Here is a 423,274-nt window from a genome sequence, read left to right as displayed (position 1 = left end):
TGAGGCCGGAACCAAGCCGAGGTTTACGGTCGGGCGGCGTGCCGCTGGGGGCGGAGCCGGAGCTGCTCGGAACCGGGAACGCGAACTCGGCCTCCTGGAGGGGGTCTCGGGGGAACGAGTTTGCGACCCTGAGCGCTGCGACACTGGGGTGAACTCCTGGCTGATCCTAAGAAAGGGCGGCTGCGACTCTCTCTGTGCAGACTCCCACCCCCGAACAATCAGGCCTCCTGCTGGGTGCCCCGCCGAGCCGGAGCCCGGAGCCCGGCGGGGAGTGCAGAGACCCAGGCCGCCCCGCCCCGCCCGGGCCCCACCTCCCGCCGCCGCTCCGAGTGGCCGGGAAAACCCGGAGACCGGCCGTCCCGGAACGGGAGCACCGCGCATGCCCAGTAGCCCGACCTGGTGCAGGTCGCCCCCAAGAAGGTTTCCCCCGCTCCGAGCGCCCGACCCCCGCGCCCGGGTTAGGGGGGCAGCGGGGAGAGGTGGCCTTCGGCGCACCGCCCCCCCGCCCCTGTCCCCGGCCGGGCCGCGCGGCATCCCCGTGGCGGACAGGCGCCCGGGGCTGCGCCTGCCGCGGGGTCGCGCACTGGGCCAGCGCGGGAGGGGGCGCGCGGCGGCAGCGCCCGGGCACGTGACTGTCCGCGGCGCTCGGGGCAGCCATCTTCCGCCCGGCCGGCGGGCCCGGGGCGGGAGCCGAGGGCAGTCCTCCCCGCCACGCCCTCCGCGGTCAGGGCTCGGCACCTGCCTCCGCCCCGCAGCGTGGCGCGGAGCCGCTGCACGGCCGCGAAACGCGGCGGGCAGGACCGCGGGGGCGCACTGCCTCTGCCTTCCCGAGAGGCGGAAGTTGGGGCAGGGGTCCGCGCCCGCGCGGCGGCAACCCTGCTTCCCCGGCGGCCCCGCGGAGCTCCCCCGTGGCCTGCGGAGGGGCGGGCGGCGCTGGCGGCAGCGTCTACGGTGAGGCCCCGGCTCTTCCCCGCGGCTGCTCGACGGCCCGGATGGCGAGCCTCATAGCGAGCGGGCGCGCGGGGCTCCTGGGGGCCGCGGGCAACCGTCACCTCGTCACCCCCGGAGACTCTGTTAGCAGTGCGAGATTCCGGGCCTGCCGAACCAAGTCTGCGGCTGGGGCCCTCCGGGTGCTTCTGGCGGGCCTTTCACTGCTTTTGCTTGACCCGGCCGGAGGCGCCCCGCTTTACAACAGGCAGGAGAATTGCACCCTGGAAGCCGGCGGGCGGTCGGGGATGCGCACCGAGGCCGCGTGCCCCGGTGCGCCCCTCCGCCGCTGTCCGGCTCTTCCCTGGGAGGCTACAAAAGTGCAGTTGTCACGCGCGGCTTCAAAGTAATAGCTGAAAGTCCGTTAAACTCAGCCTTTGAGTGTCTGCTGAGGGCAACTCTGAGTCATAGTAGCCCTACTGGGTATTTTCGTCAGTTTGCACCTAAGGTGGAAAAGAGGCCTTGCTTTCTTGTGATGTCAATTTTTTCAGACTAAACGAATGCTGGAAAACTGGCTGGTTGCTCAGAAGTGCTATTTATGCAGTGTCCCTTAAGCTTGGGACTTCCAGAAAACAAAACAAAAAAACCCCAAAACGGTTCAAGTAAGCATCTGGTGTAGACGGTGTCAAAGAGTCTTTAAAATGTACCCCCACCCCCCAAAAAAACGTAAAGGTAAACTTAAGTTTTGCAAAATATTAACAGTGCTTGATTGTAAGTGGTTTTTCTAGAGTGCTCCTTGTAATTTTTTCCTTAATGTTCTGTATGTTTGAAATTTTTCATAATAAAAATCTTCCTAAATTATTTCCATGAGTAATTTTAAGACTATGTAAGATATGGAAAAAAGCAAGATATGAAACTATTTCCACTTTATTCCGTTTTCATGAAATAATTCAGAGACAAAGTTATAATTTAAAAATCTAAGAAGAAATTGCAAAGGCAATACAAGTAAATTCTGGGTGAAGCGACTAGAAGAGACTTGAGTTGGCACTCCCTGAAATTAAATTTAATTAGTGGTCCTTAAGTGACTACTGTTTGTGACCAAAAAAGAAAAAAGATTTCGTAAAATAGTTCTTTTCTTTAGTCCACCAACCCTAAAGAATTTTATCAGTGCGGTTTTTTTTTTTTAAAGATTTTTTATTTATTCATTTGAGACAGAGAGATACAGAGAGAGAGAGAGCATGAGCAGGGGGAGAGGCAGAGGGAGAGGGAGAAGCAGACTCCCCGCTGAGCAGGGAGCCCGATGTGGGGCTCGATCCCAGGACCCTGGGATCATGACCTGAGCCAAAGGCAGAGCTTAACCATCTGAGCCACCCAGGCGCCCCTATCAGTGCGTTTTTATCAGAATTTTAATAAGCAACACATTGTAAAATTTTAGGATTCTCAAGAACATAAAATGTCATAAATTACATTGTTGTCAAGACAACTATGAAATAAAAATGAATCGCTTCCAAGTCACAATCTGTCATTAAAATATGTTTAAAATAATACTAAGAGCAAATACTGGGGAAAACAGTTCATTTGCCAGAACAACTATTTTGAGGTGGGTGGTTTAGTTCCAGATGAATGATTCTTCTACCTTTGGAAGGTAAACTAGTTGATTAAGAATGTGGGGGTTCTGGGCACCTGGGTGGCTCAGTCGGTTAAGCGTCTGCCTTCAGCTCAGGTCATGATCCCGGAGTCCCAGGATCGAGTCCTGAGTCTGGTTCCCTGCTCAGCGGGGAGTCTGCTTCTCCCTCTGACCCTCTCCCCTCTTATGCTCTCTCTCGTGCTCTCTCTCAAATAAATAAAATCTTTACCAAAAAAAAAAAAAAAAGAATGTGATGGTTCTGTACAGCTGAACCCTTACCGAGCAGCCATGACTCACCAAACTGTAGTCAAAGTCTGCAAAGCGCTCCAGAAGCAAGGAGGCTTTTGTGTGTCCATGGCAATTTGTCCCAGGGGGAAGACTCTGGAGCCACAAAGCCTGAGGAGCAGCAACAAGACCTCAAGGGCCCCCTCAGTCCTTGAAACTCATCTGGCCAGCCCACTATTTAGTTTCCAAACCAAGGCTGACCAGAAAAGCCAGCTGCAGACGACAAAGCTGGTTCCAAGGTTTTAACCCTGGGGCTTGGATCTGGGAAGCCTCAACCCTCTGTGCTCATTCCTTTGCCCACGGCTAGGATTCCGGGACTCAGTAAAGGCTTAGGTCCTGCTATTGGTCAACAAAAAACTGGAAATTTATTTGAAGACCCCGGGGTAAATCAGGGGTGCATCTGAGGCTCAGGCAGAGATGGAACCAGGGGTTAGGGTATTAACAGGAACTTGGGAAGTTGGCCTCTGTCTTCTGAGCACTTGTTTACTCTGTCCCCTTACCCTGTGGCTTTTTTGCCTTCTGTCCACCTATCAGGAAATGACTGCTTGAGAGCCACTAAGTTTCTCTTCCAGAGAGTAGCAAGAATGACCCCACCTCTATTCACTAACCCTTTTATCTCATGGAATCCTCTTTCTCCAGATTCCTACTGTCCACTTGAACCAGTCCTATTACTATTTCAATGCTCCTCTTCAATTCCACCTTTTTCATAAAAACCTCTCTGCCTTCCGGGACACTGCAGCCTCCTATACACACATTTTGGCACGCATATACGTTATATTATGACTTTTACAATTCTCTGTATGTTTCATACTGGTAAGTCTTGAGTCTCCAACTTACATATGAAATGACATAACGAGGATATATATATTTCATCTTCCATGGTATCTAGCACAGGATTTGGCACCAGGGAGCCCACAGTAAATATTTATTGAACTGTAATTTATACTTTTCCCCTTTTTACTTTTCTGTTGCTGCATTTTTGTTTAAAAGGGGTAAACTACTAGAAATGGAAATGTCCTTGCTGTGTCGTCCTTCTCTGATTAGCAACCACTCTTCACAATCTGCTGTGTACATTTAAAAAGGATTTTGAGAGGCGCCTGGGTGGTACAGTCGGTGAAGCGTCCCACTCTTGATTTTGGCTCAGGTCATAATCTCAGGGTTCTGAGATGGAGCCCCAAGTCAGGCTCTGTGCTCAGCGGGGAGTCTGCTTGAGATTCTCCCTCTCCCTCTGCCTCTGCCCCTCCCTCCACCTCTCTCTCTCTCTCTCTCAAAATAAATAAATCTTTTTTAAAAAAGGATTTTGAAATCGGGCGCCTGGGTGGCTCAGTTGGTTAAGCGACTGCCTTCGGCTCAGGTCATGATCCTGGAGTCCCTGGATCGAGTCCCGCATTGGGCTCCCTGCCCGGCAGGGAGTCTGCTTCTCCCTCTGACCCTCCCCCCTCTCATGTGCTCTCTCTCATTCTCTCTCAAATAAATAAATAAAATCTTTAAAAAATAAATAAATAAATAAAAAATAAAAAAGGATTTTGAAATCAGACATTTCCGACTGGACGCTCATCCGGGTCTTATGAGCCAATGCCGTCCGTAGAATGATGCGGCACCAGCTGACAGGCCCAGCACCATCGTCAAGAGCTGCACTGTAGTCCTAGCTCTTCACATAGTGTGTGACTCGGGCTTAATTATCACCTCTTCAAGTGGGGAGAATATGATCCACCTCCTCTTTGCTTCCCATGAGTACCATGGGAATTAATTAGGTCTTTAATAAGAATGTATGTCTATTAAATGCTTTATAGTTATTTAGAGGTAAACATAATGAAAACACGAGGTATCGTCAAGATACCGTGAATGTTCATTGTTGTTGGATTTGGCAATCAGCTTCCTTCTGAAATCAAGGATTATAGTAACAGCTATCATACACAAAATAATGAATACCTGTTTGGTCAGCATCTCCTCCAAGCAAGTCCTGGATGGCCAGAGCTATGTGGAGGGTCAAGACAAAATTAAGTCTTCCAGACTGAACAAGGGGAGAGGGACAGAGTTCGATCACCTGAATTTCACAGGTCCTGTCTCAACTCTTCAAAGGTATCAAATCTAGGCCATGCTAGGGAGAACGCAAGTGAGGACTGACACTTTTTCTGGAACCTCTACAGCGCTTCCCTTGTTTTGAGATCTCAAAGGAGCATATCAAAATCCTTCTACCCATACCTTTAAGGACAGCGTGTAGGAGGCCTTCTCTCTGCCAAACTGACACCCAGGAGAAGTAAAACGCTATGGCGCTCCAGGACACTGCTGGAGTAATCTGACAGAGTGGCTGAATCCTGCACGGTCAGATCTAGACCAGAGTTTCTCAACCTCAGCTCTGTGCATGTTTTGGGCCAGAAAATTCTTTATCACAGGGGGTTGTCTGGTGCAGTGGGCTGTTCAGCTGCATCCCTGGCTTCAAACAACTAGATACCAGTGGCACCAGCCTTCACGGTCGCGACAGCCAAAACATGTCTCCAGACACTGCCAAATGCCCATGGGGGACAGGGGAGAATCACCCTGTGTCGCAAACCACTGATTTAGACAATAACCCAACTAGAGTAACCAAACCACAAGAGCCTGGGACCTTGAGTTAACAGCATCCTTCTGTGAAGTCACTCAGCAATTCTGTATACTGTATTTATATCTTAGGTACCCACAGTGCATCGGTTCAGCCCACAATTGTTGAGCTCTCGATGGACGAGGCTCAAGATCAGGTACTTCTGTGTGTCCGTGAACAGAGACGGATGGGTATGTCCCATTTCTCCACAGCAAGCGCCTGTGGCATTCCCGTCCTCATATTTGCCCCACCATCAGGATTGTCAAGGTTTACCTAGGACATTTTTATTTTAAAAAATTATTCATTATTCATCTCAAATTCAAATTTAACTGAGTGGCCTGGGTTTTGGTTTGCTTGTTTCTGGTTTTTTGCTAACTCTGCCACTGGTACCCTAATACATCTGAAAACGTATCCCTGTCTCTTGAGGTCTGGCTCCATAAACTTTATAACTTAACCTCATCAAAACTAATGAAGAGGAGTTATCACAAGACTTTGAGAAGACAAGAAAAGGGATGTTGATAGAAGGAAGGGCACAACTAAATTTGACTGTGGTAAATTTCCTTCGAAAGACGTTTATTTTCCTACTGAACATCGTGATAAGCTCCTTCTCATCCGTTCGAAGCCTGAAGGAATTCATTGCCTGCTTTATTTCCAAATCCTTGTGATGGTGACAAGCTGTGTGGCATTCCTGCAGCCAGTGGTGCTCCAGTGGTTGTGTTGGGTAAGTCAGTGTGCGGGGAGTCATGCAACACACTGAGACACAAACCCCTTGTCACCTGACAGGCAGGAAAGAAGAGACCAGAGCAGCTTTACTTCTGCGCAATCACCAATCACCTGGGAACGGAAAAATGCACATCCTTGACCCTCACCCAGACCTACTGAATCAGAAATTCTACAGGTGGGTCCCAGCAATCAGGGTTTTAACAAGCCTTCCAAGTGATTCTGATGCATGTCCAGGCTGGGGAACTGCTGCTTCAGAGCCCTCGTTCTCGACTGTGGCCGCAGAGCAGAAACACCTAGAGGATTTTTTAAAATATTAACGTCTGGGTCCCCCCCAACCCCGCAGAGATTCTGATTGAAGTGGTCTGGGGTGCAGCTCAGACATGAAGATTTTTTTAAGCGCCCCAGTGTGCACTATTGCTCTACAGAATGAATTCTCAAACGCCAACGGGAAGAGAACTCCTCATAGCGAATCTAAGGCTTTCACTCCTGGCCCAGGTCATCCCCACACAAAGACAGAATGGACGAGCCTTGTATGTTTTCATCTGAAGAACACCCAAAAGGCCAAGCAATCCAGGGAGGTGGTCTCATCCTCACATCTCTGAATCCACTCTTTAAAGGTTTGCTAGAGTCAATATAGAAATAGAAGTATGAGGGGACGCCTGGGTGGCTCAGTTGTTGAGCGTCTGCCTTCGGCTCAGGTCATGATCCCAGGGTCCTGGGATCGAGCCCCGCATCGGGCTCCCTGCTCCGCGGTAAGCCTGCTTCTCCCTCTCACACTCCCCCTGCTTGTGTTCCCTCTCTCACTCTCTCTCTCTGTCAAATAAATAAACAAGATCTTTAAAAAAAAAGAAAAAGAAATAGAAATATGAGATAGAAAGAGAGAAAAATGATTACCTGACCCCTAGGCCCTGTCCAAATATTCACTAACCCCAGGGGTCACATTTTCTCGTGTCTACTCTCGGAATGATATGAACTCTTCCTAGGGTTTGGGGAATGATTTAAGAAGACCATATAGGTAAAGAAGGCAGGAAATAAATAATTGATCATCATTTCTGGACCTGAGGGAGCTTCGTGGGAGGGGGACATTAAAAAGACAAAACTCCATTCTCTCTCTCTCAAATAAATAAATAAAATCTTTAAAAAAAAAAAAAAAAAAAAAGACAAAACTCAGCAAGTGCACAAATTTCAATGTGTCTTTGTATAATTACTAATTATTTTCTCTTTTATATTCCTCACTTGTTGATGTGTCTCTTGAGTTGTGGCCCATAATTTATCCTGTTTCCTTTTTTTTTAAGATTTTATTTATTTATTTGAGAGAGAGAGAGCACCAGCAGGGGCAGAGGCAGAGGGAGAAGCAGGCTCCCCACTGAGCAGGGAGCCCGATGCAGGGCTCGATCCCAGGACCCTGAGATCATGACCTGAGCTGAAGGCAGATGCTTAACTGACTAAGCCACCCAGGTGCCCCAATTTATCCTGTTTCCAATGCAGGTCGTTTGGTGACCCACCTGTGTTTTTGGCTCAGCTACCTCAATGACACTTTTCACATCCAACTAGAAAGAGATTTTGTTTGGATAGAGGGAGGAGACAAGGGAAGGAAAAGGATGCTATATCATCTTTCAAGCACGCAGCTGCCAGGGAAAAAGCAACACCAGAGAGAGGAGGGCCACTGAGACATCTGGACAGATGTGAAGATAAGCGGCCTAATGAAGATTCCCAAGCCTAAAGCATGGGTCCAAACAGTGTCACTGTCAGATATAAAGGGGCTTGCTTCCTTCCGCCTACATGGAAAGGGGATTCAAAGGCCAATACACTCCCAACCCTCACCCTAAAGCTGACAGTTCTGGGAAACACTTGAAAAACATTCTAAAAATAAGGAAAAAAGGTAAGTTTTCCACCAATTAGGTAGAACGGGTAGTGGTGGTGGTAGTCATCATCATGATGGTGGTGGTGGTCACGGTCATGGTGGTGGTAATGGTGTGGTCCTGATGGTAGTGGTGGTGGTCATGGTGGTGGTGGTGGTGGTCGTTTTGATGCTCGTGGTCATGATGGTGGTCGTGGTGGTGGTCGTGGTGGTTGGTGGTTTGTGGTGGTGGTGGCCGTGGTGGTGTAGACATGGAAATTGAATGGAGTTACTGAGAATAAAGTTACATTTCCCCCACACTGGTGTTTGTGCAATTGTCTCGAAGTAATTGTTTAAAATGTTAATTATCGTGCCCACACTGTAAAAGTTCATACAGATACTGAGAGGCACTAGGACAAAATCAGTACAAGCCTTAACAATACCTTGGAATTTGCTGAAGCCAATGTCTGCTGGTATCACTGTACTCACGTATCAACATTAAGTGAACCACTGTGGCTTCCTGAGCAGCACACAAGACCTTCTGTAAGTGGGATGAGGAGGTCAAAGGCTGGGAGCCTCCTTTCCCCAGCCTCTCTCCCTCCGTAAAATTTGTTCTCATTTCTTTGCCAATGTCTTTAATTTTTTTTTTTTTTAAGCTGCATTAAAATGTTTTCTGTTATTTCTGCCTGAGGAAGATTATGTGTCATTCCAGCCTCCTTACCAGCTTCTGTTTCACTTTCATTACATTTGCTGATTGAGTGTGAAGAACGAGGCCCTGTCATCATTTCCAGATCTTATACTCTGGGGATGGCTCTCTCTTGGAGCAATGCTGTGATCCCTACTGTGATTTTGTAATGAAGCTGGGAGAATGGAGAGGACACCAGGGAAGGCACCTTATCCCCTCCTTCTCTCCTTTCATGGGTTCAGGGAGACAGCAAAACAGGGGAGGAAGATCCTTCTGTTTCCCCTGTATCCATTCATTCATTCATTCACTTCACCTCACATACATTCAGGGAGCACCTTCCAGGGAGCAGACACTGATTTAGGAGCTGGAACCACAGTGGAAAGTAAAAACAGGTTTCCTGGAGCCTATGGTCTGACAGTGACCAGTAATCAACGAGAATGCTAATTACTGTCTAGTTACCCCCAGAGATTAGATCCTGATCTAATTGAGCTGGAGTGATGCTCAGGCATTAGTGTTTTTTATAAGCTCCATACGTAATTCTCACAGGCTGCCAGGGCTGGGAATCACAGGTGCCAGACCAGACAAGTTCTCATCAAGCACCACCAAGCATTTTGATGTTATCTTACAACAGTGGTGACGTTACTGGAGAGAGGTGATATGGTAAGATTCGGGTTTCTAAATCATTAGTATTAAACTCTTTAATTTTGAAATAATTGTAGATTCACATGAATGCGTAAAAAATCATACAGAGAGATCCCACGTACCCTTGGCCCAGTTTCTCCCAGTGACAACATCTTGCAAAACTAGAATGCAGCGTCACAAGCAGGACATTGACATGGATACAGTCAGGACACAGAATATGGCTAACATCATCAGGATCCTTCCGGCTGCTCTTTTATCCCCATGACCATGCCCTCCGTATTCCCCCAACCCCTTAACTCCTGCTGACCACGTTCTCAATACTCTCTGTTTCTAGAATCTTGCCACTTCAACAATGTTATTTAAATGGAAAAATAGAGCATTTAACCCTTTGGGATTGCATTTTTTTCCTCTCAGCCTAGTTGTCTGGAGATTCATACAGGTCGTTGCATGTATCAGTAATCTGCTCCCTTTCGTGCTGAGTATTCCATGGTACGGATGTGCCACAGTCTGTTCACCATTCATACACTGAAGGACGTCTGAGTCGTTTCCAGTGTTAGGAGATTATGAGTAGAGCCTCTATCAACATTTGTGTGTAGGTTTCTGTGGGATAAATGCCCAGTGGTGTAATTGCTGAGGGGTGTGGTAGTAACCTGTAGAAATTATCATATGTCAAGAAGCTAAAGGAGGTGTGTGGTAATACCATGTTGCAGTTTTCATTTGTATTTCTCTAATGGCTAATGATGCCGAACATTTTTGTCTGCTTATTTCCCATTTGTATAATCTCTTTGGTGAAGTGTTTTTGCCTACTTTCTAACAAGATTGTTAGATTTTAATGTTGAGTTTGGGGTTTTTTTTTATATCCTGAATATCAGGCTTCTTTCTTGGGTATGTGGTTTGCAAACATGTTTTCCCTGCTTGCTAACTTGTTTTTTCATCCTTTTTTTTTTTTTTTTTAGATTTTTATTTATTTATTTATTTATTTAACACACAGGGAGAGAGAGAGAGAGAGAGAGAGAGCATAAGCAGGGGGAGTGGCAGGCAGAGGGAGAAGCAGGCTTCCCTCTGAGCAAGGAGCCTGATGTAAGGCTTGGTCCTAGACCCCGAGATCATGACCCGAGCCAAAGGCAGATGCTTAACTGACTGAGCCACCCAGGCCCCCTGTTTTTTTCATCCTTTTAACAGTCTTTTGCAGAGCGAAGGTTTTTGTGAAGTCCAATTTATCAATTTTTTCTTTTAAATCATACTTTTGGGGCCAAGTCTAAGAACTGTTTGCCTAGTCTTAGGTCACTAAGATTTTCTCCTATGTGTTTTACATTTAAATCCATGAATCGTTTGTGTTATTTTTTGTATCAAGTATGAGTCTTGGGTCAGGTTGCCTATGGATTGCTCAATGCCATTTGTTAAAAAGCTATCTTTTTTTTTTTAAGATTTTATTTATTTATTTGACAGAGAGAGAGAGACAGCGAGAGAGGGAACACAAGCAGGGGGAGTGGGAGAGGGAGAAGCAGGCTTCCCGCTGAGCAGGGAGCCCGATGCAGGGCTCGATCCCAGCACCCTGGGATCATGACCTGAGCCAAAGGCAGATGCTTAACGACTGAGCCACCCAGGCACCCCTAAAAAGGCTATCTTTTCTCCATTGAATTTCTTTTGCACCTGTGTCAAAACATCAATTATGTGTATCTGTGTGAGCCAAACTCTCGGTTTTCTGTTCTGTTCCATTAATCTACATTCCTATTCCTCTGTCAATATCATATAGTCTTGACTATAATAGCTATATAATAAGTCTTGAAACCAGGTAGACTAGTTCCTTTCCCTTTACTCTTCCTTTTCAGGTTGTTTAGCTATTCTATTTCCTTTGCTCCTCCATATAAATTTTAGAATAATGTTGTCCATATCTATAAAAAAAACTTACTGGGATTTTGATAGGAATTGCATTAAAACTGTTATTAATTTGGGAAAATTGACATCTTTACTATATTGGGTCTTTCAATCTGTGAATTCTCTCCATTTATTTAGATCTTCTTTGATATCTTTCATCAGCATTACTTAATTTTCTGCTTACAAGTGCTGTAGATGTTTTATACATAGATTTTTTACATCTAAGTATTCTCCTTTTTTAAAAGATTACAAAGAAGATTACATGTTTAATTTCAGTGGTCATATGTTCATTGCTTATACATAGAAATACAACTGATATTTGTATGTCCATCTGGTATGCTGCTTTTTTTTTTTGAGCTCACTTATTAGCTGTAGGAATTTTTTTCTAGATTCCTTGGGATTTTCTATGTAGACAGTCAGGTAATATACAAACACGGATCACTTTATTTCTTCCTTTCTCATCTGTATGCTTTTCTTTTTCTTGTCTTATTGCACTGGCTAGAATTTCGAGTAATATGCTGAATAAGAATGGTGAGAGTGGACACCCTTATCCTGATCTCACCATTAAATGCAAAGTTAACTGTAGGATTTTGGTAGTTGCTCTTTATCAAATTGAGGAAATTCCTTTCTATTCCTAATTTTTGGATAGCTTTTTTTTTAATCATGACATGGGTGTTGAATTTTGTCAAAATTTTTCTGCATCCATTGATTGATATGATTATTTGTTTTTTTTTCTCTTTAGCCTATTAATATGGCAAATTACATAGCCTAATTTTTGAACACTGAACCAGCCTTGTATCACTGGAATAAACTCCACTTGGGTCATGGTATAGAATTATCATATATGTTGCTGAATTCTATTTGCCCCTTTTTCTGTTTTTTTTTTTTGGCTGAAGAGAGTAGGGGCTTTATTTCCTTGGGGCTTTATTTGCCTGAGCTCATTGGCATTTCTTCATCTCCAGGTCCAGAATATATGGGGCAAAAAGATAAGCAGAGGTAACCCAGTACCTTGTTGTGCCTTGGGTCCTGATGTCCCTCGGGTCTACCTTCTTCTTCCACCTTTCAGAGGTTAATGTTTATTTTATATGTAGTGTCCGGGGGTTTGGGTTGTACTTAGTGGCAGGAATAGGAAAAAGTAAGTGTACTCCGTCTTCGCCCAAGGCAAGAAGTCTCTCTGAGCTTGATATCACCCAACCTGGAGGTGGCCATTTCTCACCATTTCATGACCTTGCTTTGCTGTTTATCATTCCTCATTCAAAAACATCCAATGACCCTCTACACATTGGACATAATCCAAGACACAATCCTTGTTATCAAATTAGACTTCATCTTATCCACCTTTGACCCCCAATATCTAGATCTGTTGCACATTGTCCAAGCTCCTACAAAATGTCTAATGAAAGAAAGAATACTGAACAACTAGATAATATAATGTAGAACAATGTATGTAGAAGTTTTGTGATCTTGGAAAACATCATTGGCCTTAAATATTTGCTATTCCTTCATCAAAACAGTACATTTTATGAACAAGGTTCATTGCTCCAAACTGTTGCCAATACCAAAAAAGATCCTTATCCTTAGCCATGAGTGAGCCTTTGAGCAATCAACGTTTTTTAAAGCATGGTTTGCCAATCATCTGTATGAGAAGCATCTGGAAACAGATTTAGGAATAAGAACATTTAGTCTAAAATCCTTAAATAAGGAATAACTGTTTTAACCAAGGGCAGGCTATGAGCCACAAATCAAAAGGGTGTTAACAGAAAGAGAAGTCGTGATGCAGATGGGGGGACGATGAAGACTATTGAGGGCCCCTACGCCACCGCAGAAAGAATATTCAGGACCAAAGGCACAGAAGAGCAGGCAAGGTACGGCCTCACTTGAGAAAAAACAGAACCTTTTCCAGTAGGGGAGACACGAAGGAGGAACTCCTTAGTAATGACAAGGGGTCGATTTTGACAAGGGCAATACCACTTTTCCTTAGATGAGCAGCCTAAAGTAACTCACAGTAAATATGCCCTACAGCCATCGAAAAAAGTTGCGGTCTTGGCGACCGGGTGACAGACTGTGGATGTTTAGGTTAAGAAAACTGTTGAATTACAATACATTTCCTACCTGAAATGGAATCACTAGGCATAAGAGGAAATTGCCGGCATTGCCGCCACACCTATGAAGTGACCTTTCAAATCCACACCCTTGGCCGCTGCTTTCCACCCTGTGGGAGCTCGTAAAAATCCTGAGCTCCAGGCTGCGTCCCAGACCCATTAAATCAAAACCTTTGCGGGAGGAATTTAGACATCAGCTTCAAAATACTTCGGGCCGAGGTCCGCAAGCAGGCTTCCATGGGTGGCTCTACTGTGAGTGGCGCAGATGGTTGGCTCGTTGGTCCTATGGAAACTCATCAATCAGAACATGGCATTACACTTCCACTGAGCCTCACTGCTTCCGTCTGTCCATCCTCAGTCTTCATCTAGGGTTTGTGAGAAGATACCGGTTGCCTGGAATGACACTGCTCCTTCTGGTCCCCGTCATCTGAGGTCGTATCCCATATGTAAGGAGTCTGGGCTACAAACTCAGGATTCTGTTGACCTAAACGAGACCTCCGGTAGGGCATTTCAAAACTATACTTCCTGCATACTTGTGCAATTGAAGGACAGAACTGTGTATCTTATGAAACAAACGGTAATGAACAGAAGAAGTCTCGTTTTAAACAAACAGATATTGGCGCCTGGGTGGCTCAGTTGGTTAAGCGACTGCCTTCGGCTCAGGTCATGATCCTGAAGTCCTGGGATCGAGTCCCACATCGGGCTCCCTGCTCAGCGGGGGGTCTGCTTCTCCCTCTGATCCTCTTCCCTCTCATACTCTCTGTTTCTCATTCTCTCTCTCTCAGATAAATAAAATCTTTAAACAAATAAAAAAATAAAAATAAATAAACAAACAGATATTGCTACATCCATGACCCTAATCAATGAAGTTGCTAACACTTCACTAGTTTTTAGGAGCAACTAGCTGTGAATAGCACTAAAGCTCTGGTGGAGTTTCCATTTTTGAAAAGAAAATTTCTTTGGAAGTGAATCTGGTTTTGTTTTGGTTTTGTTTTTTTTAAAATACTACAAAGCAATTTTCCACAACCTTGGCTGCTTGGAACAGGCATTGTTCAGAGTTGCCTTTGTTCTTTTCCAAGCAGCCAACACATTTTATAATATCCCTGAAAATCATTTGAAACTCAATTTATTCCAATTCACTGGCAGACCATAAATATAGCTTTGTCTGTGTACAACAGTGAAAACAAAAGAGCATCCCATTTAGTGAAAATATCCAATAACTTGGATTCCAAATTTAAAGAAAGGAAAACAGATAGCAACATACCCAATTTTAATGTGAATCTTTAACACGGATGGCCCTAGCAAAACTGGGAAGTAAATCTACACTGCTTTGTGCTTTCCCAGTCTTTTGGAAGCCATTCAGGTGCCCTGGGCCTCTCTTTCTGCTCATCCTCTCGCTCCTGAGCTGGCTTCCTCCCTTCTCAAATCTTCCCTTTAGACAGGGATCAATTAGGTACTGTTCATTTGTGCCTTAAAAGGAATGTTAATTTTTTGATGCACGCCCTTCCAAGGATATTTACATTTTAAGGCTTATCTTTATTATTCTTAAACTAATAGTAATGGCGGTGGTGGTTGTCATTGAGAAGGAAAAATCATACCCTGAAGGAAGTGAGTTAGAGGAAAGATGAATCAGTGGATGTGTTTGTACTCCCAGAGTCACCTGGAAAAAAAAAATACCCATTACATATACTTATATCTTAAAAAGAAATAAACTATAAGAAATTATTATACAAATGCCCTGTTGTGCCAAAAGGAAGAGAAATGAATTTGTAGAATATTAAAACAAAACCAAACCAAAGACAGACCAGTCTACATATTTTTAAAAAGAGAAAGGAAGATGCTACTCAGGCTACGGCCAGGAATGAAGGGCTCAGAAGCGAGGGCTCTGGGAGCCCAGGGAGGGGGCAGCTCTCACAGGCTGATTGGGGGGGGCGGGGAGGGAGATTCCATGGAGCCCCCAGGACACAGATGAGACGCTGATGGGAGGGCAAGTTCATTTGACAGTTCAGGCCATCTGCACATTTGATTTCACACAGACTGGACATCTAGATGATTGACTTCTTAAACTCAGGACAAAATGGATTTCAGGTTTGTGTTGTTTTTGCTTTCAGAAAATGCCATCTTGGAGAGAATCCATGAACTGTTCCCTAGGAGGCAGAGGTCTTTGGATGGGCGGAGATATTGAGGGAGTTGATTTTGAGTAGCTTCCAGGCTATTTAGGGAAGACTTTTAACCTAATCATTTTTTTTTTAAGATTTTTATTTATTTATTTGAGAGAGAGAGAGAGAGCAGGAGTGGGGGACAGGGAGAGGGAGAAGCAGACTACCCGCTGAACAGGGAGCCCAACATGAGGCTCGATCCCAGGACCCTGGGATCATGACCTGGCTGAAGACAGATGCTTAACCGACTGAGCCACCCAGACGCCCCTAGCCTGATCATTTAATAAATTTCAACCCTTGTCACCTTCTCGCTAACTTTGTACAGGAATTATGTCCTCGCAGCGCCCCCTAGCTTCACTCCCTCCTCCAGACCTGGCTTCCTCCCAGACTGCTGACCCCAGGATGGGGTGCAGACCTACGCTCTCCTCTTCTCCCTTCACTGACCCCTGCTTCTCACAATCTGGCCGCTGCAATCATCCCGATAGCATTGCTCTCTGAGGGTCATCTCCCCAGAAGCGCTGGCCAGAACCAAAGGATGAAAAGACATTGTCAAGACTCATAATGAAGGGGAAGAAAGGAGAAGACACAAGATGCAACTCTGGTGGGTGGTGGAGGCTCAAAACACACGTGGGAGGAGCGCCGTGGGGGAGGGGGCGGGGTTGACTGAAGGGCTGTCCCATGAAGCAGCCAGTGAGGAAGCAAATCTGAAGAAGCCCTCCTTGCTGTCCCTCCCACCCAAGCTCAGAGCCCGCACAGCTGTTCCCGCTCCTAGCCTCTTCCAGGGCTGAGGACACGCACGCAGAGCACTGTCCCGGAGCTATTGTCATTGTCCGCAATGACGATCCTGGTCTACTCTTTGGGCTTTCTCTTTTTTTTTTTTAAGATTTTATTTATTTATTTGACACAGGGTGGGGAAGAGCACACACAAGCATGGGGAGCAGCAGAGGCAGAGGGAGAAGCAGACTCTCCGCTGATCAGGGAGCCCAACGCGGGACTCGATCCCAGGACCCTGAGATCATGACCTGAGCCGAAGGCAGATGCTTAACCAATTGAGCCACCCAGGAGCCCTTCCACCTGCCAAAATCTGACCCACCCTTCAGGCCCTGCTCTCCTCCTCACCGGCTGCGCGAAGAACTGAATGGAGCCCCAGACAATCACCATCACAGTCGCATCGCGGAGATTCTCAGGGTGGCCCCAGGTCTGCCCGCGGGCCGCCCTTTGAACAGCTTGGCACCGCACAATTGTAATCAACACCCGAGAAGTTCCCGTAACTTAGCTTATCAAGTGTTAAAAGGAAAACGTGTCCAAAGTTCCCATATCCAGGTCATAAATTTCTTTTGCACCTACATGTAGCAGTTACCAAAAGGTGCCCAAGACTTTCCTCCTGAGCTACGAGGTCAGTGTCCTGCCTGCCCTCCTGCCTCTGGACCTACGTTTTCAACTCTCTCTTCTCTCCTCTCTCTCTCATTTATTGATTTTAGTACCTTTCCTGCTGCTGGTTTATGTAAAATAATCCTGCAGGGAATCAAGTAGATGCTTCCAATTAGAGTCATTACAAGTTCCCTTAAGAGTCGATTAGGAAGGTGGAATCCCAAGCCGCTGATTGCCTCAGTAATCCCAGCAGCATTTTCGGGGTGCTTGCCAACACCAGGCCAGGTTTTAAATGCCACACTTACTACCCTATCACCAAGGGATCCTTGGAAGTTTGCAAAACGGTGGGTGCAACTAAGCATAAAGTTGGGCTTTACTGAATGCCTTCAAATGGCAATCAGGAGGAAGCCAGAAGTGGCGAAAGCCTCGCAGAAGGCAGTCTTAAGGGGACTGGTTATTTAGCCCGTGATCTCTGTAGTCAGATGGGGCTGGGTTTCAACTCCTGTGACACCATTCACCAGCTGTAAGACTTTGGGCAAAGTACTTCTCCAAGCCTCAGTTCTCTCATCAGTAAAATGGGGGTAATGAGCGGGCTTTGGGGAGAATTAAATGAAGTTAGCATAATACGTGGCATTTCATCTTGAAATAAGTGGCAGCCATTATTATTACCACGGAAACTGACATGCTAGGGAATCGCAAACTGTCTCCCATCTCCAAACCCATGACCTTGCAGTTGCTAGGCTATCTGTGAGCTCTTCTGGCTACGAGGAAGATGGAAAGTAGGGAAAGGAAGATGGGAGAAGACAAGGTTTTCCTCCTCCCAGTGGGCTCCAGTGGAAGCCAAACTCTTCACACAATGATCCTAGAGATAGTATTCTGAAAATATTTTTCTTTCTCTTAAGTTATAAATCTAGTTCCCTGTAGCCATTGAGGTCGTAGAGCCAGAGGAAATCCTTATAAGCAAGCCCTTCTTTCTGGCTCGGTGAGCTGTGCAGAAAATCACAGAAGGCAGAAGGACAAGCCAGTGGCCTGTGGTCTCCTGGTCACAACCCGGAAGAGGGGAGAAGGAGAGAGGCAAAGGGGGACATGTGCCCCAGTCCTTCTCAGAACTCTGAGAGGAGGCTGCCATGCAGGGGGGCCCACAGCACCCCGGGACTACCACAGCACAGGGAAGAGGGGTAGGGGGGCACAGTTCAGAGGGAGGACCTGTGCACCCCCTCCCAAGCCCACGCTGGCTGGAGGGGACTGGAAGGGCTCCAGAAGCTCCCACAGTCTGCTGTGGAGGTAACAGAATTGGCGGCCTCAGGGCCTGCTCTGGTAGGGCTTCCGTGGCCTGACAGCAAGGCTGAAGGGCAGATATGCCAGGAGCTGGAGAGAGGACCTGGCTAGACTTGGTGGGGTCTGCAGTCCCAGCAAGTATAAGGCAGGGTGAGTCTGAGTGAGCCAAGGAACAACAGTGCATTTGGGGAGCAGTGTTGCCGGGTCCAGGCACGTGGCTGGAGCAGCCCCCTGAGGCAGAGGCACAGGACAGGGCCGGGCCTGCACTGAGATCAAGACCCCTCTCTTGTCACTGTGGGGTCCGCATGCCCAGATAGCATGCTGGCAGAGGAGTGCAGACGGAGAAGCAGGAAATGGACTGGGAAGAAACAGGAAAGATGGCTCCTCTACCCTGGGTGGAAACTCATTAATTCTGCCCAAAGAGAAGTCTGGCCTTTGCCCTGAGAGGTACTCTCTAACCCTTGGAAGGTCCTGCCTGATAAGAACGTCTATGTTTATCTGGGAGTCTTAGCATTGTCTCTTCCAACAATGTGATTCATGTGGGGGCTTTGGGCCACCCCAGTGGCTCAACCTCTAGAGGGGCTGGAAGCTAAGGTCATGCAGGGGGTCAACCATATCTATGGGACAGAGCCCAATAAAAACTCCAGACACCGTGGCTCAGGTAAGCTCCCCTGCCTGGCAATACTCTGTGTATTGTTGCACATGGTTGCTGGGAGGCCTGAGCGCTGTCAGATCCTCCACGGGAAGAAGGTGGCTGGAGATTTGGTGCTCGGAACACTCCGGGGCTCTGCCCCAGCTGTGGCCTTCCCATATTAATCTGTAACCATTGGCTGTAATAAACCATAATTGTGAGTAAAAGAGTCTTCAGTGAGTTCCGTGAATCTTGTAGTGAATTACTGAAACTGGGGGTGGTCTTGGGGACTCCCCATCTCTGCATACCCCAAAGAGACAGAGTTACCTGGCGTGACCAATGTGGAAAATTAGATCCGTTAGGGAAGATGAAGAAGCCTCATTGTCTTATCAACTTCGAGGGACAGTCTGTGAATATGTGTACATACTGCCCAAGCAAGTAAGGACTCCTCACCACACCAAATAAGGCATGGATGAAGGAACCAGGGTGGTGAGTTTTCCGTCAGAGTAAAGAAGAGGACGTGAGCACTGCCTTCCAACACTGAAAAGCCGTCATGTGAGAAAGGAGCTAGAATTAGTTTGTGTGGCTAGAGTGTTATATAAAGCCCCAGTGTGGAAGTTATGGAGGGCCAGATTTCAGTTTATTCTCAGCACAAACTTAGTGACAACCAGCAGCCTCTAAAAACAGAAGGGGCTGGCTCAAAGACAGTCTCACTCCCCATCCGGAGACATCTACAAGGACAGTCTGGAGGACCCCTTTGGACTGAGTGTGTGTAAGAGATGACAGTTGACTCCAATGTCCTTTAGGTTGCCTTCTAAGCTGAGAGGTTATGATTGGGATGTAGGAGAATGTGACGAGATGTTGAGCCCATATATGGGAATATTGTTCTTTCAACTTTTCTGTAGATTTGAAATTTTTTGAAAGTTGGAAAACAAAAAAAAAAAGGAAAAAAATTTTGGAAACTACTTGGTGGCTGAAAATCTTCCATCATTCTAGAAAGAAACACAAGGGTTTGGTTTTTGTTTTGTTTTCTTAACACGTTAAGATGAGACTAGAGGCTAATGGGTATTGTCTGATGAGTACATATGATAGTGTTTGCATTTTGCCATTTCTGGTACATCTATATATTTAGCCCTTTCGTCGTTGGTAATTGCTATGGATTGAACTGTATCTCCCCAAAACTCGTATGTTGAGGCCCTAACGCTCAAGGTGACTATATTTGGAGATAGGGCATTTAGGAGATAAAAAGGTTAAATGAGTTTGTAAGGGTGGAGTGCTAATTGGATAGGACTGGTAGCTTATAAGAAGAGGACGAGAGAGGGGAACAATTATTTTGAGACAGAGAGAGAGAGAGCTAGAGGAGGGGCAGAGAGAGAGAGAGGGAGAGAGAATCCTCAAGCAGACTCCACACTCAGCATGGAGCCCGACACGGGATTCAATCTCATGACCCTGAGATCATGATCTGAGCCCAAATCAAGAGTCAGATGCTTAACCAACTGAGCCACCCGGGCCCCAAGAGAGAAAGATTTCTGTCTCCCTCTTCCATGTGAGGACACAGCGAGAAGGCAGCTAGTTATAAGCCAGGAAGGGGGCTTGCACCAGGACCCGAACTCTTGGCCGGGCCAAAATTCTACGGTTAGAGCCACCCAGTCTATGGTAATTTGTCATGGCAGCCCTAGTAGACAAAGACACCTTTTAGTGATTTACTGACTTATTTCCTGCTATTATATGGCATATATATAATAAGGTATATAAAATACATATACTTTATTATGTAATACCAAACACACATGTATAGTACAGAGAGGCAGACAAAGCATCCACCCTAGGATTTCTGGAGACAGTGTTCAGAGCGCTGCCTTGTAAGGGCCAGAGCAGGTGACAGTGACAATTACTATGTGGCAGTTACTATGGGGCTGCCTCCAAAGCCCCTGTCCCCGGAGGAAACAGCAAGAGAAAATCAAGGTCCTTGTAGATGACAAGCCACTCTATGAAGTCAGAATGACCCAGGTAGGTTTCACCCATTGATGAAACCAAGACTGGGATTTGCTATAAACACTAGATTCTGTATACATATTAACATCTGAGGACTCAGAGTTGGAATTTTACTATGGCAAAAATTCTATCCGTGCAGAATTGTAAGCGGGATAGACTGCATCCAGGGAAACGAACTGATTTTTCTGCTCTCCACCAGAGCAGCACCATCTGCTGGACTCAATCAAAATGCAAATTTTCCAGCCCTGAAGGAGCTGAGGAGAGACACAGGACTCCTCCCCTCTAGCTGCCCCCTTCTCTGGACCCTAACATCCCTTTTCTTGTTTCCTGACATCGGCTGACACTTCCTTCCTGTGCTCATAAATATAGATGCCCTATTTATATTTTGTGTTTCCGACGGGTTTCCTGGAGATTTGTTACCCCATATGTAATGGATGTTATGGGGAATGAATGCAAGGAATCTAGCAGGGAATTTTTAATAAGAAAGTTAGTCTGTAATTTTGCAGAGTAGTGCCTTGGAAAGAGGAACTAATTCAAATGTATAGTGCTCCGTAAGCACCTTTCCCCAAAAGTAGCAGGTGGTGTGTGTGTGTAAATGCTGTTTAACTTGACTAATTTCCTGTCTCTACATCTAACCACTGACCAGAACTTGAGAGTCTAAATCTTCTTCCTCCGCCTACCTCACCCTATCCCCTTCTATCTCTCCAGACTCTGAGATTAATCCCGACCCTAGCCAGAGGACCTTTAAGGAGCTCCACACTCAATACTGAATCTATTGCTATTTCCACCCCACCTTTGGCCCAGTTCTAGCTGATGGCCTTCTGCCTATGGCCTGAGCCCACTCCCCAGAGCTCAGTCTCCAGTTCCCATACTGACCTTGACCTTGTTGCCCTGCTGCCTGCATGTCTTTCGGATTATCTGCCCAGATCCTCCGTGTTCCAGGGCTCTTGTGGGGGAAATCGTGGGGAGAAAGATCTAAAGGAAAAGACACGTCGGGCTGGCTGCGAGATGGTTGACAAGCGCAGTCGGGGAGGATGGAGAACAGCACAAGGCAGTGCCGAGGTCCCTAGGGAGCCAGCTCTGAGACCGAGGTCAGTGTGTGGGAGGCGAGGGCGCCGAGCCAGATGAAGCAGCAGAGAGAAGTCCCAGTGCAATTCAGTCTCAAATGAAGCCGCAGCTGATCCTGTGGGGGGTTTGGAAACGGGACGAGCCTTCATTGGTGACCGGACTGGGGGTGGGAGGGCCAAACCATCATGCCCCCAGCCCATCAACCACTGGATGCGGGCCTCCAGGGGGTATGACCTTGGGTGAGGGGCTCTCTTCCGCTGAGGTGTCTTTCAGGTGCCCTCCTAGCAGCTAGGAGAGTAAGTCCTACAGAGACTCAGTCTTTCCTAAAGGAGAGACCTGGGCAGAGCATCATCTCACACCCAGTCTGGAAGTCGCTCCGAACCCCTACCCCAAGCACAAGGAGGACTAACCCATTCTAAGACAAGAAGCCCCAGAAGAAGCTGGAGAGAGAGTGCTGAGCAACAGAGGGGGTACTGGAGGAGGATGAAGTGAAGGAAAGCAGCAGGAAGAACCGGAGCATGGGGCATGAAGGAAAAGCCAAGGCCCAGAGAGCAGGCTGTGAGTGGCAGGAACGCAGAGCCCCCTGCAGTTGGAAAGCAACTGTCCCAACAGACGACCGCCCGGAACATGGCTGCGATAAAAAGACTCAGAATGACGGGGGAGAATACTAGACCATAAAATATTGAACAGAAACCCATCCTCCTCGCCACACTGGGCTAGGGGTTTTCCCCAGTTTACTTAAAAAGAGAGAGAGAAAAATAATTCATGACTGTCCTTATTCCCCAAATGACTTCCTGTGGCAGGGGTGCGTGGTTGGCTCAGTCGGTGAAGCATTCCCCTTTGGCTCAGGTCGTGTTCTCGGGGTCCCCAGACCGAGCCCCTTGTAGGGCTCCCTGCTCAGCAGGGAATCTCCTTCTCCCTCTGCCCCTCCCCCATTAGTGTTCTCTCTCCTTCTCTCTCTCTCTCTCTCAAATAAATAAATAAAATATTAAAAAAATATTCCTGTGGCAGATCCTTAGTGAGCAGGAAGAGAAAATTTATACCAGAATCTCCTACTTGTTTTAGATAATTCCAGGTAGATTGGACATAATTCTCTCCCTTTACTATAGACAAAGATAGGGGAGTATTGATAAATCCTTTAGTCATGTTATGGACTAAATGTTTCCTCCCCTCTCAAATTTCTATGTTAGAATCCTAACCCACAATGTGTGGGTATGAGGAGGTTGGCCTTTGGGAGATGACTAGGTCATGAGGGAGGAGCTCTCAAGAATGGGATTCGTGCCCTTCTAAATAAGGTACTCTAGAGAGCTCTCTTACCAGCTTCTGCCATGGGGAATGCAGAGAACAGAGAGTTGTCTATGAGCCAGGAAGCGGGTCCCCACCAGACCCCTGAATCTGCTGGTGCCCAGAAGTTAGACTTCTAGCCTCCAGAACTATGAGTAAATAAATGTTTGCCGTTTAAACCACCCAGTCTGTGGTATTTCTGTTACAGCAGCCTGGGGAGATTAAGACAGTCATCTTGTAAAGTCCTGAATTAAAGTCCCCTTCCAGGATTTTACATAGCTCTGGTCTGGATTGCTTACTAATTATCTCCAATGTCTAGAGACCATCTACCTGGTGAGCTGCCTTGTTGCAGATGAGAACCTTGAATGGACTCATTCCTCCCAGAGGAGGCTAAGCCATCCACAAGCAAAAAAGGAAGGGTCCAGGAACAAAGTTGCCAGAAAGAATCACTTAAAAATTAATAAGGAAATCAGAAAGCCCAGCCTTGGCCATCACACATGGCTATAAGCAAGCTTAGCCTACATACAAGAGTGAGAAAACAACCCAATGTTTGGCCTTTGAGGGCTTAGCCTACAAAAAAGCAGAAGTTAAAAAAATAAGAAATAATTCAATTCTTAAAGAAATATTATGTGCCAGGTACGATGTGCTAGAGAGATCAGGGGATAAAATCAGACCACGATCTCTGTTCTCATGCAATTTGCCTTCTCATGAGGAAAAAAGCCATTGGCAAATTAAAAAGAGGGATACGAAGTGTGTTGACATGGGGCTCAATCCCAGGACCCCCGAGATCATGACCTGAGCCAAAGGCAGACGCCCAACAGATTGAGCCACCCAGGCGCCCTCCAGGTAATTTTTGTACAACAATTTAAAAAGCACTGGTATGGGGTGCCTGGGTGGCTCAGTTGGTTAAGCGGCTGCCTTCGGCTCAGGTCATGATCCCAGGGTCCTGGGATCAAGTCCTGCATCAGGCTCCCTACTGAGCGGGAAGCCTACTTCTCCCTCTCCCTCTGCCTGCCTCTCTGCCTACTTGTGCTCTCTATCTCTCTGTCAAATAAATAAAATATTTAAAAGAAATAAAAAATAAAAAGCACTGGTATGGAAACTTGAAAACAAAGCAGGACGTTGGCTATCGGGGAGAGAAAAAGGGAACGCTGGGGTTTGAAGCAGGGAAGCATCAATGAGAGTGTGACAAAAGCAGATGTATTGTCAACCAGGAGATGGAGAGGAAAGACCCCTTAAAAATTCAGGAAAAGGAAACTCCATAAATGATGGTGCCTATTAGGCCGATTTCTCCTGAGTACCAGAAACATGGGGCTTAGAAAGCTTGACTTGTTTCTGGAGCCTTCTCTAGGAAGTAGGGGTGAATGTGTGTGTGGATATTTTTTATTGTGGTAAAATAAATGACATAAAACTTACCATTTTTAAGTCTACAGTTCAGGGACATTACATACACTCACAATAGTGTGTAACTATCACCTCTATCTGTTTCAAGAGCTTTTTCATCATCCCAAACAGAATTTCTATACACATTAAACACTAAGTGCCCCAACCCCCTTCACTCAGAGCCCCTGGTAACCACCAGGCCACTTTCTGTGTCTAGGAACTTGCCTATTCCAGGTACACACCTTAGGTATTACCTACATGCACTTAGACCTCATTTAAGTGGAATCACAGAGTGTACTTGTCTTTTTGTGCCTGGCTTATTTTACTTCACACAGGAAGTAGAGTCTTAAAGAGACCTTCCCTCATTTTACCAATGAGGATATTAAGGTCCAGGGAGAGAAAGGATTTAACAAACGTGCAGCCTTGAGTAAGAGGCCAACCTGGGCCCTAACACCAGATACCAACAAGTCACAGCTCGGTGGCTTTCAAAGCTTACTGCAGCACTAGAGAACGTGACCCTGGATACACTGACACACCCAACGAAGCTGAAGTTGCACAAAACAACTTATACTAGGTGTGACGCAATCTGACTTTTCTATTTCATTTTTTCAAAATGCCAATTTAGACCTTTTGCACTAATTTCATAAACAAGAAGTTAGAAATTGATAACTTTGGGGGCGCCTGAGTGGCTCAGTCGTTAAGCGTCTGCCTTTGGCTCAGGTCATGATCCCAGGGTTCTGGGATGGAGCCCTGCATCAGGCTCCCTGCTCAGCTGGGATCTGCTTGTCCCTCTGCCTCTCTCTGTCTCTCAAATAAATTTTTAAAAATTTTTAAAAAAAGAAATTGATACCTCAACTGAGCAAAGTGTAAAGAGTTTTGATATGAGCATGACCAGTGTCTCAGTAATGATGATAAAACCCACTGTGTGGACTGTAAGGTGTGTGGTTCAGAAATGTAGTTCCCCAGAGTCTTCATTAATGCAAATATTCACACAAAGCTCATAATAGACGTAGACTGATTGAAGATTCCAGCACACAATAATTACGATTGTTTAAAACTACAATTAAGGGGGCACCTGTGTAGCTCAGTGGGTGAAGCATCTGGCTCTTGGTTTCGGCTCAGGTCATGATCTCAGGGTCGTGATCTTGGGGTTGTGAGATCGAGCCCCAAGTTGGGCTCTGTGCTCAGCAGGGACTCTGCTTGAGATTCTTTCCCTCTCCCTCTGCCCCTCCCACTCATGGGCTCTCTCTCTCTCTCTCAAATAAATAAATAGGGGTGCCTGGGTGGCTCAGTCATTAAGCTGCTTCTCCCTCTCCCACTCCCCCTGCTTGAGTTCCCTCTCTCGCTGTGTCTCTCTCTGCCAAAAAAATAAATAAAATCTTTAAAAATAAATAAATAAATAAATCTTTAAAACTAAAATTAAGTAGAAGTCAAATAAAATAGTTCACGCCTTATAGTATTTACTACATGCAAGCACCCTTGTAAGATTATATGTCTGTATCTATAAGCTTTAACCTTATAACAACCCCATGAGGCAGATACTGTTATTATTCCCATTTCACAGATGAAGAAATGAATAAACAATATAGTATACAGTCAATGTAAAATTTCACAAATGTTACAACCAGTTTGTTTCCACCAGCACAAAGGGGAAGAGATCGGTATACTTGCAGACCTCCGGCTAAAGCTCTGGCAGAGGCATGCATTAAATGTTCCTAGCACCTCTGGTCTCCAAGCTCCCCCCTGGACACTGAGAAAAGCTGCCTCGAGAGCAGACACATTTTGATTGGCCCCCAAAGGGCGAGGGATTGTTGTTCTCTTCACAGGAGAGAGTACGATCAAGGGAAGTTGGACAACCCATCTTTGCCCTACTTCCTGCTTCCCTTCTCACCAACTAAAGCCCTGTGGGTTCTGCACACCAGCTCCCCCATTCCACTGGCCAAAGCTGGTTGCCCTGTCCTCTTTGGCCAGAGGCGGGTGGCACCATGCCCTGCTGCTGTCATATCCACTACAAGTTTTAACCCTTTGCTTCCCCAAGGATCTTCTTTCTCACTTGACTGTGAGTCCCTTCAGGGACATTACTTAGTGCTGATCGGGTCTTCCATGCCTAGGACAGAGCCCAAGGTTGAAATGTTTGAAAGGACCTGGATGTCCATCTGCTGGGGCACCCTGCCGTCAGATGACTCTGCTATGTATCTACAGTGGTCTCTTTTCAAAGTCGTGGCGGTAGGGGGAGAACTGGGCTGGTAGAGCGATTTTATGGTAAGGAAGTTGATCCCATTTATAAGGTGTTGCATCATGACACCAAATAATACAATGAAATCCAGTGTGTTCATTTGGCATGTTTGTGCTTCACTTCTTACTGGGGGGAAGGGAGATGGGGGATGTGAGAGAAACTATCTTTTATTTCCCCCCATAACAATGCGGTAATTCTGAATCTAATAGGCCAGCACACAATTCTATTGGTTGATTATTTTTACATCAATTCTAGCCTGCCAGAAGACAAAATAAATAACTTTTGGAAACTTCAGTTTTTAGTCCCGGGAGTTTTTACAAATAAAATGACACATGTGTTGAGACAAATCACATGCTTAAAAATCTGTCACTAACATGAGTTTTGCATAAAAAAGTACTCAGCAACTGTTACAGTGGCTTCTCTTTGTTGGGGCTGGAAATAATGTGTGAATAGCTATGCTAATTTAGGGGCAACTTTCAAGTCTCATGACTAAATAAAAAGCTAAGAGTTGTTCAATAGGGAATATTTTGGGGCGGAGCTGTTGGTAGACTTCCTTGTTGATTTATTATATCTTGACAGACTGATATGATTGAAATGAATTAAATATTAGGCATGCTTAATATTTTATACGTGATATGTCATCATAATAGCGAAGTACATAGATCACATTATTGACTGCCTTTGGATTTTAAAAATCTAGATTTTTATCCAGATGAATAGCATTTCATTATTGCCTGCCTTGGTCTGTCAATTTAAAAAAGATAATAATTACCCTTCTTCCCATTTTAAAGCATGGCAGTCATCAAAGATGCTGAAGCTGTTTTTGTAGGCGGTTACAGAACACAGCAAGGACCTCCAATGAGAAAGTAAAGGCTTTTATGGAGATCTCTGAGCATTACCGACATGCCTCCACATCGGTGCTCCAACACTTCCCAACTCCACGTTTGTTGCCAGATGCTCCTCAGGCCAAACTCTTGCAGATTTCAAGAATTTGGGAAGGGGGGAGGAGCTGTTAAAAGTATCTCTTTGGGGACCCCTGGGTGGCTCAGTTGGTTAAGTGTCTGCCTTTGGCTCAGATCATGATCCCAGGGTCCTGGGATCGAGCCCCACATCGGGCCCCCTGCTCAGCGGGGAGTCTGCTTCTCCCTCTCCCTCTGCCGCTCCCCCTGCTTGTGCTCTCTCTCTCAAATAAATAAATAAATAAATAAATTTTTTAAAGGTATCTCTTTGTCTTAAACAGGGTACTTCACCTTGGAAGCGGCAGACATCTACTTAAACTAGAAAAACAATTCATTATAAAGATACAGGAACACTCAAAAAATGAGCTACCAAGCCGTGAAAAGACATGGAGGAATCTTAAATACATACTACTAAGTGAAAGAAGGCAATCTTATTGTACGACTGTATGTATTGTTCGAAGGCTATGTATTGTACAATTCCAACGACGTGATGCTCTGGAGAAGGCAAAACTATGGAGACAGTAAAACATCAGTGGTTGATGGGGAGAGATGAATGAGTGGAGCACAGAAGATGTTTAGGGAAGTGAAAATATTCTGTATGATATAATGGTGGACACATGTCATTACAACACCAAGAGTGAACCCTAATGTAAACTATGAGCTTTGGGTGATGATGATGTGTCAAAGTAGGTTCATCATCTGTAACAGCTGGACCACTCTGGTGGGGGATGGTGGTCATGGGGGAGGCTGTGCCTGTTGCGGGGGTTGGGAAGGAGATATATGGGAGATCTCTGTACCTTCCTCTCCATTTTGCTGTGAACCAAAAACTGCTCTGAGAAAAATACAGGGGTGTTTCGTGGACACCAAGAACTGGAGGTGTAGTTTGGTCTCGTGAGGGATTAAAATCTGTAACTCCAAGACAAACTCAGCAGCTACATCTGTCTGTGTGTCTTTGTCTCTGGGACTAGACCCTCCTGTGTCTGACTTCCTCTGTGAATGGGCATTATCTTGCTCTGGAACACAGGCTCCTTTTTGCCCTCAGCAGAAGATAACCTTACTCTGTCCAGTGAACAGCAGAGCCTAACCAGTGCCTCTGAGTAACGGGCTCTCTTCTCACTTGAAACTGTTCTTCACCTGGGATCCGTGTGGCGTCCTGTGAATTTGGAAGGGATATAAAATTTGCATGTTCACTAACATTTAACTGAAATTCATTATTTTTTTCAATAATGCACCTAAGCAACAAAGCACAGTAGAGCTTGGGAGGCCTGTAACTTAGTCACTGTGGTTACTTTAGGATGTGCCTCTCAGATTCTCTTCCAGGAATGAGGACTTACCAGCCAGGTGCTCAGAAAGCTGTTGGGAGAGTGGCCCTCAGCTGCAGTTACCTCACCATGGGTCATCAGCTTCCTGGGGCTGGTTAGAGCCAATGATTGATCAATGCCGAGATACATAGGCCTTGGCCTCTCCTCTGATTCAAGACAGCTTTGAACTTCCCTTCCCTTTCCTTTCTCTTCCCTTCCCTCACCTACCTCAGGTACACTTCCTAGTACACCTCCTGAATGCCAGTCTCCAGCTTAGATCCTGCTTTCCAGGGCAGTCACCGAGAGAAAGCACCGGTATTTTCATATCACGGGTGTTGCAGACATCCTGAAATATTATATATGCTCATCCCCATCTCAATATTACAGTAGTTATTAGACTGCTGGATCTTGTTATTTAAAACATTAATAAAAATATATTTTACTATATTAAATTTGCTTTTAATATTCTGATTTTTTTGTCATCTCATGAATTTTAGTTCATGTATGCAACGGATGGCAGGATGGGTCACCCCAAAATATGCCACATCAGTATAAGGATTATTTTGAGTGACCAGGAAGATCAGGGTTAGCTTACAAGGGTTGTTTGTACGGATTTCTCTAGAACCCAACTTCCCATCCCTTATGACAAAAGTTACTTTTCTCCTGGTACAGGGAGGACATCTTCCATTTGGGAGTTTTATCTGGTGCTTTCGTGAAGAAAAGGAGGAAAGTCAGAGACTCCTACCTGCACCTGCTCTTTCTCAAGTGATTTTAGCTCAAAATAATCCTGTCCAATCTCCACACAGACACAGGGTGCAGTTTTTAAAACACCACCACAACATTTCTGGAGTAAGAACTAAAATTATAGTTAGCATTTCCCAAGTGTTGACTACGAACCAGACTCTGCCACTATCTCAGTCTTTATAACAAGCCTGTGAGGATGTCCTACCATTACCACTATTCCATACATGGGGGGACCAAGAATTACAAGAGACGAAGAACATCCAAAATCACACAGCTCATGTAAGTGGCAGAAGCGGGATTATGGTTTCAGAGCCAAAGCTCCCTCTTTCCTCCTTTTGAAATAACTTTTTTAATCATAAAAATTTTCAAACATGCCCCCAAATACAGAGAAATGTATAATAAACTCCCATGTACCTATCACCCAGATTGAACAATTTCCAATTTTCTATAATTTTATTTTGCCTATCACCCCCCCACCACCCCCACATTTTTTTCTTTCTTCTTTATATCTGGAGTATTTTTAAAAAAAGATTTTACTTATTTATTTATTTGAGAGAGAGAGAGAAAACAGGGGGAGGGGCAGAGGGAGAGGGAGAGAGAGAATCCCAAGCAGACTCCGGGCTGAGTGCAGAGCCCAACATGGGGCTTGACCTCACGACCCTGAGATCATAACCTGAGCCAAAATCAAGAGTCGGACGCTCAACTGACTGAGCCCCCCCAGGCGCCCCTGTATCTACAGTATTTTAAAGCAAACCCCAGACATCACAGAATTTTACCCCGTAGAATAGTAGACCCCAGTAAGACACTTTGGTGGAATGAGGATTTAAATATGCCAGGATAGTCATACCATTCTCTGTGTAAAACATTTGAGCATATTTCTCTTCTACTTGGGGTAAAACCTTAGCATGATCTGTACACCCCTGAGTCAGGAGCCGGGGCTCACCCACCAACCCCATCTGCTGACTCCCTGCCTTGCTCAAGAAAATGCTAGGCAGACTCACCTTCCTTCAGCATCTCTAGCTCTGCTTCATTGGCACGGCCTTCCTCCAGATCTTCATAACCCTGAGAGGCTTCTCCTTCCCCCACCCTCCTGTTTAAACGCTCCTTCCTCGGAGAGACCACCTTATGCTAATTTAGAGTCCAAATTCTTCCCGGTCTAATTCTTTCTTACACCAAGCTGGGCTTTGCTTTCATCTCGCTTCTTACAATGGATAACTTTGCTTCTGTTTGTCTGTGTGTCTGTCCCTGCCACTAACACCGTCAGAGATCTGCCAGTATTGTTCACTGGTCTACACCCAGTCTCGGCGCGGCGCCTGGCACACGGTGTGCACTCACAAAAACGTGCACATGATGTATAACTTACGGATAAAAGTGTAAATATAAAAGGAGAAGTTATAATAAATTTTGAAAAGATGGCCTATTTTATTTCAACATTTAATTTCCCAGTGTTCCTGGCTACCTTAATAGATGTGACTGGCTAGCAGCACCGAGTGATGAGATCAGATCATCCCCCAAAAAAGACACCCTCTTTCCACCATATAAAATTTGTCCCCATTGTCCTCAAGAGCTAGAACTTTTCTTTTGGTTCTAAATACACACATTAAAAAAAAAAAATGCTTTGGGGACGCCTGGGTGGCTCAGTTGGTTAAGCGACTGCCTTCGGCTCAGGTCATGATCTCAGAGCCCTGGGATCGAGCCCCGTGTCAGGCTCCCTGCTCAGCGGGGAGCCTGCTTCTCCCTCTGCCTGCCACTTCCCCTGCTTGTGCTCTCTCTCTCTGACAAATAAACAAATAAAATCTTTTTTAAAATAAAAATAAATAAATAAATAAATGCTTTGGAGGTCTTAAGATCATAAACAAGAAATTCAGGTGGCTTTCTTGGAGATGTTAGGGGTCAGGTCCTAGGAACCTGTGTCCAAGGCCATGAGCATAAACCAGTCATTTCCCATCAGCATGTAGCATGGACGGTCTCCCATGGGTTTTATCTGCGTCAGCTCCTGCGTCATCTTGCCATCCTGAATTATGATTGTGGGCCGAATCTCTATCGCAGTCTATGCCCCGTGAAAAAGATGGAACTAACGTCCACTGCTCTGTTTGCTGCAGTGACTAACACGAGGGGCGCCAGGTGCTGGGCCAGAGTGCGTGTCGCCTTACTGTTTAGTCAAGTGGCCGAAAGGGACACATTTGTTCTCTTTGTTCTACAATAATGTTTTTGTTTTTTTTTTTAAAGATTTTATTTATGTATTTGACAGAACGAGACAGAGAGAGAGGGGACACAAGCAGGGGGAGTGGGAGAGGGAGAAGCAGGCCTCCCGCAGAGCAGGGAGCCCGATGTGGGGCTCGATTCCAGGACCCTGGGATCATGACCTGAGCCGAAGGCAGACGCTTAACGACTGAGCCACCCAGGCACCCCTCTACAATAATGTTTTTATTAGAAAAGTCATACATGTATATTATGAAAATGGGCAAGTGCCGTGAAGTGTAAGGAAGGGAATGAACATTGCTGATGATCCCACTACCAAGAAATAGTCACCGTTAATATTTTGGCTTATTTGCTTCCAGGTGTTTTTTCCTTTGTGAAACTGCTGAGATTTCATCCCTTCGACCTACAAACGTGTTAATTTCGTATGGTCTATGGTAATTTATCTCAGTCATGTCCTATACATATTCTTTTACATACGTAAGAGCAAACTAAACAGATTGTTTTCTAGCTTGCTTTTCTCATTTAACATTATAATTCAAGCATTTGTTCATAATATAGAAACTTTTTGAAAACTCTGTCCTGAATGACTATTATATTCCAGTGTATGGATGTGCCACAATTTACCCAACGATTTCCCTACTATTGGACCCACCAGCTGTTTCCATTTGTCACCATTACGAATCGTGCTCTGATCAACATCTCTCTGTATAATTATCTGTACTTATTTTAGATTATTTTCATTTTTAGAAATGAGATTCTTGGTTACAGTTTACACATACAGGTTTCCCTTGTTATCCAAAAGTTTGCTTTTATGCCACTTCACTTTTTTTTTAATTTTTATTTTATTTTTTTTTAAGATTTCATTTATTTATTTGACAGAGAGAGACACAGCGAGAGAAGGAACACAAGCAGGTGGAGTGGGAGAGGGAGAAGCAGGCTTCCCACCGAGCAGGGAGCCCGATGCAGGGCTCGGTCCCAGGACCCTGGGATCATGACCTGAGCCGAAGGCAGACACTTAACGACTGAGCCACCCAGGCACCCCTATGCCACTTCACTTTTTAAAAACACTGACAGGGGCACCTGGGTGGCTCAGTCAGTTAAAGATCTGACTCTTGATTTCAGCTCAGGTCATGACCTCAGGGTCGTGATCACGATCAAGCCCTGAGTTGGCCTCCACACTGGATGTGGATCCTGCTTAGGATTCTCTCTCTCCCTCTCCCTGTGCCCCTCCCCCTGCTCGTCCTCTCTCTCTAAAAAATAAAAATAAAATAACACTGACATTACTGTACATGATTTTTTGCTAACATGAAGAGGATTTTTGCTTTTACTAAATGGTAACTGTTTCTTTGCTTTAGGCCATTATGGCTTACAAATGCTTTCATAGGAACACTCTACTTTTGGATAGAGGAGGGAACTATATTTTAAGGTCTAATGATACATATTGCCGGGAACTTGATTTTAAGAAGAAACATATGTTTTGTGAATGCAAGGGCCGTGTTTGCTCACCACTGTTTCCCCAGTGACTAGAGCATTAGCCACATTGAAGGTACTTAGTAAAATATTTGTTCAATGGATTAACATATGGCACCAGCCACTGAAAATAAGGAAGTTTCAGAAAACAGCCTCTACCCGTCAGCCTCTCTCCTGTATCCGAGATATTTTATAGTGGTTGATAAGCATATGATAATGCTTACTGGGCCACCCTGGGAATTATATAACTTCTCTGCATCTAGTTTGTTCCTCTGCAAAACAAGATCGACAATATCAGCCTCACTGAGATGTGGTGAGCGTTAAATCAGGTAATTTGTACGGAGATGCACTGGGGTGCCAAATACACAGTAACTGCTCAATGAATGTCTTCCATTATGACTTTACATAACTGAGAAATCCTGAAAAGATTTTTTTCCTCAAAAGGAGGTGCATAAGGAAAAGTGATGATTCTATGTAAACATCTCAATCAACGAGTCAAGAGACACAACTGTGAAGATTTTACAAGACTTCATGACTTTTTAAAGTCCTTGTCGGTTGTTTTTTACTATCCCAGACCTATTCCTCTTGAGTGGCTGGCAGAAAAATCTTCACAGGAAAAAGAGCTCCTCTTGCAGTGGACCAAGGACGGGGCAGCTGGAGATACTGGGGGGGGGGGGGGGGCGGGGAGGACAGCCAGGCGTCCCAGGGAAGTGTCACCAAGCGAAAGAGAGGAGGACACCTGCAGGGATTCAGAAAGCAGGGAGCGGGCCTAGACAGAGAAGGGCTTTGAGACTTGAAGACTTCCAGACCTAGACACACTGCTCGATTGTGTGGCCGGGCCGGGTCCTGGGCAGCAGTGGTGGTACGGGTGCCGAGTGAGGATTGAGCAGGTGCTGGGGTCAAGGCCAGGTACCCTCACACTGAGCACTGACTGGAGGAAGTGTGCTCTGTTCGGTCATTTAATCCACAACCATTATTGCAAGCCTGCTACGTGCCAGGCCCTGTTGTAGGCCCAGGGCAGTCAGCAGGGAACGGACAAAAAGGCAAACACTTTCTCTTTTGTAGAATTGTATTCTAGTAGGAGGATACAGACAACAATCAATCAATATAATACATATGTACACGATATAATATGTAACTTGAAGGTGATAAACACTTTGAAAATAAGACAGCTGGATAATGGGGATGCCAAGTGTGGGTGGCGGAGGGGAAGTCTGCGATATTAAGTGTGGTTTGTATGGGTAGGCGGTGTTTAAAAAGTGATGATGGGGCCAAGACTTAAAGGAGGTAAAGCAGGAAGGTGCAAGGATACAGGGAAAGCGTGGTCCAGGCAGAAGACAGGCAAATGCAAAGGCCCCAAGGTAAAGGGTGTCCATTTTTTAGTAAAATCAGGGAGGCCAGAGGGGCTAGAACATAGTGAACTGGGGAGAGAATGGGAGGAAGCAAAGGTAGAGAAATTAAAGGGGGACCCTTCAGTGTAGAGCCCAGGAGGCCATTATAATGTCATGTAGTCCTTGATCAGAGCTTCTCGGTGATGGTCTCTAAATAAGAGGGGTTTCCTTGGGTCACACTCAGGCTGCTCAAATGGAATGCAGGTACAAGGAATATACTTCTAAATGTGGCCATTCAGTTATTCTCCACAGTTCCTTCTCCCTGGGAGAGGTGGAGGAACTTGTGGGCAGCCCTGGGGAAAGAAGCAGGAGAAGAACCTGGTCCCAGATAGGCACTCCCTGGGTACTGGCTTTGGGGACTTTCGGATATGTTGTAAGAGTCTGGTTGCTGGGTCCAGCCCTCCTGCTCCTGAACCTTCCACCCCTTCAAGTGCATAACCGGGGACCCCTCAGTTCTCGGGGGCATATGACTCTCTCTACAGACCCCAGCATGGAAAGAGCTTGCCGAAGTGGGCAGGTCTAATTCCCCAAAAGGAAGCCAACACTGTGGTAGTGCCTGTCCACTAAAAGGATCTTTTTAGTGATTAACAAAAGCACTTTTGGGGCACGTCTGCCTTCGGCTCAGGTCATGATCCCAGGGTCCTGGGACTGAGCCCCACATTCGGGGGGGGTCTCTGCTCAGTGGGGAGTCTGCTTCTCCCTCTCTCTGCTGCTACCCCTGCTTGTGCTCTCTCTGACAAATAAATAAATAAAATCTTAAAAAAAAAAGCACTCAATAATGAAGAGGACGTATGATTAAGGACCACGATTATTCAGGATCTCTTTGAGTAAACATATCAATTCAACATTCTTCAAAATACTCAAAATTCTCCAGTTTTAGAGTCAAAAGCTAAAGCATTTATTTATATTTTAAGATACTGGGGAGTGAAAACATTATCCCTTTAAGAGCTGCTTACTTTTATTTGCTTATTTTTAAAAAGATTTTATTTATTTTTTTGAGAGAGAGAGTGAGCAGGAGGGGGGTAGGGGCTGGCTCAGTCAGTGCGACTCTTGACCTCACCCCAGTGAGTTTCAGCCCCACGTTGGGTGTAGAGGTTACTTAAAAATAAAATCTTAAAAAAACAAACCAAAGCAAAAACACCTGTGGTCAGTGTTATTTGAAATATGGAAAATTAAGACCAAGAGCCATAGACGCAAACAATCTCAGTAAAGGACACACCACTTCGGGCTCTGAGTCACGAGAAAAGGTAACAGAGAAGGCGATGGTCTAGCAAGTAGACTAGAAACAGAGACTATTTTACATTTTAGGCACTGCCCTCCATGAGTGAGTGTGTCGGTTTGCCCCTGCTCTCTTGAGCAGTATTGGTGTGTTACTCTTCGCCCTGATTAGAAGGGTGGTGCGCCCGCGCGTCGGGCGCGCTTAGAGCCCCGGGAGAGGAAGCGCGCAGACCCGGCGGCGGAGTGAGGCCACACTGCCCCCTAGAGGTCTGCTGCGTGCGCGCCCGCGCGGCCAGACGGCCGCCTTCTGCGCCCCGGGCGCTTCTGGTGAGCTCCAGCGCGTAGGATACTGCGGGGGCGAACTGGCGCAGCCCGCGGCGGGCTTCACTCCTGGGCCGACCTGCCGGGCAGTCTTGGGCTCCTGCGGGAGGCTCACGTCGGGAAGAGTCATCAGCCCCCGGGGGGACACACCGTGAGGGAGGCTGCAGTCGCCGTGTCGCCGACACAGTGGCCAGGAAGAGGAGCCCCGCTGGACTGTCCTCCTCTGGCCCCTGCCTCCCCTCACCGGGCCTGTGCGCAGCGGAGCACAGGGGTCACCAGGAGCCACCAGAGAGGCGGCGGGAGCTCTCCAGCTGGCCGCGGACTAGGGGAACCCCGAAGGAAGCTTCCAGTCTGGGGGGTGGGTAGCGCGGCGGGGGACACAGGGAGGAAGCAGGACCTGGGCCGTCATAGCAGAGGCGCTGCACAGAATACAGGGAGCGCTTCTGACCACACGAGAGAGCCAGGAAGGTGTTCTCTGGACAGGACTAGATGCTTCTAGAGGGAGTGGGGATTTACGTGATGACCAGTCTGCGTGTAGGTTTGGTGCTCTTGCTGCTCAGGGATGGCAGGAGCCATACAGCTCACCGTTTAATCCGGTCACAGCCACACAACCACTTTTTACCGATTTGATACATGTCCTTCCAGGCTTCTTCCCATTCCTATGCTGTGCAGACAAGTTCGTTTCCAACTTTCTCATTTATAACAAAAGCTCTTTTCCTTAGTGCTTTTGAAAAAAACAGTTTGGTAATTTCTTATCAAGTTACTACCGTATGACCTGGCAGTCCCACTGCTGTGTATTTATCCCAGGGAAGTAAACACTGGCACCCACACAAAGTCCTGTACACGAGGGTCCATAGCAGCCCCACTCACCAACAACCCCGATGCCCTCCAGCGGGTAAACGGGGAAACCCGCACACAGCGGAATACCACTCAGCAAGGAAGACGGAAGGAGCTTCAGGTGCGCGCGGCAGCGTGGATGAACCTCAAAGGCATGCCAAGTAAAAGAAGCCAGTCCCAAAAGATCTATGTGCATGAAGCACTCCTGAAAAGACCGAACTCTAAGTACAGAAAACAGTCCTGGTGGCCAGCTCAGGGAAGGGGGCAGGAGGTGACAGCGCAGGAATAGCAAGGGGGTGTTTGGGGTGATGGAATGGCTTCTTGTCTTGATTTGATGGTGGTTACACAAATCAACAGAGATGCCAGTACTCACAGAACTGTGTACACAAAAAGTCAGTTTTATTGTATGCGAATTTTTAAAAATAGGCCAAAATGCCTATAAAACATAATTTAAAATAATTTTTTTAGTAAATATTCCAGCCAGGGGCTTGTGTTATTATTTATCCACCTCTTTCCCTGCTGCAGGGCTGTTGGATTGTTCATGTTTCTGCATAAATAAAGCTGTCCTGAAAACTTTAGGGACATACATCTTTGTTCAGATTTAGGATTTTTTCATTAGAATAGAGTACCGGAAGTGGGATTACTGAGACAATGGGTACGAATATTTTTAGACTTCTTGGTATCTACTGCCAAATTGCTTTCCGTTCGGGGTTATGTCAGTTGACCCTCCCACCCGCAGTGTCTGAGATTCACTGGGTTGGACACTGTTAAGTATGTGAAATTAGAAGATTTATTCAGGGTCGTTTGGAGAATCCTTGTAGGGAAGAAAGAGGAGTAAGAGAAACAGAGGTGGGTGAACTTCTAGACCAGAAGAGAAATCAGACCTGCAGACCTGAAGATTTTTTGCTTCCCATTTTTGTGCTTTTCTGATAATGCCAACCTTTCTCCTTACCTTTCTTTGTCCCAGTAGCTTTCCTGATTGACTTCTGTTTTCTTATTTCTTCTTCCCCCTCTCTTTTAGCCCTAATGCAGGAGCAAAGTTAGGTCACCAAAGCAGAAAGGCTATTTTATATAATTGACTAAACAATCTTTTTTAACACCAGTCATGTGAAAGGCACTGTTCTAGCCACTGCGAGTCTCGGCACAGAGCGAGAAGAATGGAGTCTGCCGGCTTGGGACATACAGCACGACAGGGAGAGATGAAGATAGTATCACTTCCCTGCCCAGGACCACCTTTCCCTCTTCTGTTTTGCTAATGATGGCACCAAACACGGGAACACCAGCAGATGCTGTGTAGCCCTTTGAAGAGCGAGCAATCAATCGATGGCTCCAAGTGATGTTCATCAATTTCACAAGCCATGTGAAATTAAGCTGTGCCTTGTAAGGTGGGTACGTCCACGTCAGTGCATTCCAGGTAGGGAAAGCAGAGGTGGGAGTATGGAAGTGAGACTCCTTCCCTCTGATATGCTTGTATGAAAACTAACAAACAGCGATCGAAAACCTCCTCTTCCGGGGTAAAGAGAAGTTGACTCAACAGCCCATTTGCGTGCACCAGCTTGCGGGGGAAAAGGGGAAGGCCTATTCCCCGAAGCAGCCTTCCTCTTACACAGATAGAGATATCATGTATAATAAATTGGGAAAACTTGTGAAATGAGACATCTGTTCTGCATGCTCAAGCACCAAGGCACTCTGAAATTATGAATTTCCACTCTGTATTCTAGGTGCTGGTGATGATGAGCTGAGAATGAGTCTGGAAGGTTCATCTCTCTCCAATAAAAAAGGTTCATCATCTGTCTCCAACTTGTATAATAATTGCTTTGGAACACTTTAGGTAGGAAATTGAAAGAGATTGGAGGAAAGGAATGATGACAGAACCGAAGAGGAATTGATGAAAGAGTCAATAAAGCTAAGAAATGTTGGGAAATGAATTTTAATGATGAACTGAACAATGCCTAATTTAACCAATTCAACAAAGCCATTATAATTGTATATATGGTGCTTGTTTTGCCACAAATCTACGTAGACTGAAAGGTACATTATGAAATGCAAAAACCTCCTGTATTCAGGATCCGAACAAATGCCTAGATGTTTGAAAAGATAAAATGTGGATATTCTGTATTAGATGTTTTTAGGACAGGATGCTTTTTTCCCCCTGTAATAAGCATTTTATTCTTTCCGGATGCCATCAATTTCCCCTATAAGGCAGCAGCTGTATATTGTTTTCTAATGTACTACTGGTTTTCAAGTTCACTCCTGACCTTACAATATACAATAATAACTCGTAAGTCCTACCAGATGGCCAAGATTTCTGCATAGCAAACAAATAACAATGAAAAGGCAACCTATGGAATGGGAGAAAGTATTTGCAAACTATACATCGAATAAGGGGTTAATATCCAACATATATAAGCAATAGCAAAAAATCAAATAACCCAATTAAAAAACAGGCAAAGGACCTAAATAGGCATTTTTTTCCCCAAAGAAGATATACAAATGACCAAAGTATTTGAAAAGGTGCTCAACAACATTCTTCATCAGGGAAATGCAAATCAAAACCACAATGAGATACCACCTTATACCTGTTAGAATGGCTATTATCAAAAAGAGTAAAGATAAATGTTGGCAAGGATGTAGAGAAAAGGGAGCCCACGTGCACTATTAGTGGAAGTGTAAATTGATACAGCTGTTATGGACAACAGTATGGAGTTTCCTCAAAAAATAGGTGGAGCTACCATAGACCAAGCAATCTCACTTTTGGATATATATCTAAAGGAAATTAAATTTGTATCTCGAAGAGATGTCTGCACTCCTGTGTTCATTGCAGCATTATTCCCGATAGTCAAAAACTGGAAACAACCTGCATGTTCATCAACAGATGAATGGATGAAGAAACTGTGGTCTGTATCAACACTGGAACATTATTCAGCCTTCAAAAAGGAGATCTTGCCATTTGTGACAACATGGATGAAAATGGAGGACATCGTGCTAAGTGAGATAAGCCAGGCACAGGAAGACAAATACTGCATGATTCACTTATACGTGGAACCTAAAATACTCAAACTCTCAGAGGCAGAAACTGGAATGATGATGGCCAGGGTTTAGGAGGAGGGGGGAAATGGGAAGATGTTGGTCAATGAGCACAAAGTTTTATTTATGCAAGATGAATAAATTCTGGAGTTCTAATGCACAGCAATGTGAATACAGTAACAACACTGTGTTGTATACTTGAATTTTAGATCTTTTTTTTTTTTAAAGATTTTATTTATTTATCTGACAGAGAGAGAGAGAGAACAAGTAGGCAGAGAGACAGGCAGAGGGAGAGGGAGAAGCAGGCTCCCCGCTGAGCAGGGAGCCCGATGCGGGGCTCGATCCCAGGACCCTGGGATCATGACCTGAGCCGAAGGCAGCCGCTTAACCAGCTGAGCCACCCAGGCGCCCCTTGAATTTTAGATCTTAAGTGTTCTTATCACACACAAACATACACACAAAGAAAATAAAATAACTATAGGATGCAATGTATATGTCCATTAACTTGATGATAGTGATTATTTCACAATGCATACATATGTCATACATCAAGTTCTGTATCTTAAGAAAAAGAAATCTTAAAAATATTAGACATTCTTTTTTACAGTATTTTTTTAAGTAAACTCTTTGCCCAATGTGGGGCTTGAACTCACAACCCCAAGATCAAGAGTCGAGTACTCTGCTGACTGAGCCAGCCAGGCACCCCTATTAGACATTCTTTTTAACTGAACAAAAATGAAAACACAACATATTAAAATTTGTAGAACACAGATAAATCACTACTTAGATGGAATTTTTTAGCTTTAAATACTTACATGTTAAAAAATGGACAAGGAATTTGATTATTTGGCAGAAAAGCAAACTAAAGGGCCACTAAACCAACAAATTGTTATCAATTATACTTATAATCACAGAAATGTGAATCAATATGTCACTTATTCCAGATCAGAGAAAAAATGTGGACAATCTTAAGTGTTGGTCAGGTTGTTGGGATTTGGTGGCTTTATTTATTTGCACAGTGGTTTGGGGGCAGAGTTTAACAAAATTGCTAAAGTTGAAATCTACTTGTAGATACATGCCCTGTAGAGATACTTTCAGGAGTCCATAAGGAAGCCAAGATAAAATGTTTATTTCAGAAAAAACATGTTTATTTCAACACAGTAACGGTGAAAATGGAAAATAATTTGAATTTGGGGATTATTAATTCAAAACACATGATAAATTATGTGTGGCCTATTCACAAATGGAATATGACACTGCAGCTGAATAAGTGAATTTGAACTACATCTGTTAGAACGGATGCTCCCAACACAGAATGTTAAATGAACACACACAGTAGTAATTCTAGAGAAATAATGCAGATGTAATGTGCAGAAGCACAGAGCAGCCGGAAAAGAGACAATGAAGATGTGAAAATATGGATGGGAGGTTTCAGGGCAACCCCTTCCCACCCTCCCAGCCCCCCAACCCGCCCCACTGGGAAGGAAAGCAGACGAACACTCTAGAAAGACCACAAAGGGGGGTATCAATTGTTTCTTCATCTCTTTTCACGGTAGTCTTTATCTTAAGACATGGGGCAAAATGTCAGCCACACGGAGGTTTATTTATATGCTTTTCTATATGTGTGAAGTATTTCATAACAAAATGAATGGATACAAAACAAAACAAAACCGTTAGTGGGCATGTGAATCACTGGGAACCTTGTTAAAATGCAGATTCTGATTCAGAGGTGGGGCCTGAAATCCTGCATTTCTAACAAGCTCACAGGTGATAAGGATGCTGTTGGTACATAGGGAATGCTTGCAATAAAAAGATTCTCAAGTAATAGTTCTTAATCTTGGCTTCCCTCTAAGGAAATTTTATTTAGCAAAAACTATTAGCCCTTAGTTGTTGAAACTGGTTCAGTATTCTCTCTTAATTCCTGTGTTGAGTCCTGGAATGGCAAGACATTTCTAGATGATGTTAAAGGGTAGCCAAGGTTGAGAAGCACTGGTCTACTGAAAAGTCAAGAATTCAAATTATTTTATTTTTTTATTTTTTAAAAATTTTATTTGTCAGAGAGAGAGAGAGAGAGAGCACAAGCAGGGAGAGTGGCAGGCAGAGGGAGAAGCAGGCTACCTGCTATGCAAGGAGCCCGATGTGGGACTTGAACCCAGGACTCTGGGATCATGACCTGAGCGGAAGGCAGGCACCTAACTGACTGAGCCACCCAGGCATCCCAAGAATTGAAAGAATTTTAAATGACAGAAACCCAATTCAAGCTAAACATGGGAACTGCTTGTAAATGGCATTCACAAATGAAAAAAATAATAATTGTGATTTTTAAAACTGTTAAAAAATAAAATTGTTACTCAGAACATATTTGATTAACCACTCAATGAGTGATACACATAAATACTGCTTAAGGAATTTAGAGGAGAGCTCTATTAGGCTGAGATACTTAAGGAATGGAGGACTCGGATGAAGATGCGACAAGATTGTGCCCGCCCAGAGTCCCAGGTGTGGTATGAGCAGAGGTGACAAAGGAAGTGAGCAGCTGAGCTGAGGTGACCTCTTCTACTCCTCTGGAACTGTGCTTTTTCTGGAATTGAAAGCCCCTGAAGCTTCTTGTTTATACCACTAGCCAGACGGGGTTGCTTTGCAACTCAAAGCCATTAACACGTTTGCATATTGTTACCATTTTGCCATTTTCCCACCTACTATAATCTCATGGCTGAGTTCGAATTCTGACTGATTGAACTGTATCACTAGGAGCTGTCTAATTCCCATTTTAAAAGGCAGACACTTAACCGACTGAGCCACCCAGGCACCCTGAGCTGTCTGGTTTTAAATGACAGAAACCCAATTCAAGCTAATAAGCAAAAAACGTAATTTATTGGTTCACATATATGGGAAGTCTGGGGGTAGAATGGCTTCAGGACTCTTGTTTATATGGGCTCAGCTGATGTCACTTGTTCTCTGTCCCTCTTATCACCTCCAGCTCTATTTTATGCTTTATCTTCTCCTGGGGCAAATGGCTTTCTTTGGCCACCAGCAGCCCAACTTCTCATCCCAAGTTTACCTACTTTAGGGGGAAGAGCACATCTCTCCTGACATCTATTAATCCAACCTTGGGAACACTCTGATTGATCAGCTTGGGTCACAGTCCTTTGTGGGAAGTGGGGTTGGGGTTGGGGGTCAGGGAATATCCTGTGATTGACGGGCCTGCCTGGATCACAGAAAGAGAGGGTGAGTGCCTAAGGAACCCAAGAAGGGGAGGGAGAGGGCTGGGCAAACAAAAATATAAACACCACATTGCCCTACCACCTGGAGGCTTGACAGAAACAAGCCCTTCTAGACAGCAGTTGCTGTTCTTAAGGTGCTTCAGAGAGAAATGGGATTTTCTTCTAGAAACTTCCCAAAATGGAAGTCCCTGGTGGCCACAGCAGGCCCTCAGGGCATTTCTACTTAGAGCTTTTCTACTTGTTAAGTGTGAGAAGTTAACTATCCTCCATTCAGCAGGAGAGAATAATTAGGTCAATTTGCCCTTATATTTTGGAGAAAGCTCATTTGGAGTTTCAAAACACAAAGAGATTGAGGATGTAGGAATGTGTGGAGGTGGTAGACATCTGCTGATTTTTTTTTTTCTTAAGCAAGTTTGAGTTGGGATTCCAGCTTATGCAACCGAAAGATCCTAATAAAGTTGGTTTTTAATAGATCCAGATTTTTCTATCAGAGATATGGCAAATGAGATATAAGTGACTTTATTAAACCTTGTATTAGAGATTAAAATATTTTGCACTGGAAGATGAATTCAAGAGCAAATATATTCAAAAATGTGCCAACTGAATCCTCTATATTCAGAATCATAGTGTTAGAACTGAATGAGGCTTTAGAGATCCTAATTAACTGGTTTTCTTTTAAATGAGAACAAGTATCTTTTCATATGTTTAATGGCTGTATTTCTTCTTCTGTGGGTTGCCTTTTAAAATTCTGCTGTCTTAAGCCATGAGAGACTCTAAACTCTAGGGAACAAACTGAGGGTTGCTGGAGGGGCGGTGGGTGGGCAGATGAGGTGACTGGGTGATGGGCATTAAGGAGGGCATTTGTGATGGGCACTGGATGTTATATGCAAGTGATGAATCACTAAATTCTACCCCTGAAACTAATACTATACTATATATTAACTAACTTGAATTTAAATAAAATCTTGAAATAAAATAAAATAAAATTCTGCCACCTTTTTTCTATTGGAGAATGAATTTGTTAGCAATTTTGTGTTTTTATATGAAAAATATAAACATATCTGTCATATACAGTACACACCTTTCCCCCCATGTTGTTATGCTGTTTTTTATATATACAAATAAGTTTTAGATTTTATGTATTTAAACTGATTCATATCTCTTTTTATAGATTATATCTTTGTAATTAGCAAAACTTCCCAATCCCAAAATACAATCAATATTCACTTATATTTTCTCATAGTTATTTTATGATTTACTTTATCTAATTTTAAAAATGATCTGTAATTCAGTTATATGTCAGTTTAATTTGTGAAGTAGGCATCTAACTTTATTTTTTCCCAAATGTTTAGCCAAATGTCCCTGTACCATTTATTAAGTAATCCATCTTTTCTGTGTTCATTTGAAATGCCACCTTAAGTTAATATTGTCTTTGCATTTATATAAGGTGGCAAAACTGCTCAAAAACATTTATTAACAGAGACTAATGTTTTATGTAATTAGTATTTGACTTTATAGTTCAACATCCAGAAGGAAAAAAAAAAAAGGGAAATGACAGATTCCAACACTATGAACAGTGTTTGCTGGCATTTTTGAAATTACAGAACTTGAAAAAAATTCTGACGTTGCTTTATTTCAGAGTAGAAGCTAGCTGCACTTGAGAACTTTATTCTCTCTGCATTTTTCCTCTGCCATTTGCAGATTTTCTAGAGGACTTAACATCTGGTATTGAGAAAGCCTGAGGAAGGAACTTTGCTGTCAGGAAATTTTTCTAGGGATGATAGGATTGAAAAAGTGGGGATTGTGCATTAAAGGGATACTTATTCTTAAGATTTTAAACTCTAGGGGCACCGGGGTGGCTCAGGCGGTTAAGTGTCTGCCTTTGGCTCAGGTCGTGATCCCAGGGTCCTGGGATCGAGCCCCACATCGGGCTCCCTGCTCAGTGGGGAGCCTGCTTCTCCCTCTCCCTCTGCCTGCCTCTCTGCCTAGTTGTGCTCTCTCTGTCAAATAAATAAATAAAATCTTAAAAAAAAAAAGATTTTAAACTCTATCTACACAGCCCCAATTTGGGTTGGATTATGTACCTTCCACACACACATACACACATACACACACACACACACACAAAGAGAGAGAGAGAGCTGTTCAAGTCCTAACCCCTGATATTTCAGAATGTGACCTTATTTGGAAACAGGATTGTTGAAGATTAGTTGAATTAAGACGGAGTTATACCATATAAATAAATAGGAAGACATTTCATGCTCATGGATCGGAAGAATTAATATTGTTAAAATGTCTATACTACCCAAAGCAATCTACACATTTTATCAAAATTTCCATGGCATTTTTCACAGAGATAGAACAGTCCCAACATCTGTTTAGAACCACAGAAGACCCCCAAGAGCCATGGCAATCTTGACAAAGAAGGAAAGCTAGAGGCATCACACGTCCTCATTTCAAACTATATTGCAAAGCTATAGTCATCAAAACAGTGTGGTGTTGGCACCAAACCAGACACACAGATCAATGGAACAGAATAGAGAGCCCAGAAATAAACCCACACATGTATGGTTAATTTACAACAAAGTAGCCAAGCATATACAATGGGAAAAGGACAGTCTCTTTAATAAATGCTGTTGGGAAAACTGGACAGCCACATGCAGAAGAATGAAACTGGACCCCTATCTTACACCATACACAAAAACAAACTCAAAATAGATTAAAGACTTGAACCTAAGACCTGAAACCATAAAACTCCTAGAGGAAAAGATAGGCAGTAAGCTCCTTGACATCAATCTCAATCTTGGCAATGATTTTTTGGATCTGACACCAAAAAAGGCAACAAAAGCAAAAATAAACAAATGGAACTATATCAAACTAAAAAGCTTCTGCACAGCAAAGAAGAGAAGGCAACCTACGAAATGGGAGAAAATATTTGCAAATTGTATATCTGATAAGGGGTTAATTTATAAAATATATAAAGAACTCATACAACTCGATGGCAAAAAAAAAACAATCAAATTTAAAAATGGGCAGAGGATCTGAATAAACATTTTTTCTAAAGATGACATACAGGTGGTCAACAGACATATGAAATGATACTCAACATCATTCATCATCAGGAAAACACAAATCAAAACCACAATGGTTTATCACCTCATATCTAATTGAATGGCTCTTATCAAAAGGACTAGAAATAACGAATGTTGTTGAGAAAGTGGAGAAAAGGGGAACATTTGCGCCCTGCTGTTGGGAATGTAAATTGGTACAGCCAGTGTGGAAAACAAGAGAGAGGTTTCTCGAAAAACTAAAAATAGAAATACCATATGATCTAGCAATTCCACTTTTGGGCATTTATCTGAAGGAAACAAAAACACTAAGTCAAAAATGTATAGGCACCCTCATGTTCATTGCAGCACTATTTAAAGTAGCCCAAACAGGGAAGCAACCTAAGGGTCCACTGATGGATGAATGGATAAGGAAAATGTGAAATGTGGAAAGGAAATGGATAAGGAAAATATATACACTGGTTTATGTATATGTGTGTATGATCTCACTTCTATGTGTAATCTCAAAACCAACCACACAAACAAACCTGAACTAATTGATACAGAGAACAAACTGGCCGGTTGCCAGAGGCAGGGGAATAGGAGATGGGTAAAGTGGGTGGAATCAAAAGGTACAACTTCTGGTTATAAAATTAATAAGTCATGGGGATGTAAGGTACAGCATGGTGACTATAGTTAATAACACCTTATTATATATTTGAAAGTTGCTACAAAAGCAAATCTTAAAAGTTCTCATCACAAGGGGGAAAAAAAACTGTAACCATGTGTGGTGATGGATGTTAGCTAGACCTGTTGTGGTGACCATTCCGCAGTCTATTCAAATATTCAATCGTGTGGTATATCTGAAACTAATATAATGCTATATGGCAATTATACCTGAATAAAAAATGCTATATGTCAGTTATATCTCAATAAAAAGGATGGGGTCATACTGGAGGAGGGTGGCCTCCTAATCCAGTAGGACTGATGTCCTCATCAGAAGACGCCACGTGAAGACAGACACACAAGGAGGACGCCATGTGACGGCAGGGGCAGAGATTGGATTTACGCAGCCATGAGCCCAGGAATGCCTCCTCACGCATGCACTCTGCGTCAGGGTTGGCTAAGTGGCCAATATGGATTGTTGGCAAATTACCGGAAGCTAGGAAGAAGATAGGAAGGAATCCCCTACAGACTGCAGAGGGAACACGCCTCTGTTGACACCTTGAGTTCAGACTTCCAGCCATCCCATTTCGGGAAGTTTGCCACAGAAGCCCTGGGACACTAATATAGCCCCCACAGAATTTCATGGCCTCGTGGCTTCTGACACTAAAATGCCCAGTGACATCTTTGATCTGAATTTTGCCAAATTTTGAACTCTCAGAGGAGATGACATGACTAGAAGATGAGAAGATACTTGCTAACTACAGCCCAAATGACTCCATGGAAGGGAGGTAAGTGTTAAGTAGACCCCTTGAGGTCAGAGCTGGAAAAGGGTTTAGTGCAGACTGTTGAAGCCAGGTGTCGCAGTGCGGGGCCCTTGCCCGCCACTTATGAACACTGTGACCTTGAGCGAGTTATCTAACTTCTTGGGGCCGTGTTTCCTCATCTGTAAATAAAATATCTGCCTTACAGGATTGTCGTGAGGCTGGGCTGAGCCCCTCAAGGCAACGGTGCTCACAACAGCACCTGACCCAGACTCGTTGAGTCATAAATATCACCAGACTGTGCTTGTTGTCAGTACCCCCACCTGTCACAAGGGCCATTGACCCTGCCTACGGGGACTGTGGATGACGGGTAAGGCGGGGACTGTGGTCCATGGGTAATGGCTAAAGACTCCCTGTAATGTTGTCAGTTTGCAAAGGCAGTTTGGCCACGGGACAAGACTATAGCCATGGTCTGTATCCTAGTCATCCTCATGCCTACTTACAGGTTTCTGGGACTGAACTGTGTCCCCCCCCCAATTCATATATTGAAGCCCTAACCTCCAGTGTAACTGGATCTGGAGATAGGGTCCTTAGGAGATAGTTAATGTTAAATGAGTTCCTAAGAGTGAGGCCCTCATCTGAGAGGACTTTGGCCTTATAAGAGGAAGAAATGTTTCTCTTTTTCTTATTCATTCTCTCTGTCTCTCTCTGTCTCTGTCTATCTTTCTCTCCACCATGGGAGGATGTGGCAAGAAGGCAGCCATCTGCATGCCAGGAAGAAAGATCTCACCAGAAACCATGCTGGCACCTTAATCTCTGACTCCCAGTCGTTCCAGAACTATGAGAACATAAATGTCTGTTGTTAAGCCACCCGGACTATGGTATTTTGTTGTGGTGGCCCGAGCTAATACACAGATTCAGCACTCATAGGGTGAAATATACATACTTCTTGGGAAGTGGCCATGTGGCTCTCCCTGCTTGGCTGTTTCTGCCTTGCCTACCAAAACCCCAAATCTGGAGTGCTTCAGGACCCTCTTTGCTCTACCTACATCCTTTCCCTGGACCTTTGATCTCAACCAGGCCTAAGGCTTTAAATACCACGTAAATACCAAGGACACCCAAATGCAGTCCTCCTCCCTTCCCTCTGCGGTAGGCTCATATGTCCGACCGCCTTCTTGATGCCTCCACTTGGATAAATAATAGGAATTTCAAATATTTAAAAGTCCAAAACAAACCCTTGATTTGCCAACCCTGCCTCATCCATGCAGACACCTCCTCCCCACTCTAAAAGTCATCCTCGATTTCCACTTCCTAATACCCTCTGCCCACATCCAATCCAGCAGCAATTCTTGTTAGTCTTACCTCCAAATTAGATTTTAATGTTCTCTCCATCTCCTGCTTTCATTGTCACCACCCTAAGCCAAGCCACTGTGATCTCTTGTCACAGTCCCCGAAATGATCTTTCTGTCCATTTTATGTAACACTATTATCTGCAGCTCCCAGATTATTACCTGAGCACACAGAACATGCTTTATATTAGGCTGAACCATTTGGAATTGCTGATATATGACCATGTTTGACCTACAAAAATGGCAGTTTTAAGTCATTCAACACAATGAATATTTGCAGAATGAAGTAATGAAATGAAATTTTATGTTGCTGCCACCAGGAGACCACAGACAGTTACATTTGTGTGTAGTTTGCTCTTCCTGAGTTCACTTGATCACTTTTTATCCTAAACTGCCTCCAGAAGTACCACTATGGTTTCCAAATAATAATTTTCCATTATGAAAACATTCTTCTTTACTAAAACAGATACCGCTAATGACTTAAATGCAAAACTTAAAGGTAACACCTCTTTGAGGAAATTTACTAAAAGAAATGGAACTTTCTGTGGTTAGTTTGATTGAAACATATCTTATACACAATAACATTCACCCATTTCAGATGCACAATTGGATGAATTTTGACAAAATGGAGTTACTGCCACACTCATAACAGAATTTTCCACCATGCTAAAAACTTCTTTTTTTTTTAAAAGTCGGTTCCCTTGTCCCCTCCCATCCCCAGGTGACCAGTGATCTGCTTTCTGTCATTATAGTTTTGCTTTTTCTAGAATTTGCCTTCCAAGGATTTACATAAATGGGATCATATGTGTCATCTTTTGTGTCTGGCTTCTTTCACTTAGCATAGTACTTTTTAAAAACATTTTTTATTTAAATTTCAGTTAGTTAACATACAGTGTAATGTTAGTTTCAGGTGTACAACATAGTAATTCAACACTTCTATACAACACCCAGTGCTCATCACAGCAAATCATCCCCGCACCCACCTCCACTCTGGTAACCATCAGTTTATTCTCCATAGTTAAGCCTGTTTCTTAGTTTGCCTCTCTTTGTTTTCCCCTATGCTCATTTGTTTTATTTTATTTTATTTTTTTTTTAATTTTATTTATTTATTTGACAGAGAGAGACACAGCGAGAGAGGGAACACAAGCAGGGGGAGTAGGAGAGGGAGAAGCAGGCTTCCCGCCGAGCAGGGAGCCCGATGCGGGGCTCGATCCCAGGACCCTGGGATCATGACCTGAGCCCAAGGCAGACGCTTAACGACTGAGCCACCCAGGCGCCCCTCATTTGTTTTATTTCTTAAAATCCACATGAGTGAAATCATATGGTATTTGTCTTTCTCTGACTGACTTATTTCATTAGCATACTACACTCTAGCTCCATCCATGTCACTGCAAATGCCAAGATTCCATTCTTTTTTATGGCTGATAAAAAATATTTCATTGTGTACACACCACATCTTCTTCATCCATTCATCAGTTGATGGACACTGAGCTGTTTCCATAATTTGGCTATTGTTGATAATGCTGCAATAAACAGGGGTGCATGTATGCCTTTGAATCAGTATTTTTGTATTTTTTGAGTAAATACCAGTAGCGCAATTGCTGGATTGTAGGGTAGTTCTATTTTTAACATTTCGAGGAAACTCCATACTGTTTTTCACAGTGGCTGCACCAGTTTGCATCCCCACCAACAGTGTAAGAGGGTTCGCCTTTCTCCACATCCTCACCAACACTTGTTGTTTCTTATGTTGTTGACTTTAGCCATTCTGACAGGTATGAAGTGATAGCTCATTGTAGTTTTGATTTGCATTTCCCTGATAATGAGTGATACTGAGCATCTTTTCATGTGTCTGTTGGCCATCTGGATGTCTTTTTTTTTTCTTTAAGTAGGCTCCATGCCCAGCATGGAGCCCAACATGGAACTTGAACTCATGACCCTGAGATCAAGACCTGAGCTGAGATCAAGAGTCAGATGCTCAACTGACTGAGCCACCCAGGCGCCCCAGCATCTGTATGTCTTCTTTGGAAAAATGTCTATTCGTGCCTTCTGCCCATTTTTTAATTGGATTATTTGGTTTTTTGGGTGTTGAGTTTTATTTTATGTATTTATTTTTAAGATTTTATTTATTTATTTGAGAGAGAGAGAGAGCACAGAGGGAAAGGGAGAAGCAGACTCCCCATGGAGCAGGGATCCCAACTTGGGACTTGATCCCAGGACCCTGGGATCATGACCTGAGCTGAAGGCCGACACTTAACTGAGCCACCCAGGTGCCCTGTCTAGCTTAACTTTCCGTTTTCTACTCAATCTTTTACTCAACTCAGCTTCTCAATCCCTAAATGACAAAGCCGCGAAAAGGGAAAAGAAGACCTGGATTGAGGCTGCCATTTGTTCCTTGCGAATTAAGCTCCATGTCTCCCTCCTGATTCAGGTTGACTTGCAAGGCCGCTTCCCACGCTTGTTCCCCCTTCCCTGATAAGGGGCTCTGAACGTCTGCTCTCTCATCTAACTGCTGATCTACATGCAGGGCCACAGGGGTAATTGCTTGAATGGCCCCCAGCAACTGGCCTTCAGGTGTCATGTTTGTAGTCAAGGCCTCGCTCTGAGCAGACCAGCCGAGAGGCAGGGGCAGGTGGCGGTTCCATCACAGTGCACTGCAGTTCGCAGTTCGGTGCAAGAGCAGGGGAGGGAAGTTAGTGCGGGCCGGGCGGCTGCTCTCTGCACTTCCTTAACACCCCTCAGACCCTTCTGCCTGGCCAGGTGAGAACATCGGAGGACAGCCTGCGTCCCTCATGTCTCTGGCACCAGCTCCCTCTGGCTGACCACTCTCTCCCCGCCTCCTGCGCTCACTTCTCTGGCCCTCTCCCCTCTGTAACCACGGGCCATCTCCAAGGCACAAGGCAACCCACACGAACGCTTGCTTTTGTGCAGACCATTCCCAAGTCCAACCCTGTTGGATTTCACACCCATTTACTACCATTTGACAAATACCCCACTACAATTTTAATTCCAAACGTCCCAAACTGGTCTCCTTACTCCCCCCCCCACCCCAACACCAGTACTGCTTTGGCTCGGGCGCCCTCCTGATTTCCGAGGTGAGAAGCAATGAAGGCCGATGTGACACTCCTATTCCAGTCAAGGAAGCAGACAGTCACCAGGTTTGCTGTCCATCCTTCTGGACTCCGTACCGAGTCCCTCTCCTCTCTCTTTTCACTGTCACCCTCACCATGATGGCTAATGTTTCCTGCATGTCTCTCTTCCCGACACGATGCCGGGTGGACCACCTCACTTAATCCACGTGGCCACCGAAGGAGCAAGCTGGTGTTAACCTCTCTCACAAATGGTCCAGTTCTAACTGCCGTTGCACAAGCTCCTTCTCTTTCGAGAATGTCCTCTGTCCACATCCTTATGGAATGTCCCCTTCCTCCGAAGTCCTCGGGGAGCCCTCCTCTGGTTTCCCCATCTCACACGGGTCCCCCTTTGCACTCAATGCCCATTACACTACATACCATGACCCCAAAGTCAGGACAAAATTGTTCTTCGGCTGTCAGATATATTAAAATCATTAAAACTTCATTTTTCTCCCATTATGAGAAGGATGCACGCTCATAATAGTAAATTTAAAAGATAGGAAGAAATGATCACTATTTTTACACTGCTTTCCATGTGGTCTTTATGCATGCCTTTTTTCTGCCTGTGTTTATCTTGTGTTTGTGATTCACTATTATAAAATATGTATCCCTGTGTTCATCATCAACATCATTTGAAATTACTGAATAATATATCATCGAGTGAATTTATACATTTTCTGTATGATTGGATTCAAGGAGGTAGAGTAAATGAAGCAAAATGAGTTATCTGACACATAACAGGCAATAAAAAATTATCACACAGTATATCAATTGATTTATGTCTTATTGAAGGCTTCAAATGGAAGGAAGTCTGTTCTTATTTTCCAAATTACTTAGTGCAGTACTGCACTCATACAAAATGCTCAATCATTTTGGGGGAAATAACTTTTTTTTCCCCTCATCATGAAGTAAGTTATGCTGACAGCAAAAAATCCAGAAAATAAAGAGGAACATGTTGAAGATAATCTCAGTCCTCAGAAATAAGTACTTTAGGGGCACCTGGGTGGCTCAGTAGGTTAAGCGTCTGCCTTTGGCTCAGGTCATGATCCCAGAGTCCTGGGATCGAGCCCTGAGTAGGGCTCCCTGCTCAGCGGGGAGTCTGCTTCTCCCTCCTCTCTCTCTGTCAAATAAATATATGAATAATCTTTAAAAAAAAAAAAAAAAGAAAGCACTTTAAACATTGTCAGTGCCTTTACTTTGAATCTAGATTTTCTGTTTTCCACATGCACACAGGCACACACACAAAGCCAAACACATACATGAAACAAATATCAGACACTCAAAATTGCCCCCCCCCAACACTTTATGAAATCTTGCACAATAGCTCCCTCCACAGTGAAAAATATATTTTGCTCTATCTGAAAAAAGGTCTCTATGCAATAGGGCCAGGCTCTCCAATGTGATTAACTCGGTAAATATTCTCAACATGAGAAAATAAAAACAAAAGACCTTCTGTCCTCGCAAATTTAGACCCCAGATAAACAAATTTAGAACTAGAACTAGAGGTTCAGCAAGTTTAAGGTTAAGGAGCAGGTTGGGGACGTTTAAAGCAAACGGTTTCTGGGCTCCGAGTGAAGTGAAACAGAATCCCCAGGGGCATGAGCAGGCTGATGCACTGTACACGGCGTGCAGTGTCGAGCTACAGAGGGAAGTGAGAGCCCGAGGGAGAAGCAGGTACATTCAGTCTCTCACCTAACTAACTACCATGAGTGACACTCCCAGACGGTTGCTATTAATAGCTGACAGAGCTTTTCATTTCATATATTACTTTCTTTTCATACAGATCTTGAAAAAGTCACAGATAAAAGCCACATTCATTTCCTAATACTTAACAATAACTAGTTAGAGAAGCCTAATATGTTTTCATATTTTTGTCTTGCTCCAGTCTTATGATTTCCCAAAATAGATAGATTATTGGAAGAAAGAGTTCATGGGCAAATGTCACACTTTGCTTGATTCAGCTAATTATATTTCTGCTTTTGCTTCGGGTAAGATTAATTTTCCTATTCTGCTAATAAACCATGTGATAGCAAAAAGCCTTTAGTATTTTTATGCTAGGAAGTGCCTGTGACATTTTAAAGAATTGGCAAGCTATTTCAGATAGGCCATCATGTGCATAAAGATTAATTTATTCATGTGAAATGTTCAATAACCAGAAAAGGCTGATTTAAATAAAACCATTTCACAGTCATTTTTTGGTTATGGACACTGATTTCTTGTAAGAAGTAAAGTGCCCGGATACATGAAGAGAGGCTCAAACAATCGTAAACACATATTGATTGCATCTAGCCAAGTAAGCACCATCTTTGGTTTTACAGATGGTGTTAACTTGTCACTAACTGTATTTAAATGCTTATGATGAAACCTTGAAATTGGAAAAGCAGTGTTGTTCCTGAGTCTCATGAATATTTTCTAACTCCTTTGTCCTAGATTCCCTGCCTGATAATCACCATTTTCAGGGAAGAAGAAGCCATAATATGTGATCAATCTATATGGAAACTTTTTTTTATTAATTTGACAAAGAGAGACACAGCGAGAGAGGGAACACACGCAGGGGGAGTGGGAGAGGGAGAAGCAGGCTTCCCACTGAGCAGGGAGCCCGATGCGGGGCTCGATCCCAGGACCCTGTGATCATGACCTGAGCCGAAGGCAGACACTTAATGACTGAGCCACCCAGGCGCCCCGAAACTTTTTTTAATCTGAAAAGTTCTTACACATCTTACTTCTAGTAAACCTGGAAACTGTAGAGAAAACTGGAGGCATTAAAACCTTTAATAAGGAGGGGCACCTGGGTGGCTCAGTCAGTTAAGTGCCTGACTCTTGATTTCGGCTCAGGTCATGATCTCAGGGTTCTGAGATCGGGCTCCATGCTGGGCCTGGAGCCTGCTTAAGATTCTCTCTCTGCCCTGGAACCAGAAAAGACCCCAAATAGCCAGAGGAATGTTGAAAAAGAAAATCAAAGCTGGTGGCATCACAATTCCAGTCTTCAAACTCTATTTCAAAGCTGTAATCATCAAGACAGTATGGTACTGGTACAAAAACAGACACATAGATCAATGGAACAGAATAGAGAACCCAGAGATGGACCCTCAAGTCTATGGTCAACTAATCTTCGACAAAGCGGGAAAGAGTATCCAGTGGAAAAAAGACCTTCTCTTCAACAAATCGTGTTGGGGAAATTGGACAGTTGACAAAACCAAAAGACAACCAACAGAATGGGAGAAGATATTTGCAAATGACATATCAGATAAAGGGCTAGTATCCAAAATCTATAAAGAACTTATTAAACTCAACACCCAAAGAACAAGTAATCCAATCAAGAAATGGGAAGAAGACATGAACAGACATTTCTCCAAAGAAGACATCCAAATGGCCAACAGATACATGAAAAAATGCTCCATATCACTTGGCATCAGGGAAATACAAATCAAAACTACAATGCGATACCACCTCACACCAGTCAGAATGGCTAAAATGAACAAGTCAGGAAACGACAGATGTTGGCGAGGATGCGAAGAAAGGGGAACCCTCTTACACTGTTGGTGGGGATGCAAGCTGGTGCAGCCACTCTGGAAAACAGTATGGAGGTTCCTCAAAAAGTTGAAAATTGGGCTACCCTATGACCCAGCAATTGCACTACTGGGTATTTACCCCAATGATACAAGTAATCTGAAGGGGCACCTGCACCCCAATGTTTATAGCAGTAACGTCCACAATAGCCAAACTATGAAAAGAGTCCTGATGTCCGTCGACAGATGAATGGATAAAGATGTATATATATACAATGGGATATTATGCAGCCATCAAAAAATGAAATCTTGGGTGGGAGGATGGGTTAGCCTGGTGATGGGTATTGAGGAGGGCACGTTCTGCATGGAGCACTGGGTGTTATGCACAAACAATGAATCATGGAACACTATATATAAAACTAATGATGTAATGTATGGGGATTAACATAACAATAAAAAAATTAAAAAAAAAATGAAATCTTGCCATTTGCAATGACGTGGATAGAACTGGAGGATATTATGCTGAGTGAAATAAGTCAATCAGAGAAAGACAATTATCATATGATCTCACTGTTATGTGGAATTTGAGAAACAAGGCAGAGGATCATAGGGAAGAGAGGAAAAAATGAAAGAAGACAAAACCAGAGAGGGAGACAAACCATAAGAGACTCTTAATGATAGGAAACAAACTGAGGGTTGCTGGAGGGGAGGGGAGTGGGGGGGATGGGGTGGCTGGGTGATGGACATTAAGGAGGCCACTTGATGGAATGAGCACTGGGTGTTATATAAGACTGATGAATCACAGGCCTGTACCTCTGAAACCAATATACACTATATGTTAATTAATTGAATTTAAATAAAAAATGTTAAAAAAAAATACGGGCTCCTGGGTGGCTCAGTCATTAAGCGTCTGACTCTTCGGCTCAGGTCATGGTCCCAGGATCCTGGGATCCAACCCCGCATTGGGCTCCCTGCTCTGCGGGGAGCCTACTTCTCCCTCTCCCACTCCCCCTGCTTGTGTTCCCTCTCTCGCTGTCTCTCTCTCTCTCTGTCAAATAAATAAATTTACATATCTTTTAAGAAATCTTTAAATAATTGAAAACACAAAAAGATTTTCTCTGTCCCTCTCCAGCACACGTGTGTGTACGTGCGTGCTCTCACTAATTTAAAAAAAAAATTTAAACCTTTTCTTTCTTTTCTTTTTTTTTTTGAAAGTCAGGGGAGAAGAGGCAGAGGGAGAGAGAGAATCTCAAGCAGACTCCCCACTGAGCATGGAGCCCAATGCAGGGCTCAATCCCATGACCCTGAGATCATGACCTGAGCTGAAACCAAGAGTCAGATGCTTAACCCACTCAGCCACCCAGGAGCCCCCTGAAAAAAAAAACCTCCAATAAGGAAATCAATGTTAATGTATTTAGGATGTTTTCACATTTTTAAAGGACTTTCTTTCATATCATCATCTTCTTTTAATTTTTTTTCTGATTTCCCACAACTGAGCTAATTACTTTTGGGATTATTTCACATTTATCTTCCCATTTAGATGATAAGCCTGACGAGAGGAGGGACTGACTTTATTCCCAGCACTTACCACATAGTCTGCACTAAATATATACTTCTATATACTTCCCTCCTGCACTACTACTTGGAGTAGGGAGTTTCCCAAATTTACTGCTCTCATTTTATTTACTCAAAAATTTATTTCAAACTCCTAGGGACACCCTTTCATCTCATTATTCTAGGGTTTGGTGAGCAGAATGTGTGTCTCCTTGTGTCTGCCCTTTCAGAGCTGTCTAGATTGACATCACACCCTGAGATCTCTACCTTTCTCATCAGTGAGTCAGGCTGCGCACAAAGCCAGTTCCTAACACCCTCATCAGTTTGCTTGGTTGAAGGATGGTGACGTCCTTCTCAGGATGCCTGGGGATATGATGAAATAAAGACAGTGATAGTAATCCCTTCACTTAGTAGTCCGAGCCACTCTCACCCCTGAGGGAACTCTCTACCACTGGAATGGAGCACCGGCGGCATTGAGATTGCATAGGGTTTGGTGGGATGTCAGCAGAAGTTCTTCCAAACATCCAGGGCATAATCTTTTCTCTTCCACCTCTCCTTCAGAATGTTCTTCCATAAAAGTCCCCTTTAGGTGCAGAAGGAACGCTATTTTGAGTGTGCAAATTGTCCTGCAGTTGTGTCAGGGTGGAAAGTCTCAGTGAGCAACTGCTGTGGGCAACCGTCGGGTGCTCAGTGCTAATAACACCCTTAAGTTCCGTGTTCTGAACGCTGGTGCTCATTACTTCATGCAAATCCCAGCACATAACCAAAGATCCCCAAACTTTAGAACTTCCCATGTCCCTTTCTCTCCCACCTTCCCTTCTTCTCAATGTTGTTGGTCTCATAGCCTCAAGGGTCCAGCCCAGAATCCACAACATACCCTATTCCGTGGTTATGAATAAAGACCAGATAATTACAAACATGATATCATTTTTCACTTTGGCTTGGTAAAAATTAATAGGTACTCAGGAATTTTATAGGTATGACTCTCAGTTTCAGTTTGTCTAATTCATCCTGACTTCTACATTTAATTTAACTCTAGGGCTATTTCTTCCAGCTCCCTTGAGATAAAAGGCATCAGACCCCAAGCCTTCCATTTGGTTCCGTGATTAAATGAGTCTCTCTAGAGCTAGCTTCCTTACCACAGGCCGAGCAGCTCCCTTGTTCTGGATGGAGGTATCTTCTGTCTTGGACTTTTGTCATCTTGAAAGCAAGTTACTTCATTCAAGTCTGTCTCCATCTTCTGGTTGACACATTTTCCATACTTTCAAGCCACGGTATCTCTTAAACAATTCATATTTCTTTTATTATTAAACTCCCTTTTCCAAAGTTCTCCTCTGTAGCCTATAATCGTCCTTCCTGATGTCTTTAAATCCTCAAGGAGGCCTTAGACCCTAAGTACACATTTCCCTTCATCATTTCTCATTACCAAATTTAGAATGACAGAATATTTTATTTTTCACTTCATAGATCTTTTATTCTTTTAAGGGGAGGCATTCTCAAGTGGTCATAGATACCTAGAACTGCTCATAGTGTTCCTGGTAAGGGCACATAATGAATAGATTAAGACACTGTTTGGCATTGATTTTTATATCTTTCCTGACAATGCTGGTCCAATTTCAAAAAACATACTTATCTAATTAAAAAAATAATTAATAATACAATAGTAATATATATTCATTGTAGATTATTTAGAAAACTTAGTTAATCTCACCACCCAGAGAAAACTTACGTTTTTCCTTTCAATCTCCCTTTCTATACAGATATATTTAAACTTGTATATTAAAATGTGATCAGGGGCGCCTGGATGGCTCAGTCAGTTAAGCATCTGCCTTCAGCTCAGGTCATGATCCTGGGGTCCTGGGATCAAGCCCAAGTGGACTCGGGCTCCCTGCTCGGCAGGGAGTCTGCTTCTCCCTCTATCCCTCCCCCTCATGCTCTCTTAAATAAATAAAATCTTTTAAAAAAATTCAGTGGCATTAAGTACATTCCAATGTTGTACAACCATCATTACTATCTCTTTCCAGAACTTTTTCATCATCCCACATTGAAACTATGCATCCATTAAACAATAGCTCCCCATCCTGCCCTCCCTACAGCCCCTGGTAAACTTTATTCTTCTCCTTTCCATCTCTACAAATTTGCCTATTCTAGGTGCATCGTATATGTGGAATCATACAATTTTTGGCCTTTTGTGTCTGGATTATTTCTCTTATTATAATGTTTTCAAGGTTCATCCATGCCGTAGTATATATCTGAATTTCATTCCCTTCTAAGGCTGAATAATATTCCACTTTATGTATACATGTTTATCCATTCATCTGTTGATGGACATTTGGTCTGTTTCTACCTTTTGGCTATGATGAATATTGCTGCTAGGAACACTGGTGTATGAGTTTCTGTTTGAGTCCCTGCTTTCAGTTCTTTTGGGTTTATCTTTGGAAATGTAATCACTGGATCATATGGCACCTCTATGTTTAACTTTTTGAGGAACCCCAAACTTCTCCACAGTGACTTCACCATTTTACATTCCCATCAACAATGCACAAGGGTTCCAATTTCTCCACATCCTCACCAACACCATTTATTTCCTAGGTTTTTTGTTTTGTTTTGTCTTAATAATAGTCATCCTAATGAGAGTGAAATGGTTAGATTTTGTTTGTATCAAACATTTATTTATTTATTTTTAAAGATTTTATTTATTTATTTGAGAGAGAGAGTGAGCAAGAGAGAAAGAGAACACAAGCTGGGAGGGGCAGAGGGAGAAGCAGACTCCCTGCTCAGTGGGGAGCCCAATGTGGGGCTTGATCCTGGGACTCCAGAATCATGAGCTGAGTCCAAGGCTGTATCAACCTTTTAAAAAGCATATAGTTTAAAATGTCAAATACTTTCTTATGGTTTACTAAGAAAAACATCAGTCTTAAATCCCTTCTCCCTTCCTCTAGAACAATCATTTATATCATTTACTGGGCATGTGGGTATCTATTTCCACATCTCCAAAGAACATGCATTGACTGATATTTCTGGATCTGCAGTTTTGGAGATCACCCACTGACTTCCCACTATGAGCTATGACTGCTCCTACCATACCTTCTTTACTTTTTCACCCCCTCATGATATGGTCACAGCAAATTTCCTTTAGATTGTATCAATCAGTATGTCGACAGTAACATGATTATGTGAAAACTTCTCACACCTGAGCCAGGTAGGAAACTACAGTTGATTTTTCTTTCCTGAATAGCTTTTTACTCGCTCTGCAGCAAATCCTCTTGTTTTATCATTGGTTTGGTTTTCCAAGTACTTATCACTAATTTAAACACCATTTTTTTTTTTTTAACCAATTCTCTAAATCTTAAGATGTCTTGATTTCATCTTCCCGGTGAAATATCTTCTGTTTTCTTCTGACAGCTTCTGCATTGGTCATCGTGCCCGATCTACAGCTGCTGTCCTGGGACATTGCCTTCACCCTCCTTGTGAGCTGGCTTTCTCCACTCCCCCGGTCTTCCATTTCCTGGGTCTCATTTCTTGTTTTGGCGAGGCTGCTAGCTATCACTGTAGGGAGATCTGGCTGGGCAGTTCAGTTAGGGAACCTCTGATGTCACTGCTTTCAGTTTTTGCCTCCTGGGCTGGTCAGATAAGATTCTTCCAGCCCTGGGGCGCCTGGGTGGCTCAGTCGTTGGGCGTCTGCCTTCAGCTCAGGTCATGATCCCAGGGTCCTGGGATCGAGCCCCGCATTGGGCTTCCCGCTCAGCGGGAGGCCTGCTTCTCCCTCTCCCACTCCCCCTGCTTGTGTTCTCTCTCTCGCTGTGTCTCTCTCTCTCTGTCGGATAAATAAACAAAATCTTTAAACAAACAAACAAACAAACAAAGAACCTCAAGATCAAGACCTGAGCTGAATTCAAGAGTCGGGCACCCCACCAACTGAGCCACCCAGGCGCCCCAACGGAAAAGTCTTTTCAAGACACCTAGACTTCTGAGTCTATTGCTATATCCTATGAAAAGAACCTTTTAATTGCTAGAATTTGGTAATTCTGAGTGGGTGACTTATGTAATAATTTCTTGCTTGAGGAAAAAATGTTTAAATTGATCTTTCTTTTCTGAGAAGGATAAATGCATGCAAGAGTTCTTCACTAAGCATGAAGAGCTTCATAATGTCCTTCTTCTCCCTTCATATATAAAAAGGTAATAAACTTATGATTTTGTTGCATTCCTTAATCAAACCAAGAGTTTGAGAGTCTTTGTCTCATTTAAATTCACATTGCTAAGTGCTCTAATAGAAGTCAAACTAAGAGTCATCGCTGTCAAGAAGGAATAACAGTTCCTTTTGAGGATGGGGACCTGAGAAAGCTTCACACAGGAGATGACATTTAAGATGCTGTAATAGAACAGTCAGATTTCTGCAAGCAAAGAAGAGAGGAAGGGTTTGGTAAGGGAATCTTTCTGGTGGAAGGAGTGGTAATGCCTTGAAAACATAAGTGCCATGTGTTGAAGGAATACTGCCTGTTTCAGAATGGTGAGGAGTGGGGACTGGTTACTCAGTGAAGCTGGAAGAGTGGTTGGGTCAGATCAAAGGCTGAATGAAGCATTCTGGGACTTTAAAAAATATAAGCAGTGGTGTGCAGTAAAATACTTGTGAGTAGGGGGTCATGTGATTTGCTATTCACTGAGAAATGTAAATAGCAGGAGGATGGAAGATGTATTGAAGAGAGGAAGACCCAGGTACAGGGATACCATTTAGGAAGTCACCTGAATAGTTTCTGTGAAGTGTGACAAGGTCCGTGGCAATGGAAGGAGAAGGTGGGCAGGAATTCAAAAGATGTTCTAGAAGCATAATCCTCTGGAAATGAGAATGAAGACAAGAGAAAGGTTGGATACACCTACAGGTTACTAAGAGGGGTTGTAGCATCCTTCTCTTTTGAAATGTATACTCATAATATATGCACTGTGTGTCTACAGGATGTCTCAGAAGTGAGAGATAAGGGAGTGAATTGCATAATCACTGGAGGTTTTCCCTAATTCTCTTATCTGTGGTTAAAAACCTAGGATCATCAACGCAATCTATTTCAGAGGAAGCCATCAACAACAGTTGAAATACACTCTATCTTTTGTCTATGAAACCACCACGGCACTTCCAATCTAGAGATGTAATACTCTTGCCCCGGAATGCCTGTCTTCCTCCAGAGTGACTTCCAACTTTGCTCATATCTCAGACTATTTCTATGTGAATCATTCAACCACTTCTTTACACATGCGGAATGAGTTTTTACCAAGACTCAATGATTGAACACTATAAGATGTTTCTATAAATCCTTCCTCTATTCTTTTTGAATCAGTGGCTCCCATCCTCTGAGTACTTTCTCTTTTTTATTTCTCTTTTTCTTTAAGTTTCACTCACTTCTATGGTAAACACTTTTGGTAATATTTTTCACAAAGGATGAATTATGAAATTAAATGACACAAAGTGAGCCATTGATGTGTCATGTCTTTAGGATAGATGACGTTAAGGACTTTTACAGTTCCAGTTTGATAAAAAGGGGCTCACCCGAGTGATAAGGCTCAGCATTAAGGTACTCCAAGTTGTTACGTATTCATGCTTAATTTTAGAAAAGTTATGATCATGAAATATGCATTGACCAAATGAATTGATAAATTACCTTCATCTCCGCCAACCATGTTGTATCATATTCCAAGAGATGAATTTTGATGTAATGTAGAAAAGCTTTATTCTTTGAGTTATCTATAATACTTCTTATTACTAGAGCCAAAGACCTTATTGGTATTTTCATTTTCATTATAAATTTCGAACTACCAATAAAAATTTAAAAGTCAACACCAATTTATAAAAGAAGGAGGCAGAGAGGAAACGTATATTCCTACATATTTTGGAATAATCCAAGAGAGAAAATAATTTTCTCTGGAAAGGTGAGACTGAATTGGGTATTTTGAATGCGTATTGTTGAGATAAGCAAAACGTTTGGTCCTAGAAGCTGAGAGGACGTATTACTGAATGATTATTTGCCTAAGAGGTTTATATTCAAGGATGTCTTGAAACAAGAATATGTAATTATTATTTACATCGATCTTAGCTGAATGATTTTACCAAATGTCATTCATGCAGACATTCACTAACTTATCAAAATTTATACAACATCGTTTATGAAGCAGGTACGGTGTTAGAGACAGAAGTGACCCAGGTACAAGATCCCTCATTTTGTGGAGCTTATGACCTACGAAGGAGAGAGGCATTGGATATGTAATCTCTAATTCATTCATTTATTTATTGACAAATATTTATTGAGGCTCTATCATGTGTCAGGCATTGTTCTAGGCACTAGGGACACAACAATGCACGAAACATAAAAATGCCTGCCCTCACGGAGCTTAACTTCTACTCATGGTAAGTGCTTCAAAGGTAAATGCAGGCTGCTGTGGAAACCCATTCAACCCAAGCCCCACAGTTGGCCTGACTACTTGCTCAAATGCCTCCGGGAAGGGGTTGGGAAACTGAGCCTTGCTGTGTTTCCTCAGGGTTGGGTTCAGGCTGTACTAGACCAGAGAGCATGAGACTGATGGAGGAGGGCTTTGTTTATGCCTAAAGACCCTGTACCTTGCAATTACATTTTCTGTAACATGTTAACCACCCGACTAATGAGGTGCACTTGAGTCAGTTAAGGGTGTCTCTTTGCATACCTAGACTGGGCTACATGCAGGAAAATTCCAGTATTGTATGTATGTCTGGATGTAGGTATGTATGACTATACTTGAGGAGATTTCTTTGCTTCCAGGGCATCTGATAGGACCCTCACTAAACAGGTATTATCATCTGCATACATCCTCTGGGGAGGCATTTGGGACCAGGAAGCTGCACATCTTGGTTTGTTTTGGAAAATTGCCCATGTATTTTAATCGTGTTGACTTCCTTCTGTGTCCTTTAAGGGAATTAACTCTTATTGTCCAAGCGGTATCCATGCTTGATCTTTCCACCCATCTAAACCTGTTAATGAAATCAGTCACTTTAGCAGATGTGCAGCTTGAGGTAGACTTAACAAATATGATACATCATCTGGCTTTACTTGCAATTTTAAAGGTGATGATAAAAATTATGAGAGGACTTTTAAAAGCTTCCTAGTTTAGGCATTACATGATATGACCATACACTACAGGGGCCATGGAACAGAGTCAGCTCCAGCCCAGCTCATTTCACTATGAAGACCATCGGGGTAACAATGGACTCATCTCTGCATGGACCCATCAGCTGCCTTGACAGGATGGTTTCAGGAAAGCTGAAGAAGACTGTTTTTAACCAAAAATGTTCCCCCATTACTTCTTGCTCAGAATCCAATTTAATATGTGGTAAGTATCTTAGTTTGAGTTTACCCTAAAGCAGACCACTCAACAAGGACTTGCGACCAGACATTTTATTTGAAGGTTATCCTAGGAATTGATGTGAGAGAGTGGAAGGAGTGAGACATGGAAGAGAGAAAGCTCTGGAGAAACCTGAGAACAGAATATCCATCCTTATCACACCTCACATGAGAGCTCTTAGCTTATAAACCAATTTGCTAGTCTAAGAGAGAAAAATACCCCTACGTTACTTTTCATTGAGTGTTCTGATGTTAAAGGAACTTATGCCCATTTAAGAGAACATAACAGTTTGAAGAAAGGATACTGAGTAAACGACTAGAACAGATGACTCACACTGATACAGAAATAACAGAACAGACAGAAGAGCTCTTCTGCAATGTAATGAGAACTCTCAGGGAGATAGAATTAGAGAGCACAAAGTAATTCCTGAAACTGAATACATGGTTTCAAACTTAAAATTCAGTAGAAAACCTGGGGGAAAAAGCACTACCAGAAAAAATTAAATGATGTGGAAGAATAATGAAGGAAATATCTTCTAACACAAAGCCAAAATATAAATAATAAAAGTAATGAATGACAAGTTAACAAAAAATGAAGCATAGATTCAGAAGACCTTATGTGCATGGAATTTCATAGGATTACTAGAACCCAAGATGGGTAAAAAAAAAAATTTTTTTTTCAAACAAAAGTTCTCACAGATTTATAACTGAACCAACCTACTGGTGCAGAAGCATTATGTAACAGAGAAAAATCACTTTGCTGATAAAGCACTATTGTTCAGGTAGTAGTGATGTAGTTTACAGAGTATATGATGTGAGCAGGGGATCTTCACGCAGCATAAATACGTGTGTCATCTCATGTGTGATCGATCCCTTGCAGACCCAGCTTGGGTCTCCTCCAATCCCTCCTCTTGGAGTTGTACCTTACCTGTTTTCATCTGAATCCACTGGGGAATGGGATGATTCTGTGTTTGTTTCTTAGCCAGGAATTGTTTGATCCTGAAAGTCTTGTGAGGAGACATGGCGAGGAACACACAAACACACACACGGTGATGGTGGAGGAAGGGAGCCATGATGAATCAAACTTGGATCCTGGGAAGCTAATAAGAATGGGAATATGAGCAATAATAAGAAAAACATTAATTCTGTGACATAATCATTCTTGAAAATAGTTTTGTTTTCAAATTTGTAATTTTTGCATACTCTCTTTTTGCTTCTTACAGTGGAAACTAATATATTGTGTTTGTGACTTTAAATGTTTTAAAATGTTAAGTTTGCAACACAAAATATTTCTTAAATCCTTACATTTTAATTTGTTACTTATATAAGTAGTATAGAGGTATTTAGAGGAAAGTTGTTTCATGATTTAATAAATGCTAATTTTCGATATTTATTTATTTATTTTTAAAGATTTTATTTATTTACTTGACAGAGAGCTAGAGAGAGCGCACAAGTAGACAGAGTGGCAGGCAGAGGGAGAGGGAGAAACAGGCTCTCCGCTGAGCAGGGAGCCAGACGTGGGGCTCGATCCCAGGACTCTGGGATCATGACCCGAGCCAAAGGCAGCCACTTAACCAACTGAGCCACCCAGGTGCCCCTCGATAGATATTTATATTAGCTTACCAGGATTGCCATAAAAAAGCACCATTGACTGGGTACTTTGGGCTCCTCAGGGTACTTTTTTTTCTGTGCTGCTTAAACAACAGAAATTTATTTTCTCACTCATCTGGAGGCTGGAAGTTCAAGATCAAGGTGTCAGCAGTGTTGGTTTCTTCTGAGGACTCTCTTTGGCTTGTGGATGGCAGTCTTCTCCTTGTATCTTCATTCAGCCTTCCTCCGTGCTTGTGTCCACAAACAATCTACTTATTTCTTACTCAGCTTGGGTTCTACTAATCTTACATGACCCAAGAGGAAAAGAATACCATCTTGGTCAAGCTAAAGTGACAAATCCTGGGTTGCTGACTGGATTGAAATTTTTTTGGAGGAGGGGTTGAATTGGGATCAGAATAGGAGACCTGTGAGCAGATAATTCACATTTGAACCACTCACAGATTTTTATTATAAAGTTTCACTAATCACCATCATGGGATTTTTTCCAAACCTATCTGTTAGTTTCTTATTAGGGCTGTAACAAATTACCACAGACTTAGTTGTTTAAAATAACAAAAATTTGTTCTCTGATAGTTCTAGAGTTGGAAGTCTGAAATCACTTTCACGGAGCTAACATCAAGGTGTTGTCAGGGCTGATTCTTTCTGGAGGTGCTGAGAAGAGAATCCATTTCCTTGACTTTTTTTCAGCTTCTGGTGGCCTCCTGTATTCCTTTGATTATAGCCCCTACCTCTGTCTTCAAAGCACAGTGCACCAGCTTCTGTTCCAACATCCCACCATCCCCCCCTCTGACTTGGACTACTCCTCTGACCATCCTACAAGGAGTGTCGTGATGACATCAGCCCACCCAGATAATCCAGAATCATCTCCCATCTTAAGGTTCTTAATCCATCTGCAAAATCCCTTTTGCCACACAAGGTAAAATTCACAGATTCTGCAGGATTAGGACGTGGACATCTTCAGAAATCATTATTCAGTTTACCATACTATCCTTAATACATTTCATATGCATAGATTTAAATTTTAGAAAACTTGGTGTTTTTACTAGAACTGAGGTGTTCTGTAGGCTGCACCTAATTTTTATCCTTTAATAATGATATATTGACATAGTCTGTCAGTATAATTGGAAATTTATGTATGTCTTATTAGTACTTCATTATAATTATAGGGTCATCTAAATGTTATATTACCTGGAAGATGAGAAAATGAATGTGTGCAGTTAGCTTTCTTTAAGGGGGACATGTGTCCATTTTTTCATCTTGAAGCATATCTTCAAACACACCACCGGACTCTCATTTAAATGGTTACTGTGTGTGACTAGAGATGCTATTCAGCTATTACCTCCTGCCCCCAGGGAGATCCCACTTGCTGATTAGCCCTTCCTTGATACAGTTTTTTTTTTTCCTCAGAACTGTTGGAAAAAATTCATGAACGTTGGTTCACTCTTTCTGTCCATACAAATAGAAACAGGAACTTAACTTCTTCATGAATGGATATACTTAATAAAAATAGATATATTATAATTATTAATAAGTTATATATTCCATAATAAACATTATCCTACTTACTAAAATTAACAAAAGCTAAATAGAATCTATTCACCTTTTTAGGTATTACAACTATCATTTTTATACCTTGTATAAATTTTCCTTTTGCACACCATTATAAACTCATGGTCTTTTAAAAATTCAATGAGTTCTAATTTATCATAATTTTTATAATTTTTTGCAAGTTGGCTCAACTTGGTGATAGGGAACCCCCTAAAATTGGCCTCTTTGGCTTTTTAGAATTGCCTCCAAAGATCTTGAGAACACCATGACTTCCTAGGAAAAATAGGAATTTCTGGATGCCTCCTGATTGTTTTCTGCTCCAGTACATTAAATTAACTATCCTCAGGAGCCTTGGTTTCCTCTTAGTAGAGAATGATGTTAGCGATCAAAATATGGGCTCCAGAGGCATGTAAAAGAAGCAGCGGTGATGAGTAGAAGGGCTGCTTCTGGGGCTGCTCAGGACAGCCACAATTAAGATTTCTTTTCAGGGTTCACACTGGTCGTTCCAACTTGACACATTCTGTTCTCGTACCCTGCTTATTGGTGTATGGTTTCATCAGTCACCAAGACTTTCCCATATTGACACTTGTAAACAAAGCAAAATAAAAGCCAGCAGTGGGATACCATTTTTCATCTTTCAAACAGGCAAAGATTAGGAAGATTGAGGATGCTCAGTGTTGGCCAGAGGGAAGGGAAATAAGACATTCTTGTGGACCACTGGTGGTAGCGTAAGCTAGTATAACATTTTCAGAGAACAACTTGGCAACATCTATTGACAGTAAAATATTCTTTAGCCCAGAAATTCCACTTTTAGGGATCTGCCTTACATATAAATTCATACACAGTATGTATGACCAGTGCAGCATGGCCTGAGCTGGTGTATAACAGGAAAAACATCTAAATGCCATCATAAGGGGATGGGTTAAATAAATCATTATGGTACAACCGTACACAGTGAAACACTATGGAACCATTAAAAAGAAAGAGGCTATACATGTTCCCATGGAAAAATACCTAAGATACATTTATGGGTTAAAAAAAATAAGGTAAAGAAAAATTAGTTTACTCTGATCCCACGTGTGTATGTGTGTGTGTATGTATATCTATATATGTACACACACATATGGATATATACGTAGATATACACATTTGCATTCTAATAGCAAATGGCTGGATATATAAGAAACAATAGTTTTGCCTCTGGAAACTGGAGGTGGCTAGAGAGAGGAAGACTTACATTATAATATTTTATAATAATAAACTTTATAAATACTGTCAATATTATCTCAGGGAAAACAGTTCTCTTTTTGAGCTCATCCATTAATGCTGTTAAAAAAAAATTCAACTGAGTGAACTTCAAAGATCTTCTGGCTTTATTCAGTGATTCATGAATTGAGCAGCACCCCATGCAGCAGACAGAAAAGAGCTCTGAGGAGCTGTACAAAATTAAAGGCTTCTATAGCCACAAGGGAGCAGTAACAAAGTTACACCAGCAGGAAGTGGACTGGTTGGGGCAAGGTCACTTTTCTTTAGGGGATGGCAGGGATCCATCTGGCAGATTTCTACACCAGTGCTGGTCAGGTGATTCCTGACTAATTGGTTTAAGATTCCATTTCTGGGAGAGATCAAAACTGTAATTAATTCAGTCTTGGTTTGGTGACCTGGGGCTTAGCATAAGTGACTCCATTTTGGTCCTGTTGTCTTGTTTTTAACAATATGGACTAAGAGCTAAGTTTAAATTTATTTCAGTTTTTCCCCATTATTGACTGAGAATTCCTTCTTCCAGTAGTTCCTCTGTTTTCAATAACATCATTCTCTACATTGAGTCATTGCTGGGCTTTGTTTCCCCTGATTATAGCGTCAGTACCTGGTAAGAAGATAAACTCCTTCCCCAGGAATCTGATTGCATTAAAGGCTGCAGTGTTCTCATCCGACAACTGTAAAACAGAGGCTGCATGGCCTACTAATGACAGTTTCTTAAAGAGGAGAGGTAAATTTTATTAAACAATGAAAACCCTTTTCAGGCTGCCTTCATTTTGCTGTTCTAATGGCCATTTTTACCCAGCAAAAGTGGTTAAAATGAACGATTAAAAGAATTCAAGGGGTGAATTAAATTCTTAGAGATTTTCAAAGAATGATATTATTTCCCTCAAAATCACACATCTGTTGTGTATCAAATAAATTTCAACATTCAGAGGAGACTACAGAAATATGAGATCAGAGAAATCAAAGGCTGCTATTAAGTTTTATTTCTTTAGGTATCTCTTCTCTGGGATTTCTCATTCATGCACCTCATTTTTATCCAACCAAGTAACTCATCAAACACTATACTTATTAAAATAAATACCATGACCAGGACTGGACTAAGATTTAGGGCTATAACTGTTAAAAAAAAAAAAAAAAAAAGTAGTGTTACCTTTACAAATGTATGAAACAAAAAGAAAAAACAGAGGGTCAATCTATAGCTAAAAAGACTTAAAAGACTATTAACTAAGTTCAAGATGTGAACCTTACTTATAACCTGAGTCCAGAAAGCACATTTTTAAAAAGATGAAAAAAATTAGAAATTTAAATTCTGCCTGGATGTTTGATGATATTAAAGATGCTGAATTCGGGGCGCCTGGGTGGCTCAGTCGGTTGAGCGACTGCCTTCGGCTCAGGTCATGATCCTGGAGTCCCGGGATCGAGTCCCGCATCGGGCTCCCTGCTCGGCAGGGGGTCTGCTTCTCCCTCTGACCCTCCTCCCTCTCATGCTCTCTGTCTCTCATTCTCTCTCTCGCAAATAAATAAAATCTTTAAAAAAAAAAAAAAAAAAAAAAAAAAAAAGAAGTGGAAGAATGGAGCGCTTTTCAAGCGCTTTTAAAAAAAAAAAAAAAAAAAAAGATGCTGAATTCATTTCTAGGTGTGATAGTGGCATTGTAGTTGTTATAAAAAGGAGTGCTTTTAGAAACACATACTGAAATATTTGCAAATAAAATCATATGATGTCTGAGACTTCCTTCAAGATAATATAAAGGTGTGGGGAATAGGTAGGGGTGCAGCAGGGACAGGATTGGCCATGGGTTCGTGGGGACTGAGGCTAGGTGATGGTACATGAGGACTTATTATTTTATTCTGTTTCTTTCATCTACTTTCAAAAAAATTTTAAAATCCGCCCTTCTTCCTCCCTTGGGCAAAAAAAAAAGAGATACAGATTGAATCCCGACCTTCCTGGAGTTTTCAGTCTTAAGTGAGAAAGCAACACTCAATGAGTAAATAAAAGATGAAGTGTGTTAAAAATGAGAGTGCAGGGGCGCCTGGGTGGCTCAGTTGGTTAAGCATCTGACTCTTGATTTCCGCTCAGGTCATGATCCCGACGTCCTGGGATCGAGCCCCGAGTGGGCTCCCTGCTCAGTGGGGAGCCTGCTTCTCCCTCTCCCCTTGCCCTTCCCCCTGCTTGTGCACTCTCTCAAATAAATAATAAAATCTTAAAAAAAAATGAGAGTGCAGGGTGACAGCAGACCTTGCAACTGGGCAAGATACCTGGAGGTGGAGGGAGGAGTTAGTTGAATGTTTCTTTACCGAAGTTTAGTTGAAACAACATTGAAAGGTGGGGTGGAATTGTGAGAGGGGAGAGATAGAGGTATTCACCAGGCAGCAAACAGCATGTTCAAAGGCCTGGAGAAGTGGGTATAGTATATACGTATCTTACAGTCTGTACAAGTTGAAATAGGATGTAAAGTTAAAAAGTCAGCTGAGGGGCGCCTGGGTGAAAAAAAAAGTCAGCTGAATATTTTGTTTGCATATGTCACAACATTTATCTGAACTTGAAACAGGTATGTCCACATTATCTTTTACCGTGTCACCTCCTATCCCATGCGACTAAATTCAATGAGCTGTATTCTCAGTATCACGGATGTAAAGTCAAATAATATATGGTTGTTTCCTGTAAGAACCTCACAGTCCAATGACAGTGACAAATATATCTCTACCTGTCTATACCTTATCAAAATGAAATGTGACAATATCTCTACTAACAGAATACAGTGAAGACTGTAGGGATATAGAGAAGGAGTGGTTCCTTCTGCCGATTAGAACAGCAAAAGCCTCAGAGGAGAGCATGCCACTGGAGCTAGGTTTTAAAAGATAAGTAGGACTTGGTGAGTCAAAAACAGAGAAGATGCTATTACTCCCAAGGACAAGCGTCATAACAATCTCTTTGTTGAGTGATTACTAGCTGAAAAAGTTTGTTCTCTAAAACCACAGACTATCAGAATCTTTGCTGTTTGAAACTATACATTAAGAATAAAATATCTCACTCTTGCCCGGAGATTCTAAGACAATTTGACACAGAGACTCAGCCTCGATTTCCAACCCAAGTAAGATAAGGGGGTTCTGGATACAACACTCTGCATCTATCTTAACTGCAGTTTCTAAGGAAACAGGATGCAGGATCCTTCTCAGACCTGATATTGACCTCTGGTTTGCTTTAAGTCTACCCAAACATTGCTTCATTTATATTTCATTCAAACTCAACTCTTACCCCAAATCCTATAATAACTTTATCTTTTCTTGGTTTGGCCAGATGCCTCACAATTCTTATGTGTGTGATCTCCCTCACTGCAAAGGGTCAATAAAGCTGACGAGTACAGTGTGGTCCCTTGTAGGCTAATTGTGCTAGGACAAATGACACGTCTTCAGAGAGGCCTGCTCTGATGTTGTATCCCAGGATAAAGTAGTGTTCCCAATGCACTCTGTGATAAGCACATCCTACTTTTCTTTCATGGTTTACTATATCCTTCAAGACTCCAAAGCAATGCAATGATTTAGTCAAAATATCTGGTTAGAAATATTAACTAGTTATATTGTTCTACTCTACTGGTAACTGTATAAAGTTGAGAGCAACCTAAATGTTCACTCCTTAAAGTCTGAAGCGATTTAACATATTCATTGCCTCCTACCACACCTCAGGATGTTTGCATGGTGCATAAAAGTTATAAAAATCTGTAGCACTTGGAAACACTGTTTTGACCAATTTGGAAAAAAAAAGTTTATAAACAATTTAAACAACAACTAAATCAGCAAAGCAGGCCTGATAAACTGCAAATGAATCAGAAAGAAAAACATTGAAATAGCAGGAAAAAATTCTAATATATGCTTTTTGTTGTTTCTTTTCTTACATATATTTTGTTGGGTTTTTTCTTACTCTGAAAGCAAGGCATATAATAACAAAAAAAAAGCAAAAAGAACATAAAGGACACCATAGTTCTAGCCTACACGCAGGTAATAGAATTTAACACCTGGTTGCTGCTTCTTTCCTAAACACACATTCTTCCTCTGAACACAACCACTTTTTATCCTAAACTACCAGCATCCCTGTCCCTGGAGCCTTTCGATAGCTGGTTTCCAAGCTCCAAAGCCTGAGGGGGGGAGTGGAGAGGCAGAAGGCTCGAGAACAAGCATGGCAGCAAAGCTGAAATAAAACTTCCTATGTTGCGATTTTGCCTTGGGTTCATTCTGAGGCCTAAAAACAACCAAGCAGCCGCTCAGGAACTGTCTCATAAGCGAATGAACAAACAGATGTGTCAATAAACAAAATCGGTTTACCACGTATCTATGTCATGTTCAATTTTTCCCAAGAATGCTATTTCCATCTTCGGGATAAAAATTCAGCATAGTATTTTCAGCTCTTGAAACGGGCTAGTGTGGGCACATATTAATCTCCTGCCTGGCCCCCTTCCTATCTGAAACCACCAGCCTGGGCTAACTAGCACCTTATCGCTTCACATTTTCCTCCGCTCCTCTATGCTGTTACATGAGATATTTTGTTTAATCCTAAGTACTTCAGTTACTGCTCCTGTCAAAAACAGATACCTTATCACTGGGATTTGATCTGAGAGCAGAAATTCCACTGTAGTCATCGGTCCTACATTAAGAGTCAAGCAAGGCTTTTTCTCTTTTTTAAAAAAATATATACCAGCCATCCCTCAACTACGTTCCAAATCAACAAATATTTTTATCCACTCTTTAAAAATGTTGAATTTCTTAAAAAATGGTTTATTGTACTCACATGTAAAACAGAATAAATAAAAGTGGCCCAGTATTAAGCCCCACTGCTTCTTACTTCAAAGAATGTCCTCTAGATTTGCTATTGTTTGCAAAACAAATATATAAAATATACATTAAATATTCCAGTTACATGAACAACAACAATTATGCAAAGCTTCAACAAATCATAGTTGTGCCTAATGTATCATGTAGCAACACTCATTATGAAGTAGTTTTAATACAGAGAACATTCTTTTTTCCAGAAATTATAAAAAAAACAGGTCTTTCTTTTGGGAATATCTAAGGCATGTGAATATTTGACTTTCAAATGCCCAACATAGAAATGGCCGGTTGCTTCCTGCTTTCCTCAACTCCCCATGTGAATGAGAGCCAAGCTATCCTGAACCGAACTTTCCTGAATGCACGGAACAGCCCATCCCAACATCTCTTTCTATCTTCTTTCTTTTCTCTCAGACTTCCATTCTCTTATAGGTAACAACTGTCTTTAATCTATCACAAGAAACAGAAATAGCTTAGCTCTTGGCTATTCTCCTCCTCCTTGGGCACACGCCCAGTCACACCACTACTGTAGGACCTTAAAGAAATTAACCTCATAGAGCCTGTTTCCTCATCTGTACAATGAGGTAATGGTACCCACCTGAAAAGGTGGTAAGGATTTTTGAAATAAAGTATGCAAAGCTTTCAGCACAATGCTTTGCTGGCGAATGCCTTGTACGTGGTAGTATTATCTACATTACTCTCTTCAGCAAGGAGAACAATCCTTCTCAAACCCACAATCTTAAGTAAGTGATATAAAAATAGTGCTTGTGATAAAACTGTTTCTCAAAAAAGTAACAATGACTTTGGAAGTAAAATTTGTCATTGCATTAATTGTGTTGCTGCTGTAATAAATTATGACAAACTTAGCGACTTAACACAAGTTTATTATCGTAAGGTCTGGAGATGGGAAGTTTAACATGGGTCCGCAGGACAGCTTTCCTGGTGAGGCTCCGTAGGGAGAACCCACTTCCTTGCCTGTTCTGGCCACCGGCTCCTAGAGGCCGCCCACATTCCTTGGTGAGTGGCCCAGCATCACTCTAACCTCTGTGCCTCTCATCACCTCACCTCCTCCCCCAAAGCTGCAGGCCCACATCGCCTCTCTTCACTCTGACCCTCTTACCTTCCAGAGGGACCCTGGTGATGACTTGCTTATACCACATACTCTCCCCATCTCAAGATCCTTAACTTAACCGCATCTGCAAAGTCCCTTTCTATTGTGTAAGGTCACGTATTCACAGGTCCCAGGGATTTGGATGTGAACACTGGGGTCATTATTTAGCCTACCAGAGTCATTTAAAATGATCAGGCCATTTAACCTTCTGGAAACTGCCCTGAAATTTCACCAGATCTACAGAAAACTTTCTATCTTCTCATTTTTCACTAATAAAATCTGCTTGTCTTTAGGTGTAACCAGTTGATAAAAATAATGCCATTTCTGATTCAATATGTTTTCCTAATTTGGATAATTATCAATGTTTTGATAGAGTAGTGTACTACAAGGTCATGGCAAATGTGTATTCTGTGTACACAGGCTAAATTGAGACGCAAACAACCATCATGATATTCATCCTCTGGGTGAATTATTTCATACTCCCAAACAATGTACTCACCAACTTGCAAGACAAAATATTTTTTTTTATTGTGATAAAATATACATAACATAAAGTTTGCCATTTTAACCATTGTTAAGTATACAATCTAGTGTGTTAATTATATTCACAATGTTGGGCAAATATCACCACCATTTCCAAAACTCTCTCATCATCCCAAACAGAAACCTGCATCCACTGAGCAATAACTCCCATTCCCTCTTCTTCCCAGCCCCTGCAAACCTTGAATCTACTTTCTGTCTCCATGAATTTGCCTATTTTAGATATTTCATTTAAGTGGTACATTATATTTGTCCTTTTCTGTCTGGTTTACTTTACTTACCATAATATTTTTCAAGGTTCAACCATGTTGTAGCATGTATTAAGTACTTCGTTCTTTTTTTAAGACGTATTTATTTATTTGAGAGAGAGGGAGAGAGTGCACGTGAGTGGGGGGAGGAGCAGAGGAATAGGGAGAGAGAGAATCTCAAGTGGACTCCACACTGAGTGGGGAGCCCAATGCGGGGCTCAATCTCAAGACCTTGAGATCATGACCTGAGCCAAAATCAAGAGCTGGACATTTAACTGACTGAGCCACCCAGGCACCCCAGTACTTTGTTCTTTTTATCGCTGAATAATATTCCATTGTACGTGTAATACCACATTTTGGTTACCCACTGATATGTTGATGACACTTGGGTTGTTCCCACCTTCTAGCTGTTGTGACTAATGCTGTTATGAATATTGCTGTATGAGTATCAGTTTGAGCCCATGTTTTGGTTATACACTAGGAGTGGAATTGCTGGATGATAAAGTAGTCTATGTGTAACTTTTTGAGGAATTGCCAAACTGTTTTCCACAGTAGCTGTTCCATTTTACTTTCCCACAAGCAAATACTAGAATTCTACTTTCTCCACATTTTCACCACAACTAGTAATTACTTTCTTTTAAATTTTAACCATCCTAGTAGGCGTGACATGATATTTCCTGTGTTTTTGATTTGCATCTTTTCATGTGTTCACTGACCATCTGTGTATCTTTTGGGGGGAAATGTCTATTCAAATCTTTTGCCCATTTAGAAAATTAGGTTTGTGTTCCTGTGGTTGAGTTATAGGATTTTCTATATATTTTGGATATTTGTCCCTTATCAGGTGTATGATTTGCTAATAGTTTCTCCCATTCCATGGGTTGCCTTTTTACTCTCTTGAAGTCCAACTTATTGTTTCTATTATCACTTGTGTTTTTGATGTCATATTTAAGAAAATATTGCCAAACCTAAGTTTATGAAGACTTTTTCCTTTTTTTTCCCCAGAGTTTTATAGTGTTTAATTTTTAACTTTTATAGCTTTTAAATTTAGGTCTTTGATCCATTTTGAGTTAATATTTGTATATGGTGTAAAGTAAGGGTCCAACTTCATACTTTTGAATGTGGATATCCCAGCACCCTTTGTTAAAAGACTGTCCTTTCCTTACTGAATGGTCTTGGCAACTTAGTTGAAAATCAGTTGATCATAGATGTGAAGGTTATTTCTGAGTTCTCAACTCTCTCAAGTCCACTGGTTTGTATGTCTTCCTTATGTCAGTACCACACTGTTTGGAGTATTGTAGCTTTGTAGTAAGTGTTAAGGGCAGGAAATGTGAGTCTTTCAACTTTGTTCTTTTTCAGATTGTTTTGGTTGTTCTGGGTCCCTTGAAGTTCCATATGAATTTTAAGATGGGCTTTTCCATTTTTTAAAAAGCACTGTTGGGATTTTGATAGTGATTACACTGAATGTGCATATCACTCTGGGTAATACTGTCATCTTAGCAATATTAAGTCTTCCAACCCATGAACACAGGATGCCTTTCCATTTATTTAGGTTTTCTCTAATTCTTACAGCAATATTTTGTAGCTTTCAGTGTGAAAGTTTTGCGCCTCATCGGTTAAATTTATTCCTAAGAATTTTATTCTTTTGGATGGTATTGCAAATGGGATTGTCTTCTTAATTTCCTTTTCAGATTTTTCACTGCTAGTGCATAAAAATTCAACTGATTTTTGTATCCTGCAACTTTGCTAAATTCATTAATTAGCCCTAAAAGGAGTGTGTGTGTGTGGGGGGGGGTATGTATGCATATTTGCATGTATTCTTTATGTTTTCTACATTTATGTAATCTATGGTATAGTCAGTTTTACTTCTTCTGTTCCAATATGGCTGCACTTTATTTCTTTTTTTCTTGTCTAATTCCTCTGGAACTGCCAATACTATGTTGAATAGAAGTGGCAAAAACAGGCATCCTTGTCTTGTTCCTGATATTAGGGGAAAAGCTTTCTTTCCTTCTCCATGATGTTAGTTGTGGGTTTTTTGATATTTATCTTTTATCATGCTGAGAAGGTTCCCTTCTATTCCTAGTTTATTATGAAGGGATGTCAGATGCTGTCAAGTGTTTTTTCCACATCAATTGAAATGACCATGTGGTTCTCCCCCACCTTTATTCTATTCATGTGCTGTGTTACATCGATTGAGTTTGTATGCTGAACCATTATTACATTTCTGAGATAAATCCCCCTTGGTCATGGTGTATAATCCTTTCTATATGCTGCTGAATTCAATTTGCTAGCATCAGTTGAGGATTTTTGTGTCTACATTCAGAAAGGATATTGTCTAATTTTCTTGTAGTGTCTTCTCAGGCTTTTTATTCCTTAAATCAGTAGTAACATCCCCTCTTTAGGTTCTCAGGGTAATGCTGGCCTCATAGAATGAGTTGAGAAGTATTTCTCCTCTTCTATTTATTTAATAAAAGGTTTTTCTTTGCTGGGAGTTTTTTTTTTTTATTGAATGTGTTGTTATTTTTTTCATAAATAGAAACCACATCACTTTATTTGTTACAGTGAATAATGAGAAGCACTAATTCAAGAGGGCCACAGAAAGCTTTTACACCCACATAATAGAAACGATAAGCACCTTCACCATCCATGCCTTTTGTTCGCTTTTTCTTTTGATCTCTGTTCCCCCATGTACATCAGTATGTTGCTTCCAGAATGGTACTCTGCCCTTGAATCTTATACTAGTTGGGAGGCTAGTCTATCACCTTCCCTTAATAACTCCCAAGTTGTTGGGAGGTTTTTGATTGCTGATCCAGTCTTCTTACTTGCTATGGGTCTATTCATATTTTCTTTTTCTTCTTTAGTCAGTTTTGGTAGTTTGAGTGCTTCTAGGGATTTGTCCATTCCCTCCAGGATATCCAATTTGTTTGGTATACAACTGTTCATAGTATTCTCTTATAATGCTTTTTATTCCTTTAATCAGTAGTAACATCCCCTCTTTAGGTTCTGATTTTATTGTATTTTGTTTTAAAGATTTTATTTATTTATTTATTTGACAGAGACAGACACAGCGAGAGAGGGAACACAAGCAGCGGGAGTGCGAGAGGGAGAAGCAGACTCCTGCTGAGCAGGGAGCCCGATGTGGGACTTAATGCCAGGACCCTGGGATCATGACCTGAGCCAAAGGCAGACGCTTAACGACTGAGCCACCCAGGCGCCCCTAGCTTCTGATTTTAGTAGTTTAAGTATTCTCTTTTTTCTTAATCTAACTAAAGGTTTGTCAATTTGTTGATCTTTCCAAAGAACCAGTGTTTGGTTTCATTGATTCTATTGTTTTTGTATTCTCTATTTCATTTACTTCTGCTCTAATCCTTATTATCCTTATTATTTTCTTCCTCTTTATGGCTTCAAACTCAATTTAATATATTCCTGAATTAGTTTTTTTCTCAAATACCTAAAATGTAAAAATAAATAAGTACCTCTGTGCCATCAAAGAATAGCCTACTTGTTAGATTTACTGTTTAAATCCACATGAACACCTCTCATATAATTAACAGAATATTACTATGTCTTTATGAAGATGTTCAGAAAAGGCTTAAGGTCATGAAGGAGAGCTACCCCAGACTGAACATTAAGGCCATCCTCTAGTTTCCAAGACTGTGTCAGCCTTGAAACAACACCACCACAAGCCTCTTGGCACCTACAAGAAAAACTGAAATCAAGTCTCTCATTTTTAGACTATGGCGTCATCATGAAACACATCAGAACTTGGCCTATTTCTGTAGAAAACAAGCATGACAAGAATTCTCTGATAGCCTGTGAACAATGATTTCTCCCCTTGAGAGAAAAGCATGGATCTAAGTGACACCATTACTATAATGTGATTCCACAACTCTCCCCATAAATGTGCTCCTCAGTCCCTAAGACTAGCTTTCTAAGGGTGTGCTTGGAAGAGCTGACTTCTCTCTGCTTCATTTGCATCTCTTGCTTAGCTTTCAAACGTCACCTTGTCTGACCCAGATCTCCATCACCAGATATCTCATTATGCCCACCTACCTCCTCCTCTTCCTTGGACTTCCCATGCTTCATAAACCATGATCATTCTGAGTGAGACACCCAAGGTCAGGTCTAAGGAGATGGGATCAGGTAACTTCAGCAAAATCAAGAAAGACATGACAGGTTTAACCGAAGGGGTTAAGTGGGGTTAATAATTACGTACACCAATTAGGACTCTCTACGGAAAATAATGAAACACTAGTTCAAACAGTAAAGATGGTTATTACCTTAGATGACAGGAAGCCCAGAGGCGGTATACTCCAGGTTTCATTCATCAGCTCAATGGCATCATGAAGGACTCAGGTTCTTTCCACAATCGGCCATGTCATCTCGCTGTGTTGGCTTTGTTTTCAAGCTGGCTCCTCACTGGTTCTAAGATGGCTGCAGCAAGTCTAGTCATTGCATTTGGACATGCTAATGTCCAGAAAAGTTGCCTCTTCCTCAAGTGTATCACTCTTTTGCATTTTAAGAATTTTTTAAAGATTATATTTAAAATTATTGGCATCTCTGTGCTTTGAATCTCTCTCATCTTTCCAAACCATGAATCGCATCTATTAAAAACAAAATGTTGGTATAAAATAAAATTTTAGAAATAAATTTCATGGAATAGATGCCGAGTGAGCTGGGAATTTTTAAGAGGTGGATAGAGGGAGAGGTGCATGGAATAGTAGAAGGTGAGAATCTAGTGGGGCTTAAATCCTGCAAGAATAGAAGTTTAGAAACAGGAGCAAAAGTTTTGAGCCAGGACTTCTTGGCCTCTCCATTTTTTGTTTGTTTGTTTGTTTGTTTGTACCTTCTTAATTCTAAAGGATTTGTATTTTAGAACTTGCCTTGGCTAAATTTTCTTAATCTTATGTTTTAAACTGTCTCATTTAATCAATAACAAGTACTCCACCATCTTTGAAATATCCATTTGAGGCATTTCATTCACTGAATACCAACTCCTTCCCTTCCAGAATATTTAACTGTGCCAACTGCAATATTTCTTCGAGTCATTAGGATCTCTGATTCACTCATCCTATAATGTGTTGACCGTTTATCACCCTATCATTTGTCTTTCTTAGAACCAAAAAAACTTTCTCAGAAACTGCTAAGTAGACTGCCCCTCCTATCTCAGTGACTAGAATTTAGTTACATGCTCTTTCCTAAACCAAAACTGGCAAGAAAAATATAATTACCAGGATTGGTTTAAACCAATCAGGACTTTTTCCTTAAGTGGGGACAGAGTGACCTTCCTGAGAGGTGAATACATACACATTGATTCCAAGAAAAAAGGGAGAATAAATGTTGAGTGGGTTAACTAATATAACTGCTATAGTATTATGTGCAATATTTATCCTTTTAGCCCCATCTACAAATGATACTTTTTGAGGTCACTGTTCATTTGTCAGGAATAGGTAGGTATCAGGAAAAGAAACACAAGGATAGCTCTCTTTCCACTTATCATATTCTAGAACTGGTTCTACTAAGTACTTGTTAGATGAGATGATTTTGGCAAGGCATCTAACCTCTCTTTGTTTTGATTTCCACATCCACAACATGATATAAATACTGTTCTTCATAGGTCATAGGATAACTGGGAAGGTAAAATAATTATGTTGCATAAATATACAGCAATATTATTTCCACATTTTATGTTCCCACACTGTTTGTTCTATCTCATTTATTCATTCATACATACACCCTTTTAACAAGTAATTCCTGACAGTCTACTTGATGTAAGGGATGGATATTTAAGTATCAAAAAAGTTTTCACCATGGCTCTTGCATCTAAGGTATTAACTAAGAATGAGTTAGCAGAACTGCTAAGAGATGCCAACACTGCTTTTCTAGCTTAGGTAATGTTGGATTTTAATACTTACTGATACGCAATATAGGCAAGTAATTCAACCCAAGAAAGATGGATTTATGTTACAAGAAAATAGTAAACAGGGGTGCCCGGGTGGCTCAGTTGGTTAAGTGTCTGCCTTCGGCCCAGGTCATGATCCCAGGGTCCTGGGATCAAGCCCCATGTTGGGGCTCTCTGATCAGCAGGGAGCCTGCTTCTCCCTCTTCCTCTGCCTGCCGCTCCCCCTGCTTGTCCTTTCTTTCTCCCTCTCTCTCTCTCTCTCTGTCAAATAAATAAATAAATAAATAAATAAATAAATAAATTTAAAAAATAGTGAACAAAAACTGAAAGACTGTTTCATGCATGGGCTAGGGAGACAACATGAAATTGACATTAATGTACTAAGTAAAAAACGTTCTTTCTGATAAAGAGCTAATGAATAACTTTTCTCTGAAAGTTCTCTGTTCTTGGGAATAAGGAAATACTGATGGCTTTAAAGTCAGCTAACCCATTGTCTTAAAGGTCAAATTGCTCAAAGAGATTTTCCAATTTTGGAAAACATTTCAGAAAAATGTTTTCAATTCCTATTGTCTATGCTTGTTCTTGAAAAATACAGGGAAGAAGAGAAATTTTTTTCCCAAGATTTAGAACCCATTATTCATCTTTGTGATGGGATAACAAGATCTTTCGGAGTGGACTTCTGGAGGAAATTATGCCGCTGAGTAACAGTACTGGCATGTATAGGAAAATCATTACAGAACAGGAGGAGAAAGTGAATAGCTACAGTTTCCTCCTATTAAATGGAAGTAGCAAAGCACAGCAAGAATACTGGCAATTTAAACATTGTATCCGGTTTCCAAAATAGTTCAATGGATTTAGAACCAACATTTGACGGGAGGGAAGAATTCACATCAAAGTCCTAGGATGTGTCGAGACACTAGAAGAGAATCTTTGTCACTGCAAAATAACTCCCTTAGCAAGGTAAAACAGAGAATGTAAAAAAGCAAGTCACCTCCATCATTGTGCACGGTTCAGTGAAGTTCTACTCATCAACTGAAACACAACGTTAAACAATTCAGCTTGGCTTTTATATGCTGGGGAACAATGTAGTATCTTATCCGTGGAGTCTGGTGATCTATGCAACCTCTGCATTCAAGCAGGGTTGAATGGACTGATGTTGAAGCAGGGATCACTCCAGCCCTGTCCATACACATGGACCCTTCTTCTGGTGGTTGTTTCTACAGCAATAAAGAACAAATAAGCACTAAATCAATAACCAGGAAAGGAAAGATGAAACAGCAGGGCAGTAAGATACTAGAGTTAAAACTTTCTTGGCGTAGGCACAAAGTTAGTTGCTTAATGTAGTTGTAAGATAACAAATATCTATGACAAACTGGCCATTGTCGGTTTACTTGGTTAAAGGAAAAGCAATAACAAGAAACATTTTAATTATGTTCAGTAAAAGTTACAAATTGATTTGGGGCCAGGAACTATATAAAGTCTTTATGTAAATTGCCTCACTTAATCTTATCAACAACTGCATAACATAGGTATTATCCCCAATTTATAGATGAAAACAAATTGAGGCAACAGTTTAACTTGCTCAAGATCTCACAGATATTAAGTGATGAAGCTGGAATTTGAGAACCAGAAAGTCTAACTTCAGAACCATGTTTTTAATCAATATGTTCTATGCTTACATAGACAGCCTACCCTATCCCCCAAAGCATTTAGCCTTTCCTTTCTTTATTGTTTCTTCACCAGAAAGCCTCTTCTTTAGTAACATTGAAAAAAATATTATAGATATCTGTAACTTAAAATACTGTATTTGACACCATGCAATCTTAAGAATGGAACAACTATTTTAGAAGTCCTATGAATAAATAATCTAGCAAAAATACCGTATTCTTTAATATAGTGGATTGATTAGAAAAGTTCTACTTAAGACAAACTAGAATAATGTAGAACAGAACTCAACTTTTTTCTTTTCCACTCCAAAGGACACAACAGATAATGTTCACTTCTGGATAAAATTACACAACCACTAGCAATTCAAGTCTTTCATTCTCTGTTGGATCCCCAGAGCTGGCCAACCAACTTTTTACTTGTTTCCCATTCTTCTCAGTTGCAAATCCTTTCCTATTTCTCTCAGTTCTAAATCCAATCCATTTCTACATTCCAAAGACCTAAATCCTATTCTCCCATCTCTTCAGACCATCTTGCCTATGTCACTGAGGAACCTGAGGCCATTAGGCTGGAAATCCATGAATTCCCTTCTGCTAGACCAACAAATGTATCTACATGTGATTCCATCCTTCCAATCTTCTCTCAGAAAAATAAGGTCTCCTCTTGTTCTGGTCCAAATCAAATTCTCTGTGCTCTTGGTTCCATGCTCTCATCTCTTCAAGGAATCTGAACCACTAATTTTCCATTCTACCTCTCATGTTGTCTTAGATTTGTCAAATATATTTGCTATCATGCTCACAACCTCACATGAGGAAAAGCGATCCATCCATGGTCTTTACCAAGACACAACCATGTTTTATACCATGCAAACTCCTGGGTACTAGCTGATTGGACAAGGTGGGCAACTACCTAAAAGGGCGCCAACTTACAGAGTGGCCAGAGAATTAAGACATGGCCTGACATGAAAAGATGAGCAGGGCCTGTTGCCTACTACTTAAAACTTCTCAAAGCTACTCACTGCTTTAAGAATGAGAAACCCATTTTAAGGAAGATGAGTGGATTTTTATTATTAGAAAAGTTAAGAAATGATCTTTGATGCATGTCTTGCTTGTGAAAGTAATTTTAATGTTCAGTGGAAGTTTATACAGTGTAGTTGCTAGAGAGCTATGCATCTTAGCACAGGAATAACATATAATATTACTGAAACATTATTGATAAAAATACCACTCATAGCAGCCTATTATATGAATTTTAAATGTCATCTGTGATTCTCACAGTAATTTCGCAATGTAGGTGCTAATATTCCTAGTTTTCAAGTAGGAAACTAAGGCACAGAGAACCTGAGTTACTTCCTAAGGTCACTCAGTTAATGACTGGCAGAGCTTGGCATCTGGATCCAAGGCTTATATACTCTTTATACTACCTCTGGCTTTTTCCTAGTGAAAAACATGAAGGCATTGCTTAATCTTATCATTTGTCATCTTGGCCATAACAACAAAATGACTGGAGCTGGTTTAATAAATATACAAAACAGCATAACATTAACAGATGAGAAATGAGGGGAAGGAAAAAAAATCAAGCTAAGGGCAAATTTAGTTTGTAGGAATGTGTGTCATTGATTATGTACGTAGGTAGACAGGGTCTCTAAAGGTTACTTCATTAGGAAGGATGGTGCCTTTGGGAAGACTTGGTACCTCCTGAGGATACAAAAGATCAGGCATGAGAGGTGATCATTATTAGGCACATATATTAAGCAAAATATAATGACATGCAACTGGCACAAATGCTTGCTGAATGCACTTCGAAATATCATCAGGCATTTCAGCCTATAAAATGTAGGGTTAGGAAAGTCCATAAAGGAAAGGTAGATGTTCACCAAATATTAATTTGAGCAAAGTTCTGTGAAAATATCACCGAACTGTGAATATTCACTCTACAAAGTGGCATCTCGGAAAAAGAAAAAGATGGCTTCCTGCTACAGAATATCTTAAAATTTGCAGTGTTCAAGTTGGAATCTATTCTTGATTTTACACCATCTTGTTCAGTGGCTAACATTTAGAGGTACACCTCTCTGAACCAGAGACACCTCAACAAGGTGAAAAGTAGTTAAGATGGAGATGGGCTTACCAAGAGCAATTTAGTAGTGTCTTTGAAGGAAAAGCTCCATTACAAAAACAGATGACTTCTTTAATCTTTATTCTTTTCCCAACTAGTGTACAAATTGGTGGTCAAGTGGAGAAACCAACGTATTGTTCAGATTTATGGTTTTTTCCCTTGGATCAAAGATTCTGAGCACTAACCTATGACAACACGTAGCTGCTGACTTGAGTATGTAATTACACGCGAGCGGAGTTTCACCTTGGAGTGGTGGTAAACAGAGACCATGTTTGCTCCATATAGCAGATTAGCTCATACTTAATAATGCCGTCAATCACGGGCTATGATTCATCACAAGTGATCATGGTTGTGCTGTCTCTACTCTGAAAGCCTCGGATGCCAACACGCACAATCCTTCCGGAGTGCCGTGGCGCTGAGCTCAGTCAGCTCCGCTAGCCCAGGTCCAGACACTACCGAAGGCTCGGGAATTGGGTTTCCTGGAGAACAGAGCCTCTCTCCGGTTCTGGTGCGCCTGGCTGCACGCTATTATCAAACTCCAACCAGGGAAGAGGTTTGGACTTCGGGAGGCAAACTGGGGCAGGGCCCGGGGACCTACTCTGTGAACAACAGCCTCAGGCGCCCTGGTGGTTCGGAGAGCACGTTTTCAACACCGCCGGTGAACGCGGCGGGTGGGGGAGGGCCCGAGTCAGCCATTGCAAGGTGTCCTGTGCGGCGGGTCTCCGAGACGCGGGCTCATTCCCGCCCAGAGCATCCGAAAGAGCAGAGCAGCGGTTGAGTCAGCCCCGGAGGCGCCTGCCCTAAGAAGCTCACCCACGCGGGAGGCCCCGCCGACGCCAGTTCCACCTCAGCCACAGGTCTCCGAAGCTCCCCGGCGTTTCGTGCCGGCGCCACCCGAGCGGGAGGCGAGAGTCTCCGGGCGCTCCCCTCCCCAGCGTCCGCGCCGCCCTGCGCCGCGCAGCGAATCCTGGGGGCGCAGAGCCAGGCCGGAAGCGCCGTCTGGGCCCGCCCCCTGTCCGCCGGAGCCGGAAGTCGCGACCCCGGCCGGTACGTCGCCCTCCGAGGGCTGCGCCGCACCATGCTCCGCGGCCCCGAGCGCCTCGTCAAGGTCTCCGTGGCACCGGTCGCGGCCCTGGCTGTGGCGCTGCTCTCGTCGCTCTCGCGCTGCTCCTTCCTGGAGCCGGAGCACCCCGCGGTCTCGGCGCTCAGCCCCTACTTCGGCACCAAGACCCGCTACGAGGATGCCAACCCCGGGCTGCTGCCGGACCCCGAGGCGCCGCGGAGGGACCCTGAGCTGCTGGAGGACACCTGCACCCCGGTGCAGCTGGTCGCCCTCATCCGCCACGGCACCCGCTACCCTACGGCCAAGCAGATCCGCAAGCTGCGGCAGCTGCACGGCCTGCTGCAGGCCCGCCGGTCCGGCGACGGGCGCGCTGGCCCCGCGGGCGGCCGCGACCTGGGCGCCGCGCTGGCCGACTGGCCGCTGGGGTACGCGGACTGGATGGACGGGCAGCTGGTGGAGAAGGGGCGGCAGGACATGCGACAGCTGGCGCTGCGCCTGGCCTCCCTCTTCCCGGCTCTCTTCAGCTTCGAGAACTACGGCCGCCTGCAGCTGGTCACCAGCTCCAAACACCGTTGCGTGGACAGCGGCGCCGCCTTCCTGCAGGGGCTGTGGCAGCACTACCACCCGGGCCTGCCGCCGCCCGACGTCGCAGGTGCCGGCCCGGGGCCGCCGCGGGCAGGGTCCCCTGGCTCGGTCGCCCCTCACTCCTTCCGTCCCCCGGGTGCCCATCCCGTGGCGCGCGTTCGGGGCTGGGCGGTCTGTCTCCCTTGTCCCCGCGCATACTCCTCTGTCGGTTCATCAGGGACGCAGTGGGCCCCTTCCAGGGGCTGGACGCGTAGCGGGCGTTGCGGGACCCGACAGGAGAGGAGACCGACTTTTATTTTTTTTAAATGACGTATTGGTTCTGGGCCCACATCCTGTTTCAGGAAGCGACTCTCAAACTTTCTTTACTGCTGTGCTTTTTTCTCTGTTTTGATCTTGTATATACTGTAGACTTATCCTCCCTGTCGCTGTGGGTCATGGTCACACTCAGTACTTGCCTAATTTATTCCAATACTTTTGCAGAATTGGAGAGATCATCTAGTGGGGCCCTGTACTCCACAGGTGAAGAAGCTGAGCCCGGGAATGTGCCTTGTTGATTGTCCTTGGTTAGTGTGAGGACCAGAGTCAGGCCTGGAATCCATGTCCCACCTTCAGAAAATGTTTAATAGTCACAGATACTAAGAATAACAGACACCTAATGCCTGCTATATGGTTTTGTGCCAGGCATGCCTGACATTTATTTCACTAAATCCTTACAAAAGCCCTCTGAGGTTGGTAGTATTTTCCCCCTACCTAACAGATGAGGAGATTGAGCGATAGGAACACTAAATAATCTACCTAATTTCATATGGCTAGGTACGGACCCAGGAAATCTGATTTAGAGCTTGGTCTCTCAACCCTTATACTCTGCAGCGTCCATTCACTCTAACTTAGAAGTAAGGATGAAAATAATATAACATGTTTGTGTCAGAGAGATGAGCAAGTGTTAATATTTTGTTGGCCAGTTTTCAGGTCAGAGATGAGGTGAGACATTGTTTAGCTTTAAACCCAAATGAAAAATAAATTAGAAGTAGACTGGTTTGTCATTTTTCCAGTAGCATCCTCTCTTAACGCAGTTCAACCATCTCCAAGAGGTTGTTCTGTTGATTGTGTGTCATGTTACTGCTATGTGGGTGGTCCTCTTGGCTGACTTGTTTACTTGTTGAATTGTGCTTTTTAGTGATTAATATAAGTGAAAATTCCCCACAAATCTGTTAAATTAAGTGAACATTCAAAGCAGAATATACTTCGCCATGGCACAGTGTTTATAGTGTATACCAAAAAGGGGCTACTGGCCCTCCTGGGATGAGGTCTTAGAGATTGAACTCTTTGCCTAGCTATTTCATTATAATCTCTCTCTCTCTTTATTTATATATATATATAATTATAATTGCCTGTTGTGTACACCTGGGCTTTCAAGGGGCTCCACTGAATTAGATTTTGTATTCTTAACAGCAAAAGGACAATACCTTTTTTTTTTTTTAAATTTTGTTTATTTATTTGAGAGAGAGAGAATGAGAGAGAGCACATGAGAGGGGGGAGGGTCAGAGGGAGAAGCAGACTCCCTGCCAAGCAGGGAGCCCGATGTGGGACTCGATCCAGGGACTCCAGGATCATGACCTGAGCCGAAGGCAGTCGCTTAACCAACTGAGCCACCCAGGCACCCAATACCTTTGTTTCTGTTTGAAGAGTAGCAGTAATGAGTTAATAGCAAGGACGAAAAATCCAGATCCACTTGGGAAATTGTATTTTGAGGCCACAGAGAGAGGACAAAGGTCACTTATTTTCCGAGTCAAGCTGTTTTACTATAATCCAGTTGGCAGTGACGTTGGGCACGATTATACATTTCAGGAGGTCCTGAAATGGACACGCACACATACATATAAATATGTTTTTTCACACCCACATCCAAAGCAAAACTACTTTGACCGATTTGATTTTCTCATTTTGTATACAGCAGTAGTGTTTTTGGTGTTCTTTTCATGGTAAATTATTGGAGAAATGATTGAAATCGATGTGTTTTGAATATGACTGAAAAAACTTAAAAGGCACCCCAGTAGTTGAGGCATGATTGCAGATCTTTTATAATACATATTTGCTGCCAAATTGGGAAAATAATGGAACTTAGTGATTCTAAATGGAAAGCATCTGGGAGCTTCAGTTATAAAATAAACCAAAAACAGAAGCACCAAGCACCATGAAATACAGAAGATCTGAAATGTGGATGTTTTGTGCTGTTGTCAGTAGTTTTTGTCCAAAGCAGTCTTTTGTAAAGAAACACAGCGTTGGGAAAGTTAATAGAGAAAATAAAATACACTATGTAGATTTGGCTTAGAGGAGAAAAACAGATTTGATCTGCTGAATTAGTCTCTCAACATTGTAGTTAGGAACTTTGCTAGTTTTCAGTTTGCTTTCTCAAGTTTTCTGTGCCTGACAAATGGTACTTACAAAACACATTTCTGCACTTCTTAGGATTTTCATGTCTAATTATTTTTGTTTTCTTTCAGAAAATACTTATTTCAACCACCTTTTTTTTCACTGTGTAGTAATGCCATAACATCTTATCTCTGATTCTCTGTTTCTTTAGTCTTTTCTAGCATATACTCTCATGAATTACCATCATTACAAATGGGGAATAGTTTTGCCCTGTCTTTCTTGATTAGTTTGTGCTTATTTCAGCCAATAAATAAGCAGGTTTTTAGTGTTCTTTTTCACCCTTGAAACAAAATTTTCAATAATCTGAGATTATCATTCATGTTGATGATATGTATATATATATATGTATAAACAATTTTTTTTCTGTTTCAGACATGGAGTGTGGACCTCCAAGAATTAATGATAAACTAATGAGGTTCTTTGATCATTGTGAGAAGTTTTTAACTGAAGTGGAAAAGAATGCTACGGCTCTTTATCATGTAGAAGCCTTCAAAACTGGACCAGAAATGCAGAACATTTTAAAAAAGGTTGCAGCTACTTTGCAAGTGCCAGTCAACAATTTAAATGCAGGTAATGTGCCCATTATCTTTCATTCGAACTCTGAAATAATTTAAATGATTCTCAAACTCTGAAAATGAGAAAATATGGAAGCATAAAGTAATTCCTTTTAAAGGCCCACAATTGATTTTACATTAAGAAAATAATATGTTCTAGGTCAAGAAAATTGTATATCTCATGCTTACTGTTTTTTTTTTTTAAAGATTTAAAAAATTTTTTTATTAGAGAGTACAAGCAGGGGGAGCGGCAGGCAGAAGGAGAAGGAGAAGCAGGCTCCCCACTGAGCAGGGAGCCTGATTGTGGGGCTCGATCCCAGGACCCCAGGATCACGACCCGAGCCGAAGGCAGACACTTAACCGTCTCAGCCACCCAGGCACCCTCATGCTTACTGTTTTGAGATTCATATACTTCTTTGAGCCTTATGTAAATTAATGTACAGGATTCTTGCTGTATCCTGGAATCTTTTTTTTTTGAGAGCAGAGGTATATAAAGCTTCAACTCTAAGCATTATTTATATAAATTATATTTTTTGAATTATTTCCTCATAAAATGATAAAAGTAGAAAATTATATAAAATTCTTTAGCTTTTGAAGCCATTCAGAAGTGTGTATGTGTTAATGTTTTGAGGAGGGGTATTAGTGAAAAAAGCAAAGTAGTGTGGGTATTTTCTTTGAGGCTTTTAAGCCTAGAGATGCTAAAAAGAATGAACACTTGTGTCTGTCAAAAGGTATTGCGGTGGACAGGCTGCCTGTTGCACTTTGTCATGCAGCCCGGTACACCAGGCGGTGAAAGGGGGCACTATTAATAACTATGCTGGGAAAGCAGGTGGGAAGCCAAGGCACATGCTCACCTACCAACAGGAAACATAGAAAAAGTAATGGGATTTTTCTGATTTCTAAGAATTCATAATTCATACAGCAAATGTTGACAAACATACATACAAAGACTGTGGATTTCTTATATTGTGAATAAATTTCCAAAAAGCTAGAAGTAGGAGATGGTGGGAAAATAATAGACTAGAATCATGGAACCTGAATGCTTTATAAGCATCAAAAAAGTGAAGATGCCTGGACTAGCATTTAAAATTGAATTTTTTCTCTTTCCCCAAAGTGGCTAAACATTGTGGCCATCTACAGAGCTTTAAAAATTACTTATTTTAGGGGCGCCTGGCTAGTTCAGTTGATAGAGTAGGTGACTCTTTTTTTTTATTTTATTTTTTTATTTTTATTTTTTAAAGATTTTATTTATTTATTTGAGACAGAATGAGAGAGAGAGAGAGAGCACATGAGATGGGGGAGGGTCAGAGGGAGAAGCAGGCTCCCTGCCGAGCAGGGAGCCCGATGCGGGACTCGATCCAGGGACTCCAGGATCATGACCTGAGCCGAAGGCAGTCGCTTAACCAACTGAGCCACCCAGGCGCCCGAGTAGGTGACTCTTGATCTCAAGGCTGTGAGTCCACGTTGGGTATGGAGATTACTTAAAAATAAAATCTTTAAAAAAAATTATTTTAGTGGGAAGTAATTTAAGCCTGTAGATAATAATAAGGCTGATATAATGAATGAATGTCCATATACCCACAACTCAGTTTTATCAAATTTTAACATGCTGCGATTAGTTGCTTTAAATGAATTGAGGTCCCTCGGTGCCTCTCCGGGATTTTATTTCTCTTCTTTTCTTCCCAGCTGTAGTCATTGTCATGAATTGAGCATTTAAATCATCCCATGTCAGTTTTTATATTTATGTTTCTGTACATAAATGGGATATTGTTTTGCAGGTTTTAAAACTTTTATGAATGGTATCTATGATTTCGGTCTGAAATTTGATAATATGCGCGTGTGCAAGCAGGGGGGAGGGCAGAGGGAGAAGCAGAGCAGGGAGCCCGACGCACGGAACTGGATCCCAGGATCATGACCATGCGCCGAAGGCAGACACTTAGCCCACTGAGCCACCCAGGGGCCCCTCAACTTTTTATTTTTTATTTAATGTGTGTGATTTTAGTCCTACATTTTAAACTTTATGTACCAAATTCCTTTATATAACTATACCAGTATCTAGCTATTACTTGGTTAGCGGGGCATTAGACTGTTGAAGATTTTTTTTTTTTTTAAAGATTTTTTATTTATTTGACAGAAGACACAGCAAGAGTGGGAAAACAGGCAGGGGGAGTGGGAGAGGGAGAAGCAGACTCCCTGCTGAGCAGAAAGTCCGACATGGTGCTCGATCCCAGGATGCTGGGATCATGACCTGAGCCAAAGGCAGACGCTTAACAACTAAGCCACCCAGGCACCCCTGTTGAAGATTTTTTAAAAAACAATTTTTAGTTTCGGATTATTTGTGTTTTACTGATGGGGTAAATGAGAGCAACTTCTTTTTGGGGGCAATATAAGTATAGTGGTTAAAATCATGGGTTCTGGAATTGGACTGTTTGTATTTGAATCTTGACTCTGTTATACTGTTGATTACCTCTGTGGTCTTTACAAGTTAATTAATAGTTCTAGGCCATAGTTTCTTTCTGTATAAAATGGGTATAGGAATTTTACCTTTCTTTTAGGATTATTGCAAGGATTATATGAAATTAATTCATGCAGAGCATTAGTACAATGCCTGGCAGAGTAACAGCTCAAAACTACTGTAGCTATTTAAATCCTTTTGTTTTTAACATAGAGGGATGATGATATATGTATTTACTGTAACTCATTTTTACTTAGCAGTATATCTTTGTCATGTAAATCTGTCTCGTTTTTTTGAATTCTGTGTGATTTCATAGGATATATGATTCAGGTTCTAGGTCAGTGATAGTTAAAAACTTATTTAACCCATCAGATTTTACTGGTGGAGGGGAATGGAACTAATACAGTGCAAATTTTTTTTGTAGGAAATCATTTTCCTACTGAGGTTCTTCTTAGTTTTTCACCCTTTCAAATGATGCTGCGGTGAACATTTTTATAATCTGGTTTTTGCCCTTGAGAATTTATAAGGTGAATAACTGTAGGTGGAATTGTTGGGTTAAGGACAATGAATATTTTACACCTTGACATATACTTCCAAATTGCTCTCTGAAAGTGTAGAAATTTATATCAACAATATATGAGAATGCTCATTTTCCCCTGTCTTATCCAACAGTGGCTGTTATTAGTCATTTTGATTTTTTGCCAATTTGATTAATGAAAAATGGTATTTAGCTTTAATTTGCATTTCTTTAGTCACTTGTGAAGATGAGCATGTCTTCCTGTGTCTGCTAGCTACTTGCATTCCTTCTGGGGTTTGCCTCTTCCTTATCTTGTCCATTTCTATCAGATTATTTTTATGTTTTTCTTGCTCTTTATGTGTTATAGATATATTAATTATATATCCTTTAACTTTGCTTGACAAAGGATAAATCCTTTGCTTATTGTATATTGCTGACATTTTCTGTTAATTAGTTGCTCACTTTTTAGGTTTAGATGTCTTTGTACCCGTTATGTCTTTCATATAGCCACGTCTGTCTTCATCGTGGCGGTTCAGTGTTGTCTTTTGCCTAGGAATCCTCTCTGACTCCAAGATTATTCTGTTTTCTTATGTCTTCCTTTATCTTGGTTTTTTAATGTTCATTTATTTATTTTTTTTAAAGATTTTATTTATTTATTTGACAGAGACAGCGGGAGAGGGAACACAAGCAGGAGTGGGAGGGGGAGAAGCAGGCTTCCCGCCGAGCAGGGAGCCTGATGCGGGGCTCGATCCCAGGACGCTGGGATCATGACCTGAGCCGAAGGCAGATGCTTAACGACTGAGCCACCCAGGCGCCTAGTTTTTTAATGTTTAAATCTTTGATCTGTCTGAAATATTTTTGAGGTTTCAAAAGACTGGCCAAGAAATCAGCATGGTCATAATAGGCGGGTCAGGGCTGTAACTCCTCTTGAGAGTTCTACCTGTTTTGCAGGTAGGAAGATTGAGACCCAAGAGGCTGGAGCCACCTGCTCTGGATGATTAGTGGCTGAGTTAGGTCTCAAAGCCTGTCGTCCTCTGAAGTGTTTTTGGTGAAATTTTTCTGTCAGCCTCCTTCCAGTTAAAGAATAGACCATTAGGATTGACTTTCATTGTTTCAGAACTAGAACTTTGAGTGTGAATGAGACAGGTTCTTTTCATCAAACATCCATGGTATTTAGAAGTCACTATATTATGTTAGGTATTAGGATTATCAACCCTTTCATTTATTCAAGCAAAGTTTTTATTTTTTTATTTTATTTTATTTTTTTAAAGATTTTATTTATTTATTTGCCAGAGAGATACACAGTGAGAGGGACCACAAGCAGGGGGAGTGGGAGAAGGAGAAGCAGGCTTCCTGCTGAGCAGGGAGCCCAATGCGGGGCTCGATCTCAGGACTCCGGGATCATGACCTGAGCCGACGGCAGATGCTTAACCATCTGAGCCACCCAGGCACCCCTCAAGCAAAGTTTTTAAATGGCTTTTATGTGTGTTATCAATTAAATATTCTTTTTGTACTATATACGGCCTTAGGGAAGTTCTTTAAACTCCATCCTGGTTCCTTGGGAACGAGGAAAGACACTGAAGGTAAAAAGCCCTGCAATGGCTTCCTTTTTCTCTGTAGCATTGAGTAGCAGCCACATGCCTGTGACCAGATAGCACGGCCAGCTCTCCTAGCCAGGGACTTGGTGCCCTACCCTTCTCTTCAAAACCCAGGGGTATCTAAAGGTAATATAATCAGCTCATTCGCAATGTAAAAATGCCAGGTAACTTAATCTGAAATCTGCTGCCTGCCTGAGCAACTAAGTCTGAAAAAACGGATGCTGTAAGCACGCTCTCTCTCTCCAGTCTGTGATTTTTCCCTCTTTGTTTCTCTCCTTCTTGACCCTTGGTTTCCCCTCCCTCCTGACCCCCGATTTACTCTGCCCCCTCTCCACCTTCTGCAGTCTTCGCTCCGTTTTTGTATCCCTCTCTCTGTACTCCTGCCTAATAGTTAGAACATGAAGTGTGTCGTTAAGAGAACTGTTCAGTAAATGTACTTTGTTATTCCTCATTTTCAGATGGGGACTAAAAGCTTTTATAACTTCCCTCTTCCAGCCCTCTAAAATGAACAAAATCAAGTTACGTTTAGCAAGTTTTGGGTTAAACTCTGTTGGATTTGGTAGGTAAATGTGCTCTTAACAAGCACATTACTTTTAAAACCAGAAAAAATTGTAACTTTTAGTTACCAGTTAAATGTCTTAGTTTCATTGGACTGAAATTTCTACCTCCTCATGGTTTCTTCCTGACAGCTCCAGGTCTGCCTATTTGGATTGTACAGAGTGGCTCTTAATTCTCTGATAGGAAAAAGCCGAATCATCTTTTCTCTGTGCTGAACCTACCAAGATCCTTGGACCATACTGCACGTGGCATTCTGTAGCTATTTAGTCTTTGGAAGATTATGGAGAACAGTGACTCACAAATTTTACTTTTCTTTTCCCCCCCCCAGATTTAATTCAGGTAGCTTTTTTCACCTGTTCATTTGACCTGGCAATTAAAGGTGTTAAATCTCCTTGGTGTGATGTTTTTGACATAGATGACGCAAAGGTAAGTATTACTTTTGCGGTTTCTTTGCCTTTTTTTTTTTTTTTGGCATTATTTTGTTGTTGTTGTTGTTGTTACTTGAAGTAGCTTTTCAAAAAATAAGCAGGCAGGGAACATGAACTGTCTTCGACTAATTTATAATTTTCCTTGCAGAGGGGATGAATTGTTCAGATGGGGTCTACATACTTATAGTTCGGGTTCAGAAAACTTTGGAAAACATTCTTCTGTGGTGATTTGACTTCTAGGTCCACCCAATTAAAATCCTGTTTTACCCATCATCAGATTTTGTTGCTGGAAAGGATTGTAGAGCTATTAAAATACAAATTCCTTTTAAAGGAAGCCAGAGCTCAGAGAGGAGGAATGGTTTTTCAAATACCTAACTTTTCTTTTTTAGTAGTTTTCTTCAGGATAAATTGAGCTCAGTGTTCCACCTGGTGATGGCAGTAAGTCCTCCACCGTATCTGTCTGCCTGCTTCATATTTCCTTTCTTTCCTCTTCATTCATATTGCTTCTTTTAGACTCTAGAAAGAAGGCCAGACAGGCCTCAGCTGACTTTAAGGGAGGCAGATTCTGGTCATTTCTGGGATGTTGGGAGCCAGAGAGGTAGGGTAGGAGAGTGTTAATTGTTTTTGTGAGCATTGAGGATAGCAACTTTGGATAGAATTCTGGTGTCTCTGTGGATCATTCAGGAATGTAGACTTTTGAAGCTTTAGTCATCTCTCGCATACATATAAAACATTCAGTATACTATGTGAAAATCAAAATTATTAACTTCAAAACTTAACATCAAATTTTGAAAAGAAGTGTACTGTTTGCCAGATACCAGCAGGCTTTTAAGCCAAGAGCTAATGTACTTTTGAGGATAAACAAGTAACATTTGTTACTCAAAGACCGGAGTGACCACAGTCAGATTAAAGGTGGTTTTATGTGTTTCTGGGCTCATGTGGGAATGGGGCTTAGCCCCTGAGTTGGAAGCAGAGGAGAGGACCCTCAGTGGATGACTGCTCTCAGACACTGAGCACCAGTGGTAATGGGTGCCTTCTCTTTCCTCTCTGTCTGCTCCTCTCCTCTAACTGCCCAAAACTCATCTCTTAGAAACTTCCTGACCATAAAATTAATAATTATGCCAGTATAGGTATAAACTGAAACTTATGGTCGCCATTTACATGGGTCAAAATACTCCCTTCCCTTTTCTCCCTGCCCAGATTGCTCTAGGGAAAAAAGTTGATAAACAGAAATAACTTTGAGTACTGTGTAAATGATTGTTGGGCATTGGCCAAGGGAAAGTCACCTCTTAGCAGAAGAAAAACTTCATTTGCCCAGGTTACTGCCCTTGGTGGGATGCTTGGCATGTGCTCACCGGGCCCTGCTCTCTGCACTGCTCCTGTCGTGCGCACCTAAGTCCCTGTGGTGTCTTCCAAGTACCAGCGGCTTCTGGTTTAAGTGCAAGCTGCTTTCCCCGTGCTGAGGATGCACACCTCACATCCTAGCCAGCCTCCACCTCTTCGTCCTTGGGACACCTGCTGCTTTCCCTCACTGTTCCTTATTTGAATCCTTCTCCTTTGAAACATTTTACTGTTGCTTTTTGTGCATCTGTCTCTTCTGGGAGGTAGTTTGACGTACTCCGAAAACCCTGGAAGTCATGATCTGGGTTCAAGTTGCACTTAGGCTTCCTGTACCTTGATTCCCACGTCTGTTAGAAGATGGAACTATTGGGTTACTCAGGTACACCCCCTGTAATTCTAAGATTCTATACTACTTGACTTTTTCTTTTTCTTCCCCGCCCCCCTTTTTGGGATTATTCTTTTGTCTCTTTATTATTGCTTATGAAGAGTTTCTCTCTCTTTTTTTTCTTGCAACTTATTTTGAAAAATTGCAAACTGACAGAAATTGAAAGAATGATACAATAAACACATCCTTCATCTATATTCACCAATTGTTAACCTTTCTTTGCCACATCTGTTTTTCTCCACATAAAGCAGTTTCTTATTGCTGCCATAATGAATTACCACAGACTTAGTGGTCTGAAACAATACCAATTTATTATCTTATAGTTCTGGAAGTCAGATATTCACAATGAATCTTACAGCGCTAAAATCAAGATGCGAGTAGTGTGTTCTTTGTGGAGCTCAAGAGGAAAATCTGTTCCTTGCCTTTTCCAGTCTCTAGAATCACTTTTTTTTTTTTTTTAATCACTCTGACCTCTGCTTCTATGGTTATATCTCCTACTCTTGACTGTCCTTCCTAACTACTCCTTATAAGGATCTTTTGTGATTACCTTGGCACATGTAGGTAGCCCAGAATAATTTTCTCATTTTAAGATCCTTAATCACACCTGCAAATTCCCTTTTATCACGTAAGAGAGCATAGTCATAGGTTCTAGGGATTAGGATGTAGGCATCTTTGGGGGGCATCTACCACATATATATAATCTTTTTTCTTTGCAGACATCAAAGCACTTCACCCTTCAATACTTGGGTATGTGTCTAAAAAAAAAAGAACATTCTGCTACATAGACAAAATATAATTTTTTTTACATATATATGTAATAGTGCAGTATTATCTAGTATATAGCCAATATTGAAGTTTTCATATTTGTCTTAATAAGGTTCTGTATTTAGAGCTTTTTTTTTTCTTTAAATACAGGGTCTAAAGAAGGATCACTCATTGCATTTACTTGTCATGTCTTTTTAGTTTCCTTTAATCTAGAGAAGTACTCCAGCCTTTTGTCTTTTATGCATTGGCATTTTACAGGTGTCCAAGCCTTTTTTTTGGCAGAATGCCTTTGTGTCTGATTTTTAACTTTTGATTAAAGTTTAAGCATTTTTGACAAGAATACTGTGTAAATGATGTGTCCTCAGTGCATGTCTTTTTGTCACATTATTGATGATGACATGTTTGATCATTTGATTAAAGTGATGCCTGGCAGACTTCTCCATTGCAGAGGTACTTTTTTACCTTTCTAAATAAAGAACTTCTTTATTTAATTGACCGTGATCTGAAAATTTGAAATACATGTTTATTAAATTAATTAAATAAAAGCTTCCTTTTTATATATTAAAAAGCAAGTAAGTTTCTTCATTTAAAAATACAAAGTTCTCTTTTGATTTATGTTTCCTATGATTATTTTCTTTTTCAGTGATTTGATGGAAAATAATTTTTCTCTGCTTAGAACTTTTCACTGTGAAATAGGTTTATATACTGAAGTATTTACAGATGAAATAAAGTGATGTCTGGGATTTGCTTCAGAATAATCCAGTGGTGGGGCGCCTGGGTGGCTCAGCGTCTGCCTTAATGCTCAACCGACTGAGCCACACATGGGCCCCTCAAATAAATAAATAAATAGAATCTTTAAAAAAAGAAAGAAAGAAAGAAAGAATAATCCAGTGGTGGTAGTGGGAGATAAATAGAACAGGATTGGCCAAATGTTGATTATTATTGAAGTGGGATGATGGGTGCACTGGGGTTCATTATATTACTGTTCACTATTTTTCATGTGTTTGAAATTGTTTATTAAAATATTTTTAAAAATGAAAAGTGAATAGACATTTATGAAATTCTGAGAATCACAGAGATTATTAGGTATCCAGAACCTTGTGAAATGCTGGACCATGTGTGCCTTCATTAAGCAAATATTGTTTGGGTGCCTGCTCTGTGCTAGGCACATGGTTGGAGTGGAAGATTCTAACGTAACATAGGCATTGTCCCTCTTTAAGGAGTGAAAGACACAAACGGTTGTAAGGCAATGGGGTGGCTGTAATAGAGGTATATATAAGGTATAGGGATGCATAAAGGAGAAAGTTGATGTAATGGCAGTCACTCTTTGTAAAAGAAATGACACATGAACTAGGTACTTTGATGTGGGATGGCTTTTTGCAACTTTGTGTATATCTTATACTGTAATGAGGGTACCTTGATTTTCTATCTCTTCTGGAGTCGGTTTGCGTATTTAATATTTTCTCATAAAAATCATTCCGGTTTGGGGGGCTCCTGGGTGGCTCAGTGGGTTAAGAGTCTGACACTTGATTCCAGCTCAGGTCATGATCTCAGCGTTGTGAGATCAAGTACTGCATGGGGCTCTGAACTGGGTGTGGAGCCTGCTTAAGATTCTCTCTCCCCCTCTATTCCCACCCCCCCCCCCCAGTTGCATGTGCGCTTGCTCTCTCTTTCTCTAAAAAAAAAAAAAATCCTCCAGGTTTTCAGATTTATTTGTAGAGTTTGGCAAATTTATCTCACAGTGTTTTTAAGATTTATTTATTTATTTTAGAGAGAGCACGTGCACGAGCTGTGGGGAAAGGGAGAGGAGAATCTCAGGGCTCGATCCCAGGACCCTGAGATCATGACCTGAGCCAAAATCAAGAGTTGGACACTTAACCAACTGAGCCACCCAGGCGCCCTTATCTTGCAGTTTTTTAAACAAAATATATTTCCCCTCTGTATCTGAGATTATTTCCCTGCTATTATTACTTGTGTATTTGTTTTTTCATGGTTTTCTTCATTACAGTAATTTAGTGTTTACTGTTTTTTTTTTTTTTGCAAGTAATGGTTTACCTTTTTATATTTTTTAACTTTATATAATGAAATCACCCACCTCTTTCTTTTTGTATCTAGTTTTTATTCAACATTGTTTTTATTCTAAGATTTTATTTATTCATTTGAGAGCAGAGAGAGAGCACAAGCTGTGGGGGAGGGGCAGAGGGAGAAGCAGACTCCCCGCTGAGCAGGGAGCCCTATGCCGGCTGGATCCCAGGACCCTGAGATCATGACCTGAGTGGAAGGCAGGTCCTTAACCAACTGAGACACCCAGGCGCCCCTATTCAACATTGTTCTTAATATTTACCTATGATGCTGCTATAGTTGACTTATTTTCATTGCTATATGGTATTCCATTATATGAATTATCACAGGGTTTTTTTTCCCCCCAGTCCATTTTCTTGGTAGACATTTGGGCTGTTTTCGGTTTGGGGCTATTAAGAACATTATCGTGTAGGTCTGTTGGGGCATATACAGACATATGTCTGAAGGTCTAGGTCTGTGGTAGAATTGCTGGATCACAATTCTGGTTCTATAATTATGTAGAACTTCAAATTTACTAGATAGTAATGCCAAACTATTTGTGATGTTGCCCCAGCTTATGTTTCTGTCTTCTTTTCATAACTTTTTTTTTTTTTCTGCTTTTGACTTTTATTTTCTTAAGTCTTTGGAATTCATAGTAGTATGTTCATTTGTTACTCAGGAGTTTTCATCTGGCTGACTGTTTTGGGGTTATGGTTTTCTTTTTCTTTTGTGTATTTGTATAGATGCTATGCTGGTCCCCTAAATTTTTAGTTATTACTCATCTTTGCAGCGAGTTCAGCTTTTATTCCTCCCTAGCTGGCCAGTGGGGATGAGCAGCTATTCAGAAATGAGCAGTGTTCCTTCCAGTTTAGAGTTGTTCTCCTCTGGATCCTTTGTAGGTGCTTCCTGCCAACATTGAATACCAGTGTGTCTCCTGGTAGTGGTATTACGGACTGTTCCCGGAGGCTTCCCGCAGGCTTCATTCTGTTGGCCTCAAGGTTTCAAGCTAAGAGTTGTTGCTTGTGCTCCTTCAAGTGTTCCCTGTGCTTTGAGGTTTTGTGAGATGTTTTGTTTGATTCTCACTGCACTTGGCAGCCCTCCCTTGTTTATGATTATGGTCAGGAGGATAAAGGTCTCCTAATCTCTTTGACGAAGGCATTTGCATTTCTCTTTTTCATTCATTTTTTTTTAGGGTGATTTTGAGAGGACAGAGATGATCTATCCTGATTCCATCATATTAAAACCTGAAGTTTTGTTTTTATTTTCTAATGAAGAACACTTGTAATGCTTTGTCATAAAATGTGATGTTTGGCGTAGTCTCATAGTTACTGGTGTAGTTTTTGAATGTCGGTGTGTTGGTTGGTGGTGTGTTGGTGGGTGAGGTCTGGAGCCGATGGCCAAGAAAGAATTCTTGAGACATCTTTGGTGCAAAAAGGTGGTTCTATTAAAGCACGGGGACAGGACCATGGGCAGAAAGAGCTGCTGCCCCAGGATTGTGAGGAGCAACTGATTGTATACTTTGGGGTTGGGAAGTAAAGATCAGGGAAGTTTCAGAAGGATTTTCATATGTTAAAGAAGACTCACAGGATACTGGAGGCCCTGCTCTTGTCAAACCGAGGTTTTTGTTCCCTCTAGCAAGGCATTAACATGAAGACTGTTGGGAGCTTCCTGGAGGAACATTATACCCTGCCTGCCTCAAGTATTTGTCAATGGGCTGCAGGTTATAAGGATACTTAATTTTAACTGTATTTCCTTCTGCCTTTGTTTCCCACATCAGTTATCATTACCAATTAAGGAAATTTATTTCTTGCTTACTGAAACCTATTTGTTTATTGTTTTTAAAATCAGGAATGTGTGCTGAATTTTTGTCATCCAGGAAGATGATTGTGGTTTTTATTTTCTTTAATCTTCTAACATAGTAAATTACATTAGTACATTTTCGAGTATTGAATCAATCTTGCATTCCTTCTTAAGATAAATTCCCTTACAGACTGCTTTTTCTCCTAGTGAGAGCTCACATTTCTTTTTTCTTCATGTATTTCTAGCAATTTTTTTATTAACTACTGGACATTGTGAATATTATGTTGTTGAATGCCTAAATTTTGCATTTAAAGAGTTTTAAATTTTGTTTTATTTTGCAGTTAGGTTACTTGTGGGTCAGCTTGATCCTTTTGAGGTTTATTTCTTTTTTTTTTTTTTTTAAGTATTTTTTTAAAATTTTTTTATTGTTATGTTAATCCCCATACATTACATCATTAGTTTTAGATATAGTGTTCCATGATTCATTGTTTGTGCATAATACCCAGTGCTCCATGCAGAACGTGCCCTCCTCAATACCCATCACCAGGCTAACCCATCCTCCCACCCCCCTCCCCTCTAGAACCCTCAGTTTGTTTTTCAGAGTCCATCGTCTCTCATGGTTCTTCTCCCCCTCCGATTTCCCCCCCTTCCTTCTTCCCCTCCTGCTACATTCTTCTTCTTCTTTTTTTCTTTCTTAACATATATTGCCTTATTTGTTTCAGAGGTACAGATCTGAGATTCAACAGTCTTGCACAATTCACAGCGCTTACCAGAGCACATACCCTCCCCAGTGTCCATCACCCAGTCACCCCATCCCTCCCACCCCACCCCCCACTCCAGCAACCCTCAGTTTGTTTCCTGAGATTAAGAATTCCTCATATCAGTGAGGTCATATGATACATGTCTTTCTCTGTTTGACTTATTTCGCTCAGCATAATACCCTCCAGTTCCATCCACGTCGTTGCAAATGGCAAGATCTCATTCCTTTTGATGGCCGCATAATATTCCATTGTATATATATACCACATCTTCTTTATCCATTCATCTGTTGATGGACATCTTGGCTCTTTCCACAGTTTGGCTATTGTGGACATTGCTGCTATAAACATCGGGGTGCACGTACCCTTTCGGGTCCCTACTTTTGTATCTTTGGGGTAAATACCCAGGAGTGCAATTGCTGGGTCATATGGTAGCTCTGTTTTCAACTTTTTGAGGAACCTCCATATTGTTTTCCAGAGTGGCTGCACCAGCTTGCATTCCCACCAACAGTGTAGGAGGGTTCCCCTTTCTCCGCATCCCCGCCAACATCTGTCATTTCCTGACTTGTTAATTTTAGCCATTCTGACTGGTGTGAGGTGGTATCTCATTGAGGTTTTGATTTGGATTTCCCTGATGCTGAGCGATATTGAACACTTTTTCATGTGTCTGTTGGCCATTTGGATGTCTTCTTTGGAAAAATGTCTGTTCATGTCTTCTGCCCATTTCTTGATTGGATTCTTTGTTCTTTTGGTGTTGAGTCTGATGAGTTCTTTATAGATTTTGGATACTAGCCCTTTATCTGATATGTCATTTGCAAATATCTTCTCCCATTCTGTCGGTTGTCTTTTGGTTTTGTTGACTGTTTCCTTTGCTGTGCAAAAGCTTTTTATCTTGATGAAGTCCCAATAGTTCATTTTTGCCCTTGCTTCCCTTGCCTTTGGCGATGTTTCTAGGAAGAAGTTGCTGCGGCTGAGGTCGAAGAGGTTGCTGCCTGTGTTCTCCTTTAGGATTTTGATGGACTCCTGTCTCACATTGAGGTCTTTCAACCATTTGGAGTCTATTTTTGTGTGTGGTGTAAGGAAATGGTCCAGTTTCATTCTTCTGCATGTGGCTGTCCAATTTTCCCAACACCATTTGTTGAAGAGACTGTCTTTTTTCCATTGGACATTCTTTCCTGCTTTGTCAAAGATGAGTTGACCATATAGTTGAGGGTCCATTTCTGGGCTCTCTATTCTGTTCCATTGATCTATGTGTCTGTTTTTGTGCCAGTACCATACTGTCTTGATGATGACAGCTTTGTAGTAGAGCTGGAAGTCCGGAATTGTGATGCCGCCAGCTTTGCTTTTCTTTTTCAACATTCCTCTGGCTATTCGGGGTCTTTTCTGGTTCCATACAAATTTTAGGATTATTTGTTCCATTTCTTTGAAGAAAGTGGATGGTATTTTGATGGGGATTGCATTGAATGTGTAGATTGCTCTAGGTAGGATTGACATCTTCACAATATTTGTTCTTCCAATCCATGAGCATGGAACGTTTTTCCATTTCTTTGTGTCTTCCTCAATTTCTTTCATGAGTATTTTATAGTTTTCTGAGTACAGATCCTTTGCCTCTTTGGTTAGATTTATTCCTAGGTATCTTATGGTTTTGGGTGCAATTGTAAATGGGATTGACTCCTTAATTTCTCTTTCTTCTGACTTGTTGTTGGTGTATAGGAATGCCACTGACTTCTGTGCATTGATTTTATATCCTGCCACTTGACTGAATTCCTGTATGAGTTCTAGCAGTTTTGGGGTGGAGTCTTTGGGATTTTCCACATAAAGTATCATATCATCTGCAAAGAGTGAGAGTTTGACTTCTTCTTTGCCGATTTGGATGCCTTTGATTTCTTTTTGTTGTCTGATTGCTGTGGCTAGGACTTCCAATACTATGTTGAATAGCAGTGGTGATAGTGGACATCCCTGCCGCATTCCTGACCTTAAGGGGAAAGCTCTCAGTTTTTCCCCATTGAGAATGATATTCGCTCTAGGTTTTTCATAGATGGCTTTTATGATATTGAGGTATGTACCCTCTATCCCTAGACTCTGAAGAGTTTTGATCAAGAAAGGATGCTGTACTTTGTCAAATGCTTTTTCTGCATCTATTGAGAGGATCATATGATTCTTGTTCTTTCTTTTGTTAATGTATTGTATCACGTTGATTGATTTGCGGATGTTGAACCAACCTTGCAGCCCAGGGATAAATGCGACTTGGTCGTGGTGAATAATCCTTTTAATGTACTGTTGGATCCTATTGGCTAGTATTTTGGTGAGAATTTTTGCATCCATGTTCATCAGGGATATTGGTCTGTAATTCTCCTTTGAGGTTTATTTCTGAGTTTCATACTACATTTGACCTACTAAACTCAGGAACAAAACCTTTATTTGTAAATATACCTTTACTGTTAAAGTGTGACCCTTCTGGGGTCTGTATTGGACGTCTGGGTGTCCACTGAAATTCTACTTAGGCTGCTTGGAACTTGAATATCTCCCAGCCTTGTGATAGCTCTGGAATTCAGCTTATAACTCCCACAACATTGAACAACAGAATCAAGAGGACCCCCAGATTTCTGGAGCGGTTTTTCTGTGTAGCTTCCTTCTTTCTGATACTCTGCCCTGCTAATTTCGGCCCCTTAACACTCTGCGGTCCGACTCCTCTCCTCAGCAGGATTGCAGGATTCGGCCTGACATCCCTTCCCCCCACTCCCCCCACCCCCACCTCCGCATGCCACAGTTTCAAAGTGCCTCCAGGCAGAAACCTGGGCAATTGTAGGGTTTGCTTTGTTTCTCTCCTCTCCATGATCACAGTTCAGTGCTCATTACTCAATGACTGAAAACATTTATTTTACATATTTTGTCCTGTTTTCTACTTGTGCCCGGAGGGCATGCCTGGTATCAGTTACTCCATCATGGCAGATGGTACATTCTTTCAGTAGACTGCTGAATTTTTTTTGGTAATGTTTTATTTCACATTCATTACGTCATGTTTATAGTGAGGTTGGTGTATGGCCGTGGCTCTCGTCTGTGAGTGATACCACTAGCCTGGCCCTATTCCTCTTCCTGGGTGGGGGGTTAGAACGCAAGGGGGGATTTCTGTGTGCACCAGTGACTAGGAGCCACCGTCGAGAGCACAGGAATTGCAATGCAGTGGGTTGGAGTTTTCCTCACCTCTTCCTCTGGGCTCTCTTTCTTCACTTTTGGGAACAGGCTTCCATTATTCTCCTAAAATGAGTTAAGAAGCTTTCTGATGTAGGCAAGAGCGTTAAGGTTCGAAGCCGACGGCCAAGAAAGAATTCTTGAGACGTCTTTGGTGTGAAAAGGTGGTTTTATTAAAGCACGGGGACAGGACCCCGGGGTAGAAAGAGCTGCAGTGGGGTCATGAGGAGTGGCCCATTATATACTTTCAAGTTGGGAGGGGGTCAGGGAGAGCGTGGGTCTCTAAGGAATTTTGGAAGCAAAGTTTCCAGGACCTTGAGGGGGCTAGCTATTGTTGGGAAAAGGTCATTTATTACTGTCTAATAAAACCTTAGTCCTGAGACCCATCAGATGTATATCGATGGGTCATATGCTTGGGGGGTGATTGCCAACATGTATCTTGAGGGGTTTAGAGATAAAGGAAGTTTCTAAGGGAATTTTTATATGTTAAAGTAGACTTACAGGATCCTGGGGCTCAGGCTAGGATTCCCTTTTGCCCTTAGCAAAGTATTAACATCCAGGCGGTTGAGTCCCTAGAGGAAGGTCACTCTGCCTGTTTCAAGGACTTGTTGGTGGGCTGTAGGTAGTAAGGAAATGTAATAATTTTTCTTCTGCCTTTGTTTCCCACATCACTTTCCATCCTTTCCTGTACCCTGGAATAATTTAATTATTAGGAACTAACTCTTCTTGAAGTTTGGTAGAACTCCTACTTAAAACCAAATATGCCTGGTCTCTTTCAGGTAGACCTTTGTCTCTAGTTATTTTGTATAGTCAGAATTTTCTGTGTCAATTCGGGTAATTTATATTTTCCTAGAAAAACTGCTTATTTCATTTACATTTTCAAATCCTTTTGAGATAAAGTTTCAATAGCATGCAAATAATGATCTTTAAAAAGTCTTCAGGCATATCTCCTTTTTCATTTCTGTTACTGTTTTTGTTTTATTTCTTGAATGGATTTGGCAGAACTTTAATTCTTTTAATTTTAATTCTTTCATTTAAAAAAATGTTTACTTTGCCCCTTTTGCTAACTTCTTGATTTAGTTGCCTTTTTAATGTATGTTTAGTTTTGTTTTTGGTTTATGGCGATGGCTTACCCTTGCTCTTAAACTTATTATGGCTTGCACTTAGTTTCTCTAGGGGCTTTTTTGGGGAAGAATAACTCAAAATTACGGCAGTCTTCTCTTGTACCCATTTTTGTTTTTATTTTTAGGTAAGCTCTACACCCAACGTGGGGCTTGAACTCTCACCCCCAAGATCAAGAGTCACATGCTCTACCAACTGAGCCAGCCAGGCGCCCCACTTGTACCTCTTTCCATTGCATGTTTCAGCCTCCTAGTTTTGGTGTTTATCTGATCAAGTGATACATGAGTACAGAGTTTAACAATCAAAGAAAGTCTACCTTAATCACCAATTCCAATTCAAGACCTCTCCACACAGATCAGTCCCTGCTGTCAGTTCAACGTGTACCTTTTAACAAAACCTTAACCCTTTTCTGTGCTATTTATAATCTGTATCATTCTTAAAACAAAAAACAGTATAATGTGTGTTTGTAGGTACACAATACATGCATAAATGGTATTATACTGTGTTTATTATTCTTAACCTTCCCTTCTCATTCAGTATGTCTTGGAGAGATCTTTCCACATCAGTACATGTAGATCTACAATATAGAAATTTTAAATAACTGCCTAGTATTCCGTAGTATGTGTATACCATAGTTTAGTCAACCATCTACCTATTAATGAAATTTCAGTATTTCCAGGAATCTCTTCTTCCTGCTCTATAAGCAGTGCTGCTGTAAGACATTCTTATACATTCTGTCTTGTGTGCATCTGTGACTATGACTTCATAAGAAATGGAATTAAATGGGCCATAGAAATGTATGCTTTTATGGATTTTGCCAGTACGCCCTTTAGAACATGTATTCCAATATACATTCCTTTTTCTGTATCCTTGGTCTACTTTTATTACTATTTTTGCAAAACTGATACATGAACCAAAGTAACTTGTTTTCTATCTGGTTTCTAGCTTCATAAAATTCTTAAAAGTTCCTGATCCGTTGTTAGCGTCTTTCTGTGCTATAATGAATATTCTTCTTTTTGTATCCTTTTTTCTGTATATGTTTTTACTATCACTTGAATATAATTTTAGCAGAAAGGGAAAGTGAGCACATGTCTTTAGCCCTTTGTCCTGAGCTGTCATGGATGCTGGATTATTGGCCATGAGTACTACTAACTTGCTCTTGCATGCCAGCCCCCGCATTCCCACAATTCAGATTTGTGTTTCATCGTAAATCTCTGTGTGTCATGGTCTTTTGGGGCAACTTGTAAAAGCTTGAAATGGCAAGTATAAACTCAGTGAATGCTGAGGTTCTATTATACTTTGTGTAGAATGGTAATTCAACAATGTAACCTTTTCTGAGAATCATTATTAAATCAGGGAATCTGTTAACATTAAAACATGTAATAATGATTTTTGAAATTTTTATTTTTAGGTGTTAGAATATTTAAATGATCTGAAACAGTATTGGAAAAGAGGATATGGATATACTATTAATAGTCGATCCAGCTGCACCCTGTTTCAGGATATCTTCCAGCACTTGGACAAAGCAATTGAACAGAAACAAAGGTAAAACTTAAAAAAAATTTTCTGATGTGTATTCTCTTGAGTGCCCAATTAAGCTTCTGGAAAATGTTCTGTGATGGGTGAATTTTTAAAAATAGGTTTTGCTTGTGTTTTAAAAAAAAAATTTTAATATAATATTTAGGCTTACGAAAAAATTAGATGACATAATGTGAGTTATAAGACGTTTTAAACCCTTCGTTCATCCCAAGAACTCGAGCATTACTAATGATTGGCATGTGCAGTGGTTGGTTCGCTTTTCCTGCTGTCTCTTGCCCTTTCTACTCTTTATCCCCTGTGACTGCTACTCTGAAGTTGGTGGATGTCATTGCTTTGCCTCTTTAAAAATAGTCTTTATTATACATGTATGTGTTTAGTTTGCTTAGTTTTGCTCAGAGTCATATGCTCATTGTCTTCTGGGACTTGCTTTTTTTTTCCTTCAGCATTACATTTATAATTTTCATCATGATGTTGCATATACTATAAAATCAAAAAATAAGCATTTTTACTATAGTATAATATTCAGTAATGTATGATATTCAGTAAAGAAGTACCACAGTTTATAGCATCTTTTCTTGTCAGTGGACATTTGGGTAGTTTCTATTTTTGCTATTATAAATAGTGTAATTGTACATGGCTTCTGGTAGGAATTGCAAAATGTTTTTATTTTGAATGAGAGTTTCTCATGGAAAAGTCTTTAACATTCGTACTCTACAACTTTTCAAGGTTTAAAAAAAAACTTTTCATAATTTAAACCTGTGATAGAACCTAACTAACCCCATTTTATTTGACAAATAGCTTCTGTGAAAGCTTATACATTCATAATTAGAGGTAAAAATGCTATAAAGATGAAGACAGAAAGACTGAAGATTGTGTATTTGTGTTTGCAGTATTAAGTTTTATACGTACATGTAGAGGAGAGAGAGAGAGTGTGTGTGTGTGTGTATGACTCTAGTTTATGGAATTTTCTTGGGTTTGATCGGAGTTAGGGGCGAAAACTAGATTGAGTATTTAGTTTCTGCTACTGGACACTTTTCTTGGGGCAGAATAGTCAAAGCAGGTTCCGTCTTTGATAAAGGCATTAACTTCTTTCCTACTTAGTTTTATGAGTGGTTTATAACCTGTCAACTACATAAGGTAACAGATTTTTGCTGTCTGTTCATTGTTATCCTGTTGTTGAATGTGAGGAATGGCAAACTTAAAATTGTGTCAGAAAGATTCTTAAATAATTTTTGCAGAATTTGCTATTGCAGTTTGATACTAGATTTAATGTTTAAGAAGTTACCATTGGTGTTTCAAAATGAGTATTTTTGTACACTGAAAACTATGAAACATTACAGACGGAAATTAAAGATGACCCAAATAAATGGAGAGATACACTGTCTTTATGGATTGGAAGACAGATTGATCATCTGTAGACTGAATGCAGTCCCTATCACAGTCTCAGTAGGTCTCTGTAGAAATTGAGAGGCTTATTCTAAAATTTATACAGAAATGCAAAGAACCTTGAAGAGCTAAAACAATTTTGAAAAAGAACGATAGCACCAAAAACATAATTATCTCACTTCAAAACTTACTATAAAACTGTAGCCATAGACAAATAGATCAATGGAATAGAATCAAGTCAGTAAAGCCTCATATATGATCAATTTGCGACGAAGATGCCAAAGGAATGTATTGGAAAAAAGGATAGTCTTCAGCAGATGGTGCTGGAACAATTGGATATCCGTATGTTAAAAAATGATACTTAGACACTTAACTTCATAGTATACACAAAAATGGGTGATATATTTAAATGTAAAGTTGGAAATCTTTCAGAAGAAAATGTGGGATCAACGAACTAAATATAAGATAAAACTGTGAAACTCTTAGAAGAAAACATAAGAGTAAATCTTCACGATCTTGGATTAAGCCAAGATTTCATAATAAAACACTCAAAAGCTCGATCCATCAAAAAATTGGTAAAATGGACTTCATCAAAATTAAAAATTTTTATGCTTCTCAAAACACTCTGGGAAATGAGAAGATAAATTGTAGATGTAGAGAAAGTATTTGCAAAATATACATATATGATTAAGGATTTGAATCCAGAATGTATAGAGATGTTACATCTCCAGTAAGGAGACAACCCAGTTTTTTGTTTTTTGTTTTTTTTAAAGATTTTATTTATTTATTTGAGAGAGAGGATGAGAGGAGAGAGAGAGCACATGAGAGGGGGGAGGGTCAGAGGGAGAAGCAGACTCCCTGCAGAGCAGGGAGCCCGATGCAGGACTCGATCCAGGGACTCCAGGATCATGACCTGAGCCGAAGGCAGTCGCTTAACCAACTGAGCCACCCAGGCGCCCGACAACCCAGTTTTTAAAAAGAGCATGAGATTTTAACAGTTAAGTGGATGGCAAATAAGCACATGAAAAGATGCTCATCATCATTAGATATTAAAACCACAGTGAAATACCACCAGTGTACCCCCTAAACTGGCTGTGAAATAATAGAAAAAATAATATTGGTCTCTGCCCCAGGTTCTTGCCATAGGGCTCCTGAAGCCATGTAATTTCCTGGGTGATCGGAGTGTCTTTTGTTGTAATGAGGCAGCTTTGGGTGGGACCCTGCACAGCTCCAGGAGGAGAGCTGTCCTGAAAGACCAAGCCATGAGTAGAAGCGTGAAATTTTCACCCCGAGCCCCATTGTCTTGAGAAGGGAGGGGGGCTGGAAATGGAGCAATGATCAATCATGCCTATGTGATAAAAGTCCAAAAAAGTTTGAGATTTATGGAGCTTCTGGGTTGATAGATAAACAGGTAGCAGTGCTGAACGAGTGACTTGCCTAAAGAGGGCGTGGAAGCTCTGTGCCCCATCCAGCATATCTGGCCCTTCCCATCTCTCCCATGTGGACATTCGTCGATCCTTCATCATATCCTTTTATAGTTAACTGGCACATGTGTTTCCCTGAGTTTTGAGAGCTGCTCTAGCAAGGAGGGAGTTGTGGGAACCTTTGATTTGTAGCCAAGCTGAACAGAAGTTGTGGGTAGCCTGGGACCTCCTACTTGCCATTGGTACCTGGAGGGGACAGAGGAGGTGGTCTCATGGGACTGAGCCTTTCGTGGACTCAGATGCTGTCTCCAGGGACACACTGTCAGAATGGAGTTAAATTGCCCGATACCTAGCTGGAACACAGAGGACTGCTTGGTGTGGGGAAAATGCCCCACGTGTTTGGTGACCAAAAGTGTCAGAAGTGGTAGGAGTGTGGTGTGAGAGTAAAGCAGAAACACAGGAGGAAAACACTGGGTGTTTTCTTTATTCACTGGCTAAAATACAAAAAAAAAATTGTCCCAAATGTTGGCAAGAAGAAACTGGAAACTGTATACTTTGCTGGTGGGAATGTAAAATTAATACAGCCACTTTGGAAAAGTTTGGTAGCTTCTTAAGTTAAACATATAGGGGCGCCTGGGTGGCTCAGCCATTAAGTGTCTGCCTTCGGCTCAGGTCATGATCCCGGGGTCCTGGGATCGAGCCCCGCATCTGGCTCCTTGCTCAGCAGGAAGCCTGCTTCTCCCTCTCCCACTCCCCCTGCTTGTGTTTCCTCTCTCACTGTGTCTTTCTCTGTCAAATAAATAAATAAAATCTTTAAAAAAAAAAAGTTAAACATATATCTACCACATGATATAGCAAATTTAGTCCTAAGTACCCCATAGAAATGAAGCTACATGTCTTTTATGTGACTGTTTACAGTTTTTAGATATGAATAATACTACAGTCAATAATTCAAATACCCACCAACTGATAGATGGAGAAACACAATGTGGTGTGTCCGTGGGATGGAATACTACTCAGCAATAAAAAAGAATGACTGCTGACAGACGCAACAGAATGAATGACTTCAAAAACATTATGCTCACAGAAAGAAACTGGTTGCATAAAACTATACATTGAATGATTATTTTTATTTGAAATTTCTTGAAAAGGCCAAACTTCACAGATGAAAGTTTGTCAGTGGCTTCCTGGGTCTGGACATGAGAGTGGAGATTGACTGCGGATGGGTACAGGGAAAGTCTTTGGGGCAACAGAAGTGTCCCAAACTGAATTGTGAAGTTTGCACACACAGCTCCTTTATTCACTAAAATTCATCTAACTAGGGGTACTTGGGTGGCTCAGTTGGTTAAATGTCTGCCTTCTGCTCAGGTCATGATCTCCAGGTCCTGGGATCGAGCACCAAATCTGGCTCCCTGCTCAGCGGGGAGCATGCTTCTCTCTGTCCCTTTGCCTCCTCTCCCATGCTCATGCTTGCATGCTCGCTTGCTCTCTCTCTCTCTCTCTCAAATAGACTCAACAATTAAAACCAGGTGGATTTTATAGTAGTTCCATTATACTTAAATAAAAATTTTAAAACCATACGGGTATTTAGTAAAAGGGAAAAGGGAAAAAATGAAATAATGTTTTGGTAAAAGTGGGAATAATTTTTGAAGAATTTACTAATTCAGAAAAATGGAGTCTTTCCTTAGAATTTTTTACAAGATGACTGCAGAATGCTTATGACATGTAATTACTAAAAATGTGTTTTAAAATTATTAGTTCACGTTACGGCCTTAATAAAATATACTGTAAAGTAATTGAATATTAAAAAAAAATTAGGACTCTTGCAGTTCCGTAAAGGTGATCTGGATTACTATAAACGGGACAACCTCATTTTTTTTAAATAGAATTTATTTTTTAGAGCACTTTTTGGTTCACAGCAAAATTGAGTGCAAGGTAAAGAGGTTTCCCATATACCCCCTTCCCCCACATGTGCACAGCCTTCCCCACCTACTACCTCACACCAAGCGTCTTTTTAAAAAAGCAGTTCTGAGAAATAGTTCATCATATAGTTCACCCTTTTAAATTTTATGATCCTGTGGTTTTTAGTATCTTCAGAGTGGTGCAACCATCACCACTATTTGTTTATTTTTTAAAGATTTTATTTAGAGAGAGCACACGTAAGTAGGGGAGGGGGGTATGGGGGGCACAGGGAGAAGGAGAGAGGGAATCTCAAGCAGACTCCCTGTTCAGCACGGAGCCTGAAGCAGGGCTCAGTCCCACCACCCTGAGCCAAAATCTAAGATGCAGACCCTTAACTGACTGAGCCACCCAGGCACCCTTCTCTGGGAGGTTTTATTTGTTTTGTTTTGTTTTGTTTTTTTAAAGATTTTATTTATTTGAGAGAGAGAGCACATGAGAGGGGGGAGGGCCGGTGGGGGGAGGAAGACTCCCTGCTGAGCAGGGAGCCCAATGCGGGGCTCGATCCCAGGACTCCAGGATCATGACCTGAGCTGAAGGCAGTCCCTTAACCACTGAGCCACCCAGGCGCCCTTATTTGTTTTGTTTTTATCTTAAAGTGAAATTCCAATTTTTAGCTTTTTTTTTTTTTTTTTTTTTTTAAGATTTTATTTATTTGGGAGAGAGAGAACGAGTGAGCATGAGCTGGGGGCCGGTGCAGAAAGGAAGGGAGAAGCAGACTCCCTGCTGAACAGGGAGCCCGATGTGGGGCTCAATCCCAGGACCCTGAGATCATGACCTGAGCCGAAGGCAGATGCTTAACCAACTGTGCCCCTTAGCTTATTTTCTTATAATTTGCTTGTCTCACTCACAAATGAAATACAGAAGGAAAAATGCAACTGACTGATTGTTGAGGTAGAAGCTGACTCTGTACTCAGAAGCTGACGAAGCTAATTTCCGTGCCGGGTTTGTGGAATCAGACGCAGTATTAGAGAGGCTAGTGTGACGCTGTAGGCAGGTACTTGGGTTTGGTTTGAGTCCTGGTCCTGCTTTATTGTTGCTGCAGATTCCTCACTTCTGAAAGGGGGCTCTATCTCCTGACTCACAGGGTTGTTGTGATAATGAAATGAGATAACGTCTTTAGAGCACGTAGTATAATGGGATGTTTTCATTGGCAAGATGAGGAAAGTCTACTCCTTTTGCATGATTACTCCTTTATCTGTGAATTGAAAAGAAGATTCATTCAACAGTATTTTAAAACACCTGCTGATACATGTCAGGTAGTGTTGTAGGACCTGGAAATAGTGATGAGTATGACAGACTCGTTGCACTCATGACTCTTACTATCTAGAGAAAATAGAAATGTATATAAAAGCCCTGGGTAATGGTGTAACTGTTCATGTGAGATTGTGAGACAGTATAAAAGATTAAAGGAAGGAGGTTTTGAGCTTGTACGACAGGAAGTCATCTCCTTTTCGACCTGAGTAAGGTAAGTGAGCAATAATTGTGAAGAAACTAGCAGGTGCTTTTCAGGAACCGGTTGACTCTGTACAAAAAGACTGATTACAGTTTTAAAAAATACTTATGTAGCTGAATCAAGATTAAATTGTCTTAAATAGATGAAGAAAGTGTATTTAGAGACTTCTGTCAGATTTCTTTTTTTTTTTTTTTTAAGATTTTATTTATTTATTCATGAGAGACAGAGAGAGAGAGAGGCAAAGGGAGAAGCAGGCTCCCAAGGAGCAGGGAGCCTGATGCGGGACTCGATCCCAGGACTCTGGGATCATGACCTGAGCTGAAGGCAGATGCTTAACCATCTGAGCCACCCAGGTGCCCGAGACTTCTGTCAGATTTCTATCCAAAACCAGATTGATACTGATTTTATAAGCAGTTAGGGTTAGGGTGAACAGTTAGCTAAGAGTACTTCTAAAGAAAACTGACATACACTCAGCAAAGAGAATAATAGGATTAAAAAAATTAGTAGACTTTGTTTTTCAGAGCAGTTTTAAGTTCACATCAAAATTTGGGGTGGAAATTATGGAGTTCCCACATACCATCCCCTCTTCCACATACACAGCCTCCCTCAGCATTAATATCACGCATGAGTGTGGTAGAATAAGATTATAGTCTTTTACCTGTGTACTTTTTCTGATCTATTCCATCAAAGCGTTAACCTTTTTTTCTTCTGACTCTTAAAATTTTTCTTGTGTTTGGATTTAGAGTCTGTAAATGAGTATGTTTATATATGAGCAATATTTTATCTTTACTGTTGTCTGAGGGAAATGTCTTTCACTTAATTCTATAGTCCCCAGACTACCCTTGCTTTCCCTGTTCCCTCCATCCCACACTGAGATGCTACTGTGTACAAAGGTAGTTTACCTTTTTATATTAATGTTAAATCAGGGATAGTCTTCAGTGTTTCTGTTTCTTCAACATAATTTTATTTTATTTCTTTTTTAAAGATTTTATTTATTTTTTGACAGCAAGAGAGGGAACACAAGCAGGGGGAGTGGGAGAGGGTGAAGCAGGTTTCCCGCTGAACCAGGAGCCTGATGTGGGGCTCGATCCCAGACCCCTGGTGTCATGACCTGAGCCGAAGGCAGACGCTTGACGACTGAGCCACCCAGCGCCCCTCTTCAACATAATTTTAAGAGCATGGCTTTACTTTCACAGAAAAACCGAAGATTGCAAATAATGTTAAATGACAAGTGTCAGCATTTTGGCTGAGTATAACTGCCTTTTAAGTTCAGGGTCCTTGACTCTTATTAGGACTTTGAATTTTATTTTCTTTCTTGAACCATCACAACAGTGATGGGATTAAAGTTAAAACCAGTGCATCTACTATTTAAGCAAATTTAAGTGGCTTTTTTTTTTTAAGATTTTATTTATTTTCTAACAATGAGAGAGACAGTGAGAGAGGGAACACAAGCAGGGAGAGTGGGAGAGGGAGAAGCGGGCTTCCCGCTGAGCAGGGAGCCCGAAGCGGGACTCGATCCCAGGACCCTGAGACCACGACCTGAGCCGAAGGCAGACGCCCAACGACTGAGCCACCCAGGCGCCCGTAAGTGGCTTTTGCTGTTTAAGCAGCTGTGATTAGAAAAGCAGATTGGTGGGGGTGCCTGGGTGGCTCATTCGGTTAAGCATGTGACTTCAGCTCAGGTCATGGTCTCAGGGTCCTGGGATCGAGCCCCACATCGGGCTCCCTGCTCAGCGGGGAGTCTGCTTCTCCCTCTCTCTCTGCCCCTCGCCCTGCTCCTGCTTTGTTTCTCTCTCTAAGAAATAAATAAAATCTTAAAAAGAAAAGTAGATTGGATTTACAGAAGAGATGAGACCTATTGGATTTTATTCTACTCTTTTCTTCCCCTTTACCTCTGTTGATGTATTTTTATCTTTGTAGATTGGGGAATTCGATAAGGAATTCAATAAGCAGGAAGTGTGCCACTTTTTTAAAGTAAGGTTTAGGGGCGCCTGGGTGGCTCAGTCGGTTAAGCATCTGCCTTTGGCTCAGGTCATGATTCCAGGGTCCTGGGATGGAGCCCCACCTGGGCTCCCTGCTCAGCGGGGAGTCTGCTTCTCCCTCTCCCTCTGCCTGCCACTCTCCCTGCTTGTTCTCTCTCTCTTTCTTTTTGTGTCAAATAAATAAAAAAATCTTTAAAAAATAAAGTAAGGTTTACATTCTGAACTGAAATTGCTAGCCTCATGAGAGCTTTCACTTCATCATGGGTACTCTCCAACACCAAAATTAACTGCTGTAAGTATTTGTTACTGTCATTAAAGTCTCATTAACTTTTGTCTACTTTTTAATTGACTCAAATCTTTGATATTTTCAGAGTTCACTGTTGAATAAAGGTATGGCTTTTTAATGTTGTGTAGTTCCATATTTTAACATAAGATGGCAGCATTGAAATACACGTGTAGTGGCAACAAGTGATTTTTTTTTTTTTTTTTTTAAATAGCTCTTTTGGTCAATTATGTAGCCCACCGGAATGGTGGGGGGATTTGTCTTTTCACGTACTTAGAGATGTGTGCAGATTCTAAGTCCTCAGCTGCTTGTCGTTTTGCTCCCTTTCTGAAGTCAGGGTTCCGTGGAGCCTAAGCAGGCGTAGCAGGAAACTCTGTTAGTGCTGCTTGTTGAAAGAAACTGGCAAACTAAAGGTTAAAAATAGAACTAGGCTGGCTGGGCTCTGAGTTCAGTTTCCAGTTTCCAGCTGGCTTCTGGGAAGACTGTGTGACTCTCGGTGGACTGCAGGCCTGTGATGTCTGGACCTCCATTTTAGTGTTCACTCCTCAGTGAACAAGCCTGCGGTCCAGATGGGGGTCGGTATGCATTAAAGAAATCTCTGACATCCTCCCTTTTTCTCCTGTAGTCCCTATTTTCGTCAGTGCTGCCATCATCCTCCCAAGGTGTCCGAGCCACAGACTGCATTATGCTTGACTCTGCCTCCCTCACCTTCTACATCTACTCACCTGGTTGTGTTCTCCTTTTGTTGTTTTGTTTTCTTCCAGTTTAAATCTGCTCCTCCCACGTTTCTTTACCCTCACTGCTACAACTTCAATTCAGGCTAGTATCTTTCTCCTAGATTTTAGCCCATGCCCTCTAAGTGCTTCCCTGATTTCGGTGTTACTCAGACTCTCCTCCAGTTTCTTATGCAGGCAGTAGAGGGTAAACATTGAAATTACTGTCTCAAGGAACCCATGTTCTAGTTTGGAGGATATTTATGTAATAGCACGTTTAAAACACTTTTTTTTTTTTTTTTTTAAGTGCTAAAGGAGAATTAATTTGATCTGTGGAATTTGGTTAAAGGCTTTATGGGAGAAGGAGTCTTTAAGGTTGATCGCCGAAGACTTCTTTCCCCAACCTCGCATATCCACTCTTAATACTTGGCTTAATTTCCTAAAAACAGTTTTATTGACGTATCATTGATGTAAAGTGAATGGCACACATTGAAATTGTACAGTTTGACGAGTGTTTGCGTGTGTATGTATGCGTGAAGCCATCACCACAACCAAGATAACGAAATACCCGTCACGTGCAAACACTTCTTTGTGGTTCTTCCCACCCTCCATATGCAGACCTGATCTGCTTTCTCTCACTATGGATGATTTTTTCTGGACTTTTATATAACGGAACCATATACTTGCGTACATTTTTTGGTTTGGCTTCTTTCAATCAACATAATGGTTAGGAGATTCATCCGTGTTGTTGTGGGTATCAGTGGTTCACTCCTTGGTAAAGCTGAATAGTACTCCGCCGTATGGGTACGCCTCGGTTTGTCAATCCGTTCTCCTTTCGATCCATATGTAGGCTGTTTCCAGTTTGAGGCTGCTGTGAATTTTGGTTGTCTTGGTATGGGTATTGCTTCTCTTGGGTAAGACCTAGAGATAGATTAGCTCAGTCATATGTAGGGGACTATTTATGTTCTGAAGACACTGCCAGGCTCTTCCATCCGTGTTTGAGAGCTCAGCTGTTCTACGTGCTGGCCGAAGCTTGATCCGGGAGGGCTTTTTAATTTTAGCAATTCTAGTGGGTGTGTAGTAGCTCCTCATTGTAGTTCTAGTTTGCATTTCCCTAAACACTGTTGATGTTGGCCGTCTTTCCACGTACTCATTTACCATCCCTGTGTTTACTTTGGTGAAGGGTCTGTTCACATCTTTTGCCATTTTGTAATTGGGTTGTTTATCATCTATTATTGGAAGAGTTCTTTGTATATCTTCTAGGTACAAGTCCTTTCTCAGATTTATGCCTTACAGATAGATTATCCTAGTCTGTGGTTTGCCTTTTTGTTTTTATAATACTGTCTTTTTTGGGCTGAATTTGCCCCACTATCGAAGCAGTTCCTCCTGAGCATCTGTTTGGTACCCTGTAGATTTTGAGGTTTTCCTAGTCTGGCTTATGGAAACAGACTTTTCCTGGCCCTGTGTTAGCTTTGGGAAGTGTTTTCACCTATTCTTTTCCAGTGTTTTCCCTGGATTTGGAGAGTTTTCTCGCAAGCATGTGCTGATCGGTACCAGCCGAAAGCTTGAGGGGAGTCCCTGCCCATCTCTCTTCTCTGGAACTCTGCCCTGTGAACTCCAGCCAGTGTGGCCTCCCTAAATTCTCAGTCCTGTATCACCTGCTCAGGAAGATTGTTGTGCTCCGTCTGGGCTCCCCTTCCCTGTGCTGCTTCCTGGAAACTCGGCGGTGAGCTGCGAGAGGCCTTAGGGTTTACCTTCCCTCACTTGGACTCTGCCTAGTGCTGAGTGTCTCAGAGCTACTACCTCATTTATTATTTCTGGCTTTATAGGAATTGAAGGCAGGAAGGTAAACCCAGTCCCTGTGGCTGGAGGAAGTTATTTCTATTGTATTTTTGCTGGAGCAGAAACTATACAAAAGTCATTTTAGTTCTACATTTGTGCTAAGTTGTCAAACTGATGCTTCTTCAAATGCCTCATTGGAGCTGATGTTTCAATCAGATGTATAAGAAGACTTACAAAATATGTATTTTTCCCTGGTAATTTTCTTCCCAGAGCATCTCCTGTCTCTGGCACTTCGTGTTTATTTGTGTGCTTACGTAAGTATGGGAATTGTCTGAGTTGTCTAAAGCTCGATTTGATATTACTGGATCATGTTTAAAAACACTTTGCGTGATACTAGTTGAGTGTGAAACATGAATTAAGAGCTTAGAAAGATCTAAGCTGAGGACATTTAGAGGAAAAACATACAATTATTAGTTGTTTTTCTGGTTGAGCTTTTTGAATGACTCTAAGTACCTTCTTGAGGTATTTTACCTAAATCGAACACATACATAGTCCTCGATCCTCATTTAACAACATAATTTTGGACTTCAAATTAAATTTCATTTTTTATTGAAGATTTAATAAAATCTCCTTACTGACTTACGTAAGTAAAAGGGGGCTGTTTGAAGACCTACATTTTTATCCTGCTAGGTAGCATTCATACGTACTTGTCTTTTTCTTATTTTTAAAATGAGAGGGCTTGGCCACATCTCAACCCTCAAACATTAGGATCCAAACTGTGTCTTTGTATATATACATTAGTACAGATTACTCATTTGTTTTCTTATATTTGTATTAATAGTTTACATTTTCCAAGGTTTTTTTTTTTCTGTTTTAAAGCTAAAATGTGCCTATCTTTTACAGTGGTTTTGTCACGTTTTGGAAAATTTGACATTCCAAGTTTAATGCCTTTTTATCAGAAGAAGAGAGCAGAGTTAAAGGTGTCCTGTTTCCTGTCTTTGTATCCCTTGTTCTTTGGGAGACCATTCTGCTAAGAGTTCTAAAGAAAGAATAGTCATTACAAGTTGGGGATGTAAGTTAATTTGAGAAAATGTGACCAATAGAAATCTGTGTTAGTTGATGGATCAGAATACAGTCAGAATACAGAAAGCACAGAAACAGAAAGATGCAAGAAAAATAGGTAAGTTCAAAGCAAATTATAAAACATCTGAATTATTAATTTGAAGTTAAGTATGCAAATATTAAATGTTAATCTGTTGAGATATTTTAAATATAGGACTCACTAGGGAAAAACCATCAGACTTCCCTGGGGTACCTGTGATTGTTGCAGGAGATACAGACAAGTGTGGGACAGAAGTTTAGTGGACTGTTCTCAGGATGTCAGACTGAAACCGTACCGAGCACAGGGATTCTGGGGATGTTAGAGAGTCTGAAATCCCACAGCTGGATTCGTATTTTTATGGGCTTGTGCATTTCTCTGGGAGGAAGTCCCATTCCTTTTGGCAGATTCTCAGTGGTTTTATGTCCCCCAGAGTTAAAAGCTACAGGTGCGGTAGGTATTGAACGTGCCTCACTACTGATTGCCTTGGCAGGTCCTCCTCTAAAAAACGCTTACATCTTTTCACCAAAAGATTCCATTCATTTGTTAAAAACTTGGTCCTTTCTTTCATGGCATTTTGAACCTCCCAGCTTTGTTTATGGAATGGTTATGACGGAGAAAGCTACACGGTATCATAGAGTGAACGTAGCAATCTTTATGCTTTCAGCAATCTTCTGAAAAAAATTATGTGCAGTGGTCTTAGGAATTGAGTAAACTGAGAAGTGATTTTTTCCCCCCACATTCTTTCCCCCTTTATCCTCCCATACATGATATTCTCTCTTATTCCGGCCCTCCACACCAACACACACACTCACTCCCTTACTCCCTCATTCAGACACACACATTCCTACCCATTTTCTGTTGCCAGTATTTTGGGCTTAATCATGGAGCAGCTTTGCTTTGAAGAAGCTTGGGAATGAAACCCAGAAAAGTTCTTATGCACCCTTAGGACTTAGGTGTATTCAAGGAGAAGCTGGGGATTTGATTCTTTCAAATACCTGTGGGGCCTATACTAACGAGTAAATCAATTCCTAGCAGATGGCCTAGAACACTTGTAAGATTTATTATCTGTTATAAGACAGCAAAGAGCAGTGTGTTCTTGAAATGAAACCAACTTCACATTAATTACTGATTTACTGTATAGAACCTGGCACATAGCTTTAATGGCTTCTGATGAAAGTTGGACCTTAAATAAATACTCTTATGTGTTTGCTTTGATGTCTTTAGAGTTACAGAAACAAACAAAAACCCCTTATTGTGTGTGTGTACACACCAGCTCCACAACTTTTAACCTCCACTAATTGAGGATATCCAAGTCCCCACTTTCAGTGTGCAGATATAATTTAGGATAGAAATATAATATGTTGGGGCATCTGGGTGGCTCAGTTGTTAAGTGTCTGCCTTCGGCTCAGGTCATGATCCCAGGGTCCTGGGATCGAGCCCCGCGTCGGGCTCCCTGCTCAGCGGGGAGTCTGCTTCTCACTCTCCCACTCCCCCTGCTTGTGTTCCCTCTCTTGCTGTCTCTCTCTGTCAAATAAATAAATGAAATCTTTAAAAAAAAATACCATATGGGGGTGCCTGGGTGGCTCAGTCAGTTAAGCGTCCGCTTTCGGCTCAGGTCATGATTCCAGAGTCCTGGGATCGAGCCCCGCATCAGGCTCCCTGCTCCGCGGGAAGTCCGCTTCTCCCTCTCCCACTCCCCCTGCTTGTGTTCCCTCTCTCGATGTGTCTCTCTCTGTCAAATAAATAAATATAATCTTAAAAAAAAATACCGTATGTTTTTCTATTTAACATTAATGCTACTTAACTCTGTCAAAGAAAATTGAAATGTAAGTAAGTCTTAAAAGGGGGCAAACAAGGTGTAAGCTTGAGCAGCTGCATAAGGGGGATTATATTGACTCTTTGGAGGGAGAGTATACTCTTTTTGGTCACATATTTTCCCATGGCAGTAGTTTGTTTCTTTGTTTTTTTAATTAGTGAACTTTATTCTTTAGAGCAGTGTTAGGTTCATAGCAAAACTGAGCAGAAAGTACGGAGTTCCCCTAAATTCCCTCTGCTGCCCCAGCACAACCTCCCTTCCTGTTGACACCCCACACCACAGTGGTACCTTCATTGTAACTGATGACCCTCCACTGACACATAATCATCACCAGTCTGTGGTTTACACTGGGGTTCACTCTTGGTGTGACACGTTCTCTGGGTTTGGACAAATGTATACTATCTTCATAGTTTTGCCTTTTCCAGAATGCCATGTTGTTAGAATCATACAATATGTAGCCTTTTCAGATTAGCTGATTAGCTTCTTTTACTTAGTACTACGCATTTACGTTTCCTCCACATCTTTTGATGGCCTGATAGTGAGTTTCTTTTTTAGCACGGAGTAATATTTTATTGTCTGGATGTACCACAGTTTATTTACCCATTTACCTACTAAAGGGCATCTTGGTTGCTTCCAGGTTTTGACAATTATGAATAAAGCTAGTGTTAACATCCCTGTTCAGGTTTTTGTGTGGATGTAAGTTTTTAATTCATTTGCATAAATACCAAGAAGCACAGTTGCTGGATTGTATGGTAAGAATATGTTTAATTTTTTTAAATTTTATTTTATTATGTTATGTTAATCACCATACATTACATCATTAGTTTTTGATGTAGTGTTCCATGATTCATTGTTTGCATATAACACCCAGTGCTCCATGCAATACGTCCCCTCCTTAATACCCATCCCCCCACCCCCTCCCCTCTAGAACCCTCAGTTTGTTTCTCAGAGTCCATCATCTCTCATGGTTCGTCTCCCCCTCCGATTTCCCCCCCTTCATTTTTCCCTTCCTACTTTCTTTCTTTTTTTTTTTTTTGTAAGAAACCTGCAAACTGACTGTATCCACAGTGGCTGGATCATTTTGCTTTCCCACCAGCAATGAATGAGAGTTTCTGTTGTCAGCGGTGTTCTGGATTTTCACTCCTCTGATAGGTGTGTAGTGGTATCTCATTGTTTTAATTTGCAATACATAATGATTTATGATGGCTTTTCATATGCTTACTTGCCATCTGTGTATCTTTTTTCGTGAGGTGTCTGTTCAGGACTTTTACTCATTTTTTAATTTAGGGTTGGTTGGTTTCTTATTTTTGAGTCTTAGTTTTTGTATATTTTAGATAACAGTCCTTCATTAGATATGTCTTTTCCAAATATTTTCTCACAGTCTGTGACTTGTCTTTTTATTTTCTTGACATTGTCTTTAGTAGAACAGAAGTTTTTAATTGTAAATGTCCTTTTTTTTTAAGATTTTATTTATTTGAGAGAGAGAGAGAAAGCTAGAGAGCACAAGTGGGGGAGAAGGAGAAGCAGGCTCCCCGCAGATGTGGGGCTTGATCCCAGGACCCTGGGATCATGACCTGAGCCGAAGGCAGAGGCCCAACTGACTGAGCCACCCAGGTGCCCCAGAAGTTTTTAATTTTAACGAACTCCAGCTTATTCATTATATCTTTAATTGGTCATGCCCTTTGTGTTGCATCTAAAAAGTCCTTGCCATACCAGGGGTCATCTAGGTTTTATCCTATGTTATCTTTTAGGAGTTTTACATTTAGGTCTGTGATCCTTTTGAGTTAATTTTTGTGAAGGGTATAAGGTCTGTGTCTAGATGCATTTTTTTTTTCATGTAGATGTCCAGTGCTGCAGCTCCATTTGTTGAAGTTGTCTTTGCTCTATTGTATTGCTTTTGCTTTGTCAAAGATCAGTTGACTATATATATGGGGTTCTGTTTCTGGCCTCTCTGTTCTGTTCTGTTGGTCTGTTTGTCTGTACTTTCGCCAGACCACACTATCTTGATTACTGTAACTTTACAGTAAGTCTTGAAAAGTTGTAGTGTCAATCCTACAACTTTGTTCTTCTCCTTCAATATTGTGTTCGCTTATCTGGGTGTCTTGCTTCTCCATATAAACTTCAGAATCAGTTTGTTGATATCTACAGAATCACTTGTTGGGATTTTTATTTGGATTGTATCGACTCCATAGATGAAGTTGGGAAGAACTGACCTTTTGACAGTATTGAGTCCTATCCATGAACATGGAATCGCTTTCCATTAATTCAGTTCTTTGATTTCTTTCTTAAGAGTTATGTAGTTTTCTCATACAGATCTTGTACATATTTTATACCTAAGTATTTCATTTTGGGGGTACTAATATAAAAGATAATGTGTTTTTAATTTCAAATTTCCACTTGTTTATTGTTGGTATATAGAAAAGCAGTTGACTTTTATATATTAATCTTGTATTCTGCAAACTTGCTGTATGTACTTAATAGTTCCAGGAGTTTTTTTGTTGATTATTTGGATTTTCTACATAGACAATCATGTCATCTGCAAAGCCAAAGTTTTATTTCCTCCTTTCCAACATACCTTTTGTTTGGGCGGGGGACGGGAGGTCTCATTGTGTTAGCTAGGACTTCCAGTATGATGTTGAAAACCAGTGGTTAGAGGAGACATCCTTGACTTGTACCTGATCTTAGCAGGAAGGCTTTGCATTTTCCTCCAGTGGAGGAAGTTCGTCTATTCCTAGTTTGCTGAGAATTTTTATCATGAATGCATGTTGGATTTTGTCAAATGCTTTTTCTGAATCTATTGATAATGTGATTTTTCTTTATTAGCCTCTTGATGTGATTGTTTACATTAATTGGCCTTTGAATGTTGAGCCAGCCTTGACACCTGAGATAAATCCTACTTGGTTTTGGTGTATAATCCTTTATATACATTATTGGATTCAATTTATTAACATTTTGCTTAGGATTTTTGTGTTCATCTATCTTAGTGTATATTGGTTGTCTAGGTATAGTTTTTTAGTAGTATCTTTGCCTGGCTTTGGTATTAGGGTAATACTGGTCTCATAAAATTAGTTAGGAGTATTCCCTTTGTTTCTCTTTTCTGGAAGAGTTTGTAGAAAATTGGTAGGGATTTCCTTAAAGGTTTGATAGAGTTCACTGGTGAGTCCTTCAGGGCCAGTACTCTTTTGGAAGGTTATGAATTACTGATTCAATTTCTTAATAGATACAGGCTTACTTAGATCATCTATTCTTGTGTTAGTTTTGGCAGATTGTGTCTTTCAAGGAATTGGTCCATTGCATTTAGGTTATCAAACTTGTGGGCATAGGGTTGTTTATAATATTCCTTTATTTTTTAAGGTTCATAAGATCTGTGGTGATCTCTTTTCTTTTTTGATATGAGTAATTTGTGCCTTCCTCCTTTTTCTCAACCTGGCTAGAGGCTTATTGATTTTATTGATCTTTTCAAAGAACTAGTTTTTTGATATTATTGATTTTTGTCTATTGCTTTTTTGTTTTAAATTTCATGGATTTCTGCTTTTATTTTTAATTTTATTTTCTTCTGCTTACTTTGGATTTGATTTGCTTTTCTCTTTCTACATTCCTAAAATGGAAGCTTAGATAGTTGATTTTAGATCTTTCTTCTTTTTTTTTTTTAAAGATTTTATTTATTTATTTGAGAGAGAGAATGAGAGACAGCACGAGAGGGAAGAGGGTCAGAGGGAGAAGCAGACCCCCCGCTGAGCAGGGACCCCAATGTGGGACTCGATCCTGGGACTCCAGGATCATGACCTGAGCCGAAGGCAGTCGCTTAACCAACTGAGCCACCCCGGCGCCCCATCTTTCTTCTTTTCTAATATATATTAGATGCTATAAAACTCCCTATAAGCACTGCTTTCACTGCATCCCATAAATTTTTGATAAGTTGTGTTTTCATTTTCATTTAGCTCAAAATATATATATATTTTAAAGATTTTATTTATTTATTTGACAGAGAGAGAATGAGAGAGAGAGCACATGAGAGCGGGGAGGGTCAGAGGGCGAAGCAGACTCCCTGCCGAGCAGGGAGCCCGATGCGGGACTCGATCCAGGGACTCCAGGATCATGACCTGAGCCAAAGGCAGTCGCTTAACCAACTGAGCCACCCAGGCACCCAGCTCAAAATATTTTTAAATTTCTTTTGGGATTTCTTCTTTGACCTGTGTGTTATTTAGAAGTGTGTTGTGTAATCTCCAAGTATTTGAGGATCTTGCAGTTACCTTTCTGTTAGTGATTTCTAGTTTCATCAACTAAGCAGATGTCGCATGATTTCTATTCTTTTAAATTTTTTAGGATGGAATTTATGTCACAGAATGTGGTCTCTTGGTGAATGTTCCATATGAGCTTGAGAAGAACATGTAATCTGCTATTGTTGGATGAAGTAGTCTATAGATGTCAATTGTATCCAGTTGATTGATGATCTTGTTGAGTTTAACTATCGTTACCGATTTTTGGCCTGCTGGATCTGACCATTTCAGAAAGAATTATTAAAGTCTCCAGCTACAATAGAGAGTTTATCTGTTTATTCTTGGAATTCTATCAGTTTTTGCCTCATGCATTTTATGCTCTGTGAGGCATATATGTACACATTAAGGAGTATTATTTATTCTTGGGGTATTGACCCCTTTATCAATATGTAATGCCCCTCTCTCTATCCCTAATAACTTTCCTTGCTCTGCAGTTGGCTCTGTCTGAAATTTATACAGCTACTCCTGCTTTCTTTTGATTAGTGTTGATTAGCATGTTCCATCTTTCTCCATTACTTTACTTTTAATCGGTATGTGTCTTTACATTGAAAGTGGGTTTCTTATAGGCAACATATAATAGGGGCCTTATTTTTGATCCACTCTGAGAATCTCTGTCTTTTAATTTTGATATATTTTGTCTATTGACTTTGACAGTGATTATGGATATAGTTGCGTTAATATCTACCATGTTTGTTACTATTATCTATTTGTTGCCCTTGTTCTTTGTTCCTGTTTTTGTCTTCCACACTTGAAAAACAGTTGCCTTTGTGGTTTCAGTTGAGCATTTTATATCATTCAATTTCCTCTCATTTCTTCGCATATCAGCTGTATTTCTTTTCTTTTCTTTTCTTTTCTTTTTTTTTTTGGTGGTTGCCCTAGAATTTTTAATATGCCTTTACAACTAACTTAAGTCTATTTTCAAATAAGCAAGTACCTTATAATAACAAAATATTTCTAATTCTTCCTTCCTGTCCCTGTATCATTGCTGTCATTCATTTTACTTACACAGAAACATACATAGTGTGTGTGTGCATGCACGTGTCCATGCATACATAATCAAGTGCCTTATTGCTATTATTTTGAACAAAATGTTATCTGTTAGGTCAGTTAAGAGTAAAAAATGTAAATGTTTTTGTTTTACCTTCACTTACTCATCCCAGTGTTCTTTCTTTATGTAGCTTTGAGTTTCTGACTTATAACATTTTCCTTCTCTCTGAAGAACTTCTTTTAACATTTCTTGTGAGGCATGTCCACTGGCAACAAATTCCCTCAATTTCTGTTTGTCACTTCTGAAGGATAATTTTGCATGGCATAAAATTCTAGGTTGGTGGGTTTTTTCTCTCAACACATAAATATTTTACTTCACCGCCTTGCTTGCATGGCTTCTTTCAAGATTTTTTTCTTTGTCTTTGATTTTATGAATTTTGAATATGGTATGCCTAGGTATGGGGGGGTTGTTTGTTTTGTTTTGTTTTGGAATTTATTTGCTTGGTGTTTGAGATTCCTGGATCTGTGTTTTAGGATCTAACATTAATTTGGGGAAGTTCTCATTCATTATTGCTTTAAAGATTGCTTCGTTTTCCGTCTCTCCCTTCTTCTGGTATTCCCATTACACATGCTAATCAAACCTTTTTTAATTGTCCCACAGTTCTTAGATATTCTGTCCCACAGTTCTTGGATATTGTCTTCTATTTTTTTCAGTCTTTATTCTCTGTGCTTTTCAGTTTAGGAAGTTTCTGTTGTTATATGCTCAAGCTCAGAGATTCTTTCTTGAGCTGTGTCCAGGTTACAAACACATTCCTCACTTCTGTACCATGTTTTTAATATCTAGTGCTTTTATTATTCTTTCTTAGAATTTCCACCTCTCTGTTTAACTTAGCCATCTATTTTTGCATGTTATTGAGCTTTTCTTTTAAAGCCCTTACGTATTAATCATATAGTTTTACAAAATTCCTGGCCTGGTAATTCCACCATATCTGCCATATCTGATTCTGGCTCTGATACTTTTTCAGTCTCCTTAAGCAGTGGGTTTTTTTTGCCTTTTAGTATGCCTTGTCAATTTTTGTTTAAAGTGGACATGATGTACTGCGTAAAAAGAACTGTGGTAAACAGCCGTTAGTAATGTAGTGGTGGGGTGTGTGTGGGGAGGGCGCATTCGGAGTCTTGTGATAAGGCTCGTGAACTGCATCTGTGCTTCCCAGTAGTCTTTCCCCCCTCCTCCGGTGGCACAGGATGGTCGGAGGTGGCTAGAGCTGGGTACTTCCCTTCCCTGAGGCAGGTTAGGCTCTGCAAAAACAGTTTCTCCTGAGGGCAGGCCTTGTTAAGAGAAGCAGAAAGTTCTGGCATCTTGCAGATGGTTCCTAGAGGTAAACTCACTGAGTGTGGGTGCTCCCTGCGGTCCCTCGGAGTTTTTAACTCCGACCTGTCCACACTGAGCCTGTAGCAATTTGTCAGTTACAGTTTAGGTTTTCCTACCCCACCCTGGTTTCCCTGGAAGTTTCTGTTCTTGTACATGGTGATGCTCTGTGCCCACCTGTCTGTCTCTCCTGTCCGGGGAGCAACACTTGGCCTTGTGAACTTCTCTGATGGATCTAAGAAGACTTGTTGATTTTTCAGTTTGTTCAGTTCTTTGTTACTGTGAAGTGGCAGTTTCTAAGCTCCTTACTGACTAGAAACGGTAAAGTTCTAGTTAGTTTTTATACACACACACACACACACACGTATATCCAGATTTTGATATTTTGGTAGAGTTTCAAACAGTAAAGTAAAAATCACTTTACGTATTGCTTAGTCATTGTTTATGAGAAAAGCATTCTGACATTCGTAGCTCTTAGTGGATCCCTGACTTGAACTATAAAGTATAAAAAGGCTGAAAAATTATTGGTTAAGTGCTTTTGAATTTTATACTTCGTAATTATGAGTTAGATTTTTTACTGCTACTTTCTTGGGGGGCCTTGAAGAAGACTGCTTTATTATATTTAGTTTTAACACTGGAACCATTAAGGATTACTAAATTGAGTTTGGCTAGGAAAAATAAAGTAGTGAAGAAAAAGTTATGATTTATATTGTGAGCTATAATTTAATTAGTGCAAAAAATACTCAGCATTCTTTTAGATCTCTTAACTTAAGAGTGTGCTAAATTCTTTTTACCCTTAACCCAACCTAGACATCTAGTGAGCACTGAATTTTCTTTTTGAAATGCAAAAATCAAGAAGAAAGATTTTTTAAATTGTATGGAACATGAAAGTGCTTAGAGTTTTTTTTTTTTTTTTTTTTGGCAACTTTAGGGTTTCAACTTTATGTTCATGTTGGTAGCATATTTTATAAAATATAAAGTATTCTTTTTTTTTTTTTTTTTTAATTTATTTTTATTTGACAGAGAGAGAGCGAGAGAGGGAACACAAGCCGGGGGAGTGGGAGAGGGAGAAGCAGGCTTCCCGCGGAGCAGGGAGCCCGATGCAGGCCTCGATCCCAGGACCCCGGGATCATGACCTGAGCCGAAGGCAGACGCTTAACGACTGAGCCACCCAGGCGCCCAAAATATAAAGTATTCTTATCTATTTTATAAGCTTTTTCTTTATGAGATAAAATTTCTCTAAGCCAGATTTTTAATAGTCTGCTTTCTGGACATTTCCAAAAAGCCATAAACCAAACCAATCAAGTGTCTTCTTACTGTATGCCCAATAAAGATTTGTGCACACACATTTATGATTGATTTATATATAGTCCACGAAGGGATCCTTTTTTTCAAGTGTGAATGAAGCAAAGTAGTGAATGGGTGTTTTTGTAGTGACTTTAATTGGTAGTTCAGAGATAGCTTAGGTAAGTAAGTTTAACCTCAGTGTTTTCATCTGTGAACAGGGGATGGTAACATCCAAGTCCAGGATAAAGCGACCGTAACACTTCCCTGGAGCCACAGTGGGCCGCGTTTGCACTGTAAGACTTCCTGGGAATGCATTTGTCACCCTGCTCAGACCCCTCTTCCTCCGCAGAGCGTGGCAAGTTCCTCCCGGGACAGGAGGGCTTGCTCTCCTGCTCACCGTCCATGGGTGCCCCTAACACTTACACAAGTGCTAGTCTGCAAGACCCAGGAATAGCTTTTATTTGTTTTTTTGTTTGTTTTTTTCTTTCACCTTACCACCCTTCCAAAAACAAAACAAACCACATTGGTACCTGGCACTTGGCAGGGAATGATTCGACCTTTGGCATCTAAACAAGATAACCAAATGGATCTTTGGTCCTCTTTGTTCTGTTTTGGAGAGTTGGGTGCATCTGTTTTTTGTGAGGCCCTGCTGTGTGAACACGGGCAGTACCAGGCAGCTGCTTCCTCTGAAGTTGTAAGAGCACCTGCTGTGTGTGCGGCACAGAGGGGAAGCGTAGACAGAAATGATCACCAGGGAGACTGTGCTCATTTCTCCTTTGTACTGGGTGTTAGCTCATAAACCTAAAATATTTTTGTCTGATTATTGCAGAAAATCCAACCTACAAATACTTGTAAGTTCATTATTTTCTACAGGCACTTTTGGATTTCTAAGCAAATTAGTGTTTTTAGTTTTTAAAACTGTTTTGGGGAAGGTAACATTAGTTTTCACCCCATAATCCGTAGTTATCCTTGTCTTAAGCTATTATTATTGTACTGGGGAATTTAACCAGACCTTTAAGAATATAATTTTTTGTGTTGCCAGCTTCTGTAATAAAGATTGATATGTATAGGAAGATAGTAGTCCTAGCATTTATTTAAAGATTAGACTTTTTCTTACTATTTGCCTAGAATTCTAAAATTAAAAATTATTTATTGAAGTATAATTAACATGCAGTGTTATATTAGTTTCAGGTGTACAACATATTAATTCAACAATTTTATACATTACTCAGTGCTCACCATGATAAGTGTAATCACCATCTGTCACCAAACAACATTATTACTATCTTATTGACTATATTCCTAATGCGGTATTTTTTATCTCCATGGCTTATTTATTTTGTAACTGGAAGTTTGTACCTCCTGATCCACTTTATCTGTCACATCTATAATCCCCAGCCACCTCCCCTCTGGCAACTAACTACCAGTTTGTCTCTGTATTCAGGAGTCTGTTTTTATCTTTTTTTTTCTGTTTGTTCATTTGTTTCTTAAATTTCACATATGAGTGAAATCATACAGTATCTGTTTTTGTCTGATTTATTTCACTTAACATAATACACTTAGGTCCATCCCTGTTGCCACAGATGGCCAGATCTCGTCCTTCTTTATGGCTGAATGATATACCATTGTATGTATACATCACATGTACATAACACATCTTTATCCATTCATCTGCTGATGGACACTTGGGCTGCTTCCATATCTTGTCTATTGTAAATAATCCTGTGATAAACGTAAAATAAATTTTTTTAAAATTTAGATATATCAAATGGCAGAAGACATTTATTTTTGCTGATATAGCTCTCTATGTGAATTAATATATAAACTTATTTGATTTCCCATAAAACTACTATTAAGTATTTTTAAAGCATAGTTTTCCTCAACTTTCTTCTCAAAAATAGCTGAGTTTAACAATAAAGCAAGTCAAAAGGGAAAATAAAATTTATTGCTTTTTATATATAAACCTAAAGAACCTTCAGGTTTAAAACTTAAATTTGGGTCACAACCTCATTAAATTTTCTTCAGTAGCTCGGATGTAATTACTAGAACTTCTCTCATGATTTGTACATAGCCTTGTTGGTTTCTTCCCTTTCCCCCAATGTACATTTTTCTTATATGTGTGTTTGTTGTCTTGTATCTTTCTTTTGTCTTTTCTCTCTGTTTGATTGACTGTTAGTCTAAGTATGTCTGGCTGTCTACACCACTGTCTGTCCTGCACTGTTGACACAGTACCACCAGCCCCATGTGGTTTATTCAGCACTTGAAAAGGGGGCTGGTCTGAATGGAGATGTGCTGTAAGTGTGGAGTACACACTACATTTTGAAGACTCGAGAGAAAAAAGAATGTAAAGTCGTTCATTAATCATTTTGATGTAACTTGTTGAAACTAGACTATTTCGTATTGTATATTGTCTTACATCCTGTTCCCAGTTTGTTGGAGTTCCTCTGTCAGTTGGGTCTTTCTGTGAGACCACAGGGGTGTTGCTGCTGCCCTTCCTGACCTCTTGCCCATCCTGATGGATCCCGTAGACCGCAGTAATGGAGCATTAGGCTTAGGGTTGTGCCTGGCTTTGGGCTTGCTTCCTCTGGTGGGAGGACTTGAAATGTAAACCAGTACAGTTGACCCTCAAACAACACAAGTTTTAACTGTGGGTTTGTTTACATGTGCATTTTTTTTTTAATAAATTCACAGTACTGTGTATGTATTTCCTCTTTCTTATGATTTTTTTAAATAACATTTTCTTTTCTCTTTATTGTAAGAATTCAGTATATGATACATAAAACATACAAAATATGTGTCCATCAACTGTTTATGTTATCAGTAAGGCTTCCAGTCAACAGCAGGCTATTAGTAGTTAAGTTTTGGGGGAGTCAGAATGTTCTACACGGGGGGCGCCTAGCTGGCCTAGTCCGTAGACGGTGCGATCAGGGTCATGAGTTTGAGCCCCACATTGGGCGTGGAGCCTACTTTTTATACACAGATTTTTGCCTGCACAGAGGGTTGGCGTCCCTAACCCCCTCATTGTTCAAGGGTCAACTGTATTTTTACATTACGTACTTTCTTTAATTTGTTATTACTATTAAATTCCATTATATTTACACTATGACAGTGGTGTTGTTAGCTTTGACTTGCATATACTCAAATGCATAAAGGCAAGGCAAGTAACAAATGAATCCACTCTTGGTTAGACAGTGTGCTGTATGTCCTCTCTGGAGTAACCCTGATTCCTGTTCAGCTGGTTATTGCTTTATGGGAGTATATGTTGTCAGATCTTTCAGGGTCTCAGGAGGAGCGAAAAATCTGGATTTTTAAGAATCTGAAATCACCCTGTCTTTGTATACTGACAAATACTGCAAAATTTAAAAATAGTTACGCAGGTCAAACCAAATATAATTGTGTTCTGAATGATACTGCTTTGTAACTTTGGGCCTAAGGGGATGCTTCTAGGAAATAAATAGAGGTTTTATTTATTTATTTATTTATTTTTAAAGATTTTATTTATTTATTTGACAGAGAGAGACACAGCGAGATAGGGAACACAAGCAGGGGGAGTGGGAGAGGGAGAAGCAGGCTTCCCGCCGAGCAGGGAGCCCTATGTGGGGCTCGATCCCAGGGCCCTGGGGTCACGACCTGAGCTGGAGGCAGACACTTAACGACTGAGCCACCCGGGCGCCCAAAATACAGATTTTAGATACTTTAAAGGACCTAATTAGGATATATCAGTTAAGAAGAGGGGTTTACAGTCACCTGTTGATGAATGGCTTTAAAATTTCCCTTTTAGAGAATATTAATCTCAGAATAGTGGATGATTGTATAATAGTATGTTACAGCTTCTGTGTATTTTTTGAGTATGTATTTCTAGTACTCTATATTTTTATTTTATTTATTTATTTATTTTTTTTTTTTTAAAGATTTTATTTATTTATTTGAGAGAGAGAGAATGAGAGAGAACACATGAGAGGGGATAGGGTCAGAGGGCAAAGCAGACTCCCTGCCGAGCAGGGAGCCCGATGCGGGACTCGATCCAGGGACTCCAGGATCATGACCTGAGCCGAAGGCAATCACTTAACCAACTGAGCCACCCAGGCGCCCTCTATATTTTTATTTTTTATAGGGATGTTTTTCTGCTCCCTATTCTTCTGTTTACTTTTCTGTTGCTCATTTTAATGTGAATTTGGTTTCCCTGAATATTTAGAAGAAGCCTCATGTCAGATTGTTTTCTAACCTCATGGACCTCTCTTTCTGGTGTTATGTGTGTGTGCTGTTCAAAGGTCTGCTGGGTTCCTTTCTGACATTTTCTGACTCTGGTCCCCTCCCCTTTTATGCCAACCTGCTTTTCCCTTGGTCTTTACTGTCCCCGTCCAGCTCAGTGTTGAGCCCGCTCCCAGCAGTTTCTCGTGTCTGTGGCCTCTGTCCTGGAATGGGGCCTTGGAGTGGCTGTTGCGAGAGTTCACAGGGGCTAGATTTCTGCAGCCACAGGAGAGGCCTGTGCTAGTCCTCTCTTGCACTCACCAAATGAATATTAGATCTCTCAGCATGCTGTGTGGCTTCCCTTTGCGTTCTTCCACATGGACACCGATACTAATATTCAGGTCTTGAGGCTCTTGGTGATTCACTGAGAAAACTTTTCCGTACAGTTTTTTGTAAATGTTTCCCTTGGGCTTTGGACCTGCTCTCTAGTTCCGTCTGTCTTTTGTGGGGACTCTGCTGCAGATTCTGCTGTCCTCCCAGAAAACCCAGCACTAACTTGGTTAGTCTCATGTGTGGGGTGGCAGCAAGAAGTCAGACGGTTACTTGTATTTGAATAGATTTATAAATTATGTTTAAGAACAAAGTCATATTCTTCCTATTAAAGTTGGGGAAAGACTAAGCAGTCATTTGCTGCTGCTTATTTTAAAAAAGCCTTTACCAAAAAAAAAAAAAGACATAGAAAACTTGCAATTAAAGAAAGGTGACCTGGCTTGTAGTGTTGAAAGCTGTTGTACTTCCGGTGTTGTGTAAACTCTGCTCTCAACCACAAACACAGTAAAATCAGCTAGAATAGGTTGCATCCCTCCCGTTTTGTGGCTCTCTTCCAAATTCAGTGCCCAAGTCAGGTCTCGTAAAACATTGAAGGATTATATGAATTACCTTGGTTCTAACTAGGTTCTAACCAGGAAATTTACTGGTCTTAACCAGGAAATTTACTGAATATTGCTTGTCCTTATTTCCTAGATACAGATAAAATAGCATTTGAAGTTCATTCAGAAGACCTCCTTGGAATAATTGATATTGCCTGTTTGCTCAGTTTCATTCATGGAAAAGCAATACAATTTTGAAATACATATCTGCTTCAAGTTCCTTAACCTCCTAGTAAAAACTCTCTTCTCTCTGTGAACTTAAAGAATAGCAAGTGTGCAGTGTTTTAGGTGAATTTGCAATACCACAGTGATCCTGAATTTGGGACTTAACTTTGAGTATAAACAGTTCAGTTCTTTGCCACAGAGAATTTTAGCCATATTGTTGAGTTGCGTATATAAAGATTAAAAAAGATGAGAACATTGTACACTGCTTCTCACTACCGTAGATACTATCTTCCATGACATGGATCTATATACATATTTTTTCTCCATTTGTTTTTTAAGGTCTCAGCCAATTTCCTCTCCAGTCATCCTTCAGTTTGGTCATGCAGAGACCCTTCTTCCACTGCTCTCTCTCATGGGCTACTTCAAAGATAAGGAGCCCCTAACAGCTTACAATTACAAGGAACAATTGCATCGCAAATTCCGAAGTGGCCACATTGTGCCCTATGCCTCGAACCTAATATTCGTGCTTTACCACTGTAAAAATGCTAAGACTCCCAAGGAGGAATTCCGAGTGCAGATGCTGTTGAATGAGAAGGTGTTACCATTGGCTCACTCACAAGAAACTGCCTCCTTGTACGAGGATCTAAAGGACCACTACAAGGACATCCTTCAGAACTGTCATACCAGTGAAGAGTGCCAATTACCAAAGGTGAACAACACGTCTGATGAGCTATGAGTAACTGGAGAACGTTTTTCATTCATCGGGGAGTGATTCATAGGGAGTGATTACATGCTTGGAATAGGTGGGCAATCCACGGTTACAGAAAGCTTTCACAATACTTGAGTATTTCTGTCTTTTCACAGAAAAATGTTGAATTTCTTTTTGAATCCGGACATGGATGTGTAGGACACTATTCTTCACTGGAGCAGCTCTCTTAGGAGAAAAAATTCTACTTAAAGAAATAGCTGGTACTGCAAACATTTACAGAAATTAAGATCCTATTTATTTAAGAAGTCTCACACTGAGATAGAATATGATTTCAAAATGATACTTGAAAGTGCTGGACTCACAACGTGTGTCATTTGGATGGTCATTAACTTGACGGGACTAAGCGTAGGAACTTCCAGTTGTGATGCCTTTCTCCGTCTTTCCCTCAGATGGCAGTTCTGGTATCGTCGGTCTTCATCAGAAATAGTGTGGGGCCCGGGACTGTTGCTTTGGAAGAAAGCTGACCTCTCTCTAGTTAAGAATTTGAAACAATATTAAGAAACAGAGTGCGATTTTCAAAGGACACCTTCACTGAAGGAAGGCAAAAAGTATAATAAAATAGATATTTTTGTTAATAGTATTTATAAAGTATTTGAACACTTTTTCAATAATTCCTTTTAACCTCCTAGTAGGTCTTGCAAGGCCTTTCCTAAATTATTATCCTACCTGTTTTACATTTATAACAATGCAAGGACAAAGAGGACCATTAGCAACAAGGAAGACGGATAGAATCAGAATTTCTTAAATCCATTGCTTCGTAATTTTTTTCATTCTATCACTTTGCTTCTATTTTTATATTTTGCTATTATGTGAAATGTATCTTTTGGTTATTGCTTTTCCATTCTTCTTTTTTTTTTTCCCCCTAAGTAAAGACTTTATCCTGATAGCTTAGTTTCACAGATCTGAACCCATTTCAAAGAGATACTTCTGAGTTTTGTCAAATGCCGTGAAAGTGTTTGCTATAATAATAAACAGAATTCTTGTGACTTTACTCTCAGGTCTTTTCTGCTGTGTTGATACACAATCAGTAATTGATGGTGAAAGGTTGGAACTTCGAGCAGCTTTGACAAAATCAGGCACTACAAGGCAATTTTCTTCTATTAGAAATTTCCTCAAGTAAATTTCCACTTCTTTAAGAAAAATGGAAATACATTTTATTAAAAATCTAAATAAGAAATCTCACAACTACATATTGAAATTATAAAAGATGCATATATCATCTGTTGATCATTGATCTCATCTGTTGATCATTGATCTTCAAATTAATTGCATCCATAAAATAGGTCATTAGCTGGGACATACTGCTGATGCACCAATACACTGCTGATTGTTCCTGCAATGGGCTGTTGTTATCTTACTTTTTCTTTTTCTTTTTAATTTGTAAATGGCCGGAGAAGAAGAGAATAATATAACAAGCATTCATGTGCATCATTCTGTTTTATCAGAATAACATTGTAACATGTGACTTAGATTCAAGTAAGAACAGTTGAGGTCTTTTTTGTGTTCTGTGCCTCAAGGTAACCACTGACATAAAATTCAGTATTCACCATTCCATTGCATGCTTGACTCTGGAAACTTACAGTATTGTGGGGATTTTTAAATTTTCTGTAAAATAACCATTCTTGAATATCTTATTATTCTTGAATGAGTGATTTATTTTAACTGCTGTGTTTTCTTTTCAGGACTTTTCTTGATCCAGATTATTTGTCACAAATTAATATTGTCAGTTCGTCAATACTTGTTGAGTACTTTTTATGAACAAACATTAGACTCAGTCTATAGGTGTATAAAATTGAATGAACCTTGTTCTTTCAAGGGGGTTATCTCAGAAGACCTTAAAACAAATTTACTTGGTGTCTGACACATTGACTGAATAATTTTTGATTCACAAACTTCTCCTAGACTATGAAAGTTTTATAGGAAGTATTTAATTTTATTGTTAAAATAGGACCATATAATCATCTTGATAGTATTTCAGGATGGAGGGCAAGTGTGGTCCATTTTTGCTAATACTACAGAGATTGTGTTATTATTCTGGTGCTGTTATTCCCATTTAGGATATGCCTGAAACTGAAGAATTTCATGATAAAAACTAGAGGTCTTCTCTAGGATGGGATATATAAAAAGTTGAACATCAAAAAATCATCTTTGGCTAACAAGAGGTCATTCAGACTAGGTGACCAAATCACTCAGTTAAGCCAAACTTAAATGACTATTGGTTCTGACATTTTCATCACTTAATAAACAGCCTATCGACATTAGCCATTTCTCTGTCTAATCTACAATTTGATGTGTGCAGTGCATTGTACTCACTTTTTTATAGTCATGTTCTCATTTTGAAGTTTCTGCTCTCCAATACATAATCATTCACTTGATACTAATTTTGTATATAGTCTTGATCATAATTTTAACACTGAAAGCAAAACTCTACTTATAAAGAAAAAAGAGCTGGTTTTTTTTTCCAGGCATAATCAACTTTTATATCTTTATTAGATTGCTTTCCTTTTGTAAACCACAGGACTGATGCATGCCCTTAAATACTTGGGAGTCACGTACAACCAGACCAGAACATATTTCTCTAAGATGGGTATTTCATGTGGTGTTCATTAGTGATCCTTGGAATTCGGACTGTCTTATGCCAAATGGAAGATGAAAATAAATATTCGCATTACCATACAATTTGCCTGTATATAGCTGTCCTGAACTTACTTCCCAGCATTACTGTGTTTCCTCCTGGTAATTCTTTGTCTCTCACTCCCTTAGCATTTCCTTCCACTCACCTCAAAGCCGAGTCCACTCTTAAGCACCTTCACATCAATCTGTTAAGCTGTTTTTATTGTGTGTCTGTGTGTGTGTGTAGTTGGTATTTTTGAGGAAATTCCACAAGCGCACCCCCCCCCCCCCCCCCCCCCGTCCATGTCATGTTCTGGTTAAAAGACGTAGTTTGAGCTTCCTATGAGCTTCCTATCTGGCAACCTGGGAAGAGGTTAACCTTTAGAGCTTTAACAGTTTGGGCCTCCTGGCTGGCTCAGTCCATGGAACATGTGACTCCTGATCTCGGGATCGTGAGTTCTAGTCCCATGTTGGGCATAGAGTTTACCTAAAAAACAAACAAACACAAAAACAAAAAAAACTGTCATTACTGAAGTAATACATTTTAAGATAGAAGGATTCTTCATTTTTATTCTAAAACTGGTCTCAATTCAGCAACTTCCATGTACTATGCCCAGATTCTAAGCCATTATTTAGACCCAAGCCATTCATGTACACCCTTTTGTTTGATGAACTGGGAGAACAAATATTTGTTCATTAAAATGATGGCCTTCTAAACTAAATAATACTCCTAGTATAACGAGAAAATGCTGTTAGAATATTGTATATGATTTCTGAAATAGCTAATACGGAAAAATTAAGCTGGGATGAAAATCTGTAGATGATCTCTGCTTTTTTCATTAGAGTTCATCCTGCCAAACTTGGTTCTGATTGTCTTTGGACCAAACATGAACAATATGGGTGCTTTGGGAAACTTTTTCAACAAATACTCTGTAAAACAAAACTCCAGTTTCGATATAAATTATACAACTATATACTGGTGAAATATGTCTTTGGATACATCCAGATGAGGCAGTTCTATGTAATTGCTCAGAAGCGTTCTTCCTTGGAGATAGGAAGGACACTAGTTTTTGCTCTTCCCCTGAGAGACCAGCATTAGTCTCTTTTCCTTACAATTTCTGTCCTTGCCCTTGCCTTCCTGAGGAGGTGCGAACCCTAGTCTCGGTGTGGGACAAGAGGGTGCTCTTCCTGTCTGCGGCTTTGCTCCCTGAAACTTGCTGTCGCTCTTTGTGTTGGGGAGATGAGGAGGAGAGCCCGGTTTTCCAGCTTGACTGTTCTGTAGTCTCCTTAACCCACCCCGAGTTCTGTCCACGGTGGGGAAAAAAGCAATTGGGCTTCACAGCTTTTCTCGCTACTGCCCTGCTGATGACTGAGGAGAGATTGAGCGTTTGGGGGCAGACGATTGAAGGAATGAATGAGAAACCATCCCCTGCCTTTTCCTTGCTGAGGGAGAACCAGGCCACGAAACTTCCAGGCACAGATAGGGAACCAGAAGCAGCTGGGATCCTGCAAGAGCCGGCTTGCAGGTCTTCAGGTCTTTGTCATGCAGGAAATGGAGAAAAGCAGCCAGCGCCGCGGAACTCTTTCAGACGGGTGGTGCTGATTTTTGCCTCAGTCACCAGCTGGAGGGAGGAGATTAAGTAGTACTTGCTTTTCAAGTCTAGCTGTTCTCAGTCTCACTCTTGAAAAAATAGAAGCCTAGCCAGACTTCCCTCCAGCCTGTGGGCCCTATATGAGCTTCAGAGAACTGTTTTTTTGTTTGTTTGTTTTAACAGGACTAAAAACTCTGGTTATAGGGACGCCTGGGTAGCTCAGTCAGTGAAGCGTCTGCCTTCGGCTCAGGTCATGATCCCAGGGTCCTGGGATCGAGTCCCACATCGAGCTCCTTCTTCTCCCTCTCCCTCTGCCCCTTTCTTGTGCTCATGCTCTCTCTCTCAAATAAATAAAAATAAAATATTTTAAAAATAAAAATAAAAGCTCTGGTTGTTAAGGATGTTACAAGCACCACCGTAGATAAAAGGCCATGCATTTGTTAGTATTTGCCCAAACATGGATTTGTCATGTCTCGTCTTTGGAGAAAAGCCATCTCCTGTTACAAAGTCATAATGTAACAAGATACTTGATAATGTACCTGGTGTTAACTAGGTTCCCTATAAAATCATGTGTAAAATAGTCGTTGCCATTGGGTAAGGGAAATGTCTACGCCTACCGTGTACTATAGAAGGTGTTTCACTGTGGCTCCACCTAATCTCCATTACGGACTGTGAAGTCGGTACTGTGAAACCCATTTTACAGATGAAGAAATGAGGTTGAGAGTGAAAGTGCCTTTTTTTTTTTTTTAACACTTCAAGCTCTATTCAGATGTGTTTGTTCTATCAGTGATAAAGTGGAATTTTGACCTAGTTCATATGGGGCACTCTGGGTGTGCAGATTGTCTGAGTAATGCACTCTGATGATAAACTACATAAATCTCTTGACTCTGCTCACCGGTGCAATAAAAATGCTTCCATTCTTTGTCCTTCTCTGTAGCCATGGGCTGTAGCTGCTGAGGTCAAGAAGTTGCACGCTCAGCAGGAACAGAAGGGAGACAAAGTGTCATCCAAGTTTTTCACATGACCTTTCCCAAGACAAATCGCTTCCTTCTATCTCCCCAGGCCCAGGTGCCTGCACCATGCACCTGATGTAAAGGCTTTCCGAGTTAACCAGGAGGGGCAGGTTAATTGCTTGTGGTATTGACAAACCATCCCTTAGAATTGTATTTGTAGTATTTCAAAGCACAGCACAATTCAGGCCGTGCTGGAGATTCTAGATCATTTCAGCTCCAAGATAATGGGAATGATAGTTATAACGTGTGCTTACTCTCCCTTCCATTCCTTCATTCAGTAAAGCAGCCACTTCTATGGGCTCTTAGAGCCTCACTCCCATAACTCACCCCTTGAGTCCATAAAGCCAGGCTCATTGAGCACACCGCAGTGGCATCTGACAGATGCCCCACCAGATCTCCATGATGATTTCTAAGGGGGGGTGAAAAAGGCAAGAGTTTACTGCGAGTTGAGTATGCTACGCCATATCCATGATCTCTGTCCCACGCCGTCATATAAATGTTCCATTTTGATTCCCATTGCAATGACAATGAGAGTTATAGCAAACACCGCATGACTACCCAGTTTTTTTATGTCCGTAGAGTCCCGCTGCATACTAGGCATTGCTAGAAAGTATTTCCCAATCTGAGGCCCTGAACACAAAAACTTGATCTCCCGGGGATGACCACTTGAAGCGTAGCCTGCAGACCAGCAGTGTTTGGCATTGTCTGAGAGTTTGTGCACTGATGAGTGGGATTTTCCTATACATCTGCTGCTAATTCATTTTCCTGAACCTTGGCTACGGAAGTGGGGGAGGCAGGGGGAGGAGTTGGTCGGACGGGCTGTCCCTTGCCCTTTGTGAGCTGTCCTGACTCAGTTCCAGGCCCCATTTTCGTCTGGACCTTCTCCTTCCTTTACGCTTTACATTCCTGTTCTCCTTGGTATGGATTTTTATTCCCAGGACGTTCTCCTCTAAGCGGGGCCATGTCCTAGAAGGGAGTGTCAACAGGGGAGGTTTGAGGGTTCACAGGGCCCCTGCTCAGCCCCTTTCAGTGCTGAAGGTAACCCAGCTACAGTCTGGCTGCTGTGGGATATCGGCCCCCTGTGCTTTCAGTGAGTGATCATGGGTGATTCCGGGGTTCCCCCCTTCCATCAGCTGCCCCATGGCTTCCCATAAAGGTGACGCTCATATGGTATGGGCCTTGGGTGGTTTGTCCCACCGTCTCACTTTGGGGAACTCTTGGGGATATTTCACCAACTTGTGTTGTAGATGTTGTCTGTGGGGTGTTTGGTCTTAAAATTTTTGCTGCTCTATGTTTATGGGAGGCGATGGGTTGGGGAAAGTTAAAAAATTATGCCATCATTTGGCATCTTCTCAGATTCTTTCCACATCTTTTAGAGGGTCACCACTATTCCTGTCTCTTCTTTTTTGAAGTACTTGTTCACATACTTTGCCCAAAAGTGGGTTGTCTTCCATTTACTGAGATGTGTAAGGAAGGGTTCTTTATGTAATCTGGATACAGATTCCTTATCAGATGAGTGTTTTGCAAATATTTTCTTCTGGTCTGTGGCTTCTTTCGATCAACACTATGTTGTGAGGTTTATTGGTGTTGTTTCATGAGTTGTGGTTCATTAACTCTCATTGTACTATATTAATAGTTCATGAATATACCATAATTTACCCATTCATCTCTTGATAGACATTAGTGTATTTCAAATTTTTGGCTACTAGCATGGTGCTGTTATTAGTGTTCTTGTGCCTTTGGGGAACATACATATGCATTTCTAAATCTGTATACAATTCCATTAGGAATTACTAGGTCATAGCGTGTCCATGCATTAGGTTTTGGTACTCACTGTTAAACATTTTTCCAAAGAAGTTGTACCAATTCACACTCCTGACGACAGTATGTGGAAGTGCCATTTGGCTGACATTCTACTTGGTTCTACCTGTCTTTTTTTCTTTAACCATTTTTGTAGTGTGTTATTTCATTGTGGTTTTAATTTGAATTTCTTAGATAATTAATGAAATTGAGCACCCTTCCAAATGGCCATTACACATCTTCTTTCGTGACATGTGTGTTTGAATCTTCCCCCCTTTTTCTGTTGGATCGTCTGCCCTTTTCTTGTGTTGATCTGTAGGTTCTGATAGCTTTTAGGGTTTTCTCTCTATCTTTGATATTCTGAAGTATAAGTGTGGAATTGTCTTTGTTCTGTATGAGAGGGTAGACCTCAAAGCTCATGTCTTTTCCCAGCTCTGGAAACGTCTTGATTTTTCTTTCTTTAAATATTATTTCTCTGCCATTTCCTCCATTCCCGTCTACTGGAACTCCTATTAGATGTGTGTGGGATCCTTTCCATCTCTTCACCTGTAAATTGATCCCTGAGCCTCTTCATTGCTTTCTATATTTTTTTAACCCTTTGTCTCTCTATACTGCTTTTTTATTCATTTATTTTTTAGAGAGGGAAAGAGGGGGAGGGGCATAGGGAGAGGGAGAGAGAGAATCATAAGCAGGCTCCATGCCCAGCAGAGCTGACGTGGGGCTTGATCTCACGACCCTGAGATCATGACCTGAGCCGAAATCAAGAGTCTGATGCTTAACCAACTGAGCCACCCAGGCACCCCTCTCAATACTGCTTTCTGAGTAATGTTCTTACTACTCCAATCTGGTGAGGGGTGAGGTGGTTTTGTTTTGTTTTTTTTAATTCATGACTACTCTTTAAAAACTTCAGTGATTACTTAAAAATAATTTCCAATACTTCTAATTGGTTGTTTTTCATATCCACCTGTTTTATTTCTGTGTTTTACCTTTTTTTGTTCTCTTAAAACTGAAGGTTAATCTTCAGTTTATCTCTTTGGTCATTCTGAACATTTATTTTAAGTCTTTGTCAGCTTGTAGCGTGAAATTAATTTTCATTTCATCCTGAATGAATTCATGGTCACATTGTTGATTTTACTTATTTGTTTTTCTTTTCCTAGCATTAGATTTCTTTTTGGAAATGTGTTTGGCACACTTGTTTGGCATAGAAGTTGTGTGTGTTTATGCCTGCTTTTTCTCCTCTCCTTTCAGTCTTTCTGTCCGCACCTGAAGTTGCTGCAACGGAGATTCCCAGTCCCAAAGCACATCTTATAACAATATTTGGGGGTGTGCTGTATCACTGAGCCACTCCTGGTCCTCAGCATTGTCCTCCTGATTCCCAAGGCGCATTGCCCCCTGACCCCCTGTTGGCCGCTTCCTCTTAGGCCATGTTTCCTGAGAGTGGGTGTGCAGCAGTTTATTTCATCCTTTGAAGCCCCAGACCCTGGTTTCAAGCAGTAAATCACTAATCTCTCATCCCATTTGGAACATTTTTAGTCCCTGTTAAATTTCGGAGGTTGTGGGCCCCATCACCTGTGCTGCTTCCTGGTCGGGAGCAGCAGCCCCTCTCCCTGCTCCATGCTGCTCTTCTCTTCCAGTTCATGGGATATGTAGTCTGTGTTTGAGGCCTTCCCGTCTTGTCTTTTTTTAATATCGTATTATTATTTGAGCAGACGAGGTATGTCAAAGTAAGGACCTACTTACTGACCATCTTGACCAGAAATCCAATTACTGTGTATGTTTTTAATATTGGTGGCTACTTCCAAACGTGGGGAAAATTATCGAACTTCTCTGGACCTTGGTTTATTCATCTGTAAAACAAGGCTTTTGGACTGAGGCCCTTAAAGTCCATTCTACTTCTGAATGCTGTAGTTTATGTAACCTATAGCCTATGATTGTGTCCACGTTCACTCGGACCATTTGTAGTAGGGTGGACTTAGAACCCATGGCTTCTGCCTTCTGGCTGAAGAGTTGTTGCTGCCCTGATTCCAAACAGAAGACCGGATAAGGTTCCAAAAGTAGAACCTCTCTGATGCAGAAGTTGATTTTAATGCAGAGAGAGAAGGGCGGCCACCAAGAAAGAAGCTTTTTAGCGTGGTTATTACAATCTCAGAAACCTGGGAGCAGTCATCAGGGTGAGCGCCATGTCTGGAGCAGAGGTAGGTGGAAGAGGGGCGATTGGGGAATGGGTGCCTCTTAGGCCGTAAAAACAGTCACAGCTACCACACCATCAAAGAAGTAGGGCCTGGCCAAAAGTACCTGTGGCTGTTCATCTACCGACTAGACAAAGTTTTTAAAAGCCACAAAAACGTGAAACTTTCCAAAAACTGATGACATTTTTTCAGCCAATTCAAGAAATCCAGGCTCTGGTTCTGCCATGCTAGCAGCTAGTTGGTAGAGTAGCTGACGGCCCAGGTCTGTGGATGGTGGGAAGGCTGTGTTGTGTTTGGGGACAAAACCAAGGCACTAGACTGAAGTTCAGCCCCTGGGGTCTCCTGTGATCTCTGCCACTAAGTAGCAGTGTGACCTGATACCTTCGCGTCACACCTGCTTGTCCTCCTCTGGAAAATGAAGAGAGAGACTATGTTAGTGATAGACCAAGCAAGAAAACACCTGTACTGGGAGATCGGGGCGCGAGAGGGGGAGGGGTCCTTCTTCCTCTGTGAATTCTGTCCTTTGTTTGTTAAGCACAAAGGGTCCTGGTCAACCAAATTAGTTCAATTTTGAAACCCCGGAAGTAAAAAATACAAGAAGATGTTACTAGAAGTTGGTTTAATTATTAAAGGTGGTGACGGTAAGTGGGTGGGAATTCCGAGGAATAACTGTAAAGGCTCCATTGGCGTTACCAGTGATCTGGGGTTGACTTGGAAAGGAAGCATCTGGTGGGGCATCTTGTTGTTGTCTCTAGCACTTGGGCCTCTGCTCTGCTCACCACGCTTGAGTGGATTATGACTGCCCTCAGCTAATCCTAAGCTAAACTCTTCCCGCTTGTGATGTAAAGCAAGCACATCATTTCCCAAAGCGAACAAGTACAGGCTTTCTCCAGTCCAGACCAAATGCTAGTTTTCTCCTTTCGGCCAGAGGACAGTCCAGCGACAGGAATGTAGGGTCCGCGATTACTCGGGACTGAGGGGGAGCACTGAGGCTTGAGTTACACAAGAAAAGAGGCTTCCTGAGAGCAGTCCCCACCGGGGTCAGCAGGACCCCTGCTTTCTGATCTCAGAACGTGAAACCAGAGGAAACAGCCAAAAACGTCGGTCTCTTGATGCCTTCTGTGACTTGCTGGCTCTGGAAGCTTAAACCTCCCTCCTGCCCGCTCTCATCCCCTCTCTCACACCCTGTCCCCAGCACAGGTCAGGGTAGAGGGCAAAGCCATTGACAAGGGAAGGACTTAAGCTCTGAGAGTAGAGTAGTTGGAAGGGCATGGGGTCAAGGGCCTCTTTATCTCTGTAACTAGTTGACTTCTGAACTAGGGGTTGGGGGTGAGGGGGCTTTGGCATCTGGGACAAGTGCCTACCATATCATAGGGACTCCATAAAATACACGTTGAATGAACTGAGCGAGTTAACCTTCTGAGCCAGGTGTGGTGGTTGAGCTGGACTCTTCTGACTTTTCCTCTGCTGGGGCTAATCGAGACCAGGAGTCCTGGGGCTCACGCTCACCCCTAAAAGGAGGAAGCCTGGAGCAGCTGAGGGCTAGGTGAGGGACACATGCTCTTCTGAATGTGTTGCTTCTTCGCTGACTCGCACTCCTTTTTCTGGGCTGTTACTGTGGTCGGATCCAGAGAAACCTGGCTTTGGGCTTTGGGAGGGGAAGGGATGCAAGAGGTCCTTTGCTCCGAGGCCACAGGCCTGCCTCTGGCCACGTGGAAGGGATCTTCCTCACGGGCCAGCCCGGCCCACTGCAGTCTACAGGTGGGGGTCAGGCCAAGGTCTTACAACAGCATTTGCCTGGCCTTGTTTTTTGTGCTTTGGTTTCTGTTTCCCTCAAGAACCTAAGGCGGGAAGGGGGCCAAGGAGAAGGAAGGGGAAGGAGAGAGGCATTTGAAAGCCCGAGTCCCTGTGTAAATATGACCTACATTGTTCATGAAAATCTGTCTGGAGGGAGCTGTGGTCTGAGCCGAAACATCATCCACATGCACACCAGCTTCCGAATGTTCCACTGATCTCAGGCATGCCGACGGGCAAAGAGAAGAGCCAGAGGGACTGACCGGTTGTGTCTGCACGGTGCTAGCCTGAGACAAAGTCACTCACCCACAGTCTCACCCTCACGATAGCCCATGAGGGAGATACCATTATTATTGGTATTTTCAGATGAGGAAAGTGAGCCTCAGAGAGAGGTGCTTTGTCCAAGGTCAGGGAGACAGATCCCAGCAGTGGCCCCGGTGCCCTCACCCATGGTAGGTGCCCCCCTCCCCACCCTGTGCACACAGCTGCCAACAGTGTGCCCGCCACGGCCCAGCCTCGCCGATGCACAACAACACACCGTCCACACCGCATGCTTGATGTGTGCGACTCCACCAGGAGACACACTTCCTTGTGACTTACAGTTGTGTCCTGGACGTGGAGTGACAAACCGCACTGCGTCGGTCATTTCCCAGAACGAGAGAACGAATTCGTTGTTTCTCTGCGTGGGTCCTTCATACATTCGTGCTTCTGCCAAAGCAGAGTTGCCGCTTAGGTCTGTTTGTCTTCATAGAAATTATCAGAATCTGAGTTTGTCGGTCATTCCTCAAACACTGACTAGTTTAAATAGCTCCTTTTTGTAGCATCTACGTGTCATTTTGGGAAGGGCATGGGCCCGTAATTATTCTTATCTGGAATATTTCAGCAAAAGAGCTACAGAACTGTGGTTGGACAACTGAAGGCCTGAGGGGGTGGGGGTATTTCTGTTCTCAGTGAAATAATGCTTTATTGGCACTAACGTGAGGTCACTTCGGGATGACGAGCAGGTCAGCCAAGGGACAAAAAGACCGTATTTCTTTTCAGTAATCTAATTGGGTGCCCTTGGAAATCACTAGGTCTGTGCACAGAGGAGGAAGGACACAGAGAAGCCCTCTATTCACTAGAATTACCATCCACTTTTAGGTGATTAAAAAAAAAAAGTCTCTGGAATATATTCAAGGAAGTACTTCAAGGAATAACATTCTTCTCTGCCAAGCACATGTATCTTTAGCATATAAAATGACTTCATTTTTCACATAAAATTGACTTTTTAAAATGACTGGCTTGGGGGTGCCTGGGTGGCTCAGTTGTTAAGCGTCTGCCTTCGGCTCAGGTCATGATCCCAGGGTCCTGGGATCAAGCCCCGCGTTGGGCTCTCTGCTCGGTGGGAAGCCTGCTTCTCCCTCTCCCACTCCCCCTGCTTGTGTTCCCTCTCTCGCTATCTCTCTCTCTGTCAAATAAATAAATAAAATCTTTAAAAAAAAGAAATGGCTGGCTTGAACTTTGCTGAGCTAGAAAGGTGAGGCTCAAATTCTCTTCTTCCCCCTCTTTCCCATCCATTATTTATGGATGTTAATTAAGGCTGATTCATTCTTAGATAGTTGTGCAATAACAACTCACACGAGTGTCAAAGGTCACGGTAAAATGGGGCCATGAAAAGAAATGTCATGGGGAGAGTTGTTCCCAAGTTCAGTGGTAAGAGATTTTGGCTTCCTTGCCATTGTTTCTAGTGTCGTTCTCTGATGACACTTTTTAAAGAGAGCCAGGAGACCCATTGTTTCCCAGTTGGTCCCATACACATTGTAAGAGTTCATCTAAATCTGATGCCCAGGGGCATCTGGCTGGCTCAGTTGGTTGAGCGACCAACTCTTGGTTTCCGCTCAGGTCATGATCTCAAGGCTGTGAGATGGAGCCCTGCATGGGGCTCCGCGCTCAACGGGGAGTCTGCTTGAGATTCTCTCCCTCTCCCTCTGCTACTCCCCCTGCGCACACACACTCTCTCTCTCTCTGTAAAATAAATAAATCTTAAAAAAAAAAAAAAAAGTAAATAAATCTGATGCCCAGAAGCTGTGCTTCATCCTCCAGGCACGTCTGAGCATTTCCTGAGGCTCTGCCCCCATGCGGGGCCCTGGAGAAATGACACAGCCCCTATCTCAGGAACTCCTGGTCTTCTGAGGGAGACAGATCCTGGAGAGGCTCCTTGTTGTACAAGTGCTAAAAGGGAGGCACAGAGTGCTCAGCTCTCCCTGGGATGGCCGGAGAAGCTTCCTTGAGAAGGTGACCTCTGGGCTGAGCTGTGAGGGCCCAGCAGCACCCACCTGGTGCTGCCAAAAGGCTCAGCAGAGCTATGCTGAGGGAACTACAAGAGCATGTCTACTAATCTTACAGTTATAAAACGTGAATACTCTTTTTTTTTTTTTAAGATTTTATTTATTTATTTGAGAGAGAGAAAGTGTGTGTGAGAGAGAGAGCACAAGCAGAGGGTAGGGGCAGAGGGAGAGGGAGAAGCAGGCTCCCCGCGGAGCAGGGAGCCCCATGCAGGGCTCTATCCCAGGACCCTGAGAGCATGACTTTAGCCGAAGGCAGACGCTTAACGACTGAGCCACCGAGGCGCCCCCAAAACGTGAATACTTTTGATGTTGGTCTGAACAAAACAGTCATAGCAATTACTGGTTTTCCTGAGAAGCATGAACACAGGGTCTTTGTGTTTAGGTGGATCTAGCTTCACATCCTGATTCTACCATGTACGGACTGTAATTGGAGGCTCTGGTGTACTATCTCTCTCTGAGCCTCAGTTTCCTTATTTGTAAGATTAGCATAATACTTCCTTGGTGGGTGGGCTTTAGGGGTTATAAGAGATGGCATATGTACAACAATGATGAGTAGGGTTGCTGGAATCGGCAAATAAAAATACAGGATACCAGTTAAACTGGAATTTCATAAAACAACAATTTTTGAGCATAAGTATGTCCCAAATATTGCATGGGACATACTCACACTCAAGAATTACTTGTTTATCTGACATTTAAACTTAACTGGGCATCCTATATTATTTTATCTAATATAATAAACTCTCATCATAAATGAACTGTAACTCAGTAAGTTATTGGCATCATGAGTATTTTTTTTTTTTAAATTCTGGGAAGTACTGACTTGGAGTAAGCAGGAATTTTGGACTCTACATGATATGTGGGTGTGGATGTACATATATGTGGATGTGTATACGTGGGGGTGGAAAAGTATTACTGTAAGGAACTCAAAAGCTTCTCCAGGACTTATGAACATATGAAGAATCTTTTTTCAAGTTGGTTAACAACAACAACAACAACAACAACAAAATCAAGACGTTCCTAAGAACCATTTAAAGTCTAAAGTCCGGTCTAATATCCACACCGACAGATCTGACTTTCGGCACTTTACACCCTTGCACTTCTTAGGAAACTGGAATGCTATAGCTGTTGACCTTTTTTCAAGGCATAAAGACAGTTCCCGGGCCCTTACGGGGTCGGACTCTACATTTATGGCCTCTTTCTCCTAATCGCACTGCTGGGTCTTGGCGTCCTTGCCTAATGAGAGGACAGGGCCCGGCCAGCCAGCTGAAAGAGCAGAGTCTAGCCCTTCACAGGATGCCTAACTTAAGCCAGCAGCTCTGGGGAGGGGCTCCAAAGGGGATCAGATAAGCCTCCTGCCCTCTAAGAGTTTATAATGATGCTATTGAGTCTGGAAAAGGAAAGAAAGATCATCGTTACATGGAGTCACTTCTGGTAAGTAATGTCTGTTGTGGGCAGGCGAGGTCGGCTTCCTTCTCCCCAGAGCCCAGCCAGGCCCTGACACACAGTAGAGGCCTCGTAAACATTTCATGGGGAAACGAGTCGGTGTGGGCCGGATTCCCTAAGGACAGTCTCATGGAACAGCTGAGTCTGAAATGGGCCTTAAAGGAAGAAGATCTTGCTGAGCAGAAAATTGTCTTCATCATCATTGTGGCAGCCTCCATGTGCTATGAACCAAGCACTGAGCAAAGTAATGTGTGTAAACTCTGCTAGGACGTTTCCAGTACCCTTTAAAAGGTTAGGTCCACATGGCCCAAAAGCCCATTTTTCTTGTGCAAATCAGCTTGAATATTTCCTTTTCAGGGAGGCCTTCCCTGACCATCCTATCAAGGAGCATTCCTTCTTGTTGTTCTCTCTCTCATCTCCCTATTCCTTCATAGCATTTATGACCCCTGAATATGAATTTATTCATTATTTTTGGTCTGCCTCTCTACAGTTCATGAGGGCAGGAGACATGTCTGTGTTCTCACTGCTGTGTTCCCAGCACCCACCAGCCAACTCATTTCCTGGCACTTAGTGGACCTTCAGTAAATATTTATTGAACAAGTACATCATCTGCACAGAATCATCTCCTCAGCCAAACAAACAAACAAACAAACAAAACCACAACACCTAAAAACAAAAAAATAACCATAGCTGACAAGGACTTGCCCCAGAGTTCCCAGATCCAAACATCCAGTGGTGAGCCCAGGCATCTTTTTCTTTAAAAAAAATTCTGTGTGTGAATCTAATGCATAGCTGAAGATGAGGGTTTCATGGAGGACATGCCACTGTAGGAAGGTATGTGGACCCATGCTAAAATCTCATGGATGAAATGTCCTTTATGCAGTCTTTCACATAAAGCTTTCTAGAACCTTCTCTACTCTAAGAAACAGGATGACCAGGGCCTTTCCTCAGTATAAACTTGTTTCTATGGGGTGTTTCTAATCACCCATCATGTTCTCGCCAACTTTATTTTATTTTAATTCCAGTAGAGTTGACATACAGTGTTTTATTCGTTTCAGGTGTACGATGTAGTGACTCAGCAGTTCTGTACATTCCTCAGTGCTCATCATAACAAGTGTGCTCTTCATCCCCATCACCTGTTTCCCCCAACCCCCCACCACCACTCCCCTCTGGCGACCATCAGTGTGTTCTCTGTAGGGAAGAGTCTGTTTCTTGGTTTTTCTCTCTTGCTCTCTTTATTTCCTTTGCTCTTGTTCTTTCCAACTTTAAAAGTGAGACAATACCACCATAAGCAACAGATATGTTTGAATTAAAATGTATTTTCCATGATGCTCAACCTCATTTCAAGTAAGAGACATGGAAGTTATAACTACTGATATCGCTTCTCATCTGTCAGGGGTCGAAAATGCAAAAGTTTGACAATGCATTTTATTGGCAAGGACTACAGGGAAACAAGCCACTCAGATACATTCCTGGTGGAAGGCAAACCAACCTAGCGGAGGGAAATTTGGCAGTATCTGCAATATCACATATGCATGTACCCTTTGTCCCAGCACGCCGCTTCTAGGAATCCATCCCAGGGGTACACTGTCAAAATATAATGATGCATTTGAGTCTGGAACTCAGGATTTTCATTGCAGCATCATTTGCAATAGCAAAAGAGAAGAACTAGCCCAAATGTCTATCAGTAGGGGATTGGTTGTATTCAGCCTGTGGTATGCACACGTGATGGTCTATGTAGCCATTAAAAAAAATGGGGAAGCCATCTTATGTACTGGTATGAAGTAATCTCCAGGGTAGCATTTTAAGTGGAAAAAAACAGTGCAGATCTTTATAGTATGATACTTTTTGTGTAAAAAGCAGAGGGAAATATGAATATCTGTAGGCATTTGTTCATGTTTTTTAAAATAATGGAAAGATAGGGGCATCTGGGTGGCTCAGTCAGTTAAGGGTCTGACTTTGGCTCAGGTCATGATCCAAGAGTCCTGGGATTGAGCCCCACTTCGAGCTCCCTGCTCAGCAGGGAGTCTGCTTCTCCCACTGCCTCTGCCCCTCCCCCCGTTAGTGCTCTCTCTCTCTCTCTCTCTCTCTCTCTCTCTGTCTCAAATGAATAAAATCTTAAAAAAAAAACACTGGAAAGATAAACCTAAAACTAATAAAAATAATTAGCTATGAGGAAGGGAAACCAGGCTTTTCTAAATATACCTCATTTAAAATTTTTATTTGTGATGAGGTAAATATTATAATTTAAAAACAAAATTAAGTCAAAAAGAAAAATACATGATCTCTAAAATTCAAAAACAAATACAAAAGAAAACCTAATTAGGTATTAAGGTGGTGACATATTTACACTGAGAAGAATTATTTCACACTAATTTAAAACACAGTATTTTGGGGCACCTGGCTGGCTCAGTCGGTAGAGTGTGCGACACTCGATCTCGGGTCGTGAGTTCAAGCCCCATGTTGGGTGTAGAGCTGATGTTAAAAAAAAAAAGAAAAGAACATAAAAAAATCCATAATATCTTAGGAAATATTCTAAGGGCAAAAATAATTTTAAAGAAACTTAATGTATAGCCAGTAGTCTTACTGTTAGTGGTTATATTGGTTTTTCAACATTTGATATTATTATTTATTTATATGATTTATCCTGTTGTCAGGAATCAAATCTTCTAGCCTAAGAAGGCTGCAAATAGAAAATAAAAGATAGTAAGTAAAATCTTTGCAATCTTAAATTTGAATTGAAATTATTAGCATGAACGTGATTAACTTCTGTCAAAAACACACAGTTAATACCTCTGTCCACTGGGGCCTAAGAACAATGTAGTGAAGACCAGTTTGTGTTCTCCAAATGCCATTTCCCACCGGAAGGAACCAGGGCACGTTGGAGGAGTGGCTGATTCCTGGTCTGGGGCAGGAACCTACAAGATGAGGCTAGGATATCTTTTGTGCCCATGCCAAGTCTCAGGCATCTCAGACTGATGGGGTCCTATCAACAGGACCAATGCCAACCTGGAGGGGCTCCTAACTGGCCAGAGATGAGACCACTTGGGGAGCATCGAAAATAATAGCTGCCATCAAGTAAAACATACTGAATATAGAAAACTCTGCGTTCATAATGATCCTTAAAACGAGAAATCCAAACGTCTGACACAAACCATTCACCACTGAAGGCAGCTAGCACATTAACATCTTACTCTGAAAACTGGTCATTAAAAGAAAGAATTAAAATGCACCCGGCCTTGCACAGACTTATTTGCGGAATGGCCACACACACCTTGAACTGCCTGTTTGTGGAATTTTTAAAAGAAGATTTATTTATTTATTTTTAAAGATTTTATTTATTTTTGCAAGAGAGAGAGAGAGAGCACAAGTGGGGGGAGGGGCAGAGGGAGAAGCAGACTCCCCGCTGAGCGGGGAGCCCGATGCAGGATTCGATCCCAGGACCCTGAGATCATGACCTGAGCCGAAACCAAGAGTCAGACACCCAACTGACTGCGCCACCCAGGTGCCCCTGGAATTCTTGTACACTCGACAGAAACTCTCGTGTGTTTAACTCCCTTTGTTGGGGTTTCTGTTATGTACACCCAAACTTAATTGTAGCTGAGGCCACGTGTATAAATGAAACACTACATTTTCTTGACTGATGAAGTTGCTTTCGTCCCACATGGCTGGAACTCCTTCAGTCTTTGCTCACTGTACAGTTCCCTCCGCCAGTACTTAGTTGCGATAATAATTATAATGAGGGGTGCATAATTTCAGCTCTGAAGAGGAGCTGGACAGACTCTTGGTTCACAGCAATGAAACAGATACAATGACTGTGGGAGCCTTTCCATTCTGAAGCTGTCCAGAGGAGAAATAAAAAATATTTTAAGGATGATGGGGAGGAGAAGAGAAAGATGGTAGTGGAAATTTTGTGGAAGAGTGACTTTTGTGCAGAAGTAGGTGAAAGCACCTGGGGTTTCAACCTCACGTTCCACTAATATGTGGTCAAGGGGTGCTCCGGGCCAAGCCCTGGACTAGAGACGCGCACTGCGTGTTACCTGATTTAATCACCACTAAGGTAACCTCAGGTCTTCATTTTTGTTGTGCGGTTCCCCTTCCTTCATCAAACTGTTATGTCGGCATTTTCCCATTTTATCACCGCTTCTCTCTGGAGGTGCCAGTGAAAAGTTAAGAGGGCCAGAGGCGCAACCACAGAGGCCCGTTGCCCTAGGCAGAACGATGGAACCACAAAGATGGCTGGGTTCTGATCACAAACCTGCCGGGCTGGAAGGCAAAGAGGAATGAAGGTTGCAGACAGAATTAAGGTCGCTAATCAGCTGACTTCAAGAGAGAGGGAGTAGGCCCAATATACCCCCAGGGCCCTTCGATCTGGGAGAGGGAGGCAGAAGAGAAGGTCAGGGCGAGCCACATGTAAGGACCCGGCCAGGCTGTTGCTAGCTTCAAAGGTGGAAGGGGGCCAAGTTCCAAGGGCTGTGGGTGGCCTCTGGGAGCTGGCAAGGGAAGGAAAAGAGGCCCTCCCCTAAAGCCCCCAGAAGGGAGTGCAGACCTGGGGACGCCGTGCCCTTAGCCCCGTGAGACCCATTTCAGACTTCTGGTCTCCAGAACTGTAAGATCATAAGTCTGAGTGGTTTAAGCCACCAAGGTTGTGCTTATTTGTTGTAGCAGCAAAAATGGACGAATACACGTATTTATGGCCACAGACTGAACCTCCAGTGTGAAGGTGTCCCGGCGCATGAACTGCCAACAGCATTGGTGGGAGGCCTTTCTTTGCAGAGCACAAAGGAAAGGGGTGAACGGGTCAAAGGAGTCTAAGAAGTTACCCAGGATAATCGGGTGTAACTTGAGCCCTAGCGTCAGGATGTGCTTTGACAAGGAATCACTGCAACACGTCCAACTTGGACCCTTTGTTCTTTCTATAGCCCTCCTTCCTATCAGTGGCCTCAATCTCTGTGTGAGAGGTAAGGAACACATTTCACTTTATGGCTACATTTTTCCCCTGTATGTGGAACACCTCCAAAAAAATTTGAAACTAAAAAAGAAAAAAAAAAAATTTAACAGGTTATGTCTAGGTGTTTATCTTTTTTTTTCATTTGCAGGTAATAGGATGGGCTCTTGGATTCCACGTACCGTGGTCTATTTTCTTATCAGGAAAGTTTTCTCCTCTTGTTAATATCCTGCTTACGTTTAATCCTGGCTTGTGTTTTTGGGAGAGCTATTATCTTCTTGGGTTCTCCAGTCTCTGCCCTACATATTTATCACATTTTCACCTCTCACTTTTCCCCTTCCTTCTCCGCCTTGAGTTCAGCGTGTTCTCCACTCCCACGCACATACAGACCCACGTCCATCTGACGTGCTGTCCCCTGGGTCCCCAGAGCCACAGATTGAAGAGAACAGATAATCCAGGGGACAGCTGGGTCACTCTGAAGGTAGCAACACAGGGTTCACACTTGGGCCTGGTGAGGAAAGCCAATGCCAGGGGGAAGCTTGATTAATGAAAAAGCACACTAAGCATGGAGTCTGAATTAGCTGGTAGGAGATCTTTGAGGCTGACAACAATGAAAAAATAAGCAGATGAAAAACACATAGAAGAGAATAGGTTATCCGTTTTTTGTTATGCTTTCCTTTCCTCCAGCTTATTCTCCAGATCACTGTCCCGGTTCCCTTTCCTGTTGGTGTGTGGCCAATTGTGTGGCTGTATTTCTAACTTTTCTTTTTTTTTCTTAACTGTGGCCCCATTATCTCTTGATTTCTGATTCCCTCTTAACTAGCTCCTTTTTCATCTGTTTTGTCTTATCCATATTTGGTCTTCTATTTCATAAGATCCACATCTTCCTAAATCTTATGGAGAGTTCAAACCTGATGTTTTCTAAAATTAATTAGGTTTCCTGTAGAAATATTTTTCAAACACATGTTCTTCTGAAAACCTCAAGTGCCAGATTCTCTACTATGTAGGTTAGGTAATGTTTCATAGCTTTCCCTCACCACTTTTTCAGTATTATCCTTGAAAAAGGAGAGCTGTATTCAGCTCTAGCCAATGCCCGTAATCATGGGGAGATGGTCAGTGTCAGAATCCTTCGTTTGCATCTTAGACCGGAGGATGGATATGCACACCCCCGAGCCCATCTTTCTGTTAGCTTGTGACTTATTTTCATTCCGAATCTGTTCACTCTAAGGGACAGGTCCCTGGCCCTTTGAGAGAGAGCTTCTGGTCTTCAGCATTGATCCTTCCCACAACCCAGAGGAGAGTAATCTCTGGCAGTTCTTCCTGCATTTATCCCTCCCACCTTCCCCCCACTCGGAGCCCCTCTGTTCTGTCTCTGGGCTTCTCACTCCAGGCTTTGGTACATAGACATGTGGCAGATAACCGAGGGGCATTTCCAGTTTCCAATGCCGCTGTAACTTCTTTATCTGCTCTCTTTGGTTCGTGAGTATTTTCATAGGATGTAGGAGAAGGGTCATCAGTGTTGCCTGGTTTCTGCCCTCTGGAAGTTTTGGTTAAGAATCCATGGAGACTTCTCTGCTGGGCTTTCAGAAACTCTCTGCACTTTCTGATTTGCCCACCCCCAAATATGAACCCTGTGCTATGGCTATCCTGGTTTCTTCCCCTCCTCTCTGATATAGCACCTGCATTCCAAGGCCACCTGCTCCAAAGTAGCTCCACAGGTCGGGCTCCCACACAGCTGACTCTGAGTTGGTGATAAGATCCGGGAAGTCGCTAGGGAGAGCTTGCTGTGCACACCTGTGGAAGGGTCACATGGAAGCAAGAGTAGGCCATGTTGGGATAAGGGGGCAAGTGATTGTTCTTTGGTTGTGGGCTGCCCTGGAAGGAGGCATGACCTTGGGTCAGGCAGTTTATTTATTTGTTCATTTTTTAAAGATTTTATTTATTTATTTGAGAGAGAGAGAGGACAAGAATGGGAGGAGGGGCAGAGGGAGAAGCAGACTCCCCGCTGAGCGGGGAGCCCGACGTGGGGCTCGATCCTGGGACTCTGGGAGCACGACCCAAGCCAAAGGCAGATGCCCAACCGACTGAGCCACCCAGGCACCCTGGGTCAGGCAGTTTAAATAGGGTCGATGGTGAAGACCCTTTCCAGCAGCACTCCAGCCTTCAGTCCTGAAGGGGAATCTGGGTGGGATAGCAGTGTCTACACCTTGGGCAGTCAATGGGTACGACAGCCCAGCACTTTGACTTCTCAAGTTTTAAGGAACTAGGTAGGAATATACAGAATGCTATCTTCATTGGATTGATTCAGGTATATACGTGCAAGATTATAAACTTCTTGCAGTCGATTAGAGCAAGATAATAACCAGATGGCCTTAGATCGTTTAGAGTAAGCTTCAAGCTAAAAACATTTTTTTATTTTTTATTTTCAAAAATTTTTAAAGAAGATTTTAAAGGCATTTTTAAAATTTATTTTTAATTGAGATTTAACTGAGATTGACATATAACATGTAAGTGTCAGGAGTACAACATAATGATTCCATATTTGTATGCATTGTGAACTGATCACCACAAATAAATCTAGTTAACATCCATCGCCTTATACAGTTACCAAAAAAAAAAATTGTTTTTCTTGTGATGAGAACTTTAAAGATCCACTCTCTTAACAATTTTCACATATGCAATGTGGTATTATTAGCCATATTTATATTATCATAACTATGTATATTTATTAGCTAAAAAACATTGTTGGCAACTGGGGAGGAAACACAGAATGGCATTAGATAAATACAGTCCTCCAGGAGTAAGTGGTGAAAGCTAAAAAGTGTTGCCCGTTCTGGGAGGTGGCAAGGAGAATTAATGCGGAGACTCTTGGATGCTCAAAGAGAATTTATGCTGACTCTGTTGTCTCCCTACGTGTTATACAAGAGCTTGAAAGTAGAACGATCACAAACCTTAAGTGCCTATAGAAGAGACTTTTGTCTCAGTCAACTGTGAAGCGAATCCCTCGTGTGCATCCTGTCTTCCTCAGAGAAAATTAATGCCTAGTGATCGCAGCAGTTCCAATGGGGGTTACAACCTCCCGTGCCTGCAGAGGGGCGGGAGGGAAATGGCAGTAACGGTGGGCTGGGTCGGGGACACTGATTAAAGTGGTAATCTCTCCTCCCATCTGCCCCTCACCCTTTCCGTGTGTGATTCGGGCCCAGTGCCGCCAAACTGAGTGACTTTGCAAGAGAAGCTAGAAATCCAGACTTCTAGGTGAAATTCCCAGATTGTTTAGTATGGGAAATTAATTCAAACTTAAAAATAAAACAACAACAACAACAACCCTGTTGGAGCCAAGCAATAACTGTTATCAGGAGAAGTCAGACCTATGAGCTGCCAGATTATGACTCCGGAGTTACGTCTTTCCTCAGAATCCTTTTTGATAAAGTTATTGAGAATTAATGTATGAACAGAATGATGCTATAGTTTATAGTTTAAATTGGCCCCAGGGTATTAACTATACATTCCTTCATATTGGGCAATAGTCCAGTCAGTAAAAAACCCTAAGGCTTTTGACCAAAGGCCATTATGCAACTTTTAGAGATCAAAGATCCAATGCTGTTTGCTCTTCAAAGCCATTCATGACATGGACACATACTGCTTTCTATTAGTACCTCCTCTTTCTACTGGGAATGCCTCCCTGTTCTTGGGAATTAGTCTCCCTCTTCCCCATTCCAGCAGTGTGGCTCCACTGGGAGCTGCTGTGTTCTTCTCTTACCTGGATTTCCTGTTCACTCTTTACTCATCGGATCCTGAGTGCCTGACCCGAGGCAGATGAATCCGAGCTCCCTGAGGACAGGCAGTCAGGCCTTCTCTGGTGGCAGCTGGAAGCAGCCATGGGCAAGCAGGTGGTCGCAGCAAGAGGGAAGGAACTCCACCCACCCACAGAGGGAAGCTGAGCAAGTGATAGGAAGAGAGAGGAGTCTTGGCTGCCTCTGTGATCCTGACTCTAGTTGTTTCTGAGGCCCTACTGCATCCTTTCCCTGCCTTCATTCTCACTGTTTATGAAAACCAACAGCATTCATCATTAGGGAAATACAAGTCAAAACCACAATGAAATACCACTTCCGGAACACTAATATGGCGGTCGTTAAAAAGACAAGACAGTAGGGAGTATAGGTGAGGATGTGCAGACATCGGAACCCTCATTGCTCACGGGATTGTAAAAAGGGGCCGCCACTTTGGAAAAAAGTTTGAAAAGTGTCCAAAAAGTCAAACATGGGTTTGCCGTATGATCCAGCAATTCCACTCCTAGGTGTATGCCCAAGAAAGTTAGAAACACATGTCCACACAAAGCTCGTACTTGACTGTTCATAGCAGCATTATTCATAATAGCCAAAAAATGAAAATAACCCAAATATCTATCAACTGGTGAGTGGACAAATAAAATGTGGTAGCTTCATATAGTGGACTATTATTCAGCCTTAAAAGAAATGAAGTACTTAAATGAGGTACAGAATTTATTGACCTTGAAATCATTATGCTAAGTGAAAGGATCCAGGCACAAAGATCACGTGTCGTGTGACTGCATGGGTATGAAGTGTCCAGAATAGACAAATCTGTAGAGAAAGATCCCAAAAGATTAGTGGTTTCCAGAGGCTGGAAGGAGAGAAGAGAGGAGAGTGGATATTAAAGGATATGGGCTTTCTTCTTTTAAATACCACTTTTATTCTGAAGCTGTATGGTGATAATGGTTCCGTAACTACCAATATGCTAAAAAACACTGAATTATATACTTTCAAAGAGTGAATTTTGGGGTGCCTGGGTGGTGTACTCTGTTGAGTGTCCAACTCTTGGTTTTGGCTCAGGTTGTGATCTCGGGGTTGTGAGATCAAGCCACACGTCAGGCCCTGTGCTCAGCGCAGAGTCTGCTTGGGATTCTCTCTCCCTCTCAAATAAATAAATCAATCTTTTAAAAAATTAAAAATAAAAGGGTGTGAATTTTATGTTATGCAAATTATGTCTCAATAAAGTTGTTGTAAAAAGCAGTGAGGTGTACTTGTTCACAATAATTTTGTCTCTGTTTTTCAGATAATGTCAGTATTTCATTTACCTGTCCTATCTAGTCAGAAATCTAGTAACTAGCAAGACTTAGCAAATTAATATACTAACAACCAACAGCTACAACAATGTTTATCACAGAGAATGGAGGATGTCGGGTAGACAAAAGTCTGGGATATAAAAATGGGTTCAGAACAAAACAAAAAAAGATTTAAAAGGTGGAGGGTTCAATGCAGTCCTGCTCCAGGTATGGTCTGGTTCAGGAAGGAGCCTCTGTAGCAGAGCGTCCTCATCCTGCTGGGCACATGGTTCACTGCACAAGGGCACAGAGCTAACAGCTAAGTAAGGGCTGAGCTTACTCTGTTCTCTGCCCCCAACACCATGTGCCCTGGTGCTTCCATCCAGAAGAACACCTTTCTCTAACCTGCACCAAGGCGCCCTGCAGCCTAGTGACAGCCCTCGATAAAGAAAGGAATAAAGCAAGAGACAAAAGGTGACACACAGCAAAGCAGAGGGTGATCACCATGGGGTGGGACAGTTAAGGAAGCCTTCCTGAAAGACGTGAGAGTGGAAATGGGCCTTGAAGAAAGGGTAGATAGACATAGACTGAGCGAGGAGGACAGTGAGGGGTTGAGAGAGGTGCTAAAGGAAGGCTAAATCAGGAAGTGGAAATGTTGGGGCATATTTGGGTAAACACATGTGGCCTAGTTCATCCATTGGTCACACATTTACTGAGCCACTCTTGGGGGCCAGGCCCTGAGCTAAGCACTGGGACTAAAACATCACCAAGACACAGACTCTGGCCAAAAGGGAAATGTGGTAGGAGGTGCAGACCAGCACTCCCACCAGAGGGAGACAGGTGCAATGGTGGAATGTTTCACAGCCTCTAGGTTCTCTATAAACAAGAGAAAGAGCAGTTCACATAGGGAGTGCTTTCTAGTGTCCAGATGACCAAGAGAAAATCCTGGCTGCCGAGTGCAACAGGAAAAAAATGTCCCTGGACGTGTTCTCCTATATAAATAAAACAGATTTGGAAGTTCTCTGCTTGGAAATCTTACGGATGTTAGACCTGGAACATAGGCTCTCCGAGGCTGATTTATTTTACGACTACTTAATTGTCCTCAAGCTGTCGTCTGGGATCAAAGTGGTTATGACAACAGTGTAGAAAGGGCATATCCTAGGTTTCACTTCTGCTTTAATTTTGTACCCTCAAAGTCAAATGTCAGAGAATTTCCTCTTGTTCCCGTGAAAGACAAGAGAGGACATGTGATTTCACACTCATGTGGTACAGAGCAGTTAAATCAGACTCAAGTTTATTCTTGGAGACTCCTGAGTTATTTCCTGATGAGAAATTAATGGAACTTCTGTGTAATCTTACTGTGCGGATGTGTGGAGAAGTGGCTGCTCAGCGGCCAACACAATTATGAGTCTCCCTCTCCGAATAGGAAGCATCACACATCACCAGCCTGGATCTGTGCTAATTGTTTTTCTGGAAAGTTGCTTTAGAGTATTGGGTCATATTAATTAGGAGGCTTCAGGATTCAAATCACCTGAATATTTAGGAGGCCCCGTTCAAAATCATAATCAAATGATCAAACAAGTGAAGTAGATTTGAGGTCAAATCGTTAGTCTTCTGGGCCAATTTCATCCAACTGTAGGCTTCATCTCACATCTTGAAGCCTTTTCTACAGATCAGCAAGAGGCTTCCAATCCAGCTTGAAGTGCCAGCTTCGTGTTATAACACGGGTGACACTCACAGGTTGGAGAGGGACACTAGTCAGAATGCGAATGCGGTATGGTCGAGTCGTTGGTAGAAGGCTGGGGGCCCTCCTGTCCCATAGATCTCATCCCCAGGGAAATGGGAAAGGTCAAAGGATCTGACATCACCAGGACCCTGTAGCAATCCCCAGGAGGGAAGGGGGCAGCCCTCTTGTGTCCTCCGGAGACTTAACCAATGAGACCAGACTGTCTTCTCTGATAAACTCAGGTCTGTTTTATTAGAGGTAGACTATTAATCCAGTCTTTGTTGTATAAGAATATAGTTTCTGGGGTTTTTGTAAACTATTTTTTTGAGGTAAAATACATATAAAACGTAAGATTTGCCATTGTAGCCGTTTGTTACTGTGCAATTCGGTGACATGAATTACATTCATGATGTGTGCACCCCATCACCGTTAACTGTTCCCAGATTTTTTTATCAACTCAAGCAGAAGCTCTGTACCACTAAGTGATAATTCCTCATGCCCTCCTCCCCACAGCACCTGGTCACCCCTAACCTACCTTCTGCCTCTATGATGAATGTGTCTATTCTAGATATTTCATGTAAGTGGTATCATACAATATTTTTCCTTTTGTGTCTTGTTTGTTTCACTTCACATAATGTTGTCAAGGTCCATTCGTGTTGCAGCATATATGAGGACTTTCTTCCTTTATATGGCTTAATAATGTCCCATTGCATGTATGTGCTACATTTTGTTTATCCATTTATCTGTCGATGGACACTTGGGTTGCTTCCAACTTTTGACTATTGTGAATAAGGCTGCTGTGAACATTGGCATCCTAGTGTTTGAGGTCCTGTTTTCAATTCTTTGGGGTTTATACCTAGGAGTGGAATTGATGGGTCGTATGGCAATTCTCTGTTTAACTCTTTGAAGAACCAACTAACTCTTTTCCACAATGGCTGCACCAATTTCACTGTACAAGGGCTTCCATCTCTCCACATCCTCGCCAACACGTGTTATTTTCCATGTTTGGATAATATTCCAGTTGCTATGAAATGTTTTCTCCTTGTGGCTTCAATGTACATTTCACTAATGACGAATGATGGGGCACCTTTTCATGCACTTTGGATCATTTGTCTTCTTGGGGAAATGTCTCTTTGAGTCCTTTGTCCATTTTTTAATTGGATTGTTTGTCTTTGTTGAGTTGTAAGAGCTCTTTAGCTATTATAGATATTAAATCCTTATCAGATATATGACCTGCAAATATTTTCTCCCATTCCATGGGTTGTCTTTTCACTCTCTTGATAATGTAGTCTTTTTTTAAAGCAATATCTTCAGTTCTTTTGCGGGGGGGGGGGGTATTTTTTTTTAAATATCTCCAATTCTTAATGGAAGGAGGAAGTCATAATTGGGAACGAAGAAAAATGCAAGGAAGAGATCACGGGAATAAAGTAGAAACATACAGTGGGAGGTAGAATAAAGGCATGTCCACATGAAACATCTGTCACCTTCCCCAGAGCCACAAACTTCTAAGAGGATTTGAAGCCCTCTCCACTTCATCTTACCAGGTTTGCTGGAAACGGATGATAGAAGTTTAGAGCACATATTTCAAGAGTCATACAAACCTGTGCTAGAATTCCAGATCAGCCACTTACTAGCTGATGACCTGGGAGGAGGTATCTAGTCTGTCTGAACTTCAGTTTCTTCACCTTGTAACGATTCAGTGAGATAATATAAACCTGGCGTACAGTAGGAACTCAATAAAGGGTAACTGTGAATACCATTGTTGTGCTACATCAACATCTAGCCCTGTCTTTCTGACACCCTCTTAGCTCTCCATGTGACCTAGGAGTCTGCAGCTGATCTGCCTGCAGGACAGCTCCCTTGAACATCTCCCTTCTCTGTTGGTCGTTGACCTCACTCACTCTGTCAGGTTGCAACTTTAGTCCTTACCTTTGAAGTACCTACGTGTATTTTCATATCGTGGTGCCCCTGTATATTCTCCTTATTACTTTCAGGGGGATGTGAGGGTTGGGGGGGAAGTCTGTTTGCCGTCTTTCTTTTTGTACATTTTCCCAGATTTCCTGAAGAACAGAAAAGGGTGGAGTCCTGCATACTTTGCTTTGTTACCTGTAGAATTTGGCTCCTAATTAAAATGAAGGCATTGAGCATCAATGGGCTAGGCAGTGTTCTATATGGAATTCAGATTATGAATGAGGAACAAATATGCAATAATTAAAGTACAAGGCAGAAAATGATTAATACTTTGAAAATGACACAAGCAAAATGTTACAGATTTACATAAGGAAATATTTACATATGGTCAGAAGATTCATAAAAGGCTTCATGGAAGGGGTGCCTGCCTGGCTCAGTCAGTAGAGCATGCGACTCCTGATCTCGGGGTTGTGAGTTCGAGCCCCACGTTGGGTGTAGAGATTACTTAAAAATAAAATCTTAAAAAAAAAAAAGTCTTCATGGAAAAGGAAGAAGTTGAAAGAGTAAGATAGATTGGTTTTCAATGAGAGGATATAAGATTAGTGCTCCAAGTATAGGGAAGAGTATCAGTAAAGACATAAAGGTAGAGTGTTACACGTGTTTTCTTATTTAATCTATCAACCAGCCTGTAGCAGGGGTCTCTACGCTGTGCCCATCCCTGGGATCCAGATGTGTTTAGATTTAAATATATGTATCAAAGCGTTTGGATGTGTTTTCTGTTCTCTTTGAACTTTTCTTTAATATTTTCACTCTCTTTATCTCTTTGAGCTGCATTCTGGTAGATATACTTTGTTTGACCTTTTGGTTCACTCATTCCTTCTTTAGCAGTGAAGAACCCACAATGAATCTCATCTATTGGATATTTTCTTTCCACAGCTGTGTCTTTCATTGTAATATTTCTAGTTGATTCTAATTCTAGCACATTCTTGTTTCAAACTCTCTCTTGTTTTATGGCTTTTTTATTCCCACCTAAACTTATTTCTTTGAGGAGTTTGAGAATATCGTCCTTGAGGAGTTCACCCTCCACCCAGCACTTATAGGTACTGAACAATACATGTTTATGAATGGATCAAATTGAAATAAATGTCCCAAGAGCTAGAAGCTTCTCAGGGAGGGAGAATCAAGAACACTGATCTCTCTTTCTACTTTCCATCTTCTCAAAAGATGGCACATGAGGATGAAATGGAGAGGTTTCTAAAATGCATTTTACACACTCAGAAATAGTTACAAGAAATTATATTCCTCTAGAGAGGTGCTGGGAAGTCACTTCCCTTTTTCCTCCCCTTTAAGCCTTAATATAGAAAGCCCAGAGGACACATCAATCAAGAACTGTTTGTCATGATCAAAAGTTCGTGATGAAATATCACAAAGCAGACCAAGACAACAAACCCACAAACTCATGAGTGGCCAAGATTTTCAGCATCCATAGGCTAACAGTCGGAAGTTTAACTAAACAGTGGCACAAACCAGTAACAAGAAGTGAGAGTAAACTCCGTCTTTAACATTTGAAATCTGAGATCAATAATCAGGTTAACATTGTAATTTGGATTTAGAGGAGATTTTAGCTTAATAATTCTAGCTTGAAACCTGAGCTTTGCTGGGAGGGCTGAGGTTGAGTAATTTGAGTTTCTTTAGGCCACATTAAGAAGCCTTGAGTTTTGCTTGATTGCTATTCAGTATGGAACAAAACAAAATATGAAACAGCTGGTTCTGATGAGGTGGGGTGGACATTTAGGCCTGCTAATGTGGGGGCATCCTATTAGAGGCCAGTGTCACAAAAAATAAGACAAACTTTTGCTCTGATAATTTCCGTCACTGCTAATTATATTTTCCATTTCTCCTTATGCCCCCAAATGATGTTTTACCCCATAAAGTTTGTTTTTATTTGGGTTGGATTTGTTCCTTCATTCAGAGATAGAGCGTTTTGAAATGATCATTGATAAATTAGAACTTTGACCATTTGATAATACCATGGAGCAAATGGGAAGCCACCAGACTGTTCCATCTGCCTAGAGTTTCATAGGTCACATACTGTTTGAGGAACTCCTTCCTGCAGCACTTTAAAGAGTCACGGACTTTGCTAACTCGATTGGCAGGTGTTAAATGACAGTCATAGGTCGTTTGTTTATGTGTGTGTCCTTCCGAGGAATTGTTCTATCAAGATGTCATGGCAGGAAAAAATAAGCTTACCAAGAAGCCCAGACTTTCCTTTGTGTCATCACCAGAATCACTTTCAAGCTCTGTTCACTGGAAAACCTGGTTTATAAGTAGATTTTCATTGTGTTTTGGTGAAACCTTTTGTGCCTAGTGAATCAGCAAAAACGTTTTCTGGATCTTGATAGCCCCACACATGAAAGCTGCTAATACTGTTCCAAAATGACATTTTGTTAGAGAAGTCCTTGGACAGTAGAAATGACGGATACATGTTAAATATAGTTACGGTCTTCATCTATGTAAGTGAACCATTGTGCTATACAAACCTTACATACCAGGTTCGAGCACAGCTTTTCAAACATTTATTTTGAAACCTGAGAACGTCAAATATACTCATTCCCCAAACCTCTGCTTCTCCCCTGTGAAATGAATTGCTTCATTAAAACCTAGTTTGTTTCTAAATCTAACAAATCCCTTTGTTGTACATGGGCTCTAAATAGTCCATTTTAGAATTTTCCAAAAGTGATCCTAGCACGGACTCCAGCTTTCTGAGTACGTTGGACGAGGCGTGGCTCACTTGCGAGAAAGAAATCCAACATTTGTTGAGTACCTACTGCGTGCCAGATGCTGTGTTGTCTTTAGATATGTTCTCTTATTTCAACTCTGTTAACAGCCACGTGCTGTAGCTGTCATGTCCCCATTTTACAGATGAGATTCCCAAGGATCAGAGAAGTCGAGTGAGGTTCCCAAAGTCAGAAAGTGGAAGACCAGGAATTTGAACCCCAGTTATCTGGTCTCTTTCCCACGGTGCCACCCTGTGGAGAGGAAGGACATGGATGGATGGGCCCACTAGCTGGCACTGGGGGGCAGATGGGTCAGCCTGGCTCTGAGCTCACGGCACAAAGCCTTTCCCGAAGAACAGCTCGTGGCCAGGCAGGCTGGCCAGCACAGGAGCAGGCTTTCCTCCCGTTTTTGGTTCTTGTATAAAAGTGTTCACACTGGGGTTTCAGGAACAGAGGGTCAGGGCCAGCACATTGCTCATGCATTCTCTTTAAACCAATAGCAACCTGGCAACTGTATTTTCCAAGCCTGGCTAGACAGATCATTCTGTTTTGCTCTGTTACTTGCAAGGGAGTATCCTGCCCTTTCAGACTCGGGGCTGGGTGGCAGGCTACATTTATAGAGTGTTCTGGATAATGAGGTCAGGCAAACATATGAAGAGACAGTTCACAGAGTACAGGGGCACCACTGTCTTTTTCCAGGGCGATCTGGGAAAAGAAATTGGAGGCTGGACCAGACAACGTCTGCGGTTCCCTCTGAATTGGTGAAGCGCGCCAGGGCCTGGCTAGTGGGGACGCAGCTGAAGAAAGAACTGTAACAGTATTATTCTAGAAGGATGTATTTTTAGTACACAGTATATAAGGTGTGACCCTCTTCTGTGGAGCAACACAGAATGGAAACTTGCCTAGCGCCAAGTTGCCACCGCATGATGAAGAACTGAAGTGAGCTGAAATTCATAAATCGTGTATATACCTCCAGAGAACTTTCCAGCAGAGACCCTCAGATTTGTTTTTATTTTAATCAGGCACACAGAATTACCAGTGGGGGAATGAAAATAAGCCAAGATTTGGTATGTTGGTACCTCTTGCTGATTTTCCCCCATCAATTTCCCTGAGGTTTTTTTCCTGACTGTCCTCTAACCAGACATGAAGGCAGCGATCTCTGACCTTTGTTGATTTTGTCTCTCTTCCCTACAAACCCTTGGGCCCTAATTTCCAATAGATGTATTTACATATTTAGGAATTCTATCCCTTTACTATGGTGCTAATATTCTCTGCACAATATAAAACAGGCCAGAATTAAAATTTAAATATAAAACAGGCCAGAATTAAATTTTAAAGGACAAAATAAATAAAGATTAAACTTTTTTTTTTTTTTTAATTTGAAGATCTAATTGGCTTTATTCAAAATTCATGAATCAGGCAGCATCCCATCTAGCGGGTAGAAAGAACTCCAGGGAGCTGTACAAAATGCAGAGTTTTGTAGGCAGCAGATGGGGGCAGGAAAAGGAAGTTTCTTAACAAAGAGGGGATTCTTTCAGGCAGGGTCCTCCTTTGGGAAAGATGGGGTCCACCATGCAGATTCCCTCACCAGTACAGATCAGAGAGTTCCAGACTGACTGGTTACAAGCCACATTCCTGGGACCTTGCTGAAACCGTAGTGGGATTAGATGGTAAGTCTTGGTTTGCCGATGTGGGGCTTGGCACAAGTGACTCCATTTTGGGCTGGTGTGTCCTTAGCACCGCTCTCCACTACTGCTCTGTGGTTCTCTCAGCTTCTGTTGATCCTTTGTGTAGTAGTCGTGGGCCGAGACATTTTGTGCTTGATCCCTGTGACTTCGGATTCGCAGTTCTTAAATCAGTCATTCTCCGTTCCTTTCCTGACATTCCGGTCTTAGGGAGATCATTCTCCGTTCCTTTCCTGACATTCCCGTCTCAGGGAGATCATTCTCTCCGTTCCTTTCCTGACATTCTGGTCTCAGGGAGATCATTCTCTCCATTCCTTTCCTGACATTCCGGTCTCAGGGAGATAAATCAGTCATTCTCTCTGTTCCTTTCCTGACATTCCGGTCTCAGGGAGATCATTCTCCGTTCCTTTCCTGACATTCCGGTCTTAGGGAGACCATGTGCTCAGTGGTTGGCGGCTGCAAACATGCATTTAAAGTTTTTGAGAGAAACACACCAGGGAGATTACTTATAACTGTCTTAAACAGGATAATTCCCAATGTCCAGAGTGTCCCTTGGGGCCATCATCCCCCCACACACACCCCAGACCTAAACCAATCAAAATCAAATAAGTTGAAGACCCCATTGAAGGAGTCACCCTTTTAAGCCAAATAGCTTGCTCAGGGATCTCAGGTCATGGAATTTCAACCTCCCCCAGAAGAGTTTATCCAGCTGCAGCAGGGGTGTGGGCCCCAACACTGATACCTCCTTGCTCACCTAAAAGATAAACAACAGCTATCCTATTATCAAGAACAACTCTGGCCAGAGAGTCTAAGGATTTTTGTTGAGCAATTCTTGCTTTAGCAATAGATTCTGCAGTGTTCTTAAGAGAGGTCAAGGAGAAGTCCCTGATTATTTCACACTCCGTCCTGAGCAGGGAAGTAGGGCCCTGCCAAAGGAGGTGAATCCCGAATCAGGAATGCCTCTTGGTCATTCCCATTTGAATCTGTGGCTCAAGACTGGTTAAGTGACCGCCTCAGAGGCCAGTAAAATTTTACGAATCTGTAGACCACACAGGCAGTTTTGTTCTGGTTATTCTTGCCTTGTGTCCCGTTTTTTTGCTTAGAGCCCAGACGGGAGAGGATTGAACCATCAGCCATCAACAGTTGGGAGTGCAGACTGAGGGCTCCACACTGATGGATCAGGAACTGCGCACTGGCACGAACAGTTCCCACGTGGATCAGAATTAAGGGCTGGGGGGGTTTCCTGCTCAAAACCCTGGGAACTGTGGTCTGAAAGGCTAGGGGCGTGGCTCTGGGCCAAGCCCTCTGCTGACTCAACCGGGCTCCAGATTGCAGGTTGATTCCATCAACCTGCCCTGCCCTTCATGGGAAAGCCAATTATATCAGGAGCTCAGGGCGAAGAGAACAGAGCTCAGAACTGAGAGGAACTCACCCAGGGTCCTCAGAAACACTGAGAAAGATGGAGAACTCAGAGGGGTTCACGGGTCCTGGGCCTTGTTTCTCATCGTCCCCAAATACCATCAGAAGTTCACTTTGGATCCCACCACTGCCATCAAATCTGTTAAAAAAACAAAATTCAACCAAGTAAACCTGAAGATCTCATTGGCTTTATTCAGTGACTTATGAATCAGGCAGCACCCCATCTAGCAAGTAGAAAGGAGCTCCCTGATTAAACTATTTTAAAAGTACTTTAAAAATAAATAAATAAGGGCGCCTGGGTGGCTCAGTTGGTTGGGCGACTGCCTTCGGCTCAGGTCGTGATCCTGGAGTCCCTGGATCGAGTCCCGCATCGGGCTCCCTGCTCGGCAGGGAGCATGCTTCTCCCTCTGACCCTCCCCCCTCTCATGTGCTCTCTCTCTCTCTCTCATTCTCTCTCAAATAAATAAATAAAATCTTAAAAAAAATTAAATAAATAAAATTTTTATTTTTTTTTTTAAAGATTTTATTTATTTATTTGAGAGAGAGAGAGAGAGCACATGAGAGGGGGGAGGGTCAGAGGGAGAAGCAGGCTCCCTGCCGAGCAGGGAGCCCGATGCGGGACTCGATCCAGGGACTCCAGGATCACGACCTGAGCCGAAGGCAGTCGCCCAACCAACTGAGCCACCCAGGTGCCCAAAAAGTACTTTTTAAATTGTGTTTTACTTAGTAACGGTACAAAAGCCACTGCTTTTGCTAGGGAGAACAATATGATTATTTAAATATACTTCTTTCTCTTTAAGAAAACATGATTTGTGACTATAATACTACAGTACAAAATCTGGGGCTAGTTCAGTTTATTGCAATACTTATCCTCTTTTTTTTTTTTTTTTTAAGTTTTATTTATTTAAGTCATCTCTACACACAAAGTGGGGCTGGAACTCAGGAGCCCGAGATCAAGAGTTGCATGCTATACCGACTGAGCCAGCCAGGTGCCCCATACTCATCTTCTTTTAATGTTTTTTTCCACTGAGATATAATTCACATACCATAAAATTTGCCCCATTTAAAGTATACAATTTAGTTGTTTTTAGGACATTCACAAAGTGATGCAACCATCACCACTATGTAATTTGAGGATATTTTCATCGCCTCTGAAAAACCTCATACTTATTAGCAGTCACTCCCCACACCCTCCTTCCCCAGCCCCTGGCAACCACTAATCTATCTTCCAGCTCAGTGGATTTGCCGATTCTGGACATCTCACGAAAATGGAATCATGTGCTATGTGGCTTTTTGTGCCTGGCTTCTTTCACTTGGCATAATATTTTCAAGGTCCATCAACGTTGTATCACGTATCAGTACTATGTTCCTTTTCGCGGCCAGATAATATTCTACTGCATGGATATCCCACCTTTTCTTTATCTCTTCTTCAGTTGCTGGCTGTTTGACTTGTTTCCCCCTTCTTGGCTGTTAGGAATAACGTTGCTATGAACATTTGTGTACAGGCTTTTGTGTGGACATTTGTTTTCATTCCTCCTGTATAGTATATGCCTAAGCTTGGAATTGCTGGGTCATATGCTAACTTTGTGTTGATTCATTCGAAGACTATATTCTGAAGTGGCTGTGCCATTTTACAATCCTGCCAGCAGTGTTGTAGGGGTTCCAATGTCTCCATAGCCCCACCAACACTTGTGACTGCCCATCTTTTATTAGAGCCATCTTCATGTGTGTGAATGGTAGCTCACTGTAGTTTTGACTTACGTTTCCCCAGTCACTAATGTTGTTGAGCATCTCTTAATGTTCCTGTTGGTCTTCTGCCTATCTTCTTTGGAGAACTGTCTCTTCAAATCCATTGTCCATGTTTACAATGAGTTATTTATCTTTTATTGTTGAGTAATAAGTGTTTTTTGTATATTCTGGACACTAGACCCTTATCACATATATGAGTTTACAAAAAAATTTTTTTTTCATCCGGTGGGTTATCCTTTTCACTTTCTGATAATGGTCTTTGAAGCACAAAAGATTATTTTGAGGAAGTCAATTTATCTGTTATTTTTTGGAGGTTGCTTGTACTTTGGGTATCATATCTAATAAACCATTGCCTAATCCAAGGTCATGAAGCTTGACATCTGTGTTTTCTTCAAAGAGTTTTATAGTTTTAGTTCTTATGTTTAGGTCTTTGATCCATTTTGCATTAATCTTTGTACACGGCCTGTTGTAGGAGTTCAACTTCATTCTTTGAATGTGGATAGTCAGTTATTCCAGCATATTTATGGGAAATATTATTCCTGTCCCTGTTGAATTATGATGGTACTTTCTCAATTCTATTCCATTGATCTGTATGTCCCAGTACTTGTTTTTTGTTTTTGTTTTGAAAGAGAGAGAGAGAGAGTGCACATGTGGTGGGGAGAGAGACAGAGGGAGAGAGAGAGAGAGAGAATCTGAAGCAGGCTCTATGCCCAGCATGCAACCCAACATGGGCTTGATCTCATGACCTTGAGATCATGATCTGAGCTGAAATCAAGAGTCTGAGGCTTAACCTACTGAGCTACACAGGCGCCCCCCCATTACTTGGTTTTTAATGTATGTCACAGCTGAAAAGATAACTCACAACGATTCTTGGATCAAATGGAAAAAAAATGCATCATTGTATCTGTTTACTAAGCATTTCCTATCACATGAACCGATTACCCAAATGTTTGGTTAAAGATCTAGCTAGTGAGTTTCCATCTTTTCTGATGTCTGTGAAGTGATCTTGCAAACCAATAGTAAGGTATTGCATTTTTTTCCTTTTTAATACATAGATACAAAACTCATTAAAACTCTTAATTTGGAAAAATTTTTAAACAGGTTAACAAATTATTTTTCTATGTGTTCAGAAGTACAACTATGAGAGTTTTTAGGGAGTTGTTATTACACTTTTGTAATTTTAGCAGCAAAAACTGCAGGATAACAAAAACATTTTGAAAGATTTATTTACAAAATGATCTTTCCATAGCTCATGTTTGTTACCTTAAGGAGGACTTAATTTCTTTCTTAAAAGCTGTACTAGGAAGTGTGAGATAAGTCAGCTCTTTAATTCTATTGTTATTCACTTGTGATTACACTACTAGTATCCTCTTCAACCTATGTATGGTTTCTTTGCAGCAAATATTTTTAAGCTACATGTCTATATTGGGAGAGTATGTTAATTAAGACTTAATAATATAATTTGTTGATTTTTTTTTTTTATGTCATTAGTTACTTCATTTACCTTTCTTGCTTTCTACATTTTTAGGGGTAATTCTAGTATTTTTCTCTTGGAACTTCTAAGTTGGATGATATTCCTTTTTAAGCTTTTTTTCACCTAATGTGTTTAAATTTGCCTCTAAGAGCTGTGTTACCTGCTTTTGGATATTATTGTTATTTTTTAAGAGTTTATTTATTTATTTGAGAGAGAGAGATTGCAAGAGATAGAGCACGAGCAGCAGGGAGAGGGAGAAACAGGCTTCCCGCTGAGCAGGGAGCCCAACATGGGGCTCAATCCCAGGACCCTGGGATCATGACCTGAGCTGAAGGCAGACACTTAACCGACTGAGCCACCCAGGTGCCCCTGCATACTACTGATTCTTGAACTTCATTGAGGCAGATTCTATAGCTTGATACTTGGTGGACTTTTGTAAATGTTTGCCCAGAGTTAGCCAAACTGTAAAGTTTGAGGGTGCAGTCTCTGCACAAGACTGCCTCCATATCTGACCCCAGGAACTATAAGGAGTGTCAGCCAGCTTTAACATTGAAAGGAATAGTCCCCAAGCTTGCCCTCATTTCTGACACCCACTACAACTTCAGGCAGTTTCCCAAACCGGGCTCAGATTAATAATTTGCCAGAAGGACTCACAGAACTTACTGAAAGCTCTATGGTTATGTTTTTTCTACAAGGAAAGGAGACAGATTAAAATCAGCCAAAGGAACAGACACATAGGACAGAGTTTGGGGCATGGCAAATGCAAAGCTTTCCTTGTCCTCTCCCATGGGGTCGGGATGTGTTACCCTCCTGGCAATGATGTGGGACAATTCCCAGGGGGCTTTGCCAACCAGAGAAGTTCATCTGAGCCTGTGTTCAGAGTTGTCATCGTTGTTATTGTTTTTAATTTTTAAAAAGTTGAAGATGTACAATGCATTTGATTTATTAAGTGTTCAGAATTCTTATTGGGGCTTCTTTATGTGGACATGATGGATTGATTGATGATTGCCCACATGGTTGAACATGGTATTCAGGTGGACCTATACTGTGTGACCCAAAGCCCTCATTCTACAGGCTCTGTGAAACAACAGGAGTAAAGTTTAGGAGTTAAGTCTTATTTCTGAAAACCTCTGTTTAGCCAACTGAATCCAGCCCAAGTTTCCCTGGCTCGGGTCCCATTTTCCCCAGTGGGTAAAAGGTCTCTTGAATTCTTAACTACTCTCAATTGGAGAGCAGCACTCTCTTTTGTAGGCCTGATCAATGAGGAAACTGGATCTTGGTCAGGAAAGCCAGTCCCTGTGAAATTCTTCTCAGCTTGCTTTCTCCTGCAGCCCATTTCCTGACCCTCCCTTTGAGTGATCCCCCCTCCCTCTCTGTTTCATAAAACTTCGCTGCTGGGTTAGAGACTTATCACAGGCTGTTTTTCTTCTTCACTGTGAGCTCTTACCTTATTCATCTTTCTATCCCTAGGACAACCCAATGCGGAGTAGTAACTACTGTATTGAATGGACTGGAGTTTTGAAACAGAAGACTGGCAGGAATAAGAAAAAGACACAGTCAGTACAAATTTCATCTAGACCCAATTGCTGGTGTTTCTATAAGAATTTAAGCTCAGGGAGGAGGGGAAAGATGGCGGAGGAGTAGGGAACCCTATTTCAACTGGTCCGCGGAATTGAGCTGGATAACTACCAGACCAGTCTGAGCACCCACGAAACCAGCCTGAGATGTAAGATCTGGATCTCTACAAACAGAATATCGCAGGCAGTTGGTTTTGAGGGAGGAAGCGGAGAGCCGTGATCCTGTGGGCAGATATCGGAGGATAAACGGCGGTGGGAGGGTGCCTGGACGTGGGGATCCTACACTGCCGGTGAGTGACAGCCTCGCGCGCTGCGGACAGGCACAGACTCGCAGACCGGTAGCGTTGGGAAAGGACTTTAGGGCAGCCCCCGGGGTGGAGGACCAGACCGGTGGGGTCGCGCGCACGCGAACTGCAGCATCCCTGGACAGAAACGGGAGCGACGGTCGCGTGCACGTGAACTGCAGCTCCCCCACCCCGCCGACAGAAACCGGAGCGACAGTCGCGCGCACACGAACTGCAGCCTCCAAGGCGGAAACCCGGTGCGCTGTGTCCCACTGGTGAACTGCAACCCCTGGGGTGGGAACCGCGAGTGGCGGAGCCGCGCACGCGCGAGCTGGGAGCGGCTGGCGGTTTTAGAAGCACAAAGAGCAGAGACATGCCCCGACCTGGAGGCAGGACTGGGAGCGCTGCCGAGGGGCGCACAACCCAGGACGCTGCAGTTTATAGCAGCACGGACAGAAACGGAGACGGTGTGGCCTGGAGAGCTCACTGAAGAACAGACTGAGGTCTCTCTGCTCTGAGGCAGAGGGTTGGAAATGGTCTCTTCTGCTCTGACTCGCAGAAGAGACGCAGAAAGCCGCCAGGGAAAGGCGCCAGAGAACAAAAGCCCCAAAGACTGATTCCCACTGAGCCCATCCCCCGCCACAGGGGCGCAGGGCAACTCCGCCCAAACAGGGTTGCCTGAGTAACAGCGCGGCAGGCCCCTCCCACAGAAGACAGGCTGGGAAAACAAGAGGCCAGCAACCCTAAGGTCCCAAGAAAACAGGTGCATCTTGCTTGGGTTCTGGTCAATAATTTCGACTCTATACATTCCCTCAAACACCCATCAACAGAATGACTAGGAGAAGGAGCCCCCAAAACAGAAAAGACTCAGAGATTATGACTTATGCTGCAGATTTACAAATGGATACAGACATAACCAAGATGTCGGAGATGGAATTCAGGCTAGCAATTGTGAAGACAATGGCTAGAATGGAGAAATCAATTAATGGCAACATAGAGTCTCTAAGGGCAGAAATAAAAGGTGAATTGGCAGAACTTAAAAATGCTATCAATGAGATCCAATCCAATCTAGATAATCTAACAGCTAGGGTAACTGAGACAGAAGAGAGAATAAGCGATCTGGAAGACGGTATAATAGATAAAAAGGGAAAAGAGGAGGCCAGGGAAAAACAACTCAGAATCCATGAAAATAGAATCAGAGAAATAAGTGACACCATGAGGCAGGCGTTCCAATGTCAGAATAATTGGAATCCCGGAGGGAGTGGAGAGAGAGAGAGGGCTAGAAGATGTATTTGAGCAAATCGTAGCTGAGAACTTCCCTAATCTGGGGAATGAAACAAACATTCGAGTCCTAGAGGCAGAGAGGACCCCTCCTAAGATCAAGGAAAACAGGCCAACACCCCGGCATGTAATAGTAAAACTTGCAAATCTTAGAACCAAGGAAACCATCTTAAGGGCAGTTAGGGGGAAGAGATTCCTTACGTACAGAGGGAGGAACATCAGAATAACGTCAGACCTATCCACAGAGACCTGGCAAGCCAGAAAGGCCTGGCAAGACATATTCAGGGTACTAAATGAGAAGAACATGCAGCCAAGAATACTTTATCCGGCAAGGTTTTCATTTAGAATGGATGGAGAGATGCAGAGCTTCCACGACCGGCAGAAGTTGAAAGAATATGTGACCACTAAGCCGGCCCTGCAAGAAATATTAAGGGGGGTTCTATAAAAGGAGAAAGACCCCAAGAGTGATCTACAACAGAAATTTACAGGGACAATCTATAAAAACAACGTCTTCACAGGCAACATGATGACAATTAATTCATATCTTTCAATAATCACTCTCAACGTGAATGGCCTAAACGCTCCCATAAAATGGCACAGGGTTGCAGATTGGATAAAAAGATAGGACCCATCCATATGCTGTCTACAAGAGACTCATTTTGAACCTAAAGATACATCCAGACTGAAAGTGAAGGGATGGAGATCTATCTTCCATGCCAGCGGACCTCAAAAGAAAGCTGGGGTAGCAATTCTTATATCAGACAAATTAGATTTTAAACTAAAGTCTGTAATAAGAGACACAGAAGGACACGATATCATTCTTAAAGGGTCTATCCAACAAGAAGATCTAACAATTGTAAATATCTATGCCCCCAACATGGGAGCAGCCATATACATAAGCCAACTGTTAACCAAAATAAAGAGTCATATTGATAACAATACGTTAATTGTAGGAGACCTCAATACTCCACTCTCAGCAATGGACAGATCATCTAAGCAGAAAATCAACAAGGAAACAAGAGCTTTGAATGATCCATTGGACCAGATGGACCTCATAGATATTTACAGAACATTCCACCCTAAAACAACAGAATACTCATTCTTCTCGAGCGCACATGGAACTTTCTCCAGAATAGACCATAAACTGGGTCACAAATCAGGTCTCAACCGATACCAAAATTTTGAGATTATTCCCTGCATATTCTCAGACCACAATGCTCTAAAACTGGAACTCAATCACAAGAAAAAATTTGGCAGAAATTCAAACACTTGGAAACTAAAGACCACTCTGCTCAAGAATGTTTGGGTCAACCAAGAAATCAAAGAAGAACTTAAACAATTCATGGAAATCAATGAGAACGAAAACACATCGGTCCAAAACCTATGGGATACTGCAAAGGCGGTCCTAAGGGGGAAATACATAGCCATCCAAGCCTCACTCAAAAAAATAGAAAAATCCCGAATTCACCAACTAACTCTACACCTTAAAGAACTAGAGAAAAAGCAACAAATGATGCCTAAGCCATGCATTAGAAGAGAAATAATTAAAATTAGAGCAGAAATCAATGAATTAGAAACCAGAAACACAGTAGATCAGATCAACGAAACTAGAAGTTGGTTCTTTGAAAGAATTAATAAGATTGATGAACCACTGGCCAGACTTATCCAAAAGAAAAGAGAAAGGACCCAAATTAATAAAATTATGAATGAAAGGGGAGAGATCACGACTAACACCAAGGAAATAGAAACAATTATTAGAAATTATTATCAACAACTATATGCCAATAAACTGAGCAATCTGGATGAAATGGAGGCCTTCCTGGAAACCTATAAGCTGCCAAGACTGAAACAGGAAGAAATAGACAACATGAATAGGCCAATAACCAGTAATGAGATTGAAGCAGTGATCAAAAACCTCCCAAAAAACAAGAGTCCAGGGCCTGATGGATTCCCTGGGGAATTCTACCAAACATTCAAAGAAGAAATAATACCTATTCTGCTGAAGCTGTTTCAAAAAATAGAAACAGAAGGAAAACTTCCAAACTCATTCTATGAGGCCAGCATTACCTTAATCCCCAAACCAGGCAAAGACCCCATCAAAAAGGAGAATTTCAGACCGATATCCCTGATGAATATGGATTCCAAAATCCTCAACAAAATCCTAGCTAATAGGATCCAACAATACATTAAAAGGATCATCCACCACGACCAAGTGAGATTTATCCCCGGGATGCAAGGGTGGTTCAACATTCACAGATCAATCAATGTGATAGAACACATTAATAAGAGGAGGGAGAAGAACCATATGGTCCTCTCAATTGATGCAGAAAAAGCATTTGACAAAATACAACATCCTTTCCTGATTAAAACTCTCCAGAGTATAGGGATAGAGGGAACATTCCTCAAGCTCATAAAATCCATCTATGAAAAACCCACAGCGAATATCATCCTCAATGGGGAAAAGCTGAGAGTCTTTCCCTTAAGATCAGGAACACGTCAAGGATGCCCACTCTCACCACTGTTGTTCAACATAGTACTAGAAGTCCTAGCAACAGCAATCAGACAACAAAAAGAAATAAAAGGCATTCAAATTGGCAAAGAAGAAGTCAAACTATCTCTGTTCACAGATGACATGATATTTTATGGGGAAAACCCAAAAGACTCCACCCCCAAATTACTAGAACTCATCCAGCAATTCAGTAATGTGGCAGGATACAAAATCAATGCACAGAAATCAGTTGCTTTCTTATACACTAACAACGCAACTGTAGAAAGAGAAATTAAAGAAACGATTCCATTTACAATAGCACCAAAAACCATAAGATACCTCGGAATAAACCTAACCAAAGAGGTAAAGGATCTATACTCTAGGAACTACAAAACACTCATGAAAGAAATTGAAGAAGACACAAAAAGATGGAAAAATATTCCATGCTCATGGATCGGAAGAATAAACATTGTTAAAATGTCTATGCTACCCAGAGCAATCTATACCTTCAATGCCATCCCGATCAAAATTCCAATGACATTTTTCAAAGTGCTGGAACAAACAATCCTAAAATTTGTATGGAATCAGAAAAGACCCCGAATCGCCAAGGAGATGTTGAAAAAGAAAAACAAAGCTGGGGGCATCACGTTGCCCAATTTCAAGCTATATTACAAAGCAGTGATCACCAAGACAGCATGGTACTGGCACAAAAACAGACATACAGACCAATGGAACAGAATAGAGAACCCAGATATGGACCCTCAACTCTATGGTCAAATAATCTTTGACAAAGCAGGAAAAAATATGCAATGGAAAAAAGACAGTCTCTTCAATAAATGGTGCTGGGAAAATTGGACAGCCACATGCAGAAGAATGAAACTCGACCATTCTCTAACACCAGTCACAAAGATAAACTCAAAGTGGTTGAAAGACCTCAATGTGAGACAGGAATCCATCAAAATCCTAGAAGAGAACATAGGCAGTAACCTCTTTGACATCGGTCACAGCAACTTCTTTCAAGATACATCTCCAAAAGCTAGTGAAACAAAAGCAAAAATGAACTTTTGGGACTTCATCCAGATAAAAAGCTTCTGCACAGCAAAGGAAACAGTCAACAAAACAAAGAGGCAACCCACAGAATGGGAGATGATATTTGCAAATGACACTACAGATAAAGGGCTGGTATCCAAGATCTATAAAGAACTTCTCAAACTCAACACCCAAAAAACAAATAATCAAGTCAAAAAGTGGGCAGAAGAGGTGAACAGACACTTCTCTGAAGAAGACATACAAATGGCTAACAGACACATGAAAAAATGTTCATCATCATTAGCCATCAGGGAAATCCAAATCAAAACCACACTGAGATACCACCTTACACCAGTTAGAATGGCCAAAATGGACAGGGAAAGAAACAACAAATGTTGGAGAGGTTGTGGAGAAAGGGGAACCCTCTTACACTGTTGGTGGGAATGCAAGTTGGTACAGCCACTTTGGAAAACAGTGTGGAGGTTCCTCAAAAATTTAAAAATAGAGCTACCCTATGACCCAGCAATTGCACTACTGGGTATTTACCCCAAAGACACAGATGTAGTGAAAAGAAGGGCCATATGCACCCCAATGTTCATAGCAGCAATGTCCGCAATAGCCAAACTGTGGAAAGAGCTGAGATGCCCTTCAACAGGTGAATGGATAAAGAAGATGTGGTCCATATATACAATGGAATATTACTCAGCCATCAGAAAAGATGAATACCCAATTTTTACATCAACATGGATGGGACTGGAGGAGATTATGCTAAGCGAAATAAGTCAAGCAGAGAAAGTCAATTTTCATATGGTTTCACTTATTTGTGGAACATAAGGAATAACATGGAGGACATTAGGAGAAGGAAGGGAAAAATGGGGGGGGGGGGAATTGGAGGGAGAGATGAACCATGAGAGACTATGGACCTGAGAAACAGACAGGGTTCTAGAGGGGAGGGGGGAGGGGGGATTGGTTAGCCCAGTGATGGGTATTAAGGAGGGCACGTACTGCATGGAGCACTGGGTGTTATACGAAAACAATGGATCGTGGATCACTACATCAAAAACTAATGATGTATTGTATGGTGACTAACATAATATAATAAAATTAAAAACTACAAAAAAAAAAAAAAAATTTAAGCTCAGGGTGCCTGGCTGGCTCAGTCAGTGAAGCATGAGACTCTTGACCTCGGGGCTGTGAGTTCGAGCCCCAGGTTTGGTGTAGAGATTACTTAAAAATAAAATCTTAAAAAGAAAGAAAGAAATTAAAAAAGAATTTAAAGAAAGAATTTAGGTTCCAAGATAACATAGGGGGATTATCTTTAAATGTGTGACACAGTTTACAGAAATATTTTGGAAGAGGTAGCCAATGGATTGTGCAAATTCCTGAGGCTCATTCATAATTTCTGCAATCCATGTCCTTTTTTTAAAAAAAATATTTATTTATTTATTTATTTGAGAGATTGAGAGAGAGACCACACATGAGCAGGGGGAGGCAGAGGGGCAGAGGGAGAAGCAGGCTTCCTGCTGAGCAGGGAGCGCAATGCGGGACTCGATCCCAGGACCCTGAGGTCATGAACTGAGCCAAAGGCAGATGCTTAACCGGCTGAGCCACCCTGGAGCCCCTTGTTTAGGAATTTAGAAGGTACTGATTAAATAGTGTCTGACTACATTTTCAGTTTGAACATTTTTTACTAATATAGTTGATTCTTAAATTTGCACAAAGACAGTGACATAGGATTTCACTTGCATGCAGTGTTCTCTAAAGGGAAACAGAAGCATGGGCCCCTCTGTGGTTAGAAAAACTCCCAAGAACTTCTGTATTCGAAGGGCCTGACTTTAAGCTTTTGACTGGAAAGGCATCCATTTCAAAGAAATCCACTGCAAGTAGTAAGACGCAGCTACTACTAAAACAGTTAGATAAGGAACGGTGTCGCCCCACCTATGAAGTTCCCCTTCGAGAAGGCCCCTGGGGACCTAGAGAGCTGACCACTTGAGTGACTCATCTTCTCCCTTCCTGCACCCAAATTTCTGCCCTAATGCTTTAAATTAGCCAAGAGAGAGTAAACTTGTGAAGTTTTAGGCACCCCACCCTCAAATCCTAATAAAAAGAGCCCTCAGTAGGGGCGCCCGGGTGGCTCAGTCATTAAGCATCTGCCTTCAGCTCAGGTCATGATCCCAGGTCCTGGGATCGAGCCTCGCATTGGGCTCCTGCTCGGCGGGGAGCCTGCTTCTCCCTCTGCATCTCCCCCCTGCTCCTGCGCACTCGCGCTCTTTCTCTTTCTGGGTCAAATAAAATCTTAAAACAAAAAAAAGAGCCCCAGGTAAATGCTCCCTTCCTCTTTCTGCACCTGTGACCTTGCTGTGTGGCCTCTGAGTATGCTTGCCATGCTCCCCTCAAGCTTTGTGAATAATAAATCTTGTTCTTCAAGATTCCTTGATGGTTTTGCTGCAGTGTGTCCTCCAATCACAGTAAGAATGCAGAAAGCAAAATGGAGTCTCTCACGTCAAGCAGGGCCTGTATCTAGGAGACATCGCGGGACCAGCGTCAGCTGACACCCCAGAACTGATCATGAGCAGAAGCAGAGGAGGTCTGCGGGGACTCCAAACCGATTACATCTCTTTAAAAAGGGGAGGACTTTGGCAGCAAACTGTCAGACTCCTCGACCTCACCCGTTTGTCCGACCACTTCAAAAAGGGCAGCTGCCCCCGAAGGCTCTGCCCCTTGACCTCCGAACAGAACCGAGAGCCTTCCCTGCTTGCCCGTCAGAAGCAGTCAGTGCCGAGAGCTGACCCGGACCAGACCGAGGCCTCATCTCAACCACGTGCCCCCAGACTGACTTCGAGTTTGGTTCGTTCACTTCCTGCATCCTTCTGTTATCTTGTTTGTTGTGTGGCTTGTCTTCTGCCCTGCTCTGTGTGCTGAATGAGAAGCCAGGTGTAATCACGTGCTGAAATGACGCTGAGTGTGGAATCCTGAACTTGCTTTATAATTGTGGTTTCCCTTTGCTTTATGATTGAATACAGCTGACATTGTGGAAAGACGTGACTCATCTGTGCGCCTTCATAGCGGCGTGCTCATGATAAAGAACCACAGGGCCAGCCTAGCCACAACATTGGCCCCAGTGGTGATGGGGGAAACACCTGTAGGGTTCACTGTGAGTAAACATGGCCCTCGTGAGGGCCTCAGGTGTTTCTAGGCAAGAATGTCACTATCAATAGGCTGAGAAGACACAACAATTTTAAGTGACTTTGGATGGAATGCTCCCTTGGTGCCCAGAAGAAGCAAATGCAAATGACTTCCTAGAGAATGTGCCCTCAAGGTCAGGCCTCAGGCAGTTCTCACAGAGAGCACAACAAATTTGGGCTCAGAAACAAAACAAAACAAAACAAAACACCCACAAAGAATATTCAAGAAAATAAGTCACCATGAATGAGAGGCAGCAGAAACAACAAATGATAAAAGCAACCCCATGAAGACTTCAGATAGCTGGAGGTGGTTAGTTTGTTGTGTTGTTTTGTGTTTTTTTTTTAGATTTTATTTATTTATTTATTTGAGAGGGAGCGAGCAACAGAGAGAGCACAAGCAGGGGGGAGAGGCAGAGGGAGAAGCAGACTCCCGCTGAACAGGGAGCCTGATGTGTGGCTCGATCCTAGGACCCTGGAATCATGACCTGAGCCAAAGGCAGATGCCACCCAGGCGCCCCAGAGGTGGCCATTTTGAGTCAGGCATCCTAAGGTACTTTTTTTTTAATTCAGTTAGCAAAAACATATACTACATCATTAGTTTCAGATGTAGTGTTCAATAATTTGTCAGTTTCGTATAACATCCAGTGCTCATTACATCCCGTGCCCTCCTTAATGCCCATCACCCAGTTACCCCATCTCCCCACCCCACTCCCCTCCAGCAATCCCTCAGTTTATTTCCTATAGATAAGAGTCTCTCATGGTTTTTCTCCCTCTCTGATGACTTCCCATTCTGACTTCCCTAAGGTACCTTTTAAAGAGAAATATACTGATTAAATTTACTCTTAAGTATGTATGTTAAAATTCTATGAGTAATCACCCAAATAATAGAAATTGAATGTATATGCTCCAGACTGATATAGGGCAGAAAAATGGAATGAGAAAAAAACACTTTAATTAATCCAAAAGAAGACAAGAAAAGAGAAGGAAAATATTTAAAAAAAGCAATGCAAATAGATAGTCATCTAATATATGCAAATAAGAAGAGGGCAAAAATAAATCCAAATAAATCAGTAATCATAAGAAAGGTCAATGGCATGAACTTTTCAGTTAAATGTCATGGACTCTTAGGCTGTATAAAAAATTAAATCCAGATATGTGCTGTTTTCAAAGATGTGACAGAAACAGCAGAATAGAGAAAGGTAGAAAGTAAAAGACTGGATAAAATATAAGCAGGTAAAGAAAGGAGGTGGGGGGTGGATTACACAGGTGATGGGGATTCAGGAGCGCTCCTGTTTTGATGAGCACCGGGTGATGTACAGACGTGCTGAATCACTATATCATACACCTGAAACTAACATTACGCTGTATGTTAACTAACTAGAATTTAAAAATGTAAAACAAGAAAATAAAAACCAATCAGGTAAATACTAAGCAAGAGAAAGCTGGTGCAGCTGTGTAAATCATAGTCAAAACACGACTAGAATTTTAAAATGTTGCCAGTAAGTCATCACTGAATGATAAAAGGCATGTTCACCAGAAGAATATAATAATTCTAAATGTATTGTACCTATTAACATAAATACAGCTTCAAAATATTATTGGGTAAAAGCAAAATGAAAAGGAGGAATAGCTATATTTACCATTATTGTGGGAAATCTTAATACATTATTTTCTCAATAATTGCTAGATCAGATGAAAATTTCTAAGGCTGTGGAAGAATTGTCCAACAGTCAGCAAGCTCTAACTACTAGAAATATATAGAACCCTTGGCTCAGCAACTGGAGGAAATACATTGTTTTCCTGAACACAGGAACACTGTGCAATAAAGAATTTGACCGTGCCAAAGAGAGGTGTGGCTTTTCCCCTTGACTTCTGGGGGTAATCTATATCATACATCATGGAAGTGTCCTTGTTTAGGGTAGATGTGGCTGGCCACACCCACTGGTCTTAGGTTAAGGGGCTAGTCATGCAAGGAAGACCAATCATGTGATATAGAGTGGGGGGCTTTGGGTCGCACAGTATAGGAGACTGGATTCAACCATGTGGGCAATCAATCAATCAACCAATCATATGTACATAATGAAGCCCTAATGAAAACCCTGAACACCAAGGCTCAGATGAGCTTCTCTGTTTGGCTGTACTCTTGTTCACACTGTCACAAATCAGTGCCGGGGGGGTCATGTGTCCTGACCCTATAAGAGAAGACAATTGGAAGTTTTGCATGAAAACAAAAAATAAAGACCCTTCCCCTCCCACATATTAGGAATTTTAAAATCACCTTAGTAAATAGCTTATGGATCAACATAGATCTAAATGAAGAGTTTTAGTTAGTTTTGTATCTGTGTGTTAAAAAGGGGGAAAAAAATGCAGCATCGTACTATTGGTTTGCAAGATCAATTCAGACATCAGAAAAGATGGAAACTCACTAGCTAGATCTTTAACCCAAACATTTGCATATTTGGTGGATGTGATAGGAAATGCTTAGTAAACGGAGCCAATGATGCATTTTTTTTTTCCATTTGATCTAGGAATCTCTGTGAGTAATCTTTTCAGCTGTGACATACTTTCAAAACCAAGTACTGGGACATACAGATCAATGGAATAGAATTGAGAGTCTAAACCCATATATCTATGGTCAGTTGACTTTTGACAAAGGTGCCATGACAATTCAACAGAACCAAGAGTAATATTTTCAGCAGATGTGCTGAGACAATGGGCTGTTCAGATTCAAAGAATGAAATCGAACTCCTACCACATGGCATATACAAAAATTACCTCAAAATGGATCAAAGAGCTAAACAAAAGAGCTAAGACTCTAAAGCACAGATGTAACGCTTCACCAGCTTGGATTAGGCAGTGGTGTTTTGGGTAGGACCCCCAAAGCGCAAACAACCAAAGCAAGGGCTGAGGAATCGGACCTTGGAATCCTGTGCTCCCCACTGGATTTACAGTCTCGCTCGTGTTGTGTTCTCTCTTTGACTCTGTGTTATCCTTTGTAAAATGAGAGTAAACTACCGCAGAGAATTATTTTAAGAATTCAGTGAGATATGTTTATAAAGCATTTAATAGCGTGCCTGCACGTCCTAGACATTCAGTAATGACCATCATCATGAATATTATAAGGATAAGGCTGACCAAGAATCAAAGTGTACCAAGGGTTCATCTGATTTTGATGAACCAATTACCCGGTAATTGGTAGATAACTGATCCCAGTGCAACATAATTCTTGTCTGTAGATATGTAAATTCTGTCCTTTTAGTGGTTCAGTTGACTTCCTGTTCCAGTCCTGTGGGGCAAGCACTTTGCCTCCATTTGCACATTAATTTTTTGATATCCCTAATCTCTAAGCAAGAACACTTTGTTGCATGCTTTAAGTGGTTAAATTGTATGGTATATGAATTTTATCTTAATCAAGCCATTACAAATCTTTTTTCTTTTCTTTTTTTTTTTTTTTAAGTGCCCCAGCACTAAATTCCATGAAAGAACCCAGGTAGGAACAATTCAGGCCACTCTTCTGGAGCTAGAGGTAGGCCATAAACCCCTGGGAGGAACCCCTAGGTATGGATCCCAGGTCTCACAAGGGCATCTGGTTGACCCTGCAGGCATGAGCAGAAGGCCAGAGAACACTCCACATGCACACAGGAGAAAAGAGATACATGGTCAAGTGGATCCCAGTCGAGGTCCCAGACCGAAAGGGACTTACAGAATATCAAGGAAGGCACTTCAAAATGTGGGGGCTCTCAGGAGCAGGGCTGGGGTAGGGGCTCCTTTGGCCAAGATACCACTACCAAGAAGATGTTTCTTTCACAAATGCTTGCCTTTAGGGTTGATTTTTATGAATATACGCTAATTAAATTGGAAAGCTGAGTACAGCAAAAATAGAATGAGATTTTTAAAGTCTGTGCTACAAAATCCTGATCTTCTCCAATCCTTTGGGTTGTTAACCTCTAGATAGCTTTCACACTTTGAATGTAATGCCCTGGGGCCTTTCACCTTTGCAAACCCTGTTCCTAGAATCTTTTCTACCCTCGACAGATCAAATTCTCCTAGAAGATGTCCTTCCTGGCCTGTCATATTTCCATTTCCAGGAGGTATTTTACATCTGCTTTGCAAAACAGCAGTCCTGCTACCTTCTCCCTTACCAGCCCAGGGTAAATGTTATTTTCCTGACAAGCCATCTGGACGCCTTCCAACCCCCAAGGCCTGTGCATCAATCTCTATGGAAACCCTTTTCCTTTCCAGACAAGCTTGTCTCCTCCAGTACAAAATGGATTTTGCACTCTTTTGCCCTAATTCAAGTTGCCTCCCCCACTCCTCCCCAGAGCTGCAATTCTTCTAGCAAGGAGGTGGAGGAAACCATTTCTGGCCGGCCAAGCTCATCTCCGCACACCCACGCCGGACTCCTTCCCCCCGCCGCTCGCAGCCTTCCTGCCTTTGGGCCTGTTCCTGCCTGCACCTGGGATTCCCGCGCCCCCTGCCCCCAGTTTAAACACAAGGCCAAGTTAAAGTACCACCTTTTCCAAAGCACAGTGTGGCTATTTGCCTTTCAGAAGAGTCTAAGAAAAGAAGCACAAAGTTGGCCAAGTGTTTGTAAAGATTTCCAGCTTTAGCCAGTGTACCAGTCTGGCAGGTAGAAGTCCAAAGGAACCCAGCTTTGTACCCAGCCAGCAGCTGATCTACTAAGCAGGCTATTCCAAATAATAATAATTTTTTTAAAAAAGCCCAAAATTATACATTTTTTTTTTAAAAAGGCACAAATTTTGTGTTTTGAAAATTCCTGCAGGTAGAACTCCCGGGGCCTTGAGCCTTTTGGGCCCATGGGCCTCCTACCATCATAATGGCTCTTCATGGGCCCTACAGTTTTCCTTTCTTTCTTTTTTGTGTGTGGGGGGGCACAGAATGACATGAGAAAAAAAATGAAAAATTTTCTTTAATCCTAAATTCATTTTTCTCTTCTGCTTTTAAAAGAAATGAAAACCGTTTGACCTCTAAAAGTATCGTAATTCCAGGAATTATTCCTAATGGAGAGTTAGCCCTGAGACTGCATCTCATAATTCTCATCATGTAGCATAAAGGGGGTAGTTTGGTGGTGTGGTTTGCATTTGCGATCCTGGCACCAGGCTGTCTGGGTTTGAATCCTGTCTCTGCCATTTCTAGCTGTGTGACCACAAAGGAGCTCTTTAATGTCTTTGTGACTCAGTTTCCTCATCTGTAAAATGGTTCATCGGGTCATGGCTAAGGTTAAATGGGCTAATTTGTGCTAAGACCTAAGATTGACACACAGCACTATATGTGTTAACTATTACCATTATTAATTATTGCCAATATTAGGTACTTAGTCACCATATAGTGAATGAAACAACAAATACTCTTCTTATGCCAAGATACTATTTTCAGCAACATCAAACCACCTTAAAGGGATTTTAAATATGGACATAATTATTTCTATTTTTGAGAAAGAGGAAAAAAAACCCAAAGCCTTCTGGGAGATGAGGTAAACCTTTGATAATATAGGAATGTATCTTTTTCTACACATTCTCGAAGTCACATACCCTTTTCAGGTGGAAGTATTAAGAGGCTATCTAGCCTAGCCTTCCAAACGCCAAAAAGAATCCTTTCTCTAACACAGCATCTTGAACAGTTCCAGGAACATGGGAGAGTTAAATCTCTAGTCCAGCATCTCTTTCCACCATTAGTCAGGTCAAGTCTGAGAATGTTCTTACATATATGCCGACCAAAAAACATTGCCCAGCTGCCACTTCCATCCCATCTGTGGATCCTGCTTCTGCATCCTTGAGGCTACTTAGAACAAGGTCATTCTTTTTCAGACAAGCTGCCAAGTATTTTTAGTTGGAGGTCATGTATTCGTTTGTCTTCTGTATTCCAAGGTCATATCCATACTTTTCATCGATGCTCAAGGGCCTGTGACTCACAGACACTACGCCAACCTGATCTTTCTCCTCAGGGCACAATCTAACACCATTCTTGCTACTTGGCTCCCCAGCATGCTGAGCTCCGACCTGGCATGGAACCCCGATACTGTTCCTGCCTTTGGTCTGGGCCCCTTTCTACATTCATAGAAATATAGGTTGACATTGCTTATGTTTTGATGTTTTGTCAGTTTCATTATACTGTTGGTTGATGCTAAAGTAGTGATCAACTCAATTCTCTAGGTCCTTTTTGTATACAAAATCATGAGGCAGGCTTTCTTCATCTTACATGTCTACAATTCATTTTATAAACCTGAATGTAGGCCTTTCCCTCGTGATGACTACGTCAAATCTTACCGCTTGCAACCCAGGGTCTTAGCTTAGTAAATCGTGGTTTTCTTTGGGCAGTCACATTAGTTTTCCTAACTTTTTATCACCTAAAAAAACGTGGTGAGCATACTTTGTCTGGTTTTATCTAAGTCGTTTACATACATCTCTCCTAGGGCAAGGTCAGACCACTCATCTAAGAAACTGCCTCTGGGTTGACATACTTTTTCAGTAAAGTCACCCAACCAGTTTTGAATCCTACCTGCCATCATTTACCTCAAATGTGAGCAGAAAATACTTTGTTAATAGACCAATTCAAATCGACATTTAATTTGTCTAGCACAACAGTTTGTAGACCAGGATGCCCTTCAGAATCACCTCCCTTAAAATATAGATTCCTAGGGGTGCCTGGGTGGCGCAGTTGGTTAAGCATCTGACTCTTGGTTTCAGCTCAGGTCATGATCTCAGGGTTGTGAGATTGAGCCCTGTATCAGCTCCACACTCAGTGCAGAGTCTGCTTGGGATTCTCTCTCTCCCTCTGCCCCTCCCCCACTTGCACTGCCTCTCTCTCTCTCTCAAATAAATAAATAGATCTTTAAAAAAATACAGATTCTTGGGAGTGCCTGGCATGCTCACTTGGTAGAGCATGCGACTCTTGATCTTGGAGTTGTGAATTCCAGCCCCATATTGGGTGTAGAGATCACATAAAAATAAAATCTTTAAAAAATAATACAGATTCCTGGGCTGCACCCAGAGACTCTACGTCAATAGGTTCTAAGTTCTGAGAAGTAGTCATTTTTAAAAAGAGCCCCAAGTCGTTCTGCTATGGCTAGTCCCTGGGGACCAAGTGCTCTTGCTAATCAAATTGCGGTTGGGAAGGCAGAACCTCCTCTCCTAACTCAGACCTGCTGGATCAGCAGCTAAAGATCACCAGCTGATTCGTAGGCACATTAGAGTTTAAGGAACACTATCTAAGCCATTCCTATAAGTTAGCTCTCTAATTACTCAAGAAGGAGAAGGAAGAGGAGGAGGAAGGAGGAAGAGGGATGGGGAAAAGAGAGGAGAAGTTCTATCCCCTCCATTTATTAGAAATTTGGAATTAGGCACATTATTTCACCTCTCTTTCACCTCAGTCTGTTTGTCTACCTCACAAGAGCTTTGTAAGGATTAATGAGTTAATGCCTGTGAAACACTGAGCACACTCCCTACCCACAGTAAGCTCTTGGTGTGTCTTTTTCTGGGTTGAATTGTGTCCTCCCCAAATATACTGAAGTCCTAACCTTTGGTATCTATGAATGTGACCTTATTTGGAAATAGGGTCTTTGCAGATGTGATCAAGCTAACATGAGGTTATTAGGGTGGGGTCTAATCCAATATGGCCAGTGTCCTTATAAGAACAGGAAAATGCCCTGTGAAGGTGCATAGGGAGAGTGCTATGTGGTGACGAGGCAGGGATTGGAGTAGTGTAGCTGCAAGGTGAGAAACATTGAAGATTGACAGCCAGCCCTGGAAATACAAAGAGGCAAGGAAGTATGCCCCTACAGTTTTCAGAGGAAACATGGCCTTGCCAACACCTTGATTTCAGACTGCTAGCCTTCAGAACTGTAAGACACTAAATTTCTCTTGTTGTAAACCACCTAGTTTGGGGTTCTTTGTTACCACAATTCAACAGCGGACAAGACTGTCTTGGTTCATCTTGTCCCAAGGTCTCAGGACCAAGGCAAGCTGCTCTACAGCCCTTTTCAAAATTGTTTCATCAGTTGTACGCTAGAGATTCATTTCCTGGAGTCATGCTGAGGGAAGGGTTGCGCCTGACACGCAGGTTGCTGTGTGTGTTGGCGAAGCATGAGGGGAAAGAAAACCTAAACATGTTTATTTAGTCCAGTTTTTTTTTTTTTTAGTGAAAGCCTTATTCATGTTTCCTTGAAGTAAACTATAATGTTCAATTTAAAATCAGTCTCCAGAATCTCTGTAAGCACAACATGGAATCCCTCACTGCCAGTAAATGCCAAAAGGCTGTATTTCTTTTTTTTTTTAAGATTTTATTTATTTATTCATGAGAGACAGAGAGAGAGAGAGGCAGAGGTAGAAGCAGACTCCCCGCTGAGCAGGGAGCCCAATGCAGGACTTGACCCAGGACCCCAGGATCATGACCTGAGCTGAAGACAGAGGCTTAAACATCTGAGCCACCCAAGTGCCCAAAAGGCTGTATTTCAAGCTGGGGTTCATTGTAGACACCACCCCACCCACTGAAAATGAGCCCCTTTTTGTCTGGATCCTAAGCCAGAACAGAATGGCTAATGTATTAACAGAATGAAGGAGAATAATTCAATTAAATGCAATCCTACTGGATTATGCCATTTCACATACGTTTAATGCCTGAAAAAGACTATTCCATAACATTTCATTGGTGATGTACATGTCCGAGGCACAGAGCTGTTGGCGAGGGGAAGCTCTGTGAGACGTGATCCTGCCTTCAAGGAGCCCAGGGCACATGGTGGCTTCCAGTGCCTCAGAGGCAACTGTAACGTCAACCAAGGGGAGGGGAGATTGGCTGGGACAAGCCCAGAAGGCTTGGCAGAGGGAGTGGGCATGGGAGCCTTGAAAAATGGGAGGGTTTCAACGGTAGAGATGGAGGAGAATGTCATCCTAGGAAATGGGAACAGTGTGTGTCAAGGCACAGAGCAGCTCCCGCGTGTAGTCCCTGCAGTGAACAGTAGCCATGACTACAGCATTAGGTGCATGGGGACAAGTGACCGGGGCGGGGGGGAAAGGCTTGAAATATGGCTTCTATCTTAAGAGACTCGAATGCCTCCATAAGGAATTGTAGTCCAGAGGTGGTAGGGAAGCATGAAGAGCTAGAGGCAGGATGTGGCATGATTTGATTTGTGCTTGGGGTCAGTGACTCTGGATGCAGATGGTGTAATGGATGGATTTAAAACAGAAAAGGTGGAAGAGCTGTCCTCAGGTTTATACTTGTCTTCTGAATCCCTTACTGCGTAGACTTGATAGCACATTACACATGAACAGGTACAAGTTGTGCATCCACGTCCTTCTTTCTTAGAAGGTGGTCTGCTGGTCTCAGGGAACTTAGTCCCTTACTCTCTCATTATGAAGATCACCTCTACAATTATAATACAAGCAGCTTCTTGTGTGCAACTGACTTGAGTGTTTTGCCCCTCCTAGAAGGTAGAGTGTATGCTATAAAATATTTACCTATTTAGGTTAAAATTGAAATATGAGCTTTATTTAAAAAAGGGTGAACTCTTGGGGCACCTGGGTGGCTCAGTTGGGTAAGCGTCCAGCTCTTGGTTTTGTTCGGTTCAGGTCACGATCTCGGTCATGATCCTGGGATCAGCCGGGGAGTCTGCTTGGGATTCTCTCTCTCTCACTCTGCTCCTCCCGCTGCTCGTGTGTACTCTATCTCTCTAAAATAAATAAATAAATCTTTAAAATAAAATAAAATAAACCATGTGAACTCTTTGATCTGGTAATTCCATGGATGAAAATTTGTCCCAAGGAAATAATCAGGGTGGCCACAAAGATTGATCTGTAAGACCAGTCATCTCTGTATTGCATATAGTAATAAAAAATTGGAAGGAGCCTAAGCATCCAAGAGAAGACTGGGTAAATAAGTTATGTAGCCAATTAAATGTTTTTTGGAGAATAATAATATGGGTAAATGTTATAATGTACTGTTGAGCTTAAGAAGCAGATTACAAAACAGTATGATTCCATTTTTGTAAAAAAAAAAAAAAATTAAAGAATTCATGGAGAAAGATTGGAAGGGTATTGACCAAAACTGTAACAGCAGTGGCTATCTTTGGTTGGTGAGTGAGGATTATGAGTGATTTTTATTTTATTCTTTGGCCTTACTTATAATTTTTTTAAGTTTTCTACAATGAATAGGTATAATTTTTGGTTATCAGGAAGAAATGCTATTTAAAAAATTGCTTTTACTCTCCAGGGGTAGAGTACCATTCAGGACTGTTCTTAGCTACTTTGCCTCTCTTGGGTGAGTCTGGCCTCCCTTTGAATGAGAGGCTTAGTTCAGATCATCTCTAAGATCCTCTAAACTGTAAGCTGTCTTACCACATCGTCTGTGCCTTTCGTGTTCTCCCAGCGCCAGGCGCAGACCTTGTCATAGCATCCATCACAAGGCAACAGCCTTCTCAGGTATGTGTCTGCCTCTTCCCCAGAGCCCTGGAGCTCCTTCAGCCTCCATCTGTGAGGCGCACTCTGGTTTCAAGTGACATATATTACTCAAACTGACTTGAGCAAACAAAGGAAATTATTATTAGGTCCTAGCACTAGAAGATCTATTTCGGTGTAGCTGGATCTAATATCCAGGTGACGGCATCCAGGCTCTGTGTCTCTCAGCTCTACTTTTGTTTCTGTTGGCCTCTTTTGTCAGCTCCCAGCAGCCTAGAGCTCACATTCTCACAGCTGCAGTCTCGACGGAGTGGGGGGAGACCTTCGTCCTCTCTGTAGTTCCACAGAAGTTCCAGGTCACTTTTCTTCAAGTCCCATGCATGTCACTGGAGTCAGGGGCTTAGAATATACCAGGAACCCCCTCTGTAGCTATGGTTGGTGGTGGTCGGGGTGGGACAGAGTGCAAAGGTTAGCTCCCTGCTGAAGAAACCACATGAACAAAGAGCGGGTTCCCAAAGATGCTCTCACCAGTTAAGGAGGAAATAGATTCTAGACTAGGAAGATGACATATCTTGCCCTGTGCCCGGCATCAAGTGGGTGAGGACTCAGTACAGCCTGTGGGATGGAGGAGGGACCAATATAAGCTGTTGCTTTTCCTTCCCACAAACAATCATCTCACCAGCCAGGTGCACTCCTGACCGGTGTTTTCTATGACTGTACATTCCAGCTCTGATCGTTTTTTGAATAATTGGCTTCATCTTAGCTACTAATAGAAATTTGAAGCTGTTTCTATGAACTCATTTTCCCCTTCAGCCTTTGTTACACATTCATTTTCTCAGGATCAAGTGAGAATTTCTACTGGATTAATATAAAATGAGAAGGACTATTGTGACTCCAGGCACCACAATGAACTGATTTATGCTTTCATTGAAAGGCTGTTGGGACATTTCTTTCAACAGTATGTGGGAAATTGTCCGTCTCAGATATGGACTACTTTACTTAATGATTGCAAAACTCTTTTGCTAGAAAAGAAAAACAAAGAGCAGTAGGAGTTCTATTCCTTACTTCTCTGCTTTAATATAGGTGAGATGTGTGGTTTTTTGTTTTTTGTTTTTTTAGTTTCCTAGTGATTGGGCTTCCATATTCTTATTTTTAAAAATGTAATACAAGAATGTGCAAACAAAACTTCAAACAGTATAAAAGAATATCCCATGAAAATTAAGCCTTTCTTCTACCCCTGATTTGCCTACACAGAGGCCACCACTGCTAATAGCTTTTTATTTATTTTTCCAGAGATATGTGATACAAAAATTAGCCTATCTATGTGTATTTGTCTCCATAATTCCCCTTTTCCTTTTTACACAATTGGTAAATGCACCTGTTCTGCTCCTTGGGTTTATTTTTTTATTTTATTTTATTTTTTTATTATTTTTTAAAGATATTATTTATTTGAGAGAGAGAGAGAAGTAGGAGTGGTGTGTTGTGGGTGGGGGAAGGAGAGGGAGAAGCAGGCTCCCCACTGAGCAGGGAGCCCGATGTGGGGCTCAATCCCAGGACCCTGAGATCACGACCTGAGCTGAAGGCAGACGCCCAACTGACTGAGCCACCCAGGCACCCAGGGTTTTTTGGTTTTTTTTTTAACTTATTAATGTCTCAGAGAGAGTTCCATATTAGAACAGATAGCTTTACCTTATTCTTTTTAATGACCTCCCAGTATTCTAATATAAGACTATACCAAAACTTTTTTTTTTTTTTCGGTGCAGAAAGGTGTTTTTATTAAAGCATGGGGACAGGACCCATGGGCAGAAAGAGCTGCTAAAACTATAGCATGACTTTTTAACCACTCATAGGCATTTAAGTTGTGACAGCCTTTTGATACCTGACCAATAAGGACTTTCCACTTTAGCTGACACAATGTCTTTGCCTTTTATTAAAAGGTATCACTGGAGGACTCCTCAAAAGATAAATAAAAATAAGAATTTTTAAAATTCTAAAGCCATGGCATTGGCAAAGTACCACTTTATCCTGCCAGGCAAATTCTGGAATGCCTTCGTTTTCCTGGCAAATTGTACCTTTGTCCTTACACTCTATTCCTACCAACTCCTGTTGGAAGATAAGGGGAAGGCTGTTACATTCTTGCCTTAGGTTATTACCAACCTCAAGTTCTGGAACTGTGCTACTTCCCAGAGTAGACCTTGAAATCTCAGATTCAACCGGATTGACCTCAAGTGAGCTCTTGTCACACTCCTTCTGTCTCAGGAGAGGAAAAATAGGAGCTGCCAATAACCTCAATCACAAAAGGATTTGGGGGTCTTTGACCTCCTCTTGGATACCTCTGAGGGTCTTTCTCCTGGGGGCTTATTCAGCCCTTTGGTAACTAACTTACAGATTTTCCTCTACTTCCTATGGGGTTACATCACGATAAACCCATTGTAAATCGAAAATACCGTAAGTAGAAAAATGCATTTAATACCCCTAACCCACAGAACCTGATAGCTTAGTCCAGCCCACCTTAAATGTGCTCAGACCACTTGCATTAATCTACACGCTTGGGCAAAATCACCTAACACAAAGCCTATTTTACCCTGAAGTGTTGTCTCTCCCATGTAATCTACTGAGCACTGTGCCGAGGTGACAAACAGGACGGCTGTGTGGGGGCAGAGTGGTGGGAAGTGTGCAGGCTGCTGACCCTCATGATGGGGGCGCCGCCTGGAAGCTGCCACCCCCCATCCTGGGAGAGCATAGTACCGCATCTCGCCGGCCCGGGAAAATGTCCAAACTCGAAATGCCAAGTGTGGTTTCTACTGAAGCATGTTACTTTCGCACCCTTGTAAAGGTGAAAAAGCTGAACCACTGTAAGTTGAGGAATGTCTATAGATCCTTAACAGTAGAGTCACATCATACACATCTTTAGCTTGCAAGAATTCTATCGTGTGTCCTTCGCAAAAAGAGAAAGAATTCAAATAATGTGGGAACAGCCCTGCTAGTGGCTGGAGGAGCGTGTCCCCCGGGAGGGGTACGTTGTTGTGCCTGAAACCAGCACCGCTGGTCGGCTGAGAACTTCGGAAAGCTGGTGTGGATGACTGTAAGGGTTTGATCCAAAAAGTGAAACCATTTTTTCCTGGTGGCAGGTATGCGAGTGGTGATAGAAGAAAGTAAGGAATTCGTTGAGCATAATTAATGAAGAGTAAGGGAATCTGGTAAAAGTATTTTCACCATCGACCACACTAAACCAAGTATTGGAACTGAACTTGGTTTTGTATCTGAAGGATTTTCAAGGTTACTGTTGCCTGTAAATGAATTGCGCCCCCCCTAATGTGGTTGAACTTAAACCACATTAAATATGACCTCACCGTATCTCATCTGAGCTTCCGTGAGGCTCACAGGGGTAATGTAGCATGCCAGAATTTGCAAGCCAATAAATAAGTGGCAGGGCTAGGATTCAAACCCATGCTGCCAGCAATGCCTAAAGATGTACGTGACCTCTGCTCTTTACTGCATCCTCATGTATAACTCTGTCATGTAACAGGGAGAATGAGGATGGCTCTGGGCTAACCAACTGGGCTTACCCAATACTAAAGCATTTTCTGGGACATTCACTATTTTTTTTTTTTTTAAAGATTTTATTTATTTATTTGAGAGAGAGAGCACATGAGAGGGGGGAGGGTCAGAGGGAGAAGCAGACTCCCCGCCGAGCAGGGAGCCCGATGCAGGACTCGATCCAGGGACTCCAGGATCATGACCTGAGCCGAAGGCAGTCGCTTAACCAACTGAGCCACCCAGGCGCCCACTATTTTTTTTTTTTTTTTTTTTTGAGTGTAGGGGAAGAGAGAGAGAGAGACAGAAAGAGAGAAAGAGCATGGAGGTGGCGGGGAGGGGAGAGGGCCAGAGGGAGACAGAGAGAGAGAATCTTAAGTGGGCTCCACACCCAGCACGGAGCCCATCACAGAGCTCCATCTCACAACCCTGAGATCATGACCTGAGCTGAAATCAATAGTTGAACCTTTAACTGACTGAGCCACCCAGGCACCCTGGGACTTTCACTTTTAAAATTAAGATAGTCCCAGGCAAATTGTCCTGTTCAGTCAGCCATTTGGGTTTTGGAAAGCTTAAAGTCACATGATGTGATCCTCCTATTTCATTGATCTTTCTGTTCTTTTTTTTTTAGAGGTTTTATTTACTTATTTGAGAGAGAGTGAGAGAGAGGACAAGCAGGGGGAGGGGCAGAGGGAGAGGAAGAAGCAGACTCCCCCTGAGCAGAGAGCCCGATGTGGGGTTTGATCCCAGAACCCTGAGATCATGGCCCGCGAGCTGAAGGCAGACGCTTAACCAACTGAGCCACCTAGGTGCCCCTGATCTTTCTATTCTGAATACTTCCTCTGATATTCTGTGGCTGGACCTTATTCTGAGCCATAGTTCCAGGAATAATGCCTTGAAGGTTAAAACAGAGCCTGTGGATAGACTAAGTCTATGAGACCTAAGAGGGGCCCATTTGCCAATGATTTTGAACTCTTTTGAGTCTTTATTGAAATCTTGAGCTCTATTAAAATCAATACTTTGATAATACAAGTAATCACCAAGTGACTCAGGTGCTTTATGAATCTGTTTTCATGATTTTCTAGAGCTTATGGATTGTAATAAGATGAACAAAGCCAGTGACGAAAAGTGTCAGGTTGCACCTTTTCCCATGAGAGGTTAAAACAGATGCAGATAAGAAACGAGTGATGGATAGGAAGCTCTCCAAAGAAGGTATACACATGGCCAATAAGCACATGAGGAGATGTCCATCATCATCAGCCTGCAGGCAAACACACAGCCAAACCACGATGAGATACCGCTTCACACCCATTGGGACAGCTCTAAAAAAAAAAGATGGTCAGTAACAAGTGTTGGCGAGGATGTGGAGAAATTAGTACTCCTACACCGCTGGTGGGAATGTAAACAATGCCTTCAACTTCAGAAAATAGTCTGGCACTTCCTCAAATCGTTAAACAGAGTTAGCACGAGGCCCAGCAGTTCTACTCCTAGATACATACCCAAGAGAAATGGAAACCCGTCCACACAAAAACTTGCACGTGAATGTGCACAGCAGCAGCACTGTTCACAACGGCTGTGAGGTGGGAGCTACCCAAATGTCCATCAATAATGGGTGAAGAGAATGCGGGATTTCCGTACAATGGGACGTTGTCAGCCATAAAAAAATGAAGTATTGATGAATGCTACTACATGGATGAACCTAGAAATATTACGCTAAAAAATGAAAGAAGTCAGACGCAAAAGTTCACGTGTTGTGTAGGAAATACCCAGAATAGGCGAATCTAGGAAGATAGAAAGTAGGTTAGTGGTTTCCAGTGGCTGGAGGACCGGGCGATTGTGGTGGGGTGATGGCCAAGGAGTGTGGAGTTTCTTTGGGGGGTAATAGAAATATTATAAATTTGGTTTTGGTGATGGGTGTACAGCACAGCTTTGTGAATATACTAAACCCCATTGAATTGTATACTTAAAACAGGTGAATTTTATGGTATGTGAATTATATTTTCAATGAAACGATAAGAAAAAAAAAGAAAGGAAGGAAGGAAGGAAAGAAAAAAGGAAAAGATGAGAGATTGTTGTAAGCCTCGCTTCTGTCTTGAGGCATAGCTCAGACTGCGTTGCCAACCTTCTGACCCAAGGAGGTCAAATCAAACCCAAGCTCAGCAATCAGGAATGCTGTCAGCCCCTCCCTCCAGGTCTGGCCAGCAAGTTTCTCTTTTACTATAAATAAAAGTAAGCGATCAGGTCACCACCACCCTCCCACCACAGGCAATGGAAGGGCTAAAGGGAACTCCTGTTTGGAGCTTTTAACATTGTCCAGAGTTTAGGTTGAATCTATAGGAATCCACTTAAAGAACTCTAATTATCCTGGCCAATAGGAGAGAGAGTTTATTTAGGATTTTATTTTATTTATTTATTTAAAAGATTTTATTTATTTACTTGAGAGAGAGAGCACAGAGGGAGAAGGAGAAGCAGGCTCCCTACTGAGCAGGGAGCCTGATGCAGGACTTGATCCCAGGACCCAGGGATCATGACCTGAGCCGAAGGCAGATGCTGAACCGACTGAGCCACCCAGGGACCCTTTATTTAGGATTTTAAAATAATACTTAGTCTATTCCCTATGTCCTGGAGCCTAGCAGGGAAAGAAGGCTGGTCACTAACATGCTCTGATGCCAGTTTTTTTGTTTTGTTTTGTTTTGTTTTGTTTTGTTTTGTTTTGTTTTAAAGAAGTCAAGATCCTTCCTTTGCATTCAACTGAGAGTAGATGTCTGATTATTCAGCCTGGGGAGAGCACAAAATAGGACTGCAGAAACACTGTCCCAGCGAAGGGCTTGCTAAGCAAACTGGTATTATTGACCTAACACACCTTCAAGGATTCCTTAAAACTACATGAGAGATATAGTTGTTCCTAAAGTTCACCAGATGAGCATGTGTGAATGAAGCTAGTAAATACGAATGCCCCTTCCCTAGCAATGCCTCCATCTGGAAGCATCACTCAGGAGCCGGGAGTTAGTTCTTGCTCTTGGAGGTCATTTGAAAAGAATTGTAAAACCATTTCCTTTAAAGCAATAAATAAAATACTGATATCGCCTCTCCAACCATTTAAGCTTCTCTTTTCACTTACACAGGATGACTTTTCCCCTAATAACTCCAAGCTTAATGCACATTATTCTGTTTGATAAGTTTTTAAGGAACTATTTCACGCAGAGGCACGGGCAGGCTGCGTGCCCGGGTGTTAGAAGCATGGCCTGTCAGCCACACCCTAGGTTTGAATCCTAGCTCCTCTGTGGACTTAGATACTTAACCTCTTGATGTCTCATTTCCGCTTCCGTAAAACGAGTGAAGCACTATTACAAGCTTCTGGTTGCAAAGGTTAAGGAAGTGAACATATGTAAAGCACTTAGGATGGTGTCAGGGGCTCTGTGCGTTAGCTCCCTTGTCATGACTCAGCCAGCCAGGCACCGGGCCTAACACAACAACGTAATCTTGACAGCTCAACCTCACTTTGTTGCACCACCCCGGGAATCTGTATTTGTAAAAGGACCCAGTCCTTCACGGATGGGTGAAGCTAATGCTTTCTCAGCAGAATTCTAATATGGAGAAAGGGGTCCGAGGCCAGGCAGATTAAGGAATAGAATGGGTAACTGGGACTAAGGGTGAGAACATGTTTTTTTAGGCAGGGAAAAGTCTACAGAATCCCGCTGATGATTTTTTTTCTAAGTTTACTTGCAAAGAACACAGTGAATTATTTCGAGAGACCTTCATACCTCCATCATTTTTTGAAATGTTTGTCCGGTGTGAATCTTCTACCCAAGTCAACGCTGCCAGGCATGTAACATGATACGTGAGTTAAAATAATTGCTTCCTATTAGGATAGCTTTTTAGGATTTTAGATATAATCATTTCACATCTCCTATTAGATACAAGTGCTTTTTCTTCTGGTGCAAGTATATACATGTTCAATGTGTTAGCATTTTATTTTCAGTTTTGCTCAAAAAAACATGCCCACCTTGGTGGACCTCGTGTTCATAAGAGACGAAAATTTCACATACCAACACGATCAGAGAAGTGAGTAATGAGAATGGACAGAAAGCACATGTAATATGTCATTTAAATTATTTTAAAGTTGATTTACCAGGATCTCATTTTGTTAAAGCTCTCTTTGCACCTCAAGATCCAGCAACATTGCAGGATGGAATAGATAAGGTTGGCATCAGCGAGTTGGCCATTGGGAGTCCTCCCAGGTGGGCTCCTGGGACTTTTGATGTGCTTTCATTCTTTTTTCTTTTTTTTTGGCTTTGTTTTTGTTTGTTAGCATTTTCTTTTTCTTTTTTTTTTTAAAGATCTTATTTATTTATTTGACAGAGAGAGACACAGCGAGAGAGGGAACACAAGCAGGGGGAGTGGGAGAGGGAGAAGCAGACTCCCCGCGGAGCAGGGAGCCCGATGTGGGGCTCGATCCCAGGACCCTGGGATCATGACCTGAGCCGAAGGCACACGCTTAACGACTGAGCCACCCAGGCGCCCCAGCATTTTCTTACTTTCTTGTGCCATAAGATGCTCCAGCCTCATTTTGTACTCTTCCCGCCCCAGACTCCACCAGTTCTCCATGGGGCGCAGGTTCCTTTTATTGGAGAATGACATTTAGAAACCAAGATCTGGGCACTTGGGGTGTTCGTTGCTGCTGTAACATCAGTGCTTTTAGACTCTCTCGGTGGACAGAGCTGGGAAATTTAAGCATGTCTATACATAACATGTCTATCCATACACATCTATGTTTCTGTATCTACCGATATGTATGTATATTAAAAACCCATGAATTCACACCGGTATCTCTGTTTCCGACCCAACACCCCCAGGTTCATTCTAGCCTTCCCCTCTCGTCATTTGTAGGTTTTCTTCCGTGACTGAGAAAGCTGGCTCTCGTACCTGTAACATTTTTGCTCAAACCAAATACACGTGTCAAATAGTTTCAGAATCGCTAACCCACATCCCTGTGGGAAACAACCTTACCAACCAGAGTGCAGGACTTATGTACGGTCCTGTCTTCACCTGACGTAGCCGGTCCAAATACCGTTTTCTAATATAACTTAGGTTAGTTCTTTACCACCTCCTTCAGTATGGTCATGTTATTCATTGACAGTACGTTTATGTCCGTTTTTCACCATTTATTTTTTTTTAAAGATTTTATTTATTTATTTGAGAGAGAGAGAATGAGAGAGAGCGAGCACATGAGAGGGGGGAGGGTCAGAGGGAGAAGCAGACTCCCCGCTGAGCAGGGAGCCCGGTGCGGGGCTCGATCCCAGGACCCTGAGATCATGGCTGAGCCGAAGGCAGATACTTCACCAACTGAGCCACCCAGGCACCCCGGTTTTTCACTATTTGTATTCCATTTTGGATTCCCCACACACACTTCTTTTTTTTTTTTTTTTTTAAGTTCACATGCAGTAAAATTCACTCTTTGTAATATACAGTTCTATAGGGGCTTTTTGTTGTGTGTTTGCAGTTCCATAGTTTTGACAAATGCATAGTAGGTGTCTACCTCCATAGTCAGGGTATGGAATAGTCAGAACAGTTCCATTACCTTCCAAACCCCCTATCGCTGCCTTTTAGAAATCAAACCCTTCTTCCAACTCATTTCCTGGCAATCCCTGATCTATTTTCTAGCCATGTAGTTCTGTCTTCTACAAACTATTTTATAAATGGAATCATGCACTACATATAGCCTTTTGGATCTGGCTTTTTTCAGCTAGCAAAATGCTTTTGAGATTCTTGTGTGTTCTTGTATGAATCAACAGTTTCTTCCTTTTTACTGCTGAGTACTATCCTATTGTATGGAGTAAAATATGGTCTGTCTATCCACCAATTTACCCATTCGCCGTTAGAAAGGTACCTAAATTGTTTTTAGTTTTGGGTGATTATGAATAAAGTTGCTATAAACATGCATGTACAAGTTTTTGTGTGAACGTAAGTTTTAATTTCTCTTAGGTAAAATTTTAGGAATGAGATTGTTGGATCTATGATAAGTATATAGAGATCCATCCTTTTTAATAACAATTTTTTTGAGATTTTATTTATTTGATGGGGAGAGAGAGAGAGAGCACAAGCAGGGGACTGGCAGAGGGAGAGGGAGAAGCAGAACCCCTGCTGAGCAGGGAGCCTGATGCGGGACTCAATCCCAGGACTCTGGGATCATGACCTGAGCCAAAGGCAGACGCTTAACTGACTGAACCATCCAGGCGCCCCTTTAATAACAATTTTGTTGAGATATAATTTACAGAGCATCAAATGTACAATGAAATGTTATTAGTACATCTCTTTGCAATATATACATATATCAAATCATGTTGAACACCTAAGACTAATACAATGTTATATGTCAAAATTATGTCTCAATGAAAAAAGAAAATAAAACAACACTACCTCACTGAGTTAAATACTTAAAAAAAATGTCATTAGTATGATCACAGAGTCATGCATCCATCATCACTATGCAAATTTAGGACATTTTCACTGGCCCACAAAGAAACTGCATACCCATTGGCAGTCACTCCCAGTCCCCTTGTCCCCAGCCCCTGGCAACCACTAATGTACCTTCTGTCTCTATGGGTTTGTCTATTCTGGACATTTCAGACAGATGGAATCATACAATCTTTTATAATCTCTTATAATTTGCTCCTTTCATTTAGCATTATGTTTTCAAGTTTCATCCACATTGTAACAGATATCAGTACTTCGGATATACCAGATTTTGTTTATCCACTCATCAGCTGATGGACATTTGGATTATTTCCTTTTTTTTGGCTATTATGAGTAATGTTGCTGTGAACATTTAGGTGCAAGTTTTTGCGCGGATGTTTGTTTTTGTTTCTTTGGGTATATACCTAGGAGAGGAATTGCTGAGTAATATACTAACCATTTGAGGAAACGCCAGACTGTTTTCCAAAGCAGCTGTTACCCTTTACACCTGCATTGAGTAAGGATTCCACTGACTCCGTTCCCTTGCCAACACTTGTTATTGTTTGTCTACTGTATTATAGTCATCTTAATGTGAAGTGGTATCTTACTGTGTTTGGTGACACTTTTCTCCCCCCCTCCTTTTAAAAAAAAAAGGTTAATTGAAGTACAGTTGATATACAATATTATATTAGTTTCAGGTGTACAACAATGATTTGACAATTATGTACACTACGAAATGCTCACCATGGTAGGTGTAGTTACCGTCTGTCACATACAAAGTTATTACAAAATTATTGACTACATTCCCTATGCTGTACTTTTCATCCCTTGACTTATTTATTTTATAATTAGAAGTTTGTACCTCCTAATTCCCTTCACCTATTTCGCCCATCACTCCATCCCCATGATACACTTTTTTTTAAAATTGAAGTATGGTTGACAGACAGTATTAAATCAGGGTCAGGTATACAACATCATGATTCACCAACTTTATACTTTTCGTTATGCTCACAGGTGGAGCTCCCATCTGTCACCACCCAACACTGTTACAGTAGGCATTGACTCTGTTCCCCGTGCTGTGCCTTGCATCCCCGTGACTGACTCATCCCATAATTGGAAGCCTGGACCTCTCACTCCCCTTTGCCCATTTTGTCCATCCCTCCGCCCCCTTCCCCTCTGGCCACCATTAGTTTGTTCTCTGTATCCATGGGCCTGTGTCTGTGTCTGTTTTTTGTTTGTTTTTTTATATTCCACATATAAGTGAAATCATATGGTGTTTGTCTTTCTATGTCCAACTTATTCCACTTAGCATTATACTCTTTAGGTCCATCCATGTTGTCATAAATGGCAAGATTTCATTCTTTTTTTTTTTTTTTGAGGCTGAGTAAATTCCATTATATCTTCCTCATCCATTCATCTATGGATGGACACCAATTGGGCTGCTTCCATGTCTTGACTTTTGTAAATAATGCTGCAATAAACATAGGGGTACCTGTAGCTTTTTGAATTAGTGTTTTTTATTTCTTTGGGTAAATACCCAGCAGTGAAATTACCAGATCATACAGTATTTATATTTTTGTTTTTAACTTTTTGAGGAACCACCATACTGTTTTCCACAGTGGCTGCACCAGTTTGCATTCCCACCAACAGTGCACGAGGGTTACTTTTTCTCCACATCCTCACCAACACTTGTTATTTCTTGTCTTTTGATTCTAGCCATTCTAACAGGTATGAGGTGATATGGTGATTTTGATTTGCATTTTCCTGATGAAGAATGATGTTGAGCATTTTTTGTGTGTCTGTTTGCCACATGATACACTTTTGATTAAAAAAAGAGAGCCATGGAAAACTGAGGGGTGCTGGAGTGGGGGGTGGGGTGGGAGGGATGGGGTGACTGGGTGATAGATATTGGGGAGGGTATGTGCTCTGGTAAGCGCTGTGAATTGTGCAAGACTGTTGAATCTCAGATCTGTACCTATGAAACAAATAATGCAATATATGTTAAGAAAAAAAAAAGAAGAGGATAGCAGGAGGGGAAGAATGAAGGGGGGGAAATCGGAGGGGGAGACGAACCATGAGAGACGATGGACTCTGAAAAACAAACTGAGGGTTCTGGGGGCGGGGGAGGATGGGTTAGCCTGATGATGGGTATTAAAGAGGGCACGTTCTGCATGGAGCACTGGGTGTTATGCACAAACAATGAATCATGGAACACTACATCTAAAACTAATGATGTAATGTATGGGGATTAACAGAACAATAAAAAAAATTAAAAAAAAAAAAGAGAGAGCCATGGAATTAAAATAAAGAGCCACTGACTTGGAAATCCTTCAAAATGCACAAAAAGTTTCTGAGACTTGTTGTAGCTCACAGCTATTTCTTTTTTATTTTTAAAGATTTTATTTATTTATTTGAGAGAGAGTGTACCAGCAGTGGGAGGGAGGGGCAGAGGGAGAGGCAGACACCCCACCCCCACCCCGGAGCAGGGAGCCCAACGTGGGGCTCGATCCCAGGACCCTGAGACCATGACCTGAGCCAAAGGCAGTCGCTTAACCGACTAAGCCACCCAGGCACCCCTCATAGCTGTTTCTCCTTCCCTAACTAATCCACTTCTCCTCAAACCCCAGGGCATTCAACTGAAAAAGAAAAAAAAAGAGTGATTTCTGAGTTTATGCATTGCATAAAAATATTATCTTCCCCTGTGAAATTGCATACGTACCAAATTTCAGGTGTTTTATTGACTGAATAGATTTTCTCTTGGGGCTGGGGACCAGAGACCTAGCCAGGGAATCTTGACATAATATATAACATTGTGTCTGTTCAAAACCATTCAAAGTTCCAAACAGCTGAAGAATAAGTAAAATGTAGCATAGACTCCACTAGTAAATTAGAGACTTTCTGAGGTTTCTTTGGGTGAGAAAGCAAACGAGATGTTATTTTGAAAATGCCAAAGGAGCCCCCACACCTTTGCCTATGGAAACCAAGAATTCCTCAGTTGAAGTCATACTTTGAGCCCCTTGCTCCACCATCGATGGCCGGGTAGGAGAGCCAATTCGTGACTTTCCATTAGTCCAGCCCCCTGCCTGTTCTAAACTACAGAGCCAGAGCCTGAAGCTGAAAGGGGACCTTGAACACACATTTCTCAAAGTAGAGCTCATCCAATGACAGTCCCACAGTAACTTTAGAGATCATGGCTACAGATTAAATGGACATGATTTCCCAAACAGCCAGATCTTTTTTTTTTCCTTTTCCTGGTCATGATGTCTAGAAATCAGAATTACATTAGCCATTAACATGGACTCCTGTGCTAAAGGAACAAATTTTGGATATCATGCAGAACCAAGAGCTCTGTGTCCAGTGTTTCTGGCTAATAAAGGAAATATGTTCCTTTTTTTAAAAGCTAAAAGGCAAAATCTCTGACATATGTCAGAGACATTCTCATTATTTTCACAGAATGGGAAAACTATAGAACTTGTCACTAGTGATCTGGTTGACAACCTAATTAAACAATTGGATCCAAATTATTGCAGTGTCACATGGAGCATGAGCAGAAGAAACAGGTGCCATTTTTAATAAAATAATGTAATAAAATGAGATGAGCAGAATCAAAGCAAAGTTAGAATGCGCAGAAACATTTCACACAGAATGTCATTAAAACCACACCTCAAAGGAAGCATAGATTTAATATGCTCTACAAGAAACTATTGTTTAATATAAACTGCAATAAATAATATAGGCTACAGTTGGCTGTAGCTACTTGCACGATAACCTGAAAATTCCACCAATTTTTCATACTTTGGAGGATCTTCAAATTTTGGATGGGATTCCAGTCATTTCTGTTTTATACCTTTAAAATTGTGAGATAAGCCTGGAGGTTATGATAAAAGTTTCCATCAGTCTTGACACCCTGAATTGTCCCAAATGTAAAGGCAATTCTAAATCATCATGCTTGATTCAATTCTGTTTGGTAGATTTATTGAGCAGTGTTTGGTACCATTCTGGGAATTTCATAGCCCTTCGTGCAGCATCCACAGTGGTCCAAAAAAGGTGGTTTTAAAGAACTCAGGAATGGGGCGCCTGGGTGGCTCAGTCAGTTAAGCGTCTGCCTTCGGCTCAGGTCATGGTCCCAGGGTCCTGGGATCGAGCCCCGCATTGGGCTCTCTGCTCAGCGGGAAGCCTGCCTCTCCCTCTCCCACTCCCCCTGCTTGTGTTCCCTCTCTTGCTGTGTCTCTCTCTGTCAAATAAATAAATAAAATCTTAAAAAAAAAAAGAAAAGAAAAGAAAAAGAACTCAGGACTATTTTGGTCCCAAGAGAGAGCACCTGAGTCAAATGATCTGCGTCAAAGTAAGCAAGTGTGTTTGTCCGAAGGCTATTGGGGTAACTCCCAGGATCACAAGAAGAGCCTGGGGAAGCCGGGGGTTCTGGGAAGCCAGAGGCAGAAACTAGGAAATCGAAGCCATGAGGCTTTTAGTCAGTGTCTAAGACCTGTCCATGTGGGAATAGATGTGGCCGCCAGCATCTCTACATGTAGTGTATGTTTGTATACAATACTGACCCTTCCTCGCTGAAAAGGGAAAGGCCTCCTTCCGACAGTGAAGCTCCAAAAGGAGAATCAGCAGAGGACTCAGGTTGGTGCTAGGGCTGTTCTGGGGCTATGCTCAGCCTGGATCCCATGCCTGCCCCGCAGAAGGGAACTGCTAGACCAACAAAAAGACGTAAGTCTAAGTCTTCTGACTCCATGCCTAGGATCCTTTTGGTGTGTGCTGTACACAACTCTCTCACGGAGCTGGCCCAGCCTTGCACTATAGCTCAGAGAACTGGCGAGAGGCCATTTGCAGATGCGAGCCCCATCCAGGCTGACCGCTCTCGGAAGCAACTGACCCCCCTCCCAGAAGGACTCCTCAATGGGCCTTGGATTCCATTCTTCGGGTCACTGGTTCTCCAAGTGTGTCTCAATTACGTATTGTCAGGGGGAAAAAAAGGAATGTAGTTTTATTAAGTAAATAACAAAATTTTTAAAATTAACTGAATACTGGGGCCCCTGGGTGGCTCAGTCGGTGAAGCGTCTGCCTTCAGCTCAGGTCATGATCTCAGGGTCCTGGGATCAAGCCCCGTATTGGGCTCCCTGCTCAGCGGGGAGTCTGCTTTTCCCTCTCCCTCTGCTTCTCCCCCTGCTTGTGTGCACGCTCTCTCTCTGTCAAATAAATAAATAATAAAATCTTAAAAAAAAAAAGTGACTGAATACAATAATCCGTAGCATTCCTTCAAAACAAGAATGATGGAAGTGGGGAGGATGGGCAATTCAGTTTCTAATTCCATGGGGATGTATGTCCGTGTGCATGAGATTCAAGAAACCAGAACAAAGATACCATGTGCTAGAGAAGAAACTTGACTGTTTTATCAATTCTTCCCAAATCAAATGTGTAATTTATTATTAACAATTTAATAGAAACCCCGTATCATTTTAGGGGGCAGGAAAGGGGCTTAATAAAATAGTTCATTAGTTAGTCTGGAAGAGCAAACGGGCAAAAAAGTTCCAAGTTATAATTTGTAATTGAGCTGCTTCTCCTAGAACCTCCCTGCTGGGGAGTCAGGATGTATTACTGGGCACTTGCTAGGGGAGACCTCTGTCAGCTAGCACCGTTCGTCCTGGAGGAAGCACCCCAAACCAACAGAAGAAGAGGTAAATTATTGAGCGAATAATGTCAGAAAAAAATGATACAGTGGGACAATATTTTAGGTCTTACCTGATTTTTACACCAATATTTCCCCATTCTGGCCCTCTTCCATTCAATCAAGACCATTCTAGGCTCAGGAGGGAACACAGATTCTTTTCCTTTTTTTTTTTTTTTTTAAAATATTTTATTTATTTGAGAGAGAGAGAGAGAGAGATAGCGAGAGCAGGAACACAAGCAGGGGGAGTGGGAGAGGGAGAAGCAGGCTTCCTGCCGAGCAGGGAGCCTGACACGGGGCTTGATCCTAGGATCCTGGGATCATGACCTGAGCCAAAGGCAGAGCTTAACGACCGAGCCACCACCCAGGCACCCGATTCTTTCTCTCGTTTTAAAGCCTAAAGCCCTTTGAGAAAGAAAAAGGACTGAATAAACAAAGCATCTGGGGGAAAAAAAGGACCGAGGCCTCATTAAAAACCCTCAATGAGAATTAGAAGTACCTGTGACCTCACAGGGGAATTCTCAGGGTGGGATTCAGGACTGTGTGTTTCTACAAGCACCCCAGGGGATTTTGTCATGGTGGAGGGGGAGAGCCAGCGGGCTGGATTAGTGGCTGCAAAGCAGAATCTTGCCCAGGTTGTGGCATATTCCGGTGCCAGCCCCAGCCCAGAGGTCTGTAGACTGAGAAGGATGGAGGGAGCCCAGGCAGCTGAAGGTATCATTGTAAGGCTTCCAGTGTGATTTTAATGGAGCTGGGAACTCCTGGCAAAATCGATTTCCTTCCCTGTTCACCCTGTGAGACATTTTATTCTCGGTAGTAGGATGGTTTTTAAGAATGTTATCTAAGCTTGTCTTCCCAGCACACCTGTTTCTTCCCTTTCCACTTATTTTCTAAATTTCCTATAACAGGTTAAAATGTGTGGGCGAGTTGGAAGACCTCTAAGGCAGTGATGTGCAGAACTGTGGTCCCAGACCAGCAGCATCAGCATCACCTGGGAGCTTGCTAGAAATGCAGTTTCTGTGTCCTAAGCTTGATAACTGACATGAGAAACTATGTGTGTGTGGGGGTGGGGGGGTGGGGGGGGGCAGCAATCTGTAATTTAACAGAGGTGATCTTGATGCACCATCCCCCTTGAGAGCCAATGATTCTCCTAAAGAGAAACTTTTAAAACTACTGGGATGCCTGGGACCCACCCCCCTCCTGACTTTGATTTAGTTAGTCAAGTGTGGGGTTCCTCAGATAGCTATAATGTGCAGTGAGGTTTGAGAACTGTTAGGGCTTCAAAAGAACGCCCCCACCCTTTCTAGAACAGAATTGTCTTTCGAAACTAAACGTGAACAAAAGAAAAACGTGTGTGTGTGTGTGTGTGTGTGTGTGTGTGTGTGTGTGTGAGGGGTATAATTAAGAAAAGACAGTGTTTTGAAAATAGAAGGATTTCAAGGCTCAAGCATAAGTTTGGGTTAGCAGTGCATATATCAATTTTGGCCAATATTTATGATTTTTATTATAACGGGACTGTTGGCCATTTTTCTTTAGGAGACTGATTTCTCCTATGATTGTAGTTGTATTTTTAGTATCTGATGATTGAAAATATTATGTAAAGATCAGGAAATGAATTTCATAACATTTTAAATGAATTTGAATTTTATTCTTTACAGTAGCATCTAAAGACATTTGAAAAATAGCAATACACATAGAGAACTATCACTTTTTCAGAAAATGCTCAGTACTCATAAAAACTCTCTTATGATACTGTCAGGAAGCCTGAGGTCTATAAGTTAGGATTTTTATACCTTTATTTAAAAGAGGTGGAGGGGCGCCTGGCTGGCTCGGTCAGAAGAGCGTGCAGCTCTTGATCTCTGACTCATGAGTTCGGGCCCCATGTTGGGTGTAGAAATTACTAAAAAATAAATAAACTTTAAAAAAAACTGTTTTAAATAAAAGAGATGGAGAGAGAGAGATTATATTGATTTTGTACTGCTTATCTTTACATGATGTGAAATTTATAAAATCCTTTTAGAAGGTTGAGGACACACTAGTAAATTAAGCTATGCTCAACGTATTATATTCCAAATATTTGCAAATTAACCATCCATTTATGGTATCTCTGATATTCTCTAGTAATTATAATATGAATTTATTGTATCACCACATTTCTCAGTTATGTTGGAAAAGAGCACTTACCATATAACTCAATATAAGTTATTTCTGAATGGAAAATTTCTGTCCTTTCATTATTAAGGACATTTCTAAAAGTATAACTAATTTGTCTGAATATGTCGTCTTTTGTGACATTTTCTTAATTTTTTTAAGCCAAATATTACAGCTTCCACTTCTTTCTGCTTTTTTGTTCCTTCTTTTTTCTTTCTTCCTTCTCCCTTCTTTCCTTTAAAATATGTCTTAAAACTTCACTCAGTTTAGGGACACCTGGGTGGCTCAGTAGGTTAAGCATCTGTCTTTGGCTTACGTCATGATCTCAGGGTCCTGGGATCGAGCCCTACCTCGAGTTCCTTGCTCAGCAGGGTGTCTGCTTCTCCCTTTGCCTCTCCCCCCCCACCCTAACTCCTCTCTTTCTCTCTCAAATAAATAAATAAAATCTTAAAAAAAAGTTTCACTCAGTTTAGTTGGACATTTTTTTAATAATTTAAAGTTTAAGGGATATAATTTGTTAACTAGATAGTTAATAGTTAAATAATTTAAGTTTAATTAGAAATTGTTCTAATAATTTAAAGCCTCTAAGCGACAGGGATTACATTATCTTCCACCTTGCTGAGCATCTTTTAAAATAAATGGCTGAAGGCTGAAAACTCAGCCAGTGACCAAATATAACTTGTTTTCACTGAATTTTATTGAATTTTGGAGTGAATTTCGCTAACTACCCTAAATGTTTCTATTTTGCATAATGTGCATGTGTACTCATAAATATTCTTCTCTTCAAACCAATACAGCTACTCAACAAGAACTGTGGACCGGGTTCCACCCAAGAAATGGCGGCAGAGCGTCACTTTTGCCTGGGAATGTGGCCTTCTCCTCTGTGGACAGGCTTCTGGCGGGAGTCAGCATTGCTCTGCTCTGGGTCTTTACAGAAGGCTGGGGCATGCCAGGAAGGAGGCCAGGGAGTGGTGGGGCAGCAGGAACATCAGTCTGGTGACAGATCCCCCTTCTATCTGGCTTATCCTTGAAACTCAAGTTAAATCATCACGCCCATTAGAATCTGTTCATAGTCCAGCAGTCATTGCCTTCTTTGAGGTCCTCTCCCTATTACTTCGAATAGGCCTTTATTCCAGCACTTATCACGTTTCCTTAGAATTATTTGTGTACATCTCCATCTCCCTCACCAGGCCAGGGGCCCTCGGGACAGTGACTTTTCATCTTTGGATGCAGGGAGTGTCCTGTAAGGACTAATGAACAGATGGAAGGCCATGCACTGGGATGAGCATGAAGAAGAGAATGTGCAAAATCACATCGCTGCAGGATCACACAGGGCACACATCCCCTCCTACCGCCTTCTCCCCTTCTTCTGTTTTATCTCCCGGACTCGGCCATACAGATACTTACAATTTTCTGAACCTACCATGTGATTTCATGCAGCTCTGTGCCTTTCCACTTTCACATTTACACACACACCCATGATGGGGAGGAGAGGGGAGGGTGGGCCAAACCCTACCCTTCAAGTCTCAGCTCATGTATTTTGTTCCCCAAGAAAATCTGACATCTGTCTTCCAAAGTTGAACTGGATGTCCCTCCTCTGTGCTCCCACAACATCCTGTCTTTTAACTGAGTGGCCTGTCTAATCCATGCCCTCCATTTCTTCTAGAAAAGAGATTGATGGATACCCATAGCCAAATGAATGTTCTCTGATCGTAGGATGCACTGAGATGCCCACACCCTCCGGCATTCCCACCCCCTAATCTAGATGTTTCCTGAGCTCCATAGTGTGTGACCCCAAACCTGTTTCTGCCAGTTGTACCTGTAAGTGAAGTAATTTACTTTCATGTGACTTAAATGAAGAGCATACGAGTGGAAAAAAGAGTAGTGTTTTTTATGAGAACAATGGATGCTTTGGAAAGATAAGCATCTATAAAGTTGTACAGTTAGGACTCAGTTGCAGGTGACAGAATGAGGATGGAATGGGCATGCAGAAATCTTGAAAGGATCACCTTTCACATTGCTTAAGGGCACGGAATTTTTAAATGCACCATATAGAATCCCCAACTGGAAATTGCTGAAGGTGCCTAATGAGAGTGGTTTTTGGAACTCCTATCAGCATACCCACACCACAATAGAACCTTTCAGCTGTGCATCGAAGATTAACAATTAGATTTTTACCTGCCCCATCAAGGATTGTACTGAAATGATTGGGATGGAGGTGGGAGGCAGTTTGTCTCCGTCACTTGACTGTGAGTTTCATGAACACAGGGATCACATCTTGCTTCTCTTGGGAGTACCTGTGCCAAGGAAGAGTGTTTGGATCCTTTAGAGGACTTTCTCTAAGGGCTTCTTGACTCAAGGGAACTCCTGAACTTATTTTTGGTTCAGGGGGTCAGGGTGTTTCAACAATAAGGTCTTTTGTTATTCATTACAGCCACTAGGGGGCAATGTAGCTGCATTCCTTGGGAATGGCCATCCTGGGGAGTTGTCTCCAAGCTAGATCCCCTAAACTGTGATGAGCCCCCCTAAAATGTGTTGGAGAACCTATGGCATAAAGATCTCACCAACACTAGTGTTCTTTGTATATGTGTTTCCTTTGTTTATTTGTGGGAGCTCACTGATTCCATCTTTTCTAAACAATAAAAGGACCAAGTAGTAACCACCACCTCATTAAGTTAATTATTAAGCCCAGCCAGTTCTGGAAGAAAGAAAAGTAAATAGGAAGAAGAAAAAGAGCCCCTCATGCAAATTAGTGTAAGGATTACAAACTGGTACAGTGTAGCTCACGGTGCTTTATAGCAGGGGCTTGGAGGGAGCACTACTGAGAAATTTACGGAGATTGTGTCCATATGAATGGACAGACTTCAACCCTTCCTCCCTCTTCCTTCTTTCAGCTCTGATGGGCTGGAATCAGACTCCAAAAATTAAGCTACTAGTTGCTCATACGAAGGAATTTCCTCTTCTAGGACCAAGATGGTAGTGAGATGAAAAGGAGTTCAAGACATTGTCTTTAAAAGAAAACACACACACACACACACACACACACACACACACACAACCTGTGAAAGTAAACAAGAATGATTAGTTTGCTTTTGAGTGAGTTGCCCTGCTGAATTGCAGCAGAACTGATGGCCTGTGGTATGGGTCCAGGGGAGGGGAGGCCTCCTACTTCACAAGAATTGCTTCCAGAGAAGTAGTAAAGCACGTCTGTTCCAAAGTACTACTTGAGAATTAATTAAATCTAAAATGAGATAAATAGTCCTATCCGTGTACAGTTTTCGCGGCCTCTTGAAATAGCTGACCAAGAGGTGGAGTGATTCAGGTCCCAGGGCGTGGAGGGAGCCTCTGACCTGGGCTTGAGGCTCACCTCTGCCTCCAGCTGGTGATGAAGGTCAAGGGTCCCCTTCCATCTCTCCTCCGGGTACCAGTTCCACATTGCCCCTCCGTGAAATACGGGGACCAGGCGAGTGGACAACAAAGGATCTCAAGACCTCCCCCAGATCTAAACACTCATCTCTTCCTTTTCCGGGAAGTAACCCTTAGAGACTTGCCCTCCACTTCCTTCTGTTTCAGAAACACAACTATTTTAGAGGCAATGTGAAAAAACACAGCAATCCCACAAATTGCTATTTCTCCGTCCACACTTAATTTACCTTTTTGCTCGCATCTGGCAGGGTTCAAGATATGGTTGGAACGGATACAAGAGGATTTTTCCAATGAAATAAGAACGGATGTTACTGTTCAAACCACGTAAATTCAAAGTGTTTGTGTTCAGAACAGAAACTCAAATCCAGTATTTGCCCTCTAGCTGCTCATAGCTGAAGGGAGTGGTGACACCTTACTCAAAATGAGTAAGAAAATGCATATACTGACATTTCAAGACTGTACAAACATGTAAGGCTGCCTTTTAAGTTTTTTTGACTCCTGAAGATTTTCTTTCCCACCTTCCCATGGAGAAGTAACGAAGAGCCAGATCTTCAGGTGTCTGTCTGGAAGGCTTGCAGTCTTCCAGAAGTCCAGTTAGGTCTGAAACAAAAGTTCCACCCTTGACCTTCTCAGAAGAAAGAACTTCCCCAGCCCCTTCCTTCCAGAGAAGGAAGACCACAGTTGGCTAAGCCGTGTGGCCCTTGTGCATCTTAATGACTCTTTTTCAGAAAGTGCTGTCCTATTGATCTGTTTGTGGCATTTCGCAAGGAGTTAAGGTACAAAGAGGGGTGAGACCCAGTGATTGCCCTCAAAATGCTCGTCACTAATTACAGCTTCCCTCCCCTTACACCTCTGGTCCCCCCAGACTTTTGGGTTAAGAGAGTGGCCTCATGCTGTCTTCCGATAAAACCTCGGTTTCCTAGGGTTTAGGCCGTAAGCCAGCTGGGCCTCCTTTTTGCTCTTTCTCCGAAGGGCTCATCTTAGTTGCTGAACAACAGAAGTACTATAGGAATACTTGGGGGTGGGGAGTGAACTGAGAAAAGTCGCTGGGCTTCCCCTGGCCATTTTCCAGGGCTGCCCTTGCTTACTTGACTTTTGAGTTGCAGCAGGGCCTCAGCGGGCCCACCTGTAACAGGCCGAAAATACCGCCAACACAAAGGAGCGAACCCTTTAGCACCAGGCCTGGCTCGTGATGCGCAGGCGAGCAGTTGGCCCCTTATTTTATCATCCCATGTGATGACGCTGGTGTGGAAAGCCTGGGTTTGAGGCCCCTCACTTAGAACATAACTTGGGAAGTCTGAAAGCCTCAGTTGCGTCGTTAGTAAGGTGGGGAGAAAGTAGGCCGTGATGCCTTCGCAGGGACGTGGGGGCGCGGGAGGAGCGCACAGCCGGGTGCGGACGCGGGGTCAATAACCTGAACCCTCGCCGTGGTTGCCAGCGAAGGTGAGCGGGCCGTCGGTGCCCACTGAGGACCCTGCCCACAGGCCCGTCCCGGAGGCCGGAATCCTTCCGGGAAGAGGCGCGGGGTGGGGCGGGAGGCGGGGGCGCGCCGGCACGGGGAGGGCGACCTCGACCCCCGCCTGGCGCGGGCGCGGCCGCTCGGGCGAGTAGGGGGCCGGGCCGGGAGCCGCCCGGGCGACGGCCGGGCCCCTGGGCTGGGCGCTGCTGGCGGAGCCGACGGGGCGGAGAGGAGCGCGGCGGGGGGAGGAGTGGGAGGAGGGGGCCGGTCAAGGGAAGTGCGACGTGTCTGCGGGAGCCTTTTTATACCTCCTTCCCGGGAGTCGGGCCCCAGCAGCCGCCGCGCTCTCAGAGTCCCCGCACCTCCGCTCCCGGGAGTCGAGCTCCGAGTGTCCGCCGCGCAGCGTCCAGTCCGCCAGCATGTCGGGGATCAAGAAGCAGAAGACGGTAGGCTGCGGGCCGCCTGCCCCCACCCCCGCCGCCGCTCCCCGGCACCGCGTCCCCCTCCCAGGGAGCGGGCGAGCAGCAGGGCGCGGAGGCTCCGGCGCCGGGAGGGGGGGAGGAGGAGGAGGGAGAGCGGGGAGGGGGGACCCCGGGGCAGCCCTCGTGGGGCAGCCCCTCTCCTCCGGCGCCCCGGGGAACCTGCGCCGCTCGGGGTCGCCACGCCCGGAGGGAGCTCCGGAGCGCGCACTGCGGTCCCGGCCGAGCAGGGGGGTCAGGGACGGGAAATTTCCTGTCTTCCCCCAAGAGCTTCCCCGGACCCGCCTTTTCCTCCGTGTGATCTCCGCGCCGCTCGAGTGGGTGGCCGAGAGCCGAGGCCGGTTCTGCCGGGTCTGGGCGCTGGGCGCACGTCGGCGGTACTCCTTGGGCTTTTGTCCATGCCACCCCCTCCGAGGGGACGTTAATGACAGACCTCGTGGAGGAAACAGCAGCTGCCCCCGCCGGCAGCCCTTAGCCCTCCAGCTTGTTCAGCAGCTCCCTGCTGGCAGCGGGCGGCACCTCTGGGTCCGCCCGGGGCTCCTCGGCTTCGTGGGTTAAGATGAGCCGACTGTTTTGAGGAGGCGCAGTTTAATCCAGAAGTACTCTGGGCTAGCCCATTTATGGGAAATAGATTGTCAAAGAAAAGTTCCTTTCTCAGCAATAGGGGTATTTTTTTTTTTTTAAGTAGGCTCCACGCCCAACGTGGAGCCCAAGGAGGGGCTTAAGCCACGACCCTGAGATCAAGACCTGAGCTGAGATCAAGAGTCGGTTGCTTAACCGACTGAGCCACCCAGGTGCCCCGAATAGGGGCTCCTACTAATTTTGCATCCTAAAAATGGCAGCAGTAATCATTGACTCCAGGTGGGAGGAGCCTTGCAGACAGCATTTGGTCCACACCGGAGGTGGTCTGCAAGCCCTGCTTAGATCTCAGCCGGCAGCCTGACTGCTGATGGTTCGACTTTACCACACTGCAAGCCTCAGGTTGTTTATGCTGGTTACTGAAAGGGTTGACCCCTCTCATAGAATTAGACTTGAACTTGGCACATAGTAGGTGCTCAATACATGTTTATTACTATTATTATATAATGCTTATTACTGAACTCTCTTTGAGGTGTATTCCTGGCCGGCTGGGAGGAGAGATGGCAAACCAGGAATTGGGGGGAGGAGCCTGAAGGGGGCTAGGCAGGGGCTGCAGGTGTGGGCTTGAGCAGCAAGGGAAAGGCGGTGGGTGCTCTGGTTTCAGGGGACCACACTGGACCGGCAGGAAGGTCCCGGACGAAGGTGGCATCAACTTCAGCTGCCTTTTATAGGAGCCATTTTCAAGTGGGGAGACTCTCAGTATTGTAAGATTGTTAAAAATATTAAGTGAAAATCATCTGTGTTTTATTCCTATCTGATTTGATTAACTTCTGTAAAATTCTAAATGGTGTCTTCTCTGTGACAAGCTGCTGGGGCACTTGGTGGCTTTGCACATCAGTGGGGTTTTAGTTCTTCCCTGCCTGCTTCAAGAATTCCTTCCCAGTTCTGATAAGGAGCTTTGTCAAGCATTAGTAATGAAGGGACAGGTGGTCTTTCCCTTCAGGCCCCCAGTCAGCAGGCGCCTGGCAGTGAGGAAGGTCCGAGAACAGGGGGTTACAAACTGATCGCGGGCCCTGTGCAGTCAGAGACAGTGAGAAATTTGAGTGCCAGAGGCTTTGCTTTTTCTATTTACACATTTTAAACCTTTTATTTTTTTGTTTGGGGTGTGCGTGTGTTCTGTGTAGGATTAAACTAACACCTGAAAAAGCTAGCAGGACTTCTGAACTTTTATTTAGCTAACATGATTATAATCCACGCACCAGCACAAATTCCAAAAGGGCCAGATAGAGGCGACTGGGTAAAGCAAGCTAGCTTTAAATGCATCTGAAAGCTCTCAAGCTTTAAATGGTAACTCCACATGTATTCTGAAACCTTGCTGTCCAAGACAAGATAGGTCCACACGTGTGGCCTCAGAGACAATCATTATTTGAGGAGTGGGTCTTACTGATCTAGGAAGCTATCCTAGAAGTGAGGCTGGGCGGCCTTTTTCAGAGACTCACAGGGATCATTACATTATTTTCTGCATTGTCCACAGAGGATGGTCAATGTACACCACAGTCTCTGCAGTAACTGCAAATATTTGTCGCGCCCCTACTGTGTGGGATGAATACATCTTTCCCAGGATTTTTTTTTTGCCGCACTTTTTTTTTTTTAATTTATTTATTTGACAGAGAGATAGCACAAATAGGCAGAGTTGCCACACTTTCTGGATGAGAGACTATAGGATGATTTTCTCACGAGCTTGAGAAGAAAATGAAATGTTCTTTTATAAGGGAAGGTAGCACATTCCTTCTGTGCTAGGCATCCTTACCGTGAAAAGCAAAGACAGCTATGGGTCACATCCATCTCTCCCTCCCTTGACTTATCTCCAACTCTGGCCACCAGCATCCCACCTACAGTCACACAGACCCAGGAGAAGGAAGGAGGCAGTCAGCTTCCAGAGGACTAGAAAGAAAGGCAAAGGCCTGATTCTTTCTTCTTGCATCATTTCCTGGATTAGTATTTTTTCAAGGCAATGTTGTTATGTTCAGACAATGTTACTATGTCCCAGAGACAGACAACCATTCTAAAAAAAGACAACTGAGATAGTAAAATATTTTCCAAAGGATCAAACAAGCCAATGGTTGGGAAGGAGTGAAGGAGTATTGGAACCTTAAAACGGTCCATAAATATAAGAGATTATTTGCCTTTTATTATTTTGTGTACAATACCACATTATTTTTCCAACGGTAGCGACTTTGGAAACTATTTGAAGGTGCTCCCTAAGGCAACACATGAATTTTCAGACGAGTATCCATTGGAAGGAAGGAGAAACCAGCACTACTTCGAGGCCACGCTGTATTTCATTTCATCCACACGGTGGCCTGCGCCCCGCCAAACTGAGCCTCGTCTCTAGGGGAGGAGAACGCCAGGAGCAGATCAGGATTTGAATGCAGGTCTGTCCAACTTCCAAGCTCATGCTCTTGCTCCTGCTCTATGTGTTCCAGGATGTAACCTCTGTGGTGCATAGTACCCATCTGTAAAATGGAGGTAATGATGCCTTAGCCCTTACAATGTTGTGAGGAGTCAATAACTCCTAAAAAAAAGTATCTCGCACAGTTCCAGGCCCCGAGTAAGTCCCTTGTATGTGGTAGCTGTTGTTATTACACTACGCTGTCACGGTTCATCAAACAAGGAGCAGGAAGCACAGGTCATACGGTTCCGAAAGCTGGGTAAATAAGAACCACCAGAATATTTAATAAGAGCAAACTGATGCAGAAGAATAGAAGTGATGATATGAACCCTCATTGTGAAAAGCTGAATAGAAGAGCCAGGCTGGTCATGAGTGTGGACACACCAGAGTAACCCGAATATCAGCAAGATCTTGCCAACAACCTTGGCCAAGAAAGAAAGGCCTTCTATGCATATGTCACTATTGGACTAACCTCTCTCCACCCTTCCTGTGCCTTCAACTGTTTCCAGATCTGCCTTAAAATTAGTCTTTGTCCAATTCATGCTATTACCCCAAACTCATCTGTGTGGACTTTTACAGTTAAAGGTAAGTGCAGCTCACTCTGAGATAGTTAGCTTTGTCTTTCATCACGTTTCTGCCCATGCATCGGACTCTGCGGTTTGCTTAGGGGATCATCAGGCCGAACTTGAACATGGGACTTCCAGGGAATGGGGACCTAGAGAGGAATCAATAATGTCGGTATCAGTCCTCTAGGAGACGGCTGTTTATTTCAAAATCTATCAGTAAATAGTCATGGGCACCCCTTAGTCTTGGTGATTTGTTCACACGACAGCTGAGATGATACCCATGCCCGGCAATCTGGCACAGACCCTCGTACACACTAGGTTGCACAAATGGCCACAGAATTCATTAAAGGATGAATGTGCTTGTAAGATCTAGATTTTTCTGAGATTTCCCCTTCTCCTCTCTCATCTGTCTGCTCTTGTGTGCTTGCTTATTTTTGCCTGGGTATTTGTCATTACCACTGAAAAATGACTTGCAGGAGTTCTTTGAGGCTTAGGATGAATGGCTCTTTTTTAGGGGTAGAATTTGCTTTTGTTTCTGCTGGGTGTCTGGTGGCACCCCTAGTCTGGGACCACTTTGACCTAAATTTACCACTTAAAGTGTTTTAGACCACCCAGGTGATGTGAATTTGAGTTGCAGTTTTGCACACAAGGGCCAGCTCTTGCAGACAAGTTCTCACACCCACCCTGCCTCCCCCTAGGAATGCTTTCAATGCCAAGGCAAATTGTCCTTGCAGTCTGTCCGTGTGGGAGGTGGGTTTATTTGGATGCACTCTTCTGTGTGGGGGATGACTCTTAAGAGCCTCAGCTTAACTTGACATGGGCTTTTTTATTCTTCCCACTTGGGTATGTTCTGGGCTTCGATTTCTCTTTCAGCTCTCTCTCTCAGCTCCCTGTGAGGCTGTCGAAATTGTTCACACCTGCTCCTATCAGGCGAGAAGTGCCTCCCTGCTTGCTTACCTCTTAGGTCCCTTGCAGATTTTAACCTGGTAGTTTCTTTTTTTCTTGTCAGCTTTTGGTGTTTCTAATTAGATTATATTATATTATAACTTGCATTTCTTACTTGTTTGCATGGAAGGAAATGTATACAACCTAGACCATCAGTGCTGGAAACAAAAATCTCTCTTTTTTTTTTTTTTTTTTTTTTTAACATATAATGTGTTATTTGTTTCAAGGGCACAGGTCTGTGATTCATCAGTGTTACACAATTCACAGTGCTCACCATATCGGTCTCTTCTTGATTCCTGGGTATCGTTAACATTTCATATCAAACCTTTACTTTCCCTACTTGTTACCATTCTTATACAGGGAGCACTTTAAAAAGAAGTGCTTTAAAAACTTAAATCAGATTGCTAGTCAGAAATATTTAATTTAATCCTTTTTCCCTACAAAGTACTAATGTCGGGGTGGGGCTGCTTACCTTGTCTGGGTGGGGCTGCTTACCTTGTCTGGGTGGGCATCCTTTGAGATGTGCACCAACCGTCTCATCCTTAGTGTTGGTCCAGTTCAAGTGCATTCTGGTCTGAAAGGCCCCTTCTCACTTCCCCATGTCCTCTTCCTTGGGTACCCTGAGGTCACGGCTGCCCCAGCACAGTTCTGGGGCTAAGATCCTGATGCTGCCCGCCACTCCCAGGAGTGTGGGAACCAGGCTCCTGCCCTGGTGTGACCAGGCCAGCACTTTGAGGAGCTCTGGGGGCTGCTGGAGTCTGTCCATGCCTCCTCTCCTCTGGGGTCCATCCGGGATCACAAGCACGCCCGGTGTCCCCTGCTTTCAGAGTCCCCAAAGCTACTGGGCCCCTCTCTCTGCGAGCCCAGCACCAGGCACAGGACATCACACCCTTTCTCAGACTCACACTGGTGTGTCAGTGCCCTTGGCTTTCAGTAAATATGAAATAAAAATTTCCAGCAAGGTCAATTAACAATAACATTGGATTTGTACAGATTTGGTCTTCTTGTTCCTCTTTTCTGCCTTTTCGATCGCCAAATAATTTTTTCAGCTTAGCATAAATTGGTGAACAAGATGGAACTAATTTTTTCTCTCTGTAAGAGAGCCAATGTCTTTAAAACTTGAATTGTAACTCTCCTCTGATAACACATGGTGACTTCTATCAGTTGGCTGGGGTGACTTCCTTTAAAACCTTTTCAGCAGCTCTTTCTGCATTTCAGATTTACTCTGGAAGTTGATTTTGCTATAACTGGTATCGAGAAAACATGACTGCAACATAAACATGGCTAACTCGATCTGTCTAGCACCAGATAATTACCTTTTGGCAATAAAACTGTACAGCCTATGACCTGTTATAAAGCTTTTCTAAAAGTTGCATAAATATACTATATCAAATTCTACATCATTAAAGGTGATCATTTCTATGCCAGGTTAAGATTTGCTTTAAATATCTAGTTAACAACCGCCTTACGTGTTTTGTTATGAAAAATACTGACGTTTATCCACCAAGCGTCTATAGCCAGTCTACTAATATTGCAATTCTTTTTTTTTTCTTTTTAATGTATGCTGGGTTTGTGCTTTGAAAATCATTTGCAGACTTTAGTTAGAGACCTAAATCACCTATGTTAAAGTCTGAGATGTTATCCCCATAACCTCATTCATCGACTCCCTCCCCAGTCATCATTTATGGATAATTGATGCCTTCCCAATTTCTAGCAAAATCAGCAACCCAAGATATTGGCGATGATTTTTATTTATTTATTTAATTTTTAAAGATTTTATTTATTTATTTGAGAGAGAGAGAGAGAGAAACAGCATGAGAGGGGAGAGGGTCAAAGGGAGAAGCAGACTCCCTGCAGAACAGGGAGCCCGATGTGGGACTCGATCCCAGGATCATCAGGATCATGACCTGAGCCGAAGGCATTCGCTTAACCAACTGAGCCACCCAGGCATCTACTGGCGATGATTTTTATTTTCATGTATTTCCTACTGTTAAAAACTTGAATTCACTTTTTGGTCCTCTGCTCCTGGTCCCGTTGTCCACTACTTTGTTTTCCTTAAGATCTCTAAAATCTTTTCCCTTTTTAGTTCCTGTCAAGTCCTCATATACCTATCCTGTACTCCATTCACTCAACAAGTGTTTACTGAATAACCTGCCCAGGATCTGGGCTTGCCGTAATTAACTATAGCTACTAAAGCCTTGTATTTTCTAATTATAGTTTTTTAGTCCATTCAAACTCTGTCATTAAGTCTTTTCTAAACATAGCATTTACTTTTTCTAATTGTAACACCCCACCCACAACCTTTATATTCTTTCAACCTTCTGCCCAGTCAGTAAGTACTACAGCGTACTGGGCCCAAATCCACAAAATTCCCCACTGACTTCTCATACAATTTTAAAATCCTTTTCTCTACTAAGCGAAAATTTTAAAGATTATATTTACTTATTAGAGAGAGAGAGAGAGAGAGAGCACAAGTAGGTAGAGCGGCAGGCAGAGGGAGAAGAAGCAGGCTTTCTGCTGAGCAGGGAGCCCGATGCAGGACTTGATCCCAGGACCCTGGGATCATGACCTGAGCTGAAGGCAGACACTTAACTGACTGAGCAACCCAGGCGCCCCAGAATTTTAAATGATTTAATTCAGGTTGTTCTTTATTTTTATTTATTTTTTAAGTAGGCTCCAGACCCAGCGTGGAGCCCAGGGTGGGGCTTGAACTTATGACCCTGAGCTCAAGACCTGAACCGAGATCAAGAGTCAGATGCTTAACCAGGCTGTTCCTACTTTAGAAGAACCCTAGCATTTTACTTCTGGAAGAAAAATTAAGAGCTTATCTTAATAAGCCCTGTATAATTGCGATCGATACAGCTTTTCAGAGCTTTCCAAGGCCCAGGGCTGTCTTCCCGGCCAGCTGGTTGGTGAACCTACCATGAAGGTGGAACTCTGGTCCCCTGACTGCACCCCCACCACTTCTGTCTTTATCACATGCCCTTTGAAGGAGGCCCTACCCATTTCTTTCTACAGCTTTGTTTCTTCTTTTACTGACTGGGAAGTATTTTCCATAGATTAAAAAAAAAGCAGCACTCCCAAGCTGATTATCAGTGAGTTATGATTACACCCTGATTTAGCTCTAGCATTTTGTTTTGACCTTCTGGAGATAGAAAATACAGACCCAAGAGCAGTGTTCGTAAAATGTAAGTTTACCATTTTGAATTACTTTTTGATTGGCCAGCCCATTTCTCTTTAGAAAATTCAACCTACTCCCTCAACCTCACTCACTCTTCCTTAAGCCTTGTCAAATGATTTAATCATTTTATCAAAAAAGAAAAGAGCGAGAGATGCCAGTGATTACATGATGTGTAATGTAGATAAAATTATATTTGGTAGAAGTAGGACCTTGTCAGTTACACATTAAAACCTCGGTTCTTGTAGTTCTCGGAATTTCCAGCTTAGCCTCAAAATCCATCCATCTCCATTTATCCTAAGTTCATGAAGTACCCTAAAGTCTATAATAATAATAAATCTACCTAGATCGCAGAGTCCTAATAGAGAGAGAGGGTCCGTTCCAAAATTATATGAGTAATTACAGCTCTTGGGCCATGGGGTCAATAATACAACAATGCTTTGAGAAGTTACTAAAAAATAAAAGAAAAATTTTTATAGTCATCCATTGTGTTGACATTAGTCATGTGAGTAAGAAGAGAGCTCCTATAATGTTAACATTAGAATTCCACCTGAGGGATTTGCATATTTATCAGGAGTTTTGATTTTTAGAGCATGTTTTCTTAGAAAATTCCTACTGTGTTGTGTCTTGTTATCTCCAGCACTGAGCAGGTATGTGGCAGGCACTGTTCCAGGGGGTTCCTGTGCATTAGCTCATTTAGAGCTCATCTCATGAGGCAAGCTTATGAACAAATAGAAGGGAACTCGTTTAAATGAAAGAAGTCTTTAGAGAGTTACTCACAGGAGAAGCTAAAATCTTAGCTCCTCTGTGGTTAATAAGTTGTTTATTTCATAGAGGGAAGGAGACTTAACACCAAGTAGCAAGCACAGCCGGATTAGGTAACTGGTATTACTGCTTGATTTGTAAAATATTTTGGCAGCTGCCTAGTGCTAATATCTCAAGATAATAGGAACAAGTTCTTTTTTTTTTTTTTTTTTTTTTTGAGAGAGAGAGAGAGTGCAAGCAGGGTGGGGGACAGAGGGAGTGGGAGAGACAAAATCTCAAGCAGACTGCACGCCCAGCGCCGAGCTCAAGGCAGGACTCGATCTCACCGTCCTGAGATCATGACCTGAGCTGATACCAAGAGTCAGACGCTTGACTGAGCCACGCAGGCACTCCAATAATGAATTCTATTTAGAGCTATTCCCCAGCACTTAAAAAAAAAAAAAAAAAAAGAGTAAGTGGCACACGATAGCAAATGTATGTTTACCTTCACACACTTTTTTTTTCCCCCCCTTCTGGTGACAGAAGGTGAATAATTGGAAAATGCATTTTCTTTGTTTTCAGACCCAACAAGTATGGGTAATAGTTTTTATTGCTCAGCCTTACCACTACGTCAGTATTCAGCAAACACAGACAGGATGATTTGTTTCCACTAAAGCTGCTAATACTTGAGCCAAGTAGTAAGTGTGATTTGTAGACGATAGAAGACCGGGCCACCCATGCATTTTTCATACAATAAAAATTTGACCCAAATGGAGGTCAAGGCTTACGGATGTTGGCAGCCAGATGGAGATGGCTTGGATTTCCCTAGGGACCAAGGAGGAGCTTGTAAAGACTGTGAGATTGTAAAAGACACCTTCCATGATGTTTGGAAGACATGTATTGGGGAGTGGTTGCATTAGCGTGGAGAGAGCAGTACTGAAGGATGTAATTCTGGGGGTGAGAGTGAACTCCTTTACTGGAGATGGGGTTACGTTATTTTAACGAAGAGAGTAGTGTGGCGACAGTATAGAAACTCAGTTACGAGAAACCATGTCTTCACCATGCCAGACACGTTGGATACGTGGTTTTGTCCAAAAGATGAGTTGTATCTGCACAGTCAGCCACTTTAATGAATGGAAAAATCTGGGTCATCATGAATACCTGGTTTCTTCCATTTTTTTTTTTTTTCAGTAATTGAGTCTACCTTTTTTTTTTAAGATTTTGTTTATTTATTTGAGAGTGAAAGCACAAGTGGGGGGAGCAGCAGAGGGAGAGGGAGAAGCAGGCTCCCCACTGAGCAGGGGAGCGAGGCTCGATCCCAGGACCCTGAGATCACAACCTGAGCCAAAGGCAGACGCTTCACCCAGACACCCTGAGTTTGTGTTTTAACAAGCCTTTTAAACAGCACACTATGATACCAATTCTTGATTACAGTGTAAATCTCCCTCAGGGTTTGGAAGGATATCTTGTTGACCCAGCTGGGTTCCCTAAACAGATGGGAGGGGACAATTACTTATTCAGGGACTTTCCACAGTATCTTAGCTCACAGTAACCAATGAGGTGCCTGATGTTCTCATCCATGTTCTGTAGTCCAGAACCCTAAGGCTTATAGAGGTCAAATACCTTGCCTTCGGATACAACGCTGGAAGTGTCCGCCTCTGAAGCATGAATGTTGTGTTTTCAATCATTCTTTTTCTTTCCTTCCTTAACGTAGTGGATATAATGGATGCGAAGACGATCAGCATGAAGATGATTATTCTGATTTAAACCTACCTTTAAATGTTGTCTTTGTGGATGCAGATGAAGGCAGGGAAGAAACTAAAAAGATGATGTTGCCTTGAGATTGACTTTTTTCCTCCGTGGCTTTCTGGAATGTGGTATAATCTGTAGAAGATGTGGATTTTAGCAAATGCTGTTAAAAGGCAATAAATTTTAGTTTGGATGAGGCTCTGTGGCCAGTTTTGGGAACAGTGGTGTTTGGAATGAAACCCAGCATCTCGCTTTAACAACACAAAGCTTCAGTGTTCTAGCGGGTGAATGCACACACTCAAGAAGAAGTGTCCTTAGAAATCATTGCAGTGACTTACATGTAACTCTAGATCTTGCCTTGTTCATTATGTGCGCACTGCACAGACGGGCATTCATGACCTCCCCGTTGCCAAAGCCCTGCAAGCTCTGCGCCTGTTCTCTGGATGTGCTAGAGGCTTCGCCGGCATTTCCACAGCTCAGCACAGAATTTTTAATCTTTCATGATTCAGGGGACCCACATCCTATGCACAGCTCCTTACCAGAACTGATTGTGAAAGTATCAAAAAATACAGAGGGTGACAAAACACAGCCTACGGTGGACTGATTATGGGGCCAGTGTTCGGAAGGGCGTCTCAGACCTGCGTCAAACCCTACAACTGTGTGGTTTAGGGCATCTTCTGGATGCAGTTCCATGTTTGGGGGAGACACAATATGTTGTGTGCTGTGTTTCCACGAGGGGGATTGTCACCTCTCTGAACTCTAGCGGGGCTCCTCTGGGTAATGCACAACCCTTTTCTTTCATCACGCTCGTCCTAGCTTACCTGTAAATTCTTATCGGTGATCTAGCCACTCTCCAGAATGGGTAGTTACAGGTATTACAAATCATAGATGAGGACAGTAAAGAGATGGGGCCTTCTTTTTTTTTTTTTTTAATTTTATTTATTCATTTGAGACACAGAGATACAGAAAGAAAGAGCATGAGCAGAGGCAGACAGAGAGGGAGAAGCAGGCTCCCCGCTGAGCCAGGAGCCTGATGTGGGGCTCGATCCCAGGACCCTGGGATCATGACCTGAGCTGAAGGTAGACGCTTAACCATCTGAGCCGCCCAGGCGCCCCAAGAGATGGGGCCTTCTTGTGAGCCGGTGGAAGAGTAGCGACAAGCCCAATTTCCCAAGATCCCTGGTACCTCATTTGTCCCTGCGCACGGGGAAGCTCAGGGGCATCTGAGTGATCCTTGAATGAAGGGTTTCTTCCTGGGATTGCACCGACCAATTGTGTGTCGTGAGACATTGTCTGGCTTCATTCCCGTTGAGAGACCTAGTGCCGTAAATGTCCCAACACATGCATTAAGTGATTCAGCTAATGACATGTGTTTTTATATGTTTCTAAAAGACTAACACGTGATCCTTGAAATAGAGAAAGTTGTACATTCAAATGTTGCCACTGTGTGTGCGCACGTGCCCTCGTGTGTGTGTGTGTGTGTGTGTGTGTGTGTGTGTGTGTGTTAATGAGACTGGGAAACTAAACCATTTCTCTGCTGCTTATTCATCCTGGATTATGGTCTTATTTCCATGGAACATAAAACTCCTGAAGCTATGTCTCTTCATGGTACCATCCCGGTTGGCTTTGTGGATAGTTGCCTATACCATGTGGAAATGGTAATTATCTAAAAAAGTTGATATAGACAGAAGCTTGAGGAAAGAGATGGGTATGAGTTGAGGAGATCTCTGGGGGGATACTTGGCCCTGTGGGCGAGGAGTCAGGAGATTATGTCCCGGTGGCCCCAGATCCAGCCCCCTGCCTGTTTTGGTATGGCCTATAAGCTGAGAACAGTGGTTACACATTTCTTTAAATGGTTGGGTAAAACAGAGGAGGAATTCAATTTCATGACACATGAAGGGTATATGAAATTCAAAGTCCTGTGTCTATAAATAAAGCTTTATTGTAACTGGGCAGTGCCCATTTGTCTACACATTGTCCGTGGCTGCTTTCGCGGGAGAGATGACTATTTGCAATAGACCCCATGGCCTATAAAGCTGAAAATATTTACTCTGACCCTTTTTTTTCTTATAAAGATTTTATTTATTTATTTCAGAGAGAAAAAGAGCAAGCATGAGAAGGGGGAGGGGCAGAGGGAGAAGCAAGCTCCCCACTGAGCAGGGGAGGTTGTTGTTTATTTATTATGACACATGATATTCTCCTTACAGAGAGCCATGGGAGAAATTTCCATCTGGTCTTAGTACCAGAAGGGTTCTATTTTTCTGAGGTGTTTGCTTGTTTCTTTGTGTTCATTTTTTTTTTTTTTTTTGGCATAATCCTTTGGAAACTGGAAACTGTGACCGTCCGGGTTATCCCCTTAACACACCTGCCAGTGAACTCAGACGTGAATTTGCGGCCCACTGTCCATGGTTTGTCTCTAGCTTCATGCTCGGTGCTGTGACGCTTTATGTCCCTACACCGTTTTCTCTTTTCTCTTTCTCATCCATTTCTGATTCATGAGCTTTTGCTATGCTTTATGTACCTTACAAGTCACTGTACATTTTTTAAGGAACCATGCAGAAAATATTAAATTAAAAACAAGACACATTTGAATTTTAGTTCCAGAAGATCACAGAGTTTTCCTTATGGTCCCACCTCAGAGAGCCCTTCACCTTCTCCCCATTTTTGTGTGACTGTCGCAGGGCCTTAAACACCTGAAATGCTCACTGGGTGCCCTGTGGTCTCATGTTCTACCTTTCCTGGAGGCTTAAAGCCACTTTAGGATGGATGAAGACATAGATCAGAGGTTCTTCATCTAGAATCCCGAGAACTCAGAACAGTTGTGAACAAGGATGGGGAATTTTTTTTTTTTTTTTTTAAGAGAGAGCAGGGTGGGGGGGGGTGGCAGGGAGGGTCAGAGGGAGAAGGAGAGAATCTCAAGCAGACTCTGCCCTGAGTGCGGTGCCCGCTACAGAGTTTGATCCCACGACCCTGAGATCATGACCTGAGCTGAAATCAAGAGTCCGACGCTCAACCCATTGAGCCACCCAGGCACCCCAGATTTTGTTTTTTTAAGACCTCATTCAAATGGATCACTTAAAGGACTCGACCTACGGTGCCCTCTTGGAGCATTGATTCTGGCTGTCGTCATTCAGTGTCACCTCTTTCTTCCATAAAACAAGGAGTGTACATGTCCTCATACAGAAATCCTCTTGGCTTTTGCCACATCAACTCTTCATATTTTCTAGTGAGAAATGAAAAACCTACCACTTTCACACTCTTGATTTGTAGTTCGTAGTAAAGAGATTTGAGTCTCTGCATTTTCAGAACTTGATGTGGATGCATTTTGTAAGTTTGGAATTGGATAAAAAGAACCACCACCACCACCAGGGGTTAATGGCCTGGTACCTCTCATGTGATTCTGTGCCTCGAATGGTTCTGTTGTTGATTTGATTAATCAAGTATATTTATTGTTCATGTATGGGGAAGCCAAGCTTCATTGAGAATATTGTTCTCTGCTAATATCTAGGTGTTATAAGTCCCTGGTTAGAATTCTCTGTACACTTGCCCGTGTTTTGTTTTGTTTTAAAGATTTTATTTACTTACTTGACAGAGAGACAGAGAGCACAAGCAGGGGGAGAGGGAGAAGCAGACTCCCCACTGAGCAGGGAGCCCGATGTGGGGCTCGATCCCAGGACCCCGGGATCACGACCTGAGCCGAAGGCTGTTGCTTAACTGACTGAGCCACCCAGGCGCCCCCACTTGTCTGTGTTTTATGCTCTTGTGTTCCATTCATTACACGGGTTCTGCATGCTTCCCTTAATTGAGTGAGACCTGAGTGGGAGCTTAGGGACTATCTGTCTTGTCCAGAATTTTTCAATCCTGCTAAGCCTCACAAAATATTGAGGCCTGGACCCCACTCCCAGAGAATCGGATTGAATCGGTCTGTGTTGGTTTCTTTAAAAGCTGGCTAGAAGTTTGCTCAGTTCTTCCTGGCTAGAGAACCATGGTCTAGCCTGATTTCTTCCCTGTACAGATGTGGACCATTGCAATGTGCCTGAGGACTGCCAGCTAACCAGTAGGCTGGTTTCTCCACTTCGGGATGCTGCTTGCCCTTTTCAGATTTTCTTTTTTTTTTTCCAGAAATGTTAGGCCATTTCCCAGCTAAGGCAGACTTCTGTGATTGCTGCATTCCTCATGGAATGTTTAAAATTAAATATTGCAACTGGAATGTTTAAAAGCTTGCCAGGCTTGTCCTGTTTTGCCATTACCTAATGAGCAGACAGCTTTCTGGAAAAACCTGGAGAGCATTCTTTTAGTCAGCTGTTCTTGGCTGTGGTGACTATTTAGCCTTGGAGATGTGCCCCATTCTCATCACAATCAAGAGGGTGGCCCGTTTGTGTAAGTGGCTTGTGATTCTTGATAATGTAAGTTTCTAGTCCTCATTGTTGAACCTAGTATGTTCTGATGGGAACAAATCTAAAAGAATTCCTTTGTCACATTTGATAGATTTGAGTATCTGGAACCCACATTGGAAGAGCTCTCCAAAAATGCCTTTGCTTTGTGAGTTGTTGGTGTCAATTTAGCATTTCTGGGGGAAATGTGGAAGTGCCTCCTGGACAGAAATGCTGTCCCTTTATGTATTTCGTGCCTAGCACTTAAGATTACTTAGAATGAATCAAATTAATTTATAACCAAGCCTTTTCCCCCCATTGTGACTTTTCTTGCCTCTGTTTTTCTGGTTATGGGGTTTTTAAAAACAATTTAATTTTATTATGTTAGTCACCATACAGTACATCATTAGTTTTTGATGCAGTGTTCTATGATTCATCGTTTGCATATAACACCCAGGTGATAGGTATTAAGGAGGGCACGTATTGCATGGTTATGGGTTTTTGATCAACTTTATCTCATTAGGCTTAAGGAGGGCACATATTGAATGATTATGGGTTTTTGATCAACTTTACTTATCTCATTAGGTTTAAAAATTAATGATAAGTTGCTGTATCCAGCACTTACCTTCCCAGAGATTATTCATTCTTAATGCAGTACATAAAAGAACAAGTAGACATTTAATACAGATATTTAGGCTTAAAGAGATTAGATGACTCAAGCTCATGGCAGTTCTTAAGTTAATGGTAGGCTTTGTGTTTTCCAGTTGGTTTCTTTAGGATGGCACCTTTCTTTTTCCTTCTGTCTTATTTTGAAGTAAATTTGGTTACAACTGTTTTGAAAACTATGTGCCCACATATATTAAGCGTAAAAGAAATTAAAAATTATCCTTTTACTCGAATTCTCCTATACAACCATCAGGAGGAAAACCAAATTTCACCTCTAGCGGGTCGGGAGACCTTGGGATTAAAAATGGCAGAGAACAGGGGTGCCTGGCTGGCTCAGTTGGTGGAGCATACGACTCTTGATCTCAGGGTCATGAGTTCAAGCTCCACGGTGGCGTAGAGTTTACTTAAAAAAAAAAAATGGCTTGGCATCTTGGAAGCAGGGTAAATAAGAATAGGGAATTCTCCTCCAAGCCTTCTCACCAGCCTGTGCAGAACCAGCAGGGAGAGATGCCAAGCGAATTTCCTCAAGAAAGCTCTTTGTGCCTCTTTTGGACCATCTTCATTTTCATAGGTGATATAATTTCAAAATTTTGTAGAGTAGAACCTCTTTATCAAGTTACTACTAGAGGCTTATCCGCTATCTCTTTATAGGAAAACAACATTAGCTCTATAAGGTTTATGTTATTGCCTCCATGTGGACTATACCTAGAACCAATCTATATCTAAGGCTGATTGATTCTAGGTCTGCCTGCCAAGGATGGTGATAAAAAAAAAAAAAAATGTGACCACAAAGTTGAGATAACAATCATTTTATTTAGCTATACTTAGAGTTATGAATAAATATAACATTTTAATGTATGTTTTGAGAACTTATTTTGAAAAGAAATGATTTGGTGAAGCAAAGATTTAAGCATAAGAGAATAAATTTGTAAAGCTACAAGAAGAAAACATGGATCTATTATAGTCTCATAACCTGGAAGACCTTTCTAAGCATGACACAAACTCAGATATCACGCACACGTACAAATACAGGTTAATATAAAACCATTTTTAAAATTACATGCCAAAGGTTTTTTTGTTTTTTTTGTTTTTTTTTTAATTAAAAGTCAAGGGGCGCCTGGGTGGCTCAGTCGTTAAGCGTCTGCCTTCGGCTCAGGTCATGATCCCAGGGTCCTGGGATTGAGCCCCGCATCGGGCTCCCTGCTCCACGGGAAGCCTGCTTCTCCCTCTCCCACTCCCCTTGCTTGTGTTCCCTCTCTCGCTGTGTCTCTCTCTGTCAAATAAATAAAAAAATCTTAAAAAAAAAAAAAATAAATAAAGTCAAAAGATAACAGCCAGGGTGGGGGGAATTTGTAACTCATAAGAGACATAGGGCTGTTTTCCAATATATAGATAGCACTCCTACCAAAAAAAAAGAAAAATCAGCGATCAACAGAAAAAAATGTGGTGAAAGAATATGAAATTCACAGAAAAAGAAATACAGATGGCTCTTAAACATATGAAAAGGCGTTCAATCTCATTCATTAGCAGAAATACAAAGTAAGAGATTTAATTTTTCACCTATCAGATTGGCATAGGTAAAAACTGAAGGCGACATGTTGTGTTGGCAAGAATATGAGGAAACAAGCATTCTCCTACGTTGCTAGTAGAGGTGTATATTGGTACAGTCATCATAGAGATGTTTGGAAATACCTGTCAGAATTAAAATAGAGCATATTTTTTGAGCTAGCAAGTCAAATTCTAAAACTTTTTTCCAGAGAGATCTTGCAAATGGGTAAGATAATATATGTGCAGTGATATTCTTGGCAGCATTTTATAATAAAGAGTTGGAAACAACTTAAATATCAATCCATGGAAAGATTGTATTTGTACATACTCAGTACTAGTTTGTTATTATAATATATCCATAGTACAGACTAGTTTGCAACTGTTAAAAAAGAACGACGTATCCCCTAAATGTACCAATATGGAAAGATCTCCAAACACTTAAAAAAAAAAAAAAAAAAAAAAAAAAGCATAGTGCAAAACAGTGCCTATACCCTGGTAACATTGGGGAGAAAAAAGAAACAAGATACATACAGTTATAAATGCCTAGAATATCTCTGGAAGGATACATAGTAAGCTAATAGTATCATTGCCACGAGCAATGAGTAGGTAGGTAGGAGATTTACTTTTCAAAAACAGAAAACTGTATCTATGTACCTGTCTACTTACCTACCTACCTAGATAAGGTGTATAGTTAAGACCTGTGAAGGGTCTGTAATTTTATCCCACTTACCATCTAATAAGTTAGCTTGTCATAGTTTCAAGGCAGAAAACATAAGACCCATGGGTTAGGGACAAAGGACTTTATTACTCCTAGCATAGTAAGCAGTATGAACATTAGTATATATATTGGTTTCTCTTGCCCCCTCTCCCATGGGGGTGAATGACATGGATGCATCTAGATGGATACATGCACAAGCAGTGAGTTACATTACAGGAGAGGAACTCTAAGCTTAGGGAACCTGAACCTTTTAATAATGGGCAATAGGCAGGCTGGCCCTTTGCTCTGGACAGAGATGCTCTCTATAATCCAAGGCTATTCCCTCTACAAACATCCTTGAAAAGATAGTCTGGAATAAACAGTAGTTAGCCCCCCACTCACATGATGTGCAGAGACATAAGAGACCCACGGGGAATTATTTATCTCTTATTTATTTGTAAACTTGGACATGCATATACACATATGCGTGTGTGTATATGTGTAACTCCTGATACTTTTAGGCTTTCAGAAGCTAGGTTGTGTAGAGAGTGAACTCATTGGTCGTATTAGTAAGCCTGGGTCTGACGTCACCTAACTGTGCTTAGATCAAGGTCATTATGGCCACAGACTCCACCTTTGGCTCTGGTCCACTCTCTGCAGGGCACCTCATTGGTCTGGAAAAGCCCCAGCTGAGAGAGAGAGCATAAATGAACCAGCACAAGCCATTCTTCACTAGGATAGCAAACAACAGTGGTCGCCTCCTTGGGCACGTGTGGTACTCTCAGATTTGGGAATTAGACCCACTCATTTCTTTAGCACTGGAGTGAGCCTTCCTTTGGTCTCATGCAGCTCAGTTTCACACTGAAATTAATTTTAGACCTGTGCTATGCAAGTCTGAATTGAAAATGGGCAGGAGTGGGTGGGGGGTGGTGGCTTTCTTGGTTTTGGCACCTGGATAACAAAGTACCCCGGGAACAAGCTGTCATTCATCAGTGGAATACACTGGATTTCTGTCTTGTGGTTCTGAGTGGGCCCGAAGGAGTCACGGTGGAGGAATGCGTTAGCACCCTGTTAGTCGGTGCCGCGCCCCTCCTGACTTGCCCTGAATGCCCTGTATTCTGCTCCAGCAGCAATGGTCCATATTTTTAAACTTTATGGAAGGGTAATATACATACAGAAAAATATATAAATCTTACCTGTACTGCCCAGTGGATTTTCATAAACACACCTGTGTAACCAGCACCTAGACTGAGAAACAGATGCTAACCAATTCCCAGAAGCTCCTTCCAGTCACTGATTCTCTCTCCCAAGGTCACCAGCGGACTAGTTTTGCTTGGTTTTGAACTTTATATACATCGAATTATATATGATGTATTCTATGTCTGGCTTCTTGTGCACCAAGTTACATTTGTGAGGGTCATGCATTCTGTTTGTGTGTGGCTGGTATTTGTCCATTCTCAATGCTGTGTCACAGTGATTCTCAACCAGGGATGACTGAGCATTAGGGTGTTGACAATGTCTGGAGACATTTTCTGGTTGTTACAACTGGGAGTAGGGGGAAGGTCGCTGCTAATCATCCCAAAATGCACGGTACAGTCCCCCACGACAAAATATCCATAGTGCCAAGGTTGAGAAAGCCTACTGTATAGTATTCCATTGTGTGAACATACCACCATTGATTTACCCACACATTTCTTAGAGCCTCAGCTTCACATTCGGGAGCATTGTACGGCTCAGCCCTGGCTTTGAACTCCTTGAGACCACGCTCACCACAGTCTCTTCAAAATAAAGACACTATCAAACGGGATGTTTCGCACTTAGGATAAGTGTTAGAGTCAAGATGAATTATTGTGTGTGGTCTTAGTCACCGACAAAAACTGTGTATTTTGGAGCCAATACAAAAATTTGAAGAGATTCTGAGTGAATGAAATGGGCTAACTCAGCGTTTTCATCAAACAATGAACATGTGAAGGGACGTCCTTAAATACAGCTTTCTTGAAGAATAATCTACATATTATAAAACTCATCCAATTTAAGGATTCAGTGATGTACAATTCAAAGATTCCTAGGAAGTTTACAGAGTTGTGCACTCATCATTACAATCTAATTTTAGAACATGTCCATCACACCCAGAAGATTCCTTGTGCTCATTTGCGTTGCTCTTGTTTCCACCCTCAGTCCCAAGAACTAACAGTCTACTTTCCGCCTCCAAATATTTTCCTTCTCTGGATGTTTCCTAGAACTGGAATCATATAATCTGTGGTATTTTCTGTCTAGCTTCCTTCACTTCGTAAAACGTTTTCAAGGTCCATCTGTGTTGTAGCAGGTGTCACTCATTCTTTTTTATGGCCGAATAGTATTACAATGTGTGGATGTAGCACGTGTGTATTTGCAAGTTGGTGGACATTTGGGTTGTTTCCAGTCGCAGGCTATTGTGAAAAGTGGACATGTAGTATTTTGAAGCATAGCGAGGTAAATGGCTAACACAAGTAGGCTTTTGAGGATAATTTACACAATTAAAAAACAGAAGCAAAAAAAAAAAACAGAGGATGATACAAAGAGCATTAGGCTAACAGGGAAAAGAGACTTCTGACATTTACCTCTATAGACCCTAGCATTTTTGAAGGCATTTTATAACCAAATTACAGGGGCAGCAAAACTCCACCTTAAAGGGAAGGAAAATATAGAACTGATTGCACTAAGAGAAGTCATTAAACATGCCATGCTTTTTAAATCACATTTCTATCACATCAATTCAAAGAAATTCAAGTTTATGTCTTTCTCCAGGTTCAACACATGCCCAATATGAAAGAAAAAAAGAAAAGAAAGAAAGAAAAGAGAGAGAAAAGAGAGAGAAAGAAAAGAGAGAAAGAAAGAGACGGAGGGAAGGAGGAGGGGTCAGGAGGGGAGGGAAAAAGAAACACAAATTAAAACTTTTGCTCATCTGATCCAGGTTTCCATTTTGATACCAGATCTTCCATTAAAGCTCTCTGTTTGCTTAGGGTTTGCTGAGGTAGCTCGTTTCTGTGGGTCTACAGAAGAGCAAAGCATAACGCCCCACCCTTTCCCCAGGCTTGCCCACCCAAATCAACAAAGGGACAGCTTGTGAGGAAGGTACACAGAATCCAGTCAGCTCGGCCTTGAGGCCGATTTTTCCAGTTGAACCAAGAAGACCCTTGTGTTTTGGGCAGAGTTAATCACCAACATTCGAACAAGGCATCTTTATGATGTCCTGCGAAAGGATTTCCTAGGGCTGCAAAACCACCTTCACTTAGTGGGGGTTGTTCTCCATTCTGGGGCCAGAAATTTCTGATGAGTCCTTAAGATGGAAAGCATATGCTGGATAATCATGCAGGATATTTGTATTCGAGGGAAGTTACGAAGTATGGCATCTAAAAAGATGTTTGCAAAAGGAACACTGAAAGCAAGCATGAAGGGGTGAAGAACGATTGTGCCGCCGTCCACATCAGGCCGGCCCATCAGGTGAGGCTGTTGCTGATGGTGTTGGTGCTAGAAGATGCGCAGAGCTGAGGGGTGGGACGGGTTTGGGGGGTGCTCTGCAGGGCTCCCTCTCCGCAGGCAAGAGGACGGGTGTGCATGTCCTCAGGAGGAGGAGGAGGGACCTAGAGGACAAGCATGGTCAGATTGCGAGGCTGAGGTGGAGCTGAACCAGCCCACCGTACTCACAGTCAAGCCGAGGCTTCTGGAAACCTCTCTTCCTCACCCTGGGGAGCGGGGCTCAAGGGAAGGAGGCTGCTAAGCCCAGTGATGCAGTCTGCTCTCCCCATACTCCCGAGGCGAGAACACCGTATTCCCAATCATGTAGCCTCTCCCGTGCCAACGAGGCCCAGGAGCACGATACAGCTCAACAGTGGGGGCCTTGTGCGTGTCTGGGGGAATGTGCTTTACCCTCCCCGTGTTTCCGTTGGCCCACGAGAACCCAGCAGAGCTCTGTGGTGTGAATTCGAAGGACTTGTGCAAGGGTGCTGCACGATGATCCTGCAAGCTTGCCATTGGGAATATTTTGTCCTCGTGTGGATTCATGAAGGTTTAAACACAAGGTTCGGGGAACCAGGCTCCCTAAGAGCTGCCCTGAGGCTCGTCCACTTCCTCAGATGCAGTATCCCGCATATAAGGCACAGAAGCAGAAAAGCAGGGGATTGATAGCCTGCGTAGCCATTTTTGGATCCTTGTCTCGTCCCATTGTATCAACGCACGTGGTCCGCAAAATGCAGCAGAATCGAGTTGTGCGATTATTTGAATGCATGATTGATGAAGCCTGTCCGGTTACTCCCGTTAAAAACAAATCCTAGTCGTGCCCCCCAGGACCCTAGGCTTTGACTTGACTTGACAAGCCGGGTGATTGCTGCTGGAGCGTCCTTCCCTCTGCGTGTGTGATGTTACATGTGGACCGTGTCGTTGTCCACGGAGGGGCTTGCAGTTCCAGAGGCAGGCCACATCCCTCAGGCTGTCCCCCCGGCCCGCTGGTGCTTTGTGCCAGTCCTCCGGCGGGGGCTGACGAGCGATCGCCACAGGCCCAGCTCACAGGGTGACCGGCCAGCCACCCTGGATGCAGCCCCGTCTGCCAGCACCACAGATGATGTTGCTTTGCCTGTGCTGGAGCTCCCGATCACTGCCCTCGGACGGCACGCACTCCTGTCGTGTCTGGCCTCCTGCCACGTTGTGTTTGGAAGGCCCGTCCTTCTTATGTGTCGCCGTCATTTGTCTGTTCTCACTGCTGTGGAACATTCTATTGCGTGACTTCCTCACCACACTCCTGCAGAGTGGCACTTGGGGGCCTTTTAATATCGACTCACCATCCCGGTGAGGTAGGTGCTACGGGGAAACTGAGGCTTGGCGCAGCTTTCAGATTTATTGCCCGCAACTTAGGCAGGTCACTGCGGGCCAGCCAGTGAATCCTCAGTGCCTGACTGAGCTCCGTGGTGAAGCAGCTCTTGGGCCCGATTGCCTTCCTTCTGTCCCCTGTCCTCCAACTGTCCACAATTGTGCAGCCGTGGGACAAAATCTCTGTCACCGGGCCACACATGGACCCATCCCTGCCCCTGGAGCTAAGCTTTGTGCCAGGGCTGAGTTTATTGTCCTCCCCTAGGTGGCCCCACTAGTTCACCTGACATTTCTGATTCCCTGGTAAACCCGGGGTACACTGGAGCTGGGCCCCCCATTGCAAAAGCACATTTAAAAGCTGGGTCAACTCTTGAGAGGAGAGGAGAGAGGAGAGTTAGTGTAGTTTTGGCCTTGTAAGTGTTTAGACTCCACTTTTGTTGGGTGGAATATGAAGAGACCTAGGACTGTTTGGGTTTTTTCTTGTTTTTCCTGTATCAAGGAATTCTTTTTCCTGCATTGAGCCTTCTCTGGCTATTCGCAGGAAAAGAAATATTAACTCTCATTTCTGTTTTTGTGATGTATAAGTAGAGGTTACAGATTAACTTAAAAAGAAAGATGAGGACGCCTGGGTGGTTCAGTCGGTTAAGCGTCTGCCTTCGGCTCAGGTCATGATCCCAGGGTCCTGGGATCGAGCCCCATGTTAGGCTCCCTGCTCAGTGGGGAGCCTGCTTCTCCGTCTCCCTCTGCCTGCCCCTCCCCCGTGCTTGTGCTCTCTCTCACTCTGTCAGATAAATAAATAAAAATTAAAAAAAAAAAAGAATCTCCTAGGCCTTCTGTAAAAATTAAAAAAAAAAAGAAATTTAAAAATAATTAAAAAAAATTAAATTTCCCAGCCTTGGGTCAGGAACCAGGAAGTTGATGATGGGAGGTCAGTTCTTGGCATCTTCTGGGAAGGAAATGGAAGGGCTCAAAGAGGGCCACCCATTCCCAAATTCCATCCTCTGTGGGAAACAGATACTCCGCTCCTTCTTCTTTCCCTGACCATTTTAGAACAGGGCAGGAGTTAGTTGGATCTTTGGTGAGATGATGGCCAGATATCATGGACCCCGGCAGGCAAATCGCACACTTTGTTTCCTGCCCTGGAGAATAAGGAGTAAAGTTGGCTGCTACCTTCCAATGTGGACGGAAGTTTCTGTTTGTTTGAATGACAAAGCTGGTTGTGTAGGTATATACCACTAGGTTAAAGCAAAGTTTCTTTTCGAGGCATTTTATCCAAGTTACATGTGCAGGCTCTCCTCTTAGAACTTCATCCTTCCATCCTTTTCTTCCAGACACTTCTTTCCACTGTGGAATCTGTGAGCCTTGCAACGTAGGAGAGTGGCAGTTCTCAAAAAAAAAAAAAAAAGAAGGCTGTTTTACTCTTTGGTTAATAGAGGAGGAGGGAGCAGCTACTTGGGACAGTCTGAGCACAGTCTTGAATCCTGAGGTTGACTTCTCTTCCCCCCGTGTCTGCAGACAGCCCTCCCCATGCCCGGCCGCACAGCCTCCCCCAGCCCATGACCCTGCTCACCGCCAGTTTCAAGGTCATGTGTGAAGGCTGCATGTTCTTAATATAGGCTCTTAGGGATTGCTGGAAAAGATTATCAAAACTTTGAAAGATGATGATGTCTGAAATTTCAGAACTGGTGAAACTTTCATCTCTCCAGACAATGCCTACCATTCTCCCACCCTGCCCTTGTTTCTAGCAGCCAACAGTTTGGAACCAAGACTTTTAAACCATCCTTTCCCTGCGACTGACACCAAGGCTTTCCTTTGAAAAGGCTTTCGAAGGAGAGATTTTTATAAGTGGAGTATAAAAAAGGGAATGAGGTACAGAGACAGACATCCTCAGGGTTCAAATGTGTGTGATAAATGCAAGGCTAGCCCTCATTTTCTACAAGGAAAGCCCTAGTAGGATGCCAGATAAAATACAAGATTTATTGTTTATGTGATGAACTTCACATAAACAATAAGTTTTTTCCCTCGGTCTTGTTATTTATTTATTTATTTATTTATTTTTATTGAACTATAAGTAACACACAGTGTTATATTAGTTTCAGCTGTACAATATAGTGATTCAACAGTTCTGTGCATTACTTAGTGCTCATCATCATAAGTGTGCTCGAATCCCCTTTATTTCACCCCTCCCCCCTCACTTCCCCTCTGGTAACTGCCAGTTCTCCACATTTAAGAGTCTATTTTTTGTTTGTCCCTTTTTTTTCTTTGTTCATTTGTTTTATTTCTTAAATCTCACTCATATGTGAAATCATATGGTATTTGTCTTTCTCTGACTGACTTATTTCGCTCAGCATAATACCCTGTAGTTCCATCCACGTCGTTGCAAATGGCAAGATTTCATTTTTTTGATGGCTGAGTAATATTCGTGAGTGTGTGTGTGTGTGTGTGTGTACGCCACATCTTCTTTATCCATTCATCTGTCAATGGACACTAAGGTTGCTTCCATACCTCGTAGTGGAATTCCTGGATTGTAGGGTAGTTCTATTTTTAATTTTTTCAGGAACCGCCATGCTGTTCTCCACAGTGGCTGCACCAGTTTGCATTCCCACCAACAGTGCACGAGGGTTCCTTTTTCACCAAATCCTCTTCATCACTTGTTACTACTTATTTTTTTTAATTCTAGCCATTCTGACAGGTACAAGGTGATATCTTGTGGTTTTGATTTGCATTTCCCTGATGATGGGTGATGCCGAGCACCTTTCCATGTGTTTGTTGGCCACTGTATGTCTTCTTTGGAAAAATTTCTATTCAGGGCCTCTATCCATTTTTTAATCGGATTTTTTGAGGGGGGTGTTGAATTGTAAAAGTTACTTATGTTTTGGATGTTAACCATTTGTCGGATATGTCATTTGCAAATATCTTCTCCCATTCACTTGGTTGCCTTATTTTGTTGACGGTTTTCTTCACTGTGCAGAAGCTTTTTATTTTGGTGTAGTCCCAATAGTTTATTTCTTTTATTTCCCTTGCCTCAGGAGAGTCTAGAAAAACGTTTCTATAGCCGATGTCAAAGAAATTACTGCTTATGTTCTCTTCTAGGAATTTTATGGTTTCAGATCTCACATTTAGGTCTTTAATCCATTTTGAGTTTATTTTTGTGTGTGGTGTAAGAAAGTGGTCCAGTTTCATTCTCTTACAAGTTACTGTCCAGTTTTCCCAACACTATTTGTTGAAGAGACTGTCTTTTCCCCATTGGATATTCTTGCCTCCTTGGTGATAGATTACTTGACCGTATACGCGTGGGTTTATTTCTGGGCTCTCGGTTCTGTTTCATTGATCTTTGTGTCTTTTTTGTTTGTTTTTGCCAGAACCATACTGTTTTGATTACCACAGATAAAATACAAGATTTTCCAGTTACGTCTGAATTTCACATAAACAATGGACAATTTATAGTATGTCCCAAATACTGCATGGGACCTATGGTATTTTTATTTTTCGAATCTGGCAACTCTGACGGGGTTTTCAATATATTTCCAGCATGATTTCTTTTTTTTTTTTTAATATTTAATTTATTTATTTGAGAGAATGAGAGAGCACGAGAGATGGGAGGGTCAGAGGGAGAAGCAGACTCCTTGCCGAGCAGGGAGCCCAGTGCGGAACTCGATCCCGGGACTCCAGGATCATGACCTGAGCCGAAGGCAGGCACCCAACCAACTGAGCCACCCAGGCGCCCCTTTCCAGCACGATTTCAATCACTTAATGTTCTGTGAGTACTTTGCAAACAATGGGTAGGCTTGGAGGCTGTCTCAGGAGGCTAGAGAGCTGACCTTGTGTGTCTCATTTCCTGCTCTACCCACAGCTCCTGGCACATTCTTTGGCATATAGCTCGTGCTCAATGAATATATTTTGAAAAAAATTGAAGAAATAAATGAAGTGCAGAATATGATGGATTTGTGATTTGTGATGCTTGTAACCTAGGTTGGGTGGAATACAAGCTCACATATGTACAAAGATCGTGTACTAAACTGTCTTATTTTGTCTTATTTCAGATTTTAACTGGTTAATTTACTGACTAGACTAGCCACTTAGGTAAAGGAACTGGAATCTAGATACATGAAAGATTACTCCCACTTCAAAAAGAAGTGAAAAGGAAATTGCACATTGTTTTATCTGAGTTTGGTGTAATCTGTTAAATTATCTGATTTAAAACTGCTCTTCTAGATGTAATGTCACCTACCTTCCTTCATATACTTGTTTGTTCTAAAGTTCTAATCAAATGAGTTGTATATCTTTAATATCCTTATTTCTAACAGGGTTGAATTTGATCAAGGGGGAGATGGATGTGTACTAAGTCGTCAGGTGTAACCTGGAGCCTTACTATAAACTAAAATTATTGTAAGCTCAATCTACATTGTTCTTCTAAGGAATTTGTATCTCATTATAACACTTTATGTACAATAGCACTAAATAAAAAGCTAATTAACCTGTATTTTTCCAGAAATAGGCATGTGGTGGGCCCCTGGGTGGCACAGTGTGTTAAGCATTAGACTCTTGATTTCGGCTCAGGTCATGATCTCACAGTTGTGAGACTAAGCCCCGTGTTGGGCTCTGCACTAAGCATGGAGCCTGCTTGATTCTCTCTCTCTCTGTGCTCCTACCCCCGCTTGTGCATGCTCCTACTTTCTCTCTCTCTCTCTCTCTCAAAAAAAAGAATTAGGTGGGCGCCTGGGTGGCTCAGTTGGTTAGGCGACTGCCTTCGGCTCAGGTCATGATCCTGGAGTCCCTGGATCGAGTCCCGCATCGGGCTCCCTGCTCGGCGGGGAGTCTGCTTCTCCCTCTGACCCTCCCCCCTCTCATGTGCTTGCTCTCTCATTAAAAAAAAAAAAAAAAAAAGAATTAGGTATGTGGAACTTCTCACTGTCATTACAGTTTGTTTTATTATTTTTCAAAATGTAATAAAACAGACAAGTGCATTTAATATATTCATAAATTCATCAAATCTCACGATTTGTAAGAACTTTAAAAGTACTATTTACCATTGAGTTTATATATTGTCTCTCTTCTTCAGAGGAAAATCCTTAAGAATCATAGAAATTTCTAAGAAACAAAAACCCAACCACTCTTTTTTATTCAGACTTTTTTGTAAGATCAAAACAACCCCGTATTTTTCTTACTTTTCTTTTCTTGCTTGAAGTAGTGCTGACATTCAACCCCATCAATCGTGTCCAAGCTGTAATATAACCAGAAACATTAGAGTCGCAATTAAAAGAGAAGATTGATGAATTTAACCACATTAAAAACACTAACTCTATGGTGAGCGACATCATAGGAAAGATCATAAGTAACACCAATCATAAAGTCAAGGAACAAAGAACCAACGGGAAGAGCTCCTGTAAAACAATTAGGAAAAGACTAAGAATGCAGTAGGAAAATGGGGGAAGGGTATAAATGAAAGTTTAAAAATAAATAAGGAAATACAAACAATCCTAAACATAATAAAAGGTATGCAGCATCACTCAGAATAATAGAAATTCGAAGTACAATCATATTGAAATACCATTTTTTATTCATTAGATTAGAAGAAATCCAAAAGTCCTGATAACATGGTCTGTACAGGTTCCAGGACCTGGGACTCGCGTGTCGATGGGGAACATACAGTGTGGTGTAATCTCCAGAAATACGCATCTTCTGTGGAGAGCAATTTAATTATATGTATGAAAATTACAAATGACTACACTGATTGACCTGGCAATCCCCCTTCTAAGAATTCATCCCACTGACATATTTTCACATGTGGAAAATTAAGTATATGGCAATTCATTGCTGCATTGTTTGCAGTAGTAAAAAATTGGAAATATCTATCAAAAGGGAACTAGGTAAATATATTATGGTATATCCGTACTGTGGAACACTACGCTGGGGTACAATGAATAAGAAAACTCTCTGTATTGATGTGGAAAGATTCACCAAGGGGTGCCTGGGTGGCTCAGTCGTTAAGCGTCTGCCTTTGGCTCAGGTCATGATCCCAGGGTCCTGGGATCGAGCCCCACATCGGGCTCCCTGCTCTGCAGGAAGCCTGCTTCTCCCTCTCCCACTCCCCCTGCTTGTGTTCCCTCTCTCGCTGTGTCTCTCTGTCAAATAAATATATAAAACCTTAAAAAAAAAAAAAAAAAGTTTCACCAAGATAGATCTGAAAAAGCAAGATGTGTAAATAGTGTGGAAGGGAGGATTCAACACATATCTCCATGGTTTAAGTTTTATTTCTATTTGCGTAAAGAAACTGTCAGGATACACAAGGAACTGGTAGAAGGGGTTACCTGTCTTCAGAGGTGGAAGGTGGGAGGGTAGAAGCAAGCCTCTTCTGGGAACCTTTCTTGCAATAGAAAGTTTGTGAGTCACGTGGATATTACTTATTTAACAATTCAGTATTAAAAAAAGAAGAATGTGCATGGGCCCAGAAGAATGAGACTGCTTGGACTTCAGGGGGAAACTCAGGGGTCCAGACCAATGCGTGGGTAGAATATGGAGGTATGGGGTGTGCGGGATGAAAGGAAAAAGTGCGCATGTCACGGCGGGGGGCCAGCCACAGAGCTGTGTCAGCCCTGCTGGGTGAGCATCAAACCCGGCGAGCAAAGATGGTTTCTAAGAAGTTTTAGATTGACCAGCTGGTACTCTGGCTGATGCCCTGGAGAAGGAGAGGAGATTGGTCCATGTGCCCAGGAATGGATCTGGGGTAGAAATGCCCAAGTCATTCCCAGGAACCAGATCTAAGGAAATAGGAGTGGGGGGTCAGGAGTAAATGTTATGAAATAAACAAAACCTGTCTTTTCCAGAGCCCAGACTGTATCCTCTGAAAAAAATGGCTTCTTTTAGGCGGCATGTATGCACGCTTACCTTTTGTCAGCCAGCCCCAAACACAGCTTTGTAAGGAAGCCATGGTAATTTCCAACAACTCATTTGCCCCCTATGGTCTTGTGACTAAATTGAGCTTTAAGAGCCTCAAAGATTGCTCAATTCAGAACAAGAAGAGTTGGATTTAGGAATCTGTGTGACCTTGGGTAACACACCGAACATCGTGGAACCTTAGTTTTGCCATCTGTGAAGTGGACACGATGAGGAATGCCATATTCTGAAACTCTTAGTTTCTGTGACACGTCAGGGACTGACCACTGCAGATATTTTTACATGTGCTTTAGTTCATAGGCACAGTGATGCATTTTGCGCACGGGTGAGGGGGCCCTGTGCCGTCTGCTCTGTGCTGAGTCAGAAATGCAGAGCAGGAGGGGTCTTTATAGCTGGAAACCAGAGGAGAATGCCCCTGAATTTTGAGGGAAATCGTTAGATTTCTCTCTATACTCCATGTTTCGTGGCGGGGGAAGACTGAGCAGAGGAAAGCCCTAGGGCTGTCTTGATAATTTTACCTGTTATCAGTCACTTAATTGTTATTATAATTATTTTTTAGTAATAAGAACACTTTTAATTATCGTTAATAACAACTATTTTTCTTACTGTAGCTAACATTTAGTGAGGGCTCAACAGTTGGTCAGGCCCTGCGCTGTTTCATGTACATTTTCTCATTTAATCCTCCTGACAGCTCAGTAAGGCAGTGACTATTAAATAGGAGTCATTTTACAAATGAGGGATTGAGAGGTCAAGTCATTGGCTCAAAGGCATGGAGCTGCCAGAACCAGGGCGCATGACCAGTCACTGCCCTTGCTCTTCATCTTCTTCAAGGGAACATACCTCCAGTCTAGGGAAGTGGGGTGGGGGGCCAGAAAGTCTATTTATCTGTATGGTGATTTTTTTTTTTTTTTAGATTTTATTTATTTATTTGTCAGAGAGAGAGGGAACACAAGCAAGGGGAGCGGGAGAGGGAGAAGCAGACTCCCCGCTGAGCAGGGAGCCCGATGCGGGGCTCGATCCCAGGACCCTGGGATCATGACCTGAGCGGAAGGCAGATACCTAACCGAATGAGCCCCCCAGGCATCCCTGTATGGGGATTTTTTTTTTTTTTTAGTATTTTTTTATTTATTTGAGAGATAGCTTGGGGAGAAGCAGAGAGAGAGAATCCTCAAGCAGACTTGCCGCTGAGTGCGGAGACTGTGTGGTGATTTTTAATTAATATTGTTGAATTCATCTGCCAGTACCAATAGGTATGGCTACGCCCCCAGTCTGTAACGGTGCCAAGATTTTGGAAAAGACTTTTTACCATTCTTCTCACCCATCCTCCCACCTTGGCTGCTCTATTCTTCCGAGAGTATTCCAGTCCCTGGCTCTCTACCTTTGCCCATAATAGACATTCGAATAACAAGCCATATTTTACAAACTGTCACGGGCATGACAAATTAGTTTGAGTGAAAATAGTTAATATTCAGTAAATCTGAAACCCCTACAATATTCCAGACACATGGATTCCTGGACAAATGTGGGTAGAGCGGACTCTACAGAGCTCCTAATCTGGTGAGGCAGACAGACGTGTCAGCAAATAACCATAATTAATATGAATTCTCTAACATAGGTTAGCATTGCCTAGATTTGCCTATGCATTAAAATCCTCTGAGGCGCTTTGAAAACCAACCAGCCAACCAACCACAGTTTCTTGGGTCTTACCCTAGACCTGCAGAATCAGAATATCTTGGGGTTGGTCTTGGGAATCTGTATTTTGAACAAATACTCCTTGAGAGTTTTACGATTAAGTTTGGGAAACGAGCTATCAGTAGAAACAGGATACTGTGGGGCAGAAGAAGCCAAGTCCATCCGTGGTTGGGAAGATTAGCCAGAGGCCCATAGCAGTGTCTAAGCCAGGCCTTCAGGAGTGAGTAAGCAGACACGTAGAGAAAAGGACATTCCAAGCAAGGACAATGTGGGGGAAAGCCTAGAAGCATGGAAAAGGCTGGTTCTGGACTCATGCGCAGGGTTCAAGGCCAAGAAGGGCAGTAGGTAGTGCTGAGAAAGGTGGTCATGACCCCTTACTAAGGGTGAGGTCTGTGGCCTGATATCCCTGATTCTAAGCAAGAGAATTAGACTCTGATGGCAAAGGAGAGGCCGACCCGGTGGGGAGAGAGGCAGGGGGTTCAGTCTGAAGGCTGTCAGGGACGTTCTCACGAGCGATTAGCTCACTAACAATAGTGGGATGGCTTGAGAGGTAGTTCTCAGCCCAAACTGACTTAGTGGTAAATTGACTTTTTTTTTTTTAAGAGGGAAGGCTCAGTAGGATGACTCGTAGCTTAGCAGATGGAGGTCATTCCAAGTGTTGAGGGATGTGAGCAGAGGCACAGGGGGTGATGACAGGGAGATGGATTCTGTCGTGATCATGCTGAGTTTCAGAGGCTCCAGGGAACCATATGTCCGGGGCATTTGGATATCTGAAGATAGAGATTTGGCAGCCCACAGCATATTGATGGTAGACAAAGCCCTGGGAATTGCTGAGAGCCGCTCAGGGTATACGAGGGAAAGGCAGAGGCTATCTAGGGAGCACTGAAGAACTCTGGCATCTAAGGGCATGGTTTTAAACACTTCTCATGCAGTGATTTATTTAATCTGTTTGAATTGACTGCTGGGCATCAAAGTCATGTTGCAATGGGTTGGAGTCCTGTACTCCTAATAATAACGACAGTGAGTCTTGAGAAAGGCATTAATCTGGCTCTCTCCCAAATGCCCTCTGCTTTGTTCTTCTTCACAGAAATAGTTTCTCTCTGGGTGCACTCTTTTTTTTTTTTAAGAAAAAAAAATTTTTTTAAGTAGGCTCCATGCCCAGCGTGGAGCCAAAGGCAGGGCTTGAACTCACTGCCCAGAGATCAAGACCCTAACTGAGATTAAGAGTCAGACGCTCAACTGAGTGAGCCACCCATGCGTCCCACTCTGGGTACACTCTTGATGGTTGATGGGGAGATGGGGTCTCCTGATGTCAGTTCCCATCCCCGAGTTCTCTTAATTGAATCATCAAAAATCATCAAAGTAGTATACATAAAAGGAGGACTTGAGCTGGGCAGGAATGACCACACCAAAGTTTGATGATTCTGTTTATCTCAGAGCATGATGGGTTTAGTGACCTTTTTTTTTTTTTAAGATTTTATTTATTTATTTGAGAGACAGGGAGTGAGCAAGTGAGAGAGAGAGAGAACAAGCTGGAGGAGGGGCAGAGGGAGAGGGAGAAGCGGACTCCCTGCTGAGCAGGGAGCCCGATGCGGGACTTGATCCCAGGACCCTGAGATCATGACCTGAGCCAAAGGCAGACGCTTCACCGACTGAGCCAGCCAGGCGCCCCTTTAGTGACCTTCCTTATCCTTAGGAGCCCACCTCACCGTGTACAGACTATAGGCAGTATAACAGACGGATTTTTAATTCAACTGTGCTTGTGCAGAGAGTAAGCAAGCTTTCCATGTGCAAGCTTTCTTTCTGATGAACTTTTCAGAATGGTGATTTCAGGCAATTTCAAGCTGAAGGACTCTTTTAGCTCACAATAATATATATATTTTAGTTGGCTGTCTTGGAAAAACAGCGGAATAATCCACGAGAGGATATGCTCAGAAAGTATGTGGCCTGTTTCACTTATTCAAGCAATGGATTGAATTGATGTCCGGTTTAATATTTTACCAGATTTCGGTGATGGCTAGGATTTCAGCACCAACTGGAACACATTGGGTCCCCTCAGCTTAATTGAGTCTCCGAAGATATGGGAAACTCACCAGAAACCATAATCACAGATTGTTTCACATAGTTCTTTGATGCAAATTTCAAAGGATGTTTTACAAATGCACTTGTAAGTGGGAACTCTGTTTATTTTAATGTGCGGGCTGCTTTGCCTATGCTCTGGAGTCACATCCTGAGAAGACGCAGGGCACGGCGGGTGTCACTTTAGGAAGACTTCAGCACATGACATAAAGGTGCCCAGGACTGAAGTTATGAACATACCATTTTCTCGAGGGCTGCGAAAGCTGTGTGCCCACGAGGAACGAGATATTGCTTAAGGATGTCACATCAGTCAATCAGCCGACAGGTTATTTATCACACTTCTATCAGTCACTCAACAAATATTTACTGAATGCTTAGTAAAACCCAAGTACTCCACATTTGCTACCTCTTTTTTAATTTTTAATTTTACTTGAGAGAGAGAGAGAGAGAGCAGGGGGAGGAGCAGCGGGAGAGGGACAAGCAGGTGGGGCTCCATCCCGGGACCCTGGGATCATGACCTGAGCAGAAGGCAGACGCTTCACCGACTGAGCCACCCAGGCGCCCCGTCCAATAATGGTTTTTGACAAGTGATTTAAATTGCTCTTCTCGGGGCGCCTGGGTGGCTCAGTCGGTTAAGCGGTTGCCTTCGGCTCTGGTCATGATCCCAGGGTCCTGGGATCGAGCCCTGCATCGGGCTCCCTGCTCGGCAGAGAGCCTGCTTCTCCCTCTCCCTCTGTCTGCCACTCTGCCTACTTGTGCTCTCTCTCTCTGTTAAATAAATAAATAGGGGCGCCTGGGTGGCTCAGTCGTTAAGCGCCTGCCTTCGGCTCAGGTCATGGTCCCGGGGTCCTGGGATCGAGCCCCACATCGGGCTCCCTGCTCGGCGGGAAGCCTGCTTCTCCCTCTCCCACTCCCCCTGCTTGTGTTCCCTCTCTCGCTGTGTCTCTCTCTGTCAAATAAATAAAAATCTTTAAAAAAAAAATAAAAATAAAAATAAAAAATAAATAAATAAAAATCTTTATAAATAAATAAATAAATAAATAAAATAGCTTTTCTCAGGAACTTGTCAACTCACTTGTCTGTTTTCACAACTGGTATTTTGACAGCGGCTACCTGATAGGGCTGCCCCTTCTAACTCAAGAGTTAGCATAAGAAGTAAATACATTTCATTGTGAAAGTTGTGTGCACGGAACTGGATTTAGCATGGTCAGAGGCTCATCCAACATCTCTCTTTCCACAGAATGTCATAGAACCATAGTTTCCTCCATGTAAACTCCTCTTTTTTTTTAGATTTTTTTTATTTTATCTGACAGACAGAGACATAGCGAGAGAGGGATCACAAGCAGGACCCTGGGATCATGACCTGAGCCGAAGGCAGACGCTTAACGACTGAGCCACCCAGGCGCCCCAGTAAACTCCTCTTTAAAACATATCTGTTTTGAATCTAGTGACACGTCTTCAGTTAAAATTCCCCTATCTCTCAGTAACCATGGGATTGGAATTGAAGCATCCATGTCCAGTGGGTTGTGACTGCGTGGAGGTTGAGTTGGGGCGGCCTTCTTGCTGCTCAGCTGTTTGCAGACTTCACTGGTCCTGTTAGCGCCCTCTTCTGCGGGAGGCTTCCACCAGTGGCTTTGGCTGACTCAGACTCTGCCTTACCAAGCAGGACGTACAGAGGAGCACGCAGGGGTTCCCATTTGTGATATCAGTTTCCAAAAGCTCCATGATTCTCTCCATAGGCATTTTTTTCCCTCTGAATGAAATAAATAAACTAATCTAGGGGGGAAAAAAAAAATAAAATTGCAAACACAACAAATCAGTTGGACTATTTAGAAACAAGTATTAGGGTAGCCTGGCAACTTGGTTTTGTCTTTCTGGGAAATGGCCATACACAGTGAGATCTATGAAGTAAGTAGTTCACCACTTTTAATACTCAAGCATTTCATTTTGGGTTATATGTCCCAAGGAAATAATCTGAAAGGAAAGAAATATAAATCCACATTGATAATTGTAACACATTTGAAGCTCCTCATTTTAAGTAATGCAAGTGAAGTGAGAATGATTTTTTAACTACTACATTATTATGTAGGATTGAAAGCCTGAATAGGCATTATCTCTAGTCCTGTCCTACAGAAGTCACACAGCTGGGGCTGGAAGCCAGGAGCTCAGTGTAGGCAGAAGGAAGACCTGGACTGGGTCAGGAAGCCTGGCTCTGGGTCTTGCATCTTCCAGGTTTGGGACTTTGGCCCGCAGTTTCCAGATCTGTAAGTGGGTCTCAATGCCCAGCCTGCTTAGCTCCCAGGTTTTGAGCCGTGCCTGAGATCATGCATGAGAAATGCCGCTCCTGGTAGCCTGCGGTACTAGAAAAGGCATCTTGAACAGACTCATGGAGCGGTCCCCGACAGACCAGGGACACCAACAGCTCAGCAGTGAGGGTTGAGTTCAAAGGGACAGAGTGGAGTTGCAGTTTGTGTTTGTGCTGCGTGGGAGGCAGGAGGGTGTAGACGAATTCGAATCCACTTGCTTTTATGCAAAAGTCAAAAAAGCCTTGGAGCACAGGGAAACCCCTAACCTTGTGCATGGTTTCCTGCTTCCTGGTTCCGCAGGAGCCGTGCCTTTCACAACAGGCTCCCTGTGACACATGGCTTGGACTGGGCTCCGGGAGGCCCCGCCTGGCCGTGATACCATCCCACGTCTTTTCCCTTTCTCCCAGTCACGCAAAGTCAAGGCTGAGGCTTTCTGCCATCACCTAGCCCACCCTACCTGGAGTTCCAGAAGCTCCTTGGGCACCCCCCTCCCCTCCTGCAGCGCCAATGGGACTGGGGGGGTGGGCCTGGCAGGGGTAGCCCTGCAACCCCGGGGGGGGGGGGGCTGTGTGACAAGGTTCCCCCCCCTCCCCCCCCAGTAGCATGGGAGGCTGACCTGGACCAAAGGCCATCCTGTGCTGGTAACTGAGGGCTTATGACCAAGACGGCTAGCATGGGAGCGGAGAGTCTGGGGTACAGGGAGGAGGCTGCAGGCCGGTTAACTGGTGAGTACACCTCGAAACGGTGTATTTCCTGGCTGGACTTTGGGGTCAAAGAGAAGAATCACTGGAGCAGCAGTGGCAAGGACATCATGTGTGTGTAACTCTTCACCCCAGGCACAGTACTGTGCTGCCCGTTGCCTCATCTGCTCCTGAGCCCCACCTGCCCAGACCTGCCTGAGAGCAGACCCAAGTCCCTAGGACGCTTCTCGATCTGGGTGATTTAGACAAACGACCAGGATTTCCCCGGGCTAGATTAAATGCCACCAGGGCCCGTAAGGTTCACCTTTGATACTTTATGTAGAAGACCATTTTATTTCGTCCTTTTGGCCACCGTATGAGGAAACTATACTTGGCCCCGTTTTACAGAGCAGGACTGGAGGCTCAGGGATGTTACTGACTTGCCCAGGAGGCCACGAGGCAGGTTTCAAATCCAGGTTTGCTTGACTCAAAACCCATACTCATGCTACTCTTATGCATGCTGGAGGGAGTTTTTCTGGGTCAGTAACCTGGAAAAAGGTAGGGATGTTTGCCATATTTTATTTAGACACCCAGAATAGAAGATGCCACCAACTCTGTGGTTTCCACCAAGTGACAGTGTGAGGTGCGGTGCTGAGGATGTGTGTTCCGTTTATACACAGGGAAGCAAACATTTTTTTTTCTTTAACATGTGTTTTGTTTTCCATAGAATTCTTTTTCTGACAGCCACTCTCATTCCAATGCTTAGAACACCATATGCTCTTTAGAAGGCAGTAAAGGTTTCAGCAAAGCAAAGCAAAGTTTTTGGCTGCCCCGCCTCTTTGCAGTTCAAATATCATTCAAAATACCTGCTTCTATTTTGTTTGCCTTTGGAGAAAATCAAAGGTAAATATAAGATAAATAAGAAGCAAAATACTGGGGTGCCTGGGTGGCTCAGTCGGTTAAGCGTCTACCTTTGGCTCAGGTCATGATCTCAGGGTCCTGGGATTCAGTCCTGCATCGGGCTCCCTGCTCTGAGGGGAGCCTGCTTCTCCCCTGCCTGCCATTCCCCCTGCTTGTGCTCGCTCTCTCCCTCCGCTCCCACCCCCTGTGTCAAATAAATAAAATCGTAAAAAAAAAAAAGAAGCAAAATACTTTCTGCTGAACAAAAAAGCCCAGTACCTGGCCATCTGAAAAGATTTTGTTTGTCTAAACATTGCTGGAATGATAGAAATCCTGTACAAACACCCATGATGAAGATTCAGCTAATAAAAATCCAAAAAGTTCAGAGGTGAACTCTTAACCACTATAGTGGTGGTTCTTTCCCGTGGATTCTGAACAGTTTTTGAAAACCAAGCCCTTGGTTGGGGACGCAGTTTACAAGATCCTAACAAGTTTCCACAGATTAACAAAGTTTAGAGTTTATTCTGGATCTCTGCCTGGAGGGAGGGAAAGACAGCCAAAAGAGAGGAAAAAAACAATCTTTGTGGACAAATGAAGCTCTGGTGGGTGTTCAGTTGCCCAGGTGAGCAGCCACCCCTTAAGTCAGGTATGCTGTGATTGGAACCCGAGCCCTTTTTTGGAAAAGGCAGCAGGGTTGAACAAGAGAATTCCACCATATGAGTCTTGGTATATATTCTCTTGTTTGCTTACTTTTTTTTTTTTTAATGGCTCTTTTTTGGTGTGTGGTAAAATTTACATGTAACGAAATGCCCATCTTAAGTATACATCTGGTGAGTTCCAACACCTGTGTACCTCAAACCCTTTCAGGACACCTGCTGTTCCGACGTGGTTGGGGTGTGTGTGTGTGTGTGTGTGTGTGTGTGTGTGTGTGTGTGTGTGTGTGTGTGTACGTGTGTGTGTGATCTATTTTCCTGTGGATGGTTACTTGGCTATTTGCGGTTTTTGTCCAGATAAAGTTGTACGCATCTTTTTGTGGATACATATTTTCTCTTGAGTAAATGCCTATGTATGCAGTTGCTGAGTCACGGGGAAGGTAAATGATTAGCTTTATAAGAACCTGCCAGGTTTCTCTCCGGGATGGTTGTCCCACTTTATACCTCCACTGTCAACATGAGAGCATGTCCTCGTTGCCATTAGATTTAGCAAAGGCGTCTCATGTGGGTTTTACTTTGCATTCTCTTATGACTAACGACACTGAGCCCATCATGTGCTTTCTGGCCATTTGTGTATCTTCCTTGGTGAAGTGACTGTTCAGATTTTTACTCATTTTATTGTTGAGTTGCGGGTGTTCTTTACATATATCTTCATATGGTATACAAGTATGTGTAAGAGACCCTCTGCACAGGGCGTGGGACCCCAGTTACTTGATCTTTTTGCCTGTATTTCCCCCCAAAGTGATGCTGGGGATCCTTCTTGGTTTAGTACTAGATTCCCAGTGCCTAGGATGGTCCCTGGCAGGTAGTAGGGGCTCATTTACATGAACATTTGCTGAGAGAACCCATGAATGAACAGATGCACTGACTTTGGGGCCTGATATCCAGCCATAATTTCCTTGAATAAAAAGCAGTGATTACAAGGAAACAGAGAAAAAGGCAATGTGACTGTTGTCCTTGAGCTATAAATGACACTTGAAGTGGCACAAAGGACTCGGGATCCCTTCAGGGGATTTGTTCAGCCCGGGGGAATACTGCTAGAATATCTCCTGAGCTCATCTAATTTGACCTCATTTATGAAGCTTCTAGTGCTTCTTGGGTTCTGACGGAAGCATGATCAGCGCATTTGCCTGGAGGATGATCAGTGCATCCAGCCTCAGAAGATTTATGTAACTTCGCCCAGCTGATCCCACCTGTGCCCTCAGCACCTTCCTTTTGGCTCCGTCGGACCCTGGCAATGCCCGTCTCCTGCCTGGGCTGTGCCTCTGCTGGGTTCCGGGCCCCCCTGGCGGGCCCAGCCCCCTTGGTGGGCGCCACCTTCTGAGCCCCCAACGGCCAGCAAGGGGCTCCTTCACCTCTCGGCCTCTCCTGTTGTGGGTATACACACTCACTAGTCACCGTCAGCATCCGTTTGGGAAGAGAACTTGGCCTTTTACAGAGTATGTTCCCACACATTATCTCCTGTAAGCCCCCAAACAGTCCTAGCTGTATTCCCCTTTTTGGTGGGTTTTTTTTTTTTCCCCCCAAATGAGGTGCCATAAAGAAGTGATTTAATTTGCTCCAGAATATAAAATGGTCCACATGTGGCTCAGAGTTTTCTCTGGGTCTTGCTCAAAGAATATTGATGCTTTTTTTTTTTTTTTTTTTTAAGCTCTGGTGGATTTACATGTGTGTAGTTTAAAAGGCTCCATAGATTTTTACAGTTCAGAGACTTGGATTCCATCTGTCAACAGAAATTCAGTTACCACACCAAAGACATATAGGAGTTGTTCCCAACATTTTTATTTAACCATCATGATGGGTTCTCCACACCCCCACCCCCCCTGCCCTGGGATCACATGCTATTTTAGAAATGTCCACCAGCAACTCTACTTATTGGCTTGTGTTACCATTTTTATTCATCAGACTCATAGCATCCAGAGTTTAGGGTCGGGATCAGATAATCTCTGCTCTTACTGGCTGATTTTATTGCAGCCAAAATAAAGATATTTGAGATTCGCATTAGCCTCCAAGACTAATAACTGGCCCATTTCTATTTCTGCAGGGCTTTCTGAAAGATTAAAAGTTCACACTGACCCTTGGGAAAGTGGAAACAGAGTGTAGAGCTTGAGAAGAAGTAGCCTCATGCGCCGTACCTCGCTCAGGGACTGTGCTTGAAAGACATGTCTGTGTGGGACCAAGATGGTGCCCCTGACTCAGTGCTTTGCTCTGTGATCAGTGCCTCTCCCCGGCTCCGTACAGAGTGGGGCTCAACCAGCCCCTCCCCAGGACTTCCCCGGGGGCTGGATGAACTGGGTTGTTTCCCGTTGACTTCCATAGGATCTGGTAGAGAACATGCATTTCCTTAACCATTACCTAAAGGTGCACATTTTTAAATGTCACAGAACCCAAACTTTTACATCGTGTCAATAATTGTCTCATTCAGATTATACTTTCAGAGGGTCATGATGGGTATTCTAAAGGCAGTGTCTTTTTCTGATTTAGTAGAATTAATAAATGTCACTCTGTGTGCCAATCATAAAAGAGGGGTTTCGGTTAGGGATGACTATTACTGTCCTCTGTTATTTTATTATTTCTGTATATGTATGTGTATATATACTTATTGTATACATACTGTATTATCATATATATTATATGTATATATAGTATACATATTGTATTATACGTATAGTTATTGTATTATTATATGTATACATATTGTATTATTCTTCTAGGTATACCTATTGTGTTATTTCATTCACACAGTATTGGGCTTGGTCTTGTTTTGTAGGAGAGCCAGCAGAAATCCACCAACGTCGTCTATCAGGCCCACCACGTGACCAGGAACAAGAGAGGGCAGGTGGTTGGCACAAGGGGTGGATTCCGAGGATGTACCGTGTGGCTGACAGGTATGCCATGTTGATACTTTTTTTGTTTTAATTGAAAATTGATGTGTGACATACAATGTTAAGGAACTTAGTGTAACACATGATGTGTTTACTTTAACACTGGGACGAGGCAGAGAGCAGTGGTACAAAGCCTGGCCGTCACCCCTACTGCTGCCATGAGTGGGAAGAAGGCCCAAGATGGAGGCATGGGGCTTCTCTCGTTCTTGCCTCTCTCCTCTTTGGCAAGTTGACGATGGCCTCCCCCGCCCCCTTTCAGGTTGAGGGGATCCCGTCATTCTCATGCTCATGCCTAAATGCATTTACTGGTACTCATGATGGAGCCTTCCTAACTCGATAGCGAGCATTTGGCTGTCTCCAAGGTTTTGGGTGTTTAGAGAATTCTTTATTGTTTTCTGATGTTTTAACATCCTAGAGAACTGTTTCACTTAATATAAAAAAAACCCAGAAAACTGAAAACATAAGGATCCGCACAGGAAGGAAAACCAGTGATTTCCACTTAGCTGAGGATTGCCCCTTGTAAATAGAAATAATTCACTCCCACGGAGGTGACCAAACGAATCTCTCCCTTTTCCTGTGTTTTTATAGCCTCAGAATGTCACAGCTAAGACTTAGTGATGGGACAGGAATTAGTCTGGGGCTGTTCCCTTAGGCTCTGAGCACAAGGTAGAGGAAGTTGATCCCTGGGAATAGAAGTCCGGCGTAGCCCGGACTCAGAAGGAAATACCATAGACACGGTATTTCAAACTGACGCAAAGATGTTTACCCAGGTTCTGAGATCAACTGTGTGGTACTGCCTGCTCATAAATTCTGGTTTATTGGGGCGCCCGGGTGGCTCAGTGGGTTAAGTGATTGACTCTTGATTCGGCTCAGGTCATGACCTTGCAGTCGTGAGATCAGGCTCCATGCTCAGTGCGGAGTCTGCTTGTCTCTTTCCCTCTCCTTCTAACCCCTGCTTGCTCTCTTTCTCTCTCTCTCAAATAAATAGATCTTAAAAAAAAACCAAAAACTAAAAAACCCAAATGCTGATTAATCCAACCTGAAGGGAATGCTGAAGAGTGTGGCAGGCAGGCACCTGCCTTACCCTTTCCCTTGCTCTTCAGTCATTCCTGTTCCTGTCTCCATCAGCCTCCTCCTCCTTCTTCAGAGTTTTTCCTGGTGCCTGAGGCACTTGCCTTTGGTCTCCTGATTTCATTCATCCGTGGTGGAACACCTTTATGTAGCTGGTGGGCTGGGGACAGACGGTGGGCGAGGAGCTTGCTATCTTCCAAAAGGCAGCGTTCACTTGTCATGAATCCTGTCGGGATATTCCCCCGACTCCGTCTAAGAGACATGCTGTGTGGCAGTAGATAAAACAGCTGACTTCCAGAAGCTGCCCTCTTGTTACGTGTTTGCGCTCATGGGTTTGTCCAATTTCTGTATTGGGACAAACACAGAGTCCACTTTCTATAATGTGGGACAGCCTTCAAAACAAAAGGTAACTGGTAGAAAAGGAAAAAGACCCTAAGGGATGGACTTCCCCTATCTTACTCATAAAAAAAAAAAAATCTTTTCCCAATTTATTCTGTATTCTTATGTTACAGAGATAGGCTATTGTGCAGGCAGACCAAGAGAAACAAATACTTCACATCCAGAGACTTGGTTGTGAGCCCCCAGCTGCACTTACATTAACTGTGTGATTTTGGACAGGCCAACGAAGCTGGCTAAGCCTCACTTTTCTTATTTGTGAAATGAGATAAGGATAGAACCCGCCCCTGGGAATGCGGGTAGGACTAAATAAAATAAAGCATGTGTAGACAGCACAGCACCTGGCCCTTAGGAAATAAAGCTCTCGGGACGTGTAATTCGTGCGACCTCAGTGCATTAAAATAAATATGCCAACAATCTAGTTTAATCCAGTTATTGTGCTTTAGCTCTTCGTTTTGAGACCTGAGGCAAAACTGAAAGAAATCTCTATTATTTCCCTCATTTTCCAATGTGAGAGAACATGCCAGAGATTCAGGAATTCTGTTTCTTCTATCTCACACTGGACACAATTCTAAGAGGAATTTATCACCTAGGTCCCTGTTCAAATGAAACTGAGCCACACAAATAATGTAATAGTGTCTTCAACAATGATTTACAAAGATGGCGGCACATCCCTCATGGAGCCATTGCTTCTCGTGATTCTCTGTGAGGGCCAAGGGTGTGACTTGAAAACATAACTAACGCTGTGGAAACTGTTTGCCTTTCGTACATCACCTTTCTTTCCAAGTCATTTTTTTAAAGTTTATTTGTTTTTTAGTAATCTCTGCACTCAACGTGGGGCTTGAACTCATGACCCCCAGATCAAGAGTCGCATGTGCCACTGACTGAGCTGGCTGGGAGCCCCTCTTTCCAAGTCTTTATTCCCTTCTGTCCTTCGTCCCTGCTTTTCTCTTACCTTTTTTGTCTTTTCCCTCCTTCCTCCTGCCGTCTTCTACATGTTAAGCTCTTGACCTTCTTTTCTTCGCCCTAACTTTTCCTCTCCCGTGCCTGGGTACTCCCCGATAGAGGCTTGGCACAGTGCTCCGTTTTTCAGGTCCAGAGGTCTTTAGGACAACTAGATTTTTGGAGCACTCCCTTTCTCCTCATGATTTCCCTCAGATAGAAATCATACAGCGTGTCCCCCGCCAATGCGCTTTGAAACCATGGTAAAAGGCACATGGTAACTCTGTTCTCATGGAAAGGCTCCAGACCCCGAAGAGTGTAGGGCAGCTCTAAACACATCTATAGCCTAGCTTGGGATGACTGTCTTCATGTTTTGAGAATCATTTTGGAAAAATCTTGAAGCCAAAGGGATCTATTGTCAAATGGTTTGTTTAGCAGCCTCCATAGGAGAGGTGGGCCTCCCAGTCTCCAGGACTGACTGTCCTCTCCACTCCAGCTGATTGCTGGCAGGAGGGGACATGAGAACACGGTCGCCAGATCTTCTGATTTTTTTTCCAAGAGAAGCTAGAATCTGGATTTGTATGCACAATGTTCTCATCTTTAAAACACGCTGCAGGCAAAATAGAACCCACCAAGAACCATGTACAACCCCCAGGTCTCTCCCTACTTATGAACCCCACTTGCTTTGAAATGCTGTAATTCTAATAGGGGACAGATGGTTATTTCGAGGTTTGGAAGAAATGCAAGTACTTTGACCTGCAGTAAACTATGCTTTTCCTAGACTGTAGTGGTTTTGATTTGAGGTCAAATGATTATAATGAACAGGTCTCTCCGGTGCTGGAAAAACCACCATCAGTTTTGCTCTGGAAGAGTACCTGGTCTCTCACGCCATCCCGTGCTACTCCCTCGATGGGGACAATGTACGTCACGGCCTTAACAAAAACCTTGGATTCTCCCCCGGGGACAGAGAAGAAAATATTCGCCGGATTGCCGAGGTGGCCAGGCTGTTTGCCGATGCTGGTCTGGTCTGCATCACCAGCTTCATTTCTCCTTTCACCAAGGTAAAAGGATGCGGCAGCACACACAAGGCTGGAAAAGGAGTCGGTGAGGGCTGGGCACCCAGGGCTGTTGTAGGTTCAATTTCCCCCGCCTTTTCTTCCCTTGCTCCCTCATTTCCTCTACTTAATATCGGTCCTGTCTAGAGAGCTCCTTCATTTCCAGATGCCCAGGCACCAGCTGACATAGACCCTTCCACACTCACCTTCTGGCCGGAGTTGAAAGGAAGAAAAAGTTAAACAAGAAAAAGTCGAAAGTCCTGTAATCTCACATCTCCAGAGTCGGAAAGCTTAGTTTGCTAAAGGAAACGGCAGTTCACTGCCAAAGCCTCAGGTCATGTGTGCTTAATGTTGGAATTGCTGAGGAAGAGGGACACTCTTCTTGTTCTAAACCAGGAAATTTCTGGGAGCTACAAATAGGATGCCACGTGCTTTGAACACTCCCTATGAATGAAATGCTCCCATGTGGCCAGCCCTGTCCTTCAGCAGAGATTTCTTCTCTGTGGCTTTCTCTGAAAGCCCTTGAAAGAGCTGTGCTCACCAGGGGAATGTTTCTGGACTTTACTCTAGAGGACCGATTCCCTGCCACCTCTGCAGAGCCCGCATGCCGTGTTAACCCAAAGCTATCAAGCACCAGGGCACACACCGGTTCACGATGAAGAATTCCATTGCGAAACCTCTCGTTCACCTTGTCGAATGTGTTCCCCCCCCCCAGGATCGTGAGAATGCCCGCAAAATCCATGAATCGGCAGGACTGCCATTCTTTGAAATCTTTGTGGATGCCCCTCTAAACATCTGTGAAAGTAGAGACGTGAAAGGCCTCTACAAGCGAGCCCGAGCTGGGGAGATCAAAGGTAGGAGCGCCGGCAACCTGTGCTCTCGAGCCTTCGTGCTCCATCCCCAGAAACCTGTCTGAAGTCTCAAGAACTGTTTTCCACAATTGCATCTAGCACACACAACTTTTTATTGAACCACGGTATATTCAGTACGTCCACGGGCCCATTAACACGGGGGCTGGTGTTTTGCAAGAACTATCACCTCAGCCGTAAGCGGTCAAGTTCAGGTCCCTGAAATGGGTGTGTATCCACGAGTGTGTGTTTAAGGGGAGGGTTCCAGAGTTTTTTCTTCTTTTCGTCTTCCTTTTGGATTCTAATCAGCTGCAGAGGGCTTGGTCCTAGCCACATTTTGTTGATAATTTGGGGGCTTTCTATATTGAAAATACAGCTACGTAAATATATACAGATATATACTTACCTATGCCTAGAGGTCAGGGACAGCTGATGACCTTTTCTGGTCTAACCTGAATTCTCAGTGTAATGCATTATTCCAACACGGGTTAAACCGTACTGTTTAGCAAGCCTGTTCCGTTGGTGCCGATGTGATTTTCACCCTCCTGACTTGCAGGGTTCACGGGTATTGATTCTGATTATGAGAAACCCGAAACCCCCGAGCGGGTGCTGAAAACCAACTTGTCCTCAGTGAGTGACTGTGTCCAGCAGGTGGTGGAGCTCCTACAAGAGCAGGTGGGTGGACCAGGGCGCTTTTTTTTTTTAACTGCATAAAGTCACGATAGGTCATTTATTTACTAAAGCATTCTTTTTACAGTTTTCATTTCAAATTGTTACCAATTCTGCTTCCTTTCAGAACATTGTACCCCACACGATCATGAAAGGCATCCATGAGCTCTTCGTGCCAGAAAACAAACTTGACCAAGTCCGGGCTGAGGCCGAAGCTCTCCCTTCGTTAGAAATTACCAAGGTAAGATGGTGTGGGCTGGCCCCAGGAGAATTAGGCTTCACCGACATCATTATGATCTGTTTACAATCACTCTGGATAATAAGGTATGGATAAGGGAAATGCAATGTCCATAAAGAAAAACACTTCATTTTTGCCTTTTTTTTTTTTTTTTAAAAAAAACCTCTTGCCAAGGAGATCTCTCACCAAGAGCTGCCGCAAGGTAGCCGGTCAGTGCCAGGGGCAGAGGCAGGCTGCGCAGAGAACTTCTGTTCTGCAGAGGACAGCATCAAATAGTCGTCGTTGTATCTTCGCTTACGCCAGAGTGCAGGCATGGGGCGGTATCCATTTGTTGGTGGCTGCTGAGAAAAGTTAGTTCAGAATGCAAGTTAAAAAAAAAAAAAAAAAAGAATGCAAGCGGTTTTTTTTTTTTGGACAATCTAGAAGGAATTTGGAGAAAACAAAGAGCCACCCTGATCTAAAGTGATAGGAATCTTTTCCTACTCTGCAAATCCCATTCTTTCCTAAGGAGGCAGAGTGCAGCCTCGGGGGAAGGTGTAGACCCTTTGGTCACACGTATTTTACTGCCTGGAACGTGTAGGCTGCAGAGTCCCACCAAGTGCACGGCAGATGCCTTTGGCTTTGTATGGGTCAGTGTTATTGGTCCTTACCAGCTGATCAGATCTTCATTGGTAACTTTTTCTTATCCCTTAAAACCTTGGACATTTTTATAAGAGGAAGAGTAAGTTGGGAACCTGTTGTAGCTCATTCATACCTCTTTGAAGAAGGCATGGCCAATATATAAGCAGAAGCCCCTGACCCTACAGAAGAAATTCTGAGTACTCCAATGCTCCAGGAGCATGAGAAGTACATAATTATAATTACAGTGTGGAATGATAGTTCCAATAACAAAATGGGCTGCAAGGAACAAAAAATCTTCAAATAATCTAAGCATTGTTTTGGTCGTAGGGATGGCAGGAAAGGTCAGCAGAGCCGTGACCCATGCTTCGGGGTTTAAAGGATGAATAGGAATTTCAGGTGGGGAGGAGGAGAGGCCTGGGAGGAGGTAGGAAATCTCTACATCAGCCCAAAGGGCCAGAGCTTGAAGGGCTTTCAGTATCATGCTAAGAATTTTGGACTTTTCGAGTCAATGATTTGCCAATTTCAGTCAACTACCTAGTACATTTGGTGAAAATATGTAGCCCGACCAGAATTTTTGTAGGGGGAAAAAAAAGGAAAGCATGAACAGCAGATGTTAATACAGTTGCCCATCATGAGGCTCTCTGCACCTCAATTTTTAGATCACCACTCTCCCGTAGGAAAGTTCTAGCTCAAGCTTATCTGGCCTCTTAATCCTGCGTGGTTGGCATCAAAATGGAACACTTAACACATGAAAGGTTCTGCCTTCATTCCTCTGCCAGCCAATGAGAAAGGCCTGCCCTGGGGCCAGATGGCTGGGAAACAGAGCTTATGGAAATGTTCACCTGCTTTTGTGTTTTGCAGCTGGATCTTCAGTGGGTCCAAGTTTTGAGCGAAGGCTGGGCCACTCCCCTCAAAGGTTTCATGCGAGAGAAGGAATACTTGCAGGCCATACACTTTGATACCCTGCTGGACGGTATGCGCTTTTATTTGTTTCTTACTCTTCATTGTTAAAGAAAAAAATTGTGCTCCGAAATCTTCACAGGAACAAGAAGTGTTCATTCTTGGTATTAATTCTTGGTTCATACCTCTTGCTCTGGAGATATTTAGATGATTTATGGTGTGTCTAATTCTATTATGTATAAATTCCATTTTTAGGATTTTTTGGGGGGGGGGTGTTATCCTCAAAGGATTATTGACTATTTGAAAGTAAGGAACTGAAAATCGAAGGTTTTACTTACATGCAAAAACCAAGAGAAGATTAAGTCTGTTTCGCTCTACTTGCCTGGATACTCAGAGTAGAGGGCGATTGGGGGCCCTGTTGCCGGCTGCTGGGACCATCATGGGGCAGCGGGGGTAAACTTAGCGCACGGTGCTGACTCGCAGGGCCCTCTCACCCCCGGGCTGCCGGGCCACTGGATGCTGAAGTGCCTCTCTTCACGCCCTTCCATGGGCTACAGGAGGCTGGCTGCATCCTCCGAACCCTCCTGGGGCAGCGCTAAGTACGCCCTCTGGGCATAGGCCGAATGACTTGAGAGAGCTGATCTGGTCCAGATCAGAAGCATGTGTTATTCAGAAAACTTCCGGCCCCTTCTGTGATCATTTCCTTCCCAGGAGGGCCTGAGCTTGTCAAATGGAACTTGTCTGTTTCAGGCCCCTGAGGAATGGCTGCTAGTGGGGAGACCCGGGTCGGGGCAGGGGTGGGGGTGACGACACACCGAGTCTGTGACACTGAGCAGGGCTTCAGACCTTTTAGGAAGAAAGATCAAGGCAGATAGTCTTTCTTGGGAAAAGATGTTCGTGGCCTGGGCTTGTGACTCTGTCTGGGGGGATCAAATAACATTCCAAAATATAATTGGTTCCCGTATGGCTTGCCTTAGCAATAATAACCATATCTGTACAGCACTTGCCCATCTGCAGAGCATTTTCTCAGGCGTGATTCGCTTTGACCAGGCAACTATGGTCACCCCCCTTTAGAGACGAGGGAGCTGATCCCAGTCTCAGTGCTTCGCCCGAGTTCATACCACTGGTCCAAGACCAGAGACCAGAATCTCCTGCCTTCTGGCCCAGTGCTTTCCCTCCCAGGCTGCTCTCCTGGCGGCCGTTCCGATAGAAGTTAGAAGGTCAGCGCATCTGTACAAGGAAGGCTGACCCTTCCTTTGATGTCTTAATTCTGACACGGACGGGACACAGGCTGTTAAGTAAATGTCACTGGACGCCGCGGCCAACCGCGGGCAAGAGGTTGACCCTGAGCATCCCAGCCAGAGCTGTGGCTAAAAGATGAGCGAACCACATGGGAAGTGAGGGCTCTGTTAGAGACACAGCGCTGTCACCTGTGACGAGGACTCGCTCCATAAAGGAAAGTGCCAGGGGCGCTGGGTGTGCTTGTGGAAGAAGTCAGGGGTGCTTCACCTGGGGTCTAGGACTTCAGGGTGGGGGGACAAAAACCATCCTAGAGCAGGCAGAAATCCTTTGTGGTTTACGGAGGGGAGAAGGGGCGTTTTGCTGGGTTGAGAGTTCTTAGCTTTTGATAGATTCTTAAAGGAGTCTGTGATCCATAAAGATGCAGGACAGCGAATGCTGTAATAATCTATCTGGATCGTTTAGGCATATCTCGCCCCCTTCCTCTCACACCCTTTCGATTTCATTTTATGGTGTTCTGCAGTTTGTAAAACACATCGATTTTCTTGTTCTTATTTGGTCCTCGCTACCATGGGGCAGACAAAGCCCTTGGTACAGGCCTCCCTGCCCAGGCCCCCCACGTGTCTGCCCCCGAAGCCCAGCGGCATGGAGCTGAGGGGGGTCACTCCCCCATTAATACTGGACTCCCGCTAGCTCCCCATTCCTGCCTGCTCATGCAGACATCCCAGTTCTTCCGGAAACCCACACCCAGGCGCTTGTGGGAGTTCTCAAGGGGGTGTTTCCCGTGCCCCCGATTCAGGCCCACGGCCATGGGCCTCTTGCCGTGTGGATGCACGTGGCGCTCTGCACCCACGGAGGTGCAGCCCCTGCCTGTTCACTCCAGCCACACTGTCCTTGGGCCCCGTAGGCCTGTGGCAGCTCACAGACTCTCTCTCAAGTGGGAAGGCAGACGTCCCCCTGCTCTGCGCGAACCTCAGCTGAGGACTCTCCAGCAGTTGCTTGAATCCCACAGCATCAGGGAACTGGACGAAACAACCCTGTGAGCTGAACCCGGGCCTTTCTTCTTCTGCGTTTGCTGGGGTGGCTCCACCAGCGGGGGTTAGGACCACACGTCATGCTGCTTCTGGAACCCTCCAGCCTACAGGGCCTGTCTCTGGGACCCCTACAAGGCTCCTTTTCCCCTCTGGGGATTTTCTGCTGGTCTACCCCAGAGTCCACCACAGTCCACTGGACACGACTCTGCAGCCCCCATTGTAGTGAGGATTCAGAGGTCCCCCCCACCTTCTAGAAGCTTCCTCGACTCCTATGTAAATCCAGTGATAGAAACAGATACCAGGGATATAATGTGCTGCCCACCTCTAAGTAGAGGTAAAATACCATAGTGGGGCACAGTGTGAGCTGTGGAGCCGAACTGGGTTCATGGGCTAGTGATCTGCTATGAACCTGGGGCACATTACTTAACTCTGCGGGCCTCAGTTCCCTCATATGTAAAATGGGGCTGCTAATACCAGGCCCTACCCCATGGGGATGAGGAAAGTTTAAGGAACAACTGGTCCAGTAGTAAATGTTCCCTATATTAACACCCTCCCCCCATACAATGAAAAGACGTCAAGGTCTTGAAGGGACTCTGTGGCTCCCCCATAGTTACATCAGTCTGGAAGTAGCGCAGATAAGATGTTCATCCGTCAGCCAACAAATATTTATCGAGAGTCCTCATTTGCCAACGTTTGTTCTAGCAGCTGGAGATAGAGTGGTAATGAAGACAGATATGAGCTTTCGGGGACAGATAGTACAGCCCGTTTCCTGAACCCTAGTACAGTGGTTCTTTTCCCCATATCAGTGGTTGTCAAGCCTTTTTTTTTTTTTTTTAATATTTTATTTATTTATTGAGAGAGAGAGCGCAGGGGGGAGGGGCAGAAGGAGAGGGCGGGAGAGGCTTAAGCCGATTCCCCGCTGAGCATGGAGCCCCACACAGGAGTGGATCCCATGACCCTGAGATCATGACCTGAGCCAAAACCAAGAGTTAGACGCTCAACCGACTGAGCCCCCCCAGGCGCCCCTTAGCCTTTTTTTTTTTTTTTTTTTTTAAGCCAGATCATTTGTATGTCCGTGAACTCTGACGCAGTATATATAGCAGATGAAAATGGAGCTGCTGCTGTGTAAGGGGTGGGCTTGGCCTCCCTCCCACCTGGAGAGCAGCCCTGAGCATGTCAGGAGGAAGCCACTTAACACTGTTCTTACCACACCATGAGTCTCCGGGGAGAGCTCCCCTTGATGGCTTTTGGGCTGTGTAGACACCGTTAAATTCCAAAAAGTGATATATGTGTATCTCAGAAGGTCGAACAAGATCTCATTCATATGGATACCATTTAATTTTAATCAGTTCATGAAAGTCATGAGTCACCACTGACTGAAAATCTGAAATTTCTGGAGCCACAGACGTGTAGCCACCGTCATCTGCCATCAAACAATTGCACATCTCTTGATCACCTGCATTCCGCAGGCAATATATATATTTTTTAATTTGGACCACGTCTCCCAAAAATACTTGGTTGGTTTTAATTTTCTCAAAATTTCACATTTCCCCTTAAATTAAAAAGCAAAACAAAGCAAAGAAACAAACAAAAAAACTCAGTCTGCTCAGTCCAAAAGCAAAAAAAAAAAAAAAATTTTTTTTTTGAAGTGTTTCTGATGATTACACAACAGGAGTTACTCCCTCTATCATTCAAGGTTCTACTTTCATTGGTTTATTATATCACTTTATTTTTCACTGGATATATAGTTTGGAGGTTGTCAGAGACCCTCCAGTCATAAATATCTCACCTAATTAAAAAATGGAACCTCAAGCTCATGTTCTTGACTGGTGGCTTCCAAGGAGAGTCACGACATGGCGGCCTCATGAGACTTGACCATTTGATGACAAGTCCTTCGCAGCTCTGAGTTGCCAAGGGGGGCTTGAGGGCTTTCCATAGGTACCACCAGCATTTATCCGGCACCTAATGTGTTCTGACCCCAGCGTTTGACACAGGATATCACATTTAATCCAGTAACACTACTGTGAAGATATTTTGCTCATATGAGGAAATAAGTATTGGAAAGGTTAAGTAACTCACCTGAAGCCTGGCTTCAAATCCAAGTTATCCTGGCTGTAGTTCTTGTACTTGTTCTGCTAGGTAGACTTTCGTGTCCTCTAAACATCTGGGATTCTAGAATGTTCTAGAGCAGTTTGCTATTACACCTAGCAGAGCCTGGTTTGGAACCATTGGACAGTGGTTATAACATATTTGTGTAAGAGACAACTTTTTGCTGAAGCTTGAGGTGCTGCTGACATGTGTTATAATTATTTCAAAACAGTTAATCATCTGAGTAATGCTTCTGGATTGCACTGAACATCATTCAGTACAAATTGTGGTCTCAGAAGCCTTTTGCTGTTATATGTTCTTTAGAGCAGTAGCAAAGAGCACAGTATATTTATATGTTATATGCATGATGTTTTTGTAATAGGAACCTGTTCCTTGACATTGTTGCTTTAAGATTATTTTGGTGGAAAGCTGAAAACATGTTTCTTAATTGTGTTTGTATTTTTCTAGGCATGGTCCTTCCTGGTATGTACTTCACTTTCCAAGTAGTTAAATTATTACAATTAGATAGTTACATTAATTAGAAATGGTTAAGAACATAATTAAAAAAATCCAAATGATCCAGTTGGAATTAACAGTTCATGATCCAATCAGTTATAATAGAATAATAATGCTACATTCTTCTGTTGATCACAGTCCAAATAACAGGAAATTTCTGGATCAGATGCAGCTGTTGTTTATAATGTCCTATTTGGCTGACAAAAGTAAACTTGTTTCTAAATTATTGTTGTACATTTTGTCCCTGGGATTTAAAAAAATTATGATCCTTTCCGCTAATTACTTCTACTGGTCCTCATTTAGTTCACAAATCTAGAATTTTTTTCTACTGCATTTATAAAACATTTTTAATCAAGGGATAAATCGATTTTAGATGCAATTTAAATGGATGCACCTGGTTGGATTGTGCATGATTGTATTTTGTGGTGTGATTATGCATGAATTTAATTTCAAGCTATGGTGATTTGATAGTTATAGAACTGAGAATAAATATACACGTTGTTATGACTGTAAACTTCTGCATTCTACCAGAATGGAAAGGTAAAACTGTGAAGGTATCATTTATCTTTGGTGTTGTTTTCATCATGGTTGTTTTCCCTTTAAAAAGCCTAGTTAAGCTCAAAGCCATGATGAGATACCACCTCACACCTGTCAGAATGGCTAAAATCAACACCCCAAGAAACGACAGGTGTTGGCAAGGGTGTAGAGAAAGGGGAACCCTCATGCACTGTTGGTGGGAATGCAAACTGGTGCAACCACTTTGGAACAGTATGGAGTTTCCTCAAAAAGTTAAAAATAGAACTACCCTATGATCCAGCAATTGCACTATTAGGTATTTACCCAAAGAATACAAAAATACGGATTCAAAGGGGCACATGCACCCCGATGTTTCAAGCGGCATTATCTGCAATAGCCAAACTATGGAAACAGCCCAAGTGTCCAATGACTGATGAACGGCTAAAGAAGATGTGTATACCACATCATATATAATGGAATATTACCCAGCCATAAAAAAGAATGAGATCTTGCCATTTGCAATGACATGCATGGATCTAGAGAGTATAACGCTAATTGAAAGAAGTCAAAGAAAGACAAATACCATAGGATTTCACTCAAATGTGGAATTTAAGCAACAAAACAGATGAACACGGGGGGAAAAAAGAGGCAAACCATAAGACACTCTTAATGATAGAGAACAAACTGAGGGTTGCTGGAGGGAGATGGGTGGGGGATGGGCTGGATGGGGGATGGGCATTAAGGGGGGCACTTGTTATGATGGGCACGGGGTGTTGTATGTAAGTGATGAATCACTGAATTCTAGTCCTGCAACTAAAAAAAAAGCCTAGTTAAGCAATAGTGATTTCATTTTTGCTTAGCAACAGTCCTATGCAAAAGTTGTGTGTTAGACTAACCGTGGACTCAGCACACAATGCTCTTTTGCAAAGTGAGGCAGCCCGCTATAAGAGAGATCTCCCCAGAGCTGCAGCACACAGTGGGAAAGGCTGAAAGCCCGAGTCGGGGCTGAAAGCCATGGAGGATGCCTCAGCAGAACGTGACACTGTCGGATGAGTTCCCGTAGCAGAAGAGTTGAGGGAGGCGCTAGGCCAAGCTGCTCATCCTGTGTGGAGTTGTAGCTCCGGGTAGATGCGGTCGGTTGGCATCATTACTCAGTGGAACTCGTCTCCCTCCCCCCCCCCCCCAGATTGACTCTCGACCACCCATCAGGAAGGGCTGTTTCCCCAGGGCAGGGTTTCCCTTAAGGCCAGGAGGAACATGGGTGCAAGGCTACCTCGGGAAGGAACCTGGTGGACCAAAGGAGGCAACTGCCACAGGAAAAAGGAGGCAACTGCCACAGGAAAATGGTGTTGGTTTGCGTTTTGACAGACAGGATTTCTTTGTCCCCTGCAGTTGCTATCTCTATCCTGTGACATTCTTTTTTTTTTTTTTTTTTTTTTAAAGATTTTATTTATTTATTTGACAGAGAGATAGAGAGAGAACACAAGTAGGCAGAGGGAGAGGGAGAAGCAGGCTCCCCGCAGAGCAGGGAGCCCGATGCGGGACTCGATCCCAGCACCCTGGGATCATGACCTGAGCCGAAGGCAGCTGCTTAACCGACTGAGCCACCCAGGCACCCTATCCTGTGACATTCTTTACACTCTAGTAACTTTGGAGAGTATGTAGAAGTTGCAAAGTGATATGCCCGGAGATGGGTTTCATAGCTGACTCAGATCTTAGATCTTTAACCCCATCAGAGGCATTCCAAATGTTGGATTTTGAAGGTTAGGTTTAAAAGACTTCATTAATTTGTGGGACATTTCCTCAAATCCATAAATAACCACATTTGTTTCCTATGGAGTTGAATTTTTCCTTATTCACGTGCTCTGGTTCCTTTCTGAGTCTTGACCTTGGGAATCCCCCCAGATCTCCCTAATCTTGTTCAGTGTTGTACGCTGACGGCGTGCCCCGTTTTCTCATGTGTGACTATAGCAGAGAGACAGACATAGTTGGTGGATGTCAGGTGCCCCCACAGAAGGGGGGGACACAGCTGGCTCATTTCTTTTACATTATCTGGCCTCATTAAGAAATTACATGTTTCCAGAAAGCCCAACTGTAATCTTTGAAGCCCCAGACTGAAAAATAACTACATCTTTTAACCATTTGCCCTAGAAAACATTTAAAAAACGTCCGTCTAAGAAACCCCAAATAACTTCATATTCACTTCGAAAAATGTGTTAAACACAAGCTTTACAAAGTGACATCATCGTCACTAGTTATTGCCAGTTATTGAGCCGAGCTCTAATGTAATGGTGCCCTGAGGGGTTGTTGGCCCCACACAGGAGGAGCCCCCCATGACTTTACTTTTGATTTCTTTATTAGTCAGGGTTCTCCAGAGAAACAGAGGGAGAGATTGATTTTAAGGAATTGGCTCACACAGTTGCAGAGCCTTGGCAAGTCCAAGATCCACAGGGTAGACTGGCAGGCCAGAGACCCAGGGAAGACCTGTAGCTCAAGTTCAAAGTCTGTGAGCGGAGCTCCCTCTTCTTCCTGGAAAGTCGGTCTTCTGTTGATTCCTTCAACTGAGTCTATGAGGCCTATCACCTTATGGAGGACACTCTCCTCTACCCCAAGTCTACTGTCTTAAATGTTCATCTCATCTTAAAAATACCTTCAGAGAAACCTCTAGAACGTTTGACTGAATATCTGGGCACTGCAGCCTGGCCAAGTAGACACATAAAATGAGCCCTCACAGTTTCTAGGTCAGCTTTTAAGTAATTCTCTTGCCTCTTCCTTTGAGATCAAGCTGGTCCTAGGCATGTGTTGTAGCTGAAGATGGGATGAGAAATTGTCTGAACAGCACATCCCATACCGTCCAGTTTGTTGTGTTGTATCCTGAGAAACCAGAATGCCAGTTTACTTAAATTCCCTTTAAAGTAAGACACTTAGTGTAAAGGGGAGAGGAGCTCACTCTCCAAAGTGCATGAGCTCTATAAATCCACTTTCTATGGTTTTACCTCATCCGTGTTTTTTGACTGATGGTTCTCAACTGCAGTTGAGCTAGCAAGGGCTGTGATTCCAGAGAAGTCTTTTCAATACCATTTAAAGGTGATGCCATGCCCGGACCACAGGAAACAGACATCAGGACTCCTTCTTTGGGGTCCTACCCCTTAATGTTAATTGTCTGATTTTTTTTTTTTCAATTCAGTGTGTTGGTACCACAATTAGAGCCTAAATAGATAATATAAGAGATTTGCCAATGTTGTTACAAGGTTCGTTTCCAAGAAAGACTAGAGGCTTTTGTTTGGCCAACCTTCATTGTGTGTAATTGGGTTTTTAAAGATTTTAAACTCTCTGGTATGTTGAGGTCAGGACCGAGCTTTCAAAAGGGAACTCAAAGGGAGATGCCCCCTTCTCGTCCCCCAGATTAGATCACTCACTGAAGCCACCTCCGTGATTTGAAACTCAGCCCACTTTTCACAAATGCCCCATCTCTGGTATTGAGAAGCCTCTCGAGGACTTCTCATCGTAGACTCTCAGGAAATTGGTTGCAGCCAACACAACCATGTTGGATTTAGGCCTTCATAGCCTTTGCAGGAGATGTTTGGAATGGACGTTGTGCACATTTGAGCCATCCTTCAAGGACGGCACACCTTGCATCCCATACTCACTCATCACGTGGTTCTTTCTATAGACGGAGTGATCAACATGAGCATCCCCATTGTACTGCCTGTCTCTGCGGACGATAAGACGCGGCTGGAGGGGCGCAGTGAGTTTGCCCTGACACATGGCGGACAGAGAGTGGCTATCTTACGAGACCCTGAATTCTACGAACATAGAAAGGAGGAGCGTTGTTCCCGTGTGTGGGGGACAATGTGTGCAAAACACCCCCATATCAAAGTAAGTAGCAAGACCTTTGGAAGGGCTTTCTTGATCTTCAGTTTAGGACAAAAATCATTCCTTTTTATTCCTTCATGAAGGACTTAAAAGAAACACCAGGGTCAGACAGAGGAATGCATTTCTTTTTTTAAAATCAATTTATGAGAGAGAGAGAGAGAGAGAGAGAGAGAGAGAGAGAGAGCATGAGCAGGGGGAGGGGCAGAGGCTAAAAGGAGAGAAACTCAAGCGGACTCTGCTGAGCGTGGAGCCCGAAGACGAGCAGCTTGATTCCGTGACCCTGAGATCATGACCTGGCTGAAGTCGAGTCAGACCCTTCACCAACTGAGTCCCCCAGGCGCCGCCTGAGGAATGCATTCCTAGGGCAGGTCTTGCAGGCTGTGTCTTCGGAGATCTTTAGATAGGGGCAGAGAAGTGTCTTTTGTGTTCGGGGGCTGCTCTGAATGAGTCAGTGAGTCCTCAGATGCTGTGATGGCTGGCTCCCTCCGCTAAATGGGAAACAACTGGACTGGGTAGATAATTGAGTCTGGCATCTTGAGTAAAGGACAGAAATCAGAGCCATAGCTAGAGCTTGTGGCACTCTCCATCTTGGAAATTCACGGGAAGCGCATTCCTCATCCAGAGTGGGTCCAACCGACCACTGGAGAGAGACTCAGAGTGCGTGCCTCGTGGTCAGTGACATCCTCTTAGTAAACAAAAATCAGTGCAGAGCAGATGGCGTTAGAGTCTCCAGAGGGAAAGAGCACATTGTCATCAGTGGATATTTTAAGATTGAAAAATGCGTTCATCTGATTAGGATTGTTTTGAGTCTATCCCGCCTAAAGGCAAAATAGGCTAAACCTCCTCAGATTCCTTCACAACTTTTGCTTGGTGGGGGTGGGGGTGGAGAGTCTCATGGAATTGCTGGGTGTGGTCCGTTTCCCATAAAGGAAAGTATGTGAGATTGAATGCAAAAGCCATCCCTTGCCTAGGATGAGAGCATTTGGGTTGAAATTTTAAAAAGCTGTATAAAAGGAGGGGCCAGACTCAAAATAACCCTAGGATCTCTTCCAGCCCCGTGCCCCTACAAAAGATGTTTGAATGAGCCTACTGGAATTGGTTGGGCGGATGTTGGTTTGGTTTCGTTTGTTTCAGTAGTGACATGTTGCAAGGGAGGAAGGGCTTTTTCAAGGCCTCTAAACACAAGAGGTGAATGAGCAAAGCAGCTTCTCATTTGATGGACACAATCATCTACCTTGTAGCTGAGCATCTTGATCCTGCCTCTGTTTCATCTACTCCCTGGTCCTCATGGTCTCGCGATGGGTTCTAATCTTCCGTCAGTGACCCAGAGAGAGAAGAGTGACCCTGCATCCCCCTGTACCAGAGACGTCCCCTCTTGGGGCCTGCTGTCCACATCCACTGTGGTAGTCCTAAAAGAAACGCCTGAGGAAGCTCTCGAGAATTACTTCATCTTGTTGGCAGTGGAGCTCAGAATTTCTTAGAAGCCAGGGAACGCGGTGCTGTGACTTGTGGTCTTGGTCATCTGGTCAGTGACTGTCCCATGAGGTCGTCAGAGGGACTCTGCAAACATTCCCAGTGAGCTAATGGCGAGAAATGGGCCATGGTTAATCTGACAGAGGAAGGCACTCAGCATACACACCACACCCACAGTGTGATGCGTGTTCGCCGGACGCACCACACACACCGTTTACAGGGAAGGGACTTTTCACTGCCCCTTTTTTAGCACCTTGAAATTTACAGTGAAATTTACACTTACAGGTGTTTTTTTTCCCCCCCAAAGTAACCCCTTCCAAAAGTGGGTGGGCCTTGTTGCATTTCCAGTGGCCCTGGGAGTACTTGGCTGGGTCAGTTCTGGGGGTTGGCACTGAGCGCTCCTTATGAATCTGTGAAGGTTGGGATCCTGGCGTTAGAGAAGTATTCGGGGCTCTTTCCGGGCTGGCTCCGCCTGCAAGCACCTCACCCCCATCTGGCTGCAGCCAAATCCTGGGCGTCTTCCTCCTCCCGTGTTCGTTCAGCTGCTGGGTCCTGGCGATCCCCCTCCCCACGGCTGGCTTGACGTTGGGCACTTTTCTGTTCCACCTTGGGCCAGGGCATCCGTTCCCCCCGCCGTGTCCTGCCTGACTCCAGCTCGGCCTTGTCCGTCCTGCAGCTGGTGCATCTTGCCCGACCCATCCCCGGCTGGTCATGCTCCATAGCGGGCCAGCGTGTTGTCCTCTCCTGCTCCTGCACATGCTGGTCCCTCAACCCAGACACTGTTCCTCCCACCCCTGCCACCTCCCCAGGCTGCCACCCCGTTCCTCCTTCCTCCCCGTGACCCGCGTGACGGGATGTGCCTTCTTTATGCTCCCAGAGCACTTTGCCCTTGTGCGGCCCCAGCTCTTCCCGTTTTGTCACCTGCTCAGCCTTCTGCCAGCTCAGGAGATGAAGGGCTGTCTTGTCGGGCCGGGCTCACCCTGCAGGCAGAGCTCGGGAGGCAGCAGGTGCAGTGGGAGGAGCAGCCTGGCTTGGGGGGTCTTGGGCGCGGTGTCCTGGCCTCTGGCAGTGCCTGTGTGTCCTGGAGCGCTGCCGCTTCTCTCGTCTGCAAACGAGGCATGAAGTCCTATCCTTTCTACCGGACAGCACAGAGATGAAGGGATGTTCTCCACGGGGACCGCCTCAGTTTTCTGCCTCTTGAGCCTCATCTCTGAACCCTTTCATTGTGACCCTGTTTTCCTGAACACCTGCCATTTCTCACGTCCTCCTGGTTTCTTGCCCCCTCCCTGTTCCCTTTCCATTGTGACGAGTGTACCTCCCCATGCTCAGCAGCTGCTCCCGCTCCAGCCCATGCACCCCGCCTCCTCCCCAGGCTGTGTCTGTGGGGCTCCTCAGAGCAGCCGCCTCGTCTTCGTGCTAGGGTCTGAGCTCACCCACTCCTCCTTTCTGCGTTGCTGTTGCCTGTGATTCCAAGCGCGGATGCCCTCTCACACTTCCTTCGACTCTCCGAAAGCCCGTCCCTCATTTCTGTCCGTGCGCCCAGGTCTGCAGACTCTCCAGCGGTGTCCCCCCGCCTGCCTTTAGCAGGAGGCGCAAAAGGAGCTGGGGGCCCTTAGGCCACAAAGCCTGGGAAATGGGGCAGAGCCACGGAACCTCCCTTCCTGGTAGCGAGAGCTCCATTCTGGGGACAGTTGGGCCATCTTGGGGAGAGAAATGCCCTTTGCTTCTCCCCATCTCAGAAATGCCAGAAGCATAGTTCAGCATTGCTCATCAGATAGACACACTTTTTAGGCTGAGTTGTGAACCAAACTGGACAGATGGCGCCTTCACCAACAGAACAATATAGGGTGGACCCCTAGCGTCCAGCATGAGTTACTGCACTCCTAGGGATTTGGGGTAAGTCTCCACATTTTATCCGTCGCCCAACTCTGGGCTAGGAGGAGAAAGCAAATGCACAGGTACGGGGATTTGACAGTATTCTTAGTAAGTGATTTTCCTCCCTCCATCCCACACAGCCGTGTTTTTCCTTTCCGTTGCTGTGACCACCCTTCCCGCCAGGCTCACCCCTCACGTTTGTGGGGCCCTGGGCAAATGAAAGCCCACATACCATATTTAAAAGTTACCTATCGAACTAACAAACTCTTAGATAAACTATGTTCTGTCCTTCTACGTTAAGAATAACCCAGAAGGTCAGGTTCAAATTTAAATTCTCCACCAGAACATGGTGCTGTGTGAAGAGGTGGCTCTCGACCTGCCACGAACCCTCTTTCCTTCTCTGCTTGGCCTTGTCCTGTACCAGGAGGGTGCCCCAGGCCGGATGGCTGAGCTCCACCCACAGCCCCCGTAGACTCCCCTCACTCAGCCCCTCCCTGGAAATAGGGCTGCCTCCCCAGCTGTGTGGTCCACCCCAAAAGACAGGCTGGGAGAGGAAGCGTGTGGTTCCGTGTCAAGGTGTGCATTTTCTGTTCCTCACTGTCCCCCGAAGTCACTTCAACAGAGACTGGGTATTGACAAGTGAGGGTGTTAACAGTAACCTCTGTGGTTTTTTTTAAGAATCTTAATAGTTTTAGATTTTACATTTAGGTCTTTAATCCATTTTGAGTGAATTTTTTTACAGGGTATAAAATAAGGCTCTAACTCTTTCTCTTTGTATGTGGATATCCAGTTTTCTCAACACCGTTTGCCAAAGAGACTGTTCTTTCCCCATCGAGTGCTCCTGGTGCCCTTGTCAAAGATTATTTGAGAAAAATAAAGTTTTAGCTACTTAGTCTGTGCTTAGCCTTGGATGTGGATTTGGCAACATATTGCTGCTCTTTGGACATTTTCTTTTGTTTTCAAATTAGAGGTAACAAAGGATGCTTCTTTTCAGAGTTTCCTTAGAAACTGTGCTCAGCAATAATGAACCGGTAGAAAACAACTTGCCTGATTTCCCCCAGCTTCTCTATTTTGGGTCCTTACTGAAAACAGTCTAAGACACATCAGGCTGTATTAGGGATGTGCTGGCGGTGGTTCTAAGAGAGTGGCTCGCAGAACACTGGGGGTCCCGAGACCTTTCCACAGAACCCCAGTCTCAAAACTGCCTTCGTAATGCTGAGACATCCTGTGCTGTCTTCACTGGGCTGACATTTGTACTGCCCGTGCCAGAGCAACGTGGGCGAAACTTCTGGCCCCTTGGACTCAAGATGCCTGGCTCAACTTAGGTCGTCCCCTCAACACCAAGCACTTGCAGTAAAAACAGGGCCGGCTTCAGTTAAGAATGTTCTTGATGATGAGGTGCTTGGGTGGCTCAGTTGAGCGTCCGACTCTTGATTTCGGCTCAGGTCATGATCTCAGGGTCGTGGGATCGAGCCCCAAGCTGGACTCCCTGCTCAGCGCTGGGCGTGTGGAGTCTGCTTGAGATTCTTTCTCTCCCTCTGCCTCTCCCCCGCTCTCTCTCTCTCTCTCTCTCTCTCTCAAAAAAAAGAAAAGTATAAAAGGGTTGAGAGACCAAAAAGTTTGAGAAATACTGTGTTAGAAATGCTTAAGAATGGAAGGTGGTTCTTCAGGATTAACCCAAGGTTGGTCTAGGAGAAAATGGTTTTCAGATAAACTAGAAGTCAACACTCATCTCCAACAACTTTACTCATGGTCTTTCTAGATGGTGATGGAAAGTGGGGATTGGCTGGTGGGTGGAGACCTGCAGGTGCTGGAGAGAATAAGGTGGAATGACGGGCTGGACCAGTACCGCCTGACGCCTCTGGAGCTCAAGCAGAAATGTAAAGAAATGAACGCTGGTACGTAGACTGCCTTGCGTGCCTTTGTCAGTCCTCCTCCCCACCCTCTGATTATAGAATTCGAGATACCAGGAATCTGCCATGTCTATAGTTTCAAAAAGCTGGAGACCTCTATGGATGTGTGTATTGATACGGACTGGAGCAATTTAGAAAGTTGAAGTACATCCACATATTGGAATAGGATGCAGCAGTTAAAAATAGGCACAGACACAGAAAAATACCCAAAGTGTATTTATTCAGCAAAAACACAAATTGCAGAACAATCTCTACAGCGTAATTTTGGAAAACAAAATACAGTAATTGTTCTTAAAACCCTAAGCTACTTCTGTGTCTAGAAGCAGAAGTCTCTAGGGCACGTGCCCCAAACCACAAGTGACAGGTGCCTCTTGGGGATGGAGGTAGACCAAGGGGCGGGAAGATGTTCACTTTATAAATTTTGAAAAAGAGAGAAAAAGTAATGGTGGGATTATAGGTGGTTTTTATATCCTGTTTGGGGCTTTTCTGGATTCCCCACGTTTTCCATGATGATACGGTATTTCTTTCATAACTAGAAGGAAATGAAGGCTCTCAGGAGCCCGTCACTAAGTGTAGTAGTTTTGAAGATTTTTTTTACAATGAAGGTGAAATATGTTTTTACGTCTTTAGGTTGTTAAAACTTTTCCCAGGCCCCAGATGGCGCTGGTCGTTGCTCACCCCCTAGGGGAGTGAGCCTGAAGCAGAGGGTGACGTGGGGACTGAGTGGTGCTTGGCGGCAGAGGCCCTGGTAATAGATGGCTTCATTTCCGAGGCAGGCTCTCCCATTAGGGCTTCCTGCCTGTGTGTCCTGTCCGGTCTGGTGGGTGCCTTTGGAGTAACCAAGTAACCCCCAAAGACCCAGGTGGATTCTCCAGATGACTTTCGAAAGCAAGTGGGCATAGTGAATGCTCTGAACAATTAAACATTGCTGTTTCCTTTCTTTCAAGATTTTTAAAAAATTTTTAAGTCATCTCTATACCCAATATGGGGCTCGAACTCACAACCCCAAGATCAAGAGTCACATGATCTACTGACTGAGCCAGCCAGGCGCCCCTTCCTTTCTTTTAAAATTCAGGATCTAATTGGCTTTATTAAACAATTCTAGCAAGCAGAGGGGAGCTCCCCCTGCATTTTCTTTCTTGTTCTTGTGGACAAGCGACAATGTGCATTTTGTTCAGCTCGGCCTTTGTACGCTCCTTTCCCAGATGCGGTGTTCGCGTTCCAGCTGCGCAACCCCGTCCACAATGGCCACGCTCTGCTGATGCAGGACACCCGCCGCAGGCTGCTGGAGCGGGGCTATAAGCACCCCGTGCTCCTGCTGCACCCTCTGGGGGGCTGGACCAAGGACGACGACGTGCCCCTGGAGTGGCGGATGAAGCAGCACGCGGCGGTGCTGGAAGAAGGGGTCCTGGACCCCAAGTCAACCATTGTTGCCATCTTCCCGTCCCCGATGCTGTACGCTGGCCCCACAGAGGTGAGCAGTTCCCTGGGCCAGGCTGGGGGCCTCGGAAATGGGGGCTCAGACTTTACTTAAGAGGAGCCAGTGAGTCTCTGCAATCCTTTTCTCTCATGAGCAGATTCTGGAATCTTCCAGTCTCTCTTCTTTATCCAACTTAATTATGTTTCCGTTTAGTATTTGTAAGAATGCTAGAAACACCACCTCAGACCCATTACACACTGCCTTTGAGAACGTGGAGCTGACGTGTGAGCAAGGAGGATAATGCAGCTTGACTGAGGCTGTAGGGCAAACCGTATCGCACCTCATACTCAATTCCCGAAGTTTCAGTCACTCTGACTGGTTCACCACAAACGCCCGTGAGCGCCCTTAGAAAGGAGAATTCGTCTCTAAAAGCTCGGTGTCCCCTTTTGTCATAGCACAACAAGCCCGCCAAACAGGGATGTTCTCTGTCCCATGGCACCAATTATGTGGGAAGCGTGATCAATTGGAAGGGCCCAGCGCTTTGGAATACCCCAGAGTTTCAGAAATTAATTCTCTTCAACCAGATTGCAGCGCCAGGCCTCCTCATCCTCTCTATTTCTCACTGAGCTTCAGACAGGGTGATTCATTTTGAAATCCCAATGTCGTGTTGAACGAGAATCAATGTCTTTGTATAATCCGCTCATTATTGGCAGTCAGATAATCAGATATGTTGGAATTTGTAATTTCCTTGAAACTGTGATCTATTCTGAATAGGGAGGGACTAGAAAGTAAAATTCACATGTCTGAGTGTTTCTGGTCCACGTGCCTGTCTGGAGGGGTGATTAGGAGACAGTTCTAGGAACAGTTCTCGGGTTCTAGGAAGCTGGGGTCAGGTGGGGGGAATTCGTGTCTAGAGCTCCTACCCTACCTGATGTAGTGAGCGTGAAGAAGAGCATGGGGTCTTAAGACACTCCACTGATGTCCTCCAGCTAGCAGTTGATCCTGGATTACTTTTAAAGCAGAACAAAGGCATCTCTGTAAACAGGGACCCCCGAGCTGGCCAGTGGTGACCAGCATCTCCCTTGCATGATGTTTCCTAGGTCCAGTGGCACTGTCGGTCCCGGATGATTGCAGGGGTCAATTTCTACATTGTGGGCCGGGACCCTGCAGGCATGCCCCACCCCGAGACCAAGAAAGACCTGTATGAACCCACTCACGGAGGCAAGGTCTTGAGCATGGCCCCGGGCCTGACCTCGGTGGAAATCATTCCATTCCGCGTAGCTGCCTACAACAAAGCCAAAAAAGCCATGGACTTCTATGACCCGGCAAGGTAGGTTTCCAGAGGAAGATTCTTTAATCACCATCTGTGGAAGGGCATCTCCACATGCTCCTGGTGGGATGAGTCCCTAGAAGGCCGAGACCTGGTCTAACACGTTCCGTGTCCCCCTGAAGCGTAGCATGGCCCCTGCATGTCAGTAGATGGTCCATCAGTAGCTCTCTTTCAACAAGTCTTCCTTGAGCAGGTGTTAAGGGAAAGGAAGCCAGCGTAGCAGCAGGGGACATGCCCGTGGACAGAGTAGGTGCCCAGGCAGCATGGAGCGTGTGGCTGCCATCATGCCCCTTTCTTCTGCAAGTTCCTTTACTCAAGAGTTAGTGAGAACTGCCCATTCCCGAAGGTGCAGGGAAAGATAGGGTCTGAGACATGTCACCTTGTGCAGGCATCTCTGGGGGCGGGGTGACTTACCCGCTCTGAGCTCTGTGTGGCTGCCCTGTGACAGGCACGACGAGTTTGACTTCATCTCTGGGACACGAATGAGGAAGCTGGCCCGGGAAGGAGAGAACCCTCCAGATGGCTTCATGGCGCCCAAAGCATGGAAAGTCCTGACAGACTATTACCGGTCCCTGGAGAAGAACAACTAAGTGCCCTCCGGCTCCACAGTTTCTTCTCGAAGTGCTCTTGGGTTCTTTTTCCTATTTTTGTGATTACATGCTTTGTACACAATTGCTTCTCAGTGATCGATTTTCATGTTTTATAATGAGGTAAAAATTGTGTCTATAAAGTCAACTTCAATAATATATAAAAGAAAGTCCGAATGAAGACCGCCTCTTAGCAGGTGCAAGCAGTACTGTTATTTCAGAATGAAATTGTGTTCTCTACTGCGTCTGATTACGTAGGTCCCAGGTTTTGGAAAGCTTTGACCGTGTGTCTAAGTTTACTTGCCAAGAAGTAAAGCGTCTTTTCCAGCTTAAGTCTTGCCCAGTGTCACACAGTAACACGAACCAGACTGAGCAACCTCTTCTGTACAACTGACTTAAGGGGGAAAAAAAAATTCTCACCCCTAAACGAGGTGTGGCTCACATGAAGATTCTCGCTATTTCACCTCCTGCCTCCCGCCCCGTCTCCTAAGGGGCTCAAGCCACACCTCGGATCTATGCAACCTAGTTCGGCTGAGAAAGTTATGTTTTCTAAGAAAGGAGGGAGGTCTTACCACCCTTCTGTGACTAGAACTCCAGTTCAACGGTGATTTTTCAGTTGCAGAACACAGGACGCTTTGAGGAAAAGATTGGCACCCAAGGCTCAGACGATCTGGCATTGTTGTGGGAAGTTAATTTTTCTCCTCTTTGCTGTGGTCACTGTGTCCTGGGAGAAGCAGCTTCGGGCCAAACCAGTCCAGACCATCAGACTAGCGAGCTGCTGGAATGGGGAAAAGACCCCAGAAGCCCTTCTGTCTCCCAGGGGTCCCCACCAGACGATGCCTAGCGCCTGCTTCGGGAGCGGCTGAGCACGGTCACAAACTCTCACAGTTGGCATCGTTAGAAAGTACTGGTGACACCCGACGGGCTTGCTGCCGCCGCTTGACCTACAGTCTGGGGCTCCGTCTACACTGTAAAACACAGGGGCTGCCTCTGGCCCCCCTCAGTTGCTTAGCAAAGCTCCTTGCACGGAAGGCACTTACGAAGCAGTCTTCTTGGATGCCAGAGGTCCAGAGTTTTCTAAACCCAGCGGATCTTAGTGCAGCTGGAGAAAATACTTTTCCAAAGACTCATGCTGTGCCGAGACATCTAACCTCTGATGGCTTTACTTCTTGGGAGCTGATCTTTGTACTTTATACATAATTCCTTGTTGCTAAAGAATATATGAAGAAACCGTACCTTTTGTAGCTAGGTCTCTCTGGAAGAGACTTAAACTGGAAAGAGAAAACTGTTTTTTTTTTTTTTTTTTGAGAAAATGCTAATCTTAGCTACTGAAAGTTCTTTTGAGAGTAAATTACACACAATGGCCACAGCAAAGCGTAACTGCCTTGACTAGTATAGTGCCTATGTTGATTTAATCAGAGGTACTCAGTATTTATTGAAAACATGAGATGGAATGTAGTGCCTTAATCAATATATTTTGTGATTTTTAAGATATATTTAAAACTGCTTTTCTGCTGTTAATACTGAGTGCAAATGACTATTTCTATGTACAAATGACGCTTGTTTTTATTTTAATAAATTTCTCAAAATGAACGCAGAGTCCTTTCTGCCTGTGACAGAGTGTGGGTTGGCCACGGGACTGCCGAGGGCTTTGTGACTGTGTAATTGGGAAGAAGAGCAGCAACCCTCTGACCACGATTAAGAGGCTGTTTGCCCATGTCCGAGTCACTTAAAAACCACACGGTGGGTGTAGATGTGCAGGGCTCCTGATGTCCTCAGGGGGACGAGGCTGCTTGGGGGCTCACCGTAGGATGTCACCGCGGGAGGGTCTGACCTCTTTTCTTTCGTACTTGCTCCCTTTTCTCAAAGTACCCCCAGGGAGTGCTCCAGCCGGGCTGGGAGCGGGCTTTTGCTGTTGTCTTGTTTTCCATCCACTCCCGCACAGCCGCCAACCTCAGCCATGGCTCCTTTGTCTTGAGCCGGGTACCTGTTTCCACCCCTACTTCCTGTGGCCTGTGGGCACCTGGCAGTCTGGGGCCATGCTCCCCCCTGGCCGCCTCCCTGTGGTCCTGAAGGGTTCCTGCACACCCTGCCACTGCTCCTCACTGGGGAAAGAGGCTGCTTCTCGCCCAGGGCCTCGCTCGCTTGCTTGTTCCAAGTGACCGTTAGCGGGACCAAGCAGGGCAGGACATGTGTGAGAACACGAAGACACAAGGGGTGCCAAGGGGGGATGCCAGGCCCTCAGGGCAGGGAGAACACAAACCCCTGAAAGGCCCCTGGAAGTCGCTGGGTCCGACAATGGCAGACCTTGCCAATGTACCAGCACTCAGGCCCCAGGATTTCTCTCCAGCCCATCTTCCTAGCACGAAGGAACCAATCCTGGTTACTCGAGGCGAGCAAGTGTGATTTTGTTTTCTCTTCATCTTCCATTCTGGGACCCAGCTGTCAGGTCTGGCTTTCCTGACGGGCACAGGAGCTGCTCTTCCGTGTGAAGGTCGGAGGGACCAATCATGCCGCTTTGCCTCAGATTCTGAATGCAGGTCCCCGTTACTTAAGCATTTCCTCATCACCATATGCATCAAGGATCAGGAATGCACTACGCACAGATTTTGAAAACCACTGACTTTGCTTGCCTCTCACATGCATTTAGTTCTTTGATGAATATTAACTATTATTGGGCCACTCAGTAGGTTCACAGAATGGGGAAGATGATATACAAGCAATTCACCGATACTCACTCCAGAATCTGCCTACCTTTTTTGCTTATATTGTAAATTATTTTAATGAAAAAAATTTAAATTATTACTGAATTTTATTGATATTACTAAAAATAAATGGGTTACTGACTAGAGTTTAGAGATTTAGTCAGATACAAGAAAAACCTAGACAGTATACAAATCACACTTTTCTATGGGGCTAGCAAGGAATGGGGGATGCTGGCGAGGACCCGCCCCCCAGCTGAGTGGGCACAGCTCTTTTAAAGTCACCATACGTATTTACTATTGCTGGCATCAATAATACACACTGTATTTGGTAAAATTCTTAAATACAGTTTTTCCCCCCCCAGAAGTTTAAGCCTGCTGTGCACTTCTTTCACAAAATAATGTATGTGACAGTTCTTATAAACTGTAACAGATGATACACACTTACGTGGAAAGAACAATCTTGATTTATATTTATTTCATAAGCCTGCTTTCCATAAAGAGTTCAAAGGTAAAATTCAGCTCATTGTAGGTTGTATGGACTGCTTTCATGTAAATAACTCCAATACTGACCTGGTATTTTGAACTAGTTAAAAGACTGGCTTCTACAAGTGTATTCACCAAGAAGAGCCTACATTTATGGGAAGATATTAATCCCATGAACCACTAAAGAGGTTGTATCCCCCGTCCTATCCTCAGATGATAAAAGGAATTCTAGAAAGTACTAGATCTTTGGGTAGTCAAAGCAAACAACAAAGAAAACCTCTAGCTCCAACAGAGTCAAGGAAATAAACACGTTTAATACACAGAAACATCAGGCCCATGCGGTGTCTCCAACCTGCCTATCTGATGGCATTTTGGTAACCTGTGCCCATCAGAACAAGTGCATCCACCAAGGCTGACACCCATCAGCAGCTGAGTGCTGCAGTCAGGTCCGCTTCGCTAACTAAGGGCCCTGCGTCTATCAACATGGCCGCCGTTGCCACAGTGCGCAGCTTAGTGAGCTGGGACAGGAACGTAGAGAGATCTATTTCAGCAGGCCCATCATGGTGCAGACAAGGAAATGGAGGCCTAGAAATGGGAGACGGGAGAGGACTTCCCTAAGCACACGAGAGCCTGCAGCCAGACTCACTTCCTCACTCCCAAAGTGTTTCCATAGGATTCTTAAAACAATCCCAGAAGGTACACGTTTATGATTTCTATTTACAGATAAGGGAACAGGTGCTCAAGGAAATAGAGGGTCTGCCCAAGGCTACAATGCCATATATACACAGCATACATACACATATATAAAATTATATTACATATATAGAAGTTTCACAGCTGGGGTTGAAACCTATGAAGTTGGAAATGAACTTCACAGGACTTGTAATTCTGCTAGAATGTAGGAGGATGTGAAAGACCTTCACTCCCAGAGTAACAAGAGAAAACTGAGACAAAATAAAAATAATGCTTCTCTATAAGGCTGGCAAAGAAAAGTGAATACAAGCATTCTTCACCGACTGCCCTCTGGAGAGAAAAAAGCCCCTCGGGGGTGAGCAGGAGCCTGGGTGCTTGCATGTACCCCAGGGAGGAACTCCTAAGTCTGGATGCAGGGTACGGAAGAGCAGGCCTGCCTCAGATGGAGATTTGGCAGATATGCGGAGAATTCAACCAGGACTCAGACAGTACTGACCAAGATCCACAAACATATCACCTTCAAAAACAAACTGCCAGGCTAGACAGTCCCCCTTCCCTAGATCTCACAGAGTAAATGGTCAAAGAGAGGCTCTGAGTTTCGTGTGTCCTCCTGGTGACTGGCTGCCAGACCCCGTCAGAACTGAGCACATGGAGGGAGCCGCGGACATCTGACCCCTGCACGCCCAGCCTCTCCCAGCTCCAGTACTGCCAAGATCAAAAGGCTGCTGCCAGAGAGGTCAGGGGAGGGCTTAGCACGCCCTTAGCATGGACATCTGACCCCTGCACGTCCAGCCCCTCCCCAACTCCTCTTATTATGGCTGCAGCCCACACTTGGCATGACCGGACTCCAGAATGGGGACGATCAGGCCTTCGCCACAACTGCCCGTCAGAGGAAAACGTTTGCCTTCCTTGGAAATAAAACAAAAACCAGCATTGTACTTCAGTCTCCAGTGTTCTTTTTATACCCATTATCTGGACCAAAATACATTACCAACTAGAAGTGATCACTTAGCTAAAAGTTGGACATGCCAAGCAGCAGTGCCGCATCGGGGGGAAGCAGAGCGTCTGGGATCCCTGGAGGCCGCCCACACAGCCTGCAGCGCCGGCTGCTCCCTACACACCCGCTAGTTAGAACACCACCGTCGCTGAGCACATAACCTACGGCTGCCCGCGACCGGCTGGTCATTTGTCACTTTTTGTTTGTCCAGCCACCTTCTCCACAATACTCGTTTCTTTGGTCGATACACTGCTCTCTTTTGCATTTAGTCTTGCTCTCCAACCATGTAAGCCAGGGTTCCTGGAGGACCCCTCTCTCAGAGCTCCAGGACCGCGGGCAGTGGTTTTCCCTGGGGTCTGCACCCCCACTTCCAGGATTCAAGAATGGGGCAATTTAAAGATAAATGGGGGGGGCGCGCCTGGGTGGCTCAGTCGTTAAGCGTCTGCCTTCGGCTCAAGTCATGATCCCGGGGTCCTGGGATTGAGCCCCACATCGGGCACCCTGCTCCGCAGGAAGCCTGCTTCTCCCTCTCCCACTCCCCTTGTTTGTGTTCCCTCTCTCGCTGTGTCTGTCAAATAAATAAGATCTTAAAAAATAAGTAAATAAATAAATAAAGATAAATGGGGTTCATTTAATCCAGTAGAGGAATAAAAGCTAGATCCTTGAGCAATTCCTGCTACAAAACCTTCGGGAGCTTTCTGTCCTAAGTCCAGTTTTTGAACTTCCTTTTGAGCTCATGAGCTAGCTCCTCATATCCTTCAAATAAATTCTTTATTGCTGGAGTCAGCTGTTTGCAGTGGGACCCCAACAGGTACTCGTACGAGACCAGGACTCTGGCCCTGTAGACAATGCTTGGCTCCCTCACACACGTCTGCAAAGGAATTTGCTCGACTGGACCATGGATCACTATCCCCTATTTGAGCACCTCGGCCATTCTCAGGATTTCTGCAAGCGACGCATCTCCGGCAGACAACACTGTGCTCTAGTTTTAAAACTGAACCGTCAGGATTCACAAACTCAGATCCTTGATACATTCCACACCAGCATTCACATTCACTGCAACCGTAGCTCCCAGCACAAAAGCTTGTACTTACAAGTGTTCCCAAGCAGAGTGATTCTAACTCTAAATATTAATCACAAACACATGCTCCCATTCCCGTGTTCTGGCGATGAGCCCTTATGCTCTGTTAGCAGTAACAGTGTTAACATTAGCACCGGTGTGACTGAGGAGGTTGCGTTCTTACATTGCTAACCGGTCTCCTTTAGGTCTGATCTCATCTGGCATCTGTGTCATCTGTCTTCTCTGCAGTTTCGTGAACGTGAGGGGAGCACAGAACTTCCACCTATACATGTAAAGAGAGCTTTAACTTTTGACAAGATCGGTGAACTCTGTTTGATGCCTGAATCTACAACAAATTTAATAACGAAGGCCCTCTGCGGACTTCTGTCAGCTCTAAATGGAATGATTCTACGGCTTTGAGGGCAGGATATGTAATCTGCATATTGGAATTCTATCCAATATTCTGACCTTAAGAGAAGCTAAAAAGAGAATTATAAAATATACATCATCCAATTTGTTTTCCTTATCCAGAAGAAAATTGTAACATTTGTCGACAAACAGCACAATTCCAGTAAAAGCACTTCCTACCAAGGGATGCTGCCATTTTTATAAGAGGCACTCAAGGCTTGAGACATCCTCGTTAACGCCAACCCTTAGAAGTTGCAGCCACCCAGTAATGGTAGCTTATTAAGGCCCACATGCATTATTTAGATTAACCCAACCCAGCTCTTGATAGTGTGGTGGGTCCTGGGTTGCCCTGCAGTTGGGAGCGGAGAGGTAGGAGCGAGGGAAATTCATAAAGATACTGAACTGCTTCAAATCCCGAGTTACTCAACTCTACACAAAAACGCCTGGGAATAGTTTGAGACACACCAGACTTACCAGAAGTCTTCCAACAATGAGGCTTTTAGAGAAATACCACACGGGTGGTCATTTCCATCTCAGGCCCCAGAGTACAGGCCTCGGGATTCCAGAAGCATAGAGGATGCTCACAAATGCAGTTCGGCCAACAGTGATGTAATCGGTGTGCAAAAGTAACACAACTGATAACGTGAGCGCCCCCTTCTGAGCAGTCACTGCTCTGGGCGTGGTGCTGTAGGTCACTAGTGCCCAGGACAGGGTTGGTTAACGGGGAGCCTGGATTTGAACCCAGGCTGTTCCACTCCACAGCTGGTACTCGGAACTGCCACCCACAAGGGAATACCCCAGAACCCAGCACCCAACTACCCGTGTCAAATGCATGTCTGCAGCAAGCACAGATTATAGAACACTAAAAGTTCTTCAGAGGGATATAAAAAAGTGTCCTTGATTACTTTAAGGCCTTAAAGATGAGTCACGGTTGATGGGATTAGTGTCTCTAACTTCCTTCGGTGATTAAAACCATGATCAACTTAGCAACTATACTACTGGATATTCTGAATTTAAGAAAGGACACGAGAGACAGATCCTCTTATTTTGAATCAATATGCCATCAGATTAAAATCAAATCATTACTGAACTCCTTGCTGAGACACAATAATGACTGGATACTAGAATGTACGCCAGAGACGTGTGAAAGCTACACAGCGAGATAAAACATTCTGAGGGCAAGGTTTATACACTAAAAACAACCCAGAAAATGTTACATACCTGAAGAAGACCAAGAAGTAGAGAAAAATTAATAAAGAGGGTCCTCTTTATTACATATTTATAAAATAATAGTATAATATAGTCATTAAAAATGGAGACGAAACTTTTTATTTTTGGTATCTTGTGTTTTGCAGCCAATTTTCAATCATTGTCACCCTGTTCGTGACTTGCTTTCTGCCGTAGCCTCTACCCCACCCGTCATTCAAAGCACAACAGAGTAAACGCTCCAACAGGTTCTGTGAGAGACATCCTATTAAATAAATTAATCCAATAACTCACGAATGAAGACTGAGAGTTTTCAAATAAATACAATAAAAACAAAACTATATGAAGCATAATTTAATCTTTCAGATGGTTCACAGAAGGCACCTCAAGATCATATTGCGCCATTCTCCTCATGCGGTGTGTTTAAGTGCCTGTAACAGAATTCTGGTTAGTGAAATTTTGGACAAAAAAAAAGTTTCATATGTAGGGCACATAGCATCGAATGACTACGGATACAATATGGAGATTCTGATGTGTATATCTGTACTAACTAGGGCACAGTTTATAATATGCTAAGAAAACTGTAAAAATTAAAGTTACAAAATGAGTATTTTTAGCACATTTAGTAAGAGCTACTTGTTTTAGACTATCATTTCATTTTTGATGACCAAATTATATCTGACCATAATTAAAGAACATACAACTTTAAAATAACATTAAAAAACCATGGTTACAACGGAACTATGTCCCATGAAATGAAAAAAGGACAGTCACATACACGTGCTGAATGGCACCGTGGTGTTTCAAAGCCATTCATGGGCCAGGCTTCCAATCCATGTGTCGGGGTATCGATCTGAAACACATCTCTACTCAGTGTGCTGCCGGAAGGAGGTGAAATCCATGTGAAATCCGTCCTGATCACACGACTGCCTGACAACCATTCAATGCTCATCACTGAACAAGTATTTTTATTTGATTATCCTGATACCATAATAGCAGAGACACATCCGGAAACGGAGATGGGGCCGACTGCAACTACTCCACTGCAGAGAGATGCTCGACTTAAAAAAAAAGCTGAAACAAAGGAAACAACTGGAAATGGCTGAATCACCGTACCTTAGACACAACCATAAATCTTCGTTTTGCTATATACTGTTTGGTACTTTCTGATTCAGTAGTTGGGGTAAAAAAAAGTTTCGTATTCAAACATATCTACATAATATCAATATAAAATGTGTGAATATATACATTTAATACACACACACACACACACACACACACACACACTCACATCCCCCTTTCTCACGAATGACTCAGTGAATCATCTTTGAGACCAGCTTAGATGCTCTAAGGCTGCAACGTATGGCTACAGAGGTCAAACACAAGCACCCACTCGCGCTGGATCAAACTGATCCTCCTCATGATTTCTGACAAGTAGTAATACCACTTATACAACAACTGTTTCTCAATAACTTAGAATTCAGAGTATAAAACCAGTGTCGGGAACATTGAACTCTCTCACTGGCTGAAGAACATTTCTCTTTTCATTCTATTTCCACTGATGGTAAGAGAGCGCATCGAACTAGATCACACTGAACTGTACAAATGATCTTTACTCTTAATCTAAACAAACATGTGTTAAAACATTCTGAAATGCTGCATCCTTTGATTTCTTCATTTTTTCAATTGCCCGATGCAGGTCCTGTTGTTGCACGGGCCGGATTTCATCCTCATCATGGCTAAAATGCAAACAAAACCACCAGATAGTCAAATGACTTTGGGATACACCTCTCTCAAATATGCTACCCAGATTAAAACGTGACATCTCTTTCCCATAGAAGACCCCCAAAGATAGCCACAGTTAACCGCTTCATGTGAACTCCTCCAGGAATTCTCGATGCAGATGCAAGTCTGGGGAGATTTTTAAGCAGCACTGACTACTGGGAGGCAGGAGGCCAAAATGGCTGGTCATAAATACACATTCGAGATGTAGGAATGAAAACCAAACACCGCACACTAAGAATCACGGGCAGAGTATTAGCGTAACGGGAAAATGTTAGCTATAGGTGTGCGGTTGATCTAAACGGGAATGGAATTCCAATCAAGGAATCACAAGTAGCATTCATGGCCATACATTCATGTATATATTTAGCATGTGACAAACTGAAAACAGAATGCTTTGCTATTAACAAAAACCAACCACTCTAAGTCCTCCCCTCTTTAATAATAATATATAATGTCTCCTCATAATTTACAACACTTTGGAAAATACACTTGGGGAAAAAATTATAAGCCAAGTCTATCAGCCAGATTTTTCATACTGAAATATAAAATTTTCAAAGGCTTTGAGGACAGCAGAAAAAGAGGACCTTCATTAGTAATGTAATTTATTCACACAAAATGTATTAATAGGTTGGGTTTTTTTGCCTCTCTCCTCATTATCTTACACACAAGAATAAAAACCTGTGGAAAGCAGACTCTTGGCTACAGTCAGAGGTCAAAAGTATTCCCACCGTTAGCGTCAGGGGAGCTGGATAATCTGGCAACAAGTAAATGAAGTGAGCGTCTCTCTGACAGGGCCCCAGGGAGCACTAAAGGCAGGTGCAGAACTAGCACACACCCAGCTAACCTTTCTACGCCAAGGGACACACCTGCTATGGCAATGAGCTGTGATGAAAAACACAGCACAAGAGGCAAATCCAGTTCCTGTGGAGTGAAAGCCTCAGGGGGGGAGGAAAGAGAGGGCCTGAGAAACAAAAGGGCAAGAGGTGGAGAACTCATTCACCACAGGCCCAGGAAGTACACCGGTCTGCTAAGAGTTACAGCAACCCGTCAGAAGGTCAGTGTTTTGGAGGAGATGCAGAGCTACGCTGGCCTAGGGCAAGGGGCCTTTTCAGAAGTGGTTCATTAGGGCTGACTTACTCCAGTTCTCTAGTGTCTCTGCTGAAACACATGAGTATGAATTGGTTTCTCAAACTCCTGCTTTGAAGTTGGCTGCAGTGACAACAGTTTCTTTGCTTAGTAAACATGTCATGTCAACAAGCTAAAGTCTAACCCCCAGCCAGGGCCCTTACCCCCATTTATCACCCCCATTTACATGTGAAATTCCTGCAAGACAACAGGAAATGGGATTAGGAAGTTAAGGTGCAAAACAAGCCAGGAGTGTTGGAGAACCTGCTCTCCTAGCAGAGGCTGCGAGCCTAAGCTCCTGTCGGCCTTCTGTGACCCAGTCTGCGGATGTGTGGTAGAAATTCAGCTTTTGTTTCTTTCTCTGCATTCCGGAGCCTCCCCACGACCCACGTCCCCAATTCACTTTCAGAACTTCCCCTTAGAAAAAAAGGCAATTAATAAAGTTGGGGCAAGTGTTCATTCAAGTCCACCTTTGAGTCCATAAGCAGGGTGGGTATTGTAAAGAAACATGAACCAACCTAAAAGCTCTACAAGGGTTTGACAAATCTGAGAGATCGTACCTTTCTTCGGATGCAGAATTCACATACTCCCTGACACAGAGGAGTGCCGCGTCCCTGCACATCTCCTTTAGGTCACTGCCGGAAAAGCCATCTGTTTCCTGGGCAACTTCGAGCAGATCCACGTGCCTGTCCACCTTCAACAGGGAAAAAGGCATATAAAAAATGCTGCAGAGCATCTCTCCAAACATGCTTCTTGAAGAACACATACTGGAATAGCAGGGAAGGAGAATCATCAGTTTCTAGTCTTTACCTTAACCATAAAAGCTGGAATTTTGAAATCTAATTTTCGTTAACTGTCACTATGACTGTAATAGCGAAATAAAGCCTTCCGAGCCCATACCATGCAGTGCCCAGGAAGAACAGACGTGCAAACACCGTTGGACTGATTATGATCAGACTTGTCTATTCTATTCCTCTCTGTCTGAGAAGACTTCTTACATGTGTACCTCAGCAGTCAGACACAAACAGGAATCTAATTTCTCTACTGCTTGTAATATTTGTGAAAAAGTACATGCATTACGCATCTGTCCTTCCACACTCATGGGACTGATGGACACTACCGACTTCAGGACAAGCAATGACAGAGACCGCAGGAGATGGGAAGCAAAGTATGTGAAGAGCACCTGTTAAATCTGGGTGGTAGATATAAGGTTATTTGTGTATACACTTAAAATATTTTATGAATTAAAAAACTACTTAAAAAATACCTTCCAAATTATACACTGAGATGTTAAAAATTAGTCTTCCTCCCTTAAACAATCAACACCTCCACCCCATCTCTTGACCACTCCTTTGTTGGACTGCACTATGTTCTAACCATTCACAAGTCTTGTGCATGACACAGTGATAAAGTCACAAAGATGAACAAATCAAGCATGAGAAAGGATTGAAAAGGAGAAGATTCCAGTCACTGGGGGAGCAAGATGAACAGAGATAGTGCACCATAATGGTTAAGAGAAAGGCTCCATCACTCCTTTGCTATGTGAGCCTGGGCAATTTATTCTATAACTTCTCTGGGTTTCAGTTTCCCCAACTGTAAAAGAGCATTATTATGTATATGCTCCTTAGATGGACGGAGGATTAAGTAAAACAGTGTCTATCTCACCACTATGCTAGGCACATGGCAAATACTCTGAAAGTAACCCTTTTTACAAGATAATAGCTATCAGACAAACCATGAAGTCATGGAAACTGTTTTCACTAGGCAACCAGGAAGGCAGCTCCCAAGTTAAACAAGGTTTTGAGTCCCAGGAGCAACACTGGCATTAATCAACGGACTCCTAAGATAGCCCGGAGCACAGCACCCGCTTGTGTGCGGTTACTGCGTCTACCGTGGAGGGCGCGCACGCAGGGCACTCTCAGCACCTCACATGCTTCACTTAAATTCTCAAAACGATTCTTGGAGACTGTTGGCATTACCTCTGCTTTCCCAGTGAGAAAAATAAGGGCGTAGAGACACTCAACAGTATCTGCCCAAGGTCACCCAGCAGGGAGGGGTCAAGCCAGAATGTGGGGGGGCCTGGGGTCTGTCTCCAAAGCCCAAGCCTGTGAACTACTCCTGCTGTGTTATGGAAAAGGTCTAAACTCAGATTCGTTTGTAGAAGGAAAACTCTGATCTCCTCACTACAGAGACAGGATACCTGTATAAGGTATTCATTTTATTACTTCTAATTCTTTTTATACTTTAAACTTAAAGCCAAAATCACTACCGTGTTTTAAATGAGCGAGTTGTGTTAAGGAACTATCAATAAAGAACTGTGAAAGACTAGAAAAGAGTATCATCTGAGGCATCTTTTAACAGAATTACAATAATTCTTTCAGATTCTAGTGAAGCAACAATATGCCTTCAGCATATAAATACCAGCTAGTGGGAAATAAGATGTTCCCATGTCGACAGTTATCCAGAAAGCATTCAGAAGTACTGTGAATCATAAAACTGGAGACTAGTTCTTTGTGCTTTAAGAAAAAGAATGCTAAAAATTCCTTATACCCATGACAAATGTAATTCTAAAAGAATTTCCAAAGATGCTACTATTAAAAAAAAAAAAAAGCAGAATATGAAATCAAAGTTTAGAAATAATGAGGAGTTTCTTAAGTTAGATGTGAAAACATTACAGCCTGTGTAAAGTATGGCTATCTTATGAGACAGAGCTTAAATTGTATCATTTATATTCGTCATCTGTATGTAAGTCACCCACATCATCTATATCTATATTCAACCACACAAGTTAACTTCCGGCAATACCATCCTTCGTTACGTTTTTTTAAATTAAATAATTGTATTAACTTGAAGTCTCTACAAAATTGTCAGGAACTACCTTCTAATAGGTGATAAATTTCAAGCCACACCACAGCCATCCTAATTCAAAAGAACTCGTGGAATTATTTTATCTCGTTTTCTTCCCTGAACTGCTCATTGATGACTCTCTTTGTTAAAGGTTTACCAATTAAGTGTCCTTTACCCAAACAGCAGTACAACTACACAATGTCTTTTTGAAAGCAGTTATCAAATATTCAGCTAAAAGGCAAATGTAATTTGTTGATTTCTCACTCATATAGGACAGGAGTTCCTTACCCAGAACACATGGAAAGTTTTACGAATTTTCCTGAAATTGTACAAAATATTTCATGTACATGTAGTTTTTAAGAAAAGACTACATAGTGTTTATCTCTTTTATTAAATGGCTCTATCATCCCCACAACAGTAATCTCTGTAATTTATTAGGTTCTTTAAACTTTTGCAAATAGCATTAATGTTTTCTTTGATTGGTTTTAAAGAAAAAAATGAACAGGACACTACTGAAAGATACGGGGGAAGAGTGGAAGAACCAAAAAGACATACCTGCTTTTGGACAAAGATTCAACATCAAAAAGATCTTAATTCTCTTGAATTATGATCCATTAAAACCACTAGTGTTTGTTTTTTCTTGAATAAGACAAATTAATTCTAAAATTCATACAGAAAAATCAGCAAAAATAGCCAGGAAACTTTGGGTTGGGGGTCAAGGGCACAATCTGGACCATGGGAAAATGTGGACAAACCCAACTTGGCTGTTTCAACAAATAAACTGAAAGAAGGTAGAGGAAAAGGAGAGAGAGATGAAGGAATAATCTGTAGCCCGTAGATTAAGAGATTGAAAAACTATCAAATAATTGCAAATTATGAACTTTATATGGATCCTGAGTCAAACAAATACATGTTAAACAAACAAACCATTTAGGTGATGACAGGAAATCTGAACAGACGAGGTATTCAATGGTAATAATGAATTATTGTCAGTTTTTTGTTGAATGTAATAATGTTTATGAGGTTAAATCAAAAAAGTTAAGAATTCTTTCTTTTAGAGATACAACTAAAGTAAACCTGGGAGGTGGGGAAGGAGGGGAGAGCTGGAGCAGAATTAGTGACCCAAGGACGGAGGCAAACCACAGAAATACAAGAATCCCTCACTATGGGAATCTATTTGTTTTTTTTAGTTTGGATATAGCAAGTACAAATAGTGAGTTATTTAATTATTTTTTTAAAGTAAGCCCTACGCCCAATGTGGGGCTCGAACTCACAACCCCAAGATCAAGAGTCACATGCTCCACCGACTGAGCCAGCCAGGCACCCCTCAAATAATGAGTGTAGATATGAATTTTAGGATAGTGAGGAATACGATGTTATTCAAAACTCAGAAACCATAAAGGGGGAAAAATCCCAGTAGATTAAAAAAGACAAACCAGGAAAAAATATTTTCAAATCATATAAACAAAGCGAAATCTCCCTAATGTATTAGAGTTCCTATAAATCAGTAAGAAAAAGAACACTGCAATAGAAAAATGGGCAAAGAATATGAACAAGTATTTCACAGAAAAGAATTCAAGTGGCTCCTAAACATACTCATTTCATCCCTAAAAATACAATGAAATACCATTTTCTACCTATCAGGTCAGCACAGTTCCACAGCATTCTGTTGGCAAGGCTACAGGGGAAGAGGTACTCTAACATTGCTGGTAAGAGAGGAAACTAGCACAGACCATTTGGCAATAGCTACCAAAATTATAAATCATATCCTCTGATCTAGCAATTCCTCTTCTGGAAAATCCACACTACTAATATTCCTGCACAAGTGTGAGGAGACATGCGTACAAGGCATTTTTATAATAGTAAAAGATCGGAATCAACCTGAATGTTCTTCTTTATGGCATTGATTAAATAAATTATGGTATATCCATATAGTAAAATCCTATGCAATGCAAAAAACAAAAAAAAACAAAAAACCAAAGAGAGAGAGAGAGAGAGAAAGAACAAAAACACTATATGCTAATATGGAAAGATCTCAAAGATGAGTGAAAAAAGCAATGCACAGGACAGTGTATGCAGTTTATTAATATGGTTTATGTAAAATAGGGAAGAGGAATAATAGCATATTCTGATTTGCTGGTATGGACAATGCCATCTGAAAGGATACAAAAGAATTACAGGAGAGGAAGCGAGATCTTCCCTGAATACCATTTAACATACTTATTTTAATCCTGAAGCATGTGACCTTAAATACACAAACTATTAAAGATTTTGATTATCATACCTTCTTAAATCTAAATTCCAATTTCAAAAAATACTGTAATTAAATAAATTTAAAAAAAACCTGCATACTGCTGTACAAAAATAAATGTATCTTATATAACTGGAGAACAGTCTGAAAATATTAAAGAAGATTTTAATCTGTAAATACGAAAACACAGGGCTTTAAAAAAAGCAGACCATCTTTATTAAGTTCAAATGCACCAGGGTTACTGATTTGCATGAACGGCCAACAGTTTTACAGTGATTTATGCCAAGTACAAAGCTGTTTATTCTCAGGTTACTTTTTCATTTCCCTCTAAAATGGTTTCATGAACATAAACATATTTATAGGATGGGGAAAATTGAAATTTTCTACTTACATTTTCATTTTTCAAGATGAGTTTCAGGATTGCTTCTCTTTGTTTTAGAGCCTAAAACCAGAATAATTTCCAGTTAGCATTAAAAAAAAAAAAAAGATCAATTGGTTTTCCTAATATTTCTTCTTTCCTCTGTAAACCATCTGACAGTACCTACAGGAAATGACAGAAACTCTAAAATATTGGCTTAAGCAAGGTCTAGGTTCTAGACTCTAATCCTCTGTGGTCAACCTACTGAATTCCAATCTTCTTATTCTGAATCCCCAGCGATTAGCACAATGTCTGGGAAAAAACATGCCCTTAAATGTTTCTTGAGTGAGTGAATGAATACCTAGGGACGACCAATGTCTTTCCCCTGTGGCTCTGCAAATTTCCTTTTCTTTATTCAGGAAACTTCTGAGAACTTAACACTGCAGTAAAATTTTTACCATTAATTGGAAGAGATGGCAACAGTACCCCCCTTAGTTCCTCCACTTGAACCTGTAACTTCCATGCTTGCTAATTCGTGTTAGTTTTTGTTCAGTGTTGACAGTGCATTTGTTTATATGCTTTTCGCCCTAATGATGGTTCACAGTATTATACCAGGGAATAGAAGCTTTTATGGAATACCTTACATATATGGTAAATATAAATGCTTTTTAAATAAGTTATCATGGCTGAACTCATTCCTACTCCCAAGGCATTGAAAAACAGAGCTAGTTATCACTGAGTATCAAATCAAATGACCAGAAAACAAAACCAAACCCTGCTGTTTCTGTAATTCAAGAGTGTTAAGTGTGAAGGTAAACTTGTTATGTTATGTGATCACCAATAACTACTTTTTGTTGACAATCTAATTTGGAGAAGCGTTTTAAGGTAAGGTTAATCATATACTTTGACATCATAGTTACAAAATAAGAAAAATTACCATATAAAGTGTATTATTCACGAAGAACAGAATGAAAAGGGGGTTACAAAAGCCCAGTTTCTACATTAAGAGCACACAAATTTTTAACAAATTTGATAAATTCTGTTACAGCCCATTTTGATAACTTAGAACTTTAGCAAAGGCCTACCTTCCATGCTGTTGTGTCCTATGTTCATTCTACTGTACATCAAAAACCTTTGTTTTCTCTTGGACTACAAGCAGAGATTCTATCAATTTAATCTTTGTCTTTAGAACCACTGAGGTAAATTATTTTTCTTTAAAAATGTCCACCTTGCTAACAAAATAAAAGTGAAATTCTTGGTCGAGGCACAAAGTTCATCCACAGATGGCAGCAGCCTACCTTTCCCAGCCTCCCTCTACCTGTTTTCCGGAGGTCCTAAGTGAACTCCCCCAGAGGTCAGCATTAAACACGTGCTCCCACACCTTCTTGCCTTTGTTCATTCTGAGAGCCTTTCCCCTGCCTCGCTTGCATATGAAATTCCTGCCATCCTTCAAGGCCCAGCTGGATCCCGTAAAGTTTACTACTCACAGAATTACTAGTTTTCATCATCATTTCAGGTTCTCACAGTTCTTTAAAGGTACTTTTGTGAAGTACCTTTTATGTCATTTATGTATGCCTGCCTTTCCTGTGACACAGAGTGGAGGACAGGGGCTGCGCTCCTTCCCCAGAGCCTGGCAGGTGCCTGACACATACACAGTGCTCAACACTCGTCAAACTCAATTCTAGAGTCTCCTACATCAAGTTAGAAACTTTCTTCATTGATTTCTTGGGTACATTTTCTAACAGAGTGGCTAACTTTGTGCATACCCTCAGAAGGCCAGAGGTGGTAGCAACAGAAAAGAAGAGATCAGAGCAATTCCAGAGGCCACCACCATCAATGTTAGGAAACCACGTTTACTGCCACAGACTGGCAAGCTGCAGAATATACAAGGGGACAAGTGGTTTTTAGCCAGAGACTGTAAGCAGTATTAAAATATTTTTATTTCAAAATCTGAAAGGAATGACACTGAGAATTCCTCTACACAGCTATACACGTACCATGCCAATCGTATGGCACATGTATTCACTTACTAACCCTCTTTCCTTCTTCAGTCAAAAGGCACATAAAATTCAAGATGTGAGGACATTGTGGAAAAATTACACAGTAAAGTTATAATCATTGACTTGAGGATATTCCTTAACTAACAAAATAAAAGTACTAGAAAGGAGATAAGATAGCACTGGTTCAAGACTGCCCTTACATCTGCATTAAGTTAAAGTGCAATTCCTCAGCGAATGGTTAACCATTAATCCTATCAAAGGAAAGCACCGGAGCAGTCCCAGCCGAAGTGAGTATTAGCAACTGTTGTATCCTACTGTGGTCAAGGTTTTACAACAAAGATTGATTTAAGAATCTGAGATACTGCGACAAGTAGGCTTTTTAAAATCAAGACTTTTTGGAGGAGGAGCAAGATGGTGGAGGAGTAGGAGACCTAAATTGGGTCTGGTCCCAGGAATTCAGCTGGATAGGTATCAGACCATTGTGAACACCTACGAACTCAACAGGAGGGCAAAGGAAAGAATAGCAGCAACTCTCTGGACAGAAAAGTGATCACTTTCTGGAAGGCAGAATGTGCGGAGAAGTGAATCCGAGGCGATATTCAGGAAGATAGACGGCAGGGGTAGGGAGCCTCCGTCAGCCGCTACCAGCAAGTGATAGAGCAGTGGAGCACAAAACTGGAACTTTTAGAAGTCTGCTCCGCCGAGGGATGTCACTCCAGTGGCTAAGCGGGGGGTGGAACCCTCGCACAGAAAGACTGGGGGTGCCTGAGTGTGGCAGAGCTCCCAGATATCTGAGCAGGGAAGCCGGCTGCAGAGACGGAGCCGAGGAGTGGGCTCTCAGCTCGGGGTTGCCATAAACTGTGCTCCACGGCACAGTCAGGCCACTGTTCCTCCAGCAGGGACCCAACAAGCAGCAGATCGGGGGAGACTCCCCTTCCTCCCCCGGGAGGAGTGGCGTGGGAGCGCACCGCAGGAATCTGCTGGGTTTGGAGACTCCAAACGGGGTCATGAGCCAGAGATAGAAACACTTGGTCACAGGCCGGGTGAGCATGGAGTGCGGCCGGGGATGGGGAGACAGGAGTGACTGACTGCTTTTCTCTGGGGGAGCACTGAGGAGTGGGGCCCAGGGTTCTCGGCTCCTCTGGGGCGGAGACTGGGAGGCCGCCATTTTCACTCTCATCCTCCAAAGCTGTACGGAAAGCTTGCAGGAAACAAAAGCTCCCAAGAGCAAACCCAAGCAAATGACTTAGCCCAGCCACTGCAAGGGCGGCACAATTCCGCCTCCAGCAATGACATTTGAGAACCACAGCAACATGCCCCTCCCCCGGAAGATCAGCAAGAACAGCCAGCCAAGACCAAGTTTACTGATCAATGAGAACGGCTGAACTCCAGCACTAGGGGAATACAGCACACGGAATTCATGGTTTTCCCCATGATTCTTTAGTCTTTCAAAGTTAATTTTTAAAGTTTTCTTTCTTTTTTTCTTTTTCTTATTTTTTTCGAATTTTTCTTTTTCCCTTTTCAACCAACATCTTATCAATTCCTTTTTTAAAAATCTTTTTTAATTTTCATTTTTGGAGTCATATTCTATCACTTCATTGTAGTTAACCTTATTTTTTTGTATACATCTATAAGTTTTTCTCTCTTTAAAATTTTGGGATACAGTTTCTTCTAACAGACCAAAATATACCCTAAATCTCTAGTGTATGGCTTTGTTCTAGTCTCCTGCCTGATCACATTCTCTCTTTTTTTTAAATTTTCTTTCTTTTTTCAACCAATTTCCTATCAATTCCTTTTATAAACTTTTATAATTTTCATCTTTACAGTCATATTGCATCCCTTCATCATATTTACCCTTATTTTTGTACATATATAAGTTTTTCTTTAAAATTTTGGGAGGCAGTTTCTTCTAACAGACCAAAAAACAACAAAAATCTACTGTGTGGCTCTGATCTATTCACCAGCCTGATCATATTTTTTTTTTCTTTGCCTTTCTTTCCCCACCGGTTTCAGGTCTCTTCTGATTTCTTTAGTGTATATTTTTTGGGGGACCATTGTTACCCTTTTAGCATTTTGTTCTCTCAATTTATCTATTCTCCTCTGGACAAAATGACAAGACGGAAAAAATCACCTCAAAAAAAGAACAAGAGGCAGTACCGACTACCAGGGACCAAATCAATACAGACATTAGTAAGATGTTGGAAACAGAGTTCAGAATGACGATTATAAAGATACTAGCTGGGCTAGAAAAAAGCATGGAAGATACTAGACAATCCCTTTCTGGAGAAATAAAAGAACTAAAATCTAACCAAGTCGAAATCAAAAAGGCTATTAATGAGGTGCAATAAAAAAATGGAGGCTCTAACTACTAGGATAAATGAGGCAGAAGAGAGAATTAGTGATATAGAAGACCAAACGATGGAAAATAAAGAAGCTGAGAAAAAGAGAGATAAAACAACTACTGGATCACAAGGGCAGAATTCGAGAGATAAGTGGTACCATAAGACGAAACAATATTAGAATAATTGGGATCCCAGAAGAAGAAAGAGAGAGAGGGGCAGAAGGTATCTTGGAGCAAATTATAGCAAGAGAACTTCCCTAATTTGGGGAAGGAAACAGCCATCAAAATCCAGAAGGCACAGAGAACTCCCCTCAAAATCAATAAAAATAGGTCAACACCCCGACATCTAATAGTAAAACTTACAAGTCTCACAGACAAAGAGAAAATCCTGAAAGCAGCTCGGGACAAGAGGTCTGTAACCTACAATGGTAGAAACATTACACTGGCAACAGACCTATCCACAGAGACCTGGCAAGCCAGAAAGGACGGACATGATATATTCAGGGCACTAAACGAGAAAAATATGCAGCCAAGAATACTATATCCAGCTAGGCTGTCATTGAAAATAGAAGGAGAGATAAAAAGCTTCCAGGACAAACAAAAACTAAAGGAATTTGCAAATACAAAACCAGCCCTACAAGAAATATTGAAACGGGTCCTCTAAGCAAAGAGAGAGCCTAAAAGTAACATAGACCAGAAAGGAACACAGACAATATACAGTAACAGTCACCTTACAGGCAATACAATGGCACTAAATTCATATCTTTCAATAGTTACCCTGAATGTAAATGGGCTAAATGCCCCAATCAAAAAAACACAGGTTATCAGAATGGATAAAAAAACAAAACCCATTGATATGCTGTCTGCAAGGGACTCATTTTAGACCCAAAGATACCTCCAGGTTGAAAGTGAGGGGGTGGAAAACCATTTATCATGCTAATGGACACCAAAAGAAAGCTGGGGTGGCAATCCTTATATCAGACAAATTAGATTTTAAACCAAAGACTGTTAATAAGAGATGAGAAAGGACACTATATCATACTTAAAGGTCTATCCAACAAGAAGATCCAACAATTGTAAATATCTAGGCCCCTAACATGGGAGCAGCCAATTACATAAGCCAATTAATAACAAAAGCAAAGAAACACATTGACAACAATACAATAATAGTGGGGGACTTTAACACCCCCCTCACTGAAATGGACAGATCATCTAAGCAAAAGATCAACAAGGAAGTAAAGACTTTAAATGACACACTGGACCAAATGGACTTCACAGATATATTCAGAACATTCCAACCCAAAGCAAAAGAATACACATTCTTCTCTAGTGCTCATGGAACAGTCTCCAGAATAGATCACATCCTAGGTCACAAATAGGTCTCGACAGGTACCAAAAGATTGGGATCATTCCCTGCATATTTTTGGACCACAATGCTTTGAAACTAGAACTCAATCACAAGAGGAAAGTCAGAAAGAACTCAAATACATGGAGGCTAAAGAGCATCCTACTAAAGAAGGAATGGGCTAACCAGGAAATTAAAGAAGAATTAAAAAAAATTCACGGAAACAAATGAAAATGAAAACACAACTGTTCAAAATCTTTGGGATGCAGCAAAGGCAGTCCTAAGAGGAAAAGTATATAGCAATACAAGCCTTTCTCAAGAAACAAGAAAGGTCTCAAATACACAACCTAACCCTATATCTAAAGGAGCTGGAGAAAGAATAGCAAATAAAGCCTAAACCCAGCAGGAGAAGAGAAATCATAAAGATCAGAGCAGAAGTCAATGAAATAGAAACCAAAAGAACAGTAGAACAGATCAATGGAACTAGGAGCTGGTTCTTTGAAAGAATAAGATTAATAAACCCCTGGCCTGACTTACCAAAAAGAAAAGGGAAACGACCCAAATAAATAAAATCATGAATCGAAGAGGAGAGATCACAACCAACACCAAAGATATACAAACATTTATAAGAACATATTATGAGCAACAATATGCCAGCAAATTAGACAATCTGGAAGAAATGGATGCATTCCTGGAGACGTATAAACTACCAAGACTGAACCAGGAAGAAATAGGAAACCTGAACAGACCCATAACCAGTAAGGAAATTGAAGCAGTAATCAAAAAATCTCCCAACAAACAAGAGCCCAGGGACAGATGGCTTCCCAGGGGAATTCTACTAAATATTGAAAGAAGAATTAATACCTATTCTTCAGAAACTGTTCCAGAAAACAGAAATGGAAGGAAAACTTCCAAACTCATTTTATGAGGCCAGCATCACCTTGATCCCAAAACCAAAGACCCCATCAAAAAGAAGAATTACAGACCAATATTCCTGATGAACATGGATGCAAAAATTCTTACCAAAATACTAGCCAATAGGATACAACAGTACATTAAAAGGATTATTCACTACGACCAAGTGGGATTGATTCCTGGGCTGCAAGGTGGTTCAATATCTGCAAATCAATCAATGTGATACAGTACATTAATAAAAGAAAGAAGAACCATATGATCCTCTCAATAGATGCAGAAAAAGCATTTGACAAAGTACAGCATCTTTTCTTGAGTAAAACTCTTCAGAGTATAGGGATAGAGGGTACATACCTCAATATCATAAAAGCCATCTATGAAAAACCCACAGCGAATATCATTCTCAATGGGGAAAAACTGAGAGCTTTTCCCTTAAGGTCAGGAAAACGGCAGAGATGTCCACTATCACCACTGTTATTCAACATAGTACTAGAAGTCCTAGCCTCAGCCATCAGACAACAAAAAGAAAAAAAAGGCATCCGAATCGGCAAAGAAGTCAAACTCTCACTCTTTGAAGATGATATGATACTTGATGTGGAAAACCCAAAAGACTCCACCCCAAAACTGCTAGAACTCATAAAGGAATTCAGTAAAGTGGCAGGATATAAAATCAATCTGCAGTGGCATTTCTATACACCACCACCAAGACAGAAAAAAGAGAAATTAAGGAGTCGATCCCATTTACAATTCACCCAAAACCATAAGGTACCTAGGAATAAATCTAACCAAAGAGGCAAAGATTCTATACTCAGAAAACTATAGACTACTCATGAAAGGAATTGAGGAAGACACAAAGAAATGGAAAAAACGTTCCATGCTCACAGATTGGAAGAACAAATATTGTGAAAATGTCTATGCTACCTAGAGCAATCTACACATTTAATGCAATCCCTATTAAATACCATCAACTTTTTTCAAAGAAATGGAACAAATAATCCTAAAATTTGTATGGAACCAGAAAAGACCCCGAATAGCCAGAGGAATGTTGAAAAAGAAAAGCAAAGCTAGTGGCATCACAATTCTGTACTTCAAGCTCTATTACAAAGCTGTAATCATCAAGCACAAAAACAGACACATAGATCAATGGAACAGAATAGAGAGCCCAGAAATGGACCCTCAACTCGATGGTCAACTAATCTTCGACAAAGCAGGAAAGAATGTCCAGTGGAAAAAACAGTCTCTTCAACAAATGGTGTTGGGAAAATTGGACAGCCACATGCAGAAGAATGAAACTGGACCATTTTCTTACACCACACACAAAAATAGACTCAAAATGGATGAAAGACCTCAATGTGAGTCAGGAATCCATCAAAATCCTAGAGGAGAACACAGGCAGCAACCTCTTCAACCTCAGCTGCAGCAACTTCTTCCTAGACACATCGCCAAAGGCAAGGGAAGCAAGGGCAAAAATGAACTATTGGAACTTCATCAAGATAAAAAGCTTTTGCACAGCAAAGGAAACAGTCAACAAAACCAAAAGACAACCGACAGAATGGGAGAAGATATCTGCAAATAACATATCACATAAAGGGCTAATATCCAAAATCTATAAAGAACTTATCAAACTCAACACCCAAAGAACAAATAATCTAATCAAGAAATGGGCAGAAGACATGAACAGACATTTCTCCAAAGAAGACATCCAAATGGCCAACAGACACATGAAAAAGTGCTCAACATTGCTTGGCATCAGGGAAATCCAAATCAAAACCTCAATGAGATACCACCTCACACCAGTCAGAATGGCTAAAATGACCAAGTTAGGAAATGACAGATGTTGGCAAGGATGCAGAGAAAGGAGAACCCTCTTACACTGTTGGTGGGAATGCAAGCTGGTGCAGCCACTCTGGAAAACAGTATGGAGGTTCCTCTAAAAGTTGAAAATAGAGCTACCCTACGACCCAGCAATTGCACTACTGGGTATTTACCCCAAAGATACAAATGCAGGGATCCGAAGGGATACGTGCACCCCAATGTTAATAGCAGCAATGTCCACAATAGCCAAAGTGTGGGAAGAGCCAAGATGTCCATCAACAGATGAATGGATAAAGAAGATGTGGTATATATATATATATATATATATATATATATATATATATATATACAATGGAATATTATGCAGCCATCAAAAAACCGAAATCTTGCCATTTGCAATGACATGGATGGAACTGGAGGGTATTATGCTAAGTGAAATATGTCAATTAGAGAAGGACAAGTATCATATGATCTCACTGATATGAGGAATTTGAGAAACAAGACAGAGGATCATAGGGGAAGGGAGGAAAAAATGAAACAAGATGAAACCAGAGAGGGAGACAAACCGTAAGAGACTCTTAATCTCACGAAACAAACTGAGGGTTGCTGGAGTGGTAGGGGGGTGGGAGAGATGGGGTGGTTGGGTGATGGACATTGGGGAAGTTATGTGCTATGGTGAGTGCTGTGAATTGTGTAAGACTGATGAATCACAGACCTGTACCTCTGAAACATAATACATTATATGTTAAAAAAAAGAAGATAGTAGGAAGGGAAAAATGAAGGGGGGGAATCGGAGGGGGAGATGAACCATGAGAGACTATGGACTCTGAGAAACAAACTGAGGGTTTTAAAGGGGAGGGGGTGGGGGGATGGGTATTAAGGAGGGGACGTATTGCATGGAGCACTGGGTGTTATATGCAAACAATGAATCATGGAACACTACATCAGAAACTAATGATGTAACGTATGGTGACTAACATAACATAATAAAATTAAAAAAAAAAAAAAAAAAAGAAAGCACCGACTACAACTGCCAATAATGAATCAGATCAACGGCCATCGTTCCTCCAGTCAGCCTTCTGAAGGGAAGGATGCTTTAATGCCAGTGCTCCTAATTTCATCCTGTACTAAACCAAAACGATAGTCCGGGTTTTCTACATAACTTCCCAGGTGACTTGCTACATTCTAAAGAAAATCACACAAGTAGCTAAGCTAACTTGGGGTAATTACAAACTTTGAAGAGAAGCAAGTAACACTCATCTTAGGAAAGTAAGAAAGAAGGAAAATAGAGTGGAGAGTGGAGAGGACAAATAAGCAGCAATTCTTGCCCCGTTCCTTTCCCGCCTATCATAAGTAAGTCCGATTAAAGAAACCATTCCTTTCCTGTAAAAAGCTGAGTATTTAACTGTGCACAACATCAATCAAAACCACTCACAGGCTGGTTGATATGAAATCTTGTGGGCATTCTTCTCATGATGGCTGAGTCAAGATCCTGAGGACGGTTAGTAGCTCCCATCACTATGACCTGGGCAGATAAAGAAAACACAAGGTATTACATCTACCAGTAATGGCTCCTTTAGGATGTTATTACTAGAGCTTAGAAGATACAAAAATTAAGGAGTGTTTAAATCTTCTATAAGAAATGATTTTAATCCAGTATTACTCAAAAATTTATAAATACAAATCAAAGTTAAACCTAAATAGATCAAATCATAGCAAAGCTGGTAAGACTGATGCATTTCACCAGCCTTTTGTAACTAAAATAACATGCTGTTCAGTTAACGAAGAATTATAAAGATTTAAAGTAAAAAAGGTAGTATTTTGCAGTACATGGTTCTCTACGGCTGCATGATGAATAACTAAGAGTCATGTATGTTACAGCTTGGGAGGCTATATGGGGGGTACTAAAAGTCCTTTGATATTAATATAAAGGAATCATCTCCCCCAAGTCTGAGGATTCTGGCGATAAGAAGAGATAACTGTGTACTTTTCCCTCTAGATTTCACATCACCATTTCACGGCATTTATCAGCACTGCTGGTGACATCTTCTCAATGATATAATACAACCTCAAGCGATCAAACTTTCAACAACGGCAAGAGAATAAGAGCAAACATCAAACCTAAGAGCAAACATCAAAATGCTGGGTAGAATTTAAAAAAAGAAAAAAGAATGGGGTGCCTGGCTGGCTCAGTCAGTGGACAGTGCAACTCTTGATCTTGGGGTCATGCATTCTCTACCCAACGTGTAGAGATTACTAAAAAAAAAAAAAAAAAAAAAAAATTTGAAAAAAGGGAAGAAGAAAAGAAAATGCAATCTCTGGGTCTATATCACTTTCTTTATAAAGGATGTGGACATGAAAAATCAACACAAATAAAGACAAAATATCCAAAACAAGTTAATTTCTGAAAGGCTTCAATATTACCATTACTGTTGGTATTTCTGTATAACCCAATAATGGCCCACAGCTGCTACCCAAAATGAAATTTACTGGTATTCTAATGAAAACTTTTAATATAATTTTATTTCAGCCTAAGAGGTTTTAGATTTCTGAAATAATCTAACTCCAGAACATGTTGAAAGACCCACTAAATCTTATATTCTACTTCTACTCTTTACATTTAATGACATTCAAGAGCCAAATTATTTTCAATTTAACCGTGAGAGGTTGCCACCTAGAGGGAAAAAATGTAAATACAAGCATAAATTTGAGAAATGTTAGTTCCACAATGCAATTTTGTATTTAAGTTGTCCTAAAATAAAAATATTAATGCTCTTATTTTTCCAATTTACTGACTTTCTACAACCCTAGAAAATAAGTAAAATTTCTATGAAATGTAAAACAAAAAAAATTTTTTCTTTTTAACGCAGGATCCATGCCCAGCTTTACGCAAAGCCCAACTAGGGGCTTGAACTCACGAACCTGAGATCAAATCCTGGGCTGAGATCAAGAGTTGACCGCTTAACCGACTGAGCCACCCAGGCGCCCCAAGACAAAAAAAAGTCTTAAAAATGATCAAAGGAACTGCGTAAGATAAAGAATGAATATAAGTACATTTTGAGATAGAGAGCATATTTTAAGTGTTAAAAGAGTTTCAAAGTGGGAAGCTTGTGGAAGACTGGACATATCAGATTGTAGAGAATCACAAAAGACATTGTGGCTGTGGCAGTACTTAAAAAAACCTGAAAAATGGGCTGTATTTTGAGAAACATTCTAGGTGAACAAACAGCCTTTTAAAAAACAAAAGCCAGTACGGAAGATAGGATGCTAAAAATTAGGATCAAGGAATTTAAATAAATCTAGCACAACATGATGTAACAAATACATACAGGATAGTAACAGATACTCACGAAGATAAAAAAGCAAGAGCGATTCAAACTACCTGTTTCACTTAAAGAAGTTTTTTTTTTTTTTAAAGATTTTATTTATTCGACAGAACGAGAGAGCAGGAGAGCACTAGCAGTGGAAGCGGCAGAGGGAGAGGGAGAAGCAGGCCCCCTGCCGAGCAGGGAGCCCGATGCGGGGCTCGATCCCAGGACCCTGGGACCATGACCTGAACCGAAGGCAGTTGCCTAACCAACTGAGCCACCCAGGTGCCCCAAAGAAGTTGTTTTAAGGAGCGATTATAAGAGGCAAAAACGGATAAACTGTACACAATACGTTAACTCTAGTGCAACTGAGCTAAAATTCAAAATGGGAAGAAACAGTAATTTTTTAGTATTTAAGCAGAAAAATTAGCGCTTTAGTAGATTTTTAGAATCTTTATGTCTCATGTTTCTGCAGATGAAGAACATGTCAGCAGTTAACCTGGATTTCCAGAACTGGTGACAGGTTGACCTGGGCCACTCAGCGATTTTTGTTTCCACTGTGGCATATCATACACACAAGAAAAAGCAGGGGTACTGGGCTGGATCCATAATAATAGACAATTTTAGAGAAAAACTAACTGGTTCATATGAAAGAATATGTCTAAAACTAATATTCAAGTTAACAATATCAAATTTAATCCCCTCAACACACAGAAAAGGTAAAAAAAAATGTTACCAGAGTTTAACAAAAGCCACATCTTTATTTGCTCCTACAAATATAGATTTATCACAACGAAAATAGTGAACACTGTCAATGTAATGAAGAATTATGGTTCTGAAAGCTCAGTTTTAAGTTGTACTGTATCAGACCCGTGCTGTGTGGCTCTGGAGTATACTTGATCCAACTGCTACTATTTCCATGACTTTCAAAACTACACTCTGTTACGATATAATATGAAACAATTTTCTCTTACACGGCTAACTAAGTGCTTTAAATACTGTTGCTCAGGAGGATAATCAGTGTTTGGAAACCTATAAAGTATTACCATTGAACAGCTTTATTAGCATCAATTATTAATAAAAATTATTCCTATTAATGTCACCTAAATTTATCTAAGTTGTGCTTTCTTCTCTAATCATCCAACAAACACTAAAGGCAACTTTCCTTCATAATGAAATTGTGTTTTCATAAAGGGGATGTAGAAGGAGGACATGTGGCTTAATGTTCTCCTTGAGGAGAATGTTTTAACTTTTGATTTATGGTAATGTGGTGGGCGTAGGAGATCCTTAAACCCTCTGGCTATAAAACGAAAATAATGAAGTATAAAAAACCTCAAATTAATCAACAAATCTGCAAAAATGTAAAGGAACTGAGCTGAGCCAGCAGTGAAGTCTATGCATAAGGGAAGTAATAAGCAAGGGGAGAAGGTCACCATGTACCACGTGGAAATGTACAGATCTTAGACAGTGGGGTATACACTGGACACCTTACAGGCTTAAAGAGACCACCCTACATAAAGCTGGGACTCATGAAGTACTAGGTCCTGAAAAAAGTGGTGAAATATTAGAAAACACGTTCAGGAGAGTCAAGCTTTGGTTCTTGGAAAGACATATAAACACATAAACACACACACACAATCTGAGATTTCAGGTTCTTCACCAGCTAACATGGATCTTGGATCTGAATCTACCTATTGGTATTGAAAAAAATCTGGCAGAAGACAAATACAAAATCCTTTTTGGGCCGTGTGGGCCATAAACCTTCAACACAAGTTCCAAAAATTCAAACAAAACGTTTTACCAAATATGATTTTTCCTACGAAATCACAAAACACACAAGGGAACAGCCACCATAAACTCAGAACAAATGACAGAACCAGATGTGCAGTCATAGGTTAGAATTGTTGGATACAACTATAAAATTAGTATTTTAACACATTTAAAAGAATAAAGAAGGTATCAGAAAAATCATAAGTAAATACTTATGCAGTAAATATATACCGGGCAAGCTAAAAGCACTTTACTCAGATTCCTTGAAACCCTACAACGGTTCTGAGGTGGATCCTACCCATCCCCTTTTATAGACAGTTCTCCCTCCTTTCAGATACAGACTGACTGTATTATTTGGCCAAGGTCACACAGCTAGTTGATCCCAGGGCTTTAGTTTTCTAATCGAGTAGGAAACATGAGTTGATGGGGAAGAGCCCATCAAAACTGACCCGGCAGACTTCAAGAAGGATCTAAAAGAATTTCTAGAACTGGGGGGGGAAGAATTTCTAGAACTGAAAAATATAGTAAGTGAAATAACAAGCTCAATAAAAAGATTAAATAGCAGAAGAGATACAACTGAACCTAGAATTAGCAAATTAAAACAAGTAAAAGATTACTCAGACTGTAGCACAGAGAGAGAGAAAATATGAAAGAGAAGTTAAAACACATGGAATATAAGTAAGGTACATCCAATTGGCATTCCATAAGGAGATCCCATGGGGAATGGAGGGGAAACAATATTGGAAGAAATAATGGTTGAATTTTTTAGAAGTGATAAGAGAAATAATTCTAAATATGAAAGGGCAAAAACAGATTACAAAATAGAAAATACCTACTAAGTTAAAACAGCAAAACACCATCATTAACTTTTCCAATACTTTTCCATGTGATATAAAATAGGTGATTCATGAAAAAAACAAAAAACAAGAACAGAAAAGTGGTTCTAGAACTTCCATTTCCAGTATTAATGGCAGAAAAACAAACATGCCAGGTGAATTTTTTTTAAATTTTCTTTTAAAATACATTATTGTTCTGGCAAGAAAGTATGGAACATTCAGAGGCGAAGAACTAAGAGAAAATGGGAACCCCGAGAGGTAAACTGAACCATACAGGTGCATTCCCTTCGGGGTATACCAAAGGACCTAGTTCTGGTGCTCACAGCCCTGCAGGGAGAACAGACAAGGCCCAGGCTAGAAGACTGTCTTTTATAAAATTGGATCCTGAGAAAGATGCATATGGCAGGAAGTGGGAAAGTGTGTATGTTCCAGCAACTAATGAAAACAGCAAAAGGAAACGAAGGTCAGTGACAGAAGAATGGAGAATAAAGATTTATGGTAAGGGTCTAAAGAAACGCTCATACAGGACCCACAGCCACTAGGAAGAGTCTAAAAACTCCAAGGAGAGGCTTCACCCTGGTTTTCTCTTCTCTGTTGTATTTGTTTCAGGCACTTAGGTAATCTCTTAACACTTTCTTTAACATGAAGCCCTCAAAATGGATGAAAATGTGCACAAACCATGCTTTCAGATCCCCATCACTTAATAAGTATAAATAGTTATTAAAAAAAAAACAACAACACTTTTCTAAAAAAGCCCATGAAGTAGCCCAGCGAATTTTCTCTTTCCCGCCCCCCCCACCCCCCCCCGCCACGAGCTTGCAACAGATTTCTTTCACACACCTGGCAGCTGTGATCAGTGTCCAGTCCATCCCACAGACTCATAAACTGAGCTTTCATCATGGCTGTGGCTTCATGGTCAGAACTTGAACGGTTTCGCAGAAAGGAGTCTAGAAGGAAAAAGTCCTCAACCTTAGAAATACTGAATTATTTACTCTTCCTATAACTTCAAATCCTTAATCAAAAGCTGACAACTTTGTGAAAGAGTATAAGAAAAAGAGTTCAACTATGCCTTTTCACACATTAGTCTGATACAATAATTCTGGCAAATAACTGGGCAAATTAAAACACAATCAACTCCCAATCTTCATTTCTTTCCTAAAAATACTTTCATGCCAACATATTTAAAGTAGTACAGGATCTGGTACTGAGAGGCTGGAAGAAGATCAAGTAATGTCTTGGAGGAAGGTCTGTGCGCTTTGGCCCTAACTTTCCAGGTTATCTGCATCCTATGTATTCTTAATTATGGGGTTGCATTCTTTTTCCTCACATAGTTTTCCTGGAAATAAAGAAAAATGACATTGGAAAATGTCAAAACACTACTAAGTGGGAAATGCGGGACAGAAAATGGTTTCAAACACACATGCTAGCATGCGTGTATACGTTATGTAATGTGAAAAAGCCTTTAATAAAGTACACGAAAGGGCACCTGGGTGGCTCAGTTGGTTGGGTGACTGCCTTCGGCTCAGGTCATGATCCTGGAGTCCCAGGATCGAGTCCTGCATCGGGCTCCCTGCTCAGCGGGGAGCCTGCTTCTCCCTCTGACCCTCCCCCCTCTCATGTGCTATCTCCTTCCCTCTCTCAAATAAATAAATATCTTTAAAAAAAAAGAAACCTGTCCCATCTAAAGGGGCAGCTGGAAAAAAAAAAGTACAACAAAACGCTAATTGCTTTAGTTCTTTCTCAGTCATAGACTTAAGGACAATTCAAATTTTCCCTTGAGGGGCGCCTGGGTGGCTCAGTTGGTTGGGCGACTGCCTTCGGCTCAGGTCATGATCCCGGAGTCCCGGGATCGAGTCCCGCATCGGGCTCCCTGCTCAGCAGGGAGTCTGCTTCTCCCTCTGACCCTCCCCCTCTCATGCTCTCTCTCTCTATCTCATTCTCTCTCTCAAATAAATAAATAAAAAATCTTTAAAAAAATAAAAATAAAAATAAAAACAAATTTTCCCTTGAATTATTTTCTGTCTTCCCAATTATCTACAAAGAACATGAAATGCTTTTGAAAGGGGGGAAAACATTTTCCTTCTAGAATGAAAAGACCTGGAAGACAGGACATCCTAAGAATGAAAAAAAGACAGTAAAAATAAATCCTGGATTGCCTAGTATAATCCTATTTCAAATGTTTTCTTATATCCCTTCAAATAAATGGCAGAATTCTGAGTACATTTTACATTTTAGCACTGAAACTACAACTTGAAGTCTGTCAATCTATATGTGCAAGTAGCACAGAAATGCTTTGCAAAAGTCCATCCAGGTTTTAAAAAAAAAAGTTGTTTTTTTTTTTTTTAAGTAATTATGGCAAAACCACAATACCACAAGATGACAGAGTCTTCTGATGGCAAATATATATCCTGGATTTTCTTATGTAGTTCCAATTTTATACAGTCTGTCCCACTGTTGGACTATGTACCAAACTAACCCATCTACTCTGGATGTAGAAAATGCTGTCATTTTTAAATTGCTTCTTTTTAAAGATAATATGTGTAAGGTACAGCCGCCTACCTAACCACCATAACTCTGCTATTAATTAGTCCTAAATTATCTTCATTACTAAGAAGCTGGTTCTGGCAAGACAGCTGCTTAAAATAATATGAAAAACTTGAAGTGCTGGATAAGTATAAATAACCTAACCATATCCGTAATTACATTAAATGTAGACGGTCTTAGAGTACCTATGTACGTGGTTAAGAAATTAGACTGGATTAAAAAAAAACAAACAAAAAACAACAACCCAACTGTCTGCTGCTTACGAGATACACTTTGAACCTAAGAGCTCAGATGCTGAAAAGAATGGAAAAAGACATGTATGTAAATACTGACAACAAAGGTGGAAAAATGTATTATTTTAAACTTAATGCATTCATGACAAATGGTGCTAGAACAACTGGAAATCCATGTGCAAAAAAATATATCTAGACACAGACCTTATACTTTTTCACAAAAATTAACTCAAAATGGATTACAGATCTAAATGTAAAACACAAAACTATGAAACTTCTAGAAGATAATATAGGAGAAAATCTAGGTGACCTTGGGTTTGGTGATGAGTTTTTACATACAACACCAAAAGCATAATTGATCAAAGAAAAAGAATGGTTAAGTTGGACTTTATTAAAATTCTGAATAAAGAAGCCCCCAAAAAAGAAAAAGAATTACAAATTCTGCCCTGTGGAAGACACTGTTAAGAGAAGAAATAAGCCACAAAATGGGAAAAAAGATTTATAAAATATCTATCTGATAAAAAACTGGTATCCAAAATATACAAAGAACACTTAAAATTCAACAATAAGAAAACAAGCCAGTTAAAGAATGGGCAAAAGATCTGAACACACACTTCACAGAAGATAACACAGATGGCAAATAAGCACATGAAAAGATGCTCAACATCATATGTCATTAGGAAACTGCAACTTTAAATAATAATGAGATACAACGACACACTTAATAGGATAGCTAAAATCCAAAAAACTGGTAATATCAAGTGATGGGAGAGGATGGTGAGCAACAGGACCTCTCAAATAAATGAGTGGAATTGCAAAATTGTATAGCCATTTTGGAAGGCAGTTTGGTAATTTCTTAGAAAGCTAAGCATAGTTTTACCATAAAATCTAGCAAATGCACATCTAGGTATTTACCCAATTGAGATGAAAATGTATGTCCACACAAAACCTTGCAAATCACTGCTGTTAGCAGCATTATTCATCACTGCCCCAAACTGGAAGCAAACAAGATGTCCTTCAATAGATGAATGGATAAAAAGTGGTAAAACCATACAATGGAATATTACTCAGCAATAAAAAGAAATGAGCCACCAAGCTACAAAAAGACATGAAGAAACCTTAAAAGCATATTGCTAAGTGGAAGTAGCCATCTGAAAAGGCTCCATATTGTATGATTCCAAGTATGATATTCTGTAAAAGGTAAAGAGTAAAAAGATCAGTGGCTGCTGGGAGTTCGGGAGTTTAGGACAAGCAGGTGGAGCACAGGGGATTTTTAGGGTGCCTGATACTATGGTAGACAGAGGACATTATGCATGTGTCAAAGCTTATAGAACTGTAAACACAAAGAATGACCCTTAATATAAACTATGGACTTCAGTTACTAATAATGTATCAATACTGGCTCATAAATTCTAACAAATATATTACACTAATGCAAAATAGTGATAATAGGGGAAACTCTGTGTGTGCAGGGGGAGGGAAGATGGAAATTCTCTGTACTTTCTTCTGCTAGATTTTTCTATAAACTTAAAACTGTTCTAGGGGCAGCTGGATGGCTCAGTTGGCTGAGCCACCAACTGACTCTTGGTTTCGGCTCAGGTCGTGATCTCAGGGTGGTGAGACTGAGCTCCATGTGGGGCTCCATGCTCAGCGGGGAGTCGGCTTGAGATTCTCTCTCCCTCTCTGTGCTCTCTCTCAAATAAATAAATCAATCTAAAAAAGAAAAACTGTTCTAAAAAAACAAAGTCCAGTAATTTTTTAAAAAAGCTTAATGAGTACCTGAGATTGAAGGAAAAAAGGGGAAAAAAAACTCAAGAGTTCGGGAAAAGAGGAAGCAGGAAACAAGTGGTGAGAATGTGAGGTGATTATGCCACGGTGTGTGTGCGTTTGTGGACACAGCAGATATGCGTGTACAGCACTGGAAGGTTCTGCGCCAATGTTAATATCCATGCTGGAACCACGATGCTCAAAAGAATGCACACTCACAGAAAAAAATTCTGTTCACTACTACAGAGAGTTAAAGAAGTTTGTCTTGGTCTGGGCTCTGGGAATAAACAAGTCTCCCCTGAAAAATAAAAAACCAAGATTACGGGGGGGGGGTCTCTCTCAGGCGTGAAGTCTGGATTTGGACTGTCATTCATTCAGTCTAGAAACATCCAAGTTGAGAAATTATCATAAAAATTGGTTGTGAGTGATTAGACCCCACAGGCTCTCTGTGGAAGATAGGAAAACTACTCTTGACTGTTCTCAGGCAAGGAAGAATTCTCATATAAAAACATGCTGTACGCTATCTAATGTCAGAAATGACCCAAGGAAACAAATTCGTATGAAGAGTTAACAATACAAAGGAGTAGAATTTCAGACCACAGAAAAAACAATCCAAAAAAAACTATATAAAAATAGTATGTTTAAAACTGAGACATAAAAGGGATTGAAATTCAAACAGAAGAGCAAACTATGGTGAAAAAAGATAAATCTGAAAAAGAATCAAACAGAACTTCTAAAGCTCAAATATCATTAACAGGATATACACCCAATGGTCGTGACATAAACACAGCCAAGCAAAGAATTGCTTTTTATACCTTACTCAAAGATTAACTGATTTTTAGTTATACCATTATTTTATGCATCAATGAAGTTTTAAATGTTGTCAGTTATAATGTTAAAAGAAGAAAAAGCTGCCAATTATAACATGCTATCCCAATTTCAGAAAGGTTAAAATGTAAATGACAAAATGGTGTATTTTAGAACTGATGAAATATGGTAGAGAACTCGATGATAAAACTGTGGAAATGACTCAAAATTAAGTAGAGAGGTGAAGTGGGTGTATGCACATTCATATATGTATATTTTTTACAAAATGTAAGTCTTGCAAAACCATAATCAAATAGGAGAACAAGATAAAAATCTAATAGCACTACAGAGAAAAGATAAATTACTTACAAAGAAATATTTGACTACAAGCAGAATTCTCAAAAGCAACAACAATGACTGGAAGACAATGGACTTGTAGCCTCAAAATAATGAAGCAAAATAATTCTGTATCATTTAAGAGTGAAGGTAGAATTAACACATTCTCATCCAAAGACAGAATTTACTGTATTCACGATCTTTGCTGAAAGAACTTCGACAGATTTTGGTTAAGAAGGAAATTAAATCCAGAAAAGGCAGGTAGGTGTTCAAGAAGCAACAGTGAGCAAACTGGCAAATGTGGGTCTCTAAACAAGTACCACCAGTGTAGAAATAACAACCAGTATGGAGGATACAAAATAAGAGAAAATGTTAACATGTAAGAGATGAGTGGAATGATTAGTGTTTAAGAGTTGTAAGGTCCCTATATTATTTGGGAGGAGGACAGAAATGGTTAGCCCAGACTTTTAAGGCAAGTAGGTATGCTAAATGTTTCACTAAAAGAAAAACAATACGTAACTTCAAAAACTTTGGCAGGGTAAAGGAGATAAAGTAAAAAAAAGTCCACTAGACTGGTAAATAAAAAGCACATAGTGATATAAGAGAAATATATCTAAATATATCAGCTAGCAAAATAAAGGCAATCTGACCACACCTCCTAGTTAAAGCATCTTAGATTAAAATCTTTAAAAATCTAGCTATCTGCGCTTTTGTGCAAAATTCACACCCAAACTCCAAAACTGTTGTAATAAATTTTTGAGACACACACACAAGGCAAACAAGTAACCAAAATACCATACACCTGTACCTATTTTTCTCTCTAGATTTCTATACAGCCTATCATATTACATATAATAGTATAATTAATTAAAGCTGTAGTTTTAATTGCTATAGCTTTACTATGACTCACCATACCAGGAACAGAACAAAAGTACTGATGATCCATAAAATACAGAAAAAGTGCACTGATATAAAAGTCATGACATATAGGGAAAGATGATCTATTTTATAAGTTGCCTGTCCATATGGAGAAGAATGAAATTAGATTCCTACTTCACACTATATATCTTAAAAAGAGGAATATTTATGGTGATAGTGAAGGGATTTGTAAGCCAGACACAAAAAGTATAAATAAGGAAAAAAGATGGATAAATACAACTGAATTTAAATCCCTGTAAAAGAAACTATCATAAAGTGAAAACACAAGTCAGTCTAGAAAATATTTGCAATCATAATAAACATCAACAAAGAATTACCTAGAAAATGCAAATAACCCCAAAGAAAAACTAGCAATTTAAAAGCAAGGAAACCCAAATGACTAGTCAACATGTCCAAAGATGCCCAAATTTGCTAGCACCGCAGGGAAACACAAAACAACGATGAGATAATTCATGTTCTTTAAAGTGACAAAAAATCAATGATAATGTCTGAAAAAATAAATTTTAGGGAAATTATATAATGGTGAGAGTGGAAACAGGCATGAGTGAGGTTGAAGACAGACCCATCACACAACCTCATGGCTCAACTTCCAGGCATCTACCCTGGACAAACAGAGATGCGTAAGGAAACAGGTATGCGTTGTCATTGCGTGCTGCCTGTTAACAGGGAGAAGACAGAAAATTACTATCAAGTAAGGTCATGAACAGATTATGGTTCATTTTCTAATATGGAAATTTATACAGAGCATATATGGATGTTGGTTACCTATTTTGTTTTCTTAATTTGATCTAATAAATGTTAAAAACTAAATCCGGTCATCTAAATACCACCCTTGAGAATGGCGCTTTAAAATGCTCATATAGAAAGGTCGCATACCTATTTCATCTATAAAAATGATGGACGGCTGCAGCTTTATGGCAAGGGAGAAGACAGCAGCCGCCAGTTTCTGAGATTCTCCATACCACTTATCGGTCAGCGTTGAAGGCTGAAGGTTAATAAATCGACAGCCTGCTTCTTTGGCGGTAGCCTTGGCAATCAATGTTTTACCACAGCCTGGAGGCCCATAGAGAAGGACACCTGGAAATAAACATGTTATTTTATCATTTCCTTTAAGAGAACGGGGTATTTGCTTTAGCTTATGTGATAACCAACATAGTATTAATGCTGCCTACACTAAAATTTTCCCCAGCATTCACTTGTTATTGATAATCTTTTTTGAATAGTAGAAAAGGAAGGCGCCACTTTCTCGAAGTTGTGTCAGTGATGACACATATTTGGGGTTATAATCATAGCACGCTTGTGTTTCCTCCCTTCATGGAAAGAAGACAATCACATTCCCGCCCCTTGACCAACAGCTGACAAAATGGTCTAACACCGCCCACCTTCACAAGCTAACAAAGCACAACAGCGCATCATCAGTAGCCCAGAGAAAACTGAGAACTTCTTCAGAACTGACTGCAGCCAACACTGTTTCACTGTTACTTGGCAAACTTAAGTTTTGGCCAAAAGGGCATGAGACTTTTCCCACCCAGATAAAGATCTCCTCTTAAAAGGAGCAAAAGCTGCCAGTCGCTCCTGTTTTAATTTCCAAGGAATAAAACTGTATTATTAACCTAAAGTCTCCACTGACAGCAGTTTACTGCTTAATACAATTTAAGGTAATGCTTTTAATATGAGAGACCCAAACTGGTCTAGGTCTTAAGCATTTTGGGAATCATCACCAACTGTTTTTTAACTAAAATGAGGAAACATTTTCGTAAGTTAATACTAAAATCCTGACCATAGGTCTGACAAAAATTGTAATCTACAGACTTAAATATCTGCTTAATTCAGAGCTTCTCTACTTTTCTCATGTAATTGCACTTAAAAAGACAGTCTTTACAGATGGCATGCTGGGGTAAAATGAAGAGGCTTTGGAGATTTCCAAAATATTCTTATTATATAATAAAAATAAAATACAAAATATAAGAAAAATATTTTGTACTAAAATCCCACCCTGCCCAAATTTTCTTTTTTTTTTTTTAATGAGAAACTTGAGCTTGATTCCATAAAACTAACAAATTTTTTCACATCAAGCTCTTCAAAATAATGTTCAAACTTTTCTTCTGGCACACACAGATTTTTCTGGTAGTCTTAAAAATTCTTTAAGATTCAACTAAGCCAAGTTTAATCATCTTAAACTAAACTTTTCTGAAGCTATTTTAAAATTTAAATCAGTAAGTTTTGCAAGAACATGTTAATATTTCCATGCAGCCCTTTGCAAGTTTTAATTAAGTTCATTTACGTGTAAAAAATTTAGGTAAGTCAGTTATACTTTGAACCCTCTACTGACACTTTTCTTTTGGATGGCAACATGTGAATACAGAATAGTTGTCTAATGTCATTTAATTCAAATCAAACTGAAAACATATGGGATGACTGCAGAAGCTTGGAATTATTATTACATTTGTATTTTGATCATATAATTTAATATGGAATGCAGATCTACGAGCAAACTTTTATATACATATTACTTGAATCTTAGGGTTTTTTTGAACAATCTATTGATGCAAAAGTCCTCATGTCTTGTTGATTTTGCAGCTACACCATCACTTTATAACCTCGGCAAGTATTCGTAGAATGTCCTCTTTGTTTCACAGTATCCATTTATCACTTGGAATATTTTGTTCCTAATAGCTCAGTTTTGGCACTTCTGCAGGATTAAGTTTTTCCTATTATTGCTCTTCAAGGATTATAATTAGGGTTATTAAACAGTTTTTTTTTTTTTTCCTAACTGATGTCTGAAGATTTAACATGCAATGAAAGCTCTGGGATTTCATAATCTGCTGGAGGACAGAGATGTGACAGATGAGGGAGCAGGTGGGGGCAGTCACTGGTCACTTCCTGACCTGGGTGGTAGTTATGTGTTAGCTTTATAATTATCCATTCAACCGCTTTATCCCCATTTCTGTATGTATGTTGTTTCACCAAGATTCATGTTGTTTCATCTGGCATGTTATTAATGAGTCTAGCGGTTTTTAAAAGTGGCACCTCTTCTGTATCCTTTGTTCATGTTTATGAAGAGTGATACATAAATGGTCCTGCAAATGAATGTGAGGCATTCGGCTTCAATTATAGTTTTGCAACCTTTTAAATAGTTTTCTGAGCTCAGTCCGATACTTTTAGAACCAATTTCAACAAAACAAAAAACTGTGCCTATTACTTCGTGCTTTGTAGAGGATAAAAAACTCAAACCCCTCTTTTTTTTTTATGTTTTAAATGAGAACTTTTATTTATTTATATGTTATGTTATGTTATGTTATGTTATGTCACCATACAGTATTTCATCAGTTTTGGTAAGGCTTTACTTCATAAATACTGCACACAAAAGATTTAGGATGAGGAAGAAAAGGAGAATTGGGACAAAAGATCTAAATCTGAAATAATCTGAGTGACAAATACCTTACTAGTAACCAACTTTTTTCTTTTTTGAGCTAGTTTACTGACTTCCAAGCTTTAATAAAAAATTTTGTCTAAAAGGTTGAAAAATAAATATCTGTAAAAACAATCTATTTAAATACAAAGTACTCAAAGAGGTGGGGTGGGGGGGGGAAGGAGGCTTTTATAGCCCCAGAAAAATGACTTTTCAAAATATATTTTTCCTAAGTTACTTAACAATTTCATGATGCATTGAACATGGAACATGGTGAAATTCACAAACATAAAACTTTTGTGCCAAAATAATGATAACTGAAGTTAGAGTTTATAGAAAGAACTATACAGCATTCAGATGGAATTTTAATTGTAAATTTTGGAATAACAAAGGGTTACTTTTTTAATACAACCATTAATATTTTATGGCATGTTCTTGTAACCACTTACTGGCCTGACAGCTGCAACTTTATACCTTTATGTGATTGTATGATTTCATGTGCTTGTATATTATAAGTCATTCTCAAATTATCCTTGTGTAGTCTCTGAGGCAGTGATGACTTTTGGCTTAGATAGCAATGAACTGTCTAGGGATAACATAAAATTGGCAATAAAGCAATGACTCTAGCCTAGGTAACCTATTTCCAGTTCAAAAATGGAACAAGCTACGGTATGAAACTGATTTTATGCTCTGCTTCTGTACACTAATATCCAATTTATGTTCAGGGTCAAAAAGTAAGTCAATGGTTTTTCAAACTTTTGTTCCTGATAAAAAACTTTCCAAAAATGCAGGGCCAAAAAGCCTTCAACAGTGTAACTTGAGATTACATAATCAAGAGATACTTGTGTAACTTACAAAAATTTGAAATACTCATAGAAACCACCTCTAGTTTTGGATAATACTTTCAAATAAGCAACAGATTTACACATAACTTTGAAGTATCCCATCATAATTTGGTATCCACTGTGCTAATTAGGGCCAAGTCCAGCTGGTGAAGTCACCCAATTACCTGGGCTAAGAGCTCGCTGATGAGGAAAGGAGCTTTCTCTAATAGCATGTGAAACACAACTCACTTTTCTAAATTCACTAACTTTGTGAAACTGAGACATGAAAAATTATAAAAGTTTTTTCTTGTTCAGACTACCAATGATCTGGAAGAGGGTAGTAAAGAACGTAACTGAATAACCCAACTGTTACTTTACTCTTCTGATCTGGGCTCAGATAAATCATTTGAATTTTCTTTGGGGGGAAATTTTTAAAAACATAATAAACTAAATGCTTTTTGTTAGGGGGAAAAAAGGCAGCTTTGTTGTTTTAGAAAATAAAAAGAAATACCTAATAAATAACAGTTTTGTTATTTTAGTTAATGGAAAGAACATGTCATTTTTGGTGATAACTGTCATCATCCTCTATTTCCCAGAAGGAAAATTATCTATTTCATGAAAATGTACAGATATCGGCTGCAATTACTTTTGAAATATAATTTAATGCACTTTTTGATATAACTGCAAAATTAGTAAGATTATAAGCAACTATAACTTATACATAGTGCTATTTTGTTATTTCTACAGATCCTATTTTTTTTAAAAAATGTATGTGTCTAATAATTTGATTTCAGCCTTGACTAGCAACAGAAAAGCAAACCTGTCTAGTGTTGGGCATACAAAGAAGAGTAGCTGTAAATCAAGCTCCGCTGTAGCGTCTGTATCTGAAAGCTGTGGTAACACACCTCTATTCATCTCACTGCCAATTATCCTCTAGGCTCCATCTGAATCACCCTGAACAACACTTACATGATTAATATTTAAACATGATTAATATTTGAATGGACAAGAATAGAAGTACTACATTTAAGGATGGAGTTATAAACATTTCCTTTTTCCTTTTTTTTTTTAAATAAGCATTTCCAATTCTTGAGTTCCAGGGCTTTCAAAGTGATTACTAAATAGGAATAAAGAAGTTTCCCTTAAAAATAAGTAGCATTTAATTTCTAGTTCATTGGTACTTCAGTATTTCCTCTAAAACACCACTGCAATCCCAAAATAATTACGATTACTAAGAGGAAAAAAAATCACTAAATTGTGAAACAACAAAAAGAAGTCTTACTTTGAAAACAAAAGAACCCATATCATGACTTTGGATTTTTTAACCTCAATTTCCCAAATTTTTATTTACTTGGAAGTCGTAAAAATGAGTTTGAAATAAAGGGATTGTTTTGACATGTAATTACAGGGAAAAAATTTTACTGAAATTTGGGAAGCTGAAGAATGAGCAATTATTTTAAAACTACTATTTATAAAACAGCACACTCGATCTCAGTTTTCTCTTGAAAATCCACCCTCAAAAATACCAGTTCTATAATGGCAGAAAGTTTCAATGTTTCCTACATTTTTAATACGTTAGCGAATAGAAACTTGTACCATACCCTTTGGAGGCTGCAGAAGCCTGGAATTTTCAAACAAATGCTTCTTTTTGATGGGTAAGATGACCGTGTCTTTCAGATCTGTAATGACATCATCTAAACCTGCTATATCACTCCAAGTAACCTGGTGAAAGGTAAGGTCGACATGGATTTTACAATTTATGTATACTCAATGAAGTAAAAAAAATCCCCCCAAAATGGCAAACTTTAATCTGATAATTATCCGTACATAAAAGATTAACATATAATGTGAGTAAAGACTTTTCATAGCAATAATGAAATTACTAAACAACTATGAAATTACAAAAAGAAACTTAATAGTCAACTATCTACTATTTAAAAAAAAAAAAAAAAAAAAAGCACTAGGCCCAGCACTCAGAACTCTACAGGGATCTAATAAACTGAATTCACTCCATTTATGAGGAGGAGATACTCTGCCAAGAAGATTGAGAACCAATTCAAACAGCTCAGTCAGCACTGGCTGATGGGGAAGAGCCCCTAATTCATACCAGGCACTCATAGCAGGAATGCCCCTAATTCATACAGGATACTGTCAAATATAACAGAAATAGATTTTAGAAATAAAGTCACACAAAACTGGACTTTTGAATTTTATTAATCTTAAGTAGAACTGTGCCAAAACTTTTATCTTTATAAGTAGCAAATAGGAGATACATACTTTCAAAATAAACACAGCTTGTGTATTTTAAAGCCTTCTGACTTAACTTAAAAAATCTGGGGGGTGAGGGGTGGAGGGGAGAATAAGCCAACTGAAAAAGACCTAAGTAAAAAACATCAACCTAGCTCTAACCTGACAGAGTAAGGGGCTGGAGATGGGGTGAGTCAGAAGCAATTATTTACAAGTGATTTACTTTCCCTACAACTTGAAAAAAAAAAAAAGGTGAAAAGCCATAGCCAAATCTGAAAAAAATCACCACCTACTTCCACTGTAGCTATAATAAAAAACAGAGTCTATTGATACAGCCTTACTCAAAAGTGAATGCTGGTAAGGCCAAGAAAGTCTCACTATAAATTTATAAATCGAATTCAAATGGAGGATTACTTCTGGGGACATGTATCTCTCTGCACACACAGATACTAAAAGACATTACAGACTTTCATTTTCCAGATTTAGAGATAGGAATATCATTTATTCTATTTATTTGTATCTGTTGTACAAAATTCATTTACGCTTGTTGTTATAAAATACACGGGATTTTAGAGTTTATAAATTACACTAATCTGATGTTCAAATAATCCTTTTGAAGTAGGTAGAGTAGGTATACAGGGTCCCTGGATTATACAGGAGGGAACTGACAATCAAAGAGGAAATAATTTGCCAAGGCCATGAATGGAAAAACTGGGATTTAGAAGCTTGTGTTGTCTACCATACCTTATTATGAAAATCTACAAACTCCGAATCAAATATCCATATAACTTAAAGCAGGACTTTTTATATGCCATAAAGGTGAATTAAAGTACAAGTTTATCTAAACAGGTGTATGCCAAGAAAAGTTAAAACAGCAAACTCCAGACTGTTGTCCTTAGAAAGGCCTGCCTGCGGGGCTGGCCCCTGGCTGGAGTATGGGAGCTTAGATTTCAGGAGAATTCCCACCACTCCCCAGTAAGAACACCTCACTGTGCCTCAACTATTTGTGTAAACAAAATGGTTTATGGTGGGGAGATCCGTTTTCCCTCTGAAAGTCTAGAATTTGGGGAGATGTTAGGAAGTGGTCTACGTGACTAGCTCCAATTAAAACCGTGGGCACTAAGGAGCTTCCCTGGTGGACAGCACTTTACATGTGTTCTCACAACTTGTGGTTGAAGGAGTGTGACTTCACTGGGGAATACTCCGGAAGCCTGTGCTGATTTCCTCCAGACTTCATCCCAGGCCCCTCTTTTCTTGCTGATTTTGCCCTGTATCCCTTTTCTGTACTAAATCGTATCTGTGAGCACAAGGCTATGCGGACTCCTGTGATTCCTCTTAGAAAATCATCAAACCTGGTCGTCTTCAGGAGCCCTGACACTAAGTGCTAAACCAAAAAAATCTTAAATAAGATTAAAGATACGTACATGCATGTTAAGAGGGTCTACTAGATGAGCAGCAATACTCATTTCATATTCTGAAAGCTTCACATTTTTCACACCAATCTGTTTCATTAATTTTTCTGCCTAGAACGAAAAAACAAGCAACTTCCTTCAGTTTGATATTTACATACTGGCACTCCAAAAGAGATGATGATCTGTGAAGTCTAAACAGTGATGAATAGACATACAAGAATTTTCCAGGGAAATTCTAGGCCCCTTGATCTCATCTTTCCCCAGTGTAAGCCCTCGGGTAGATCTGAGTGTCCAACTCCAGAGAAATCACAGCAATTTAAACCAGCTCCTAGGAAATGGAAAATATAAGGTACATGACTGAAGAGATACATATAGGGCCTTCTATTGCTCCACTGAGACTCCAGGGTCCAACTCGATCTCTTTCCTGGTAGGATTATCATGACAGGTGGAGATGAAACCTCAAAATGGAAGACAGAGGAGTTAAGCATATCAAAAAATGGACAAATGGAGTTTCTTCCCTTAAAACAAGTTTCTGAAAACAGGTGCCTTACTTCCTTCAAATTACCCCGTTATTGACATCAGATGCCCATAGCTATCAAATCTCAAATTGTTCTGAGATGTTATCCTTTTTAGTTAAAGCCAATTCCTGGAACTAGGCAACCAGAGATAGTAAAAATAACTCTAAATTAGAAATATACTTACATATATTTTTAGAGCTGGGCAAACTAGCTTTAAACCTATGAGCTTTACCAATGCAACAAAGCTTTTGATTAAAATTTTAAAAAATGGTTATAAACATTTGCTGAGCGTGCCAACTATCATGCCAAAATACGGAAAATGGATTAACTCACTGAATCCCGAGTGAGCTTATGAGGTTGGTAAAATTTTTCCCCACTGAAAAAAAGGAAATTAAAAGTTTAGCTCAGATGAAATAATTTGCCTTAGGTTGAAGTTAGCAAATGGAAAAGACAACATACACATGCAGGCAACCCAACTCCAGAGCCCATCCACTAACCCACATGACCCTACTGTCCCCAATTATAAGATGGGAGTTTGTGACCACTAAAGAGTCTTCAAAAATCTACAGAAAACACATTCAAATTTCAATTAAGTGAGCATTTTTAGAAATAAAGACCAAAATTTTTGTTGTTACATTTTCCTAAAATACTTTAAAAAAATCATACTGTATCCTTTATTTTACATATTTTTAAAGTAGGCTCTACGCCCAACATGGGGCTTGAACTCACGACCCTGAGATCAAGAGGTGCATACTCCACCAACTGAGCCAGCGAGGCACCCCCTAAAATACTTTGATTCTATAAGATCTTGTTCTTGTCAGGGGGTACTGCTGCTTTATTCATGAGAGTCAGAGAGAGAGATAGACAGAGGCAGCGGCAGAGGGAGAAGCAGGCTCCCCGCCTAGCAGGGAGCCCGATGCGGGACTCGATCCCAGGACCCCGGGATCGTGACCTGAGCCGAAGGCAGACGCTTAACCATCTGAGCCACCCAGGCGTCCCGGGGGTACTGCTGCTTTAAATGAAATCCATATCACACAGCATTACAGTTAGAGATTGGTTGGAGGATTAGGATAAATGTGGATAAATCATATCCTTATAACGTAGCATTTTTAAAAAAGTGCTATGAACCACATTGTTTTCCTCCTTAGCTATCTCCTGTAAAATTACTGAAGCAATGGACAAAATAGCTTTTCCAAGGTTCTTTAATCTTTCTTGTAAATATCTTCTCTTTCGCTGACTTTAAATCTTTTATGTGTCAGCTATGAAAGGTATCCTATTTTAGTATCTGTAATAACATCAATTTACTCTTCTTTTTCATTATGCTTCTATAAATGTGAAGCCATCCCACATGTGTTCTTTTTAGGCTATGCTGTAAAACACTGGTTTTCTTTTTTTTTTTTTGAGGTCCTTAAATTTTTTTTTTAATTTAATTTTATTATGTTATGTTAATCACCATACATTACATCATTAGTTTTTGATGAAACATTGGTTTTCAACCAGGGGTGATTTTTGCCCCCCCAGGGGACATACGACAAGGTCTGGGAATAGTTTTGGCTGTCACAACCTGGGGGGGATGGGGTGCTACTGGTATCTAGTCGAAGAGACAAGGATGCTGCTGAACATTCTTAAAGGCACAGCATAGCCTGCCCTTCCCCAATTATCTGGCCCCAAATATCAATAGTGCCAAGTCGGAAACACTTGATTTTTCCCCCATTAGCTACCTGCTCTTAAAATTTTACTCCAGGGGGCGCCTGGGTGGCTCAGTCGTTAAGCATCTGCCTTCAGCTCAGGTAATGATCCCAGGGCCCTGGGACTGAGCCCCGTATCGGGCTCCCTGCTTGGCAGGAAGCCTGCTTCTCCCTCCTCCACTCCCCCGCTTATGTTCCCTCTCTCGCTGTGTCTCTCTCTGTCAAATAAATAAGTAAAATCTTTAAAAAAAAAATTTTTACTCCAGGCCACAACTGCCTCTTGCTTTAAATAGTAACGACCTTTTATGTCTGGGATTTCCTAAATAACAAGTATAGAGCTAGAAAATGCTGTGGTAAAATTTACCTAAAATCTTTTCCCCATAAAAGCAGTCCCATTTAACAATGTCTTCAAGTTGCATTAACAACATTGACAGAAAAAAGAAATTAATATTTATTGGGCAAAACTCATTTTCATTTTTTTTACAATCAGCTCTTAAAATCATCCTGAGAAGTAGCTATTATTATGCTCATTTCTCAGATGAGGAACCCAAGGGTCAAAGAAATCAAAAGAACTGCCAAGATTACAAGCTAGGAATTGGCATTTCCAGAGTTCAAACCCTGATCTGTCTAATTCCAGAGCTCATGTTCTGCTGAAACACTAATATTCCTCATTTGGGAGAGCAGAACATGGTTAATAAACAAATAAACAAAAAGAAAGTACCCCAAAACACATCATACCAACACCAAACTGTGTTCCAGAAGTTATTCAACTGTTTTTAGCTTTGACACCTTTAACTGAGCCCGTTTCTAAAATGTTTTACCAGGAAAAACAAAATTATGATTGTACTCTAAAAACAACTTATGTTCACGCATTGCTTTATCATTCACAGCTCAGTGACAATTATATTTTCTAGTTACCAACTTTTGTTTGGTTTTTATTTATTTTTAAAGATTCTATTTATTTATTTGACAGAGAGAGACACAGCGAGAGAGGGAACACAAGCAGGGGGAGTGGGAGAGGGAGAAGCAGGCTTCCCGCCGAGCAGGGAGCCCAACCCAGGACCCTGGGATCATGACCTGAGCAGACGCTTAAGGAATGTGCCACCCAGGCACCCCTTTTGTTTGGTTTTTACAGTGAGTCTCTCCAAGTAGTTATCACTCTGTGGAGGAAAAATGGTGGGGGTGGGTCGGCAGGGGAGTCAGGTAGGAGAGAAACTTACTTTTTACTGTACACTCATCTTTTTAACCGTTTCATAGTATTTTTTTATCCTTTCATGCTATTTCATTTTTCCCCATGTAAAGTATTTGTAACAAGATTAAGAAGTAGGGTAGGAAAGAGTGAACTACTATTTTTGCCTGGAATGGGAAAAGAGAGGAGATGGAGAAAAAAGAAGTACCAGAAAAGAAACATTTTGTTCAGTTTCTGAAAGATTCATAAAATTGGTTGTTCTTTTGGAAGAATAATTTTAGAAAGTTAGAGATAGCATTAACAAGTTAAGGGTGAAAAACCAGAGGTGAACTATAATTAAACTTAAGTTGTTTTTTTTTTTACAGATGTCATAGCTAACATACTCTAAGTGTGGACAGAGGAAATCATGGATACAAAGCTCATAAAAATACACTGATATAGGAAACACCAAAGAATGTAATTAGCTTTATATATTAGATATAATCTCTTTTAAGATTTTATTTACTTATTTGACAGAGAGACACAGCGAGAGAGGGCACACAAGCAGGGGGAGTGGGAGAGGGAGAAGCAGGCTTCCCACTGAGCAGGGAGCCCGATACGGGACTCGATCCTGGAACTCCAGGATCATGACCTGAGCCAAAGGCAGACGCTTAACGACTGAGCCACCAAGGCGCCCTAGATATAATCTATTATAAACTTATATTAAAATTCTTGAAACACCCTTTTCTAGAGGACACAAGTCATCTCCCCTCTTAGGGTTAGTGCACATGTATCTCTTCTGGTTTTACTGGATGTATTCTGGAAGTTACAGGATCAGATGGCCTTCTACTATCGTGCTCTTCCACTGACCCTGGGCATACAGCACAATGCTGCACAGTTTTCTCTCCTCCAGTTTCCCTCTCTGGCTGCTCTTCTCTCCCCGTCACTTCTACCTATTCCTTGGCCAATCAGGCAACGCTAACCGTGTATTCCTTACTGACTTCCTATCTCAATTTACTTCAGCTTTTCAGTCCTCTAAGATTCAGCGCCAGTAAACCTTAGTTGCAAAAACCACTTGATCGATAATGTAGGTCACAATGGCTTCCTGGTGTCGGCAAACGTTAGCTCGTCCCAGTGTAACTGGCATTCTGTGATGGCTGCTCTTAAAAATCCCTGGCAGCTGACAGTTCGTGTTTTTTTCTTTTTAAAGGTTTCAGTGTATCATCTCTTCACAAAATATTTTGGCTAATTCTTCTCTCAAAATAACTAAGAGTTTTGAAGACTAAGGTATCATGATAGGACTAAAAATAAGAAGACATTAACTTCACTAAGGTCACGGTATATGACCTTCATATGTAGAAGAATTCTCAGTAGCGAATCTTTCGTGGCCTTTGACAATTAAACTACAATCTCAAAAATATTATAGTCTAATTAATATGCTAACCCAAATATTATATTTATAAATGCTCAGAACAGGTCAAGCATTATGTTACTCATCCTGTACTTGAAAGCTCTTAAACAGAGAGCTTACCTAGAGATTCCATTTTTCTACATCCCAATTAACCACCCTTTCATCAGACATACCTATAAGAACTCTTCTACTACATCTAAATACGATCCAAGCAGCAGTGGATGCCCAGAAAATCCCCGTCCCTGTGTAACACCCTGCAGAAACCATCTCCCACATTTCACCAAGCTGGGAAGTTTTCCTGGCTTCAGGCTAGAAATTATTTACAAATATTCTAATTCAAACATTAAGACTACTTCTAGGTTACTGTTCCTAATTTGAATGCACTGACATCATCGATTACCTTTCTTTCATCTGACAATTGCACTGCCTTTAAATTCACATGAGGCCCACTGATTATCAGTAGCCTCAAAACTTTATCTCAGCTTCTACATTCAGTGCTCTGCCTTTGTGACCACAGAAGTCATAGCTTCCTCCTGACCCATATTCACATGTGATCTTTACCCTCAATGTATCCTCTCAATTCTTTAATTCCCTTCTGCACTCCCACTTAATTATCCCCCACTTGGCAATATTTGACTTCCTAAATGGCCTGGACCATGGCTCACCATTTTAACAATGTCTTATGTTGAATCTTAGAACCCCTTAGACTTGTATCAGTCAGTCTTATCCTCAATGCTGGCTCCGCACCACCATTGTTTATCTGCTACCAAGATGCTGAGAAATACTTGGAGAAGTTAATAAAAACAAAACAACTCAATTCCCAATAAAGTCATGCTTCCTTCAACTATGCCCTAATGTTCATAATTCACAATGATTTAGCTCATTAAATCCTGATCACATACTTACCTCAGCAGGTCCCATCTCCCCACTTCACTGAGAATAAATTAACTCAATCTTAAAATGTTCTTAACTACTGATCCTAACCCCTCTAGGACCTACCTCCATCCTCTTTGGCAGCAACCCTCTACCTCCTCCTTTTCCACTAGTCTTTTCCCTTTTCTTCTTTACCTTTCCCCAGCAAACTCTGGAATAACCACATTCTTTTACTTCCAATTATACTTGCTGTCCCCAGTGAATGGAAATGCTGATTTCACTAAATTTACAGATCGCTTTCTTTGATTAAATTTTTTATGTCCTCCTTTTCTCCTGGATCATTTTATAACATATTTACAAATAATTCTCTTTTGCAACCTTCTCTTCCTTTGGTTTTGACGACTTGACACAAATGATTTTCCAGATAGTGGGAGAGAAACATGAGGAGGGGCTTTTAAAAATTATATTCAACACCCACCAATTTCCCCCAATTCTTATTTCAGAATGTAGGCCTTCCAGTTGAAATATACTGCCACAATGAACGACTACTAGTCTGCAGTGTTTTGTATACTTCAGGTGTGTTCAGGTGGGAAAGACTAGTACCAATACCTTACATTATCCCGGTTTTTTCCCTATTCTTCTGGCCATTTTTTTTCTTTTTGGTGCTTTTGTTAATAATTGGGTAGATTAAAAAAAGGTATCTTTAAAATACATAGATGAGGTCAAAAGAACCATAGAACACGTTCTCAGTAAATTATTTGTTATATGAATAAATTCAAGTTGTTAATCCACAGAAGATATTATTGTAAATGGTATCAAGTAAAAAACAAAATTTATTCCCTCTCCTATAGAACCAACTGTCCAAGTATCATGTATTGAAAAGTCCATCCTTTCTCCAATAATCTACAAAGAAGAGCCAATTCTGTCATACATCAAGTTTCCAAAGTATGCCTAGGTCTGTTTCTGGAATCTATCCTGCTAAATTTGCTAATCCATCCCTGTGCCAATAGCATACTGTTTTAGTAACTATGGCTTTATAAGTTTTGGTATAAATTAAGGCAAATACTCCCTCCCCCAATACATGTCTTGCTTTTCTTCTTTTTCTACGTCTTGTTTTTCAAGAGTGTCTTGCCTACATATAAACTTTTATTCTTCCATAAAAATTTTAGAAAAAAAATACAACAAAAAAGCCTGTCAATATTTTTTATTGGCATGGAATTTAAGCATAGTGTTCAGTAGTTTTACAATTTTCATTAAAAATGTGTTGTACAACTTGTGTTTGTCAGTTACTGTATATTTTTGATACTACTGTAAATAGTATCTTTTTAAAGTTGCATTTTCAAAGTGTGATGGGTACACAGAAATAGTTGGTTTTTGTACACTGATTTTATATCCAGCAGCCCTTAAACCCTTATTAACCCCGAGAGATTAGCTACAGACTTTGTTTGCTTTCTATGTAGATTACCGTATTATATGTATAATGACTTTAATTTCTTCTTTCAAATCCTTCTACATCTTATCTTTTTTCTTGATTTATGCATCATTAACAGTAAAATGTTGAATAGAAGTGATGATGACAGGCTCCCTTGACTTGCTCCTAATCATAAAGGAAATGCTTTCAATTTTTTACCATGAAGTATGTTTCCTACAGTAAATTCATTTTATCACGCTATCTTCTATTCCTACTTCACTAAGCTTTTCTAAAAAGAATGAATATTTAATTTTAACAAAGGCTTTTTCTGCATTTATTGAGATAATCATAGTTTTATCCTTTAATCTGTTATTACAGAACATTATAAATATATTTTTTCCTCAACTGAAGCCGGCCTTAAACTCCTGGAATAAATCCAACTGGTCATGTTATCTTTTTTTATACACTGCTGAATTCAACTTGCTAGTATTTTAAGATTTTTCTATTCATTTAATTGAGATAAATTATAGCCCATTACAAGTTTTAGGATTATTATTATGCTACCCTCATAACAAGGTTTGGTGACTGTTCCCTCTTCTAGAGTTCGTATAAAATTGTTACTATTAATTTGTTCCTTATATGTTGCTAGAACTTGCCAGTAAAATTCTATGGGCCTGGACTATTCTTTATCAAAATATATGTCCAATATTAACTTATTTCATAGGTATGGGACTAACTATTCATGTCTAATTCTTAAGTCAGTTATGGCAATTTATATTTTTCTAAGAGTCTATCTGTATCATCTCAAGTTTTTAAATTTATTGGCAGTTATTAATTTTCCTTATTTTTAATGTCTGCAGCATCGTCATTACGTCTCCTCTATCATTCCCAGTAATATTTATTGGTGGCTTCATTTTTTTCTTGGTTTTACAAAACTGTCAAATATTTTTGTATATTCAAATAACCAACTTTTTGGTTTCACTGATTTTCTTTACTGTCTTTTCATTTTCTGTATTTTTATTCACTCTCTATTGTATATTCTATTTCTTATTAATTTGTCTTCCTATTATTTCCCTTCTTTCATTATCCATGGGTTTATGTTAAAAATCTTTTCTTGAGCTTAAGTTTGATTTACTTTATTAATCACTTTCTTTTCTAACAAACACTTAAGACTATAAATTTTTCTCTAAACATTAATACATTAAGTTTAATTCAATCATATTTTCTAAGTTTTTACTTGAAAGAGAGAGAGAACGCACGCATGTGTGTGTGTGCATGAGCAGGCGGAGGGGCAGAAGAAGAGGGAGAAGCAGACCCGTTGAGCAGGGAGCCCGAGGTGGGCTCTAGACAAATGAAGATGAATACAGAGCCAAGAGGAACAGCAAATTCATATTCTTGTTAATACTGTACCTTTCTTTCATGCTTTTATTTTTAAAGATTTTATTTATTTATTTGAGAGAGCATGAGAGCAAGATGGAGAGAACAAGTGGGGGGAGAGGCAAAGGGAGAAGCAGACTCCCTGCTGGGCGGGGAGCCCAACGCGGGACTCAATCCCAGGACCCTGAGATCGTGACCTGAGCTGAAGGCAGATGCTTAACCAACTGAGCCACCCAGGCGCCCTCATCATAAATATTTTCTAATTTCTACTATGTTTTCTTTTACCTAGGAGTTCTTTAAAGATGTTTCTTACTTTCCAAACTTATTGGATATTTAACGATCTTCCTGTTCTGCACTGGAGCCAGGGAATGTAACAAACATGCTACCAGTGCTATGAAACTTGACATCTGCTTTACAACTTAGCATTTGGTTAAATTTCACAAATCTTACATGGGTGCTTTTTAAATACTCACCCTGCGTTTTCTGAAGCACAATATACTATATGTGGCCACTAGATAATGCTGTTACTTTTGTAAATCTGGGATATCTTTACCCATTAAAAAAAAAGTTTCATCTGACTACATCAAAATAATAAGCTTCTGCACAGCAAAAAAGGGAAGCAATCAACAAAATTAAAAGACAATCTACTGAATAAGAGAAGATATTTGCAAATGACATATCCAATAAAAGATCAGTATCCAAATTATATAAAGAATTTATACAACTCAACACTAACCACCCCCCCCTCCAAATAATCTAATCCAAACACACACTTAACTACAGAGAAAAAACAGATAGATACCAGAGTGGAGGTGAGTAGGTGGGGGGTGAAATGGGTGAAACGGGAATGGGATTAAGAGTACACCTATCATGATGAGCACTGAGTAATGTAGAGAATTGTTGTATCACTATATTTTATACCTGAAGCTAATATAACACTGTATGTTAACTATACTGGAATAAAAAAAAGGTTTTTTTAATATTTCATCTACCACTTACTGAAAGCAATGTTAAAAACCTCCCACCATGATGACGGATATGTTATTTCTCCCTATAGTTTTATCAATTTTTTGCTTTATGTATTTTGAAGCTATATTAATAGGTGTACACAAATAAAGAAATATTATATTTCTTGGTGAATTGAATCTTTAATCACTCTGTAATGAACCTTATTTTCTCTAATAGTATTTTTGCCTTAAAGTTTGTGTTCAACCAGCTTTCTCTTTGTATGGTAGAGGCATTTTCCATCTTTTAATTTTCAACCTTTCTGTGTCTACAGTTTATATGTGTCCTTCAACTAGTGTATGGCTTAAATTTCTCTTTTTAAACCATTCTTACATCGTTATCTTTAGGTAATTACCAAAGAGGATATACTCTTTTGGAGTCAAAGATTTATGGGAGTATTGTCTATGAGACATCCTACCTTGGAATGGTCCTGTGCTTTGTATCCTGAGCTCCTCTGGGCCATAAAAACAGAAGTTCAAATTCAGCAGCTTCAGCAAATTCCCCCCAATGTGAAAGCTGGCCATCAAGCTCATGTTATCTTTTTCAATCTTTGCCTCCAGTTTTTTATCTGAATTTCTTACTTTCTTGCTAGCTCATGAATACCTTTAAGAAGATTAAAAAAAGTATTTTATCTAGATCATTTAGTTGCTTTTAGCAGGAAGGTCAGTCCAGATATCTAGTTACCCTAACCAACCTGTTCATTCTCCACTGGCTTCACTTCCTCTTCCCATTCCCTAAATGAAGGCTTATTCTTCCGCCAACTATTTATGGTATTTGATAGCACCTCCTTTAGAGACCTCATCACTCCCAATACAGTCATCAGCATTTATTATATTCTCAATTACAAGAAAAGCTCTCAACAAATATTTGAATGTATAAATCCTGATGGTGGTAGGAGGAAGGTGGGGGAAACCCCACAAATGATACATACCTACACAAGAATAACCCTGGGGCCTATGGCATCCCAGTTGAGACTCACTTCTCTAATAAGCCCAACTACTTCTGAGCATCTGATGAGGAACCTCTAAGGACTGACCTTTTCTCTGAGATTGAGACCTACCATTAACTGCTGGATGAACATACTCCTCTGGATGCCTACCACCAACACAAACTCAATATGCCCAAATTAAATATCATCTTCCCATAAACTCGCCCATCTATCAGTTTCTAAACCTTGATGAAAGATACTATGAGTCTTCGAGGACTCCAAACAAATCTTGGATTCATTTGTAAGGTGTCCTTTTTCTTTTCCCATATCATCACAAAGTCCTTCCAGCATTCATTCTTATTAGTCTATTTTACCCATTCCATTCCTTTTGTCACCCCCTTATTCTAGATCTTTGCCAGGCCTACTGCAATCTGGTTAAGTCTATGCAACAGATCTTGCTTCTAGTCTCCCTAACCCCAGTTCCTGCTATATACTACTGTGAAGTTAATTATCCTTAAAACCTTCCTTTGCATATCACCCACATACTCAAAAATCTTTAATAGGCAGTTTGACAGTTTAGTAGTTTATCACTGCCTATACAGAAGACTTCAACTGGTCAATAGGGTATTTCAGTAGCTGGCCAGGGAGGTACAGAAGGAAGAGAAGAAGGCTATCGGAGAAGCTACAGCCGCTGACCAAGCAAACAGCATGCCTCCTTCTTGGTTGATGATGACTTATAAAATGCTGTGGCTTTTTTTTTTTTTTTATCAGCCTCTGTTCAAAAAGAACAGAGTAAGGAAAAGTAGAAGTCTTTTCCCCGACTTTACACTTTAATCCCTTACCTCTCCCTCCAAGTTCTACTAGTTAGTTGCATAAACCCTCTATTCCAATCTGACTAGTCTATCTACTATTCCTGCAGCAGGTCTTGCTATTCCTACAATCGTCAAGATTCTGTTCATGATCTTTCTACTTCAAATTGTCCTTGCCTATTCTAGTGGCCAAACTCTTTCATGAAGCCATCCTCAACTACCTCAATCATTAGTGACTGCTCCTTTCTCTAAATGCCATAGTTTTTGTCTACTCATTAGGCAATTAGAATATGCTACTACTATAATTTATATTATCATGGACAAGTCTTTTTACCCTACCACGGGCACTATGAGGACAGATGCAGAATCTAATACATCATGTAAATGATATTTACAATACTATGCATACGTTCTCAATAAAGGCTTAAAGGTAACAATCCATTCATGTGTTATTTAATACCTGTGTTTGGCTTTCTACGTCTTCCATATGGGTGTTCCAGGAGCTCTTAGAAGCCACGGAAATAAACAACAAAATTCTCTGTTTTAATAGTCACATCTCTGCTTTTAAGACTTTTTTTTTTTAAGATTTTATTTATTTATTTGACAGAGAGAGACACAGTGAGAGAGGGAACACAAGCAGGGGGAGTGGGAGAGGGAGAAGCAGGCTTCCCGCCGAGCAGGGAGCCCGATACGGGGCTGACCCCAGGACCCTGGGATCATGACCTGAGCCGAAGGCAGACGCTTAACAACTGAGCCACCCAGGCGCCCCTTAAAACTTTTGAAAATGGTATGACTTACCAATACTTTGGCCTCAGACTCAAACTGACTTGCATCGTGTAGGTGGCAGGAAGAGCTGCACTTCAGCTGACACATGGATATACTTAATTAACACACACACACACACACACACACACACACACACACACACTGCACTGGTCAGACTTCTTACAGAGTTATAAACTGAGTGATATTATGATATAATCTAGATCCTGAATCAACTATTGTTATAATCAAATTCAGGGAACAACTCACAACTGTTCAAATTGCTTTTCGGGTACAAATAGTAAGCAGTAGTCACAAAACGGTGATTTTCACTGATTTAAGAGCTATGCATAGTACTGTAAAGCACTCACTTATGTACACCCTGGTCTGCCACACTAGCCTATAGCATTTTGAAAGAACAAGATTTATTTATCTTTTATCCTTGCCACCAAGAATTTGCTAGGAGCTCAGTAAATGTTTACTGAATGCATCACAGTCACAACACCCAGAAGGAATCTAAAAATCAATGAATATAAACATCTTGCCCCCAAACAGCAAGAAAAACTTGAAAGGCTCCTGTAAGGCTTTTACTTTTTTGAGCAAGAAGAGAAACTAAAACAGATATGTCATCCTCATAAGAAAATGACCACAAGAGGAAGTTACTGAAAATAAATAAATAAACAAACCTACTACTTACATTAAAAAATAATAATATTTAGCAATTTCTTAATTAGAAATTAGTGAGTTTGCAAGTGTAAGACTGACAGCTGATCAGTATTACCCACATTTCAAATGTCTACAAAGCAAAATGCATACCATTACTCAAGATAAGTTGTTTTTGTTTAGTCTGTTGAAATCTTTTACCTAGATTCCTTCATTCATTAGCTGACAAAAATATTCTAATGAAGATGTTCACAACAAAATACTGGAATATCTTTATTTTTCACCCCTTTAATCCTGAGAAGTTATACAGTTAGAAAGGATTTGAAAAACGAATACTTTTTTAGGAATAATGAAATTAAACAGGACATTCAAACACATTTTCACATGGGTCTTAGAGAACTTCTAATTAATTTATAATTCTATATCCTTAGTTTAATGGAAAAATACTAGCTAGCTATAAGAAAAAATGATCCTCAAACATTTCAGTCATACCTGTTTCTGAGCTTCTACTTTTTGCTTTCTGGTTGGATCAATTGCATCTACCATCCATTTGATTGTAAAGTATGTTACTGCACCAAATATCGTCAAACGGAAAATTAAACCAACAACTTCATTCCGACTCAAGGGACGAGAAAAAGCTTCAGCATGTACCATCTTGATTAACCTTAAAAGACAAACAGAAATGTCACTAAGTAATAACTAGATTCATTACAATTGGGAGACTGATAAGTAGCTTAAACTTAGCAAGAAAAACTAACTTCTAGTCAAATTCAACATTACCTGCCTTAAAGTGTTTTATTTTAAGGAAAAATGAACATACTAAAAACTGAGGTTTATTAGACTTTTTAAATGAATTTTCCTTAAAGCTCATATAATTTAAGCAGACGATAATTCTGCAATAATACAGTCAACATCTTACGGTATTTACTCTTTTAAACAGCTTTTAAGTAACTATTTCAGAAAATCTAGAGATATAATGACCAAAACACTAATCCACCTGAAGAAAGGCAGCCCGACAATGAAATACTTTACTATAATGTGATGGTAAGAATTTCTTCTCAGTGCAATGTACAACAGGCAATTTTTGAGTGAAACTGAAACTGAACAGACTCGCTTTTCCTCAGGCTTACTTTTCAGGTTTTCAAGGCCTGCTTAAATTTAAACATGCCATTTTCTCTATTAATAAGTGACATTAAATGTTTTGAGCCATCCTACTGTTTCCAACCACCCAGCTAAATATGAAGCACTAGAATCTTCACACATTTTTGAACCACAGTATAGTAGTCACCTGAGACGGAGAGGAAAAAGGGAGACAGCGTGCCTACTTTTACCTACATCTCTGAGCAGCTACCTCAATCACATACAGGCTTGCATAAGGCATGCACAGCCCTGGCAATAAGGCAATAACTACCCAGAACAATAAGGTTGTTAGGGACGATGGGGACTGTCACATTTTGGAAGACAGGATCTCAGATTCTAATAATGCCATTTTCCTCTCATGGCATAGGACTATGCTAAATGCTATGCTATGTGAAAAAGAGAGAGAGATTATATTCTGCACTCATCTGAACAGGAATAAATCAGAATTTGCACAGATGGCTCAGCAACCGGTAAAAATTAGGAACTGCATAGATTCGCATCTATGGTCCTCCACTAAAATTAGTTTCCCTTGTCACTACTACTACTCAATTAAAGATCTTCTTCAATTCCCTCCCTCTGGAATAGCTCCAACGATTTTTAAATTCTTCTTAGATACCTCCCCCCTTCCATTCAAGAGTATATACTTCTCCCTGATAAAAAGACTTCAAAGCTTTCCTTTTATTTACAGGATTTCCAAGTGTTCAAGACCATCCTAACCTAGCCTTAAAGAGTAACATTTAAGCATTTTCTCACTACTTCTCAGTAAGAACTTTCAATAGTCACTGGTATCTGAAAATGCCATGTGTATTTTCCCTCCACCGTACTTGCCTGGTACCCTGGGACAGGTCATTTCTCTCCCTTCATCTAGGATTAGTCAATTTCTATCCAAACTTCAAAAACCAACTTTACCTTCTTCATCTTTCTGTCACATACAAGAGACGCTATTCAGTAATCATCTGTTCAACAGATAAACTGCAACTGCAGAAACACTTCCCACTCAATCATTCCAACAAAACTGCTGCCAGATTTTGAACGATTTCCCAAAAAAAGTCAAGGGTTCCACGTTTCTCCATTACGAGGAGCCATTTACTTCACAATAGTACGTTATTTAACTTAAACTTAACAACAAAGTAATTGAAAGCCTTCATTTCAGATGAAGAACCTTTGACCTAGGGACATTAAGTGATTTAACTCACACCATAAAGCACCTATTGAACACGTATATATAATGCCTACTATATACCGGGCATACAATAACGGCCAAGATACAATTACTGTCCTCAAGGAATACAGTTCAGTTATTAATTATATCTCTATAAATGGAGCTAAGGAGGAAAACCCACCTAATTAAAATCTCTCCTCATGCAACAAATTCAAGTGTGCTTTCATCCATCCGCATGGATTCCTAAAGATGAGTTAACAATACTCCACTAAAAAACTGACTTCCCTAGCCTTCATTTTAACAGAGTAAATTTGAAAATTCAGCTGGAAGATGTGATATCATGACGCAGGGATATTATTCATTGATGTAAATAAACCAACAGGCAAAAATCAAGGTTTTATTAACTGAATCTGTGAAAACTAGTGATATTCAAATAAAACATTTTCATTTTAAAAGTTTGAGTTAGTGGCGAGAGAACCGCCACCTACTGGATGTTCCCGGAACTACATGAACAACTAGGGCAAGTTTCAGTACATCCCAGTCGCCAAGACAATGACAATTTTTAATCCTATAAAAATTTTCAAGACATAAAACCTGTTAACTGTACGTTTTCCTATATTTAAATTAGTACCTGCAGTAGAGTACTCTAGACCTACGGCCATGTTTAAACCAGTAGTGCATCTTCCACAATGACTTTAAAATCCTGAAATGAAACCGAAACTCCTACTTGTAGTTTGTAACCGTATATACTTTATTGTCCACTCATCTATCGTTCATACGACACGGATCCACCTGCAATATAAGGCCGTTACAGTAGCACTGCAGCAGAATACACAACAAAAGCTGCGTGTGCACACAACAGTACGGAATGTATTTCAATCTTGTATAAATAAATATTAAAAATCAACAAAATACGCAAGTATGCACAAACATACAGACGCTATTATGTACAACTAAGAAATATGGCAAAACCCTGCAATGCACAGTTATCTGTTAGGCAAACACGACACCAGACAGTTTCATTTAAAGAGTTCTCGGTTTCAGGATAGAAAACTTTAGAAATCGTACCACCTCGACAGTGAGCAATCTACTGACAGGTTAGGGACCGAGAGTATGGTGTTTCTGTCCTAATTCACTGCAGGGTTGTAGAAAAGTTTTTCTCAACCCCGAAGTCCCAGTCTGGTGGGCAACAAGGCCCTAGGAACACAGCCTGTGACAATGACTGCCAACCCTCCCATAAAGGACAGGTTATTATTAACAGCACCATCCTCTGCGAGAGCGTGCCCGGGCATGAAGAACCCCCCCCGCCTTTGCACTCGGTAGTGGCAGTGCCCGTGCGACAGTCACACCCGGCTCCATCCGGCCGCCTCCGCCTAGGACCCCCGGTGCCGAGGTCGCCCGGGACGCCCCCAGGCCCCCGCGGCGACCCGGCTGTCTACCGAGAGTCCCTCGCAAGTGGCATACATGGGGGGGGGCAGCGCTAACGGAGACCCAAGGGCCTAGGCCGGGCCGGAAGCCAAGGCGAGGCCCGGGACGCCCTTAGAGGTTAATCCGCAGGATACCAAGGGCTGCGGAAAGCCGGAGGGCGGCACGGAGGAGGGGCGTGGGAGGAAGGCGCGGTGACCTTCCTCGCGCGGCCTGCCAGATCCCAGCCGGTCCCCAAGGGAGCTCAGCGGGATCCCGCGCTCGTCCCTCGAGGCCCCGGAAGACCCCGCTACTCACCCCGTGGCGGACACTGAGGCAGCAGGAGCCCTCAGAGAGCCTCACACGGGAAGGAAACGCCGCCTGGGAGAGAATGCTTCCGGCGGGGACGGTACCCCGCCCCCTCGCACGGAGCATGCGCCGCCCACGGCCGTCGGCGAGAAGAGGGCGCGCTTCCGGGTTTCAGACAAGGCGGGGGGGGGCGGTGACCCGGCGGGAGGGGCTGACATTTTCCGTGCAGCAGGTGCGGCCGCTTAGGGCACTCACCGAGGTTCGCAGTTTAGCTACTGAGATGGAATAGGGGAAGGCGCTAATCACAGCAGGTCCCTGCCGAGCTCGCGGGCTCCGGGCGCGACCCTGACAAATCGGGGAGCCTTTTCCAGAGTGCGAAGAAATGCTGTGCATCCCCGCAGAGTTCTCCCTGACTCCTCCTTCAGCCTTCCGCCCGCCCCTCGCCCCTCACCCCGCGTGCACACCCGCAGGCTCCTGTTCTGTCTGTCCTTTTGCCAAAGCGCTGACGCGCATGGCCACCCCCACCCCTCACCATCTGCCTTTCAGTTTCCACGGTGAGCTCACCCTCCTCCCCCGTCTCCGCGCTAACAAACACCTGGGGGTGGCGCCTGAAAGCCATGTGAAACGACTTTGCAGCCCACCCAAGCAGGACCGGCAGTCGGGACAGAATAGGTTATCTGGTTGCAGGATTTGCATTTCAGTGACTTCCCTTTTTCTTCTCCACCTTCCCCTTTCCAGAACGAGAGACGTGACACAAGAGGTCCCAAGGGAGCAAACCTGAAAGCCAGCGCCACCTGAACACACAGACTGCCAGGGGGCGAGATGATATTCGCCACTGTTTCAAGATAGAAGAAGCATCGCTTTCTTCAGGTAGAGGCGGCAAGACTACCCTCCTCCGGAGGGCGGTTTGTGCCTTTCTGCTTTAGACATCATCTTTGATGTCTAAAATCCTGCAGCCTGATTGTAGGAGTTAGTGTATGCTATGAATGCCTACTAGGTGTCCCGTGATCTGCTACTATGTGCTTCACATCCATAATCCAAATTCCTCCAAAAAAAACAATCCTCTTAATTGATTTTCTGTTTTTATTGACGAGCAAATTTTGAGACCTAGGGAGAAAAACTTTCCTAAGTTCATGTACCTAATAGGCAAATTTCACTGGAACCAAATTTAATTCAGACCCTACCCTTTACACTTTCTCTTTGAGATAGTAATTTAATACCAGTTCTATTTAAGTCTAGTTGAAAGAAGACCATGAAATGACGAAGTTGTAAGTCTTTAAAAGGTGAGGATGGGATGGCAGGGATGTGTAATATTTTAAAAACTATGATTGGGTTCATTAACAAGAATCAGAATGGAATTTAATACTGAATGATATGAAGCTAGGTTTAAGAGAACTAGACTCGTTATTTAGAGAGGATATAGAACTTTGGGAAGAACAGGATGATTATAAGACCAGGACAGTGTTTACCAAACGAAAGCAAACCAAAACCATGGTTGCTCAGTAGTCTTGAAAGTAGTCTTGGAAGAGACTCTCCGTTGGTTCCCTGGGATTATCCTCAGTCTGAGTCATTGCTTGGGATGCTCCTGGGAGCATGCATTGACAGAGCTAAAAGATAGAGATTGCTGAAGGAAAGAACTTAAGGTGGCCCACTAAGATCGGCTCACCAGTAAGGAAAATGAGCTGAGAAATTCAGGATGGTAATGGACTTCCATCATTCACTGAGTGAAAATGTACCAAAGACCTCCGCTGCCTATGCTGAGGACCAGGGTGGCCAATCTACCCAGTTTGTCTGACACTAAGTGGGTTTTTGGAACATAGGACTTTGGATGCTAACTCAGGGAAAGTCTTAGGCAAACCATGAGGAGTTGATCCCCTATTAGGGACATCTTATATGGATTCTAGAATGAAGTGGAACTCCCGATATGATTGCATCTAGTCTCAATTCACCTGGACTATGATTGTACAGGAAGTTGTTGGTAAAGGAGTCAAGACTGGCCATAAAGAGTCTGTGTGCCCCCAAATAAATTCTCTACTCATTTCTTTTTCAGTGGTTTGGCTATAAACCAAGTACCTGCTATCTGCACCTATACCTTTTGGACCTAATTTTCATTTAGCAAATTTTCAAGAAGCCTCTTATGTCTGGGTCCTAAGACATCAAATTACTGTCTTCTCACATATCATGCACGTTCATTTCCAGCTATCACTAAATCAGCTAAGTTCTTCCAGAATAGAGCTGAGTGAACATATGCTTTTCATCCTAGGATAGCTTTATATAATTCCTGGCAGCACAAAACACCATATTTGGCCCACAGTAGGGGCTCAATAAATAATTCATTATGTATAACATTAATCAGGAAATTATGACAACAGATTTTTTTTGTAGACTTTCTGGGCCTTCCCCTTGTGATTGTTAGAATCAAGATATTAAAAATAATTATTACGTTTATTATAGAAAGTTGGGTTTTGGGTTTTTTGTTTTTGTTTTTGTTTTGTTTTGTTTTTTACCAATGCCTCCCAGAACAGTTTATGGCAGTTCTTCCCACTTGGAACTGAATTATCCTTTACGTTTGTTAGTTGGATGGAAGTGTGATTAATTTGCTCCACAGCCAAGGTGAATCTTTGCACTAGACCCTGAAGGGGAAGGGATTCCTTAGATTAGGGGTTCTCAGATTTCATTGTGGGTCTGTTCACTTGGACAACTTGGCAAAATGCAGATTCCTACGTTATAGACTTAGAAGCTCCCATTTAACTGCTCTAGGTTTTGGGGATTTGAATTTTGAATAAGCATCTGAGATAGTTTTGGATACTTGAAAAAACTGCTCTAGTCAGTGATGATTTTAGATGTATTTTTACAAAAACCTCTATGTTCCAGCTCCAAAAGCCTGTCTGGTCAGCTGAACCATTAAGTCAGATGGTGTATAGCAAAAAATCAAGGCAAGGAAGTCTCACGTTGAGATTAAGAATAAAATCTCTTTGAAAGGAAAAACAGATCTGAAATTTTTGGATAAGCAGACACACTACACCTGACCCTATTTGTTGCTCATTAGAAATGATTCTCTTGACAGTGATTTAGAAAGAGCAGAACTTCAACAAATATATAGAATTACATAGCGGTAATTATGCCAGTATAATAGTCACTTGGTAGCCTTGGTTCTTTTAAAAGTTTCTTTTGACAAGTTAAATAGGATGGCTGGAGAAAGAACAGTAAAGCAAGAATATGAAGCTGTACCTGAAACCAGAAAAGCACCGAGAAAGACCGAGATTAAATTGCTTGAAGCTCCAATAGAAAGAATAAGATGGCAACAAGGCAAAAGTAATGGAAAATTAGAATTTCAACAGAATCGAAGGAGTGGAAAGATGAATTGATAGCTCCATTCTATAAAAAGCACAGAGAGCTAACAGATACAATAGCAAAGTTGTTCAGCTCTTTCAAAGTTGAAAGAACATGTTGTAAATTTACTTTTCATGCTTTTTACATTTTAAAATTTTACACATAATTTAAAACGTGTGTATATGTACTTCTCTAATGTTATCAGGGTTGCACTAAACCACAATCTTCTATCGCTACATAATCCTTTTTCTTAAGCACTACTGCCAGTTGGACTTTTTTACAGTTTATGCTAGCAATAAACATCATCTAGAACTTGAATATTTATTTTAAACCCGCCGTGTTTTGTTGTTTCGCTTTTATACGGTACTGAAAATATACTGCTCAAATGATACTGTCTGTGGAAAGTCAGGATGGATCAAAACGGCATTGCTTGGGAAGAAGGCTAAGCCCACTATAGACTCATTAGCAAAAGTTTTAAAGCATAGATGAAAGAGCAATCTCCCTAGGATTCATTTAGGACCTTCATAAATACCCTTCCATATCCTTTTCTTCAGTGGGAGAGGGGATGCGAGGGATCGGGTGAGAATGACAAAGATGTGAATTCATCAGCGAACGTGGAAGAAACAGTAGTTGAAACATTAATTCTCAATTTCTGTAACAGCAGATTGATAGATGAAGCATAAAACAAGACCAGATGCTGTGGTTTCCAGGATGCACTTGGCTTCCCATGCTTTATAACCTGGAGCATTTATTGCTGTAAGTAGGTCACTTGCTTGCTCTCATTTACCTGATTCGAGGAAAATGCCCTTGAAAGTATTTGGAAAAGAATGTGTGCTGGTATTTAACATTCTAAAAATTATGATTGCATAAAACTCCCCTTTCCCCCCATTTCTCTATTAGTTTGAATAAGTTGTAACCCTGAAACATAAGTGAAACTAAAATGGATGAGAAGAATTTGAGATCTCCTTTTCTAAGCACAAAAACACTAAAATCCTGTGTCCATTCTGTTTGCCCCCAAATTTACTCTACTGAGCACCGACATAATATCCATCTCTCAGAATTCTAATTGGAGTTTAAGTTTTTGTATTCTCTTATTAGATGTGAACTTCTTGAGAAAAGAGGATTCTAGGACATAGGAGGGGCTTAACAAATGCTTCTTTAAAGTTTATTTATTGAAGTGTAGTTGACACACAAAGGTTATATTAGTTTCAGGTGTACAACATAATGATTCCACAACTCTATACATTCCGCCGTGCTCACCACAGTAAGCACAGTCACCATCTGTCACCATACAAGGTTATTACAGTATTGTTGACTATATTCCCGATGCCGTACTTTTCATCCCCATGTCTTATTTATTTTATAAACAGAAGTTTAATCCCCTTCCCCTATTTCATCCATTCCTCCGCTCTCAACTAGTGTTTTAATTAATTGATTTTTCCCCCAAATCTGACCTATCTAATGGGGCTTTTTAGGCTCCATTCCTACAGATTTCACCTGACTAAGGGAGAAAAAGGAAGGAAAGACATGGTTCAAAGATAGGAGTTGTGGAATCAAGCCATTTTACTGACCATACGTTTATTATTGCCCTGTTGTGATAGGTCCATTCCTGATGTGTCCACCAGAGACCAGTCTCATCAGGGTGAGTCTTGGTACCCATAGGATTTAAGAACATGGACACTGCAGTCCAACAGACCTGGGTTTGAGTGCATGATCTGTTTTTTTTTTACTAGCTCTTTGACTTTGGGCCATTTATTAAGCTCACTAAGCCTCAACTTCCCCATTTTTCATATGGGGACAAAACAGTATGCATGCCATAGAGTTGCATTGAAAATTAAATGAGACAGTATCAGGAAAGTGCTGAGCTCCATGCCTGGCACTTAGCAAGGACTCAATAAACATGCCATTGTAATACTCATATTTTTATTATACTATGAAATGATGTTCTCTCATTACCAGAAGTCTGTAAGGACAAAGATTCCTTCATATCTCCATAGTATTTGCATGAAGACTTCACCTCTCAAAGTTTTAACCATAGCACCTTGTCTGGGAATGTGTTCTCTGACTGGTGAAGGGCCATGCCTCTCTCTTTGACCTCTTGATTCTCTCATTCTCACTCTTAATACACCTCTCTGGCTGACTCTTACTGATTAGTAGTCAATAAACCATTTTTGATAGTTATATAAGACCTATAAGATTCCATCCTTATGGCCACCAACAATAACATTTAAAATATTGATCAATCCATGAAAATAGCTATGTGGATATTTCTCAGTTCACTGAAGACCATTATTGATATTGGCTGTTGTTCCCATCTGTCTAATAACAGCCATTTATTGAGCTTACAGTTCTTGCTCTCATGGAGTTCCAAAGACTAAAACATCTTATAAAAATGCAAGTCCTCACAGGGCTATTGATTTTTTTTTAAAGCTAAAGGTTTATCCTATATTTCATCCCCATTTATCATTTGTTTAGGGAAAACTTCCTCCCTTAGATTGTTGAGTGGGTTTTGCACGAGAAAAATAAATTAGTTCATTGGGTAAAGGTGAGATGCTGAGCCAGACTGGAGATTTTAGAGGTCGATACTTTGCCTGTCTTATCTTTTCTTTGCAAACTACAACTTTCTTATCACACTTGGGGACTATCATTAACATCAGAGCTGCTATTCTTCATATAAAATTTAATTCATTTGAGCACAACACATTTAAAAAAAAAAAACATTTACTATGTGCAACTCATGGAAATGCTCCTGAAATTGAGGGAGTTTTCCTGAGCAAAAGAAGCACTATATCCTGGTTAGAGACTGAGTACGTGGCTTTCAAAAGCAAAGACAAGGTCAAACCTTGCTGATTTTAGATGTTTAAGAAGGAGATTATACTAGACCTTCTTTCACCCTAGAGAAGTCCCACAATAGTGTACTGGTAAGGTAAAGTTAAAATCACCCTTCCCATCTTTTTATTGTCAGTGTTTCTGGAACCAGAAAAACAAAACAAAGGTTTAAGTAAGAAAAGAAAGAAAGAAAAGCCTGTAACTTGAGTCACAGAAGTACAGGAAACAAATCAAGTATACTAATTTGGCTGTGCTCAAAGTCGCATTCAACTTCAAAACACTATACCTGATAGAGTTTCACGCACCTTTCTCCTTTCCAGTCCGCTGCTAATGATTAAGCTTAAACTCCAGAACTATTCTGAGAGCAGTCAATGCTGAATGAGTCCAGTGCCAGAGGCATGGCCCATACCTGTTTCTTTATGTCTTCTGTGTTCTCAGGTAAATGGGGAGGGGGGCCACAAAGGGGACAGTTAAGGAAAGGAGACAAAGAGGTTGACCCCCCAACAGTGTTTTTTCCCCCTGTGGTGGTGTGCAAAAAGCAGAAGAGATGCTAATGATTCTTAACCGGCTGAAAGCAACATGAGAATTTTGTCTAGATGATCTTGAATCTCAGGCTGGACAGTGTTCCACTTTCCACATTCCAATGCATCCCTCATTCAGTCCTACTTGGGCTAGATAGACTGGCTTTCCGTAGTCTGTTATCATGCTGTCCTCATGGGCTAGTGTTGAAGGAGCCTTCCCCGACTCCTTTCCTAGAACTCTTGGAGGTAGACGGGGAAACAGTTTGAGTGGTGTCTAAAGTCATGAAATACAGTGATTGTTCATTTTTTTTGGAGGGGGGAGCGGTAAAGAGTAAATAATCCTATTTCTTCAGTTGAGTGAATCATAAGCATTTCCAGCACGTGAACTCACACATGTAGACAAAAACAGGAGACAACTAAAAACCTCTCCAGAGACATTCTTCCTCATTCAATAGGAGGGTGGGGGTCTATGATACTCCATTTTAGTGACCGTCTCCAAATTCTGTCTCTGTACCCGATACAGGAAAGTATTGCCAAGTCCAGAGTGTCAGGTACAAATACAGCCTCTCTCAAAATAGTTTCAAGCATGCAAGATGCAGATGATTGAGTACAGTATTTGAGAAATTCTGACAATACTGAATGAAAGGGTCAGCTCTGTGGCCCTGTCACATGTCGGATAGCCTTTCTGGGTCACCTCCTCTGGAACTGAGCTAGTTCTACCAGCTTCGTCATTCCACGGTTCTGTGATTCTCTCTGGCCTGAGTGTGAAGCAACTTCGGTTTGAATTTCTCCCCCCCTGGGACCCAACAAATGAATGCTAAATTTGAATTCTACGTTTGGGAGTAGAGTTGGAAATACTAAGTGAGGAAGGTTTCTGAGATTTGTGTAGTAACCCCTTGTTGGCCACCATTCTGCCCGTCCTAGTTTAGTCACAATGTGGTTTCACATTTGTATGCTTGAATTGTAAAATAATTGATCTGTGTATGTCTGGAAGAGTTCAGTTCCTTTAAATTAAAGGACTTAGCTCCAGTTACCCCTACCCTCATCTGCACCCCTATCCCAATCTTAAGGTCAGATGGTAAAGATGGAGGAGGTCTGCTCTTCTCCACCCTGTCCATATATGACAAGTAGAGAATAACAGTAGGAGGCCAGGCCTGGAGAAACCATGCCCTTCTTTTGTGGAGAGACCAGCTGGCTACTAAGAATGTTGCCAAGGCTTGCAAAAATGGTACTAGAGAGAAAGTAAATGCAAGAAAGCATTTAATATCAATATACTAAGGGCTACATCAAGAACTTTTTCAAAAAGAAGTGTGGTTAATATAAAATAAACCCCATCTTCCATAGCAGATCATGGCTTTCAGGATATGAGCTCATGAGCTACTGAAGGAAAATAGTCTTTTCTGCTTTATTATCAATATTATTGTTTTATTCTCTTGTAAATTCCCTACTTTCTGTGAAACCTTGAACTTGCCAGGTTTTAGCTAACAAGGCACTCTTCAGAAATGTACCTATCACCACCCCCAGTTAGTGAGAGATCACTGACAAATTTTGAAAACACTCACATAGATTCTCATGAATCATGTTTCAATTGAGAGCTGAAGAGGAAGAGTGCAGAAGTAAGGACATAGATTTAGCTATACCTACGTGTTCATTTGGTACTTTTATTAACAGAAAAAAATTTACCTCTTTTTTTTAAAGAGGATTTTAAAATCTCATTCTCTAGGAAGTAAATTCAAGAGTAGGAAATTCCATACCTCTTCTACATGGTACAGTTTACTATTAATTTCATTGACTGTTGACATACTGAGTGGCGTGTTAAGCTTGGAACACATCTCTCTCACTGAAGTAACAAACCAATATTAAGAAAGATAAGACACATGCATTTTTCCCTTGGTAAAGACACCTCCTCCAGTGTTATAGAAATGATTAGGGAAGATCTAGATATATTTTTAGGAGGATATAATTTCAAGGAATCACATTCTCTCAGGATTGAAAGGAATATTACATGTCATTGAATCTTAGTGGATGCCTCTGAATCTTGAACTTATCCTGATACAAATTGTTTTCAAATATTATAACAACAGTATATCCTATTTGAGTTTTATTTTAAATTAACATATGGTAAAATTGACAGGGTGTGCATATGTGTGTGAGTGTGTTTACAGTTCTCTGAATTCTGATACAATGGATTCATATAACCACCACCACAATCAAGATACATTAACAGTTTCATTCTCCTTAAAAACTACCTTGTGTGACTCCTTTGTAATTACCTCCTCAACCCCTGGCAGCCACGGATCTGTTCTCCATCACTGTAGGTTTGTCTTTATGGGAATGACGTAGCAATTAAATCATGCAGCATGTAACCTTTTGAGACTGGCTTCTTCTATTCGGCATGCCTTTGAGACTCATCCAAGATGTGCATATGTCAATAATTCACTCGTTTTAATTGCTGAGTAGTATTCCATCCTACTACAGTTTGTTCATTCAGTCACTGAAGGACATTTAGGTTGCTGCCAGTTTTGGGTAATTATGACGAGAGCTGCTATAAACATCTATGTGAACAGAAGTTTTTATTTCCTTAGAATAAATACTGAGGAGTGGCATTGCTAGGTCATATGATAAGCATATTTTTAACTTTATGAGTAACTGCCCAACTGTTTTCCACAATGGCTGGACCATTTTGCATTTCCACGAGAATGTATGAGCATCCCATTTGTTCTGCATTCTCACCAGAACTTGATATCATCAGTATTTTTTAAGTATTCTAATAGGTATCTAATTGTGGTTTTAAATGGCATTTCCCCTAATGACTAATGATATTAACATTTTTCCATGAGCTTATTTGCCATGCATTTATCTACTTTGGTGAAACACCTGTACAAGCCTTCGGTTCATTTTACAGTTAGGTTGTTTTCTTACTGTTGGGCTTTGAGGGTTCTTTATGTATTCTAGATACAAGGCCTTTGTCGGTCTGTGATTTGCAAATGTTTTCTTCTAGTCTGTAACTTACCTTTTTATGCTCTTACTAGTATCTTTTGTAAAGTTTTAAATTTTGATCAAGTCCAGTTTATCACTTTTTTTCATTTATGAATCATGTTTTTGGTGTCATGTGTGAGAACTCTTTGCCATACCCCAGGTCATGATGACTCTCTCTAAAGGTTTCTTCTGCAAGTTTTATGTTTTACATTTAGATCTATGATACATTTTGAGTTCATTTTTGTATAAAGTGTGAAGTTTAGGTTGAGGTTCATTTTTTTTTTTTAATTTTATATATTTATTTGACAGAGAGGGAACATAAGCAGGGGGAGCAGGAGAGGGAGAAGCAGGCTTCCTGCTGAGCAGGGAGCCCGATGTGGGCTCAATCCCAGGACCCCGGGATCATGACCTGAGCTGAAGGCAGATGCTTAATGACTGAGCCACCCAGGCGCCCCCTTGGTTAAGGTTCATTTTTAAGTATACGAACATCTAACACTTTTTGTGGAAAAGATGATCCTTTGGACCTTTGTCAAAAATCAATTGGCCATATTTGTGAGGATGTCTTTTTGGGTTCTCTATTCTGTTACACTGAGTTGTTGTCTGATCTATGTGACTACCCCTTCACCATGACCACACTGTCCTGTTAATCTAGCTTTAGAGCATAACTTAAAAATCAGGTAGTGGGATTCCTCCAATTTTTTTCTTCTTTTTCAAACTTTTTTTGTCTTTTCTAGTTCCTTTGAATTTCTATGTTAATTTTAGGATCAGCTTGCCTGTATCCACAAAAATTCTGATGGAATATTTAATAGAATTGAGTTAAATCTGTGCATCAGCTTGGAGAGTTAAGTTTCTTGTCCCCCAATAGGTCTTCCCATTTGTTTAGGGCTTTTTAAAATTTTTTTTTATTAGTATTTTGTAGTTTTTAGCGTGGAGATCCTGCTTATGTTTTGTTAAATCTATTCTTAAGTATTTAAATAATTTTGGAGTATTCTAATGATTTAAAAAAATCAATTTCAGTTGTTCATTGCTGGTATACAGATAAGACTGTTTTTGTGTTTTTACCTTATGTCCTGTGACCTTCCTTAACTCAGTTCTAGGGGGAGTTTTTTGGGTTACTTTTGGTTTCAATCATGTCATCTGCAAGTAGGGACATTTTCGTTTCTCCCTTTTCAATGTGCATGCCCTTTATCTCTTATTCTTGCCTTATCATACTGGCTAGGAGTTTTATTTATTTATTTATTAAAAGATTTTATTTATTTATTTGACACAGAGAGACACAGTGAGAGAGGGAACACAAGTAGGGGGAGTGGGAGAGGGAGAAGCAGGCTTCCCGCTGAGCAGGGAGCCCGATGTGGGGCTTGATCCTAGGATCCTGGGATCATGACCTGAGCCGAAGGCAGACGCTTAACGACTGAGCCACCCAGGCGCCCCTGGCTAGGAGTTTTAGTATGATGTTAAACAGCAATGGTGGGAAGGAACATCTTTGCCTTGTTCCTGATCTGAAGGGGAAAGTAGTCAGTCTTACATCACTAAGTATGATATTAGATGTTAGCCTTTTGTACATGACCTTTATGAGGTTGAGGAAGTTCTCTTCTTTCTTAGTTAGCTGACAATTTTTTTTTAAATCTTGAATGGATGTTGAATTTTTTCAAGTGCTATTTCTGCATCAATCGATATGGTTATGTAGCTTTTCTTTTTAGTCTATTAATATAATAGATTACATTGGTTGGTTTTTTAAAATACTGAAGCAGCTTTGCCTTTTCAGGATAAGCCCTGCTTGGTTGTAGCATATAATTAAAAAAAATGCTTCAGTGTTCAATTTGCTAAAATTTTGTTTGATTTTTATGTCAATGTTTATGAGAGATATTAACCTAGAGTTTTTGTTGGTTTTTTGTTTTGCTCGTTTTTGCTTTTTTTTTGTATTGCCTTTGTCTGGTTTTGGTATCAGGGTAATGCTGGTTTTATAAAAATGAGTTGGGAAGTGTTCTGTCCTCTTCTATTTTTTGGAATAGTTTGTATAGAATTAGTATCCTTTCATCTTTATATGTCTAGTAGAATTCTACAGTGTAATCATCTAGGCCTGGAAAATTATTTTGAAAGGTTTTTTAAAAATGTCCTTATAGTTATAGGATTCTTTAGGTTGTCTGTTTTCTTTTTGATGAGTTTTGGTAGTTTGCTCTCAACAATTATTAATTCTACCTAAGTTGTCATATTTATGTGTTTAGAGATGCTTATTGAATTCCCTTAATACCCTTGTAATATCTATAGGGTCTATAGTGATATCCTCTTTTTGATTCCTGGTAATGATAATTTATATATTTTTTTTGGTTAAGATTTATGAATTTCATTTCTCTCAAAGGACCAGTTTTTTTTTTTTAAAGATTTTATTCATTTATTTGAGAGAGAATGAGAGAGAGAGCATGAGGAGCAGGGGGAGGGGCAGAGGGAGAAGCAGGCTTCCCGCAGAGCAGGGAGCCCGATGTGGGGCTCAATCCCAGGACCCCGGGATCATGACCTGAGCTGAAGGCAGACGCTCAAGGACTGAGCCACCCACGGACTCCTACCCTCCATAGTTTCTGATGAGAAACCTGTAGTCACTGAATTGTTGTTGCCTTGTAAATAATGTGTCATTTTTTTTTCTTGCCTGCTTCCATGATATTTTTTTTTTTGTCTTCAATCATTAGCAGTTTGATTATGCTATATATGGGCATGGATTTCTTTGGATTTCTCATGTTTAGGGTTTACTCAGCTTCTTGAATCTGTAAGTTTATATTTTTTACCAAATTTGGGAAATTTTTAATCTACTCGAATATGTTTTACTGCATTTTATTCTTTCTGTTCCTCTTCTAGATCTCCAGTAACATGAATATTAGATCTTTTGGTTTTGTCCCATTGGTCTCTGAGGCACTGTGCATTTTCTTCCCATTATTTTTTCTCTTCATTGTTCAGATTTTATAATTTCTGTTGAGTTATCTTCAAATTCACTTACTCTTTCCTGTGTCATCCCTGTTCTGGGATTGAGTCCATCCAATGAGTTCTTTATTTTGGTTATTTTACTTTTCAGTTATAAAATTTCAATTTTGTTGTCTTTACCTTCTGTTTCTTTGTATTTAAGAATATTTCCCCTTACTTCTTGGTACACTTTTATATAACTGCTTTACAGCCTTGGTTAGTTAATTCCAGCATCTGTATCATATGTGCATTGACCTCTGTTAATGTCTTTCACATGTGAGTTGAGATTTTCCTGGTTCTGTGTATGCTGAATAATTTTGAATTGTATCCCAGACATTTAGAATATTATAAGACTCTGGGTTTTGTTTAAATCCTATGCAGGATATTGATATTTTTGTTCTAGCAGGCAATAGAGGTAGTTGCGTTCAAGCTACAAATTCTAACCAATATTCTGTGGGTTGTGGTTTCAATGGCCATTCTGTTTTCAAAGCATTTGTAGTACTATTTGGATCTATCTTCTATGTGTGCCACTACTCAGTGATCAGTCTGGGACATGTGTGGTGGCCCATCCTTTAGTTCGGTCTCAGAGTCTGTTTTTATTTTTTAAAGATTTTATTTATTTATCTGACAGACAGAGACACAGCGAGAGAGGGAACACAAGCAGGGGGAGTGGGAGAGGGAGAAGCAGGCCTCCCACGGAGCAGGGAGCCCGATGCGGGGCTCTATCCCAGGACCCTGGGATCACGACCTGAGCCGAAGGCAGCCCCTTAATGACTGAGCCACCCTGGCGCCTCCGGGGCCCAGAGTCTTTGGTACAGTTTAGGCTCAGCTCTGGCTTGAGGGGGAGCTTAGGAGTATAATCAACTTTATCTCTTACTTTCCTGAGTTTCTCCTTCTCCATGATCTCTGATCCTTCCTGGCTCCCTGGACTTCCTCTTTTACTCCCATCACCAGAAAGCTAGTGCTTTAGTTATCCTGTTCCCCTGCCTACTTCCTGAGACTGTGCCATGCCTGGGACCAAGCAATAGAAGGACAGAGAGAAAACAACTGTGATTTTGCCCACGCCTCTGGGACCACAGCTTCTCCATAGAGGAAGGTTTCCCTCCCTCAGAGATTTTGGTGCCTGTGGGCCCCCACTGCCATGGTAGTCATTACTACTGCTGGGGCAGCAGGATTTCCTGGGGCCTGGGGTCTGAGAGAACAGAGAAAAGAACAGGAAAAAGTGGCAGATTTCCTGGACACTCTCTGAGTATTAGGAAGTGCTTTTCCTGATCCTTGAGCCAGAACAGGACTGGAAAGCTTCTTCAAGAGCTTTCTCTGAGCCCTGGCACCCATTCTGAGTTTCAGGCTGCCTTACATCTAGTGACCAGGGGATTCTGATAGGGGAAAAAACAAAGCAGAAAACTCACTGCTGGGAGCACCTGGGTGGCTCAGGCAGTGAAGCATCTGCCTTTGGCTCGGGTCATGATCCCGGGGTCCTGGGATAGGACCCCATGTTGGGCTCCTCACTCATCGGAGTCTGCTTCTCCCTCTCCCTCTGCCCCTCCCCCTGCTCCTGCGTGCTCTCTCTCTCTCTCTTAAATAAATAAAATCTTAAAAAAAAAAAAACAAACAACTCACTGCTGATTTAGTGGTGCTTTGAGTTCTGATCTTCTTTCCTAGTTCACCTGCTACTATTTATAGGCTTTTCAAAGAGTTGTTCCATGTGTTCCATCCAGGTCTCATAGGTACATTCAGTGAGAAAAGCAGGGTAGAGTGTGCTTATTCCTTTTACCTAGAACTGGAATAACATATTTTATTTGCTGTTATGGACTGAATGTTAATGTCCCTCCAAAATTCATATGTTGAAGCCCTAACCCCCAATATGATGGCAATTAGAGACAGGGCCTTTGGGAGGTAATTAAGATTAGATGAGGTCATGGAGATGGGGCCCTTATGATGGGATTAGGGCCGTTATAAAAAAGGGACACCAGAGGGCGCTTGCTCTTGTGCTCTCTCTCTTCCTCCCCCACTCCCTGCCATGTGTGCCATCTGCAAACCAGGAGCTGAACTGGCCACCCCCCTGATACTGGATTTCACAGCCTCCAGAACTGTAAGAAACTAAATTTCTGTTGTGTAAGCCTCCCAGTCTAAGTTACTTTGTTATGGCCATCCAGCCTCACTTAAGACGGTTGCCAAAATATTCATGAAAAAAAATCATGGCCCTACATATCGTGTCACTCTTCCCAATTCAGCCACAGCTTTTCCACATAGTTCTGCGTAGTTCCACCGAGCATATTTTCTGCAAGGTTTATTAACAATTTTTACTGAACTGAATTTCCAGACAGAAAAAGAAACAATCCCCTAAAACTAGACTGGTAGCTTTAATGCTTTTTATTGTCTAGTTATAATGTCTCAAATATGTATATTTTTTGATATGTCAATGTTTTGAATTAATTTGCTGCTTGATTGTTTGGGTCCTGGTCCCCTTGAATCAATTTGCTCCGTGTTTCGCTGTCAATAACCTCAAGGCTAAACGGCCCAGGTCCTTTTTGGACCAATTATTTTTATTTATTTATTTTGTGTCTTTAAGAAGCGTATTTCGAAGTGCATATGGTGAGAAGCCCACAGTCCATTTCTTTCACATACAGCATGGTAAAATACCAGAAATGAGAGTAGTGCTGAATAAACGTAATTGAGTAGAAGGAAGATAAAGGAGCTATGGAACCCTGCTTCGCTCACTTGATAAAGGCTTGTCGTTGGCAGGTAATAGTTTTGAATAAATTCATATATGAAAATAAACAGAACACTAGGCATTCTTGACCATCAACAATGAAGGACAAGTCCTCATAATTGGAGTGGAATGAGGCTGGAACTAGGTTATTGTCTCAAGTGAGCCGAAGACTCTAGAAGTGAGCTTTGGTACCTAAGGCAGTTTCAGGTCATGCTCTATTGCTCTCCACCAGATGGACTTTCTTTTCCATTTTTTTCTCCCACTAATCTTTTCCATCTCACCTGTTCCCTTTTCTTTTTCCCCGTTGCACAAGCTTTTACCTCTATGAACTTGTGTTAATCTGTAGAGCAGGCTCTAAAGGAGCCACTGATCCTCGAGGGTAATGCCTTTCCTTCCTCCGCCTCTCATCTCTTCCTTGCATGCTCTCTCCACCCCCATTCCTATTCCACCATATTGTCCTGCTCCCTAAGACTGAGCTTTAGTTCTGCCCATGTTGGCAAGAAGGCATGGCTTTCACTCTGCTAGGGTTCCCTTGAAAATAAAAGCTCATTACTTATTCTAGAATAAGAATGCTGCAACCCACCCCCACTAGAGTTTTATTAAACCATTACATTGTTCCAGAATTAATATGTATAATTTGTGAAACTAAACCTCACTTGTGATTTGGCCACTTCCATCTTAGAGAAAATCAAAAGAGCAGTATTAGAAACAAATAATTTCACCAGAACCTGTTTGAAAGAGAAGAGTTAGCCTCTTGAATAAAATTAGGAGTCCACATTCTGGGCATTTCGGTTACTTATGCTGCAGCTGAGGAAAAGGTAAGGTATATTACTGTGTTTGGTTTGTAATTAAAACAGTATCATAGGCTCTGCTCCCTGCTCCCACCCCCTTCAGAGCACAGAATATTAACTAAGATGGACATTTCCTCTGTTGATGTTCCCTCTGGGAAACAAAAGATAGAAATAGTGAGAAAGGCCTTTCCAGATAATACCCCACACCAAAGTATTGAAAGAAAAGGTTCATATAACATGACATGTTAATGTCATGTAATATATGAATATTATTACCTAAGGATTATATTATATCCAGCTGATAAGTTGTATTTGTATGTTTAAGTGTGTATTTGAAAAAGTACGTAATCTTTCAATTATTGAGTTTATAAATCCTTAACTGAGTGTCTGGTAAAAAACTGTGCTAGGCATTGTGAGAAGGACAAAGGTTTACACAAGAGGTTTTTTTTTTTCTTCCCCCTAACCTTCAAGAAACGTCAGTGCAAAGCGGGAGTAGCTTCACTGAAGTGAAGACTGAGATGGGGCTAGGAGGTGTCAGGGCTGAAGCTCGAGAGTCTAGGTGCCCTTTAGGTTCTGTTACTGTACCTTCTGACTGCTGTGAATCAGGGGGGTTCTTGGGGAGCCCCGGCTGGTTTGCTCTTTGCACAGTTCAGCTGGGATTAGCATCCTTCTAGTTGGTAGGAGACATTATCCAGGAAACTATCTAGCCTGCGGGGGAGGTGGCATCTTATGAACCAGCCCCCCCCACCCCCCCCGCAGAGAACTTTGAATGGGTGGAAGAAGGAGTTCGTGTGCATTCTTGCTCATGTCACAATGTTGGGCCTGTGACTCAAGCATGTGGCAGGTCACTGTGATTGGACCATTGGATCACCAGGCCCTGACTTTAGAGTGGCCAATGCTGCTTGTTTAAACTCTTAACTGCCACACAGGTACAACATAAGATATATCAATAAAAGACATAAAATTATTTTTTATTTATTTATTTTTTTAAAGATTTTTAAAGATTTTATTTATTTATTTGACAGAGAGAGACACAGCGAGAGAGGGAATACAAGCAGGGGGAATGGGAGAGGGAGAAGCAGGCTTCCCGCTGAGCAGGGAGCCCGATGCGGGGCTCGATCCCAGGACCCTGGGATCATGACCTGAGCTGAAGGCAGACGCTTAACGACTGAGCCACCCAGGTGCCCACGACATAAAATTATTTTAAAAGTACTGTTTATTGGGACATCTTGAAGGATTGGGGTGAAGGGAGTGCTTGTTTCCTTACCATCTCCTATCTGGCACGTGTTGATAATTATTCGTCACTCATTCAGCATTTACTGAAAGCTTACCAAATGGCAGGCAGCGTGCAAGGTGTTGGAGGGGGCAGCCGGGCAAAAGCAAAGGAACAGAAGCTCTCTCTTCCTTCCGTAACAGCTCACAGTGGACACTCCTACAGTGTTTACCACGTGCCAGGCTTGTTCTGAGTGCTGCATAGCTCCACACCTAACCCTTAGAACAGCCCCATCCGCTAGTACTAGTACTGTCCCCCTTAGACGCTGGATGACCCTGGCCTGCAGGGAGATGGACCAGCTTGCCAAAGATCTCACAACTGGTACGCGGCGGAGCAAAATTTGAAAGCAGACCATCTGGCTCTGGAAACTGTGCTTTTAACCTCCACGCCAAATAGCTGCTCAAGGAATTTATGGTCTGAGTATACATGGGTAAGTACGTCCGTTTTCAGGGTGAGGCAGCGAGGAATGGTGTAGAAGGAAGACAAGAAGTGACTCAGGTTGAGTGTGTTTGCCTAAACGAACACTAAGAGTGTCTGACTCGAGAAATGCTCCGTTCCATGCCCCAAGGAGAAGAATGGAATGACAGGAAATTATTAAGCACAGCAAAAAGTTGGAAATATTTGCCAGCAATGGCAAATGCAGTTTAATTTTATGTCCAGGGCTGCGAAGGGCTACAACCCTGCGCCCTCCTTTCACACACACACTGTGAGGGTCAATGAATACAGGCCGTCCAGTGACATCATTTTCTCCCTTTTCTCCGCTTTGCTAAGGGGCGAAGGTGCAAAGGCTGCTTCCCCGTGGAGGTTTGTGCCTGCGGGGGCGTGTCTAGGAAACTGATGGGATGGGTCTTCTGGGAGAGTACTTGCAGCATACTGGGAACCTTCGGGAGCAAATTGCTGAAGGTGGAAGGCTGCAGAAATGATCATCAAGCCTCAGATGTTACAAGAGAGGGATGACTTTTCAGTCAATGCTTGGGGTAGAGAGGAGGATAGGGTCAAGTTGTAAGAAAGACAGAAGATGTATTTGTGTAGATCACTTAACAGTGTATGTTATCGATAAATATTCCTTATCATTTATATAATATATAATATGTAAGTACTTACCCCAGGCTGTCCTTATAAAACCATGTTTGCAGAGACCGAAGAGAGAAAATGTAAACATGCCAGAGGTCTTCACAAGACCTTATATATGCCCTTTAATGACCTTCTACATTTCTAAATGTTATCAACAAATGTTAGTAATAAATGGTGGTGGATGGTATCATTATTGCTCTTATCCCCATTTTTTGTTGTCACTAATTTTATATTGTGGTCAGTTGGAAAATAGGATTTACTTTTGGAACAATTCAGGGGCACCTGGGTGGCTCAGTTGGTTACGAGACTGCCTTCGGCTCAGGTCATGATCCTGGAGTCCCAGGATCGAGTCCCACATCAGGCTCCCTGCTCAGCGGGGAGTCTGCTTCTCCCTCTGACCCTCCCCCTCTCATGTGCTCTCTCTCTCTCTCTCATTCTCTCTCAAATAAAGAAATCTTTAAAAAAAGAGAAACTATTCAAATATTTAAGTAGATTTTTCTAAACAGAAAGAGAGGAATGAAATTCGGCAAGGAACTTAGTTGTTATTAGTGGGCATTATGGATTTTGCATTCCTACAGAAACAAACTTGTGAACTAGGATTTTATTATCCTAGAATGAATTTCTTGCGAAGAGTCACTTTCTGCTTATCTCACCATTTGATATTTGCAAGATCACTAATAATTCCTCTGTCCACCCCACATAACCTTACTTCTTCCCAGGCAGGTAGAGAGATTTCAGAAAGACGATGAGGAAATACTTTTCCTCCTAATTGGTTCTTTCGCCCTTTTAATCCCCCTCCCTGCACTCCCGGCAGGGCGTTAGTCATTAAAATGCATCAGACTGTGGTGCCTTCAGGATCATAACCGTGATACGATCACGTTACACACCCATTCAAAGTTCTCTGCTCCAGGGTCAAGGTTTGGATGATGTCACATAGCCTATGGAGCTCCTGCCTCCTCGACTGGTTTTTCTGTTGTGAGAAGGATAGGAAAGGAGAGAAAGATGAACCCCCTGTAATTCTGAGGATCACATTTTACTAGAGTCTGGTAAATCTCGAGATACTTCCCTGTTGATATATTTATCTAATTTATTCCTATTAACCTGGCATGTAATAGTCCATTGCATGAAAATACCACATTTTATTCAGCCATATTGATGGACATTTAGGTTCTAACTTCTTGCTATTTCAAATAATATTGCTATGAACATCCCTATGTAAGTGTTTTATGACATCTATGAAAGTTTCTGTAGAGTAGGGGTCTTCAAACATTTTACCCCACAATTTGGGAAAACTTTTCCTCCTTACACATTTTAGAATTGGAATCAAACTTTTTATCATAACTTTTAGTTGCAAAGGAATTAATTTCCTTGTAATGGAAACATTAACATTTAAAAGTAGAATTCTTTGGGCACCTGGGTGGCTCAGTCAGTTAAGCATCCGACTCTTGGTTTCAGCTCAGGTCGTGATCTCAGGGTCTTGGGATGGAGCCCCGCGTCTGGCTCTGTGCTCAGCAGGGAATCTGCTTGATACTTTCTCTTCCTGTCCCTCTGCCCTGGTCCCTGGCTCTGGCTCTCTCTCTCAAATAAATAAATAAATCTTTCAAAAAATAAAAGTGGAATTCTTAAATGTATCCAATGGTGTATAAATACCATAGTGATCTGATACTCACTTATCCATCACACATTAACGATATGAACAAGGTCTCTTACAGTGGGAAATTCTACGTCACTTCTTTTTCTTTTGGGACTTGAACTTTCTACTTGTCACAGGCTTTTATTTGAATGTAACATACATTATATGTGTTATGTGTGAGTGTTTTTTATTGATCACATTACCATATTTCTCTATAACAAATTTTATATATAAACTTAAATTACATTAAATTTCTTTGACCATAATACTCCAAAGCGTTAACAATTTTTCTGAATTGAGTTATTATTTTTAGTTCATAATCGACCAATTAAATGCTTTTAAATGTTGATCACATTGAAACATAAAAAATATCAATGGAACTTTAAGAAATCAGTTTGTATATCATGAAAGAATTTTACTTATTTCTAGGAGACGGGTTCAGCATCAGTTTACGCCCAGTTTTTGCTTTTATATTATAAACCCCGAGGACTATCATTCACGTACATCAATAAGTAGATGACGGTTAGAATAAATTGAGTAAGTGATGTTACTCATTTATTTGAAAGCTTTCCACATTGTATGTCCCGCATCACTTAGTGGTGTTATTTTTAATGATTTATCAGTGGGCAGTTTGCTTAGGTCTTCCTTCAGTTCCCTAGGAAACAAGAAATGTTAAACTAATGTTCAAAGTGTTTGTTAGTCAGTAGACTCATTCAGATTCTCAATGTTGATATTATTTCGGATCGTCTCTTTAGCTTCTTGCAGGTTTTTACCCTTTGGGGCAACATATCCTTGAGCATTCAGATAGAGAAGACAGGTGTGCCTTTCTCTTCTAAAGAGGGAGAAAGGGCCACTATGAATGGGAGGTAGGGATTAGGAACCACAGGGGTGCTTGACTCCACAGGTTCTCAGGTAGTTCAGACATGGAAGATAAAGATCTGGAATTATCCCCCCTTGAAAACGATCTGTGTGCCTCCGTTCTCCAGTTTGAAACTCCTACTCTGAGGTTTATCCCCAGCAGCAGAACTGCTATTGTTAGAGTCTCCTGCGCTATGTGACCATTTCCCCAAACCCACGTCGCTGAGGACATTGCTCTGCTTCTCAAGGACTCGGGAGAGTTTCCCTCTGAGAATCCCCATATGTGATTCATAGGAGTTTTCTAGCTTTGGGAAAATCCCATGATCACTGTATTTAAATGACTGGTGGCCAGTGAGTGGTAATCCACCAGAGTTCTAGGAGACATTTAATTTCTATAATTTGCTTTGGGACAACCTCTGAAAGTATTTTCATTCATAACTTTCTTTCTTTTAAAGGGCATCATGAGTCTCCATCAACCAAGGTGGTACAAAAACAGCACTCTACTTGGTTTGTGCTCTGTGCCCTGAAGCAGAAATGCGTTTAATTGTTCATTGCAAAATAAACAGATGTCTAGAGGAGAAGGTTATTAAAAATATTTTGTGCAGTTTGGAAGAACTAGAGGTCAGGATTGCTTGACCTAGCATCTCCAAGCAAACCCAAGTCAAGTAAGCTGCCAAGGTAAGTGAGCTACTAACATATAGCTTATTCTTTGGGCAAAACTTTCTGTTTTCCAAATTTCTGGATATAGTTAAAAGGGACAATACATTTCAAAAATAGAGTAACGGTCCTCCTCAGGCAGGAGAATTCTACTTTAAAAACAGATTTAATGTGCCAAATTCAAATCATAAGGAAAGCTTGCCCAGTTAATAGGACAAATGCCTCAACATTGTAAAATAAACAGGACTTGAAATGCAGATAATCCTATTTTACAGTTACAAGTTATTTAAAAAATATAAAGACTGAATAATAGAGCTATAAAATATATTACAGTTAGCAAGTCTGTAAGGACACATTAATAATGAGATAGATCTTCATTAAGGCCTCCCTTCCACTTGCTGCAACAGGTGACCTAGGAAGAGGGTGGCCCTATGAGCTCTAGCAGCCAATGGCCTGGGACCGCACCCTGGGAGGCAGCCAAGACAAAGGTACTATGTCCAGGAAAGTAATTTCAGATAAGACTTAAGTTTTAGAGCTAAGAAAATAAGGGTTTGTTTGTTTGTTTTCTCCTTAGAAAAATAGACTGTTTCTATCTACTAACTTCCTGCCTCCTCCCAAGTTCCCCAGCTTCATAAAATTTATGTTAAGGATTTGAAATATTCCCAAATTAGTTGTTAAGTATCACGACCTTTTGTTTACAGATCTCCTTTTCCTCTTGGGTTTCCTGAAATGTAAAACCTGTACACACATATATATTTTTAAAGATTTTATTTATATGACAGAGAGAGAGAGAGAGTACAAACAGGGGAGAGGGGCACAGGGAGAGGGAGAAGCAGACTCCCCGCTGAGCAGGGAGCCAGATGTGGGGCTGGATCCCAGAACCCTGAGACCATGACCTGAGCCGAAGGCAGCCGCTCAACCCACTGAGCCGCCCAGGCGCCCAAACCTGTGTATCTTTTAAGAAATGCAACATACTTAAGTACAACGAATTAGCAAAAATCCACCAAAGAAAACTGTTTACCTATTGTATTTAGAAAAGATAAAATTTCCCTCAGCTAGATCTGACAACATTAGGTTTTTCTATGGTATTCTTTCTGAGGTTGCTATAAGATAGAAAAACCTAAATCACAATGAGAGTACCTTTTGAACTTACTAATCCTAAGGCGTCATTAACAAAAAGGCTATGATGGGTAGGATCTAGAAGTGCTTTATTTTGTCATTAAGTGGAACCGTGGAAATTAAACAGTGCCCCCGCTCTCCACTGGGCCCCACTAGGTTAGGTTTAAAAAATTAAATGTAAATTAAGGATACCATATTCACGTGGTTGAAAAATCAAAAGGCACAGAGCAATAGCATAATGTACAATGGGAGGTACGGGCCTTGGAGCCATGTAACTGGGCAGTGCTGCGAATGTCCCCTTCCTACTGTCTCCTAGCCGCATCACTATCTTAATATGGAGAATTTTTTTTTTTTGAGAGAGAGAGTGTGTGTGGTTGGGGTGGGGGGGGCAGAGGGAGAGAGAGAATCTTAAGCAGGCTCCATACCCAGGCACCCCAATAAGGAGAATCTTGAAATGTAGAGGTGAGTAGGAGGAAAATGGGCATAGGACAAAAGATAATGGCAAGAAAGAGGGCAGGGAAAGGAGAGTAGAAGGATGGAAGGAAGAGGGTGTGTTAGTCCGTTTGGGCTGCTACCACTTAACACGGTAGCCTGGGTGGCTTCAAGGCAATGGAAATCTACTTGCCACAGTTTGGGAAGCTGAAAGTCCCAGAGCAGCCTGCCTGCAGGATCGGGTTTCGTGTCTGGTGAGGGCGAGCTTCCTGATTCAGAGATGGCTGTCTTCCACAGGTGACCTCACCTGGCGTGGTGGAAGAGGGCGGGAGCTCTGACAGGCCTCTTTCCTAAGAGCACTAGTCCCATTCGTAAAGGCTCCACGCTCACGACCCAATCACCTCCCAAAGGCCCACCTCCTAATACCATTACCTGGGGGTGAGTTTCAACCTAAGATTTCGAGGCAGGGAGGGCACACACATTCAGTCCATGGCAGCGTGGAAAAACCGAGGCTGTACACAAAGGATCAGCACCTTTCCCAGTCCTCTCTTTCAATTGTCCTTTCAGTGTACGTGTATTTGTATAAGAATAGAAGAGGAAGGGGCGCCTGGCTGGCTCAGTCAGTGGAGCATGCGACTCTTGATTAAGATAGTGATGCGGCTAGGAGACAGTAGGGTGTGAGCACCATATTGGGTGTAGAGATTGCTTAAAAAAAAATCTTCGGGTGCCTGGTGGCTCAGTGGGTTAAGCGTCTGACTTTTGGTTTCGGCTCAGGTCATGATCTCAGGGTGATGAGATCGAGCCACACGTCAGCTCTGCGCTCAGTGCAGAGTCTGCTTGAGATTCTCCCTCTCCCTCTTGCCCCTCCCCCAGCTTGCTCTCTCTCTGTCTCTCTCTCTCTCTAAAATAAATAAAATCTTTCAAAAATAAAATAAAATCTTTAAGAGAAAAGAATAGAAGAGGAAGAAATGGGAAGAGTAAAGGGAAAAAAAAGACCTTTATCTGGGGAAGTGTATTAGTGAGCCACTGGGAATTCTTAACCACATGAACGTGTCACTCGAATAAACTTCTCTGTATTGCTCTTTCCTCTCCAATCCCTTTTATCTAGTCTCAGCCAAGTATATTTTATTATTTTGAGGTTTAGGTTTTAGGGGAAAGTTCAGAACTAATAGGCGACAATATTCGTGGAAGAGAGGCAAGCAGGGATGCAGCCTCTCCTACTCTCATACCAGAAACAAACTAACCCTTCTCTGGGGCAAACTGGCCTGGTGAAATCCAAAGTTCAACTGTCTCTCTGCAATGACCTGTTCAGACTTCAAAGAGACCCGTTGGGTGGTGTTGCGTCCTGCTGGACATGCCCCGTTGACTATGCTGTGCGCCATTTACACCGTCTCTGGCTCATCAGCAGGTGGCAGTGTTCCCTCTATTCCCAACGGCGTTCGGCCTTCCCTTCCTTTTTTTTTTTTTGTCAGGCCACATATAAGGGCTGCCTCTTGAACGTCCTTGGGAAATACTCTCCCAATGATCCTAGCACTGAGGAGGAGAAGCAAATTAGCAACGCATAGCAATTCGTGTTTTCACGTTTGATCTTTAGAACCCTAATCTCCTGGTCTAATGAATTGCCCCACTTCAGGGCAAGAGAGTGAGCATCAGTAATTGTATTGTTTACTTATCCCTGTCTTGCCCTATTCTAGACTCTATTTAGGGGCCTCAGGCAGTCTTCTTGTTCCCTTCATTCACTCCTGTTCACGGCTTGAAAACTTAAAAGCTATCTGTAACCAAATTTCTCTCTAATTAACTTGTTTGGGTTTTTATCAAAATGAGGTTTTCTTCCCATCTTTATTCACCGATGGACTAGCAGGAATTTTCCCAGGCTGCAATGCAGGGTCCCTCACTGAATAGCTAAGTAATCTGGGCATATAAACCCTTGGGGCTTCAGTTCATGTGTAAAATGGGATTGGTGAACTAAGGGACTTTTGAGGTTTCTCCTACTCTTATACTCCCGGATCCCAAAGTAGTCTGCCCCTGCCTTGAATCGTGGTTGTACTGTGATACCAGATGAGTGTTTCTTATGTTTTCTTTGAGCAGCAAAAGTTACTCAATAGCACAGAGTCAGAGTAGATTTAGGGGAGGCAGTTGATCTAGGGAGAGAGGGTACTCAGGGTAAGGTGCACACATCAGCTACACTAGACGCCATTTATGACAGATATTCTCAAGTATTTCTGTGGCAGTGGACCCAAACAGGCATTCAGTCTTAAATGCTAGAACTCCCTTAGTATGCTCATTTATTTGAAAATGAAATCAGGGTTGAGCTCTCTCCCTGGTTTATTTGATATTCTTCTGATAATGGGCATTTGTTGATTTTTAGATTTAATTCTATTGGGCACTTTTTTACCTTATGAAAACACTAAAGGATCATTGTAAAGAACCTTCAACCCATACAGAAAGATATGGAAAGAGAAATTCTCCTCCCTCTGAAGCCCTCCCTCCCCATCCTGTAGTCAGAGATAAGCAGTGTTATCTTCTCTCTTGTTTATTCTCTTGGATATTTTCCATGGGTTTATGCAAACACAGATATATGTATTATCCCTTCTGTTTTATTTCACTGAATTTTCATGGATAATTTTGTGGCATGCATTAATCCTGGAGTAGAAATATGCATGTAACATGGATGAGAGAGCCAGTGAAGAAATTATAGGATTAGGGAACAAGATAGATAACAAACAGAAAATAGTTGCTAATCAAATTGTCAACTGATAGCAATGATTCTTTTTTTTTTTTTTTTTAAGATTTATTTATTTGAGAGAGAGAGCACAAGTGGGGAAAGAGACAGAATCCCAAGCAGACTCCCCAATGAGCATGGAGCCCATACTCAGGGCTGGGTCTCAGGACCCTGAGATCACAGCCTGAGCCGAAATCAAGAGTCAGATGCTTAACAGACTGAGCCACCCAGGCGCCCTGATAGCAATGATTCTTAAATGAATGGGGGGAAATCAGGGGGAGATGAACCACGAGAGACTATGGGCTCCAGGAATCAAACTGAGCATTCTAGAGGGGAGAGGGGTGGGGGGATGGAGTAGCCCGGTGATGGGTATTAAGGAGGGCACGTACTGAATGGAGCACTGGGTGTTATACGCAAACAATGAATCATGGAACACTACATCAAAGACTAATGATGTACTGTATGGTGACTAACATAACATAATAAAAAAATTATTAAAAAAATGATAGAGCTTCCAGGAAGAACTGACCATGGAAGATTGTTTTGAGGAGACATTTCTAAAGGAGTGGGCTGGGGTCATGGTGGGAGAGGACCACCAGCGATTCCTCCATTTTTTTCCATGCTTACTACTAAGAGGTAGAGTCTCTTCCCCTCCCGGGAATCTTGACAGCCTCCGTTACTTGCTTTGGTCAAGAGAACAAGGCAAAAATGATGCTATTCCAGTTCTGGGCCTAGACTTGGCAACTTTAGTTTTTGCTCTCTTGGACGATAATCACCATGTAAAGAACACTGACAGCTGTGCTGAAGAGGAAGGCCTCATGGAGGCAGCGTGTCTCTGGAGGACGAGACCCTCCAGAGGGAGACAGGCCCAGCCCCTCGCTATTTCAGCCATTCCAGCTGAACCACTAGCCCTGTGCTCGAAGTCATCTCGGGTCCCCTAACCCCAGTCAAGCTGCCCCAGCCAACAGTACACAAAGGAAAAACAAGCTGTCACCATTGTGTTCTGTCCATAGTGCAGAATGGTGAGAAAGAAAATGGTCCATGCTGTTTCAAGCTGCCACACTTTTGGGTAGTGTGTTATGTATAATAAATAATGGAAATCGATGTCTGGGAGTTGGATGTTGGCTTAACAAAAATCTAAGACACGTGGCATCAGCTTTGGGAGCAGGCATGGGGTAGAGGTTGGAGAGGTGAAGAAGAAACTGTCTCTTTTTTTTTAATTCACTATTTTTTTTAAATTTCTATTTTGAAACAATTTTAGACTTACACAAAAGTTGCAAAACTGGCACAGAGTTCATTCATGTTCTTCACCCAGCTGCCCAAATAGTGATAAATTGCATAGCCAGAGAATAATGATCAAAACCAGGAAATTGACATAAACCACAGACCTTGTAGGAACTTTGCCAGTTTTTCTGGTAATGTTCTTTTCCCGTTTCAGAATCCAATCCAGGATCCTGCGTTTGCATTTAGTTGATGTACCTCCTTGGTCTGGGAAGGAGACTCTCAGTGGAGGCTCTGAGGGTCGTGAGGAAGTCGTATTGCAGGCTGGAGAAGTGGTGCTGTGTAGTAGCAAAGTGTTTGGCATCCCTTGTGAGCAGTAAAACACAGAAGACAGAAAATGTACCTAATGAACTTGTAGATCTGGCAAAGGGGAGTTTCAAGCTGCACGTTCAGAGTATCAGTTGGCTTCTTTTAGTGATGTGTGATGGTGTTACTAGAGAGAGAGAGAGAGAGATGTGTTAAAAAAGGAACTATTCCGTTTTCAAGCAGAATGTAGAGGAAATAGGGCCTTGGAGATTTTGTGTTGTCAGCAACAGTCTCAAAGGAAGAAATGGCCTCAGGGGCCTGCCTTTCGAATGTGGCCTCGAGGTAAAAATCCAATCCAGACTATGTTGAAGCCTCTACACATTAAGATGTTTCATAGACCCTCTCATCTAGCCAAAAGGGCTTCTAAGAAGAATCTTCAGGGGAGTCCAACAGCAGCTACTTCGACAAGGCCCAAAGTAGACAGAAGTTTGTTCTTGGAAGAATTATAGATGTTGCTTTGTGGGCAGAGTTGTCGAGGGCAAGAAGTAAACTCTGTTAAGACTCATAGGAAACCCACAAAATGTTGAAGACAGCTCTATTGATGAAACCACCGCTAGCCTGAACTAAAGAGGAAAGAGACAGTTCAAAATGTAAAAAACAAAACAAAACAAAACAAACCATTGGGTCCCCAACTTTCTGTGGACAGGACCCAGGCTGAGAGAGCTGTTGGACCATAAAGGGCAGGCAGTGGCTTATGGACAAGGAAGCCTCAAAGGTCATAGTCTGCACCCCGGAGCAGGGAGCCAGGAACAGTGGTTTGGGAAGCAGCTCCCGGGGAAAAGAACCAGCCCCTAATGGCGGAGCGGTCTGGGTTCCCAGAGTGAGGGTGACAGTGCTCAGCTGGCTTTCAGAACTGCTAGGGCTGGTGGCTGCTCTGTGCCTTCTCGCTCCCCCGCTTTGAATACGAGTGTCTGTTGTAGTTAACTTATCCCTGTCTCAGCATCGTACGTTGTGTCTGTAACTCGTCTTTTCAGCTCACAGGTCTCTAGAGGAAGAGGAGCAGCATCTAAAATGCCTCCGCTGCACCTGCGCCTAGTGTCTACCATTAGATCCTGGTCCTTAGAGCCAGTGCTACACAGAACGACAGTGTGGGGGGAGGGAGTGTACTCCACAAGTCTGTGTGTGTGGGCGTGTGGGTGTGAATTATTGTGGCCAAAGGGTGGCTTATGACAGAGTGTTTCCCCCTATGACTGCCAACAGCTCCTTTCATTCCAGACACTCCTTCCATTAGGGAGTGTGGTCTCTTTCCTCTCCCCTTGGGTCTGGGCTGGCCCTGTGACTGCCTCTGGCCAGGAGAGTACAGGGAAAGTGATGTTCTGGGACTTCCAAGCCCTGGCTTTCACTGGCTTTGTAGCTTCCGCTTTTTCTTTCTTGGGATCCAGGCTGTAAAGAATAAGTATAAAAAAGCCCGGGCTGGCCCACCAAATGATGAGCGATCATGCTGCCTGCCATCTTGGCCGTTCCAGCCCCAGCCAAACTCACAGCTAGAGGTGACCACATGTCTAACCCCAGCTGCGTCATGGGAAGGCAGAAGAACCACCCAGCTGTGCCCTTTCCAAATTGCAGAATTGTGAGCAAAGAAAGGGTGGTGGTCCTTTTCAGGCACAGAGCTTATTATGGTTTGTTAGGCAGCAATAGGTCGTTGAAGCCATTACCAAATGTCAGGGTTCTTTCAACTGCTTTAACTTCACTCCAGGGGCTGTGAAGAGGTTGTAACAGTGTCAGATAAAGAAGCCAAGTTTCAAGGAGACTCAGTTCCGTAAAGGCTGGACCCTATATGCCATAGTCACTGCTCTGTCCACAGAGCTTTGCACAGAATGAGCATGTGATATACGCCCAGATATATGTTGATTGGACAATTAAATGAATGAATGGAGATAAAAGATGCCACACCATGAAAAAGAAAGACAAAAAAGATACTCTAAACAGAGTTTGTCTCATTCCCTTTTTTCTTTCAAAAAGGTACTCTTCGTTTTCAGAAACAGTGATGCCCTGGAAGCCAGAAGGATGTTCTGAAGGGAAAGATTTGTAGGAGTGAGGCACAGGGCAACCTTGACTCCTTCTCCCATGTCCCTCCTACACCTTGACAAAAGAGGGCCACTCTGGGAAACACCTGGCAAATGCCCCAACACCTGCTGGTAGATACAAATTATTATCTTTTTCTATTCTTGGAAGAGCTAAAAGCAGAATATGTGTTCCAAAGGACTATAGTTAGAGTTAATACCAAAAGGACCAGAGTAGAATAACCAATAGCCAGTGTTAGGTTGGAGAGTAAAACAGTCAATGCTGATTTGTCATGTTAGGTCTTCTCTTTCCCATCACTCTCTGGTCCAAGTTACAATTTCTGAACGCAACTTGGGCCCAGCACATGCCTATTCTGCTCTGTGGTTCTCCCAGGAATACCTGGCCCCATCCTCATTCTCTGAGAGTGATAATTTCATATAGCACACCTCTCTACTGGGACGTGAAAGGAGACCCAAGTGCTGTGTGCGATAGCTCCAGGAGAGCTTAGAGACAAGAAGGGAAAGTTCTTTTTTAGGGTTACTTGCAGTGCCTCCTGGAGAAGTACCTTCTGGAGACATGTCTTGGGCAAAACATCTTTATTTAAAAGAATAGCAATATTACTACTGAGTATTTACCCCAAAGATACAAATGTAGGGATCCGAAGGGGTATGTGCACCCCAATGTTTATAGCAGCAATGTCCACAATAGCCAAACTGTGGAAAGAGCCAAGATGTCCATCGACAGATGAATGGATAAAGAAGATACAATGGAATATTATGCAGCCATAAAAGGAATGAAATCTTGCCATTTGCAACGACGTGGATGGAACTGGAGGGTGTTATGCTGAGCGAAATAAGTCAATCAGAGAAAGACATGTATCATATGACCTCACTGATATGAAGAATTCTTAATCTCAGGAAACAAACTGAGGGTTGCTGGAGTGGGGGTTGGGGTGGGAGGGATGGGGTGGATGGGTGATAGACATTGGGGAGGGTATGTGCTATGGTGAGCGCTGTGAATTGTGCAAGACTGTTGAATCACAGATCTGTACCTCTGAAACAAATAATACATTATATGTTAAAAAAAATTAAAAAAAGAAGATAGCACGTGGGGAAGAATGAAGGGGGGAAATCGGAGGGGGAGATGAACCATGAGAGATGCTGGACTCTGAAAAACAAACTGAGGGTTCTAGAGGGGAGGGGGGTGGGAGGATGGGTTAGCCTGGTGATGGGTATTAAAGAGGGCACATTCTGCATGGAGTACTGGGTGTTATACGCAAACAATGAATCATGGAACACTACATCAAAAACTAATGATGTAATGTATGGTGATTAACATAACAATAATAAAAATTTTTTTTAAAATAAAAGAACAGCAATATTTGTAATTAGGATAAGTGAAATAAGGGGGAAAGCCTTGGACCCTTGGAAGAATAGTGTGGTTTAAAGTCAAACCTATAATTATTATATTTTTCTATTCTGTATTATTTAGAAAACAGCGGTTAAACAGATAAAAATAGAAAAGATTGCTTAAAAATTAAAGCCATTGATTTAGATCTCTATTTGAAAGGTCAGTGTGTGGGAGATGAGAAAGGCATTACAGTGATCAGTGTTCAAGAAAAGACATTTTAGCAGCAGAACCTATAAAGAGCACATCAACTATTTATATCACCCACATCAAGTTGCTGGTCATTTCATTTATCAAAGAAAATAAAACTATTTTCTTTGGACATTCTTTGGGTGTAGTGACAATACAGTTTTGGAATCAGCTGTTAGAAACTATAATTAAAGCTGGTTTATCATGTTTACTAATTATTCTGCATAGAATTCTACATTATTCTGCATTAGTCTCCCTGAAGCTTTATATAATTCTGTCTTTATTACAAGCTTCTGTTTCTCCCTAGGGCAGTCTGAATCCAGACAGGTGAAGAATTGGAGTGCCTGGAAACCAGTATCTTGTAATATGTGTACAGCCAGTTGAACTTGAAAACAATATACAAATTTTAAACTTCCTGTACATTCGATAGAGTCAGCTATTTAGAGGTTTCAGCCCTACCACTTGGGTAAGGAGATCCCTTGGGTACAAGGAAGAAGTGAGGGAAAACAAAAATGGAAAACTGAAATTTCCTTCAGGAACCTATTTAACACTGGGGAGGGGAGGAGGTTTTTATTCAGTAATTCCTAATAACTACCTGATAGTACTCTCTGGTTGGCCAAACGTCTGTCAACATCCGTGATCCTTTCGTTCACTGCTAGAGAGAAGCAGAGGGAGCTCGTGTTCAGAGAAGCAGCAAAACTCATGTCCCATTTTCTTCCCTCTGCCAATGGAAGTGCTGTGGGTCAATCTCCTGTTCCAGCCCTTTAGTGTGGGTGGTGTGTGCCCTCTCTGCTCCACAAGAACTCTGTGCCATGGGAGTGGAAAAGCATCCTGTCTCCTCATGAACCCATTTCCTTCCCGGGAAGTGGATTTCAGAATAGGGTAGGCTGGGGGGGGGGGGGCGCGGCGGAGGGAGGGCAGAGTAGGGCAGTGCTAATAGCAGGGACTCTGGAGACAAGATCAGCAACCTGAGAAACCCCACCAAGCAGTATTTGCTACTCAATGGAACACAGCTCAGTTTCTTACCATGAAGTCCAGTGGAATACCTACAAATCGGGGACTCCTTATCATTGGTTACTTATAAAATAAAGAAATCTCTGGCTTACCCTAGGCTGTGTGGGTAGGATTTTCATTTTTGGAAACCAAATGGAGGCCTTTCTCCTACTCTTTCCAGATTGTCCCCCCCACCTCCCCATTTCATTTTCCACTTGTGGCCTCTACCTCCCACAGGCTGACCAGGACCATGCACAAAAACAGCCTCCAATGAATATCAACACTGAAGATTCAGCAGGTTGCTAACTGCCGCAGGCCTATCTTAAAAAGGATAGTGTATACAAATGGAGCCTGGGAGATCTCAAGAACACTGTAAATATCCCTGGTTTAATTAGTAGTGGTGGAATTAGGTAATGGCCTGTGGCTTCTAAGCAAGCCCTCTTGGGGTTTCTAGTCTTCAAGGGGCTGCCTGCAACCATGATGGGCTCATACACAGTCTTCTTTTTCAGTCACCGAATAAATCCTTTTAGACCTTCCTAGGCACCTACTCACGATTACTGCAATACACATGCAAATTGATCCCATTCTCCCAGATCTAAAAAAAAAAAAAGAAAAGAAAGAAAATGAGCCAGTGCCTCAGCCCAGGTCTCAACTCAGATTCTTTGGACTCCAATTGTCTCCTTGAGTTCTACTTTCCAGGGGGAAAGAAAAGGAAGAAATTCCTAGATTCGTGTTGATTGGTGTTCATTCTCTTCAAGCAGAAAGTGGACAACTCGCTTTGCAGCTGATCAGTGTCAGGGTAAATGCGCTCCAGTTCTCAGAATTTCTGAACCAGCTCTCTCACAGGGATAGGTCAACAAATCGGGGCTGTTAGCCGACTTGACAGGTTTGCTCTGGGCTGATGGCCATTGACTAGGTTCTCCGACCAGATAAGTCGCTTGGCTGAGTCTACAGTAGGCGGGGCGCGCTCACCGGCTCAGGGGTAGTGACTGGAAGTTTGTTGCAACACTGGTGGATTCAAGCGGCGGGCTGCTGCTGCAGGAGATACCCTTTGCCCCGGGTGCACAGAACCAGAAAGGTTCGCCCCAAGGGGCAGGGCACTAGCGAGGGAGATGCCAGACCCCTGGGGCCCTTTTCCTTCTCCCACGGTTGGGAACGCGCACTGTTGGCCGAGTCGGAGCTCCAAGTCTCAAGTCTTGGCCGTTTCGCTGGCTCGGTAGGTAGCACGCGAATGGGTAGGAGCCGCTTGGGAGCTCTCCCTCCGAGGTCCGCGAGAAGCCGCGGCCGCGGCCAGCAACGCGGGGAGGTGGGGGCACGTGCTTGAAGGTGGGTGCTTGTGTAACCAGCTCCCCAGGCGCCAGCACCGACAGCGCTCGGGCCGGAGGCTCGTCGGAGCCTGTTTTTCCGCCGCGACCCGGAGGCTCGGGGTCCCGCTGCCGACACACGGCAGCGGCACCCCGGGCGAAGGACGCGAAGCACTTGCCTCCCGAGCCATCATAGGGGAGTGGGAATTTGGAAAGTTCCCCAACTAGGAACACACGTGACCTCCTCCTGAAAGTAGTTCCGACTGTGGCCCGCGTATCCTTCCACCGCCTTTTGAACCCTCCTCGGTCTCCCCGGCCCCGCCCACTCGCAGGGGCTGCCGCTTCCTACCGTCCCGTATTTCACAGTCGGGCCCGGGCAGCGCCGGCCGCCGGCGTGCGCAACCCGGCTCGGGGAGCGCGGAAGCCTGCCCGCGGCGATCCACCCGGCCGGGTTTTCACAGCGGCCCGAAAAGGGGCGGGGCGAGGCAGCCTCTGAGCCCCGAGCCGGAGTCCGACGCGGTGAACCGAGTTGGAGCCCCGAGGGGAGGGATGCTCAGCTCTCCAGGGGGAAATGCAGGGGGCTGCGGGGTGCGTCCCGTCCTCCGGGGTCCGCTTTCGGTGCAACGCGGGCAGTGGTCCTTGGGGACCTTAGACGTCCAGGGGCGATGTGCTCACACGCAGCGCGCTCGGCTGCGAGCTCTCATTTTTAGGGCGAAGGAGCCAAGCTGCTGGGGAAGCGGGAGGTGGGGCGGTGAGAAGGAGCCGGATGAGGTGATACACACGGAGACACAATAGGGGGTTGTTCTTTGTGCTAAGACTGACACCTTGAGGACACGGGCGGGGGGTGGACAGAGAGGTGGGCTTTCTCGGCAAAGGCGGCTGCAGGCGAGTCCGTGCGAACGACAGTGATCCCACAGCGGTGCAAAAGGAGGACGAGGCTGCGGGCCGGGCCGGGGAAATCTGGGGGCGGAGGCGGGGGGGAGGGGCGCCCTCGCGGCGGGGACGGTCCCCGCGTTTCCCTGTCCCCCGACCAGCGCGAGTCACCTGGTCCTCCCCACCTGTGCACAGGTAACCTCAGACTCGAGTCAGCGACACCGCTCAGTGCACCCCTCAGCTCTCCCCTTCGGCTCTCCCTGTCCCCGACCGGGTTTCTGGGCACAGGCCGAGGCTTGGCTCGTTCTCCCCCCTTCAACTCCCGCACCACCCCCCCGCCCCGGCCCCGCGCTGCTGCAGAAGCGGCCGCGGCAAGTGCAGCTCCTGGCGGGCGCCTCGCACAAGCCCGAGCGAGCCCCGGGCGCTCGCACTGGGCATGCTCAGTGGCGCCCGCGGGCCAGGGGCTCGGCGCTCGCCCCCGGCGCTGCCGCCCCTGCCCCGCCGCGTCCCTCCCTCCCCCGGCGGGGTCTCGCCCGCCTCCCGCCTCCCCTCAGGCTCCCAGGCGCCGGGCTCCCGGCGCGGCGGCGGCGGAGGGGGCGGGCGGGCCGGCGGGCGGTGATGTGGCGGGACTCTTTGTGCACTGCGGCAGGATACGCGCCGGGGCGCCGAGCCGCGGCTGCGCTCGGCTCTCTCCTCTCGGAAGCTGCAGCCATGATGGAAGTTTGAGAGTTGAGCCGCTGTGAGGCGAGGCCGGGCTCAGGCGAGGGAGATGAGAGACGGCGGCGGCCGCGGCCCAGAGCCCCTCTCAGCGCCCGTGAGCAGCCGCGGGGGCAGCGCCCTCGGGGAGCCGGCCGGCCGGCGGCGGCGGCAGCGGCGGCGTCGTCTCTCGCCTCGTCCTCGTCCTCTCTTCTAACCGTGCAGCCTCTCGCTCGGCTTCTCGTGCAAGGGACGGTGGAAGCCGCGGGCCCGGGCGGGAGCCGGCTGAGGCGCGGCGGCGGCGGCGGCGGCGGCACCTCCCGCTCCTGGAGCGGGGGGGAGAAGCGGCGGCGGCGGCGGCGGCCGCGGCGGCTGCAGCTCCGGGGAGGGGGCCGGAGTCGCCTGTCACCATTTCCAGGGCTGGGGCCGCCGGAGAGTTGGTCTCTCCCCTCCTACTGCCTCCAACACGGCGGCGGCGGCGGCGGCACGTCCAGGGACCCGGGCCGGCTGTAAACCTCCCCTCCGCCGCCGCCGCACCCCCCCCGGCCCGGGCTCCGGAGGCCGCCGGCGGAGGCAGCGGCCGTGCCGAGGATTCTCCGTCTCCTTCCCGTCCCGCGGCCGCCGCGGCCAGGCCTCTGGCTGCTGAGGAGAAGCAGGCCCAGTCGCTGCAACCATCCAGCAGCCGCCGCAGCAGCCATTACCCGGCTGCGGTCCAGAGCCAGGCGGCGGCAGAGCGAGGGGCATCCGCTACCGCCAAGTCCAGAGCCATTTCCATCCTGCAGAAGAAGCCCCGCCACCAGCCGCTTCTGCCATCTCTCTCCTCCTTTTTCTTCAGCCACAGGCTCCCAGACATGACAGCCATCATCAAAGAGATCGTTAGCAGAAACAAAAGGAGATATCAAGAGGATGGATTCGACTTAGACTTGACCTGTATCCATTTCTGCCGCTGCCCCTCTTTGCCTTTCTGTCACTCTCTCTTAGAACGTGGGAGCACACGGAGGCGAGAGATTGCCGTAGTTTGGGTGACTATAGCAGCTAGCCTGCTCGCATTTCTAGATCGTGTCTGTCTGGTGTCTCTCTTGAATGCATCCAGCCTAGGGTGTGTTCGGCTACATGGAACTCTTGCCTGCTTGCAAGTGTCAAGGCACCGATTGGTTTCTGGTCTGCCGACGGGGTCTCTTCCGAAGGGCTATTGTCCGTTAATACAGAATACAGTACACGGGTGGTGGATTAGTGAGCTCGGTAATCCGGTCTGCTATATGAACAGAAGAGTAGACGCTTTGAGGTTGAGCATATTTCGATTAAATCTTGGCTTTTCGCCCTAGATCAAGGGTATAGATTAGATTAAAATGAAAATTAGTGTTGCACGTATGCATATTGCATCAGAATCTTGCAGTGATTGTTTTTAGTTTCCTGGGTTGCATTGATAGACTTTTTTTTTTTTTTAATGTGACTTGTGAACTGATTTGCATAACTTTGGAAGCAGAATCATTTTCAGCATATATGGTGTTCATTGGAGGGCAAAAGGAGGTTTTTATATTTAAGCTAAGTTTAATTACAACTTTGGACTGCCTTTAGAAGTTTTGTAGTTTGAAATCAATAGTGTCATAGGTAATATACCTCCTAAGGCACTCTTACTAGATCTTTGTTAAATTCGCCTTTTTTTTTTCGTCCTGATGGGGTGATACAGGATAGGGCATGAAATTTGCAGCGCAGTAGTATTTTATATTCAGTGGTCTTGTCACATGTAATAGAATGTAGATTGACTGTTTTTTGATCCCAGATGATAATGTTGTGTAGGTTCTAAGGGTATTGTGTGCCGCAAATTGTGATTACAGAGATTAAGCTTCAGTTCTTCCTTGAAATTTAAGTGTTACTGTGATGCCAGAATTGCTGCTCACCTAATTCAAGTTGCAGGTCCTCTGACACCTTTGGGGGTCCATTAATTGTACTCTTGACTTGTGTATAATGGCAAGTGTAATATACCAGCTCATAAACAGAAAGGCCTGCAAGAGGGGATTACCTCCAGCCTCAGATTGTGTAGGTATGTTAGCTGTTTTTCACCCAGTGTCTTAAATTTACTGACTCAGGTGGTTGAATAAACAGAAACCCAAGAATTGTAACAAGCGTGTCGTTTTGGTTGTCTAAAAGTTAGGCCTTTGTACCTCAAAAGATAGTGGTTATCGAAAGGCATTGATCTTTGCAGTTTCAGGTATAATGAACTGGTTTTGAGCAAGGATGGGGATAGAGCCCTCCTGGTTTGCAGAATGGGAAGTATCACAGACGATCCGAGTTCCTGGTAGGCCAATGTGTAAGGCATGAAAAAACAGAATTAAGTTGTTGGTCTGAGGTGCCTGAAGCATCTTATTAAGGCTGTTATTAAGACCAAAATTTTGGTGATGTGAATTATAACGCTGGACAATATTTAGTTAAAATTATGTAATTGCATAATAGAGTATTCTTAATAAAAATTATGTCTTAGCAAATGTCAGTGAACATTTTGCCTAAAGGTTGAGTGGCGCTAGTGTCCATATGTCCTGCTAAAAACTGTGGGGAAGATTTGTTTTTTGAAGAAAATGTTTTATATCTGAAGAGGTTTTATTCCTTTGGATTATATAGCTGCACGTAAATGTGCACAACTAATTTTGCCCAACTGTTTGTTTTGAGATGAAGGTAAAAGTTACTGAAGAAGGAGCTCTATAACACACAAAACGTAAGTTTTCTGTTAAGTTAAGGATTAATATTTTAAAAGAATATTTAGAAGTTCTGGACTCTGCATTAATTGCAAAACTAGTCAGGCTGAACTTGACCTGCTTGCCTAGAAGGTAATTAATTATGGAAAAACTGATTTGTAATTTATTTCAAAAGCAATCTGCTGTTGGTGTGAACTGACATGTATAGGAGCAAATTGATTAAATGTTTAACTTTTTAAGAAAAGTCCCCATGCAGAAAAATGTCTATAATGCTGTTTGGTAGGTTGCTTTTATTATTCAGAGTACGTTTATACTATTTTTACTTTACCCATTTCCTTTAAAATTTAGTAGGGTTTTAAGTTTAAAATTATTCTACCAGGTTCTTTCACGTGAGTAGTGAGATGATTGCCAGTTCTCCTTTGATTTCAGAGGTGTGCCTCTGTATGTGAAATTTATGTGACTTAAAACTTTCTCTAACACTGTGCTTTTAGTTATGGTATACATAGAAAGCAGCATCAAATATTGCATCAAATGACTAGTAACACTTAATTTCTAGAGTTGTGGTTTTATTGAGCCAAATATTGATATAAAAAAAATGACTTAGGAAAAAGTCAGTGAAGGGCTCTTTTTTGATAGTTGCACTTCCAATAATTTTGATACACCAAAGCACTTTGGTTTACTTGGTTTCACTTTAGTGTTCTGTGTTTATTGTGGGGGGAAAATTAAAATGGCCATTGAAGATTTTGTCTCTGGCAGGTTGTAGTATCTGTTTCAGCAGCTAGCCTGTGAGAGGTTAAATTCCTTTATGAAAGTAGTAATTGGAGTATTTCTGTCTGATAAGAAAGATTAAGAATGTAGTGATTTCTCAGGAAAATTGAGGACGATTATTTGCAAATTTTGCAATATTATTTGCAAAATTGAGTTCTAAAAATAATTTCTTGGTATCTTATTATTAGTCTGGAAAGTAGTGATGACCGTGAGACTATAAAAAATTTAGTGTCTTTAGATTTCATGGAAACTTTAAGTTTTGGTTGTATTTTTATTTTTTGATAAGTTTGCGTCTTTTCAGATGTTAACCATAGGGAGTATTTTTAACTTGTAGAGGGTACAGGGACTGTTGAAGTTAATTGTATTACCTTTTAAGATTAGTGATTACTGAAATGACCATATCGTGAGAGGTGTGTGTGTGTGTGTGTGTGTGTGTGTGTTTGTTTTTTTAAAGATTCTGTTCAAAATTTTTATTTTACCCTGTTTCATATCTGCTAAGTTGCATTTCTTTTCTGAACAACATGACCGGGCATCCTAATTGCTGTATAACAGTTTACAAACTTCATTTTCATAAAGGTCATTCAAGAATAAAGTGCATCTGAAAGGAGAATAATTTACAGTTTATCTGACTTAATATAAGGAAAAAGGGATTTTATTGCTGTGCATTGTAAAAGTTTGCCCAGTAGGGCAGCCATCTGCGGATTTACATCGCGTATCCTTCACTAAGTGAATATTACTTGAATAAACATCCTAAAAAATGGTGACTTATAATCACCTTAGTTTAACATTTATTTTTAGAAACTGTGGAAAAAGAAAGATGCATCGGTGTTCCTTCCTTTTAGAATTTTAATGACATGAGAAAGGCAGCTATCGGTATTTTAGTGTTTGTGTGGAACAGTAGATCTGTTTTTTCCTAATAACCACTTAAATAAAACACACAAACTTCTTAATGTTAATTCTTATTATCACATGTTCTCATTTTGAGATTTGCCCCATTTGCTGTTTGTTCGTTTGGTGATAACTTAATACTTTTTAATATTTTTTAAGCCACTTAAGTAATTACTTCAGTAACTTTTAATGGAGGAATACTTACGGGAAAATCAATGCACAAAGTTTCAGCATTAATTCACTCTCAGTAAACATTTTACTTTTAAATTTTGACCTCAGCCTTTTTTAGTAAGACAAATGTTTTTATATTAAAACAATGTATGTGAAATGGAGTTTGTAGAGAGAAATTTAGAAGTGTGCATGCACGTGATAGTTTTTCACTTACTTGAAGTGTTTGGTCTTGGTCGTGGTCCAAGGACTTAGCTCCTAGAAGCTGTGTTATTAATGATTGTATAAAACATTTATTTGATATCATATTTTTTTTCCTGTAGAGACCATGAGTTCTGAAGTTTTATTTTTATTTTGAGGAGCCCTCGCTCTTCCTTGCCTTTTTTTGTTAGATAAACTTTGATTTTAAGTGAAGTCAGTATTGGAGAATTCTTTTGTGACCTGAATTCATTAAGAAAATGTGTTAGAATTTGTTCTGAGGATAGTGACTTAAGACCTTTGTATCAACTTCTGAGGTAGGGGTCAGTAATGATTTCAGTAAATATTCAGTTCTGTTTTACAGTTGCTTTCTGTCTGGTAGCTTTGAAATTAATGCATTTGCTATCAGAGGTGTCAGTTATGTTGAGGTTAGACTGCATAACCTTAAGTTGGTAAGGATTTGCTGAGTGAAATGATATCCTTAATTGTTTTATAAAGGCCACTTACTGCCACATGCATTCTCTGCTAGGTGGTCAAAAGTGTTCTGGTCTGTCAATAATGATTGTCTTTCTAAGCATTGGATATATGCACCTACTAATGTAAAATACTTTCATTTGTCAGGAAAGGTGACTCTTCACCTATCCTCTAATTTTTTGAAATTTTTTTATTGGTTACAGAAAAGGTATTAGCAATTTGGTTCTTTTAAGGTAATTTGCACTGGAATAAAGGCTTTTGGAAAAAATATTAATGTAAGAAGAATAAACATTATTTAGGTGTGAATTAATTTAGAGGGGAAGTTTTAGTTCAGTTCAGTATAGTTAAGGCATATTCTGTTCATTTGCAGCAGTTTGCATTAAGAGGCAGGTGGACATCTTCAGGGTGTTAGATATACACTTGGTTGTACTGAGAATATTGAGAGATGGATACTGTGGCTGCACCTGACAGCAAAAGAATACTCTTACGCTGTACATAGTGTGGACAAGAAGACTGTTGACGTATTATATTTTAGGTGGTTATGCACTTTAATTGTCATCCATAGTCATCACTTCAGATATGGACAGTGAATCTAACATAGTGTGTGAATATTCTGTGTATATGTGTAAATAAGTACAAAGTTAGCAAACTATCATAATACTTCTGAAAAATGAGGTTACCTTGGTGGATTTTTTTTTATCATTTTCACATAAGTTTAAATTTATTTTAAATGACATTAAAGTGTTGAGTATTAATTTTACCTACACACTGTGTGTACCTTGTTTCATTGTAGATGTTAGGGTGGCTGTGTAGGTTCTGGAGCCAGACATGCCTGTGATGGAATCCTGGCCCTCCCACTTAGCAGCTGGGTGACTTTGAGTAGGTTACTTACTCTTTCTCAAGCTGTTTCATCTGTAAAATTTATCTTAAAGAATAAATGAGATAATAGGAGTAATTCGCTTAGCATGCTACCTACCACAATGTAAATACTTACATGGTAACTGCTGCACTTAAAAATTGTAATTTCGGATTACCCATGTATGAGAAATTATTTGTATTTTCATTTATGGGAGGAGCAGTGATTGTAACTGAAGTTCCTCAGTTTTGGACATATTAGAATTTTAATTGTTTCAAACTACGAGTATTTTTTGAAATAGATATATTCCTTAAGGAGCTCTGAGTATAACATGTCTGTGATTTCATTGTTTCATCACAAATGGAATATAAAGGTCTGCTCACTCATACTGTTGACCAAAGAAAAATTAATCATGCTAATCAAAAAGTGTTTGTTTTAAGATATTGAAGTAAGATGAAAACTTCCTATTATTATTGCATAATTAAGTAGACGTTTTAAAATAAAAATTTGTTATAATAAATTTTCTTTAGTGTTAGAGATAGGTCAACTTAAATATCACATTTTATTCACAAAGAGTAATCTTCTCAAAGAAAACTTTTAACGTATAATACAAAAGTTATGTCACTGTTCATCCATAAAGGTGTATAAGCGTATCTTTTTAAGTTCGTTTTTGGGAGAGATATGCAACTTTGAGTGCCAAGTTACACTTACTACAATTTACACTTAATGTAATCTGACAATGCATTCATATAACATAGGAATTTTAATTTGGTGTTAAACCTTTGTATTATTGCATCCCATTTTCAGATTTGATCAAGAGTCTCAATATAATTTTAGGCCTTGGAAATGGGAAGAAAACTAAAGGATTTTTTTTTTCTTCATTCATTCTTGCCAGGTATGGAGAAGGATGGAATAAGCTTGAGACTTACCTGGTCAGGGCCGTTTTGTGTGCATAGGGATGATTCTTTTTTTTCCTTTGCCTTTGCTGGTCTCCTAGCTGTCTCCCAGTACTGTCAGTAGTGAAGCTCTTGATTTCCAGTGAGTTTTTTTGCTTGTTTATTTGTTTCTCATTGCAGGATGAATGGTGTTCTGTCTCATTATATATGTGGCTATCTGGTGATGTGATTTTTAGGTATTTTGTTATGTGTTGTATAAACTAGCTGTATTTTTGGTCTAAGTCTCCGTTGTAGAATTGAACATTTTGACAATTGAGTGGTCTAAAACTCTCTTTCCTACCACATGCCATCTATGTGCTACCCAAAACTTAGTTGATTTAATATTATTAAGACTCTTCAGAATAGTTTTAAATTTTATTTCCTTTGATTTTTGTAGATTTTTCAAGCTAAAATACCAGGTTTTCTTCTTTACTAGTAATTGCAAGGGTTGTATTCTGCCAATTTTGTATGTTTAATATTTTTGACCTTTAAAAAAGAGTATCTAATTGCTTAAGGTGTTATGAAATGCATTGTGATTTGAATCACATATTCTTTAAATCAGATGTATTCTTGAAGTGATTTATAAATAGAGCATACATGTTCAAAGTTGCAAACAACTCTGCTTTAAAATGTATGCAGTTTTTTTTCCGTTTAAAATTCCTTTGCTCTCACGAATTAGTGAGACTTCTTTTTGAGTATTCTAGTCATTCTGAACTGATTGGAGATAAATAGAGCTGAAAACTTTTTTCTACTTTTTTTTTTTTTAAAGATTTTATTTATTTATTTGAGAGAGAGAATGAGAGAGAGCACATGAGGGGGGGAGGGTCAGAGGGAGAAGCAGACTCCCTGCCGAGCAGGGAGCCCGATGTGGGACTCGAACCAGGGACTCCAGGATCATGACCTGAGCCGAAGGCAGTCGCTTAACCAGCTGAGCCACCCAGGCGCCCCTTTTTTCTACTTTTAAAGTGAAGTTTGGGGGATGTTAACTAAGCTTGATTTTTAGGTGTTTATTTTTAAAATGTGTACTTATGAATTACTTTGTTCTGAGTCTTTTAGAGATCAAATGGAATGCTTGAGCTTTTTCTGTTGTATTTTTTCAAAATGTGAAAACTGTTTTGCCAGGCTTTATTTAGCCATGATGTAAAATTTATTTAACATTCTTAATCATTCATGAAATATGAAATAAGAGAAAAATGAGGACTTGAGTCAGAAGAGGTTTTTTTTTTTTTTCCTGTTTAATTAATGTAGTGGAGTTAGCTGGCATATATCCTAACAGTGTCTTATATTTGTTTAGTGTGTGTGTGTTTTTTTTTTTTTTGTAACAAAGCCTTTTCTTAACCTTTAGCTCATTTGGTTTTGCGTAGAAGAAAAAAAGCCTAAAAGATAGAACAAGTACTACTGTCTGTCCTTTTTTTTTTTTTTCTTTTGTGGTGTAGGAATCATAGCTCCAATAAGAATCAGTAACTTGTTAAGGGCTAGTAGAGATTGAGTCCAAAGAAGGATGTAGGGTTTTTAGGCATTTAGTGTAGTATTTTCCCCATTATATCAGTGGTTCTCAAACTTTAAAGGGCATCAGAATAACCTGGAGGACTTGTTAAACCATAGATTACATATCCCATCCTGAGAATTTGTGATTCATTAGGTCTGGGTTGGGGCATGAGAATTTGCATTTGTAACAAGTTCTCAAGTGATGCTGATGCTGGTGATCTGGGGATCACGCTTTGTGAACCACTGGATTATGTTATCTTCAGTCAAACAAATCCTTAATGTGTTATTTCCTTTAGGTTAATAAAATTTATATATACATTATCTCATTTGATCTGTAAACCCTAAATAACTCAATATGGCAAATATTATTCTGATGATGTAGATGAGGCAGTAAGTTTAGAAAAGCAGCATGGTGGGGTAGACAGAGCATGGACTTGGGAGTGAGTTAAAGTCTAGCTTTACTCCTTGCTCAACCTCGTATCAGTTGTATAATAAAAGATACACTGCTTAACGTTAGTGAACCCTTTTTTCCACATATCTAACATGTTGGTAAAAATCCTCATAGGGTAGTTTTTAGGTTTGTTAGAAGTATAGGTGAGATGTTTTCCGAATATTGGTTGCCAACTGGGAGTGACCTCCTCCCACCTTGTCTGGGCATTTGGCAGTGTCTGGAGACATTTTTGGTGGTCACAGCTGGGAGATCAATGTGGGAGGGATGCTCTGGTAGAGCCCAGGATGCTGCTATACATCCTATAGTGTACAGGGCAGTCCTTCCCACAACAAAGAATTATCTGGCCCAAATTGTCAAGAATGTGAGGTTGAGAAACTCTATTATAATTTTTTTTTAAAGATTTTATTTGTCAGAGAGAGAGCACAAGCAAGGGGGGTTGGCAGGCAGAGGGAGAAGTAGACTCCCCGCTGAGCAAGGAGCCTGATGTGTGGGACTCAAGACCAGGACCTTGGGATCATGACCTGAGCCGAAGGCAGACGCTTAACCGACTGAGGCACCCAGGCATCCCGAGAAACTCTACTTAAAGGTATAAAGTGTCTGGTACATAGTAATAAGGGAAGTATAATATTTGATAAAAGTCAGTACCTTTGCCTCTAGGCTGTGGTACTTAAGAAGGTCAGTTTGCTAATACATGATGGAGCGAGGCTTTTAACATCTAGGTTTTCTGACTGCTGCTAGGCCAACATTCTTTATAATAGGAACTTTGTCCAAAAAAGATATCACTGGTAACCAAAACGGCTTATGTGTTATTTGGCTGGTAGTGAAAGTGTTGCTTTGAACTTCTTTTAGAAAAGGCTGAAGATGTTTTCAATAAGTGTGTAAGTGTAAAGCACCTTCAGAGGTATGTAGAAGGATGTTACTTAGAACTGCTCTAACGGGATGGATATGCTTTATTTAAAAAAAAAAAACACAACTTTTTTTTCACTTTTATATTGGTAATAGTTTTTAAAGTAATCTTTAGCTTGTTTCCTTTAATTATGTAGTTGTTGAGAGATACTTTGCCCCCAGTGTACTTGTTTTTTGTTGTTTAATGCATTTTTTTAGTCTTACACTTTATTCTAAAGCTGCTTTGTTATACTCAGATCTGGTGGAGTTAAATGTGTTGATGTAAAATGGCAAATTTCTGACAAGTTATAAAAAACTTCTATCTTTCCAGATAAAGTAGGGCTGACTCTAAGGTTCTCTGATGTATGTGTTACATTCTTTTCTAGATCCTAACTTTGCTGTGTCAGCCTGTTGAATTGAAGTGCTTTATTTATCTAATTTAAAAACTTGCATTAATGTGAAGTTTTTAAAAAAATTTAGGACGGAGCTTTAGATTAGTTCAGAGATGAGAAAATGTCAGGGGAGTAGCTTAGTGGATTCTGAATTTTGTTTTGTTTTTAGGGCAAACGTAATTACGAAAGTGTTCTAGGAATAGATTGTTTACTGTGATTTTTTTTTTTCTGTTTGCTTGATTTTATAATTTACTTTGCCTCTCACTTTGCACAAGCAGAATAAAATGTCAGGCCTATCTTAAAAATTCTTATGAAATTTAAGTTTTGACTCAGTGTTGTGATTTCTTTTTGAAATTATAGGAGATATCCAGAGATACTGATAAATATTTTAAAACCAGAACTGCTAATTATATGATAGCTTCAAATTTGTTAAGAAAAACAGATGGCATTTATTGCTGTAATTTAATTGAGTAAGGCTTATGGTATTTATTTCAGTATATAAATAATAGACTTCATTTGCTTGCTATACTTAAGAAAATTTCTTTTAAAAAATTTGTTTTATACAAATACAACCAAAGAGAATTTTTTAAAAGTGCCTATTCTACTTTTCTGATACTTCATATTTCCTACTAGCTCCTAGTTTTGTTCCTATGCATCTAGTTTAAAATGTAGTTCATCGTAGTGAACGTAAAAGGTGTTTGTGCATTTTTAAATAGTTTCCAGAACCCCTCATAATTGCCTTAGTTATTTTAAATGGTGAAGTATCAGAAATAGTTGTTTCCCTGTAGTTTGATCTATGTATGATACATACCTAGTTGGTGCTAATGAAAACAAAGTAATGGTAAAAATTCTTTGTGAATGTATGCATGTATGTTTTTTGAAAACTGAAGAAGCAATCTGACATCTGGATAGTTTTCATGGACTAGTTGTCAGAAATTTATGTAAAATAAATATCAGTACACTGAAAGTATGATGCAGTTTTGCATATCTAGTTTCTGTTCATCCTGATCAGGATTATAGGTAATACTGTAAAATACACTCAGGTGCTGGTTATTAAGGCTATTTGGATTCTTTTTAATACTGAAAAGGTCACACAGATTGTGATTATTGTGCAGTGTCCAAGAACTAAGGCTTGCCATCTGTTACTCAACTATAGGAAAAAGTTAAGATAATCTAGTGATATGAGTGGTTTTGACATTTCTGTTTTTTGGAATCATCTATGATAGTCTTTAAAGACTAATATCAAGTTTTAAGCTTTTGCAATAATAAAACTTAGTGGTTATGCTAGTGTTTATATTTTTCTTCTAAAATGCAAAGATACTGGTTGAGAACTAAAGTTTATGTAATGGAAGTCTGGCTTTTAGTCATTTAGTTTTACAAGATTATTTGGATATTTAAGTGGAAACATCATGTTTTAACTTGAGATATTAAGTTATATGAGATTTTGGTATTTTTAAACTGTAGTCTTCCTAACAGTTGGCATATAGGAATTCATTATTATAGAACTTCATCAGGGAACTGATTTAATATGTATTCCTTAGCTATTTGCTTTAAATATTTTTCAGGTCCTCTGCTTTCCTGTACAACTCAATTCTTGTCTTTCTGCTAGTAAATGAGTTTCCCCATTTAAAATTTTGCTTTTTCATTTTAAGCCACTATATGTAAGTTGTTTCTGTAACATAATTCCTTTTCATCCCCCAAAGAACTGGGTGTTGCCAGGTTGCATAGATGTCTTTAAAATTGCATATTGGACTTAATAGGGTCTGATTAGTTTTAATCTACTTCGTTTTATTTATTATATTGACTTTTTTATTGAGAAGTTTGTTATTATGCCAAATGATTAATATGATCAGGCATAATTTTTCAGTTTAGATAGGATTTTGAATTTATGTTCTCACATCTGACTTTGTGTTTAGGGCCTCTATTTTTTGTGTAAGAAACGTCTTGCCAATTTCAAATTCATGTCTGACAAAAGTAGATTGTTTTACTAGCATCACTTTATAGAATTTGTTCAGGTCTGAACTCGAGACCATGAAAAGAATGGTGCCTTTTTGGATAGACAGATAATGTGTACATAAATTCTCTCTCTTACATTAAGTGAGGCAGCACATATGTAGGTGAGATTTTTATCCAAATACTAAAAGTCTTTACCTGTTTTGTTTACCTATTAGTATTTAAAGGGTGTGAGGTGTTAAGAGCTCCTTTCCCTTGTTTTCATTTCTGTCCCTCCCATCTAACTGTTGGTATTTTTGTTTTTCTATATGTTGAACTTTTATGTTTTTAAAAAGTTTATTGGTTGACAGAGTTGACTCCTTAGTTTTATCATTCAAATTTCAGCTTAATTATTTTCCAAGATTTTAGTATGTTCTCCTTTGCATGTGAAGATTCCACAACTAATTGTGATCAGTAATTGTGCTTTTTTTCCCCAGTTGTAATAATTGGATTTATACTAAAATGATACTGCTTCAGGAATAAGCATTTATGGGTAGCTGACTAAAATTAAGAGTATTACCTTTTCAAACCAAGCAATGTAGACTTGCTCTCATATTCTTTAGTATATTTAAAAATTGCATATTATTAAAATTTAAAATATGAATTTTGACTAGTATTTTAGTATATGTAATTTCAGGGTTTTTTTTTTATAATCCACTTATTCAAGTGATTATAAAGTTGATATAATGATAAAAATGCCCTCAGTGGGAATATGAATCATATTTTTCAGTATTAGAACAAGGCAGTTATAATAAAATCAGTAATATGATTCTTACTAATGTAGTAATAAATGCCAATATGTGTGCCTTCATATTTTAAAATAGACCTGTATTTCAAGTTTATATTATTCTTATCCAGGATTAAAATACAGCAGTTAGGCAAAACTATTTTTGCCATTTGGGAAAAAAAAAAAAAAGCTAGTCATTTCTAAAAGATTTCCTGGCTTAGATATAAAATAAAGAGACCTGGTTTTATTATATTAAAGCCAAATATAAAATGAAGCAGTCTAGCACACACTTGTTTGGAGCTTTCTTCCATTAAAATGGTTCGAATTAGCAGTGCTTTCATTGAAAGGTAAATTTGATTGTTAGAAGTAAATTTAAAAATTTTACAGTTTTAGCTTAATTAGTAGGAAAATGAAAACCCACTTGCTGGAGAAAAATTTTGTATTAGAACTTTTTTTTCTTAGTGCCTTGTGTGTGTAGTAGTTTTCGAATATTAGGAAATTAGTGCATGGCTGTATCTAAAAGATCAGTACAGTTGGAAATGTTGGAATCTGTTATTTATTTTTTTGAATGCAGTTTACTAATACTGAGTGAATTTGCACTAAATACTGCTAGGCCTTTGTTCTCAAACTATTGATACATCCCTTGTCATCTTCTCTGTCTTACCTGTATGAATGTCTTTTTGTCTGTAAAAATTAATGGGCTTAGGGAGCAGTCCAAACCTAGTGTTTTGGACGGTTATCTCTGGTAAAATCAATGATTAAAAAGCTTGGCTTTTGGGGCACCTGGGTGGCTCAGTTGGTTAAGCATCTGCCTTCGGCTCAGGTCATGATCCTGGAGTCCCGGGATCGAGTCCCACATCGGGCTCCCTGCTCAGCGGGGAGTCTGCTTCTCCCTCTGATCCTCCCCCTCTCATGCTCTCTGTATCCCATTCTCTCTCTCAGATAAATAAATAAAATCTTTAAAAAAAAAAAAAAAAAAAAAAAAAAGCTTGGCTTTTATAATGAAATGAACTACAGAAGTAACATAAACCTAACACTGAATATAAAGATTAGAGCATAAAAGATACACTCTTATGTACTTTATAGTAATGCTGGATCAATGTTATAATTTTAACTTTTCTTATTTTTCATATACTTTATTATGATTTTGCTGTAGAAAATTAGAGTTAGCATTTGGCTTAGTTCAGGTATATAATGCTGACAAGTATGTCTAATGCATGTTGAACCGACGATTTTTCTGAAAGTTGTTTTGTAAGTTAAACCATATTTTATTTGATTTGTCATTGGTGGTGAGTCTTAGATGTTTGTTAGTGGGAGCAGAACCATGGGGGTGGGGTGGGGTGTGCGTGTGTGTATTTTAACAGCAGCAGAGTTCTGAAACAGGAAATCAGCCTTATCGTATTCATCCAGAGACCTAGGAAGAAGGTAATTGTTTCTTATGCTCGTTAAAACCAGTTAGTTGGGCAACTTAAATTTTTAGGGGTTCACTGATGTAGGTTTGAACAGTTGTAGATACATTATTTCATAACAGCTGTGAAGAAAAATCGATTAAATTTGTTGAGGGGAATAATCCTTCAGCTAATACACAAAAAAATTGTACTTTGGATTTTAGAGTATTTCTAGCATTATCAGTGACTTGATAAGATATTTTTCTGTGGTTCTCATTTGCTTACATTTAAATGAAGTTCAGAGGGCCTTGATTGTTCCTTTAAAAAGTATTTGTTTAAAACTGTGTAATCTTCAATTTAAACAATAGGAAAAGTTAATTCTATGTCAGGTATTTGTCATTGGAAATTATCTTTCCCTCTTTGTTAATGTACATATGCTCATAATTATATACTTAGGTATTTGTTCACAATTTAATTTTTATCTGTCAGTGGGTACTTGTCATTTTTAAAGCTATATAGTTAACATTTCTTCGGGCTAAATATCATGCATTGCTTACTGTGCTGTGTTAGGATTATTTCCATTTCTTTCCTTTATAAGCAGCACTCTTGTGGATATCTTTGTCTAGTTTACTTTGTTTTCTTAGAGTGCATTGTTAGAGTGGGGTTTCTGGAATAAAAGGTAAAACAGTTTCATAGCTCTTTGTTACAAATTGCGGATTTCTTGCCAAATGAACCAATTTATCTATTGCTACTAAGTAGAAGAATTACTAGCAATTCTTGATGTTACCTTTGAAGAATGTGATATTTTCCTTTAGAAAGTAAGATGTAAGGGCGCCTGGCTGGCTCAGTTGGTAGAGCATGGGACCCTTAAACTCAGGGTTATGAGTTCAAGCCCCACGCTGGGCATGGAGCCTACTTAAAACAAACAAACAAACAAAACAGCAAAAAGAAGAACTCTAGAAAGTGAGATCGAAACTTCATTTCAAAGCAAAAATATGTGTAAACTTTTCTGTCAAGGCAAGTTGGTATAATGTAACAATTTGAGAGAAAGTTGTGAGGTCCTAATTGTTTGGAGGAGTAGAAAGCTCCAGTAGAGCTCATAAATTACTTGGCAGTCAGTTTTCCTTTCTGGTTTGGCACTATGGGCAGTTAATTTAGAAGTGTTAAAAGGAACCTAAAATTTATGCTAAAGTGAATTTAAGTGAATATATTGGAATTATTTTTGTTTATAATTTGTGTATAAAAACATCATATTGAGTTGCCTTGTAATGAGACATTTAAACTAAAATTAAATAACAAGACATTTCTAGCCCATGCAACCTCAAATCATAACAACTTCTTATTACAATTATAATAGCCCTTTGCAGTTTATAGATTTAAAGATATGTCCAGATACCTCATTTGATCCTTAAAACAATCAGTAAAGAAGTTACAGCAGGTGTTAGGATCATTATTTTGCAGAAAAAAGAAACAAAAATATTTGAGGCCCAGAGATTTAGTAACTTACCTGCAGTCATAGGCTTTTAAGTTGCAAAGCTCAGAATGGAACTTTGGTCTTCTATATATTAGATGGCATTATGCGTTAAATATTTTAGTGCAGGGCCTGGCACCTAGGAAATATTTAAATGTTCCTTTGTCCTGTGCTGTTTCTGATCACTATACTTTATTCTTAAAAAACTCCCCATTTTTTGGAGCATTCTTTCTTTTAATATTTCTGTAGTTCAAGCTTTGGTACTTATGTACCCTTTTCACATTAGAAAATAAGATTTTAGGCTGCATTAATTTGCTCTGTACAGGAATGATTATATGCTTTATGTGTTAGGACAAATTGTTCTCAAATAATGAGTAATTAGCACTTTATCAGCTGGAAAATTCAGCAAACTCCTATTTCTGCTTTCCTACCAATATGAATCTTCAATTTAGAAACCAGATACATTTTACACATTTAATAGAGAAAAATAAAATCTAGTAAGAAATATAAAATCTTTCATTAAATGAGACTCTCATATAAGTGTATGCGAGTGGCAGTTATTTAAAGCATAATTTGATTAGTAAAGTTGATAATATGGATATAACTGTGACATACATGGAAACTATTGGTTAAATTTAAACTTGTTAAAATTTGTTGGAAAAAAAATGTAGACCTGATGTAGCTTATGAATCAGTGGCTAAATTTTTTTTCCTCTCACCTGATCCTTAAGCATCTGTTGGTTGATAGCACTGACAGAAAGCAGGGGAAAAGCTCCAGAAATTCCTGGAAAATAGAATTAAATGGTGAAGTCCTGGTATTTGCTAATTAGCTTTCGATTCTTCTTGTTTTCTGTTGTTAGTGACTTTATTTCTTCACTCCTGCCGATTTAGCTTAGGGTCCATCCCTCTCGTGAGCCAGGCAACTTCAGATTTGCTTTTGATGCTTTTTGATCACTACCTCTGTAAATCTGTGTGTCACTTTCTATTTGCCATTCGTGTTCCATGTATGTTACAGCTTTATATTGTTAACTTCCAGCTAACTAGAATTTTTAAAATAGCTTATATGTGATCTGTGGAAATAATTTTTCTTAATTATGGCAGGAAAAAAGTATTACTGGTTTGAATACCAGTACTGTATACTGGTATTTTAGTTTATAAGTTGTTTGGGGATAAGTGTATCTATGTATTATGTTGAGTAGTACTACAAAGAAACTTCAGGACTGCTTTATTTTCAATAATTATACTTAAAATAAGACTGTCTCTATTCAGGAACACATATGATAAGGCCTAAGGAGCTATTTTTGGTTATTATTATTCTCTATTTGAAAATTCTGGCTAAATTTGTAGTGTAAACCACATTAATTTAGGTTCAAGTAAAATTTTGAGACAAGGTAAATATGAAATCTCAGCTCACATGTTGTTTTTCTAAAGGCGTTTTGTTAATTCGGTGTAACTTAGAACATACTTCGTGTTTTGGATGCTTAGAACAACCAATAAAAATTTATTTAGTTCATATAGTAGCCACATTATTTTATAGTAGGTCAGTTATATTATTGGTGAAATTGACTTCTGTGGACAGGTTTTAGAACTTAATTACCATTTATTATTTTCTTTCTCGTGGTCAGTATTCTGTGGTTGAGGTGGGATTGTTGCAGCACTTGAATCAAGACTGTCCATCATAATATATATGAGTATCAGAACTCATCAACAAATCACTTAAGACCTTATATTTTATTGTATGTAAATTATACCTTAATTAAAACAAAACAAGTTGAACATGTTGGCTCCAAGGTGGGGCGAAAGTCATGTATGTAGTCTGCTGACATGTGTTGCGCCTGCAGATCTCTGGTAGTGGTGGCTATCCAGCTGAGGCCTGACAGAAGGTGCGACGCACGCACGGGTGCATTTCTTCTCCCTCTCTACTTACTGCATGTAGTCACTGATAACATGGGGAAAGAAGGCTTTTGTTTTCCTCCCTTTGGGAAATTTGGGAATATTTTACATTTGTTCTTAAGTTAAATACTTAAAAGGCAAATTGATATAGTCAAGATTTCAAACAGTTAAGGTTTCTGTTAGGCTTTGATGCTCTTTAGAAGGATTAGGTTATTCAATTGTCAGTGTCACTGGAAAAAAAAACCCAGATAGTTACAGTGAGCCCTTATGGTCTAGGTCTGTCCCATTTGTTCAACTGATAGACAACTGTCACTCTGTTCTAGTTGTTTTCCATATATTAATGCATTTAATCCTTATCACAACCCTATGTGATAAGTACTTTTACTAGTCCCATTTTACACAGGGAACTGAAGATAGGTAACTTGCAAAAGATTACTTAGTAAGTGAAGATAGAGTTCAAATCCAGGCAGCTTGGCTCTGGAGCGTATGTTCTTTTTGTAGATCACTAGATGGCAAAAATATTTGGCTTCCTTCAGTGACCTAGTTAGTATAATTCTTTATGCGCAGCATTTGTAAGTCGTTAGATAAGATTTCATATTAAACCCTCTACTTGTTATTCAAAAGTATATCCGGTAAGTGCAGGTTAAGGCTGTTCTGTATTAGAAATCATATATATATAGTTTTCTCAGTTATTTTTATTTGGTTTAAATTGTCTAAAAAAGTATGTCAGAAATTTTAACATTGGGAAGCAAAAAAGTCATATTAGAAAGACATGTATTGGTGTAATGCTTGGCGTAAGAAATATTTGTCTTACAATTTAGTACTCATTAATTGCTGACATCAGTTTTGGAAATGCCAGTGATTTTTGTATTGTCTTTTAGAAGATTTTCCGTTTTAACATTTGATTAGTAGATTCACTTTCATTTGAACTTGCTTCCTTTGAAAATTTTATATATATATTTTTTTTTTCTAAAGATTTTATTTATTTGACAGAGAGAGACACAGCGAGAGAGGGAACACAAGCAGGGGGAGTGGGAGAGGGAGAAGCAGGCCTCCCGCTGAGCAGGGATCCCGATGTGGGGCTCGATCCCAGAACCCCGGGATCATGACCTGAGCTGAAAGCAGATGCTTAATGACTGAGCCACCCAGGTGCCCCGAAAATTTTATATTTTTGTTATTGATTTGGAAATACAAGAAATCTTAATCTTTTATGAGGCAGCATGGTATTAGAAGCCTGGCTTTGGGTTATGTACCTAACTGGTTTGAATCATAACTCAGTACTTACTGGCTGTGGAACTTAGTGCAAATTACTCAGTCTTTTTGACCCTCAATTTTGTCATTCATGAAATGGGACTGTTACTCTGTAGGGTCATTAAGATTAAATGGGAATGTATTTCCCGTACTGTGGCACATGTTCTCTGCATCTTTCTAACTTATGATGGATGCTAAAGTCTTGGGTAAAATCTCAAACTATGAATAAGGAAGGTGAGAATCTTGGAAAGTGAAATCTTCAAAAGACTGAATGCCTAGATTCTATGTAAAAGAAGGATTGGATTGTTGCTCTGTAAACAGAGACCACCACGCTGATTCTGGCCTTTGTCTCCTAAGGATGCCACAGCATCCTTAAAACTAAATCCAGGCTTCTGTCCTGCTTTCTCCATACAGCTCAGTGTCTGTGAACTGCACTGGATTGCTTCCTTTTCCCCGATGTTGTATGTATTTCCATATCCCTGTTCTGTCCTCTGCTTGCAGTGTTCTAATTGCTCTTGTTTGTTCTTCTGTCTACTGATGTCTGACTTTACTTCTTAAGGATTATCTAACATATCACCTACTTTGTGAAGCTTTATCTGTGTCCCTGCAGAATTAATCCCTCTCTCTGTATCTCTTAAAATATCTTGGTCTTATATTCAGTAGAGCCTGTGGCACCGTTGCACGTCCGTGTGTCTGTCTTCCCTGATAGAGTGGGGACTCTTGCAGTGCGGTAGTCTGCTTACTTAGCCTCTGCTCTCAGTGCCCCTTGCACAGAATGTTCACTATGTGTTTGAATAATTAAGTGAATGAAAGAGGGGGCCAACTGAGTTTACTTTGAGTATATAACTTCCCCATTTATGTATAGGGACAAATGGTTTTGTTTAAGTAAGTTAACCAAGTCCTGTGCAACCGTATTTACTTTATTAGTTAGTATTCATAGTGCAAGGATACATTTGCCTTTAGTCCTGGTTAAAATGACTGCATTTCAGGGGACTTCGTACTACTGTGCTTTTCTGTAAGGCTAAAAATCTTACTATTATCTTCACTGAAATTAAGGATCCAGCTGGAAAGTTTGTTAGTAGCAGTAATTATTATTTCTTTGAATAAAAAATATTTTTCTGTTGCATTGCTCAGAAAATTTCAATTTATATTTTTGACTGGCATCTATTTATAATTTTTAGGTAGGAATTCTGGATTGGTGGCATCTGCCACTGCTTTGGGTCCCACGGCTGCCTCATTTGTTTTCTGAGTGTGTTCCCAAGACAGCGTCACAAAGTAAAGTTTATTCACCTTCAAGAATTAATATTGCTACAGGCTTGATTTGAGCCTCCAGTCTCTTTTTTTTTTTTTTCTCATGAGTGGACATAATACCTAAAACATTTTGATAATTGAACATAGCTCTTTGAATTGAGCTATGTTTTTAGGTGGAACTACTTATGTGAGAATAATAGATGACGGCAATTATTTGTAATGTTAAAAATGATAATCCTGATGGTTTTGGAGCCACTGTAGTAAAAGAACCCTTTGAGGTTGGGGGTGAATTTTTATATTCTTAAAGTGACAAAAATTGCCATGTAGTAAATGCTGCTTAAGTCTTTTTTCATTATATATATGTGTGTATATATGTGTATATACATATATACATTTTGACAGAAATTCAGCATTTTTTTAAACTACATACAGAGCTGAATTTAAGTTATGCAGGACAAGACAATATTTTGTCATGACATTTAGTAAATAGACTTGGAGATAACTATAAAACAAACAACTTTTAAAAATCTATTATAGAAATAGTGCAGGTGCATTGTATCAACAACAGAAAATATAAAACAAAAATGAGAAAAATATATATTCCCACCACTTAGAGATGATTACTTTTAGTACCTTAGTTTGTAATCTTTTTGTCTACATATATGCAAATGGGTATATATGCATTCTTATGTCAATATGGCATAATGCTGTGTATTCTCTCTTGAAACCTTTTTTTTTAGTCAATAATGTCTGCTTTTCCATTTCAGTAAATTTTCATCTCATATAATGCCCAGATCATATTCAAATTTCTCTGGTTGGCTCAAAAATGTTCCTTATGGCTGGTTTGTTTAGAACAATATCCTGTATGATAGCATTGTACCTATGAACTTGGCTCTTAGAACCCTTAAGTCTTCTTAAATCAAGGATAGCTACCCATCCCTCCTCTCCTTGCCTTTTAAAAAGACATTTGAGCAGAGACTGGGTCAAGTGCTTCAGACCTTTTGAATTTGTCCAGTTTATTCTCATGTCATTTAGCTTGTTTTTCTATCTCTTGTATTTACTGTAAATTAAAACTTATATCTAAATAGTTGGTGGATTCTCAGGTTGAAGATACCTTGGCTATCATAGATGATGCTATGTCCTTCATATTGTATCCCATCGGAAGTTACAGGATCTCTACTTAACTTTCTTGGTGATGCTTAGATTGACCACTGAAATTGAGTGGTGGCGCTCTTTTCTGCCCGCTGTTCAATTATATTGGTTTCCTTACATCAGAAAGTACTTTGTGTGGTGTTACTTTGGCTCTCTAAGAAAGTTCAGTTCTTCATCATCCACTCACCTGTTGGTTTAGAACCAATTGTTGATCCTTGCATAAATCAGTAAATGTATTAGGGTTTGCAAAATATGATTTTTAAAGTTCTGTTCTTTTGTGTTTATTAACTGGTGTTTTTCTGTAAAGTAGATCTTTTACTGTATGAAATGGGGCTATTTGGTTGCCCTGAAATACAGAACCTTCAGAAAAGTAGCGTAAATACTTAATTTCCCCCTTTACCTACTTTCAAAGTAAAGAAAGAACTATTCTAATAGCCACTTCAAAAGGTGATAAATGAAAAATATTTTGGTTTTTTTTTTTTAGTGTCTTTATATAGACTCAAGGGTTTTAATTTTATTTAGGGTGTTTTAATTTACTACCATTTACATTTTTTCTTTGATACTCAGATTGTTAACAACTTTAGGCCCTGGGATGTCCTTCATTTTAGCTCCTGTATCTGTCTGATAAAGACCATTAATCTCTGAATACCTTCCTTGTCTTCTGGCACAGAAAGATATCCCAGACTCATCTTGTACCTTCCTGCCCCACACCTGGCACCAACTGTTGTTCTAAGGAGTTAAGTACCTTTTAATGTATTACATATTAGAGATGAAATCTGGGTCCATCCCAGGATTGTTTGCTGCTAAGATTGATATGCTTTTAGGCCATTTCAGTGAAAAGACCTAGAGAACATAGATTTTTGTAAACATGAGTTCATATTAATATTTTTAATTAATGTTTTTACTTGATTTCTTGATTTTTTACCTGTAATCATGAATCTTAAAATCATTGGTAAAGTTTTATTGTTTTTTTCTACAATATAAAGAAAAAAGCTTGAGGATATCAGTACTGATATTAGTAAAAATGAACTCTCAGAAGAAGTTTAAAATTTCTTTGTAGTACTTTTTTCTTTTTTTTAAAGATTTTATTTATTTGAAAGAGTGAGTGAGCGTGAGAGAGAGCACAAGTAGGGGGGAGGGGAAGAAGCAGACTTCCCTGCTGAGCAGCGGGGAGCCCAGTACAGGGCTAGATCCCAGGTCCCTGAGATCATGACCTGAGCCGAAGGTAGATGTGTAACCAACTGAGCCATCCAGGCGCCCCTCTTTGTAGTTCTTTTTGTTCTTAGAGTGCTTCCTACCAAGAAGTACAGTAAACTGCAATGTCCAAATAACCCCAGGGAAATAAACCCTATTTCCTAGTTACCAATTTGATAATTAATTGGGTTTGTTTGTTGCTGTTTTTAGTGTATGTTTCTCCCCTTCGCCACCCCTTCTCTATTTAGCAAACATTTTTATTAGTTTCTCAGTTATCATTTATGTGTGTGTGCGCGACTGCACGTGTGTGTTGAGAAGTTCAAATTCGAGCAAATATATGTGTAAATGTTATTTTATCCAAAAAAAATATTTTTTTATACAAAAGGTAGCAGCATACTGTATATACTGTTGTGTGTGGTCTATTTTTTTTATTAGATGTTTTTATTTTTATTTTTTAAATTTTATTTATTTGAGAGAGAGAGATCGAGACTGAGAGAGAGATCGAGACTGAAAGAGAGAAAGAGCATGAGCAGGACAGAGGGAGAGGGAGAAGCAGACTCCCCACTGAGCAGGGAGCCCGACGCGGGGCTCAATCTCAGGACCCTGGGATCATGACTTGAACCAAAGGCTGAGGCAATTTGTTAAGACTGAGCCACCCAGGCACCCCTGTGTTTTTGTTTTTTTTTTTCCTTAAAATATGTTTAGGTCTGTCCAATCATTGTGTGGTAAAACTATGGATAAAACCATTTAAAAAAATAATTCTAAAATAAAAGCTTTTAGTAACTTGATAATTATTTTTGGATTGAAAATAATACTGAAATCAACTCAATAATGTGAAAGCAGCAGAAAGTGAAGAAAAAAGATCTAGAAAAAGGCACTGGATTTGGTGAATTTTGGATTGTACTTGAAGAACGAATGGTGTCCAGGAGTAGGCAGGCAGAGAACTTCAGGGATGGTGTTGAAGGGAGGCTTGAGGCAGATTAGCTTGGCTGTTTTTGGAAGGTCCATGTCAGACAAATCATGAGATTAGAGAAAGGAATAATGGCGCTCAAGAAGAAATGAGTGCTGCCATGGTCGACAAATGCATAGAAATGTAGATTGGTTGGTGGTTTTTTTGTGGTTTTCTTGTGGGTTTTTTTTTGTTTTGTTTTTTTTTTTTAGTTAGTTTGATACAGATTCTTCTGGAGCACAGAAGTTTGTTTTTATGCCAACTATAGTGTGTACCATAAGTGAATAGAATGGCATGCTAAATGTTGACCACCTTGATGGTAAATGACAATAAGTTTCTACCTAAGTTCGGTATTACCAAGTCACAAATACCAAGGACTTGGAAGAGATCACTGTGGTTGTCTCAACCTGATTGTGTGGAATATGAAATTGAAGCCTGAAAAGGTTAAGTCACGTGTCCAAATTATACAACTGGATGGAGGCATAGCCAGGTCTTAAATCTGGCTTCCTAATTGTTGATTGTATCTACTTTTCTCTGTGCTGTGGTGCCTTTTGTAACCATGAGAAATGAGAAGTTGTGTAGCTTTTTTTTTTTATTTTGATACTTGGTTTTTGTCCCAAGGTAACTTCAGTTCTGATTTATAAAGTCTGTGGTTTTTGTCTTTCATGTACACATGCCTAAATACTGTAAACGTGGAAGTTACTTTTTTCCTTAAGGGCCCTTTTAATGTACTAGGTAGAGGGATTTGAAAATTATTTTGCCATATAATTATTTTGAGGACTTTTTTTTGGAATTAATGTATTTACCTGTGTTTCTTAATTACACATGATAGTTTATAAAAAATACATTTGACAACCTTTTACTAGCATAGGTATAGTGATTTTTATAATCAGCTGATGTTTTACAACATGTACATGTAGTTTGCATTGTTGTATATTTCAGATATTTCCTTAACTTAAGTACTCAGATATTTATCCCAACATTATTGCTATGGGGTTTCCTGCAGAAAGACTTGAAGGCGTATACAGGAACAATATTGATGATGTAGTAAGGTAAGAACTCTTAATTTTCTGTTTCAAATATTGATGTATTCATGCTGTATTTTCATTTAGAGAAGACTTCTAAATCTTAGAAAATGATGTGCTTTGTCATGTAAACTCTGTTTTTATTATGTTGGTGCTCTATAACTGCTTTTTGTTTGTTTAATGGACCTCAGTGGGATACAACTCATTTGATAAGAACTAACCTTTGACATGATCAGGTGTATGTGATAGGATATCATGGACTCCTTTTAATGCTTCTTACCAGGTTAATTCCTGGATTCCGTTACACTATGGTTTTTGTCTTTTATTTCACAATTGGGGATTAGGTTTAGATCCTTAGGTGGATTCATTCACTTAAACTTATTCATCCTAAGGTAGAGATAACTGATAACCATCTATTTTTTACATAGAATAGTTTATAATGGGGCATAAGTATACTAAGCATTTGAGGAGGTATTTGGTACCAGAGGATCTGGACAGGAATCGCTGGGCAAACCAAAGCCTGACTTTGTCTCTTTTATAAACTTGCGTAATTTTCTAAGTGTAATTATTATTCAGCTCAAAACTGTATTTCTCAAGGCTGATTTAAATAATTTTAATACATGTATAACCTAAGAGTGCATGATATATTTTATGAGAGAAGGAATTTGTGTCTCTTCTATAGTCTTAATATATTTTCTCATTTCAAAGCAAAAATATATATGTATGAAAAATTAACTGTAAACGTCAGTAGAAAATTTAATGGCTTTTAAAGTTTAAAATTTTGGATTATTTCCTTTATCCTCTTACAGAAATCTCTTTCTTGGAGACTTTGAATTTAAATATTTGATGAGAATTAATGTTATCATGAGTGGGAGAGCACTTTGTAAAGCATTATGCAGATGTAGAATCCTTTTATAATAATTGTCTAAGTATATGAGCCTATCTGTGTCCTTATATGAGCTTAGCCATAAGTTGTTTTTCTGAGTGGTTAATTGTTAGCCATTTGCCTTGAATCGATGTATATATTTACATTTTGCAGTATTGACTTGTGTCCTGTTGGACTGTTGTAGTGTTTATATTCTGTTCAGAATTATTAAATCAGTATCAGTATCTACAAAAAGTACAGAAAAACCAAACTACTTCTTTATAGTTTCTATTACAATTATAGGTACATGGAGCTGTCAGAAGTACTATTTAAGAACTTGAAAATAGGGAAATAAATGTGTCTTCTTATGGTTGGGCAGGACACAGTTGGAAGGATGCGTAACATCACAGATCCACAAGAGCAACAGCTTGATACGACTTAGTCAGTGATAATACACATCTACAGAAAATGCAGTGGGTGATGGAAAACAGAATGACGGGTGTAAATTTTGCATCGAGAGAGATGGAGAATCTGGAAAATGAGCAGTGCAGTCACCAGACATGTCTTCTCTCCTGTAGTGCAGGAGTGTTTATTAAGCCTCCTTGTGACCTAGATGAAATATCTTCAGGTTGATCTGTTTTATATTACTACTGTATAATTCTGTATTCAACCAAGTACTAATTCAACCAAATCAGATTAGTACTCATGTGGAAAAAGAGTATGAATACTCTGGGTAGAGGACAGGTTTCTGATCACTGTAGGGGCCTCCTTGTGGTAAATTTACCTGGGGTGCTAGTTTTGCATTGCTTCTTCTCTTTGCTCTCGTCCGACTGTGAATAAGTCACTGAAGCTGACTAATCATCCTAGGTTACTGATAAAGTTTGGTTTCTGGATCTACACATTTCATTTTCAGACCTTAGATTGTAATAATTTCACCAAGAAAACACTGTGCTGCGAGTGTTTTGATCTTTCATCTTCTGACTTTGTAACTCCCACCTTTATGCCACTGAATTAAGATTCACACATTTAATTTGTAATCAGTAACCAAGGTTGAAGTTTATTTTATCTGCTTTAATGTATCTAGTTTATTTTATCTAGCTTTTGTCTTTTTGAAATCTGTTATTCCTTAAAAGAGATTTATGTGTATGGTTGGTTATTTAGCCAATAGTTGCTTTAGCACTTGTCACCCCTCTAGTAATGTCAATGGTAGTAGCATGTAAATAATGAAGAATAGCCGTGTGGTGCCTGGTTTGTCTTGCCCTCCCCCGTTTTTTGACTGGGAGGATATAGGGCTTAGGGAGGCTTTTGTTTGCTGCAGTTGCTAATTCCACTCCGCTGCTTTTATGAGAAAAAGGACAAACAGTGACCCGGAAGGTAGCTGTAGCTTTTTCCCCATGAAGTGAAATAACTTCCAAGTAATTTGCCTGTGAGGATTAACATCTCCAAGGGATTGGCTGTCTCTAGTACCTAAATGATTGATTTCCATGATTGGTTCCCACAATATTGGAGACAGTCGTAATTATCAGTAGTGATTCCTAAAAGTGTGTCTTTATTTTCTTACAAGTTTTCTCTTAAATATATTTCCATTTGGATTTTCCTTTGCCCTCTTGGGATATCTAAAGAATATTTAAAATTATCTTTTCTTCTCTAAATCCATGTTTTTTTCTATGATTTTCCCCCAAACAAGAAATCCTGTGCCAGGTTCAGATTTTGTTGGTGTTGTACATCTTTCCTCTGAGTAAAAGAAACTGGAATTGCAAATGCCTTTATTGCTTAAATTATGTAGTATTTAACTGTTTTGGGATATGGGTTGTTATGGCAACGTGAAATTTTATACTGGAGGTACTCAAGTGACAAATATTTAACTTCTCCTTTTGAGGTTTCCTCCTAGGATTAGGAATTAATGTAAAATAAAAAGTGGGGGAGAAGTGAACCAAGCTGGAATTTTTTACTACCTTAACTGCAGATGTTTGGTTTAATAATCAGAATTGACAGGGCAGGACAAGGACATCTCAACAAGGGAAGTTGAAGAGCTAACTCTTACCAGATTGTTTTTTCTTCTTTTCCGCTTATTCCCACCTTCTCTCCCCCTCCTTTACTGCCACTAAACTCTTGCTCTGACCAGCTGGTAATTTGAAACAATGTTTTATTCAGATAATTGATTATTCTTGGATATGTGTGGTAATCTTATCCCTCGGGCTAATATTGAAGTTACCCTAATTCATATGTTATCTGGTATAAATCTAAGCAGTCTTTAACAAAATGATGTATTATGTGTTTAACAGACATAGCTTAAGAACTGTTCTGTACTTAATAAATCAGACAAATGTAGGTTTAAGAGAGGTGAGCTGGCTTTCTTACTGCAGAACCTTTAATACACTACTATGCCTTGTAAATCTCCCAAGAGTGAAATTCGAATATGCTGCTTTCTTTTCCTTTTTTTCTTTCTCTTCCCCTGCCTTCCTTCCCCCTTCTCTCTTTTCTTTTGTACTGTATTAAATAACATCTCTCTAAACAGTGTTTCTTTTGGGAAATGTTGAAAATGAAAAAAGATGCATATAACAATATTTTCCCCTAGTCTGAAATCAGTAGGAAGTAATTTACTTCCCCTTTTATTGAAAAGATTTTAGATGCGGGTAGATTCCCGTATTTGTTGTAAGGAAATGCTTAGAGCTAAGTGTTCTGATATATAGTGATTTAAAAAAAAAAAAGACTTAATCCATTGTCTTCTCTACTATCAGCTTTTTTATTCATATGTATATGTATACACATCCTCCAGCTTTCCTGTTTTATACATTTTCTTCCCAAAGAAATTTCAAATAATCTCTTAGTTATATGTCGATCTCTTAATCAACCTTATTTATGTGTTGATATTCGATAAAAAAAGAAGTGTTTGTCTTCCCAACATTATCCTTATTGGCTATTCAGTTCAAAGAATTAAAAAGAGAGTATGTAGAGGAAAGTTTCACAGTAATTTAGAGGAAAGAGTATCAATTCCATTCTCCCTTTTCAACAACTTTTGACTTCTTCCTTCATACTGCCTTTCTTTCTCCTGCTTCCTTTTTTTTCTTTATTGAGGCAAAAATTATGTAACATAAGATTAGTCATTTTAAAGTGAACAATTCAGTGACATTTTGTACCTTCCCAATATTTTGTAACCACCACCTCTCTCAAGTCCCAAAACATTTTTATCACCCCAAAAGAAAACCCTATACCCGTTGGCTGCCTCCCACTTCTTTTGTTAGTCTTACTTCCTTAAATAGCAGAGCCTTGATGGATTTGACAGTGTTTATAGTATCTGCACCAATCTAGTTTTTGATATTTTAATAATAGGTAACATTTGTACATTTATTTACATACATGGGTTGCTGCTGTATAAGCAGTTTACATGTGTCATTTTATTAAAAATCTCTACAGTTAACCTGTCCCCATTTCATATATGGTTTAAAAGAGGTAACTTCTCCCAAGTGCTGAAGCTGTAAGTAGTGAGCTGAGGGTCGAGTCCAGTCTGTCAGATTCCAAAGCTGATTTTCTTAGTAGCCATATCTATCAGAGGACAAAATGTTTTACCATATATATATACACACCAGAGGTATATACCCTATATAGGCATAGTTCAGAAAATTTATTTAGGATCTGAGTTTCCAGATTGAAGAGAGCTATATAGTGCCAAGCCCAAGGAATAAAAACAGACCAATACCAGGCAGTTATTATGAAATTTCTTTAAGAACACCAGAAATAATGGGAATGTCTCAAAAGCTTTCGGGATCACTTAGGAGGGATTAGGAATATAAATGACATCTAACTTCTCAGCATCTAAGAATTAAAGATGGAAGATGGAGGAACAGCGCTTCACAAATTCTGCATTCAGCCTAGAGTTCTGTATCCAGCCAAACCATCAGTCAAGTGCAAGAAGAGGAAAGAAAGACCTTCAAGGACAACAAAAAATATGTATCCATTCAACATTTCTTAGGAAATTACTAGACCGTGTGCCCTAACAAAGTAAGAGGATAAACCATAAAAGAAAAGAAAGGGGCTTTGGTAAACAGAGGATCCAGCTCAGAAGCACCAAAGCAGAGTCTAGGGATGACAACTGTGCCACAAGCTGAAAAGCAGCCGGTTCTCATTGCAGCAGGAGGACAGAGGGCTTCAGGGGGAAAAAAAAAAGTAGAACTAATAGGTGGATATTGAAATGTTTGGGGGAAAATAATAGATTCTTAGAAAAACAGGTGAATTAGAATAGGAAGCAAATATTAACATCTATTGGGTGGCTTAAGCCAGAATTGTCATATTGCCATTGAAGGTTGGGATTAAGAGAAGTAAAATGTGGGGGTGCTACGGTGGCAGCAGATAGGTAGGTAATTGATAAATCTACAAGAGGCAGTGTTATGTATGGATTGTAGAAATGCTGAATTAAATACCAGGAAAAAGAATACAAGTATTTGAGGATTGTTACTTTTGGGGAAGAAGCAGGAATATGGGTTTGAGGATGAATAGAGCTGCAGATGAATAATTTTTTATTGTGGTAAAATTATGTATATATATGTGTGTGTGTGTATATATATATATACACACATATAAAATATATACAATAAATTTTACCTTAAATGATTGATTTCCTTGATTGGTTTCCACAGTATTGGAGACAGTGGAGGGGGCAGGGAGAGGGGCAGAGGGAGAATCTTAAGCAGGCTCCATGCCCAACCTGGAGCCTAATGCAGGGCTCGATCTAACAACCCTGAGATCGTGGCTTGAGCTGAAATCAAGAGTCAGACACTTAACCAGCTGAGTCACCCAGGTACCCCTAAAATTTACCATTTTAACCATTTCTGAGTGTATACTTCAGTGGCATTAGGTACATTCACATTGTGCAACTGTCATCACCATCCATATCTCAAACTTTTTTTTCCTCCTACCACACTGAAACGTTGTACCCATTAAATAGTAACTCCCCATTCTCCCTACTCTGAGCTCTTGGCAACCACTGTTCTGCTTTCTCTCTCTATGTATGTAACTATTCTGGGCACCTTATATAAGTGGAGTCATGCAATATTTGCCTTTTTGTGACTGACTTAGCATAACATGTGACTTCACTTAGCATAATGTCTTCAAGGTGCACTCATATTGTGGCCTGTGCAGGCCACGTTTTCTTCCATTGTTCGTATATACCACATTCTGCTTATTCATCCGTGGATGAACACTTGGGTTGCTTCTGCCTTTTGACTGTTGTAAAAAATGCTGGTATGAACATAGGTGTACCAGTATTTGTGCATGTCCCTGCTTTCAGTTCATTTGGTTATACACCCAGAAATGGAGTGGCTGGGTCAAATGGTGATTCTGTGTTTAATTTTTTGAGGAACTGCCATATTGTTTCCTACAACAGCTGCATCATTTTTCATTCTCACCAGCAACTACAAATGTTCCAGTTTCTCCACGTCCTCGTCAACACTTGTTATTTTCTGGGCTTTTTTTTTTTTTTTTTTTTTTTTTTTTTTTTGTAGAGCCATCCTAATGGGTGTGAAGTGGTATCTCATTGTGGTTTTTCTCCCCGTCTGTATTTTAAACCACCATAACTTGGAGAAATCACACATGTCAGCTACAGAAGCAGAGACCTGAGAAACTTCCCCCTCTCTATGAGCCTTGGTAACTGACCTCTCCTGCGAAGCCCCTTCCCCAAAAGCAAGAGGAAGAGGATGAAGCATAAAGAACCCTTATTTTAGCTAGAATCTTTCCAAGATTTTCCCATTCTTTTTACTTCTGGGGTATGATAGCTGATAATTGCTTCATTTGCTGGGAACCAGAGCTCTAGGAAATCCATGTTAGCCACTTGGCCACTCTCATGTGCCCTGGCCCAGTGTTTTAAAAAATGAAGAAATGTTAAAAGAGGATTTTAGAAACAGAGGTATTTAAAGTGTGCACATTGGACGCATCAGTACTTTTAGCGTACACAGTTAAAATGACTGTAATCATCTTGAGACAACTTCCAAAGTTTAAATTTGAGGCCTTATGGTCTCCCTTCTTGGAAGGCCGATTTAAGCATCTAGTAGATTCAGTCTTAGATTTTTGACCACCTAATAGGAGGCCTTCCATCCCTCCCTTCTTCTGTTCCTCTTTTAAATTTGAGTCTAGATAGCATAGCGCAAGTTCCAGAGGAACCAGGAAAATGACCAGTGATTTTCGGTCTCTGGAGATTGTAATTTTGTGTATATTTGCCACATGATCTTTTTTCTTTTTAATTGAAGTATAGTTGACACACATGCTATGTTAGTTTCAGGTTTATAACATAGTGATTGGACAACTCTATGCATTATGTTATGCTTACAAGTGTAACTACCATCTGTCACCATAGAATACTATGACTGTATTCCCTGCTGTACCTTTCATCACCATGACTTTTTCATTCCATAACTAAAACCTGTATCTCCTGCTCCCCGTCACCCATTTTGTCCATAACCCTACCCGCTTCCCTTTGTATTTATGGGTCTATTTCTGCTTTTTGTTTGTGTATTAATTTGTTTCGTTTTTTCAGATTCTACATATAAGTGAAATCATATGGTTTTGTCTTTCTCTGACTTATCTCACTTAGCTTAATACTCTGTACATCCATCCATGTTGCAAATGGCAAGATCTCATTCCTTTTTAATGGCTGAGTTATATTCCATTGTGTGTGTTTCAGTCATCTCTTTATTCATCTATCAGTGGACACTTGGGCTGCTTCCATAATTTGGATATTGTAAATAATGCTGCAGTAAACATAGGGGTGCATGTATCATTTTGAATTAATGTTTTCATTTTCCTTGGCTAGATATACCTAGTAGTGAAATTACTGGATCATAGAGCAGTTCTACTTTTAATTTTTTGAGGAACCTCCATACTGTTTCCACAGTGGCTGCACCAGTTCACATTCCCACTAACAGTACCTAAGAGTTCCTTTTTCTCCACATCCTTACCAACACTTGTTGGTCTTTTGGATTCTAGACATTTTGGCAGTTGTAAGGTGATACCTCAGTGTGGTTTTAATTTGCATTTCCATAGTGATTAATGTTGAACATCTTTTCATGTGCTTATTGACCATTTGTATATCTTCTTTGGAGAAATGTCTAATGGTTTGTGTTTTTGTTGTTCAGTTCTAGGAGTTCTTTATATATTCTGGATATTAATCCCTCATCAGATATGTGATTTGCAAATATTTTCTCCCATTCTGTGGGTTGCTTTTTTGCTTTGTTGATCGTGTCCTTTGATGGACAAGAAGTTAAAAGTTTGATGTAGTCCAGTTTAGCTATTTTTTGTTGACTGCCTTTGGTGACACATCCAAGAAATCATTGCTAAACTGGTATTATGAAGCTTTTCTCTTATGTTTCCTTTTAAGAGTTTTATAGTGTTTGGTCTTTTTTGTTTAGATCATTAATCCATTTTGAGTAATTTTTGTATATGGTGTAAGATAAGGGTCCAATTTAATGCTTTTACATGTGGATATCCACTTTCCCCAGTCCCATTTGTTGAAAAGACCATCCTTTCCTCATTGAATGGTCTTGGCACACTTGTCAAAAAATTATTAGACCATATATACAAGAGTTTACTTCTGGGCTATTCTAGTCCCTTGGCATATGTCTGTCTTCATGCCAGTACCACACTTTGTAACTTTATGGTAAATTTTGAAATCAGGAATTGTGATTCTTACAACTTTGTTCTTCTGTTTCAAGATTGTTTTGGCCATTGAGGGTTCTTTGAGAGTCCACATGAATTTTAGGATGGAATTTTCTACTTCTGGAAAAAAAAAAAAGTTTTGGGCATTTTTGAATGGCATTAATCTGTAAATTTGAAATCTTAACAGTATCAAATCTTCCAATTCATGAATGTGGGATGTCTTTCCATTTTTTTTAGGTCTTTAATTTTTCTTTCTTTTTTTTTTAAGATTTTATTTATTTGACAGAGAGAGACACAGCGAGAGAGGGAACACAAGCAGGGGAGGTGGGAGAGGGAAAAGCAGGCTTCCCGCGGAGCAGGGAGCCCGATGCGGGGCTCGATCCTAGGACCCTGGGATCATGACCTGAGCTGAAGGCAGACTCTTTAACGACTGAGCCACCCAGGTTCCCCTAGGTCTTTAATTTTTCTCAACAGTATTTTGTAGTTTTCTCTGTATGTCATCTCCTTGATTAAGTTCTTTCGTAGATACTCTTTTTCAGGGTTATCATGGATGGAAGTTTTCTTTTTGGATTGTTCACTGTTAGTATTTAGGAATACAACTGATTTTTGCATGTTAATTTTGTATGCTGCTGCTTTGCTTAATTTGTTTATTCTAACAATTTTTCTGTAGAATCTTTAAGGTTTCATACATATAAGAACATGTCATCTGCAAACAGAGATAATTTTATTTCTTCCTTTCCAATATGGATGCCTTTTTGGATAGAAGTAGCAAAAACAGACTTCCTGTTTTGTTATTGACCTTAGAGGACCATTTTTGTCTTTTACCATCGCATATCATATTAGCTATGGTGTGGATTTTTTCTTTTTAAATCAACTTTGGTTTTTAGAGCTATTTTCCATTCACAGCTACATTCAGTAGAAGGTACAGAAGTTTCCCATATACCCCCTGCCCTCACACATGTATTGTCTGCTTCATTATCATTGCCCTCTCCCAGAGTGGTCTATTTGTTGTAATTGATGAACCTATACTGACATATCATTATTATACAAAACCCATAATTTCCATTAGGGTTCACTCTTGGTGTTGTATGTCATATTGGCTTGGACAAATTTTAATGACATGTATCCACCATTATAGTAACATACCGAGTAGTTTCACTGCTCTAGTAGTCTGCACTCTGCCTATTCATCCCTCTCCACACACCCCCCCCCAAAGTCACGGGCAACTGGTGATTTTTTTACTGTCTCCATACTTTTGACTTTTCTAGAGTGTCATATAGCTGAAATCATCCAGTATGTAGCATACAAAAACTCTGGTACTATACAATATGGCAGTACATGAAAAACCCACAGCATGCAAAATGGTATGGCCACTCTGGAAGACAGTTGGTGGTTTCTTACAAAATTAAACATACTCCATAAAATCAAGCAGTTGCATCCGTTTGGGTAGTTACCCAAAAGAGTTGGATATCAAGTATGGATATCATGTCTTAAATCCCTGGCTCCCAAAAGAGGAAAAAGGGGGGAAAATGAAGGAAAAAAAAAAAAAAGGCTCTCCCTGGAAGCCTTTTCCATCAGTGGGGATTTCAGCAATGGTGGCCTGCTTCTGTGTCTGCAGGTCTGTAATCAGAAGCAGCAGTCAATGATCAGAACCCAGATCTCTGATGTTTAGAGGACAAAGTCCCATAAGCTGGTGTAGGCTGTGCTAGGAATATGTGCATTGCTGCCTGCTGCGAGGTGAGGGGCGCTGGGGCTGGGCAGCTGCTACCATACTAAGAGTTGAAATTGACTGAAATTAACTGTGATTTACTGTGTAAGCCTTCCCCTAGAAGTTGCAAGCTTTTGAATAGACTCCAGGGTTCCAAAATAGTTACACTAGTCAGATTATGCCAGTACAATTTTTGTTTAGGTGGGGAGATGGATTCCTGGTGACTCCTACTCTGCCATCTTCCCTCAACTAATTTCTTATTAGAAGTTTTTTATATCTTTTGAAATATATGTTTATATATTCTTTCGACAAAGATAATTTAAAAATGCTCTTTGGCAAGCTGATTTAGGACTAGTTCATAGGAATTCTTTGAGGAAAGTAAAGACTTCTAAAAACTAAAGACTGTTTATTCTTACAGCTGTCTTTAATGAATTTAGATTTTTATATACTGAAATTATTTGAAGTAAGGTATAATTTGTCTTAGAAAGATTTGTATTCTAGATTTTCCACATTTTGAGGGTATTACCTCTTTGTTCTTGTCTAGGTTTTTAGTCTACTTTCCAAGTATCTACAGTTAAATTTTCCCATTTCCCTTTGGAAAGTGCTGTTTCTTGCTTTTTTCCGCTTTTCCATTGTATCAAATTTATAAGGCAATGAGCCAATTGTGGGCATGAAATCCTTGGGAGGAGAGAGGAGGAAGTGGGAGGGGCAGCCATGGTGAATGTTTTCCTAAGTAATATTCAAGTTCTTTGAGAGAACTTACCCTCCCCCCTTTTTAAAAATGCTGTGATATTTTCTTTTAAATAGATTGTTTATTCTCCTGCCAGTCTCACTGTTGCCCAAAGTGCTAGATAAGAAATTGTAAAGTTCACATATTAAAGGGAGCACAAAAAGTATTTTACCAACCCTCACTCTAAAACAAAAAACAAAAAACCCAAAAAACAAAATAGAACAACTATAGGAAAATACGTAAAAGAACAGAGTCAGGGTTCTTGGTTGCACATGACAGAAAGTAGCTCTAATTAACTTAAGCAGAAAAGAATTATTTGAAAAACGTTAGATAGCTCATAGCTAGAGAACCAGGCTTGAAATTTTGCAGAAGCTGAGGGAAGCAAGGCATGCTCAAGAGGTTACAATAAGGGCAGTCTTTGCTTAGGACATTGCTGCTTGGACACTTGCTGTTCCAAGTACTGCTGCCATGACTGGGATGTTGGTGACTGTGCTCATAGGCTTTCAGCTCTTCTGGAGCGCTCTTTCAGTGATCTGACTCCTCTGCACCTTGCCTTCACCACCTAGGATTCAGTGTCCAGAGTGGGAGGACCTAATTGGTCTTAGGCTTGCACACATGATGAGAAAGATGGGGAGGGGAGTATTTGCTTCTCACCTTGAAATTCTCTCCATATTAGAATGGTTTTGGATGCTGAGCAGCCTAAAGAAGACTAATTAATACCTCCTACAAATTTCTCTTACTTTACACGTCCTGTCCTCAGACTCTCTTCCTGAAGATACTTAACCATTAAAACTTTCAGGTATTCTTTAAGAAATTGTTTTCATCTTATATCCCCTTTTTAAGAAAAATAGATGGGAACATACTGCCTAGTCTTCTGCATCTTGCTTTTTTTTTTTTTTTTTCCATTTAACATACTTAGGAATTTTCCATACTGTCATGGAGATGGAACTGATATTGTTATTGGCTTTTATTCCATTTTTTGATCATTCCATAATAAACAGTCACCTCTGATGCACATTTAGGTTACTTCTTGTTTATTACTATTAAAAACAGCCCTCTAATAAACATTTTCACACATGTACCTTGGTGTCCTTTTGCAAGTATTTACTGAGGGTAAATTCTTAGCAGTGGGGCAGTGGAGTTCCTGAGACCAGTGGGTGCATGGATTAAACTTTTACCTTCAAAAACAGGATCATTTTGTATTCTCACCAACATGTATGAGAGTGTCTTTCTCCCTTCACAGTCTTGGCAAACTGAGTATTATCAAACTTAAACGTTTTGCAATTTGTTGGTAATTTGAGTTATTGCATTTCTTTAATTGTGAGATTAAGCAACTTTGTGATATTTATTGGTCATATTTTTTTCCTTTGGTTTGTACATGTGTACTGACCCTATCTTCAACTTATTTAAAAAATTTTTTTTCCTTAATGATTTTTACAAACTCTTTGAAAAATGAGGAAGTTAGTGGTATTCTTTCTTCAGACAGTTTTATAATGCCCCGCCTTGCTGGTCTTTTGAATTTTATGACTGCAAGATTCAGGTGAAGCTGTTACAAAGAGCTTGATGGATTATCTCTGTTTCAAATTATTGATTGCTAACTGTCTGCTTTACTAATATGTATAATCAAGGAATGTCAGAGATTTTGTTGTTGATAGTTTGTTAAGGAATATACTTTAAGAAATAACCTTGCTTTAATAGCAAATTGAAAACGCATTTAATCCAGAAAAATGTCATGCATCCACCACTCTTGAGTTACTGAATCAGAGCAACATTCTCTTGGACAGAGACGATGGAAGTGAAAGGGAATTTAGTGGCTGCTAAACCTTTTTTTTTTTTTTTAAGGAGTTCTGCTTGTTCTCTGGCTCTAGTGTCATAGGGCTGTCTAACCTGTGGAGTTCTACCTTATTTAATGTTCTTTTTTGGTCCAAACATTTTCCTCACTCCAAGCCTTTTCTTTTTTGTCTTTATCATTTTTATGTTCCTTTATATATGCTCTTTCATATTCATCTAGGATTATTCCCCCCCTTTTTTTTCCTGCTTGTAAACCTTTTAAATCTGAACATTGTGAGTAAATTCTCTGCACCTGTATTGATTGGTTTTCTAAGATAATTTCTGTCCATTTGCCTTTTTTAAACTAGTATCATTTGTGATTGTTTATACAGAATTTTAGTTTTTAAAGTCTCTCTGCAGTCTTTCCTTTTAGATTTTTAGTTATGAATTCATAGCCTGTTATTTAAATGAAGCTTTTGAAATCCGTTTTACTGATCTGTATCATATCTAACTATGCCAGTATTTCCTTCCTTGTCTGACGTGAACTCTAAAATTATATGAACACTTTCTCCCTGTTTCCTGGCATTTCCACTCAAACTTGTTCCTCATTTTGGTTAGAAGTATGTCCAGAATTTTAGTTTTCTTCTTTATTTTATTAATCTGATAAAATTAATCAGGCATATCAGGAATTTGTTAGAAAACTGCATATGGTTGAAAATACTTTTTCAGTAGGTATTTTAACAGTTGTGAAGTCCCAGTTATTACTATAACTTTCCTGTTTCAATTTTATGCTCTATTCCATGATTGTACCCATTTCTACTACCTTACTAAGGCATATGTATTGTGGTCTATTGGATTTTTTCAAAGATCTCTATATTTTAGACTTGTGCTATCCAGTTAACCATTAGCCACATGTAGCTATTTATGTTTAAATTTAAATTAGTTAAGATAAATTTACTCATTCATTTTCATTTGTACTAGTGCTCAGTGGCTACAGGTGGTTAGTGGCCACTGTGCTGGACAGTATAGATACAGAACATTTTCATCATTGGGGAAAGTTCTATTGGACAGTGCTATTCTTAGTGCTATTTTGCTTTTCATTCTAAAAAGTTCTCATTCCTGAAGATGATTATCATACTCCTTGTATTGCTATCTCTGGAATTAAGCAAAATACATTTGAGATGCTTTGAGGTGGGTTGCATTTTACATATTGGTAGTTATAATCAACTTTATAGAGGTATAATTTATATGCAGTGAAATGTACTCACTTTAAGTGTACAGTTCAGTGAGTTTTGACATGTATATACATCCATGTAAACATCACCACAGTCAAGATTTAAAACATTTTTATTGCCATAAATGTTTTCTTCATGCCCCTCTGCAATCAGTCCCCCAACCCTGGTTCTAGGCAGTTTCTCAATCTTAACTGTAGTTAAGTTTTGCCTGTGTTAATATTTTATATAAATGCAGTTACATAGTATGTACTTTTTTTGGTCTAGTTTCTTAATCTTAGCATAACTACCCTGGTTGCTGCTTGCATCAGTAACTTGTTTCTTTTTATTGCTGAGTAGTATTCCGTTGTACGGTTATGATAGAATTTATTTATCCATTCACCTGACTTGTGGACATATATTTTTATGTCTTTTGGTTAAATATCCATGAAAAGAATTGCTGGGCCATACAATATAATTACTAAAAGAAAAAAATGTATGTATATTTTAGGTTGATGGAACAGAATGGAAATTACAGGAAAACTCAGACATACGTTGTTGGACAAAGATGCCAAGAGAATTCACTGGGGACAGGATACTCATATTAACAAATGGTTTTGGAACAACAGAATGTCAGTATGAAAAATAAAAAGAACCTCGATTTCTTCTCATAATACACAAAAATCTCATATTACATACAAATGGATATTGTAGGTAGAAGCATAAAAGTAAAATGTAAAACTATAAAACTAATAGATATGAACAGAGAAGAAAAGCTTTGTGACCTTTGATTTAGTCAAAGATTTCTTAGACAGTACATAGGAAGTTAACCAGGTAAGAAAAAATTCACAAGTTGGACTTGATCAGCATTAAAAGCTTCTGTTGTTTGAAAGACACCATTAATAAAATTTAAAAAAAAAACAGCAAGTTTGGGAGAAATACTCACAATACATATATCTGACAAAGTACTTGAACTCAATATAAAGATAATTTTACAAATTCATAAGAGGACAACCCCATAAAGAAAAGAACAAAAAATTTGAACAGCAACTTTACAAAAGAAAATACTTAAATGATAAGTAAGCATATTAAAATATATTCAAAATAAATCATCAGGGAAATGAAAATTAAAAGATAATGAGGCACTGTTTCATATTTTACTGGGATGGCTAAAACTTAAAGGGCTAATAATGGGTTGGCAAGGAGGTAGAACTGGAACTCTAATCCATGTTGATAAAAGTGCAAAATGATACAACTTCTTTGGAGAAATGCTTGGTGATTTTTTATTCATAATAACAGCTTTCTGAATTTTTTCAGTGGGTTATAGTTCACTTCCTCTGCTGTTTCTTTTCCCTCTAGTTTTATTCCTCTTTTGAGAGAGTAGATTTTCTTTCCTACTGAGGATCATTGTCTTTGATCAGACTTTAATATAAAACTCTTAGTTTTGCTTTTCCGTTTAACTTGAGGTAATACAGGAAAAGGCAGTACTGTGCAGGCAAGTGTTAAGAGTGCATTTTTAACAGGGTACTTTACTTGTATGTATAACTGATTTTGACAACCTGAAGATGACTAGGAGAAAATGGTTAAGGATTAGAATGTTTGGAGCTTGCCTGTGTTAATGGGATTAAGGCAGAGATGACTTATGTGTTAGAAAGAAAAACAACAACCCAATTTCATGTTTTAGTAGTAGCAGTGGCAGCTATAGGTGTATTAGAGTTCTAAGAGCAAATTTTAATTTAACATGAATACAGCAGAGGTAAATATGGTGCCAATTAGTGAGTTAGCTACAGAAAAATGTAGCAAATAAATAGTTATTTTGTGTTTTTCTTTTCAGATATGATTTTTTTTCTTTTTTACCTATTTTTGGATTAGTAGGGACTGTCCAGTGTTCTTAGGGTCTTTTCTGAACAGGATACCTTAAAAAAGGTTTTGCTTCTGGATTTCTTTCAAACTGCTAGGAGCATTTGTTATTATGATTGTGGTTGTCAGTACTACCCTGTAAATACAATAGTACTTGTCACAGAGGAGGCACTCAATAAATATTTGTAAGATGAATTTTTATCAGTTCTCCAAGCATTTGAAAATGATCTAATGCTCTAATAATATAAACTTTAGTATCAGTCTGTATTGGCACCAAGCAGAGATATACCAGTTCACCTTCAAGAAAGAGAATGACTCTCAGGCTTTACAGTAAGACATGAATTTAATGGGCTAGAATAGCTTTAGTCTATGTAAAGCCCTTCAATGGATGAATCAGTTAGCTGTTGAAACATGGAAAAAACATGGCCAAGGAAAAGGAAGCTTTAGCCAATGAACTTTAGATATTTTTGGCAAGACAATTCCTGTTGTAAAGATGGAGACATCAGAATGTCTTTGTTAGAAATTGCTTTAACTAGCTTCTTTTATTTGATTCACATTTATTCAGCAGCATTATACTTCCACTTTTCAGTGGGTCTGCTTATGGCAAGATATTGAACTTGTCATAAAGATGTGGATAATTTAGTTCCTGTGGCAGTTGGACTTTTCAAGGATATTAATACATTGCTGTTATGGTCTTTATGATATTTATATATCAGTCATATGACATGAGTTTGAATTTGTTCCTGAAAAATAGTACCACTCAATATACTGACAGGATCAGGGCTCACCCAAAAGGTAGAGGATCAGACCCTGGACCATCACAGTAACTTCATCAAAGTAGTAACAATTTCTGAGGCCTATAAAGAACATTTATCTAGCAACCCAGGTTCTTTTTCCTCCCTCTTTTGGAACAAGTTTAGTAGTATGGTATAAGTGTAGAGCAGCTAGATTGAGTTTTGCATTTGATTTATGTAATCTTGCATCTTCACAATTCAGCATTATGTATTAATTTGCCTGTAGAGGCTCCAATTTGTATAGCAAGTATATGTAAACATAATATGTACTATATTTCATAAAGAAATATTATAAGTAAGATCAAATTTAAAGTTGCTTTATAATCACTGACTTTCTTAGTTGGAGTATTTAGTCCATTTACATTTAGTATAATTATTGAATTGCTTTGTTTACCATTTTTCTGTTTGTGTTTAGTTGTCCAATATTCCTTTGTTCATTCATTCATTCTTCTTCTCTCTCATTCCTCTTTTCCTGTCCTCTTTGGGGTTAATAGAATAATTTTAGATACTCCATTTTAATTCTATGGACTTTTTAGCTGTACCTAAATATATATATATTTTAGAGGTTGTGCAGTAAGGATTAGAAAATGCATTCTTAGCTTATTATAGTCCTCTTAGAGTTAATATTGTGAGCATTAAAATGTAAGAACCTTATAAAAGTAAAATTCTATATTTCTCCATTTCTTTTATATGATTATTGTCCTATATTTTATATCTACATGTGTATTAAATCCCAGAATATAGTGTTATTTGCTTTAAACAGTTGTCTTTCAGAGAAAGGGAAGGAAAAAATGTTCTTTTGTATTTATTTCCATCAGTTCCCTTCAGCCTGAGGGGCAAGTCTGGTGGCAACAAATTTTCTCATTTTTTGTTGATAATTTTTTTAAAATTTATTTATTTATTTATTTGAGAGAGAGCGTGGGGGGAGAGGCAAAGGGAGAAGGAGAGAGAGAGAGAATCTTCAGGCAGACTCTGCACTGAGTGCAGAGCCCGAAGTGGGGTTTGATCTCACAACCCGGAGATCATGACCTGAGCTGAGACCAAGAGTTGGATGCTTACCCAGCTGAGCCACTCAGGGTCCATTGTCTTTCACCTGTCCTTCTGAGACTCCAGTAACATATGTGATAAAGTACTTTGCATTATTCCACAGGTCACACTGATGAGCTGTTCATTTTTTCAATTTCTTTTTTCTCTTCTTCAGATTAGATAATTACTACTAATCTGTTGTCAAATTCATTATCTTTGTGTTCCAGCTAATATTTATGCATAACAAACCACCTCTACACATATATATGACCTTGAGCATTTATTTATTTTATACTCACAGATTCAGACGAGGCATGGTGGAGATGGCTTTTCTTTGCTCCACAATATCTGGAACATTAGTTGGAAAGACTCAGTGACTAGAAATGAGTTGGCAAATTGGGGGCTGAATCATCTATAGGTGTTTTCACTCACATGTTTGGTAAATGCTGGCTGTTATCTGGGTCTTCATCTTGGCTGTTGGCCAGCACCCCTCTACTTGGCCTTTCCAAGTCTTTCCATGTGGGTTAGTTCATACTTTATCATATTGTGTTTGTTAGCTTGGTGCCAAGAGTGAAAATCCAGAGTCCAAGGTGGAAGTGCATGACATTTTTGTGATCTAGTCTTAGAAATCACTTAATGTCACTTCTTCTATACTCTCTTGATTCAGGCAGTCAACAGAGGTGCACCCAAGTTCTAGGGGGAGGAACCATAGACTTCACCAGTTGATGGGAGAAGTGTTAAAGTTAGGTTGAAAGGAGAGCCATGTAGGATGGGGATGATGCAGTCCTTCTTGAAAAATGCAGTCTGCCACAGCTTTCTTCTGCAGTCTCCAGTCTTCTGTTACGAGTAGATTTTTCTTTCCAGTTACTGAACTTTTGAGGCCTAGAATTTCTTTTATAGTTTCTGTATCTTTGTTGAGACTTTTCATTCTTTCACTTACTGTAATCATCTTCCTTTATTTTCACATATGTATTTATAGTAGCTGCTTTGAAGTCCATATGTGCTAATTCCAACATCTGGTTCATCTTGGAATTGGTTTCTGTTGACTGCTTTTTTCTCTAGGTCATGGGTCATATTTTTCTGCTTTGCATGTCTAATAAATTTTAATTGTATGTTGAATATCGTGAATGATATGTTGTATGTTGTGAATGATATGTTGTAGGGAGTCTGGACTGTTACTTTCTTTAAGGGTGTTGAGTTTCATTTCGGCAGGCATTTAAATTGACGATTAATCTTCTGGTATTGTCAGGCTTGGTTTTCTTTGTTAAGGCAGGCCTATTTCAGTTTTGTCTTTTGTCTTAGGACACGGTCCTCCGTTGTAAGGTGTGGCCTTTCTGGGGTCTCAGCTGAATACCTGGTGCTTAAATGAAGTCTCTGCATTCTGGCTGGGCCAGAACTCCTCCTGCTGGCTGTGCTATCTCTGGTGTCCTCTCCATTACGCTTTCAGATCCTGCACATATGCAACCCAACCCTTGGCCAAGGACTGGAGGTGAATTTCCGTACAGACTTCTGAGGCCCTCTGTTTCAGTCCCTTTTCTCTGCTATTCTCTTCCACAAACTTTAGCTGCCTTAGCACCCCGGAACTCAAATCTCTGCCTTTTACCTCAGTGAGGCCTTTGTTCCATTTGTTCTGTTTCCTCCCACTGTGTCAGAAGAGAGCCTCAAAGCTGAAAGTAAGGCAGTCATGGAAGTTACCTCATGTTTCTTTTTTTCTGAAGGATCGTAAGCATGTGCTGCCTTCTGTTTAGTGCCTAAAATGGTTACCTCATGTATTTTGCCCAGTTTTACATTAGCTTATAGCAAGAGGATAATTCCTCTACCAGATACTCTATAATGGTCGAAAGTATATATATACATGTTATGGTAAGAAAACTTTTAATAGATGACCCCTTTATATTGAATATGTAAAAAGATTTTAAGAACAAGCTTATTTAAGGCCTGTAATTTGGTTACAATAACCTTACTACTCTAATATTGAATTTTACCCATAAATTTGTATTGATTTTTTCCAGAAATGGCAAATACAGTGAAAATTTTTATATTATTCTCTCTTCCCAACTGATGGTAGACATTGCTAATCATTAATGATATTCTTCCCCAGTTTTTGTGGGTTTTTTTTTCTTTTTAAGATTTTATTTATTTATTTGACAGAGAGCACA

General features: G+C 41.5%; 5 protein-coding genes and 5 long non-coding RNA genes across 22 annotated transcripts in view; 5 read left to right on the top strand and 5 right to left on the bottom strand.

Moving 5' to 3' along the window:
- Positions 1 to 8,147: 8,147 nt before the first annotated feature.
- LOC118555338 (uncharacterized) lies at positions 8,148 to 86,274 on the bottom strand. 3 transcript variants are annotated; one of them, XR_013449782.1, is made up of 7 exons: positions 85,601 to 86,274; positions 82,800 to 83,025; positions 80,187 to 80,510; positions 79,960 to 80,053; positions 65,693 to 65,864; positions 14,889 to 14,950; positions 8,148 to 14,086 (listed from the first exon to the last, which is right to left on the bottom strand). It is a non-coding gene; the product is annotated as an uncharacterized LOC118555338 (long non-coding RNA). The 3 variants fall into 3 exon arrangements; XR_013449781.1 differs by lacking the exon at positions 79,960 to 80,053; XR_013449783.1 differs by lacking the exon at positions 79,960 to 80,053 and having other exon boundaries at positions 85,774 to 86,274.
- A 263-nt stretch (positions 86,275 to 86,537) lies between these two features.
- MINPP1 (multiple inositol-polyphosphate phosphatase 1) lies at positions 86,538 to 215,430 on the top strand. 4 transcript variants are annotated; one of them, XM_078077800.1, is made up of 5 exons: positions 86,538 to 87,303; positions 90,042 to 90,239; positions 95,680 to 95,777; positions 108,615 to 108,748; positions 213,016 to 215,430. In XM_078077800.1, the coding sequence occupies exons 1-5, from the start codon at positions 86,667 to 86,669 to the stop codon at positions 213,470 to 213,472; spliced, it is 1,524 nt and encodes a 507-aa protein (XP_077933926.1). In that variant the 5' UTR covers positions 86,538 to 86,666; the 3' UTR covers positions 213,473 to 215,430. The 4 variants fall into 4 exon arrangements, 3 of the variants coding, with proteins under 3 accessions (XP_077933926.1, XP_035979313.1, XP_035979318.1); XM_036123420.2 differs by lacking the exon at positions 213,016 to 215,430 and adding an exon at positions 136,193 to 137,613; XR_013449780.1 differs by lacking the exons at positions 95,680 to 95,777; positions 213,016 to 215,430 and adding an exon at positions 136,193 to 136,331.
- Positions 175,616 to 183,844, top strand: LOC144382581 (uncharacterized). The gene is made up of 2 exons (XR_013449779.1): positions 175,616 to 175,703; positions 183,235 to 183,844. It is a non-coding gene; the product is annotated as an uncharacterized LOC144382581 (long non-coding RNA).
- A 1,931-nt stretch (positions 215,431 to 217,361) lies between the features above and the next one.
- Positions 217,362 to 284,276, top strand: PAPSS2 (3'-phosphoadenosine 5'-phosphosulfate synthase 2). 2 transcript variants are annotated; one of them, XM_078077797.1, is made up of 13 exons: positions 217,362 to 217,549; positions 257,962 to 258,079; positions 261,311 to 261,546; positions 262,256 to 262,394; positions 262,945 to 263,063; positions 263,185 to 263,298; positions 264,778 to 264,889; positions 269,646 to 269,660; positions 273,883 to 274,088; positions 279,196 to 279,331; positions 280,552 to 280,820; positions 281,867 to 282,096; positions 282,545 to 284,276. In XM_078077797.1, exons 1-13 carry the CDS (start codon positions 217,523 to 217,525, stop codon positions 282,684 to 282,686), a joined length of 1,863 nt encoding a protein of 620 aa, XP_077933923.1. In that variant the 5' UTR covers positions 217,362 to 217,522; the 3' UTR covers positions 282,687 to 284,276. The 2 variants fall into 2 exon arrangements, with proteins under 2 accessions (XP_077933923.1, XP_035979312.1); XM_036123419.2 differs by lacking the exon at positions 269,646 to 269,660.
- Positions 220,376 to 222,675, bottom strand: LOC144382475 (uncharacterized). Its single transcript, XR_013449466.1, has 3 exons — positions 222,620 to 222,675; positions 221,214 to 221,328; positions 220,376 to 220,677 (listed from the first exon to the last, which is right to left on the bottom strand). It is a non-coding gene; the product is annotated as an uncharacterized LOC144382475 (long non-coding RNA).
- Positions 227,285 to 236,508, bottom strand: LOC118555342 (uncharacterized). The gene is made up of 3 exons (XR_004926928.2): positions 236,276 to 236,508; positions 228,982 to 229,112; positions 227,285 to 227,930 (listed from the first exon to the last, which is right to left on the bottom strand). It is a non-coding gene; the product is annotated as an uncharacterized LOC118555342 (long non-coding RNA).
- Positions 284,277 to 290,574: 6,298 nt separating the features above from the next.
- ATAD1 (ATPase family AAA domain containing 1) lies at positions 290,575 to 344,353 on the bottom strand. 4 transcript variants are annotated; one of them, XM_078077799.1, is made up of 10 exons: positions 344,333 to 344,353; positions 340,555 to 340,726; positions 327,462 to 327,560; positions 325,392 to 325,512; positions 320,431 to 320,631; positions 313,769 to 313,875; positions 308,450 to 308,539; positions 298,635 to 298,685; positions 293,706 to 293,839; positions 290,575 to 291,974 (listed from the first exon to the last, which is right to left on the bottom strand). In XM_078077799.1, exons 2-10 carry the CDS (start codon positions 340,714 to 340,716, stop codon positions 291,854 to 291,856), a joined length of 1,086 nt encoding a protein of 361 aa, XP_077933925.1. In that variant the 5' UTR covers positions 340,717 to 340,726; positions 344,333 to 344,353; the 3' UTR covers positions 290,575 to 291,853. The 4 variants fall into 4 exon arrangements, with proteins under 4 accessions (XP_077933925.1, XP_035979331.1, XP_077933924.1 ...); XM_036123438.2 differs by lacking the exon at positions 344,333 to 344,353 and adding an exon at positions 344,087 to 344,208; XM_078077798.1 differs by lacking the exon at positions 344,333 to 344,353 and adding an exon at positions 342,996 to 343,084.
- Positions 344,210 to 374,494, top strand: LOC118555336 (uncharacterized). 3 transcript variants are annotated; one of them, XR_004926917.2, is made up of 7 exons: positions 344,210 to 344,336; positions 344,816 to 344,947; positions 348,072 to 348,166; positions 349,012 to 349,052; positions 364,605 to 364,712; positions 365,489 to 365,711; positions 373,513 to 374,494. It is a non-coding gene; the product is annotated as an uncharacterized LOC118555336 (long non-coding RNA). The 3 variants fall into 3 exon arrangements; XR_004926915.2 differs by having other exon boundaries at positions 371,402 to 374,494; XR_013449778.1 differs by having other exon boundaries at positions 344,210 to 344,631; positions 371,402 to 374,494.
- A 2,017-nt stretch (positions 374,495 to 376,511) lies between these two features.
- On the bottom strand, positions 376,512 to 379,714 carry KLLN (killin, p53 regulated DNA replication inhibitor). The gene is given in 5 exon segments (XM_078078657.1): positions 376,512 to 377,439; positions 377,441 to 377,558; positions 377,560 to 377,792; positions 379,211 to 379,388; positions 379,473 to 379,714. Coding segments are annotated over 5 exon segments (1,050 nt in total). The 3' UTR covers positions 376,512 to 377,160.
- The window catches only part of PTEN (phosphatase and tensin homolog), an 88,454-nt gene continuing 44,331 nt past the window's right edge, over positions 379,152 to 423,274 (top strand). The window contains exons 1-2 of one of the 2 annotated variants that reach the window (XM_078077794.1): positions 379,152 to 379,946; positions 403,447 to 403,531. In XM_078077794.1, the coding sequence (XP_077933920.1) occupies positions 379,868 to 379,946; positions 403,447 to 403,531 (164 nt within the window). In that variant the 5' untranslated portion in view covers positions 379,152 to 379,867. Of the gene's footprint in view, positions 379,947 to 403,428; positions 403,532 to 423,274 lie in introns of those variants that run through there. The other variant, XM_078077795.1, reaches the window with a different exon arrangement.

The sequence above is a fragment of the Halichoerus grypus genome, chromosome 7, assembly GCF_964656455.1.
Source record: "Halichoerus grypus chromosome 7, mHalGry1.hap1.1, whole genome shotgun sequence".
Classification (NCBI taxonomy): Eukaryota; Metazoa; Chordata; class Mammalia; order Carnivora; family Phocidae; genus Halichoerus; species Halichoerus grypus.
The sequence above is the reverse complement of the archived record's forward strand: the minus strand, read 5'-3'. Positions and strand labels throughout refer to the sequence as shown.

What these genes read in the sequence shown, in the direction of transcription:
- MINPP1 (XM_078077800.1), top strand. Translation starts at nt 86,667, where the DNA reads ATGCTCCGCGGCCCCGAGCGCCTCGTCAAGGTCTCCGTGGCACCGGTC. An exon ending in AGTCAACAATTTAAATGCAG is followed by an intron (nt 90,240 to 95,679) that starts GTAATGTGCCCA and finishes TCCCCCCCCCAG; the next exon opens with ATTTAATTCAGGTAGCTTTT. An exon ending in GCAATTGAACAGAAACAAAG is followed by an intron (nt 108,749 to 213,015) that starts GTAAAACTTAAA and finishes AAACCAATACAG; the next exon opens with CTACTCAACAAGAACTGTGG.
- PAPSS2 (XM_078077797.1), top strand. Translation starts at nt 217,523, where the DNA reads ATGTCGGGGATCAAGAAGCAGAAGACG. An exon ending in TGTACGCTGGCCCCACAGAG is followed by an intron (nt 280,821 to 281,866) that starts GTGAGCAGTTCC and finishes GATGTTTCCTAG; the next exon opens with GTCCAGTGGCACTGTCGGTC. An exon ending in GACTTCTATGACCCGGCAAG is followed by an intron (nt 282,097 to 282,544) that starts GTAGGTTTCCAG and finishes GCCCTGTGACAG; the next exon opens with GCACGACGAGTTTGACTTCA.
- ATAD1 (XM_078077798.1), bottom strand. Translation starts at nt 343,045, where the DNA reads ATGCACTACTGGTTTAAACATGGCCGTAGGTCTAGAGTACTCTACTGC. An exon ending in AAGTAGAAGCTCAGAAACAG is followed by an intron (nt 327,561 to 340,554) that starts GTATGACTGAAA and finishes TTTTCGTTCTAG; the next exon opens with GCAGAAAAATTAATGAAACA. An exon ending in CATTTTTATAGATGAAATAG is followed by an intron (nt 313,876 to 320,430) that starts GTATGCGACCTT and finishes TTTTCCTTCTAG; the next exon opens with ACTCCTTTCTGCGAAACCGT.